Consider the following 463,983-nt stretch of genomic DNA (forward strand, 5'->3'; position numbering starts at 1 on the left):
TGATGCTACACACACACGAGTCAAGGTGCAGAAAAACTGCTCATGGAAACGCTGCACACTCTCTGTTTCCCTCTCTTTGAGCAGCTCTCAGACAGCTCTTGATCTGATAATGTGTAGCTTGCTCATCAGCTCAAAAAACAAAAACAAAACTGCAACGCGACATCACACAGTAGTTGCAGCATATTAGTTGTTTTCACAGGCGTGCTGTATATCTCAACAATGGCTCATAATAAGACGACAGTCTTTCACACAGGTCAAGTGCCTCTATGCACTTCATTAGTTTAAATATTTACCTATATCACTTCACCTCACATGTCATTGTACTGAATTTAAGCAACCACAAGCTTAATGTAGATTACTTTTAACAACTATCCACCTCAATTACGTCCATGGTCTGGCACACAGGCTGTTAACATTTTGTGTCAGGAAGGGGTGGGGGGAAAGCCACCCACCAGAGCACAGCTGCTGATGTGGGCTGGCCTTTTCCACACACTCTTCAAGGCTGGTGTGTTTTCTGAAAACTTCTAACATTTGAATCTCTTCCATTTATAAGCCTGCGATTAACCGCACGGCTCAGGTCCGCGTGAAACCCGCGCGACCGCATTCGCGTGCACCCACGCAGCTGTGGAGCCTTCGCTCTCTCTCTTTTATACATAAATACTTTGTGCTGCCAGGAGCAAAGTCCAGCACAAACGTCTTTCTCCCTCTAACTCACTCTTGGTTGCTTAGAAACCATAATAACAACAACAACTGCTGACGTCACACACCACGCGTTCTGCTCCGCACACACTCACACACAACAACAACAACGAGACGACGACGAAAATGACAATAACACAAAATAGGCCTACTCCGGACTCACACCGGACCGCTCGGGACCCTGACCCAGCTGTGGGACGCTCACCCACTCGCGCGACAAAACCCAATGAAGGGACGCTCGGGACACACACCCAGGGCGATTTCAAAACCGGACACACACCGGACGCTTGGGACCCTTGGGCGATTTAACCAAAACTTCTTTTTCGGGACACTAACCCAGTTATCGCTCCACAAAGCAGCGAACTTCTCAACGCCTCACAAAATGGCAGAGACTGCACAACGACACGGTTATAGAGTCGGCCTCTTTAAACTTACTTGGCGTTGCTTAGCGTGTAATATCAGCCTGAATCCCGCCGATCGCCATTCATCGAGGAGAAGGACAGACAGCGAATCCACAGGAACTTCCTGGCTGACGTCAGTCTTTCAGCGTGCCTCTCCCCCCCCCCCCCTCGGTGAATGCGATCCCAGGGAGCCGGCATCGAAGGACCAATTAATGATAGGTTTGTGGCATAAACCCTATTCGCTGGAACGTTGAAGACAATATAATTACACTGCAAAGCAAGACACAAGGTTCTGGTTTACTCATGCATGAGGGAGGTGTCTGGCTGGAGCCAAGTGTCGTCCCACCACTTGACCTCCGTCAGAGACTCTCAGCCAGGCTCCCCATAGCACTCCTTTTATTGTGGTTACATGAATATGCATAGGTTCATTAACATATGACGTCTTACATAGGTATACATGTGAACAAAGAATACTGTGTGTGTGTGTGTGTGTGTGTGTGTATGTAGGTGTGTGTGTGTGTGTATGTAGGTCAAGATGTGACCCTGTGAAGCCTCCCTAAAGCTAGTGCCAGGATGTCTGAGTCCATCTAACAAAAGGCTCTTATACTTAAACAGATATACATGTGCTTGCTATACCATAAATCAACAAGAAAAGATAAACTCTCCTAGGGAGTATGTGATTTATACCAAGGACACTCTAGAAGAACGGATGCACTCCCTAACACACAGAGCTGTTACTTTAGGATGAAACATCCTTTCAATCCACCAATGATTATATACACTTCTAAGCATATATGAGTAAATATTTCTAAGCATAAATGACAATCAACAATACAAATCTAACAGACCTGCAGCGGAGTTTAGGCCCAGACACGGCTAGTGACGTCAGACTTAAAGACCGGATTGCTCAAGACCACTTTAAATTTTAACATTTGAAATTGCTCAGACTCTTTGGAAGCAAAAACTGGAAAAGATGAAGTGGCACAAGACTTTTTTGCAGTACTGTATCAAAAGTGAGTTTTGCTGTCAAAAGGAATTCTGACTCTAAAAAAATATCCAGAGACCTGGAATTTACAGAAAGAGCTCTTTAATGCACAAGAAATAATTCATGAAATAAGCAGTAATCGATCCGGTCTTCTCGTACACAAATATAGCCTGCTCATGCTTAAGTGATAACATGTCGCAGTGAATTCCCGTTCACTCCTTTAAGCTTCGTCTGGTAACATCCTTCAGTCCAGTCACGGTCTTTTAAATGAACGATGGGTTGATTGTCAATGAAATCTTTAAATCCTGCACAGTTGTAAAAAGTAAAGTCAAGCTATTGTTACCAGCACAGACTACTTACCACAGAGCGCTTTAGTAACCATAGAGAGGAATATTTTACTACATCAAGAGCATAAAATACTACTGCTTATGTGAGCTTTCTCTCCAAGAGCTAAGATTTGACAGACATTTATAGCCTTTTACTTCAAAGCCATAAACTACAGGATAATAAGATATAAAGTGGAAATACTACTGAAAATGAACAGCATATTTCTGATCTCCAAAGAAAAACAGCAGGGGCTTTCTCCTGATTTACTCTTTTATCAATCAGAGCATTGCTCAGTGCTGTGTAAATTTGTAAATCAAGAGGTCCCATGACACAAAGACAGTGCTGTTTCAACAGCTGAAATGATTCAAAAAGGCTGCAGAACACATCAAAATTAAAGCATCATTAGGGCCCAGCTGTTTAAACTAAACATAGCTTTAAGCACACACGAAGCATCATCCAATTACATTTGATAATCCGGGCAATCACAATCAGTCAAAAATCAGAAAAATACTAAAACTGATGCAAAGCCTGAACTTCATGCTCAGAGAACACAAAAGGCACATGCTATGCACCTTTAGGCGGCTATCAATGGGATTCACCAATAATTCATGTAATCTGAGTTTGATAAAAGATTAAAAGGAGCTGAAATCATGTGTTGCTGTATGCTGCTGTAGGAGTCTTTCCTCAGAGTTTAATAAGCGTCTCCAGTTTCACAGATTTAACTACAGCTGACACGTTTGCAAGTGGCTGCAAGGAATAAACACAATTTGAGCTCCTATTAAAACTTTTCTGAAACCCTGATTTGATTCTGGTGAGCACGCTCATATGTAGCATGTTTAGGATCGTGGATTGTGCGCATCCTGTCATGCAAAGGTTGTGTGTGTTAGATAGTAGAAACGGGCAGTTTTATATCCAACATGTTGTCAGCAATGAGATAAGAAGGCTGTCTGATTGTTCAGTACCACTGAGGCGGAGAGATGCTGCTTATTTACAGTAGTGCACTCTATTGCAAATTTTAGCATGATTCATGAAAACTCAAAATGCATGCTAAAAGTAGCATATTGATAATATTTTTAAAGCTTCCACAGTTTCACAACAGTACACCGGTAAGTACCGATAACAGCCATGGTTTAAGAGAAGCTAAGCTCCTCCGCTACCCGGGGCTGCACTAAAGACTAAGCCTGGTCTCGTTGCAGACCCTGTCTATATACAATACCATTATCTTCCGCGCTGACAGGGATTATTTAAGGCTTTGGAATGAAATACTTAAAAACGTGCAAAGCAAATCTAGGCCAAATATAGACAACCTAGAAATATATATATATATATATATGTATTTTCCCTTAAGCACAATTGATGAGCTCCAAGACAGAAAGTTTAACACCAAAATGAACAGGTACTTAAACTTTAACACTAAAGACATCAGAGTCGCAAAAATATTACACAGACCGACTTTACAAACTCTTCTGTTTGTGTTTTTATAAGAAGTCCACAGTCACAACTTGTACCTCGCTTACTCGCTCGAGTATATCCAGCAGGTTTAGGCTGTTTCACTCTTTTGAACATCTCATTCTTCCACAGTCGGTGATAAAATAAAAGGCAGACAGACTTTCTGTCATGATAACACCTCATTTTGTTTACATTCATTGTTCAGCATTCAGTATGCATTTCTAAAACTCTTCAGACGGTCAACAGAACAACCACTGATCACTTTCTTTGTGTTCGCGTTTGCATTGCTTTTTGCACAAAAAACTTCAGCGACTACAGCCTTCACACATTACATTGTGAATAAATGTGGAGTATGTTTTACCCTCTAAATGTTTTACTCTGTCTGCATCACTTATAAATGGAGTCGATTTGGCTTGTAGTCCAAAGCACTTTGAGTCATTAAGAAAGCCTTAAATTTATGACCACCCACTTCCATTCCAATTTTCATTGATGTTGTCAGATGGACAGCCATTTAGGAAATTAAATATGACTGTATGTTTTGTTAAAATACGCTTTGCAAGCTTATTCAAGTGCTATTGTTCATATTTTCATCTATATTCCTGAAAGCAGAATTCTGTTTAGTAGTGGCTGGATAAGATAGAAGATTTAAAATGGCTCACAGAGGGAGACGTGGTGGACAACAGAAGAGAGAACCTTTTAGATTAGGGCAATTATAATGGATCATGGTGTAAACAATGGCCAGTGAGAGACTGAACTAGGGATACAGCCCAGTCTGACTGTTCCACAGTTAGAACAGTTGTGTAAACTGTGATTCATTCTGTAAAAGCATCAAAGCAAAGCCCATTGAACCCTTTCCTGCTGTGTTTCTGTGACTTTGTTCCTGTAGGATGCTGGTTTCTACAAAGAGGGGCAGATCTGTGTTTAACACGTTGTGCAGATTTCTTCCAGTTATTAAGACATAAGGATGTACAACTTCAAATGCTGACATAATGTGTTGTGCATGTGTTGGGTTTGCCATGTTTGTGTGTTCTGATTGACGCACCCGTTGTTGTGAGCTCAGACGAAGATTATTTTTGTATGCAGCAGCAACCTTGCAAAGCAGTGTATTAAGACAGCCGACAGTGCGAAGAGGTTTGAAAATTAGTATTCATCCCTTCATGTATTGTGAGATTTAATCTTATTAAACTGTACAGTGGCTATATTTACTTTCTTATGATTTCACCTGCTCAGCTTATGATTAAATAGTCCAAAATAGGCTTACACACATTCTGTGATATAATAAAAATTTGTATCTAAAGGATGGTGACTCATGGAAAGAGGTTAATCTCTGATCTTAAAGGTTTTCAACTGAATTAACCTGAAACGAGGTGTTTTTGCTGACTTGAATGCAAATGCAAACTTAATGCGAATTTAGCTGTCGGTGAAAGATTAGGCATCTCTTCTAAAAGCATAGCTCTGCAACGTCCTCTACATTTTCATTTCCAAACAGTTCCTGCTGTGCCGTAATACAATTTCAGATCATTTGGGGTGACATTGAACACTCATGCATCATTATGCTTTCACGAAGAACTGCTGAATGTCCTCCAGATTTTAGAGACAAGCGGAAATGATTTCTCAGTAGGGTCTGATCACCCTATACTCAGTTTATAGTTAAAGTGTCTCTTTGTGATATTCATTAACAATCTTTCTTCTGCGCTCCTGACCAGCATGGGAATACATTCCCTAACTCCTTGCTCTGCAGAGATAAATTATCAAGCTGTTGGACTTTTGCATCTTTCAGCCACATCAGTGAAACCTGAAATCACATTTGATGGCCTTGCAGCTGCTGGCCCCAAGTGAAAATAATTGACAGCAAGCGTGGCAATCCAAGGTAAGCAGTTAAAACACCTCAGATCCGGGACAGTTCCTTCTCATTTTACTTGAGAGGAGCTGTTTGCAGGGAGCTCCGTTTGAATGGTGGAGATTTTCTCTCCCATTATTTCCAGGGAGCTCTCTCCGTGTGATGACGTCGAAGGGCCCTTCTCTGCTGAGTGCGGCTCCAGGCTATTGCCTTCGTCTGGCTCCAGGAAGGCTTCTCTACTTTGGGGTTTGATGAACTGCACACTCAGTCTAGGCGCCGCCACAGCGCCACTCTGCTGGGTAGGCTTTCGAACGCAGTGGGAGAGGGTGGAAAAGCAACTCTTCTTGAAGTTCTCGTTCATGAAGGCGTAGACGATGGGATTGTTGAAGCTGTTGAAGAACCCGATGGCCTGAACAGTGGCGATGATCATGTTGAGTGTGACTCCGTCGTATTTGTTCTCCAGGTCATCTGGAGGACAGGATAATTACACATAAAGAGGATTGAGGCTTTTAATAAATGGAAATGTGCACTTAAGCAAGATCTTTTTTTATTTACTCCTGAAACCACAGACCCCTTAATGCACCAGGCAATGCTTACAGTATTCAAACAGCATGTGGACTGTGTGGAAGGGTGCCCAGCAAATTGTGAATAGCAGAACAATGGTGATCATCATTTTCACAGCCCTTTTCTTTTTCCTGTAGAAGGTTAAAAAAAAAATCAAAAAATCAAAATCGTTATATAAAAAAATGTAAACTACACAAATGTAACACATGTCTTATTGCAGGGAAAAAGCAGGTGTGACCAGGAACATTAATCATGGCACTCTTCTTGCATTGGAATGTACCAGAGAGATGCAACAGTGAGTCACTGTGGAAGTGAGTCTGTATTTGTGTGAATTTCTTCAAAAGACGTAATCACCTTTAGCAGCAGTACCTCGAAGAAGCTGTTTTCTGAACTCTCACATCTTTGTGGAGAAATTCTAGCCTATTCTTCTTTACAACGTTGTTTGAGTTCATTGAGGATTTTGGATATTTGTTCCTGCACAGCTCCCTTAAGGTCCCACCACAGCATTCCAGTAAGGTAGAGGTCTGAACTTTGTGCATTTGTGACACCTTGAGTAATTTCTATTCTCAGCAAAACTGTTGGAGATTTGCTTCTGTGCTCGGGATCATCGTACTGTTGTATGACCCAGTTTTGGCCAAGCTTTAGCTGTCGGATAAATGGCCTCAAATTTGACTCCAGAATACTTTGGTATACAGAGGATTTCATGGTTGACTTGATGTCTGTAAGGTTTTCTGATCCTGTAGCTGTAAAAAAAAAGTCCAAATCAACCCTCCATCACTGTTTTTGAAAGTTGGTATGATGTGTTTGTTCTGATACGCTCTGTTTGCTTTTTGCCAAATGTGGTGTTGTGCATTACAGCCAAACATCTGTGCTTTCTCCTCTGTGCAAAGGACATTATTTAGAAATTTGTGCTTTCTTTAGATGAAATCTTGGAAACACTAACCTAACTTATTTTTAGAAAGATGAGTTTTTCTCCTGGCAACGCTTCTACCAAGCCATATTTATCCAATCTCTTTCTAATTCTACTGTCATGAACATTAACATTTAACATGCTAACTGAGATGTAGCTCCTTGATCTTTTCTAGTTTCCCTGAGCATTGCACAGTCTGACCTCGGGTTTCATTTGCTGTAAAGAAATCGGCACTGTGTTGACACACCTAAATACTTTAGAACACCAAACTGCCAAAACCTCAACTTTTATAAGGTGCTCGAACATAGCTGATAGTCAGTTAATCAAGTGTATTTGATTAGCAGTACTTGGCTGCTGCTTGATCTCTTAATTCTGATGGAAGCTTTAAAGTTTTACTTAGAGTCCTATAAAAGCTTTCTTTTTCACAATACAATAAATCTTTAATGAACTCAGCCAGTATCACATATTGCAGGTCCAAACTATGCTACCTGGTGGCAAAAGTATCTTAAGTGCAGTGCCCTAACGATTCTCCTGGCCCTAAATGTATAAACATATACCCATTTCAGTCTCTGCCTTTCACATGTTCTCTCCACAAGAGCAACAACATTGCTCAAATGACTAATAGTTTATGTCCAGGAGAGTAGAGTGGAGTACAGCGGAGAGCAGGTGTTGCATCTTCTTGCAAACCACCTGTTAATGTTAGTTTCAGTCAGTAAAGATAATGTTCTGTCCTTCCCTTGAATCTAACTGTAATTTCTTTGGATTGCTGTCAGTCTTGCACTGATATTAATAGCGTAAAATGAACAACTAACATGGCATGCAAGTAGATGTCACCTAATCTCCTTATTTTTTAAATACAGGTGTTCTTTTTCTTCTTCTTTCTTTGCTTAACTGTTGAATTAACCAAAAAAATAAAAAATAAAATAAAAGTTTATAGTTTAAATTATTATTATTATTTTTTGAAGAGCAGGTTCATTTCTTTTTGTAAAGATGACTAGACCATGCAGCAAGGGCAATAATGCAACAACAGTGCCCCCATTCTTGACCTTCCACCCTCAACTATTGACAGTTCAGTTCTGTTAATTGGAATGCAAACAAGGCCAAACTGAAACGAAATGTCATCTACAAATAAATATGGCGGTTAAATATCTCCATCAGACTTGTCTAACCCACCTTGATATCTTACTGATCTCCCTGTGGTTCATGGTGCTGAGGACTGAGGCATCACCCACCCTCTTGCGGATCCACAACTCTATGCCAATGCATGTGTAGAGGAATAGCATGGCTGCCAAAGGGAGCAGGAAAAGGGCCACCATGATGAAGGTGGTGTACGCCTGCCTGTGAGTCACCGAGCTCCAGCTCTCCTGACAACACACATGGTAGTGATCGTACAAGAAATCGTACTTCACCTGAGATATGGAAAAAGAAAAGCTTTTAGTCATGGAAGAACGGTCAAGACAGCTGAAGTAGGTCTGACTGACAGGGTGGTTTTTATCCAATGCTTTACTACATTTGATTCACACTGATGCATTTTTTTTCTGACAGGTTTGGTGTGCCAAGGAGGCCATCTGATAGTAGTAGGCTTCCCCGAGAGGACATAGCATATGGTATAATCATGTTATGCCATCCCACCAACTAAAAATGATTACTTTTACAGCTTTAATAAAACCAAACCCCAAACACAAGATTAAAATTAGGGTAGTTTAAAATTTTAATTAAATCTCAATTAAAAAGCATCTATTCACAACATTTGTGGCTCTGCTGTGAGTGAATTTAGAGCCTGATTCAGGTGGAAAGTTAAGATAAAGCCAACATGTCTTTTCATCTGTTGTGTTCAGAGGGATTACCAGGAATGTGAACCTTCTTCAAGCTAAAAAAGGCAATCTTATGTGTTTTTTGAAGGGCACTTACCTTTAACTGTTGCACAAACAGCATTGGTGAGCCCACTATCACTGAGGCAATCCATACAAGTCCTGCAAGAAACAAACAAGTATTTAATACCATCAAATAGAAAACCTATAACTTTAATACTGTGTCTGCTAAGGCATTTCAAGGAGAGCAACTTTTTAGTGACAAACAGCAGTCGCAGTAGCCCTATAATTAAATACCTCTCTTACGTAATTCATAATCTGTCAATCGTGTGCAATCTCTGTGAGATACCTGCATTTTTCTTTCTTCTTTATTCCAATAATGCAAAGCCCAACCCATAACACCAGACATTGTATGGCATAATGTATTGACTTTTTTAGACATGGTTTAAATTTAAAAGGAGTATTTCTTAAAGAGGGTGGGTGGGGTGGGGTGGGGGGGTTGTTACTTAACCCCACTTACAGACCTGTGACCAATTTAGAATAACCAATTAAGAACAAAATAATGGCAGGCAATACTTAACCTTCACCACTGAATACTTGTGGGAATTTATTTCCCCTAGAAACTATTTAAATTAAACAGTCAGGATGTGATTGGTGTACATACTTTCAGGTTTAACTCAATAGGTTTAAGGAAGGATTTGTATTAACTGTTGCTGAATTACAGATATTTTTATACCCTGTCCCACAGGGTACCCATTTTTAGATATATAGCCTAAGGATTATTTTTTTAATACTTGGATGAAAACTCTTTACAGTCAATGACTGCCAGAGATCTAGAACCCATGGACATCACCAAATCCTGCATTTCCTTCCTTAAGATGCTCTGCTGGGACTTTGCTGCAGCCATCTTCAGTTGCTGCCTGTTTGTGCTTCTTTCTGCCTTTAGTTTTGTCTAAAGTAACTAAACACAATGTCCTGTTGAGTTGAGATAAGGTGAGCCCCCTGCCAATTGAAGAATATCCCATTTTCTGCCTTCATAAGCTCCTGGGTTGCTTTTGCAGTGTACTTTGGATCATTATCCATTTGCGCTACAAAGTGCTGTTTGATCAATTTTTCAGCATCTGGCTGAATCTGAGAAGAGTGTAACTAAAAAGATTTCACACGCATGTTTGCTCGAGAGTAACACTTGCTTTATTTGAATCTCTGATAAGTGTCTTGTCAATTTGGCATGCAGAATTCTGAGCTTTGCAGTGTAGGCAACACGCACATGTAAAACCCCATGTATTTCTATCTGTGAATCAGCATTGCTGCGATATTTCTCACATAACAGAGGATGCATAAGTACAACATGCCACTCTGGTAAACAATCAATACCTAGCATCTTGTATGCTCTTCTGGACGAATACTGCCTCCTCATTTTCAGTGGGAATACAATACCCTGGTATCTCTCAATAGCAATGCAGGTCATTGTTAGGATGCCTGTCACTATGGCTGTAGTCTGTATGAATGGAACAGTCTTGCAAACCAGAACCCCTGCAAGTAAAAAAAAATAAAAATATAATAATGAATATAATGCAGCATGCAGAAGAAACATTTTACAAATTATGATGACTATTTATTAAAATGACAAGCTCAGACCTGGCTATGTTCTTGCTATGATAGGTTGTTTGTCAGCTTTTAACAATATTTCTGCAGGTCAGTGTTAAAAACTGTTTAATATATCAGCTCCCACTTAGTAACCACATGCTGATTTTTAACATCAAGCCCAAGAGGTAATGATTCATATAGTGTTTTTAGAGGTTGTAGATTTAATGCTTCATATCACTGAGAGTTAATACAGTTATGTACAAGCCTTAAGATACTATAAGACATTGAAATAACACCCTATCACACTGTGAGGAGACAGCACTTTAAAGACTCTGCAAATAGAATCACCCCTTTTAAAAATAAAAAGCAACAACAACAAATTGTTCTAGTTATATCCATTATCCAGTATTCATTATATTCAGTATCCATTGCATTAAATAAATGTTGATATGAGCATGAGCTTTCATTATCTATGCTGTAACAGAAGTGGACATAACAAGAAAACAGTCTGTAATTTTAGAATAAAACATTATAAGTGTGTTAATTTAATTATTTAAATGTTCACATCGACAGCCACTTATCCACAAATACTTCAGTGCATGGTTTGGGGGACTAAATATGATCAACTGGCAGTCTGGAGCCAGCGGTGCTTCACTTGCCTCCCGCTGTGACTCCCTTCAGGTTTCTGACTCATAACCATCTGGGTTTTTTTTTTTTTTAGCCTTTAAGAGACAGGAGGTCTTTATCTGCCATTTAAAGGCATTAGCTCATGGTGGGGTTCCAAGAATCTCTTTAAAAGTTCATTCCTCCGAGGATGTTTTTCCCACCCTGTACTGACTCTCTCTGGTGCCTGAAATGTGCACATTTCTTTTTTTAATGTGCTGCTGTACTAGATTTCATTCATTGCATTTTTGAAGCTGTACTGTGGCTTATAGAAAGGGACATCTTTCTGAGGTGCAGCATGTGTCATTATTATTCAGCTTGTGCGCTTAGTTAAAGTCATGGATAATCCGAGGTGTAACCTAATGGCACATTGTATCCCCTCACAGCAGCAGTCTCGCGATTTAATATTTAAATCTTATTCTTATCGAGAAAACGATCCTCGTGCCTGACGTACTGCTAAAAAGTTGGTGGCTTAATATAAGTTCATAACTCACCGCCGAACCATTCAGAGGAGATGTTCTGCAGCAAAGTAAACGGTATGCAGAAGAAAGTGATGAGCAGGTCGCTGACCGCCAGAGAGCAAATAAAAATATCTGTCGCCGTCTGTATCGTCCGTTTCTTCACAATTATGTAGATGACCAAACTATTTCCAGCGAGAGCCAAGACGAAAATAACCACATACATGATCACGAAGGTGGTTTTGGCGCTGTACGGTAACTCGGGGATGTAGACGAGCGGCTGGATGTTGTAGGCGTTGATAAAGTCCCGACGGCTCAGGTTGTAGTACTGGAGCATCTCCTGCAGCACTTCAGGAGTTATTTTAGTGGAGCCCTGCCCCGAATTTGTCGAAGCTGCGGCCATCCTGAACTGTGTCCTCAACCTTGAGACGAACTTGGCTGCACGGGGAAAGTAAAATAAAGAAATCAATCAGCGGGAGCTCTCAGCGGAAAGCTGCTTTTTTAACCTACAGGTGCGCATCTGGGTGTTGCTGCCTCGCCTCGTTCATCCACCAGACCCCGATGCTGTTGCTGCTGCTGCAGTTATGTAGTGCTCCGTGTGCGCGTACGGGTGAGTGTGTGCGCCCGCCCTGGTCAGAGGACAAAGTGACAGGCCAATGGACGAAGTTGTACCATAGGCTCTCTAAATGCCTCTATCCTCAGATTAGATCGTTTAGTCCTGTTAAACTATAAATACACGCAGTTTAAAACAATTAACCCGTCTATAACTTTCTCTTTTTAGTTAACACTCCATGCAGGGTGCTAATTAAGAAAATTAACTGGACATTTTTCAAACCATTTTTACATAGAAATATCCCTGAAATTCTAGATGGATTTTGTTGATGGATGGATGCAATTTTCTTTTTTTTACAGATCTTTGTGGTTTCAAGACAATGTCATCTAATCACTTGATGACTTTTTCTCTGGTATTACTCTGATCTGCTCACACGTTTCTCTTATTAAATTAGCTTTAAATGAACTGAAATGAAATTTTTTGGTTCTTATTTGTTTCATCTAACACCATTTTTAGTTTCACTATAGTAAGCTTAGTCTCCTCAGGGAACACCACTCAGTACTTTTGTTATTTTTGTAGACTGACACACACAGAATTCATACTACTAACACATTCTTAGATTAGCTTTACTTAAAAGCTTCACTGTGAACAGGGTATTTATCGGACACTGGTTGCCTGTTGCGTCCTGTCTTATTTGTCTTATTTCCAGGGTGAAGACCTTTAAAGTTTTTTGTTTGGCATTGCAAACTTCCTACAACAACATTTGCAGGAACTAGCTCAGCGGGCTTTTGCTACTTTGATGATCAAGGAACTCTCTGAGTTTCTGTTGTGTTCATTAAATAAAAAATAAATAAATTACATTTTCTGGAAAAATGAGTAGAATTGATTAGACAGCTTATTAAATGCATGAAACCTGAAAACACTGCATCTTATCTAAATTCTCATCAAGTCGTTTTTTACATTACACTTTCAAATTTCATTGCTTTTGAAATTTTCTCCCTTTCATCACACAGTCGGTGCAGACTTGTCAGCTGTACATCCTTTTATGCTCATCCTGTGAGCTATTGTGCTAAGATCTGACAAGGGTAGTTCACTCATTGTCATGGTTAATCACATTATTTTATTGTATGATACCTTGGTGCCACTGGATTTTAACATGTCTCACACTCATACAGTAAGACAAATGGTGGGGGTCTAGTAAGGAAGTTGGGGGAAGCAGACAGCTCCACAGGAAGAATCTTTTGTCTCTTCGAGGACTCTGGTAGGTAGCAAGGGAGTGTGAACCTTAAGGTGTGAAACAGCTGTGTACTGATTTATTTATGATTCTAGATTTAGAGCAGAAGTTTTTTGCACTGCATTTTAAAATGAAAACAATAGCATTTATTTACAATTAAAGACACAGAGCAGAAAGTGTGTTACTGTTTTACATCCACAGACACACAAGAAAAGAAGCAGGCAACATGAGGTCAAGTTATGGCAATTTTATTTGTGTATTTCAGTACATGTATTTAGATTAGAGTTTAAAAAAAAAAACGTCCCAAGAAGAAGGATGGGGTGAAAGAAAGGTGGAGAGAGGAGGAAGAAACTATTGATCTCCTCAAACTTGATGCTGCTGGGTCAGTTCTTTCTCTTCTTCTGCTGTTGTAGCTTATCTGCTTCAAGGTTGAATGAGTTGTGCATTCATTTGATGCTCATTTGCATACTTTGGTTATAACGAGTGGTTGTTTGAGTTACTGATGACTTCCTATCAGCCCCAAGCAGTCTGTCCACACTCATCTGAGCTTTGGCCCAGAGTCAACCGTCTGGGAAAACCCCAGTAAATCAGCAGTTTCTGAAATATTCAGACCAGTTTGTATGGTACAGACATCCATGTTCAAAGTCACTTAAATTGCTTTCTTCCACATTCTGATGCTCGGTTTGAACTTCAGCAGGTCATCTTGACAATGTCTACATGCCTAAATACATTGAATTGCTGCAGTGTGATTGGCTGATAAGATGCTTAATGAGTAGTTCAGTAGATCAGGTGTATCTGACAAGTGAATATATATGCAAGTGAAAAAAAATCATTCACTGAGGACAGCAACTTAATTTGTTTAACTGAAGGCACAGGAGAAAAGGTAATTTTAGAAAATTAGATTTTGATGCACAGCATGCTGTAAACAAGAGGTGCAAAAATAGATATTCTGAGTCTTCGGGTATGACGGTGCATGGCACAAAACATCCACGAGTTACAGGTGTGTGAATAGAAGAAAGGAAGGGCTACAGAAATGATCATCTAGGAGATCAAATAGAAGGAGATCAGTGTAATTTTTCTTCACATTTTCAACAAAAATGCTAACACTCATATTAGTTCTTACATGTTATGTTTTTCCTCCGCCGGCACAGCTGCATGTGCAGGTCAACAGAAAATGACTACACCCGCTGTTGGTTAAGAGGTCAGTATAAAAACACAGTTGGACAAGACAAATTTCTACCAAGGTGAAATGAATCAGCTGAAATAGAGAAAACATATAATTTCCCCCCTTCACTTATTTTTGCACTTTAAAAGAAAGACATATTTAGAAGTATTTCGTGTTTAGTCTAGACAATATTGGGCCCTTATGAGGAGATGATAAAATGCAGACTGATTTTTAAATTATTATTGGTGACTGTCAAGCCTTTGAGTCGCCGAGCAGCTGAATAGGGGAATAATGTTGACGCGCCCGCTGTTTAAAACGTAAGTCAAAGTTCCAGGTTAAAACTCCTTTATTTGTTATCAAATCCTTAAAATCCGTAGAAAAACAGTGATCAAAAACATTCTAAGCTTGAGCGGTCAGCAAAACTCGACTTCCCCCATCACCCACTCATTCACAAAAATACCCTCGGGACGTGAACAGGTGATATAGCAACCACTATCACTATTACCAACACCACGTGACCCAAAGCTACGCCTAACCACAACAGTTATCTTTCAAGGTTCAGTAGAAAAACACAACTGTCCTATTCAAACCAGACAGGGATTAAACAAATACTGATTAATGATTCATTTCTAATCTTGTCTGACTGGATTTTTAACTGACTTGTTGAATATTTATGTAAAAATAACTTTGAGCTCTCTTGACGACTTTACCAACCAGATGATGATTGATGTCTCTCTACAGTTCTGTGAAAAAGTATTTGCCCCCTTTCCTGAGTTTCCTGAGTCATTTATTAAGGGGAAAAAAATTGCCCCCTAAATGTCATAACTGGTTGTGACACCGTTGGTAGGAGTAAAGTGTGTGTGATAAGTGGCAATAACTCTAATTTTGCTTTGGAGGAATTTCATCCGACAGAAAGAAAACCAAATCAGGAAGGGGGAAATATTTGCTCACAGTACTGCATAAAGTCAGTACATGCAATAAAATACTGCATAGTTTGCAAATCAGCCAAAAAAAAAAAAAAGAAATAAAAAATTCAATCTATGAATCTATACCTGGGACTCTTTATATTTGAAGTACAGTATCCCAAGACGTCTCTTTAGAAAAATTGTTTACCTTTTCCACTTTGAAAAAGATCAACTCCTTCCTTCCACATTCCTTATTAAGTTCCATCCTTGTTCCAAGAGTCAGCTTAACTCTTTAACATTAGCATTTTTGTACTACGTGCTTATTTAAATTACTCTACGCAATATTTCTTTATGGCAGCCAAAGCATGCAGGCATGCAGTTGGGGATTCACGCCACGAAGTTAACCATAAACTCTTTTTACCCACCGATAGAAATGAGATTTCTGATTAGATTTTTGAGTCCTAGTTTGGTGTACACCCTCGTTCAACTATTTCAAGGACAGACTTACATAAAAAAAAGATGTCTCAGCAAGTATTGGAGGCCTGTGATGATGAATGCCCTTACCTTCAGAGAGGGATATCTAGTTTTTATTAAGTTCCATCCACCAACCAGACAGGAGATTAACCCATAGAACTGCATCTCTATCTGACGGAAAGCAAACACAAAACCTATACATTAGACAGCAGTGATGTGTCGCATTGTGCTGAGTGATTTGTTGCAGTGGTGGACATTTTATTTGGGATTACATTTTTGTTATACTCAGCCATAAGTTGGCCATATAATTTTTTAATTAATTAATAAATTTAATTTTTAATGTTTCTATAATAGTTACTGCAACTGTATGTTCAAGCTGTGCCAAATTACAGTTATTTACTTGCATTTTTACTGGCATTCCTCAACATAAAAAAATGTTTTAGTGGTTGAATGTTATGCTCGATTAATTTCTGACTTCTCACAGAAATTCAGTGGGCCAGCTCAAATTTGTGCATAAAAAAGTAAATTTGTTTTCTTATTTGTCTGATAACTAAGAATAGTTTTCGGTTTTAAACAATTCTCATGAATGCTTTCTAAAAAAAACCTGGTGTTTTCTTGTTTTTATAACAGGTAGTCTAAAAAATTTTATTGCCAGATTAAGTTCAAAGCACTTTAACTTAATCTGGCAGTAAAATGCAGCTTATACTAAAGCAACAGTAATAGGAACCAAAAATAAATCATTCATTATAACACAACACAATATAGATCAGTAACATTCCCGTAACATGAATTAGGTTTGTAACATGAACATGAACACACCCATCTGAAAGACGAATGTTTCTGCATTTTAACAGTAAGTCAATCTAAAATTGCAAATGGTTTTCTCATCTGCAACACATAATATCATTAAATGCTCCAGAGAATCAATATGTCTGTATGCACGCGTGCAGGCCATTTCTGCTGTCAACTGGTGACCTAAATACTGCTAGGATATAAGTGGTAATATAAATAAATATGGTCAATATAAAAACATTTCCATTGTGTATGAAAAGCATACTCATTCACTATTTGTCTTTTGCCTTATATTCTAAATAAATGAGGATCGCTTGATCAAGGTTCACACCTGCTTTACTGTGAAAACGTCCTACACTCTCTGTATCCTTCCTATTCTATTTTATCTAACTCAATCTTGAAAAGGACATCAAACAGCACCTTGACCCTGCTTCTGGATCATGTGGTTGACCCTGAGTCCAGGAAGAAGCTTAGACATATTTTCAACTGCCTTTGTTGAAATGCTGCCCTGTGTAACCTGGCGAGAATAAAAGGTTGCTGTATTTCTCTTAAAGTTCTTGCAGTGGTATGAATCACTAATGTTTCTGAATACCCCTACACATTGTCTGTGTTCAGTGAAGCGTATCCAAATACAGTTTGCACTGACAGTTGAGATATGGATTGGGTTATATCACATTTCTTCAACTGTTTATTGAAAAGTGAGGCTGCAAAATGACTACTCCATTGATGGATCATTCTCAAGACCTGACAATATATTCACCTAAGTAGTTTAAATTAAGCTAATACAAAGCAAAGCACACAGAGCTATGACCTCACCTACAAACAACAAGAGGAAGGAATAATAAGCATTGTGCACATTGTGTATTACCTTGAGGTTCACTCTACCTTACTTCTACCTCTAAAAGACGTGTCATATATACAAGAGACTGTGAATTTAAAAGAAGGCTGCTAATTATTTATGGCTATGCAAGATGTTCAGCACTAATAGACCGCACTGGCTGAGAATGAGTTTTATTTTCCAAGAAATAAAACAAAAATGCAAGATTTTAGGAGGGACTGATTGCTGAAAACTCTCATAGCCGTCTAATATTGGCAATAAGCAGTGCCCATGGGATGCCTCTCTAGCTACTGTAAAATAATCTGATGCTCGTCTTATTAGATGCAACAGATTTGCCTGCAGGGGAGAACTGTGCAGTAGAACTGCTAATAAAATATTATTAGAGAAATGAAAGATAATTTAACTTAAAGAAATGCAAGTGGTTTGTCTTTCATGTTGGATCTTTAATGTAACTGTCATGTAACAAGTTGCTATTGTTCCATTTGCAAAACTAAGAGTTTTAGTTTTAGTAATAGTCCTGCAGTCAGATTTCCTGCTGCGCCTACATCTGGTCACATGACCCTTGGCTTGCAGTTCTTTATTTACGAGTGTTGAGAAGGTTGTATACGTCGCAATCTGAATCTAAAGCGAATAGTTTTTTTTTGCTAGAACAATACAGCAAGACCACATTAAAACAGTCAAAGGTAGGAAAGTAAATTCAATTTTGTGGTAAAAACTAAGCGGTGCTTTTTTTTCCTTTTTTTTCTTTGAGATTTGCATAAATCACTGCAGAATAGCATGAATATATTCTGCTTTGCATATGAAAACGGTGTCTGAATGAAGTGGCTCAGTGTCGCAGTGCTCAGACACCTTTGTTTAGTTTAGGTTTCTTGGCAACAAAAACACCACATAGCACTGCAGACCTTAGGCTGTAAGCTGGTGCCTGTTTTCAGAGGTAGGGTGCTTCTTCTGAGCAATTTTCTGGCTAAAGTTGTAATTATTTTCATGTTATACATTTAAGGGCGTGGGAGGTGGGTTTCAAAGGAAAGTTTGGGTTCTAATGGTCTTAGTTCTTGATTTTTGTTTATTTATTTATTTATGTTTAGCATGTATGTTCATAACTTTGCAATCAAAGTAGTTTTGAATGCTGGGGTTTTGACATTCTGTCACCTTATTTCAAAATAGGACTTAACTCAACAACTGTTCCTTCATTCATACAGACTGAGACAAAGCTTTCAGCCCAGACATGTCGAGAGCACACAGCCTGGAATCGAGGGGGATGACAGCTGAAGGGAAATTTGCTCAGATTAACCATTTTCCATTCACTCCTGAATTTACCAATACGCTTACAAAAAGCAGTCCATGTTTTGGTGCCTTGAGTCACCACTCATTCTTCTCCCGGCACAACCCTCATCCACACAGGATGAGGCATATTCAAGGTGAGCAAACAGCTGGGCAAGCGGAAGATATCTATTTATTTTATTAAATGTATTATTTTCAAATAAAGCCCAAGATATGTTTTTTTACATGTGTGTTTGAGGTGCTATAAATAAGAAGCGTCTTTAAGAAGTAAACATAAGACAATACTCTAGCTCCCATCTTGATTCAAATGATCTAACTGTAACACACAAAAATCTCAGCTAAAACTGGGCCTGATGCAGCTCAGGTTCTTGAAGGTTCTTATGTATGTCTCATATTATGTTGTATTTATGTTGTTGCCTTGCAATCACCTGCCAACAGACTAAATTGCAGGTGATTTAGTATTTATGGACTTAAAACAGTTAAACACCTTATGATAAAATCATTTAATTGTAATTAAATATTAAGTATTCATGCTAAGTATTCTGAAATAAAAATGACAACAAGGTACTTCAGTAAAACATGGAGTCTTTGAATCTATTAGCAGTTGTTCAGCAGGAACCAAACACAGGCCCTGGTAAATGACTTCAGCATTTATCAAATAGTTGTGTCTCTTTTTCCTTGGCCAGAGCTGTTGAGGTAAGTCTCTATAAAACAGAATTGGCTCGTCTCCTTTCCTAAGAGCTTCGCTTTAATGCTCTATGAAGGTAAGTGACTTTGGCAAGTGGGGTGAGAGTGGGTCAGACAGGCTGGCAGGTAAGTGGTTATGTCAGGTGGGGAAGAGTGGGTCAGGCTGGTCTGTGGGTATGTCTTACAGCAGCATCCAACAGGATGGATGGAACACAGGGGTGCCTGTCTGGGATTTTCTAAGCCACACCCACCACTGCAAGAGAGGATGGGTTGGGCGTGACTGTGAAAGACAATCACAATAATAATAAAATAATTTAACAAATATGGAATATACAAGTTTTTGATGTAACAATGTCAAATTGTGATTGTTTTCCCATGTCAGTATTATTTGTGTTTAGCGACTATATCAAAATTTTAATATAGGATAACTTAGTGTATAAATGTACATAAGGGACCTCATGTGAATTAGTCCAGTCTACAAAATTACCTACATGCCATTTTATATATGCATTTTTGTAGGTGCATGTTGCTGTTAAGCATAGGTAATTAGGCGTTTTGTACTGCGGTACTGCTCAAAATGTTATACAAACTTATTACGTAATGTTGTGGTAAGTTTCGACTTTTAATGATTTGTTCATTATATCTGGTTAAATGTCCCTAAGCATTTAAACATTTAATTTAGACATTTAATCATCCAGATTTTTGTGCACTTAATTCAAGTTTATTAACATTATCAAATATGTATGTTGTGCAATCATTTCACCCCGAATGAATGATTCAAAGAAATCACTTAAAGTCCAAACTTACCAATTTATGCCTGTGATCAGTGGATGTAATCTGACCACAACTGTGCATGGGTGCACCGTATATTCAAATTTTGCATGCCATGTTTTCATTATTGGAGTGGACAGTATCTGGTTGATGAGTCAGTGGACAATTAGACAATGGACAATTGACTTGCCACTTTTAGCATACATAGGTGTAAATGCCTTTTATGGCACAGTGTGTATTTTTGTCAGGTCTTTCCATTGCAAAGTAAAGAGCCCTAATGGGACTGTTGTTGTGATCCATATAAATAAAACTGAAATCTATCTATCTATCTATCTATCTATCTATCTATCTATCTATCTATCTATCTATCTATCTATCTATCTATCTATCTATCTATCTATCTATCTATCTATCTATCTATCTATCTATCTATCTATCTATCTATCTATCTATCTATCTATCTATCTATCTATCTATCTATCTATCTATCTATCTATCTATCTATCTATCTATCTATCTATAAATTTGTTTCCATTGAGAGGCAGCTTTTATTAAAGCTGCCCTGATAATTGGACACACTATATATAATTTGTCAGTGATATTTAGCGTAATGCTTTGCACTGTTTATGCAAACAAGAAGTAAACAACTTATTGAAGAAATCATAGCAAATAACTGAATAACTGTTTAACTGAATCAAATTAAGTGTGTCCAAGAAAGTATCCATCCATCACTGAAATTCAGTTAAAGTAAGGAGTAATAAAGTCTATGAAGGTAGGAGACTGTGCTGGAATAATTGCTCAAAGATATTTTCACCCAGGAGACTGGAGTTTGTATTTGTTAACTAAAGTCAGTGCTGGCTTATTATTTTCATCTTTTTCCACTTTGATCCAGGTTGTTAGGTTTGGGAAAAAGAAAAAAAAAAAAAACACATCCAAATTTAGGTTCAGTAAAACCCTTTCCCGTGTCTACCATGTGTTAGAAAGCCTGGCAGAAAGTGCTGAAGGCAAACTTCTCCCACAACATGTTAGAAGTGTGTAGTGGTTTGTGAGGCTCTTTCATAAGCTCGTGTTCATAAGTAAAATTTAGTTGCATCATAAATACAAATGTAATATGATTAAAACAAACAAAACTATACCAAATGATATTTTTTGTGTCTTGCAAGTTAGCTATAGTACATCAGCGTTTTTAGAGTGTATCTCCTACAAACCTTTAAATGTTTTGTTAACATCTTATCCTGCTGTCCTCAATTAGCATTTTCGCTTTGTCATTACCAAATGCTTTTCAACTTGAGACTGCAAAGTCTCTTTGCTGCATTAATTTAGAGGTTATTATCTAATCTACCTGGGACACACTGAATAACAATCTGTTTGCGTACTAATTAATTCTGACTCGAGGTGATTACCTGTCAGAGCTAATTAAAGTTAATATATGAGCTAAAGCCAAGGTCTTCATTCTTGAAGTCTTCCTTCTTTCACAACCTGCTCTATATGAAATATTTCAAGCAGCTGTTTGGGCACCTGGACTGCTAATATGTAACATGAATAGACAAATTTACTGCACTACTGGTAGAAAAGAAGGTTACATCCCTGAGGTTCCCATGAACTCATCACGTTTATTCTCAGCAGGGATTCTGCTGGCTCCAGTTTTTTTTTTTAAATTGTACTGCTTCGATGGATTTGTGCCTCTAAAGCACTTTTCTGTGAGCAGGGTGAATACTGAGCATTTCTCATTCCCACAGGATTCACAGGCAGACCAATTTGCATGGTAAGAGATGATTGGTGTGTCACGTCGTCGTTATTTCCTCATCCACTTCTCAAGAGCCACATAAACAGGAAAGCAGCAGAGCCAGCTTTTCAGCTTGCTCAAAATCTTTATGGAGTCTGCGGAGACAAAACTAAATCAGGTATGTCTACTAACATATATGACACCTAAATGTCTTTATGTCTTTTCTAATGGCCCCCAAAGAAGCCAATTTTGAGTAATGGCTTTAATCGTTTTGTAATTGTTTCTTTTTTCACAGCACTATTGTCAGATGCCTGGAGAGATGAACTCAAAGAAATGGCTGCAAAAATCAGTCTAACTTCCCAAACACAAAAGAACAAAAGAGAGGTATTAATAATTGAATTCTCATGTATTTTTACAGTACTTGACACACAGTAAAAAATCCTTTGTTTGATTATGGCTATCCAGTGCCTGATGGTAAAGGGAATTTAGAGATTGGATGTGACAGTATATGGACAGTATACTTATTAATACCTTCACATTTTTACATTATTTTTTACATATTTTCTAATTTAAGTTAATTTTGTAGAGTTCTTCAGTTTCTTTCTAACTCAAGAAGATTTCATACTGGAAAAATGTATCCATGTACTGCAGGAACAACCAGAGGAAAAGTTTGTCCGACGAAAGACTCAATATTCAGCTCAGACTGGCAGACTTATTCCTCCATCCTCCAAGTCCTACCTGTGCAAATCTCAATACCAGCGCATGAGCCATCCTCAACCCTTCCATGATCAAGAACTTATGGTAAAATACTGGTTAACTGATCCTGAGTTGTACTGTATAATATGAGGTGTTTTTGGGTTAAAACAAACAAACAAACAAACAAACAAACAAACAAACAAACAAACAAACAAACAAACAAACAAACAAACAAACAAACAAACAAACAAACAAACAAACAAACAAACAAACAAACAAACAAACAAACAAAAAGGGTTAAAAAGGCAAGATCCAACATCACAGAGGGTACAGCTTTTGGTCAAAGTTCCACTTAATTAGATATCTGAAAAATATCCTCTGGCAAAACACTGTCACCAAGTTTCTTGAGAAGTTCACTAATAAGTTCAATAAAACTTCATGTGATCTCTGAGCTACTGTTGTGACGGTCTGTCGCTTTCTTGTCAGGTTTTGGAGATACTTTGTCAGATCCTGCAGACAGACTCTCTCTCCACAGTGCAGCAGTGGCTTCTTCTTTCAGGCCAAAGAGGTAAAAATCCTCATTCCACACACACAGCAGAGATATGCACACTACCATTTCCAGTTATAAATAAGCGTTCTTTAAACCATTTCCTAATACATGCACTTTCAAGAGTCTGGCACTGCATCCCCCTCCTACTTTTTTAGCAATTAATTTGTCACTTTGGATTTTTTCTATGCACACTGGCCACTTTTTTAGGTTGCTCCTTTAACTGCTTAGTAATGCCAATATCTCATCATCAGAGTTGGGCAATTTATTTAACATTGAACATGGTATGGTTGTTGGTGCCAGACGGGCTGGTCTGAATATTTCACAAACTGCTGTACTCCAATAATTTCAATAATCACATGACCCTCTATGAGCATTTACTTGATGAGAGGGGCAAAAAGCTTGTTTTAACAGGAATATACTTCTGACAGAACGAGATCAAGGGAGGGGCTGCCATCCACTGTGACCGGTGGGGGGTGAGGGGAAAGAGAGCAGAGAGAGACAGGATGACAGACACACTGTAGGAGAGCTAGAGATGAATAATTACTAATGTTTAAATACAGTAGTGGAGGGAAAGTTAGTTGGGAAGAAATGCTCAGTGTACATTTGGAAGCCTCTCTGGTGGACTAGGGCTATTGCAGCATAGCAAAGGGATTGTTTAGAGTCACATGATCCAGCCTGATGATCAGCTTTAAAAACCTTTCAAATGCCGTTGAAAAAGATTGTAACACAGAACCACCTGGTGCTTAAAGGTACATACATTGTTTTTCTTCGATTCAATTTACTTTTTTTGATATAGTGTTACATCACAACAATAATTGCCCCAAGGAATTTTATATTATATGGTAAGGACCATACAATAATGAAGAGAAAACCCCAACAATTAGACGACCTCGTGTGAGTAAGCACTTGGCCACAATGGGAAGGAGAAAACTCCCTTTAAACAGGAAGAAACCTCAGACAGAACCAGGCTCAGGGTGGGGCAGGAGACAGCACAAAAATAATGGTTATAGAATTACCTTAATTCACTTTTACGGTAAATATTTAAATTTTGTTTTTACTCTTGTTGTACTGTTGATCAACTGCAGAAAAAGATCTGGTGATGGGGATGATCAGACAAGCTCTGGACGGTGTCGACCTCTCTGTCCATAACCAGCGGAACTTCCAGCAGCTACAGCCGTTTCATCCAGGAGCGTCTCCGTCTGTGTATGCAGCATCATTTGAGCAGCCATGGGGAAAACCACACAGGAGGAGGTTAGAGTGAAGTGTCAGATTTTGCCCTTTTTTGGCACAGAAATGTTTCAAGCTAAATGTGTTTTAATCTTGTTTATTCACTTCCACAGTTCACACCAAGTCAATCAAACTGCCATTGATGAAAAACCAGGTAATTTGATTATGCTTGACTTTCTCTGTTACGTATGTATTTTTAAAAATGATTTTAACATGTAAAGTTTTGCACAGTTTAATTTTTCTTGTCTTTCGGAGTATATTTAATATACAGCTTGGCCTTTACATTTTACAAAGCCACCCTAAGCCACACTGTTTATGTCTGTCCTTGGCTTGAATGGTAGCTCTTCTCTGAGCTTCTTTTGCTGGCACGAGTTTTTTGGACTGACATCCTCAGCCAGCCTCTTCTTATAAATGCTCCTTTTCCTCCAGTGATTTTGTCTTGATTGACTTAGGCTTCTTTAAATGATTCCTTTTTGTGAAAGTTAAAAAATAATGCCCTATTTAATGCAGAACTAACGGAAAGGCATTTGCGGAAATAAGTAATGCATTTTAGAAGGGATCCAATTATTCATATTAATATTGAGCAGCTCAAATAAGAGCAAATTTAAAATCTGCTGTGAGTCAGAACCAATAAATTCAGAAAACAGCTGTGTAACATAATGAGTTTCCACTTTTTTTGATATGTGGATCTGTAGTATGTGGAAAATTACTCTCTTAGCATGAATCTGACATGAGTGTTCTTTGCAGAGCGGATTGGTGATGCAGAAGTCCTGGCAGTCCATTCAGAGGCCGAAAGTGTTCAGGTTCCTTCACTTCAGGAGGGGGATAATGCATAGAGCTCAATAATCTTCCTAGAAACTAGCTATATTGTATTATTTCTGTGCTATGAGAAATGTAGCCTAATACCTAGTTAGCTTATCTTTATTTTCATTTGTTAATCAATAGGATTATATGCTGTAGATGTGATTGTGCAGTGTAATAATTGTGGATACTGTTACATAATTGCTTATTAGCTTTCAAAGGTATCATGGTTAGAAACTGATTGAAGCAACATTTAATAAATAATATATATATAAATTTAGTAATCTGAAGATTTGATCAGTTTTTCCTATTTTACTTTTCAAATAAAGCAATAAAAAAGGAAATGTCTGTGTAAAGAATAACAATTATGTTTACTTTTGGCAGGGTGGCAAACCTCGATAAATGGAGATATAGCAGAAATTATCTTCTTCTTTTTGAAAAAAGTCAAAGAGCTTACCCTAGCTATCCTGATTTTATATATAAAACATATAAACATATAGGAGTGGCCAGACAAAATAATGTGAGTTTTAACTTATACTAAAAGCTTCAGTCTTATTTTAGTATCTTACTGTATATATTTCTACTGCAGCATGGAAGAGAATCAAGAGCAGAACAATGAAGACTGTTAGAGAAACAAACAATGAAAATCAAGCCAGAGTCAGGTTCTGCTTAACAGATGAAGTAAGAAACAAGCAACAGCTCATGAATAAATCAGTTCATTTATGAAAAATAAAAGTACCTATTTGATAAGTGTGCCTGTAATTTTATATATACCAAAATATTTATTGCTGCATTAATGTGCAAAGATCTTTTACAACTACTCCTATGACTAAGTCATTATTATCATAATTTTAGCCCTTAATATATATTACGCTACATAATGTACTGCATTCCTTTTAAATTATCCGCTAATGTGTAGGCCAATACATTTAAGTGATATACAAAACTATCAACTGTTTTTATTTTATTTTTTTGCAGCAAAAAAAAAAAAAAAGGCAATCGAGTCATAAACTGGTCAACAAAAATTATGACATATAGATATGATAGTGAATACTTTTAACAGTTTATGCTATGTAAGATTTTCTGTCCTGAACCAGCCTTTCTTCTATATCTCTTCTTTTAAAACTAACATAGATGCCATGCTTTTCCTTTTCAACCAAGGACTTTGAAGAAAGTAAATTTCAGAAGCTCTAAGAAGTCAGAGTTTTCACATTCACCATTGCAGCTCAGTGCCGCTGCTTTCTCTCTTCTTTGTGTCTACCAAACACTACATGCGCAAGAATATTGCCCCCTAAGGCATTATTGACGCTGTGTGGTGAATGCCTGCATTTTGTCATGTTTACAAGTTTTTGTGTGTAATGAAGCCCATTATAAAATCTTTCATAATGTTTTCTGAAACCATTAGCAACCAACAAAGTACTCCCTGTTGCCTTAATTTTGTTTTTCATCTGTTATAAACCTAACTGTAACAGCACAGGGAAAAAAACAACAACAAAAAGTTAAGAAAAGAAGAAAATAGATCCCCAACCTGCAAAGCCTTTTTTTTTTTTTTTTAGTTTATGCAGCTAACAGATTAAATGTTTTTTCAATTTAGGTTTCATATTGCTTCCAGAATTACTTCAAAGATCAATTTGTGTAATTAAGTCACTCCGACATGTGATTTAACCTTTAATTTAATCCTCGAAGACAATGGCATTACTAACACCTTATCTGACCAGTGTGGACCAACCTAACAAAGTGGCTGATGAGTGTATGTCTATTTATATATTTAACAATAAGGAGCAGACAGTGTGTACCAACCTTAGGGAGATCATAGTTATTGGAGTTTAGCCTGCCTGTTTGTCAAAACTGTGATTCAGGAATGAAAGTGTTGCTTCCTTCATGATTGTGTTAAACTGGAAAAGCTCTTTACCCTCTCAAGGATGCTCTGGGGTAGGTGAGAATTAGCTCAACCATATGATGTATAGACTTCAAGAAGTCACCTTTGTGAGGATGATTCAAGAGTAGGAGGCATAGGGCACATTACAGGTTTTTTGGTCCCTGTACGCCTGAAGTGAGAGTTTGGTCTTCAATAACAGCAATAACTCACATCTGTTACGAACTAACACTGGATTCCATCAGGACTGCCTTCGTTCAGAAATTAACTTTTGGAGGCAGCCAAGGGGCAGAAGAAAAATAATTGTGTTTTGCAAACACACCAGAGCAGTTTGCAGCTCAGTGTAAAGTCACAGTGATTAAAAACTCTTGATTAATAAGTAGTGACAATTTGATGGTCAAATAGTTCAAATAAAAACAAAAAACAAAGCAAAACCCCCCCTGCAGTTTCAGTACTTAGTAGGTTAAAAAGACCAATTTTTAACCTACCTGTTACGGCCGGGCGGCCGGTGTGTTTGCAAAGTGGACATGGAAGAAAGAAAAACTAAGTGTAACACAAACCGAGCCATTTATTAGGCTGAATACAAGAAAAGAAAACAAGACAAGGCGAACAGGGGCATAACCAAAACTAAACTAAACTGGGGACAGCTAAACTAAACATAAAAACGAGAACATGAAGCTGAACAGGTACATGTAAAACTTTAGCGTGAAGTAATCTAAACATGAACCTGAACAGCAGCTAAGAAAATCCTGAGACCTAAGGTCACATGAAGCAAGTTGGACAGATAAAGCAACACTGAACAGAAGGAGACAGAGGACTTAAATACACAGGAGGGTAATGAGGGAAGTGGAAACACCTGGAGAAACACCGCTGATACAAATGAACCTGACACCACAGGGAAGTAAAACTAAACACACTGAACATAGAAACACTACTCTTCAAAATGGGACTTTGACAAGACAACACAAGCTTGACAACATGGAACATGTAGACACGAATAAGACTACAGACTGGGGAGACACAAGGAGAGACACGAGACACGAGCAGTGACATAAATCTGCATCAACACTTTAAATTATGTAGCATGATGAGAATTTCTACTATTGCTAAACACAGACTCAAGGACACTTTTGCATGCTGTCAAAGTGATTTATTACATTGCTCATCTCTACAGAGTCTCTGACTATGCTCCAGAGGATGGTCACTTTCTGCTCCAAACCGAGTGCCACATTAAAATAAGGTTCAACAAATTCACAAGTAGATTAAAAGATCATTTATAATATTTTTATTATAAATTCCCAAAACAATTTGTAGATTTCTTTTTACAGAGTAAGTAAAAAAGCTGGCCAGCTGAAAGGGAGAAGTCAGTTCAGTCAACATCTGTATTACTGTACATTTTTCAGTAACCTGCCCTATAGTCATTGAGTTATATTTCAGTCTAAACCTGACTAAAAATCCTTAATGCCATTCCTGGGGCCAAGTCCCTGGCTGAATTTTTAGCCATATTGATCTTTTGCTACATATGATTGACAGCAGTAGGCTGGAGATTAAGTGCATGTTTAAATTCAAAAATAACAGCTGGGATATTTGCATTCTCTTTTTGGCAGAAAAAGAAAGGCTCTAACAAAATCCTGTACAATCACACTTATTGCTTAAAAATTGCTAAAGTGGTATCTTATATAATACAATATACAATATAATATTTATATTGTACGAACTTGATAATTATGTATATTGTAATAATGTGATATTATGTTGTTCAAATGTGAAACGTATATTGTTAGAACAATAAACTTTTTCTTCTATTTTTCTTTTGCCTGGGTGGCAGCTCTATGCTGGAAGCATGTAAATATAATAATAACCACTGCAGCCAAGAAGAGTGCCTGACGAGCCCAGTTGTAAGTAAGCTATTAAGACTCGACTGTACGCTGTGTTCGTGTTTTCCTCCGAAACAACAAGTTCCTTTGGAGCAGCCTTTCAACACCTCTCTCTGTCTCTCGCTAGCAAAGTTGACCCAGACAAAGTAAAGCTAGTTTTCGGCTACAAGCCCGACACGAACCCGATATATTAGCCAGAGGTCCCTTTAGGGTTTTATGCCTTTACAGTTCGGAGCCGCTGACCTGTTTTATATACGCACGGAATAGTTTTCTATATGAGATCGCTGCAAAAAGTGCAGCCTTACCTAATGTCTACCCTACTGTTACTCATTTTATATTAAGATTTAAAAATCTAGTTGGTATTGCTATGGCGAATAACCTTCAGTAAAAGTAATAAATCACACAGCAATAGTACATTAATGTAGTTGTAAAAAGTATGATAGCATATTAAGTAATCCAAAGTATTCAGAATACGTTACTCCCATTGAGTAACATAATGGAATACGTTACAAAATACATTTTGGGGCATGTATTCTGTAGTGGAATACACTCATTCCCCAGTGCAAATGGAAACACTGCAAAAGCGAACCAAATGTTCCTCAAGGTAAATGAAATGGTATGTTATATAGAATATGGTATATTCTTGAGTGGAACAGTCGGTTTATCTAATTTCAACCCATGTAAGCTGGTTTTCAGTTACTGAAGACAAAACTGAACAGAGTATCTCAAGGGAGGAACCGCAGTATTTGTTCCACATTTTAGTCACTGATTTCAAAATATTTCAAAGTATTTTCCTCTTAAATTTGTTATAAATATTAGGAACAATTTTTCTGTTAAAAATTATTAGTTTGTCCAAATGTTTCGGAGCCTCTAAAAATGGAAGACAGTGTATAAAAACATTTGTAATTCCTAAAAAGTACATTTAAAATCTTTGTTAAACCCCTTATTAAAGCTGGAAGTCGCACTTCGTTCGCAGCCTAATATTTTCAAAATCTTCTGCAGTGATGCACAATGGAAAAATGAAAGAGAAAAAAAACCTAACTGTATATGAGTTTCATGAAAAGGAGACGTGTCTCTTTGTGGATGTATCCTGACTGAAACAGACCAGCCATAACCACGCAGAACAGTGGCTTCAAAATTATTTCAAAGCAATTCTAATGGGATCAAAAAATGGAACACATGAATGTAAGAAGACACTCAGAAAATCTAACTTCAGCTTCCTTTTATTATATTAAAATTCGAGAGCTAGGAAAGTGGAACAAAGGCTTCAAAATAAACAGTGCAACTAATGTTTGCATAAATCACTGCTATAAAGCCATACCAATATGTTGCCATAGTTACCACTGGTGAGTCTTGTTTTGTTCTTATCAAGCTGTTTTTGTGCCATAATGTTCTGTTTTCTAAAATTTACCTTTGTTCTTCAATATGCATGACAAGACAAAAAATAGAAAAAACTAACAAAAAAACCCTTTGACCTGAGGATTGAAAGTACTGGTTGGTTGGTAAGTACAGGTCTTATGTGCAGACTGACCATTTATGTATCTATCATGAAAATACGTGTGTAAAATAATAAACTGTGCCAAAAGAGACCTTTGAGCATCGCTTCATGGTCAAAAAGTATCTGAATGACATAGTTTTCTGGCATAGCACACAAATTGTGATGAAGGCCAATCTTGAAAACAAAGTTTTTGGATGTTTTCGGAGGTCATCCATGCAATTTACAACCACATACCTTACGTTTCTTCCCTGGCGGTGTGACTGCAGTTTGAGGTTGCTGGCCTGGTCAACGGGAGAAGTTCAGCATTTACGTCATGAATCCTTCTCACAAGGACACCTGTTGGCTTGGAGTGATAAGAGGCAGCTGTTTACTGGTGCTCTATCAGCAACACTGCAAGGCAGCATTGAGAAGAGAGGGAGGCACTGGGCCTTCTGCCAAATATTTTACAGATATGAAAGCAATTCACTCACACACATCCACACAGAATCCACAGAGACCTCACCAGTGTAACTCATATCATAAGATGAGAGACAGATGCAGCCCCCCTCTAATATGAGATTATGAAGTTCCCACTTTTTTCCAAATGCATTTGCTTTTAACTCTGTAGGAAACGGACATCTTTCCTATTAATTTTATTGTATTTTTAATAATTTTATTGTATTTTTAATTTTGCTAGTAGTTTTGATCTGTGTTGTTCAGCACTTTGGTCTGCCTGGTGTGTTCTTAAAGTGCTATACAAATAAACGATGATGGTGATGATGATGAAATGAAATAATCTCATATTGCATATCACTTAAGCCAAGTCCACTGCATGTGCTCATGCATAGTTATGGTTAATTGCATTTTGCACTTAAAAATATGTATTTTAATGTAAATTATTTGTGGACTAGTCGTGGTGGTTAGTGGTCACAGAAAACTGGCAGGCACAGGAACTTCCACGCCAACCTTTGGGGTCACTGTCTGATGATGAAATTTATGTCATAGGGAGTGGTCTCGCCATCTCGTGGACACGGAAAGCGTTGGAGATCTTTTTGGAGAGCAGATTTTTCCTCCCATCACTGTCATGAACACCATTGTTGTTCTAGTTGTGGATTCAAAAACCATCAACAGCACCATTAGTTAAGTTGAGAGAGGATTAAGTTGATAAAAGCTGCCCTACTTTTGTGACCTCCTCTTGCATACCATTATGTTCAAATCATCTTTGTTGATTGGACCACTTGTGGTTTATCAGCGTGACATTTGTCCTTACAAGGCAGCTATAATCCTTGTGTTTCAGGGACACATTTTAGTGCTCTGGCCAAAGTGAGCTTCGATTTTTTTTTCTTTTACATTCTCTCTAGTCCATTAAAACTTAAACCACCTCTCAAGCATCCCATAGCTATACGCCTTGCCAATTATCCCCAAGGACTTGCACTTTAACTGCATGAGCCAACTTAATCCCAATAAGAAGAGATCATTTGGAAGACTTCAACCTGATTTATTAAGAGACTGAATTGGACTGATGAACCAGTGAACATAACAGATCAGGTAATAATGGTCTGCAGTTCTTTCCATCTTCATTACTTTCCTTACAAAACAGTATTTTATGCCATTTCTATTTTTTTTTTATCCACTTTTAGAAGTTGTGTCAAAATTAGACAATTTTCTAAGTCTGGTTCTAAAAGACTGACAACTAAGTACAACATTATAAATTAAAGTTAAAATGAGAGCTCTTTCAGTAATTCACAAAAACATGCTACCTAACTACTGGCAAAAGCCACATTTTCTCAGAAGACGTTATGGATAGCCAAATGAATGGACTACGGAAGAGACTGAGAAGACCCTCAGTCACAAATCATGTTTGTGTGACGGTATCGCACCTTGGTTGCAAGCTATTAGCCATACAAGAAGAATGAAGAAAACAGCAGGGTAGACTGAAGAAACCTATTATTTGTGTATTCGTCATTGTTGTTAATGCATACATGCATGCACTGAATAGAACTCAACAAAATTAGAAACATACTGTATTATGTTCTTGTGAATGAGCCATAGTCCAGATATGGCTGTGCAAAAAAAAACCCCAACATTTATATAAATACAAACAAGTAGACACTCTTTCAAGAGATTAACTTGTGTTTCGTCTCTTGCACAGAAAAAAACAAAAACAAAATTTTACATAACAAGTCAGTTGTTATGTATTCATAGTGCAGACTGATAGGGAATTGGCCTTTATTTCTCTTTTCTAAGAGAATGTGTTCAGGAACGAATGAACCTGTAAATGAACAAAAACAAAAAAAATCAAGCGGTGCCTGACACGACATGTACAATCTCACTTTTCAGTCTCTATGACATCTAATTACATTTCATCTTACTTTATAGGGCAGAATTTCCACAGTGACAGCAGAGGCCTTCAGGTGCATTATCTTATGTAAAATCTTATAATCTTATCTTTAATCTTATAATAAAGTTTTATAGTAAAGAAGATTTGGAGCGACACGAGAACCAGTAAATCTATATTTTTATGTTGTAATGTTTTACAGTTCAGTTTATGCATTTCTACACTAAAATATATGCATCAGGCTTATTAGAACATTATTAAGCCATGGACATATATTTATATATATATAAGTATATATCTTTTCACATTATCCACTGCTATTCAGTGCAACAGTCGTCCTTACAACAGAGATCTAATCTTTGTCTTTCAGGGTCACATTTCACGGCTCCAACTAAATGAACTGAAATTTCTACGTCCTCTCAAGTATCCTGCAATAGTAGGTCTTGCCAATTATTATAAAGGGCTTGCACTGAGAATCGCTTTTTGGTACTTGTCCTGATTTCTACTAAATTACTAAAGCATTTTTTTAATTTCCCGGATGTGTCATAGAAAACAGATTGATACCTAGGGCTTTTCATTTAAAATTTCATCATCTTTGTGCTACTAAATATTATTGTGGGATTTGTTTTTGTGATGTTGAAATAACACAAAATCAGTTTGTGCAGCTTGTAGAAAAGCATTTATTGTTAACTCGAGTTTAAGCTGTCAGCACACTATTTATTCTCCATAATAGAAGTCTTTTTTTCAATAAATAAAGTATGACATCATGACTGCTGACAATTTAATCTTGTTATCTCTTCATGATGGCACCTGTTAGTGTGTGGGATATCTTCAAAGTTTCTTAAAAGTCGATGTGTTAAAAGCAGGAAAAATGGGAAAGTGTAGGGATTTGAGCGAGTGTGACAAAGGCCAAACTGTGATGTTTAGGTGACTGAGTGAGCATTTGCAAAACTACAGCTCTTGTGGGGTGTTCACAGTCTTTGCCCTCCCAGGAGTGAAGGCTGGCCCATATGGTCTGATCCAACAGACAGAAGATTGCAAGATGATGAGGGGAAACCTGTTTTAATAAAATAACTCACTAAGGCTACCTTTATTCACTTACAGGTAAAAGAGTGGCTGATTATTCATCAAAGATGAATTGATTCTAAAGAGTTGACTTCATTCTGAGTATTTTGAGGGTTTTTTTTTAAATAATCTTTTTATTATCCAATTTATTATCCAATTATCTGAAAGGTTATTAAAAATGCATCATGCACATATGCAATTTCAAGATGACTGAAAAATAAGTTTAATAAACCATGAGTCCTATTTAAAATGCCTCATTTAACTTCCTAAGACCCAAACTCTTCCACGGCATGCATTTTTAATTTCTCTTTGATATTTGGGCTGATTGGGACCTGATTAATGTAAAAACAAAGAATTACCAGATTTTTTTTAACCTGATTTTTGTTTCTAAGAAAAATAAGAGCCACATATGAGGATATTTGTTTAAAATTTCGATAGATCAGTGGCAGTATGATGTCCTCATAAGTGGATATCAGGCCCTTGTAGAGCAAAATTGAGTATTTTGGTCTAAATAACCCAAAATGTGATGTCCACATATGTGGGCGCCAGGTCCTAGGAGGTTAAGCTTATTTTATTCTTATTTAGGCTTATGCATTTAACCAGTGTTCTCTAAATGTGACAGTTTTGATCATGCACTGCTTTTGTCATTGCAAATCTAAATAGGACTGCTTTCCAATTTCCAAAATCTTGCCTCAACATATTTAAGATTAAGTATTGGATACATTAAATAACTGGGTTGTCCTGTGTGGGGTTTTTCTTTCAGAGAATTTCCTCTCTGTATCACACCCAAACCCTTGTCTTAGTTAACAGTCTCAAATGTGGCCTTCAGGACAGAATTCAGAACAGGTCCTATCTTCTTCTCTGGCCCTTATCTCACTGGAGTGTCCTTCGCAGACCATATAAAGATCAGAGACACACTTTACTTTGCTGTCACTGCCAAAGACAGACATGCTGCCTGCTGTTGTAAAGCTCTGCTGTGGAATTTCCTACCCACATATAAAGAACATAGCAGGTAAACCTTCCACAACCCACAGAAGGACTTTCTCCTTTTTATTCCTATTCATGCAAACAATGCATTCTCAGTAAGTCTCCTAAGCTGTTTTATTTTTCATTCAATCATGCAGGACTTCAACGCACTGCCATGGCAGTGATAGGTCAGGAGATCACACACCTGCAGCAGTGGGGACAAATCGAGAACCACGAGAGACAGCAAACTGGTTTAAATCATAATGGTAAAATATAACTGTGTTATTTTCATTAAATGTTTTAGATTGCGTTTCCCAAAATATTACAAACAGCTGTCTTTTGCAGAGGCCAAGCCAAAAGATATAAAACCTGTGCCAGCAAAAGAAGATCAGCTGTACGTACAACATGGACAAGAAGCAATGAGGAAGGCTCTCTCTGTTTTGGAGGAGAAAGAAGGATGGAAGTTGGAGGTTGCTGAGGTAACATCTAATTAATAAAAATGCCATTAAAGCACTTTCATCAAAGTTCATCAAAGGTCACCGCACTCTGAAAAAATCTTGCTTTAAGTAAACAGTGGATCACAAACCTGTGTTTTTTTTCCTCTTTAGAGTAATGGCGATATGATCTGTAGCAAAGTGATTCCAGGGGGCAGGAAAGTCTTTAGGCTGGAGGCAGTGTTGGACGCCAGTGTGGATGAGCTCTATAACATCCTGTTTGTCAGAGTTGAAGAAATACACCAGTGGAACCCAAGCATACAGCAAATCAAAGTGAGCAACTCACCTTTCAACAACTTGGAAACTGGATCAACTGCAAAACTTTAAGCTATAAAAATACCAGAGTTTAAACATACACAAATACTATTTAAGCTATATTCAAAGTTTTCCAACATGTCCTGTCTGCAAATTAGTCTTTATAACCAACCTATAGTTGTCATGCTGCATATTCACATCAACAAATGCATTTTCCGACTGCTACAAAAAATATATACACAGGTTTTGCAAACGAAAAGCAAATGCTGTTGGTTTCGTGTGTTGTAGGTTCTAAAACGTATTGGTCTACAAACAATTGTCATCCACGAAGTTTCAACTGGGACAGCAGGAAATGTGATTGGAAAGAGGGATTTCCTGAGTGTCAGACACACCTGCAAACAAAGGTCCAGCGTTTATATTGGAGGAGCAGCAGTTCAGCTGGAGTCATTACCCCCTCAGGCAGGCTTTGTAAGGTATGTCTGCAGACGAGGCACTAATCATTCATTGTCATATCTAAAGTGATACTCAACAGCTTAATTGAACTTTTTCTTATATAAAGAGTCTGAGTTAATCTTAGTCATCCATGAAGGGAGATAAAATAACACAAATGGGTGGGAAATTGTCTTGATGCGCTCTGACGTTTTAATTTTTCCATACAACCTCAGCTAATTTCAGGGGAGAAAAAAATATGAGGAGAGCTAAAGTTAATTTTCATTGCCAATTATATATTAAATGCTGCTGGGATGTGTTTTAGGGAAGCTATGCGGCAGTGATGCCAAACTAAATATTAATACAAGCATGATTACTTGTCTACAGTGATCAGTGATAGAGTGATGTTTAGTAGGTATAACATGTTCCACAAAAATAATAGCTTGGGTTAACTGGGAAAGTCATTAGAGCTGACATCATTATGTATTAAGTAGTGAACAGAATTTAAAGTTTGCTAATTATAAAATGTAGGAGTCACCAGTAGGTGAATTTCATTTGGAGGAGATCATGGCTATTTGTAGCAAGTTTTATTCCAATTGCTGAGATATTTTATTATGTACGGTAATCTTAAATGATCAACAGATGGGTCAAAGTTGGTGGGAAGAGCAAGGTAAATCTTAGTTTAATACATTAAAATACATTTCTGTCTGAGGGCAACCAACTCCTCCAAACCAAACTATGCACATAGATACATCTTAGGCCCCTGAAGGTTGTTATATATATCATATTTTATCATACTATTGCCAATCAAACCACCTAGCAACAGGCTAAAAATGCCTTTTTTTTTTCTTTTTCTTTTTTAGCATTTATGCACCTTTAATAGCTTATAAAAGAAATTTGAATTCCCTGGCCAACAGCATGAAAAGGCCAAAGAACCACATGCACTGTATGATTACTGATAATTAAAATAAAGACAGGCGAGGCTAAAAGAAATTTGAAAACTAAAACACATTTTTTTGCGTGAGTACAGAGCTGAGCATGGACCAACCTGCATCATCATACAGGCCCTGGATGAAGATTCAACAAAAAGTCGCTTCACGTGGCTTCTTAATATGGACGTAAAGGTAAATTCATTAATTAATAAATGTAAATCTGCACATGCAAAATAATGCAGGGTTCTATTATACATTACACGTATACAAACTGGCCATTTCACACTGTATATGTTAAACAACTCATGAACAAAAACAATGTACACATTTCCTCTGTTTCTGTAAAAGTGAAGTAAATGAGAAGATTTTTCTTATTGCATTTCTCAGGTTTTCCTTTTTAAATCCTGTCAGTAAATGTAATGCACTGTGTACAAGTCAAAATCTCAGTGTTTGCTTTATCAACTGCATCTCATAGTGTTTTAGAGCTGATCGAGAGTGCTCTTCCCTCATAGAGATGGTTGAGCTAAGAACAGCAAGAAAAGGCCATGAGATGTGGTTCAAAGCTTGGGAAAATAAGTGGACTCTGTGTTAATATTATTCAAAAGCGAACAATATCTACATATGAACAATGCATAATTATTGTACAGCAACAGACCACCTACCTGCACCTCACTCTCTCTTTTTGTTGTTGACTGACAGTCAACAAATACCATTCAGGCGTCTAATAAATGTCACTTTATTCTCAGGGCTGGCTGCCAAAGTCTATTGTCAATCAGGCTTTGCCTCGGGTGCAGCTGGATTTCACCAGACACCTTCGCAGACGTCTCAGCCTTGGCTGACTCATTCACTCGGTCTGTGTGACACCCACACCACAGTACCACCTTGTCATTGCTCACAGAAGAAGATGGGGGGCACAGTGAATGCCTGGTTACTCGGCGAAATGCTACAGTTTTAAGGAGATAGGAAATGCAGCGTCCTATTTTTACACAGCAGAGCTGGCAGAGATCAGTGCCAGCCTGGCAGAAGAAGACTGGCAATTATTGTCACATTGTGCCACTCAAACCTCATTAAGATTTGATTAAGAGGCATCACTTGTCTCTTGATACACCCTGTATATGACTGGACGTAGTTAATAAAGTGCTTGAATGTGTTTCAGTGCCAGTGATTTATTTCTAAGAGTTAGATCAGGCAGAATGAATGTGTGAACTGGATGTTTTTGATTGAAACACACTTGGTCATGATGAATGCGCACCACTCAGGGGAGTAAAAAAGATCAAAGTAAAATATAACTGCAGTAAATGGATATGAGCAGAGAAAAGAGCAAAAGCAACATCTTTCAAATGTGTTTTACTTTGTTCACCATACCACTTAAAAATTCAATAAATATTAACATTAAAGCTTTCATTTAGGTACGTATATACAAGAATTATACAAAAAAAATAATGACGTTATGAACCGCAATGCAGGACTGGTGTAACAGTACGCCCAACCACAGTGTGTAGACAGCATGGCCTGTATTTTGCAATTGCAACACAACTTTTCATAACTTGAAATTTACACTATATACATTATTATCTGAAAAACATCAGTTACAAAAAAAATATATATCATAATGCGTTATATTCTGAAAAGCATTTTAAAGCATTAATTGACTGACGTCCACAAAAACAGACAGCGGGCATGCTACAGTGGGGATGGCTTGCAAACGGTCATGATTTTTCCTGTCAGTGAGGATAATCAGCGGTATGTCGGACACCAAAAAAGAGCACCAGGGATAGAGAAGCCACTGAGCTCCCTGCCAGGAGTGATGGCATGAGGTTTGGAGGGTACCTCCAGGATAACTGTAGAATTCAAGAGTGCTTGATTGTGATCAGTTAGTAAGGTAATACGATTATACCATTGTCTTGGATGTATATTTAATAAGCATATTCAATTTGTTAAAAAACAAACAAACATCAAGCTAGGAGGAAAAACAGCTAGAAATGTAAGAACATCCGACAATCTGACAGTTGGTTAAATAATAATTTGGTGTAATGACTCTCTGAATTTAGCTTCTATCTTTAAATACTTGTTTTTAATCATTTAAGTTCATTTGCTTTTAGATCATGTCATGTATTTTAATTCCAATTCACTCTTTACCTGAATTACCTGAATGCAGTTTTTACCAGACTGGTTGAGCCGAGATTAGCAGCTCATAACAGATCGAGGGTAAGCGACATGACCACATGGCTAATTAGCATATCTTATATATGCACATTTATCAAGCTATTGCTCTTTTGTTATTAATGGAGCTAAATTGACACTCATAATCTCTGTACCGACACAAATTGAGTTTTTTAAAGTAAAAAAAAATGTTCAGTAGATGCTTAGTTGTATTTCCCTGCAACGTTTGACTAGGCCTTTAGCTAGCAACTTAGTCACAACAGTAGCTGAGGTGTCAACTGATCATCACCTAGTGGTGAGTTGGATCCTGTGGCAAGGGAGGATGCTTCACAGGCCCGGCATTCCAAGATGTTTAGTGAGGGTGCGCTCAGAATATCTGCTAGAGGCCCTAATATATGACATCTTCCTTTCCCACTCAAACTTTGACAACGTTCAAAGGAGGCAGGGGACTTTAGTCCGAACAGACTGTTCCACATCTCCTTTGCCAAGGTGGCTTTACAGAGCTGTGGCTGCAAGTCGGTTTGACACCTGTTGTGGCAACAATGGGGATAAAGGAAGCTGTCAATTTCAAGAAGGAGCCCTATCAGGATGGGTTATCATCTGGGACTCCAAATGAGCTCGAGTAGGGGGCCAGGGAGGTTTGTGATTAAACTACTTCTTCTGCAACCCGAACTTAGAAGAGTGGAAGAATATGGATGGATACTGTATCAATAAATGGAATTAGCATGGTATTTGATAGAATACGCCAGGTTAATACATAAGACTTTTTTTGCCAGGGCTTTTTGAGTTTAGACCAATAACTATTATGTACAACATAACAGCTAACCTGCCAGTCCTGTAGCTACTTCTTGCATTTCATATGTGGGTAAAGCTGTCATAAAATGGCATCTGGCAGAGACAATGACACTACACAGGGATAAGGATTTTTTTTGTCTTTAAAAAATGTAGCTCTATATTATAAATACAGTATAAGGTTTATAATTATTCTGGTGGCACACTCCAGACCCCATAGCTGGCACGTGCACCTCCAAAACCATAGTCTATGACCTCCTTATGTTCACGAGTTTAATAGTAGTTCTAATGCACTTGAAAAAACAACAGGCTTGCACAACTGTACACAGATAAAAACATGAATGTAGCAATGCAGTCATCACATTTTGAAGTCATTTTAGTTTACAGCACCTTTGTTTAAACTTTTTTTTCCCATTTCATATTTGAAGCACACACGGCCGAGCGACGCCGTGCACCAGATCGCTCTGAAGTTTTGATGAGGTAACCACCACTGGGCTGGTCTAAGTTCACTATCATGGACAGAAAAATAATAATAATAATAAAAAAAAAAAGAAAAACTTTGAGTAAATCACATACTGCAAAGGGTGTGCTGATGTTTGAGACCATTTCACCGAACAGCACATTCACAACACTGTTCACTGTTCATTTCTGAGCCGACAAGTTTCTGTGACTGGAGTCCCTCTCTGATCCTAAAGTGTCCCTTCTTGATCTTGCAGCAGCTGGGCCTAAAGTGCTGTTTGGGCTGTGCTCTTTAGAGGCACCTCCACTTGAGTCTGCTGTAGGCCGTGGCGGCCCCGGAGGTAGAACTGGCCCAGCATCTGAATCTCTCTTTCCAGCAGTGAGAAAGGATTCGCTGGTGGGATGCTGGGGCGGAGCAGCATTTGTCTGTGGTGAAGTTTGAGAAGTGGCAGCTGTAGTTGGCACCGGGGTAGTGAAAAGACGCCGTCGAGTGATGGCTTTAGTGGTTTTTGGCGGGGTCTGGGTTGTGGTGACATGAGGTGGCTTGGAAGAGGCAGGATGAGAAAGAGCTGAGATGTCAGGTTCAGCTAAGGCTACTGGGGTGTGAAAGTCAGGAACATGGGTAGTGAGGCTTTCTTTCTTGTCACAAGACTCACAGCAAAGCTTATAATATCCAGGGATGGAACAATACCGGGAAAGGACTTCCATTTGGCAGAAAATCGATTTATCCCCCAGACATGGCTCATCTAGTAATAACAGGACAGAGAACATCACTAAAAACTGCGGTGAAATGAATATTTCTACTTCTACTCTGTTTATATTGATTTCAGAAAAAAATTGCATTGTAGCTTACTTGAAGAGATTTTTTGGACAGGGTTTTCTGGAACTCTTAGATAGACAGCTTCGTCTTTTATTGTAGAGTTTTCCATTATTTGTTCGTCGAGAGAAGACCCTGGATGTCCTGGAGAGTGTAACAGCAAAAAACAAAACAAAACTGGGGTTAAAAAGAAGCCATGACAGAAAAAGCTTCTGGGAATCTGTTTCTTTTACAGGAAAACAGAACTTTGTTGTTCACAGGACACGGAGTGCAAACTGGAATTCTTTGTGTTCCTTTGTGTATTTTCAAAGCACATAATTTTCCACTTACTACCAATGCAAGGAAAAAGAAAAGAACTGAAAGAACTGGAGGCACTCAGCTCTTTGAAGAGGAAGCAAAATGAGAAAGGCTGAGGAAGGGCACTGGTGCAGAAATATTTAAGGTCTTAAAGAAGTGTCTTTGTGTGCACAGGATATTTAATACAAAGAGCATTAACAGAAAATGTATTCAGTCCTGAAAAAAAGTGTTTGCCTATGTGGGTCTCAAGGGTCTTATGCAGCAATCTTGTAACCATTAGTGAGACAAAGTTGTTTTTGGAAGATTTCTGCTCAGTTCACGAGGCAAATCTTGTGTTACACTACACTTCTCTAAAATCTACTGCAAGGATTATGATAACATGTGCAAGACTCATAATGCATTTACTTGTCACAAGTCAGAAGCAGAAGCAGTGTCCTTTTAATGGTGTATGTGAGACTAGTAGCAAGGTGGCCAAATCTCTCCTCTATTAGCACGTACATGCATGTGCATCTCACCTGAACATGGTCCCAATTTGCAAATGAGGATTGTTTCCGGTTTCTCGCCCTCGCATTCTCCAATGGTGTTGTCACTGGTCTTGCATACCACCTGCCTCTGCTGAATGCCTTCGCCACAGGTCACTGAGCACTGCGACACACCCAACGCACACAAACACACACACAAATATGTTTTATTTTCATCAGCTTTCATCGAGAACACTGAGAAGAAGAAGAAGAAGAAGAAGAAGAAGAAGAAGAAGATCCTGTCTCACCTGAGACCATGCCCCTGTCCTCCACTGGGCAGGACATACAGTATGGTTGCAGGCTTTCCTTATCTCTGGACGTTCATCAGTGCAGTGTTTGCTGTGGACCACTTTGTTGGTACCATTGTGAAGCGCCTGCATGCACTGCACCACCCTGGTTTGGTACCCGAGTTTTCCACAGGTCTTACTGCAAGGACTCCACTCTTCTACCACCCACCTATCAAGAGAGCATTGTGTTTGAATAAAACTATCCCTCTCATTCCAAAATTAAATAACCTTTCTACACTAGTTTTTACATCCTCACTAAAATGGTAAAAGTCATGTCAGAGTGGACATACGGTATGAAAGCAATTTTAAAAGTGCTCATGCTGATAGAGCTGCAGTGCTGTAGTTTAAAGTCACTCACGTGGGCTGGCTGCAGTCTTGGGTGTTGCAGCGTTTTCGGATGGGTTTGGGCTTTTTGCTGGTTTCACAAAAGTTACGATGCACCAAACGGCTGTCACTCTTCCTCCTGCATCCATATTTGGTGTACTGTATGCCTAATGGATATAAAATTACACAAGGAATGTACCAGCAAGACTATAGATCATATACCATGTGACCTCCATAACTTTGTAAAAAATAATTTTATATAGAGTCCCAAATTTTCAGAGATTCAAAAGTAATTGGACAAAGAAATTCAACTTGTAAAAAATCTAATTTGACGTTCTTGTTCTTAAATGTGTAGCCAGTAGGTTGCAGCTTGTTGTAAACCGTCTGCATTGATTTATTGATTGTAGTCTTTCACAATGATACCTCCTTAACCTTCCTGCCTTCTTGGGACCTTTTTGTGCCACTGCTATGTGTTAAATGGCTGCCATTTCCACTGTGTTCAGTGGAATATAACCAAACTTGCCACAGGATAGTTTTTACCTGTCAATGTTAATATTCCAGTGTGAATTCCTTAAATCAGCCTAAAATGGCTGAGCAGCAGAAATCCCCACACCCATCACCCTGGGGACCATTTTCTGCCCATTGACTTCCATTATAAACGCTATTTTTCAACCCCAAATTATCATCATATGATTTTATTTTTTCTTCTTTTCTTGGATGTCAATGAAGACTCAGGGCCTTGAAGTTTTAATTTTTAAATTGCAAAAAAAATGCAAAAAAAATAATGGCAGGTCAAAATGTATGTTGGTGCCAATCTTTGGTCCATCTAAAGGCCTACTTATAATGACAATCACATATTACTTCAACTGGTTTTTTTGTGGAAATATTTAGTTTCGTTTTTTGGTTTTTGGGGCTTATAACACAGGGCGCTCATGTAATAACACTGGGATTTGAAGGGTTAAAATAACGAAAATATAATTAAAACTTTACATGAATATTTCAGGGAGAAGTAGTTTTACAAGGTTGGCTAATTTAAAGTGGAATAAAATATGGATATATGGTCTTTTTATGGCGTGGCTGAGAATGGTCCCTAGGGTGATGGGTGTGAGTTTTTTAAAGGATGGCAGGAGGGTTAAGGTAGGTAAGGTGCTCTTAGTTCTTCTCCTGCAGAGAAATAATTCTGCAATCATGCATTTTTGTTGTTTTCTGCAGTCTTTCAAGCCTTTTGGTGATGCTGAGCTGGCTAGTGCATTCATTCTTGTAAAGACTAGAGTCTCGATTGAGACAATCCCAAAGTTTTTGCTCTCTGTCTGAGGGGTTCATTTTAGTTTTCCAATCTAATGATGACCTCCTTTACTTGCATCAATGTCTCTTTGGACCTCATATTAAGAGTTTCAGCAGCTAAAGAAGTTCAACAAGTTCAACACTCAGAATCAACTCCAGATCCAGAACACGGAAACAGGCTTCATCTGGCCATGACGCTTCTTATCAGTCAGTTGTACAATTAGCTTAGAGCCTGTGAAAATAGGGGACTGTGTATAAAACTAGTGGTAATAATAAACAGTTATTATTGAATTAAAGCTGAATATCTCCACTTCAATCACATCTTGATCGCTTGATTTAAAATTGCCTGTATGGATGCACAGAGGCAAAAACACAAATATATAGTAGGGTCCAAACGTCTCAGACTACACAGAAAATCTGTCAAAATGGTAAATGGCCTGTATTTATATAGCGCTTTACTAGTCCCTAAGGACCCCAAAGCGCTTTACATATCCAGTCATCCACCCATTCACACACACATTCACACACTGGTGATGGCAAGCTACATTGTAGCCACAGCCACCCTGGGGCGCACTGACAGAGGCGAGGCTGCCGGACACTGGCGCCACCGGGCCCTCTGACCACCACCAGTAGGCAACGGGTGAAGTGTCTTGCCCAAGGACACAACGACCGAGACTGTCCAAGCCGGGGCTCGAACCGGCAACCTTCCGATTACAAGGTGAACTCCCAACTCTTGAGCCACGATCAAAGCTTAAAATAATCAAAAAATGTGAAGTTGAATGATTCTGGACTCTTTGTTGGTAACTATATCATCCCATCAGTGCATTTAGATAACACTTGGGCGTGTTTGATCAGTGCATCAAAAGTAAACCCTCTAGCAGCAGTTTGCTTTTTAGAAATATCAAGTTTTAAGCTTAAAAACCTGCTTATTAAGAGACATTTTGGTGGGAGGAAACATGAAATCAGAGCTAAGTAAAAGCTTCAGAAACTAAAGTCTCAATCTAAGTAAGGTGGGGCTTTCTCACAGTCAAATCTAGGCTTCATGCAAAGTTTTCTAAGAGAGCACTGCATGACAGTCTACGCCACTTTGAAGAAACTGGATCATTTTATCTAAAGCAAAGGTCAGGCAGACCAAAAGAGATCACAGCACGAGGAAATCAATGCATCCAGCTTTGTTCCCTAAGAAAGAAAAGCAGCTGAAGAAACGAAGACTTCAGTCAACTTCAATCAAAGTGGTCTAAATTAAAAGGCCAAAGACTGAACTAATCGTCTGCAAAGACAATAAATGCTTGGACTTATATTTCTGTTATTTTTTCATGTCTCCCCCCCAAAACAGATATTCATAATTCATAATTAATTCATTCACAATTGTGTGTTTTAAGTTGGAACATCAGAAGCAAATTAAATGCAAAAATATAAGAAATAAAACTCAGGTGGAACGGGTTTATTATTGTTATATAATTATGGTATATAGTAAGCTATTAAAACCTTGAACTGTTGTGAGTCGTTTTATTTCTTTAACTCATTAATTTCTGTAGTTGCCCAGATTTATCTTTACTTTTGTTTGAGCCTACGCAAAAAACCCGCAGCTTCAGAACATTCACTGACCTCCCCCACAGGGTTTGGAGCACTGAGACCAGCTTTTTAGTGCCCACTCATATGTGTCCAATTCGGCGAGAAGAACATTATTGTTGGTAATAAGTGGTAGCAGGTCCTCATGTATGATGTACTTATATGTTAAGCTAACTTTTGCATCTTCTTCCTGAGGAATGATCTGCAGCAAAGTGAACAAACGTTATTAGAATAAACAGAAATTTGGAAGGACAAGCTGAAGCTCGGAAAATTTACTTGATACACTCACCAGGACTATGATCCCTTCATGCAGAGGGCCAGTTGTTTTCAATGTCTCCCTCTCACCCTCAATGGAATACTCCCACTGTAAACCATTTTCAATGAAGGTCTTTGATTTGGCATCTTCACTTTTTTCATTCAGTATGAAGTTTCCAGTTACTTGATTCTTCACAGCTGTCAGTAATGAAGAAACAGATATTTTATGGAGGCAGAGGGAAGTCCAAGGGAAGGGATGTACAAATTCAAAGTTGGGATTAATCCATTCCCATCACAGAAAGTTTGCTTTAAGCAGAGAATGTGTCAATATGCCATTGTGGCTTTCTGACACCAGTTCTTCCAACTTGTGTTTTGTTTTGTCAGAGGAGAGACGAGTGGCCCAAAAAGGAAGATGGTTGGCTTGGCTGAAAGCTGTTTGAACCTGACTCATCAGTCACCCCAAAGCTCATACTAGGATAAAAAAAATGATTACTCTGTTATTTTGTCTCCATAACTGAAGACATTTCAGAGTGTCCTCCTTTTTCACATAGAGCTTCACACTGTAAACTGCATGCAAGCAATTTGAAAGTCATTCGCTTTGAAGTAAGGCATAAAAAAAACATCTGCTGTTTTCACATCACTGGAGTTGCACCTACGATGTGACCTGTCAGCTGTGCTAATTGCACTTTATATTTCACTATAAGAAATACACTTTTTCCTGCCAAAGTTTATCTATAAGTAGTGTCTGATCCTCCTCTTAACATATATTAATGTCAGTAGAGCTGAGTCTCCTGCCATTCTCTTTAATGTCATATTTAATTTTAAAATGTACATTTCGAAACATCAAATGGGCTTTTAAAACTCCAAAATTTGCTCTTCAAAGTTTGAAGTTTGCTCTTTCAGAAATGTGGAGTCAAGATCTTTAATCTCTAAGGCAGTCGATGTCAAAACATTGTTTATAAAAATGTAAAAAAAAAAAAAAAAAACTTTAAAGAGAAACATCTCAAACTCCTCCTGAGGTTCACTAAACATAGTCCCTAAAAATGGATAAACATGCTATTTCATGTGGTAGGCTACAGAAGCAGAGGGCAAAACAGAAGCAGGATATTTACAAATGGGGAAACAACAGTAAAACCAACTCCCTAACTATGCTCTCATTACACTTGTGCCACCAAAACATATCTGAGTCACAAGATCACCAGCACATGAACTATGGGGTGTCCTGTTGTGTCTGGTACCAGGAAGTTGGAAGCAGATGCTTGACTAGACAGAGAATCCAAAGAGTCTGAGGCTGGTACAGCATCATTGGCTTCTTATTGTGTTTTCTGAGCAGTTCCTGAGCAATTTGTGGTGGGGTGTGCATGCTATAGGAAGCTATATGAATTATTATTATAACATTTTGTAGTTCCTGATGCATAAGTGTTATTAAACTTGCACAAACAAAAATAAAGTCCTTCTTCTTTTAGGGGTCGCTACGCCAGATCATCTTCCTCCATCTCATCGTAGCATTCTCTTCTGACACATCAGCACGTTGCATATCTTCTTTTACTGCATCCATGAATCTTCTTTGTGCTCTTTGCTCTTTTACTCCTGTGTGACAGCTCCATATATTCACACCCTTCCTCTGCACATGTCCATACAATCTCAGCCTTGCCTCTTTAACTTCACCTCCAACCACTCAACCTGAGCTGTTCCTTTGGTGCACTTATTTCTAATCCCATCTCTCCAAGTCACTCCCAGTGAAAATTCTCCTATTCTCACACATCACGCCTGACACTCATTTCCACCCAGTCCACCCACCCTACGCTCTTTTTTCCACCTCTCTTGTGTACTGTCCATTGCACTGTATGTTTAAACCCACGTATTTAAACTTATCCACCTTCACTACATCTGTTCCTTGCAGTTTCATTGTTACTCTTGCCTCTTTCTCCTTCATATGCATGTATTCTGTTTTGCTTCTGCTGACTTTCTTTCCTCTTCTGTCCAGCACATACCTCCACCTCTCTAGGCTCATCCACCTGCACACCGCTCTCACTATAGATCGTGAAGTTGTCTGCAAAACCTATAAAATCCCTATAAAGTTTCTATAAGATGCTATTAGGTCATATTATTCCTAATAATTCCCCCCTTATTCACTTAATCACTATTCTGTAAATTTTACTTCCATCAAAGAAACCTCAGATACTTTCTGTGAGCTGACTCTGAAATCTCTTTCTTATTAAGAAAATATGTTGCAATCTGGTTTACAAACCCCTTGACTTCTAATTCTGTTCACAAACCAGCCCTATTATTTTCAGTCAAAAGCATCAGATGTTTCCACACATGACAAAAATGTGGGACGCACTCACCAATTATATGAGGGGAGGTCTCGTTCTCCTCAATGACTATGTGGCGGGCCCCTATTGGGATGTCAAACATTTTCAGCATTCCTAACAAGGCAAAAAGAAAGAGCACAGTTTAGCCCGGCACTTTAAACAAGTTGTATTTTTGGGGGGCTCTAAAGAAGCCAATTATTTCTAAATCAAGATAATAAGACAGGGTTTTGATTGATGATAAAGGCTGGTACATAGGTAGACTGTGGCTAAAATATAGAAGAACTAGTCATTAAATTCATTCTTAGCTAAGGGTTAACATCCATTTCACGGCTGTCCTGCCCCTGCAGTTGATAGTTACCGTTCTTTTTAGGGGTCTTGGTGAGTGTCAGCTTCACAGTGCGGCAGTGAGAGTTGTCTCCTTCACAAACTCCACATTTATCCTCTTGCTTGTAAGACCCAACTTCCTTGTCACAGCCTACATGCTGTAAGGAGAAAAGGCACAGCCAGTCAATCACATCAGTGGAACACTGTGACTGACTTTTACAGAGACGCAGATTGTTTTGCTGGGAGAATGATGCCACGGAAGGACAAAGCACATGTCTGATTTGGACGGTGCCTTGTAAAATATACTGCATATTGGAAACATGTCTAGACATAACAAAAGAGTAACCAAAACACTGACTGTCTTCTCTACAACGCTGCCACACTGGGCCTAAGGTGAAAATGGAGCCAAAATAAATACCATGTCAAGGGGCAAAAGGTGATGTATTCTATTCAATTCACTTACACTTCAGTAATTAAATATCTATATATAATTTTAAACAACATTGCCATCATTAAAATAGAATCTACTAAAGGTCATAGCAGTGTGACCTCTGGTGTAAAGCAATGCATAGATAGTGCATTAATAAAACATAGGATTTATTTTGAGGTGTGAAAACAGAATAAAATTGCTCTTATATATAGCTTTTAATTTCTTTATTTTAAAATTGATAGTGTACTTTAGAAACTATTGTTAAAAAAGGCAAAATACTCTCAAAAATTTGCCAATTATGAATTTCAAACCCTAAGACAAAATCTATTCCATTTAATTTAAAATGTAAACAGCTTACTGCTAATTGTATCTTGGATGACCGACCTTCCCAGTGCAAAATGATATAAATGCAAAGTCTGAAGACTTAAGGTCACTGACTTTTTTGTGTGTTGTAGTATAAACCACAAGACGTACCTGATTATCTCATTATGTCTTAAATATGTCAAAGTTTATGTTTTTGAGCAAACGCTTACCAGGCACTCTCCTCGAGCGCAAACACTGAATGGGTCTAAGTAGCTGCATCTAGTCCCATCATGCATCACCTGGTTCATAGATACCACCTCTCCCGTTTCCTTTGACTGACAGCTCAGCTCACATTTACGGGCCTCTGAAAGCACATGAAAACACATTCATACACACCCTGATTATCAAATGTGATAAAGACATCCGCAAGCTCTGACAGTCTGATAACACCTCCATGACTCTTAATGTTCCTGTGAAAAGCTGCTAATGCAACTACCATCTGTCCTCTTGCTGCTGTGCAGAAAACTTTCAAGCTCAGCAATGAAGCGGAGAGCCAGCTCTTACCATCTGGGTGCTCATAAGGCAGCCAGGTGTGCTTGATGTTTTTATGGTATTTGTTGCTTCTCTGGACGCACTGCTGAGCACGGAAGTCCTCGTAAGGGCCTGCACACTCCTCTGTGTTGCACATCTGGTAGTCAAACGCAGACCCGGGGCAATCTCTACCACCGTAGGCAGGTCTGATGAAGGACAAAAACATGATGCTGTTGAGCAAACTTCCTTCATAATGTTCCCAAAGATTCAAATGTCATTTTTTTTGGGCTGTAATTGAACAAGACTAAAATTAGTCTGTAACTGAAGAAGCTTCTTATATGAGAGGAAACATCTTCAAGCAACTTAAAGAATTCCAGACGCTTTTCTGTCCAAGCTCCTTAGGCTAAAATCATTTGTAAGTGTATTACTATTAAATATTTGAAACCTGATCCATCCTCCTAGCTTTAAAAAAGAATATGGATATTTAAAAAAGCCTAAAGAATATGTTTGAATTCTGTAATTGAAATTGTAATACACCAAAGCTGTATGCAAATTTTTGACCTAGAATAGACACTTTGCTTTTGTTTGTTTTTTTCAAGTCAAACAATACAAATAAAATCACTTTAGCCAAGAAACATTAAAAAGAAACGTGTTGAAATCTTTAAAACATTTTTAAAAAAATTAAAAATGTTCCAGGCACAAACGTTTAGGAACCCAAAAGGTGAATACTTAGCATAACATGCTCTGTCGCTGATATCACAGCACACAACTACAAAATGTTATAATAATAATTCATATAGCTTCCTATAGCATGCACACCCCACCACAAATTGCTCAGGAACTGCTCAAAAAAACACAATAAGAAGCCAATGATGCTGTACCATGTTGTTCTGAACACACAACATGCTAAAAATCACTTTTCTGTTTGACTTTCTGGAAGGACTGCAGGAAACTTTCCAGTTTCCAGTGCAATTGGCTGTCGCACATCAGTGGGATTGACTTACAAATCCTCAGCCAGGTCCACAAAGTTAATTTATTTTCATTTCATCTAAACATAATAAGTAATAGTGCACTGACTTTTAATGAAAGACAGATTTTCACATCTTAAGTTAACAAGATATTATTTTCTCAAGGGTATCCAGATGTTTGCATACAACTAACCATTAACACTTCAGTGCTATTTGTACAGTTATTGTCTTTTATTGTAAAAGTTTAATTTGCCAGAGGTTTGAGTTACTGATGTCAGAACACCTGTAAGAACACCTCCAATTCATTCAATGAGCCCCAATGAGCCAGAACTATATCTAAGGGGACAACAATGTCAGAAATCTCTAACTGAAACATCATGCTGTAAATAATGTCACGATTTACACCAGTACCTTTCCTGCAATGGAAAATCAAACTGTCTGCTGTGCTAATCAATCCCATATATCAGCAGACTACATTATGGCCTACATACTATTTGTCACGGTATGTTGTTGTGCAGTTCATGCAAGAAATCAATCTGCTTTACTGACAAGCTCTGATTAAAGCACTGAGTGACAACTTTTCTACCAGTTGAGTATAAGAAAAAAAGAAAGTAAATTTTTTGAAGTTGAAGCTGTCTTGTTATTATCTGCAATTTCCTTTAGTTTTTACCTTTTGCTTTTGTATCATGCGAATCACATGTTGCACTCTCGAAAAAGGATCATCCATGTAAACTTTTTGAGTTTACATGGATGATTTAATTTACTCCCAAACTCCAGATTTAAAATTCCAGACTAGTTCCTATGTAATTTACACAAAAGGCCAACACAGAGTGCATTACGCGTGAACAGGTCATCTGATTTTAGCCTTAAAGTTGGTTAGGAATGTGTCTTTATTACAGTTAATGAAAGAACATCAACAAAAGAATCTGCACACTTAAATCTTATCTAAAATTAAAACACATTGCAGAGCAGATCAAATCTGTCCACTGAGAAAATTGCACCTCAATTTCACTGTTAAAAGTTTCATTGCTTTAATGACAATAATGATTTTGATTCTGATTCTGAGATCTCAGTAAAATGAAAACCTAAATGGAATGCAGTCACTGATTATGTCAGCTAACCTCAGCTGGAAAAATCAGTGTTTCTGTTGGGTAATGAGTAAATACATTATTTCTAATAACCAGCTGGGGGCAAAGAGCTCTGGCTGCAAAAAGAAATAAGGTGGCAGTGACTGCTACTGTATGTTAGATATGCTCTATGGTCTCAGCAAACACTAGTTTGATTTACCGAAAGTTAGATTTTTTTAATATAACAGGTTGCGTACAAGCTTTGTTCATTCTGTAAGTCATGATCCCATTTAAATAAAATATACAATAAAATAGGGCATGAGAGCCTGTTTTAGGGTTTGGCTGCCTTGTCTTTTACAAGCTGATACTGCATTAGCATCGAGTATGTGTAATTCCTTTCTTTGTTTCTGATTAAAAACAAACAAACAAAGAAAATCCTAAAACGGTAATGGCCAGAATGTGAAAGCTGACACTTCAAAATTTAACTTCAACAAACAACGCGTAGTATTAGAGATGCAATCATAATTATTGTAAGTTTTTTACTCTAGTTAAAATGACTTACATCCTCCTTAAAATCATTTTCATTATCTTTTGTGTCTCCTTTCCTGTAAAATGCACCACTTAACTTCTGTACTACTTAAAATTACTTACATTATAATATTTCTTCTTTCCTGTAAACAGCTGTTGTTGTTAAAGTTACACTGTTAAAATACAATGAAATCACATTTAATTCTATTACACCATCATAACACCTCACTTTGACCTTTCTCTTCATTAATAGTATAAACGCAGTATGAGGTTTTTATAGTTTTATAAATAAATTAATGAAACCAAATCTAAGTCAAGCTTAACAAACCCAGGACTGGATTAAAAAAACGTCCCTGAAGCTCTTCATTTACACTTATATAGTACATTAACATCTTTTAGATGAATACTGATACTGATGATACTGTGTGATCAAATACTATTTTTTCACTATCTGTATAGCTGTTTTATTTTCTGTTTTTTTCTTAGTTTTGCGACATAGATTCAGCTTCCTTGTTGCTGTAGCACTCACGGAGGATTGTTGCACAGTCTGCTGCGGGAGCGAATTCCACCTCCACATGTTCTGGAGCAAGAGCCAAACTTTGACCAGGAACTCCAACTTCCATCATGGCCCTGAGGCTCCTGGCTGGTTCGCCAGATGCAATGACCCTTGAAGCACCACTGAAAATCAGTGTCCATTAAAAATGAGAGACAGGTGGAAAGGAAGAAGAAAAGAAAGGTGTCCAAACTGATGACATTTGGCTTCTCTGAAAATATTGCTCCGAAACTTTATTTCCGCTTCCTATTTTTAGAGAGTTCCACTTAGCAATTATTGTAAAGAAAAAATAAAATTACAGATGATTCAGAGACATTTCCTACCTTTCCTGGTGCACACTCTGTTCCATCCACAGGAGGACCTTTTTTAGTTTTACAAAAGTACTGGTTGTCAGGGTGGCTGCACCACAGCTGCTTGCAGGGGTCGTAGGTTCGAAACTAAATGAGCAATTAAACAGCAAATCTGAGCACTAATTCTTTTTGGAAACATAGATAAGCAAACACAGTTTTTCCCTGTTAAAAAACAGAACTTACTCCTTTGCAGCATTAAAAAATACTGATTAAAAATTGTTGACTATTCTAATTATTTTAATTATGTGGTTATTATATGGTAGAATAAATAAATAATTCAAATGAATAAATATATATATATTGGGGCCACAAAGCTTACTTACAGCAGTGCACATTTTATAACCAACACCAAAATCAAAGCGGCACTGTTCATCCATTGAATAATTTATTCCAGGGAGCTCAGGAAGCTTGGGCCACTTATGTTCAAAGGGATCATCCAGCAAGCAGTCATAGGAGCTGAGGAAGCAATAAGAATAATAAGGACATAAATGTTATATGCAATGCGAGGTCAGGAGCAGACCACATATGAAAAGAGAAGGAACAAATTAATTTACACAACAGCTGTGCAAAGAGCAAACATACTGGATGTATCTGTTGAGCTCCTGCTTGCTGCAACGTGACCAGTGATAGCGGTGAAAAGCTGCTTGGACAAGTGGTGCCATGATGCTACCCATGCTGGTCTCATCAGCACAACGATTCCCTTGGCCATCATGCTCCATACCCAACCTGAAGGGCAAAAGCACAGAAGAGCATAGATTGTGATCACGGCAAGAGATAAAGTCACAGCAAACAATATTTTCTGAATTCTTTCTGTTGTTATGCACTACGAATACAACAGGATTGTGTAGGAGTAAGCAGAGTTGTGTACTGCACCTCTGCACTTTCTAAACACTGATTGAAATTTGGAAACTGTCAGCTATCATAATTCTTTTAGTTCTTTTCAAAATTACAAGCTTGTTCGATTTTATCTAAGTCACAGCAGGTTCCCCAGCAATACGCGTGTGACATTTGAAGCAGTTCGGATAACAGCTGTCAGTATAGATGAAGAACAAACACAGAAACATCAATTTATAAAACATTAACGTCTACAAATTAAACAATTTAAAAAATAACTTCAAGTACTCTTTAATTATTCTTTACATGGAATAAAATCTGAATTCACTTGTCTATATGCTAATTATGAAGGTACAGGTAGCAGACAGCAAATATAGATTTGCATGGAGAATGGCAAGAGCAACAGGCTCTTTCCCAAAGGTAGAAAAAAAAAATCAGCCTACACACACATTACTGAGTCACTACTATCACACTAATGCTACAGCACTTATTAAACTGTTACATACTGTTGACATTTGATAGCATTAAAAACATCTTACTATTTTATCCTAAAAATTTATGACTTTTCCTAAAATGAAAATATTAAAAATGCCATAACATACAAGTTATACAAGTTTTTGTGAATTGACAATATTATGGGTTAAATTTGACTTGAACTGTAGCCATTCAGATGGATTTTAGATCTATCACCGTGTGTCTGCTTAAGAAACTTTTGTGGTTTTAGGAAATCTCGATACTGTGTTGTCTCTGTCTCCGTGTGGGGTTTTTTTCTTTTTTTTCCCTGTGATTTTTGATGTTTTATTTTGTTTGGTGGAATACCTCAAGGGGAACCTTGACACTGTCTGTATTCCCACAACCACTGCATAGGTCCCCATAGAGGTTATAGTTAGGTTTATTTTATGTTTTTATGTTTTGGGTAAAACAGGACATGATATTTTGTGATAGTAGATGTTTTCCCAACTAAAACAAATGCTGTAAAATCAAAAAATTATGGTCTCCCTGCTGTAAATGAATTCATTAATCATCTGTTTATTAACGTCAGATGGAATATTTATACGTCTGAATAGATTTGCAGTTCAAAATGCGGAACAAACACTTTTTATGAGAGAATTCTTGACCCAGCAAAGCTGACTGGGACAATACTGTGAAGAATTAAAATGTGAACAGTATGTAAGAGTTAAATCATACAAGTGTAAAAATGTCACTTTGCTATTTTATTGCACCAGAATCTCTAACCAATAATCTCCTAGAAGCTCTGCTGCCTGGAAACTATAAAACAGCCATATTGTTTATACGCTTTGATTATTGTATAAAGTTATGGGGGTGGCTGCCAGTGGTAGATAAAAATTTATCATAAAAACAATCAAAATGTTGTCTTTTAACATTATGCAACAAAGAAAAACTATTTTCTAAAATGTTGAAATATTTCTTTGAGCGATAAGTTAGTGGCTTAACTGATAGAAACTGGACAGATAATGCTTTACAAAAACAGGCATGGTCAAAGCAGGCTAAATGCTGGACAAGTGAGATTAGAGGAGAGTGCATGTGCAGGTGGTTATCAGCATCGGACTTATGATTCCCTTAGACATTTTTATGGAAGCTGTGCTTTTTAAATGTTAAATTTTTTTACTGTTGTTTATTTGATATAGAGTAATTGCAAGCCTCATTAAAGCTGCGCTCCAGGAACACCAACCTCCAGTAAGAAAGTACAGAAGCTCGATTAACAGGGGAGGTAAGCTCTAAATTGAACTATCAAGTTGGTGAAGCTTTGTGGACACTGTATTTGAATGCCAACAAAATAATTGAATTCTTTTCTTCTTTTTCATGAGTTATTGAAACACTGAAAATGCAGCATCACAGCAGGATATCCACATGTAGTTTAAGACAAGTGGACAAAACCAAAGGAACAGTCTTCAGCTGTTAGTTAAGAATACATCAGTTGTGTCTTGCTCCCAACAAATAACTGAAATACTGCCTTTAAGGGGTTTGAAAATAATACCTAATAATATATCATGGCAATATTACTGCTGTCAGTGACAACAATATTTTTGATATATAATATATTCTTTCATTTAACTTCTATTACCTTTATTAAAGAGTCACAAAAAGCTTAAGCTGGTCCCTGTGTGCACTGGTCATAAGGAAGAGAATATAGTGGAGAGGTTGCCAGTCTTTTACAGAGCGCAAACTCATATTCACACCTACTGGAAATGTGTAGCTTTCATTTCAGCTAGCTCTCATGTGTTTGGATTGAGGAGGCCACAAATAAGCCCACACAGCCATGAAGACACAAACAGGTCGCAGATGATTAGATGTGATCTTATCCCATGATGACTGCTGTGAGGTCAGCAGGTGTTTGAATCGCAGAAAAACAACGATGCTGTAAAACTAACTAAGGTCAAACTAAAAAAGAGGCAAACTTGGACTCAAAACAAGAGGTTGTTTTTAAACATATCTGATAAAAGGCTTTGCCGTGTAATAAATCCATGCCCAATATGCAAAAAATAAATGTATTTCAGACGAAATGCTGCTCAGATCTGACTGCTTCTGGCAGGAAAATACAAAGAAAAACAAAAGAGAAAAAAGAAATCAAGTGGGTTTCACTTTCTACAGGTGTTGTTTTGCAAAGCAACGATAATTGCACCTGCAATTAACTGGTGCAATTAAAAACTCTGCAGGGTGCAATGACACCAATCCAACTACCTCTGACTATGTCTGTTGCAGAATAGTTCTGCATTCATAGGCTCGTGCCTCACGCCTCAACCACTTACTGAAGCAGAATATAAAACTTCAATCAATCATTTTCGATAAAAGAAACAGGCAAAATATATTCAAACCATTCTCGTCTAAATTGTTTGAATTTTTTAAAAAACAACTTGACATTCTGAGTCATGATGAATAATTGAGTAAAACAATCACATTTTAATATCAAACACTAACAGTGTAAAATATATGATGTATATATTGCTCGGTTTTAACATGTTTTCTAATGGGTAGGTTATGAAAAAGCAAAGAAGACTTTCATCCTGAGCTTTCTTGTCATGCGTTGTTGCATGCAGAGTCCTGTATATCCTGTTGGTTGATGAGTCAGCTGTGGAGAGGGTTTCAGGAGATTTTTGACAGAGTCAGTCCATCTGCTGAAAATATATCATGTGACAATCTAAACTGTCTGGTTTTAAATTTAAAAAATAAATAAATTATAAATAAATTAAAAAAAAGATCCTGGCACTCAAACTATTAAAATTATTTTAAAAAGCATTGCACATTATTATTATAGCATCTGTGTTCCCCCGTTTTATTAAGTTTTTCAGTCACTGACACAGTTATAAATGCTGTGAATGCAGTTCGCTCCCCTAATTCACATTAAGGACCTTTTTCGTTTTTTGCTCGTCTATTTTTTTGTTAAGCTACATGACACTGACCTACGAATAAATCAAATATGAAAAAACCTTGTGTCCTTGGGCACTTTGTTACTAGCAGCCAGTTACAAAAATACATGATTTTTCCCCCTTTTTGTTTTTTTAGCTGAATCTACAAAAATGCCAAAAGTGACACAGTGTGACAGGCATAAAGTTTCTGGATTTTTTGCACCAAGAGGTTCCCAAAGAACTATTAACTGAAAACTTGGCATATTTCAGCATGGTGTGCAGTGAGTCCTTAAAAAATTTGAAGAAACTGGACAAGTGGAAGACTAAAGAGGAAGTGGCAACAGAGGAACAGAAAGTCGTTTTTCTCAGAAATAGGAAGAAATCCAGCAAATAGATGACACAGGACCTGTCCCAGTGGTGTGATGGATGGGAAGAATCCTAAACCATGAAATAATTGCCAGAACATATATGGATATTCACTCAAAATTATTTCGGCCAAATCTTTCAAATGGTGTCACTGCACACACATTTCGAATTCATTTCAATCGCACAAATGCAGAAATAATTAGTTGCAGTATTTTATCTGATTTATTATGAGAATGTCGTGCCTGACCATTTGTCTTTGGTGCTTAACTTAAATGTACCACAAGCATTTATCCTGTTTTGCCTTCACAAGTCATAGTATGATTTGTCTATCACATAAAAGTGGTGAGCATACTGCATGCCTCGACTGTACATTTAATTCAATTAGATGTGAGGCTCAAATGAGCACAGACCGTTTAGATATTACATTCCTATTTCTTGAATACTATATTCAGCCACAGCTTCCACCTGGTGCATCTCTATTTTCTATAGTTCTATAATATGACAACCTGCCCAAGTATCTTTGTCACTAGTTTGCTTGCAGTTATTTTTATTCATTAAATCAAGCAAAAAAGCTTGTTTTCTTCACTATTTTTTTTATACCCTTTAGATAAATAGAGATTTATTGAACTGAGAAACACTCAAATAAACGCTCAAGTTAAAAAATATAAATATCCCCATTCCAAAATGTCATGTGACAAGCTCATTGGTGAGTGTCAAGTGTCAAGAACCATCTGTGAAAGACAGTGGAGGCTCTGTCGTGGTTTGGCATTTTAATCTGTGGTGTTGGGGAGTCTCTATCTAAAATTTATGGAATTATGAACACAGAAAAAAATGTATTCACTGTGTTCTTACAAGAGTTTGTCTAAAAGAGTCTGTTTTGAACAATAAAGGTGGTAATGCCAAATACTAATCTTAAAGCTCATTAAAGCTGTACTAACTTTCCATGAGTCTGCGTTTTTTCACGTGTTTCAATAAGTCAGTGCACCTATTTTCCATTTTCCCTCCAACATATTATGAGGGGTTACTAAAGACTTTTGTATAGCACTATAACTGTTAATAAGCAGCTCCATACATTTATTGAATACATTCAGCCTGTTGCTACAGTAACTTTTAGCCTGTTGCTACCTTAGCAACCATTGACCTTGACAGCAGGAGTAGATGTATTGATCGCATAATGGTTAAAGTATATACTGGTTAACCACAGGTTAACTTAAGCACAAAAAATGAATTCTTCCCGTTCTCATGTTTTGTGTCTACACAAAAGGCACAGAAAGCACAATGTTAAAAAAAATACTGCTTTCATATTTATGTGTAAAACGCAGCTGGAGATCAGATTAAATGCTTTTTCACAACAACAGATCACTGTTTATGTTCACAAACTACAATCACACAAAAACTATTAACTTAAATGCACACAGAAAGATGTTGTGAGTGGCCCTGCTGGGCATTCATCATGATGCCATTACTCACACATGGCCGGTTTCATGAGCAACCACAAAGGCAGAGGAGAAGCCATCCTCATGGTTCAGAGTGCAGCTCCTCAGTGGGTGGCACATCCCCGTCACTGGAGCATACCCTGAGCGACACAAAAGACCACACAGCCCTGATAATCAAGAATGAAAGTGGTGACATTCTCATGAAGTGCAACGAAGTGGAAAAAGATTTCTAAATATGGAGTAATTGCATTCATTGTGAAGGTTTTAATCTCTTTTTGGTGAGCAGCTGGCTGTCACACTGGCTCTTGAGTGTGTGTGAGTTATAAAGAGAGTGATGGTGATTGCTCAGCTTCTTTCAATGAAAAAAAAAGCCCCACATATCTGTGTGTTTACATTGTGATTTATCAGAGTAGGCTACATTCACACAGTGGCACTTTCATTCATTTAAGGTGAACGAACCGAGGTAAAATACTTCTAGCAAATCCCTCAATAGCAGCAGTAGCTCTACACAGCTTGCATATCAAACATAAAGAAACTCCCAAAGCAGTTTCAGAAGCCTGCCATCATTATTACCCAGCAGACACCTGGTTGGTACCACAACATTTCACACAGCTCACGAGGACGACAAACTTTTAAGCAAAGCACAGACATCAAACATAACTCGATCAAGAGGTGTGCAGCAATTCAGCTTAGTGCGAATCAGCTTGGATCAGAAGCACGCCCATTCTGGCCTTCTTTTTTGCCACAGCTTTCAGATAATTTCCATGCTTTCTGACCATCAGAAGACTGTTTTTTTGGCATGCAGGTAAAAAAGCAGAAAATGCAGCAGGCAGACAGCTGGTGATAAAGCCATGTGTACATGTCAAGTTATTTGAATGTCTGCAGTGGGTTATTTCAGTCACAGCAGAGTGAGCTTTAGCTACAGCATGATGACGATGCCTTTATGAAGAGAATGACTAAAGGCTCTATTCATGAATGAAAACAAAATGGACATATTAACACTGAAAGTGAAGTTGCAAAACATGAAAGCAGATGAGGAGCATGACCCTTTATCTGAAAGGCAGATAAAAGGAATTCAGGAGAATGCTGATTACATTCCCATGAAAGGCCATTTGGAGCTATGCACACTGAAGCAAAAAGGTGCAGCAATTACTACAGTAATAAAAAAAAAGTGTTTCTCTATGGCTGATGTGAAGATTGAGGAGAGAGGTGGTGTCCGCCATCTGGTTGATAAACTCAAACACTGAACATCTTGGGAACATCATGTTAAATCTTTTGGTGCCAAGGAGACCAGATCAAAAACACTTTCAGAGGATTTAATCGGTAACATTTTTAAAACGTGGCAAACTCAATATCACCTAATGACACCATTTAAGACAACTTTCTGCATCTCCTGTTGCTCCATTAACTTACTCTATTTACCCAACAGCCCATTACTTGTTTGGACACAAAATCTACCATCTCACCGCTAAACTTTCACAAGAATGTGTGAGGTCTGCTTGTGACCCTGAGATGCAGCACAGGGTTCAGCCCAACCTAGCTCAAGGTATCATAGAAACTAGGTTTGTTATGAACACAACACAACTGCAGCTATGGTAACACCTAGAGGTGTGACAAGCAAACCAGGTAGCCCCAGGCTGTCCTCGAAACATGACACGTGCTCTATAAAAGTTAAAAATATACACAGGTCAGTGCAAGATATCGAGTGCATGCAAGCACAGAGGTTTGTTCATTCGGGACCCAGTGTTTTCTGCAGGTTTGGCTGTTCACTTCAAATTTTGTTTTGAAGGACTGAAAAGAAGAAACAAATGGTGAGGCATAAAACTAGGAGAACAACATGTATAGCACAAATTTGCTGCAAAATGACTGCATACATGTACAGTAATATTTGGATTGACAATAATCTACTGAAAGTACAGAAAAGTTCAAACTGAACTTTCCAACAGTCACTGAGTAAAAAAAAGAACAATTAGTTTATATAACTGGCAAACTAACAAACATGTTCTGTTTTTTCTCTACATGCCAAAAACCTTCTTCAGTATCTCAATTTTTCATTTTTCCAGGGTGGCATCAATGTCAAGTCAGCAAGGTTTTGGAAACAACTCGGCAGTTATTTTCTCATGAGGTTGCCATTTCCGGAATTGGGTTCAAGACCTCAGCTGCAGCCCCCACTTTTATATTTCCAGCAACCTTACCTGGGCAAGACTTGAAGCCAACCCCTTTGTGAATGGAAGCAGATATCAGCACTCAGTCTGCACAGGCCTCGATCGAGAAAAATACAGTACCTTGCATACCTGCGGGACCAAAATCTTGCCTTGTGAGGAAGATGGCGTGATCATGGTACTCGGCATGGTCAGGGTCGCGGCGCTGCTGCGTGTTGGCCCATCGGCACACCTGCTCCAGGCTGCGAGATGGGTTGCCACGTTCGATCAGGCTTATGGACTGCAGAATGAACAGGACCAAGAAAAAAACGTTAGCAGACTGTAAAAATAAATAGGAGGGTAACCCTGCCGTTCGCCTTAACAACGGTTAAGGTTCTTTCTAAGATGAAAGAAGACTCATCACCCTTTTACCTTTACATCAGTGCAGTAGATGTACTGTCATTTGAAAAACTGTCAAAGAAAATAGCTGAAAATAAGTTGTATTTTTTGTGCATTTGAGGACAAAAAGGGACATGTTGGTTAGAAAAACAGGGGAACCTTTAGGATTACAGGTATTAGTTTTACTTTTTGCTAAATTGCCAGTGATTATGAAACAATTAATAGGTTTGTAACTTGTAACGTGAGCTGTAGTGGCTAACAAACCTCTAGTTGATACACAACTTGAGACAACACAAGCCCACAGGCAGGTACACAGCCTGTCTGCTCACTAGCAGCTGAAGTAGCTGAGTCTGCAACACTGAACAACTTATGAGAAATTTCAAGAGATCAGTAGCTGAGAAAAGTCTACCAGCGACTAGACAGAAATAGTAGCAGGCTATACCACCAACTCTATTTGATAGGCTATGAAATATGTCACTAGAAACACAGCACTATTCAAGCTGTGTTGCACTAACTATATACTTTTAAAAAGACCTACAGTGGGGCAAAAAAGTATTTAGTCAGCCACCGATTGTGCAAGTTCCCCCACCTAAAATGATGACAGAGGTCAGTAATTTGCACCAGAGGTACACTTCAACTGTGAGAGACAGAATGTGAAAAAAAAATCCATGAATCCACATGGTAGGATTTGTAAAGAATTTATTCGTAAATCAGGGTGGAAAATAAGTATTTGGTCAATAACAAAAATACAACTCAATACTTTGTAACATAACCTTTGTTGGCAATAACAGAGGTCAAACGTTTACTATAGGTCTTTACCAGGTTTGCACACACAGTAGCTGGTATTTTGGCCCATTCCTCCATGCAGATCTTCTCGAGAGCAGTGATGTTTTGGGGCTGTCGCCGAGCAACACGGACTTTCAACTCCCGCCACAGATTTTCTATGGGGTTGAGGTCTGGAGACTGGCTAGGCCACTCCAGGACTTTCAAATGCTTCTTACGGAGCCACTCCTTTGTTGCCCGGGCGGTGTGTTTTGGATCATTGTCATGTTGGAAGACCCAGCCTCCTTTCATCTTCAAAGTTCTCACTGATGGAAGGAGGTTTTGGCTCAAAATCTCACGATACATGGCCCCATTCATTCTGTCCTTAACACGGATCAGTCGTCCTGTCCCCTTGGCAGAAAAACAGCCCCATAGCATGATGTTTCCACCCCCATGCTTCACAGTAGGTATGGTGTTCTTGGGATGCAACTCAGTATTCTTCTTCCTCCAAACACGACGAGTTGGGTTTATACCAAAAAGTTCTACTTTGGTTTCATCTGACCACATGACATTCTCCCAATCCTCTGCTGTATCATCCATGTGCTCTCTGGCAAACTTCAGACGGGCCTGGACATGCACTGGCTTCAGCAGCGGAACACGTCTGGCACTGCGGGATTTGATTCCCTGCCGTTGTAGTGTGTTACTGATGGTGACCTTTGTTACTTTGGTCCCAGCTCTCTGCAGGTCATTCACCAGGTCCCCCCGTGTGGTTCTGGGATCTTTGCTCACCGTTCTCATGATCATTTTGACCCCACGGGATGAGATCTTGCGTGGAGCCCCAGATCGAGGGAGATTATCAGTGGTCTTGTATGTCTTCCATTTTCTGATGATTGCTCCCACAGTTGATTTTTTCACACCAAGCTGCTTGCCTATTATAGATTCACTCTTCCCTGTCTGGTGCAGGTCTACAATACTTTTCCTGGTGTCCTTCGAAAGCTCTTTGGTCTTGGCCATGGCGGAGTTTGGAGTCTGACTGTTTGAGGCTGTGGACAGGTGTCTTTTATACAGATGATGAGTTCAAACAGGTGCCATTCATACAGGTAACGAGTGGGGGACAGAAAAGCTTCTTACAGAAGACGTTACAGGTCTGTGAGAGCCAGAGATTTTCCTTGTTTGAGGTGACCAAATACTTATTTTCCACCCTAATTTACGAATAAATTCTTTACAAATCCTACCATGTGAATTCATGGATTTTTTTTTCACATTCTGTCTCTCACAGTTGAAGTGTACCTCTGGTGCAAATTACTGACCTCTGTCATCATTTTAAGTGGGGGAACTTGCACAATCGGTGGCTGACTAAATACTTTTTTGCCCCACTGTACCTTTAAATGAACCAAAACACAATTTTAGTATTTTTGCCTTGTACGACACCAGTATGAATTGTACATCAAACAAACAATATGTGACCAAAGACCTTCAGCAAGACCTTTGTAGCCAATCACTGCCTGAAGTCTCTTTACTGCTGCCAGCTTTGTTTCTGGGTCTCTCTGCATTCACTGCATTTGGAAAAGCATGCTCTGTTGGGTTGAGATCAGACAGACTGACTTGACAATTGAAGACTATCACTTTCTTTACCTTCAGAAACTCTTCAGTTGCTTTTGCAGTATGCTTTGAATCATTATCCATTTGCACTACTTGTTGAGGTTGCAGCATTTGGCTGAATCTGAGCAGAAAGTAAAGCTCTGTACATTTTATAATTCAACCTGCTACGTCTACCAGCAGTCACAAACAGACAGACAGTAATGTAACAAATTATTATGTTACTGTATTTTTTCAGTTGTTTAGACAATTTAAAAATAGTGTTGCCACTGATGTTACTCTTTGTATTGTTGTAATTTTATTTGTCTTTCTTGACACCATCGTGTCAAAAATGCTATCAAGATATTTAGATAAACCTAGTATGAGCTCATCTGGCTCCTTTCTATTGTGAGTCAAACTGCCCACATCCATGTGGCACGAGAGGTCACTCGCTGGTTAGATCATTAAAAAATATATATTGTGAATCATATGTTCTTGCATTTGTTGGCCAACAAATATAACCCAAATGAAAATCTTGACTGAACAATTTTCTCCAATATTATCATGAAAACATGAAATGATGGCTTTGGTGTTCCTTCCCTCCAATGAGGCTGATCTGACAGCCCAACACAGTAAAAAAAACACTGTTTCTGTTTTTGCCAGTGTCCCCAGTGTTTTGTTTTGGGTTTTTTCTGTAAAGGAGTATAAATGCATTGTGGTTTGTATTTCGTGTCATAAATATACAGAAAATTTCTCAATAAGATTCAGCTCTGGATGAACTGCTCTGGAGACTGATAACCCTACTACTATTACACACACCGACACACACAATGTGAGGCCAGGAGAAATGAAAGCACCCAGGAGGAACTGGCCAAACTTTGTCTTTATTTTCTGAGTGGGTGCTGCAAGCAGGGCCAGTGACACACAGAGCATGTTGGACCTCATCTAATTGGTGTTGGGTAAACAGCATCTCTCTGCTCTGACAAACAGACAGAAGCTGAATAAAAATGCAAATGACTCACTAGCATCTGCCCCCACATGTATAATATACGATATTTCATACCTCATTATAATGTGTTCAGCTGATAACGAGCAAATATGCCAAGACTGGCATTAAGTGGCGAGAGGTGAACAGAAACACAAACACATACTGATGTACAACTCTATAAACTGAAGATATGGAAGATCATTTGACCAGCTAGCATTGACCAGTTTGCTTTTTTTTTTTTTGCTTGTTTATTCGATGTTATTAATATGTTACGTGAGTATTTACCACATGGTGCAAGTACATTTAAATCATTCATTACACTAAAGAAAGCCTGAGCAAAAGTGAAAGTGACTGAGCTTTTGTACAATATTCATTCGTCGCTTTCTTTCATCAATCATGTTAATATAATATGTACTCATTTATTTCCTCACTATTTATGTATGGTATGTGCCGGTACTGGGCTTTAATATGTTTTTGCATCAACTTTAGTGTTTTAATGGGGGCTTCTTAAGGTTACCTTTTCTTATAATCAGGCAATCAGTTCTGTATTGCCCAAAAGAAATACAAAAAACATCTATTTTAACCAGACAACTGAGCTCAATTAAATGCTAATATCACACCGACTATTTTCGCACACGTTTTGTTAAACTCAGCATCTGAGAAACAGCCTTTCTTTCATCTCAGCCTGACCCCAATTTATGATCTTAAACTGATATTTTTCTCTTTTTCTCACTGTACGTCTTTTTTTCCTAAGAAGTTGTTAGCTAGAAGAAACAAAAAAGCAGCTGTAAGCTCCAAAACAAAACTTTGCTTAGTTTATAAATTACTGCATATATAAATCTCAACTGTTTTTCATCTTCACTGCTCTTCCTGATTCTCCTGTCACTCAAATACTTGAGAAGATTGTTTTTCTAAAACTGGTTTTTTCTTTTCTCTCCAAAGGAAAGTTGAAGAGAAACAAGTAGGATTAAAAAAAAATCTGATGAAAAGAACTTTCCTCCCGTGACCACATAGGGTATAATCAATTATTCGATTCTACACTTCAAGTCGGTTTAGTGGAGCAGTAAAGCTATGAACTCTCATTTTTTATGTTAGTTTCATAATTTAACTTCACTTAAATTATGTACTCAATCAGAATTACCAATCATTATTGCTGGGAGAGATTCACGGTCGCTATAAATAAGTTAATAAGCAAGTTAACAGGTACTAGAAAGTAGAAGAGCAGTCAGAGCTTATTTCAACCATGGCCTTGCTCTGTTTAACAGTTGTAAAGAAAACAATTTAAAATAATTTGGATCTGCATTGAAATGTAACAGGTTCTTCTTTTCCCCAAGCTTCATCTATCCACTAAGCTTTTCAAAATACAACCGGGTAGTTTCAAATGCATCATCTAAAACAGACAAAGAGAAATGTTTACAAGCCCTAGCTCTCTCCTTGGTTGAAGTATCAGCTTATTCAGAGAAATCAGATCATATGATACCAAACAGATCCTTTCTTTTAAACTGCAGCATAAAGGCACTGGCTTTGGGGAAGGATCCACTCGCTTAGAGCCATTCTAGTTTTAACCAGTCTATTGTTAGAATACTCTGCACTAAAAATCTGTTTTTTTGTTGTGTGCACAAAAAAAAAATTAAAAATTGGTGTAAAATAAGGAAGCTGTGCTACATGTAGTGGTGTTTTCTTTTATCCTCATAAATGATATCTTCTTGACAAACCTACACTTTACCCATCTCAATTTTTTATTGTGTCGAATATGCAGTAATGGCCCAAAACAACTCTTTTTCCAAGTAGAAACCAAGCCACAAGGCATGAAACTCAGCTTTCCATATCATCTTAAAGTTAGCTTGTTACTTTGGTGCCTCTACTGTGAACTCAGATTTAAATAATTTGTTTGACATTATGGGAAAAATCCTTATTCACCTCACTGCTTGGACTTAGAAAGATAACACCACTCTCATATCTGTACAAAGGACTGATATTTTAGACATCAGTGGATTAACTTCTCTTAGCACCTGCTCTTCTACCTCCCAGTTTTGGGTATAAGGTCGAGTGCTACTGAATACGGTTTCAGGCCATAACAATACTTGAGCCTGCATTCAGTAAAACATGTTTTTTTCACTGAAAATTCTAAAAGGGTTTGCTGCCTTTCTCTTATTTTCTCTTGAGTCATGGTGGTGAGTTCAGCCCTTCTTGTTTTTATTCCAAATAAAATTGAACACAGTTAAAAATCTTGCTTCCTGTAGGCAGTATTACAAAGGCTGAAATCACAGGTGTATTCACAGACAGCTCAGACAATGAGAATATGCCTTTTACACCAGCCCTGTGGTATAAAAACCTTAAAAGCTCATTTGAAATGCTGCTTGCACAGACACAAATTGTGTGGCATGGCTCACCTGCCGGTACCCCACCATTATCATGCGGACAAGGACAATGTTGATGTTCGTCCCCAAAGATTCATCATGGTAGATTTCATCAACCTGAAAGGAAATTAACAGCATGTGTCAGTGATCTGAATGACAAAGGGCATAGAGTGCTTTTGATGAAAGTGACTTGTGATATCAAGTTGAGCACCCAAAGGCCAATAATACAATCATGAACATGGTGGTTTTTAATCCAGAACTTTAATACAAAAACAGTCTGCAGGAATAAAATTACACTCGAGTCTAAAAGCTAAAAGTTGTGTGAAAAGGACCTTCGACTGACCATTACAGAACGATAGTTTTCGCTCTAGCTTCAGGAATTTCCGAGGGAAACTTCACTGCTCTGCATTACTAATTACTTAATTATGGCTGCTCTAAGTATGCAAATCAGAGTCACAACTGTCAAGAAAGGAAGTGAAGTGACACTATTTAAATGCATAAACTGATGCTTTCCGCTGAGTTTAATTAAAGCCAGGTAAACAATATAACTTTGATAGAAACAGCCTCCACAACTGCTGCTGCTGCTCCTTTCCAGGCTGCTAGGAAAACATTTAGGAGAAGATTAATGTTTGTAGTAATCCTTTAGGAAATAATAAAGTTTAATCAGTAAATCAATATTAAGTGAAAAACTTCCCCCCTCCCTTGAAATCATCCTGCTCTATCTAAAATCTTACAAACCAAGAAGAAAACAGTTGTTTTAAACCACTGAATTGCACTAAAACTCTTGATCCAACCAGTTCTCCTTTTTATGTCTGAGGTGCAGGGCCTAGCAGCGAGTCCTCAAACCATTTTTTAATCTCTTACGACAATCCTAGAATCATGATGAAATATGTTATTAAGACTGGCAACTATTTAGTGAAACTAGTGCTGTTATGCAATGGCAAAGGAGCCTGACCCAGAAATATGTGGACTGCTATTTGGCTTCGTAAGAATGCTGTGGTATGTAGATGCATAACCCAGGACCAAGCTAGGATCCCGTTCAAACCCAAGTCCAATTTCCACTCGAGTGTGTTTTATTTTCATCAGATGGTCGCTACATGTCAGCACTCATTCCGGGCCTCATAAAGTCAACCATCTGCTTTGCTTTGTGGTGGATAAATTAAGTTCAGAGCAAAACAACGGGTATTTATTTTTCCATACATGATTCATTTAAGTTTTGGATTGCAATCAAAAAATAAGCAATTTGGCTTCATATTTCTCCATGTGACTTCAGGGAAAAAGCTGTCTAAAACTGGATTTTTAAAGCATGTGGTTGACACAGGCTCATATTAAATTTTGTATTTTATGTTACAAGCTTGCATAACGTAGCTTCACTTTCCTCACGTAAGATTTTCCTGAGAATGAACACTCTTATACTCCTAAAACTTTGAACTGATTTGACCAAAATCACAAAATGCACGTCTATTTTCTCAGTGCAAAATGAGAGGACATCATAACAAGTGCATTCAGTAATCACCATTAATACGAGTTATAATATTCTAAATTGCTACCTTATGAAACCATCGAAGAAGAGTATCTAAGATATATTTTGATTTCCTTCTCGAAGTAGGCTCTCTTCTTTGGGAGGTACCTTTTCCTCCCAGTATTGATACTAAATGTTTTATATGCAACTTCTCTGAGAAGGTCTGTGAGATTATTTGATAAACTGTATTGAAAAGATGAAACCGCATCAACTTCCCGTCTCCCTACACGACTTAATTGAACTTTTTTTTTCATTCATCTGTCTCTAACCATCCTGCAACTGTTTTCATATGGTTTCCAATGTTTCTGTTGCTGTTGTTAGGTACCTCTTTGTTTAGCCCATGACAGCTCTACACACGATCTAGCTTTATTAATCAACAAGAGGTAGTTACAAAGCAAATATTCCAAAATAGTGAACAATATCTGACAAATTCTCATTTGTTTTTCTGTCAACAGTGCCACACTTTAACTGCCTTACTGTAGGCCACTAATAGTAATTATATGAGTGCAGCATGTGGTTGTCACACCACTGTAATAACACTGAGTGTAAGTATATTGACTCCCTCTCTGTATTTAAGACACAGCTCAAAACACATCTGTTTAAACTGGCTTATTCGCTTTAATGCTGATTTTATCTGTTGTCACGCTCTGTTTTGTAATTTTAACTTATTTTATGTATTTTATGACTATTGTTCCTTTTATTAATTGTGTTTTTTGTAAGGTGACCTTGGGTTTCTGAAAGGCGCCCTCAAATAAAATGTATTATTATTATTGTTATTATAGCCCCTGATGGTGTCATTTGCACTTGAGAATCAAGGCGCTGTGTGGGCTTGAATGAGACTATTTTCTCTTTTGTTTTTATCAACTGTTTGTTTAAAGTGTCAACTGGAAATTCGAGGTTTAGCATGATCTCCAACAGCTAGGCATAAGATATAAGGCTTAAGAACTTAACAATACGTGTCTTCATTTTCATAGTTTTATAGCTTTTCCTAATGAAGACATCCAGAATTACCACACCAGTGTACTAATAGATGAACAATGAAATAGCTTTTTCACTGCTATAGAAATTTCAGATTTTCTGTAAATTAATAGAACTTTTTGTTTTATAATTACACAGTGAGCAGTGAGCTACCCAAAAAATTTCTGTATTTACACATGAAATTCTTATCATTTAAACCCAAAGAGTCTTCCTCTCAAATTTCTTTCACTTAATACAGCAGTATTTACTTTACACGTCCAGTCATCCACCCATTCACACACACATTCATACACTGGTGATGGCAAGCTACATTGTAGCCACAGCCACCCTGGGGCGCACTGACAGAGGCACTTAAATTAAAGAACATCTTGTTTTTTTAGAGAGTACCAAAACATCAATACAAAATAGTCTAATAGGTTTACTAAAAGTTAAAAGCTGAAAGTATTAATTGGCTTGATCAGTGATTTACTCTGAGCCCTGTTTACTGTCCATGCTTCACTGTATCTCCCCATCCCCCCACCAGATGTCCTCAGACTTCCATTCTCTTCTGAGTCCCTAGTCTGCCACACCCACCTCACCTGTCCCCCATCTACCTACCTCTGCTGTAGTCCAATAAACCAAAAAAGTTATCTCCTAAAAACTTTTCCTAATCGCTATTCCTCGATCTGAATAGAAAATGCGACAGGGTCAAGGAAAGGTGCAAAACAGAATTTATAAAGAAGTGTGGCACGCAGAGAATCCACTTACACCAGGTTCCGTAAAAATGTGATTGGATACGTTATTGATCTGGGTCTACTATGTTGAAAAGACAGTGTCACAGAGATGGACAAGCTACTTCATCCAGCATGTTTTTAACTTTGTTGTTTAATGCAAGTCATGCGAAAAAGAGCCTGTGAAAACAGAAGCATGAAAAATACCAATTCATTACCAAGGCTGTAATTTTAAATTGGAAGAAATATAGTCTATACAGTAAAATGAAATGCTTGTGATAATGTCATTAGTTTGTCATCCTGCCTGCTCATATTAACCCAGTCTATCTTCTGCTTTTATATATGATAACTCTAAAGCCTGGCAATACAGCAATGGACATAGCAAGAGGTGGCAAAAGTACACACATTCATTGGATAAGTAGAAGTACAGATTTGTACTTGTGTGTGTTGAAGTACTGATTAACCTTGTTTATTCAAGTAAAATTGAAAAAGCAAATTGAACTTTATGTCATATTAATATCATAATGGAATAATATAAATACAAAGAAATGGAAACAATTTAACTAAAACTCAAATTGTAATTATCAGATTATCTTGAACACCTGTTATGTAGAATGCATAGAAACACACAAGAGAACTTAAAAAATATGTCTATATCTGCCAACGTAGTAGTTGGGTAACAGCACAGATGAGCTCATCTGTATTGTTGCTCTTAGATTCAGCCAACTGAATTCAACCAGATGTAAGCAGATGTTACAATAAGCTATAATACATTAGCTGATTTCCAATACCTGGACAATATAAAAATAGTATAAAGGTGGAATTAAGTGACGGAATCTAATCCACATCATTGGCTTAAATTTAATTTGATGTCTGTTCCTCTAACATTGACCATGAACATCACAGCTGCTCCACCGGTCCAAAACAATGCACCACTGTAAACTTCACAGTACTGCAAACTAACCAGTGTTGCTTTCAGGTTGTTTATGCAACCTTTGCATAACTGAAAAATGTTCTATTTCAATTGGTTGTGCAGGATAATTCACAATATTTAAAAAACCTAACTTCATATACAACTGAATGATGAGATTGCATGTATGCTTTAAAACGTCCAGTTTATCATATGACTGAGAAGTCCTTACCTTTAAAAATAATCTCTCTTCTTCTACTTGTGTCCTTCCTGACTTTTATACATTTTTCTCTGTCTCTGAGTTCTTTCCTCTCCCTTAGAAATCCAGCAGCTGAACTGTTAGCTAACAGACACACTGTGTGACATACTGCACAGAAAAACTTTGTCTATTTGCTGATATTTGTCGAGCTATTAGAAATGTTGCATTTGAGATTACCTGCCACTTCACTGCTTTTGTGCCTGCTGCTCTTCTGTTGCATTAACTATAGAAGCTAAAGTAGCGTGACCACAACTCATTAGCACCTGTACTTTTAAAGCTAAAAAATTAATTTATTAAGAAAACAAGTAAAAGTACATTTGTGTTAAATTTTAGGAAGTAAAAATTTGTCAGAAAAGTAAAATAAAAGGTTAAAGTACAGATACCTGAAAAAAGTTTTTTTTTTTTTTTTTTACATCCATCTGTAAATAACTAATGCAAACTGAATTAATTGAGAGAGATTTATGTATACATTTCTAGATATGGCCTTGTTGACTCCTTCCCATAACACAACTTCATGAGAAGCAGATTTCGTCACCGCAGCATAATAATAATAGTTCAGCAGTGGATTTAACAGCCTGTCATTGAAGTTCCCAAATTTATCTACAAGTTTTGGCATGAATAGTGCGTCATTGTGGATTATGAGGTGGCATTATTTGCTTTACCTTTATAAAGGATGGGCCTGTGTACCGTAAAGAAGGTAATAAAGGAAGCATTGAAATGCCTTTCCTTTGTATTACCTCACATGGTCTGGAACAGTTCAACCCATGTACTTTTTTAGCTTATCCAGTTCAGGGTCATGGAGAGTCTAGAGCTATCCACCTCTTAAGTCTGACGTCATTAGTCATTTCTGGGTCCAGACTCCTCTTTGGTTCCCAAACTCAAACAAACACTGCGGCATCACTGAGAGTTAAAAATGGCTCAAATTCTTTCATCTCCAAGAAAATGTTCAGTGTGGCCTCTCTTCCAGGGGTTACAATAAAGTCTGACATTCAGGCATCTGTGAAAAAAGCGGATTTATGAAGTTTAGGAGAGTTAGATGTTAGCAGGAAGTTAGCTTGTTAGTTTCTATTTAAAGCTGACTGAGGAATACCTAAAATAAGAATACTTACAGTTCTGAGGGTCAGAGAAATGCAATCATGTGGCAGAGAACAGTCTTTGAAAAAGGACCAAAATTCAGTCAAGAGATCACCTGATCCTATGCTAACCAATCCTATTCATGACCCTATGGCCACACTGACTCTTACTTAGTTCACAGTGATTCTTTTCTGAAGCACTGAGATATTTGGTGTCTGGCAAACCGTGAGGCCATGACTTGTAGTTACATAAGGTTTTAAAAAGCTTTAAAGAGCTTAAAAATAGTGCAAATAAAAAGCCAACAAGGCCAGCAATGACCACTGATTATTTTAGAGGGTTATTTGTATTAAATAACACCAGACACAATGCATTACAACACGTTAAAAAGCCACAGCCTTAACTTGTTGTAATGCATTGTATCAGTTGGAGCTCGCACTGGCAAGCAGTGTTGATACGTCATTACTTAACAAGCAGATTCCAGCTGACACGGAACAAAAGATTGGGACATGCTGCCAGTCTATCATAGGGCTAACACATACAGACAAATACTCACATTCAGACCTATATCCAGTGTACATCCAATGTAGAATCAATTTAGAAACATTATGAGAGATTCTGGAGGAAGTACCCAGATAAATGCAAAAAACATGCAAACTTCACATGAACAAGTTCAAGAAACTTGTTGCAAATTTATACTTTTAATAAATGATTGGTGGAGTGGAGTCTTGCTCCATGGTGGACAAGGACCTAAAAAAAGGCGTAATGCACTGTGGTACATCATACTTTAAGATGCAGAGTAATCCAATCCACAATGTATTGAAGATACTGTAAGATATCCTTAAGCATTTAATTTATTTTCTTTGTTAACCCAAGATAACAACAAGCTGTAGCTTAACATTTCCAGGAAGAAATTGGATTTCTGGGAAAGTATTTTTATTCCAAGTTAAATATTTGTAGCATCACACTGACCACCGCAACTCATTTAATTTATCTTCAAAAGCACATGTGAGCCTTTGGCAGAAGTATAAGGACAAATTTTACTTCTCCATTTGGCCTTTACTCTCTAAAAATGAATTTCAGCTTTTTCCATTGCCCACATCACCATACAGTAACATTTTATCAGTTCAGTGGGTTTGTTTCTGGATGCTTTTCTTTAAATATGCCTAAAATTGTGCAATCAGTGTAGTAGCTAAAACACATTGAAACCCAAGATTTTAAAGATATTGTCAAATTAAAGGTAACTAACAAATGAATGAGAATTGTGTTAATTCTTTATTTTCTTAATTAGAAAAGTGTCATATAATTTGCAGTCCATTTGCCATATTTACTAACAATGCCTTACCCTGTTCCTACCTCCTAATGTCATACAGCACTGATCGACAAAAGGTCATCAATGATTGGTTTCACTGGACACTGAAGCTTGCAAGAGCCCTGAGGTGAAGTCCAACGATTTAACTGATGCAACAGCAGCAACCCTCTAAAATAGAACAGTATATGAGCATAGAAAGCTACAAGAACCAGCTACCCAACACAGGATGAACAGGAAACGTAGGAAGCAATTAGATGAAAAAGAACTGATAAAAGCTTTCACTGCCAAAGCATCAGCTTTTTTTTGTGTTTTTTATGGAGAAGTTTCCTTTCTACATTCAGCTTTAGAGTGTCTTAATTACCATGAGCACTGATGTCCACACTACAAGTAGAACTTTCCACTTTCCAGATACTGCAAACAGAACAACAGAGTGCCACTCCTTTGCTAAGAAAAAAAAAACCCAACAAGTATGTGTCAGTAAGCTTTGAGCAGGTAAAAATTATGACCATGCACAACAAAAGCTCCGTCAACACAGAAAGGATATCCTCCAAGTCCAAATTTGTTCAGGGACACAGGGTTACACCCAAGAATTTAAGCAAATATTCTATTCACAGAAGTGCATGCAGGTCAATAAATGCAGTAAAGAACCCCTGAATGACCCCAAATTCTCTTGGATTCATTACAACAGAACTGAGACTGGTCTGTACTGACCTATATATTGTACTGTATGTGTGTTTATAGTAGATCAAACTGAGGACTTATTAAAGTACTGGCATGAAGTTATGACATTTGTAAACACCAAAGATGGTTTTCATTTATATATATCGTTTTACTCATATCTATGCAAAAGGGTTTTTTTCTGCCACGGGGATAATTACAAAGCCATGAGGAGCACAAAGAGGACTGACAGGACTCTTATGGCCAAAAATGAGAGTAGCAGCTGTTGGTTAAATGCACTAGGTGTCCCTGGCTTGTGTATAGCATCACATCAACATGGACAAAACCTGGTTCATGGTTAAACAACCCGGCCATTGTGTAGCAGGCACCTCAGCAGTCAAACTTGGCTTTGTGCAGACAGGATGTCCAGTAATCAATCCCTTAGGGAGAGTTTCTCCAGGTGGTACTACACATTCTGCAGCCATGGACCAGGGATTCAGAGGGATTTTAGTGAGCTCTTTCAGACACAGCAAGCTTGTGGCTTACCATTGGAACCAAAGAGTTTTGACCTTCGTTTGTTTAAACTGCTGTTTTCTTGCACATTTCTCTCATCAAATTTTACTCAGTGGGAGATGGAGTATATGGATACTACATTTAAGACCTTGACTTGATTTCAGTTTGAGGTTCAGTCAATTTTAGCTTTAAGGACTTCCTCAATTTCACTACTCCTGTCTGTGATGTGAAATACCCTTAAGTGCTAATCAGAGAGTACTAGACACCAAGGACTGATAATTACAGAGGGAATTACAGAGTGCATTTGCAGCCACTTCACAGTATAATCACCTAAGGTCATTAAAAGTCAAGCATTTCTTTCTGAAGAAGACATTTGGGAACAGAATGTGAATATAATATCCTAATTAAATAAACACATCATTCCATGTAAGCAGAGTTTGGCAGTATGAGTGGACGTCTGGCGCTGGTTTCCATGACTGCCCTGTACAGCTCCCAGTCAACTTTCTAATTGGTCTAGCACAGCTAATCAGACCACCATGCAGGGTCCAAATGGTAACTGTTACAGAGTGAAACCAGCACCCTGTGAAAATCTGACTTGAGGGATTTGGGCCCAATAAGTAGATTATGGTGGTAGGAGCTGGTGGAACCCATAATGAATGAGCTGAGAGTTTCTCCCTCCCTCCTCTTTTCTTATTAGTAATCCATGAACAGCAAGAGAGTGGGGGTGATGGGGAACAGTGTGGCAAGTTCTGATATCAAAGAGGACATGGGGAAATTATTGCAGACTTAGCATAATTTAATCTCAAGAAATTTGATATTTCTATTGTCATGCTTTTAACAACTATGCCTCTTTATATGGCTATTTGGCTTTTTTTTTTTTTTATCTGTTTTGGAATCATTTTTGAACAAAAATGGCAAAACTATAATTTATTTTAAGGTTCTTAATGTTATTTTGTTGTTTATATTGTCTGAGTGACTGCACTAGACCTAGCCAACAACAGTATCCTTACAAATTAGTTACAAATGACATAACACATAGACACTCTGTGTTCCAGCGCAGGCCAAGAAGTCAAGCTTAAACCCAATCTCGGTATATCAGCTCAGAACATCTGTGTTTCTGCCCCAGCAAGCTGGTTTGGAACCTACCTCCAACCCAGTTCCACCTTTTCATGCTGTCTTATTTAATCATTCTCTTTACTAGTCAGTATTCTTGATTTATTTGTCCTCTGTATTTGGGATCCTGCTGCTACTCTTCCCATACGCTTTCCATGCATGTACATGGTTCCCAAACATCTACGCTATGAAATATTAATGACTACAGATTTAAAATAACAATCTGCCAAATTTCTTACTACAGTGGTCTGTACAGTACAGTGTTTGTTTTACAACTGTAACTGTAAATTTTATTACAATTTTTGTCTCAGTTTAAAGTGTAAAATTAAACTATACTTTTCACAAATTATTGATATGTATTTTGATTCATAAATATGAATCTGAATAGAATTTTATGGAATTCTCAGTCCAAATGTTATGCATATTAGTCAATGCTGCAGCCTTAAAATTCTTTATAATAACACTTACTATGTTCATGAGTGTGAGAACGTAATTCTGGACATGCTCCTTGCCGTGGAAACGGACCACCGAGTCATCAACAGCCAGCAGCACCTCAATGTTGTAGTCATCTTTCTTCGCATGCCTCCTCTTGCGCTCAGACTCAGAAAGTTTATGTTCAACAAGATCCAGAGCTTTGGGGAGGTCTGCAATCCCAATGTCTGCCACTGCAAAATATGACAAGGATGAGCAGTTAATGAAAGCCAATGAACAGATGGTGTCAAAGTGACATAAAGCAAATGCTTTTCTTTGACTCTAAGCGATGATCAGATGGAGTCCTTTGGGATTATTGACAGGGGTAAGGGCTCTACATTTTTCTAGCACATCTGTAGTTTAAACTGTTGATCATTCGCATCTCATAGATAGATAGGTGCGTGTGTATGTGTGTGTGTGTGTGGGTGTGCATGTTAAGACATCTTTGTGATTGGCACTAAACTTGTGGGGACCAACAGTCACTTGACAAAACGCTCATCCCCACCAGTATATATGGTATTTTTGAGACTCAAAATGTGGTTTTAGTGCCAGGGTTACAATTAGGTTATGATTAGGATTAGGCATTCATTTTTGATGGATAACACAAGCGGGAAAGCATTATGTAAATTAGATGTCCTCACTAAGATACGAAAATGAGTGTGTGTGTACAGGATGATATCTTTCTGTGGCTGACATTGTTAGAACTGTAATACTAATTGGTAAACATAAACAATGTGAACATGGATTTCACCACCACAGAGGCAATGAACACAAAGATAATATTCAGAGGAAATGTTCCGGTGCTGAAGCTGCCAAAAATGCCAAAGCTGCACAAATATTTCAGATATTTCTATATGCATGAATTATTTTCATCGGCAGATCTTTTGTAAACATTAATCATGTCTTATCATTTTGTCAGATTTCACAAACATATACAGGCTTTTAAAGCATGATAGCTACACCGAAAATCAAACAAACACTATGTTGAAAAATTTGACCACGTAAAATCATAGCAAGGTCTTTCAAAATATCAATTTGATTATTTTGCAAGAGTCCACATTTTGTAATTTCACACCTTAACTGGTGATATCTCAAGCCTTTCAGGTGCAAATGCAGACATTGCATATAATTTAACATAGCAGGAAAGGTATTCATAGGAGAACAATGCATATGACAAACAATCAGTATGCTGCTCTGCAAGGCCTATTTTAACAGCTGTCTCCAGGCAAATCTCTTGGAGACACAATTTATTCTAAATTTAAGATAAAGAATTAAATAAATTAACAATAGATGCATCAAGCATGATAATTCATTTCCACCAGATGTAGCTGATTAACTTGAATTAAAATAATTGAATTAAATTGAAAGGTAGACGGCAATAAGATAGCATTTAACAGACCTTTTATTTTTTTGCACTTCAATTTACTACTGCTAGGAGTTGGTTACACCTTTATACACCTATTGGCTAGTTGTAAAACCTAGTGTGTTTTGATTGTTTTCACTAAGAAATTAAATCTGCTACTAGGCAGGAAATGATCAGAAATAAGACTCTATTTTGAAACTAAAATAGGAATCTCATAGAGCCTTTTTCCCCATGAGAGCTATTGATAGCCTTGAACAGGAAGCTACATCAGGAGGCAGAGTAATGATGGGAATTTCTCTAAAAATTGTACCTGAGAGAGGTAAAATGAGCCCCCCTGTCAGAAGTAAAAAAAAAAAAAAAAAAAAAAAGTACTTTTAGTGTGAGCTTAGAGACAGCTTTTTATGTCATGATCATGTGTCTGTGTGTGTGTATAAATACTGCTGTCTTTCCTTTGTCACAGTGTCCACTTATCCTCCCATTGTTTTCCAGTGTTATGCCTGTGTGTGGGTTTAATGCATATATATATATAAATAGATAGATAGAGCAAAAGAAGTGGATTTGGACCAGAACCTCTGTTGCCTTTTTTTATATGCACTGTAAAAAAAAGATCCTAAAAAAACCAGTAATATTCCGGCAGCTTGGGCGCCAAAATAATACTGGAAAATAACAGAAAATAAAGTTCTCAAAAAAATCCGGTTATTTTCAGTAATGACAATACAGTTTGTTGCCCTAATTTTACATGGGATTTTGCCTTTTTCAACTGCTTTTAAACATTAAATTAGGAACATTTTAATGTGATTAAACAATGAAATTACCTTTAAACAAGGTCAATGAATGTGGCAACATGAATAATAATACTTAAATGTACAGAAATATACAGTTATACAGTTAACAGTTGGTTTAAATAATAATAATAATAATGGATTGAATTTATATAGCGCTTTTCGGGGCCCTCAAAGTGCTTTACATTTCCACTATTCATTCACTCTCACATTCACACACTGGTGGAGGCAGCTACAGTTGTAGCCACAGCTGCCCTGGGACAGACTGACAGAAGCGAGGCTGCCATATCGCGCCATTGGCCCCTCTGGCCAACACCAGTAGATAGGCGGTAGGTGAAGTGTCTTGCCCAAGGACACAATGACCGAGACTGTCCGAGCCGGGGCTCGAACCGGCAACCTTCCGATTACAAGACGAACTGCCAACTCTTGAGCCACGATCGCCCTAAATAACATTATTTGATGTTAAAAAAAAAAGTTTATAAGAATCATTTTTTATATATTTTTCAATAGTATTACATTTGAATTTAACAGTTCAATCTTTCAAATAACGGACAAATATTTGTGAAATTATGATACATTTGTGAATGTATTTTAACAATCTAAATATGCATATGTACAGACAAATATATTTAAAAAACAAGAAAATTATGTTTTATTACATTTACAGTGATTTTATGTTATTTTACATTTGAAATGTAAAACCACAGTCTATTTATGTAAATTTAGTGATATCCTAGAAAAACAGTACAAAGCTGTAAAATACACAGTAAAATACTTTTATATTACAATTTTTTTTCCAGTGTGTGTTAAAATACAGATTACAGAATGAATACAGACATCAAATAAAAAAGCATATATTTTAATTTTGGTTTAAGTTAATTTTGACTCTGATCATATGATTATTTTATGTATGTGATAGTATGGAAATCAACATCAATGACAGATATGCTACTTTATATGAGAATGCATCTACAGTGAAATTCACAATGGCATTTAAAAAAGAGAGGATTGGGACTGTAAATTTGTGACTTGACAGTTGTTACAAAGAACATATGCACTAGAGAGCAACAGATTAAAAGTAAACCATAGAGGCTTATAGCTACAGAAAATTTGTGAGGTTAGTAAGAGTCTCCCACCAGATGCTGAAGCTATTTTTCAGGAAGAAAGGAATAGAGAAGGAATTCATGATGAAATTGAATCATTTGGCTGCAAAGGAAAGGTCACTTCCCACTCTAGCTTTCTTAAATTCCCCAGTCCCTAATAATACCACCAAACCCCAGCTTTCCTCGTTTTACCAGCTGGTGTATTGAGCACTGCCTCTGCTGATAGGTCTGTATGGAGGCGCAAGATAAAGTGAAGCAGTTTATGTGAATTTCACTGTGTTGACAGCAACAAATTAGTGATTTTCACAATTTATCACCATTTATCACCAAATTACCACAGAGTGAATCTAATTGAAAGAAAAACTTAATTTATTGGGCAGTTACATACCATTACTACACTGTAGCACACTAAGAAAATCAAATTTAGTTTCAGTCAGTGGACAATAACGTTAATAATGTTCACTAACAGTAAATAACAGTCAGTGAGTTTCATAATATATTACTACACAGATACAATAGATACAATAATGAATAGAAACTAAAATGATTAAAAGTTCATGTAATAAATAGGTCAAAATATGTTGGTTTTTTGCTCTTTATAATTATAATTATGTATGACGTAGGTACTTTCATTATCCTCTGTTATTCTGTCCATTCTGTGACTAATGCGCCAACCTTCAGGACATCAATTTTGCTGCTCCTGGTATACAATGATGTATTCAGTTCTGCACTTACTCATATGTCCTTACTTGGCCGGAGCACACAGTTGTTGCACTCAAACCTACATATAGGTTTGGGGGTTTTTTTGTTTCCACTTACGTCACACTCCCCCTCCTTGCCTACCTTCATTGTGCAGGTCTTCCCTTCGCTGGCCTGTCTCCTGCTTTATGGCTGATCTGCGGTAGACCACATGGACACGCCCCTTCACTTCCACATCCTGTTGGCCTTTCTCAAGGGGTTCAATGAAAAACTCCCCATTATCAGTCCGGATCAGGCCTGCCTGGAAAAAGAGAGCTCAAAATGAATGTACCACTCCTCCTTGAAAGTACAATTCTTCCACTGGAGCCAGTAATTATGGAGTGCCTGATCAATTGGAAGATTTAGTAAAGTGCTCAATAAGCAGAATGACGCAGGTAGACATAATTTGGGGCCCTTTAAGATTCATTGAATGTCAGTCTTCTTTCACCCTGTGTTAAATGATGAGTGGTGATGTCAGTGTTATATTTCCATCTGCTTTAAGTTTTTCAAAGAGTTTATAGAAATCCTTTCAGCTGGATACTCTTACAAGCGTTGATGCCAGTCTGGGACGCTCACAGAATTCGAAGCCTGTGGTAAAGTTTACAGTTTGCTTTGTGATATACTCAACTGTCTCAACCTGGATTTTTTTGTGTGTTCTGCTTGCATTAGAAAATACCAATATCCAATCATCAGCTACCCACTGAGAGGAACTCTGACCTTGCTGTTTACATTCAAAGGTAAGTATAGACCAACAAGAATAGTAGAGCAGTAACTTTGTCCACACCAGCATGGAAATATTGACTTATCATCCTCTTTAATCAACACTCACCATTTATTTTAGCAGCACTGAATTATAGGTTTGGAAAAACAGTCGTGTTTGTCTCTTCGAAAGTGGATTTCTTTGTGTGGAAAAGTGGGAAAAAAAATATTTGATTCAGTGGGTAAGCAAACCTGATATTTATTTGTATAACTAGAGTAGGTCTGTTGCTGTACTGGAAATATTATGTTTAAAACAAACAAAAAACATAGCATTTCTCTCTATTAGCATAATAGTATCTGGATGTGACTCTGAGAAGGGAATAAAGGAGCTTAATTTGCAAGTAGACAACAAGGAATTCAAGACAGGTTTTTGTTTCTACTTCAGGTTTCTGTTTGTTGTATACCTATTGCAACTCAGTACATATGCAGAGTGAATGCATCACTTCTGTCGGTCATGATAAAAGTAAGAAAACAGAATCAAAGGTGTCTTTTAACTATAGTTTGTGTTTCCATACTGGCTACCTTGTTAAGGTGCATTTCTTGGGAATATTGGTTGGTTCATTATAACAAAATACCATCTGATAGGTTTTTAAACCTTTATTTAATAATGTTTCTGTGATTGATTTCATTTTATGATTTCATGAGCAGTAGCAAACCTTCAATAGTGTATACTGTCACTTCCCAAAAGACAAGTGTTGAGGACAGAGGATTTTTCTATGGAAACCTTTAATGAAACCTGCAAAAACTATGCTTTGGCCAAGAACAACCGACACATAAACAGAATGAAACTAGACAGCGCAAACTCTAAAACCAAACCGAAACAAAAAACAAAGGAAAATTCTGAAAAATTACATAGTGGCAATTAATGTATTTGTGACTACCAATATGTGGCACTGTCCTAGGCTTTCATTTGTCTCTTTAGTTGCTAAATGAACATTAAACTTTAAACATTCAAAGCTCAAATGCAAATTCTGAGCTTTTAGCGCAGTTTAAACACACCTGCCTGGAATGAATCGAAACAGTAAAAGACCTGAAAATCAGTGGAAAGTAGTGTTTGTAGATTTGTATAGATGCAGTCGTGGGGGAAAGAATGAGTTTTCACACAATTCCATACAATGTGCAAAACGACTGTCATCCTGACAGCTAGTATGAGGTATTTGCTGTGCACTGTGGCCAAATATCTCCACTCATCTGTCCTTTATTTGGTTCTAGAAGTCTCGTGGTGTGTTCAGACGCATCATTGCTGCCATGTTGTTTAACAGAGGAGTCTTTCTCCTGGCAACCCTTCCAAACAAGCCGTACTTGTTCTGTCTTTTCCTATTGTTAGGAAATTTGAAATTTAACATGCTTGGCCTGTTGAGTCTGAGATGTACACCGGCAGTCAAATATTTTGATATCATTAGCAAATTTCTTTTTTTTTCCCAAAGAAAAACAAAATGCAATTCACAAAGAATTTGATCCATTTCACAAATAATTAAAATTAATCAGGTGATTTTTTTTAAGAGTGATCTGCATTTTTGTATATTATCAACAACTGTGATACTTCCATATCAATCTCCTGATATGGATCCATCCATCCATCCATCTGTTCTTTTCCGAGAGGGGGGGTGGAGCCTATCCCAGCTGTCTTAGGACGAGAGGGGTATGGGTCCTAATCCAAGTTAATTATTTAACAAGGCTCATTGATTAATAGAAAACAATTTTGCAATTGTGTTGCACAGCTGAAAACTGTTAAAGTAATAAGGGAGCAAAAAAAAGGAAGTATTGCTTTCTTTACGGTTAGATTAGTGTTGGAAGGATAAGCCGTTGTTTGCTTGTTTACAGGCTAAAAATGGCCAGAAAGAAAGAACATTTTTTTATAAACCTATCAGCCTATTGTTGGGCTTAGAAAGGAAGGCTATTCAATGTGAGAAACTGCGAGGACACTTTAATTCTCTTACCATGCTGTTAACTACCCCCTTCAGAGAGCAGAACAAACTGGATCTAACAAAGACAAAAACAAAAGAGTAATTGGCCCTAATACACAACTGTGTAAGAAGACAAAAATCTGAGTGTGTCATTTAAGACCAAGATGCCTCACAGGTTGTCAACTGACAGCTGCAACTTCAGGATGCTGGACTTCATGGTAGAAATGTCAAGAAAAAGCCAAATCTCAGATGAGCAAAAGAGCGCAGACATTGGACAGTGGAAGAGTGGAAGAAGGTGTTCCGGACGATTGAGTTCAAGTTCTTCGTAACGTCTTCGTATCAAAGAGAAGAACAAATGAATGACGTAACATGTAAGAAGTACTTAACACTATCAGTCAAGCATGGTGGAGGCAGCTAAGTGTGCTGTGGAGGTGGTAAAGTTATTGTGCGACCAGCTTGACCATATATTACAGAGGGAGATTCCACCCAGCCAATCCATTTTGTGGAAGATTATCAAGGAAGCATTGGGTGAAAGATTAGCCAGGCTGGGCAAGGTTTGAAGAACACATTCGTCATTTCCATTGAAATTATTATTTCTAACTCTGACGATGTCTGCATGTCCTATTCGTTTGCTAATTTCTTATTCAGACTAATTTCATGTGTTACTTCTCAGACTATTGAACAATCTGGCCTTGAGGTGAAATTTTTAGAGCATCCAGTCCTGGAACGATTGTGGCACTGTGTAAACACACCCCTTGATGCTCCAGACTAGCAGACTACCAAAACTTTGGCTTTTAAAGAGACAGCCACACTTACTGATCATCAGTTAATGAATTGCATTTGATTAGCAGCTCTTGGTTGCTACTTACCTGCCTAACATTGTACTTAAGTTTTCACAGGGCTGCATAAAGTCTTGTAAAATCTTTTTTCACATCGCTGTAAAATGAATAGCAGAAAAGTGACAGTTCTCAGATGCTGTTATTCAACATCAAAACAGAGGAGAAGTTCATCAGTGCAGTAGGTAATCGAGACCATACTATAGGTATAAGCAATCACCAAACATTCGCATTCTGCATGCATTCACATCTTGTTACTTACAGATGTGCATGGATCACGTCACCCAAGATCCTATGCAAAATTAATTCAGGGTCTATACTGAGTGTGCAATCATTTTGGTGCTCAGGACCTAAGAGATATTTGCTTGTTTTACAGGACACTTCACAGGCTTTGCTTTTAACTGAGACAGTTTATTTGACTGAGTCACACACTAATGGGACACGGTACTGAATAAAAGCAACTGGAACGCCTCCTTTGTAGAATTGCTGTAATACTTTTCCTTTAAAAGGTGAGTTTAGCTCCATTTTCTCTCCTACCCATTTATTTGTATATATACCCCCCCCATTCTGAACCAGATTCATCTGGCCTGGGGCAGACTGACAGAAGCGAGGCTGCCATATCGCTACATCGGCCCCTCTGGCCAACACCAGTAAGCAGTCTTACCCAAGGAGACAACGACCAGGACAGAGAGCCCGGGGATCGAACCGGCGACCTTCCGGTTACAGATGTGCTTCCCAAACCCCTGAACCACGGTCACAGCTGTGTCTTTTGGTAGCAAAGAAAAGCAAATATGAAGTTGACACTTTGCTTCTGTCTGATTTTTATTAAGCCTGTACTCCCTCTGTGTGTGTGTGTGTGTGTGTGTGTGTGTGTGTGTGTGTGTGTGTGTGTGTGTGTGTGTGTGTGTGTGTGTGAGCACGCTGTATTTTTCATAATTCTGCCCTTAACGAAGAGAATAAAGCTACCCAGCCTATCATTATCCTTCTGAAGAAGGCACACCAACAAGACTTTGGCAAGAATGTGTGTATTTACAGCTGTAAAAAGAAATCTAAATACAGAGCTGTAAATAGAGCAGTGTGCCTACAAAAAAACAGGAAGAAACAAAGTCACTTAAGACAGATGATACAAAAGCCATGACTCTAAGGGTGGACATGTGACAGTTAAGCCAAAGAGGAGTGAAAGAATCTCTGCAGCCCCTGACCAGGAAATGCCAAGTAAGACATGCTCCAGTACTTCCTCTGTGGTCTCTTATTTCAGCAGCGGGTAAAAAGTGAAGTCAGGTCTGTTCGGAGAGAGAGAAGCAGCATCTGGACCTGCCTACAGAGACACACCAGACATAAACATTTGTAAAATCTATGGTCAAGGCGGATCTAGGCAATGACATAAGTTTTGTTACAACATCTATGAGCTACAGTTGTCATTTAAAGAGCAGTTTATCAACTGTGCCGCTAATATAATACTTCCTTTTTCATTTATTTCTGAACTTTTCTAAAAAGTTATTTTCTCGTGACTTGAATGAAGAAGTATACTTAGCAGCGACACTAATAAACAAAACACAAACACAGCTTTTCTATGTCAAGAGATACAGTGGTTTAAAAGCCTGTTCCACATGAATAAGTGTGCATTGACCTCAGTGTGCGGTTTGGCTTGCTATGCCTGCCTAAGTAATGAAAAACACTCTGAACTTGAGACATTCAGCTGTGTCACAGAGACCACACGAAACAGGTAAATATTGCTGACCCTTAAGCTCACCAGTGCTCTAAATTCCACACATTGGTTAGAGCAAATTTGAAGATGGATATTTACTGTATGTAATTTCTTAGTAACTGTTTTTGGTGAGTCACCTGCTCAGTTAGTACAGGTGAAAAAACTCCACTCCTGGAAGATGGTCTTGTTTAACAGCAAATGTGTGATTCTACGGATAATTTGCTTGGTTTAAAAACTGTGAGTGCACACAGTGAAGTAAAAAAGTTCAATATTATTAACAACCACAAGCAAACTCCCAAAAACTTGATTTTAACATGACAACTTTGCCTGCATTGCCTGTGTGCCTGTTTGGTATTCGTGGTTTTCACATGCATCTCTGATATAAAGACACATGTGTTTTACTGAGTGATGGTCAATCTATATCAGTAGAGTCCAGGAACCAATTTTTGAAGCTAAAAATAAGCATAACAATCGTGCTTTCAAAATAAAAATAAACTTTTTTTCTTATCAAAAAGTCATCCGTGGGACATTTCTACAGCTATCAACAGTATCAGCAGATACTGCAATAATTTCAGTCTGTCTTCAACAACAAGCAGTCAAAGTGAAAAATGACTTTTTGCTGCAGAGTTGCAGAGAAACTCTCATTGAAAATCTAGTTGACTACACTAATAACTAAATGCATAGCACTGGAAAAGATACTTTGGTCACACAACTCATATATGTTTCTGTCTTAATGAGTTACGGCTGTGTATTAATAAATAATCTAATATATTTAATGCTAATTATCTTCCGCCTTATTGAACTTTGGTTCCAACCACTGAAAGAGAGATAAGCAAAAACAGGATCCCGGTCCAGCGAGTGAGACATGTCCCCTACAATCCTCAGAGAAAATTGGGCCTCACTTAGAGAAATTACAGCCCGGGCTGTTTTTCAGTTAGTGCATTACATATGAATAGAGACATGCATGCTGCACACAAAGGCAGTGTCACAACATGCTTCTGGGATCATTCACAGCAATCTTATCTACTTAGATAATCTGATGGAGGCATGTCCATGAAAGGAAAACGCAATCTAAAAATGGAGCAAGTGCCAAGGGCTGCCGATGCTTGTGCTGCAACGTGTAAGGAAATCAAAATCCAGCTATCATTCCTGTAGCTTAACCTGTAATTAGAGAATGTTTATATAATTTTGGTTTTACAATCCTTGCCCCCAGTCTCTGAGGGCAAGTTAAGTCCTCTTTTTATCGTGAGGTCAGGCGGTTCATTTCATGAACAGGCCAAAGCGAGATGCATAACCTCAGCGTTGTTGATGGATAGAAGAGATGGGACTTCTGACTCAATATTCATAATATACTGGCAGCAACAGCCATGTCAGTGACGCTGGATAAAAGCTTTTGTGGCAAAACCGGGATGATCAGTAAGCCAGCAACTAAATCGTGGCTCAGCAATGCTGGACTCAGCAGAGTCGAGGGTTTGAAATAATCGTATAAGACAGGTTGTGGGAGCTGGGGATTACTACATGATTCCTTATATATCAACTTTCACATTTCACTGTGCTGAGCCAGAAAGGGCACGCATACCATGTGATCAAGAAGATAACTATGAAGAAAATTAGGGGTATAATCGCCATAAGTCTACATGCTCTATATTTACATGCATGCACAATAATGTAGGAATAGATCACTTAAGGAAAAACAGGCTGATTTTAGAAGCAAACTCATTTGAATCTCCTTAAAAATTTACATAATCTATTAATATACTTCTTTTATTAGTATTTTAAATATTCTTAATGGGAGTAGAAGGAGAGGTAAGTAGCAATAACAGCTTCTTCAAGAATTAGAAGAATAAACTTTGTAGAAGGAACAGTTGTAGAAATAAGCATCAAGGTAAAATTGGTACACAAAGAAGTAGCAGCAGCGGTAAACGTAACTGTGTGTGTCCTGGATCCCAGTGTGTGTTTGAATGAGCACCTGTTTATGCAGACATAACACAGCTGCTACAAATAAGGATTAGAGTGAGTGGAAATAAATCACGTTATTGGCTGAGATGTTGGGCTTCCACTGATGGAGCTCTTAATTTAGTGACTTTACCTCAGTGCCAGCAAAGTACTGGAACGCCAGAGAATCCTGGAATACTGGAGTGGGAAAAGCTCAGAACAGAGTCCCTGCAAAGATTCATGAATAGAACAATTTATGCAAGCATTTTTCCATTCTCAGTGGATGGAAAACACCCGAACCCCACCACCACCACACCTACCATCCCCAACCCACCACACAAACATACACACACACACAAGTAAGCCAACTCCCAACTCACTGACTGTTGCCGGGTGGCTCACCCTCTTTTTAACTGATGGACACAGAAATAGCGCTTTTCCTCCCGCGGTTATCTGGCACTCGTGTCACTATCACACATGTAATACAATCAGCCCATCATCTTCGCTAATTCCCAACACATGAGCAGGACACAGTATCATCATAGCCATCACTCATCGCTTCGCAACAATAGCTCATGCTCTTCTGGAGCGCACAGCTGTTGCCGTCTAGCAGGAGCCAGATTCAGAGGATGACATCACAGATTCTGGCAGTCACTAGATGCAAAACACCTTCAAATGAAACTGAAAGTGTGGATCTGTTTTTGTCAAATACTTATGAAGTTATGTTGAACTTTCTATCTTTGCAAGTTCAGCTAAAAATCTGCGGACCAAATATATTCAAGATTAACAAGCAGCTTTACTCTGCATATTGTAATGAGATTCAAATGCCATAAATCTTGCACATTTTAACACAGGGTAGGAGACCAGATAGTTGAATATGTTTGTAGGAGTCATCTTTCTTGGAGCAGCCTCACTGCAGAGGAAAAACTAAAGAGGTTTATCACTGAAATGCAGCTGCAGTAAAGAGAATGAAACTGCTGAAAAATTGTAAGACAAGAACTATGATGACTACTGATGAGTTCCTCACCTTTTAGCACTTTGTTGTCATGAAAATTAAAAAACACACACTCTAAAACTGTGCTATCCACTTCCCATAATTCAGGCTACACCCGCATTACTGCAATCTCCATCCAGATAATTATTTAGCACAGTGTGTGTGAGTCACTGCAATTGGGCTGTAGTCAACTACGGGTAAAATACAAAGTGAAATTACAAAATTTTTGGTCTCTATTGAAGTCCATCAAAAAGCTTTTGAAGATTGAGTGCTGGTGGTACATTAAGACTTAGAGTGCATCTTAAAGATTTGGCCCGCATTTAACAATCTAAGCATATGACTCGCATTCTTATCCTTTTCAGACTGGGTCCTTTCATCATACTTGATCTTCATTCTACGTAAAGCAGACACATCAGACTAAATAATTTGCCTCCAAGCTGTTTGTGCAACTTCACAAATGCATCTTGAAAATCCCTGCATGCACGAACAAGTCCATGTTTATGTTGGCTCTGATGCAAGGAAACACATGTACTATATTGGTAACAGTCTGACAGCAGCCTTTTTAAAGGATAAGTTCACCTAAACGACAAACAAAGCATAGTTTCCCACATGTACTTAGTGGTCTTTAGTGATGCAGATAGTTTTGGTTTCCTGGCTGAGTTTAAGACTTCTGCCACCGTGACCGACGATAAAGTGCTATATTGTTCGTGGAGATCTAATCTCAGAGATTAGCAGCAGCATGTTTTTGTTTTGTTTTTGTTTTTTTTCCTGACACAAAGTGACAAAAAAAACCCCTTTAAATCACATGCAGATTTCAGTGTTAGGATTTTTATTTACTGCGTGATTTGATCACATCAGTCTGTCAAAATGTAAATTTCTGCCTCATAACAATTTGCCTTTGAGACAATGAATCAGACATTTGCTTCAGAGCAAGAGCATACTCAAATCTTACCTAAAAATATATACAAAATGATGTTAATTTGATGTTATCTTTTATTCTGAGCCTCATATATCATACTGCTTTCCCAATGGTTTATGTTGTGAAGGACACTCCTTTAACAAAATTTTCTTATCTGCTTTTATTATTTTGTGGCAACCTCCAGTTGCTAGGGAATAATGTGTATTTCCTGACCAGTTGGTGAGCGGTTACAGGAGGTTGCTGACTCCTCGTGATTGCTTCAATTGCTAGCAGATTTTTAAGACTTACACTGATATTTGGTGATTTAAATATCCAATCTATTAGTCAATTTTTTTCTGTCAGACATAAAAAAAAAACTTAAATAGATTTCCCCAACATTTGTTATGTGTAGTTTTTTTTCACTAAACCTAAATGAGATATTACCAGATATTGTCACAAGTTACTTATTTACCTCCTACCTTACTTGGCTCAGATGAGCTTATTGTGGTGTTCTAAACACTTTTAGCCAAGTTGTATAGTGCCCTCTGGTGGACAAACTGTCCATCATCAACACTTGTAAAATGTTTGAAGGGTGTTTCTAATATAGTTTCTACCTTTGGAAAAATTTGTAAAAAAAAAACAAAACCAAAACAAAATGGTTATAAATCATAAATAGCTACCTGTAGTTTGCATGGAGGTTGTCAACTTATTTGAAAAGACTCTCCATTTACTCTCTGACCTGTAGAGAAATAATAGATCGCCTTTGACAATTCAAGTAAAATGCAAAAAGTGTGACACAAACCAGAAATGGAGAATATCAACACATTTTCAACACATTTCAAAAGATTCAACTTTTACTCTGAATGCAAAGGGTCTTTTCAAATTTCATTTTTAAGAGTTTCACTCTTGCCTGGCAAGGAGCTTGCATGAGTCTGCAGACAAGTTGGCATCTTCTAATAAAACTACCTCTAATAAAACAACAACAAAGTAATGAGCAAAGTAATGAAAATAAGATTTTTGGGTGGTGCACAGCATATCTCTTTGCGACTAGTTTCACCCTAGTGACTGCCAGCAACCTCCATCAACTATTCCCCAACCAGTTGCAAAATACACAGATTTATCTAGTAACCAGTGGTTACCAGGGGGCTCTTGCATCCATAGGCCTATGTGAATGCAGTTTTAGTGATTGATTTCACAGCAACTGCCAGCAACCACCAGGAAGCACTCAGGAAATACACATTTTCACCTTGATTTCACTCGGTTGCCAGGTCTCTAGGCCTTTGTGACTGAGGCCTAATATCCGTATAACAAAATATAGCAGGTCTAATGCCTGCAGAACAACTTTAGCTAAAAACTGGTTGGTAGTTCCTCTCTTTCTACTACATACTGTAACCAAGATGGGGACTTTTAAAGCTCACAAATGCAGTGCATTCCACACTTAACTTGTTTTGTCATTATAAATAGACCATCCAAGGAGCGTCCAGTGCAGTTTTAAATGTAAGATTTAAGACACAGCAATAGTATCACATTAACCTTGTGGACCAAGTCAGTTGACTAGCCTTAGGTGACAAGTTAGTGAATTTAATCACTTCTGGCTTACAAAAGCAAAGATGAACACAGCCCAAATGCCAAACTGGAGGCTTCAAAATGAACCACATAAACCATATGCTTGTGTCTACTAGTTTTAAACCCAGGGTACAAAGAGGAGCTTGGAAAACAGAAAACAACAAAAAAGTTTCTACCAGAATGGAGTTAGTTTAAGAAAGCTAGTAGAACAAAATGTAACTGAAAAAGCACAACAGAAGCTTTCAGAACACAAAATCAGAAAATAGCTAAGAAAACATGGTTTAAACTAGAAAGAACCACCAGGATTGGTCTCTCTTAAACTGTGCTTTATAACAAATCAGACATTTCTACCATGTTTCTAGGTGAATAGGACAGTGTTCTGCATAGGGCCAGTGTGTCACTTGTTGCCACTGAAGGGTACACAGTTGGCTTTCAGAAATAACTTGTGATTTCTATGTGAACACTGCATTTCATTGTCTGTATACCGCTCACTATCATTACATTCAAAAAGAAGAGAGAAGTGTTTCTATCTACTTTTTTCTTAGTTTCAGCACATTTTCCTGTGTTAATAATAATAAATACGTGATGGCGTAGTGATGGCAACCAGTTAAATACATTAGGACCCCTCTATTGTTTCTTCGAATTGTGCGAGACAAAAAGCTCAGCTGTTTTGACAAACAAGTCTGGAAGCAGAGTTGAAATATGGCTTAGAGTCAAAACAGGGTTAATTGCTGTCACCTGCAGACTTGAATCAGTATATAAAGGGTTTGTTTGTTTTTTTCAATTGATGCATCTCTTTTTTTCGTCTTTGCTATTGTAATTAACAGATGATCACTGAAAGGAGAACTGCCCCTCAATGATCTTTCAACTCAAGGTTGGATGAACTATTTAATCAGTGTTTCACAATATGTAGTCATTTACAAAAGGAATCCTAAATTAAACATTACATGCATCTGTCTCCTGTGAAGGATTTCAAAAGCTTCCAGGTGACTTTATCTTCACTCTACTTCCACGCATGCTGTTTTTGTCAGAGGTAGCCTCAATGTGGTCAGCCTGCCATTTCAAATGTCACATGCTTGTTTGGAAATTCACTCTAATTTTCCCAACTGCAAACATCCATTAGCGTCTCACCTCCCATCGCTCTGCTCTGTCAGTATAACACAGCTTTATATTGGTGATACCAAGAGACTGTGTTAGTGCAAAATGAGTCACATAGTATTGGTAATGGTGGAGTACAATGCTGCGGAGACAGACAGGCCTCTTGAGAATGTGCTCTTTCATTATGAACTAAGCCAAACCTAAGAATGTTTTATACCAGTTTCATTGTTCAACTTTTTTGGTGATGGGGTCCAGTAGCTGTTTCCTTTTAGGACCTGACTTTTAGGATCTGGCAAAGGGGTCAAAAAAGCTCAACCAAGCCTTACTTAAACACTTTTAATTTATACTCCCTAATTTTTTTATTAGCAAAGTACAAAAATATTCAAACTGCATGTTTCAAATATTAAGCCACCATTAACTGTCACCTGTATAAGTTGCAGCTAATTAATTCTCACTCACAAAAGCTACGCTAAGCCACAATTTCATACTGTTAATGAACTAAACAACTACAGCAATGTAAAGCATGGATGCCCACTGAGAATTACCGCCTAAATGTAGTTCTCGCGAGCTCTAAGAGGCATTAATACACTTTGGAGATATGTAATATTGGGCAACACTTCACTGAAATAGGTGTGCACAAGACTGAGATGAAGGAGACATTCTGAATATTTATGACTGTTTTTAGTAAGTGTAATTCTTTCAAGTATATAAGCTGAATTTTTTCGTTCTAATTGGATGGCCTATACCATCTCACCTGGCTCCTACGCCTACATATTAAAAGGAGTCATTGGAACACAGGAGACTTAATTGCTAAGTTAAAAATTAGCTTTATTATCTCAAACTGTCACATGTGGCTGGTTTATAATTAAGTCAAAGCATTAAATAAAACAAGAGATTTCCCACATGTCCTATGCCCTATAAAAGTATACTGCATGAGTAAAAGCATGTTAAGTCACAAATATTAAAGTTAGATTAAAGTATATTTAACAAAATATACAGTATATGTTGGAATATTGAAGGGAAAATGCACTTTTACTTGGTTGAAAAATAAAATCTGGCGATTTTTAATCTGGATTCTACAGCGTAGTCATTTACAGATCAAATGGCACAATAAGACCAATGGGGAAAAGATCCCCAGTTCAATCCTGGAAGGAGATCAATCAATTTTTACATTGTTTTACACAGTAAATAAGCGGTAAACCATTAGTAGAATGCTAACATTTTATGAGCAAGAACCCTAACCTATAAAAACAACGGCACCGCTACATGTGCAAAAACAAGAATAGGAGTAAATAGGAGTAAATAATGTTGTATGCTGTACAGATCCATTCACTGCTACCTATGGAGCATCACCTCAACTCTTCAAGTTAATTACAGTCATTTGTGCTACAGTGACTGTTAATAGGGTGTACCAGTGACAGCTGGAAGAAGCTCTAGTACCCCATGAACCTGTACTGGATATTAACAAAATGGATAGCTAGATGGATTAGTGGCTTTAATAGGAAGTAAACAGACCCCTTGTTCTTTAGTTCTCTCTTGATTCAAATTTGTCTTTACAGCTTCCTCTGAACTAGCTTCCTGTACACTTACTCTCATAAAGTCCAACTGTGCTGTGTAACAACTAACTATAACTTTTTTTCAACCATTTTACAGAAAATGTAATTACATTATGTTAAAACTACACTACCACTAAATAAAAAATACAATACGAGTCTTAAGAACTGCCTAACAACTTTACCAACTTACCAAAGGTTTAAAACACTCACACTTTTTCCACTACACTATGGAAAAGTTTGACCAAGGCATCATTATAATGTCCTGTGGTTGGTTCAGCTGTTCAGTTATCAGACCTTTGATGTTATGCTTATGAGAGGTTATGTTGTCATGTCAACCCTGCATAAAAACAACATTCAAAAATAAGAAGACATCCCTGAAGCTCACTGATTTTGACATTTTCAAAGGCTAGGCTAAAGCCTGCTACATGAAGTTACGTCTATGTTATCAACACTCAGATGGTCATCAGCAGAAAGAAATGCAATCAGGCTCATCCTTTATCAATTTTTGAGATGTTTGTTCTGTAATTTTCCAAATTGGTCTGATCTAGCCGGGAAAATGAGTCTAATAACAACAACAAAAAACAGCATTCAAACTAGCCCACACAGAGCCTAGTGGGTGGGATGTTTTGGAAAATATATACAGATGGGCAGCATTGTAAAGATGTTGTGAGAGACATTTTGTAAATAACGCTGACATTTCTTTAATACAATGCAAACATGTTATTAAGTATCCATGCTGACAAGATGACAGCAGCCTTTTAACATCATCAAAGGATTTCAGATGATGTAACCATTTTTATCTAATGTGATGATGTTATGTGGAACAAGTGCCCCGGGAGACTTTCTGGATATGAAAAAATACATGTCAAAGCATATTCTGGCTGACACAGTGTCAAAGAAGTGAAAGCATCATACTACTATTTCACGCCTGCAGTAGTGGTACTTACCAGTCCATCACAATTGCTGATAGCCACAGAAGCATCTGGCATGTCAGTCACATCTCCACTGAAAACACAGTCTCCTTGGATTCGTTCCTTGGCCTTTTCCTTAAAGTCCTCTTGCCATTCCACAAAAGCCCCTGGGGCTACCAGCCTCCTGTTGGCCCTCAAGCGGAGGTGCAGTTCTTTCCCAAACACAGTAACATTGAAAAATAAGTGCTGAGCCGACGCTGAGGTGACTGAGGGCATCTCAGAGGCACTGCGGGCCACCCTTCTTCTGCTGCCAAAGCCTGAGACAGCATCAACAACAGGAGCAGCAGCACCTTTACTTCCAATTCCAGCTGAGACCACATGAGAAATGTACCGGCCATGGGAGTCTGTGCTGAATGGCACGATAAGACCATATTCACTTAACTTTCCAGAGATTTTTTCTGATGAGACAGACAGTGTCAAGTGAGAATGACAGTAGTGACCTATGCAAAGCAAGTTCCAAAGGAAATGACAACTAAGCAGTTTAAACAGAAACTACACATGCACGATTGAGTAAAAAAGAGAAAATATAGACAAATAATATTTATTATGACATAATGAATTATCTTAGCATTAATACTGTCTTTATGAAACAACTATATATAGCTGACAGTGGATAGTCACAGTGGAAATACAGCAACACCCTACATTGATTGAACAGCAAGGCTGTCAGGTTTAATGTATGACCCATCAATAGATGCAGGGCTTCATTCTTATCATTATTCCCCCCCACTTTATAAACTTTACAGTGCATCTCTCTGCACCGTAAAAACATGTGTAAAAAATAAAGGGAAACGGAATGGATAACTCACCATGCGCTTTTGCTGCGAAAATACACTCCAAAAATACTTGACTGAGTGAAAAGCACATCAATAAATACATACAATCCATAGCGAGGACTATAATGTGAGAGCTGCCACTTCAGCGCTAAGTTTTCCTTCTTGCTGCAAACTGAGAGCAGAGTTCTCCCTCCTGGAAAAGCACAAATGCAGGAGAAAAGTCCTCAGAGTTGAGCTCCAGCGAAGCAGCCGGGCATTTCTGAGCGTTTCCCTCTAGACGCCAAACTGACGGATACTCACAAGTTGTTTCCAATCTTTTGGCCTGCAATGAGCTGCATAGACCAAGACTGCCCTATCCATTCAGGGAGCAAAGGGGGGGGACATCTGTGGTATTGATGACGACAACTCCCCGGTAAAAACCGGGACGGTTTGAAGAGGTTGTCCACTTTTTTCCCCCTTCCTCTTTCTCTCTTTCTTCTTAGGTAACTTTTAAATCGCAAGGAGACCAAGTTAACACACGCCTACGCTAAGAAGAAAAAAACTCAGAAGGGTTCAGATAATGTGTGCAGAGACAGACTGTCCCGGTGGTGAAACATCTGCCGTCCAGTCGTGCACCATTACGCACCAATGGCTCGGCTGCGTAAGTCTCAACTGCTCGACTTGAAGCCACAACCAGCCAATAGTGGGAGCGCCATCTCTGCCCTAGACGACCGCATATTTAGCCTCGCGACTTTTAAACTTCTAAAAGTTCTCATTCTGAAGACAAACTCAACCAGAAGCTTTGTCATAACTGCTAAGTGTTTACACACGAGTCCGCAAAAAAAAAAAAAAAACGCATAGGATAACGTCCATGAATGGAAAGGGGCGCTTTAACTGTCGAAACGTGGCATGAAAAATGAATTTAAATCTAAAAAACGGAGATAAAAGAAATTCAACGCGGCTACAGTCGTTTCTTGTTTATTTCAAGCAAAAGCTATAAAATGCAACCAAAGTTCTGAAGCTTCAGTTTTTGCCAAGGCAAATAACGTTAATTACCTTATGTATCCTTTTTACTAACATAAAGAAAACATTGCACATTAAAACTGGTTTTACCATATGTAACATTCTACCTTCGTTTTTTATCTGCCTTCAAAGATCCTTTAAATGTAGAGTCAAAAGTACATGTTGGGGTAACGTGCAGGTGTGCCTTTTGAAAACTCAGGCCTATCATTGGCTAGAGGGATAATAAGCGATTTGATATAACTGCACGTTTTCCATGTTCTGGTATCAACAAAATACACACTGCATGATCCGATTTAATGACCTCAAGTGGTTTGCGTTTAAAGTTAAATAATCATGGCGAATCCTGCAGATGTCACTGCGAGCATATTGTTCCATTTTGGAGAAAAGGAACAAATCCAAAGCCATCATTTGAGGCTTAGGATGTGTGAAAACTGTGCAGCAGATTCCATCGGTGGAATGACAGCCTATTAAAATGCTGGATCTGCTCGGGCAACCAGGATTTTGTTGGCCACGGCTCAGTCTGCTGGAGTCCAGACTTAGTCAGACATGACAACCAGCCTGAGACTGAACCAACAACTCTGCAATCCTTCTCAAAGGAAGAGAAGGGGGCTGGGCTAACATGAGTCTGACTTTCAGGTACTTTTTGAGAAAGGGGGGGAAAGTGTCTAGACAGGACCTTCTTTTTCCTCCCCAGTTCCTCGACTGCGTCTGGGCCTCAGATAAGAGTACTCTGCCCTTAATTTTGGGCTAATTAAGCTACCAGGATGGTCAATGCAGAGCAGGTGTGGGTTTAGAGCAGTCATTCCCCCAGGGCAGCAATGAGAGGATTTTGGATGGTGATCCAGACTTGTGCATTAATAAGCAATGGAAACTAACCGCAGCATTAAGAGATGGAAACCATTAACTGCCTTGTGAGAAGATTTTATGCAGTTTTTCCATCCATACTGTTTGGAGGATTTTTTTCATGTGTTTCCAAAAGCCAGAATGACATTCCACAATATAACATAGTATTCAATTAGAAGTCTTGTTTTTCCCCTCTAAAATGAATAGCTCCACTTACAGTCTGTGGTTAAGTCCACACACCAGAACAATTTTCTACTACAGAACACTCTGTCCTTTACAACAGGAGTGTAAGATCAAAACTTCGGTATAGGTTTGTCTCCAAATCCGGTTTTCAAGTACAATTAGACATGTAAGAGTCAGTTTTTCTGAAAAAAAGGAGAGAAAAAAGATATTAGCTGACAGATTTCCCTCTCATATTTCACATAGATGGGCTTCAAAGCCTAAACCATGCCTAAAATCTGGCGCATATAATTTCTTTACAGTGCCTGGTTTAACTTTGTCAGGTGGAGCTGCAAAGAATCAAACGTCTTCTCCCACACTGTGTTTTCAGCAGAGGGGGAAAGTTGCAGTATAGAGTGTGGAATTGTGGATGCCTCAATGTGTGCTGTAATGTGGTCTAGCCATGCCAGCGTGCTGAGAAAATATGTGACTTTTCATCTCTGAGATGCAGAGAGATGCAAAGCAGCTGCTAGTCTGCCCGGCAGCTTGCGGGAAGAGCAGCGTCTGAAGTGTTCGGATGGTTAAAAATGAGCACACAAGTTTCACTTCACCTTTTTTTAAAAAGATGTGATTAATCTGGGAGCCCTGTGCAGCTCTAACAGAACTAAATCAACCCTGTCTGTTTCTTTGTATTTCAAAAACTATTGTTTTTCATTCAGTTTTGTGGGAAATGAATGCAAAAATTACACTACACTTCCTCTTTCTAGCTGTGGGTCCAGGTTAGGTATTAGGGCTTCTTTTAAATGGCAAGTAGGCGGTTGCAAATTCCAATTCTATAGAAGTGTGTGAGAAAACTACCCTTCTGCTGATTTGAATTCTAAACACTTTTCTGATTTTCTAGGGTCTGAGGTGTTTGTTTTAAGTCTTATTTATTTTGCTCATTTATTACAATCCCATTTATGCTAAAATAGATGATAAAGCAGGGTATGCTTGTGGCGACTGACCATTCCCTATTGTATGAGTGTGCAACGTTCTTGGCTTCTCACTCCCCCATCAGCTCTCCACTCTTACTGTTTTAAAAAACTAAAAATGAGTGACGCCGAGGGATCTTCATCCTTTTTTTAATACATAATTTATAAGTCTAAATAACACACTTAAGAATCTGCTACAATGATAAACTACTCCTTCTGCCCTTAGATTATCAAAAACATATCACGGAATACTACCTCTACCTTTCAATTACTGTTCATTTACATCTACATCTTGGGTCTCCGAAGAACATGTTTAGAACGCCATCCATCCATCTCTTTAACTCCTTATGAATCTTAGTGTCACAGGGGTGCTGGAGTCAGTCTCAGCTGCCAGGTGCCGAGAAGCCTTCTGTGCATTTCTGATAGTCTTGCATGTGTAATGAGACTCACTGACACTGACAGTGGCAGTGATGTGACATTGCTGTGACCTGTTCATGTCTGAAACAGAGTTATCTTTTCAACAAAGTCCAAGTTTGTCAGAGCAAGTCTTAAATCTCAAGTTCATGAGGGAAAGTTTAAGTTAAGTCACAAGTCTATAGATAAGACTGTTATCCAATAAAGCAAAAAGCAACAAAAGAATGTTGCTGATCTGACACCAAGGGTTGGTTTCATAAAAAGTATTTGTGACTATAGAAAGATTGAATGAAATTCTGTGATTGAATGTAAAGTTCACTGTATTGAATCACTAGCTTATACAATATTTAAAGGTTGCCAAACATTTGAATTATGCTCCAACATACAGAACATATCACTAAACTGAAGACAGCTTGGAAGAATAGCTGCTAAATCTGGTGCTATGTGAACTTCTATTTGTTCACCCGAAGTGCCAACATAGTTTTAACTCACTGGCTTAACAGCTTAAGCTTATTTGACTGATGTTGCACAGCTGAGCCTAAAACAGAGGACAAAAATACAATGACACATGGGATGAGTTATGACCAGAGGTGTGGACTCGAGTCACATGACTTGGACTCGAGTCAGACTCGAGTCATTAATTTTATGACTTTAGACTTGACTTGAAAAAATGTTCTAAGACTTGTGACTTGACTTGGACTTTTACACCAATGACTTGGGACTTGAATTGGACTTGAACCGGTTTACTTGAAAAGACTTGATATTTTACCCCAAATATAAAATTTAACATGCATATTATATAGAGATTGAAAATGTGATGTCATTCACGGGTAGAACCACAAAGGATTCTGGGAACTCGTGGCAAGCGGTACTAGCGCACGCAGGCTTTCAATTGAAATCAGTCACACAGCGATAAAAAGAAACACAAAAATGTCAAGAAGCTGTTGTATTATTAACTGCAATAGCCGGTCGCATGACAGCCACGGGAAGCTGACGGGTAAAGAGATCAGTTGTTATCGGATTATGTCGTTGAAGAGAAATTGTTCGAGCCATGTTTCCGAAGTGACAAAGACGCGACGGATGGCCTGGATTGCAGCCATTCAAAGACCAAATATAACGTCCCAGAACACTCCAGCTCACAGGTTAGTCTGCTCCAAGCATTTCCACAAAGGTCAGTCTGCTGTTGTAGTTAATGCGTCATTTTTCTTAACATAATTGGTGATATAGGTTACAAGCAAGTCTGGCGCTGAACAGAAATTGTCGCGCTATGCTCCTTTATTTATTGTGCATAAATAGTAAATTGTCCTGACACAATATGGCGTTTCGCTTCTGTTATTATGGTACATTAACAAAAACATATACTTTTATTCACAGGATAAAACAGTTGTTTTGTATCACTAATTGTCCAGTACGATTACAGCATACAATATTGTTGTCACTGCTACATTTCTGTGATGGGTACCAGAAATTATTTCCACTACTAATTAATTACCGTTGAGCTCAAAGGTCCTATTAATAAACGGTTAACGAATGTGTATTTATGACGACGATTTGTGAGACTGGTAAACTTATGATACGTACGATGGTCTTTACTTTCTACACGGTGCATTTCAAGGTCCTGCACCCATCCGTCGGTAAACTGTACCTGGGCTTGTTGCAGTGACCGGAAGTTACTAAACTTCATGAGTGTGTGCACTCACTCCAAGAAGCGTATGATTATAAATATGCATATAAATATGCTACGATGAGATAGCTGACTTCATCTAACTAGCAAATGTTTTCCAGGCTACGTTGGTGATGCAGTTTTTTTTTTTTAAATGATATTTTAAAAAAAATATCATTTTATTTATGTATGATATTTTTGTCATGCGATTTTAAAGCTGGTCCTACAACCGCATCCAAGAATAACATGCAGCTTATCTCAGAACTGTCGGTGAAAATTATTCTTGGAGCTAGGTTTAATTGAGCTGCATTTTAAAGAGGTGCAATTTCACAATTTGTGTATAGTTTCTACGTTCACTATTTTGTCATGTGTTGAGAAAAACACAGATTTAAAAATTACATGGTCTAATATTTACATTTAGCATATAACTGCAACATGCTTTTTTTCGTTTTTTTTTTTAAAGACTCGAAAGGACTTGAAATTCAAAATTTCAGACTTGTGACTTTACTTGGACTTTTACACCAGTGACTTGAGACTCGACTCTGACTTGCCTGACATTACTTGAGACTTGACTTGAGACTTGAGGATAAAGACTTGAGACTTACTTGAGACTTGCAAAACAATGACTTGGTCCCACCTCTGGTTATGACTGCAGCGCTGTTTGTGTTCCTTGGCATCACAACAAATAGAACATTCTGTTTCAGCTTTGAATCAGCTAATCAAGCTTTGTATAAATTAAATACACATTGTTAAGTTAACATTCAGGTATTGTTTGAAATAAAGGTCTAACTTTGCAATGTAGTTTGACTGATTACTATGCAGTATAAATACACTTGCCACCCACTTTGTTAGGTACATTTTGCTAGTATCGATTGGATTCCCTTTTGCTTTCAGACCTCATTTAAGTCTTCGTAGATTCAACAGTTTAGTGTTGTTTACACAGTTCCTGCAAATTTGCCAGGTGTACATTGATGATGCAAATCTGCCATAGTACCACATACCAAAGGTGCTCTATTAGATTCAGATCTTGAAACTAATTGGCTATTTGTTTTATTATTAAATGTTTTGAGCTTTACATGTGTTATCCTGCTGAAAGCAGCCATCAGAACACTGTTGATATAAAGGGACAGACATGGTCAGCAACAATGCTAAGGTGGGTAATGGGATTGATCTTCAGTTTTAAAGTGTCTGTGGTGGGGCGTGGTCTGTGGTGCCGTGCGGACGCACCTGCATGGCATCTGCAGATCCTGCCCGCGGTGGTAAATCACGGGGAAGCAGGGTTGAGAGTGTTGTTGTGGTGTGATGCATGTAGAATGAATAAAGATGGCTCAAAATGCAGATCTGTGGTCCCGCCGTGCCTTATTCACACCACAGTGTCCCATATACACTGGCTTGCAAAAGTATTCGGCCCCCTTGAACTTTTCCACATTTTGTCACATTACAGCCACAAACATGAATCAATTTTATTGGAATTCCACATGACAGACCAATACAAAGTGGTGCACACGTGAGAAGTGGAATGAAAATCATACATGATTCCAAACATTTTTTACAAATAAATAACTGCAAAGTGGGGTGTGCGTAATTATTCAGCCTCCTGAGTCAATACTTTGTAGAACCACCTTTTGCTGCAATTACAGCTGCCAGTCTTTTAGGGTATGTCTCTATCAGCTTTGCACATCTAGAGACTGAAATCCTTGCCCATTCTTCTTTGCAAAACAGCTCCAGCTCAGTCAGATTAGATGGACAGCGTTTGTGATCTTGCCACAGATTCTTGATTGGATTTAGATCTGGACTTTGACTGGGCCACTCTAACACATGGATATGTTTTGTTTTAAACCATTCCATTGTTGCCCTGGCTTTATGTTTAGGGTCGTTGTCCTGCTGGAAGGTGAAGCTCCGCCCCAGTCTCAAGTCTTTTGCAGACTCCAAGAGGTTTTCTTCCAGGATTGCCCTGTATTTGGCTCCATCCATCTTCCCATCAACTCTGACCAGCTTCCCTGTCCCTGCTGAAGAGAAGCACCCCCAGAGCATGATGCTGCCACCACCATATTTGACAGTGGGGATGGTGTGTTCAGAGTGATGTGCAGTGTTAGTTTTTCGCCACACATAGCGTTTTGCATTTTGGCCAAAAAGTTCCATTTTGGTCTCATCTGACCAGAGCACCTTCTTCCACATGTTTGCTGTGTCCCTCAAATGGCTTGTGGCAAACTGCAAACGGGACTTCTTATGGTTTTCTGTTAACAATGGCTTTCTTCTTGCCTCTCTTCCATAAAGGCCAACTTTGTGCAGTGCCCGACTAATAGTTGTCCTATGGACAGATTCCCCCACCTGAGCTGTAGATCTCTGCAGCTCGTCCAGAGTCACCATGGGCCTCTTGGCTGCATTTCTGATCAGCGCTCTCCATGTTCGGCCTGTGAGTTTAGGTGGACGGCCTTGTCTTGGTAGGTTTACAGTTGTGCCATACTCCTTCCATTTCTGAATGATCACTTGAACAGTGCTCCGTGAGATATTCAAGGCTTGGGAAATCTTTTCGTAGCCTAAGCCTGCTATAAATTTCTCAATAACTTTATCCCTGACCTGTGTGGTGTGTTCTTTGGACTTCATGGTGTTGTTGCTCCCAATATTCTCTTAGACAACCTCTGAGGCTGTCACAGAGCAGCTGTATTTGTACTGATATTAGATTACACACAGGTGCACTCGATTCACTCATTAGCACTCATCAGGCAATGTTTATGGGCAACTGACTGCACTCAGACCAAAGGGGGCTGAATAATTAAGCACACCCCACTTTTCAGTTATTTATTTGTAAAAACCATTTGGAATCATGTATGATTTTTGTTCCACTTCTCACGTGTACACCACTTTGTATTGGTCTTTCATGTGGAATTCCAAAATTGATTTATGTTTGCGGCTGTAATGTGACAAAATGTGGAAAAGTTCAAGGGGGCCGAATACTTTTGCACTGTAAAATATCCCCACACAGCATCGCACTGCTAGCAGTAGCCTCAACTATTGATTCAAGGCAGGATGGATCCAAATGTTCATGTTATTAACGCTATATTCTGAGTCTACCATCTGGATTTTACAGCAGAAACGGAGGCTCATCTAACCTGGCAAAACTTTCGAAACGTCTATTGTCCACTTTTGGAGAGCTGGTGCAAATTGTAGCCTTAACGTAGTTTCCTGTTCCTAGCTGACAGAAGTAGTGCCGAGTATGGTCTTCTGCTCTTGTAGCCCATCTACTACAGGGTTCAACATGCATTCAGAGACGATCTTCTACATGCCTCATTCAGGAGTACTTGTTGTCTTACTATTAGCTAGAAGCAGTCTGACCATTCCCCTCTGATCTCTAGCATCAATAAAGCATTTTCACCCCAAAAAAACGATGCTCGTTTGCTATTTTCTCCTTTCCAGACAATTCTCTATAAACGCTCGCTGTGTGGGAAATCCCAGTAGATTCACACAAGCCTGTCTGACACCAATAACCATACCATGCTCAAAGTCACTTTAATAACCTTTCTTCCCTTTTCTGATGCTCAGTTGGAACTTCAGCAGGTCATCTTGGTTACGTCTGAATGCCCTGCAACCTAATGGAGACTTACTATAACGAGTGTTACCAGTGGCTCCACTATATTACTTTTATTTCCATGTAGTCTGCTTAAACTCATTCAACAATTCAACAAATCACCCATGCTTTGAACCTTGCCTCTAAATAAGAAAACCTTAGTCATGGGGATGTATCCCAAAAGATCAAATGGGAATAGGAATAAGCATTTAAAAGCTCACTATCAATCCAATCAGTACTTTTTATCATGCCAGTTGATACTTTACCTGGATCAGTAGTGTGTGTAATAACCTAACAGGGATTGTGTATTATTGCTCACGGTAAATGAAGGCCCAGACACGTATTTGCCAGAGAAGATTTAAGAGCAAGGTCTTAACAATCTTATTAATATTGATCAAATCCCTGAGAGGTTTGAGACTTGAGTTCCCGAGGTGTTTTTTAAGGCGGCCTTTATACACACAAGAACAATCAAAGAGGATGGCAATGCACCCATGAACCCCTTACACCGGCATGATGCCTCCTGTCCTCAGCAGCTCTCTCATCTGCAGGGGGAAGCTTTTCACATGAAGTTCATTACATCCCCTCTTGCTGCTCACCTCTGAATGCCACTCTTTGTCTGCTGCAATTTCTGGATCCTTCAGAACCACTAGCTTGAGTTTCACATTGGGGAGTATCTCAATGAGTTTGGAAAGAATTTCAAAGGCGAGGGGCCGCTATATCATCCAAGCATGGTCCTCATGTCCTGGGCTTATCTTGACCTGGAGTCCAGTTGGCCACATGCTGCAACTGAATAGACCTTCTCCATATCTGCCAATTTTTCTCCATTGGTAAAGAGTAACAGTGTACAATAAGTGTTATGGTGAATTTATCTGTGCCTCAGGGCCTGCCAACCCTCTCACTAAGAGGGATGAATTAGCTCATAAAGTCTCAAACTCTACAGGAAGCCTTTCAATCTGGCTCACTTTGTTTCCATTTACAATAATTCAGGATAGGCTGTGGTGTGATAAAGTCCTAACAACTTCCGTAGTCCCGAAGATAAGCCTGCTATGCACTTACAAGACGGGAAGTGATCTGGGATATCAGACTTTCAAAGCAGGCCAGCGAAGCCAAGTGTGCTTCACTGATGTGCCGGCTGGTGGCTTTTAATCCTCACACAGGCCTCCATTGTTGAAAGACTGACCATATTTTTTTAATTAAGACCTTACCTGTCCACATCAAAACGCAACTCAGATTAGTCTTTTGATCTGCCTAAGCTCTTTATTACTGTGTATGGAATATGTTAAGATTTCAGCCCAACAATGAATCATCTGTTTTGGGTAAATGTACGCTGCTCGATGCTCATAACCTGTCCTGCTCTCCGAGGTTGGCACCGACACAAAACAAAGAGGCCTCGCGGATATACGAGAGGGTTCTCAGCGGTGCGTATCTGCAGCAAAAGATGATGCTGAGATAAGGCGGAAAAAAGAAAGGAAACCGAGGAGGGAAGACAATCATTTGGCTCCATCGCAGGAGACTTCAGAAGCTTCAATAAAACAAGGCACAGAGGACAGTAGTGTGCAAAATAAAATCATAAAACCCTCCTACACACAAAAATCCGAATCCTTGGTGCAGATGGATAAGTTTTAGTTTTCTCCACGTAAAAAAAAAAAGATATCAAAAGCAGAAACTCTGTTAGATCTATCTGAAATATTTATTTTAGCTTCCAAACAAGAAAATAATTGGTACATACAGCAAATAAAAGACATTTACTCTGTGAAGAGCGCCTGTTAAAAAAGAAAAAAAAAAACAATTAAATTAAAAGCCTAGCTAAGATATCAGGATCTCTTAGTATACAACCTCCACATTTGTGCGTTTAATCAAGAATCACAAAGATGGGTATTAGATGTTCCAACACAAACTGTGTATTTTAAATTTCTTCCCATTTTCAATCACTGCAATGTTTTTGATAACTTGAAGGGTGCACTTTCATTATGCAATGCCACACTGAAACAAACAAGAATGACAGGTATCTGGAGGAACGATTGATAATTTTTGATCCTTTGATTTTTGCTTATCTTTCTGGTTTTAAGGCAGGATTCATAATATAGCGGTAACATGCTCAAACAAAGAACATGTCAAGACTTTAAAGAAATCCTGCAGGGTTAAAGTTACTCTACAGATCTGGTGTTGTCATGCATTCAGAGAAAACAATGATGTAAATGTTTGAAAGACAATGCAACTTTAAACTCTTGTTCTAAACAGTGAATCATGCAGCTGTTTCCCTCCACTGAAGAAATGAACATCAGCTGCAGTTATGGAATGGTGTATTTATCCACATCAATAAACACTAAGTGTATTTAAAAAAAAAAAAAAAAATCCAAGTCACACCAAATATCTGCAGATGCTGTTTCCATCCATAAATTTAAGCTCCCCAAGCCAAGGTGGTATAAAAGTAACGCCTCCAAATGTACACATCAAAGGTGCTTTAAAGCTTTGCGGACTTCTATTGCATCAAGCTGCAGGTGAGCAGCTTGAGGCTGTGTAGGAAGGCGGATTTGCATTATTGGTAATATGTATGTGGACCATGTTTTGACAAGAAGGAAGAATGCAGAATCACATCACATGACAGAAGTAATTTTACAGCTTTAAACAAAGTTTAAAAACAAAAAAAAACCACAGAGCGCTTCAAAGTCAAATGTAACACATAAAAATGTTAGTACCTGTATCATGACAGATATAATCAAACGTAAAAAAACAAAAAAACTAAAATCAGGTACAACAGAGGAACATATAAGTGCTGTCATATTTTAGCATCTTTGCAACGCTCAAAATCCTCTTATCAAATAACGTTTGGAAAACTCAACAGCACAGTTATTTAAATACTGACAGCTTCCATATGTACATAGGGACTCTTCTGAAAAAGTGGAACAGATGCACAGTGACATAAATTGTTAGAATTTTCTGATCTCCTCCTCCATAACAACATTTAACTCTAGTTCCAGCTGAAGTTTCAAAGAGCTGTCGCAAGTGAGCATAATTTTACTGGGATTTTAAGAAAAAAAATAACCTAAACATGTACAAATTAGTACATTAATAAATTCACTGATGTAAAGGCACAACTTCCAATACAGAAGCAGAATCTTGCTGAGATTTAAAGCTAAAAACTGTTAACATCACAAGTGAGAAAAAAAGGAAAAAAGCAGTAACATTAAACAACAGGTGTTGTGAAGATATACAGAAAATAAGGGTAAATACAGAAGGCATAACTATGTTATTGGAAATGTCTTTTATTCTGAAAAGCACAGTACTGTTTTGGCGTATTCACAGTGATCCCCTCTCAGATGAACTCCCCGCGGAAAGGAAGTGACAGAATGTTTTGCTGTTGCCAGCGGCAGCGCAGCCTGGCCAGTGGCGTGTCCCTCGGGTTTTCAAACTCAGAGAAGCCCAGCTGGTTGAGGATGTCATAAACTCCGGCTCTGGCAGCCACCTACCACAGAAACGCACAAAATATTAATGAACAGGCGATATGGCGTGCCAAGATTTTTTTTTCTCTTCTTGTCCTTTGTGACCACACAAACACATGGACTTCCACTTTTTCAGCATGGTTTCTGATGGCTGCTAGATGCTCAGCTGTTATAATGAAAGACCAGGGCTCAACTCCGGGTTTGGAGAAGTGGCTGAAAAAGAATTCGGTTGTGTCACTTGGGTAAAAATATTAAGACCGTACTTATTTTCAGGCATAATCAGAGCAATAAAAAAAAAAATTAAGCGGAAACCAAATCAGCCTGTAAAATCAGCTGAATAGTGTCCTCATTGGTTCTGGAGGGAGCTTTAAAAAATCCTGATGACATTACGATGACATCAAGGTCATCAAGGACTTTTACTAGGAAATAAAGCGTTTAATGAAATTATTGAGAATTACTGACTTTGGATTGTGGGAAATGTAGGAACAAGCATTTTTCCCAGAACATAGCAGGCTCTGCTCCTTTAATTCCAGCATTTTTTACAGTTACAATACTACTGAAAGTAACGAAAGTACCCTTTTAGAGAAGCAGAATTGACTTTTTAAGAGTTATATTATAACATATCATCCATCCTCTTCAATCTCAAATACTCAGATCATCTCATTTGGCAACCCCATGCAAATAAGTGAGCAGCCAAAACGAGCTTCCAGATGTTTAAAATGTAAATCATTTTAATTACTTTAAGCTTAATATAAAAATGTAAATATATACAAAATTGCATGTGGCACTGAGTACAACTAGTTATTCATTTAAGAGTCTTCCTCGGATATAGTTAATTAGCCCCACATTTATTGCATTAAACTTCAAATAGTTTGTAAAAAATAAAAAAAATAAAAAAGAATTGCTATTGAAGTCAATATAAATAGCTTGTATTTATTTTTTTAATAAGTGCAAGTAGCATTTGTACCTGTAGACCTGAGTATGCCCACGCATGTTCTAGTCAGGCTGAAGCAGTGATGGTGGCTCAAAGAATAGGGCGATTTTTCAAATCATCATAACAACAGTGAGTCACCCCTTATGCTTTCTGTCCACATCAGTCATCTCAAAGTTTCCACAATCATAAAAATCAAAAACTTTACCTCTTTCAAGGCCATTTTTAGATAATATGAACACTTGTGGTCTCATTTCCTTTGCAAAAGCGTGACCCCACTGCCAACTTGAATTTCATTTTGGGGTAAGAGGACAAAGTCACAGAGAGCCCAATCTGGGCAGTAAAGGTGGTGGCATAAAAAGATTGTCTAGATGTCACAAAAAAAAAAAAAACACTCCTGCCTCCTCGGTCTGCTGAAGCACAATGGCACACACCACATTTCACATGGTTTCTAAAGGACACGCTCCCTCAGGGCATTACAGTTAACATCACGGTAAAAATCTGACTTTGAGTGACGAATTCACAGAATCTCAGCCCTATCCAAAAAAAAGAAAGAAAGAAAGAAAATGATGTTCTTCCTCCACGCTTGAAGTGCTATGTATTACGTGTTTCGTTTGTAACTCATTACAAAATGAGTCACGAAATGAAGCTCTGGTAAGTTTGACACAAAGTCAATATTTTCTTCCTGAACTCATGAAATTGCACAGTTCACATGCAAGTGGTCAGAACAAGGCTTCCAGGTAGGGCTCTATAAATAGCAGCCATGCTTAAAACTCACAGAAATAATGGAAGTTTGCACTAGGTGTTTTTTCAGAGTCCGTTAGCAGGAGATTTTCTTGAAATTTTTAAAGCCAATAACTCGCATGTCAGTGTTTGTGTGAATGAAGTCAACAGCAAAAGCGGTCCAATATTTATGTGAGCCTAATTGAGTGCAATGCTTTACTTAATTTACACCAATTACCTCACTTATAAGTACCCAAATCCCTGCTGTAATGGAACAGCACCACGGGAAGAGTATATGCTCAGTGGACTTTGTCTGAATCTTTCCTGAATGAATGAGAACATATCTGCCTCCTGAGAGTTCGGTGTTAAGCAGTAGGTCATACTGACTCACGGTCTGCTACGACTGATGGGAAACACCAAAGACAACCAGAAACATCTGGCCATAAAGGTAAGCAACATAAACAAATAAAAACAAAACCCAGTCAAAGCCGACTTCCCTGCAAAAGCCTTTAACTGCCCTATGACGAGTGCCCCAGTTTGCCCATTTTACTTTGAAGGAGAAGCCTCAGTGCAATGCACTGGACTGTGAAGTTCAATTCCCACATGTAAAAAAAAAAATAGTAATAAAGAAAAATTGTGCTGGATTCCTTGAAAGGCACAAAAGCATTCAGAGTCATCTCTTCCATTATGCAGGCTGAGACTGAAATCGATACAGGACTCAGCTGAACCTAAATCTGGTCTATATAGCCCTAAAGGACATCCAGGGAATGACTCAGTGGAAGTAACGTGGCCTAAAACGCATTGCCAATTTAACCTCTCCCTTTTTCTCCTGAGGCAGTCAAGGAAGCTGCAAATTTTGGAGTAGAGAGAGAGAGAAACTTTTTGAACATCAGGGTAAATAAGGACAGTGTTTGAGGGAGCAAATTTGCATACTAAACAAAAATGAGCAATATAATTGTGGTCATATTCTCAGGGCTACGAGGGAATCCTGTACGTACATGCTGCTGGAAACCCTTTTAAAAGTAGGCTGTCAGGTAAATGCTGAAGAAGACATATGGGAACAATGAAGAGGAATAATAGTATCAAGATATCCCTTTCACTAACAGTGATTACAGCTTAGCCGGCCAGCTTTGTGCAGAAATAAACACGTGCACCACAAAGTGTGGTCTGGATTATCTACTTGCTTACAATGCAAAATTCAAACCTTAAATACATATCACATAACTTCTGCTTTTGTGCAGTCGGCACTGGCTTGGTTCTTTAAGTTGGAAATGAGTGATCACGTAGCCTCTATTGTCCCGTCTTAATACAGCTTTTTAATAACTAGCTCATGCAGTCATGTACCTCTAATGTTTGTGTGCTATGAGTTCGTGGACAGCTAACAGTTCAAAAGCTGCACGAGTATTTTGATAGGAGAAACTGACTTAGTGCAGCGGAACCATTAGTCAGTCGATTTGACGCCCACATGAATCTCTGGATTTGTGCTGTTAACATGCATAGCCTGACTCATCCACCCCAGAGCCTGCCTGTCTAAATAAGTAATGTATGAAACATCAGAAAATACAAAACGTCAACTTAGGGAGGCCCAAAAGAGCATATCAGGGGGATGACAGTGACTGCATACGGTCTTTGTGGAGTCAAAGCTGTTGGTGTTGATCCAGTTTTCTTCATTATTCTCTTGTTTTACAAAAAAAAGATAAATCCAGTAAAGCGTGTGACTTCACAGTGGATGCCAGCTGCAGTCAGACTAATTCAGCTGTTGCAGCAGAAGGAATTTCAATGTGGCAAACAAAAAAGAATCCACTTACAAAACTCTTACAGCAAAATCCATCTGTCTGTTTTCTTCTGCTTATCCAGTGCAGGGTTGTGGGGGAGGGCGAGGCTTATCCCAGCTGTCATGGGGCAAGAGGAGGGGTACACCCTGGACAGGCTTTAAACTTTCACAGTACTCACACATAAAGACAGACAACTATTCACACCTACAGTAGATATAGAATCACCAATTAACCAAACGCCATGTGTGTTGCTAAGCATGTGGGAGAAAGCCAGAGTACCAGGAAAGAACCCCCAGACATGTGGAACACAGACATGGAACCTAAACCGAAAAAGACCCCAGACTATACTTGAGCCCAGGGCCCTCTTGCTGTGAGGAAACAGTGCTAAGCACCGCTTTAATAAAGTCCGATTCTGACACACTCGGTACTTTTAAAACTGACTCTCTAATCTGAAGAGGTTAATACATGACCACGTTCCTATCATCATCTATAGCCACAAGATGTGGGTAGTCACTGAAAAAGTAAATCAGGGTAGACCCAGTACCTTGAAGAAGTTATGTTTTTTGGCTAAGGAGTTAAGCAAGTGTAGGGATGCTTAGTTTACCATCTCCAAAAAACAGTCAGGCTCATTAATATTACTATATACAAATATTACAAATAATTTGTAATGTAAAGTAACTTTGTACCCAAAGACAGGACGACAAGTCAACGTAGAATCTAGTGTGGCAAGATAAAAGAAAAATGAAGTAGTACTGCCCTGAAATCAAATTTGGCATCTTGTTAATTATGCTGAAGGACGGCAGATTGAATGAATGAAGCGCTTGATGTACGATCACTGGAGAACAAGGGAAAGGGGGAAATCAAGGCTGTGTTGCTGCACTTTTTCTTCCTTTTGTACTGCTCACACCATTCCCTGCCCACACCACCAACATTAAGCAATGCAGAGGGCTGGAGGTCACTGAAAGCTGAGGTCATATAACAGTGTCTATGTCATAGCAATTAAAGAAATAGATGCAAGTGTGAAACAATAGCGATCCCCTTCTGCAATAAGTAATTCCAGATATTCCAGATGTAATATTTATCTTCTTCAATCTCAGAAAACATTGCACACTGACATTGTGACGGTTTTCTTTTCATCACATCCTTTTCAGTCTCTGTACACCTGGACACAAAAGTGCTTGAAAACAAGTTGTGATACCCTGACAACTTGCTACTAGGGCTGCCACAAACGATTATTTTGATAGTCGACTAGTCACCGATTATTTATGCGATTAGTCGACTAATCAGATCATCATCCACTGGACGTAAAACTACAGCTTATTGCACCAGCAGCATCTGCTCTTATATAACTATCATTAGCTTACAGCTTTAAGCTTTTAAGGTGCTAACTAAAAATAAAGACAAGATGATAGTTTATTCAATTTTAATGAAATTTGCAGATTGTTTCGGTAAAGTTTAATAAACTCCTTGCTATCTAAAATATAACAGGACACCGGAGTATATTCTCCAGCATCTCACACTTCTGATAATCAGCTGTCTGCTTGACGTTTATTCAGCTGTGTAAAAACTACAACTTTAATCTCAGCCAAACCGATTTACTCAGGAACAAATAAAATACAAAAAAAAAAAAAAAAAAAAAGCCAAACAACAACATTTTTAATTTATCTAAGTGACTCATATATATTTAACCTGAGTCGCGAAAGACGGCGGTGGGTTTGAAAACAATTTGCCGGGAGTCCGGTGTTCTCACGGCGCTAGTGACCTAGCCCCCGGCTAGCTATCGAGCTAGTGGGTAACAGACGTCTCCGAAAACGTCGGAGCGCTTTTGAAAATATGTGGTGTCCTGATAAACTGAGCCGATATTTGAGGTTTACACAGCTACATTCTCGCCTGAAAATATGTTAAACGTTTATTTTGTGACCCAGAAAGAATAATAAGAGTAATATTAAAACTAACTAGCTACCGCCATTGTTGGAAACTAAGCTGGGCCGCGCTATGAATTCTGGGACACAGCTGCTTCTTCTTCTTCGGGGTTTAACGGCAGCTGGCATCCTTGTACATGCTGTGCTGCCATCTTCTGTTTCAGTCCGTTATTACACTCTTAAATCCTGCTATTATTCCTGCGTCTTTTGCGATCTTACAAAGCTTCAAACGACACGTCGACTATTAAATTAGTCGTCGACGATTTTGATAGTCGACGTAATCGTGACTAGTCGACAAATCGTGGCAGCCCTACTTGCTACCACACAAAAATCATTTTGAGGATTACAGTAACTTCTTACTTTTAGTGACTTTTATAACTATAAATAAAATGAACAACTTTAACGTTCTCATGGATTCCTGGGACATTACTGTAACAAAACTAAATTAAGTTCCCCTCCACACTGTACAAAAACAAAACAAAAAAACTCAAAGTCAAACAATTTAAATCAGATTTGTTATTTGAGGCTAAACTGTAGCATCATGCCTCCCTCTGGTGCTCTCTGTTTGTAAAGTGGCCTTGAAGTTGTTGGCGTGTGGCGACAAGCTTCCTGGGTGACAGCAAGCAGAGCTGCTGGTGAGATATCTTTCATGTTTCATTGAAGAGCTCACAAATGGTGCTGTGGAGCGGTGGGGGGCAGGGCAGCGAGGAGGTCTTTCCCACAGCCGGCTATCTCAAAGGCTGCACATACCAGCCCGGTGCAGGGGGGGACAGGGAGGCCTCTGTGCCACACATCAAAACAGCTGGAGTGACTGATAGGGTACTACTTCTGCAGGCATCTGCGGTATGCACTGTACACAAGTCGAGCTATTGTGTAAAGGCCCGCACTTTTGATTAGCAAACATAGATTTCAATTTCAAAATCTAATCTGAAGTTTTCACTCTCATCTCAATACGCTGCCATGGCCATTGCCCAATGAAGTACAGTATTTGTCCCAATGTGCCAATTTAACCTCTGGCTCTTTTCCAGTGAGCAACATCTATTTAAAAACTTTGACAAATATGCACGTTTATGTTTTTTATCCATCACACAATGCATAAATGTCACGGAGGCATCAGATCGCTCCCAAATTTCTTTAGCAGCATCACAATAAACCCGAAAATCCTGACACAGAGAGTCACAAAGAACTATCTTTAGCTAGAAGAAGAACATGGAGTCCTGCACCAAATGTTATGCCTATATCTCAATATCATCGAGCCGGTCTGGATTAACATGAAGTCACAGAAAACTCTGAAATAGTCTAGCTCAGAATAAATTCTCTGCCAAGTACCTTGAAAAATCTGCCTACAAGTGTAACTGTGGAAATAGTGGGTAGTTGTAATATTATATTGTGAAAGCATCCTCATCTTCAGAACATATAGTTATGACAAAAGCAAAAGGGCAAAATATATTAAATATATAAAAAGCAAAGGATGCTACCCTGAATGACTGGGAACACTGTGCTCTTGCTTTTAGTGGCTGTAGAGATCAAATTAGTCCACACACATACCCACGTACATACAGCCAATGTAGGATGCAGGACAGAATGTACCACTCTGAGCTGACAGGTTGTGTAACCATGGCTTCAAAAGCGTGACCAGCGATAGTGATGACCCCCCGACTGCTGCCTGTGGCACTGCAGTTTGTCATTAACGATCCTGCCACGGTCACTGGTGATAGGCTAACGATTATGCCCCGAGGTTGGTTGGGGCCGATTGGCTGGGCTACTGCCAGATTGTGCTCCAAGTAGGCTAGTAAACACATCACAATACTGATGGTGGTGACAGAAATACTGATATTTTGAGATAATTCTTTAAAAAGAGGATAAAGGAAAAAACTGAGATATTTGGATGTTTGAATGTCTTTGTCACTACCGTCACAGCTGTAGCTGACATCACTGCAATATCTTCAAGCCTTCAAGTCCTTCAAGATCTCTTTAAGATGACATCTAATTCCCACCTTAATACCAAATGCTGCTCAGGCCCGAGTCTGACAGGTTTAAATCAATATCTGCCTTTTGTATGTATGGGGTGATAAAGGAGTGACATCATTCATTTTAATGATATACTTGCACTTCCCAGATATCATCTGTCACTCAAACTATGTCTGGTGCTGCGACAGTCATTGTCAAATGTTATCCCACATCTGCATATTATAATACTTTCTCACAGCTTCTGTAAATATACATATAAAATGTAAGTAGGAGAATGAGAAAGGCTAAGAAAAAACATGCAAAAAAGTTTCTGAGTATGTCAGTGCTGAAAATGCAGAGAAATCATCCACCGTTTGGCGTAAGTTGTTAACATGAAGCAAAGGAACTGTCACATTGATTATGCTGTCAGTTCTGGTCATCAGGGAAACTCGATTTATGTGAAGTAGCAGCTCCCAAAAGCGCAGCAGCAAAGAGAACTTTCTTTAAGATGAGTGTCAGTGGAGTGATCCGCATATTAACACTGCACTGTATGTAGCACTGATATGAGTTAGCAACAAACAAATTATCAGCTAATTATCAATAACGTGCCACAAGTCTGTAGTTTTTCACTCGTGATTACAGAATCTCACTTTCTGTTAACAACACAAAGTAAAATACATCTAAAACGGATTAAATAATAAAAACTGAAAAAGTGCCATTTGTTCATATCAGTGACAATTCAATTCAATTTGATCACAACAACAGTCACGTCAAGGTTTATTTGGTAAGGTAAAGACTTTACAATAATACAGAGGAAAACACCAACAATCAGACGACCCCTGCCGAGTAACCACTTGGTCACAGTGTGAAGGTAAAACTCCCTTTTAACAGGAAGAAACCTCTGGTAGAACCAGGCTCAGGGAGTAACCTCGGTTTTATCCTAATTTAGAGGCAAGAAATTAGAGATCATCTAGGTCTTTATGTCTTTAAGACCATCCTGTAGTTAAACTAATTGGTGTGTTACATGACTCCACAGCTGGATAAAGCTGGGTATCATCGGCATGAATGATGTATGCTATGCAATGAAAATGTATGCTATGCCTTCTAATAAAAGTGCCTAATGAAGCGTGTATAATATAAATAGAACTGGTCGTAGCACAGAACCCTGTGGAACTATCAGGCTTTTATTTATATTTTCCTCTGTTCCCAGTACGTAAAGTGCCTGTCTTTTTGAAAAATGACTATTTTCCGCAACACAAATCAATCATTATAGCATGAGATTTCATGTACTCCAGGATTTTCACATTATCTTGGAGATACTGGAGCTATGTGTAGGCTTTTTAAATGTACAAGAAAAACAAGTACATATATTGTACTAAATTTACATTGTTGATGCAGCCCCGCAAATTTTCATTTTATCTGATCTTTATATCTTGACAATGCTTTACATTTTAGAATGTCAAAAAGGGGGTTTGAATGTTCTAGTGAAAGCAGACAGACCTCAACAAAAGTCTGTGGCTCATTTGATGGCAGAGGTGTAGTTGAAAAATGGCTGTGATATACCTATCTTGTTTCCTTCTAGACCTGGCCACTGCCCATAGAGGTGACAGTTTACTGTACTGGCTCATCTAAATAGATGTGCTCAGTCATTTTTGGTTTTCTGCTCAGGCAGGCCCACAGCCATCTTATCACTTAGGTTTTAAGGTTGTGTTTTAACAAACTGAACCACGTTATAAATTATGACAAAAAGTCAATTTAATAGAAATCCTGATGACGCTGGGTTATCCTTTTATTAATCTGAAATTAATTTATAAGAACATTTATTATCTGCATGGAACTCATCCCAACTATTTTTGACTTCACAGCCTCTGTGGACAAGCTGCCACTGTAAGTCAGTGGGGTGTTAAAAGACAATAAAAATACAACCCATTCATCGCTTATCCAGTTGAGGGTTGCAGGAGGGCAGGAGCCTATAACCGCTGTCATGTATAGCAATGTGGGGTAAACCCTGGACAGGTCACCAGTCTATCATAGAGCCAACACAGAGATACAGATGACCATTCAACATCGCATGCCTCAATTTTATCCCACAACTTAGACATTCTTATTACTCACACTCTCATTACACATACATATAGGATCTTGGGGGTGGGCACGATACACGGAATCCAAAGTACCATCAGGGTGTACACCCCACCCCTGGCGTCATTGCCCACCTCTCAATGTTAAATACACGTAGACATTGAGGGCCAGCAGGAGGGACTATGCGCTTACCTGCTGCTCTCTGGCAGGTAGCTCCATGCCCTCCTGGGTTTTAAATGCACCTTAGAACACACATGCATCAACACTACAATGAGCGGGTGGAGGGAGGTTTGGAGTCTTCTCTCACCCCCATTCTCTGCGACCTGCTGGAGCGGGGGGGCTAGGAGGAGGAGTTGGCCGTCCGACTGCGGTCTGGAGTGTGGGGCCTCCCTGCTGCTGCGGAGTCGGGGCGGTCTGCCTCCCCCCACAGCAGGGAAAAGGGTAACACCACCTGGGTCTGGGTGCAGTTCCCCCCCTCCAGGGGCAAGGGTACCTAGACCCGGGGCTTAGAGTACGCTTGGGGAGTGTGATCGTGTGTACAGCGTCTCTTTATGTCTGTCTCCACGTTGGTTGAGTGTGGAGTAAGTGCATATGAGAGCATGAGGGTGGGAATGGATGTTTGTATATGTGTGTGCCTGTATGTCTGTGTCTATATGTCAGGTTGGGTGTCAGACGCCACCTCTCTGGGGACATCTCAGGCCCTCCAAGGTATGGAGGCCTATCTCCCCCTACCACCACTTCCCCTGCCAGTGGCGGACTCCCTCAGACATCGGTGCGTTGGTGGTTCTTTGTGTCCGGGGATGGGCGTCCGGGTACACACCGGCTCACTCCTTGGCGGCCGCTTATCGGGGCCTGGAGCCTGGGGCTCGCTCGGGCCACTTCGGAGGTGGGGTGCCCCCGGCCTCTCGGCCTGGGGCTCGGTCACTCAGGCACGGCTGGCTGCCGGCGGAGCTCACGGGCGCGTCACTGCAACTCCCCCTGGCTTCTGCTCCGCGGCTGCTGAGTGAGCCCTCATCTGGGACTCTCCTCAGCTCTTTCTGGGACAGTGGCGCGGCTGCCCCTCTGTTGGTCTTCCTTGATCTCTTGTGTTCTGGGGGCCTCTGGATGTCTGGAGTTTTGATCTCCTCCATACCTGCTTCATGCCCTGGAGGACGGGGCTGTGGCCCCCCCACACCCTCTAGCAGATCATTACATGAAGGAACCTTTTAAAAAAAACAAGCGCGTCCATGCTCACAGGTGTACACACGGGTGATCACACCCACAAACTACACCCTTTTTGGCTCCTACCTCAAAGCACACTGTGTTCTGTTGATCTTATGTGCTGCACAATAATGTTTAATATTTAGTATTTACTGTCATATTCCCATATATCATTGTGATGTTGTTTATTCTATTACTCTTGTTCTCTTCTGCTAGTTTTCTTTTTTCTTTCTCAGCAGGTGATCCAGGTGATTGATATATGCATTTTTTTTTCTTCTTTTTTTTTTCTTTCTGCTCATTCTGTTGGTTTTTGGTTTTTGCCCTTCTCCCCCGTCCCTCTTCTCAGCTGTTTCTCTTTCCCTCTTTCTTTCTCCCCTTCTTTCCCCCAGTCAAGTCTGTCCCATATTCAGTAAGTGAAAATAAAATAAACAATAAAAGGTGAATCAAATGGACCATTACGGCAAGGCTGGGATGGTCAATTTGGTAAAGTAAATCCGTTGGGCATCTTTCTTTGCCTTTAGACAACAATTCTGATGGCAAAAGAGCCAAACGGGACAGGCAAAAAAAAATAAAATAAAATAAAATAACATCGCATTCATACATCTGACAGTCTTCAGACTGCGGAGGAAGCCCTAGTACCCAAAGAGAACCACAAGCCACGGTGAAACATCCAAACTCTGCACAGAAAAATCCTTAAAAAAAGATCTTCTGTCAGCTGGTCCCATTTGGGGTCGCCCCAGCAGATCAAGTTATGTTATCCCTAGCACTCACTTTTGTGACACCAACCTTCAGTGTGTCCTCCTTCACCTGGAGAATTTAGATGGGATGTCTTTCCTGATGCAACCCTCCCCATTAATCCAGGATTGGGACCCGCAGTAGCTACACACTACACTGCTACATGTGTGAATGCCCCTTCAGAATGAATTTAAAGAAAACCTTCCAGAGGACTCTCTGTTAAATAGTAAACAAAATGCCTCAAATCTCACTGCAAGGTAAAGTTTAATTAAAAAAATAACTGAAAGCCTTCATATTTTTTTTCCCTTTTTTGTAATCTGAAAAATGCTCTTTGGGACATACAATAAACTGAAGGGTGCATTTTCCTCAGTATGGTAGACATTTAAAGTAATAGCACAAAATGATTGTTTTTTTTATTATTTTTCCAACTCAACAGGTACTTTGGAAGGTATTTTTGGAATATCAACGATTACCAACAGGGTTAGCTATACATCAAAATACAGAAACATCATTTTTATATGATATTTTAACGGCATTAATGTGTCCGTTGCCAGCTTTGCAGAAGTATCTCCATATCCCTAGTGTGTATGCCTCTATTTTCTCATGGCATAACTGGGCCATTAGAGTCACCCTGATGCACCACATATATTTGCTATTCATAACAGGAAGAATATGCCCCGATTGACCGCGCATATTTCTGTGACAATTGTTTTCACAACGATTGTTCCAGTCTATTTTGGAATTCTCAGTTTTTCCTTTGAGTCTAATCCACCCCAAGAAGGACAAAGAAGGAAGAGATTTTCATTCAGCAATTTTTAAACATTCCAGGGCCCACCTCCAGACTGTCTCCTCATGAAGAAGAATGGGAAATAGCCTTTGAGCTCAATGTCGAACATATCATGTCCAAACATGACCAAGGCTTGTTTGATTGCTTTTGATCATAAGTTTTAGCGACTTCATTCTGACACGGTGATTCTAGACATTAAACTTTCATGATTTAGCCTGAGGACACAACATATTGTGACGTTGACAATGATGCCTGCTCCGTGGAAGGAGGCTGCAGGTTTTTGAAGAGCTTAGTGAAAAGGCGGGCAAAAAACAAGACATCTAACATCTTTAATTAAAACCGAATGCAGGAAAATTATAAATTAAACACAATGTTCCTTTATATTTAAAATCCTCCACCCGTGGGCTGATCACAGTAAAATTGCTTAGTCCGTTTTTGCTTTTCCTGTTATGTGATTTTAACATATTGCAAAATAAATTTTAATTGCTGTGTGTGTGTTTTGTGTAACACTTACAGACTACTCGTTTGCTTGGAATGCACATAAATTCTCGACTTTTACTGTAGAGGCACAGCTGGCTAAACGATTAATGTGACAACAAAAGCACAGAGCTGAGACAATATGAGGTTGAGTGTGTCAAGAATCAGGCCTCAAAGGAATCAGAACCAGCTTGTAAATTCCTGGAGGAAAACTATTATGAATCTGTGGTAACAAGCTTACAATGTGCAAAAATGGAGCATGCAGAAAAAAACATCTGTTACTGATTTCCTGTTTCCTGCTTTTTCTATATTAGGCTAATGATAAATGTCATTTGCATGTTACTGCGTTATATACCAACAATGCTAAGGTGCATATTAGACTTGAAAACCTGCATGTTTGAAGGCACTGCCAGACTAATACAGTAATGGCTCAATTATACTAGACTAAGAACAGAATGGTAATCTCCTTGTGACTAGGAAAAATTAGTGGTTGCCTCGTCATCAAATTGACTTTTTTTTTTTGCATTCAGTAATTGATTTCAGGTAGTTTCTGGGAAAGCTGGTTGCCAAGAGGGGTACGCATGCAGCATCCATAGCCTCTGAGTGACCACTTTCAATCATTAGGCGATTTCACAAGTCACTTGGTAGGAGCCAACCTCTCTCCAAAAAACTGCAGTCCGACTGCAATTACGCTCACAAAGATTGGAGAAGTCTTCCAAATGACTGCCATTTATTTATAAACGCAGACATATTGCCAACAAAATGCAGTCAATCTGAGTCAGTTTGCACCTATATTATCACAAATAGATTGCATGCAATTTCTAACTTGACCCCATTCAATCTCAAACTGATCGCAGACTGATAGCAGACTGATTGCTATCAGTCTGCTATGGTTTTATCCCCATCTTGACGCACAAAATTTGCTGGGAAGACAACAACTGACTGACTGTAAGTGGTCCCTGTCTTCAAAGCAATGATGTCAAAAATGACAAGATCGCAAGGTCACTGGTTCTCTGTTAGAACAATATTAATCGTGCTCTAACCACTGTTTTCCTTACTGGGATATTAGCATTAGCAGATTCACAAACTAATGCTTCTGATATTCTGACTGTTTTTAAATGCAGTTGATTGTTGAATGAAGGAAACCATGAAACAAACAAATCTTTTTTTCCTTGCATCTCACTCACCAAACCTTTTAATCCATTGATGGACCTAAAACGAATCCAATCTCATGTATATAAAATGCTTATGTATAGACGAGGAGACAGTAAAAGCAGGGCAGAAATCTTGTACCTGTTCCATCCAAAGTGTGAAAGAGCGCTGCCACGAGTCCTTCTTCTCTAGATGCAGGTATGTGTTGAAGAGGATGAGGTAAATGTAGCGCTCCAGATACTGCAGGCTTTTCAGGAGAAGCTGCTGACACTCCTTCTCTGTCTTACCACTTTTGATCTAAAGAAAAAAAAAGAGTAAACAAAAGCATATTAGGGTAAGTGAGCAAAGGACATGACATTTTACCAATGTGGAAGAAACTGTTGTAAACAGCATCCATTTTTAGATTGTATTGTATAATATTGAGCATTCTTGCCATCAAATCTGCCTTGATGGAGGCACAGTTCCTTCAAATCACTGAAGGAACATCTTTAATGGAAATATTTACAAAATTTTACCGAACTACAGAAGACAATGACAGAAAACATGATAAGAACAGCAGAGTGATTTCTTGCGTAACTTTTTCTGATTCATTATCATCCCTGCTCACAAACTTCAGTTCTGCATGACACACCGTTGTTTAGTCACAAACTCCATCAAGTTATCACTTTCACCGATAGAGTGTATATCCTCGAAACTGCATCGACAGCAGCATAACATTTGTGAAGATTAGTTATCAACAGTTTTCTAATCTTGTTGCAACGGGCACAACATCCCTACACAATAATTTAGTCCAATTTGAACTTTTGCAGTTTTACATTTTAAAAATAAAATAGGTCTCAATTAGTGTCATGCCTAAAATAGCAGATACATGTTGCTAGAAAACTGTCCAAAGGTTTTAAATGCCAGACATTTAATATCTTCAATTCTTTGTGGGTTTCATATAATTTGTTCCGAAAAGTGGCAAGCTGTCATATCACAGTGTTCAGCTTCCCTAATTTAATCACAAATGGAATTAAATGTCAGGTTGCAGCCTGCGGATCACAGGGAAGAGTGGTGTTTCCTCACTCCCACAATTATCAAATCTCAAATGAAGGATTTGTGAGAAAAATACGTGCACAAAATGTAATAGAGGTTAGTGAGTGCAGATTAAGGCTGACATTAATATGAAGGCAAAGCAAAAGCAGATTATCATAATGGATAAGGGGTTCATATCAGTATTCCAAAGGGTAATTTTTAACTTCTAAAATTAAATAAGTAAATTTTAAGCCTTTAGTTAAAGTAACTCTAGTCCTAGAAGTCCAGCTTTGGTGAAGTGTTGACAAATAATACGTCATATATGGCCAAGGCCCGCCTGTTCATGGTTAGGTATTTGCGGATTTGCCTATTCAATTTTTTCTGTGGAACGTAACTCCAAATTATTCACGGAAAATTTGTCTCTTCGCCAATTTTTACATCGTCTTCAAGAAGCCATGAAAATTATACCAGCAGTTTTCAACAGCGATGTACAGGAAGCAGATTTCTAAGGCTTTCTGCCAAAGAAGAAGAAGCAGGACCACAGTCAACTCCTAAAGGTTTTCAGGTTAGCTTCCACCATTATAGGAGTGTTCGTGCATAGCTGTAAGATGTATATTTTTAAGGGTAATGTTGTAAGATGACTTTGAAATTATATTTAAGTGTTTAGAATGATAGTTTAAGATATATTTGGTTTTGAACTGTTAGAATAGGCATTTATAAGCGTTTTCAGAGGGGGTCTCAAGCATTCGCGGATTTCAGCTATCTGCTTGGTAAACAAAGAACCAGCTGTCAAAAATTATAATAGTCGTGTTGAACGATGCACATTTAACCCTCTCCTGCAGTATAAAAAACTTCACTGGGATACAAATGTCAGGACACAGTACAGATTAACTAACTAGGGTTTGCACTATTAGTTGTGGAGGGGGTTGTTTTCTTCAGCCATTCTTCTAGAGAATTGCTGCTGTGCTTGGGATCACTGTACTGTTGTATGACTCAGTTACATCCAAGTTCCCATCGGACAAATGGCCTCACAGTTGACTCAAGAATATTTTGGTATACAGAAGAGTACTCAATGACTACAAGCTGCCCGAATCTTGTGGCTACAAAACAAGCACAAAATCAACCCTCCATCACTACGCTTGACGTTTGGTATGAGCTAATTGTGCTGATATGCTGTGTTTGGTTTTCACCAAACATGGTGCTGAGCTAAACACCTCCACTTTGGTCTCATCCGTTCAAAGGACATTTTTGCAGAAATCTTGTGGTTTGTTCCAATACAAACCAAAGAAGTACTGTGCTGGGTTCTGCTTCCTCAAGTGCATTTGATTAGCAAGCACCTGGCTGCTACTTACTTACTGTCTTAATTCCTATGGAAGCAGTAATAGTGTTTTGAGTTTTTCACAGGACTGTGTTAAATTAAAATACCTACTCTCTGTTTACTTCTGGTTTGGGTCATTCACTTTGTCTGTTTGTCAGTAAGATTTTAATGGCAGCAGATTCAAGCTAAGAAGGCTAAAAGCAGCACCAAAAACACTGAGGTGAGTTGACTCATTTGATTTTGTGTTAACATGCAGTATTGTAATTCATATAAACCGTATATGCATATAGAAAAAATATAAACTTCTTGAAGTTAAATTGTGATGAAATGCATCTATCCTGCTCATTCGTGACATCATATACAATGAAACAGACCAAACACCCAAAAATTCAATCTTAAATAGCCTTCAAATACCTTGCAATTAAACAATTTGGGTGACACATAAATTACTTGTGCCTAGACAGCTTCATGCTGTGTGTGATATACTTTCTCAACAGATACAATACCCAATGATGTTTTTCCATTTTTTCTTCCCTTTTATCTGCTGAAGAAACCCATTACCAGTTGGCAGTTGGTAAGTCATCAGGCGAAACTGCTCAAAACATGCAATTATCAACAGGTACAACCTAATTTTCACAATAGCTGTTTACCCCTGTGTTTTATCCAACTCTTCACCTCCACTCTTTTTAAATAACTACAATAGTTACATGGCTATTCTTGTGATAATTACTTTCATAGAGTACACTAGAGTACTTAGCAATCATCTAAAGTATATGATGCTCCCCTGTTGTTATTCAAGAGACAAGAAAACAGTATTTTCACAAATCCAATTCACTGTCTCGAGGAGGGAAAGCCAGGCAAACGTTGGACATAAAATGTATAAAAATGAATGTATTAATTAAATTCTTCTTTTGAAAAAAAAAAATTGGTTTATTATGTTTCTGACTAATCCTCTAAAAACCCTGCAGTAATTATTGAACAAATTAAAATACAAAATATTGGAGTTAAAGATAGACATAAAACAAAGACACCAAACAAAGGCAGACCTCTGTAGCAGATTTTGAGCTATTACATGCAATCTCTTTCAAAGTTTATTATTTGAGTTGTTTTTTCAATTATAGGCTGGGTGAATGCTGAAAGGCTTTCATCAGAGTGCCGAGACAGTGTTAAGGTGCTTTCCCTTTTTGGCTTCTTCCTTCTGATTACTTAGAAGCCTTTAGCACTGCCAGAAAACAAAGTGACAAGGTCTGCCATCCAGGCACATACTGGATTGAATACCATGTCAGTGGGGGTTAAGAGAAAGTAAGTGCTTGGAGAAGTGCAGTATGGTTTAATGATGCTTTTTCGCAGTGGTCTTTGTTTTTGATGAATGAAGCTGAATTAAAAGGTTATCTGTTCCCGGTGTGCAACAAAGGCATTTAGGGAGCTGTACAGAGAATATGAGTAGGTGGGCTAAAACTTTGGGTACGGTAATTTGAAATGTGCACACCATAATGCAATCATTCCAGAGCTAAATGACGCAGCAGACAGAAAGGGGGGTGAAAGGGGTTTCCTGTCCATTCCCAAACAGCTGTGGTTGGATCCCGGTTTTCCAAGCATCTGCAGCAGAGTGGTGGAGAAACCAGACCTAGGCAAACAATGGATGTGCTGTCTGTTTATCAACTCCCCCAAAGGAAGGGGAAGAAAGACGAAGAATATGCACACCTAGTTTTTTTCAATATTCCTAAGTTAACACTGACTACAGCCAGAGGGCAGGTGAACGCATGTGAACCTGATTACCCTGTGCACCCTGCACCCCCATGGGGCTTTCAGCATTTCCTTTCTTAGCCTGAAAAACTACAATGCCAAAGCCTGGCACCTACCACTGCAACTGACTCTCTCTCTCTGTGTCTCTCTCCCTCAATCACACATGCAAACACACACACTTACACACACAAGCTCAGTTTGCAAGGATTACATAATTCACACCTCAACAATCTCCTGAGCTCTAATTTGCTGGCTGCCATCTGTCTGTCTGCATCAGCAGTGCCATGTGTGCGGTTCAACGGCCTCTTGAGCACAATCAGAAATTCCATCAGAAGACAATGTTGGAAAGGTTGTGGTAAAGAAAGAGAGCTTTTTTGTGGAAACAAGTCAGTCTTGAAGGTTTTAGATTTGCATATATAACATTTTTAGCTACTGGGACAATTCTTTAGCATTTTTCTTTTTTTAATCTAAGAACTACTTCTTGCTCGCTTTGTTGAGAAGAAGGTAGTCAGGTTTCTTAAAATTCTCCAGCTATTGCACGTTAAGTAGAAAGATTTCTCCTGAGTTGATGGCATTAGAAAAAAGGGGTGTAACTGAGAATTACATCAAAATCTCTGGTTTTTAAGAACAAAGGGGGTGACTGGTCAGCCCATTTGGACTATCAGAGGTTAAAGCTATAATTCAACCAGCTGCTGAGGTGCAATAATGAATGTCCTGAGTGATCCTCAGCCCTGAATGAGAAGGGAGACTGGCCAAACACATACCATTGTTGAGAGAGTCCAGGAATGCTGGTTGGCTGACTTCTGAGCGAGGACAATGTGAAAGTGGGAAAGCGTTTAAAAAATGTTATTACTGCACAAACACTCACAAGGGAGACACACAGTTAACTGCCTGACTGGAAGTGCCTTATCTAGGTCTTCTCAGCACTAGTATCCCAGATAATAAGAATTTATTGGGTTATGTCATGTTAGATGCATGTACAGCATGTGAAACACACTATATGCATACCCAAATCCACTGTCACCAAAACATACCTGAAAAAAAACAACAACAAAAAACGCATAACACTATGAACCACATAACACTGATCTATGAGTCATTCAAGCATAAAAAGGGCACCGAACTCAACGGATGAACCAGTGTTGTGATAACAGACAACACGCCAAACAACCAATTTTAAATGTTATCGTCAGGCTGTTAGTAGAGCCTGTCAGAAAAACACTTTTCTTTCCATTTCTTTAGTTGTAATTTTGACTTTCAAGGTTATTCAAATTATACAAATTCTGTTTTTGTCTTATATGCTTTATTTCCATGTGTGTTTGCACATATTTCAGTAAATCACTGCACCCGGCTCCTATTACTCTAGCAAAATATAAAGAAATGAGGGCTGCAGTTTTGTGTTACTCTGCAGAAAGTTTAAGTATATCAAAGAAAAGTGTAATATAATAGGAAATTTCCTCAACACTTTTAATAATTGTAATAGCACCCAAAACTTAAAATCTATACCAGAGGACAAAAAATGTCAAATAATAATTACCAACACCACAAGAAAAAATAATAAGACCTGTAATTAAAATCCAAAAGAGAAGCAGATGGGAATACACTATTCAGGATGGAGATGCTGTACGTGGCAAGATGTGGGCACAGTATATTAAAAAAATGACTCAAACATAGCCACAATATTTATCAAAACATCTACTGCAAACCACTATTCAGTAAGTCGTTCACCCTGGATGGGTCAGCAGTCTATCACAGGGTTAACAAGGGCTACTACAGCGAGACAGACAACCTCACACTCTCACATCCACTCCTACAAGCAATTCAGAATCACCAATTTACCTAACCAGTGTGTCTTTGAACTGTGGGAAGAAACCTGGGCTCAAGAAGCGAGCATACGCCATAAAAGAACCTTCTCACTATGAGGCCACTCCACCACTGTGCACGCACAAAGTCTCAGCAAAACAACTCCAAACTTCTCAGGTAATCTGACGCACACTCTGCTTCTTAATTAAACATTTGAAGTGGATGCAAATGCACTGTAACCACACCTGCTTAACATTTTTGAGTCAGATGTCTTACATTTCTTCTTTAAGTGGCACATCAATCAATTTAACAATGTGTTGAATTTTAAAGGAGCATTAAGCAGTTCATAAAAGGAATCCCTGTGTTTTACAGCATTTGTGATTTCAGCGTTTTATTCTTTGTCTCTCTTATTAGCTTTATGCTTTAGAAAGATGGTGCGTGCTGTAGGCAGCTTCAGCTCTATGCAGCAATTTCTTTTTGCATTGTCTGAAGTGAAACGTGCACTGATATGTGATTGTGAGTGATTTAATACAACAGCAGACACGTTTTTTCTGTCTCTGTTTTCAATTCTAACACATCAGACGAGGCTCAGACAAAGGTTCACGATAATCCCTGTATAAGCGTCATAGCCTGCAGCTGTAGTTACACCACCAACATGTGAAATATGCTGCCAGACCTGTGCCTATGTGTTGTGTAAATAGAAATACTGTGCCTCATAAGGTTTGGTATAAAAGTGTTCCAGATGTTGAGCAATCCCACGTTCCCGACGAAGGGTCAAATTGTCAATCTGAAAATCTAAACACAACACGAGGCAGCAATGATTGGATCTGTGCTTGCTTAAAGACTAAAATCACAGTGATAATGTGCACCTCCAGTCACACCTACACACAAACACAGGCTGACAGGCAAGTCAATTACTGTGTAGCTAGTGTTATTCATTTATCAAACCACTAACATTTTGCCCGCCAGGGTTTTTCAGGGTGATAGAATTTCTGTCCATCTCTTGCCATGAATCTCTCAGGCAAAAACTCACTGACAGTACTGACACATCACAGGCCAGCGTGCCATACAGTCTCTTAACCCTGACAAAAACATCAAGCAGTTTGAAAATGATTTTTCCCTTTTACTAGAGGATTAGAAAAGCAATTATTGGATATGTCGTCCTGATAGTTGTCTTCAAACGTCCATTTACTGGCCTGAACACACCAAGACGACTGAGCCATCGGCCTCTGTGGGACTGTAGCTAGGATGCTTCATCATCCATAGTTCTTGAAGCGTGACCAACTAATCTAGTCTTACTAGCGGCCATTCTACCAGCGGAGCATGTTAAAGGCAAATGACTTCACACATTGAAGTTGTTCAATATCATACAAACAGTAATAAAAACACCTAATATATTTTAGGGGTTTTGTTTCTAGGTTACAGCTGCTTACAAGTCGTGATGGTAAGGCTGGTTTGTGACGAGTGAAACATTTAAATTTGTGGGTTTTGACCATTTTCAGCAGAAAACAAGCAAAACAAAATATGTACACTGGTATTTTTTAACTTTCAATAAAGCATGACTTATCTAGTTTGGGAGTCCAGTGCTGAAGGTTGACCTGTCTCTTGACTCATATGGGTAAGGACCAAGCTGAGAAGTGCATATTATGGTCTGCCTGTCTGACATATGGTGCCAATTACCAGCTGATGGGGTTGCAGGGGTAAAAAGGCCCTCACCACACAAGTTTGCACAAACAGCCATTCATCAGATTCTACAAGAAAAACCTCCCACTCAAATCCTAAGCCAAACTCCAACTTGTCCAAGTGGACAGGCAGCCTACACACGGCTTCTCAACTCAATGCACAGACATCTCAAAGTCAAGCAGGCTGCACATGCTGATTTTAAACCAGAGGTGGACAGCAATTTAACAAAACTGCTTTCCATCCAGGTGAATGTTTTAAAAGATAACTTGAAAGTTGTTGGCACAGCTTACTGAAAATGTATGCTAACAGAAATTAAGACAAAGAAGTCTTATGTTCTTTTTTTATAGTAGAAGTAGAGCCAGGAAATACATAGGAAACAATATGAGGACACGCAACAAAGCTCCAGCTTTCCAGGATTTACACAATGTTGTGGGTATCCAAACCATGTCCTCTAACAATCAGGGCTGCACTAAACTAGGCTCTTTGTTTATACACACAAACAAATGCGGCGTGTGTGTCTGTGTAGATAAGCACACATACACACAAAAGAGACTGCATTAGAAAGTCATCCCCAGTAAGATCTATTGCTCTTGCCTTTTCTCAGATGCCACCATCTAGAATTCACTAGAGGTTGGTTCATAGTCAAACATGAGCACAAAGCATGTTTTTACATCTAATATGTTAGTTATAATGCTCACAAGGCTACAATGAGTAAGGCAGGTTGGTATGTTAGACCTTGATCTAATTAGAATAACAATTAATATGTCCTATAAGATATCTGAGTTGTAACATTGTAACTACTTAACTCTTTGATCTGCTCTAAGCCTATTGGTTGGTTTAGTTTTTATGATATCTTTCATATAACCTTGTGCATTTAGGGATGCTTTTCTGCAGACCTGGGTTGTTATACATTGCTTATTTGAGCTATTGTTACCTTATTATTAACTCAAAGCAGTGTGGCCACTCTCCTCTGACCTCAAGTATCAGCACGACATTATTGGCTGGTCACTGGATGTTTTCTCATATTTTCGGATTATTGTCTGTAAACCTTAGAGATGGTTTCTGAGGGAAAATCCCAGCAGATCAGGCAAGTCTATCTAGCATAAAAAAACATCTCACATTCAAAATCAACTAAATGACCTTAATTCTAATGTAGCATTTGAACTTCAAAAGGTTGTCATAACTATGTGTACATACCTAAATGCTTTGATTTACTGCCTTGTGATTGGCTGATTAAAAATTCAGCATTAGCAATCAGCTGAAAAGGTGTACTTAACAAAGTGGTCAGTGGGTATATTTTTTTCAAAACCACGCTTATTCATCCTCCAGTAGATGTAAAAATGAGAGAAGTATATGAATGCATTTCTTTTATATTCCTTTAGGCTGCTTGAGCCTCAGAACCTTTTTTTAACTTGCACTTTTTTATGAACACCTGAGCATCCATCCAGAAAGCCTCTGCCAGTTTGGCCATGGCAAAACAATCAAAGCTATACATCATTCGGCCTCCAGTCTCAGGACTGGATCAACATAATATGAAAAACTCCTTTTTAAAACAGAAAAGAACCCATGCCGCAGCCAGAGAGAGGAGGAGACGAAGGTGCCTTTATGTTAATGGTTTCTACAGATTCTAATCCTCCTTTTTTCCCAGTCACTCAGAAGTTAAAAGCAGTTTCAAGCCACATATTGTACAGTACATATATATCGGTATTCAGTCTTTCCATTTAGCCTTTAACAATCCATGAGGATTTTTAATTGTATCACAATACAGATTTTATTTTACTTGACATTTACACTGAACCTATAACAGTTATAGTTAACAATCAAAAGGAATTTAACCCCAAATTACACCTTAAAACAGAATTAATATGATGGAGAACTAAAGAAAAGAATGCAAAATAAACAGGCTTTTGATTAAGCAAGGTCAATCTTTTTGACAATAGAGCAAGCAGAAATACATGATTCGTCTGGGGAGCAGAGATTATAGAAGCCACAGGAGGAGACAGGGCTCATCAGCAGGGCCTACTCAGAGACTGGAATATCTGCCCACAATAACCACACCCATTATGGTACATTCTGTACGTGCACATGCCTGGCAACACAAGTGGTGACTCCCACACTGATCATTTACTGAGCTACCCAATATCTTATGCACGCAAACCCAATAGTGAGGCATTAAGATGCTATGTTGTTGAGCTAGCTAAACAGACATTCAATATTTTCAAACTAATTGGAGTTCTTTTAATCAAATTTGTACTTTTAGTTACTAATGACCTTCTACATTGATGTTAGTCAGCAACAGAAAGCATTTTGATGTAATTGATGTTTGAGGGGGGTTTTTTTTCTCCTTGTTAGGGAGCCACAAAGCTGCTTTAAAGACCACGTTGTTTGCTAACCACACTGCAGAGGGATTAAAACCTCATATTACTATTTAAAATGTGAAAACAGCCACTTTCTTTGGGCCTGAGCACCCTTAAGATGCACAGAGGGACACAGATCAGAAGCCATAATCTGTGACAGTGTCCTGTTTTTCAGGAAGGTCATATTTATTTCAGTTAAACAAGGAACAACCACATATTTTCCCCTCAACACGTCTGAGAGACGCGACTGACAGGTTGCAGTCCAAATAGTGACCTCCCATGTCTTTTTCTTCTCACTATTCCTCAACGTTGATGGAAAAGAATTCATGAGGACTGCACTTACACTAAGCTCCTTAATAATACTGTTGAAACTCGGACGACTACAAGCTACAAAAAAAATATATATATACATTTTAGATACTTCCCCTCGTGTGGCTAACTGAAACAGGACAACCAAGTAAATATTATGATATTGCCATCACAACCTTTTTTAAAGGAAATGAAATGTATGCCGCGTAGCTATTAGTTGCTTGTTCTGTCTATTTATATTTTTCTCTTCCTCTTGAAATGATGATCCAGTATAACTCCTGCTTTTATTAAGACTTTCTCTGACAACCCTAAAAGCTGGCAATACTGCAAAGCCCAATATGAGTACATAACTGTTGCAAAGACTCATAATCTGTATTTGTCGGGCTTCTTTTTTTGTTCTTCGTGCAAGGTTACAACCTTATTAGAAGCAAATTTTACTACTGCGGTGTAATGTTTATAGTTCACCAGTGGGGTTAATATCCTATCGCTGAATGCTGAAAAAATCAGGAGCAGGAATTAACATTTGAATGATACGCATCGTTTACAACTCATGCTGATTGTTCACTTTCATTGGACACTACAATGCTAGAATACAATTAACTATGAACCATTGTATGCTATTGTAAAGAAGTCAAAAAAGGAAGCACAGGAGTAACTTTTATTGGCTATTATTATGGCTGGCACACAGGTAATTCACTCACTTTGGAACCTTTTTAAGCAAATCTGACTATTACACTGCAACCACAGGATGTCTGCAGCAGCACTACTTAAACTTACTTTTATGTACGACTGCTACAGGAACAAAGAGCCATTATGAGATCAGAGCAGCCGCGTGTAGCTGGCCAGCATACTAAACAAACCTTTTTAAATTATATGCCTTAAACGTATTTTATGTCCATACCTTAGGAAATGCATCTGAGTTCAATTGCCAGCATGTATAAAATGCTTTTTACTATGAAGATTGTGACGGCTCTGTGGGAGAAGGTATGCAATTGTTGACATTGCATTCATTTGCTGCACAACTGTCTTCACGTATGAAACATGGCTTCCCCAGTGGGGCATTCTCAAAGTTTGATTCCCGGAGCAACTCGACCCAGTAACGACTTCTTGCATAATCCACATGGTTGGCATTTAAGTCACTTCAGCAGTGAAATTGCGTTCCCAGTTTGTTCAGTGCCAGTAGCTAGATGGCGCAAATGCCAGAAAGGTGGACTTTTTCCTGATGAAATGATTTGGGACTGAGCTGGAACTCACACAGACCATGACCACAGCTACTGGGAGCATGCTTAAGCACGCTTGCATGGCTTCGGAGGCAGTTATTCCTGGTCTTTTGGCCTGAGGCATCGACAGGTTTAGTGTGTGAGGGGATGTAACCCATCTGTGCGGTGCCCAGGTCTGATGCACTGTCCCCGATTAAGAGGGAGACTGGAGGGACAGTCGGGGCAAAGGGCAGACGAGGGTAGTTCAGTTATTCAGGGTGAAAGCATGCTGAACAGTAATAATCGTTACTGATCAGCATGTAAATTCAGGCAGAGCATAATCTCTATTAGAGCAAGTGAAATGAGCAGACACAAGATAAGATGCAGTGTTTGGTCGAGGTTGCAAGATAAGAAAGGAAAAATAAATAACGCTAACACCACCTTTATTATACAGTAAAGTTAGCAAACTAAAGTATGAATGTTGAGTACAGAGCCGTATCTATCTTACATTTACAACAACAGGCTAGCCCCCATGGAATATTGATCTTATGCGATTAAACAACCCTGTCGCAGTAAAACCGTAGAAGGCATTTAACTGAGCAACAAGGCAATTTATTGCTTGAGCAGTTTTTTATTTGTAAGAGAAAGACTATGTTAAAAGCTGGGCTGTGATAGCAAGATGTGTTTATAAGGTATGCCAACGAAACTAATTAGCTTATCAGTTTTTAATGCTACAGTAAGTTAGTAACAAAATGAAATAACTCCCTTATGGCGATCCCAGCAGCTGTTTGCAGCTTTCCCTCGGCCGTATGTTTTTGTTAGCCGGCAAAAAAACAGAAGCTGTGCTGGTTCATGTAAATACCACGGTGAGCTGCCTGCTTTCACATCTCACACAGTTCCCACGACACAGCTTAACACTACCTGCCCAGCGTGAAATGGCAGTTGAAGCAAACAGGTGGCTGACGAGATAAAACATCTGGCGATACAAAGAGATATATATTTTGCTCAGGGATCGGAGAACAAAATAATGATACAATATTGAATTTCAAAATGCAAACAACAGGTGGGAAAAACAAAAAAAGTCACTATAATGTTGTGCATCATCTTACATACTGCCAGTTTACTCCTAATAGATGTAATATCCAATGTGGTAGTTAATTTAGGGAATGTTATCTAATATAAGGCAGCATAGTGGTGTGGCGGTTAGCAATTTTATCTCATAGCAAGAAGGTCCTGAGTTTAATTCCACCATCAGGCCAGAAAACTCTAGGTACTCTGGCTTCCTCCCACAGTCCAAACACATGCAGTTAGTGGGGTTAGGTTAATTGGTAACTCTGAATTGGCTACAGGTGTGAGTGTAAATGGTTGTGTGTCTTTAAGTGTATGCAAAGCCTGGCAACAAACCCTTTCACAAATGTTTTTCTTTTAAGAAGCTCTTTGTTTCAACGTTATGGTCATATTACAGTGCGCTTTCATTGCGCTGAATACTTGATATTTATCAAGACAATTGATATCAGCCTAATGCAATTCAATAATCCTTGCGAACTGCATTTCAGGTAGGTGGGCTGATCTAATGGGAGGTCATATGAGCTGTTTTCCCACATGAACTCTGGACACTGTTGGGAGAATCTGGGAAACTATTCCAAGTTCATGCTTCTCATGAGTAAGAAAGAGTAAGTCTGCCTCAGAAACACCGTCACTATCAGCAGCACAAGTTTTGGTTCAGATAAAGGTGGTGCATGAGTAGAGGTAGAACAAATAATCCTAACTCACTGTACATCCTCTTTATAATTAGCTCCCATGTGCTCTCGTGGCTTTAAAAGGACATTAGACAGACTCTATAGTCAGATGCTGGCAGTTGAAAGAATATGAAGGCTTTATGACTAACTTATCAAAATGGCAAAAAACTGAAAGTGCACAGTTCAGAAACTGTGATTACAGAGTCTTATCCAGTTGCAAATAACATTTACAATCAAGTATGCCGGAAAACCTGCTGGCTTTGGATTCAAATAAGAGGTCTACAAAACACAGCAGGGCAGTATAGTACAAAGTAAAGATGTAATTAAACTTTGAACAAATCCAAGTAAGCCACAAAAGTTATATAAGAATAATATAAGAGCTATAAAAAGTCTGAGAATATAATTCAGGTGGCTGAATCCTTCACTGGAAATACTTATCTGTTTGCTTTTTTTCCCCTCGATGACGCACTGCAGCAGGTGATTGTACTCATTACTTTTTCCTCTATACTAATCAGTGAAGTCACCTGGCACGGCACATGGTGCGAACAAAAACCTGCATATACTCTACCCACCATAGTATGTATGGCTATAAATACCTCAGAATCATCATTCAAAGGGAGTGTAGTCTGCTGAAAGGGAGTGAGACACGTACAAGAAGATCATTAAAGTCATCACTGAGCCAACTCTTTGCTGCCACTCGCAAGGATACGTGAAAATCAGTCTACTCTCTTCAGTTTATAAACGACAAGCATAAATCCCTAGTGGCTGTAACATATGAGGTTATATTAAAATCAGTGATGAATGCAGGCCTAGCTGCTAGCTAGACTTTAATAAACACTTTAAACATATAAGGGATTGTAATGCGCAGTTATTTACAACCATGGGAAATCCTTTAAAAATAAATCAGCTTCTAAATAGCAAGTGAAGGACAGCAATCGCACATAACTCATCAAACAACTTCAGAAACTCCCCAAACATGCGTTATTTCCCTCAGTGTGTATCTCCACACATTTACACAGCTATATCTCAACTCTGTGTAATAAGTGTCTGCACAATAAGGTCACCACATCTGTAATTTTGTGGACAGTCGCTGCTGAATAATATATGTCATTAATCAGGCTGGAAGTTATTAATAAAAACAACCTCCGGACCTCCCACCTCGCGCTGGATCTAAATAGAAGCTTCTTCTCAGTTCTTTAAGCATCTCACTCTGGTGGGCTCCCCACTTTTGTCAAGTGGTACCCTTGAGCCAAAAGAGTATAAGAGATAGGTGACGTTGAAGTTCAAACTTGCACAATATTAACTCCAAAGCAAAGAATCTTTGCTTTAACCTTACAGCAGGATTCCTCAGCTCACTAGTTATTTCACTTTCTTTCTTACTAATCCTGTGCTCTTAGTAAAAATTAATCCTCCTGTCAGTGCCTGCGGTGGTCCCTTCAACCTCTGTGAATTTGGAGTATTTAGCCAGTTACTCCCCCTTCTTCTTTCCTAAAGACATTCACTACCTTACCTCAAAAAAAAATCCTCACAGCAATCTCCTCTCCCTAGAAATATTTTTCCATTGCCCCGTCCAAACCATGAGGGCCTTTCTTTGAACACACAAAAGGAGCCTGATTTGCCACTCATTCAGTCTAGTTCTGTACATCTCTGTTTTCTCACCACCTGTGTGGGAAAAAAAATCAATATGGATTAGGGGTTGGGTTTTTGGACAATCTCCAATTCTGCCACTCACTCCTCTTTCCCTTTAATACCATCTCGATGGAGTGGATGGAGTTTAGTGATCCTCGGTGATAACATTTTCTGTGAAGTCACTCTTTTAAGCTGCTTGGACCTATAAATCAGACAAAGTTATGCAACCTGCAGTCTTGGGTCTGAAAGGTAAAGCATGGAATTGAAGAGCTAACTGATGAACTTGAGACATATAACCGTTGGCAGAAATGGGGTTCGGAGATAAGGCGCATAACCACGATGCAGCCCACAATAGGCAAACAAACAAACAGAGCCAGAGGGTGGACAGAAATTATATCTTGACTATATAAATTAATAATTCTTTAGTGATAAACAAATTGTTAAAAAAAAGCCCCACTAAATCCAAATAAGACTGAAGTGTACTCCAGTGTACACAAATTGCCAGAGGTGATTTTCTAATAAAAACTAAGCTGGACAACAAAAATCAAGGCCACAGCGGCTGCAGGAGACGAGACGAGATAAGTAAGAAGAGAAGAAGAAGACAGAGGAAGTGAGGGGGAAACTTCTGGAGTGCGCTGACCCTGATGTTGCAGAATGCATCTGCAACCTGGGGTCAAGTCTGGTCAGCAGAAGCAGTTTTGCAGGCCCTTTGAGAAGAGACATCCCCTTAGCCTTTGCTCCCCCCAAAGCCTCCACCCACCTTCCTTACCCCTCTTCCCAGGCCCCTCTGTGAGCTGGTGAATGGTTTGTGTCCCAGTGTAAATATAGTTTTTCTCTATCAAAGACATATTTTCCAACCACTGTCAAAAGGAGAGGAGGGTGCTTTAAGAGAGGGGGAGGTGAGGATAGAGAGAGTGTATGTGTGCGTGTGTTTTGGGAATGGGGGCTCCCCCCCTTCTCTCCCCCCTCTTTAGTCTGCTGCTGCCTGCCAGTTTTAGCCACATCTGGCACTGTTTATCACCTGGCCTGCTGGTTCAGGCAGAAGGAAAAACGCTGGAACAGGAACACAGTGCCAATCTGAGGTCCACTGTGGCAGCTCTACAGGATAAATCTGATTAACAACATTCTGGTTCTTTTTTCAGACTGGCCATCATTTACTCCTGTGACAATGATACCGTATGATACTACCTGCAGAAAAGTTAAAACCAGTACACTAATCAAAGCATAACAAAACATAAAAGGCTATTATTGTATGTGGTGTGCATGAAATGCAAATACCATTTACTCTTTACTCTTTTATGTAGCTCTGACTATCACTTAGTTAGTTTTGAAGTCTTTTCTCTTTGGTTCATTTCAATAAACCCTTACCTGCTCCAAAAAACCCCGTTGCCCACTACTCTGCAGGATGTATTAGTATTCAATGCAGGGCTATAAATCCTGCAGCCATTTGTTCAGTTGTTTTTTCTTCTGAATACGTTTGGCTAACACAGGACCTTGTTTGAAATATGACTGCAGTTTCTTGCCCCGAGGGAGATCTTTTTAGCAGTGTGCCCACATGATCAGCAGCTACAGTTATGATGTAGAGTTTTCAAACCAACTGTGTTTATACGTGAAAGCTAACAAACATGCCGAACGCATTGTTTTTATTCCTGTTTTTTTTTTATTCTCAAGTTTTATTACCTCACAAATTTAAACTGCAAATTAAATTACATTGAGCACTTTTACTAAGTTCAATCCAAATATACAGTTACATTGATCCAAACGATTATAAAGTGAGCTGAAGGGAATCTTTTTTTTTTTTTCCGTGGAGCCTGACACCACAGAGTGACAAGCAGGCAGAGAATACACGTGAAAGACAGATTTAATCGGACAACGAGGCCCATTGAAAATGTGGAGACAGCACTGAGTGCAACCAGCATGAAGGGAACAGCTGACAGTGCACAAAGGCACCATGATTTGACTGCATTACAAATAGCTAAAGCACAGCATGAGGACAGACCCTGAAACCCCTTTTACAAACTGCTTCTGTCTTCTTTATATTTTGCATGGAACACCTTTCATATTGTTTTTTTTTCTCCTTATGGGGCGATCGTGGCTCAAGAGTTAGGAGTTCGCCTTGTAATTGGAAGGTTGCCGGTTCGAGCCCCGGCTTGGACAGTCTCGGTCGTTGTGTCCTTGGGCAAGACACTTCACCTGTTGCCTACTGGTGGTGGTCAGAGGGCCCGGTGGCGCCAGTGTCCAGCAGCCTCGCCTCTGTCAGTGCGCCCCAGGGTGGCTGTGGTTACAATGTAGCTGCCATCACCAGTGTGTGAATGTGTGTGTGACTGGGTGGATGACTGGATATGTAAAGCACTTTGGGGTCCTTAGGGACTAGTAAAGCGCTATATAAATACAGGCCATTTATTTCTTGTTTTTAAAGGGTCTTTTTTTCTTGAAAGGCATTCAATGCAAGTAGCAATGAAAGCAGATTAGAGCCACAGGATATGCAACCTTACACCAAGTGGACCATTACTCTTCATCAAGAGATAAAGAGCTCATAATATTGTCATTTCCTGCCTTTTCTGGTCCCACTCTATTCCATTAAGACCTGAAAGGAAGTTCACCGAGTTGCACAGTGGATCCTTCTCATTCATCTCTGCGGGTTTAAGGTGAAGCTATAAAAACTAGTTTGTGCTGCCATCTATGGACCACGTGCAAAACTACACCGACAATCAATACAGCACACAAATCGACATTTTTGCCGATTTGTTTCAGTCTCCTAAGAGAAAGAAAAATGTTTCAGATCTATTTCACTAAAAATGGATGCCCCGTGTCTTTAGGACAGAGTAATGTGGCGTACCTGTCTGTAAGTGCAGATGATGATCTCTCTCAGATGGTAGTGCATGGGAGTCATGGTCTCGCTGACAGTGTCCAGGGCCGTGTCCACCTCCCGCTTCATCCTGTGGCCATCAGGGAGCAGACGCACCAGCTGCATTACAATCTGGAGAGAAGAAAAAATAAAAAAGCCTTGTTTTAGAGTACGTTTCCAACACAGATATTGAAGTTATGATAAGACTGAAATATTTAACCAGACTGGCTAAATCCACACCCGCCTAAGACAGATAAGAATAATTTTTTTATTGAATCAGCATGATACTGCAACTAGATTCTTTTTAAACAACATTGTAGAAAGCTGTTTAACTCATTCAAATAAAACTGGGATTGGTGCTTTAATACGTTATTTTTACTCTGCATTTGTGTTTGAAATTCAACACTTTGCATCACTGCAATGAAAAAGCATTAAAACGAATACTATGACTAGCTTTTAGTCTTCTTGTTATTTTAAGCAGCAAGAAAACTAACAGCTCTTTTTGCAACACACAGCTTAGTTTTTAGAGCACGGCCTGTCAGTCCTGACCTAAATGAAACGTTGCTGTGAATGTATGTCAGCATGCTGATTTGTGTGTTGACCTAGTGGAAATATGGAATGCTTCCATCACCATGTTTGGATGATGTAAAACTACAGCGCTGTGTAGCAGGTCAGCTAAAAGCCATCTTACTAAACTTTGTTTGTAGCCCCTCTGTGACTTTTATACTAACAATGACATCAAGATGAATACAAAGTTAAAAATAGGGAGAAAACTTTTTGTCCTATTCAGAGTCATTGGCGAAATACACAAAGAATGCCAGTTTACACCACAAAAAGAGGTGACCTGTTATCAGTCCCATATTAACTAACATGCCTTTTAATTAACTACAGGTCGATGGTTTGTTTGCTTAATGCAAAGTAGGCTTGTCTGTCCTTTTAGGTCAACACGCTAAGTTAATTCCTGTTACATAAAATATGCAAAGATGAAAAACCTTAAAATGATTATTGAGCTCATGTTGATTCAGACGAGCCTTTTAGCTAATACTGACACAGTCTCACTTTTTACCTGATGAAATGATGCTGCCGAGTTAGAGGTTTCATTCATTTGGAGTTATGTTTGGGTTCAACTAATGGCTCTTCAAATAGTGAAGATACAAAATATTATAGCTTTTTAGCGTCTAGATGGATCACTAAAGGCTGCCTCCATAGTGGCTCCAATCAAATCCCTCAAAATTAGTTGATTTTTTTTTTTTGTTTAAAAAATTTAATTAATTCTACCTTCCTATTAAGAAAGTCTTTTGAGTTATCTTAATATTTCATAAATGCAATGGCTTATCACACACGGTCCTGATTTCTCAGTTTTTGTCACAATTACATGTTTCGTGTTTCATCATGGAACTTATTTTAATATAAGACAAAGATAACCTGAGCAAATAAAAAATGGAAATATTTAAATGACGATTTCATGTTTTTTAAAGATGAAAGCTAACTAAACCTGCCTGGCAACGTGTGAAACACGAACTGCATCTCTTGTTAAATCATTAATTAATTGTGATCAATCATATTTTTTTGGAAAACTGATTATAGCTAGAACTGTTGAAACCAAAAATCACTTAGACAGATGATGTCTGATAAAGTGGAGTAGGTTAAACGAACCCACAAAGCAACACATCATGCCACAATCTAAAGACATGCGGGAACAGCTGAGAAGTCAATGACATCAGCCTGGAAACTGTTACAAAGCCACGATAGGTCATTATCCACACTTGGACAGCATTTGGAATTGTGGCGAACCTTCCCACGAACAGCTGCCCTACCAAAGCTACTCCAAGAGCGCATCGACGACTCATCAAGGAGGTCATAAAAGAACCCAGAATAACATCTTAAGACTTGCTCAACAACAATGGCCAAAACCAGCATCCATGAGAGAGTTCCAATGAGAAAACCACTGCAACAAATGTTCAACTTTTTGGAACGTTTGAGTCACATCATTACATCGGGAATAAAACGAACACAGCTTTTCATAAAAAAGAACATCACACCAACAGTCAAACATGGTGGTGGTGTGATCATCTGGTGCTCCATTGCTGCTTCAGGACCTGGACAACTCGCTGTAATTGATGGAACCATTAAATGTGCTCCCTACCAGAAAATCCTGAAGGACAAAGTCTGGCTATCACTTTGTGGCCTAAAGCTCAAGCGCACCTGGGTTATGTAGCCGAACATGATTTGATGACCTTAAACAGGCTTTTTAAGCTTGCAAACCCTTCAAAGTGGAATTAAATTAATTCTACAAAGAAGTGAGGGCTAAAATTCCTCCACAGCAATGTGAAAGGCTCATTGACAATTATCAAAAACACCTTGTAGCAGTTCTTGTTGCCAGTGGTGGCTCAACCAGTTACGCTGCTTTTTAGATAAACTTTCATGGGGTTTTATCAGTAAGGTGCCCAAGCAAGTTAGGGCATATGAAATGTCTCCTCTGTATCATCATTTTGATACCAGGTTCATCTTCTGAATGCAATTCCTTCCAGATTTTATTTATAAGTAATTACCCAATGCTAACCTTTTCTTCATGTCCTTTGGTGCTGAACTGAATGTGTAGAGTGCTTTTTTATTGAATGATGGAATGGAATTTATAGGATTCAGTTTTGGAACATTTGCCCTACACACTTGCTATAAAGACCTATGAATAATACCTTATGTATAGCAGTTTTTCAAGACATTGTTACAAAATGCTTTACACAAGGCAAACAACAAAAGTCGGGATAAAAAGCAATACAAAAAAAATTAACAGAAGGAACACTTAAAGAGCTTATTCTGCAACTTTAAATGCAATATTTTAGGATCTTATTTTGCCTCTTTTTCTCCACTTCTCCATTAATTTTCATGAAATCTGGCCTAGTAGTTTTTGCATGATCCTGCAGATAGATAAACAAAGAGTCACTGTTTCAGTTTACAGGGGCTTTGGGGAACTGTTAAAAAAAAGGATTGCTGAGTGTAAATGCTTTTTAAGGTGCTTCATAGACCTGAGGAGGGGATCAGAGGATTACCAAGCAAGACATCAAACCAGGAGAGGATTATTAAACTCCATGCCAGTTCGTCTGTTGCGTAATGCTTTGGACCTCACAGACGTAGCAGCACCTTTCTTCAGAGGCTAAACTGGAGGCAGACAAGGTTTCCGTGGCGACCAACCAGTGTATCCCAGAAACTCCGGCAGACATGCTGCTGTGATTGGCATGTGGTATTGTGCGCCTGCCGAGTATCGCCTCTTTCTGTGCGTTCATGTTTAGAATGCTATGGACTAAGGCAGCAGGTTCCAACCACTGATTCATTGTCACAACTCTGAATTAGGGCTGAACGATTATGGAAAATAATCTAATTGCGATTTTTTGCCCCAATATTGCGATTGCGATGCGATATGCGATTATTTTTTTAAGGTCTTTGTCTTCTGTATTATTAAACAAAGACAAGCAATACATCATGTAGTATGGCCAATACTATATTACATTAATTTTAAACTGTTCTTTCCTGGAAGACAGACCTCTGTTATGATGACATGAGGTGATGCATGAATTGATGACTGACATTTTTATTTAACTTCTTCAATCACAACAGTATATTTGAACATACACAATAGTTTATTTTTAGCTTACAAACATCTGAGCATAAAGTGCTGACAAGGAACCCTGGTGTAAACATTAAAATGAAAGTCAGTACAATGTGCAGATTGCAGAAATATACATAAAAAAAATCAGTGGCTTTACCACACTCAGTTTTTCGACATCTGTGAACTACTAGACAGTCATTCAATTAAAAAATAATATTAAATAAATAAAACTAATAAATAAAAAATACACACATCTTACTGATCTCTGCAGTCAGTAACATTACACATAAAGTGCAAACATAATAGCAATTGTATAAACACACACACAAACACGCCTTTAAAGTTTAAAGGCGTGAAATTGGACGGTCTAGCCTTCTGATTAGCTAATCAGAAGGCTAGTTCTGATTAGCGTCACCGCTGTCTCGGTGGAGTTTAATAAACTCGGCCGTCTGCTTCTTGCTATCTAAAATATAACCAGACACTGGTGTAAATTCTCGACTGTCTCATACTTCTGTTTAATAAGTTTTCTGTTTGACGTTTAGTCAGCTGTGTGAAAACCAAGGAGGAACCCACCCGGGGGATTAATAAAGTTTTATTTTATCTAATCTAATAACTTTAATCTCAGCCAAACCGATTTACTCACGAACAAACAAAACACTGAAAAAAGCCCAACAATAACATTTTTAGGTTGTCTAAGTGACTTATATATTACGTTTAACCCGAGCAGCGAAACTCCGCGGTGATCTGAAAATGATGTGCCGGGAGTTGTGCCGTTCTCGGCCGCATCAGTAACCCTCGAGCTCCCGGCTAGCTGTCGAGCTGGTGGGTAGCAGACGCCTCTGAAAACGTCAAAGCACTTTTGCAAATATGGGATATCTTGATAAACCGAGCAGATATTTGATGTTTACACAACTACTTTCTCGCCTGAAAATATGTTAAAAGTTTATTTTGTGACCCAGAAAGATTAGTATGAGTAATTTTAAAACTTAGTAGCGGCCGCCATTGCTGGAAACTGGAGTTTGGCTGGGCCGCGCTATGAATTCTGGGATATGGTAGTAATTTGGACAGCCTTATAATCGCAGTATAATCGCAGCCTTTGCGGTTAGAAAATTGCACTTGATCATGTCGCGATATTATCGCAAATGCGATATATCGTTCAGCCCTACTCTGAATCACGAAAAACAGCCAGAGGCTCCAATTCACAGACACCATTCAGACCAGTAAAGAAAAGCTTCGGCTTTTGGCTATGCTGGGCCAAAGATTTCAATCACATGTGGAGAGAAAAAACTAAAGAGAAGTGTGCAGTACCTCTTTGTGAACAGACAGCATGGCATACTGGTGATGTGATTCATTAAAATGGCCACATGGGGGCAGGAGATGTTTACAAAAAGCATTACAATGCCCAACTAGAAACTGCCAGAGCTTTAGCAACAAAAAAAAACAAGTTTAGACAAAAGAAAATTATCTCAACTCTTTTGATAAATAGACTTTGTTTCAGTAGGACGTTTTGCCAAAGTAGGGCAGTTTGTCAAAAGCCAGCGTAAAATTATCCTACTGGTAGGACGGTTTGCCAAAGTAGGATGATTTGTCAGAACACCAGCTGTGATTTAACGCTACTCCGTTTTCATATTTGGAAAATAGGTAAGTATTAGCACTTTATTGACGTGGACAGTTGATTTTCTAAGCCATTTTGAGTGTTTGTTCATTTTAAAGTGAAATCCTTATCTGCTTTTTGCACAAAACTGTCGAATTTGCAGCTTTGGTTAAGTCTGCTGTCAAGTTTTTGGACAAATTTGATGTTACCGACAAAGTTAGCAAGTTTGCAGTGCATTCTTGCTGAGTGATAAGACTATTAAATTCTAATTCATTAATATCTGTATGGTATGTTAAGTCTATTTAGGTAATGTGGTTATTTAATAGGTTATGTGCATTGTTTGCTGCACATATTGAAGCTCAAAAGAAAATGTCTATTTACATATTGAGAAGAAATGGGAAGAGATTTACTCGTTCATTTCTGCTGACTCCTAACCTTCCGGCTATGACAAGGCTCAGAGGCAAAACCTCGGACAATATGTCTCAAAATTCAGACTAAATGGTCAGAAATTTATTGTTAATACTAACAACTCATATATTTGGTTAAATTCATTTGTAAATATTTTTGATGAAGATGGACAACTCTTTTCTGGAACCAGAAGATTAGTAAAAACTAGGGATGGACCGATCCAATATACAGTATCAGTATCAGCCCGATCCTGACCTAAATTACTGGATCGGATATCGGGGAGAAATAAAAAAATGTGATGTAACTATGACAAAATGCTGCAGGCCCTGATGCACTGTCTACACTGGCTGTCTTTCACCCTTTACCCATCCCTGTTGCTTGTCATGTGTTTCTTTGGTGTATTAGGAGTTTTTTCATGTGCTATGTGCAGAGGTGTTTTTTTCTGTTCTCAAACTGATCTCCCTGTTGGAGCTCAGTCTGGAGGGAGTTATTTTTTTCTCCTTATCTTTCCTCATGTTGTGCATTTTCCATGTTATACCCCTCTGACCTGTCTTCCCCATGTGATGTTTGTGTAATGTATGTATGGTCGGAAGGGTAAGATGGCGCTTGCACAGCTGGCAGCCTTAACCCAATTTCCCTCGAGATGAATAAAGTATGATCAATCAATCAATCAATCAATCAATCAATCAATCAATCAAAAGCACTTTCACAAAACTTGCAACATGGCGTAACCCAGCTCATGACCTTAGACACAAAGATGAAGTTATTCTGCCTTTATGCTGCACAGCTGCCTCTTCTTCTCTTCTTCTCTCCCCACTCCCTCTCCTGTTGCTACTTCAATCATGAAACTGTTCAATGATCAGCTTATCGGCTTTTCTGTCGCAAGTCCCGTCTCTCTTGTTTCTTTATCGCCCACTTTCCACCAGAAAGAGGAAAACAGTGAATGAACAACAGCAGCACGTTTAAGCTTGATAAGCTGTTGCTAGAATTTATTTAATATTACTTTCTAGTATCAGCTGATGTTTGCTGGAGCCACAGCCGTACAAGCTGCTGGGCCATGATATTGGTTTGGATATGTGGTGCGAGTGAAACATGAAGATCATCTGAATCATCTGAATCATCAGAGCATTAAGTTTATTAGATTGGTCAGCATTCCTGAACTATGAAATATTTTGGGTGCAGAGTATTTTTTGCATGAAGGTATAACAGAATAGCTTTAGTGTTTGGTTTTTTAAAACTTGAGTATGAACTTATACAAAATGCAGCAAGATATATTTTTTTAAAAAACAGTTTTATTGATTATAAAATACACTATATCGAATTCATATCGGTATCGGCAAACTTATGAAATCGGTATCGGTATTGGACATAAAAAAGTGGTATCTCTAGTAAAAACCAAGGACGATGCCACGAGGATCTTTCATGAGTTTTATTCATGTCCAATTGGAGGACACGCTGGCATACACGAAACGCTAAATGCAGTGTGTTCCAGATTTTACTGGTTTAGTATGACAGTTGAAATTAAAAAATGAGTATGTATTAACTGTTTGTATTGTAGTTAAATAGTGTTTAAAATAAGCAAAGGTTTTTTGCTTCGGAGCGGGTAATTTTACGTGTAGGATGATTATTCTATCGGTAGGACGGTTTGCCAAAGTAGGATGATTTTTCAGACGTCGTCGTAAAATTATTCTATGGGTAGGACGGTTTGCCAAATAGGATGGTTTGTCAGAACACCAGTCCAAACTCCGCTACAGGTCCCAAAGTCAAATGAACACTGCCGCATCACTGAGAGTTACAAACTGATTTCATTCTTTCGTCTTTCAGCTGGATCAGTGTAGCTGCTCTACCAGGTGTAAGAATTAAGTTTAACATCCAGGCATCCACTGTTAAAGTTCATGGAGTTAGAAGTTAGCAGGAAGTTAGCTCACTAGTTTCCACCTAAACATGATATACCATGATCTAACTGAGGGATTTCTGAAAGAGACAGAAAACTAAACAGCAGTGACCTTTTTTGTAGGGTTACTGAAGTTGGGGTAGCTGGTATATAATGATGTGCTACATGATCGCTAGCAACACAGCTATGTTAGTGTGATATATAAACACAGTGAAGCTGGAGGATAAAAGCTTCCTGATGGTTAAGGACAAATGCAATCGCATGGCAGGATGCTGTAAACGGACCAAACTTCAGTCAGGAGAACAACTGAGATAATCCATCCACAATACATGGTTAGTCATTAATATACCAATGCATGGGTGAGCTGTAGTTATGGTACATCGTAGGGTTTTAAAACTGAGAGAGGCCGACAGTCATGACTTTTTTTAGGGACTTGTTCAGATTGAACAGAACCAGATACAAAGCATTAAAACATGTTAAAAACCAGAGCTGTAATAAACACAGAGTAGTTTGGACCCGGACGCAGGGTTCATACGTCATCACTTAAAACCTGGATAGATAGCTGTTATTTCCCAGTGTATTTTGATTCCATTAGTAGCATGCACAACCAAAAACATCTCACCTACAGGTGTTCTAGCTTCATTAACCTGTGTTTAAACAAGTATTCAAGTGTTGCATTTGACTGTCAAGATTTGATTATCTTGTAAATTCAGCACAACAGCAGAACACGTATCAGGTAAGAGTAGATCTTAGCAAATTCACCCCAAGGTCAGACCACTCGGAGACTGCTCATAACAGTTAACATATTAAATGTTAAAAAAAATAGTTCATGACAACACAATTGGAAAATGACTCGAAATGAGTATGACTAGTTTGGAAGAGTTTCCAGGAGAAAATATCTTCTTCTGAAGTTTGCAAAGTCACATTTAAATAAACCACAGGACTCGTAGAGTATTTTTTAACTGGCCTCAGCATACCAGCTCAAACACCTCATCACAACTCAGTTTTGAGTGAATAAATTAGTTAATTTCCAAACAGATATATTGTTGTAATACAGGTAATTCAAAGGGCTGCTGACTAATCTCAAATTCTCTGTTTTAGTTTATGTAAACTTGTGTTCATTATGCAAAGAAATTGAAACTTCAAGATGTTTTTATGCGCTTACAAGTTGGTGAAGATACTGTTTTTTAAAGTGCACATACCTCAAATTCTCCTTTTGTGTACTTAGCATCAGGAACACTCACAATCTCATCTTCAGCAAACTCAGGAAAACCCTGCAAATGGAAGCCAAGTTTTTATTAGTTGAAGTGGTTTTATACAGAGTGGCTCTCAGTAAACATGCAGACAACTCAAATATTCAGCTCACATTAAAGTGCCAGAGAGTCAGAACGGCGACGACCATAGCGGTTGTGGTCCTGCCTTTGCCATTGGAGCAGTTAAAAACAAATGCTGAGTGGGAATCCTCGGCCAAGGAGCTCTTCATGCCCTCCAGTAGCTTATCAAAGTCCTGCAGATGGTTAAACATACAAATATTACCACAATATGTCTTTATTTATGCAGATTTGTATTGATATCACATGAAAAAAAAGAAAAAAAATATTAAATATAACACATAAACAGTTTTGACAAATTGAAATCTGGTTCTACGATTATTAACCACTAGAGGGAGCAAAAGTCTTAATCATTCTCAGCTGTCTTTAATCCAAACACCTATCAAATGAACCAGAAGCTGTTTCTGCCTCTTGAGACTGCATGTTTGAAAGGACGCGTGTGTTTGTACACACACGTGTTTACACGCACAGGCTGACACATCATTACCTCCTCTCTGGGTGCGCTGCAGTCTGGCAGAGGGATGCGTTTGCAGACAAGGCCCTGGTGAGAGCTTTTGTGCTGGTTGAAGATCTCCTGAACAGTCAGGCAGGTTTTAAACATCTTCATCTGTTTCTCCTGCTCAAGGATCACCTCCAGCCACTTCTGCGCTTGCAGAATCTCCTCCTTTAGGGATGTTTCCAGTTTCTAAAGGAGGAGGATACAGAAATGTTTTCACTTGTTTTGAAGAACAGACTAAAATCCTTGGGACATTCTTTATTTATTCAACCTAATATAAAAACCATGAAAAACATTTAAAAAGACAGAAAAAATAATAATTTTCTCTGTACCTCTAGCAGCTCTGGGTCAGATGAGGGGATGGAGATGTGTTGGTCCAGACACGTGGGCTCCCTCACAGCAAAAATCTGGCCATTTCCTTCTAACACCAGCTCTTCCTGTAGGTTGACCCACAGCACGTGGGTGTGCTTCCTCTTTTCATCCGTCAGATGGGCCAAAACAGCTCCAGTAGCCTGCACGCAGCAAGTTAAGACGATTAGGGCAAGAAGCTGGAAGTCCAGTGTGAGCGTCTTGAGGTGGGCGAGTGGGAAGTAATCATGACTCATTCTGCTGAGTCTGTTTGTACTTATGAATAAATCCGACTGCATAAATGCATACTGATGATAACTATTACAAAACTGTCGGCTGAATGTTTAAATGATTTTATTTTAAGACAACTAAAATATCAAAGTGTGTCTTTTAGTAATTATAGCAAAGATTACAAAAACATTTCTTTCTTTCTGGATCTAATTAAAAAATCTCCCATTTTTCTTGCATTTATTTTGATTAAAGTAGGACATAATCTGCTGCACCTCAGATGTTGGCTGAGCCACTCCATAAACAGGCATCTTGGGCACTCGTCTGAAGTTAACCGCCTTCATCTCTTTTACTGTGCTGAGCACGTCAGGAGCCAAGTACTCATCAGCAACCTGCACACACACAGTCATTCACAGCATGTAATATACGGTGCTTTTAAAGACAGATAATCACAAATACAGATGAGGGATCTTGGATGAATGCATGAAATGTGTTTTCATACCAGCAGCTAGCATGGTGGCTTCTATGTGGAAATGTATTTAGTTTAAAGGGGTAAATGTAGGGAGATGATGATTAGATCATAACAGATTTAGGGAACTTGTTCAGGAATATGTTTACAAAGAAAAAGCTAGCCAAGGACATAGACTGAGAATTTCAGCTTCATACAAAAATATCCAAGCAATGATGCAACTCAAAACAAGCAGACTTTTCAATATTTCTATTATTTCTTATTTTATCAGTTTCTTTTAAGCTCAGTCTGCCAACATGTCTCAAAACTATATCTGAAATATGCGTTTTATTTAACAGCTTCTGATGCAAAAACAGGAATTAAATGACGCACTATTGCCCCAAATCCTCATCTGCTCAGCGCAGCCACACAAACCTAGCGACCTGGTCAGTTAGTGTGTCGCCTTAGTGGCACTGGTGACTTTTCTGTCTTTAGCCTGTGGCTAAATGTTGTATGGATTGTGACTGATTCTTGTAAATGTGTTCTGTGAAACCTAGTGGTGTTTTTATGAGGTTTAATCATTTACCAATGTGCTACAAATGACCATTTACCTATTTGCATTGTTATAAAATCACAATAACTGAAAGAACGGACACAGCTTGACATTTTCAAGTTAAAAGTTTACAGAACACGAACAAAAAGATCTGCAATGAAAAATAGCCTATAAATCAGGCTCTGAATGAAATGCGAGCAAAGAGCACATCCTTCCCCATCATCAGCAATGTTAACAACAATGATATTGTTAAATATAATAATCTGATTTTCCCACCAGCACTCGGGCTCCTTTAGTGACCAGCTCTGCCGGAGCGGACAGCTCTGATAGATCCATGCAGGCCAGTAACCTGTACAGCCAAGCATGGCAGCACATCCACTGGCTGAAGTTCGACACAAAGGCAAGAGGATACTGCAAAAAACAACACATAGTTACGACTTACAATTACTTTTTCATGGTCCCAGAGAAGACATGTATGCTGAAAAAACTTTTTACCTGCTCATGAAGGTATGCATTGAATGCAATCAAGTAGAAGTATCGCTCCAAGCTCTGCATTGTTCTGTTGAGAAAGTAGTCTTTGGTACTGCTTCCCTAAGAGAGGAATAAAAGCTTGATTATCTGGTCACAGTAGCAGCTTCTGCAAGGTTTTTATAATTTTTCTAGTCAAACACTTTAACCAAACCTGCTTTAATAATTAAGCTTATTTCTTGAAAGACAGGAAAGAGATCAATTAATGATATCAACTTCTCAAGTCCTCTATCAGCTCGAGAGCTCTCACTGGTAAAAGACGTTTATCAAGGCTGATTGTGCTCTCACATGTCTTCTATTAAGCAGGACATAAACTGAGCAGTTTATGAGCCATTTATAGTACAAGCTGCTGCTTTTAAAGAGAAGTTCCAAGTTACAAACTTCAAAAATCTATATCATTACTAACCTGAATTTGATAATCTTCACCAATTCCCTCCAGCTTACTCTTGTTCTCATATATTGCTTCTTTTATGTTGTGCATTTCTGAACACAGGGCAATCGCCTGGTCAACCTGTGAAGAAGAAAAAGACAATGAATCACATATATGAACAATTTGTTTTTAAATACCTGTTTGGGTAATAAAATACTCTGTACCTCTTGTTTTTGCATAAAATCTTTATTTGGGACCTACGTGTAATTTATTATAATTTTTTTTCTTTCAAATCATTGTTATGTAGACAGACATTATCAGCTTTACCTCTTCCATGACCTGCTGTCCATTAGGCAGCTTGTTGATCAGAGACTGGATCACCTGGAACAGTGGTCTGGGTTCTGAAGCAGCTGGCTCCTCAACTCTGACAAAACAAAACAAATATTTTGCCTTTATAAAAAAAAATAATTAATTAATAAATACTTGTCATTGATTTTCTATTTGATCTAGACTTCTTACTGGGGTGGAGGCTGTGAATCACCCCTGAGGCGATTCATGACAAGCGTGCCCAGGATCATGGCTAGGTTGGTGCGTCCAACGCCCACCTGGCAACTGAACAGCAGAGCAGGCAGCTTCTGGGATGCACCAGGGCCCAGAGACAAGCTTGGGCTCTCCTGGAAAACGATGCACATAGATGAGAGTTAAGCTATTTTCACACATGAATTGAAGACAATGTCAGAAGTCCCAAATGCCAAGTTGTGCAACAGATCTGCTCTTACTACCAAAAATAGTAGGGTACTTCCTGTATAGGGTGCATTTTTTAACGTAGGACACGAGATGCCCACTTGTCACGTGATAGATAATACATACTTTGCACTGGAAAATGTCAGTTTACAGAGAAATCAAATTCGTTTCCAAGAAGCTATCCATTAAAATTCTACATCTGGGGCCATCAAACCAATGATATCCGGCTCACCGCATTGAATTGATCACTTTGGAAATATCAGTGAGTGACTAAGATTTACTAAAACAAAGCTCTGATCCAAACAGAAAAAATGAATCCGCTTTCAAACCACAGGGAATGGGAACGGCTGCTGCAAGCCACTCCAAAAAAGGTCACAACAAGAATAAAAGAACATCCTGTATGAGTGAAGGGAAGGACGGAAACCAGACAAAGTGGATGACCAAAGAATGGACATGAAGTGAGTCCTTACTGCCTTCTTTTGGGGGACTTATCAATAATTGATTACACATACAGGACAGATAATGGCATACATGTGGATTAAAAAAGCTAGCGTTACTTTCTCACTACCTCAGTGAAAAACTCCAGGCGCTCTCCAAAGCTCTGGCCATGAATAACTTTAATGGCGCATCAGAACAAGATCCAAATATAAAAAACAAGCCCAAAAAAGGACTATGTAACAGCTGGGTTTGTAGTGTGATTGGCATTTTTACATCTGCTTACCCTGAGTATGTTAACAAATGCGTCAAAGTCTTCTTCCAATGGTGCTCCCTCTGTGGGCAGCGGCAGTCTGTAGTACCTGCAAAACAACACACTGTCACCCAGAGTTGAACCCGTCCCTGTGTATGTTGTGTCAATACTGCCCTTATGTAGGTCAGAGCACATAAACATATAACCTTAAGACTTTACAGCCGAGCTCCCTAATGTTGTGTTTCCTAATCTCATCAGATAGAAACTATGCCTTTTCCGGCAAACTGCAAAGGATGATGGGAGAGATTGAATCACAGGATGAGCCCAAACACCTGCACTTTGAATCTATTTATAATAAAACATCCTATCGTTTACGAAACATAAAGATTAAGAGTAAATGCTTTAGGGCTCTCCTATGGAAGTAATACATTCTCTTGGCCTGGATACGCAGCGAGCGGTTCACAACATCTCAGCAAAGCCGACACCGCAGATCTGATTGCAAACAGGATGTTTCAATCTGTAGTTTTTACGCCCCCGTTTCTTCTCGTTTCCAAAAAAACGCAGGGCAACCAGTCTTTGCACAAACAAGCACCACTATTTATAACCTTCCCTGCATGTTCAGCAGCAGGCAGCCGCACGCTGCTTCGTGTAAACTTGTGCGTGTGACTTGAGGAGCTCAGGCATAATAAAGGAACAATGTAAACAACCTGTAGGCCGGCATAGTGAACATCGGCCTCTTGTAGACCTCTTCGGTCACATGGATGTCCTCCTCGCACGTGATAGATATCTTCTGCGGCTCGTCTTTAAAGAACTCGATGTCATTGTAGACGTAGAAGACGTTTTCGTTGAGCTTGGCGAAGTCATGGAGCTGTGGAGCGTGGATGAAAGGAGAGTTTTAGTACTGTTGCAAATGACACAAAAAAATCAGGGATTACGCATGAGTTTGTCTCTCACCTCCTTTCTGATGGTGAGCTCCAGGCTTTCCACCCTCTCCTCTTTTTCCAGGTCATGAAGGTTCTCATGTAGATTTTCCTTCCTCCTCGGGGTATATGGCACAAAGTCATTGTCCTTGTGCAGGAAAACAACGGGCTCCTCTCTTACACAGACGAATATAACCTCCTGTAGGAAGAAATATGGGAAAACAGGCCTCCTCCTTAAAACGACACTACTTTTAAAAATAGCTGGAAACAATTTCTCGTCATATGACACTGAGCACATGAATACAGAGTTTTAAAAACCCGATGTATAATTTTGTCAATTTCATTTTAATTGCGGCCGGTTTCTAGCTGCTCTAAGTAGAAAGATTCATTTTCCACTGGCGCACATGACCACAACTTTCTGTTTGCTCAGTTCTGCAATCCAGCCACAGCCTCCACCGAGCACTTGACTCCTCAAATATTTACTGACAACACGGAGCGAAAGAGGCCAGGCAGAGCTAAACTGGCACCAGCACAGGAAAATAGGATCTACAGAGAAACCTATCGAAGGCTTAAGAGGAGCACAGTGAAATTGTGCACAAGTTATAGCAGTGACCTCTTGTCCTTGCGCCTGGAGTCTCTGGAGAACCTGCTTGAACCCAGTCAAGCTGGGCTGACCCATGCCATACAGGGGGTAGGATCCTTTCACTTGGCGGAAGTTGGGCGCCCCATAACTGCCCGTGGTGTTTAGGACATCAGCCTTGCTGTAGACATCCTGGACCATGAAGTACTCCCCCTGGAAAAGAGAGCACATATAAATCTGAACTGAGCCAAACTGTTCCAACTTCCAGCACAGCCTTCATTGGGAGAGTAGCAAAGTAAACATTACAGTGGTTGACACGGTGTTTACATGTGGAAGTGCTTTGTGTCATCGCTGCAAGATTAAGCTAGATTTTTGTCCTCTGTGTTTGCAAACAACACCAAAAAGATAACGTGCGGTTACTGTGTCGTCTCAGAAAGTTCAATCTATGCCCTCCCGCCCAGATCTTTAGTAGACCTGTTCCCTGCACTGATCCAGAGAGCTTAACGCACTGAAACAACAAATACAGACACCCTCATGACCATTGGACTTTCCAGATTCTTCTTATATTTACATTATATACATATTTACGTGTCTTTCCCATTTCTAGTTGGTATTTCAATTTGTTATATCAATATGAGTTAACAGAGGAATAATATCAAATCTACTGTTTTAAAAAGAGCTCTAACTTCCTATGTGCACAATATACAAGTATATAAATATATAAAGAACATTGATTAGTAGTTTTACTACTTTCAATGTCAGCATCAGCCCCAGAAATCAAGTTTTAATCAGGTATTAGGCGTTCATAACATTTCAGACAAACATTACTGGTAGAAAGAAAGGAAGTCACTTTTTAAGGAGATGTTCTCAAGACTAAACTCCTGACCTCTCTACACATATAAAAGGAGCTGTGAGTTAACACTGACAAAACACTGCATGCTTGAACTACCACAGCACAGTTGACAGAGCAGATCAAAGCCTTGAGAGGAGGGTGACAACATTCCCGTTTTAATGGCTGCCTCTGATCATAAAAAAGCGCATGACAATGTTCCTACACCACTCTGCAATTTGGACATGTAAATGTGAAAAAGAAAGAATGGTGAGATGACTCCACAGCTTGCTGTGACAGTGTTGTTCTTTGTCGCAGCTACAAGAAGAGCACGGCACCCTTACCTGCACGAGGTAGTGCTCGGGCAGAGTGTCTGATATCCGACCGACTTTGTAGTTGGTCTTGAGGATGTCGTCGTGAATCTGAAATTCCTGTCTGCAATTATATCTGCAATGCAAAACACAAAACAAGGTGTGGATGGTGCAGAGAGGCCAATTTAATTATCAGCTGCTATTTGCTTGGCCTGGGTTGACAAAAGAGATGATAACGGGGGCAAACACCGTGGCTGGAGGGTGAGGGCGGTGTCACCTCAGCGATCAAAAAGGTTTCACACCCGACTGTGAGGACGTAGATTCGGGGAGGGACTTACGTGATGACGACAGGTGCAACTTTGTTGGTGATGATGGACTTGGCCTTGTTGTTGTGGATGTTGACTGTCTGGAAGGGGCTCATGCAAAGAGACTGCTTGCTGTCAGCCATCGCGTTGCCATGGACACTCTCAAGCGGCGACGCAACAGAAACGGGCTGTGGTGCGGCACTGGCAGTTGTACCCATGCTCCACAAGCTGCTGTAAATGGCATCGCAGTGGACTTAGAAACAGGAAGCAATCACACACGAACGCACGCACACAGCGGCGGAACATACAATAGTGTGTATTTGGAGAGTGACATCATTTACAAACATACTTAAGGTGTGAAAAGTTATTCAGTACTAGTCTCACACTAAGACTAGGAATGGGTTAGAAAAAAGTGTTACTCACCAGCGTATGCTACATAAATAGAATTTTGAATTACTATGCAGATTTTTTTTATTTTTCACATCATGAAACATTTTTTTCTACGCTAGCATCACGGCTGAGGATTGCCCACCAGTGAGCTCATTAAATGTGACACACAGACAGACAGCGAAGTTCCTGTAATAATAAAGAAATACATACATTTAAAAGGTGTGACGAGTTACACTTGAGCAGGCTTTGCTTGCTTGCTTGCAGGTAGGCCATATGTGTACAGGGCAAAAGAGGACTGGATTTGCTCAAAACCATGCACTTTATTAGATTTTTCAAATGTATCTGAATTAATAAACAATAAACAATAAACAACAAGGCTAAAAATTCTTAAAACTGACGGTGGTCTGTTATATTGGCCCCCAAAGGCCTTCTCTGTATCTCTCTTGTGTTTTGATACAGTGCTGCCATGAGGTTATTTAGGGTTTCAGGAAATTAGGTACTGACATTCATGGTCGCCAGAGGATTCGCTATCTTTGTGAGTGCTAAATAAGAAGACCGGTACCATTCTCATATCTGTAGAATATAGAAGAAGTGGAAACACGGTTAAAGGCTATTATGATCTCAAAGGGTCTGTTTGGAAGGTTTTTAACATGGTTAACCAGAGCCATGGTAATCAGTATGTTTGGATGGCACTGCTCTTAACATATAATCAGATTGAAAGAATCTACATGTTGAACTATATTTTTTCTGATTATCATTGCAGTTTTGCAATTCTTACATGGCAAGCATTCAAAGCTGGATATAGAAAAAATCTGCTTTTATTTTAGCCAAAAAATTGTTTTATCACATAAAAACCGCAGTATAATTGTATTCAGGATATGTGATCAAATAAGCTGAGCTATCATGTATTATGAAAAATATTATCAGTGGTAGTTTTCCGATGCATAGAGCAAGGCTCAGCCAATAACTCATAAAATCCGCCTTTTTAGGCTTAACCATTAATTTCATTTCTCTACAGTTTCATCGTGGTCATAGTGGTAGGGGTTCAGAGTCTCCAATGAGAGCCAGCCAGGTTTCAACAAAACCTTTTCTCCTCTGAATAAAAACCAAGCTTTCCAGGGAGCTCTACAGATAAACAAACAAAACTTCTGACAGCCTAGCAGGCCACACCATCAGTGCTCATTAACATCGCTTGTAAGACACAGCTGGCTGGGAACCTATTACCCCTAACTTAAATGAACAGAATAATACATTGAGTCCCCAAACACAATCAGAGAGAATGAATCCAACAAACACAAAATCTACCGAATGTCACACAGTTCAGCCGTATGGAAGCTTAGCCTTCTAGCTGAGCTCAAAGCACCTCTGTGTGATCATCAGTTTTGAATAGAGTGGGCTCTCAAGGTGCAGAGAGGCTGTGGGTGAGAGAAGTGCCGCATGAGTCACAGCTACTGTCTTCTTTGTTGCTTCTGAAGGTAAGAAGGTAGGTCAAGCCTTGTACTCGGAGACTTTTTGATTCAGCAGAAAGATTCTTCTCACAAGCACAACGTGTTTCCTGGTTTGGATTTTTTTTAATGTACAGTATAAATGGTTTGTAGTTCAAAGAGTTCAAATAATCATAGGATTTCAGTAATTATGCTTCTATCAAATAACAGCTGCGGGAAAAGACTGAAGGCAAAAGAGTCAGAAGCCCTGCCCGAGTTCAATAGGAGGAAGCCAAGTTTTCAATGCTGTGCTCCAGCAGCTTCACAAATCTATTTAAGTCCCCGTCACATACCAAAAGGTTCTCTGTTAGCATAATTTTGTGGCCACCGCAGGAAACGTAACAAAAAACACTCCTTGGCGTAACAATTCAGTAAAATATAATATCTTACGCATGAGATGAAGTGCAATCTGTGCTTCCAGAGCCCTTTCTTTGCTGCTTTCTTTCTGCCATGGTCCAAAGGAGTGTGAGAACTTGGCATCACATCCAAAAAAAGAAATCTTCCTTCTTTGAATCCACTCACCCACCCCCAGTCGGAGGGAAACACCCCTTGTGGGAGTTCAAAGTGCCAGGCTGCTTGGCATTCAGGCAAAACTTCAGAAGTTATACTTTTCAGACAACGTACTCCTCGTCTTTGCTCCGTCTCCTGACTGATGTTGGGGAATAGATTCATGCAGGAGACTGGAGTCTCAACGGAGGAGACCAGGGGAAGTAGCAATACATCTGGCAGCCAGATGGCTAACGCTTAGCTTTCTTTCACATGGGCAGGCTATGCACAAAGATAACACACAACTGACTCTTTCCAACGGACAACACATGAAATGATAACTTTATTATTCACTTGACAGAAGCGGATCCACAGAAATATTTTCATTTTTTTTTCAAAGCTTTTTAACTTCTGCTTTTATCTCATAATTTTTGCTTATGTTAGCAGGAAATTGCAATATTTCTTCTCTTTCCTTTGAAACTTTTATTTTTAATGAATAAGGGTGGCATGAACCAATCTATACTTGCAAATTCGACGTGTAGGCTACATAAATGATACAGAAACAAGCTGTGGTAAACATTGTACGCCCAAGTATACCACAAGATGTAGCAGATGTAAAAGTGTTGCCAGTTTTGGATTATCCATGTAAGATATGCCCATTTTTTTACAGAGCATTCAAGCTAGGAATACTGTGGCATCATGCCACCCCACTATTCTGTATACAAGCTACGAAGACGGAAAGGGGGGTGGCTTTGTTGCTGCGCATTTAAGCCCTTGGGAGAGATAGTAAAAGAGCCAAATTGACAGTAGTAGAAAGACATAGCCAGCACTCCGAATGCTGATGGTTTGGACATCACATGGATCTGATTCCAAAATAACGACACACGATGAAAAATGAAGCACATTTTGCAGGCCTGCTGCAGATTAGTGTGAACAAGCAAAGGTGTCATTAAGAGAGGTCTTTTTAACACTTTTAAGGCAAACCGTTCACCTTAACGAGTTTTGCTTTGTTCTTCTCTTAAAGTAACGGGTAAAAAACAGACTAATTTCAATCTCTGTCCCTTTAAGGGCATTTAATCAGTAGGTTTCTTTTACCCACCACCACAGTTATGCATGGCTCTGTGGTTTAGTGGAAGGCCATAAAACACTGAAAACTGATTCTCACATTATATTCAGCCACGCACTAGAACTTCCTAAATCTTATCGCATATGTGATGTGGTTGTTTGCGAAACATCTGATAATTGAGGATACGTGATACGTTGCTTTGACTTTTCAGCAAGTTAATGGTCACACTGTAGGCTCTGCTCTCTTACTTTGCAGCCTGTCACCACTGCTGCAAGACCACGGTGCACACACTTTGATACAGACGTTCTTGCTAGACGCAAGGGCAGCTCTTCAACTGCACTAATTTCAGCATGGGCAGACCTGGTCTCCGCCCCCAGGCGGGCAGCCGGGGTGGAGGCCTGTGTAGAAATAGCCCTCAGTCATAAACATCCTACTGGCAAGCCAATCAAGGCAACTCATTAGAGAGGCTGTTTATCCCACACATCAACCAGAGTAGTACTGCACACACACTGAAGCACTGCACTGATGCTGCACTGTGTGCGGGTCCGATGAAAGATAAGTGGAATTCAATGAAATAAGTAAATGCACACACAAACAAAAACAATAATCTTGAATTCAGCTTTCTGTGTTTGTGTAGGAATCTGCCAACAAAGCTGTGATCAGCTGGTGAAAGTTAACCAGCGGCACTAATATTTAAATTCAAAGACAGCATAGTGGGCTTACGACCATGGAAACCAGAAGCTACTGCCAGCCTATCAGTACTGCTCCATTCAGGACAGCCCCATTTAAATTCAGCCGGTGTCCCAACTTTGCTGTAGCAACGTCTTCAGACAAAAGGGTCTGAGCGCAGACAGGAAGGAGCTTGCAGCTGCAGGATGCATCTGTTGGTGGCCCCGAGGAAGGATGCAGAGCACCCTTTATTCATACGAGATGCAGGGGTTTAAGAGAGATGGGTATCACTTTGTAGTGCGCAGGAGATCTTTCAACACAACTTCCCACATTGAGGTTGAGAGGAGAGCCGCCAGCGTGTCAACAAAAGCCACATTAAAATTCTAAATTCAATACAAATTGGCATCACCTAATTCATAATCAGGGATCCTGTGTATTTTCTGGTCTCCATGGAGGCCACTCGTTCAGTCTGAAAATGTTTAGGCTAAAAGCATGCTGGGTACACAAAAATAAGCTGATTTAGTGCAATGCAGTCATGTCGTGTCTGGAAATAGCCACACAATATCCCCATCAACCATCTGATCTTCTGTGCACTAACTTAAAGTATGACATCTGAATGCTAATTTTATTTAATAATAACAATGACACATTGTCCCACTCTCTCATCACAGGCTAGACCGAGAAAACCCTTCGACCAAACTCAGTCACACCCCCACACAAGCTAAGGAAGCATAAGCACACCTTGACAGGAAACGCTTACATGTACTCTCTGAAACTTCCTCCCTGCAGCTGTACGCATATTTCACCAACGAGGTTAAGGGTTGCAGGCGTGATTCCACAGGACATTGCTAGTTCCTGCCCTAAAATGTCAGTTCTGCACGGAAATGAGCTCAGTGCTTCCTCTGCAAAAAATCTTTTTTGTGTTTTCCTTCAACTGTTCCAAAAACCTCATTGTGAATTTGTGTCAACTTGTGACTTTTGCTAATTATTGTACAAAAGAAATGGCCCGGCGATGTGCTCAGAAAGAGCACACTGTGGTAAAAAGAAGTTGCGTGCTGATGCATGGTGAGAGGATGCTATTTTCAAATCTGATCAAATGTGTGAAATAGCATTTCCACTGCAAGAGTTAGCATCCAGAGTGACAGCCGAGGTGCACACACTGACTGGACGACATCTAAAGGAAATAGCATGTAGCACTAGTAAGAGCTGAAAATCCACTGAGACACAAACAAACTCTGCTTCTGTTACTGCAGTGAGACAACATAAATCACGAGTAACCTTTAGCCTTGTGCATTCTTGCTTTCATCACAGCTTGACAGTGAGCTCCAGCTAAAAAGGGTTTCCAAATCTATTTTTAAAAACCCTGTCTGTAATTTATTTCATCTCAAGGTGCCAATAATATCTTCTTATTTCAAGCCTGCAGTGGTGTGGTTTTCACTTTTTGTAAACCTCAGTGTCTGGCCACAATATTCTGGCAGATCTGCCGGTTCAAGTGACAGCAGATAGATTTTACACCGAGTTGTTAACATGTTACATTTTGCTTGCAACTCGAGCTGAAGTGCTAAACTTGTGTAAGTGCAAACAGATCTTGACTGAGCAGCATTTTGTAAGATGGTCAAGGGTGTCTGAATCATTTCAAACAGGTGCTGGCCACTCCGGCAGAAGAATGAGAGTGGATAAACACTTAAGAGGAGAGCTTAGGCGTCACATGCCATTAAGAATGCAGTCCATGTAGCTATGTGAATGTCAGCCATGACTGGTATTATCAAAGAATGTTGTAAACAGATTAAAAAGATATTTTACATCTCTTAAGTCTCATGTAAAATCACAGCGTGCATCTAAAGAACAGCGCATGCCATTTCTTTTGTACCTCTTGAAAACATACTGATGACACGTTTTGCGACCACAAACCAGCAAAAGGAGTCAAGTGTCACAACAAAGAAAATGCAAAGTATGACAACTGTACCTGACATTCAGCTGCTCATTCCACCGTCTGAGAGGTGCACGAGTCTCAGAGAAACACAATCACAAAACAGAAAATAATGGGTTAAAAAGAACCAAAATGACAGCTCTCCGGCAGGCAAGCAGTCTCACTCAGACATCCCCACTGGCATCTCTGTTCTGTGAGGCAATGTGTCTCTGCCTCCTGATCAAACTACAGCAGGCGGCAGTCTTGCATCATTAACATGTCCTTATAAAGCAAGTCAATGAACATGTCCTTCAGTAAGGACAGATCCCAGACAGCCACTGAGTAGGAAAAGACGGGAGTGTGCAGGGAGGTGGGGTGGGGGGTGGGGGCTCCACTGTTGGTTTGTTTGTTACTTTTTTGTATGCATCCCCTGCACATGAGGTGCAAGGTTGCTGGGATTTGTGTGTGTATGAAACTGATTGCGCATGTGTGTGTGTGTGTGCGTGCGTGTGTGTGTGTGTTTGGGTGGGGGGGGGGGGGGGTGAAGAGGATGTGGAGGCGGACCCAGAGGCTTACTCACCATCCATTTCGCCATCCAATCATAAACCGGAGCCTCCTGCCAGCACAATACCTTCTGAACACACAGACCTTTCAGCAACTGTATCAAACTAAACCATCACTTCTTACACAAATTACGAGCAGATGCAGCAGTAAACCCTCACTGTAGAATGTAAGGTACACTTGCAACACCGACAACATAAGCCTAATTCACTGCAATGCGCTAATTACTCCATTCATTAGCAGTTAACACATGTCATGCCGAAAGTAAACAAGCTTACAGCTGGGCAAATACTTAGATTTAAGCTTGAGTTTTAGCTGTAAATGCCTGCGTGCTGTACCCTTTGTAGTCATAACACTGAGGGTATGTCAGTTCAAACAGCAAGCATCCTAAGATTTGAATAAGGCACGAACACAGCCAACAGCATCTGCTTGCAAAATACCTGTATCGAAATTCTGCCAAACTTACCCATTTGGGTAAGATTTACACTTAGGACTCCAAATTATTAAACAAAACGGCCAACAACATCGGGCTTATCGTCTGAGTGAACTGCATATGAGAATGTTTTCTTACAAAAGTATGTGCGATCACAAATCTGTCACAAGATAATGTCCACATCAAGCTGATTTGCAAAAGTGGTAAGTGGTTTTTTCGAGATATGGATGTAAAATCTACTGCTGCCACACCTGTTCCTTCCTTCCTGCAGCCGCGCAGGCCAAAGATTCTGACGTTCTTGCAACACAGTGAATGTGAAACCAAACCCTCCCGTGGCCCGCAAACCTCAAAACATGAATGAATCCACCCAGGAAGTGAGAAGTAACAAATATTCGTTTGTTTTTCGGGGGGGGGGAGATTTTGTAATAAACTGTCATAAAGCTAATGAGCCTAGGCACATTTTCACACAGTTTGCTAAGAGACTTGTAAGAGCAATTGTAAGGAAGGAAGAAGTATTTCACCTGAGACAAGTTCTAAGCTTCCAAACACATTAGAAATGAAATTAATGCTTTCAGATAGTCTTTTCATCTTTCTCACAGCACAGGGACACTGTTCCCAAATCAAAATGTTTCCCTAATCAATCACTGTCAAGTTAAAAATAAATCAGCAGCTCAAAGCTCTTGGGAAGATGAAATGATAACTAATTACAAATACACCTTGGCATGTTCTGGGTGGACGTCCAGTGCAATATTCTCTTGAGTCCATTGATCAAATATGACACCTTGTGGTAAGAATTAACAACTGCATTTAGATAATTATCTAATTTCCAAAACACTTCTTTTCATTCAGACAACTATTTAATCACAATCAGAAAACAGTGCCCACTGGGAAATTAATTAATTTACATCAAATGTCCTCTGGGTAACTTTGGATATGACCAAAATTATATTTACTGAAAGGCATGCCTTCAAATATTTTGATATTATCAAATTTTTTTTACATCAAATTTTTCTTAGAATGTAAGAAGATCAAAAACATTTTTGAATGTTTCTTAGCAGGTCTTAAAATTATGTAAATACAATTAAAGGAACAACAAAACATTGGAAGCAGTACAGCCTTACTGCTTCCAATGGAATTAAGATGATTAGGTGCTTGTAATAAAAAATTAAGTGATAATTAGCAACCTTCTCTCTAAAAGCACTTTTGGCAGTCTGCTGGTGTTCAGCTGTTTGTTAACACAATGCAAAAGAGGAAGGAGGGTTATGTAATTTATAAAGATTATGAAAATGTAGAAAACAAGCTGGTGTGCCAATTATCCCAGGAGTGGTCATTGCAACAAATTCACCCCAAGGTCAGACCCTGGAATGCTCAGAGAAATCACAAAATAACCCAAGAGCTACAGAATCATGGGGTGTGCTAGTTTGCTAGTGTGGTAGTTTTCCACACACTGCTTCTGCATTTTGGCTTAGTTTGACACAGTGTAATACATAATTTTTATTGTTCATATGAGCATGTATTTACCTCGTTTGAAGACTTAGAAAGGACCAGATCATGTTTAATTATGTCCTCACTGAAAAGTACACTTTTTTCAGTTCTAAGGTCTTAGGGATCACTAAGACCTTAGAACTGAAAAAAGTGTACTTTCTTTTTCACATAAAAGCATATTATGACTATTTCACCTGCACTGCATTTTTAATTTATGTAGATAGTAACGGGCTGTATAACTAAACATGCATATGGTAGATTATAAGTATTTGATTAAGTCCTAGCAGTTTTATTGTAGTCAGCTGTTATTTATAGTTTCATTATGAACATGGGGAAGGTGAACAGTCACAGCTATTTTATTGTGCAACTTCAGAAAATAAGAAAAGAGAGTTGGGACCCGCAACACCCCATCCCGAATTTGGCCCCTCTCAGTATTGACTCAGTTGACCTTGGCACAATACTCTTATAAATGATTGCAAATATGCATCCAAATCAATTTCAAAACAAGCAGCGCTGGGACTTAAGGAAACTTGAACCTAACTGAACACCTGTTTTACATTTCTCAATCCCTATGAACAGATCTACTATAAATCATTTTGGAAACAAAGTGGGGGCTTTTCGTGGGGCATGTCCAAACAAACAACTTTTAAAATTGCACGTAGGAGTTAAGTTTCTCATCCAGCCCTCTTATCAAGATAAACTGAGATTAAAAGGCTCACCATTTAGTATTTGGCTGCTCAATCATCCAGGAGTTTCGTTCTATCACTCTTGATTAACTGATACTCGTGGTTTGATCGAGTCAATCAGAGGCAGTTTCAGTGCACCCCATCGCCACTCCCACCGCCCAACCCCACCCCCCATGACATCAGGTAAAGCGATATAAACAGAAGAGCCTGAAAGGATAACCAGCTGGAAGGACCAAAGTAAACAAAGACCTTGACACAAAACAAAATAAATCAAAGAACATCATGTGCTTTATATCAGGCCTAGTAAAATCTTACGCAGATGCAGCATGACGTCACTATTTGCCTATTATATACTGTATATGCTATAAATGCACATGTAAATACATGACGTGGTTTTAGATTAGGTTTCTGTTAGTGGTATTTGTATGTAGAAGTATTTGTTTTGGTTCATTTTCCTGTCTTATGAGCGCTAACATATAAAACACACCTATTATTAGTACATATCCAGTTTTTGCATAAGTGATGCAAACGCATTACGCAGAGCATAACACATTGTTTTTCTCAAACCTTTTATCATTTGCATACATGTACTGTAATGTAATTTTCATGCGCGTGTAATCGTTGCACTGTAACACATCAGGACATCCTAGAAAATGTTTGTTTTTTATAAGCAAATAAAAACATAAGTTAACGGTTATCCATTTATGCATTTCCATAGTAATGAGCCCCAACTGCCTATCGTGCTTTGCACAACTTGTTTTTATTATTATTATTATTATTAATTATCACTGTCAGCGCCCAAAACACCAGATTGAATGCACAATGCAGTGCAGGCATGGAGAGATGGGGGGTGGGGGTGCCAAGCACATGTATGCCCCATCAGCCACACAAGCACATCATGAAAATATCCTTCACTGCGGAAGTCTAGTCCAAGCAAAAGTCCAAAATCCATATTTGTTGAAGATTGTAATCTAGAGGGACACTGGGGTCCAAAAACGGCACGAGTGCCAACTTTCTTTTTAGCTGCCATGACTCGTGCAAGAAAAGACCCGTAAACTTTAAAGCTACTCACCATTTCAGCACACGGTAGGTGAAAAAGCGACGGGCCAGTTAGGAAAACAGACCTCGGTAATTCCGGTGTAGACGTTGTCGACAAAGTGCACCGCTTTTTAACTATACAGGTGGATAAAAAATATCCATTAATTTTTATCCTTTCTCGGGAGATTCTCGAGGAAAAGGATTTCATTATGTGAATGGAGACGCATAGCGCATGCGCAGTTTGCGACAACCATCCACAGATGCTCTATGCAGGAACCAAGATTTTTGACGTGCAAACTTTGCGAAGATTTAAAAGGTTCATTGCTGTTATGCCACTTTGAAATTAAGCATTCTTATAATAGGTGTATACAGCTACTATTAATAAAATGAAAGCTTATATATAAACATTACAAATAAAATTAATACGCTGTTTAAGGAATTCTAACCAGAAAAACACCAGTGAGCTTTATATAATAGTATAGCTTTAAAAGTAAACATCTTAAAGTTAAATATGAGCGAGATAAGACGTGTTTCCTGCTTCATTCTATCTGTGCTGCTTGATAGTGTCCCCGAGGTCTATATTAAGTTTCCAGCGACTTTATCTCAGTTTGTGGTAGGCCTGTTTTATCCGTCTCCATCTTTTATCGTAATATTCTTGTCACAAAAGGCCATTTGAGGTATAATTAGAAGTTAAATTAGGCCAAGTTATTAACAAATGCATAATAAATGTAGTATAAATGTCATGTGCGTTCCCTATATTACTGGTTGCAGTGATGTTTTAACATTAATAGTTCTGTTGCCATTGTTGTTGTTGTACGAAGACATGCCTGATGGGTAATAGAGCCCATTCATTGTCCCTGATGTGCATTTCAAGGGGCCCGTAGTAGACTAAATTAGACTATGGGAAAGCCTAACAATTAGTGCAAACCAAACAGATGAAACAATTAGTCTGAGAATGGGGAGTCAGGCTGCAGAAGCCCAAAGAACATGGTGCAAACAAAACCTGTGCGTCTTGTAAACACCAACCCAGGCGCCTCATTACCAATTGAATAGATGATGAGCTGTCAGGTAGCAAGTCTTGAGGACTCATGTCAATTTCCTTTAATGTTCTCAGCTACTTGTTAAACGTGAAAGGGGGTGGGTGAGAGTATAAAAGGCTCCCCTGCTCTTCCAGAGGAGGAATTTGTCATTAACCGACCTAAAACATGCGCTCATGGGGAGCTTTGGGTGTTGCGCTCCATGCATCTTTGCTGGCGCTGCTGGCTCAAGGGATTCATAAATCCAGCGATGGAGTGTTTATGAGGCCGCTGCACCGTTTTGCCGTGATGGACCGAGGAACTGGATATCACCTGCCGAGCTACATGATGCAACTTTACAGGAATTTCAAGTCGAATTTTTCCGGTCTTATGGATACGATGGAGCAAGATGCCGCAAGACAAGCGGACACCGTGAAGAGTATGATGGCTAAAAGTAAGATCTGGCTCATTGCTTCATAAAAAATATTTGGTTTGTTTGTCAGAAACGTGCAGGGAATCGTTTGACATTCGTGTTTTATAGCTTTGGTTCGGGTCAGATGTCTTCTCTACCATTAATAAATCCTCTCAGATGTTAAGGAGTTTAGTTTTTCTGTCAACACTGCGTGCCAGACGACCTCAGAGGTTTTCAATCCACATTCCGCTTAGGGGGTGAATAACCATGCAGAGATCAGCGTGTGAAAAGGCCGGTATTCTCTCTAATTCTCAAAGCAAACCTCTTCTTCGCTAAATAGGTGATGTTGATTAGATACCTCGCCAGACATCCCCCTATACAAATCTCTTGCTTAGTCAAATCAACAACCTCCTTCAGTTCTTTTTCGCACTTGGTTTGATTAAATTAGAGCGCTGGATTTAACGGTGGCACAAGCAGCCAGCACAGGACACCCCCCAATCCCTGCTGCAGAATCTAATTTCACATCTCGGTAAAGTGTTAGAGTTACTACCTGTTTGTTTGACAGAGGATATGCAGAAGCCGTGAGAAGCAGGGATGTGTTAAGTGATTGGTTTCGGCTACGTGTTTGGTTTGAGTGGATTAATAGCGCGGGTGGTTTGCACTTTTGATCAAGAGTCGAACTCAATAGGCAGCGGACAATGCAAAAGTTAAATGTTTTAAAGCCGTTCATCCCTTAGATTAATCGGAACCACACCTGTTTAGAATCACAATGGGTCTCTTTACAGATGTGGGCGCAGAGCAGGGTGTCCATGGGTAGCATAATGAATGGGTTATGTTGGGGAAAAGCATAAGCAGCTTTGATTACTGAAATCCCCTAATCACGAAGTTCTAGATGACATATATTATTATTTTCTCACCAGATGAGCCTGCATGTTCATTAAAGGTTTCATTTTTTGATTTTATCTGACTTCTGTTATGAGGTAAATAAACTTTCAAAAAAACATTTTAGGTTAAAATAATTCCTGTTGGCTGATTAAATCCACTAAACCAGCAAAACATATAAGGTTGAAGCTGTAGGCCTTCTTATTGATTTGCATCTTCTTTAATAAAGCTGTTACAGGCTGCACACTGAAAATGTCATGTCATAGTTAAGATATATGTTGCACTTATACCTTCCATAAGTTTATTTAATTTGGCGAGACCCTACATTATCAGAAAAGTAACCTTTAACAATTCGGTGATCACCTTTCAAAAGAACTTGGAGATTTTAAGGGAGGAGAAACGCTTAGAGGAATAGATTTCCAGCAAAACCAGGCTCACAAAGTTGCAGCTATCTACCACCTGTGTGGTGAGGAGGGAAAGAAAGCAATCTAATGTTTGGTAATATAATAATGGTGATGTTTTGGGGGGTTCATTTCCCGCACAGGTGGTTGTTTGTTGGTTTACATGCATCAGTAACACACAATCAGTCATTATAATCTGTGTCATACAAAGTGCTCTTCAATTATGCTAATTCTTCCATTTTTGCTATATCAGATTTGAAGTACAGACATAGATCCTGGGTGGCGACATTTGACCTCCATGCGCTGGGAGCTGACAAACAAATCCAGGCAGCAGAGTTGAGAATCAAGCTACCTTGGACAATGAATGTTTCCAACATTAGTGTGGAGGTGTATCACCACCATGACCAGGATCAGCATCTGCTGGCACTGCTCACAGAATCGTCACTAGTCACATCATCGCAGAGCTGGAAAGTATTCAACATGACAAATCCCCTCTTGAGCTGGCTTAAAGAGAAATCAACAACAAGAATTCGACACAAGCGAGTGTCAAGAAGAAGGAAAGTGATAAAGAAAAAGCGAGGCCTGCCTCTTCCCGATGAGCCTGTTTATGAAACAAGTTTGACAAAAGACCAGGATGTGAGTGACCGGGCCTTGCTGGTTGTCTTCTCACACACAGGGTCTGATGAAAACTCAAAGGCTAAAGCGAGCTTACTCCATACAGCTGAACAATCCAAGTTCTTCTCCCCTGCTGAAATCAAAAAGAGGCGAAGGAGCAAACGGGGCCAGAGAGAGCAAACAGCAAGAACCCCACAGCTGTTCAAAAGAGTGAGTGAAAAATCGCTCTGTCGCAAAGTGGACCTGCATGTCGACTTTAATCAGATTGGCTGGGGGTCCTGGATTGTCTTTCCTAAAAAATACAATGCCTACCGCTGTGAAGGCTCCTGCCCTAGTCCTCTGAGAGAAGACTTAAACCCAACCAATCATGCCTACATGCAGGTGAGTGCCTATCTAGAGTTTCTGTTCTTACACATATTCATATTATCATCATAGGAACATTGTATGCAGACCGTTTAAAAATTCATATGCACACAATCACTGGCAGATATATGCATCAGGGACAATTTGGGATAGGGACAATCTATCTATCTATCTATCTATCTATCTATCTATCTATCTATCTATCTATCTATCTATCTATCTATCTATCTATCTATCTATCTATCTATCTATCTATCTATCTATCTATCTATCTATCTATCTATCTATCTATCTATCTATCTAATAAAAATACCAATTACTTCACAATGGAAGCGGCTGAACTGTAGCTAAACCACTAAAGTACAACTTATGGAAACAGTACTTCAGACTAATATGTAATAAAATAAACTTTACGTGATCAAAAATGATAACAACTATGAAAAATCTGCAGGCAAGCAAAAATACCACTTAACTCAATTTACCGGAAGTCCTCAGTGGCTCTTGAGTCAAATAATGTTTATCTAATTATGTAATGTAATGTATTATGTAAGTAATAATGTAATAATGTTTTTTGTTCACTAAAAAGAAAAAATTGAGACATTTAGCTACAGTAATGTGTTAGATCAGAGACATATCATTGTGAAAATGCACTACATACTGGTCAAGTGTGTGGTGGTGGCTGTCTGATGGATGTCTTAACAATGTTAACTTGACACCAGTTAGGACTGAAGAAAAAGGGTGGAGGGCCTCTCTAAGGGGTTTCACAAACAGTAGAGAACAGTAATGGTAAACTATATATTAAAAAAAGGAAATTATTCCTGTGTTTTTCTACCCAAAAGTGTTGTCAATTACTTTCAAAATGACAAAACAAGTATCTCAAATACTTGAAACACTATGCAAATATGAATCGTAGTTACTAGGTTTTTTTTTTGTGTGTGTTTTTTTTTGTTTTGTTTTTTTACATTTGTTCATTCATTCATTGGAGCTTATTCCAGCTGTCTTAGGGCGAGAGGCAGGGTACACCCTGGACAGGTTGCCAGTCTGTTGCAGGGCTATAATAATTGTTTTATTATTTTTTGTTTTGCTAATTTAGTAAAACGTGAGGATTTGAAGCGTTTCATCATAACAAATCTGTTAGTACTCCTTTTCCACACTATGAAAAAGGGTAAAACAAGATATCATTTTTTATCAGAACGTCTGTGGTTTAAAGTGGTTCAAAATGTTACATTAAAAACAACAAAACATATAACAAATAGCTTAAATGAACAGAAATGTTCAACTTACTAAATGAAGTGAAAAGCAGAATAGCAAATATCAGATGACAGTAAGTGGGTCAGTATGTCAGTAAGCTAAGATAGGATAACGCTATTACTATATTTCTTTATAGAACTGCAGTTATCTACAATTGGCCTAAAGCCTCTCTCTTTCTTTTTCCAGAGTCTCCTGAAGCATTTCCACCCTGACAGAGTGGCCTCACCCTGCTGTGCACCAACCAAAATGAGCCCACTGAGCATGTTGTACTATGAAAATGGAGAGATGCTCCTTCGACACCACGAGGATATGATTGTGGATCAGTGCGGGTGCCAGTGAAAGCTAAAACCAGCTGCAGAGCAGGCTTAACACTGTACAGAAATTTTGACAGAACCAAGTAATTTCTGAAAATAAAATAAAATAAAATAAAATAAAATAAAATAAAATAAAATAAAATAAAACATTTATACAGAAGGAAGAAAGCACTGCAAGGCTGTGTCGGAGCGTTGCACGAAGACAACATTTTGATGTGTGATGTAGGCTTTGGTTTGTAAGAATAGTTGCATTTTGAGATGTACCAAAATGTGAACTCAAAAATTGGGTTCACCTATTGTCACAAACGGAAGTTCATTCACTTTAAATTATCAATTGTTATAATTGTAAATATTTAATGGTAATGTTGATTAATATTTCAGCACAGTTTTATTGTCGACTACCATTTGTGTATATTGTTATAATGGCTATTTATATTGTTATATTATTGTAAATATTAAAATAAAATTACATATATGTACATGTTGCACCCTTAATATGTATTTTGCTATGTTGGTTTAAAATTATGTGGTGTATTTGGTTTTTAAGATGCTACAGTTTCATGACAAATAGCATGGTGAAGCTTATGTTTAGCAACAGGATTGTGTGTGAACTGTGTTTCACAAAAGCACTCACACTCAAAATAGGTAGACTTTTCTAGCTGTTTCAGTCATCTACAGTAAGTGACTGCCAAATTCCTCTTACATTGAAAATATAGCATTGTAAAAGGAATATCCAGCCAACACTCTAAAGTTGCAGTTTGTTGTAACAATGAAAAACTAGGTTCTATTCTTCTAAAGCAATAGAGCTCATTGTATTCAAATCCTTTGAAAAAATACTGACTAACCAGGAACTTGCCAGATTCATGACTATGGCAGAGGTCAGACTGGCAATAGCTGACCAGGACTCAGAGGTAAGACAACATTTAACTTCGTAATGTCAGTTTCCACTCAGGCAGATGTGGTTAACTATTTAATTATAGTTGAATTAACCAGCAACTATTTAAAAAAATATTTTATACGTGTTCAATAAATTTTAAAGATGGTTTAAGTTATTTAGTTGTGGTATCTGCGCCTTATTACTCATGGAATTCGTGTATGACGCTATTTCTTTTGTTTTATATTTTAAATTTTCGTGTTCTGCAATTTCAAAGCGCAGGACTGACGCTCGTGAATATCACTTATGTTAGCTAGCAAGCTAACCGAAGCTCATGTTTTCCTAACCGAAGCTAAGCATTAACTTGCTTTTGCATTGTTTGATAACTTCTTTGCTTATATGAGGTGATGCTAACGTATCGTACTGACCGAAAAAAATAGCGCAGCAGCAAAGAGGTGAGCCAGCCAGCCTCTCCTCTGGTTAAAAATACACACTCATTAAACTTGCCTGGTGGGTTGAGAAGCTGAAGCTAAGTTAGCTAACACCGGCAGCTGCACGTTTTGGTAACACTAGCAGGCTTTTAGTTGAGGTAAGTGACTTTTTTGTATAGCTTCAATGACACAGAGCATATCTATATGTCTGTCAACCGGTGAATTTATATTAGTCTGGTAGTGTAGGTCTGAAGTAAGTCTAAAGATTTTTATGTTAGCATACATGCTTTATTTACTAGCTTTATGGTTAACCAGAAGTGAAAAGCGATCTTCGTGAAGGCTCAACCGAAGCAGCGTTTCTGGGGTTTTATGTTACTATTTCCACTTTGAGGACTTAATGGGTTTTAATAATGGGCAAAGGCAAAAGTTGAATTTCTCTCAAACACTCTGTAATTCAATGTAACAAATGTTTTATGAGTTGTCTTTAATTTACCACAAATTTTATATAGATACTTTATTGATCCCCATGGGGAAATTACTTGTTTTTCTCTGCATTTGACCCATTCACTCAGTGAAGCAGATAGTTTCAAATTATTATTATTATTTTTTATTTAAAGAACGGCACTGTGTCTTTTTCTAGATCTGGAGAAAGCATATGATAGAGTGCCAAGAAAGGAACTGTGGTAGTCTTAAGAGGAAGTCAGGAGTGATGGAGAAGTATGTTAGGTTGGTGTAGGACAGGGGTGCCCAATCCCGGTCCTCGAGAGCTACCGTCCTGCAGCTTTTAGATGCATCCCTACTCCAACACAGCTGAATCAAATGGTTTGGTTACCTCTTCAGCATGCCATCGTGTTTGGCAAAGGCCTGATAACAAGCCATTCATTTGATTCAGCTGTGTTGGAGTAGGGATGCATCTAAAAGCTGCAGGATAGTAGCTCTCGAGGACTGGGATTGGGCAGCCCTGGTGTAGGACATGTATGAGGACAACAAGACAGTGGTGAGGTGTGACAGAAGTGAGAGATGGGTTAAAGGCAGAGGTGTGATTCATCAGGGATCGGTTCTGAGCCTCATTCTTGTTTACAGTGGTAATGGACAGGCTGACAGGTGATGTCAGGCAGGAGTCTCCTTGGACTTTGATGTTCGCAGATGACATTTTGGTCTGTAGTGAGAGCAGGGAGCAGTTGGAAGGGATTATTTAGAGGTGGAGATATGCACTAGAGAGAAGAGAAATGAAAGTCAATAGAAGAAAGACAGATTTCACATGTGAGAGAGAGACGGGTGTAACAGCGAACCTGTAAAGGTAGTAAACATAGATGACTTTAAATACCTGTGGTAAACCAAACAAAGCAACAGAACAGGCAGTGGACAAGAGAGCTGAAAAGCAAGGGCAGCTTGATGGTGTGGGTGGAGACCAGTGTTAGGGGGGATGTGTGACAGAAGGATAGCCGCAAGAGTGAAAGGAAAGGTTTATAAGATGGTAGGGATACCTGAATGTGGAGCTGCCAGGCAGGAGTAAAAGAGAAAGACCACAGAGAAGATTTATGAATGTAGTGGAAAAATGGCATGCAGAGAGTTTGTGTGACAGAGAAGGATGCAAGAAGTAGGGTGAGATAGAGGCAGATGATCCACTGTGTCAACCCATAAAACAGTCAAAAGAAGAAGACAAGTCAACTGTTTAACCTGAGCTGTCTTTCGTTTATATTAATTTCTAATCTGTTTATTCAAAATTGTGAATACTGGAGCAAAACAAAAAACTCTTGACATGTCAAATATATTCATCAGTGGAGTACTTGAAAGTACAATATATGAGAAGAGCTAGTTATTTTCTGATCATTTTTTTGAGTAGGAATTAGTGCTAAACAAACATAACTAGTTATAAAAGCTCAACCAGTTCAGAATGTAGATGTAGATAAGCAAAGAACTAAGACCTTAATATTGTGCCAGTACTAAGTTTATTAAGCTAGAAAAGAATATGAAGAAGAATATGAATCCATCTGACTTTGTGCTGTTAATACACTTGCAGGTCAGGTCTTTACATTAAATTCTGTTAGAAATTGCCTTAATGTACTTAAAACCAAAAGTGCACAAAAATTTGGAGTGTGTCCACGTTAAACAACTAAAGTGTGACATTTATCAGTGCTAGCAATCTTTAATGAGATTTAGCCTTAGAAGGTTCATTTTTAGCCTGTGGCTAAATTTAAAACAGGCGTCGACTGTGTTGTGCTGACTTCAGTGGGATGTCAGCATGGGCAGCAGCTTTGACTGATAGTGTAGTTACTATTTTATCATCTTATCATTTATATGTGGAGGTATGTGTAATGTTGTATTATGTCTCTTAGGAAAAGTTAAAGCAGAAAAATGGCTGAGGCTGTTGCAAAAGTGGCCCGGAGGATTAATGCTACTGTAGAGGAGGGAAAAGATAGTGTGGGTAAGATACACTTTAACATATTCTTTCCTTTGTCTCTCACTTAATCTTTGTTCAGAGCATATAAATGAATTTGTTGTCAGAGATAGTACCAGCAGGTGGCGACATAGGCTTAAAGTTGACTGCTACATAACTTGAAATGCCAGAATGTAATAATAAGAATAGTAAGTAATCATGTGTAATTATCAGAGTAATTATAGATTTACACTGTGTTAATGTTTGATTATTTTATAACTATGTTCTTCTTCTTCTCCGCAGACCTGTCAAAATGCATGCTAGCTTCTTTCCCAGACGGTGTGTTCAAAGTCCTGAGGACTGTCACAGAAAACATCCGAGTTATCACATTGGCTGACAATGAGATGAAGGTCGTTTCTAGCAAGTTCTTTACAACTTTCACTCAGCTCAGAGGTAAATGATGTATTTTTTTAAATTAATTATTTAATTTTTTAAAAGCTTGTGCTTTAGTATACTGTTAATCTCACATGCTATTCACCTCACAAACGTTGACAGAATGTCTTCGTGCTCTGATGGGAAAAACAGCCAAGTGACCCTTCGATTTACTCGTGTCTTGAAATACCTTGCAGAACTGGACCTGCAAGGAAATGTGCTCACCAAACTGCCCGATTCTGTGTCGGAAATGAAGCATCTGACCAGCATCAACCTGGCTAATAACAAGTTCTCCATCTTCCCTGATAAGCTTACTGAAATAGCCACACTGGAGCGTATTGATCTTCAGGGAAATAGCCTTACTGGTAAAAAAGAATTGTTAATGTATCCTCTTTGTGAGAAAGGTACATATTTACACATCTCAGTCTTTTTGTCTTTTAAATTTTCCTCTACAGAAGTACCACTGGAGAAGTTGTCTGACATGCCATCGCTGAAGTGGCTGAATGTGAAGTCAAACCCTCTGGACTCAAACACAAAGTCAGCTCTGCAGTCTCCTCATAAATTTGACATTTTGTCAACAGCAGAGTCCTAAAATGCACGATAAATGTATTTCACCTCCTGTAGCATGGAGCTGTGTGCCTTTACTTGCTTAAATTGAATTAGTTTTGTGTTACAGGTAGGACAAAAATACTTCAGGATATCATTATACTGTACAAGCAACAAAAACAGAGTTGTGCGGAGACCTCTTTCTTTGACTTTTCAATGCTGCTGGGAACCCTGTAGGCTCTGCGTTTGGTATTAAGACTTCTGGAAATTAAATCACTCATTCTTGATACACCATTTGACATTGTTTCAAATTATATATTTATTATGGCTTATTTATTCTTTTTGATAGGGGAAAAAACAAATATACATTGAAAACTAAGCAGTCTCTGTGTATTTGTCCTTTTTTTACATGGTGACTTTGCTGAGATGGTTATGTTATATACAATACTGAGTTTGTATTAAATGACACAGAAGTACAAAAGTGTTCAGGATTGTTTTTAAATGTTTTAATGTTTCACAAGTCTCTCTCTCTCTCTCTCTTTTTTTTTTTTTTACCATTTTGGGTGAGTGTTTTCTTATCCAAATCAAGGATCTAAGTACAGATTGTATTGTATTAGTGAAGCACTTGGCTATGCAAATACAACTGACTGGAAGCTAAGATTGCACCTGAAAAATGTTTTGCAAGAAGAAACATTTGGCTAAATATTATACATAAAATCTAAAGAATTGGACTAGAACATAGATTACAGCTGGAGCAATAATTTAAACAAGCAAGAGAAAAGCAATTGCTAAGATAATAGTCTGTACACACAGAATGTCGTCTGTAGTTCACCCTCTGAGTGCAGGTACTTCTCACACAGGTAGATACAGTATGAGGAGCTCACAGAATAACATCCTTTCAAGATGCCTGAAGGTATTGTAGCCACATTCAAAGTTGGATAATTCCAGTTCACTGTAACTGTAATAGAAGCTCCAGAAGACGGAGACAGGTGCTCAGAAGAGCAACTCAAAGTATTTTACTCCTCAAGAACACTTTAAATAGCATCCCTGCTGAGTCTGGATTATTTCACCTGATGTTTGAGCGCAGAGTTTCAAGTCTGCGTGTATCATTAGAAAACCAAGAAGATCTGGTGAACGAATAATCCAAATAAACCTTTTCTAGGGTGAAAATTGGTTTGAATACACATAATTTCTGTTGGGAGAAGTCATCAGATACAGCATCTACAAGTCTGCCAAAGGAGAATGTTCTTGGGACATTTAGCCTGGTGGCAAGCTTTCAGTGCCACGTGACTTGTCTGCTTCCCAGAGTGTGACCTCGCACTCAGCTTCACGCTCCTCTTTAATTCACTGTGTTTTAATTACCTTACCTATAGGCAGAGGAGCATACTTTCTTTAGTGCTATTGTGCAGTTTGACAGGTTATATTAAGCAGTTTTTGGCACTGCACATTTTAGTTAGGTTTACAGCAGGATTTTTCATCTAAATAGCTGAAAGTTAATACTTTATATATAATAAAGAACTGTACAGTTACATGATTTTAATATAGAAATTGCACGACAAAGATATAAGACTACTCCCACACATGTATATTGTGTTTTTCTTCCTTTTTTCCCATAAGGTGCTTTAATGCACTTTTACTCTGACACTACTTTTTATTTGGATAACAATATATAAATGAAATGCATGATTTAAGTGACATAAAAAAGTTCAGCCAAAACAAAACAAGCAAATGAAAAAAAAAATTAAACTTTGGTACAAAAGATTAATATAAAAACTTAAAGGCATTCATGTAGAATAGGACTCGGTGCTCAAATGTATTACATAAGCATGCAAAAATCAAAACTAATTTAAATATTTTTTCTCAGTGTTTCCGAAAACAAGCTCATAAGTATGTTATCGAACAGTTAAAGTGAAACTTGAGATGTAAGAAGTCACAACACTGCACACCACCTAATCCTGCTGTGTTAATTGGCTTACAGCTAACACCTGTCAGCTCCATCTGTTTTTCTGTGAAAAGAACTCTCGGGAGCCACAGCTTGTAACGGGGAACTCGAAAACAAATCACTTCGCACACAGACAAGGCAGAAACTTCACGTCTGTGCTGCAGAATGCATGTGGCAGGCACGGAGAAGTGGCAACAGAAAGGATTAGTTGCTGATTACTATTCTGAGCAACTCTGCTTCACACGGGTTACTTTTGTAAGCTACAGATGCCAGTGCTAGGTGTGATTTGAACACAGCAGCCATACAGGAACAGGCAGAAGCCAGCATGGATCTGTCACCAGGTGTTTACGCCTTTCCCACAGCAGCCCCATTGTCAAATACAGGTAGTTGTCTGGGTTCTAACCCCATAGGCTTAAGAAGTGCGCATGTCTGCTCCCCTGTCTTACATGACTGCCTGTCTGCCGGGAGCTTCTTAGTCCTGCTGAATTAGTGAACAGACCACACTTGGAGGGGTTTAAACCAACAGCAGACATGAGCTTTACCATCGAGGAGAAGGGCAGGCCGAACACCCAGGAGTACAGGGTGTATTTCAGTAAGCACAGCTCTTTGAATGAACTAGTTTGACTGTTTGTGGGAAATAATTCCTTCATGGATTCTGTATAGTGTAATAGCTGCTTGCATAACATGTAGCAGTATATTACAGGAGCACTACTGTTAAGTAGATGTAAAGATCCCATATTATTTATTTGAATAGGGAGATGAAACTGTGTAATTCTTTTCATAGAAAACTCTGAGGGCAAATACATCTCTCCCTTTCACGATGTACCCATCTATGCAAATGAAGCAGAGGTGAGCATCATGTGTGGCTGTTAGTCTTTTGGGATATTAGAGAAGAACTTATATCATTGAAAACCTGCTGATTGTGCCGTATTTTGCCTTGTAGGTTAATTTATTCACATTTCTTAAATACATATGTCCTTATTTTGACTATTTAGACAAATCACTGAATAGATAACAAAAACTGTGGTAGCTGCTGGGTTTCTCTTGAAACTCCTTAGGCATATGTGCAATGATCTGTATCCTACCTTAGATAACGATTATGCCAGTCTATAAGTAGCACAATAAGCCACTAGGAGAATTCATCATCAGGTACGACAGTAACAAGGCTATGTCTCTTACCATTTTTAGAATATTTTTCATGCCATTGTTGAAGTTCCAAGGTGGACAAATGCAAAGATGGAGGTACATAACATATCTTGCAAAAATATGTATTTGTTGCTTTCTAAGATCCCTCCCATATTTGTGGTAATGTAGTGACTACAATCTAAGTCATTGCTTCTTTCTATTTTTATTTTTGTACTTAATGTCTTTGTTTCACAGATTGCCACTAAAGATCCTCTCAATCCACTGAAGCAAGACGTGAAGAAGGGCAATCTTCGTTATGTAGCAAATGTGTTTCCCCATAAAGGTTATATCTGGAATTATGGAGCTATACCGCAGGCGAGTCCCACTCAGATGATATATGTACAGCAGGAAACTAGGCCATGTCTCTGTTCAGTTAACCCCATACACTTCTCCTTAACAGACATGGGAAGACCCCAACCACAAGGACAGCGACACAGGATGCTGCGGAGACAATGATCCCATCGATATATGTGACATAGGAAATAAGGTACTGGAACAAGTCTGGCTGAAGAGACTTACTGAAATGGTGCTTTTTGCAGCTTTTTCAAAACAGTATCTTTAATCCTCAGGTGTGCTCTCGAGGAGAAGTAATCAAAGTGAAGGTTTTGGGAACTCTGGCTTTGATCGATGAGGGTGAAACAGACTGGAAGGTCATAGTGATCAATACTGAGGACCCAGAAGCTGGCAGTTTTAACAGTAGGGATAACTTAAAAATTAAAGTTGTTTATGTTGCTGGAAAATACGCGAAGACTGTGCAAGCTTTTTGGAATTTTTTTTTCATTTTCTCCATTTCATGCAGATATTGATGATGTGAGGCGACTTAAGCCCGGCTACCTGGAGGCAACTGTTGATTGGTTTAAAAGATACAAAGTACCAGATGGGAAACCTGAAAATCAGTTTGCTTTTAACGGAGAGTTCAAGGACCGGGTACAGCGTTCAGCATTTTAGTCTAGGTCTTGGTTTGACAATCAGACTACACTTCTGATATTATATTTTTAGCTATACTGAATCCGTCCCAATACATACATGATTACATTTTCAGTTTAGAGACATATAGCTGGGGATCTTTGATTTTGTATTTCTTTTGTATTCTCCAGGACTTTGCCATTGAAACAGTGAAGAGCACACATGAGTTTTGGAAGGCACTGATTTCTAAGATGACCAATGCCGGCGAATTAAACTGGTAAACAAGTTGATTAATTTGAAAAAAAAAAAATGCTTTGTGCAAATATAAAGCTCAGCAACATTATGTGACAGATACTATTAGAGGCACTTCCTGCCCTAATTTTCTCCAGCCAATGATTGTGCATTGCATAGATGATAGAGCAGGAAGACAACAGAATATAATGTACAGTGTTGTGAAACAGCATTTGGCCCCCTTCCTGATTTGTTCGTCAAACAAACTTTAATTTGAGTCAAACCGAGGGAATGCAAAATGCATTAAACAATTTCATTTATTAACAGGAATATGCTACCCAATCTATATAAGAAACAAGGGAGTGGGCAAATACTTTTTCACCGCACTGTAGCTGCTTTGGTAATGTGTTTCTTGGAGCAAATAAAACACTAAGTAAACACTGTAAATATGTGCACTTTTTGGGGGGTGAGAAAGACATGCGTATAGGCAGAAAATTGCTCTATTTAAAAAAGTCTTCCTTTCTTTGATTAGCATGAACACCAGCGTTTCAGATAGTCCGTTCTGCTGCTCTGCTGGGGATGCCGAGGCAGTAGTTAAATCTGTAAGTCCATTTTATTTTTAAATTCATGTTAGCATTCATACCTTCCTATTTGATTAGTGAAGAAACTAGAAACAGAGAAATGCTAAAGGCAGTTTCTTTCATTTCACTCCAGCTGCTCTCTATAAGAGTAATGTTTTTGAGATCAAAAAGAAACCAGCATCTAATGGCTTCCTGTAAAACAGAAAATAGGCCCTGAGAACTTGGCAGCATTTAATTAGTCTATTAATGACATGCACATGTATTCCTCGTGAACTTTAAAGGTGATTAGTTAAGCAAATAAATATATCACCATTTAATCACGCTTACAGGCATGTGCTTTTGGAGCTGAAGAACCTATTCCAAGTTCAGGTGGGTGTTTATAGATATTTGCAGCAACTCTGTTTTGTTGCCTCATGGAACTTAAATCTTATGTTTTACTTTTTTTCAGTTGACAAATGGTTCTACTATGACAAGTGAGAAGGTAAAGCCTGGGTGGAAACAGGAAATATGTGAAGCCTTCCCATATCCCTCCTTCCTTGATTCCTGTGGATTTGATGTGTCTTGCTTATTTCATATAACATTTACTTGCCTGGTTGTTCAACCTTCATTGGCTGATGTGGTTATTTTTTAATCCAGATCACATGAAAGCTCTCATTATTTTTTGTCATTTAACTTTAATGCAATTTGATTTTACTTTGAAAAATAAACACTATATTAAACCATTTACCTGTGTTTATCAAAAGAATGTGACTCTAAAGTGGATAACAGCATTTGTTAAGACAGACAGAAAGAAACTTCTTTAATATTTGATAAAAGGCATATAAACCCATTTCTCTACAGTCTTACATTCAATAATTCATTGGGTTATATGACAATATTGACAATTCTACTACATGATGTATGTACTGTTCCTAAGATGTAATAGCTGTTTAAGATTATAAATGACTTCCTATTAAAGCCTTTAGCTGTGAGTGAAAAGGTCTCATGCTGTTTTTTTCTGCAGCCTGCAATTAAACAGTCACTTCAATAAGAACTGAAGGCATTTACAGTGTGGTTAGAAACTATACTTGCAAATAAAGGGTGCTCTAAACGGTCAAGTAATAGAGGCCCTAGCGCATAATGTATGTGTAACTTAAATCAGATATGGTGAAACACTAAATATAGTTTATATAATATTATAATATGGTCAAGAGATTCAAAGACTACCTCTAGCTGTGTCCTGCTTTTGCTAGAACAAGTGCATATCTAAACCCGGGAGCTCTTGCACCCCAAACGAGAAGCATACCCCTTAAAAATGAGCAATGCAACAGATATCACCTTATTGTGAAAGTCTGCAAAACGTTTTTCGTTTTTAAGCCCTGCTTTGGGTTCTTTGAACATACTCCAGGACGAAAGGCTAGAGTTTTATTGAGCTATAAATTATTCATTGAGACTGGAGCAAAGCAGACTTTACAAGCACAGTATTTATGGGTAGAGTCTTACTTGTAAAGTCTTACTTTATGAGTAAAGGAACAAGCTGCAACAGCTGCCAAATAAAGGTATAAGAGTATAAATACAACAATTTCTTCTCAATTCAGTATAAGTATAGAACAGAACAAAGTGAAAGTACTGACAAAAACTTCTGAAATTTTAAGAATAGTAACCTTTTCACAGCGCAGGACACATTAATAGCACATTTTGCTTTCAACACCATCAGGCCGACCCTCCTGGGTGATAAGTTAGCAGCGATGCAGGTGGATGCTTCTCTGGTGTCCTGGATTGTTGATTACCTGACAGGAAGACCACAATATGTACGTCTCCCACAGTGTGTGTCTGACAAGGTGATTAGCAACACAGGGGCACCACAGGGGACTGTCCTCTCCCCCTTCCTCTTCACCCTCTACACCACAGACTTCAGCCACTGCACAGAGACCTGCCATCTTCAGAAGTTTTCTGATGACTCTGCGGTGGTTGGATGCATCAGCAGGGATGATGAGACAGAGTACCGGGCTGTGGTCGACTCCTTTGTCACGTGGTGTGAGCAGAATCATCTGCAGCTCAACGTGGCAAAGACCAAGGAACTGATCGTGGACTTCAGGAAGACCAGGAAACACTTGACCCCTGTTTCAATCCAGGGGGTCAGTGTTGACATTGTGGAGGACTATAAATACCTTGGAGTACACATTGACAATAAACTGGACTGGGCTAAAAACACCACAGCACTTTACAGGAAGGGCCAGAGTCGTCTCTATTTTTTGAGGCGACTGAGGTCCTTCAACATCTGCCAGAAAATGCTGAGGATTTTCTATGAGTCTGTTGTGGCCAGTGCGATCCTCTATGCTGTTGCATGCTGGGGGAGCAGGCTGAGGGTCGCAGATGCCAACAGACTTAATAAACTGATCCGTAAGGCCAGCAATGTTGTGGGGATGGAGCTGGACTCCCTCAAGGTGGTGTCGGAGAGGCGGATGCTGTCCAAGATAAAGACAATGTTGGATAACACCTCCCACCCACTCCATGACATGTTGGTCAGTCACAGGAGCTCGTTCAGTGAGAGACTGAGATTACCGAAAAGCACCACTGAACGACACAGGAAATCATTCCTGCCTGTGGCCATCTCCCTGTACAACGCATCCACTTAACACACTGTTTGCTGCTACAACTACACATGTTTCTTTTCCAAATATTTATTTATAAGTGACTTATGTATGTATGTATGTATGTATGTATATATATGTATATATTGTACTATTCTTAGTTAGCGTATTGTCTGTCTTGTCTTAATGTTCGTTTAAAATGGAGCACTGTAACAAAAAATAATTTCCCCCAGGGATCAATAAAGTATTCTGATTCTGATTCTGATTCTGATTTTGCAGCATCGGTTGCGTCTGGTCGACGGGAGGGGGCACCAATGCAAGTCATGCGATAAACTCTAAAGCACGAGGAAGAAGAGGAGGCCCCTGATTGACTGTTTCCAAGGAGACCAGCGATACTACCGAGAACTGTCAGCTTGTCAGTGCTGCAGGTAAGCGAGCTAAACTCAGAGAGTACTGTCGTTTTTATTTAACAAGTCAATGGGAAACAGCCTGTTCTGGTGTTGCTGTCTCTTATGTTGGGTTTCACTCGCGGTTTTTCGTTTCTTAAACAGTGTCTTGACCCACTTGTGGTCAGATTCTAGAAAGAGCCGGGGCTAACAATGTCAATGCTAACTAGCTGACCAGGGTAATCTTTCACAAGACTTGCCGAAGCAGGAAGCTAAATACTGCGGTGTCCTTTAAAACTGCACCACTGTTTCTGCTTTCGTTTCATGGGGAAACATTAAGTCAGATCTAACAATTAGTCTTTGTAAATATTTCATTAGGTACAGATGGGTAGCATCGCTGCTAGTTGCCTTGCTACACCTGTGGGTGAAGGAGATAACAGTTTGTTATGTCACAGATATGAAAAAACCCTATCGATGCCTCATGTTATGAGCTGTAGACTCATTTCGACCAGTGCCGAAAAGGGATTAGCTGTTGTAAGTGACTTGTTAACCTATAATAATGGTTAAACATATCTCTAATGAATGATATCAAGTAATTTTGAACCAGAAAAATTCCTGTCACATGGTAGAAGCTGCAATCAGCTTTTGGCAAAGTCACTTTATATGATTTTTTTTATTTATCCAGGTAAAAATTCTAATTGACATAAAAAAGTATTTTTCAAGGACAATTTGAACAAGAGGACAGCATAAATTGCTAAAATGCTAACAAAAACAGTTGTATACGGATCTTTTAAGTGGCCAAAAAGGTCTGGATTGAGCACAGTGTAGAACACAGAATAGGTATAATAACTCAAAGTCATAAAGACACTTGCAAAATTTCTTTATTTGATATATATTTCCTTTGTAAATCCTGTTCACTACCAATATAAGCAAAGATATTAGACTTGGCAGACAATCACTTTTTGGCATGGCTCTTACAGACATTATTACTTGCCCAATTTTAGGTATGATGACTCAGTTTGACCAGCCAAAATGGCATCTGTTAGAAAGATATGTTTCTTTGCAAATCAGAAATCCTGCAATAAATACTACTTTGCTTAAACATTGTATTGGGAGTTACTTACATAAATGTTGATGTATGTTTATAAAATTTATTTGATGCCATTATTGATTCTGTGTAGGTCAGAATCCTTATAGACTCCCTTATAACCGCTCCACTAGCATTAGTTGTACATCATTTCTCTGCTATGTGGAAACGTTGCTAAAAGAAATCGATAAGCTTGGAGTCTCCAGTCCACTGTGGATAAACAAATCAAACCCACTATGCTCTTAAGAAAATATGTAAACATTGCATCATAATGCTGGCATCTCTATGCTTTTCATATTTTAATTTGTCTAGTAAACTGCTTTGTTTCTTGTTTTAGGTGCACGCTGTCAGGATGTCATTTTTATTTGACTGGATCTACAGGGGGTTTAGTAGTATTTTACAGTTCTTAGGTGAGTACTGTGTGCTGCTCTGAAATGATGTACCCCATTCTAAGTACTCCCATCCTAAGCTTGGTGCATTTTGTTCAGGCACTGACATGTTACTATAATGATCACAGCATATGCATATATGTCTGTTCCCTAACTTCTCCTACACCAGTTAATCAATCTGGTTGAAGCTTATATAAACTGCCTATAGTAGCAAGATTTTCAACATATAGATAGCTTTGGAAATCAAATCCTTACAAACATGGGCATGCAATTCTTTAAGTGTTCCAGTCTGGGTTAAAAACTCACCACAGCACTATAATCACAAATTCAGGTCGGAAAATGGATCCTACTGTACAGCTCCATTCTCACGTAAACACGGTGGTAAAATCCTGCTTTTTACATTTGAGGCTGCTGTCAAAAATCAAGCCTCTTCTGTCAACTTTGTGCAACCTTGAAACAGTAATACATGCTTTTTTAAACATCACATTTTAATAACTATAATATACTTTTTATTTAAATTAGCCAGGCCTCCAATTGTTCGCCTCCAGCTGGTGCAAAATGTAGCCGCTCGATTTTTTTAAGATCCTTTTATTTGTTTTTAAGTCCCTTAATGGTCGTGCTCTTGTCTGAGCTGTTTCACCCACATGTCCCGTCTCATTCTCTGAGGTCAGCAGACCAGCAAACTCAGAGGTGATAGAGCTGCAGCGCAGCGTGAAGTGGAATAAAATAAGAATTCTTCTGAATCCTTTCAGGTCTTTACAAAAAGAGTGGGAAGCTAGTTTTCCTGGGCCTGGACAATGCCGGTAAAACAACGCTCCTACACATGCTGAAAGATGACAGGCTTGGGCAGCACGTTCCAACACTGCATCCAAGTAAGGGGATACTCAGAGTGCATATTACCCATGTGCTGTTTTTCCAGGTTTTGGATTTTTCTTTATATTAGGCCACAGGTTGTGATCGCGCTGTCTTCTAAAAATACCATGCTCCTAAAACCATGTGATATTGGCCTTGTTATTGTGCTGCTTATACAGTTATTATATGGTAAATAGATAATGGCTGATTTATTTTTAAGATGCAAGTATTTCATTAAAGTGTTGATAGTGTACTGTAGTGTTCCTCAACATATACTTTATTACTTTTATACATTCTCTTATAAAGGTGTCACCTGTCATATAGACTGTCTTATGTGTTGTGTAATAGTAAAAAATTGTCTTTATTAGTTAAGCGATTGACACCTTTAAGCCTTATCTTTGCATAAAGTGACCCCGCCTATTACTTTATAGCTGGCAGTCTTCCCACCCTGCTGTATGTCACCATCATTGGGGCTCCTTTAATTTGTGGCCTCAAAGTTGCGATTAGTCTAACATCATCTTTTAGCAGTGCAGGTCTCTGCATGTCATTGACATTCCTCTGTCTGTGCATCTCAAATTTTCTCATGTGCGAAAACATCTCAGGTGTATTTTCTTTCACACAAAGCTTCTGAAGAGCTAACAATCGGTGGCATGACATTTACTACGTTTGATCTCGGAGGACACGTACAAGGTGAGATCTATTTCCATTTTTGCTGGCAGTGAGATGCTATTGAATTTTTTGTATCTATTTTGTTTGTGTTATTTATTTAAGTTATTTAGCACAGGATAGCAACAACACTACATTTCTGTGGGCTTAGAGCATCTGATTGATTCTCAAACCTTTAGCATATGTGTTCACATCGCCCCATTCATTTGGTTTTAATGTTTATTAAATACAGAAAGGAGAGGAAACGGGTTTACTAGATCACAAAATACACTTCTACTATTGTAAGTTGAAAAGTTGAAGATTAGTGACTGCTGCCTATGTTATCTTCAACGGTAGCACCTCCTGTCATCAGAAACATGTATAACCAAACTGACAGGTTGACAAATCAGTGCACATGGCTGCCACATGATGTCTCTGTAGACCCCCGTCACACTGATCTGTTGTTTTTCTTCAATTTGATATTTTTAGCGCATGCATTCACGCTTGAATGCTGAGTGATCTGATTCATTGTACGCATGTCAACAGAAAATCTAAAGGCAGGATGTATTGTAATTAGAATTTGTACCAGTGCTATTAAAAATAAAGATAGAGAAAACTAACCCTCTATAGTTTCATTTGAAAATCATTATCCAAATGATCTAAATCCGTTGGTAAGACAAAACCCATATTTGATTTGTACAGTCAAATTAAAATGCTATTTCCACATCTGTCCATTGCTGTCTAATTAGACTTTAAAATTAGATAAGTAACACTGTTTATCAGTGCTATTAGTGGCAAGCAGCTTAAACTTGACTTGAGGCGTAATTAGCCATATTAGCTGAAAATAGTTAATCTGTATTTGTGTGTATTTAGATGTGAGGATGTGTAAACTACCGCTTCTCTACAGGAGAAAGGACATAATTATATTTTCAAAGGTTTATAGTTAGACTGCTGCATTTCAGAGACTCATGTTGAGTTGTTGCAATCGCAGCTAATTCACAGCCGTTTTCCCTTCTTTATAGCACGAAGAGTTTGGAAGAACTACCTGCCAGCTGTGAATGGAGTCGTCTTTCTTGTAGACTGTGCAGATCATGACAGACTCACAGAATCCAAGACTGAACTTGATGTAAGGTTAAACATTGCTGTTACAAACGGTTTCCACCACACAGGACTGTTTTTGTGTGTTAGCAATGGATTGCTGGTTAGTTTGTCTCTCTTTTATTTTTTCTAGGCTCTCCTTGCAGATGAGACCATAGTCAATGTACCAGTGTTGGTGTTAGGTAATAAAATTGACCGCCCCGAAGCTATCAGCGAAGGAGGACTTAGAGGAGCTTTTGCTCTTGATGGCCAAGTTACCGGGAAGGTAGGCATGTCTTGAGGATTCTTTCTTAATTCACAGAAATATGCAGGAGCACATATGATCGTCATTCTAATTGATCCTTGTTGTAACTGACAGGGAAATGTGTTGCTGAAGGAGCTGAATGCTCGACCCCTGGAGATTTTCATGTGCAGCGTGTTGAAAAAACAAGGCTATGGGGAAGGTTTCAGATGGTTATCACAGTATATCGACTGACAAAGAGATGAGCTTAACCAAAAAGGATGTAGAAGTTTGATCCTTAGTGAGTGTCAGCCCATCCAAATTTCAGGTCTTACTACTAAGAATATTTTAATTCCTAAATCCACATGAACTGTCCTAAATGTGTTATTAATTTGAGAGACAATTGAGTTGCATGAAATATAAATTAGGTTGCGTTATACCAGATTACAGCCATGCATTATGCAGTAATGCACGGTTCAGTGTTGCATTACTTCTGTGTTTATCTTGGAATTTAGTAGTGAGCGAGTGATGAAACAGAAGGGCTCAAGGGGATCGTGAGGGGCTAGCTAATTGCGTTAAGACGGTCTAGTTTAGATTTTCAGATTCTTGTAGATAAATAAGAAACTACAGAAGATATTTTTTAGTTCGTTTTGTCTGTTAGTGCACAGCCTTAGCATTTAAAACATAAAGCCAAAGATGTATGCTAATGACTTGGGATTAACAGGCCCAGATGTTGGGACTTCAACAAAAAAACATCTTCAATGCTGAGTGCTGAGCCAAAATAACATAAAAATCTCATTTTTGGTCATCAAGAAAGGTGAAAATTGTTAAATGAAAAGATGATGGCGTACACTGAGTGAAATTAGACATCATGTTGATAAGTGTGCTGTGATTAATGTGCTGCTTGCTTTCGGCATCTTAATGAAGCTGGCTTGTTGGTTTTTGTGAAATCAACCTGTACGCGTAGAGATCTGGGTTGAAGGCAGCTAATTTGACAGGAGGACCGACTTATTTATGGGCCGTCCAGTATAGAATTGAAAGATAAAAAAGCTGTCCTTTGCTTTATTATATTACAAAGACTGTAAGAAAAAAACCATCCCTCATAGAATATAGGTCAGACTAGGAAAGAATATATGTATTTTTGAGTCTTTTCATCTTCGTCTTAACCAGCACCCACTAAAAGAGTGTCTCATCTCTCTGCTCAGTATTTCCTCATGGTCTTACTTGAATCAAGCATAGAAAAAAGTCCAAGTTAAAGCAGCAATATTTGAATAAGAGACTGAAAAAAGGGTTTTATTTATTTATTTATTCATTCATTGTATCTAGAGCCTGAGATATAAATTAAATTCAATAACTACCCAGGTTCAAGTGTTGCAGGTACTTTATGACTGTCTGAAAAGATACAAGAGTGCACATGCAAACGTTTACATGCTTAACTACACAAATTAATCTGATCTTATTCAGCATACTTGAAATTTAAGTTTGCTTTTGATTCATTTTTTTGTTTTTTTTTTCTTAGTCGATGCATGAAAATATTTTATTGATTTTTATTAATTAATTTTTTACAACACACTGTATACATTTATATCCTCATTACGAGAAACATGAAGTACAAAAACAGGAAGAGAGGCATGTGATCTTTGCACCATATTTTCAGCAGCCCTTGTTTACAGTTTAGATATGTGGTTTATTAATATGTGAAGGAATATTTACAACCCAGATTAAAAGATGTGTATAAAAACAGACTTCATACAGGGAGTCTCGTTTGTTTACTAAAATGTAGCATGCGTGTTAACAAACTGCTTTTCCTTTCAACAGCGTTGTGTACCACTTACCGAACACATGTAAATTATGTATAATACTGATGTAAATGCTTGTACAGTTACTGCCCTTGAAAAAAACACTATGAAGGACTTATTTGTAACTGTATAGTACTGGATTTGATATTTTCAGCAGTTATCAGTGAATATAGGTTCATGTTAAATAACATCACCCACACAGAACGATGTGAAAGTTTGATCTACTTAATAAGCAGTTGACATGTAATAAAACCTGCTTTTTATAGACCAAACTGGCCCTGTCTCTTTGATTGATTCTTTTTCCACTGGTTTTCACATGCTAGTATTCCTTTTTCAGGTGGAATTGCTATAAATATGGATTTTTGGAGCCAGGATTTAACTTTTAATTTAATGCCACTGGGAAACCTGATCTTTCCAGATGGAATACAATTACAAAACAGAATTATTAATATAGTTATTACAAGAAGTAATAAACCTCCTTTCCAAACTGTAATGATTAAAAAAACATTATTTTACTAATAAAATAAGAATGGGGATAGAATCGCAAGACTCGGGACTGCTGCTACAGATGGTTCCTAAATATTCATTTTGTGTGTGTGTCTAAGTTATCAGCCAAAATGAAGCCCCAAGCTGGTAATCTTGGAGTAATTTTTGATTCAGACCTGTCATTAAATACCCCAAGCAACTCAAGCAGATGCAGTCATGGTTTTTTTTTTTCAGCCGAAGCACATCACGGAAATTTTCCTTTCACTCATCGACGTGTAGCAAGGCTTTAATGCTTTTATCTCCAGGCTTAATTATGGTGATGCACCCCGTAATATCAGCAGACTGCAGCTATTTCAGAGCGCTGCCAGACTTCTAATACTCTCCAAGAGAAGTGACCACATTAACTCAATTCTTTTGGCCATTCACTGGTTGTCACTTTTCTGAGAAATTACTTTGAATTTTTTAGTCCTGGCTTTGAAATCGCTGCACGTTTGACGCTTGCATTTAGATTCGTCAGACCCTATTCACAACAAAGTGGTTTGATCCAAGGATTTTAACTGAGCAGGATTGCTAAGTAACGAAGTTCAGATCCATTCATTCCCAATTGCGTAATCCGTTTGACCTCAAACAGTGCCGTCTTAAACATTTATCATTCATTTAGCAGCCAGCTGCTGTAATTTGTTCTTCTAGCATGAGGTGGGACCCAAATATGTCTGTAAATATTCCCAGGCTGCATGATGACATTGGTTTTTGTCAATGCCTTGTTAAACATGATTAAATGTACTGACAGCTTTAGCATGCCTTAGCTGTGACAGCCTTCTGTGTTTCATGCACTATTTTGGGGAAAGTTGATAAGAACATAGTTCTATTCATGTTTACACAACCAGCTCATGATTTAGTATAAGCAGAAATGGCTGTGTGTGGCAGGCTAAGTTTCAGGTTATTTTCTCCCAGTATAATGAGGACAGTTAATTTAGCTTTATCTTATACAGTAATTTCCCCACAGGCACCTGAGCACAGTTTTCTTTGCATGTCTTGCAGGATCATCTAAAAATACTCACAATCAAATATAGTGAAAGACAGCGTGTGACTCGGTGCCACCGTCACTACGATTCCTAACACATCCGTCTCTAAGTGGTCATTTTAATCTGTGATATACTGTGTAAGAATAAAAGTCAACATACAACTTGGCTCCATTGCCTTTATTAGTAAAGTGCTCAGCCAAGAATTAAATTCTTATTTACTAACATGCAATACTAAAAACAAACAAATGTGTGGCCTATCGATAGCAAGAATGAAGACATGGCAACAATATTTTCATAGAAAAAAAAAATACAGTGTAAATTCAAGTATACACACAGAACTTCAAGTAATGCACACTTCCTTTTAGAAACACAAAATACAGTATTTCAAGTTGCAAAGAAAACAAATATCTGTGTCACATTCTTTGACATGATTTCAGAGTCAGCAGAGGACAGCGACTAGTGGTTTCTACTGTGGGTGACGTTTGGGTCATTAAAGTACATTCTTAAGGTTTTCAATAATCCATCTGGGAATAAAGGTACTGTATATAGTTCTGTGCATCCACTTAAATAGTAAAACATGTACAATTTAAAAACTGCTTTGACCTTCACAAAAATAGTTTGAAACCATAGTGACCTGAAATCCTCTAAGCTTCTGTCACAGTTGATTCACTTGATTTATATACATAATCAGTTTGGAAATACATAACTACATTGTGCTGAGCTGCTTCAAAGGAAAAGTTTGACATTTTGGAAAGCAAACTTAAAAAGCATTAAATAGGCAAGTTGGAGATCAGAATTACTGTGAAATTGTTTAGCCATCCGAGGCAGAGGAAACAAGCTGTGGGCACAGCTGACATAGTGAACTTATTTACATAACCAATGATAGAATATTAGCGTTTATCACATTCATGACTATCTTCTGGCAAATGTAAATCCAGTATTTACTCTGCTTTAGTAACTGTGTGATTTTGATCTACCAACTCCTAAGGGAAATATCTGGTCCTTTAGCTGCTAAATGCTCCACTGTTATCACCAGCTGCTACAGTAAATGTGTATATCTGCTGTTTGGTGCTGATCAGGAGGTAGTGCCTGCTTTTCAGGTGTCTCGGAGACAGGAAATGGTGTCATGAGAGTGGTGAGAAGGAACCAAAACAGATGTAGAGCTACTGGGAGAAGCAGATCTATAATTCTCTTAATGTGATCACTACTGGTCCATTTGTCAGATTGTTTCATGTCAGACAGGATCAGCTAGTGTAGCTACTTTTAAAGGTATCCTGACCCAGGCATTAGCATTTTTTAAGGTAAGTAATTATCACATTTTCATTTGTAGACAAAGTGGGAAAAAAAAAAAGATGTGTCAGACTGTTTCTTCCCCTAGCGCTTTTTAAAATAAGGTTCAAACAAACTTGATATAAATGTTAACTTTTTTGGTCTTGTGATGTACTGGAGACCCCTTTAGATGGCTGGGATTGAGTCCAGCTCCCTGCTAGGCTATTAGGATGAATGTTAAATGTTTGGCTGTTTCTTTTTCTATACAGAAAGATCAAAGCAACTGTCTTCCCCTGGTCTTTATTCCTGTGATAATGAGCTTCTCATCTAACCTCTGCAAAAAAACCCATAAATAAGCTTATTTCCCAAAATGTCAAACTGTTTGTTTAATGATCTCTAGTCATTCCAGTGGGACAACAACTCTAATACTCAAGCAACAGTTTACACAATACAAAATTACTGGTAATCTCTATATGCATAGATGGCGCTTGAACAAGATAGGAATTCTGATGGACTTCAGCTACCAATGGTGCAGTAGTCAGTGGGTCCTGGTTTTCAGGACAGCAAAACAAACCAAAAAAGCTCTGTTGCTCAAAAAACAGAGAATAGAATGAAGCAATTACACATATCTAAGACAAAAAAAAAACTGGTCATCGTTTCATCACTGGACCTGCCAAGCACTACACATCCCACCAGGACAATCCCGTACCTCCCGAGCACGAACCCCATAAATTTTAGCTTTTAGGAGAGAGCCGTCTCTGTAGATTTTCAGGCCAGCAGCCATGCTCTCCATATAGGGGTCACACAGTTCTACCAGATGTATCCTCCATCATCTGCCTCACCTTCCTCCTCTTCCTCCTCTTCTGCCTCCTCCCCGTTGTCCTCCGCCTCCTTCTCCTCCTCATCTTCCCATCCCACTCCACTTCCAAAATCTCCAGAATATCCCATCACTTCATCTGTAAAAAGTGGATCAGATCAACTTAATTTCAGAAAGAAATTAAAAAAACAAGAACCACACAGACACGACAACACAAACAGGACTTATTTCCTGAAATAAGAACAATATTTTATGTCACTAAAGCTTTGATTTTTACTCTCTTGCATACACGAACACAGACAGCTGGAGACTTGATGGCCGAGTAGTCATTCCTGTTATATGTCTCTGAAGTCTGCCGCCTGGGGCATATTCACAATTGGTGCATTGTAATGTAAAGTCTCTCTGGGTAAGTCTGCATGATCACAGAAAATTGGCAAGCATGCAGACACATCAAGGACACTAAAGCTCTCCATCTGATGATGAAACATCACTCAGACCAAAGCAGAACCTAGTGGACTCATGTATATGGAAATTATATTCAAGGCCTTACTGTAGGCTTAGTTAAAACCATTTTAGCTATAGTTTTAGAATCTATTAATTGCCACATAAATAACCAGTCATAAATGTTTGGAGTGCACCTGTCTATCTTATTGGCTTATTGTGTTTTACTTTAAAAGCATAACAAATAATCAGTATAATCTGGAGTAGGGGAAAGATAAAAAAAATCATCTGTAGACATGCAAAACAAGTTTGAAAGCACATTTGCTTCTGCGTACAACACTGGAGCTACACAGAATCACCATCATAGAGCTCAGTCCTGATGATCTGGCCCAAATGCCATATTTTAGTCACTGCTTGGTCTGCCAAATAGAATGAGAGAAAATGTTGCTTCTAGTCCTCAGTTGCAGCAGAAATCACTCCACTCTTTTACTACGGCATGATTAAGATGGTAAATAAGACTCTCCATACAATGCATATATATCATATTTTCACTCAATAAAAAGAACTGATGAACACCCCCGCCTGCCAGGATTCAAATATGCTCCTACCATATTTGTTGTTAATAGATTGAATACCAGTGATACATGACCCTTATAAGATAGTGTAGTGATAAACAATTCGCCTGTCCAAACTTTTTCATGCGTCAAGCAGAAACTGTTGTATCTTTGGTTCAGTACACATAAATCTGCATTTTCTTTATTTTTCTTATCAAACCTATCCAAGAGATTTGTTCTAATACTCTGGACAGTGTTCTGGTCCAGCCAATTGACCTGTATTTTTCTGCAGGAAGAGCTGTTTTCCATTAGTGCTGAATTGCCTGTTTTCTTGTCGGTAGCTGATTTTGTTTGGATTTTGACTTTTGATCAAACAAAACAAGCAGTACTGACTGTATCTTGGATACTATTTTTCTTCCTCTGACACAAAACTAATAATTTGGTACAGCTCTTCTGACTCTAAAATCCACAAAGGGATTGAATGAGCGAAGCAATTAATTCCTGCACTGCAGAAAATGTAAAAACTTCTCAAGTTTGCAAGTGAGAGCTCAGAGCGTGTAAAAACAAATGGAAAACTATAGAAATGTAAGGAGAAAATTACAACCTGTCTAATCTTAAATATGAAAAGTGAAATTTCAAGTTTACCAATAATAAAAAGAGATAAAATAAAAATGGCTTGAGAAATCTATTTGAATAAAGCTGATTTTCATTAGAAACTGCCTAAAATCATCTTACTTGCGATAAGTACCTAACTTTAAGGATTTAAACAAAACACGACTTCAAGAGATGGAGATTGAAAGTATTTGTTTGCCATCCTCTTACCACAGTTGGGGTTGCCATGGATTCTGGTGCCCATCATCTCTCCACCGTGCTGGTCCGCGCACCAGCACTCCCCTCGGCTCTGGTCGCACTGCACTTTCCTGTAGTAGCCGTCCTCATCGCAGCTGGGAATGTACATCCCTGCAAAGACCCACACATACAAACACGCAGCCATTTCTTGAATATTGATACCCTGAGCACACACACAGCTGCCTGATACTGATGCTGGAAATGAGTGCAGCAAACGAGAATGCCAGCACGCTTTAGTGAACCTGTGATAAGACCATCAGTTAGGATAGAGAGGCAGCTTTTTGGCAGAGAATGCCATGGAGACAGTGAAAACTTTCCCTGTTTGTTTTACACAAACACACATATGTTTGGTGGATACGATTTGGTGATGTGGTGTGTTTCCTTCTATTGCCAGAGTGGCATATAAAAATATAGTGACAGCCTCTGTGACAGAGCTCCACTGTTTCAGCATCCCTCAGGACACTTGTCAAACCCAAAGCAAAGCTCTCTAACAAGCTCCAACCCTCCCCACCCCAATTCTGTGAAAAAAAAACCCAATCACAATAAGTAAGACGAGTGGGCTTCAGGGATTGGAGAACCAATCTCTAGGTCTGGAGCTGAAGAAAGAAAAGCCGCTGTGTTGTACAGTATGTTGAGCACGCAGTATGTAGAGCCTGTGTCGTGGTGTTTCTTGCTGGGCCAGACGGCCTTGCTCTGTGTCAGCCTTGCTCTCTCCCAAAGCCAAGTGCTGCCCCCTAATCCCCCCCCCCCCCCAGCCTGAATAGGGCCTAATCCTAGCCGTGTGCTTGTGGTCTCTTTAATGAGCCTTCTACAGCTTCTTGCCTGCTGCTTCCAGTGCTTTGTTACATAAGTTCACCAAGAGACTCAAAGCCAATCTGAGGGCACACACCAGCTTGATGGCTGAGCTGTATGTCTTTGAAAGGATCTGAGTTAAAAGAGCAACAAGATCCTGCTCAACATATGTTCCTATGCAAGCGTAGTGGTTAAAAACCTTCAAATATATATTTAACAGCACAGTATTGTAATGAAAAATGTATTTACCCGGCTTCTTTTTGGCTGCCTCCTGCACTTGGATCCGCTCCAGCTCAGCAAGGCATGGCGGCTCTGTGAGAATCAAATGAGAAAAGTGATGACAGACAATACCTAAAAGTATTCTGCCTAAACTTTATCTGAATCAATGCTCTTCATAATTACACTTTTTGTCCATATTGATTTGCGTAAGAAGTCTTATATTTCATTCCCTTGAGGATGATCGATTGTCAAGAACTTGCCTGAAAGAACATATGGATGTAGCCCAAGAGTGACAAGAAAGCAAGCTGAACCTCAAGAACAGACAGAAATGGAAACAAAGAAGAAGACACTTTGTATTGACCCCCAATCTGATAAACCTTTCTCTGTACTTCTTCACAGAGTTGCTCTTGTGTTTGCACAAAACTAGGTGCATTATTAGATCTTCTTTACTCTATTATCAAGTCACACCGCAAGGAGAAAATATATAAATGTGCTGTGCTTTTAAAAAACAGCTTAAAGAGTAATATATTGCAGGTTAAACACTTGATCGATGGGTCAATCAGCCTGCAAATGAGTGTAGTCCCAGAAAAATCCTGTTGCTTAGTAAAGGTCAGATGGGGCACGTGTGGGTAGCTGAAGGTAAGGTTATGTGTGAGATAGCATCTATGAAGATCCTCAAGCTCCGAAAAATTTTCTGAGCACACCACCTCATTAATGTCAAACTCTTTTAACCCAGTTTGACCTCAAGCTGGCCAGGCAAGAAAATTAATGCATATTTACTTATATTAATAAGTGGAATTTTAACAAAAATGTCTCCGTTTTTCCACGTTAATTGAGTCTACTGTGATTACATGTTCATTAAACCTTACTGATCAGAGCGCAATGGCTCAAAACCAGTACAGACTGTTTGTGACTAAACAGAAATAGTTAAAAAAAACCTTGTCCAGCTCTATAAATAATATCTATGTGTTATTAATTACTACTGTAGTATAAAGAAGATTGTACTTTACAAACCCATATGGAAAAGATATATATAAATCTTATAAAGTTTGTATCTGTCTTGTGTGAAACTTGTATGAAAAGCATATAAGAGTGAAAACAGATATAAGATCCCTTGAAAAATTACATAAATGAAACTTGTATGTTTTGGATACTTACTAAAACAATATATGAAAGTAATGAGAAAGTGGCCACTTTCATGAGTAAATCATATAAGTTTTTACTATTTCTTTTCCATATGGGAAATAAACATAATGATGTATTCAGTAAGGCTTGAAATGATTAATTGAGGGTTCATTCCCATGAACCCTGTAGAGAATAAAATCAGATCTTTTTACAACAACACGACTCACCCCCTGCTGGCCAATTAAAGAAAATACAGATGTCTATCTTTTAGATACAGTCTGTATTTTATGGTAGTGACCAGCAGTGAGAGATACTGACAGCTAAAGAAGGGTTTTGAGGTTAAACCAAGTGAGGAATACATTTTCTTTAACAAGGTAGAGAGACAAAACTCATTTGTGGGCAAGCTTTAGGGAGGCATGAAGAATTACCTTCAATTGGTCAAAGACAGAAACACCACATGACAAAAACAGTCCCAAATTGGACAGCAGGAGATATGCCAATCATGATGGGGAGTTTTGTTTTCTTAGATCCGTCTACAGTTTAGTGATGAATAAACAGATTCAAACACATCTTATAAACTGACAAAGTCTAAAGTGAAGAGGACCTTGTGCTTTAAAGTATGTAGATGAAGTTAAAGAACACCATGTTAAATGTTATTGTTTTTTAAGTGCAAAAATATTCAAACTCTGGATTAAGAAAAGCTCTTTGCTTTCCCCCACTACAACATGCTAAGTGTGTCTGTTTTTAGCAGAACACTCTGTAGAGTATTTCCCAGAATAATGTTGGCCATGAGTGTGGATGTGAGTGTGAATGACTCTTTTCCTCTGTTGGCACAGTGATGAACTAGAAACCTGTTCACGGTGTATGCCACCTCTCGCCCAATGTCACAGATTGATGATACATTTATTTTACCACCTTCCAATATGTGGCCACATTTCAATGTGTTAATCCTTAATCCTTGACTTAGAATATCATGCTGTTTTTTAACAGATTTTGTGTATCACACTTCATAGCATTCATGAGCAGCCCGTTTCATCACTTCAGTGCATACCCAGTGTTTCCTTTGATTAACCTAGCTTTTATTTCACCCGTTTAGAGCTTTGACCCAAAATAGACTCCGCTCTCTGTGCTTCTTCAGAGAAAATCAATCCGCTCACTTTCTCTCCAGAAGCAGAGGCACCACTCTGCTGTAGAGACCTTCCCATCCTTGTAGCTGTCACAGGAGTTGAAGAAGGGTCGGATGCAGACCTCATACTTGTCCAGGTTAATAGCCGCCAGCTCAGCGTGGTCAAGATACAGATCGTTGTTGGTGTCCAGCTTCGAGAACATCCAGCCGATGGAGTCCTTGCAGCTGGCCACCAGGCTCTTGTCCAGTGCTGTTGGTTATTAAAGCATTTTACTTTGATTTCTTTCTGTCTGCACAATTGAGTCGTAAGTTTGGAGGATGCAGAGAATAAAGCTGTTTCGTGCGTTTCTAACCTGAAGCGGTGCCAGCTCCAGGCTTGCCAGAGTTGTTCTGCTTCGCATTTCCATGAAGGAGTTGGAACCAGTCTCTCAGACGGTCACCCAGGTCTGCCAGGTCCTGCCCAGTGCAGCTCTCTGAAGGAGGAAAAAGGAAATTCCTACATTCAAAATCCTGGCAGACACTTAACAGCAACCTGAGTCACTTTCCCTAAAGGCAAGCACAGACTCAGTACTGCTTTATAATGCCCCTACAGTGAACAGAACTAAAGGGACAGATTTTCCTCACAGTAGAGTGGTTGTTGAGCTGTACAGCTGGATTTTCACACTGTGATTTATTTAAGTGCGTGATGTGCTAATCAAAGAAAACATTATTTCGCAATTAACTCTGTGGCCGCAAATTGCTGCTATCCAACAGAAATCCACTCTCAGTAGCTAAGCACTCACTCAAGACTACAGACGAAAAGCAGGAGTAACATTTCATTCGATGGATCAATCGGCATTTTCACATGCTCAAGAATCTAGACAATCAATACTGTTTGGCTGCAATCATAGATAGTGTACACTCTAAATAATTAATTAGTACATGATTGAAAGACCAGTTTAACCACAGGGTTGGGGGGGGGGGATTTCAGCTAACAGTAATCTCTGAAATTGGTGAGTATTGATGCCAAATATTGAGCAAGCATCGGGCTGAGCTGTTCTGCGAGGCCTATCCATAAAGAAGAATGCGTGTGTGGCCAACAGTGCATCATAACTTTCCTTTTTTGAATTATTGACTCACGAAGATTGACAGCGATGATGCTGGCTCCCAAAATTGAAATGCACAAACACGAAGGAAGTGAAGAAAAGACACTTGCCGTGCTTTGTGTCAGCATTCGTTATGGAAACGGAGGCTGTGGAGCAAGGGCAAAATCCGGAGCACATGACGCTCAGGTCTTTGCCTGTGAGGCAAGCCTGCTGCTCCAGCTTGCACTGTAAGGAGAGAAACAGACAGACAGAGCGAGAGAGGAGGATGCAGTTAAAATATTTATGGGGGTGACCGCAGGAAAAGAGATTGGTCATTCAGATGAGACACTGCACTTAGAGAAACACAGCAAAATTGAGTTGTCATTTTTTTGCTGTCTTCTCATGCAAGGTCAAAATTAAAAACTATACATAAATCAATAAAGTTTCCTGGCACTGGCCAGTATACAGTGATGCGCTCAAAGCGACGTCAGTCATTAATCACTTGGCCACATTGTGCCTTTGCACTCATCCTCCTGCTAACAGTGATGAATTGTGCTGCCCTGCTTCACCCACGTATATGTCAGTGTAGCAGGAAACAGCGCTTGACTGGCCTCATCTCATTATTTAAAATGATGTCACGTGTTTTTGGTAATAAATCAAAAACAAATAAAGCAATTATGTTGAGTGGGTGCTTTTACCTCTGAAGCGTAGTTATGTCCATCAGAGCCACACACAGGTGAGGAGGCTGCCACAGGACAAGGCTTGCAGCTGCCTTCGTGCACCTCCATCTGCCCTGACTGTTTGCCTCTGAAATCCAACGCAAAAAAATAATATATCAGAGGTATCCGTCCATTTCTGACTCTAAGAACACAAGTTGGGAGTAGCCACAGCTCACTAACCGAGTAGTTGGAGCTAAATGTTAGCATGGCACGCTAACATTCTGAGGATCAAATTAAAGTCTTTCTAGAAATCTCACCATCTTGAAACAAATCTGAGCACTTTTTGGGGCAGATATTATAAAGCATTATCTAAATCTACTTTAATTTCATTGGTCAGGACATAAAAATGCACATACACAGAATCAGCAAGCACATCAGATAAAAGAAACATCTTCATGTTTGTCCAAAAGTAAGGCATTAAAAAGTCTTTTCCCTCACTCTGGAAGTAGTGATCTGGGGCAATTCTCTCGGTTCCAATTCTGGATTGTTTGACTGCCATGTTGCTCTTAGAAAATCTTACAGCTGAAGCTGATGCCATTACTTTCACAGCTATTCGCTTTTTAGTCAATCATAAACTATCACCGAAGACTAGCAGTTTTGAGGTGAATTCCAGATGTCTGTTTAAAATCCAATATTTCTATATAGTAGCCAATACTTTTCTTTCAGACACACAAAATATAAACAGATTTTTTTTTTAAATGTTTTAAGTCTGGTTATTTATTTACTCATTTATCCTCTACTGGACTGCTGGGACCAGCTGGTTGTTGTATTTGTGGCTTTATAACAAGAGTGCCCCCTGGTGGGCAAACTCATAACAAGGTTGAAGGGTGTTTCTTCTTCTGATTTATCGGCTGCTACAAATGCATATAAAAAAGATCAGCAAAGAGGCAGTAGTGGCCAATAAGTTAGTCAGCCTCTACTGTATGATACTTTATCTATCATATAATTACAGCTAAACTAAAAGTTAAGTAGCTTTAAACTCAAAGTATGGCTTCTTCATAGTATTTCACTGGAGGTATTTACTTTTTGAACAAAACATTTCAAGCAACTACATTTTTATCTGATTTAGGTGCTTGATGAAAATTGGAAAAGGATTGCCAGCAACCGCAGATTCCTCTTCCTCAGGTCTTATTTCTATTAAGTTTGAATGCATTTAAACTTCCTTGGACAACAGAGTCTTCACAGTGTGTGAAATGTAATGTAGCAGCAACTGCTGCTGAATGCATTAGGTGGAATTTCTCAAAGTTGTGAGCAACACAAAACAAATTCCATTCCAGAAAGCTCAGGGGCAAACTTCTGAGATCCTTGTTAAAAGAAACAGAAAATTTTCTGTATAGCTACATGTTATAAATCTGAAAGAGTGAGTGAATATGTTTTCTAATTTGGATGAATTGGCCCTATAATATTTGCCGGCTTGTACAGGTCAAACACATAGCTACAAATCTTCTGTAACAAGCTGTTTTCATTACAACTCTGTCTCATTTAATACATCCTGCAAGCTACAAAACACCACAAGGCGCTTTTGATTATAACTGCTAGAAAGTCATAATGTGCCTGTTAATATTTGGATGCACCGTTCATGAAATCCCCCTCGGTTGCTTTGCCCTCACACATTGATTGACTTCATGTTTGGCGGGCACAAGCACAGGGCCTGCTGTACGACTTCTGCGGCTGCTACTTAATGATGCTAGGACGGTTTAGTGCGGTTGCGTTCCTGCTTATTACCCATTATTCGACACAGTCTCTCTCGTCTCTGGAGTGACTCTGTAAATGAAGCACTTTATTGAAAAAGATAAATGCCTGTCGCTGCAGATAGACTTTGCAGGTAGTAATAATTCACTCCATTAATTCTTTTCAGCCTCCAACTCTGCTCATTTGTTTTTCAGAGAAAGTGGAATGAATGGGTGAGAGAACAGATAAATGCTTCTCGCTGTTTCTCACAGACAACTAAAGGGTCTTTGTGCAGAGGGCAACATTTGAAATCAGAATATAAACCCTACTGACACATCACTATATTGGCAAAATTACAAAATTGTCCCTAGGACTGCTTTTGATCAAAGTATCTGGTACAAAAAATGATTAAAAGATCTCGTCTTTCAGCTCCATAACGCAATATTACAAATACAAGTGGCTAATGTTTAACCAACTGCAGCTACGTGCTCTGTCAGTCAGATGTGCATGTAAGATAAGTCACGACTATTATTATATGCAGCATATAGTGCTCTGAAATATGTGACAAAAGTATCTCGTACTGATTTAGAAAAGGACAACACGGGTCCATTTAAAAGATCAGCTCTTGCCATTTTTTCTTTAACATATCTACTAATATCTCTAATTTCAGAGCTTCAGCGCAAACCATCTTTCTCCTTTTGCTTCATATTCTGGTATTATCTCCATGGCGACTTTCATAAAGCACATTGAGGACCACATAGTGCTCACGTTTATCTGGGCCAGTGAAACTCCCCTTTCTGTTTTTGTAAAAGATATTTAAACTACATATTTAATCCTTGAGATATCTCAATATGCAATTTCAACATAATGTCTCAGTTTTTCTTCATGATAAAGAAATGCTGCTGTAGTAACTGAAATAATCTATCAGCACAACTTCAATTGTAAGAAATAAATGTGTGAAATTACTTTAAAAGTTCTCATAGCTTATTGCCTAAATAAGCCAAATATTCCATTGTAGGCAGTGTACAAGAAAAAGCAATCCCATAAATTTCTATAATCGATAGTGAAAAACGAACTTTTCCGTCATTTGCTTATCTATTCATTCTATACTGTAGTGAAATTGGCCACGGGGAAGGTCTTTATCAGTAAGAAAAGCTGTAAAAACCTATAAAAACACAGTTAAAATTCCAAAACGTATGCCCGCCTTCCTTTTCCAAAGTCATCCAATTGGCCGGAGTCTTACCAGGCCAGTTTTGACTTTCCTGTTCTAAAGCAGTGCAAAATATAAATGTCATTAAAGCTGTTTGAGACATAAAAATAAAAACACTTTTGCTAAACAACACAGAGGATGTTTATTTCCATTTAAAAGTTGTAACTCATAGATTGTTTTCTACATGTCAGTGTTGCAGTGGGCAATGAAAACAACTTTTAAAAGTACCTTCAGTGGGCTTGAGAATTCTTTCAAATACCAGCAACACGTGAGTCTCAGCTGAAAACTTGTTTTCTTAACCTGCTCTTATTCATCTCTTCTCCCACTCACCAGCTGCCCAGGTTTTAGTCATTTCCACCAAGAAAGTGTTGACGTTACAAGTATTAATACATATTCTCACTCAACTTTATACACTTCCTGGACATTCTGTCACTTTCTCTTGTGTGAATCTTCCTCCCGAAGTCCTGAGCCATTTCTAACTAGAGCTTGCTCAGCAGGAGAGTTTAAGCTCCACTCATGGCACTTCACAGAGCCTCTTAAATTTGTTAGCCAATCAATTAGCCAATACTTAAAGCTTTATTTACATAGCCCTTTTTCAAGACAATAAAATTAAGGTGATAGTGATTTACAAATGACCTATGTACACCGAAACCTACAGAATTTAATCTGAGAACATTGGAAGAAAGTCCAAAATCAGCAGCAACAATGCAGAGTAAGACAGTAAAAGATTGGTAGATGGCCTATTTAACCATGAATTTTTCAAACATTATATAAAAGCTACTTTTTGTTCATTAACTCTTCACCTGATAATTCTAGTGCTTTTAACTGCTGACATCATCCTGTCCACTTGGAAATCTACGACACGTTTGAAAAAAAAAAAAAACAAGCATCGAAGCTCTGCAGCTCGTCCTACCTGTGCTCCAGTTTTTTGCGATTGACACACATGGCCCTCTGGTAGCCCTGAGCAATGCACACCTTATGGCGACTGCACTTCACATTCTGGCATGGATCCTTGGTGGTGTCCAGGGCTGCAAACACAAAAACACGAAGAGTGAAAATCCAATGGTGTTGTTCACACCTAAGGTGTTGCAGTTTCATTCTCTATTTCGGTCACCTACAGCAGACAAATGGAGAGCTACCGGCTGTTTTTGTTACTTTTGACAAGGAGCATGCCTTCAGTAGATTTATACCAAACACTGCAACCCCACAAAAAGACAAAGCTGCTTTAATCAAGTTCTGTGTTCTTGCGCCATTTCAAATGATCCATTCTCACAAACCTCTCTCTGACACAGGCGTATACAATAAAAATCATGAAATGTGTATTTAAAAATATTCCACCAGTGTGAACAAATGAGTCCATTGATTATTTAGTCAGCACTACTGGGCGCCTAGCTGTCATTAGGCAGCCTATCATCAATAGTACAGCCTGCAGTCTCCAACTGCAGGCTGTCTGTGATTGCGAGAAAACCTGACAGCACTGATTGAGCATCTCTTTCTCTCAGCTTGTCACATCTCACTTCCCCCATGTCAACCTATCACTGTCTCTCCCCCGCTTGCCTTTTCTCTCTCACACAGAAATACACACTCCATCTTTGTCTTCCACGTTCCCATTCTTTCTATCCTCTTTCCCCTCCGCACGCTGTCTCCCTTAATGTCTCCTTCTATCTTCAGGGAGTTGAATTGTTCGATGCCAGTCTCCTTCCCTCTAATAGACTGAGATGGAAATAGAACTGTGTCCTCCACCTTTCTCAGCCAATGGTCAATGCCATCCGAAAGTGGATGTCACACCGTCCCAGTCCATTTAACGCCTTGCCGGAGCGAGCTGGGAAAACTCAAAGGCACAGATAAATTTAAGAGTGGCAAGCGGCAGTCGGCAGTCGCTAGGAGAAATTTAAGTTGTGAAATCCTGAGTCAGCTTCGAGCAGCTGCTTTGTAGTCAACACGGTCAACATACAAGGTGGCTGCCAGCCAGATTCCTGCAAATCCCACGACTAGGTAATACTTAGATGCTAGGGAAGTATGAGGGAACATTGTACTTTTATAGAATCAGTGGATGACAAGACAACTCACAGAGAATCTAGAAATACTGTCTGCCTGTGGTGTTTTTGTACTATAAGACCATGCAGGAGACCAAGCTGCTGACAGTAGTTAATAAAAAATAGAGTCTGGCAGCACTTTTGTGCTAGCTTGTCCTCCACAGGCCTTTGTTCCACAATGTACGCTTTGTTACAGAGAAAATGTGTTTGGTCCTATTGGCTTATTATTATTATTATTATTTTGTTGTTGTTATTTTTCAGGAGATACAGTCATATAAAAGAGTTTTTCACACTGCATAGGGTCCTTTGAAAACCAGGTACATCTCATGATTCTACGTACAACCACCTTTAGCAGCAATAATTTGAAGTAGTGATGTTCTGTATTTATCAGTCTCTCATATCATTGTTGGGGAGTTTTAGGCCCACTCTTCTTTACTATATTGTGTCAATTCAATGAGGTTTGCAGGGATCATTTAGGCTCAGCTCTCTTAACGTTCTGCCGCTGTGTTTCAATCAGGTTGAGATCTGGATTGCAACTCCTTTACTGTTTTCTTTTTGAGTCATTCTGTTAAATTTGCTGCTGTGCGTAGGATCGTTTCCTGCTGCCTAATTTGCACCGAACTTTAGCTGTTGGACTCTGCCGTTCTGTAAAACTCCCTCGAGCAACAGAAGTCGATAAAACAAAAACTAACCTCAAAGTAGAGCAGGATTCCAGATGCATTATCATTTCAAAGGGCAACAACTTGTAAATAGCCAAAAAGAAAAGAAAATGAATACAAGTGGGATAGGGCTGGTATTATTTTTGCTGTTTGTCTTAACTGAATTACAAACCAATTTGTCCAAACTGTTCTTCTGCTGAGTGGAAATTCATGACATAGCATTTATATTCAGCAGAGAAGCCCGAAGACAGATAGCAAGACTCTGTCAGCAGCGAAAGCTCATAAACTTTCCGTCATTCCATATAACACTTTTTGTGACCACTTGACTTTTATTCGCTTCATCTGGTCCAACAGGTAGTCTGCTCTGTCATTTTATTTAACCCCAGCAGCTGAATAATAGACAGACTCTACTGCTGATAGTACATTTGTCTCCAGCCTCTCTTTTGATTTAGGACATAAAAGCTCAACAAAATTCACCCCAATCTGTCACCCCATATATCATTTTGACTATTTCTTGACAATAAAGAAAAAAAAGCGAAGCTATCTAATATCTTCAGTATGACTCAATGTGTCACATCAGCTCTCCTTAGCACAAGTCATCATTCAAGTTTTCCCCAGGCTTTGTCTGGTTTGTCTTACATCATCTGTCACTGTGTATTTGCTGAGTGGTTACTATCAGGAAACTTTCATGGAGGCAGGAAGCAGAATTTGGTTTGTTTTACTGGTGTAATATACCATAAACTGTTCCCACTCAGCATCTGAGTATTCACTATGACCTGAAAGCACCTGAAACCACAGCTATGGGCTTTGCAGTGAACTATGCATTGCACCAGCTAAATGTTTGGTAGGAGATACCAAAAAAACAACAAAAACCACTAGAAAACACACACAAATTGTGTGGCGCAAATAGTAGCCCCTTCAGCATCCCTCAGTTGTAACAATTGGCTATTTGAGTCTGCTCAAACATGTCAGCTCAAAGCAGTCTTGCAGTTCTCCTCTGAATGCATTGATTTGCTGCCATGTTACTGGATGATTCGATATTTACGCTAACCAGCAGTTGAACAGGTGCACACAGAATATCTAAATATCTTTTATTTGACCTGCAGTGCAATTTTTGCCATTTAGATTGTTTTGTTTTAAGTTATTCAGTTCTGGAGATATGTTCCCTTTCTTTTACAATCTAAATAAGTGGCACATACATTTGGCACCTATGCCTGTTTTTTTTTTTTTTTGTTTTATTTTGAGAAATCATGATCAGGATAATAAAAAAAAAAAACAAAAAAAAACTAAAACACATCAACAACCAGAAAAAAGAACAATAAAAAAGTCACCAGCCATGTTATGACCAGTTTTGTGTAGGATCTACTTTCTTTTTACTAAACTACACCTGCAAACCATATAACAGAAGGAGACTTAATAAGAGTCTCATGTTTGTGAAAAAGTGACAGGATTTATGTTAGCAAAGAGAGGAAGGAATTTTCAAGTTAGATAGTTGTAAAATTATAAAAAAGCTTATGAAAGATATAATAATGTATTTTTGGAATCTTTGGGGTAACAGAAGCAAGCTTATAAAAAAATAAATATGTTACCATTTAGTGTGATTTCTTAACCGACTGGGTTCCATGTAGACCACAGAGGTTTATCTTTTGTCATATCTCAAAATGTGTGTTGTTTTTTATAAATTGTCCCCAGCTGGGACATACCCTGGTCATGCCACACATGGGAAGGAGAGCTGTTTCTGCTACACTGCAAGCCCCAAACCAAGCAGCAATGACCCTCCTTGGAGTGAGGAAAACTCCACCTGCTGTTGTGATTGTTCACTGCTCAGCTGGAAAATCTTCTTTAAAAAGTGTTACCTTTATTCCAAAAACAGACAGGAGGATAGCAACTGTTTGCTCCTCCTGTCACATGGCAGCATGCCCTGCAAATTGTGTGATATAACTGACTGTAATGTGGTTTTAGTCATTTCTGATCCATGTATAATCGTAGTAAGAGCTTGATTGAGATTAACAGTAAAAAGTTTGGTTCATAGTGGGTTTTGGTGGGTTTTGATTCTTTTTCGATTGTGTTCATAATATTTATGGACAGAATTACTAAGCATACCCCATAGATTGTGGGTTAAGGGTGCAATATACTCAGATTTTAAACCCTTCCAGCTCCAAAGATCTACAACTCCTCCGTCTCCTCCCTTCTCTGGAGGAGCAGTTGTTAATTCCAGCAGTTCTTCGACATGGCCCCCACATCTCCTTGTTGTCTTGTCAAATCCTGGGCTGGAGTCCCAGCTGTCTGTATTGTTGTCTCATTCCCAAGAGCAGAAAATTTCCCACAGAACGCCCGCTCCGGAGTCCATTCTCTATAAGATTCCTCTGGTCTACCAAGATGGCGTCAGGGACCAGGAGCTGCTGGCCATCAAGTGGGCCTTGGAGGAGTGGCAGCACTGGCTTCTTGGGGCAAAAGAACCATTCCTAATTTGGACCAACCATCAGAATTTGATACACATTCAAACAGCCAAGCAACTCAATCCCACACAGGCTCTTTAGGCTCTTTTTTTTTAATCCTACAACTTTCATCTTGCCTATTGTCCTGGTTCCAAAAACGCTAAGGTGGAAGCGCTCTCCAGTTAGTTTTCCCACTCCTGCTGGTCGTTCCCTCCCAAAGTCATCAGGAGGCTTTGCACGCTTCTCCCTGCTCTCGGGGCATCCTGACCCAAATATGACCCTCCAACTCCTCCGACGTGTCCTTTGGTGGCAGTCAGTGGGTCGGATGTCCGTGAGATTGTTTCTGCTCGTGAGGTCTGTGCCCGGACCGAGGCCTCCACCCAACTTTCTGCAGGGCATCTTCAGCCCCTCCGTATTCCGAGACGTCCCTGGTCCCACATCCAGCTTGATTTTGTTACTGGTATTCCATCTGTTAACGGTCTAAACACCATCCTCACCATGTCTTCACGCTACCTCTTCCTCTACCAGTCTCTCCCCCTTTTAAGTTTGTCATGGCTTTCATCCCCCCCACCAAGAGACAGAGGTCGTCCACCCTGTCTTCCATGTTTCGCAGCTCAAGCATCACATCACCTCCCCGGCTAGAACCGCTGTCTGAGAGATTCAGATGCTGTACCAACCTGTTACAGTGAAAAGAGAGCTGTGCATAAATGCAAATATGTTTATTTAATGGCTAATCTACGTGTCTACCCTCAGATATGGTCATGAGCTGTGGGCAGTGACTGAAAGAAAGTTTCCTCTGTAGGGAGTCTGTGCTAAGCCTTAGAAGATAGGATGAGGTCATTTGGAAGAGATTCAGAGTACAGCCGACTACTCCTACACATCAAAAGGAGAGTTTGAATTAGTTTGGGTTCAGCCATGTAATGGCGGTACCAAAGCAGATCCATGACACACTGGGGAGAGTGCATCTCTTATTTCAATTGTTTTATATTGGGGTCACTGGAGCCTAACCTAGGTGTCATAAGGCGAGAGGTGAGGTACACCCTGGACAAATCACAGGGCCAACATAGAGAGCAAGACAACCATTCATGGTCACATTCATACCAACAGACAATTTAGAATCACTACTTAACCTAACCCCTCTGGACTGTGAGAGAAAGCCAGAGTATTCTGAGAGAATCCATGCATAGAAGGGGAGAACATGCAAACTTCACACAGAAAGACAGATGAGGGATTTGAACATAAAATAAGTTTTGCTATTATTATAATTTTGCTATTATATTGCTTCTTGCAATAAATTATTCTTGGGGTGCTCAGGCACCCAGTTGTTAGCTCATGTATGTTAAATATGTTGGTAGGATGAAGGTTAATTGCACATCCAGCATACACAGCACAACATTAGCACACCCAGAGTCGTGCAATATTTACTTGTCTTTTAGGTCCCTTTTGGTCTCAACCAATTTGTGAGAGAAACAGCTGAATTTTTAGGTCTGGCCACCTAGAGCTCCACTATGTTTACCAGCTAATTGCCAAATTTGTCCGCCTCCCATTTGATGAAAAATAATGTAACGAGGGTTTACAAAGAGCCTTTTTCCCGAGAACAGCTGGCTGCTGTGGCATCTGGTAAACAACATCAGTAACAGCAAAGCAAAACAGAGTTGCAGGCTACAAAACAACATAAAGATCTGATAGATGCTAAAATGCCCCACATACTGATGGAATAGGCGGAAATTTACAATGACAGTGTCACATTTCACAAAATCATTGTTACTATATAACTGCTGACTCTAGCAGTTTTAAAGTAGCTGGTGGATTCATCTTAAACAAGGTTGCCAGGAAACAAATGAACTTGGTGAACGATTTCCATGACCTAAAACTGTGTCACACACTACTTCGCTGCATTTCCTTACAGAAGCACAGCCCGGAAGATAATGGTATTGTTTCAGATAATGATGTGCAACCCGCTCATATGTCAAGTCCTTATGAAAACCTTTTGTAGTTCTCCTGTTATTTATTGTCATGTCTTTAAAAATGGCACTGACCTGAGCAAAATGCATTTCCCCTTGTGCACAATTTGCATATACCTAGCTGTGTAACTGCCTCGAAGCAGCAGCTAAAAAAAATCACACACATCTGTCATACGGCGCTCATATACAACTCCCACATGTGAAAAATGAAATTTAAACACTAGATTTAATTTGCAGTGAAGATCAAGTAGCTTTTCCAGCTCTACTCGTTTTGTTTAGAATATGCTGCATCGAGAATTCAGTTCAGGGCCAGGATGTGATAGAGCCATTATGGGTTTTAAATCCTCCTATAATCATGTCAACAAAAGCGACGCAACTGCACTGAGCCCCCGTGCAATCTATCAGAGATTATTATTATTATTATTACACCGCAATCAAAACCATTCCAGCTGCTTTCTTATCCACGATTAGCGTCGCCGCTGTTGTCTGCGCTCGCATCTGAATTCTTCACCGAGTATGGCGCCTTGCAGTTGGACAGGCTCATCAATCAAAAGCTGTCATCATCCATTACTTTTACATTTAATAAAGTACCTTAGCGGTTCTGGGGAAAAAATAAAATCTGCAGAGAGTGTGTTACTGGGCTGCCGGACATTTAAAGCATGAAACAGTAAATCATAAGAGAGACTGTCCCGTTTTGGTGGATTTCCATTTAAGTTCATTTTAGAAGACTCTTTCATGTTCTGAGTTTTAATTGCCAAGTTAGAGCAATTCGCAGCTACGTTTATTTTCTCACGATTATCACAGAATGCAAACCACAAGTTCACCTCAGTTTTCTTTGACAACACATTATGCTTGAACAATTTCCTGAGGTTGTACACGTTGACGTGTAATCACAGCCACCTTTTTTTCTCTTTTTTTTCTTAATCTAATTAGTAAAATGCTTCAGTAAAGGGACAAAAGTAGTCTAATTGTTCAGCATAAATAAAGGTTGAATATGAGGCTCCTCTGTTAAATCAGAGTCAGCGAGTGGGCAGCTTATTGTTTCAAAACTGCCCTTGAATAAAGAGCAGTCTGTGGAGCTGAGTTGATGTCTCAATTGGCTCACTTAAAAAGGCACCAGAGGTGTCTAAAGTCTCCGGTTAGGTCCTTTGCTCTACCCAGGGCTTGCAGGTACACCTTCTTGGAGTTCTTTGCTGTCTTGTTGAATTTGCAATGAAGAGAGCTCTGAATAATTAAGTCTGCAGAATTAGTCCCAAAGGGAGTTGTGATGCGGATGAAATCAATGGTATTCAAATAGAAGTCGCCCGCACTACAGCAAGCGAGGCGTTTTCTTGAGATTACATTAGTTATTCCCCTTGTTGTAGGCTAAGAACAGATGACTGGGATAACATCTCCAGCTGCTTCTTCTCACATCTTCTTCCTTAGAGGAAGCGTGGGTGTGGCATTACAACCGACCTCCCACTCTCACCTTGCAGCTAGAACACATTGTTAGGAGCTGCTAATTAGCAAGCGCGTGTATGATTAGTGCACATATACCCTGACCTGTGAAATGATTCATACCGCACTTTATTCCCCTGACCTTCTTAAAGGGATTCCTGTATGCTAAGATGAGAGTGACTGCTTTGTTAAAACAAGCACAGGAACCTAATCTGCTGTGATTTAAACTTAAAGGTCAGGCAGATACAACCTGACATAGCAATGGTTGACTTATGGTTGACAATGAATACACTCTCAGAAATAGAGGTACGAGAGAAGAACATTTTTGTACCTATAGGTACATTTTTTTAAAATGTTCCCTTAAAAGTACAATACTGGTCTTTAAAAGTCCAGAAATGCCCCTTTAAAGGTACAATTTGAAATAAAGTACAAATCTGTACCATTTTGACCTGTACTGCAGTGACAGTGGCAGAACGTGGTAATGGGTCAGCATGGGAAAATCTGGATGGGCCTGGTTAATTGTAAAATTCATATGAGATGTGAGTGTGCTCATAAAAGCTACATGTTATAATCAAATCTGTTGGTCCTCTCCTCTGTACGTAAATTATCCTATGATGCAAAGAATATCTGTAACCTACCTTTGTGTAAGTTATGTTAAATTATATTTTAAAAAAAAAAACACACAATGACATGCAGGCACAACCAAATGATGTTAAAAAAAACTGGTCCATTTCCATTTTAAGTTCCAGTTATAATTTTTTAATGTTTTAAATCTTTCAAAAACGTGAAATCATTTTACTGTTATGTTTGGCCATTTACTTTTTTGCTTTTACTACATCCTAGAATTGTTCATTAATTGTGAGGTTTTTATGGAATTTGCAACATCAAGTTAAACCGAGGTTCTTTGGAAGTTAAAATGTCAAGCAGATTTTTATGTTACGGTGACTACATTTTGTAAGTTACAAATATAGTTCGCCAAGACAGCATAACTGTTTCTAAACAACTGCGCATTAATACCACAATGTTGTATTTCCATGTATCAAGTTCGCAACGCGCATTAATCCCAGAGGCTGAAAAGCCAGCAGCGATGAGTGCTCCGCCTCCGCTAGCGTTGACACAGAAAATGACTCTCAGGGGGTTATCGATGGAGGAGCTCCTTAAAAAGTTGATGGAAGAAGGCGTTGATGTGTCAGACGACGAGGCGCAAAGGTTTAGAGGTAAGTCGGGTGTGATTTTGTGTTTTTATAAAAATTACAACGTGTAATTTTACAGTAGAGTTAGCAAAAGTCCGAAGAGCTAGCTTTAACGTGGGTGAATGCTAGCAGTTAGCTAAGTTTTAAACAAAGAAAGGTACAAATGTGGACTATTTAGACTGTTGGTGGAATGTTCAATGTCTGTCTGCCCGCCGTATTCCAGTGTTTTATCAATAAATAGTCAGTAACCGTGTACAACAATGTAAAAAAATCAATAATTTCTCAAAACATGCTAGTATGTAAATATAGCTATTAACAAAAATGTTTTCTAAGCAAAATTTATCGCATCTAACTTGTTTCCCGCTCAAAGGGATTTTAAACAATGGAAGGTACACATTTGTACCATTTCACCTACTTAGTGGGATTTGGGATTTTCGAATATGAGAGCTGTAAGCTCTGTGCAGGGACACTGTCTGCAACCCAAGAATTGTTAAGATGATTGGGGAAACAGCTAATGATTTTTTTTTGTCTCTAAATCTGATTATTATTATTTTCTGTACTAACTGATTAATCAATCTGTTTATTAGCTTTAGAATTTTTTGTTCAAGGGTTAAAGCACTTTACATTTATCTCCAGTCTGTGTCTTTAAACATGTCAAAAGTTTAAATCCTCAATGTAAAATGTCATTCTTTTGTCTATTCTGCTCTTTTCATTTCCAGTTGTGGGATGAGGTTGATTTAATGCATCCCTGCCAAGACAACATCTGTCGCCGCTTTAGCAAAAACTTCACTGCTGTTCTTCAAATGACCAAGGATTTGCCACTGAAGAAGGTCTACATGGAGGCAAGAGAGAATGCACTGGCTGAAGACATTACAGGTGCTAATTTGACCTCATACAAATAGTAAATTTTGTGACAATTCATTTGCTCTCTCTTCCAAAGATAATTGATGTACCATAGTGTCATGTGAAGAGCATGTTAATGGGAATTTGCATGCTATCAAAATCTAATGAAGTGCATTTGCATCTGTATGACCTAGGAATTGACTTCAAGGGGGCACTTCTCTTGCCATCCATCTTCAAGGAGAAGATAGAAGATTTCATCATCCTTGGAGAGGTAAACGCATGATGCATAGCCTTTGGCCACAAGTTTCATTCTCGGTGTTTTGTTGGCATGGAGCTGAATTCAGCTGCGGTTCAGCATCACAGCTAAGCTAATGTAGGGGAAACACTGCTGTTAATCCACAGTGCTGCTGTGCTCTTGGGTTTTGTCTGGTGTTTATATAGATAGATAGACCTTTATTGTCCCCTTAGGAAAATTCTTCTTCACAGGTACTGTCACTGTCAGGGGTGATTGCTTTTGCCCTTGAATATTATGTCAAACTTTAGCAGCTTATCAAACACTACCACAACAGTCATTGGTCAAGAAGCTTTTTGTTTGGAGTAGGGGCCATGTTTACAGGTTATCAGAATAGACAGTTTTGTTTTGCAGCAAATAAAGAAGGTAATTTGAGGAATCTGTTGAAAATCCACTTGGCACATATTGCTTAAACATACTGTATACTAATGTTTTTCTTCCTCTTCTGCAGAATACTCCCACGAGTCCATACCCAACCATTCGAATGAAGGATAAGAGTTGGACAACTGCCCTCTTAAGACAGTGTCGCTGTGTTGTAACAGTTGAAGGAGTGGATGTTTGCTCGTGCCGCTCGCTGGATGAGGCCTACATCTCAGCATTCTCCACCTTCTTCGTGTTCAACATGACCTACCCTGCATACTTCAAGAAAACACTTGTCTTTCTTCAGAACTGCATTGTCAACATAGGAGACCAGGGAGACAAACCCCTGCCAGTAAGTGTCACCAGGGTACTTAACCAACTCTATTAAATATGCCCCCACCCAAGTGTCACTACCTTATTCACTACCCAAGGCTGATTTTGATGCATGGTCCTCTTCGCCCTTTGTGGTGTATGGGATATGAAAGCAAGCATCAATATTTCAAAAATCTAGCGAGTAAATGCAAAAACTTTGTAAACATCACTGCAACTCTTAACAATCGTCATCAAATGAAACAGTGCTGGGAGTTTTCTTCAGATAAGTTGCTTGTTGACTTTGAACATTCACTCAGCACAAGTGTCAGTGTGCCATTTTCATCTCTGCCAGGTGACTTACAGAATGCTCTGGAAATGAACAAAAGTTTTACAGATGTGCATTTTCAGGATAAAGTGCTTCAGTGTGTGTCTGCTATATCTGTCAGCAGTGTCAAATATGAACTTGAGGATGTTTTTGTAGTTGGCCATGTACACACTAAAGCCATACCTATATTCCTTAAAATCAAGTATATTTTGAATGTTGATACTTGTTGGGTATTGTGTGGGAAACTGTTACTTCCTTGCACTTATGAATGTCATTTCCATGCTTACCAAGTGGCAGTTGACAATGACTGGATCCTGTTCAATCCAGGAAATGAATTAGACTTTCAAGCTCTAGACACGTATTTAGTTGATGATAGGCTGTTTGTGTCCTTGAGGTATTCTGTGTGACGTGATTGCAAGCACATTTTCCATTGTGTTCAGGTGTTTAATGTCTTTATGTGATTGTTTACTTTTTTTTTTTTTTTTAAATGAATGTATTTTTCTTGACATGTCCTATGGCAATATACGAATGTAATCAAGGATGTATTTCTGTGGTTGTTTAAATGCTTTGATGTGATTGTATTATCGAAAATAAATGGTTAAATAACCAAATATTTTGGACTATTGGGGGTACATTTTTGTCTCTTTAGGTACGAAATAGGTTGTCGCTGGGGGGGTACCCTCATAGGTACCCTATTGTACCCTTTTCAAGGGAACATTTCTGTACTATAGTTTCAAGGTACATTTATGTCTTAGGAAAGTACATGATTGTACTTCAGATGGTACAATTTCATAAGGTACAAAAATGTACCAAGCCTAAAGGGTACAGAAATGTCCTTCAAAAAGGAACACCCCCAGCGACAAGCATTTGTACCCTTTTTGGTACACTTTGGTACCCCTATTTCTGAGAGTGTAACATTTGGACAAAACATCAATGAATCATAAACCTTGACATATTAATTTCAAGAAATGACCTGTTTACTGAGCAACACTTTAATATTCTCCAAAAATATGACTTAGAAATATGGCCTATATTACACATTTATGTTGTTTATTGCTTAAAAATAATCTCTGCCTGAAATTTTTTAGAGAAATCAGATTAATGTAAGTAAAGTTTCAAAACACTCGGATGAATCAGTGCAGCTTTTCCCCCCCGATTTACATAGTTAATCTCCGTATATAACAAAGAGCTTGTAATTAATTATTAACTTGATCCCATCCAATCATGAACTAATAGCAGACAGACTCCATCTTATTGCTTTTTTATTGCTATTTTGACATACCAAAGTCAATTTGAAAAAAGCAAGAGGTTTTAGACTTGGTCCCCTTTAAAGGAACTATTTAAAAGGCAGTGAGATCACAAGTTCATTTCAATAATTTTGTACGTGCCGTAGTCTCCAACCACTGTTTTCCCTAATGTGCAATTCCCCAATGATCTTATGAAATATCAAAGATTATAACATCTTTCCGGAGGAAAAGAGTCTTTTATGAGGGAAAAAACAAAACAGCATTTAACTGAAACATTACACAACTGAACTTCATGTTCAAATTGTCTATTCCACCTCCACAGCTGAAGTTCTTTTCTCAGCTAGGAACAGACCCCACGGAGAAAAATGGAGCCTGGTGGGAGTTCTGAGTTGAGCCCTCAGCAACAAAAGCAATTACAGCAGGCTTTTCAAACTAATGGATCTGACTGAAGGCTCGGTCTCTCCTTTCCTGAATCGCAACTGTGTTCTCACCCTTCACAATCTCTGACACCTCACACCAGCGCTCACCACGAGCTGGATGACCTCAGACAACTGTCGCAGTTAAAAGAAGAAGTTGGTGCTTTGATAGCGTGTGCTGCACCATTTCATTGTCTAAAGGAGATGGCTAAAGGCAAAGAGCACTTAGCTTTTCATTATTTCAATATGAAGTATTGAGCTGTGAAAATTGTCTCTGAATGCTGTACTTTACCATACACATAAGCTGAAATAGACAATAGGCTTTAAATGAAACCACTCATCAATCCTCAGCTCTTCAAAGACAATCCTTTCCAATCAGATAAAATCAGTTTTTATGACTTACTTTCATCAGAACCAACATTCTCCTCCATGTTTTTGATGTAGTCATCCTGCAAGGAAAAAACATATTTGCATTAATGGCTTTAATAATTTATTCCAGGCAACATCATAAAGGAGATTTGCTCTTGGATTTTTAGAGGCTTAATTAAAATTCAGAATAATAGAAATAATCAGGGAAGATAAGAGAAATGCATAATTATATGGAAACTCGAACGGCACTTTAAATCAAATATATTCATCTCATTCATGTTAATTGTAATTGAAAAGAGAGAGTAAAGATGCTAAAAGTAAATAATGGTGCCAACAAAACCTTGGGAGCTCTTTAGCCCTAGGTTTAAAAGTAATATAAATAATAATAACTAGAAAGAGTTTGCCTAAGGCCCAAAAACACAGTGGTTTCACCTTGAGGTTATTATTTATTACCACTGCTATTTAAATTGTACTTTTTAGCTGATGACGTTCTTTTATACTCTATATATTATTGCAAGTCAAAAGCACAACATCCAGTCAAATTCTGCATATTTTTATTATCTGGCTCCACATGTTGCACTGCTGTGGTGTCTATTTTATATCCATTTTGTTGTCCCTAGGTACAGGTTTGGTAAAAAACTAAACCCTAACAAATTCAGTAACAAGCTTGCTCTTAATTAAAAAAATTAAATCAGCCTTTTTTCAGACTCTGAGATAATAATATATTTGTTTATTTCTCTTGAGAGTTTACGCTTCTCTTATTTCATAATAAAATAAAATTTTAGTCTTATATGAGCCAGCCTGAGATCATCAAGCCAGACTTTCCAGGCTGTTCCCTGTCAGGGATTTGTTCTGGAGGTGACTTTGGCTCTGAAGGTCTCAGATTTAGTGTGAATTCCCCTGGAGAGATCAGGCTGACTGTCTCCTTACAAATCTCCAGATCTAATCGTTAAAAAAATATATATTCTTTTGAAAAAGCCAAAATGTGGGTTTGTACAGAAATTTAAGTATTCCCTTCTTCTTATTTTCTTTTTAAACCACAAAATGTTTCAGTGTTTATAAAGAAAATGCACAACTGGAGAAGCAATACCGTGGTTTTGGAAATAAAACTTGATTAATTTTTCTCACAGAGGATTGTGCGTGACTCATAGTTGGAGTGCTGCTAAGGCTTGGATTAGCATGCAGCTCTCTCTGCTGAATAATCAGTACAGCACAACTATGACAGAAAATATCTGGTTCTTTGATAAAAACTTAGACTTTAGACCTGCCCGTCACGCTGAACTAAAACTAAAACTTAAAGCCATAACATGGACCCACAGGATGAAAAGCATTACAACACAGCTTATAAAACTAAAGCATTAAATGTCCTCTCTGTGAGCTAGGAAATTACAAAGTATTAAAAACGCGCTCCATTATTAGCAAAATATGTATCATCACAAGTCGCACGTAAGATTTTAACAGGATAAAAAAAAAACTGTTTCTTTTTCTATCCATCCATCCATCCATCCTCATCCGCTTTGTCCGAGGCCGGGTCGCGGGGGCAGCAGCCTAAGCAAAGAGGCCCAGACCTCCCTCTCCCCAGCCACCTCCTCCAGCTTATCCGGGGGAATACCAAGGCGTTCCCAGGCCAGCCGAGAGATATAATCTCTCCAGCGTGTCCTGGGTCTGCCCCGGGGCCTCCTCCCGGTGGGACATGCCTGGAACACCTCACCCAGGAGGCGCCCAGGGGGCATCCTTGTCAGATGCCCGAACCACCTCAGCTGGCTCCTTTCGATGTGGAGCAGCAGCTGCTCTACTCTGAGCCCCTCCCGGATGGCCGAACTTCTCACCCTATCTCTAAGGGAGAGGCCAGCCACCCTTCGGAGGAAGCTCATTTCTGCCGCTTGTATCCGCGATCTCGTTCTTTCGGTCACTACCCACAGCTCGTGGCCATAGGTGAGGGTAGGGACGTAGATCGACCGGTAAATTGAGAGCTTCGCTTTTACACTCAGCTCCCTCTTCACCACGACGGACCGGTGCAGCGTCCGCATTACTGCAGCTGCAGCCCCAATCCGTCTGTCGATCTCCGGCTCCCTTCTCCCATCACTCGCGAACAAGACCCCGAGATACTTGAACTCCTCCACTTGGGGCAGGAACTCATCCCCGACCCAGAGTGGGCACTCCACCCTTTTCCGGCTGAGAACCATGGCCTCAGATTTGGAGGTGCTGATCCTCATTCCCGCTGCTTCACACTCGGCTGCGAACCGTTCCAGTGCGAGCTGGAGGCCCTCACCCGATGAAGCCAACAGAACCACATCATCTGCAAAAATCAGAGATGAGATTCTGAGGCCACCAAAGCGAAAGCCCTCCGCCACTTGGCTGCGCCTAGAAATCCTGTCCATAAAAATTATGAACAGAACCGGAGACAAAGGGCAGCCCTGGCAGAGCCCATCACCCACCGGGAACGAGTCCGACTTATTGCCGGCAATGCGAACCAAGCTCTTACAACGGTTATATAGGGATCGAATGGCCCGTAGCAATGGGCCAGACACCCCATATTCCCGCAACACCTCCCACAGGACACCCCGAGGGACACGGTCGAATGCCTTCTCCAAGTCCACAAAACACATGTAGACTGGTTGGGCAAACTCCCATGCACCCTCAAGTATCCTGGAGAGGATAAAGAGCTGGTCCAGTGTTCCGCGACCAGGACGAAAACCGCATTGTTCCTCCTGTATCCGAGATTCGACTAACGGACGAACTCTCCTTTCCAGCACCCTGGCATAGACTTTCCCAGGGAGGCTGAGGAGTGTGATCCCCCTGTAGTTGGAACACACCCTCCGGTCCCCTTTCTTAAAGATGGGGACCACCACCCCGGTCTGCCAGTCCACAGGTACTGCCCCTGATCTCCACGCAACATTGCAGAGGCGTGTCAACCAGGACAGCCCTACAACGTCCAGAGCCTTCAGGAACTCGGGGCGGACCTCATCAACACCAGGGGCTCTGCCACCAAGGAGTTGTTTAACTGCCTCAGTGACCTCGCCCCCGGAAATTGGCGGGTCATTCCCCTCATCCCCAGACTCTGCTTCCTCCTCGGAAGACGTGTCAGTGGGATTAAGGAGGTCCTTTTTCTTTTTCTAAAGCTTTCATATTACTGTCATGAAAAATGTCAACTTTGTGACATTATATCTATAAGAAGTTAATATGTGAACCTCAAGCCAAATTTGTTTTTCCTTAGCTTTAAGCAAGGTCAGGGAAGAACTGCCAAACTCATCTTCACTGTTGCAGAAGTAGCTTCTAACATAAAGTAAACGGTGCAAGATAAGCCTCAGCAAGCTGTATCTCATAAAAGGACTTGAACTATCTTAGCTGCTGCACTGGTGCAAAGGGAATATTTGCAAACCAACTCTGTTTTTTTAGAGTGTGTCCCCGGCGGCACTGCGCTGGAACGATAATAAAAACTCTGCGTCCCCAGGCTGTATCCATGCTGACCCATTTCTCTGTGTGTCAGGACAGAGAGGATCAACTATTAAGCAGTTACAACTCGGCACAAGGCCCAGAGAGGACCCTGAGGATCAGGTCTGTTCAGTTTAGCTCAGTCTTACTCTGCTCAGGGGACACGAAGACTGAGCTCTCAAGTCAAGCTGAACAAGTATAGCTGAAGGCTTAAATACAGTGTACAGAGGGAGGAGGTAAAGAGATAGTGTTAGTGTTTATACCTGTTTTTCTACTGTTTTTCTTAAAGAATGCATTTCACTCAAGAAAATGAAATTTCATTAAAACTCTTGGTTTTAAAGAAGCCCCTTTAGTTGGATTTACTGAACAGAGTTATGAAAAGCGGTTGCACACTACAGAGTCACTTCTAAGTATGCCCACCCTTAAGGTGCAGGAAGCCGCTGCAGTTTTCTCCTGAACTATAGGTGTCAGCCTTCAGACTGATATAGGAAGAAAAGAAGTCAAAACCAGAAGCACAGACTTGCAAAAGTTTTTCCAAAAAGTTTTCAAACTGTTGCAACACTTCCCACTTTATATCTGCATATCTCTGAGCTTTGTAGTAGAATATCATTAAAATGGCAGCAAAAACCAACACGATGATTCGTGTCTTCAATGCAGCTGCAGCGGCCGCGGCACAACCTGCCAGGTTAGGAAAATCAAGAGGTGCACGACCAGTTGTTCATTGCCTAACGCCAGGCCACAGCGGTTTGCGGTGAACATAAAAACATGCTAAGAAACTTAAAAAGCCATTAGGTAAACCTGCCAAAACATAGCATTTTGGTGATAACATGAATAAATCAAATAAATGTAAACTGTTTCTTAGGATTTATTTAACATGGTTGTATAGAACCACTTGACATAACTTTGATGTAAAATGTTCTATTTATGAACCACAATTCAAATTATTTTAATATTATTTATTCAGAGTGTGTTTGACTTTGTCTGTACTCGAATTGGATTTTATATTTTTTAGCCATTTTTTCTAATCGTATTTGTGTCACACTAATGGAGCTGGATTGAAAGGGGGAAAAAAATCACTACTATTAACAGTGATGTCGTATAAGTGCTAAGCTATCATGCAGGTGAAACCAAGGGTGTAAAAAGTGTCAGAGCAAAGACAAACAATGCGTTGCACAAAAGTACAAAAGAGACACTAACCTCAACTTCCTGTGGCGATTAAAAGCAGCAGCGAGGGAGACAAAAGAGAGACATTGTTAGAGACAAAAAAAAGACACTTTTCAGTTTTCATTACAGGCTTCCATTTAACATAGAAAGAGTTTATAACAGTTATGGCAGCAGTTAAACTGTCAGCCCTTAATGCATTCTGATTGCAAATACATGCCTTAGTCTCACTCCTCTCCGGGGACAACATAAGACATTCACAAAGGATTATGAGCGCCTATTAACTGAGGATGATCAGCTACCACTTCTATGAGCTGGCAGGCGTCCTGAACACTAAGGGCCCATTCTCTGGATGTTTACAAGCAAGTGCCAAAAGCCAGCTTCCTGTAGCTCAGAAGTTATGGATAAGCCATGACATATAGTGTCAACCTTGGAAAAATACAGGCAAATTGGTGGAGGAATCTTCAAAGTCAACAGACGGATGTGATTTAGATGGGAGTTTTTTTTTTTATAGTTGCAGCACACACACGCACAAACACACACACACAGAACATTTACTAAGCGTAGCAGTGACAACACAGACAGATATAGCTTCTGTAAAGTACAACCTTGACTTAAAAGGGGAGTGACTGCTTTCCTTTCATTCCATTTTACCGTCTTGGCTTCGGTCCAAGGGCATTACATATCAATACCCACCACAGCCTTTCCCCGTGTGTTTCATCATTCAGCGCTCTGCTGCGTTTGAAAGAAATATAGCACTGCATGGTTTATTTCAGCAGCTCAACCCTGTAAAATATACCTAATTCACACACCCACAGCCATACCTGTCTACTTAACAGAGCTGTGACAGCATCTTAATATATCACCACGGACATTTTACAGGCCTCACAAGGACAAGCCAAAAAGCCAGCGAAAAGGCTTTAAAAGACTGAGGTAAGAATTCATCACCGGTCCACAGCAGGACTTTAGATTTCACCTCGGAGACAGTTTCTTTACAGTAAATACTTTCCCAGTGGCAGGAAAATGTCCTGGTGCTACATATACGAGAAGCAATATCGCTCTTTGCTATCCTCCAAATGGGCTGAATTTCTGCAGGGAATCATAAGAGGAGAAGAAAAAGAAACTTATAATGTGTCGTGTGAATCGTAAACACCCCCGCTGCTGTATCAAATGACTTTTTTATTCCTTTTTCAGATCTGCATCTTCGCATGACATTTCGAAGGTTATAACTGAATCGTTTAAGTTTCAAGTTGACACTGCGACATAAACCGAGCAGAAATAACTGCTAAGTGTTTAAATTAGGCACGAAATCAGGTTTTGCAAACATGTGGGAAGTGTCCGGGTAGAATATGATTTAAAAAAAAATCTGAAAACAAGTGAACTAAGATTCCAAGACTGTAAAAGCATCACATGTAACAATTAATTAATTATTTTCAAGTCTGCTGCAATTACCCAGCTCACAGTGCTGCCAGGACCAACGGGAGCCCGACATAATGTCCTAAAGGCTGGAGTGCTTATCGTCTCTCAGCAGCAGTGTGACAGCAAGGACACCAAGCTGAGGCTGTCTTTAGTCCTTCACCAAGGTTGAGAGCTAATGCTGTCCCACTGAATCCGAGCCAGGCTGCTGCAGTTCAGAGCGAGCTCAGACGAGAGGGAAGGAGGAGGGGAAAGATCAGGGAGCAAGAGGGTGTGATATTCATGGTGGCGATCCCTTGAGTTATGTGATTCATATCACACAAACCACCTCTTCTGCCATTTGTCAACAAGGCTGTAATGCAGCCGGTGTAAAACAGAGCCAGGAGGCTAATGGAGCTTGACTATCCAGATGCTGCGACTGCTCCCCCTGGACTGCTCGCCGGTATTAGGCTGACAGCATTTGGCCGCAAGCCTGACTGCGTTCTCCTGAATTAACGTCTACCTCATGTCGCCTGAGCCCGTCTGCTGGGGACATAAATACCACTGCTAACCCTGAACCAGCCAGCCCCAACATCACCAGTGCAAGACAAGTGCACACTCATGTCCTGAGGAATGACACCAAAATCAGTGTGGCTGCTGCAATGGGTAGCATGCATGCACATCCTTGTCCTGAGCTGTGATGCCAAACCATAGAGGGAAGCTGAACTTACTTTGGCAGGATATTGGGATATAAAAAGCATAAAAAAACATAAGTTTGGATGTTTGAAAATGTGACGTGCATGCAACATTTGCAGAATGGCTAGTGTTAGGAGTGTCCGTAGTCACCCTACTTTCAACAAATGTGAAATGATAAACAAATATGTGATTTCATGTGATTAAAATAGTCATACGGCACCAAGAAAGTGGCATCGGGTCATGTGATGACATTACCAGCCACAAGAATGGCATCTGGAGGCTGTAGGACAATGGCTGCATCGGCGTTCGTTAAGCTAATGAAGAAAAATAGCTTCAACAAACATCTATCCAGCTTTTTAACCAGTTATAGGTTGTAGTAGGGCTGGAGCCAGTCCCAGATGTACACCCCAGACAGGTCGCCTGTCCATCACAGGGCTGCTTCACCAAACATATTAATCCTAAAATAAAAATGGCACCAAATTTCGAGGAGAAAGAGCTTGCCAGAACAGAACTGTCAGAGAGTGTGAAAACGAGAGAATCTCTCCCCAAGAAAGCTACAAAGCAAAGCTAACAGACTGCGAATGTCATAGGATTTATTTAGATAAATGGTTAACTGTACTCCACCTTCATAAAAATAACCTCTTGCACATTGCTAATCCAACACTTTTACTCTGAATTGATCCAGAGTTTTATTGCTGACCTTTAAAGCTCAAACATGTCTGTGATATCTCAGCTTTTTGGGCTTACAGGAATAGGCAGTCACAGCTAGCAAGCTCTGAGTGGTGTGAATCGTTTTGAGTCTTTGCTTATGGGATTAACATGTCTTAAAATGTGTACTTCGTGATTTAAGATGGGTATCTTTGGCAAAGTAGATTTCATGGCTCATAGCTGAGGAAGAAAAAAAGGCCACTGGATTACCATCAGACACTCAGTGTTGTGTAATTGATATCGTAAAAAGAGATTTAGAGCCATCTGTAAAGTTCACGCAAGTCGAGTGTCTGCGGTCAAGTGCAATTCAGTGGCAAACCCTACAGCCTTGACACTTTTAACACAGACTACATACTGCGCAGTAATCCAAAAATGACGAGAGTATTTATGTTCAAATAGAAGATTTATTAAAAAGGAAGGCAGGTTTGTGGGCTCTAAGTGAGAGATCTTAGCATCTATTCTACACCACTGCAAAGATCCATCATGGTGCATGCATATTGCTTGCTCCATCGCTGCAGCTCATCTGCATGTAATTGACATTGATGGTACAGTCTGGCCAGACTGGAAATCAAGTGGTCCTGCAAAAATCTAAAAATCCCATCAATCAGCATGTTTATCGCTAACTATATTTACTTTTGATTTATTTAGATCCAGATGCAACACTTTACACATCAACAGTAAACAAGTCTCAGCGCCGCCTTCTGCCGAAGTCTGCCGCCGTTCATTCAGAAACAGACACACTGATCAGGAATTTTTAGTTAGGAAGTTCTGCTTTCCAGGTGAAATCCCTCACTCTCAGGGCAATAACTGCATGCTACATCCTCCACAGTATTCCTTATTGGTATTCTGAAGATGATATTTGCAGTGAAGACATCACTTAAGCAGCAGGATATGAGTTAGAGGTTAAATGATGACTTGGACATTTTGCATTTCCCCCACTTGTCATTTATCCAGCTTCATGAAGTCATTTACTCTGCCGCCGACTGGATAAACACAGGCTGATGGATGGACTAGTGATCTGGCTCATGTCTGTAATGAACGAAGAACTACAAGAGGCTCTCCTCAGCTGATTGCTCCACACTGTGCTGTAGCTGTGTCATCCCATCAGATCACTCAGTCTTCGCCGCCTAGCTGACTGGCAGGACATTGTCGGCTCGTCATTCCTCCAGCTATCTTTTGCACGGTAATGTGCTTTGCCTGATTAATGTAGCCGAATTAGCTATGTCTCCTTACCTACTTTAAATTGCAGCAAAAGGGCACTCAGGCGGAGGCTTTCGTAATTTTACATTCCACCCTCCGTGTCTCTGTAGTTACCGGGGAGCAGCGGGAGTGTATCTTGCCTTTGCCATGTCATTATGGCGCCTTGAATCAGCACGCTGGGGCCTAAGTGGTGGAGGCAATGTCTCGTTCTGTTTGTACCCTGCCGTCTTTTAGAATGACAGAGAAATGAGCGAGACACTAATGGTGAAGACCCACCACAGACTGAAACACTTAGAAATGCATTAGAGCGTTCAAAAATGACGCTGTGAGCCTTACGGCCCGAACCCATCGACTTTAGAGTGGCAAAACATTCCGTTTTCACTTAAACATGCAGCAGAAATCACAAGGCAACAGCTAAGTACATATTTTCACATCCCCTCTGATCCCACATGGCAACTTATGTGGTTTTAAATGCAACAACTCCTCAAATCACTTTCACTTTGGCAGACCCTTACATGATCTTTGGTTGCATTACAGTTTGTTTAGGGTGATTACATACCGTCTACTCTATGAAAGAAGCATGAGATTTTTCATCACACTCCAAAGACAAAAATAAGAAATCCACAGAGAAAAATGGGGGGGGGGGGGGGGGGGGGGGGTCTTGATTGCGGCAAAATACCAGGGCATTATGGGATTAAGTCGCAGCCCAGCAACACAGAGCTGGATCAAATTGATCATCTGAGCCGGAGTGCTCGGGGGGCCTGCAGGCGAAGGACGCGTATTGTTTCACAAGGTAAGACGCCTGCCTGCAATGCAGTACAGTACAGAGCACAATCTGCAGCCATCTCTACACACTGAAGGGCACGTCTCTTTTCCCGAGCCACAAAAAAAAAAAAGGCAAGTGCCAAGCGTGCATCCATCTGAAATGCTCGCACGGTGCTGCTGAAATGCAGAAGTAATAAGGATGAGTGAGGAGAGGAGATCAGCTCGTGCAGATGAATGCAGATAATTTAACCAACCGGCAAAAACATTTTCTAGTTTATTTATAGCAAAAATAAAGGAGACTTATTTCAACCCTGAAACAAAAGTCTGAAAAACATTAAGAGCTTCTCCCGTCGGCTAATAAGATGAAAATTTCAGGAAGTTGCATCACAGAAATAAACCTTTTCTTCTCAGGAGCCCTCTAGCTGTGGTCTCAAATCACTGATGAAGTGACACATCAAACACTGGTCAGGCTCGGTTTTCTGCAGTAGAGGCTCCATGGTTGAATCAAGGCACTGCATGCTCTGAGAGATGCAGTAATTGGAGAGGAGGAGGAGAGCACAGATGCAGGAAAATGGATTCTGTTGGGCCCCACTGCTGAGCCAAGCAGAACCCCAGAACAGTCTCTGCATCATCTTATCGCTCCTTCCACCCCATTTGCAAAACAAAGAAGCAGAAAGAGAAGAGGCGAGCCTTCAGGTTGAGCTCCACACACATATGCCCCAGGGAGCTTGCAGCTTATGCAGGGCCGTCTTTCCTGTGCTGAGCTATGCTGCTTCTGCATACAATATTAGCAGAAAAAACCCATAATAAGACGAGCTGAAGCATGCGGCTCCACAGAGACCAAAATATCTAAAGCCAGTGAGCTATTTTCACTTTGTAGTAGGTAGACTCATCGGTATTGATTGGCAAACACAAAAAGTTATCAGCATACATAAACAGATGAATGAGCTTAAATCTTGTTTGGTCCTGGCACCCTAACTTTACCACGGGAGCTTAAATCAATATTGGATGTGGGGGAGGCTAAGAAAATAAATTCCATGCCAATAAACTCTGAAAACCCGACTTTTTTGTCTGGAGGAATAAAACATGCCTTGCAGCTTTCACTACTTAAAATACAAGCTTTTCATTGATTTGGACATTTTCAAGGATTAAGCAACAGTTTTGAGGAGAAAATTCAACACTGCGTCTTTTAGTTTAATCCTCGGAAATTGTATGATATGCATTTCCAGATACAGTATCTCTCTTTATGTCCCAGAAGATTTTTTTTTAAAGTGTATTATCAGTAGAAGAATTACTATTCCAAAGACTCCATGACTTTCTCTATCATTTACAGTGTTTTTACAGTAGTTTACTTGAAATACTTTTTTAGTCTTAAGTTAATATATCAAACTGCTTTTTCCTGGCTGTCTAAACATATTCACTCTTGCTTTAGAGGTTAGGTTAAAGTACAATAAGATAAGATACGATAAGATAACTCTTTATTGTCATTGCACAGTCATACATAGTACAGTAGTACAATGAAATTGGAAAAACTGTCCTACGTCGGCACTACATATAACACAACACGACACGATATGACACATCACAACGTAACAAACAACACAACACAGTATATTAACTTAGTATAAAAAAGAAGAATAAGTGTATGTGTATTGCACACTGTTATTATTGCACATTAATTATTATTGCACCTTGTTATAAATATAAATATTATTGTTATCGTTTTAAACATTGTTACCTCCCCCTAAAAAGTCCAGGGAGGTATCCAGTCAGGTCAGCTATTTACATTGATCAGGGCTATTGCCCTGTTGTAAAAGCTGTCCTTGAGTCTATTTGTTCGGGACCTCAGCAGCCTGAACCTCCTGCCAGACGGCAGCAGCTTAAACACCCGGTGTCCTGGGTGTGTGCAGTCCCGTAGGATGCTGCGTGCCCTCTTGAGACAGCGAGTGCTGTACAGGTCCTTCAGGGAGGGAAGGACCTCACTTACCTCCCAATCCAGGGAGGTAAGTGAGCAATGCTGTTTAGCCTTTAAAAAATATGTGAAAAAATGAAAATTCCATAGGAAAAGTAGCCCATCTACAACAATCTCCACAGCTGTGTCTATTCTGTGCATGCATGTGATCATTTTTCATCACTATTAGTACTGGCTGTGGTTTGTTGGCTTGCTGACTACCTTAATCCAACCTGCAGGACCTGAACAACCATCAGTGACCACAAAGCAGAATAATCTGAATTTAAGCTGGTAACATTAGTGCTGACTCAGAGGTTTTGAGCCAGGTTAACACGCTCACGAGCATGCCAAAAGTGTATTGACGTGCAGATGAAAATAGACTTCAATAAACAGCTGTTACAAGCTACAGCGCTCAGGTGTTTTAGGAGTGAAATGATGGAATGCTATCTTGTTTTAGAAGATTTATGTCTTTAAAACAAACCAGTGGGATTGGAGCTGAGTGAAACAGACTGACTAGGAAAGTCAGAATGTAAGAAGAGGCAAACAAACATTTTTGCACACAGAAAAAAAAATACCGACATAATTTTCTTTTACTTGGACGGATATGCAGTAGCCAAAAATCTGTGTAAAGCTTTTTTTTATGCTGTACTGAGCAGCTGTGCAATCATTTGAGTGGACTGTAATGCACTGTCAGCATGTGTGTTCTGCAAACCTCTAAGAAAACTGTGATTACAATATACTTTTTATTACCATCTATCTTTGCCTGTGATTATTACTTTATTTGCCGTCTCCGAATTTTTAACAACTGTGCCTTCCGTTTGAAATAATTTGGGTCCGCTGACAAGTATGCTGAAGCTGCAGAACTCTTTTATAACTCTAAGTTTACAAATCAGCAGCATGGTTAAGAGAAGATAATTATGATAAGCATTCCTGTTGAAATGCCACGGGGATCTGCAGGGGTAGCTAAGTTAAATATGCTAGCTGGCTGATTACATTTAATTCCCCCCATCTGCCATGGCAATGAGAACAAATTGGGTTGTTGGGGCTGCTGATAGTACTAATCTCTGCAATGGCAATGGGATATTACAGTAAAACAGGAAGGCACATTGAGATGTCGCGTTATGGCTGTAGGAAGGACTACATCACGCTATAAATGAGATTCTGCTGGGTTCTTTCAACTGAGAAAAAAGCTATTAGTGCTTTAGCTCATTTCTCTATCCCTGCTATATGATTTGCTTGATTAAGGTAATTTCATTATGACTTTGTAGTGTATATCTATTACCCCGCCAACTCAATGAATTAACAGTCTCTGTCTTTCTCACACACACCAACAAATACATCTTCCAAAAGCCACACATACTAAATACAGCTTGAATATAGAAGGGATCGTAGGCCTTGCAAGCATGTCCTTGACACCTCTCTGTGGCTCGGCTCTCTTTGCTCCCCAGTATGGCTCCGGGGCAGTCAACCCCATCTCGTCCAACATGAAAATAAAACATACTCAAGACAGCAAAAGAAGCAGATTCTCTCCAGGCAAGAGCATGTCCTCTACGTTTTTGTAGCTGCCTGGCCTAATTGTAAAATACTTGCCCTGCTGTTTCAACAGTGAATTATTTGTGGCCTAAAGCAAAGAATCTATCAATGCCAGGTTGAACCTGAGAACCTTGCATTATTACACCCATTGTTACTGAACATAAGCAATACAGCTGTGTTTGCTTGGAGCATGTGTTTAGTGCAGCATGGACCTAGGCAATTCATAACAATAATGGGGTGGCCCCAAACACACATCTATAAAAATATATTAACAAAAAAAAACACCGTAGGCAGACCTAAATATATTCAGGACAACACTTTTCAGTAGCCCTAATGTATTTTTTCCTATCTAATGTATGCACTGTTATTTGTGTAGGCTTTTTTTTCCCCAGGTTTAGTACAATACACAGAAATAACAGGTCCCACTACTGCATTCTTACTGGAGAGTGTTTTCAGCAGGTGAAGCGATCCAAAGTGTTTACATTGTGTACAGTAAGATTTGTTCAGATAAACAGAGAGGGATCTTATTGTAGTTTACTGGCGGATGAACTTCCCGGAGACAAATGCCAACCTCATCATTTATTTTGTCTGCGAGGACATGCATTAGATTTTATTTGTCCAGCTTTTATACGGCTAGTGTTTAAAGCTATTATACAATTCAAAGTGAGCGGCCACAGTGAGTGTGTTTTTAAATAGACAGTAAACTGGTTATCATGTGATCTAAAGTACAGACAGTCTTTGGGATATTGGATCTGTGGTATTTTAATCCTTGTATGTATTATTAACTAGTAATAACTAGTAGCCCGGCTATAATTATTGTAGTTTTACATTTTCCCATCTGACACTTGACTCTAGTTGTGGTTGTCAAGATAGGTGGAAGTGAGAAATATAGAAAAGCATGCAAAAGTATATTACTTCCATTCTCTGGCTATAGGGGAACAGCTATAAAATGAAATATTAAGTAACACCAGATTGTACTTACTGAAAACAAAGACATGACAACCACCTGTTAGTACAACTAACTGTAACAAAAACAAATTACTTGCCAGATAATTCAGACAAAAACACTCCAAAAAGGCGTAAACAACCCAAATGCATTCAAGAAGTGTGACTCAAACTACCTGAAGTGCCATTTGGCAGACAGCTAGATACTATAGCCGCCTGTATCAGTATTCGTCTGTCATTTAAAGCATCAACACCATTAATCCAGCCTTAATACAATTTAAATGAGATTCATACAAAACAAAATAGTCAGCAAAAGAGAAAACAAATGTGTTGCTAAGCTGTAAACCTTTTTAATTTCTGCTTCAAGCTGTGAATTTTAACGTGTGATTCGGAAGCTAGTTTCCAGTGAATATGTGAGGAACTGCATTTTTTCTACTTGAACTCTGGCTGTATTTTTTCAGTTACTGAGACTCCTGTTTGTTGAAAGTGTAAAATTAATAATACTCATGTCCCTGAAAACATGAGTCAATGGGTTTTAGTGAATTGAGATCTTGCAAAAAGCACTGAAGTGTCAATTATCTTTTTCCAAACTAAAGATATAACTGAATAAAAATGATCTCTGGGGAGGATCTCACATTAGATACACATTGAACAAAAACACAGCCATTTCCATCAGAAACAAATTACCTGTTAAAATCATGCAGGGTCTAGTTTTGATTTTCTTTTCTTTTTAAATTTGTTTCCCTTTGTTGCTTAATTTTAAGTTTTCCTTTTTGCTTGTGATCCTGGCTACCAGCATAGCTGCAGGGATGGCAATGTTATGCTCAAGGACTCATAGTTGGTCCACAGCTCAGATATATGGAGTCAATTTTTGTGAGCAATTACAGATTCCTGATGATTATTAAACAGATTAAACAGTTTGGAGTAATAATTATTGGATAGATTGCCATCAAATTTAGGAAAAACTTCATTCTCCCCTTGTGAAAAGCAATAGTGACTTTTCATAATCATTATTATTATTAATATTATTATTATTATTATTATTATTATTAACTCTATGATTTTTCCCAGACTTTCACATTTTGCTATAGACTCGAGAAAAGCAGTGGTATCAGACTTTTTCTTCTTCTTCTTCTTTTGGCTAAAAATTGATCATTGGTTGAATTTTGGGTGTGCCGCCCTGCCTGCCATGAGAGAAGACAGACACACAAGCAGAGTGGCAGCATTCGTCGCTCTGCGAGCAGCAGGCATAGAGGAGCTTCACCAGTACAGAGACAACTCTCAGGCAGATGCCACTATAAATAATGCATGAACAATAGAGCCAGCAGAAGAACCTTGGAACAACTAATTATTCAGCCCGACATTTCAGCAACTCACAGCGAAGTTAATAGCTAAAAAAGATGGAATTCAGGCCATGATCGCTGCTGATGTGAGTTAACACTGACGTTGTAGGAACAGCCAAGCTCCATTATGAGACGCATTAATCTACACCTAACACAACAAGTTGCTTTCTCTTGCTCATACTAAAACAAAACTAAAATGCATGTTTGGACTGTTCAGAAGATCTTTATGAAAAAGCAAATGTCTTTCTCTTGCTACCCAGTGATAAGTGCTCCTCCATAAGAGCAACTACAAAAAAAGCACTCTTTCCACTCAATTAAGAATCACCAACGGTGGTGCTCCTCCTACTATGAGTCGAATCTGAGTAGCCCCAAACACTCGCAGCAAACCTCGGCACCGGTAAAAGACATGCATGGTAATCACAAGAGGACAAAAAGGCATCTCATTCCACCACTTCTGCCATTTTGATCTCATTAGTGTGCAACGAGAAAAAAAACACAGATAGCTGATGTGATAGGCTGATCAGATTCACAGCAGAGGAAATACGGATAACTATTAGCTCGTTTAACGTTTATGGTTTGTCTCATCTTAATTTTCAACCCTCGCTCTGTCGTTCACTTTTAACTGGAAATAGGCCTCATTATCATATTTCCAGCAATTGCATACTGTTTTCTTCCTCTAATTTTTCATATCCGTAATTACATTGGCTGTTAGCGCAGGAGCATAAATCCTGTGGGAGGCTAATAAATGGCTGAGGTTGATGACAGGAGCAGAAAAAACCCACAGCTGGCAGTGTGTCTTTGAGCTAAGTAAAGGAGCTCAGTGTCATGATGAAACAGCATCATGTTTGCCGTTCATACGCAGAAAAAACAGGGTGAGCCCTGGACTTGCATTTATCAGAACCCTCACTTTGGAGCTGTGCTGATGTAGGATCAGCGGCCGGCTCATCGGCTTCGCAGAATGACTTTAATCTGTGAATGAAGCATTAGTTTGTTTGCTGCAGCACAATTAGTAGTCAAACACTGGTTTTCACAAGCCATTAGTGACTCCAGAGGGATTATGCTAGGCAGCACCACCTTAGCTTTGTTGCGGCCTGTCACAAAATAGATAAAGATAAATATGAAGACTTGGCCCATGGCCAGATCCAGCTGCTAAATGGGCAAATCTGGCTCAGTGGACAGTAATGTGTGAGCGTTGACGAGAAGCAAGCATTGTGTCGCAGAACATTATGAGCGTTTTCGCACCTGTGCTGTTTAGTCAGTTTAAATCAAACTCTGTGGACGTGTAATCGCACTTCGAACGTGAACAAACTACAGTTTGGCTGGCTGTCGAGATTTATTCTGACCCCTCACATGTGTTATACTCTGAGTTTGCATTGATAAACTCTGGGAGGAGGTACAGGGTGCCCTTATTTATGTATAACCGCCATAAATATTGTTTTGCTTCTCTGTCAGTTAAACTGATAAATGATCAGCTTGTGACTGAATGACAGAGAAGGGGAGAGGTGTTTGAGGTTAATTGTTTTTTAAATTATTCATTAATTGTTACTTATTCCAAGGTCTGTGTGTCCATTTAGGGTTTTTGTCTTCATTTGTGTCGATGTTTGAGTTTCTAGATGCTGCAGATGTCGTAGTCCTTCAGTCCTCCTGGTACTCCTGCCAATTTTTCTCACTCTCCACCTCTCTCTCTCTGCTTGTGTGTGTGTATGTGTTGTGAATGGTATGGTAGGATAATTGAGAGAATCTCCCACTAAACATCAGGTTGGCATATTTTCTATTTCAATTATTGGATGCGTTTGTGTTTTTGTGTGAGATAGAGGCCACACCTATGTGGGAGTGGAGATTTCATTCTAGTCCAGCTGCCAGCTATTTGGAGTTAGTTGATTAGTGATGATTTCAGCCCTTTTCTATAAAGGGTAGAGAAAACAGGAAGGAACGGTGTGTGTTGTAACACATTACCTTTTAGAAGCAGGATCCTCTTGGTCCCCACTCTCCGACATGGCAACATGACATCAACTCACCTGCTCCTTATCTGGTGATCAGTCGGCTCCCTTCAAATACTGAGGACATCCCATCAGTCGGTGCTTGAGCATTAAACGAATCACAGTCCGTGTGTACGCACCTCTCACCATTCTCTCTTCTGTCCAGGAGCCTGCACTGTTTTCCTTGAGGAGGATTTGTGCATTTGAGTTGGAAAGAGAGAAGTCTATTTTGCTATCGAGTCTAAAGATGAAGTGGAATCTATCGGACAGTCGGCTAGGATACTGTACATAGAGACCCTGGATGTTTTCCCTTTTTTAAAATACAATGTAAATAGTTTTTTTTCACATCACTGTCAATAAATTGACCAATCTGCATTCTGGGTCTTTGATTGAATCCTGCCTGCTCTCAGAGTATGACAGCAGCTGCCTGATACAGAATGATTTTCACCTATGGACGACAATAAAGTTATCTTATTTTAAAAGGCTACAAATGTACAAAATCATCAACTGATTCAGACTAGATTAAACAAAGTTGGGGGGGAAACACCATAAGAGTGGGTCATAAGCTAATTGTTCCTGATCAGCCCTTTGAATCTTAATCACATGGAGTAAAGTAGTTAACCCAAGAAGCTATGCAACAGCTATTTAATTTATTGCAGGAGACTGCCTGAATATGGAATAAAACAAGTATTAGTTTATGCAGTGCAAAAAGTAACGCTCAGCCACAACCCCAGGAGATTTACTGATCTTATTGCTAACCAGCTGATGGCTCATATCATACCCTTTTAGGCATCCTGTTTGTAAATCTCATATGTGGCAAGCTATTCAAGTTGCTTTGCCTGGTCTACATTTGCTGCCCACCTGCAAACCGCTTTGCAACCCTCCGACTGCAAAACATTTGCCACCATTGCTCCAAAAGGGAAGACGGCATGTATAATGTGCTGATTATTTTTTTCAGTTTGATTAGTTGATTGATTAATTGTTTGGTTTATTAAGTCTCATAAAGGCACTTTTGAAGTCTAATCAAATGTCAAATGAACAGCTTGAATCAAACTAATTGTGTGGATTAAAACTTGAGCTTGAAACTTGTAACTAACAAACACACTGCCAGGTATGTCAGACGAACCATCACTTGAGCTCATTGCATGTCTACATCTAAACACACTGCATTTATAAATAATAAACAGATTTTTAATAATAAAAGAAATTATTTTTGCTGCCCTGAAGCTCGAGCTGGTTCGGTTTATAAAACACTGTTGTTCTCCCTTTCTACAGGCATTCCTTAATGAATATTGAAAATGTAGATTTAAGCACGCTGAGAGGCTTGGGTAAAATTGGAGTAGCACTTGCAGTTATCTAATTATTGCTCTTATCACTGTAGTAAATCAAATGAATTCCTAGCCAACAATAAGGCTAATGATCCCTCATATTTTTCTTCACTGTGACCACCTCAATAACCAAAAGAACCGAAGAGCTGTTTACCTAAAAAAAATATGTGGCAATTTAGCCTCATTAAAAACAAAGCTGGCAGTAGAGCAGGTGCAAACTTTAAACAGCCCTCTGTGGTTGGCTGAAAGGCTGCATGGCTACTTAATGAGGTCCCTCTCTGCACTGCTCAGAGAGATGTAAGGAATCTGGCTGGGAATGAACAGCGCAGTATTGTTCACGCGAGTGATGGCCTGAGCTCCCACTGAGCAGATTCATCCGAATGCACCAGAATGCAAAGTGAAACTTGTGTTGCGATGAAGAAATACGACAAGTGCTCAAAGACTTCTTTTTTTTTAATCGAAGCTGTGGGCTAATTAAGCTGTGCGCCGTCATTTGCAACCTGTTCTCCTGCTTTGTGTGGCTGAATTTGTGCGAATCTGAGGGCAGGGGAGATTTGATATCTTGACACCAGCAGGATGTCATGATTACAGCTTCGACATTGACGCCTGTCATAAAGGAGCTTGTATAACATCCTGTGTATACCTTCTACATCTGCTGCTCTTATTGTTCTTCCTTTCAACGTTTCCTCATTATATCCCCATGCTGGTCCAATTGAAACACCACCCACCACTTGGTTTATAAAGCCCACATGGTGACCCCCGTCCTCCCCACTCTGTTTCATTTTATTTCGATGCAGGAATGAATATTCCTGTTTGCTGTTTTCACACCTCCTGTTTGCCAAGACAGCTAGTAAACAAATACAGCCCCTTCGCATTTCAGATGGTACGTCTTAGTGCCCGACAGAGCAGAGAATAGTCTCCTCTGAGTAGAACCAAGCCAACTTGGCTGCTTACAGTATCTCCTCCTGTGCTGTGGTTGAATTTACCTTCTTTTTTTTTCTTTTTTTTTGGATGAGGTGCCTCTATACAAATGTATGAAGAGGGTTGAATGAGCAAGGGCTCAAGCCATCCCTATGCGATTATGCACACCCCCATCTGCTAAGAGCTTAGCTAAGAAATAGCCATGGTCAGCAACAATAGGAGGGCCCTAAGTGTACCAAGAAAATATCCCCACATCATTACACTACCACCAGCAACCTGAACTGTGCCATCCAAATTAACTCATCAGACCAAGCAACCTTTTTCCAATTTTCTCCTATTGACCAATTCTGGTGAGCCCATGTGAACTGTACCCTTCCTCTCAGTTATAGGCAGTCTGGCTATTTTCTTCTAAGCTGTCGCCGCAACAAGAAAACTGCTGCTCATTGGATCTTTTTTTTCCCAGATCATTCTCTGTAATCCCCAGAGATTGTTGTGTGGGAAAATCCCAGGAGTGGAAATACTCAGACCAGCCTGTCAGCCACCAACAGCCATGCTACATTTAAAGCTGCTTAAATCACCTTTCTTACCCTGTTTGAACATGTTGGCCATGGTTATTTTCCTAAATGATTTGACTGTTGAGTTGTTGCCATGTGTTTGGATTACTAGATAACTTTATTAACGAGCAGTTGAACATATATACCTAATAAAGTGACCGGTGAATGTGTAAGTGAATGTTGATGAAGACTAGCTGCTTAAACAACTAAATGACTGAATTATTCAGGAATCATTAAGGAAGCATTCCACTAATTTTATTCTGTTTTCTATTTTTCAGTTTGCTCAACATTCTACTTGGATTGTTCCACTGAGGATTTGGCAAAAGGGATGTTTGTATATTTAAATAATAATGACAATGAAGTAAAGAAAAAAACAAAACAAAAATAGGATTGAGAATTTTTATCATCGAGTCTTTAATTTAATTACACCCAAATTGTCATGGTCCCTGTGCCTCACCAGCTGATTCTGTATTAGGCAACGTGTTTTCTCTCTCTCTCTCTCTCTCCTGCCGGGGCGATGCTCATTATGGGCTCCCGCCCCTGGCCCACGCACCTGCTGCCGATCGGGATAATCACAAGGCCGATTTAAGACAGCAGCACTGTGTCACTCGTCGCTGGATCGTTGAGTTATCAGCATCTATCCCGGACCTTTCCCTGCCTGCCTGTCATCCCGTGGACGAGTGAGTGGATGGTGTTTCCCCAGTGTGGGGAGTGAAGAGAGAGAGCCTTTGGAGGACGTCAGATTCCCGTCTTTTCCCTCACATACCCCGGAACCCTGGACCCCCCTCCCCTCCCTCCAGCACTTTGTAAATAGCATCACCTGGTGTCGTTGTGTAAATAAAATCTGTAAATCCTGTAAGGAGTCCCGTTCTGCGCCTGAGTCCGTTAACTGAAACCTGACAGAACGATCCAGCCATCATGGACTCAGCAGGTCGGGACCCAGCCGCTCAGGACCCTGTCGCTCAGGCACTCATCGCTCAGGGAGCTGCTCTGGTTCGACATGAGCAAATGCTCGAGCGGCTCCACCACGAAATGGCGGCGCTTACGCAGGCGGTCGCTCGCTTAACACCTCTGGAGAGTGATCCCCGGCCGGCGGCTCCCGCCCCCCAGGAGCCTGCGCCTGCCGCTGCGAGCACACCTCCGGCACCTCTGCCACCCTCGGACGGACCCCTGCCCACGCCGGAACCTTTTACGGGTGAGTCGGACAAGTGTGCTGGTTTTCTGGCTCAATGTACTCTTGTGTTCCGTGAGCAGCGGCGCTTCCATAACAACGACGGTGCCAAAATAACCTTTTTTGTCCAGTTGCTGCGGGACCGGGCTTTAAAGTGGGCTCAGGTCGTGCTTAGCTCGGATCCCGGGATTGCCTATGCTGATTTCCTGTCTAAATTCCAGACTGTGTTCAATAAAGGCTCAGGCGCTGAAGTCGCCGCGCTTCGTCTGCTGAACTACAAACAAGGGAAGCGGAGCATGTCTGACTATTCTATTGATTTTTGGATTTTGGCTGAAGAGACAGGCTGGGGCCCGGAGGCCTTACGGAGTGCACTGCTCAATAATGTTCGTGAAGAGGTGAAAGATGAACTCATTATGCGAGATCTCCCCCACTCTCTTACCGAGTTAATGGCTTTATGTATTAAGGTGGATGACCGGCTGCGAGCTCGTCGTCTGCCGCGGCACTACAATTCCCAGGAGGCCACGGGGCAGTGGAGGGCTGGCTCCACCTCGGAGCCCAGCTCTTCCCGGCAGGCAGAGAGCGCAGACGGAGGAGAGCAACCCATGCAGATTGGAGGCTCGCATCTCTCCGCCGCGGAACGCCAGCGCCGTATCTCTGCCGGTGAGTGCCTCTATTGCGGCCACAAGGGACATGTGGTCGCCTCTTGCCCATCTCGAGCAAAAGGTCGCGCCCACCAGTGACGGTAGGAGTGCTGGTGGGCGGTCTCAGCCAAGACAAATCTCCTCCACGGTTAATGCTGTCTGCCCAGCTCACGGTCAACACCAAAGGTCATGTTCTCTCCGTTTTGATAGATTCAGGGGCGGAACAGAATTTTATTGACTCTGAGTTAGCAGACCGCCTTCAGCTAGGGCAGGAACCTCTTCCCCACACTTTGCATGTCACTGCTTTGTCCGGCCAGCGCCTACCTGACATTACTCACGTCACTGAGCCCGTTATTCTTACTCTGTCTGGCAACCATACTGAGGAAATATGTTTTTTTGTGTTTAAGGCCACTCGGACGCCGCTCGTTCTCGGGCACCCCTGGCTTCGTCAACACAACCTGTGCATTAATTGGCTTACGGGACGCATTACGGGGTGGGGAGAGGAATGCCATATGACCTGCCTTAAATCCGCCTCACCGCCTCACACACCAGCCTCCCTCGCCAAGTCGACCGCGCCCTCCGATTTGTCCGGAGTGCCCCCTGTTTATCATGATCTCGCCGAAGTGTTTCGCAAGGACCGGGCCCAGTCGTTGCCTCCTCACCGACCGTACGATTGCGCTATCGACTTACTCCCTGGCGCGCCATTGCCTACTAGCCGTCTCTACAGCATCTCTCTACCGGAGCGAGAGGCTATGGAGTCATACATCTCAGAGTCCCTCGCCGCCGGCTTGATCCGCGCATCCTCATCGCCCGTAGCAGCAGGGTTTTTCTTCGTCGAGAAAAAAGACAAGTCTCTCCGCCCGTGCATCGACTACCGTGGATTAAATAACATAACCATCAAAAACAAATATCCACTCCCACTTCTGACCTCTGCTTTTGAGCTGCTCCAGGGGGCGACAGTTTTCAGCAAATTGGACTTGAGGAGCGCATATCACTTAGTTCGGATCCGAGAGGGCGACGAGTGGAAGACCGCCTTCAATACTCACCTTGGACACTTTGAATACTTGGTTATGCCGTTCGGCCTCTCTAATGCTCCTGCAGTTTTTCAAGCACTCGTTAATGATGTTTTGAGGGATTTCATCAACAGGTTCGTCTTCGTCTACCTCGACGACATCCTGATCTTCTCCAAATCACTGTCAGAGCATGAGACCCACGTCAGACAGGTCCTGCAACGCCTGCTGGAAAATCGGTTGTTCGTAAAAGGTGAGAAATGTGTCTTCCACGTGTCCACAGTTGCCTTCTTAGGCTACGTCATCGAGCAGGGAGACCTACGTCCTGACCCAGCTAAGGTGAAAGCCGTGGTGGAGTGGCCTGAACCCCCCAACCGACGGCAGCTGCAGCGGTTCCTCGGCTTCGCTAACTTCTATAGGCGGTTCATCCGGGACTATAGCAAGGTAGCTCTGCCTTTAACACAATTGACCTCTCCCAAGGTTCCTTTTCAGTGGAACGATGCTGCCCAATCAGCCTTCCTGGAGCTGAAAGAGCGATTCGCCTCAGCACCCATTCTGGTCCAGCCCGACCTAACCCTGCAGTTTGTGGTGGAGGTGGACGCATCCGACACGGGAGTAGGAGCGGTCCTCTCGCAACAGAGGGATGGTAAGCTCCACCCGTGTGCCTTTTTCTCCCGTCGTCTCACCCCCGCAGAACGCAACTACGACATTGGCGATCGGGAACTTCTTGCCATCAAGCTCGCCTTGGAGGAGTGGAGGCACTGGCTGGAGGGCACTGCCCAACCGTTCATCGTTTGGACAGACCATAGGAATCTGGCATATCTGCAAACCGCAAAGAGGCTTAACGCCAGACAAGCAAGGTGGGCTCTGTTTTTTACGCGGTTCCACTTTTCAATCACTTACAGGCCAGGATCCCGCAACGTCAAGCCGGACGCCCTGTCTCGACAGTTCTCCACCTCCGAAGACCCGGCGGACCCTGCTCCCATCCTCCCGGCCACCTGTGTGGTGGGGGCTGTCTCCTGGGAAATCGAGTCGGCCATTCGCGAGGCTCAGAGAGCCGAACCGGATCCAGGAGGCGGCCCTGCGGGGCGCCTGTTCGTTCCCCAACCTGTCAGGTCTCAGGTGTTACAGTGGGCACACACAGCCCGTTTCTCCTGTCACCCAGGAATACACCACACAATTACTTTCCTGCAGCGCTACTTTTGGTGGCCCACCCTGAGCCGGGACGCCAAAGAATACGTCTCCGCGTGTACAACCTGCGCTCGAAACAAGACCCCAAACCAGCCACCCTCGGGTCCGCTTCATCCCTTACCCACGCCTACCAGACCATGGTCCCATGTTTCTCTGGATTTTGTGACCGGCCTCCCGCCATCTGCAGGTAATACGGTCATACTCACGATCATTGACCGCTTTTCTAAGGCGGCTCACTTTGTTGCTCTGCCCAAGCTGCCTACAGCATTGGAGACTGCTCGCCTGCTCACCACCCATGTCTTTCGCCTGCACGGCATTCCAGATGACATCGTGTCTGACCGGGGTCCTCAATTCACGTCCCGTGTGTGGAGGGAGTTCTGCACCTCATTGGGATCTAAGGTCAGTCTCTCCTCTGGTTATCATCCGCAGAGCAATGGCCAGTCCGAACGGGCGAACCAGGAGTTGGAGGCGGCCCTGCGCTGCGTCGTCTCTTCCAACCAGGCCGTCTGGAGCGAGGAACTGCCCTGGATCGAGTACGCCCACAACAGCATGACCTCCTCCGCCACGGGCTGGTCCCCTTTCGAAGCTTCTCTGGGGTTCCAGCCACCTCTTTTTCCCTCCATCGAAGGCGAACACTCTGTGCCATCCGTCCGGGCGCATCTGCGTAGGTGTCGTCGGGTGTGGAAGGCCACCCGGGCTGCGTTGTTACGCACCAAGGACCGCAACAAACGCTTCGCTGACCGCCGCCGGTCCTCCGCTCCCGCCTATACTGTTGGGCAGAAGGTATGGCTTTCCACACGCTTCGTTCCCATCCGGGCGGAATCCAGGAAGCTCTCTCCTGCCTATATCGGCCCGTTCGAGATCTCGGCTTTGGTTAACCCTGTGTCTGTTAAGCTCAAGCTGCCTCGCAACATGAAGATACACGATGTTTTCCATGTGTCTCAGGTTAAACCTCTCCGGTCCAGTCCTCTGTGCCCGCCTTCCAGGCCCCCTCCTCCCCCCCGGCTCGTGGACGGTCTGCCGGCTTACTCGATCACCCGTATCATGGATTCTCGGCGGCGGGGGCGTGGCTTCCAGTACCTGGTGGATTGGGAGGGCTATGGCTTGGAGGAGCGGTCCTGGGTCCCTCGGGCGGCCATCCTGGACCGGCGCATGCTGCGGGCGTTCCATCGTCTGCATCCGGATAAGCCTGGTGGGTCGCCGGGGGGCTCCCGTTGAGGGGGGGGTACTGTCATGGTCCCTGTGCCTCACCAGCTGATTCTGTATTAGGCAACGTGTTTTCTCTCTCTCTCTCTCTCTCCTGCCGGGGCGATGCTCATTATGGGCTCCCGCCCCTGGCCCACGCACCTGCTGCCGATCGGGATAATCACAAGGCCGATTTAAGACAGCAGCACTGTGTCACTCGTCGCTGGATCGTTGAGTTATCAGCATCTATCCCGGACCTTTCCCTGCCTGCCTGTCATCCCGTGGACGAGTGAGTGGATGGTGTTTCCCCAGTGTGGGGAGTGAAGAGAGAGAGCCTTTGGAGGACGTCAGATTCCCGTCTTTTCCCTCACATACCCCGGAACCCTGGACCCCCCTCCCCTCCCTCCAGCACTTTGTAAATAGCATCACCTGGTGTCGTTGTGTAAATAAAATCTGTAAATCCTGTAAGGAGTCCCGTTCTGCGCCTGAGTCCGTTAACTGAAACCTGACACAAATAGTCAAATTAAAGCTTCTCAAATGAAAATAAAGTTTCTCACATCACTGCAACATTAACATCTTTTACTTTTGAGATTAAATTAAATGTTCTGCATGCTTATATTTTGAACTCAAGGAAAGGGGCTTGTGAAAAGTAAATGCAAACTTTCTTTCTACAGTGGACTTGCACTTCAGAGTGAGAAATAATAAAACAGCTGTCACTGCTGTGCTGAAAAAATGTTTCTACACTGAAAAATTCATCAGGAATACATAAAGAATCTGACCTTTAAGCAGAATCAACAATCACACTGATATCAATGAAATCTTATCATTGTCCTTCCCTAAATGTCATGAACCTTTTTCCCAATGGGCTTATGCTAGAGACAATAATAGACACTATATACTCCTTGTAGAGTATACTCTATACTGCTGGTTTTCAAACCTGTTTCTGGAATACCCTATCCACAGCCAAAAAAGGTTCATGCCCCATATCCCACAATTTGCACGACTCATTAACCATAAAAAGGATCCAAGTTAAACTGCAGTGAAATAAAGGTCAGCACAGTAGCATCTGCAAACTCCAAACTGGTTTTTTTTTCCTTTGTAAATACTCTCCATTCAACCCAGTTTCAATCGATATTTTTCTCCTCGTGGTCCATTCCCCGCTAGTAGGGCCTGCTCTACTGTTTGAGAACCACTGGAGTGAGCCTTAGCTGTAAGGCATTCACCAATCTTTTGCTACACAATCTTTTACTGAACTAAACTCAAGCTAAACTCAAATAGATTGAAGAAGACTCTCATGTCAAATCTTTTCTGCACACTATGGCTGGACGTGCTGCTAACTGCCCACAGAGAGGCCCCATATCGCTCTGTTCACCCTATCTGTCACTCAAACGCTGATCCAATCTAACAGGAGAGCCGAACTCCTCCAAACACCCGTGGAGATAAAATTTAAATCTGCATGAAAGCACAAATTTGCGATTCAATTACAAATTCTCTCCAGTCGGACACATTCCTGCACGTCACCAGACATGGTCAGAGGTGCTGAAGCTTCTCTCTCTGGCAGACTCTGATAAGACTATGTGTCTGAGGTGATATTTCTCAGCAGTGAGATCAAACAGCTGTCCGGTTGTCAAGGTAGAGGCCTGGATCTAAGCGTTGCTAACCAACTCATCCTCAGAGATCTCGTGCATCCTGATTTATGCCATGTGTTCAGTCTTTTGGCAGTGACTATTGCAACCATGTGGCACACCCAGCGTCATAGGCTCCTGACCCTTTATAAGCGAACTGTCTCCCCCAGTGCCCACGTATCCCTCTCTTGGCTGCAGATGTTTTAATATCAACCTTCCTATTTATATCACTGAGGGAGGATTTAATATTAGAAACACATCAGAGTGTAACACAAGACAATTCACAGCAACAACACAAAGTGCAGCGATTCAGACCATCCACAGCACTGAATCAATCAATCAATCAACAGCTGTAAAACTGTCTTAACCTTTATAGAGACAGGATTTACTTATTTTTAGCTAGTGATCTGAGTGCTGTGCACATCCTCCCTTCGTTCAACATGTCTACCCTGATTATATATGCTCTGACCAGTTATTATTGCCAGGGACTGAAATTGAAACCAGGTTCCAGTTGCCAAATTGTTCCACATAGTCCAAACCTTTGGAACTGTACGCCTCCAAGATCAATCAGTTCCAATAGAAATGCTGCCATATTTTTCTAACACAACCGTATTGCAAAACAATTGCACTGAACTCAAAGAAGTTGAGCCTATGCATGCATTTGTGCCTTTTTTCCTATCATCACAGCTAATAAACCTAAAAAAGGCCTGTAATGGCCTGCTTTTTTCCCAGGCAACAGACAACTGATCAGGAATCAATAGGAGAATCAATAAAGCATCTGACCTATAAGCAGAATCAATATTGGCTTGAGTGTCAGCATTTGTCCTTAATCACCACCAGTCACGGTGGGTGGGATTTGTAATTTGGTGATGAAAGAAAGAACTAATATTGTCAAATGGGTAATCAGTCAATGGGTAATCAATGCTGGTATGTACCAGTTGTGGATACTGGGATGGGATAAAGTTAGATAGAATCCAACTTTATATTCAGCTTCAAAAAGCAACACACAAAAATAAAAAATATACATTTGTGAAAGCACCATCATCACTGTCATCATTCCACCCAGTCCTCCTCAGTTAAAATGAGACCTTCATCATTACCCACCAACATTAAAACGACTTTCTCATCCTGAGCTTTCAAATATTTAATGGCACAAAAGACAGAAGAATTTGCCCACTATAAGGATCTGGATTGGTTCACACCTGTCTCCTTTGTGGTTTACAACAAGATAGCTGTTCTTATCATATCTCTTTGTATCAGTGTATTGTTGGCAGTGGTGGAAATAAATAAGCACGAATCTGATTTACAGGAAGCTGCACTACTGTGATGAAGAGCCTGCATTTATCAGGTGCATCATTTGTTGATGTTAAAAGGTTTCACAGCAGGATTTCGTGAAAATGTAGACCTATCCCGTCACAAAAAATATACGTGTCAAGATGTACCATTACTGGTGTGGTTGCTTGGACCATATACACAAAATGTATATGGTTGCTGTAACCTTACCCAGTTACCCTGCATTTAGGCCTATGTTCGTGATTAATATTTTAATCTACAAAATTCCAAAACAGTTCTCTGAAATTTGTGGAAATCTAAGGCACTATCTTCAAATAGTATTTATTTTGGTCCTTATAAAGCATATTTGTTTAGCTGCAATCTGCAAATGGTGTTTTTGCGTTAAAAAGGTTTTTTTGTTTTTTTTTACCAATCATGGAGTTCCAGCTTTATTAACAATGTGACTAAATTTTGGCCTTCAAAATTTAGATATTTTAAATTTCATCACTTATTTTCCAGCTTTAGGGAGTATTACTCTTGAGCATTGGCCATGCTTGTTTTTTTAATATTTGATATTTTCTATTTATGATTTATTGACAACACAGGAGATGGCTTGCTGTGCTTCTTTTCAGTCTGAAAGCCCAGGAAGACTCCTACCTGTGAGCCCTACATTTACAATATGGCAGATCAATGGGAATTCATGAATAGAGATACGGTTCAGAGTATCACAGTTACCCAGAAGGAGCTTGGAAATAGCTTTTGAGACCATATGTCGTAGATTTCCTTTTGGTTTTACCGTATTCACTTGCATTCACTTGCAAGACGGTCCATAGACGAAAAGTGTCAGTTTTAACTGCAGGTATACGCAATAACATAGTTGGCATTCCCCCTTTATTAAAAAAGCAATAAATGTATAACATCGAATAGGATTAAAAAAATAAAAAAGAAGAAGGGTGAAATGAATCTGAATGGTTTCATGATCGATGCACGCACACGGACACACGCGCATTCATTCGGACCTCAGTCTAAGCTTAAATTCTAGCATCATGTGTAAATACTTTCATTTTTCAAAGTATTTCTCATGCACAAACTGATAAAACTGGGTATACGTGCACTTCGGGTTGACAGTTAACTGTGCGCAAAAATCACCTGAGAAACCAGCCTGCGCTTTCTCCACAGGGAACACCTCTGAAAGCCCAGTATAGGAAGAGCTAAAGACACGACAACGCATGCTTGTGTTAATTACACCAAATGCAACACTCACGTCTCTGAAGCGATTCCAGTGTTTGATCTTACGGCTGTACTGGGAGATGGTTGACAGCCATTGCTCATCTTCCATGAAATTCCCGGCTTTTCCTGCCTCTTTCCCACTTTTCACGTCCACCTGGAGCGAGACGCCCACCAGCAGACACAGGCAAGCAATGATTCTCACAGCCACCATGGTGCTCGGGCAGTGTGGTCTGGGATGTATCCTCTTGCTACTGCTGCTGCTCCTGCCGCTGTCCTCCAGCCAATGAGCCACATACGAGACTGCTGCTGCTGCCTCAACAGACTGAATGGAAATGAGAGAGAGAAAGAGAGAGAGAGGGAGGGAGAGAGGGAGGGAGAAGGAGAGTTAAAGGGGAGATTAGATCCTGCGCTAATCATTTATTTGTGCTCACTTTGAATCATTATTTCAGCGTCTTCTTGTTGTTGTTTGATTTACTTTTTCAGCCCACACACAAACACACACTCACACACTCAGAAATCCTAACAGTCACACTGTAAATGAATCATACAAGTAGAATAAATGTTTTCTGGAAGAATGCCATTTAGCCTACGCCTACAGCTGGGTTCAGACAGTGAAAAGGAAATGAGAGGAAAATTGCTGCAATTTAGTTGATATTATAAGGAATTAGTGCCCACAACATGGTTCCTCGGACTACCAGTGGTCACTGAAGAGTCCCAAACGGCCTCATATCAACCGAGGTTTCATTTATGTTAAAATTAGCACCGGGAGAGGATGCCAATGTCAGAATCATATATTATCTCACTCTAAAATGTGACATCAGATATAAATGGACTCAAAACAATGCTTATTGTATTATATTGGATGTGTCATTACAGAAAATTTCATGATTCGCAACTTATTCCCTTTTCCCAAAACCTGAATGTGATGTTTTCAAGTTTATTAAATGTTGACTTGTGAAGGTGCTAGTAAGCAGTGCCGGGTATCCCTCTTTTCAGTTAACTGACAGAATGAAGACTGGTGCCATTGTTTTTATCAAACTCTCTGACAAGAACAAATGAAGGAAGCAATCATCACAGCGTAACACACAGTCAGTTAAACATCAGGCATCTCAGCCTGTCCACCTGGAAAGCTTAAACCTCTGTGAATCAATTTCATCTGCTTTGATGCAAATGAAAGTGACAAGAAGTGTAGTGAACAGGCCTTTGAGTGAAACAGTTTGTCTTGGCTACGCTTTGTTTAAAACTTGCCTCTAACTGGCTGCCCATTGCAGACAGAAGGTTAAAACAGCAAATGGGTGGTGCTTCTGTGCAGAGATGACCATATAAGATACAACCACAATCTCAGACTAAGATGACTCAGATACATGGACAATGAGCACAAACCAGTTTGCAGACGAGCCTGGGCCTTTGCTAGCTATGGCAGGTTGGTAATACAGTACACTGGAAATTTAACATTTCTTTGAACTGTGTTGAGTAAACGCTCAACTGTTATTGAGTAATGTAACAATTTGTGCTGCCAAAGTGATTTTATGAAGTTATGAGTTAGCGTACTTATATACTTTATATACCTTCAGCAACACATGGGAAACACTAGCTGCCTCATTATTGTGTTGTGCATATAGATTTCCTAGTAGCTTAATCTATAATTATAAATCAACCTTTCTGATGTTGAAATGCTGAGACTTTCATTGGTTTGACTGCCTGCACCAAATGATGTTGTAAAGATGGACTGTGGAATGAAACAAGTTTAAATGTGTTGCGTTGCGGCTTTTATCCCCCATTCTTTATGACCTCTAGTTCTGCTGTAGCTGCACATCATCTTAAGTCTATCCACGTTATTCCTGCTGCTGCCTAAACTCTGCATGCCCTCTCCTCCTTCGCTCCCTCTGCTGTGCATCCCATCCCCATGAAGATAAACCTAATCCAGCCCTCTGCTCAGATTCATTTATGTTTAAGATTACCAATATTGTCCGTGGCTGAGTAGCCAGGGGGCAGGATCACATTTCTGGGATGCTGCTTAGCAGGCCAAACCAACTCTGACATTGCCATCAAAATAGTTGATGTGGCAGTCGCAGGCTTTCCTGACTGTGCAGAGCTCGCGAACTGCGATGCAAGGGCAACAGGAGAAATGTCCCACAGTGCCAGCCTGCTGCGCACATCAGGAATACAAGGTGGTGGACATGATGTATTAATCAAGAGGTCGTCATTACTCACTTCTGGATGAATGTGCTGCAGATTAATGGTTACACAGCTGATCTGGGTCACCTAGAATTATTTAAAGACTCTATTCTGCTTTGCACCATTAGCTTTTAAAGATTTGTTTTTAATTTAAGAGGTTATTTGGAAGCATCTCTTTGGATCCTTGCAAAGGAAGTCTCCTATGGGAATCTTCAATGTGAATGAAAGGGAAAAAAACAAATAGAAAACATGCTGATGAGAGCTGTTCATTGGTTCAGATAACAGGCTTTAGGGAAAAGACTCCAAAGAGCCTTATTTTATTTATTTTAATTGCAGACAGTTTTTAAGAGTGCTGCTCTTCTATATACGAGTAGCAACACAGGGTCCGAGTGTTTTTACTTCTCTGAAAATCAAATACTTAGAAACATGTCTTACTCAGATGTGAAGAAACACCTCAGATTATCATGTTAGTTAACTCAAAGTGTCATGCTCTCACACCCTTCTGTGGCCAAGAAATATTTATTGCTGTTGGATGTTTTATAGTCATTTTTGATGACAAGAGGCACTTTAAAATAAATATACCAACCAAGAAGACAATGCTGTATGTATATAAACCCTTTTATGTTATTCAGAGCCATCAACACATGGCCGAATCACATCTATTACAGCCTTTCACAGAACAGAGCTCACGGTAAAGTAGACTACAATGCTCTTTAATGTGCTTAACATGACAATATTCATGCTCATTTAACCAAAACATGTATAATCACACATATCAAAAAGCACAATGTGAAGCCTCTTGCATCTTAAACATAAAAGCAGCTCCATGCAACTTGTTTAACATCTTCTTCTACACATCAAGAGTCACGCTGTGGAAGAGTGCCTTTAATTGTAAAGGGATTAGCTGATGGCATTGGTTCCTCCTGCTCCTCTCTAGGCAGATAAACCATATCAATCCTCCACCGAGTGTAATCAGTCTACACAAAAGGAGCAGAGGGACGGGAAGCTTCATTTGAATATCAGGCAAGACTCCATGCAGCAAAAAACTTGAAGGCTTCCTTATCTGTTAATATTTCCCATCCACAAATGTAAACAACGCGTCTCTTTTCTGTCTCACAAACAGCTTGTGAAGCTCAACAGGAGCTTTGGACCTTATCACAGATGTACATTTGTTATAAGTGATGTAACCGCTCCGTAAAGATCACTTCAGGAATTTCTGGTACACAACAATTCATTTCAGAAGGCAATGGTTGGATGGAAAAGACATTTGTTTATTCCTGACAAATCAAAACAGAATATACAGCACGAGAAAACAACCAAAATCCTAATTTTCCAAATGAGTTCAACATAAGATTCAGGAAAGATGCTGTAACGTCGTGTCCGTGTCCAGCTGTCAGGAAAGAACTTCTTCATCAGCGAGCATTTCTTAACATTTCCAATCCTGCTGTCGTGTTCATCAAAGACCTGCAACACATAATCAGAGATGAATTTTGTACTTTAAAGCACCACCAGGGCTGCAACTGACCGTTATGTTCATCTAAAAATTAGTCTGCTGATTTTCTTTCATTACTTGCTTATAAATTCTCAGATGTCTTGAGCCACCTTTTAAAGTCTTTTTATTTTCCTAAGAAAATGGGAGAAGCAACTTTTTAAAATGTGTCCAAGCGTACATACAATTTGAACAAGCTTGAAAGTCAGTATTTGGTATGATTGTTTGATTAAACTATTTTCTGCATTTATAAATCCATTCATCCGTACAGCCTGACAATGATAGAGCCTCCACTGTGTTTTAAGGATGGCTCTACACGCTCAGTGTTGTACTTCCATGTATGGCGATGACGATTTGAAGCAAAAATTTTAAATATGGATGTGTCACTTAGCAAGACCTGTTGCCACTGGCAACACAATGGCTTCTTGACAGCCACTTTCACTGACATCTTCTCCGATGAGATTTTGGCAAACAGGGTCAGATGCACCTCTCAGGTCCTGTGTCAGGTCTTTGCTGGATCTTTTCCAGTTTCTTAAGGACATGAGTTTTGGATACTGTTCATCTGCTCTAGATTGTTATATAGACCTGCCACTTCTTTTCCACCCTCCACTTGTCCAGTTTCCTTAAATTGCTTAAGGACTCACTGCACATCATGCTGAGATACGGCAGGTTTTCAGTTAATAGCACTTTGGGAGTGACCTTGTTGGTGCAAAAACTGTCTGCCTGTCAAACTGTGTTACCTTTGGCATTTGTTGATTCAATTAAAGAAATTCTGTATTTTTATTGCCAAGTTGTCTGTTATGTGTGGACAATACAGGCTCATCCCTTGAATAAATTGCTCTTTTACCCTTGAATGATTCATAGGTGAGCATTAAGTTGCTTAAAAAGCAGCCGATGTCCAAAGAAAAACTTTGAAAGACCTTCCGAGATCCTGGAGAACCCTTGCTCACGACCACTTTAAAAAAAAAAATACAAGATAGTTCTCCTTGGAAGCAAAATATAAAGAAATGATGGGTGGTTCAAGACTTTTGCACACTACTGTACAGGTGACTTTCTAAGTCAGTTACTTCATGCCCATATGCAATTATGCAATACAAATGTACAGAAAATAAAAATAAAAAAGGGACCCTAACACCACAGTAAAGGGCATTAAGGCATGAAATATTGATAAAGTAACAAACTACTTGTTTTCTTACAAAGGTCCCCTCTGTGGTTGTTTTTGTGTGTGTGTGTGAATTGTGTATGTCCAGTTGGAGGTACCCAACGACACGGTGAAGAAGAAAAAAAAAGCAAATAGCCTGTAAACAGGATCATGGACAGGAAATCCCATCAAAAGAAGATATTTTGAGAAAATAAACCACACGGGGAGACATTTAATAAGTAATCCTTAGTGACTTACAGCTGTAAGTAGAGCTGCTATAAATGTGTATAGATTTAATTCAATAGGATTCAAACTGGGTCACTCAGCTATTAAAAGTGCAAAGTTAGTTGAGAGCAGTCTGACAGCAGTTTGCCTTTTCCTGGCAAGTACTGAAAGCTGCTGTTTTCCATTGCAGGCAGCTGCTGCAGAGGTGGAAGAGAGTGTAGCACCTTTTTCAATTAAACGTGCACAATAAACAGAAGATGGCAAATACTCTGAACTGTGACACGTTCGGTCTCAGTACAGGGTTTCATTTTTACTCAGTATTATTAAGCTTATACCGGCTATTATAAATAACAAATCCCCATCAGCTGCACTTTTATATACTAACAGTAAAAAAAACAATTGAGTATTAAGTGATGCACTAAGGAATTTCACATTGCGTGATAAACAGATGACACAACATTTATAACTTTTGTATAAGCATCCTTCGCATTTAGTGCTGAAATAAGAGTGTTGACCATCATCTGTGCTTGTGTTATTACATTATTTAGTTCTGTAAAGCAGCTCTAGTGATACAGTAACAGCACTCACCCACCTCTGCAGTGCTCTCCGGAACAGTTTAGCAACCTTGAGCATTTTTGATTTTATGAAACACCACCTTACAGTTTCCTTTGACTCTTAGTGCTTTCATTGTTCCTTCCTGGCCTAATATGCAGATATATTCATTCAAAAATCATTCATAAAAATAGACCATGAAGCACTGGGCTGCACATCTTAAAAGAAGAAGAAGGTCACAAGTACTCCAGTCACCAGTCAACCCAGTATTAATACTTTACTGGACCCCCTTCTGCCTTAACAATTGCCTTAATTCTTTGTGGCTAGACTTCGAAAAGTTGCTAAAAACATTCCTCAGAGATTTTGGTCAATGTTGACATAATAGCATCACATATTCAAAACTGCTCTATTAGATAGAGATCTGGTAACTGTAGAGGCCATTTGTACACAGATAAGTCACTGTTATGTTCAAGAAACATTGAGATCATTTTGAGCTTTGTGGAGTGGTGTGTTATCCTGCTGGAAGTAACATTCGGAAGACAAGATGGACACGGTAAGTAGACAAAAGGCACAAAGTGTACCAAGAAAATATCTGGCACACAATTACACCACCACCTCCTCCCCAAACCTTTGATACAAGGTAGGATGGATTCATGCTTTTATGTTGTTTACCCCTAATTTTAACTCTACCATCCAAGCGTTGTAGCAGAAATCGAGACTCATCACACCAGTCAACATTTTTTCCAGTCTTCTGGTGAGCCTGTGTAAATTGTAGCCTCTGTTTCCTGTTTTTAAGTGACAGGAGTGACACCCGGTATGGTCTTCTGTTGGTGTAGCCCACCTGCTTCAAGGCTTGGGGTGTTGTGTATTCTGAGATATTCATCTTTATAGCTTGGTTGTAACAAGTGTTATTTGAGTTACTGTTGCCTTCCTATCGCTTGAAGCAGTAAGTTCATTCTCCTCTGACCTCTGGCATCAACAAGATATTTTTGAGAGCTGCTGCTTGCTAGATACTTTATCTTTTTTTCAAACTATCCTTTGTAAACACTACTGATGCTTGTGTAGAAAAATCCTAGCAGATCAGCAGTTTCTGAAAAGTAACTTAAAATCACCTTTCTTCCCCATTCTGATCCTCAGTTTGAACTTCAGCAGGTCATCTCCACCGTGTCTGCTGATTGTGTATACACATCTGTCAAACATCTGGTAGATTTAGTCCTTTGCCAAACGTTTCATCATTTATCATTTACTACACAAAAATGTCAAAACGTTCACTAGCTACTGCTTCTTAAATGTGAGGATTTAATGACTGTTCTCTTTCATATTACTGTAAATGGAACATATCTAGATTTTGAGAGGCAATTTGGGTCCTTATATGCAACATGTTCAACAATTCCTGACATTTCATAGCTTAAAGTATAATTTTTTTTTTTAAGTAACAGAATGTAACTGGTGATGATAATCCCCATTTTAAAATCTTGTAGTGCTAAGTGTACATAAAGTAAACAGTAGCTCTGAATGACTTCTTACTGTTCAAACACTTTAGGCTTTTTGCCTTCCCTCCCTCTGTGAATGCCTCCAGCAGTAAACAGACATGGACAGCTGCAGGCAGCCTCCAGACTCAGCACTCTGAATGATAAAGAGCTGGTGCAGGGATCACCTGCCTTTTTGCTAGAGACACATATTAGACATTTCAAATACTCTAGCCTTGGCTCTCCATCAAGGCCCCGTTTACGTCTATTAGTGACAGAGTGATCAGTGTGAAATTCAGTCGGTGGTGACACACGACTGGAGAGTCAAACATAAGAGAGTTTAAAAAAGGCACGCCGTCATATTTCACCCATAATGATATCCAGTTTCGAAATTTCAGTTTTGTCTAGCAGGATTGTTTATAGAGCACCTTTCTACTTCCCGTGAACACAAGTGAATAAGTTCATACAACTGGATTCAAGTGTGTTAGAGGAATACACGGCACAAAAAGGCCCAAACCACCTTTCGATATGTCATATTTGATTTAAAATATTATTTGTATCAGTCTGAGTGTACACTGAGCAAACCTTACTGTGACCTTAAAAAGTAATTAGGCACTTAATTGATTTGATGCATGTCATTAGTTACTCCAAGCATGCAAATCAAACATATCTACTGTATTAAAGGTCATGTCTGTCAGCCAAAATCTATTTTTTCCCCCAGCAGACGTTAACGCTTTCCATATGGAAAGAAAGCTTAATTTCTAATTACCCTATGAAAAATTCCAAAGTGTGGCTCTGAATATCAAAATCCGAAATGTACTAAAAAGAAAAGAACAAAAAAAAAAAAAAAAAAACTGACAGTGATCAAGTAAAACCCATTTAAAAACTGGCTTTTGCATTTAAAAAGGCTACTTTGAACATTGCCATGAAATTAACTATGCAAATCGGGTTGGGGGAGCGGGGGGTACAATACTTGGTCAAGATAACAAGACTTCAGTTACCAAATGTGATATGAATTTCTTATTACTGAACAGTTCAGTGCAAGTTCTAAAAGTGTTGCAGGCGCAACGAAATGATTGCTTTTGCTTTCAATCCTTTTAAAAATCACAAAAACAAATTGGCTGGAAAATAAGGTTTTATCAGCTTGTTTTATACTGCAAAGGCGCATTTTCAGTGGGTGTCGTTTACCGCCCTTCTAAATGCTTATCAGTGCATGTAAACAAGCACATGCACACATGCCTGCATAAACAGCTAAAATGTGTAACGTTTTAATTAAAATCCCATCTCCTCTGTCCCTTTAGATCGTTAGAAATAGAGACGCAGATCCACAAAGGGAAAGAGGTCGCTGGTAACACCAACACACGCAGGGGTCTCATTTATCAGTCTTATTTAAATTGGCTCATGCTAGTTTTGAAATCTTAAGGGTCTAGTTGGATGTTCTCACTGCAGGGACTGCGGAGATGACTAATTAGGTAGAGGGATGTGGCAGAGACAGAAAAAACTATGTATGTCGGGCAGTGCGTAAGCAAGCTCACCCACACGGACATGCAAAGCCACATTTAACTATGTTTACAGATAAGCCGTGACATTCTGACCACTCAGATGAAACGTAAAATTGCTTACGTTGTGACAACAGGGTGTCATGGTGTAGGAAATATGACATGTGGTTTCATAGCCAAAATAAAGTTATTTTTCTGACTAGGACCTTATGGGGCATTACTAGGAATGTTAGCAGTACAATAAAGGCTGTTTTTGAAAAATGTGTAACTGTGTCCAGTCAAGAAACAATTGTTTCAGATATTTCTGTTTAATATGTTTGTCTCTGTGTGTAGACAACAGCTTTGCAAAAAATTGCAACAGATTAGAAACTCTTAGCAGACTGATTTTGTGTTATTGCCGTTTTATCGCCAACCTAATGTACCAAAGGTTCTTTGAAGAGAACAACTGACTGCGAGTGGTTGGAGATTTGGTCACCATCGCAGGCTGAGTAGTCATGATCATGCCACGATCTTCAACTACTGTTTTTCCTAGTTTGATTGGAGCATTAGGCCCTTGTCACACAGTCCTAGAGACCTATTGGCAAACATCTGGCAAGCACTGGTGGTTAGGGCAAAATGTATATTCTTTGGCTGGTGGCAAGTGCTTCCTGGAGGTTGTTGGCAGACACAAGGTGAAATTGGTCACAGTTTTCACTGCTTGCAACCAGTTTTAACGAGCAACTGTCTCCAACCTTGACTTGGTCGATATACATTTTTCCCTAGAGAGTGACGGTTGCAGGGGATTTACTGACCGGTCTTCTAGGCCTTTTTGGGACTTTAGCCTTACAGAAATCAAGTGATTTAAAGACAGACTGTAGTAATAATTTTTTCAGCAACTTTTTATATTATGTCCTATCTATATAAATAACAGACATAAAAAACATTTGCTAAATAATCTATACAATGTAGCAATCTATCAATCTTTTTGTGAGCAAATTCTTACTTGGACACATTTATAGCTGAAAACAGACTGAAAATTTATTAAATATTAAACACGAAGCCTTTAACTTAATTAAAACTAAATTACAGTTTCAAAAACCATTTACTAAATGTTTGCTTCCAACTTATCAATGTTAAATCTGGCATCCTAAATGTTACCCATGTTTCCAAATTTCCTGACATTTCATAGATAATTAACCAATTTATCAAGACAATATGAATGTCTGATAGTGAGAAATTATTCCTTCATTGCAGCCATAATCCAATATGCTCCCGATCTATACAGCTAAGAAGACATATGGCCATTTAAATAAACAGTCAGTCTGAATGCGTTATATTAAGTCTCAGGACAAATCGTATCTGTCTTCAGAGTCCGTGTCTACGGATGACGTATGTTTCCTCATGTGTTTTCAGTATAATCATTAATGCGGACATCTGTGCAAAACATCCTCAATCATGTCCCTGCCAAAAGAAAAACAGAGGCATAGTCTCAATGAATTCAATCAAATTTCAATTGCCTTGTGATGCTTTCTTTTTGTGCTTAGGAGCAATAGTATTGGCAAGTGTCAGAATTCTGTTATTAGCTGGAGTGCTTTTACGTTGGATGCAATCCTGACCCACTAAAAAGCATGCTGTCAAGAGCTCTGGGCATGATTAATTAGGTCCCAGGTCCTAGGTCGGAAAAGATCCCACTCCAAGACAATGAAATAGTGAGGGTATGGGCAGCTCAGCTGGCTAGTCTATATCCAATAACAAAATCTGCATGGAATCTGTGCAAGCAGCTTCAAGAAAAAAGAGAAGAAAAGAAAATCATGCCACTGCTGGGATGGGAGGGTGGATAGGACAGGGTTGCAAAGCTGACAAACAAAAAGACCCCTTTGTTTTTATCAGTGTAACTTTTGGCTGCCTGGCAATCACCCTCCTGCATTCCAAGCAGAGAGCATTGCCAGCTGAGGGGAAAGCGAAAATAAAAAAAAGGCTGTGACGGCAAAAGCAAGTGTCTGTATTCACTGACACTGTTGACAGTCGGGAGTGAAGACAAGGTTCATGTGGGAAAGGCAAAGATTTAAAGAAAAATGATGGAAAAAAAAAAGCTGGAGGAGAAAAAAAGGTCTGAAAGATCATATCGGTGATGCATTCATACTTTCATGAGGCAGTGCGTTGAAAGGATGAAAGGAAAGGTGTAAATCATGGCTATGACCTAGAGTACTGCAAGCAAGAGATTAGAGCAGCATGAAATTCAACCAGTGTTTGGACAGCTATAGAAGCCAGTTTGGCAGAAGATCTGCATTTGAATCTATTGGGATGCTGTGTAAAGTGTAAACATGAACAAGATGCAAAGATTGTAAATTGTTTAAGCCAAATATTTAGATGAAATTGTTACTGTGCTGCTGGAAACATTCCTCAAAGATTATGGTCCACATTGACTTGACAGCATCAGGCAGGTGATACAGACTGCATATACTTGATGCCAATCTTCCTTTCCATCACATCCCAGAGGTCCTCTATTGGACTGAGATCTGGTGACTGTGGTCACTGTGTGAAAACAGTGAACTCACTGTCATGTTTAAGAAACCACTAAGATGTTTTGAGCTTTGTGGCATGGCACAATTTGGTATTTATATTTCTGTGTAAAATCAACACCATAGGTATTTTGTAACAACAAACCCTTCTCTAACCCTACACTGTAACCTGATATGCACCTCCCTAGGGATATAACTACACATCCCCGTCGACAAAGCCAATACAGATAGAAATGTTGGCAACAGCACTGGCCACTTCCATAGGGTACGTCACTGGCTCTATGTAGATTCACTACAGCAGTATAAACTATGCACTATCCTGCTGACAGCAGCCAGCTACTGTTGTAGCTACTTTGGCCATTACAGAAATAGCTGAAGTAACTGCAAATTGCCTATTAATTTTCATAAACTATTCATTTTTACAATGATCAGGATTATAAGAGTGTCTTCTTCCTGTAACTTTCTGTTTCATTTGATATAAATATAAAAGTTATTAAAATTGTATACATTTTATGAGCTTTTTAGTCCTTAGGAATACATGAAAGAGCAAATGTTTTAATGTATAATCTTATCTTCAAATACTTGTCAGATAAATATACCAGGCCAAAAAAATGTGGAATAAAACTAAAAACTAAATAAAAACAAGTATCTGAAAATTCCATTTAACTAGATTTCTATGTTTCATTTGGGCACTGTGGTTTACAAAGTACATCTAATATTTTTTATTCTTCTCTATTAAAGGGATAACCATGACCCAATCTCCACCTCTCTGTTAACAGCCAAATGACTCAATCTATGCTGCCACCTACTGGACAGAACTATCACGAATGCTGCAGTGCTCTCAAAGCTATAAACTTTATTAATTTTCCCACCTCAGTATATGCTCACTCTTGCATGAGCTCAAGACAAGCTGATGCTCCCTGCAGAGCTGTAGTATCCAGTGCAGTCTGTTGAATATCTCTGGGACAGCTGGACAGTATTCAGCTCAAACTCTCCAAAACAATAAGCATCAAATTTCTGTAATGAAAACACATTAAATTCATAAACTTGTAACAATCAATCAATCCATCCATCCATCCATCCATCCATCCATACTTACATACATACAGTCAAGACTATTTCAGACAACCGTGTGAAACAACAAACCAGGACAACTTGTGTTGACATCAAACAGTCAGCACTGTGTTAGAAAGTTAAAAACTGCTTGTCAAATTCTATTGTGAAAACAAGGTAAGCTGTCGCAAACATGGTATTATCATATTTATAGGTGGCTGAGTGTTTGCCTGCTACCTTTGTGTCACTTCCAGAGGAAAAAAAAAACAGCAGCAACCAATGTTGTTATTCAAACAAAGACCTTCTCTGTAGAGGAGGGGAAGGTGAATGTCAGAGCTTTTCATCTCCAGTGTCGCATTTCAGTTGTCAAAACTCCACCAGGAAGATTTTTGCAACCTGACTCTGACAAGTGTTTTTTTTTTTTAAACAACACAAACAACCAAGAGTCTTTGAGCTGTACTGGTGCGTTATTTTTATTGATTTATTTATTTTTTAACCAAAAATAACAACTGCTAATAAAGTACATTCTTAAGTAGTGTTCCCTAATATTTCTGCCAAAATAGCAGGTTTTCAGTAGTCAGTCAGCACAGACTGTATATAAATGATGGACATAGAAACACACATTAATTTGTGGGCTCACTTTGAAGCCTCAACTTTAGAATTTTGGCAAGTTGTTTTTTTGAAAAGTGTCACTTTCATGTAGTGTTCAGTGTCTGCTGCAGACACTTTTTTAGGCCTGTCACGTCTTATTTTGTTCACTTTGTCCAGTTTTCTTAAGATTCTTTAAGGACACACTGCTTACCAGGCAGAGATATGCTAGGTTTTTGGCTAGTACCTAACTGGGAACCACCTTGCTGGTACAAAATATTATTTTATGCCTGTCAAACTGTTATTTTTAGAATTTTTCATAGACTGAATTAAAGAAATTGGAACAAATAATGTGTTTTTACGAGAAGCAATTTCTAACAAAGTGCCTAAAGACACAATTGAATATTGGTTGTTATGTGTAGGCAGCACTTGTTCATTCCTTGAACCTCTTTTATGATTGAATCATAGGTCAGTGTTAAGTAGCTTAACAAAATTCCTATATAGCCAATGTCCAAAAAAAACTTTGAAGGACAATCAGAAACCCTGAATAACTACTGCTCAAATCCCCTTTAAAAATTACAAGCTAGTCGAGGTTGGCTTCACTTTTCAGACCTGAGGCTCACTCCTCTTTTAATATAAAAGGTCTACAGCTGTGACACAAAAAAAATAGGTGGGGGGAACCAATTTTGACATATCACACTAGGAGAAGCACATGAGGTAATTGTTATTACTGGTTCAGTTTCAAGGTGGCAAAACAAGAGTGCATCAGTGTTTCCCAACTGGACATGAAGTCATAACTAAACACGATTTGAGCCTGGACTGCTGTGAAGCAGGTCAGGTGGTTTAACGTTAAATTACATAGCTCGTATCACAACTAATGTGAGAACATAATTGATTTGTCCCAGGTGAAATGAAAACACCTTTTCCCTAAAGAAGATAAATGTAAATCAGAACCAAAAATCAATACAATACTCTCAATTTTCATGTTTTTTTCACTAAAAGAGCAAAGAAGCAATTAACTGACAAGATCACATGGGACGAGCTATGGACAAGTCAACCACAGCTGGAAAATCTATACACAATATACTTTAAACAAAAACAATGTTGCATCAATTGGATAGTGTAATATTGCTGCAAGCTCCTGAACATAGCAATTAAGATGCATTTGTATTTATTTATTTATGCATTTTAGAGTTTTTATACATTTTCCCAATTAGTATATACACAAAATTCTAACACTGTATTTTATTTTTTCCCCAATTGAAACTATGCATATTGTGCCATTACAGTAAAATGTTTTTTTGAATGGACTGGCTTTTATATAGCACTTATCTAGGCTTTTTGACCACCCAAAACAATTTTTACTGTGGGAGGAAGCCAAAGACCCCAGAGAAAAGCACAAGGAGAACATGCATATGCCACAAGGAAGCCTCAGGAGTCAAGGAGACTCAAGCTAGCACCTGTCTTACTGTGGCGTTGGCACTACTAACCACTGCACCTCCATCCCGCCCAGTGCTGTTGCCTACCATATTGTTATTAACTGCAGTCAAGAAGTGAGTATGTGTCTCAATCCAGTAGTAAATTTCAACTAACCTTTAGTATGTTTTTGGCATCAAAAGCCTCTCTTTCATTGACGGTTTGACGTCCTGCTGCGCCTGTATCTTCCACTGTAAAAACACGAGAGTGTAAAGAACAAGCTGATCAATAAAGCACAGAACACACAGATACAGATATGTTATCTCAGTGATAAACTAACATGTTTACTTGAACCTGTCAGTGGCTTTACAACAGTACGAGCAAAATCAAGGACATTTAGTTAGTAAAATTAGTTTGTGAAATAGGGACTAAGAAGATGAAAAAAAAACTAAATTTTAATAGGGCTTATCCACAAGGCGGTAAACATGGTCAGCAGTGGCACAGTCTCTGTGTTGTGTTCCTGGTAAGCCCAGTACAAATTTGAGAACTGCTCCTGGACTTGATCCATGTCCAAAATGAATGAAGCTTTTGTCAGAGTACTTGGAAAACATGCAGCTCAGTGCACGTAAACAGAACTGTGGCCAAACAGAGAACTGCCTCCCCAATTCCTCTCTGCACAATTTTGTTGTCAGAATTGGTCAAGACTCTGCTTTGTCGTCACTGCAGCTACACTCCAAGCCAAAAGATAATGAGGGAAAATTGGCAAACATCCACTGGGTGGCAGCAATCAATACGATCCCAGCAGTTCAATAACTTCTCTACTATGCCTTCGTGCGAGTTAGGCTGGCATGTGTGTGTTTATGTCTTTACCTGTGGAGTCTTTTCTGAACAGAGTGTTCATCACAGTACCATGTAGCTTTACTCTGTCCCACTCTCGGACCATCAGCCCTGCAGAGACAAAATGCTCTACCAGTCTGTCTGCAATCACCTGCAACCTATAATGTGATTCCATTAAAATAGAACAGAGATTAAAGAAATAAAGTTAAAACAGTAAAATGTTGGATATTTGTAATGTTGTTATTTAACTATTCACTGATGTACTAACCTGTCAGATCCATCTCGAACATTGACCTTCACATACAAAACATCCACCACTGCTGGGTCATCATTCATGTACTCTATGCCTGTCACCTCCAGTGGGAGAGGTTTTCCTTCAGTGATGTCTCTAATGAAAAATCAGACAAAGAAAACCATTGTAGTGTAACACAAACTGTATTTTTTTAAATAAGTGAAACTGTCTGGGTATGTAAACAGCTAATCAAGGTAGTAAAGTACAGTGACACAGGTTCTCCTATTCAGAAATAAGGCTGGAGATACTTGGTCAGAAAGTTAACAACGATGCAACAATTCAATCCACACACTGCATTCATAACTCACTGAATTTACATAAAGATTTCCTGTCAATACCTGAGGTCAGAGGAGAATGGCCAGATTGCTACAAGCTGACAGCAAGGAAACAGTAACTTAAATAACCACTAGTTACAACCAAGCAATGCCGAGAGCATGTCTGAATGCACAACCGCAGAAGAGCACACTGGGTGCCACTCCTGTCAGCTAAAAGCGAGAAATTGAGGCCACAATTCGCATGTGCTCAACAAAATGTTACAAATGTTGCCTGGTCTGAGGAGTCCAGCGACATTCAAATCAGAGTAAATAAAATGAAAGCATGGATCAATTTTGCTTTGTATACAGTGGCTGGTGATGGTGTAGTGGTTTGGCTACTGTTTTCTTGGCACGTTTTGGGTCCATTAGTACCAATCTGAGAATTGCTACTGACCATGTCCATTCCTTTATTAGACAGTGTACCCATCTTCTGCTGACTGTTTCCAGCAGGATAATGAATCATGTCACAAAGCTTGATCATCTCAAACTGGTTTCACAAAGTTGAGTTCACTGTATTCCACTGCCCTCCAAAGTCAATAGAACCCAATTCAATAAAACTCTTTTGCCTCTTTTGCCTCGCCTCTGTCAGTGCTCCCCAGGCCGGCTGTGGCTACAATGTACCTTGCCATCAGCAGTGTGTGAATGTGTGTGTGAATGGGTGGCTGACTGAATGTGTAAAGCGCTTTGGGGTACTTAGGGACTAGTAAAGCGCTATACAAATACAGGCCATTTACCATTTCACCATTTTGGGTAGAATGATGGATTCTCATAAATGTGCAGCTGACAAATCTGCAGCAACTGGACCACAATGTCAGAGGAATGTTGTCAACACCTTGTTGAATCAACGTCATGAAGAAGGCCACTTTTTTGCTTTCAGAGGCCACTCTGAAAACAAAAAAGGATGCTTGAAAGGTGTAACTAATAACTGATGTATAAGCATACACCAATGAACAAAACATTTTTACCAACCCATAAGACTGACAGTTACAGATGATTTTTAAATGATTTTTCTCCTTTTTTAAAGAACCACATAAGTTTTGAAAATATGAACCAATATGAACAAATAGGTTCTCGAGCAGGATTCTGCTAGTCGATCCTAAGTGCACAGCAAAAGCTTTAAGGGAGGCAGCTTTTAGTTTTTTTGCAATGGAACAGCAGCTGGAAATGTTGAAATCTTTAAACTTTACCCTGGATTTTCATTAGGAAGGTTAAACATTACTTTGTTTTGCAATTTTATTGTTTTGGCTCTTTAAATCTATAAACTAGTGTGACATTATTTTATTAGGATTATTTTACTGATTGTTGTATAATTTATAATTTTGTGTTTCATTTTATAATGTTAGTATTTTTCAGTCAGTGATTGTTTGACATATACATTTTTTTTTTTACTGCTCTTATTTTATTTACTTATTTTTAGATCGCTTATGTTTAACATTTCATTCTGTTTCACAGTGCAATTTCTTTTGTAGTCATACACCAAAATCATTAAGTGCTTTGTATAATGCAATAACCTTGTTCGAGCCTTACCTGATGAAGTTTTGACACTCTTGGAGATGTTCACATGCTTTTCTCACTTCCATTTCATTTAACAGAGCCAAGGTGCCAATGGTCAAGTGGAGCTTTGCAGGGTTCTGAAATATGCTTTCCTCTACTCCATGATCCTACAGAACATGGAATTTGTTAATGGTGTAAAATGCTCTCCTTAAGCAATACATTGCCATAACTGCCCCTCACTATCACCAGTTATATTTTGGTTCCTTTTTACAGAAGATACCTGTGAACATTGCTTCAAAACCTCATCTTTAAATCTCAGGAATCCCTCTTGAATTTTTGAGTCGTTTAAAGGGAATGACAAAAAGTGTGTGAAGGGCTGCTTCCTCCGGAAATTCTCAACAAGGACCTCCACCCGAGTGACAGCAGATGAAACTGCAGTTTTGGTGGAACCTGTAATGACTGTTACACAATGAGAGAGTGGAGGGAAATGAGTGAAGGGAAATATCTTTTGCTCTCTGTTCAGTTTTTAAGTGACATTTGCCCTTAGTCCCCACCAATCTGCCCTTCCACTCCTTGTTTTGGGATGTTAATAGACGTCTTTGTGTCAAACTCCAGACGTTTACGCGTTTCTCCTTTTTTCCCAATGATGTATCTACAGAACACAAAGAAAACAGAGAAACACAGACAGACGTTATGCTGCTTACAGAATCTTGTATTATTTTCAGAAAGTGAAAGGTTAAGGACAACCAAAGCAAGGTCTACTGTTGATGACACACTTGTAAAGAACACTTGGGACATCGATGGCACAGCGATATCCTTTATCACTCTGTTCAATTAAGTGGGTATCACAGGTTTCATCTTCTCCAAGCTCTTCATCATCTAGAAACACAGAAATATACTCACATTTTTAAAAAGAAACTGTGCTAAAATCTGAAAGCATTATCTGGAGCTTCTTACAAACATGTATTTTACCTGTTAGCGGATAGTTCTCGACTTACCTGGTGGTCCCATGTAAGAAAACTCTTCCTCTTCCTCATAATGCTCTTCCTTAATTATATTCCTGCGGTATATTCTTCCATTTATATTTATAAGAGGAGGACGTAAGACATCCATACTGGTAAACTAGCTAGTGTTAGCAAACCTGTGCAAATCTGACAACAGAAACGACGGTTCAGGCGATACTGAGGTGACTTTTGGTGACGTCAAAAACACTTAATAGATAATATACTAGCTTGTCAGCTAAGTGAAAATTGTATAAAATAACAAAGTCTGTCTTTCAAAACTTATTTAGCTAGCTAGTTGGAACTGTCCTGGTTATTGACGTTTTAAATGTGTCGGAAAATGTGTTAACAGATCTACAAAAGTGATTGAACAACCTTTTAGCAACAGACGACTGAGACGAGCCATCCCTATGATTGTAAAATCTGCGATAGCTGCAACCCCCTGTCGCGACAAACGTAAAATGCGGTCTCTGTCGTAAACTACTGGTATACGTCTGAAAAACAACAAAAACTGGCTGGATTTTAAGTTGTTATATTTGCTGTGACATCGACGGTAAGTTGTACTTTTGAATAAAAATGGAGACTTAATGCCATATTATATTTGTTAATATTTCTGCTGGGTGGTTATCATCAACAGTATAAGCAGAATAGTTAGCTTTATTGCTAGCAATGTTGTATCATTAAAAATAGTGAAACAGTCCTTCCAAGCTAACCCCTACCGGTTGGTTTGGATGTTTAAAAGCCTTTGTGATTACTAGAGCACGAACCACCTTGCTTTATCTGTGTTTGACACATTAAACTGGTAGTAACAACAGTCGTTGTTGTGTGTGTTGTTTAAAGTTTATCGAGGCAATGGCCGCGTCTTCTTCGTCCTCTTCTGCGGGAGGAGTGAGCGGCAGCTCCGTGACTGGCTCTGGGTTCAGTGCTTCCGAGCTCATCCCACCAAGGAAAGTCCTCTATACGTATCCAAAAGGCGCAGGGGAAATGATGGAAGGTACGATGAAGGAAAACCGGATAAAAGTACTTGTATAAAAGCTGCCCAAATGCTCCCAAATAGCCAGGAAATAGAAATCATATGAAAATCATATATAATGGTAGGAGGTTTGCAACATAATACCTTAATATCATAATATCTGCCAACTTTAGTATAACACTGAGAATATATGTGCCTGTGTTTCTAAAGTATTTAAGAAAGATATGTTACTACAAAGCAGAGTCTGCCTCTCTTCTTCACAATCAAGAGCTTTCTCTTGCACATGGAAGACAAATTAAGATAAAGCAAAACCCTTAAGCCTTTTAAGCTGTGTGGGGCATGGCATAGATTCAACAAAGGTGCTGGAAACATTCTTCCGAGTTTCTGGTCCATATTGACATGATGTTATTAGACAGTTGCTGCACATCCATGATGCAAATCTCTTGTTCCACCTGGTGACTGTGGAGGAAGTTTGAATACAGTGAATTCATTGTCATGTTCAAAAAGCCTGTTTGAGATCATTTGAGTCGTGTGATATGGTGTGTTATCCTGCTGGAAGCAGCCATCAGAAAATGGGTACACCGTTCTCATAATGGGGTGGACATTATCAACATCAATACTCAGGTAATATGTGGCATTTAAATCATACTCAAGAAAGAAAATATCTCCCACACAATTAGACCATCAATAGCGAGATCCAGTGATACAAGGCAGGAAGGATCCATACTTTCATATTGGTCCCGCCAAATTCTGACCCTAAAAATGTGGCAGCAGAAATCGAGACTCATCTGACCATGCAGCATTTCTTGATTTCGTGATTCACTGATTGCATGTTTGCGTTATCAAGCCGCTAAACAGGTGTGCCTAATAAAATGGTGGTTGAGTGTATACTAATGGATGTTGTCTCTTAGGCTTTGACATTGTAATGTTTTTTAAAAAACCCAAAACTATTTTAGCTGTATTTTACTGTTGTTGTACTTCTTATGTCATAAATATATGAAATATTTTAAGATCTCTTTCTGATGTAGCTTGAAATCTATGTTTTGGCTTTTATTACCCTGGAGACGAAAGCTTGAATAAGAATTCTTTATTTGACTGACCTTTTTTTTCATTTTACGTTTCTTTTTAGATGGCTCTGACAGATTTTTATGCGAGTCTGTATTCAGCTACCAAGTGGCCTCAACACTGAAACAGGTTAAACATGGTAAGTCTAACTATATTTGCATAGCTTCACATTAGTCTTGGTTGATCTAATACGGGTGCCAAACCCATTTTACATTACAGGCCACATATAGCCTACCTTCATCTTAAATGGGCTGGATGAGTGAAACTCCCGTTTCTCACAGTGTAACTACAAATGTAATCCCTGCGAGATATATAGACGGTGAAAAAACACATTTTTTGTTTTGATCCGTTACTTAATCACGTTGGCATCATATAAATGGTTAGCATTATTTAACTGCATTTTAACTGTATAAAAGGCTAAAATTTATGCCCACCTTCAGTTGTTCTAAAGCCATGTGGGCCGAATTAAAATCTTTAGTTCTGGCTCCCAGGCTTTATATTTGACACCCCTGATCTAATAGAAACAGGTATACTAATGAGTAATGTCCATTCTTACAGATCAGCAAGTGTCTCGAATGGAGAAACTCGCGAGCTTGGTGGAGGAGCTAGAAGCAGACGAGTGGCGGTATAAACCTATTGAACAGCTATTGGGATTCACACCATCTTAAATAAAGAGATTCAGATGTCTTTTGCTTATTTAATCAGCCAAATAGAAGGAAAATGTAACCTTTTTTTTTCAAGTTACACATGATATTCCTTCTGTATTCTGTATCATAAGTTTAAAAGTGTTATCTGGAGATCCCAAATGTGAGATGTGTTATTTTATCACTTCTATATGATTGTTTTATTTTTAAACCACTTATTACATTAAACCCAGCATACTAAATAAAATCTTGTCAACAACATTCTTATAAATTAGTAACTACACAATTCACAAGTTAACAGATTTTCCATCTGCTTTAGGCTGTTCAAGATGATTCTCTCATTGGAATTAGCCTTCATGTTAATGTAAATACTACATTTGGTATTAAATCCCTGGAAGAGAAGCATTGTGTTTCCAAATGGCTCCAATGTAACTTATAAACATAAAGCCTGCTGCACTGTTGGTCTCTTCTCCTTTCTGTGTATGTCCTTACTCCACCAGCAATTGGAACAAAACAAAGAGAGCTTGTAAATAAAATCAGACTTGGGACATTCTTCACATTGGTTGCTGTTTGTTTTGCCTGGTGTGTATTTTGTCCAACTCCACCTCACTGTGTTAAGTTTTGTTAAATCCAAGGATAGAAAAGTATTTGTGCTGCTTTTTTTGTGGTATGTATTTTGATATTGCTGTTGTTCATTCTGTTCTTTGAACGAGCTAAAGTCTGAAACCCATCAGTGCAGTTTTCCGTGCCACTTTTGTCTTGTGGTGACAGTGAGTAAACGTGCAAACTTGGTGTTTTCCTCAGTGAATGATTGTCTTCAAGCAAGTGAAGGGTGGGAGTGTACAGAGTGTACTGTACTGTACTGAGTGTTTCAGGACAGCCCTGAACACAACAGGACACACCTCTGGCTGGAGCCTAAATTTCTTTTTCTAGTTTGTTTCTGGCCACACTTTCTGAGAATCCAATTAAAAAGTGATTTCTCATAGTTTTTGTTGTTTTTACTCAAGCTACTAAATCTTCTTACTCCACGTCCCCTGCTAAAGATTTCTGATAACTTTTTTATAGCACCCACCTCAGAACATAGTGTTCCTACACGTGTTTATGTATTTCAGTTCCTGTCTAACAAAGTACAGTGTATTCCACGCCTACACACGTGCAGAAATGCAGCGTAGCCTCTGGCTGCTTTCCAACATACAGCTGTGAGCAAAATGTGTAGTATGTAGCCTATGGCCCCGACACAAATAACTTGCTTTTGCATTCTAACAAATCCGCTATATGTTTTTACTCTCATACACAGTTTGTGTTATGCCTTAAAACACTTTGCTATCTTTTGTGATGAAGTAATAAATGGTGCAAAGATGCTACAATAACAACCCCCCGGCGCATTTCTGCATAGAACGTTGCTAAATAACTCTAATAATAATGATGATGATAACATATGTAATTTCTGTGCAGTCTTTTTGTTTGTAACTCAAGGGTAAATGTAGAAAGAGGTGTCCCATAGCCGTTTTTATTATCTGTTTTGCCTTGAGCACAGCGCACTGAGTGTTCTCTGCATCTCTGTGTGCCAGATAAAAAATTCTGATGTAATGGTTTAGCAAAACAGGTGACGTAATGTGCACTGCAACACTGAACCTGCTCATCCAGGCCTACATTCTGTTAAAATGTAGGTGCACATACAGAAAAACGGTTTACCAAATACCCACATAAGATATCAAACAAAGAAACAACAAGATCATTTTCAAGCCCACTCAAGTCCCCTGAAACATATCCATAACACTAGGGTCTGCTATTCATCCCCCACCACCCCCCTTCCTCCTCCTCCCCCTCCTGTTTGTCTTTCTTCTCTGCTGGCATGTTACCAGGCAAGAAGCAGCGCTGGTGTCGTGCCTCTCTTTTTGATTGGCTGGTTAGGGAGAGACAGGCGTGGCCTCGCAGCCCACATATATAAACATTGTTGCAGGACAGACTGCAGAGCTTGGCAGCTGGTGAGAGAAAGAGAGGAAGAGCAGAGGAAAGAAGTTTCCATATACAAATTGCAGACAATAACCGTTAAAACTACGCATCTTAAACATCCACCGCGACCTTGAACCACGCAGAATTTAAATAACGAGTAAGTACAATTAATTTATTTGCCGGTTTTGCTAGTTTACAGCTAATTTTGACAGTGAAACAGCTTCTAGCTGCAGTCAAATTAAAAAGGTGTTCTTTTTGAAAATGTTTATTGTTCATATCTTTAGCAGAAAGCTATACCTCAAAAGCCTGATATGTATGTTTAATTAAGTCGTTAAACGTGGAATTAACGGCAGTAGTTGGGTGCTCATCTGTTGCCTTTGTTTCTCCTGTGACAGTTGACCACATAAGCAGCTGATACTGCAGGGAGGACAACCATGCCTGAACTCTTTGCATATACTGACATCGGCAGCTCACCTCCTTCTCCAGTGGACAGCAGCGACAGAAGGCTGTCCTGGGGCAAACTGGTTCAAAGACTGACTGATTTCAGCACACCTGCCAGCAGCAGGAGTATGGAGTCAGGGTCCAACAATAGCAGCAGGAGTGATCTCTCAGACTCAGGTAAGCAATGCTGCATAGGCATCTCACATCTCATGATTCTTTTCTTCTGTATGCAAGTTTCAGGTTCTAACTCATTCTTGCTTTTACACAGGCTCAGATGTCTCAAGTGACTTGTGTGCCTTCAATGAGGACCTGTTTTATGATCCAATGGAGGAGACACTCTTAAAAGAAGTAGTGGACCTGATTGCACGAAGTCTGAGAGAAGCCAAAGACACAGATTGCGCCTTAAGATGTACAAAACTGCTCATTCCAGACAAACTTCTGGAGCACATTGGGCAAGAGCTCCTTCATCTGGCAGCTAGTGAGCCCTGCGGTTTAAGAGGGGCTCTCATTGACCTCTGTGTTGAGCAAGGGGATGTTTGTGAGAGCATGGGACAGCTATCTGTGGACCCATACCTTGTCCCTACATTTCAGCTCGCTCTGGTGTTGAGGCTAGAGTCGGGCGGCCTTTGGCCTAAAATTCAAGGACTCTTTAGCACAAAGTCGCCTTCTACTCCAGTAGTGAGACAAGCTATTAAACTTAGCACTGGTTTCCGTGTGATCAAGAAGAAGCTGTATAGTTCTGAAGATCTTCTAATTGAGGAATGTTAAGTAATACAAACACTGATGTGCTTTGATGCTGACAAGAGGACAATAAAAGCTCACAAAGGGGCCTATTACTGTAATTACATGTATATGAAGCATTCTGAAGTGTATCAGATGGACTTTGTCATGATGTAGTCTACTGTTCCCACTGTAAAGGGGCTGAACTTTATGGTACCTGGAGCAGGCAGTGCTCCTAATACTCACTCACTGACATTCAGATTTTAAAATGACAACATGTAACCATCATATTATATCTGGTGACATGGCATTTACAAGTATTGGAAGTGCATACCTCAGTTTCTATTGAAACTAAACAACGGCAGCTAGCTATATTGTTATAGTTATTATTGAAGTTCATTGTGTTCTTTTTCTTTTTATACATGACAGTTAATTGAATTGGACAAAGCCTGATGAAGTGGTACACCAAGAGAACATTTGGTAACCTTTGTGAAGTGTGAAAGGCCTACCCTTGCTTGCCTTGTGCATTGTTTTTGCAAGCCGCGGCTAAGATTACAAATGTAACTTGATCTTGTGTTGTGCAGCCCTGTCCTGCTTCGGTTGATATTCAAATACTCAGTGAACTTTTTTTTGTACCTTTATCGAATGCAAATAAATTATTGTTTTCTAACATTTTGTTTTTTCTTATTATTATTTATTCAATCTTTCATATCCAAATGATCCATAGTTGACTTCGCTGACAGAGTTAGGAGAGATCTAAGAATGAGAGAAAGCGAATGAACATCAAGTCTTCAAATGTGCGTGCATATGTGAACCCAGTCTGCAAAATCTACAAACGCAAACTACACTAGAGCACACCAGCTGGTGCGGTGAGGTACAGTGGTTAACGGTATTCCGATGCAGAACAGCTGACAGGAATATGTGGCAGCCATTAAAGCCACATTAAAAAAAAGCTAGTGTGAAATTTGAAGAAGTCAAAGTCATGAATCAGATGTGCAGCATCTGCAGTCTGCAAAAAAAACAGCTGAGTGTGTTTGTGCTGAAAGAATGTGACGCTGCACATCCTGCCAGGCACATTTTGCACGTCACTGAAGAGCTGAACGTGCACGCCGCCTTGTCTCTAGTTCCCTGTCTCTGTAAGCCAGCCGGCCGGCACACTGTACATGCCAAATGCGCTGACTGAGCTTTTATCTCCCATTCTGTGCCTGTTCTGTTCAAAGCAGAGAGTCACACTTAGCACGTTTGAGCAACCATGTTTATTTTCATCTAGAATTAAAAACATGGTGGAAAAACGAAGTGAACAAGATCTGTATGGTTTTCTTATCCTCTCTTTATAATCTATTTCTCCAAGAAATAATACAAAGAATAAGTAGCATACTATAAACTTAAAAAGTGAGACAAAAAATGGCTTTTTCCGACAGATTGAGTAGAGACGTGACAGTTCCCAACTTGAACTGGTTAAAGTCTGATTTTGTGGATCGCCACGTCTCATTCTCATGGCATTTATTGTGAAGTTGTACTACATGTTTGCCCTTAATACATTTAAAGGAGGTAAAGTGACAGGGACATGTCCTAGTGGCTATCTCACACACAGCAGAAGAAGACAAATTTCAGGTGTTCAAGTGTCTAAAAAGCCTAGACATTTGACGTATTAGATTACTACTGCATAGTCTGAGAATGTGCATCTAAAATCAAAACCCCTCAAACTTTTCTCCATTGAATTACAGCATAAAATCAAGGTGGCATTCAATGTGGCATCTGTTATATTGCTACATAAATAACATCCATATGACTACATATAACTTAAGTATGGTCTGTTTTCATACCATTCCCCCCAAAACAAATATAAAGTGTTCTTTATGTTCTTTCTTTAGTGCTTGGAGGTTCTCATTCTTAGTATCCGTTTTGACGTTTAGACATGGAATGCGCCTCCCTGTGTACTCAGAACCATTATGCCAATCCTAATTGATTGGTGATTACATCCTCATCAAATTAGCAAATTCTAAACATGTTTTCATGACCACAAATCACTATGATTTTTATTTTCCACAATAATTTGTCAACACAACTTCCAGTTTTTCATGTATTTCATGTAACAGGGTTTTTGGTATATGTGCCTATCTCTTAAATACTTTGGGTCAACTTCTGTTGTTTAAATGTGCTATAGGCTATAAATAAAATAGATGCAACAGTCCCCACCAAAAATAGTTTTGTTTTTATACTATGGTATTTTTTGTAATGGAAAAATACACAAACAAAAGAATTCATTTAGGAGTGTTAGCTCACTGGGTGCTAGCTGCCTAGCTTATCTTGAATAAACATAGCTTATTTGTGCAAGCTACTTAAGGGTGGTTGGTTCTGAATGACATGTTTGTTACGATCATCAGCCAATCAGGATTGGCATAATGAAATAAATATTTCTGAGGAATACCCAAGGAGGAGCATCGCATAGTGAGCCATCGAAACGAATGCTTTTCTGAGAACCAGAGTTGCGCAAGTAACCTAAAGTTTTTCAAACCCACATTTTTTGAGGATAGCAAGCTATTTTAAGTACCATTTCCATTCTAAAACACTATATTAACGCTATATCTTTTTACCACATACTAGACTTCCACAGAAATTGTTTGAGTTAGTTTGTGTGATCTGTTTGGTGACGAGTGGTGCTGGTCTGCTCCTTGTTGAGTCATCTTCAGCCTCCAGATTGTAGAAATGCATCTTAATAAATTACTGGTAATCTTTTGTAGTGATTCTGGAAACCTGGAGACAAGAAAAAAAAAAAGCCTCTTTCAAAACGTCTTCACAGCAAGCTGGTTGACTTTTGTTGACTTTACCACCATTCTTTTTAGAGGTTCAAGTGTCATGAAGCTGTGATTCTGGTAAGTAAAATTGGTCTGATGTGCTTGCATGATACAAGTATTGACATACTGAAGCCAAATATGGTATTGAGAAAACAGAGGATAACCAAGCGGAAAGCCTTCTGATGGGCTGTCTGTCTGGTTGTGTATTCAGTCTTTAGCCCCATGCCAGCTGGGATAGGCTTCAGCCCTCCTGCAACCCTAAGTTAATCAAGGGGAATCAATGCTATATATTGGAATGTCAATATTTTTGCCCCATCCCTGGTGCCAAAATGAGAAAATATTCAGAGTTTGAAGAACTTGCTTTGAATCATGAAAGCATTTTCATCCATGTAAAGAAGCTGTGATCTCGGACAACTTGGCGCAGCTTGGTGTGCGAGCCCTCTGTGCTCTTTGGTATAGATCGCTGTCCCCAAAATAGCGAGCTCTGTATAGCATTCCTTCCTCTGTAAAAAACAAACACACACACAATTAAAAAATGATCTCAGCACTGATAATGACACTGACAATCACACCAATACTCATGCTTAAATTCAGATATAAGAATCATTTATTGTCATACTTTGCTGTTTCTCTTTCCAGCAGTTGTTGCGAAGGTTGGAAATATAATCATCCTCCACCGTCCGCTCCAGATTTTTCAGATTCACACCAGTGAACTCTTTGGAGAACTGCTCCCCCACATAATATGGCACCTTCAGGTTCTCAGTCAGCCTCTTCTGTGAGTAACCTGCTGACCTACGTGACAACAGGCCAGAGTGTGGGAGTGTTATCATATGACAGAATGCAGCACAGATCTTGCACCATCTGTCTGTCTTAACATGAGTCACTGCTGACAATGGTTTAAAGCAGGGCCCGAAACTGCAGGCGTATATCTGAACACACAAAGGCAGTGTACTGGGAACGGGACAAGACACATGACAGCAGCACAAACAAGAGGAGCTCTGTGATTAATTGGAACTAACAGAGGTAGCAGCAAATTAATACGAGGAGAAACAACCGCCAATACTGTGAAGGCAAATCTAACACAACCACCCAGCTTATGCAAAGATCGAGTGAAAGCAGAAGTACCGTGAAAAAAACCTGGGTTGGATTCTGCTAACATAGAGATAATCTTTTGTCTAAGTCCCTCGCAGTTTTGCAGAACAACAGTTAGTTGTGTTACTTTAGATTCTTGTGTTACAAGGATCACACTCACGGCCTGAAGCTGAGGCTGTAGGAGGGGCTGTTGACCATTATTTGACTGAGAGCTGACACAATAACCAGGATGAGGATGGGCATGACTTGCACAAAGAGGGCGAGACCTCCCTGTGGAAAAAACACATTACAAACAAACACACACAGTCTCTGAGAGAAGCCTCAGCTTGTAAAATGGCAGATGACTAAATGTCTCCCCCTGCTGGCAAAACATAAACAACTCTATACAGTTACAGTTTAGCTTTTTAAGTATCAAACTTACATCTTGCTGTCGCTCTCTTCTCTCCCGCCTTTGGTAACGCATCCGCCCATTATTGTATACGTGAGCATGGCCTAGATTGATTTAACACATTTAGCACATAAAAAACGCACCACAGAAATATATATTTGCAATTAAAATACTCCGTCTCACATGCATTATATGGAAACACCAAACTATGAGACTAACTTGATGGATAACCTCCTCCAAAGAACATATTAAAGAGCTCTTCAGGTGAAATATCTGGCTCAAAGTTTCCATTGTCTGGGCCGTGTCTGGAAGGATGTCTTCTCCCTTCCTCACACTGATCGTACTGTCTCCTTTTGTTAACATTGCTCAGAACAGCGTACGCGCTGCCAATAGCTGTTGGAAAGTTAGAACATGAAGCTGCTATAAGTTGCTTTCTGTAAGTGCTATATGAACCTTGGATGAGTTTAATCACCGTCTTACCTTTAAACGCCTCTGTTGCCCCAGGAGCGCTGTTCTTATCTGGATGGAATTTCAAAGCAAGTTTTCTATATGATCTCTTCAGTTCATCCTCTGAGGCATCTTTCGACACCCCGAGAATTTCGTAAAAGTCTTTACATTGTTTTATCCTGTGCAGAGAGCACATGATTACAAATTTCAATCACAATTGCAGTCAATATACCCATCAAGGAGTTTATTTTAACCAACAGTATGTTTATGTAATCAGCAGTCTTACGTACCTCCTCACAGCTTCTAGCTGATCAGCCATGTAGGATTTTGAAGACTCTGCAGGCTTTTCTTCAGGTCTGGCGTTCTCCTTTATGTTCTGCCGTTGTCGAGGCTCCGACACCCCGCTGAAGTCTGAATGGATATCTTGTCTGGGTGTAAATCCATTCTTTGCTATTACATCCAGCAATACTAGAAGATATGTTCAAAGATATTCTATCAAGTACTCAACAGCAGTTAAAAACACAAAATGTTCGATAGTGGGACTATCCATGTCATCAAGCAGATGTAAAGCTACCAAGCAATCAAGTTCAATGGTATTATAAGAGCTTCTTGGGGGCAGAGTATACAACTATAGCTATGTTTGAAAATCATTAAACTAAATATAGTTTTTGTTGGAGGATCTGTCTGCTTGTTGCAGCTTTATTTATTTTATTTTATTTTCAGATATGCTGTGGCTGCAGTTTTAACAGGTTTTATATTTATATGTGAGGTGGGTCATGGTCTAAGGCGTATCTGGGGTGTATGTGGGTGTCCACAGGAATCTAAGAAGAGGTAAAGTTGGGCACAAGCACATGCCACCATGTATAGTGGTGCAAAAAAGTATTTGCATCCTTCCTAATGTCATATTTGTTTTGCACATTTGTCCCACTTCTATGTTTGAGAATCAAAGAAAACTTAATGTTAGACATGGATAACTCAAATATAATACAAAGTGCAGTTTTTATATCAGGATTTCATTTATTAAGTGAAAAAACTAACCAACCTACCTGCCCCGTGGGAAAAAGTTATTGCCCCTTAAACCTAATAACTGGTTGTGCCATCCACGGCAGCAAGAACTGGCATCAAGCATTTGGGATAACTCACAATGAATCTTTCACATCACTCTGGAGGAATTTTGGCCCACTGTTCTTGGCAGAATTGTTTCAGTATGAATGGTCTGTTTAAGGTCATCCTAAAGTATCTGAATAGAATTTAACTCCAGACTTTGACTAGGCCAACCCAAAACCTTCATTTGGTTTTTATTTAAAGGTGGACTTGCTGGTTGCTTTTCAGTTACTTTGTGCGATTGAGCTTCAACGCAGGAACCGATCGCTGGTCTGATGTTCTTTTTATGAAATGCTGTGTGTTTTATGCCAGATGCAAAGGCACTCAACCTTTCTATAAAGTTCAGCTTTTGTCTCATCAGTCCACAGAATTTTGTGACTTTCTGGATGAGCCATTGATGTGCTCTTGGAGTACTATTGGTACTCCAAGAAGTACTCAATTATCAGAGAATTTTGTTTGATGATCTGAAGCATGTAAGTGGCACAAATGTACAAAAAAAATACAAAAACACAAAAACAAGAAAAAGACAAACTTTTTCACACCAATAAATATAGTACATTTGTTTGCATGTGTGGCTATATTGATCACTTTTCTGTTTTTATTCAGCTGAATGTTGTATTTCTGTATTTATTTAGTATTGAGCTACAAACCAGATTCCAAAAAAGTTGGGACACAAAACAAATTGTGAATAAAAACTGAATGCAACGATGTGGAGATGGCAAATGTCAATATTTTATTCAGAATAGAACATAAATCACGGAACAAAAGTTGAAACTGAGAAAATGTATAATTTTAAGGGAAAAATATGGTGAAATGTCATGGTGTCAACCAATCCCTAAAAAGTTGGGACAAGGCCATTTTCACCACTGTGTGGCATCTCCCCTTCTTCTTACAACACTCAACAGACGTCTGGGGACCGAGGAGACCAGTTTCTCAAGTTTAGAAATAGGAATGCTCTCCCATTCTTGTCTAATACAGGCCTCTAACTGTTCAATTGTCTTGGGCCTTCTTTGTCGCATCTTCCTCTTTATGATGCGCCAAATGTTCTCTATAGGTGAAAAATCTGGACTGCAGACTGGCCATTTCAGTACCCGGATCCTTCTCCTACGCAGCCATGATGTTGTGATTGATGCAGAATGTCGTCTGGCATTATCTTGTTGAAAAATGCAGGGTCTTCCCTGAAAGAGATGACGTCTGGATGGGAGCATATGTTGTTCTAGAACCTGAATATATTTTTCTGCGTTGATGGTGCCTTTCCAGACATGCAAGCTGCCCATGCCACACGCACTCATGCAACCCCATACCATCAGAGATGCAGGCTTCTGAACTGAGTGTTGATAACAACTTGGGTTGTCCTCTTTGGTCCGGATGACATGGCGTCCCACATTTCCAAAAAGAGCTTCGAATCGTGACTCGTCTGACCACAGAACAGTCTTCATTTTGCCACAGTCCATTTTAAATGATCCCTGGCCCAGTGAAAACGCCTGAGCTTGTGGATCTTGCTTAGAAATGGCTTCTTCTTTGCACTGTAGAGTTTCAGCTGGCAACGGCGGATGGCACGGTGGATTGTGTTCACTGACAATGGTTTCTGGAAGTATTCCTGAGCCCATTCTGTGATTTCCTTTACAGTAGCATTCCTGTTTGTGGTGCAGTGTCGTTTAAGGGCCCGGAGATCACGGGCATCCAGTATGGGTTTACGCCCTTGACCCTTACGCACAGAGATTGTTCCAGATTCTCTGAATCTTCGGATGATGTTATGCACAGTTGATGATGATAACTGCAAAGTCTTTGCAATTTTTCGCCAGGTAACACCTTTCTGATATTGCTCCACTATCTTTCTGCACAACATTGTGGGAATTGGTGATCCTCTACCCATCTTGGCTTCTGAGAGACACTGCCACTCTGAGAAGCTCTTTTTATACCCAATCATGTTGCCAATTAACCTAATTAGTGTTAATTGGTCTTCCAGCTCTTCGTTATGCTCAAGTTGACTTTTTCCAGCCTCTTATTGCTACTTGTCCCAACTTTTTTGGGATTTGTTGACACCGTGTAATTTTGAATCAACATATTTTTCCTTTGAAATGATACATTTTCTCGGATTAAACTTTTGATCTGTCATCTACGTTCTATTCTGAATAGAATATTGACATTTGCCATCTCCACATCATTGCATTCAGTTTTTATTCACAATTTGTTTTGTGTCCCAACTTTTTTGCAATCCGGTTTGTAGATTGGCGAGCTCAGAAGGATAATACCTGTGTTGTCAAAAATATTTTTTGAAATGATCATGGGAAAGTAGCATGTAGTAATCTTGGACATCTAGGACTTATTTAGCCTTTCTCCCAGTCCACTCCTGTTCACCTAAATTAAAGGCTTAGCTTTCTGTTAGAAAAGCAAATTAAAGCACTGCAGACACTTCATTTTAAAGTGAAATTCGTACAAAAAAAAGAATGAGAAAAAACGCAGAAGCTGCATAAATGAACCAGCTAGCTTAAGTGCTATCAAAGGCCCTGGCTACATGCGCTGCTCATGAGGAGTGCAGGTGATGCTGCAGGCTGTGGAGGTGATGATGCGCATCTTCGCAGCTGAATGTGCGCCCCCCTCCCCCTTTCCCCCCATATTGACTTACCTTTGGCTTTCTCTGTCGGGAAGAGCCTCTGCGCCTTCTCCAGGAACCTCTGCGCCTTGTCCGGCTGTTGGTTGGTTAAGGCGGCCGCTGCAATGTCAATGCAGCGCTCCGCTTCGTCCCTGTTTACCTCCATCGCAGCAGGCATCAGCAGCAACTAACTGGACCAGAAGTAAATACGGGCGCCTGATGATGACGCCAGATAGATGCTGCAGGAAAAAAAAAATATGTATCAGTCAGTCGGTGATATGCATTCATCAATGTGGTGCTATTTTTTTGTCTGCTGCTGGTGCATGGGGATTGGAGATTTTAGTAATAGGTGAGCCCTGTTTGCAGAAAATCAACAGTATCGGCTGCGTGCGCTGCCCCATTTTCACCATTAGATGGCGACAGATTGCCATTTTTTTTTTCAAATGTAGGTCAAGAGGGTGAACACCCATTGGTGTGTTTATCCATCCGTCCAACCATCCATCCATTTTCTGCTCCTCGCCCGGGTAAATATGGGCCGTGTGATCCTTAATTTGGCCATGCAGTGTGTATCTGCAATTTCCTAATGTTGTAAACCTGCTCAACATTTGGCAATAAAACCCTTTCTGATTCTGATTCTGATTTTGCAGCAGAGTCAAAGCTCTTCTTCACAGGGTGACGTAAACAGCCTTTTCGACCTGTTCTGCAGTGTTTATGGAGACTCAGTTGTTTTTTTTCCCGTCATGCCTAAAATACTTTTTCTGGTGTTCAGCAGCTTATGCTATTTTTGGGCACATTGAAAGTTTGTATCTCACAATTAAACTTCTATAGACGGAGAATGGGGATGACGTAACAGATGAAGCATCCTATTTTCCTACGTGGGTGGAGGACAGGGGGGAGGGGGCTCTACTGCCGGGGTTTGGGTACAGTAACTTGTTTTGTTCCACTTGTATCATTAACACAGTGCTTGTGTTTCACTCCACGCCTGATTTCAAAAGGAAAACGGTTACACTGTTCAATGTTTGTGCATGTCTAGACAGCAACAAGATCGGCTAGTCTCCAGAGGTGGCAAATATACATCTGGCAAACCGGAGAATGAATAAAAGGTGAACAGCAGATAAACAAACAGCCAATCAGAGCCCGAGCAAGAGGCGACAGGCGAGCGCTCATTGGTCGGCCACACCACGAGTTCTAGTTCTCATTGCGGAGCTATCACTCTCCCTTTTCTGGGTTACTGTAATTTTGGGTCAAGCAGACTGTCCTCCGTTTATCTCGTTTCTGCCCTTCTGCCTATCTTCGGTGAGTTATTGAGTAAAAATTTTCCCTCCCACAGGTGTTTCATCAGGGGTTTTTTTTGGCGCGTTGGAGCGTCGCGTTACCGCTTTATAAGTCAGCATCGTCGCTACCGTCTTCCTCTTCATCCTCCGACAGCGCCAGCCAGCAAGCAGCTAGCCTGCCGGGGCTAGTTAGCACAAAATTAATTAACATATTGACAAAACAGCCTCCATTACACACAAAAAGCGCCGAGGCGACTGACTTCTCTCCTCTGTTTGCCGCTCACAGCATCACAGCACCGCTGCCACAATGACGGAGGCGGAGGCGTTAGAGAACAAGCAGCAGCAGCGCAAGTCCAGCAACGGGGATGTTCTTCCAGAGAGCGCCAGAGAAGACGCGTTTGATCACACGTACAAAGAGAAAGAGGGCCCAAAACCTCCCCGGATCATCGTATGGAAAAATGTCATACTGATGACTCTGTTGCACATAGGAGCCTTGTACGGCGTGTTCGTCGTACCTTCAGCATCTCGTTTGACCTTGCTTTGGTGTAAGTGCGAAAAGAAAATTGCCTGTTACACCCCCTTTTCTCCTTTTTTGCATGTTGGTTTTGTTTACTTATTTAGTGGAAATCATATTTTATCAAATCAACAGCTGTTATGTCAGCAGCACGCCCTGCTTTTCTCGCCGGTGGTGAATGCAAATAGGCGGCTGCATATATCTGTGATCCTCCCAGCATCCTTCATGGAGATGGAGGATTATAGATCAGGAATAAAGTCATCAGAGATTACATGTCACAGCACGTACCTTTAAGATGGGCTGTCAGGAAAATAAACTGGCCTCCTTAATGTCAGTTTTTTAAAAATAAAGGTCAAGTAGACAAATGAAGAATAGCTGGATAATTAGCATAAACTGCACTTTATTTATACAGTTTCTTCACTGCTGTGTCACAACTCTTTTAGCTTTTAGTCTTTCATGAACTCAACCATGAAATGTTTTTATTATTAGATTTGGCTTCTTTTACACTGTAAAGGACACAGCTTTACACTGTAATCTCCTTGGGAAACAGACAGGCCAGTGCTAACCAGGTGACCTGAGGGAAATTGTGCACAAAATCTAATCAAATCCCAAAGAGCCTTTTGGATCAAATTGATAAAGATTGTGGTAAACAAATACTCTAGTGCTTTAACAATTTATGCTATTTGGGGGGAAAAAACAGAAACGCATCTGTCTCGTGATCTGTCACTTGTTGCTGGATGTTCTTCCCAGCCCTAACAATAACAGTGCAATTGTGCAGAAAATAATGCACAAACACTGCAGTGTGCAGCATCTGTGCAACAAAGTGCTGTTGACATGAGCACAAAAGTAGGTCAAACTAATTTGCCCATGTGTTTCTTTCCACAGCTGTACTTTGTTTTTTGATAAGTGCGTTAGGAGTCACTGCAGGAGCGCATCGCCTGTGGAGTCACAGATCCTACAAGGCTACATTACCTTTAAGGATTTTCCTCAGTGTAGCTAACTCCATGGCATTTCAGGCAAGCAAAAATGACTGTTCTGCTGACACATCTTTTTAGTATACAAACACACACTTATGACCTGGAGCCAAGATAATAGCAGCTTTTGTTTCACTATAAGTACCGTGCTGTGTCAACAGTGTGCATAATCTTGATCTTAATTCCAAACCACAGAATGATATCTTTGAATGGGCTCGAGACCACAGGGTTCACCACAAATACTCGGAAACAGACGCCGACCCTCACAATGCCGTCCGTGGCTTTTTCTTTTCTCATATCGGCTGGCTGTTGGTACGCAAACACCCTGATGTGATCGAGAAAGGACGCAAGCTGGAGCTCACCGACCTGCTAACAGACAAAGTTGTCATGTTTCAGAGGAAGTAAGTGGCATGATTAAGGTTCAGACTTCACACTGCATCTAGTTGCTAAAAAAAACAAAGTGCAATGGGTGCAAATAGCAAGACAGTAGTGTTGCAGTTTCTATAAATATAAGTAAACGTTAGAGTACTGCTGTGGAGATGTTTTCATAATGGCAAGCTGTGTTAGTCATTCTGGTTTAACAAGATGACAATTACTAACGTAAGATTCACGGAGAGCAGGCCTAAATGGAAAATAGGTCAAGTGGAAATAAAGGGAAAAAAAGTGAGCATTTTCTTATCTGGCAAACAGAGTTTTTGTATTTAAATAATTTGTTTTTTGCTGATACCTACTCTCGCTATCTCCTCAACAGGTATTACAAGCTCTCCGTGCTGGTCATGTGCTTTATTATCCCAACAATCGTGCCTTGGTACCTGTGGGGGGAGTCTCTGTGGGTGGCCTACTTCGTCCCAACTCTGCTTAGGTACACCTTGGTGCTGAACGCTACCTGGCTGGTCAACAGCGCTGCCCACATGTGGGGAAACAGGCCCTATGACAAGAACATCAACCCCAGAGAGAACAAGTTTGTCACTTTCAGTGCTATAGGTATGAACAACACCCCAACACATGCTCATGGCAGAAATTACACACCAGAATGTACAGCACAGGACAGCGAATGCTTGTATAGGGATATTTTTAAGTATTTTTTAAGTAAAATTGAAGAAGAAAAGCCAGATTTTTAATGTAAGTTTGTTACTTCGGTATAGCGTCACCTTCAGAGCAAATGTAATTACATTGTACATGATACATGCCCTCGTTTTGCTTTTATTTGACTGCACAGTTGCGTCAAGCGTTCAGTGCAGTAAAAGTCAAATCATCCAATTATGCTTAAACAAATTTGCTAACCAGTGATTATCATCTCTCTCTCCCCTATAGTTTCTGTTTTGCCCTGTCTTCCTATGCTTTCTCTTTTTTCTTTTCTCTGTCCCCTCACCTCGCAAACGGTCGTGGCACGTGGCTCCCTGTTTCTCCCTGGTTCTTCTGGAGGTTTCCTGTTAAAAGCGAGTTTTTCCTTCCCACCGTCGCCGACAGCTTGCTCATAGGGGATCTTCCGATTGTTGGGAATGCCTCCTTAATACTGCAGGGTCGTTACCTTGCAGTATAAAGTGCCGTGAGGCGGCTGTTGCTGTGATTTCGCGCTATATAAACGAACTTGAATTGGACTGAATTGAACTAAAACAAAAGGAACGACTTTTACAGGCCCATGTAAACATTTTATTTACCAGATGTGCTAAATGGTGGATAAAATGTTTAAAAACAAAAAGTACATACTTGATTTGAACCTATTTTATTAACGATTTTTACCTGATTACCACTTTTGTCCACCTCCTCCCCTCACTATGCATGCACCTTGTTCAACCAGTAGGAGTCAGCAGTGCAGTGACAAAGAGCACCCGATAGATATATCAAAAGAGCTGGATATTCTAAGATGGCACCCAGCTATTCACCCCATAGCAAGTTAAGTCTAGTTTTAGAAGAGGCACAATTTAGCAGCTGTATCTTTGGTAATGATTATGCAGGGAAGAAAGTCATCTTTTGTTAGGGAACATCACACGATGTCACCAATATACCACCACAGTCTGTCATTGTTCCTGCAGTTGCTTCTGAATTGTTTATTTTAGGGATGCAACTGCTGTGCAATTCTCGGATGATATTAACATTTAAAGCATTTTAGTCGATTCCAATATTTTTTTGTAGTATTCCTTTTCCTTTAAATAACTGAACAGTTTTAAAAGCTGTCAGCTCGTCACACCAGGTTCAAACAATTAGTCAGTGCAAAACTGAATTAATGCAGCAGTTAGCTGTCCGACACTGACTATCATTTTATATTGGTGAACAAGGCCAATGCCAATCTCTTGATCAGTTTTTCATAAAGAATTTATCAGAATTTAAATGTAGAATTTATGTGCATAAAACCATATAAACTCCTAACAGTCAAAGCCTGGAAGACACAAAATCACTACAAAGCTACGTGGTTGCAAAAAAAGTTTTTCTTCAGGGGGAAAAATGTTTCACAAGGTTGTAGACGTTCTACAACCTTTAGGCAAGGTCCACATGGCCAAGCTTTAGTTGCATTAGCTGGCTGGACACACACTAAAATAGGATAAGATAAAGATAAAGGGTATAAAAAAACGCTGTTATCAACATTTTTGGGTAACCCAGTCTTTCTTCATCAGGCTTTGTGCATACAGCTATAAAAGGAACGTTAGCTAATCAAGGACTACCTACTAAACTCGAGCCAAAAAGGTCATGGAGGAATAAAAATAGAGCACTGCTGGCTGAAACATTTATTTCGCTGTCTCTCAGTGTGTACCGTTGGCAGCAGCACATGAGAGCTTTCCAACTTTCAGCTTGAGATAACATGATGATGAAGATGTGCTTTTAGGTATAGTTTTAGTATAGTATAGGCCTAGTCTAGTTATTTACTAAGATAATATGACAACGGAAATAAATGTAATTGTAAATTTCTTGTTTATACACTGAGCTCTGCTCTAATCAGCTGGTTATGTTTGTAGCCAACAGGGAAATTGAGTTTCAGGTGGACAAACTATGTAAGATCACCACTCATGATTGAAGGGTGTTTCCCCTTGTCCCTTCTTCTTCCTTATCAGCCAAATAGCAAATATTGGCTGATAGATCGGCGGTTGATATATTGGTCGGGTTGTTCAATAGATCAATACGTTTTCAAAGCTCAGAATTGCTGGCTGCAGTATTAGTTAAAAAAGGACCTATGTGCTACTGCGTCTTTACTCTCTAGTTGTGTGGTATTACCATGGTTTGGCTGAAGCAGGTTTGCATCTAGGGAATATCATCAGGAGAAGAATGAAACCAAACTTATAAACATTAGAATTCTGGTTTGACAGCCTTTTTTTTTCCCTTTTATTTTGGTTTGTAGTACACCTCATAAGCAGGCAAACACCGACAAAGCTCAGAGACGATCTGAAAAGTGGGTGAGGTGGGATTATAAATACTGCAGGGAATGATTAGAGAATGGAAAGGAGGGAAGCGCGGCTCAGGTGACTTTACAGGTGGGAAAAGCAGACAGGTGGGAGCAGCAGTAATGACATCACAGCCAGTGGTATCGAACCACCCAAAACCTGTGACAACACCACAGGCTACCTGTAAACACAGATCCCAGCAGTGAAACAGTTGAAGAATCTTCTTTTTCTTTTAAAGACTGAAAACTGAAAACATGGAACGCGTTGCAAAGACGGCTTTTGACTGAAATCCAGTTTTACATGTTTTTTTAATCGTTCATTCCTGTTTCCTGTGCTTTGCAGGTGAGGGATTTCACAACTATCACCACACGTTCCCATATGACTATGCAACCAGCGAGTTTGGCTGCAAGTTGAACCTTACCACTTGTTTCATCGACTTCATGTGTTTCTTGGGCCTGGCCAAAGACCGCAAGAAGGTGTCCCGTGAGCTAGTCCTGGCCCGGATACAGCGCACCGGAGACCGCAGTGGCTAAGATCGCTAAACTGTGGTCAGCTTCAAGGCAAAACGACCGATATGAAGAAATTCCACAGTCCTTTGACAGCTATACATTTCTCATTCTCTGAGGATTAAAGTCAGCTTTATAAGGGCCTTGACCACATTTTTGCTTGTTTTTGTGGTTTTTGTAGCTGTAACTAAACAAATTATTCAAGATGAAAAGAAAAAAGATGTTTCAGATTTGAATTAGATGCATTTTAAAAGTCACCTCCATTTTCCGCTGTTTTGCCACTTTTGGTGTGCATTCTTCATGCAAGATCAGTTATGTAGCCGATCATTTTTATGTAAGTATGAATTAATTATTCTTCAAAACTGACAAGGAGTGGAGCACTTAAATATGGAGTAACATTTTAACTGTTAAGGTACATTACTGCTTCAAGAGTGTTGCCTTTATTGTAGTTTACAACAAGTTTTCAACTGTTCTCATAAATAGATTTAATTTCTGAGCAGTTTAGATTTGAAATGAAGAGGTGAGAGGTCATGTTTGTTTTGCTTTTTGCAAAAAAAAAAAATAAATAAATAAATAAAATGCTTGCTTTAATGAAATATGAGAGAATACTGAGGGAACCCAGACCTTCTTATTAGCCTGAGCATTCTGACAACCAGTAGGCCAAAGCTTTACACAACCTGCAGGGTGCAACACTGTGGTTGCTTTTAGCAGAAATCTACACTGGATATCTATTGAGAAAAGTTCAAGCACTTTGAAAAAGATTAGCTGTGCGATAATTGGACGGAGTTTTCTCGCGATAATATAGGGAATTTGTTTAACATTAGAATGAAACTGCCGCTTAGCGTAAGCAGTTAATGAGAATTGTAACTTTACCTTAGAAAGATAAAAAATTTCACTGAGTTTTTGGGTGCTGGATGAATATATCATTAGTGCCAAGAGCGTGTCAAATGACAACATTTTTACAACCATCTCTGTGGTCCACTAGAGCACACTAAGTCGCCTCTTTGCATAACATGATTGTTGGAGTTGTTGTTTTTTTTTAACATTGTGGCATGAGCGGCTTTTTGCTTAACTGATTTTATCCAACTTGTGTGACTATTTTGTCCTTAAACATCTGCAGCATAGAGCTCCCTGATAGGTGTAGCAGCCAGTCATGTGGCAGTTCTGGCGTTACAAAACAACATGTCACCCATGCATGGCGATATACTGTAGTAGGTGTTGTAGTGAGGTGTTGTGTCGGTGACTGTGAAGGCAGAACTGCGTCTATTTTTGTAACGTGCTGTGGAGCTGCATCGCTTTGGATCATCAGAACCGTTGGCGCCGCGTTGATTTCCGAACAGGGTCTGGTTTCCCTTTGATGTGCTACAAAGGTCGTTATTTCAGAATTTTAGGTGCATCAGTGTTCATGTTAATCTTTGATTCTGATGTGTGGAATGCATAGATTATTTATGTGTTTAATTGTTTTTTCTTTCTTATCGACTTTCAAAAAAAAAAGCAAAAGAAAATATTGTTCGAACCTGATAAAAATATTTCTGCATTCCAATATTTGGCTGACAGCCTTGTAAAAATATATCTTTAAAAAAAATCTGAAAACTGGAGCAATTGTTCATTTGTTCTTAAGAGTCAGGATCAACCTAATGCCTTATGACTTGCATCCATTCCTTCGCTTCCTGTCAGTTGAGTCAAAAATGCTCGAGTACCGCAAAACAAATTTGACTTCTGAGTTCCGTGTTTACACTGAGTGGAACATTGTTTTTCTCCTAAAATCATGTTTAATTTTAGGCAAACGTAGCATGGCAACACTGAGGAAATGTACATGCAAACGGAGGATAGGATTTAAGCGTAAAAGAGTCCGGTACAAAATGAAAAGCTGGCGAGAATGTTACATCGTGAGGTTTAAAGCTGCAGTGCGAAACTTTTGCTTCCCTTTTATGGCCGTGAGAGCAGTTGTGGCGATCTGTGTTGCCCTAGCCGTTGATCACTTCTTCCTTTTTTTGAGATTGTGATCCTGCCCATGAACGCATTGGCTTTCATAGGGTTTTCCATCATTGCTTTGTCATTGTAGCTATGCCATGGGTGGTGAAAGCCGAAAGCAGGCAGACCAGCAGTAAGACTCCCAGTATAAAATGGAGCACCCATCAATTGCAAAAGTATGAAAAAGGAGCTGGGTGGAAGTAGGTTGCTTGTTGTAGAGACGGCAACTGAAAACTGGCTTTAAGATCCATGTATTTGTAAGTTAGATGTATATCAGTGGATCATCTTGTTTGGGCTTCCTGAGCTAATGCTATATTTGATATTTAATCCTTTAATTTGACTAAACAGATTTATCCATTAGGCTTACCCAGCTCCGTGAATGTAAATTAATTACTATCCAAAGGTCTCGCACTTTAGCTTTAACTTGGGCCCTGATAGATGGATGGTGCCAGCTTCTCTCAACTCATCACAGCATCTCGGCATAAAAACTTAAAACAAAGGTGCTGTCGTGAGGACATCATTAGAGCACTTACCAAAACAGATGGCATTATATACTATTACAACAACGCCGGCTGGCCAGAGCACCAAAAGCAGCGTTTTCCTAATGAGGAGAGAGAGGGGTCGAGCTGTTTTCAGTCTGATAATGTCTACTGTATTAAAAATCTGAAATAAATTCACAATATTTTCAATACACTTGTAATTCCATTAACAGTTGTTGCTCATTTATTTCTGTTTTCACTCTCTGTGTCTTTGGGTTTTATGATTCTAAATAAATTTGCGCTGTGCATGCCAAACATTTAGAGTAGTTCCATGAGACATTTTGGTTTACACATACTTAGTTCTCGCTTTCAGAATGGTTTTGTAGTTGGTGTCAGGAACGAAGCTAAATACGCCTGTGATTTCTAAACATTTCCTGGATATTTTGAATTGGTTTTCAAGATTTTAACTCCATAAGGACGTCTTATGGAGTTAAAATGCTTCTCGTTGTTGTTACTGCTGTCTTCTATCTTGAAATCCTTCACTAAAGTAACAGAGAAATAGTAAGTAACACCTTAAGCACTCATTGAAGAGATTTAGTCTCAGCGATATAGATTTAACCTCGAAAGTGAGTAATTGGTGATCTCCTCTCTTTCACGTCATGGTAAAATTTATATTTTGGGATTTGTAAGATTACCAGAAGCCACTGGGCTTTCTGATCTTCATTTAATAGTCAATAAAATAAAATTGATTTATGAGAGGGGGAAATGTATTAGCTACGCCCCAAATGTATAAATCTATCTTATAATTTATGTTCAAATCTTAAATCTGTCCATTAACTCTTGGAAATGAAGGATTACACATTTAAATGCCTTGTCTGTGTCTACAGTTGTGGTCAGAGTTTTACATCCACTGATCACAGATATGAATGTCATTATAATTTGGGGCTTTTAATAATCTCTTTCGAATGATTTCATTTTCCAGGGTGGAATTATTGTACAGCATATATTTTAGTGACTTTATAAATTAAGAATTGGGTGGACAAATTTGAATTTATTTTGGATTTTCTTTAATCCACATAGTGTTAAAAAATATACATACAAATATGTACATACACTCATTTAAATCTTAATAAGTGCTGCTAAAGGTGCTTCAGTGTTGCTTAACTTGACAAGGCCAGGGTTTATTGCTTTCTCATTAGTAGTTTCTCTTAAAAATTATTTGTTTGACAGCACTCATTGGATCGACTAACAATCAGAACAATGAAAGCCCAAGACTGTCAGGATCTAAGAAATAGAACTGAACATTTACACAAGTTGGAAAGGTGTCTTCAAACAACTATATGTAAATACAAGTTATTCACATGTGTCACCACTGCCAAGGTGTATACCAGGGGTGGGTGCCTCAAGGGTCAGTGTCCTGCATGTTTTAGATGTGTCCTTGATCCAACACAGCTGATTTAAATGACTAAATGACCTCCTCAATGTGTCCTGAAGTTCTCCAGAGGCTGGTAATGAACTAATCATGTGATTCATGTGTGCTGACCCAGGGTGAGATCTAAAACCTGCAGTACACTCCAGGCCTTGAGGGCCTGGAGTGTACCCCTGGTCTAAACTCTTGCGCTCAGATGAAAGAAAATTGGGTAGGATGTTCAGGGACAATCTAGGAACCACCAAGGCTCAAGCCTGCTGTGAGATGGAAACTGCTTTAACATCAGTGCGACTGTCCACAGTAAAGCCAGTTTTATATGGCCATGAACTGCAAGGGTGCTGACCAAAAAGGAAGTCTCTCTTTCAAAATTGAGAGGTTCAAACTCAACTGAAATTTTCAGATGCCCACATGAACGAGCAAAATGCCTTATGGAGAAAGGTTCTATGGTCAGACAAGACAAAAATTAAGCTATTTAGCCATAGCGACGAGATATGTTTGGATGAGTAAACGTGAGGCTTTCACACCTAAGACCAGTGTACCAGCTATCAAGCATGGTGGTGGTAGCATCACGCTCTGGGCTGTTTTGCTGTAAAGGTACATCGCACAAAGTGGAGAGAATAATGACAAGCAGGATTAACTTAAAATTTATCAACGTCACCTCAAATTAACAGCTAGATAGTTGAAACTTGAGACCAAACACAAATCAAAACTGATTTTGGCAAGCATGCTAACTTTAATCTTCTGGAATGGCCTTCCCAAAGCTCCGACCTTGTGGTCTACACTTAAAAGCCAGATCTGTTGAAGAAAACCAACGAATTTAAAAGACCACTACCAATTCTGCCAAGACATTTAGTCAAATATGCAGCTAGGATTATATAAGAAACTGGTAGAGGGCTACCAAAAGTGTCTGGTCACGGTGCAGTTTGCAGACATTTAGCCAGATCCTAGTGGGGTGTATGTATACTTTTGACCCTGTGGATTAGAGAAAATCCAAAGGAAATTCAAACTTGTTCACCCAATTATTGTTTTTTAAGTCAATAAAGACATATGCTATACAACCACTACACCTTAGAAAATTAACTGTTCAAATAAACATTTAAAAGCTCAAATACAAGGACATTCATGCCCATTATGAGTGTATTGACCCTTCTGACCACATCTGTACATCAACTTCATTTTGAGTTTAAAATATGTCGAAATGAAGGTTTTTGACATCGCAGTGTTAAATTGTCTCCAGTGATATCATACTCCATAACCCTAACCAAGTGCGAGTGTCTGTGAAGAAGCCAGCTGGAATGGTTTGGGGAATGGCATGTTCCTGGTTGCCTTTGGGCTTCTGTGGCAAAGAACTCATCCAGTGTGCTGCTGGCATAAGTGATCAAGTCAAATATAACCTCTGCCTGATTTCCACAGTCCAGAGAGGAATGTAGGACCAGTGTGGTCACAAGAGACCAGTTTAACATGTCAGACTGTACGAGGTTAAGGAGTATGTGTCTCAAAAGAGTGATTGCAAAATCTAATCATGCAATTTTATGCATTTTTTTTTTGTCTTTGTTCTTTATTTGCTCTGTAAGTGAAGGGTTGGAACCTCTTAAGTGTCATTATGTTGTTTGTGTATTAATGCCACATGACATTATGGAAAAAGTCTAATAAAATGTTGAAGTTTTACAGTCTTTATTTGATTATTTTGTTTTTTCCACCATCTTCCATTCCTGATTTAGAAGCATGAATTGCAAACCAGCCCCTGCTCATTTCGATCCTCAGATGGACCAGCCAAAGGGACACGAGTAAAAGACCTGCATTTCCAATTTTGCCCGTAATTTTTTCTTATCATCACAGCGTGGACAGACAGGAGGCAGACTGGGTGAATAAAAAGCAATCTGTTTATTCTGGCTATTGTACAAAAAGTCTAAAGCAAAGTTCATAAATAAAGTGGTGAAATCCAATGACACACAAGTGCACACAACCAGAAACACACAAGGGAGGTTAGCAGACACAAAGGCAAACACTGATGGGAAGACAACGCTTATATTTTCATACACATGAGGGTAATTAGCAGAAGTGGATGCGGGTGATAGTAATTGAAGACAAATGAGGCAGTAGAAGCCAAACTAAACACAAGTCACTAGAGACGAGTAACTACCAAAATAAGACAGGAATAAATACAAATACAGACAGTAGCTTCAAACTAAAGGGAAGCAAAACAAAACACAAGGAATTAGACGGGACTGACTGAAAACTAACAGACTAGGAACAAAAACTAAAAGCTAAATCAAAAGAATGGTCACAGCGACAAACTAACAAACACTATATATATATATTTATATGTGTGTGTGTGTGTGTGTGTGTGTGTGTGTGTGTGTGTGTGTGTGTGTTTAAAATAACAAATAGCTATTTAATTCAGATGATATAATGAAAATGCAAGTGCATTCACCTCTTACATATAAAAAGAGAGACAATGCATTGTCACAGACACTGGAAATACTGAACATTGTTGTGCCATATACTTAATACTGTCTGATTATATTTTCTATTAATGTGTCTCTGTAACATAACAATAGTTAAGAAAAACAGAGTAAAATAAAAGCATATTTTTCCTCTGAAAAGCACAATGACAGAATTATAATTGTTGGTAGACAGGGTTTGAACTAGTTTGTGTTTGCAGATAGGGATTATGTGTTTTTTCTTCTTAACAGTATGCAAAGAATATATTTTTAAATGGGACTGGGAGAGGACTAAAGTAGTGTAACTTCGAAATCCCAGTTGAGTGGCGTCTGGAGGCATCATAATTTTATTAACTATGAATCCATGTCATCGTCCTGCACGACTGCATCCATTCGAGTCAGCCCATTGCAGCTCTACTAAAATCTGAACCTAAGTTACCAGTGAAGGCTCAGCACGTCATGACTCAGCACGCTTCTGTGGTGTGATGTGGGGTGGTTTAAATTGCACGATATTACTGTCACACTATTCTGACATGACCGAGGTTACTCCAGTACAAATTCCCAAAACATTCACACCACGCACGTCCCGCAGCATCTGACTGAGAGCGACCAATCAGAGGGCGTGATCCTGACTTCTGATCCCTGTGGCCCCATAGAGGAAGGGCGGGTGAAACACCTGTGCCAACTTGCAAACTTACTGACACTGAACACTCGCGGATTGCAGTGAATTTTAATGAGTTGTGTAACGCTCCTCTAAGTGTGCAAATTGGGTCAGATAACAAACAAACAGGGGGAAAAAACCCCAAATCGTTAAGTGCAGACTTTGATGCATTCACGTTCTTTGTTGCAAACAGGAAAACGGATCAACATCTAAAATAGTTTACCTGAGGGCACTGATGCGGGAAGCACCATGATAAACACCCATATTTACCTTCAGTAGAGCAGCTTGACTACGCTACACAGAGCCCTCTGCTGTTCATAGTGAAAATTGCTTAGATAACCAAGATAACAATAGCACACTGTGAAAACAACTGCTTCTAAGATGTAAAAGCAGCAAACTTTTAAATATTTGCTCTCATTGTTCTCTTCCAAAGTGGGATAATATATATTGAAATAGTGAATAACACTTTGAACTGTTTAGTTTTTGTGTAAATGTTGGTATGACAACACATTTTGATGGTTGTTTTCAATTTAACAGTGAGCATCAGAGGAAGAACCAGTTTTCAACTTTAAAAGTCATGTATACACAATACACAACATGACTTAATACATGAAGCAATACAAGAAGCTGTGGAGCACCTTTTTATTTATTTTTTAATAAAAAAAAATTGTTTTTTTTATTGCACGAGTAAAGGACTCAGACACTATATTGGCAGCACTACTCCCTCACACTAAGAAGTCTTTTGGTTTGAATCCCGTCTCTGGTTTCCGTGTGGGGTTTGCATATTCTCTTTCTCTGTGCGCTCAGTCTGGGTACTCTGGCATCCTACTATTGTGCAAAGACATTCATGAGGTGAGGTTAATTGATTTTAAATTGGCTGTAGTTGTGAATGTGAGCGTGAGTAGCTGTCTGTCCCTGTAAGTGTTAGCCCTGCAATGGATTGGTGACCTGTCCGAGGTGAACCCTGCTTTTTGTCCAATGACAGCTGGGATAGGTTTCAGCCGGCCTGTGACTGTGGATACTTTGAATAAGATAGATGGAGTGAGGAGATCACCGATTAAAGAGATCAGAGTTCAACTGTTTTGCTAAACCACAATGTCATTGCCTTATTAGATGTAGGTACCAGTGACATTGTGATCTCTAGTGACAGTATGGAAGAGAGGTTTATATACTTAGCATCAACCCTCCAAAGCAATGAAGTGTGTGCAAGAGAATGCAGACAAGGTGGACTGGGTGGAGATGAGTATTAAAGGTAATTTGCAGCAGAAGGACAGCAGCAAGAGTGAAAGGAAAGCTTTACAAGATAGTAGAATGATGAGCTATGGAGAATGGTTTGGAGAAAGGAGGCAGAGCTGAAGATGTTAAAGATGTTCACTGGGGGTGATGAGGAGAGACAGCTCCGGTTTAAGAGTTTGGAGGCAAAGAGGGATAGTGGATATACTGGATAAAGGATGTTGAAGCGGGAGCTGGCAGACAATAAGGGAAAAAGAAGACCACACAAGTTCTTGGATGTAGTGAAGGAAGTCATGCAGAGGGTTGGTGCAACAGGCAAATGACCTCCCTTACAGGGATCACTAGAAAAAGGACAAAAAATTGTATTGAATATGAACAAGGAGACAGATAATGTTTAGAAACGTGCAACCTTTTAAGTGAAATTTTATTTGAAAAAAGGATACCGAAATGAATAAAGTAAGCAAGATGGATTGTATAAATATCTGTGCAACCACAATGGGCACACTGAGGCACTTCACTGCCTTCTGCTGCCACAACACACCAAACTATAAAGTTTTATGTTCAGCTACAAAACTCTTAAGATCTTTGTTTTGTCAAATCCTTTAAGTCATATCATTATTATGATCTAATCTAAAACTTGTATGATTTAAAAATGGGAACTTTAGGTTATGAAAGGATAAGATGTGGCCTGGATAAAGAGGAATAGTGTATCTTTAACAGAAGGAGTGGCTAACACAGAGGGGATGTTAGTTCATGTTCAGTTTAACATAAAATTGTGTACTTTTGTTTTACAAGCTGCCCCGTGAGCAATAGGGGAAGTAGTTAACATGCATACTGAAGCAAGACTGAGAAAAAAAACAAAACAAAAAAACTTCAGTCGTTCACACAAGCTATCAGGAAATATTGTACCAGTGCTAATAAAGTGTGGAAGAGGAAATAAAACAGCAAAACTTTACAATCACTCTATGACATTCTTCTGCAGTACTTTGGCCCAAAAACACACATGGCACAATGAACTGGAAACAATCTATTACAGCAAGTGTAGAGAACAGTAAGATCTATGTTACAGTGTTTAAACGTGTTGATGCTTGTTGTTGTTGTTGTTGTAAAATTATACACACCGAGTAAAGCGTGTCAGCCTGTTCCTCCCTCACACAAAGAACACCGACAGGGTGGATAGTAAGTGCAGCCCAGAGTTTATTTTCATGATTTTTAGTCTGACCTTTGGAGATGAGAGTTCCTAGTCAAAGATGTTTATTTCTAATGCTGAACTGGACTTCTATATGCACTGGTGTGCAGTGTAATATGGAATATGAAAATGCACCACTTTGTAAACTACCTCAATTCAGACTTTGCACCACTTGCTTCGTATATTACATCAACTCTTGAATGTACACAGAATCACAAATTTTGGAATACATTCAACTTTTTTTTCCTCTTTCTTGTTTTGTAAAATTATCACAGCAACATCGACAACTCTCTACAAAAACCAACCTCACTGCCCAAATCAGGCAAGTCTTCTGGCAAGGAAACTGTACGAAGTGATGAAGAACACGATCTGTAATATTATCAGCCATTATTCTCATTATTGACGCAAGTCATCAGGCCAAAAAGAAATAAATACATATACAACAATATGGTAACACTGAAGTCTGGTTGGTGGTGAACCTGGAGGTTACACGCCCAGCTTGTTGGCGATAGTCATGACTACTTTGAGGATCGGCATGAAGGCGGAGATCTCGCTGAAGTTGCTGCTGCTGACCACCTGAGTGTGGACCTCCAAACCCCGCTGGTAGTTCTGGCTGGCCACACAGCGACTGATCTCATGGAGTCCGCTCAGGATGTTGTGAGAGAGCTGAGAGGCAGTAGGGAAATTATATTATGTTTAAAGTTTTTACTGTACTATGTGAGAAAATTGTGAAAAATCTAATTTACTGTTGCAGTTTAAGTCACAAAAAACGGCAAATCCCAAGTTCTATATTTTCTTTTTTCTCCCACTTCTTCAGCATGGTAAACACAGTAGTTCTTAAACTGTGAAGTGACCCCCCCTGGTGGGAGCATTAGGTGTCTGCAGGTGGATGACTGAAGAAAAATGCAGAGTGCGATGATGTTGAATAAATATGATTTAAGTGAAGGAACATTAACATTCATCTATGATCCTTTTTCATGTTAATAACTATTAATAGCAATTGTGTTGTAAACAGTTATCCCTGTAGATCCCCCGAATCTGTTTACTGGTGTACTCATGGAAAATGTTTAGCTTGTACTGCATACTTAATTCTGGTTTTATCCCCATTTACTGGACACTGTAAATGCATAGTTTGTCTTGTTTTACTACTTTATTTCTTTGTATTGCATTCTACCTAGAGCATCTCGAGTGCCCACTGATAGCAACAATTACATCAGTAAACTCAAATTGACGCTTGCTTAGTTACAAATACATATAATGGACTAAGACTGATCATTTTCTCAGCTATCTTCACAAAGACTATGCTTTTTTACTGGCTGAGCCCTTAGTTGCCATTGGATTCAAGTAGAGCATGTCCTGGGTCCTTTTTTTTAAAGTCATAACAAGTAAAAATATCAGGTTTACAACTTCATCCCGATGTCTGACATGCACTCTAGCTTTTAGATCTCTTGTAAAAAAAATTGTACTTTAAAAATTCAAGGTAACGTTAAGCACTTGGCAGGTTAGCGTACACAATTACCTGCTGAGATGGATTAAACAGATCCAGGTACGTTTCATATTGTCAGTGTAGTGAGTACACAATGGTTTAAACATTTTCTTTAGTCTTTAAATAGGTGACCTTAAGTGTGTGGCATGTTCATTTAACTCAAACCTTTTAAAGACCTAATATTTTATTGTATATATCCATAAACATTTATTCTTAAATTGACAAAAGCACTTTTTTATTTCAGGTAATGCAGTGCACCTCCACTGTACAGCACTGACTTAGAATTATAAACAAAGCATTGCTATGACAGTGGTGGCCCTTGACAAGGCTTAGCTCATCATGCAGGTTTTATGTCCTTTTTTCTGAGGTTGAGAGTGTGATATCTATTAATGCAACAAGAGTCAGCTGAATTTTATTTGTGGTGGTCAAAACGGAAATGGTGCAAACATGTCACCCATAGAAACACACCTGCTTTTTGTTTTTGTGGTTTTGGCAGGTTAATGTAAACAGCATTTGATCTTTTTAAGTCATTGCTACATAGTGAGAAGAAACTCAGTGGTTTTACCCTCACAACAAAATTTTAAGCAGACAAAAAGGGAATATCAAGAAAGACAAAGTGATATTGAGATTTATCAACTTTTACCTCAGATTCTGTTTAAGTACACAATGCATTTCTAACTGCACTGTATCATTTAAAAGCAGCTTTTTAAAGTCAAGTTTTTCTGTCAATTTTTTAAAAATAATTTTTGAATCTGATCACTTCTGATCCTTACCGACTGCTCTCTCAGCTTATCATACAGGTGCCCCAAGCGCTTGGCAGCATCATCAAGTTTTCTTTTAGTTTGCTGAAAGAGAAACACTTCTTGTCACTTTGTATCCAATAACAAAATAATTTTGTTTCAATCAACAAAAACATTTGCACCAGAAAAACTGTGAAACCTAGATGCAGCTACAGACTGTGGAACTTACTGGGTCTCCTGCAGCTAGCTGGCAGCGCTGCACCAGGCTGTCAAAGGTGGACTTGAGAACCATGTGCTCAGGAGCGATTTCTTTCTGCTGCACCTTCTCTGATGGCAGCTGCTGGAGGAGCTGAATAACACAAGCACAGAAACATAAGGTGACAAGGTGTTACTGTTGAGAATTCACAAAACAGCCCCCTCGTTTGACACCAACCTGTACGCTGGGCTCTTGAGGGGCTCCAGGGGGTACCTGGGTGTTGTCATGGGGCTGAGCAGCCTCCACTGGGAATCTCATCACAGGTGCTGTGATGGGGGCTGGTGGAGTATAGTTATCAGGAACCTGAATATACAACAAAGTATATTATAATGAGTGAGGAAAAAAACAATGAACCAAGCAGTTTAGTTTTGGTATATCAATAAATGACACATTTGTTACATTTTTGCTAAACTGTTGGTGTAACATAAATTCATCTGCCTTTCTTGCCTGCAAGAAAGAAGAAGTGCTTAATGTGAATGTGCTTGAGTTTTCAATAAGGGTGAACTAAACTAAGAGAGTCTGCTAGTTTAGTTTAGTGAGCTCTCGAGAGAATAACAATGCTCTCCTCAAAGGAACGTGGTGCCGCACAACAATATAGCTGCTTTTACTACATTTGCAAGCATACAGCAGAACAGTATTTTGACAGTAAGAAATGCAGGGTTACCTTCTTCTTCCTGGGTCCACCTCGCACTGTAGGTGGGTCATTCCAGCCTTCTTGAGATCCTGAATCAGAAGAATAATGACAATTATTAAGGAATTACTAACATCCGTTGTTTAGATACACTCAAGCAACCAAGGATTGTCTACAAGAGACAATCTTTTTGGGCCCAGGTGGTAAAAACACTGCAAGTCAAGCCATACAGATTTGGCAGTTTATGCAGAAACAAACAAGCAAATTTTCAGGCAGCATTATTCACTCAAAGGCAAAAAAACAGAAAGAAAAATTCTATGAATATCATACTGAGTCTATTTCAGGTTAATTATGTAGCAGCTGCAAGTGTTTAAAAATGTCCTACTTATGCTTTAATTTCAAATAGCAATGTATATATATGCGCGTCATCTTTAATTGCCTGACACAGAATCATCTACAGTCTTGTCTGAGTCTGGAAAATTCATTTAGAGCTCACATATAAAAAATACACCAGGTAAGTCTTTACATTTCCCTTCAATATAGGGTAACACAAACAATCATCAAGAAACCAGACAAATGGAGAAGATCTGCATGGATTGCAAACCAACGCATATTAACTTTGAGGTTAATTTAGGGATACTATATTGTTTTGCACAGATTTTTTTTTCTGGTTCTTGAATGGATTGTTTGATCCTCCCTTATTCCATATCCAGCCCTAACCCTGTCACCTTGGTTGTCACACTGGGAATTCAGCCAGGGAAAGTATCCTGCAAGTCAAAAAGGAGTGACAGCGGAACAGATGTAAATCACCACGAGCAATACATTCCTGCTGACCTCTGTAATTTCTTTCTTTAAATTCATGACTAAAAAAATGTGGAACGATGTCAGGAAACAATGTAGCTGTGATCTCATACCAGTAGGAGGAGGAGCCACCACTGGAGCTGGGAAGGGCTTTGCAGCAGGAGCTCCAGGTCCACCCTGTGGATATCCAGATCCAGGAGGAACATAGGGAACAGACGGAGGTGCAGTACCCTGGTTGTGAAGGCTTCCTGGGTACACTGGAACCGGGGCTCCAGGCTGGGAGCGAGGTGGTGCAAAGCCTGAGGAGGTAGGTGGCATGAAGCTTATTGGTGGCACCCCGGGGCTGGGCATGGGGGGTAGGCCTCCAGCAGCTGACGATGAAGGTGGCAGTTGAGGCCCTGATAAAGTAGCAGCTGGCATAGAAGGACCTGGAGGTGGAAACGCTGGAGGTCCAGCAGTGGACGGTGACTGAGGCTGGAATGGTTGGTGAGGAAGGAAACCTGGGAAAAGCCACAAATGATTGCCATAATATCAAGAAACAAAAAAGGGCAAAAAATACAAATAAATTCAAATATTCTACAAATGGTCAAACCTGGAGCCACAGCAGGATGTTGGGGGTAGGAGGGTCTCAGGGCAGGGCGGGTCGTACTGGGTGGCAGTACATGAGAAGAAGGCTCCAACCAACCAGGCCCAGGGTTGGTTGGAGCAGCTTGAGGGGTAAAAACCGATGGCAAAGGAGGCTGCTGTTGTGCAGTCATCTGAGCAGCAGGAGAGGGCTGGTAATGACTCTAAAATACAAATGAATACAAATTAAATACAAATTCATTTTGGAAAATATATTTAATATTCATTGTATTGCTAACAAACTGATACCGTAAACTGTGCTTTTGATACAGGAGTTGGAGCAGCAGGAGTGGGCTTTGCAGTGGACACACTGACTCTGTTGAAGGTGTTTGGAGGTTGCTGTTGGACAGGAGCCTCTCCCTGAGCGTGAAACAGCCTGTTTCTTAGCATCACGATCCCAGCCTGACAAGACAAAATTGGACAAACATGCAGATGCAGTTATTACAAATCAAACAAAGCAAAGAAAAATGAATTGTGCCATTAATAATTAAATCATTTATAGCTATTTTACTTGGTCTGAGTTCTCAGGCAGGTAGCTCAGGGCAGTGGTCAAGCTACCCTCTGCAGCCAGTATGCCAGCATAACAGGTTAGCTTCTCAGCCAGGACTGGGCTTTGGACCGCCACCTCACAGTTACGGAGACGTTCAATGGACTTTCGCAGCATCATGACTTTCTCAACCAAATCCTGAAACACAAATAAATGCCTTTAGACTAATAGATTCTTCGCTGGCAGGTAACTGTAACTATTTTTCACCCCCGAATCATCTCAGTAAGTGCACAGCGACTCAAAACTTTGCTCAAATAAGCAGAAGAGTTTGTTCATCATTGCTAGAGGCAGATTAGAACAAATATTAAGATTATACCTCTAGACCAAGAGGAGAAGAGCAGTCTCTATACAAGGCCCAGCATTCCACTAGCTTCTCAATGTTTCCAGAGCAGATGTAACACAGACATGCCTGCAGGCAACGCTTCTCTGTACCCTCACACTCCAACCGGCTTCCCAGTGTATCTACCATGATGAATAAAAGAAAATTACAATTTTTTTGAATAGAGGGACTGAAATTAGAACAGATACCATGAGCACAGGTAGATTTGGTATGAATAAGGTGGATACTAACCGCACAGGCGAGCAAAGTCTTCAGGGTGAGCATAGGTCAGGAGAGCAGCGAGAGCTTCCTTCCAGTTGTCCAGCTCACAGCTTTGGACTATGTCTTTCCAGTTTTGGGTCACCACTGATGATATAAGCTGCAGTTGGAACAAACACGTTAGGTATACATTCAGGAAAAACATTCATTTCATTGTGGTTGTATGAGCTGGACCACTATTAATCATAATCTTACCATTGAGATGCTATTCTTTTGTTTGCTTAGGTATTTCTGTTGAGTTTTCTTCAGCAGTTCTTCTCCTCCGCTTATAGAAAGCAGGATTGCTTCAGCGTAGCGACCATCATTCAGACACAGATCCACAGCTCCCTCAAAGTTACCAACCAACAGCGCCTGACTTATCAAACCATCGGTGTCTTAAAAACAGAAGGAGATAATCAATGCAATCATAAAATCACAAGTAAATATCAGATAACAGTAGATTTTCAGAGGAGAAATTTTACCACATGACACTGGGATCTGAAAGTTAGAGTTTTCCTTTGGGGTCTGGCTGAAAAAATCTGCTGGTGACACAGAACCTGAAGTTCTAGCTTCAGCTGCTTCATCAGACCTCTGAAAATAACAAAGAGTGTTTTAAATGGAACAGGAGACACACAGCTTGAAAATAGATACCGTACATTTGCAGAAGTGCTGACCTCAGTGGAGAGTCGCTGCATCTTTTCTGCCAGATCTTTGGCATCCACTCCATGTCCATTGGGTTGGAAATTCTTCCCCAGACATTTTGAAATCTGAATAAGCACAACAGGAAGTATGTGATATGATTTAGAGAACCAGTGCATTCACAGAAATTTTAAAGTTAATGTTAAATATCAGTGACTAGCTACAGTCAAGTAAGAGCCATGATACCTTTCTTTCCAATTCATCCTTGCTAAACCCCAAAAGTTTAAGGAATTTAATACGGGCTTCATCCTCAAAATTAACCTGTAAATTAAAAGAGTGAATCAGCATACAGGATAATAACACCCAAAACTGACTGACAGATTTAACATTAGGTTTTAGTAGCTGGATGGCGAACCAGAAGGAACTTCCATATGTCCTGCTCAGCATCTGACTTGGAGCTCTGAATCTTAGCCTGGCAGTAACTGTTGAAGGAACCTGACTGCAGCGCTGTCTGCAGCTCCCTAGAGCGCTGTAGGAACTCTGTCTCTGTGGTAACTTGGCTCACAAACACTTGTCTAGGGACGGGTTGGGGGCTCTGGACTGGAGGCAACTTGGGATTCTCAAATGTGATCAGCTTTCCACCAAACTAAGAAACAAAAACAGATCATATATAAAGATAATTGTTCTGTTGTTTTTAATGGAAGAAAATTGCTACAAAAACATTAAATGCTGCACTTACAGCAAAGGAAGCTCCCACTGGCCTGCGCACCCACTTGGGTGGCTTCTTGAGAGGAGGAACTATGGTGTCCTGCACTTGAGGCTGAGGAACTTGCAAAGGAGGCAGCACCTGCCCCGTACCAAAGGGATCCATTGTGTCAAATGAGGATGATATCTGTTAAATAAAACATAAAAAAATGTTGAAACAAATATGCTGAAACAATTAACTGACTGCAGCTATTTTGATAAATAGTTCATAGACCAAGCAGACAAACAAGACATTTAAACATGTCAATATTTCTGTTGTGAAACTGATTAATATTTGTAGCAATTTTTAACAGCTGATGATCAATCAACCATTTTAATGAATAAATATAATTAGCTGTGACCCTGCTTCATGTGATAGCTTTCAACTATGATATAGCCATCGTTCAGACTTAATGTACAATGTGTTTATAAGTCAATATTAAGTGCTTTACATGGGCACCATCTTGTGGACAAACAATGGAGGTCAGACATGGTTTAAACAAATAAAACCGTAAATACAAACACAGTTAAATTCAAAATCTTTTAAAGACAGAGCAAACATTACTCTTTCAGCTGTGCTCTGCTGCTGAGCCTTCAAGCTCCCTCCCATCACAGAGTAAACAGTGATTCTCCCATCAAATGATGCCGTTGAAAGCAGCGCTGGATTCCTGGGGCACCACTCCACATCAAAGCACCACTGGTTAGTTGTTGGAAGCTCATAGATTACCTGAATAGAAGACACAGCTTTCATGATTGGAGTAACAAATATAGGTAACAACAATGAGGGCTTATTCACTCATAATACACAGGATTCTTGCCACAAAGTTACCAGAGCAGCTCCAACTAGCTTGAGGGTGAGGTAGGTTGGGGAGTTGTATATTAGGTACTTAGCTAATTATGTGTCACAGATACAACAGTGGTGCTGTATTGCTGCAGCTCTGCAGTCAGTGAGAAAGGAAAGACAGACTCTAGCTTCATTCCTGCTTCAAGGCTATATCAGGGTAAAGCATGAAATGAAGGTTAACCTTTTCACACACAGCAGTCATTTAGCCTACCAACTAAGGATCAAGTGTAGTTTATCCCATAAGTGGATGGATGACAGCTTAAAAGGCAAAATGATATTACGTCATAATATTTGCCTGGGTTTTTTTTTTTAACTTTGAAAACTATAGTCTTTAACAGCTGGTTTATATGTGTAAAACCTGTAAGAGAAACATTAACCTAATAAGGTGGAATAGCTCAGTAGCTTAGAGGCTTGCCAAACAATTGCAGAATCCCTGATACATGAGCAGTAATTAAGATTGTGTACCTCTCCTGTGTTTGGATTCCAGCAAAGGATCCGATTGTCTTTAGCACTACTAAGCAGGAGCTCAGAGTCAGCCTGGCTCCAGGATATAGACAAAATTCCCCTTGTATGGTTCTCCAGTACTTTAAGAGGTGATGTGGCAAAGCGAAGGTCCCACATCTGGATCACTGGCAGTCGGTCATCTTCAGAGGCCAAGACCAACTGAGTGGCCACATCAGGGTGCCAGAGCATTCCTGAACAGTGCATCTGAAATCACATAAAAGTAAAGAGTTAAAAATATGAGAGTTCATTTCTACAGGATGCAACATTAAAATCTGCATTTTTGATTAACAAATGAGTCAAATTACTGAGCATCCAGAGCAAAACAGGATAAAAGTGGGATTTTGCATTCTACAAATAGTCTTGTCTCAACACATGTTGCTTTAAAATGATAGATAAGCCTTTTTGACTTGTTCACATGATTTCATTACTTTTACAGAAGGAACTCTGGACTTTATTTAAGCCACCAACCCTGTTGCTATGATCACTGATCTTGATGATGGGCTCGTTCTTTCTCAGGTCCCAGACGACTGCTTTCCCGCTGGGGTTAGCAGAGGCCAGGATGTGCTGAACCTGCCGGTTCCATGAGACTACACTGATATCTTCAGCAGGCTGAAAAAGAAAAGAAAAAACAAAAGTTGTTAGTCTAAAATAAAAACAAGTCTACCTGTGAGTCTTACTACAACAGATCCCTCATGATTATATGCATATAGGGACGGTTTGACATATGAGCAAAAAATAAGTACTGGGTGACACTATTCATGTTGATTGCCATAGACTTGGAATGCTTCCAGTGGTAAAAGTGCTATGTGAAAAACATCAGTATTAGCCAGAACTTCACAATCATTACACCCAGGAATGCAAATGCCATGCAAACACTGTTTGTTTCTGTTATGGAAATATCATGTAACCATGGCTTATTCTAACAGCAAGGACTCCCATGAAATATAGACAGCCTGTGCAGACATGTTTTATTCAGCTATCTTGATACTGAGGAGAACAAGGTTATACCCAAATGTTGGTAAGAAGTATAGACACCAAGGCTTAAATTTACTCCTTAGCAAGCAAGTATTATATAACTATACAACCACAAATAAAATATTCTTGTGATTTCATTGTTTCTCACCGATATTAAAACTATAAAGGCAAAAAAAAAGAAAAAGAAAAGTCAAAACCTACTTACTGGGGAATTGTGGTTTGACTCATTATAAACACATTGGTTTAGAAGAGAATAAGATTTCAACACCATGACAAACCACGTGATCCCATCATGTACTCACCTGTGTCTTTGCTCCTGGAGTCATAGGACTGCTGAAGTTGTTTAGATCCCAGATGTATATCTCTGAATCATTTGCTCCTGACGCAAGGAGGTTACTCTAAAAATTAATAAATTAAAACATCAATCTGAAACACAGAGGGACGTCTGTACCGACTGTCTTTGAATGACAAAGGAAATCACTAGCAGGTTTCTATTTACCTGAAAATGGTTGAAATCTAATGCTCGGACAGGTCCTGTATGTTTGTCAGATTGTCCCACTACAGCCTCCCCACTGGAGTTCATTATTGCCTCTGGATCATAGACAGTCAGTGTTCCATTTTCACTACCACCAACCAGCCTTCCTCCAGTACCATCTGCTCCACTTCCAAAATTTACCCACACTATACTATGCAACCTATAAATGACATAGCAAGTTATTAGCACCCAGTCATAGACTGCATACTACAAAGGTTATATGCTTTATTTCTTTAACATGCTGTCTTCTGAACAAATAACTACACTAAATATCTCAAAAAATAAAAAAAATGGAAGAATGATTCTAAATCAAGATGTGAGAACAATTAAAAAGATAGCAAATGAGCAACATTAATTTAATTATTAATAAGTAAACGTTTATTTTAAGATTGCACTAGTTTTATCTATGTGGTATCAAATTAACTGGCAGGCCTGAATTTACTTGTTGATACAACCATTTGAAAACATTCAGTTTTATCAGTGTAAGGAATTTACGGGCAAGTCACAACATGAAGTGTCCCTTCTGTGACAGTCACTGTCTGCAGCTTGTGATAAAACTAACCGAATCAATCAGGGAGCCAATAATCATATCAAAGCGGCATAACGTGGTAAACCTTTTCCATGGTTGCTGATATAGGCTGTGTGGAAACAATCAGTGGCTTATACTCTTGCCATGAATGTGTGGTCTTGTATGGTCACCATTTATCTCTTCTTTACGTTACCTGTTTGTAGTTGCCAACGACCCTTTGAGCTGCATGTCCAGTGAGGGGTCAGAAAAATCCATCTCAAATATCTCTATAGCAGCTGTGGTGTTGAAAGAAGCATCAAGCTGTTGTGCTGCTGTTCCCAAGGCCAAGTATATAGGATGGTGCCCGGCAGGACTCCACGCCTGGTGGGCAGTCCTCTGGATCTCTTTCAGCCTCATCTTCCTCTACAAGTGTTCAAATTCCAAATCCTGGACAGCAGAACAGACTCCGCTAAACCAATTACACTATATCCCAGTCCCTAAAATATATAATGTTGGCTTATTAATAACACAAAATTCGCATTTATATCTCGAATATTCTTACTTTCCAGAGTACCTCAGGCTATTACCTGTAACAGCAGTAACTTAATCGTCTATACATAAATCTAGCTTTCGAATACGGTTGTGCAAAGTTATATGTTAATTATCACAATGAAATGAATGTAGTTATCCTCTAAATTAAACTATCGTTAAGCCCCCTTTTAGGCAAGCTAACATAACATGTAGTTAGCTTTTATTAGCATTTAGCAATCATGTGTCAGAAACCGTAGCGTTAGCTTTTGTCGGTTAATAACTTTGTAAGAGCAGACTCTTCTACTGGTAATGATCTCATTATATTTGTTTTAATGCTAAATTAACCTCTCATACACGTTGCTACTCATTTTTAAATCCCGAGCTAACGCCGGGCTATTTAATTCCGGTGCACAAACGGACCAGATCTTTATTGCACGCAAGCTAGCCAACAGCCACCACCCCAGTTAGCATGTTTTAACAAAAAGGACCACTGGGCGCCTTAAAACTCAGCCCAAAAAAGATAAATATGGCCTTGAGAGAAACTTACGTCAATTTATTTGTCAGAACTTGACTGCCCGCATCTACTACAAACTCGAGAGCTACTTTACAGCCAAGCTAGCCAGCTCAACCACAGCCGGAGTCGGACCAAAGTGCTTTGCCGTGTTGTCACTACGGTACGGTAGCTGACAAGGACATTCCTCACAGTAACCTGAAGTTAACCCAGTAATACTGAACCAGAGAAAGTGTATAGACTTACACCTATAGATCATGTTCATTGCTAAGAGTACATTTCATTTGAAAATTATTCTGTTTTATCAAAAGTCGAAAATTAACATTTAACAAAACAGCAAGAAGGCAAGTTAACATTCTTTACAGACATAAATAACAACAAATCACGCAAATACAAACTTTTAACTTTGAACATAAGTCTTTATTCTTGACAGAAATATATATACACACAAGTAGAATCACATTTTAGTGATTATAATTCATAATGTTTGACTTCTTCAGGCTGTTTTTCAGGATCTCCTCCTTTCTCCAAGTACAGGTCATTGAAGGGATATTGCTTCGGTGCCTGGAAAAAAACAAAAGACAATTTAATGAAACCTTGTACACCAACAGTGTTACTGTACAGAAAAGGTGATTCTAACTTTAACATACACTGTTATATAATTACTGAAAATAAAATATTTAGTAAATATAATTATGGAGATCATGTGTTTTGCCACGTTTAGTATCTTCCTCTGTATCAACAATCATCAAATTGGCCACTAGACTGCAAAAGAATCTAGTGTTAATAAGAAATCTTTATTAACTAGGGTTAGTTTAGGGGTTTTGCCTTGATCCATGCTCAACCATCCAGATAAGACTGAGATCAAACTGAAGAAGTCGCTTGGATAAGTGATGCAATGTTTTTCTTACTGATAACAGAACGTCTAGATCAGGGGTGTCAAACTCAAATACACAGTGGGCAACAATTCAAAACTGGAACAAAGTCGCGGGCTAACGTTAGTATTTTTTGAAATATATTTATTCCTCCAGATATAAGAATGAATCTTTTCTTATGTGCTCAAACACGTTTTGCTGAAAAACTGAATATGGAACAAGCAAAGCTTAATACTAAACAGTATATATTAGCTGTATAATACCAGTAGGCCAGCTCTAATAGTAATTTGGTATGGCTTCGCGGGCCAAATGTAATTAGGCTGTGGGCCAAATTTGGCCCGCGGGCCAGAGTTTGACACCTATGGTCTAGATGAACAGAAATAGCTTTCTGGGGGTTTAGAGGGGTCCATCCTTCTAACTCTGTATCTGGCTCTGACACCATGTCAATGTCAGAGACATTTAGATTTTTTTTAAAAAAAGAAGAAGAAGAATAAAAAAGAAGGAAACCATAAAGAGTAAGTAATAGTGACTAAACTAAACTATAAAATTGAAAGAATGATGATCCAGCCATTTTTAAGCTGCTGAAAATTGTAACAGTGAGGGAAAAAAAACACCAACAAAAAAAACAAAGAAAACCGAATTCTTGCATTAAGGTGTGTACTTACAACAGGTTGGTATGCTGGAAATTTCTCTCCAACATAAAACATAAACAGCATGAACCCAATGAAACCAAACAGTTGCTTGCACATTGTGGACCATGGCACAGGGCTGGGAGATGTATCCACACGGTTCCTGATGTACATATCAAAATCCCAGTGCATCTAAGAGGTAGAACAATCACAGATTAACTCTCAAACGCAATCTTAAATTGCTTATTTTATAATTTTAGTCAATTTGTGACAGCTCAGAAAACTGCATTCTGCAAAGAGAGCTGGGTCTCAGCCAGGCTAAACTGAACACAGTTCCTTGTTAATGGTGCTGACCTCATTTTAGTTGCATTTTAGCCTGGGCCCTATCACAAGAAACGGGTTTCACTAAAACAGAGGGTTTTTAAAAAAACAAACAAAAAACAAACACAGAAATCTGTGCAAATCTAGGTTTTCTGTTCCTGAAAGAGAGTTAACTTAAACTCTGATTCAATTACCATGGTAACATACTCTTTAAACCTATCCTGCTCACTCGCAGATTTTCTTCTCTGACTCATTCCCTCCTGCTGTACCTGAATCAGCTGAATGACACTTGGTTTCATTTCATCATTGAAATGTGTTTAAGACTACATGCATTTGACTGACTTTTTAAAATGCAGGCTTCAGACATTCTGTGTTAAATGGTAAACAAACTGGTTCTTATATAGTGCTTTTCTTCTTTAGCTGAGCACTCAAAGTGCTTATACAGCATGCCTCATTCACCCATTTACATGAGCAGCTTTTTCTATGCTCAATTGCTTTCTAGGTTAGTATTTTGCCCAAGGATATCTGGCAAGCAGACTGGAGCAGCCAGAGATCTAACCACCTTCTAATTAGTAGATGACCTGCTCTACCTCCTGAGCTACAGTCAACCGTGAACATTGTGAAATGTGTTGACAGGTTCAGTTATTAAATGATATCAAACAATATTTTTTAAATGTCTGTCTGAAATTCAGAGTCTGAACCTTAACACATTTTCTACTTAAAATCCTCTCAATCACTCTAAGTGGGTTTATCCAGGTAGAAGTGACTCTGAATCCAAGTGCATTTGTATGGCTGGACAGTAGGGCTGGGCGATATGGCCTAAAATCCATATCACGGTATAATTTGAAGCATGTACGGTAACGATATATATCGCGATATATTCTTTTCTTCTGTATAACGTATTTTACACACTATAAGGCACACTTAAAATCCTTTCATTTTCTCAAAAATCAACAGTGTGCCTTATGTATGAATTCTGGCTGTGCTTACTGACCTCGAACCAATTTTATGTGGTACACGGCGCACAGAAATCTGTCAAAAAATGTTTTAGTACGACTTTGGTAAGCTATGAAGGCGCACTGCTTGATGGATTGCCGGAGCATTACGGTTGCCGTAGTCAGGAGCCACACGCAGTGTTGCCAACTCCTCAGTAAGGAAAATTGCTATTGGCTGTCCTAAAAGTCACTAAATGACATCATTGCCTAATTTGCATAATAGGTCATACTAATGTAATTGTAACCTACGTTGGTGGAGAGAGAAATAACATTGTGGACGAGACATAAAGTGAGTAAAAAATGTCCTAAATGCATTTAGAATTTATTTAGAACTACAAATTAAATTTCTTTTAGGAATTATTGTTTTTTAATGTCACAATTCCACCCATACAGGATTAGGCCTGTATAGCTCTATAAAATCTTAGATATTTCTCATAAAATGTTTGCATTTACTGATAAAACGTAACATTCTTTATGGACTCGTAAGGTTGCCCTCCATATTTTGAGTTGAATGTAAAACAGCTAGCATTACTTATAAACTATAAATCAGTAAATGTCTGCTATGGGCATAAGAGAGTTATCATTTATCAGTGAAGGCTGCTATTAGATTAGACCATAAATGGTGGAACTGGGGAACATTAAAGCAGATATGCTCTTTATTTACTTGTTGCCCAGGTGAATCCTGATATCTGGGGCCTGTTCTTCGTACGTCGCTCACTACATCCAAGATCACATGACACATCCAAGACCAAACCATCGCGCTAACCGTGAGCTCGCTAATCCGGTTCCCCGAACACACCTGCTGTTGACGATTAGTACAGCTGGACGCAGTAATGTGACATCACTGGGTGTCGTAAAAGGGGCTACGCATCGATAGTAGAAACATTGATCGGCAACCCGCTGATTGGTCGGCGAAAATGTCGAAGGGGCGTGCACGGTATTTTCCGGCAGCAGAGCAAGAACTCATGAGTGCGGGATTTCAGGAGTTTCAGAGTTTAATTAAAACGCAAGAGAACACTGCAAAGGCTGCAAAAGCAAGGAGAGAGGGCTGGCAGAAAGTTGCTGACAAATCAAACTCGTAGGTAATTTAATAATAATAATAATAATAATAATAATAATGGATTCGGTTTATATAGCGCTTTCCAAGGCACCCAAAGCGCTGTACGATACCACTATTCATTCACTCCCACATTCACACACTGGTGGAGGCAGCTACGGTTGTAGCCAGGCTGCCATATCGCGCCATCGGCCCCTCTGGCCAACACCAGTAGGCGGTAGGGTAGATCTATCATATGACACTATATTGTCCAATATCATATGGCATTATATTATATTATAATATGTTATATTATATCCCCTTTCACATTAGAGCCACAACAGGACCCACAAGAACATGGGAACAAGTAAAAGTGGAATACAGGAGTATTCTACAGAATGGTAATATTTATCTCTTAGATTGCTTTTCGTCTCTTGGCAAGGTAATACTGGCCTGTAATACTCTGTTAGTTTGTTCATAACAGCAACCAAGAAAAGGGCAGAGGAAAAAAAGACAGGTGGTGGTCCTGCACCCCCTCGTCAACAAGTTGGTTAAGTAAATAATATCCTCACGGGAATATCGATATCTCTCAATGAGCACACTCTCGCGCTGAGCTAAAGGATCCTGTCTATCCCGCAATATACGCTGAATTCTGAGGACTCTCCTTATCAATCTTGCACCTTCCGCAATGGGTTGGTCGCGTATACGGACAGGACATGGCTGCGACAGACTTCCCAAATCCACCTTCGCTTTTATAGCCGTGGTCTCTCATCTTGATTACACGAAGTAATTTACTATTACTACTCTAAAATATGAATTACATCTGTAATAATCAAATACATGAAATAGAATGATTAATAGTACATTTCCCTTTTTTTAGGAAATGACCTGTATGTATCTGTGTGACATCAATAAAAGGATCAGGTGCTGCATTATCTTTAGTTACATTGATAATATTTATTTATGGTGAAACAGTGGTGGAATATCGCTGTTGCTTTCGTATAAATGAAGCGGACATACCTGCGTGGCCGCGATCTAATCCTGTTTACATAAAGTAAACCTGCTCCCGAGCAGGTTTACGCTTACGGCTCTGTTGCTATGACAGGAAGTCCCGGATGAGCTTCGGGGAACCGAACGATCCAGGAACACGCGAAATCGTCAACAATCTAATCCAGCTAACTTACTTAGCGAGGTACGAAGAACAGGCCCCAGAGCTACACCGATGATGTCTTTCTTTCTTTGTCTACTCATACACGTGCTAAACTCAGAATTAGTTGACTGAACTAAGTCTGATCAGCTGTTCTGGAACTGACAACCCAGACCTGTCAATCTCAGAGTTAATCACCAGAGACTAGACTAGACTAGAGTTTGTTTAACCTGCTTCCTGGAATAAGGCCTATGGTGGGCATAAACTAAGACTTTTAGACATAATGAGAGAGACACCCACATCTATTACCTCACTCAATTATATTTCATGTTAGTATTAACAAAAAAAAAATCTGAACTCATGCTAGAAAATATTAGTGTGATTGCAGCCTAAATATCTGAAAGAAATATTCTATATGGACAAGTTTGTTAAATCTTACATTTAATGGATATATAGTTTTAATTTTAAAAACAATACAATTCAGTAATGACAACATCATAAATAAAAGACAGGGTTTTTTCTGTTTTGAAATGTGTTTTGGGGGCTTGACTACACATGCAAGCACTATTGGTGCATAAATACCTAAAGCAACATACTTGTGTCCATTTGATAAACAAAAACGTAATAGGAAAACCTGTAAAAAGGTTCCACTCAGACAACCTAGACACAATTATTCAGGTAAAACTGCATAATTACTACTGCAATGCATTTCAAATAATCAACTGCTGTATGAACCATCATCATTATACTCATGATTTATTCAGAAAAAGGACAACAATAGCTTTTAATGTCAGTCGGTATCTTACCGGCTCTCCCCAGTTTCTCCTCAGGTCAGGGTGGTCCCATTGGTACCAGGGGTCTCTCTCTTGCTGAGATCTTTCTGGCAGTTTTGGATAATCACCAAAGCTACAAAAACACAGTAATTGCTCATTATTTTCTTTGAAATCTTACAGTTTGTTTGTGACTTAATGTTATAAGAATGAATGGACTGGACAGTCATTTTCGCCGTCTACATTAGCAGTACCGGCAAAAGCAGTTACAACAACAATCATGAGACTTGTTAAAATTAAAGCTCACCCCTCTCCATTGTCGGGATATGGTTCATAGTCCTCAACCCTCATGTTGTACTTCTTTGCAGCTGCAGCTCTTTCCTCCGGGGTCTTCGGATATGGCCCAGGCAGGCTATCCTTTGACAAGCCGGAGGCTGAAAGAGCAATAAATGCATACGTGAAATCGCGGCAGTCAAAGCTCGCAGGCTCAAAAAAGGAAATATGAGAATTTTATTTTGTCTGCCTGCACCCTCATAGAAGAGCAGCCGCCAAGCTAGCCTAAGCCAACCTTAGCATGTCAAGGTTACGTCCATAGGAGGCTAAAAACGTTAAACCCTGATATACACCTCCAGAGAAATTCATTGTACAGTACTACCAGACTAAGACACAACTAACCTGCTCTACATCCCGACAAGAGGGCTGAAATACCAGACCCCTTTCCCTTAGACAGAGCCTGGGCCCACCGTCGGAAACCAACACCAGCCATGTTTACTGGCTGCTGCTGTTCGACATACTCTGAAGTGCGCATGCGCAAGATTTCAAGTACGGTTCGGCAGAAGGAAAAATTCCGTACTCACAATTTGTAAATAAAGGTAAATAACCGTGCACTCCCAGTGCACTTGAAAAGTAACACACTAATACCACTGATGCAAAGTGCTTCAGCACATATATTAAAACATTATATTTATACACAGTTTTAAGTATTTTGATTTTATGTTAGTTCATTATTCTACACCAATGATAAAGAATATTGTTTTCTCTGGTCATTACCAGATTAAAACTGTTTTATACATAAAAACATATATGAAGATTTAATACAATTTAAAACGTACTAAGCTAGATTCAAACTATTTGTTTTTAGACCTCACAAAACCGGTGTTTTTGAGTATTAGAAGTTCCATCAAATAAAAAAGTGGGGGAGTCATAACAACAAAGAACAAAACTCCATCCATTCATCCATTTCCATTTTCCAGCAGTCATAGGGTGAAAAGCGGGTACCACCTGGACAAGTTGCTTATCTATCGCAGTTTTAATAAATTCTATACAGTGATTCATCTGTATTGACAGTCTAGTAATGTAATATATGTTAAATGTAGAAATAATACTGAAATTCTATTGGCAAACTAAAGTAACAATAACCATGTGCATATTTTTCATATAGTGTTTTATTTACATCTGTTTTTTTAATAGCAGACACCATCACATTAAAGAATAACGTGGCAGTGACATGAAAACGCATTAAGTGGCAGAAGGGAACTTGTTCTCAAAGTGAATGCACTGAAGCTCCAAGACACGTTCCTCTTCCCATCAGATCCAGCTCAGGTGCACTTGTGCATTTACTGGGGGATCGTCACTCTGCCACCAGCGACATATTGAAAAAATCCATCAGAGAAGTTCTGCTATGTCTTTTTCCACTTGCACAATGGGACAGTGAAGTTCATACCTGTAGCAAAGGGAAAATGCTGAACTTAGTAAAATTGAAATCACATGAAGGGTTTAACTCATGGTCTATGGCTTTACCTTTTGAAGGGCATGCCATTTGCAGTTATGAGAAACTTCTCAAAATTCCAGCGAATGTCATTGACTTTGATCGGAGACCAGTAGAATTTCTTTATGTCTCCAATAACAGGGTTGACAAATGGCAAAGATTCCTGTGGTGAAACAGGGAATGACATGGTATCTGAGTTTTTCAGGTTTAAGCACCTGCAGCGCTGATAGGAAAAAAATAAACTATATGGGTAATAAATCCATTCAGTGAACTTATAACTTCCAGCCTCCAATAAAACTCAATGTACCTTCAGAAAGGTGAAAAGAGGATCTTCGTTTAAACCATTCACTTCAACCTTGCTGAAGACGGGAAACTTTGGCACAAAGCCCCCACCAGGTCTGACATACTTCAAAATATTGAGCATTTCATGATTCACCTCTGCACAGACAAGCGTAAAAAAAGTTAATACTTCTGTTTTTTGCACGTGTGTATTCAAAACCTTGTCTTTAAAATAACTTGTTAATTAAAGTATCCACAGTGCATCTAATAGAGCTTGTATATGGTGGAAAGAGTTTTTAGATTCCTTAAGTACAAATAGATTAATGTATTATAAGCAGACTTTTAACTTCTATATCGTTACAATGATGGATAATAGTAGTAGTATAGTTGCTCATTGCTTCAAGTTAATATGGCCGTTGTTTTAAATAAAACTTTTACAAAGTTTTTTTATTCTATTGTGTGCTCTGTATCATATGAAAGACAGGGAATGTCCTTAATATGGTCATTTCAAGAACAAGCTCTGCAGAGTCTCATGCTGTTCAAACCTTCTGTTTGCGAGGGGCAATCAATCAGAAATTAAAGATAAAAAAAAATCTGGTTTGTTTTGAAGTGTGGCATGCAAAGCTCCCATAACAAAACAATACAGGTCCCTATTATCCACCTTACCAGGTGATTGGAGACCAAACTGGTTGCAGGGGAATCCTAAGACAGTGAAATTGAGGTGGCCAAACATTTCCATGAGTGCATTCAGTCGGTGGTACTGGGAGAACAAGGCATAAAATCATTCGCCTTCAATATAACGAGTTAATGTGGTCTGACAGTAATCAGTCAACTCTTGCAGAATATTACCTCCTCTATTGTTGACCCTCAGAATGTTGCAACGTTGACGATGAGAAGCACTTTACCTCTGTAGCTACTGAGTGGAACCGGCTGTCCATCCAGGGTCTCAGAAGAGAAATCATAGACTGATTTATTTGCCATGCTTGTTCTTTAGCTTGTCTATGTGACTGCAGTCGGTCAAGAGTGAGTATTCACTCAACTAGCCTGTTGGCTCGTCTCATCCACTGAAACACAACTCATGGGTCAGCAATTGTTCAGCATGACTGACTTCATTGTTCTTCTGGCCAGAGGTGAGCAGGCAACATGGTTAATTGTTCAACACTTGTATACCAAACATGTGGTTGTAACAAGTAATAGGCAGCCAACTGCAACCAGGAAAGTACATATTAAACATAAATATGGATCTTTGCTTTTAGCAGTAATTATCTGAAAATCTTTGCTTAAAAACAGTATGCATATGATATTTCAAACTACAACAAAGCTAATAATAAAAGCCCCTGTGGGCTAACAAAACAATTTTTGATTATTGTATGATATGGTAACAGGGTTAAAATTAACAGGGGTGCGCAAGTTCTCATGGCTGAATTGATCTATTACTTTTATTTGTACTTTTTCAACAACTTTTTCAACAACTAGTTCTACATTCTGTGCCAGGACAGGTTTTAGATATAGTTTTTTGTGCATGGATTTGTTTCAAATTCAAATTTGTATAGAGTTGTACAATTACAAGATGGAAGTTATTTCTTTTGTGTTTGAAGTGAGTACATTATTTTTCTTTTGTTGATAATCTCTTCATAAATGTTACTTTGTAACTTACTTCGAGGTACTGTATTAAACTGGGGAAAAAATCAATATAATATTTTTAAGAAATGCGCATGAAATGAGCTAAATATTTGATTGTAAGAAGATCCAGAGATCTTGAAAAATCAATAACAAGTTTTCATTTATTACAGTTATGGCAAATCAATCTATAAATTGTTTTGAATATTACCATTGACGTCAACCCGGAAAATTACAACTGCTGAGTTCAAGTTCTCCCTGTAAACCACAAAGCCACGACTATATCAAAGCTAAGATGTTAATTCTCGGGCATTCTAGTGCAGCACACTGTAAATACGTTTAAAAAATACAGTCTCTGATAGGATGGTGTTTTAGTTGTTACTTTAGTTAACAACACAGCGCAACCGTGCAGAACTGGGTCTCTTTAGATTCATTAAACGAATGAATTAAAAATCAAATACAAATTCATAGAAAAGCAATAGCTCTAAGTTGCTATAAGAGTTTGAATGTTTCCCCCGTAAGTTACTACTTCCTTCTTTGACGTGTAAATTTACATCACTCGGCGACACTTGGTGAGCCTCTTGTTATTTTGATCTATATCCTTCTGACTGTCCGTTAATGCACCATCAGGCTTAGGTTACACCTTGATTGCTTTAGAAGATGCTAAAGGAAACTATTTTATTTTGTCATCCATGGGAAGAATGATATGTTCGTGGAAACGTACTGTAACATAACGGGTTCATAATGGATGAAGAAGCTAAGATGCGAACGTAAGTGCTTTTCAGAGGGGATTTCTTTTGCGTATAAAACGGTCTGGATTCGTGGCCCCGGCATGCTAGCTTCGCGGCTAACAGCGATAGCTTCCAAGTCGCTGAAATGTAGATGGCTGCTCCCATTTATTGATTGCTGCTAACTTTCTATAAACTACCCATCTCCTTGACAAAGCTGCCATATCGTTATCTATTGCTAATGTTAATTGCTGTTCTGTCTCCCTGTCAATGCGCTTGCTGAAATGTAACTGTGTTTATAATTCCGTTAAACTGCTTTGCATCAGCACGCCGAAGTATCAAAGTTCATCTGTAACAAGGTTTGCTCCTCAGCAGATGCCATCTTTTGGACTTGCCCTGGGAGGATGTACTTGTTCCACATATTTTGTGCTATTTACCGCTGCAACACCTTGTCAGCCTCCAGAGGGTGAGCAAGCAGTTCCACAACCTCATTAAGGTGTACCTATCCAACTGCAGGACCTTTCATCTGTCCCCGGTAAGTGCTGATAAGAAATGACGTGATTTCCAGCTGCATTACATGCTCATAAAGGAGGCTGCCCTCTTTCTTCTTATGTCATATTTACAGACCTCACCATGCATTCCCAGGGAAGCATTTTGCTCCATGTTAAAAGACAATAAAGTTCTGCAGAACTTGTCACTGCAGAATTGTTCAGACTGGGTGTCCGATAAGGAACTGCTGCCAGTTATTGGCCAGAACCAACATCTGCAAAGGGTGGACATGAGCGGGTGTGCATGTCTCACCCGCCACTCCCTGGTGGCTGTGTCCTTGAGCTGCATGCACCTGCAACACCTTGGCCTGGCACACTGCGAATGGGTGGACAGCCTGTCCCTGCGCAGCCTGGCTGACCACTGCGGGGGGCTGCAGTCGATCGACCTCACCGCCTGTCGCCAGCTGAAGGACGATGCCATCTGCTACCTGGCCAAGAAGTGTTCAAATTTGAGGTCTCTATCGCTGGCAGTCAATGCCAACATCACCGATGAGTCAGTGGAGGAGGTGGCCAAGAACTGCAGGGGTCTGGAGCAGCTGGACCTGACAGGTTGCCTGCGGGTCAGGAACCAGTCCATCAGGTATGCGATATCTTATTTTAAAGAGTAGTCTAACTGACTTTGAGCTGTTCCTTCCCACGCTTTGTTATCAACTAGCTCACTTGTTCACCCTTCCATAAAATCTTCTGCATGCTGTGCTCACAGGACTCTTGCAGAGTATTGCCCAAAGCTGCAGTCGCTGAAGGTGAATCACTGCCACAATGTGACAGAGTCTAGCCTCGATCCTTTACGGAAGCGCAATGTAGTGATTGATGTTGAGCCGCCCTTACAGAGGGCACTTGTACTTCTGCAGGATGTGCTAGGATTTGCACCATTCATCAATCTCCAGATATAACAAGTTGATAGAAGGTAGATACAATCGGCCTTATATACACAATTATATATATATATATATACCTTCCAATCATCTTTATATAACTTATATAAATATAATAACAACAGATAAGACTGACTGATTTCAACCTGTTATTGTGTTACAGGTGTCTTCATATCTCACTTTCATCTGCATCACATGGACATGTGTTGCTCTGAGAAAGTTAAAGAACACACGAATGTGTTGCACTCAAGCTTTTGTGGAATGTGATTAATGATACATGTTTAAGAAGGACTTGAAAATATCATCAGTAAAGTAAGCCATGTACTTTTAAGAACTGCTGCCTCGTGTACAAAAGAAACCACTGCACTATTACTTAATCATTTGGTGTGATGGGTATAATGTATAAACAAGGTACAGTGGAATTTTTCTTTTTTTTTTTTACCAACCTGTCACCTTATGTTTCATTTGGAAACATTAAAAAAAAATGTTTGAGTTCAATTAAACATCTCATTTTGCATGTGTGTGCCAGCTTAAAGGTTCATTTCAACCAAATCGCACAAAAAGCATACTCGCACTTACCACTTAATTGTGTAAATATTTGTTTTGTTTATTCCGATTTTATTATCTCCACTTCTGCGTCTTCTGCTGCCACCAACAAACAAGGAAAGTGGATGCAGTTTTTGTTTCCGGTGCTTACTTAACGTCTTCCAGAAATGATCCTGGCTCCTCAGGATCATCTGTAAAATCTCACTGTTGTCAACAATTTCCCAGTGAAAGCTGAGATGAATTGCATGGTTACATGTACAGTGTAATGAGTAGAATTTTTTTTTTTTCTGTGATGTGGGTGAAGTTCCCCTTTAATTCATAATATTAATAAATACATAGCTTTTGAATAAGTATAAGAATTTATTATGACTATTTCCCATTAAATCCCTTAAATGGCTTTTGTAAAAATGACCTGTTGACATGTTGTTGGCCTATGAATTATGGAAGTACTATTAAATTGTGAAATACTGCCAAAAATGACACTTGACTTTGCTGTGATGGAGTTGTCTGTTTACGCCCTTACCGCCTCCTATAAATTTGAAAATACCTGTTTGGTGCAAGTGCTTCTTTTTATGAAAAAAGAAAAGAAATCAGGATAGTACTAGGATAGTTTCGTTTTTTCCTTCTTTACATGTAGGGAAAAAGTGCTGCTTTCCTGCCACTGATGTGAATAATTTATAATTATATTAAATAAAGTGAGCTGAAACTATCTGAATTACATTTTGTGGGATCAGACGCTAAAATAACGAAAATATATCTTGTTTAAGATAAAGGGAAAATGCCCAGGCCCACATTTTATTTATGTATTTTTTTCAAATCAGTGTAGATGAGCTCATATATATGTTATTCCGTACTGTGAATGGCATCGCTACAAAATTTTATGACTGCAAAGTGGCTTGGCCTCTTCCCTTCACCGGCACAAGGTGGCAGCAGTGAGTCAGGATATTTGTCAGTTTAATCCTCTTTGCTTGACTTTTACACTACAGAACATGAAATGAGAGAAAAAGCGCATGGTGTTAAATTTCCCACTACAGCATCAATAGTACAGGAAAAACACCAGTTCTATCTTTTTCAAATTTAGCAGAAACTGTGTTTGACAGGTAAGTCTGTCTTAAACCGAAACAGGCTCTTTGACTCAGTGAATATAAAGTTAAGAATAAAGGCTTCATATTGTTGCTACTGCTACTTGTTAAAAATCCCCCTTACAGTTTCCTCTGGTGGTCCAATTGGCAGACTGTTGTATCTTGTATCTTGTCTCCGTGACAACACAACAGGTCTATTTTCCACTTGATGGCATGGTTTACCCCATCTGCTGTGTGCTGTCCACAAGCTGAATTTGCACCAAGAGAGTTGCTTTTGAAGGGCTTCAGGGATCGACCGGCATCCTTCTGTTGGCTGTGCTGATCATCATATTGTATCGCTGTCCCTCAGCGGAGGCTTCACTGTGTCATTAGTTATAAGGTAAATCTTGAAATTTCAATTCATGTTGCATATGGTGGTGTAAACATCCAGATTTAGGCAAACAGAGAGAGAATTTCTTTCAGCAAGATTTTGAGTTAAGACTACTTCTCCTGCAGAACAGATGAAGTATCCTGATATATGCAAATAGGACAAAATACCCACCTTCAGCCTTAACTTAGCCCAGCAGTTGCTTATGTTTGTTGCTGCTCAGCAGTCAGTGGGTTAAAAACATTTCAGACTACATTCATCATGTAGGACCTCAATTAGCATTGATCTGCAGGGGGGGAAAGAAACATTGCTGCGATATCATATACCGCGGAGCAATTTCAGTTCTAATGATTGAGTGTGTGGGGGGATTTTTCAAACATAGGCAGCCAAACATATTTTGTCTTCCTGTCAATAATCTGGCACTTGTCTAAATTATTGATCAATAGCAACTGATCATTTTATACCAAGGCACAGGAGTGAAGTTGGTTCATTCTGCTGCAGTTTTAGCCTTTGGCATTGGCTAATATATTGTACTTATTAATACAAAGAATAAATCCATCTTTAATCTCTGGCTGCTTTTAAAGTCCTTGCTGACATAGTAACTTACCTGTTACTAGAATACCTGAGTTTCATTTATATTTGCTGTGGCAGCTGATTAACTAACAAGGATTAAACAGAGGCCTTCCTCACAGCAGACATTATTAAATGCTATTGCAGAAAACGTAGATGTACGGGTATTATTGATGGCTCAGTTCTCAGAATCTCTAGTTATGGTTTATTTCGTTTTGCAAAACAAAATCATGTCTAGATGGCCAGTGCCAGTTTAGATAGTTATTAAAAGTTTTAATAGCCACATAATAAAAAAATCTTGGGCCCAGGAGATAGATTCGAGTCTGTCAGACTGAGCACTGCAATCTTTTCACCCTGAATCTGATTCTAAATATTCAAATTGATCTCTAATATTGCCAGGGACTAACTAATTAAGCCAAATTTTGAAGTCACACCTGCTTTTGCATATTTGAAATGCACTTTCAGGACTTCTCTGTTTCCATTATTTGATCTTGACTTTGTCGGAAGCCGCCATACAAAATCCCTTTAACCTGAGAGTGAAGCAGCTAAACGCAGTCCAGTCACCATTAATTGTATTATTTACACCTGTGCCGTTCCAACTGTGCCATGTCAAGATGTTTTCACTGGAACAGACCAATTAAAGCTGTCATCTTCTCTTATATTTGTCTCTGATTTTTCTGTGTAAGGGAAATCTGGAAACACAAACTAATCCCGCTTTCATACTAGTATAATCAGGAATTACTTTCATCCTTATGTTTTCTCTGACACTGACAGAAATGACAGGAACCATTCATTTACAATAATCCAGATTCTTATTATTTGCTTCCTTCTGCAAACAGACAAATTAGCCACAGTATACAATTTTTATTGATTGTCTTGTTTTTACAGTACATTAAAATGACAAAGATCCAGTCTTTGTTTTCCTTTTGCTGAAGGATCTGGAGACAATCATATCCTTGGCGCAAACGATTTCCTGGTAAGGAAGTATCACTCAGAAAAAATAAAAAAAAGAATTCACTACTGTAGCAACACACATCCATCCTTCTACACATACATCTAGTGGCATGAACATTACCCAAATTCTAAATGCTCACTGTAAGGAGTGATTAAAAACAAGTAAATATGTATACAAATCAGCAATCCTAGAAAGTAAAACAAGTTTTAAAACAACAGATGATGTCTGTAAAAAGTTGAGTTACTTAATTAATTGTTCTTTAAATTAATGTTTGTAAAAGAAACAATATCACTGTTATTGCAATTTGAGCCTCATTAGCCTGTAACAGACATTTACTCTTATGAATTCACAATGTTTTACACTGTACTTTTATGCATGCGTCTGTTGACATTATACTAATGTTTCCCATTTGTGCTCTATCCCCAAAGCATTGAGTTAAATACTTAAGCTAAATCACGTATGAATTGGGAAGAACAAGTGAAAAAATCCACTCACAGCATCAGTCAACTGAGTAATAAAAGTTCATTTAAATGTATCCAGGAATATTTGTAGTTATTTACTTGAATGCAGAATATTATTTTCATCTGCAGCGTGAATGAAAACCAGATCCTGCTCAAGAAATCAGAAATTGGTTTAGGATACTTTTCAGCCCTCTGTTAATTAAATGAAGTTCATATGAGGTGAAGAGAGAATTACTGTAGCTGTTCAGATGGGACCAATACTGTGTCAGAGATTTTGTTCATTTTCATATTTTTAATTAACAGGCCTTTTCCCTTCGTCTTCTTTCATTTATTTGATGTAGTTTATCTCCTCCAACCATTCATATACAACCTTATTGGATCCTGGGACTTAAGGATCCATCTTTTGGCCACCAGAGAAGCATAACTAATGACAACATTAAAGTGCCTTTGTGAGCGTAGCCATCAAAATGTCGATCAACCAAGCAGGAAATAATGTTGGATTTAAAAATTCAGCATGAATAAACATGTATGTTAGAATCTGCGCGGCTCATTTTAGGAAGAGTTTGAAGGTGTTGATGTACTTGTGAAACATCCCGATGAAATCACCAGGTCTTCAGAGTTCATATGTGTGGCATGGATGTGAGACTAATGGAAAAAAAAGACTGTAGTGTGGAGAATCAAGCTAGGCACTGTTGAATTTTCAGCCTTTGAGCGGAGTGAATGACGGTGCCACACAAGACGTCTTCAGTGCACCATCCAATTGAAGCGACATTTGAAGCTTTCCTTGGACTCAGACCTGTCAGACCCATTAGCATCTGCTTAATTGCTGCACTCCTTGCTGCAGACTGGACAGGAAGCACATGGTCATCTAGTTAGAACTCACATAGTTTATCTCTTCATTAAGACATTTTTGCCATTTTCTTCAATGAATAGAGCATCCCGGCGAGCGTGACTCACAGCGATTTACTACTTGCCTGGAGAATGTGGGCTGTTAGTGTTTGGGATTAGATTTATACAGTCAGCATTTGTGGTGCTGTGTTGTAAAATGAGTGATTGTGGCAAACTATATATAGTTTAGATTTAGATTTTAAGGACAACAGTTTTGCACTAGATTAATTATATTTGTTATAGTCCAGCTAAAAAATGTGCAAATTGTTTTGCTTCATACAATGCAAATGTAAAATTTTTTGTTGTGTGGTTGGAGAAACTGATCAAACATGGGAACTACTATTAAGACTGAAACAGTAAATAAATAGTAAATGAGTATAAAATCTAAATATAACAGATAATGAGAATAAATATTCGTTGTATCAGTGACCTCTGCTGTAACTAAATACTGTAAATGTTGTAAGGGATCTTTGTTGCAGGCTTTGTCTTTCTGATTGGTAATTCGTGCAACCTACCAGTCAAGTTCATCTGACTTAACCCAGCAACTCTTCCATCTGAGCTCAAATTCAGCTTTATAACCACTCATCAAAGCCCACATGTGCTCAGAAACAGTGAACCTGACATTGTCAGTATGTTTGTTCTTTCTTCTTCTTCTTCTTTATTTATATATATGAAGTTCACTACTTTCCTGCACACTATCAGCTAAATCTAACCGATAAGAAAGCCACTTCTTGGGCTTTACATGTGATATTTATCCCACCTATCCCTCTCTTTGGACTGAGGCCTTTTTTTAAAGCTTCGCTCAATTTGGCTGCACTATAAACACACTGATTTACCTAATAGAGAATACAGTATGCATGATGAGGATTCATCTTGGCAGGAGCATTTTGCCCTCTGACTAATCTGAGCTGCTAAATTGTAAGTAACTGTGTTGAACTTGTGTCCTTCAGGCAACAGAGATCAGAGTTCAGCATTCTGGCGTAATCACAGGTCACATCTTGTTATGCCTAGTGGACGCTGAAAGATGCTGGAGGCTCGCTCATCTTTTCTTGTGGAGGGAGACAAAGATCTGACTTTAAAAAGGTAACTTAAATACACTTCACAAAGGTTAGAGATTTGAATTGTGCAGACCACCAGCGTGTGTGTAATTTGTACAGAATTGAGTGAATATGATAATTTGTAGCTTGATATTGTCAACACGTTGGAAGGAATAATTAGATTAATGCTACATGGACTATTTTTAAAAAAAAGAGAGCAAAATATCACCATGGCATCTCACAGTGCTTGCATCCTCTGTCTCATTTCTCTTGCCTTGCTTCATTCTCTATAAAGGAGGCTCTTAGCATTATTTGACAAATGGAGCACAAACAGCAAAATATGTGTTTAGTACATGCCTCGGCCCGTAGATTAATGACATTAACGAAGTTTCCATTAGCTCAGCGATCAGGGGAGACAGAGGCGTCCATGCGTAAATCCACATGACTGAATCACTGATAAAAGAAAATGAAACACATCTCTATGGGCCAAGAGGGGCCAAGAAACGCCACTCCAAATTAGTGTGCGGCCCAATTTGTTGTTACTTCATTAACCAACCAGCATCTGTAGGAGTAGGGGAGGGAAGTTGTGACCCATCTCTCCTAAAAATTCCCTTTGTCGGGCCTCTTAGATTAAAAAAAATATATAATCCAAGAGTAGGACTGAAGGAAACGTATGCTAGAAAGGAGATTAGGTTTTCATATCTCTGTCCTTAAAGTATCAAATTTAAGATGAGGAGATATTGTTGTCATCTAGGATTGACGAAAACAATTACTCTTGGACAAGGCAATAAATTACTTTAACACAAAATTATCTAGTTGATATGATTATAAATGCCAATATATATATTTTAATAGTTTTAAAGTATTAAAGTTTAGCTGTAAAAATCTCTTTAGCAACTGAATTTGAACATAAAATACTTAAACTTTTCTAGTCTAATATTTAAGTGAAGACAGCGTGTCATTAATAAATGAAAGAATATGGCTTCAAGTAGTAAAAGAGGATAGGAAATTTTTTTTATATAAGCACTATTAATAGATTGATTTGCAAACAATATTCATAATGAGCTGCTAAGAAAATACTGGATGAATGCTGTAAGATTAAAGTCACAGCACACCAGGCCTGTAGTGCATCAGTGGAGGTTCAGCTCTTATCTGCTGATGGAAACTGGCTGTCTGGGATGGGTAGTTCCTTATCTTCCATGGCCCAATAATATCCACGGGGGACCAACACTGTTTGGCACCCTGAAATCCTTTTTTCTACACCGGATGGGAAATCAGCCTGGGTGGATCATGGGGGCTTGAGACATGGAGGCCATATGGCTCAGTTTTATTCTCAGTGGAGTACAGGAGTTTGGGGTTCCCAGCTTCTAAATGTACACAGGAGACTTTGACAATATGTGCGGCGACAAAGACATTGTGACATTTTCTGTTTGTCGTTTAGCCATTACTGGCATATCACTGTGGTTGCAGTTTTCAGAACTGTTGAGGTCTATTTAACTCCATCTGTTGATGTGAATGTATAATACGCATACACAGACTAAAAATATCAGTGCGTGTTTTGAACTTTTAAACTGCCAGTCTTGCTAAGGTAAATTTAATTTTCAAGAAAGCCCAGAGAACAAAGGAAGACATCAGTCAGACATTAAATGAAACCACTCACTCACCTGTGTACAATAAAAAATAACCATACTCATTAAATTCCAAGTCCGACAACCAGCAATTAACACAGCCAATTACTATGAAACCTCATGGAGAAAACCTTCCACAACTGGATGAAAAATCTAGGTTTAGACTTCTGGGATCCTTATACAATTAAAAGGACGATACCCGTGTCGACTTTATCTCATAATATTTCACTGCATAAATATGGATTGTTTAGGTTTAGGTAAATACTGTATTATGTACTGTACTTATGAGATTGTAGTTTAATGATGAATCTTTTTTATAACCTATATTTCACCAGGAAAGCATCACTGAGATTTAAAAATGTATTTTTTTTTGACTGATCCTGACCAAATAGGTGGCAAAAACAGTGAATCAAAGAGACACAACTAATATTTTACAAGTAATAAATAATAAGACTGTAAGATAATACCAAGAAGCAAGTAAATAATTAAGTAATAATAATAATTAAGTTAATCAAGTAAGTACTGTACCTTTTAAGAAGAATGTTTCATCCCTTAAAAGTCAATTTTCGTACTATGAAATTAATTTATTTAGAAGTGCAAGACTTATGTCTTTGCCGGATGTTTTTTATGTTCATTTTGAAGAATAATAAGTTTCCTCCCCCAAAATTCCCAACAAAATAGCTCAAAAATTGCTTGACCTTTTAGTATAAGTTGAAAGTTAAATATGAAAACAAAGCTAAAGAACAGCTCCATCCTTAAGGCTTGACTGACAGGTCTAAAAAAGGGAAAGGGTGCACTACTGTTTCTGGCCAGCTGAGGACATGCTTTCCTTAGACTGGAAAAAGGGGAACATTTAGCTTCAAGTATTCTCATACATCCACTGTAATCCAGCATTTAGTTGCAGTAAGAAGTAGCTTTACTACACAACCGTCCAACAAAATGTTGTTTAGGATCCACAAAGTGCAAGTAATAACAAAAACAAATAATGCTGAATAAAACGTCTTGGGATGCTAAAGTAGGATGGGACGATACAAACTAAAACAAAGCAAAGTATAGATTAGACAGTTTGAATTTATGTGGCAAAAGTAGCTATAACATGACATATACCAGAATGAATCTGGTTATGTAGTAAACATGCATGTAATAGAGTAAAAAGGATTTTTAAAAATGTGGATGTTTAGAATAAGAATAGACAATCGCTGCCACTGTTGGTCACTTTATAATTAAAAAATTGACTTTTACATGCTTTTTAATATTTTGCCCCCGAGCCCATTAGTGGAGTACATGCAGACAGGAATTTGACCCCACTTTCTGAAGCAACCAAGTTTTCCCACGCAGGTGTAAGCCACAGTGAGGTGAACCTACCACAGCACAATATGTTTAGGACGCAGCCTGAGAGACCTCCATCGAACATCTTTATGAAGTAGATTGAGGACAATTTTCCTGCTGAAAGGTGGTCTACCTGGACGGCCAGGACTGCCTGCCAGCTGCATGTCATTTCTATCAAATGTGGCCTGGGTCTGTCAATTAAGAAAACACAGGGCAATCTGTGGCTGCTGAAAGAGATCCCCTTGGCCTGCTCCCAGGCTGAGAGACGGCCTTTTGTTCCCAGGCATGTCTCACATACTTTTAGAGCCCAGATAAGCTCAGGCTTCATGAAGCCCTGCTTTATATTTGCCCACTGTAATGTCTCTGTGGGGTCAGGGAATATGGGGAAGCACTGTCTGCGAAACGGTAATATCCCCCCTCCCACACACACATTATAGGGTCAGGAATAGAAGCCACAGGTTAGGTGGTCCAGAGGCCTGGCCAGGGGACTTTTTTTGCTGAATGATCCCCTCCACCCATGTGCCCACCCTTGATCCGTTCCTGCCTCTCATACCAGAGACATAAACTGCACAACAAGCAGGCAGCTTTAGCCGTTTCCTGAAATCGGATAAACAGGTACTCTATGCTGAGATCTGCCAGCGTGGGGGGAAGGGAATTTGTTTTAGTACCAGCCGGACCACCCACAGACAAGAAAACAGGTACATCAAGGTGACTTGAAATATAAGAAGAGGGCAAAGGGAGGTTTGAGCCAGCAGGTTGAAGGTTGAGAGGGGGCCTGGACTGCTCGATGACTTAGTGTTACTGTGGTTTATCAAAAAGTAAGTCCTTAAAAAAAGGAAGAAAAATACTAAATATTCTTCTTTGACAATATGCTCACACATGAATCACATTGACCAGGCCTGCGTCGAACAAAAGTTTAGATCATGTATGAATTTCGTCAACTGAGCTCTATCTGCGGACAAGATGATTTTAATTTTCAAGGTTTTATTTGATGGTTTTATTTAGGCTGGGATTATTTCTGACTCTAACTTGATTGTATTAGCTTTGTTTCTGCCTGTAACTGTAGCGACATACATCCATATTCGGAGTGACCAGCAGAATTGAACCTTCATTTTCACTGTTCAGGGCTTTCCTTTTCTTCATTTTTTTCGGTGGGGGTGAGGTGGGCTTGTGGGTAATAGGGATGTTTCTCAGTAAGCTTTGTATATATCTAGAAATAAATTGAACTCGATTCAGAAACAAGCTGCTTTTTGCAATCACTCTAAAAATACTTTTTTGAGTGAAATACAAGACATAATAAGATGCAATAACCACTTCATGTATCCTAATATATATGAAAAACAATCTAACATGATAACCCTCTTTGGTTAAATCACATTAGGATGTTGTATTAGAGCCTTAAGTAGCAAGTGAAGTCCCATCATGGAGCTTCAAGCTGAGTGTTTTGGCCTTTTTAGTCTGGGTGTTTTGAAACTGGACAAACGATGGGTGGATCTGACTGATAAACTGAGAAACAGTGCGGGCTCATATAGTAGCCACTGATTTATCATAACCTGCTTTGTAATTCTTTCTGACTCAGATAAAGAGCAAAAGTTACAAAACTGACACTATGTTGTGTTAGATAGTGTAAAACCAGAGACTGAGATGATAAATTCAAAATGGTAAGCGTAAAAAGACCTCAATCTTATTCAGCATCTTCAGTCTGAACTGGGACATTGACTAAGAGCCAGACATCAGTAACAGACCTTGCTGAAACCCTTGTAGCTTAGTGAGTGAAAAATATCTGCAGCCTGTTTCCAAAATCTTCTTAATCCAAGTTTAACAAGTTTACCAATCAAATATGGGTTTAATATCAGCCCTCTTCCACACTGGTGACCTGTCCAGGGTGCACCATGTCCCTCACCGGGTGACAGCTAGGATAGGCTCTAGACCACCACAATCATAAATTGGATAAGCAGAGGAAAAGGAATGGATGGATATCAGTGTAATATTAAGATGTCCACATACTTTTGGTCATGTAGCATTTGTTAGAGGTGTTAGACACTGTTATTTGCATTGCTTCTTATGTTTTTTTCTTTTAAATGTTAATAGCCGACATGGTGATTTCCTTCATCATTGTCAGCAAATTGCCCATGCAGGAGTGAAGTATTTAACGTCCAGTAGGGGTGTGGTTCCATTAGATAGCTTTAAGACCATGCTGAGTGCTCTTGAAAATTAGTTTTTTGGCAACTTCCTAGGATGCACAGCCTCCCAGCAAGCCACCAAGGCTTTGTCAAGACTGTGCTGGTTTAAGCTTGCAGCTTTTCAAGGCTCCCATTATGCCTGACTCAGTCGGGCAGAAAGCGAAAGAGCCTTTTCTGCAGTCATGTGGGCATACTGGCATTATACACAGTTCAGTATTAGATATTTGTGAGTCATATAAACAGAAGGGAGGGCACTGAGGCTTCGTAAAGAAAAAAAAAAAACTTTATAATTGGGGAGTTATATAAGTGCCTAAATCCTCCTCCAGGGATTTAATTTTTCCCCCATTGTGTGTTTTCAAAAGCAGGAAGACCTCACAGCAGCGGTGACAAATCCTCTGACACAGAAATCACTGTGGTACAGTTTAAGGACTGTAAATGAAGTCTTTGAGTCTTCAGGTGAGGGATATTTAACTGTCTCATAGTCTTCATTTAAAATGTTGCACTATATACCTATAACTAGTTACTTTTGCTACTTTTTTCTTTGTATGACAATTAAGAAAATGGAATTATAACAAGCTGAGAAGCAATGCCAAGAAAAAGATTGGAGACAATGTAAGTGTCACATTTGATGGATTGGATATATTTAGATCATTTTCATAACCCGCCTTCAAATATATATTTACCCTCTCCTGAAATCACTCCAGTTTTTGAGTCTACTTTTAGACATTCAAGTCTATTTAGCCTCATGCACCCTTGTGTAGATTTGTTATGGTTCTTTTCTTCCTTCTGTAGCCTCCCCCAATTATAAGCTGTATAGATTTCCCAATGGTGAGTCCCTGTCCTCTCTACACGTCTACAGTCTGCATGTGTATCAGTGTGTTGGGTCCGTGTGTGTGTGTGTGTGCGCGTGCACGTGCATGCGCAGCTCCCTGTTGGCCCAAATGCTGGGGTGTGTACAGTGTGTAAATCTGGGGCTAGTCGGGTCACTCAGGCATGACCTGGACTATGTCGAGGCTTGTCTTCTGAGTGCCTCCAGCAGTGTTCCCCTCCTCAGTTCTGACCAGCCAGCCTCACAAACAAGGATTTAGGTCATCTTGACCCCCCTTGCATCACCCGTGAGTTTGTTAACGTGGCTGGGAGTCACTGCCTCTGATGGTCTGTGGTTGCAGAGTTCAAGATACAAAAAGCGTTTGCCTTGTGCTTTCTACACCAGAGCATATGCATTAGGTGGTTTCAGTTATTTTTTTGCTCAGCTGCCTTAGTTTTTTTCTTCAGGAAATCCAAAAATTTGGTACAGCGCCAACAAAATTTGTTACATGTGACGTCTCTTGCTGTAACAGAATCGGGCTGTTTGTAAGACAACACATACTCTGTGATCTGAAATGACCTAGTGTGTGCCTAGTGTGCTACTGACATAATCTCTTATGAGCCCTAATAACAGACAAAGTTACAGTGCTTAACAATTTTATTAGACCACCTGCAACAAGAAGCAGAAATATTCTAGAAATAAAAAAACCTGTTGATAACTAAAGTAATATTGGTATTTATCAGGCAAAAATAAAATAAATTCACTTTTTTTTTTAAACCAAAATTTGAACTGTATACATATAGATAGATAGAAGTAAATAACTCTAATTTGGCATCCTGATCAGAAAATAATAATGCATTTTACTATTTTTTCTACTTTTTGGTCAGAAAGCAATTTTTAGCATTAAAAATATCATTTTGTCTAAAGATATTACTGGTGGATTAACCATTACAGAAACATAAGTTATTCTGGTAATTACCAATACTGTTTATTCAGGGCAGCTGTGGCATAAAACTTACATTTTTTGGTGGTCTAATAAATTTGTTAAGCACTGTATTTTTGCAATGAGTCTGGACTGACTGTTGATGTTATCTTAGATTATATGGGAGAAGCAGCCTCTTTCTTATGCTGGTCCTGGCTGGTCTGTAGCACTGTTAGCAGTGTGTCCCCCCCCCCCCCATTCACAGTAGCAGAAGTGAATAAAAAATAAAAAAGTTCTTGTGTTTTATCACCTGTGTGCTGCTTTGTGCTAGGATACCATTATTATATGGTAGCAACACATGTTATACTTTGTGTGGATTTTGGTCTTCTTTTCACCCTCTCACTCCTACAAATACCAACACACCACTTCACCTAAGGGAGTGCAAAGGCCTGTCCTGGAACAGGCGTATCACTAACATTTACATGGTGCCTCTGAAATCAGATTATGTATGGGTTCAATTGACTTAATGGATTTGAAGAGACTAGATCCTATTAATGAATAGGCTGCCCTACGGCACTGCCCCAACCAATAGCAAGCTAATCTGGCATGCAAATTAAATCCTGCCTCAATATGCCTGCCTGTTTAATGCGATCCATTACACAGTTTCACTTATTTATATATACTATTATAAAAGAATAGGCTCATAAACAAACCGAGGGAGGGGTTTGTTCTATAAATGGTGCTGTGCTGTTTCCCCATGCAGAGCCCCTGGGGCTGGTGGAGGCAGCAGTGATATCATCCATTGACAGTCAGTGAGGCTGTGGCTGCCAGTGTTGTAGAAAATATGGAATTACACCCACAGCTACCTTAACCTGTAAATGATCAGTCCACCTTTAACCACCAGTTCATTTCATTTCACAATATGTTTTCCTTTCAGTACAGTCTTTTATTACTGAATTTGCTGTGATTTACACAGCAGGACGTGGAGCTTTTTTCTTATTGGGCTTATATAACACATCATGAGAATATGTTTAGGGTGAGATCTGATCTGTTTCAGATTTGATTATATTTGAAGCATTTAACCCCCTGCGTCTTCTTTTCAGTTTAAATTCCCACTTTCAGTCTTTCAGCTGCTGCACTCGGGTAAATGATTTGACGGCTGCGGTGTGTATTCAGAGTCGTAATCTGGCACATGATCACACTGATGGCTGAGCAGGACATCTGCTAAGGAACTCCAGCATTTCTAGCCTCTTTGCTTGGCTTTTCATGCCTGGTTACCTTAAAACCCACTTTGTTAGTGTTGGAGGGAATAGGGGTCAGGGGGAGGCCAGATATAACCTGACCCTTACTGAAATATTACAGCCATGTTTACTTCAGTCTCCAGCCGGGAAAAGAGCCTCTAAAGCTGAAAGGCGTTGGGAGGAAAGACAAGGGAGAAAGTGACAAACTAATGAGGCTGTTTTCCTCTGATGATGTTAAATCATTACTCTGCTGGTATTATTTCGGTCAATCCCTGCATCGTATTGCTTAAACATGTTCCACAGCAGCCTGTAGTCATATGTAACTCTGGCCTTATTGAGGATCAAAGTCTGATTCAATCTGGTTCAACCACCTTCTGAGCATACTTCAGCACAACTGGCTTTTTGAGCAAAATTGAATAAGACGTGAATTGAATATTTGCTGTTTTTCTGACACGTGTTCCTTCACAAATATAAATAAATAAAGCCTTCCCAATGCAGGTATGCTCGAGTGTGTGCACCTCATTTCAAGCACAATTAACTTGAAATGGAGTGCTGCAGGATCAATAGTCCCCATTTGATCCAGGGGGGTCTGTCACTCCATGGAAATGGCACACATATGGTAATACAGCCAGCTTAACAACAACTTGGAGGATTTACTGTTGCCGTTTTCAGGCCAACATGAATAACAAACAGTGGGCCACTCTTGGGACCCATCTTCTTTTATTCCAGCTTCAATTAATCTTAAAGAGAGATACGATTTAAAGCTAATGAACAGGGGTAAAACTAATGCATTTTGATAACAAGAGGTGAAAGCATCAGATTGTCCGTAATATTCAGAACCAAAGGAGTCATGGTGCACAATTCACTGCTATAGGCAGCCTGGCTTTAGTAGTTTGCCTCAGAACACAGCATATAAAGATAAATGAAGACTGAATGACCCTGATGTAGCCCTGTTCCTTCATCATATAAATAACAAAAAGCAAAGCGAATAAAGCAGACTGTGCTGGGACCAATTCCCCAATGGGTGCTTATATGAAATGCAACTTTGAGGCGATCTCCCTGCTCAGAATGTAGCATTTATTTGCAGGACTCTGTTTCAATTTAAAGGGAATGGCAGCTGAAGGAGGCACAGGGGACAGTGTCTCATCACCGCCACTTACCTCTCTTATAGGCCTGCAGCCGAGGAGGAAAACCTCAGCAGGCAGCTCCACTTAAACAGTGAAGACCTCCACCAGTCAATGTAATGTGTACAGCTCTGATAGCCCCCGTATTCTCAACCCTGCTTCACTGTGTGGGTGTTTGTGTTTTCTAATGCTTAATAGAGCTAATTATTTTATATATTTGGTCTTTGACCACACCAAGAACCTAATATTTTACTTTCACTTTTACTATTCTGTAACAGATATTTGCTTTAATGTCACACGTTAAATAAGAGGACTGTTAAATACTATTAGGATACAGTCAGCAGCTAATTATCTTAGCTAAGCACAAACAATGAATACAGGGTGAAATAGTGTGCCTAGCTTCTTCTAACAGCCTACCAGTAGCTTTATAGCCCACTGATTAACATTTTATATGTGGTTGTTATACTCTAAACAGAGCCAAGCTAGCATTTTCCCCCAGTTCTCACTGTGTGACACTAAGCTAACTATACTTCTTATTATATACTAATATAAAATTACAATAACCCAAGTGTATTGCCGGAATAAAACACTAATAAAATGACTAAGTATGCAAATTTAGTCCTATTCAGACTCCTTGGGTTTGCGGTTAGGATCTTAGAAATCAGTGTTTTCAGTATTTTCATTCATTATCATCAGCTTTATTGTTCTTTTGAAACAATAAACCGCAAGGATTAGCTACAACATATCCTTCTTCTAACATGAATAAAGAAGATCAGCACATTGTAGTGCTATGGTGAAATGTGATTACAGGGTAAAATGACCTTAAAATGTCATCTAATGGCAAGGTAATTTTTTCACAGAGATATAACACAAGTTCCATACTATAGGTCACATATTCCGATACTGAAAACACAATTAATTATCTTGTATTTTCACCGCAGGAATCACTGAGGAACCAGACTAACGAAAACAGTGTGACTTCCTGCCCAAGGACGTTCCTGGGCCTGCTCTTGAAAAGACAGCATACGGACGTTACTTGCCCAAAGGGTTAATGTTGATGAAAAACAAGCAAACATGTCCATAAATAGGTGCTTTCCCTGGAAGAAAGACTTTATATGCTACAAGCTCATTTTAAAATCAGCTGAATGTTTCACACAATGGTCGAACATACAGTGCTGACGACGGGGGGTAAATTAGAGCTCGGAGATGAATTATCAAACAATTTAAAAAAAAGTGAGGCTGAGCCAAAGGGAAACAGAGCACAGATGATATTGGCAATAGATGGAGATGCGCTTGTCTTTCTGGGTTAAGTCAGTTTATCTTCTGATTTGTTTTATTCTCTAGTTTGTTTTTTTTTTTGTTTTTTTTAGGGAGGAGGGTGGGGGGTTGCTATAACAAACCATATCATGGGGTGTTAAAAGTCCAAACCATGGGGAAATCAAAGCTTACTTCATAATCTATTTTTTGGCAATCAGCAAATCAAATATAAAGTCACATGAGCTGACAGCAAGACCAGTAAAACGGCAAAGGATGTGTCCATCCCCACCCCCATTTGTGCTCCAGCCTGCCCTCTGTGTTCCAGCGATACTCATTTTGATTTCAATTAAAGATCCTGAGTGTGACTCTCGGAGAGAAATTGCCTGCCTTTAATTAGGTAGTCTAAGTTCATGGAAGCAATTGTTGTTTCTCCACCACTTTCAATTTGATGAGCCAAGGACTTCCATTTTATAGCTATGAATGAATATAGTTTCATACCCCTCAGGTTCCTTGTCCTGCTAACTGTTTTGCAACCAAACAGCGAATATTACTTGTGTGTTTGTCATTAGTCGCTGGGGGTATGGTGCTGTGGGAATCAATGTGTGTGCATTGTGCGTCTGCATGCTCTGGACTGCAGGTGGGCTGCTCCATCTGTGATGAAGAGGTCAGTAGCTGGCTAGGACCACATGGTGCTGCCAGGCCGCTGCCCGCTGGTCAATAATCTATTACAGGATATCCCTCCTCCTCCTCTATGTGACTAATGCACTTCACAGAGATGGTCTTCCAGAGGTTAATGCTGCTCAGCTGACCCTGGTCCCCTCTGACAAACACTGTCAATGCTTGATTCAGAAAAGCTCTTTCTCAACCGAATATCAGATTGGCCTCTTGTGGAGGTGGCATGAATATGTTTAAGGATTCATGTTTGAGCTCTCAAGTCTAGTGGGCACTTTTTATATAAAGTGCAGTACAGTGTAATTTTCTTCACATACATAAAGTGGATATCTGATTATGAACCTTAATTCTTTCTGCTTAAGTTCTGTTGGTGTGATTGGCATGTTCATGAGCTAATGTAAGGCATGAGAAATGAAGATTAACTCTAACTTTATAGAAGAAATTCTTCCAGTTTTCCAGAGGTGAACTAAGTCTTTGGCTCTTGTGTTGGCTCTGTAAACCTGCGCATTTGATCCTAAGTCAAACTGATTATCATATCATTTAAAAATACATGTTTTGAGACCATTGGGTGAAGGACTGCAGATTCCTGAAACTCCACAAACACATGGCTAAAATATTCACCCTGCGTGAATTTGTCAAAGTGATGTAGCTGCTACATGAACGTAAACATGTCTTTTAGTTTAATATCTGCTGTAAGACCTTTTTGCGTAAGGTTTTCAGCACATACACGTCAGCAGATGTTTAACGTGGGTGATGGTTGTCTTCACTCTGTGATCTTGTGAAGCTGAACCACTGATCAGCTGGACCGAGTCATGTGAGTTGGCGTGGTAACAATTTGCTCTTTCACCACAATAACTCCTTGGACGAGACCACAACCCCTACAGTATATGCAACACATGTAAATCCACTGAAACTGTAGCTAAAAGTCAGCGCTTTAACCTCACGGTTTGTGTGTCATTTCAAATGTAGCATGCTGGTATATGGAGGCGACACAAGGAAAATGATATCACTGTCCTGATTTCACTGTAACTGTCAAGTATTACGTTACTGCACTCAGCTGTGACTGTGGTTTGGGGTTGCAAGGGTGAAAGTATCTCAGCAGAAGATGAGATAGGCAGATCTCTTTATAGGATCCTGATTGGTAAGAAGATCATGTTATTCTCACACCCCTCAGTTCCAACCAATTTGCCACAAATTTTATCTTGCAGGCACTCAAGCATTGCTGGTGGCTTTGTTCCTACTTTTTCTTTTTCCCTTGTCAGCTCCTTTAGTATTTTTTTTTTCTCTGGCTCTGAAAAAGATTAAATGTTTATCACTTGTGATTTCCACCCAAATCTATCCTTTTTTTAAACAAACGAGCAAAAAAAAAGTTACAGTTTGTTCTTCCATCTCATTTGCATAGAGTGATATTTGAGCTGCCATTATGAGTCTCATAAATGAATTGGATTGTGAACACTGTGGAGTCGCAGTGTATTCTTTGTTAATCCATAACATTATGGTGATGTCTCTTTGTTTCACTGTTCTGTTTTAATAAATCACCTGCTGCCTCTCCAAGATGCTGTCATTTGAAATTCTAGCAGCGGGTCTCGTCTGAGTCCGATGAGGACTACAGGCAGACCTCACGTCTGCGTGTGGAGCAGAAGGAAATTAGCCGCACCTGAATGACAAGGCAAAGGCTCCCACCCCCAGAGGGACTGTGATCTACACACAAACTCCCTTTTAATAGACTTACACCTCATTTGGCCTCTAAAGCTTGTTGAAGGGTCCCAGAGGACAGGGAGGTGGGGGGGAGACCCCTCAGAGGTCAGCCCACTGCTCGCTGTAAACCAGCTGCAGTGAAAGGGAGAGCTTGATTAGATGGCCATTCACACCCAGAAGGGGACCGCCATCCGGAGACAATGCCACATTTTCCCTTGCAAAACAACAGGGACATTTTGTCTGGGCTGTCGTGAGCAATATCTGTTACATGGAGGATGTAGAGACAACTGGCTGTTCAAACTATAGCCACTTCTGTTTAAAGAAAAATCACTTTTCCCAGTGGGTTTGGAGGAAGCTGATATTGCCTATTTATCTAGGTTTTACTTATTTAGCTAATATGCTGTATTCAACATGTCATCCTGGTGGTAATATGTTACAATCTCTCTCTACTTAGCTCTTTAGTCAAGTTTAATTTAAGATTTAGCGAAGGTATAAAATAAGATATAAAGTAATCATATTAAATTATTTAATAAAAAGGAAGATTAATATCACCTTCATGTCTCACAATACTGCTAGCTAAATTTGGTTAGCAAAGAGACAGAAAACAGCTAGCCTGGTTCCATACGTCTCTTTCAGATGAACATACCAGACAAGCAGTTTCTCCCTGTTCAGCCTTTATCTTAAGCTAATTTACTTTTCTAATCTTTCAGGTTCTGTTCTTTATCAACCACAAATGTTTTATTGTTTCCGTCTCCATGATGCTGCAGCCTGCTATGATAGGCTACTATGACAAATAGCCATCCCTTTCATATGTTCAAGCAATAACACTTTAACATTTTTCCCCAACATAGAGGAACATCCTACTGATTTGAGTATGCACTCTTTTACCTTCATAACTGCCTTAATTCTTTATGACATAGATTCAACAAGATGCTGAAAACATTCCTCAGAGTCCATGCTAACATGACAGCATCACGCAGTTGCTGCAGATTGATCTCCCCTTCCACCACATCCCAAAGGTGCTCTACTGCATTGAGATCTGGTGACAGTGGAGCCATTTGAGCACAGTTAACTCTCTGTCATGTTCAAGAAACCAGTTTGAGATGATTTGAGTTTTGTCATTGGGCACATTATCTTGCTTGAAGCAGCTATCAGAGGATAGACTGGTACACTGTGGTCATGAAGGGATGGGCATGGTCAACAACTATACTCAGGTAAGTTACGGCATTTTATCAATGCTTAGTTGCTATTTTTGTCAGTCCCTTAATGTCAGAAATTTTGAAATTGTAGCCCAAACTATTGTCATCCCCTAATTCTGAGTAGCATTGCTAGCTTAACCAAACAGTGACTGAAAAACATCCGTCCGAATACAGCAGTCCTAAATGATGTATATAATGGCATTTTATCAATGCTTAGTTGGTGCTAAGGAGCACAGAAGTGTGGCAATGTCCTTGACACTATTACAACAGCTGTTGATGCAAGGCAGAACAGATCCATGCTTTCTGATTTATGCCAAATTCTAGTCTTGCAATCCAAAAGTCACAGCAGAAATTGAGATTCATCTGACCAGGCAATGTTTTTCCAATCTGCTTTTGTCCAATGATGCTTAGCTAGTGTGAATCATAGTCTCAGTTTCCCATTCTAAGCTGACAGGAATGTTCTTCTGTTGCTGTAGCTCACTTGCGTCAAGGCTCGGTGTCTTTAGAGATGCTGTTCTGCACATCTTGGTTAATATGAGCGGTTCTTTGAGTTACTGCTGCCTTCTTATCACCTTGAAATGGCCTGGCCACTCTCCTCTGACCTGTAGCATCTACAAGGCATTTTTTCAGAGAGAACTGCTGCTTCCTTGATATTTTGTCTTTTAAAGATGATTCTCTGTAAACCTTAAAGATGGTTGCTAGTGAACAGCAGATCAGGTGTACCTAACAAAGTTGCTATTTTTGTCAGTCCCTTAATGTCAGAAATTTTGAAATTGTAGCCCAAACTATTGTCATCCCCTAATTCTGAGTAGCATTGCTAGCTTAACCAAACAGTGACTGAAAAACATCCATCCGAATACAGCAGTCCTAAATGATGTATATAATGTCATTGGTTTTTCGGACTACTAATTTAAAGCCTTGTACCACCGTCTAAAAATCTTCTCATCTTCAAAAAGAAAGCATGTTGCCCCTACCAGAGAAACTAAACAGCAAATTCTAGTGCAACCAACCATTCAGAAAGAAAGAACGACACCCAGCTACCACTAACAGCAGGCACACCCTTAATTATGCTTAAGTTTAATCCTTAGTAGTATTATTTTAAACAAGTCATATACTTTATAGTTCACCACATGTACAGTTGGGATAAACAAGGCAAAATAGATCTCAAAATTGGTGGCATTTCTTCTCTCTCTTAATTTTTCATCCCTGGAATGAATGACCTGTGATTTATGAAACCACCACATCTCCAGACTTTTGCGGGAGGTTTTACAAATGGGTAAATCTGACAAATAAAGCAACAACAAGAGGTTCTAACCAGCCATCAGTACAGTTTGCAACTAGCTGGAAGGAAGAATGTGTGTGTGAAACAGACAGCAGACTATCCAGCTGATAATGTAACCAAAATGTGTTACATATCTTTAAAGACTACAGAAAGTCAAAGAATTCTTTGTTCTTCAAAAATGAATGTCCAGATTGACTATAAAGTGTTAAAACTCATTTGTTTTGATTAAGAGACTTTTGGGAATACGTTCATCAGATTTATTTGAAATGTATGGTACAAATCTCACATCTAAATGTCAGCCAGTTGGGATGGATTCAACCTTGATGCATATTTAAAGAAAAACACATTACACGTGTAAGACATTTGAAATAAATGATTATTTAGTGGCTGAAAGATTTTAAATAAATGTCATGTCAGCAATTTTTCTTTACTGAAAAAAATGCCTCAGATAAAATACATTTAAAAGAAATCAGATATATCTATATTTCACTGCCTCTCAGGCTGGTGCCTTTACAATGGTCGGTTTGATCACATAAAAAGTCCCACATTATATGCTAATATTGTCTCCCAAAGCAAAGGTTTGTAGTGTCAGACATGACATCAATTCACTTTAGATGTATTTGAGCATCAAAAGCCTAAATCCAATGGTGTGGACAGTTGAAAAATGATAAGAACTAAAGTATTTTCAAAGTGAATATTGTATTTAAATGATTTTCAGGGCTTTTATTTTGATAGCACAGGTCAGTAGACTAGAGCTATCCCACTCCTGCATATTTTTACAGTGTTTAAGCAAAAGCTGCAATAAAAACTGAATTAGTATTCGTGAGCATAGGATGGGATGTATGTGAGCATAGGATGGGATGTATGTCATCAAATTTAACAAAAAACATCTTTTCAGATAGAAAATATACAAACCTTTGAAGATGTTTCACAGCTGTGGAATATTCTCCTCAGGTTGTTACTTTTGACAATATGGTTACATGGGTTACTAAACAATAGACCCCAGTTCTTTTATTGTTAACCAGTGAAAATATTTCAGGTGAGATGTGGCGATAAACCGGCAACTCGTTGTGTTTGTGTGCCTCTCTGGATGCTCTCACTGTCAGTGTTTTCTTTGCACATAATTCAGTGACATCCAAAAACATTGATGGTTAATTATTTCAGAGCAGGCTTTCTGCATAGCTCCTGTATCCCCGGGTTAATTCAGAAGCATCCCCTTATCTTCCCCAGGGTATAGAGTTTGCATTTTAAGTGAGGCACAGCACAGACACTCAGCAGCATTTTAACTTCCTAAGTTGAAGTGTGGCTGGGGTTAAGTGGTCCCTGTGCTCACAGCACCTATCTCAGCCCAAATATGACAGCTGGGGACTTGACTGTTGCTATGGAAATCCCTCCCTCCTCCTCCTCCCTGCCTGTCCACCCCTCAGTGTGCGTGAAAATGCCCCAGACTGCTCATTTGAGACCATACAAGTCCTCCGCCTTTTCCCAGTGTTAACAAGTCAACTTTTCTGTTGTTCTGCCCCGTTTCAAACGGGGTTTATTGCAAATGGAAAATGGCTCGGGGTGCGCTCGGGTGCTTAACAGTGCTCAGCTCGGCTTTGCAACTGGAAAATTTCCTAGAATGGGCTCCTATAAGCTGGCTTGAAATGGAGTATGAGAAATTGTTTGCTTCACAGTCTCGCGATATCATTTTTAAACAACAGTGCAGTGCAAATAAATGTATTGATGAAGTGATATTTCCTAAGATTGTTAGTAATAAATATCAATACAAAATTGATTGACAGGAAACAGAAGAACAACAAGCAGTATGACGTTAAGCTACTGTGCCTGAAGAATATTTTCTGTAATAGTTTCTTTAAACAATGTGTTGACAAACCGAAGATTGAAAAATGGTCACGTGTTACTTATCAAGTGATTGTTACTGAATTCAAAATTGTTTTCAGTTATTTTACACTAGATATTATAAGTCCTTTATTTTAGCAAGTTGCTTGTTGCTTTGCATTTCAACCCTGTCGAGAATTCTCTAACGGATGCATATATAGTCTTTGTATAAATAGAGGCCATAATTATGCATAAATAAACATGCACATCTTTATTGTTTTACTAATTTTTATACTTTTTAATCGCTGGACCTATCACATTTTGGATCAGTCAACATCTTTTGTGCTGAAAAAATAGCTGAACTTTGGTATGATCCAGTGAGGCTAAGGAAAAGACTTCTAATAATAATAAGAATAATGATAAAGGAGTAATAATTTTAAAAAGAGGCAGGCAGATTTTGAATGTTTTGGTAGTGCACAGGATAGCAAAGCTAAAAACAACAACAACTCCCCTTCAAAAAACATCACTTCAGCCATTTAAAAAATTGTATGCATTCGTCAAATATCTCTATCTGTTGTGATGTCAAGACAAACTTTCTTTTAGAATAAAGAGGGGCTGCGAGTTAACACAAGTCACAAAAAAAAGTTTTTCAAACTTATGGTGTAAACAATGTTTATTCCTCAACAAGCTGCGTGGAAAAAAATCGCCAGGAGGAGCTTCATACAGCCACCATAAATAATTATCTGCTATACATTTCATCACTCCCACTCCTTTCCTGTCTCAATCAATCCTCAGCCGAGGAGCCTTGCATGCTGCTGTAAAATGACTAGAAGCTGATGGATACAGTCCCCAGCAGAGCACGTGACCTGTCTCCATTGGCGCCGTTGGCACCACATTTAATCTAAATGTAGTCCTTGACAACAGGAGGATCCTCACTTGCAGTTAGAAATGTTTTATGTATGCTTTCTTTGTAGTGGTGTTTAAGCTGAAAATGGACAGATTGCACCATCTGTTTTTCTATCTCTTTTTAATTTAAGCATTGTAAAAGGAAGAACAAAAATAAATCCATTCATGCTTCTTCCACTCTTATGGTTGTAGTAAACGGTGTGAAAGTTGTAAGCTTTTAGGATGCAGGTGGGAGCTGGCTATTCTCTTGCCAGCTCTTCTCCACTCAGCTTCTTTCTCCAGGGCAAAGCACTAGCCCTGCTGAGAGCACACATGAGTGGTCCACGGAAGGGCTGAGATCCCGACAGCTCTAACCCCCCGCCGACATCTCATCCGTCTTGCAGTGTGTTGGCACTGTGAAGGGTAAACTGGGCTGATCTGTGGGACAGGCGGGGAGGGCACAGGAGAGCAGCCTTCCCACTGGAGCTCTAGACCAGCACATTCAGATTAGAGGAAATTTGTTCCACAATATTGTGGCCTCCTGTCTTCCAAGGCTGGGCCCGCACAGAAGGCAGAGGCAGAGATTTGGGCGGTGGCCAAGCCTTTTTGTCGGGCTCCTCGTTCGCGCCACATGTGCAGAGCTCGACTCCCCACTGATCCTTCTAGCTTTATAGCCTCCCTGCCTGATGGAACAAATGCTACATTGCAGAAAATAAACTTATCTCATTTGGATGACAACACATTCCCCCAGGTTATAATGTTGCACCATTCTGAAAAAGGCAGACAGGGTCAATTGTACATTTCCAGCTCAACCAGGGAGTCTTTTGCTTTGAAATGCCTGTCTCACCACATGCCTGACAGTGAATTTGGAACGATTTGCCTTATTGACTCCCTTGGTGTTTAGTGTGTTGTATTCCCTTTTGAATGTTGTACATGTTTTTACAGAAAATTCACATGGACATGCATCCTCTTTTTGTAAAGAAAAGAAGGAGGAAGGTATGTTTAAGCACATTACACCAGACAGTCTTTTTTCTTCTTCTTTCTTTTTTCCAGAGAAGGGTACATGGGATGATTGATGACCTTTCTAGATTATCCCCCAATACAAAAGCCATCACTGAACAGCAGGGCTGCCATTGTGTGTGGGATGTCTCCCATTGATTTAAGTAGTATATTTTCATGATCTATAAAGAGGCCAGCTGGAGAGAAAATTGTTTGCTCTCAAACGTTTAGTATCTATAAGGCATCATACTCGTGATTAGGAGATGATTATCTCTCTTTGAACTCCTTTACACTTTTTTCCCCAGAAAAACGGTGCTTCAGTTACAGCTTTGTGCATAGTAAATTAATTATAACCAACAAAAATTAGAAGGCCAGATAGTCCAAATTACAAAATAAACAAGCTATTTTTATTTGTTTTAAGGTATGTTCCTTAGATTATCTTCTCACTAACATAATGGAGAGAAATGGGATTTAGTTTGTAGCACTTTGCACATTTACCCAGCCCGTCTATTTTGAAATATGGCTATGTAACAATAATTTATCTTACCAAATAAGTTTTGAGGCAATATGATTACTACTGTGATTCATACTGGTCATACTGGATGAAGTCTCATGAAGCACAGCCCAGTAATTGGCTGATACCTGATGCTTGCTGTTTGCATACCCCATCCATTGTTTCGTTAGCTTTAATTTAACTTAGGAAGAGATGAAACTGAGAAATGCAGTTTGCAGTGAACATTTGCATATCAGTGATAACATTTTGCACTGCTGTGAACACTGCAGAGTTGCTCAGAGTAAGTATTTCCCTTCTATGCTGATTAAAAACTGTAACGAGGACGACTTGTATTTGCTCTCGCAAATTAATTGTGTGTATGTTATTTGAACTCAATGCTCCAAACTTTGGCAAACATTTGTGATACTGCAGAGTTCATCATAATGCATAATATTGTAATAAGACCAAATGTAATGTCTGAGGGTGTTTTATAAATGTATGAGTATATACTAAATTAATAATAATAAAAACACATAGAAAGATGTTGTTTAGGTCTAAATGATGCGTTGATAATTAGAATTTCATTAAAAGCATAGTTTATAGTTTCCTCACAACACGACTTCCTTATATCTCTGTATATTTTAAGGAAAATAAAAATATACTATATAGGCAGCGTGAACATGAAATATATGTTATAATATGTTATGCACCTGATCCTTTGATAATGCTTTGCTAATGAGGATCAGCTGGCTCTTTCACTACATGGATTCACTAATCAAGATCAGCTGACTCACTGTGAGAGTTATAAAACCTCCATGATGCATCATGCAGCACACATGGCTGTGCTGCAAAGGTCAAAGGCATGTAAGTTCAAAGGTAAACAAAAGAAGTCAGATTAAATAATCTTTAAAAGAGCATTAAAGATATAGTAAATCTAAGAGAAAGCTCCAAGAATAAATAAACAACCCCCAAACCACTGTTGCAAAGACAGCATACTTTCCCTTTGAAGCCATATGGTTGTATTTGGCTAATAAGATGGGAAGCATAAACAGTGTTAACTGAAGGTTGCGTTTGAACCTTCTCAAATCCCTGAGTCCTCTCCATTGAGTTTGACTGTCCGATGTAAAAAGAAATCCTTAAAAAAATGGAAAATGTGCTGGTAATTTTCTGCCAGTGTTAACACTGATTTCTCTATCTGAGTGGCATTTCCACTCTTATCCTGTTTGTTTATCACCAACAGTTTCAGCAGCAAATAGCTACTTGGTAAACTAAAAGCCTTTCCACCACCTGTTTTAGCTGTGCTACTCAAGTAATAGTTTTCTTGGCACTTTGCTCTCTTGGCAAACAGAACTGCACTGTGGGAGTAAAACCAACCAAAATATTGATTGTTCTGTAGTCACTACACTATGCAATCTGTATTTACTTTATAATGATAAGCTAAAGTGAAGAAGTAACTATACTGTGTTTGACTATACAGTTACTTAAAACCCACTACAAGCATGAATAGGATTTAGTTTCAAAGATACTGTGTATGTATAGAATCAAAATATATCAAATCATATTAATTGCTTAACAAAATGAAATTGCAGTTGCCTACTGACTGGGAAAAACTAATTTCCAGTTGCTATGTGCACTAAGGGCCAAAGGGTCCCAAAAAAGGTGTTTTCCCAAAACACTTTTAACTGGACGTTTTTTGGCCAATCAGCTGATAATTTGCCTGGAGAAGTATAGCCCACAGTGGCATTATACTGTGATGTCTCTTAATCCTCAGATGAGTGCAGACAGCTGTGCTGTGTCAAAGTCAGTTTCCAAACTGGCTTGCAGTGGGCACACAAACAGTCAGCACCAATGTTTAATTTTGGCCTTTCATCACATTACATCAAGGACAGCTGCTAGTCAAGGACAGTTGTTTGTCCAGTGAAAAGCATCAAGCTGCCATGTCAATATAAGAGCTGGTGTGTCAACATCATCATTCACAGGATTTTTAATCACTTAAACCGAATTTTTGTTTTTGGTGCACGAGAATAGACTATCAGCCTCAGAAGGGGTTTCTATGATAAACAGTTCTTATGAAATAGAAATGGAACTAAACTGGAATGAAATGATTAAAATCCTCAATCAGAAGTCTAAACCCAGCCATTGGTTGTTTAAATCTTTTCTCCTGGTGTCTTCAGCCAGTCCCATTCATTCCTCTAATAGACCTCTTCTGTCCACAGTGGACCTATTAAGCACAGATTTGTTTTCATCTCCCTGACATGCAAAGAGAGGCGTGCACTCCCCTACAAAAGAGCCCAGAAGAGCCATGAAACAAAATGTGAATAAAAAGACTGGATGATATCATTATATACAAATTAATTCTCTCTTGAGTCATTGGTGCCCCATCTTTTGGCTAAGAATTGGAGTGCCTTAATTGCTTTCACTTAGCCCTGTGCTTCCCAGCAATCAAGTTGCTTCCATTTAATTCAAGTGCCACAAGATGGGGAGAAAGTGGCCGCTTCCCGTCCCCGGAGCATAATAGACGGTGGAGAGTGAGGATACACCCACAAAATTGGAAAACACTGGGATATAGATTAACAGAAATGAACGCCATTAGCCTGGCAATGAGGAAATCATTTTCCCCCTCAGGTGTTTTGAAAGACAGAGACAGGCTGTGAATTGGGTGACAACTCTGGTTGATCAAGTTCCTTTTAGGTGACCCTTGTGAGTATTCAAGAGCTGGGGGATTTGAAGCAATGTTAAATTTCAATTTACAGCTTTAAGAAAAGTCAAAAGGCAATGATATTTGTGAAAACAAGTCCAGATTGAATAAAAATGTAGATAGACCCACATTTAGACATACCAAACTTTTATGAAGGATTATTACTTAGCTGTCTCTGTGTTCATGGGGTGAAAGGTGTTTGACTTTTGCATTTACTTAGAAAAAGGAGGGTTAAAATAATAAAATAATGTGTAAAATCACCACAGGCATCAGTGCTAATGTTAGGAAGGTTAGCTCATTAGTTTCAACTAGAACCCATCTGTGGAGAGTCCATTCACTTGTGAGTATTTCCACTGTACCAAAAATGGGCTCACAAGATTACCTTCAATTAGCTGAAGTAAAGGGCTATATTTTTTTTTAAAATCTAAGAGGCACTGCTAGATCTTCGACCATGCACTCAATAACCAAGCAAACATTTTCAATTGAGTACAACAGAATATCCTGGCATGTTGGCACTCTTTTGCCAAACAGCAGGGCATCATTTCTTTGTATGTTTCCCAAAGTTTACATCGCAGTTGTTTATGGATTATTTACTGTGGTTGCAAATGTTCAGACATTTTCCAGTTTCCCATAAATGCCTAGCTTGGTGTCTTTAGTGATTATTAAGTGAAAAAAAAGGATCCAGAACAAAATCTTAAATATTTTAGATATGTGTCTTAAACCTCTGGTGATTTTTTAAAATGAATTTTGTTGGCTCTCCCGGGCTTCTTTATGCAATAACAGGCATTTCTGAGATGTCAGTCGTGCACATTTTCCAATAATAACACAACAGACATCTGCAGACATGAGACTGTTCACTGATCTTGATCAGCAAGGGCTGTTCTCGCACTTCTGCGGCTCACAAAATGGAAGTGAATGACAGGTGGATGATACCAAATCCATCATCTGCGAGAGCTTGCATTTTATTTTTAGCTGTAGCGACTGATGAATGTGTTTAGCTGGATTTTATTTTTCCTTTGTGCAAAGCTTTGCCAGTAGACTTCAGGAAAGTTGACAGGATTTGTGGTGAACCAACTGCATGTTTCTTTTCAGCCTGTCCAAGTCCACCAAACTCCTCTTCCTCCTTACTTCAGGTTAATCAGGTGTAATTTAAAATCCAAAATTCCTGACAGTACATTTTCTGATGGTATTGCCTGTATGTTCTGCATGGCTGTTTGGATCAAAGACTGGTTATCTCTTCTATTGAGCTGTTCTAACCTCTGTCCACTCTCATTACAGGAAGGCAGTGGTGAATTTCCTAAGCAATCAGGACTAACGCTTCCTGGCAGGTATAGACTACCACACTCTAACAAGTAAAAATGCAAAGCCAAGTAGAATGTTAAATAAGAGTGATATCAGTAGTGACATCGCTGTATATGCATACAATAGGGGAGTGAATGCAGCACAATTCTAAATTGTCCATGAACATCTGATCCACATTGCTTGAAATTCAATTAATCAAATCAATATATTTTTCATGACCACTGTATTTCTCTCAGCCCATTCGACTTTAAACTTACAATTTAGTAAAATATCCTTCTTACAGTGTACGTCTGCATATCTATCAAACATATATCTGCCAGTTATTATGTTTTTACATTTATTAGTTGCTACTGTGTATAGTACTTTATATAGTGTGGTGGGGTCTGCTATTTCCATGCTGATTCAAAAGGCTTTCCCATGCACAAATACTTCAATGAATGATACATTCATGTACTGGACAAAATAAGGAAAAACACTAATTAGTGCACGTGTGCTTTACATGTAACTTGAGCATACGCATATGCCCTATAATCATGTCACTCTTAAGTGCAAAATAGCTGGCGCCAAGCGTTTTGAGGAGGAAACGTATAAGTACAGTGCAAGTACGGCTACAGCCATTTGTAAAGAAGATATCTCGTTTTCATCATGAAAATGTGTATCCTGCATTTATGTAATAATAAAGCTGAGTACAGCTCTGACACTCGGCCTTTCAATAAAAAAGTCCTTGGGAGCGAACAGCATTTCCCCCTTAGTTACCATAAGAGAGAACTGTTCAACACTTCAACAAGAAACCTCGAAGCATTTCTGCTCAAATCAAGCTCTTTTAGCCTAGATCTGAATTTTCTTTGAACGATTGTTCAAAGAACGTAAACATCTTTACATTCATCTTTAAAACTGATATTTTATTTTTTTTATTTTTCTTTGATCATTGTTTTTTTAATCTCTACTTTGACACAGAGCAGCGTTTGTAATCGGTGTTTCTACAGACTTTAAAGTGATTAAATTAAATTTTATTTATATGATCACAACAGCAGTCACCTTAAAGCTTTATATTGTAAGGTAGAGACAAAGACGCTACAGTAATGCAAGTTTGTGGAGGCTACAATGTTATAAGCCTGACTGCTCATCTTATCTTTGCTGAAAATTTAAGCTCAGGGCCTGTCTGCTCGGCTGGGATCAGCATGCACTCAGATTTAACATCAATTTGAGTTCGTGGCTGGTTTTGTGTTAGCATACTGTTAGTGGATGTTGTGATGTGTACTGGACACAACCTACATTTCACCATGGCACTCTTGTTCTTTCATGCAACAAAACAAAAGTAATGTCCTTATCTCCACTCCCCAAAAGCTGTAGACCACTCCACCGTTTCCCTCCTCCCAGCACACAAACTAAAATCAGGTGATAGCAGCAAATGCACAGAAAGAAAAAAAACATGCTTCTTTCATTTTCTTCTTTTGCTTTTTCCCAGCATGCAGGCAACTGAAGAACCCTTGTTAATGATTGGAGCACTTGAAAAACTGTACTGTAATTAGTGAATTTAGCACAGTAACACATTGCATTAATAGGTTACTAAAAATATAATGTGATTGCAGCAACACATTATTTTGGCACATCTTACACCCAACACTGGTCACAGGTTTTAAAATCAAGCATGCAGCCATGCAGTCTGGCTTTGCAAACATTTATGAAATAGCAGCTCCTCCTCCTCTGGCATTAACACCGTCACAGTAATTGGCATAGGTATGGCACAGGTTTCAGTGGGACCTGCAGTTACAATAGATTTCACGGACTTTTTATCTTATATATCGCCTTTTAATTTTTTTTTTAAAATATATTTTGGGTTTTTAGTTTCAATTTGCTTCAGTTTAAGAACTAAAGCTTCATATGTTTTCAAAAAGTTCATGGTTTGGAAAGGTCATGAAAAATAGTTGCTTCACAATATTAACAGTGTAAGAAAAAAACATAAGGGCTTCTGCACACAGGTAATGTTTTTTGAGGCATTTGGTGCTCCATGTGCCTGGTTCTTATACATTCACTGCTTCTGCCTAACAATGACAAATAAAACTCTTGTTCTGAACTACAGGTGTTGTTTACTTTTCTAAACTCTGATATTTAACATTTTGTATGTATGAAATTAAGAAAATACACTGAAGCAGTGTGTTTATTGTTGTGACTAAAGTGTAATTCTAATAGAAATAAAAAAGAAAATCAGGTGAGGCAAGTTAAAAGTGTCAGGTTTAAAGTTTAAAAGCACGATCATGATCATTCTTGCACAAAAACCAGATGTTTTATATTGATGCCATGACATTGACCACCTAACCTCAACAAAATATTACTCCAGAGTTCTTGTACTTAGTTGACATCAACACTTTTCTTGCATGCACCTTTGTTAAAAAAAAGAAGAAGAAAAAACTAGCAACATGAATCTAGGTTATGTGTGGTATTTCTTGTGTTGGGGTGAGGTGCGAGGTGAGGGTAGATGTAAGGGTTTTGATGCTGAGACGCACCAGCTGTGTTTATAGATTCCCACTGCACCTGCTGGGGTTACAGAGCAAGTGCACTGAGGGATTAAGCACTGGGGCACTGGGAGAAGTAGAACAAGAAACAACATATTCATAGTAAGGGAGCATGTCAACACTTCTCTGGTGGGTGTCCGTACTTAAGCTATTCATTGTTGTTGGTTGCTATGTAGGTTTCAGACTAATCTGTGCTTCTTCTTTTTCTTTTAGCTCTTAATCAAATATGCCCAGCTGAACAGGAAATGTGCCAATTTGCTAAGACAAAAACATATTTAAAAAAAAGATAGATCTAAGAAGAAGAACGCTGTCGGACATTAACATTTAGCATCTGTAGACATTTACATTTTGCTGGAGTGTGCTAGTTCTTGATTACAATGTTGACATTTTACTTTGAATTAACCTGATTAATGTCATTGAGCATAAAAGCCCATAGCTCAGCATTTCTCATGATCACAGGAGATGGATTAAGAAAGAAGGCTTTCAAATTGAATATACCTCTCCCTGCTCAGCCTGCTAATTGTGCCATTTACCACTACTTGAGTCACTGACCGATGCTACTTAGTCAAACTAATGATGATGCACACTCCAAGCCATCCCTTGATAATTTAACGAAAGCTCTGCATCTTTTTTAGCAGCTGTTTTTTTTTTTTGTCTTTTGTGAATTAGCCAGTCTACACAAAAACATATCGAGCTGTGGTTGCTTTGTATTTTTATATAATTTGTGGCATTTTTAGATGGGAAATTACTTTTCTTTTCAAAATCCATTTCATGTCACCGGTTATTGATTACGCAAAGTAAGAACTGTTAACACAAAAATTGAGTCAGGTGAGGCTGTTTATTGACTGCACAGCAATATCTCCCAAATCCTTTACTTTTCAAGAGTTACATTTCTTTTTAAAAGATTGTCTTAATAATTAATTGTTCTTATTTCTTTTCATCGACAAGTTTTACATGTCTAAACCAATCAAACACTTTTCAGATATTAACCAGAAAGGTGATTAATCTGAAAAGACCCATATTTATTCAGACAACGTACACACATTTAAATATATTAAGTGGCCTTTCCCAATTAATTTGACCTGTTACAATTTTAGAGTATATATTGTAGCAAGTCTTCAACATTTCTGCCACATTCCAGTACAGAAGTTTCCCTCCTGGGCAGACATGCTGTCTGCACTTGCAGGTTTTATTTACGCTTTATGGATATGTAAAAATGCGGGCTCCATCCAGATTGGGTGAAGAAAATTCAGCTGTAATGCTTTTCCCTTTCTGGCCTGATTGACTCTGATATCACCAGTGCTTCTAAAATGAAATACCCATGTGTCTCTAAACACACAGCATTTGTTCTGAGGCAGAGTGGCACTACAGAGAGGAGCAGAGCTCCTCTCCTCCAGCAGCACTGAGCCTGACCGAGCCAGGGAATAAGTAAATGAATAAATAGGCTGATGTTGAATTTTCCCCTCACTTGCCTCCACTGACACAAATAGGATCTACAGTAATTTATAATGCTGTTAGAGAGGCGGCTCTCTCTCTAACCGAGGTGTCTGTCACCTCGTGTGTAGAAGGCCTCTCAGTGCCAGAGAGGAGGACCTGCAGCACCCTGACATCCTGCTTTACTATTCCACACACACACGGCCCAAAGGCTAAGTGACATCAAGCCTCATTATTGTCATCACATGCCACATTTGTAACTGGTTAGTGAGCAAATTGTGATAAAATAGGCTGATGCCCCTTCTGAGTGTCTCTGACTGAACAGGCTGGACTTTCCATACTGTTTAGAACCAAATGGTAGAGCAGAAAAAGAGGATGTGGGGTTTTTTGTGCGGCAAAAATACTGTTGTTTCTTCCATCTATTGCACTATTTAAGTAACAGAATGATCCATCAATAATGTGATGTTTTCGTTCTGTCTGAAACTGTGGTTAATATGCAATCATTACTTTTATAATCCAAGAATGACCAAAAATTGCATTTAGCTGTACAGGTACTCTGTTGCTTGAATTCTAAATCACCAGCTGGTGTGCACCGAGTAATACAAACCCATTTTTTTCATGCATAACATTCTAAATGTGTGACATCTCTATGGTATCTCTGGTGAGCCACTGCACACATTCATATGTGAGTGTCTCAGTTGCACCGTCTTTCTTTTTTATATATTATTTTAATCCACATGCAGGAATAATGAGGAGGAAAATCTCTTGCTTGCATCAACCCCAAATTGGTGAAATGAAAATCTGTCTTAAACAAAGGGAGAGACCCCCATGGTGTCTGGGTCTACAATTTCTGTCACATATATTCCTTGGAGGTTTCATGTGACAAAACACAGAAAGTTGCTTTGTCCCTCCTCTTGTCACGTTACACCCCTTACCCATAGGTTTTTTTCCTACCTTCTTGTTGTCTAGCTGTCTTTGCTGTCAGCCCATAGCCTGGCACCTGCTCTCATGTTCCTAATTAGTCTCATTTAATTAATTATATACTGCAGCACATCTCCTTATTCCTGGCTTCCTCAGAATTTCATCGGCTTTGTTTCAAACTTGCAGAAAAGAGCAGTCCTCAGGTGCCGCTGCTCAGTTAGTTTTGTGACTTTAATGCCATTGTGGATTAAAACCACCTTCTTTGAATGCATAAATTAACTCACTGCAAGGAGTTTGTAGGACTTGCAACTCCCACAACGTACCACTGAATGTTTTACTGGATGTAATTTCTCTGTATTTCCCATTTCATAAAAGTGCTTTGTAATGCTGTTTGGTACATTATTGACATTATTCATGCTTTCAGCTGTTGTTTGATCTCAGTAGGGCATACCTGATAGCAAAAACAGCTTTCCAGCTGCCTCGTCATGCTCCCGTTACACCGAGATGCTTGATGTGCTAAAGAAAAGGTTCCATCAAATATTTACCAGCTGATCAACACAACACAATAGGGAAAGATCAAACCTTTGACTGAAAAGGTCAGCCACAGGCTCATTGAGTTTCCAGCAGGGAAAACAGAATTCTATCTGCTTGGCAAACGACAACATAGGATGTTATTATTTTTTAGTCTTCAAGAAAATTTTTGTTATTGATTGCTTTCCTTTCGGAAACGGTTTCTTCCTTAGAGCAATTTCTTTTATACTAAGTGACAAATTTGATGCAAATATAGAATAAGTTGCAAGGAGATGTAGCTGAAATAAGCTTAATATAATAGTACATTACGCAATAATGATTATGATCTATTTTTCTGCAATATACGTGTGAATTCTTAAATAGCTGCTTGTGTTGCTTTTGTATCAAGTGGCTGTAAGACGGACCTGACTCTTTGTCCTTTCGCTACTGACAGACGATCAGCTGTCAAAACTCAGGGCAAGATATAGTTTCCTCCATCATGATTAGAATCACACTTCTGAAAAAGTCCAAGCACCAAAATAGATTTTTTTTTTGTAATGTAACAGCTGCTGCAATAAAAATATTTATCTGCTCTGTGAGTAATTACATTTTCTCCTCCTTTGATTCGGGTTTGTTTCTAAAGGACCTGTTTGTGGAAGGGAAATGACAAGAAGTCGAGTTGACAGGCCTGGAGTGAGACAGTTAAATGCCCCTTGCTGCTCTGGATAATTAATAAATAAAGTACCAGGGGAGTCCTGTCATGGCTTCCTCTATGACAGGGGCTGTCTCCAGTGCGCTAAAGCATTAAATGACCAATTCCTGTCAGGCTAACTTCCACTGCACTCCCCTGGCACCCTCTCCTTCATTCTCCCTCTCTCTCTTCCCCTCTCACACACACTGTCTCTCTTTCTTCCAAAGAGAGCTACTTTGCTCTCTTTGCTCTGAGTTTTTCAGCGACTGATGGCTCTAGTTCATTTCTGCTGAATTAATTGGTCCCTGAATGAATTCTGTTGACAGGGCAATTCATCATGTGTTTGGCCTGACAGTGACTGGGGTGTTGGGAGTGTGGTGGTGGTGGTGGTGAAGGAGGAGGAGGAGGAGGGGAGCTGCAAGAGAAGCTGGGGTTATAGGGGAGAAAGGATGGGGGTTGATGATTCTGCCCTCTCTTCCATTATATCCTCTTCTGCTAACTGGAATAGCTTGCATCAAATTCTGCTTTCCCTCCTTGGTTCTCTCTGAATATTTCCCAGTTCCCTGGTTGCAGGCAAACAAACACACCTGGGTGACAGATCCAGCTGATTAGGAGAGCTCTTCTGTCTGCTTTGGAGGACATCCCCTTTACTGGGCAGTCAGGTAGCTAGCCCTGTTAGCTCAGGACCACCGCTGCCTGTTGTGTGGGACCTGACACGTTCGCTAAGTGAGGTGCATTGCATTAGGCTTTAATTGCATCATGTATCACACAATAGCCATTAGGGTAATTATTTACTGGTGAAGGGTAAATGAGGTTTGGCGCTGGGCTGAGACAGCCTGGTTTTGGCAGTGGTGTGGGGCTCACCTATACGCTAACCGATCTAATAACTGGTCAATTGGAAATATGCTTTCATCCAAACCCCACTACTCACCCCCCAGTCTCCTTTCCTCCCCCCCTTTTCTCACTCGCTTTCAGTCAAGCAGGGCACTTATTATGTCCAATCAATCAATGCTCACTCATTAGGAACCTCCCCTCAAGTATCCTCTAGATGGCCTCACACAGCAAGAGTCAAAAATTACCTCATAATTGCTGCTCAGGCATCATAACAAGCTAGGCTGCCCCACTGACACGGCCATACAAACAGGTCTAACACAGGAATTGATGGATACTGGAGAATCATATTATATATTGCCATATCCAATTAGATACAGCACATAAAGCAGCAGATCCATTCCCTCTTTTCATAACGTCCAAACCACTGCTCGGATATGAAGACGTGAAAAGCATTTTCATATTTTCTCTACAGCTCCCCCTCCCCTCATCTTCTTCTTCATGTGTCACTGCAAATGATAACATCCTGAGGATTTATTGTACATTTGACACACCAGTAACCAAATTATAATTCAGTTGCTGCAGCATATTCATGGTACGGCTGTACAAATCACACAGAAAGGGTGTTCAGTCAGCAAGTATTAGCAGCTCAAAAGGTCAACAGTTAGATTTGACACTGTGGTTTGGAGGTATATGAGCAATACGGTTCACTGTTATGATACCCTGGGAGGGTATCTTGTTACTGTCAAAGCTACATTTTAACACATAGTCTACCACGTGTAAAAGTCCAGCTTGTTTCCTTGAAACAGATCGTACATTTCTGAGATCATTCCAAATAGAAATATTTTTCTCTTGACTTGTACAATTTAGACATGCTGATCAAGGAGAAATCTGTAGAATGAGTTCTATGCATTTAAGTTATTACAGCTTATTGAAGTGAGGAGTAATTGCATTAATGTCGCTGTTAGATAAGGAATAAAAAGTAGATTATAAAAAGCTTTTCTCTCTCTCGCTCAAGTAAATTGAAGTTTCATGTATATAATTAATCAAACTTTCAGCACTTGTGCACTAAATTGATTACTGACCTCGTTTTCTTCTTCTTTTTTGAGTACAAGTAAGAACATTTTTGTTCAAACTTTGCCTTACTGGACTTTTTTCCCCCCAAGATCAAATACTCAATTTTATTTATACCCGCAAACTTGCATTGGCTGAGAATATATGAGGAAATGTCTGCACTTGTGTTTTCAAACCTATTAACTGAATGTTTGATGCGCAAAAAGCGTGACAGGTGCTGATTACAGCCAATCAGATCACCCCAACATTTTTATATATACAGTAAATAATATATATATTTATATTCAAGAGGATGGTGTTGTCATCTGGCATGCTGCAGTCAATTTGAGCTTGATTGACAGATTCGTCCAGGTTCACAGTTTATTGGTTTCAGAAGAGAGAGCCAGATATGCCAATTTAGACAGGAGAGTGACAAAAAAGTTTCCATCTAAATAGAACAATTCTGCTTCTGGGAATTCTCAGCTGGGAAGAGAAAAAGAGTCAAGCTCTCCTTTTTCCCTTCTTCCTCTAACAAGGGCTGTGAATGACAAACATGTACGACAGTTAGGGGCTGACAGAACATCAGCTTCTGATGCTTCACAGGGGAGCTATGAAATAAACAACAGCCAGAGAAATTGAATTACAAAGTAAAAAAAAGAGTCTCTGCTCCAGAACCCAGAGGTATCAGGGCGCACCAGAGAACAGCTCAGCTCAGTATGTTTTAGAGAAGTGTGTTTTTCGGAGTCGATAGCTATAGTAAAATTGTCATTATATCACTCCTATCCAGAAGGTTAAACTCACTTTGTGCAATTAAAAGGAGTTTGAAAAAAGCATTTTGACTAAGAAACGGATGTTTGAATTATTGTATTACACTTGCACATTCTGGCTCCTGTGCTTCTGGAGCCCAAATCCTTTGCAAATCGCACAACGTTAATCAGGACAGTGTCCACTTGTTGTAAATCAATAATGATATAAGTAAGTCATACGAAGCGGCAGCGGTGGAGGGATTACGGAGCGAAGAAAGAGTGAAAATAAGCTCTAAGAGGGATTTCATGCATAAATCTCTCGCTGCAACTTAGCACAAATTGAATTCAGGCACACTGCTAGAAAAATTAATTCAGCTTTACAAAGCGAGGAGAGGTTAAACACTTTATGTGCTGCTCAGTGATCCAAATCATGGAGAAAACATTCAGAGGCATTCTCACTGTAGTCTCTTTGTACTATGTGATCTTTATACCTGAAAAGTAAATACATTTATCTGAAAACAGCCTCATTAAGAGCTTGAATTCACTGATGCGTTCAGCTTTCTTTTTACCCATCAGCACGCAGACCTATGTTAGGAGAGATCCAAAACAGAAAATAAATATAAATTGGTATTTTGAGTTGGAGGCAAAAACAACTAATAATTTAAGCTTGAGATCTAAAACATTGAAATATATGCCACGTTCAAAACTCTCTCAAATTGTTAGATTCAGAAGAAATACAGAAGATAACCCTTTATAGACTGTTGACAGACAGACAGTATAATATTTTAATTCTTACCTAAATTAATGTGACTTATCAGCACAGTATGGCAGCTAAGCTATTAGCTGTAGTGTTTTGTTTGTCTAGTCTTTATAAGGTCAAAGGATTCATTCAATTTCCAAACATTCCCTAAGAAGCTAACAGGTTTTTTTTTATATAGCAATGTAAAGCTTTCTTGTATAGATATGTGTAATGTCAGATATTTATATAAGTCTTTTTATTTCTGTCCTCACAAACCACTCTTTAATTGTTTATCTGCCAGGTCATTAGGCTAGAATTTCTTGAAAAATATGTAATAAATACATAAAATGTCCTTACACATTAGATCTCATGTAAGTAAAGATCGGGACATCTAATAAAAAAGAATCAGTCACAAGAAAATATGCTATCCAGGCAAATTATCCAATATATAACAATGGTATTCTGAATTTCATGCCATCAGCCTGTTTAGAAAATTTGGGAAAGTGTTACCAAAGTGTTACATCCTCAATAATTAAAGATTGTTGATGTTGATTGAATCTTTATGTTGAACATGTTGAAAAAGTACAACAAAATAGAATTAAAAGAGACAAATGAACAAAGCAAAAATATCTTTATTATCCCCAAGGGACACCATTAAGAAAAATGAAATAAATAGACAATAAATATGCACAAGTAAACACAAAATGTAGTTTGTAAATTAATGTATTTGTTGCTAAGTGGAAAAGGGGGAAAAGGGTCCTATATAAAAACGAGATTGCCCCCTAAACTGAAAAACTTGTTGGGCCACCCTTAGCAACAAAAACTGCTAAGGGTGGCATTTGCAGTTACTGGCAATGAGTCTTTTGCAGTGTTGTGGAAGAATTTCAACCTACTCATCTTTGCAGAATTGTTGTAATTCAGTCACATTTGAGGGTTTCGAGCATGAACTGCCTTTTTAAAGTCATGTCACAGCATCTCAATCGGATTCAGGTTAGGACATTGATTAGGCCACTCTGAAGTCTTCATTTTGTTTTTCTTAAGCCATTCAGAAGTGGACTTGCTGGTGTGTTTTGGATCATTGTCCTGTTGCAGAACCTAAGTGCAATTCAGTTTTATGGCCAGACTTTCTCCTTTAGGATGTTTTAGTAGACACCAGAATTCATGGTTTCACAAGTCTTCCAGGTCCCAAGGCAGCAAAATAGCCCCAGACCATTACACTACTGCCACCATATTTTATTATTTGTATGATGTTTCTTTTCTGAAATGCTGTGTTAGTTTTATTCCTGATTCCTCAAACCTTCTAAAAAGTTCAAGTTTTTGTCTTGTGAGTCTATAGAATATTTTTCCAGATGTCTTGGGGATCATCAGGCAAATGTGAGATGAACCTTTATGTTCATTTTGGTGGTTTTCTCCTTGTGCCCTCCCACGGATGCCATTTTTGCCCAGCCTCTTTCTTATTGTTGAATCGTGAACTCTGACCTTAAATGAGACATGTGATGCCTGCAGTTCTTTACTGTTTTCTGGGTTCTTCTGTGACCTCCTGGATGTGTCATTAATGTGCTCTTAAAGCACCTTTTGTAGGCTGGTCACTCCTGGAAAGGTTCACCACTGTTCCATGTTTTCCCCCTTTGTGTATGATGGCTCTGACTGTGGTTAACTGGAGTCCCAAGCCTTAAAATGTTTTTTTTTAACCCTTTCCCAACAGATAGATGTCAGTGACTTTATTTCTCAGGTGTTTCTTTAAATCATGGCATGATGTGTTGCTTTTTGAGATCTTTTAGCCCGCTTCTTTTGTCAGGCAGCTTCTATGTAAGTGATTTCTTGATTCAACAGGTCTGCCAGTAATCAGGCTTGAGTGTGTTTAGTGAAACTGAACTCAGCTTTCCAAAAAATGTGGTTAATCACAGTCAATTCATGATTTAACAAGAGGGACAATTACTTTTCACATAGGACCAGGTAAGTTTAGATAACTCCCCGAATCAATAAAATCATCATTTAAAAATGTCATTTTGTGTTTACTCGGGTTATCTTTGTCTAATATTGCATTTTTATGACGATCTGAAACATGTATGTGGGACAAATATGCAAAACAGGAAGGGGCAAAAACTTTTTCACAACACCGTTTAAAGCATATATGTGGCATAGAGTATCTGCAGGCAAATGGATGTAATTTAAACTCCTTTAATGAGTGTGGCTAGGATCAGCCAGAAAGGGCGGCACCTTCTTCAAAGTTCTCACTTGATACAGGTGAGTACAATCATTCAGGGTCACACAGATGGCCGCCCCTCCCTGACTTAAGAATATGGTGGTTTGTGTAATGGCTTTGGCATTATACAGCAAAATAATGCACCCCTGTGACCTTCCAGATAAAAACAATCCATCAGACTACATCAGAAGACATCAAGCCAGGATCAGTGTTGTGAATCCTCTCAAACCTTCCTGCTAAAATGTGAAGTTGGATACAAAAATGAATAAAAACAAGCTGCGCAAAAGTTTTTGCATCCTCTAAATGTGGGAAAAACATATTTGGTAATGTGCCTACTGTATTATCATAACTCCTCTGTTTAGCCACTGAGGGGACCAGTTGCTGCAGTTTTGAAAGCGAAATGTTTCCTCATTTTGCATCTCAAGGTTCTAGATGTCCGTGCTCTATATTTTGTCTCATAATGTGACAAATGTTTTTAATGGATGACTCGTTCGGATAGCAGGAAGACCAGTCATCCACCTTTCTGCCGAGCAGTCATGCTGTTGCACATGCAACATGCTTGGAATTGTTATCCTGAATTGAGAAAGGCTTTCTCTGACGAAAGTCCTTGTGTGTATAGAGCAGCACATGTTGGTCCTAAACCTGCATATATCATTCAGTATTATTGTGGATTTCTCATATATTCTGCACATTGTTTGTGTTCCTTTCCTTTCCTGTTAATCAAACATTCATGATTTAGATTTTTAAATATTTATTTGCCATATCATTCTGCCTGCATCCTAAATGATCTCATGCTCCTATATGTTTACTTCTTTGTGTGGTCAACTACAGACTTAAAATGAATTATTTTTTCGTAAGTAATAAAATTTCTCAATTTCAACTTTTGATATATTGTGATTTTGAATTTAATAAAGGGGTAAAATTAGCTGCAAATAAACACACTTTGACAGTGAGTCTGACAATACATAATGTTTAAACACTCATAAATATATTCAGTTTTCTTTTTCTTATTTCATGGCTTTTTTCAGTATTTCTATAAAAAACGTTGGAGTTTACCAACTTTGAATTCAACTTTACTTACTTAATATGTTTTGGGACACCTGTATATAATGGTAGATTAAATTTATCTATACATTCAGTCTCATAGACCTTTTTAATAATTCATCATATACATATATATTTACATATATATGTTATAATTTTAACAAAGAACTGCAATAGTATATAGAGCTTTAAGGATTCTTGTACAACTTATATTTTTGTAGATAGATAGTAATTAGGTATAGTCTATTTGATACTTCATATTTATTTTCACATCTGTATGCCTTATTCTTATAGCTTTCTATTTTATTTTATTTGTTATACTTTATTGTAGTTGCACACCAGGGGTCAGGGGTAATTTTGATTGTCATTTTGATCCTGTTTATGTACATGCAGAATTGACAATAAAGCTGACTTTGACTTTGACTTAGACGTTGACCATAATTTCACAAAATTTATATGAATGGACTGAAATGCAGCCCTAAAATAATTAAGTAAAGAGAAGCTATACTTAATTGCTTACTTTTGAAATGTATCAAATAAATTTAAAATGATCTTGTCATTTTTCATTAAATTTAGCTTGTACAAATGAGGATTTTAATCACTTTGTTTTGTTCTAGTAAATGCACAAATATAAAAACAAACAGTGAAAAACTTTCAAACATGATTTTCTTTTTTGCGTGAAGTGATAAAAAATAGAAAAATATGAAATCCTCCCATTTAAGAAGATCTAACCAGTCAATTTTTTGTCTTTTGTCTTTATGTGTAAATGCAATGATTATACGAGACAACCCGCAGGTCCTTTTGCGTAAAAGATTTCAGACACTTTTATTATTGTACAAGTGATATCAGCATAATGAAAGTGATAATACCCATGAACATGAAAGACATTTTTTCTTACTGTATTTACAGAGAAGTGTCTTCACATCACACACAAAGAATGCTTCTACAAAATGAACAATTTGTAAATAACATAACATTAAATAAACTCCACCTACCTTTAGGTTTACAGCTGAATATGCATATGATGACCATCTCTGCACTGCATAGAATTTATACATATACTTTTCCTCATGAACAATGCGGGTTTTTTTCCTAATAATAATAACAATAATAACAATAATACTGCTCTCGTGATGCATATAGGCGGCCTGTAAATAAACATTAATGAGAACTAAGTCTTTGGCAAATGCAAATACATTCACTTGACAGATGAAGAAACCATCATTCCAGCTTGATTCAAACAAATGACTTGGCCTGAAACATGTTGGAGGGGGAGGAGGGGGCTAAAGTTAGGAAGGAGCATGTTTAAGGCATTTAGCTGAAAACGTCGCCCTGCTTTTTGATTTTATTGGAGTCATCAGAATCATCTTATCAGCGTGAATCTGAACGCTTCCGTTATCAGACTAGACAAATGATGATAGTGTTTTTACTTGGGATGGCTGTTATATCCTTTTTTTGTGGTTGAATGCCAAAGACTTAATCAACTTAAATAGAAATGTAAGCTGTGAGAACATAGTATAGTGCACGCCAAGGCAGTGACATGATGGGCCTTGAAATACAAGATTAACTGTAAGTGCCTTTTGGACTTACAGCCGGTTTTGTGAAATAAAGCAAAGATGCATGTCAGTTTTCTGCATAATAACGCTCCAGTGTTGCAAACCTCCAAAATAGTGCAAAATTAACAACAAAAAAAAAACCACAACAAAAGTTTTGCCTGATGACCTCTTGAATCCTGACAAATAAGACATAGTGAAACACTAGCCAAGCAGTCTGCAGTTGAGTCATTACGAATTATAAAAATGAAATAAAAAAATCATTTTAAGAATATATTTACTAGTTTCTCGAAGTCTTGCAAATAGCGGGCCATGGTGCTATATAGTCATGGCTCCATCTATTTTCAAACGGATGTTTCTTTATTTATTTCATTTTCATTTTTACATCTTGATTGTGTATCACAGAGAACATATCCTAATCTTCTCATGGCATCAAAAGCGATCGATTTACTCATGCTGGATGTTCAGTCGGTGACTGTTCAAATGGATAAAATCAACATTAGGCTGCCACAGCCTGCACGTGTTGCTGCTAATCTCCTCTGATCTCTCTGCACTGCCGTTTGAATCGAGAGGGAGACAAATTGGAAAAGTGGGGAAAAAAGGCTGCTGCTACATTTTAAGCTCTGGACAGTGTCCCTGCTGAGAGCCATCAAGAAAAAGGAATGTACAGTATTGATCCATGATGGGATGAAACTGTGGTACTGCTAAAGGGGGAAAGAATTCTTGACTTTTCTTTTCTTTTTTAGAGTCTTTTTCCTTTTATTTTATTTGTTAAATCACTGCATTTAGCCACAAGTTTTATCATGTGTGTAGCAACTTTCCCTGTCCGTGATGATGTCTTGGAGATTAAGTTTGGCTTTGATGGTCCAACAAAGCTGTGATGAGAGAGGACTGAAGTTGTCACAAATCCCAAAAACCGTTTAGTTTCTTTTTGTGTGAGCCAGGAATATTTTATGCGCAGTTGCTCAGTGTCCAGTGGACCATGCCGCTCACACCGGGGCAATATGGAGGCTGAGGCCATGGTCCTGCAGGTTGATTTGGTTTCCATGGTAACTAGTGACGGTCATAGGCAGTGGCAGCAGTGGGAGGGGCGGAGCCTCTCGATGCGGCACTATAATAATAAGGGGAACCTGAAAGTTAACAGAAGAACGAACCATTTGAAACAACAAATACAGTTTTCACTGCCATTTACCAAATATGTTAATATTCATATTATAATGTGTAATAATAGGTTTCATCATTCAAGTCACATCACACTAACCATTTACTAAGACCTGTCCCCCACATTTATTGTTTTTACCACCTGCCAATGTTTCCATACTGAAACTTTTGCATCAATCCTTGATGTTAGACCAGCAAAATTAGGATTTTCCTTTAAAGTTTACTTAAATGTTGTTTACTTAACTAGCTATAAACAACTAAGAAAGGTTGCATCTTATGCATTTCACATTTTTTATGCTTTCTAAATCTTTAATTTGATTTAAATTTGAATCTGCAAATGCTGTAATCAAAAAAGAGACCCACTAAAGCTACATGTCACAGACAAAAGGTCACCTATTGGATGTAGAAGACATGACAGGAAGAATTTTTTTTGTTTTTAGTATAGCAATATCAGCAAAATGATTACTCAACTGTTGTCCTAACATAATTTTTCAAATATAACACTTTAACATTTAGGATCGTAGAAGGATGTTCAAGGGGACCTATTGTGCTCATTTCTAGCTCTTTAATTTCTATTATTGTACTCTACTAGAGTAGTTTTGCATGATTCTCTGTTCAAATTAGTCTTTATTTCTCTGCTACTGGGCCTTAATTCATCTACAGTCTGAAACAAGATTTTTAACTCCTGTCCCTTTAAGACCACCATCCCGATAAGACAGCTGTCTCCTGATTGGCTGCAACTTGCAAACAGAAGGTTTGAAGAGCAGGTGGGTGGGGCTCGTGTGTTGACAACCAGGGACAGGATCATCATATTAGGAATATCCTGGTTGTACATATCCAAAACTGCCTTAAACTCAGGATTTAGAGCAGTGTAGTCTGAGCTATTAAACATACTCTAACCTTGTTATTGGAAACATATAAGAATCCGTCATTGGAATAATGTAGAAATGACAGAAAATAGTAGGTCAGTTTTAAGGATTAGCTCAAGCTTTACTTGGGCAAGATAATACAAAATAACACTTGCAATACATATCTATTTTATTACAGGTGGTGCTTAAATAAAACACAAATCACCACCTCAAATGCACTAAAGCACTAAAAAGAAAGTATTGCTCTTGTTAGCGCTCCAGCTGTAATGCTTTGGGATGTATAAATATCCTAAGACTTCCATGTCTGCAAGGCTACAACTGGACTATCGCTGATCTAGTAAATGGTCAATTAATCATTCTCATCAAGTTTCTCACTCGCTACTCACTTAGTAATGCTGGGTTGCTGAATCGCCAGGCTTCATTGTAGGTTGTGTACTGTGGATGACTGTAGGGGTTCCCCGAAAACTCACTCCCTGCAAAACAAAAACAACAAATCAATTAGCATTTCAATGCATCAAACCATTACCCCCTTCACATGCAGTTATTTCTCGTCATTCAAAACAGGATGCAATTTGTGGGTGGAAATGATAGTCATCGATGTGAGACCAGTCAAGCAAGTAATTTATTTCTTTTTCATTTCACTTAAGTTATGCAACACTGAACAATACAGGATGTGACACTGAAGGCGGCTTTTCCCTGTCCCATTTATGGATATCAACCCATTCTTCTTCCTCCAGTATATTCCAAAGCAGTCTAATAAATACAGAGTGGTAATAAACAGTTTCATGCATACGTTTTTGATATGCTGCAATAAATCCTGCAGCCTTTCTTGGAGGAGTTTTAACATCTCCAGTCTCAAAGCCCTCTGGTCTAAACTCTGATGTTTCTTGCAACAGAAGTACCTTGGAGCATGTCAGTGAGCACTGCTGCTGGTTCAACACGTTTCTTTCTTTTACGAGATAATAAAGGCCAGATTTTATATGGAGCTGGTGAGAAATGGCTTTGCTTTAACAGTGTTTTGTGCCTGTCACTAAATCTTAGTGGTTGTGTATAGGATGAATCAGTTGTAACACAAAACCACAAGCCATGGGATTAAGGTCCTCATCTTTTGCTTGGTGCCACATAGGAACAAATGGAAAGTAAAAGTATGTTTGACTTGTCTCTTTTCCACCCACATGATTTAACAGTTTTATTAGCTGAAATCAAAAAAGTAAATCTGGGCTGCGCTATCGCCCAGGGCTCCCACATCACCCTTTGTTTTTACTGCTGCTTTGGCTATTATGGCATCAAGCTTTTGAAGAAGAATATGGAAAAATGTATACAATATATGTATTTTTATTGTCTCTATATTTTCAATATTTTCAAAAATAAACTACTATTTTAAAAATAATGTGCTAAATAATATAATAAATAATTTATAAATAAATAATAAATAATCTAGCAACATAGCATTACATGTAAGCCATTCAGTTCTAAGAATACCACAAACATTAAAGCAGGGCTAGATATGGATGATGCGATGTAATTTGGGTGTACCTACCCTTTAAGAAATACCCTTACCCTTTACAAAAGCATTTGTTTAGTGCTTTGAGGACTAAGTTACCACTAGGTTTTATGAAATGCTCCTTTTTAGTCTACCTTCAAATCACAAAACAACAACAAATGGAAAATAAATGCAACCTCCTTGGCTGAGAATATACTAAAAAATGTCATTTTATAATGGAAGAAAAAGGAACAGCCAGAGTCTGTGATGGGGTGCCTGATTGGTAAATGATATGCTAACACAATGCACACTTGACTGATTTCCTTGTCCATGTGGTTTAATCACGTCAAAGCAAAATGCTGGCTGTGCTTTGCTGAAAACGTGTGCCTCGATGCTGGAGCTGGAGAAGCGTATAAAGCCCTGCACCAAAACTGCATCTTTGCCCTGTTCCTGGCAGTGAAACACAAACCTGACCTCCTCAGAGAGACAATGATTTGAATATTTACCGGGCTCTCATGCCTCTGCCTTTTGACCCTTAACTGTTTGCTGTGAACCTGAACTGCAGGTTAAGTAGAGGAGAGTAAAGGATATGCTCTGGAGCTCAGAGGCTGGGGAGGGCTGCTGGTGCTGTTTATCGAGGCCGCTGAGAACGGCCACCAGAGGAGATGATGAGCCAACAGAACCGGGAAGATGAGAAGAAAGAGAGTTTGACCATGCTCTACCCTTTCTTTGATCACCTACTCAGCTTGTCTGATCCAATCATATGCACACATAATATAAGAATATGTGAATCCCTTATTCTACAGGTCAATATTCATTTAAATATTATACATCTTCTACAAATGTTTTGAGGGAAACGCCAACTGTTAAATAACCCCTAATGAAAATATAAAACACTTCATCTCTTACCAGGAACCATTCCAGCGAGTGTGGAGGTTGGGTAGCTGCCCTGGCCTGTAGGGGGAACGTGAGGGGGATACCCAGGTAAGGTTGTGTTGGCCATATCCCGACCTGCAGAGAGAAAACAAAACAAACAGAAAGAAAACTCAGGTGTGATCTAGAAAATCTTCTGTTTAAGATTGGTGACGCTGTAACTTACAAATGAATCCTTAACACTTGAGTGAAAAGAAACATTTCTATCTTTAAAGCAAGAAGCAAAGTATTCTTTTTTAGGCTTGGAGAATTTAAAATCTGAACTTTTTTATATTCTGCTTGAGTTTCTGCTTTCAGAGTCTGATATTATCAAACAAAATATGTAGAATCTGAATCTGCTGAGCAAATAAGTAGCTGTTCCTGCAAAATAAAGGTTGGTAAAAGCAAACTCAAGTGCGGTTAGCCACTTTCACCTCTGCTTTCAGCCTCCCATCCTCAAAAATGCAAGTGTGCAATTACACAAAACAACCATTACCCCCTGTTTCTGTGGACGTCATGACTCACCACCATCACCACAAGTCAGTCAGTACAAAACTCCAAATTTCAGTTACCAGAAAGCATCAGCCTGCCTCTAATAGGTGAACTAAAAACAAACTAACAGCTGCTGCTTCCAATCAACCGAATCCTAGTCACGTATATATGTCTCCTCATTAAACAATTCAAACTTGTCTAAATATGGCAGCCTTTAGTAAACCCCAGAAGTCTCCTCTCTTTTCTGTAGTGGCTGTAAAGGCAGAGCACGCAGGCCCCTCCGCAGAGCGTCACCCGTCTGGCTGCAGATATTCAGCTCTGTAATTGAGAGTGACGGTTGGGCTGTCCTCGTTGGCCACAGGGACATTCGGACTACGGCACGTAACTCCATTTACCACAGTGGCTGGGGTAAGAGAGGCCCCTGCTATATTGTCAACTGTGAGGGTCACTTAGACTCAAAGGGAAAAATCATTTCCCACTGGAGCTTTAATGAGGAAGTACAGGATAAAATGCACCGTAACACCAGAGGACAACAGTTGTTCGTGTTGTTGGTGTTACAAAAAAAAAAGAAAAGAAAATTATAGTCTGGCACCAGATTCAAATCCAAGTTTACTTTTTCATCTTATGAGGCAAAAAGTGTTTACTGGTAAATGCTGTTTTCCCTCAAACAATGTTTTTGACTCTGCAGCGCCGCTATGCATGATTTGTCTCACTTTTAATGTCTGTGACTCTGTACCTCTAACAAAATAAGAGGATATGCAAAGCAATAACTATATAATAGAATAAAACAACAACAACAACAACAACAAAGTACTGCCAGTAAGCATAAGACACAGAAAACATATATATACTGGATTAAAAGAATAATGGAACAAACAGATTATTTGTTTATTTTGAGGATGTGGGAATGATACTTTTGGCTAATGATGTACCACTACTACAAGCTGGCAGCAATACTGGCTATGCCGAGGGATGTGGGGGCCAGGGACTGAAAAGGTTGGTGGTAAAACTGGCAGAAACATGGTGGCAGGCCCACAAGGCCAAGATCTGCCAGAGAGGACCAGGAGGACGAGGGTTAGGAGTAAAAGAAGCCATGGAAGCTTTGAATGGCTTCTATTTAACGCAAAGAGTGCATGGAGAGTTGAGGCTCTCTTTGTTTGTTTTTTGGTAAAATAGGAACCAATACAAAGGATTAACAGCAGCTGACACTGCTTTCATTGTTTTCTCACTCAACTACAGTGCTGCACTTGAATATGATGTATACAACAGTATTTATTCAGTGATTAAAATCATCTCCAGGCTGACCTGCTGGCCTGCTTTACTTAAAATATACTGTAACTCATATAATCCATGCTAACTCCCGAAAAAGACTCTTATGTATAATATTAATGTTATGATACATTTTTGTGTTGTTATTGTGAACACCAGTGGAAATTCTAACTGCAAAAAACAAACAAACAACAAAACCCCCAAAACAAAACAAAAATACCAATCTTAATCAAGGTTTTCAGCTCCATCATCAATTGAACCCTTAAAATGCGAATATTAATTAAAAAAAACCATTTTTTTTTTGTCTGAAATTGTCACTCGATGACACAAATTTGCCACTCTGTTGTTCAGCAGAAAAAAGATTTATTCACAGGTTTGTTCAAAGGTACAATGTAAACCACAACGCTGTAAAATAGTACATGAAAGGCAAATATCAACTTACTTGTGAAGCGAATTTGCTCTAAAAACACTTTCCCCCCCAAAAAAGAACTTTTTCATTTGTGATCACAAATTGTCTGATAAAGAAACGATTAAATCTTATGTCCAACAACTGTTCCCTATTGTTTGCAAATCTCCACACTGATCGTTGTATTGTACGAGGGTCTGCTGAGATTTATCTTCTGCTTAAAGCGCTGAAACTCAAGGGCTGCAGAGTTAAAGAGCTTTATAGAAAAGAGTGAGGTCATGCTGGACCTTTCATTTATAATAAGAATTAGTTAGCCACAAGCCAGTGCACATAAGTCAAAGGGAGCCGTGGGAGTACTGTAGGTGGGGGGTCCAGCAGGGTTGAGGCCATTGTGTATGTGTGTGTGTGCATGTGTGTGTGTAGACACTGGTAACTATTGTCTAGCTGTCTCCCTAAACAATGACACTATCTTTTCTTCATTATTATTGCAGCAGCTACAGCTTCCTCATATGTTTAATAAAAGTAAATACTCTAATCTCTCCATTAGCTTCTGAAAAATATAATCACCACAAGATCTGTTTTTGCTTGCAGTTTTAATTTATTTTCTTCAGAAATAATAGCATACTGCAGTTCAATTCGGCTTCTTTTATGCTGGATGAAGTCACGGCTGTACTGTAGTTATCGACGGGCACTTTATATTTTAAATAACCAAGCAAGACTAGATAACTCAGTTTTATGAAAGCTGATTTTACTAAAAGTTTGGATGAAGGAGTCATTATATTTTTCCTCGTGTGACGCTGCTTCCAATCTGGGATGTTATTGGTATATTTCTGAATTAAAAAAAATGTGTCCAACTGAAACTGGAAATGAACATTATTGGGGTAGTAAATTTGCATGAAGTAAGTGTAACTACATCGAAAAAAATAAACAAAACAAAATCACTAAACAAATTTAAAAAAAAGGATTTGATTTTGTTTAGTCAATTCACCAATATTGGACCTAAAACTGATCAGGTCAATCAGATCAGTGAAACAATACTTTCAGCATAACCCTCATGGAAACTTCAGCCTTCATTTCCTCTCCAAAAAGTGTCAATTTTGCTAAGCGATTAGAATAAATGAATAAAAGAAGGACTTTAACATGCAAAACAGGAAAGGTTTACCCATTAAAAAACAGTTAATAAAGGTGTTTTAAAGGTATGTTTGCCAAGCTTCTGCGCTGATAACCGCCTGTGCCGAATCCTGCTTTTGTATATTCCAGGATGCAGTTGGCAGTGACTGCCAGAAGCTCTGTTACTGTTGCTTTATGTCCCCTTTAAAACCCTCTTTCAGTGAGGCACCGATTTGGAGAACTCTCTGTACAGCAATGATAACCTCATTAGCTGCTTCCTAGCCTTTGTTGTTTTTGCAACAGAGATGTGTGTCCAGATTCTCATTAAAAGATGGCTTTCTTTATATTGTCTGTTTCCTCTGACAGTCCCCTTAGATTGAACGCCAGCAAATCGAGCTATTTATTTTCCCCTGTCCTCTTTTTTTCCCCCTTTCTTTCGCTGCAAAAATCAATTCAAAGATTTTTTGGTTCGCTGTTACAAAAGCCTGTTGATTTCTGTCTTCATTTGAGAAGCAGCTCGAGCTGGGAATACTGTGTTATATTTCATAAACATAGCGGATTTCTTGTGAACATATTTGAACCCCCCAAAAAAGCAAACTTTGAAGTACACAGAGTGACTGAAAACATATATTATTATAGCAATAAAACCCGTGGGTTTTATCTGAACCCACAACCAGACACATTATGCACTAACAACTACTCAATTTCTTAAAACACAAAGGGAAAACCGGGGTGACCTTCTTGTTATTTGGCACAAGAACAAAGTCATTTGTGAATTACTCTTTTGCTTGCAAGAGTATTAAATTTACCATGACAGGGACACCTTCATGTTTGCTACAACAACAACCAAAAATCTTTGACCTCCATTTTCTAGGCTATATACAGAATGGGGCAATTTATCACGAGCCAAAAAATCTCAGCACCCTAATTAATTACAACTAAGTAAAGAATGTTTGGAGAGCCAAATTGCTTTAATTCCCCGAACACCGGCTGAAAGTCATTCATTATCAAATGTGTGCTCAAAGGTTAGTTTGCTTTTCTGAAGATGAAATAAGCATTAATTTCGGAGCCCGCATTTTCCCCTGTGGGAAGACACGGGAGCGATTTGTCACGAGGCCACACATCACTGATGGCAGGTTCACTGTCTGATCATTGCTCGCTGCTCACTGGACAACGGCAGGTCTTGACGCTTTCTGTGTAGTTCACCCTGAGAGCACTCGCTCAGCTAAAGTGTGGCTAACCTCTGGATGAGGTTTTGTTTAATAGCAGGAAGGTATAAAAGGGGTGTACAGAAGCAGCTGCTTGAGTAGGAGAGGTGTCATTGACACAGGGGCTTTAAGCCATTGGAGGCCTCCATTAACAGGCCCAGCAGGGAATATGTTTAAAGAGTCTTCAGTATGCGGCCAATGAGCAGAGATGTGTAAAACTCCCACTGAACGCTCATGGGAATTTTAAGAGGGCTCTTAAGTCTGAAGCAGCATCAAGAAAACAGGTGGGCTCTGGCTAATTTCAGGAAATACAGAAACGCTCTATAGAAATAGTGGACAATTGGCCGTATCAAGACCATCTCTCCATTTATTTCTCAAAATACACACAAAAAAAGTTCCGAACTCCTCCCTCCGCTATTCACAAATTCACCCACGGCTCACACTATTTGAATTTTAAGCAGTTCGACTGAAAAAGAATAAGAAGCACTTGAGATGAAATCCATCTCTCGAAGGGAATTCATCAAAGAAATTACTTCCCATATCAACAATAGAAATTACCTCACAATATGCAATTGTCCTATCCACATATTCATGGAACCCTTTGGTGTTTTTATGGGGTAAGAGGGACTATTTAGCAGGTAATACAGCATTAATGTGGAGGAAAGGGAGAAAAAAAAAGTGTTTTAATGGAAGTGGCTTCTTGCCTCTGAATTTCGATGATGTGCACAATGCCCTTAAATCCCTTTCTTATTTGAGCCTGCTTTGCAGGTACTTTTGAGCCTTAATAGGATAAGCAGAGGACACAAAAGATTTCTATCTCTGAAGTCTTTCAGTTCACTGAGAATCCTGATCTCTGGCAATGAGCACTTCATGAATCATTCATTTTTAATAGATTATGCAAATTCCAGGACATAAAATCAACAAGATCAATAACTGCAGGCATTTTAATTGGTGTTCAAAAACACATTTTTAAGCACGAACATAATCTGCAGTTCTTTCCCGCGTAAAGACACAATTAATTTGAAATTGGATCTCAGCCTAAATACTGCAGATAATTTGCCACTTTTTGCAAGGCTTAAAATTCCTCTGGTGAGCTTATCGCTGGCAAGTAAACTGTAATACTCAGCCATTAGAGAGACCACACACCTGAATATCACCTATTATCACACAGGCAGGCACTGGGGGGAAAACCAAGCAGAAGAGCCACTAACCAAATAGTAATTACCAAGTGGAAGTCAGAGCCATGTTTGTTCCATTAGTTTGACCTCTGTACGCTTTATTCCTGAGATCTTCCAACATGGAAGGGCGCAGAAAAAACTTATTTACTAATACAAAATCAAGTCGAGTCAGGTGCTTTCCACACACACACACACACACACACACACACACACACACACACACACACACACACACACACACACACACACACACACACACACACACTGGAACACACAGCCATCCATACAATCCCATCTTTCTTCCTCTTAATGTCTCTTTGCACCTGTAAAGCAGTAAGGAGACCCTCTCTGCAGAGACCATCTAAAATATCCCAGGTGCCGCCTGTAGAGACAAGCCTGTTTCTATGGGGCCATCAGTGCACAAAGGACAAACACACACCTTTCTTCTCAGGAGGCCTGCCTTACAGGGGGAAATCTACCTCCCACATATTAATGAGAGAAGGGCCCTTTCTTTTCTCATAAGACTGCTTGGCTATCATTTGAGAAGGAGGGCTGCAGCAATTTTCAATCACCCTGTCTCCCCCCCCCCCCCCCCCCCCCCCCCCCCCGCGCAGAACTCGTTGCCTTTGATGGCTGCTGCATAATTATATGAATTTTAATAAAAGCTCTGTATATTAATCTCAGGCCCCCGACAGTCATCGTAAACTTTCAGTAAACTTAACCTTCTTCTTGGTAATAACACTGCAACAACAAAACAATATTTCAATTAACCAGACAGTCATTAACTGTGACAAGGAGAGGAGACAACTAGGAGGGAGAAGCAGAGAGAGAGAAAGAGAGAGAGGAGGGTGAAATAAATGATCGTAGTGTTAGAGTTAGGCGGCAGAAATGCCAGAGCGTATTTACCGAGGCACATTACTCGTGCTTTGAGACACACAAACTATCTCCTGGAGAACAAATTGCAGGAGCAACACAGCAGCAGCCAACAAGCAGTCAGTCCTGCATGGTGGCCTTTTTTTTTCCCTCCCAGAGACCTTGCTCTGATACACAGTCATAGTTCTGATGTGCTGGCACCCAAAGGTCCTTGTCCAGTAGTGACTGAACAGCTCCCCTCCCCTCCCAGTCTCTCTTATCGCCCTGCTTGCTCAGCAAAAAAAAAAAAAAGGAAAAAAAAAAAACCAAGACGGAAGACTGCTGCTAAGCTTTTTATCGCATTTTCAGCTCAGAGTGAAACGGTAAAAAAGTCTTCACACTTAACTTTTTGCTTTGCCTTTATTGTCACATATTTCATTTTGCTCTTTGTCAGTTGCACAGGCATGTTTAGCTCTGACTTTCTTGTCCTTTTACATTGTTCAAAACCCCTCAGCTGAAGCTGTGGCTCAGCAGCATAAAGGCGTACTGTATGGCACTTGATCTTACCTACAGGGTAGCTTTGCGACACGCTGGGGCCCAGGTCTGGGTTGGCGCTAGAGGATAAACTGGGTTTGCCTTCGTCCAGGCTGGAATTCAGGGCAGGAAGCGAGTACTCATTAGCCTGGGAAAAGGACAGTTGAATCATTACACAACCAAACAATACCTATGGAAATCCTCCTTTCTCCTCCTCCATTAAGCGTTCCACACAGGCCTGTGTGAGTATAAATTTGTATGAGAGCATTGTGTGTGTGTGTGTGTGTGTTCATGCTGCAGGGTGGCAGTTCAAGCATATCATGAATGTATTTTGGTATTGTCTGAGAGGAAGTGGGATTTTGAGATGAGTGAAAAGCCAAGGTGTCAGCTGGCCCTTTGTGCTTGACTGCAGTGCTACTCCTGATCAGCCAAGGGAGAAAGCAGTTCTGCTTTGTTACAGACACACCATGTGGCCTCGTTTAAGGAACACTATTCAGGTTTTTTTTTTTTTTTGAGTTTTTGTTGTTTTAATTTGGAGTCTAAACCACCTTTAAATTTCATTACCTCTTATCTCTGAATACAATCACTTGTACAGCTTGTGTGTTTTGCTATCGTAAAACTGTTGAGGCTTTTCTTTTTGTTTGGGCTCAGATGTTGGCTTAAAGGGCCAGTTCACCCAAATCACGCACGATACAAACCCTTAATCCTTCTGATATTTTGAAATGTAAACACATCTGGAGCCACCCTTTTAATAGAGACTGATGGAGATGTAACTTTTTTTTAAAGGAAAAATTTGTTAAAACACTGCGGTTTGCCATTAAAGATTTTCATTATTATTGCTAATCTATCAAATATTTAAAAAAAAAATAGATTTCCTCATTTCTTTTTTCTTTTAAAAAATAATATTTTTTCAAAATAAACTTTCCTTTTAATTTTGAAAAAATTAAAATTAAAAAGACAAACAAAAAACCCCCACATGAAATAAAGTTTAAAATTGATAAAAAATAGATTATTTAAATAAAAAAGTAAAGTAAAAGTAAAATATCATTATAAATAAGTGAGGATTTTTGATGTAGAAAATATTTATTAATCATGACTTTTGATCAAAAACTCATGGCAACACGTCTTTTCTTTACTGTGTATTATTATAGCACTGAATTATCTGCAGAACTCACATATTTTATAGAAGCATTTTTATTGTCAGCGACTGACACCAAAGCCTGTACAGGCACTGTGCTACACAAAAGCCTCCCATTCACCTTCATTGCACTGGGATGGAATCAAAAAACAAACGAACAAAAAAATGAACTCTAACTTGTAATTTGGGTGACCTGACTTTTTAATTAAATAAAAAACTTTCTCAATGTAAAAAAATACTCTTCCAGGTTCCCCATGGCAGATGTTAGCAGATTTTTTTTAATGAGATGAGACTTCCGGAGTCTGAGTGTTGACAATGTTTGTCCAAAGCGCAGTGTGCGAGGCTCAGTGGGCCGCGCTCCCACAGGAGGACGCCTGTGACCCCGCTCTTGTCTGCCACTATCACAGATAAACTCTAATTGTCTGCTACAACTGTTCACTGGCACAATGTCGGATGTTTTCCTCTATTCTCGCAGGCTTCAGACGCCAAACAGACGTTTTATCATGCAGATAAAGGGCAGGAGGGGGAAAACTGAAAAGATAGGTCTGAAAAGGATGACCAAATGGCTAGCAGAAGTGTGGGAGGGGTGAATCCATTGAGTTTTGCATCTCCAGAATGGCTTTTTAATGCCTCGCTACAGAACCCAGACACTGGCTAATAGGGACACATTTTCCAGAGGAAAAAAGAAAAAAAACCATGAGGCACCCATGAAAGGGAAAATACTCTGATTAATATTGCATTAAATTAAAGGTGATTTTTCTGGACTGTTCCTGGCCTCCTTTCTTTTTTCTTACTTACTCACCCCCTTTTCCTAGTCTAACCCTTTTCCCTCTGCCTTTTAATACTCTCCCTGACGCTCTTTGTGATTGCAAGTCATTTCCAATTCATTTTGGTATTGATCTTCCAGTAGAAATCAGTTTTGTAATTAGCTGCAAATTAGGCCCTCTTCTGGAGGTGAGGCCTGTCCCACTGATTTATCACCTACGTAATTCGCCCCGATTGGAGAGAAATTAAAATGAACTCAATTAGGTGACTGCTTTTGCTTTATGGGTCCGACTTGTAGTTCGGTGGGAGAAATTAATAGTCTCTTGTTGTTTAATAGTATAATGAAAGTAAATAAAGGTTATCCATTGTAATAAGCCCAGAGCTTTTAATAAGCGGTGGGTTCTGGCTGTCATTTTGGCGTGGGGGGTGGCTGTTTCCCAAATGCCTCTTAATTTTTCGAAATGAGGATGGATGGCCAGAGTGGCTTTAATATCAGGACCAGGAAAAAGGTGGAGGCTAGTGTTTCATACAACTATTTCATGGGCATGTGTTACAATAAAGGCAGCTTTTTGAGGCCGCGTCAGTCGTTGCACATTAAGATATGTCATAGAATTGGAAAATAAACAACAAAGGCAAGAAACAACAGTTGAATAGTGTGGCAAAAATGAAGAAAAAAAATCTAGGTATTGATTAATTTCTGTTGCTTTACTGTTATTCTCAATTACAGGGAGTACACAGAATGTGTTTTTCATCACCAAATCAATAGTATGTGGGAGTTTTCCTACTGATACCTCCAGCATTATACATGCTGGGGCTGTAATCCCAGGCTTTGCCATCTCAGACATTTATTTAATTAGCTTTTATTTCCAGGAAAGGGTTTGGGAATATATGTGACAGAGGTGCTTTTTCTGTGTTTGACTCAGTACTAGCATGCTCGGTTTTCAGTGCTGCAAGAAAGGAAAAGCAAAGATGGAGAGTTTCGGTGCCACTAACCTGTTCTAGTTTGACATGTTCCGTCGTAGAGAAGACGTCAGGGTACGAGGGGCGTTCAAAGACCCGGTCCAACGCTTCCAGCTGCTGCTGTGTGAAGGCATCTGCCCTCAGGTGTTTCCGTAAACTCTCCACACTACCCTGAGAATCACTGTTTGGGCCAGAACCATCTGAACCATCTACAAGAAGAAAGAGCAACATTCGAGACACTGACCCCGGGAAGCTGGCCTTTACTTCAAGCTATGCACTTTATATTCTTCTCATGTTTTTTTCCTGTACCTTCTCTGTGGGGGATCTGAGAAATGGAGTGCAGGTTTTTCTGTACCTTAATGGCTGTGGTGAGCCACTGGCTACATTACACATTCCACAGTATTAACACCATCATGATCTGAAAGCCCTCTGGTAATTGATGGATTACCGTCACTTGCAAATATATACATGTTGTGGCAAGCATGTGTACTAATGAAAGCAGCAGCAAGCCCATTATAGTGCCTTTTCATTTCAGCCAGTGCATTTTTCTTCCTTCTTTCCTACCCCCCCACCCAAAACCCTACCGATGTTACTGAAATCAAGAGCAGCCTTTTTTTTTAAAGCACAATTTCCCTTTCACAATTCAATACTGCTTCCATTCTCAGTGAGCGGGTGGTTCCATTTGAAAGCAGCAGCAGAGGACAAGGGGCTGAATAAAATTGTACATTCTTGTTCAATCATCCTGCTCTCCAAACACGGGAATTTTCTCCCGACTCCTGACCTGATTACTCGTCTGTTGGGAGAAGGATGCCTCTCCCGTTGTTACTTGTGTGCAACGCTTTCAAACCTTCACAGACCATCCTTCCATAGCGCCCTCTCTTTTTCTCTTCTCCAGCCCTTCTTAACCACCCCCCGCACACCCCCTCAGCCACCTCTCCAGGCTGCAGTGACAGTGTCTGTAGGTCTTCTTCCCCGGATCCCAGAAAGCTTCAGCTCCCTTACAAATCTGTCATTCTAAATTTGCGGCAGATTATGTTCTCCCCTCAGTGGGAGAGTGGTGATATATGATATGCAAGGCCGCTATTGATTGCCTGTTCTGGTGGCAAGAGGGAGCTGAAATGAACTTGAAATGAACATCATGCCTCAACTCATTGTGCGTATAATACTCTACTTAATCCCACATTTTTCTCTGCCATGGAATTCAGTTGATCAATCATGTCTGTGTGATAGTACCATTTGGGAGGGTTATTGCCGTTCTATTCTGCTGCTTGACCTTTTTTCACCGGCTGAGGCCAGAGGATGAACCCGACTCTCCAAAGAGGAGCTGATGGAGCTATAAACAAGACCATAGGTAGGTGTGCATAAGCCAAAATTGTGCTGGCTGCAAAAATGTAAAGAAATAAAGCGTTTTGCTAACAATATCTTATTAGCAAAACTTTCAGTCTCCAAAATAAATGCATTAAGGTTTATTTAAAAGTGCTGCAGAGATCTGACAGGCTGTATTGTTTTGTGACGGAAATATTGCCATGAGTTTCTTAGTCAGTGTCACGTTTGCATAAAAAGGCTTTTATAGAGCTGCATTGTGAGGAACTCTTATATTTTTGCTATGCGGAAGATCTGATTTGGGAGATAAACGGTTTCACTGATGCATCATTTACCTTTCAAAGAGGTAATATGAGGTAATGTGTAGAGGGTGTCTGCAAAGGAAGGACAGCAGCATCATTCATTTCAGCAACTGCCCTAAAATGAATTTATTTGTGTAATTAATTAAGTGACAAAGCAGCCCAGTAATTATAATGGTGCTGTGACAAAGGAGGAAACTGGGTAATGTATTACATAGTGTGCAAAGGAAGAAGTTTGAGGTGATTGAATTTGCTCTTTGTTTCCAGGTTTGAAACTGTGAATGTTGACATGACCACTCGATTTACATCAAGTTAGATGAGATAATCCATTTCAGCCCTAATTTGAGGTTTTATCTTACAGGACATAGGTTAGCAGTAGAAAGGCTGTATATAAAAGATGGATGCAGCTCTGAAAAGTGAAGTCTAATACAGCTGAAAAAAGATTAAGTGCATTTAAAAAAATGACCCTTTGGCTCCCTTGAGCAATGACCTCATTAAATACTTTCCTAATGAGTTTGTACTTTCAATTATTAGTGCAAAGTCCTATTTAATACAACGTGACATTCATTTTGTAAAGTATGGTCCCATAAAACAGGATGTATGAGCTTACAGTGTCCTTTGTTTCTTAGTCAGATCCACTCCTTGGTACCCATGTTTCATTTTAAAAATAAAAGATGCGATGGCCAAACCAGGAGTCAACAAACAAATATGTGATGTCATGCTCAGCACAATAGCATATGAAAATCCCCCCTTATTGCCCCTCATAGTGTCACTCTATACCAGCGGTCCCCAACCCCTGGGCCACGGACTGGTACCGGTCCGTGAGTCGTTTGGTACCGGGCTGCGAGAGTTGAGGCTTGGGTGTGAAATGTATGGTTTTCAGGGTTTTTATCGGTTTTTAGTGTTATTTTGTTCTTGTTTTTATCGTTAACTCGGTTTTCCTGGGTCTTTTCACGTGTGTTATGAATATATCTTCGTTTTTTTCGGTACCAGTACAAGTTTTATTTTGTTGTATTTATCTGCGACACCTTAAAGGCCGGTCCGTGAAAATATTGTGGGGCATAAACCGGTCCGTGGTGCAAAAAAGGTTGGGGACCGCTACTCTATACCCCCCTAGAGGGGCCTATCCCCACTGGTTTAACATGTGCAATACCCAGCAAATACAACGATACAGCTCTACTACTTGGTAAAAAGTTAAATTTATTACTTTAAGAGCATAACGCAATTCATACACAACAAAAACAAGGAAACACCTCCCCCCAAAAAACTGCTTTCTTGCCCCTGTAGTGGCACTTTGGTACATTCAGGTGGATAATCTCACCTGCTACAGCTGCACCAAGTCACTTTATCAAACCCAGTTGTCCTCTTTGCTACCAAAGCAAATAGAGTCATTAATTACTTTCCATCAGCGAGCCTGATCCACAACACCCTGATCAATACCCCCAACCATATTTGTCATTCACCAGTGTGGAATACACTTCCCACACACAAGACAAACCATCCTGGGTCAAGCTACACACTTTTCCTCCCACTCAGTCCAATCTGCCCTCCCTGCTACTGATTCTCTTCTGACAAATCAGCAGAGGTGGTGTTTTGGTGAAGAAGACGACTCTCTTAAGACCATTCAGGAAGCTATGTAATTATGATTCTTCAAGCATAGGTTTAAGTAGTTTGGAGAATGTTTCCCCCAAAAAAACACCAAAGCCCCAAAAGAACATATTGTTCTTAAGTGAATTATGACTCCTGTGCATTAGGATAAAAAAAAGAGTACAATTATGTCATTATAAGTGCCAACAAAACATCTTTAACACCAGACATTCCCGTTGCTGGTGAAAACTGGTTTTTTAAACCATGACTATGATTGTTCTCTCACCTTATTACCCCTGTTGCTATCATTAAAACCCATGACAAAGTTGCTTAACCACAGCAAGGTAGTTATTTTAAGTCAAACCTAGAAAGGCCTAACTGGAAAAGCTCTGGAGTGTGAGGTTTTTTATTTAGATTTACTTTTTTTCCATACTCAAGATTGAAAAAAAAAAAATAGTATCTAAATTAGTAATTTGATAATAATTTACATTTGACTGATTTCTGCCTCATTAGTTTAACCTCTTAATGCCCAGTTTATCACATTTAATATGTGATTTTTTGTGTTTTTGAGACTTCCACATGATCAGTGTGATCCCACCCTCAACATAAAAAATTTAATAAATTGCACAATACAGTTTTAAGCAATAAAGAAATAATAAACTGTCACAAACTAAACTCACAAATGCATATATATATATTTTTTTTTTTAAAAAAGAAGAATTTTCTGCTACTTATTTCATGGTTCAGGGTTTAAAGAGTTAATGTGTTAGCGAGCTGAAGCCGCTGTCAATTAAATTTGACCAAGCCTGATCTACACTATATATCTACTATATTTAAATTTAGAAATGTTAACTTTAACATTTTGCTTATATAGCCATACATATTGTTAAATAAAAATGCATCAGCTTGCATAAGTGCTTCAAAATCTCTTCCGAAAGTCCGAACCATCATCTGGACATTTCTAAATCTGCCCATTACGCTGCAGTGATAATAATCTCTGACCACAGTGGCTTTGTTGTTGCTTGTCTCGCTCTGTGGTCACTTATTGATCACCGCTGGCACTGAAGATATTCATCTTGACATCGGTCTGTATTAACACTCTGGTAACAAGGGAGTAGCCTCCATCAGATCAGATAACCAGCTTTATGAAGCAGCCTCCTCTCTGCAGGATTGGCACCCAGAGGTCATGACCCCTAGCAGGAGACTTAAGCCAATGCAACTCCGAGTCTGAAGTCGGTCTGAGTGACTGGCTTCTCCGTCACAGTTGTTATTTTTGATAACAATTATCGCAAATGAAGTGTAGACTGAGTATGAATAGCAGCTTTTCTTAGAAGAAGAGAGGGGCTTCAGAATAGAAGTTTAAGGTCTTTCGTTTAATGAAAATTGAGTTTTGAAGTTTGTGTTTGAGGCACCTTGAGGTCAGGAAAGACTCCCTTAGACGAATGAGCTTTGCCCCCTCCCAACTGTACTCCCACCCGGTCTGCTTCGTGTTTAAATAACATGTCAACATGCATACGAGTTTGTTCCCTCAACACATTCACGTATTTCACAATAATATACCTGTATAATTTCCCGCCTGATTCAATTCTTGGCTAAATGAAATCAAATTAAAACTCGTTTGCATCAAATTGGATGAACTCAGCTTCATTTTGGCTTGCTAATTGATTATTCTGATTATGTAAACATAGATGAAATACTGTCTTCTGGATGTAATATGTTTTTTCTGTGTTACTGTAGGAACAACAAATTGTGTAGATCAGCAGAAATTAAATTTTGGTAATAAGAATTTGAGAACTTTAAACCCATTTTTTTTTGCATTATTTCACATTTTATTAGCCAAACATAGCCTGATTGATTACTTGCAAAAAAATGTGATTACTCCTGAGAATTTGGGTACGTCGAATATCACCTAGTGGTGGCCATTAATTTGTTGTGATGTTGCCAAGCTTTTAAAGGCTTTATTAATCTAATTCGGAGGTTACACTTCGGTGCTGACATTTTGCTGCACTCCCAGTTCCTGTGTTGATTCTTCCTCTCTCCCAAAACAGATGCTGATACACAGAGCAGGGTGTGACGGCGGCCCGCTCCATCACTCATCTCCATCCACACGCCTCAGTTCAGTCCTCATGACGCTCAGAGATGAGAAATAATTAATTCAACAGCTACTGAAGCACAGAATCACATCCATTCTGACTGCCACTGGCTATTGTTGTTGGGTTTTGAAATATATGATGATCATCTTATCATGAAATTTCTCTCTTGGTATTTCTTTCATAAATCAAAAAAGAAAGCCAGACAAAAAGCAAGAAAAGCACACACAATGGCTGAAATTAAGAATCATCTACCGGTCTGATTGTGCAATTGGCGAGTTGCTTTGAAAGGACATATGATATCACTTTAAAGGACCGGACACACTTCATGGACACGGCCTGTTATCAACACACCTCCGAGTTGTCTGCTTAAGTCAATTCAGCTCTTACACACATTCACTAATAACATGAAAAAAAAAAACGAACAAACTCAAAAACAACACCGAAAGCAAATTTGTGCTCAAATATTTCGACTGTTTTTACTTCACTCGGGGAGAAGCAGCTTCTCCTTTGTCTTTTCTGAAGCCCACAGTGTCAGAAGCAGTGGGGGGTTTTCGAGCAGGGATGCAGGGGTGAGGCGGGTGGTGGGGTACTTGGATGTTAATCTGTGAGGTAATAGCTTTTCTCTGCAGAATTGCGAATTCTAATATATGTCAATTTGTAAAACGTGCAGACAGCCGTGGTCACCAAAGACACCATCTCCTGGGGTCTCGCTCGTGCTCCCTCCCTCTCTCTCCCACACCCTGTCCGTCTGCAACAATGGCTGCCAAGTGTAACATGCTACTTTTAATTTGTAATAACACGTGACAATAGCAGATTAATGGCTCTTATGACACCTGTGTCCCTGAAGCTCCTCTTGCCGAGACCCAGTGTACATAACGTGTGTCACACTACATTATCTCTACATCCCGCCTGTAATGGGGGAACCTTTTTTAAGGGCACTGCTGACTTGGAAACTTAGGAGCTGTCTGCCGGCTTGGCAGAGAGCCACGGCTACTGCCTAAAACAAATACTCTGGGCTACACGGCCAATCCATTTCACTGGGGCTTGTGTTGCACACCGCCTCCCCTCCCTAACCCTTCCCCTCCTTTCCTTCTCTCTCATTTTTGTTCATGTTTTCAACCCTTGATAATGACTGCTTGTGCCATAATAATCATGAGGCTTACCAAGTTAAATAGGGCTCAGGCAAGCTACTGTGCTGTGAGGAAATTTAATCCCAGCATTAACCCAGTATACACTACTGCCTACTGAGTGAAGGAAGATATGTCTGAACAGCAAACAAGGCATTGCTGAAACACAGAGAGAAAATCTGCTTTGAACCCAAAACAACAATGAAGCGCTCCGATAACAGCAATATCTTTCTAACATCTCCGAACATCTTTGCTTTCATTGGTATATAATATGAATATGCAAATGCTACAACCACCGCTTAAATGTGATGTCAGCGAAGTCCACATCATGCATAAATGCTTTACTTTCAAAAATACACCCCTAAAATATTGCTACATGGCAATATCGGTCTCCTAAACCACAAGAGAGGACGGATTGGAGTTGCAGCTCAAATGTCAGAACATTATTCACACAGTGAATCACATTTACTCAGCGGCTCAAATTTATTACTAAAGCAAAAATCTTTGCATTCCTCATCATGCAGAGAACATGGCATAACTGTAGCGAGAGCCCTCGTGCAATGGACAGTTTAACCTACCTGCAGCAAAATCTTTTTGTTTGGTAAAGTGCACTTTAAGGGAAGACAGCAACAGGACAATTGTGTCTACAGGGTAGCATCGTATGTAATATACTATTCTTACAAACTGTGGCTTGAGGCAAGACATTGCTTTTGCAGCTGTGTGTGGCCAAAGGCCCAAGGTTTTATGTTTTGGAGAGATGAAGTATCCATGACCCTGTAGTTTCAGGTAGGCACCAGCTGGCTTTTGCGAGAGTATATAAGAACCAAAGCTCCACCATCTCTGTCAGTATGAGCCCTACTCTGACTTAAACACGCACGCACACAGGCACACGCATCCACGCACACACATGCAGCTTTCGTCTCTTTCTATGTAATGCTGGACGAGCACCTAAATCACAGAAATGGCAGCACATCAGGGGAATCATTTGAGACTGAATAGCCATAGAAACATGGTGCTGTCACCTGGAAGACCTCCACAAAACAGGCCAGTTCTCCTTCTCTCTCTCTCTCTCTCTCTCTCTCTCTCTCTCTCAGACACACACATACACACACACACACACACACACACACACACACACCTTATTCCTCTCCATGCCCTTTAATACCTCTTTGCCCTTCAGTAGCAATCTGCATAGAAATGTGTGCATTCTATCATTCAGTGACTAGACATTACACCCTGGCTAATATGAGAGGTCCTCGAACGACTGAAAATGAACCCTTGAAAATACCAGACGTTTGCATTATGCCACTGCGATTGCATCTCTTACAGGGAAAGACTTGATTATGTCATTTGCCATGTCCACGTCATGCTGGTTTTTATATCTTTGCCAGGAAATCTACCTCTGACAGGTCATTAGTCATCCCTCCCTCCCTGCACGCACATAAAACATCAATTCCACTCAATATCCCGCAAACCCCTGTGCTTCTCAACAAACGCCAGAACAAAGAAGACGCTATGTAAACTGCTGCCGCGCTCTGATTAGCTCTCATTCCAGAGCACTGCAGAAATAAGGCACTCATTCCCCACCCTGTTTGAGATAACTGCCCCTTTTCAGCAGCGACATCATCCCTCCATACCCATACACGCCTTGTAACACGAGTGCATCTGTTTAGCTATTCTCATCAGCTTCTTATGTAGTGACATTAAGGAAGCCTATTGCTTACAGAACCAATAATCTTTATCGCCTCAGGCCCCCTTACATCCACTAACCTACGACTTCAGCTGCAAAACTAGAGCCACTTTTGCTCTAAAAAAACAAAACAAAAACCACAAGCCCTCCACAGAGCTATAGCCGCTTTCTTGACTGACCTGGGTGGTTGGCTACATCATCTTGACATGTAATTATCTAAAGCCCTTTAATCACTTCCATAAAGATTAATTGCAGGAGACAACAGCGGAGGTCGTGTCTTCAAATCAAAAGACTCCTTGGCAGGTTGACACAGCAGTGTAACAGAGTTCAGACTTAGGTGTTTTATAAGGGTCATCTACTGGAACTGAAGCAGGTTTGAATGCTGTAATTGCATGTTCAGCACAGAGGGTTTTATAGTACAAAGCTGTAACCTCGTTTTTAAAAAGACTTTTTTTTCCTCCTGATCTTATGTGTTCATTTTTTCTTAAAAGTAAAAATCTCACTTACCTTCATCTCTTTTCCTCTTTTCACCATTGGATCGTGGAATACCCAGAATTCCATTGATGGAATAGGATCCCGCAGGGTCGTTGGAGGCGCTAGTTACAGGTGGAGAGGCTGTGCTTGGTACTGAGAAAAAGACAGGAAAAAAAATCAGCAACTCCTATTTGATATACATGTATATATATATTTATAGCACACATGGGAGCTGTAATATTACCAATTGTGTGGCCTGGTGTCGACAGAGATGTCCCATCAGGAGATGGATGGAAAGGCTGCTGGACTTTTGTTCGGATGATCCTGAGCAACACCAGAAAAGCACATGTCACCTCACATATATGACACTTATCTATGCATAGAAATCAGTCATAGCAGTTACTGTGAATAAGCTATCAAATGTAACTCATACACAAGAGGGGATCTGGTCAGTGGTTCTACCTTAAAAGTGAGACTGAAGAAAAGTCTTCATTGCACTTTTGGTCTGAGTGATCTTGCAAACAAAGCATGAAATCACATCAATTCACCTCAATGATCAGCTTCACTGACTCTACCTGGCCCACACTAATCAGCACGCTCTCTCTCTCTGTCTCTCTCTCTCTCTCCCCCACTGTGAAGGGGGTTTCACTGGGCCGATCACAGCCCTATAGCAGCCCGCTTTGCCTCCCAGATCAAACATCTCCGCAGAACCACCAGCCCCCATGTGCCAGTGCGGATGAGGTTGTATTGATCGGGGCTTGGGGAGAAAAAGTTGGGGATTAGTCACACGGGCAAACAGATGCAAATAGAAAGCTATAAATTATATGTGACAGGAAAGCAATAGTTCCTTATTGCCTTGCACAAGCTTACGCCAGCATTAGATTCCTTTAATCTGAATGGCAACTGGGGAGAGAGGGAGCTGTCACAATAATTTGTAAACTTTAAAACTATTCATCACGTATGCCACGAGAGCCATTTAAAAGTACTAAAAAAAAAGAAGGCGGTGTGAGGACCGTAGAGCCTTTTGGATGGTGTTCTTATCGCTCATTTGTGACTATGTAGATTGGAACTCTGAATCAAAAATAGTATGGTTTTTATTTTGGTCATCCGATATCAATGTTATGTAGGTGCCAGAAGCCTTCAGAAAAATTAATCCCACACTGTCACGAATTAAAAACAAAAACAAAAACCAAGAAAACTCCCCTCGAAGGCAAAGCTACCTAACAACAAGCCTTTGCAGAAAGCGCATATTGATGTTTTAATTTTTTTCACTTCTCCCCATAACAGTTATTCGACCCCTTGACTTGTGTGTGCTACATAAATTCAAAGACTTTATTTGGTATCCATGTTCTTGATATTGAATAAGCAATTTGGGAGAATGAATTAATGACCTGGCTGTTGCTGAAAATCCCCTGAAGAGATATTAAAATTGCTTTACTCCTGAATCAATAATATTGAACGCCATTGAAGACCCTTTTTTTTATGTCTAGCACCCAAGGTAGCGTTACTGGTTGGTTGTGGTGGCCCTGACGAACAGTACAACACTATCTCTGTAGCATTTAATAATGCATGCACAGGGGAGAGGTGTTTAAATCAAGCATCCCCTTTGTCACAAGTCCTGAGGTCAAACTGTCTGCCACAGAAACCCACAACTGGCCCCACTCACTCACAACCATCCAGCTGGAAAAGACTCTGGCTATGGCCTTGTTTTTTCTTTTTTCTACATAACTACTTAACTGGGAAAACCCCTTTTTCAAGTGCAAACATTTCTTGAAATGGATTAAGCTATTATTATAGTGACTTTTAAGAACTGCTGCATCTAAGTTTGCAACTGACCGAATCACTGAGAATGTTTTCATTGTTAAAATTTCATTGTTATGTTAAAATATTTAGCCGTAGCTAAATCAAAGCAAATGCTCATAGAGTTTCATTTATATGTGTTTTTGGAGCAAGACACTGAACTCTTACATGAGTTCTATTGAAAAATATATTCAGCATTAAGCCATAATAGAAATTCAAAGTAGCTCTCATATTTGGCTGATAGAATTATACCGCTTTGTGTTTGCATTTTAATTTCCCACATAAACAAAGACACATAAGTCTCCCCCCTCTCACACACACAGCTTCCTTCCAAAATAGAAAGCTTTAATTGGAATTGAAAAACTTTATAGGGCTCTTTTAATGATATTAATGTACATTTTGAATTTATCACATACATGTGTCTGAGCCTCCTTAAATGGGGCTTTTTAAGCAGCCACGAAGCATGAAATGAATTTTCTTCAGCCTTTTCTCTATTTAAAAGATGTCTTGTGTGGAGCTGTCCATGCTCTCCCATCAGCTCATTAAAATGTAATGCTGATGCTGGCTCTATGGAACAGTGCCTCTTAACCAAAGTTCATCACCAGGGATCTCTGGTGGTGGTGGTGGTGGTGGGAGGGGGACAGGGTAAGGAAGGGTGAGGTGATAGTGGGGATGTCCTGGGTCTTGCTGTGACTGCCGTTTTCAAAATACAGGCTATAACTATATGCTGTTAAAAAATACTTTGAAGAGATGAAAGCAATTATAGGGACAATTGTGAATGAACTGAAAATGTGATAAGAAATGTGATAAAAAAAGATGTATATATATATATATATATATATATATATATATATATATATATATTTCCGAAATATTATCTTGCTGAAAAACCCGCGTTGCTTTCTCTGTGCAGTAGCTCCAGCACATTAGATGTGCTAAAGAAAATTGGCCTTCTTTATAGCGCCACGGGATCTGGTCACCGAATATTGATCGGTTTTCATCACGACAGATTCACTCAGTCCTGGATGTACTGCTGATTGTTGAGGGAGTTTGGCCTGAAAGATTGAATTGCACCTCTGAGACCGCAGGCAGCCTCGGCGTGCCGGGCAGCAAGAAGTTGGTCAAACAATATTCTGCAGTGGGTGGCGCGTTTAGCCCAGACATACAGTGATAAATGATTTTCAATTTGCGCCCTGCCGGCCCTCTTCATTAAAGTGTTTACATCCGGCAGCCCGTCGTTTACCTAAACTACATTCACAAAGGAAAAAAAAAAAATCCAAATTGTGTATTTATTTTGAAGTCACTCTATAATTTCCATTTCCCCCTACCTGTTAATGGATGAGACGCTGGGAACAGTGTCATTGTCGCAGATGCCCTCTGCCAGAAGTCTGTCTCTGATCTCCCAGGCAAACATGGTTGGGTTTTGTCTCTTGTAGTCTGCTATTTTTTCCACAACCTTTGGCGTGGCTACTTTGGGTTTAGACCCACCAATTACCCCTGGTTTGATGCTACCAGTCTCGTAGTATCTGCAAAACAAAAACCTGCAATAATTAAATCAATACGAGCAATAAACGGACTGTTAACCTTAAGAGTGGGCAAATCCAGTTATGTTTTGTTTAACACGAAAGTGTGAAACATTTAACTTCTTTAAAAAAAGAAAAAAGAAAAAACCCCAATCAGTTTTAATCGTTACCTTTAAATAAAAATAAAATAATAATTACTAGCAGGAAACCGCACGCTGTGCAAACATATAGTTCTGTTGTCAAATCCTTTTAGTGGACACTAAACTAACAAGTCATCTGACCCCTCCCAAACTAACAGACTGCTAATTATAACGGTTACTCAAAGGCAGTTTTCATTTATATTTCAAGATTATTAAAAGCAGAGCTGAGTTTAGTAGGCTATGTTCAATTCTCTCTTCCCACATTATTTTACATCTGCGTTACATACTCTCCTGCTAGGAAAACCTGCCTGGCTGAATGCAGGGCTGAGAGTTTTCACCTACCTGCCCAGGATCTTGCTGACGCAGCCGTGGCTGACCCGCAGCTGCCTGGAGATGTCGCAGGGCCGGACGCCCTGGTGGGCCAGCTCCACTATCCGCTGTCTCACCACGTCCGGGAGGGGTCTGCCGTTCACAAACACCCCGCCGAGCTGGTTCACACCTCCGTGCCCTACGTGGGATACAACAGCAACACCACAAACAGACGTAACATTACATAAGGTCGTAATAGACAGGAAGGTCCAGGCAGGTAAGTATTTAAAAAAAATTATATCAGGCAGAAAAAAATCACGGAGCAAAGGCGTGTGTAATATAAGTGAGTAGGCTGACCTACATGCATTTATTATTATCGAGAACCCTCTAATGGTGTAATTTAAAATATATATTTTTTTCATTAAAAAAGTATGTAGCTTCTATTTTAATTTTATGAAATTACAATACCATATTTCTCTTTGTTTCTCAAACAGCTTCACCAAAGCGACTAAATAATAATATGTTTTCAGAATAATCGCAAAAATTGTATGATTGTTTCAGCTGCTGGAGATTTAAAAGTGGACATAGTGACAGCAGCGCAAAGCAATATGTAAGATATTAAATATTTATTTAATTTGGTCACATATTTTCACAAAATAAAAACTGACTAAAATAATTTTTATTATTATTTTGATGAATGTTGCTTGATGTATTTTTTTTATATGTATACATATTTTATTCAAATTAAGTTACAAAAATCAATCTCAAACGTCGTGAATTAAAATACTTTCAATAAATAAATAAATATCGATGTGACACTCACCTACTCAACCACAAAATTATTTAGAATATGCATGTGTTTATTTCTAATATTTTAAATATTATTGTAAATAATCTCTCTTATTGTGACATCTTCCTCCTTAAATTGGACCTGTAAGCCTCCTCCACAACGGAAATGCATGTCCCGAAATGAATTTAAAAAATAATATAAATATATTTTTGACACTCCATGAAAGTTTCACACAGTCGAAACAAAGACTTGATATTTTCTTAGCACCTCACGGCTCCTGTTGGCTATTAAGTTACGAGCTCCTTCATTCCCTTCATGCAAATTTAAATAATTGAACAAGCCTTGATTACTCACATTACATATTATTTTAGTAAACGGAGAGATTATCAATAATTCACACACATTCGCCAAATTACGAGTAAAGCACACTGTGCGTTGACTACAAAGTGCTGCACACAGAGCTTGTTGTTAGCTGGATAATTTGAGTAATAGATGTGTAATGTGTCCTGACTTATTAGGCCTACACACACGCGCGCGCTGCGCGGGAAGCTACGTGGGGATGCACGTGTAAATTACAAAGTACCTGCCAACGCATGTTCTTTGTTTACTAGTGGTTAAAAAGTTGAATTTGTGCACATTGCTGCTGTGAGCGGAGCAGCTTGGCTGTGACAATTTCAGAACATTTCGCGAGGTTCAAATTCGCGCACACGAAAGATATAAGGTCTGAAATTCGTATTAAATATAATATTTATTCCACTGCCAGTCTTATGATTCCTTTTGAGGCTCTGTTCGTCCGTTTATCAGATGGTAATTTTGTCTTTTTAAATGCACGAAGATGCCGGTTACGTCCCAAATTGCTATACAGGCTGCTGCGAGCCGCCTTTGTGCTGTGCAGAAATATTATATATTCCCGTTATTATTTTATCCGCATGCATGCAAAAGCTGCAGTGGCAAAGAAACTCGGGTTGTGCTACTTACGGTGCATCGCTGTAAAGGGGTCTGCTTTGCAGTGAATATCCATTGGATAGCAAAGGAAAGACAGATAATCAACTGAAGTCGCCGTTTCGCCTTCCTATCAAGAATGAAAATGTGAAGAAGAAAAAAAGGTGATTCTACTCGATGGAGGGACTAAGTTTGCCCCTCCACCCCCGCTTCAGCAACCGATCTAATGGCAACTTCTTCCCCCTCAAAGTTGCCCTTCTTTTCTTTAACAGTCCCGTCCTGCAGCGGAGGTCTGGCAGGTGCAAAGCATGACCGAAGGATTGTTTCAGAAACACGACCTGTGCTCAGTTTATCGGTATTTTTTCAAAGCCTGGAGTGACCAGAGGTAATTCTCACAGCATGCCAGCGAGCAAACTGGGTCTCTTTTACAGAAACGAAACGTTCAGGTTCCAGTGTGCAGGGCCCGGTATCTCCTTTAGTCCTGGTGGCTTTGAGTCACACGTCAAAACGGCGAAGGGAACCTGCGCGTACGCACACACACACAAGCACACACACGTCGGGGTTTCTCTTTCGCGCTGGATGCGTTAGGCTGGATCTTTGGGTTGGAAATGAAGCCTCTCTCTGTGTCTGTGGTTCTAAAAGCTGCAACCCTCCCCTCCCTCCCTCCCCCTCTCCTCTGCAGACCCCCCTTTTGCTTATATGGATGACTTGTCAGACAAAGGCAATAGATGCCAACACTTTGTGATTCGCCAACGCAAAAAACCGGGGGTCCAAATGAGGAGGTCTCTGGGTCTGTCACACCGGCAGGAAGGGGAGGGAGATAAATAAGGAGTTCCGAGTTACAAATATCAGACTTTATTAGACATTATAACGGCAGTGAAGTATATGATCGCATATTGGAAGTTTTAAATCAATGAATTAGAGCTATACATATATATATATTTTAAATGTGTGTTTTCGTCTGATTTTTTTCCTCCCTAAAATAAACGGACTAACAAGCGTATTTCTGGGAATATACCGGACATCCATCCATTCTTCAAAGCTATGAAGTAGCTCTCCTATTTATTAAGCTTTTTTTTTCTTTTCTTTAAAAAAATATTAATATTATAATAGTATTGATCTTGCCGCCAGCCCTGGGCCCACTTTAGGCCCATTTTGTTTTTGCCTTTATCCTATTTCTCCCTTTAATCCGATGTAGGAAATGTTGAAACTGGCTATGTAAATGCACATGTATTCACTTTACTACATTCTGCTGATTGTGATGATGATTGCGGTGGTTCAAACTGAACCGGGGTGATGGTTGGAGGTGAAAGTTGCTACGCACGCAGCAGTGCCGCCTAGCTTCTGTAGATGGCGCTGTATAGTTTCTCAAATTTAAAGGTGGCTGTCAAAGTGGTCCAAAAAAAAAAAAAAAAGTTAAACTTGGGGTGCACTTGAGTGCTTGCAACCTGAGGAGTGAAAAACAGTATTCGAGTAAAATATCTGTCAGTTGTAGACCTGTAGACTCCTGCAAAGGGTTGCAAAGTTATTAATTATTAACTGATAACTTCGCCATCCGAAACTGGAGAATCTTGGACTTCAACAATGATGATGAAGACAAGTGAAGAAGGTGCGTTTTATTTAATCTTACTAGCATCCTGTTTTACACAGTTAGAATATGTCAATATATATATATATATATATATATATATATATATATATATATATATATATATATATATATATATATATATATATATACACATTATTTTATAAGGCTCTAAATACAATACGAACATTAATTATTAACAAAGACCAAAAAAATAACACTTAGATTTTTTTCACATATAAAAGAGAATATAATTACCAAAATAAAAGTCTAGTATTTCTATGCACCTAAAGCAATAATAATAATAATAATAATAATAATAATAATAATAATAATAATAATAATAATAATAATAATAATAATAATAACGCATTTTTGAGCACAATTCATATATATATTATACATATACATATGTATCTCCAGGGTCGCTGGTCGCTGATGGGCGGGGTCGTACTGGGGGGGCAGACGGCCACATCTCGCGCTCTGCCTCCTGGTCAGGTTAGAGGATGATTTCTCTTTTTGTTACTGTTTTTGGAGAGAGCTTCTGGTACAATATGTAGCACTATAGGCTGTAATTTCACACCCGGCTGCACATTTCCCTTAAAGCTACATTCTTTTTTTCTCTCTCTCCCCCCTCCTATAAGACCCCCACCATCACTAACACCACCGCCACCATCACCATCGTCATCCCCCTCCCTCAGTTTTCTACTCACCTTCTCTCACTCTCTCTCGTGGCCTTTTGCACCCCACAGTTGATCCTCCCCATACAAGAATTAGGCAGGAGGTGAAATTATTATTAATAATTTAGAGCAAATGATATCAGTGTGTTTGTCTGTTTACTTTGTTTGGCTCCTATTTGGACCGCAGGTGTGCTACTTTTTGGAGGAGGGGACCGCTCCATTCAGCAGTTACAGCCTGGGATCAGAGAGCTCATAAAAAGTCATTCAGGGTAAAAAATTTATATATATATATATATATATATATATATATATATATATATATATATATATATATATATATATATATATATATATATATATATATATATCAAAAAGGAGAACTGACATATATAAATACACATATTTACACATATCTCTCCCCCCCCCCCCCCAAAGTTTTACTTGTTATAATTAATCCCTGGTACTTTTCATCAAGTGAGCACCAAAACCAGAAACCTGAAACGAGTTGTTTAAAAAATAAAATAAATTAAAGTTTCAAGAAATTAAATCACTGTCTCGTCTCCGCTCTGACATGCAGCAGCGGCATTTAAGACGATGCGACTGCTTGTCAAGAGTTTGGAAAATGTTTTTGGAGCCTGTGTGCACCCATTAGGAGAGGTGTAATGTATTGACAGAGAGCAATTTATCTTTTGCCCCGCTTCCTAATGGCCTGTGCAGAGGAGAGAGGAAAGGTGGCATGGAGGAGGAGGAGGAGAAGGAGGTGGAGAGGGAAGAAGGAGCACCGACGGTCCAGCAGCTCCACCCGCCGAACATCAACTCACACTTTCAGGCAACTGTGGGGAGGATGATCGAGGCGTCTGAGTGGTGGTTAAGAAGTTTTATTTCTGTAGAGGTGTCATATCAGTTTTCCCCCCTTTTTTCTTCCTGTGCAAGCTGCTGGCTGGCTCCCTCGCGTTATTCCAACGTCACCAATCGATCTGAGTTTCCCTGCAGAGGGGAGCTGACACCACTCGTTGTAAGTTGAATATTAATCCTTTTAGATTTAAGGGAGGGGTTCGTCATCAGATTTAAGTTGATTTAGATGAATTTGCTGCAGAATGGAGGCTCATTTAGGCTCTTTTTGCACATTGTGTAAACCTAATATTAATGTCCACATTTTTATTTGGAAAAGATGCTCTGTACGATTGAATAAAAATAGTAATAGTAATAACAGCCTTGTTATTTTGATATAGGTTTCACAAAAAAAACCCCCAAAAAACAAAAAAAACAAAAAAAAAACAACCCACTCTTAAATATGTACAAAGACGTAATGTCGTTGTTTTATAAGCAGGGGATCTGAGAAGTTCAGGTCAGCCTCTCCACGGTCTCCCACTTACATATAATACAGTAAAACTTACAAAATAGCTCTCCACACCGTACTGTATATTAGATTTCGTCACTCTGCCCTGTGCTCCTGCAACCAGGCTACCATACTCTGGGCTACAAATCCTGTGAACAGATGGCGCATCAATTTGATTCCATCTTCTACACCGTGAAAGATTGATTTTGCACTTGCTTTTAATTTTGCCCATAATTAATTGGATCATTACAACTGTTTTCCATTGATCCCCTAGTTGAAACGTAAAATTAAAACGCGATCTCTGTTTCGTTTCTCTGATTTTATTTCAATATATTTATGCATTTGCTCTGCTGAAGAGCATCCTACATTGTTTCTGGCGCTGTCAGCTGAGAGTCTGTTCCCTCAAAGATGCAGCAGATTAATATTTCAGAGTTATAAAGTCATTATAAGCTCAGAGTGTGGCCTCATTGAATAACAACACAGACATGGAAACACACGTCCGGTCCTCTCTGTCTCTTATCGAAAAAAAAATAGTTTTATTTTTTTTAATGTTTTATTTTATGACAGTGGCATTATAATAGCTCCCATGGTGCTCACGTGATGTTATAGTATATCAATAATTAAATAATTCTAATCTAAACAATCAGTTCTTAAGCTCTTGTTAATGCAACCGATCAGTTTTAAAAATATATTTAACATGTTAATATAGTAAGTGCAAGTTAAAAAACGAACCTTTTGCAATATGTAACTTTGCAGATATTAAATCCACACTGCACATAACAATAAGAATAAACAGTAATAATTAAGCAATCTAAAGAGGCTTTTACCTCGATTTTTACGGATGTCAGCAATTTAGTCCATTCACACTTAACTGGAATCAATTACTCTTTAATAATATCGTTTATCCACTTAGGAATAAGGTTGAACTTGATATCTGAGCGTCTTCTGAATAGATTTACAGGTAAGTAAATTAAGCCATTGCACATTTTTGTCATTAACATTTGTTAAAGAATAATCTGTCAGCCTTTGATCGACATTTTGACGCCACTCTGTAGGCCCCACACATCAGATTTTAGTTGTTGCTTTGTGTGCGCACTTAGAGTGAGTGCGTCAGTTCACTTCAGCCAATTTAACCGCTTACTGTCTTTGATGGCAAATCATGAAAAATTAAGAATAGGCGTAAAAGTCAATGCCATAGTTTACAGCTGCCAGGGTCATATTTCAGAAGATAAAACCCACACAGGAAGAACTTTATCTGCTCTGAGGATCCGTACTGTAACTGTAAATGTCCTTACAGCGACCTTAAAAAACAAAACAAAGAAAACAAAACAGCGTAAAAACAAAAAACTGTTACCTTCATCCGTTTTGTTGTTAACTGCAATTAAAGCCTTTCCATGTCTGCTGTGTTTTCAGGTTGGCTGTTCATCTGATGATCTGTCCCGTCATTAGTCCTCAACAGCAGCCCTCCACCCCCTCAACGCACACACACACACACACACACACACACACACACACACACACACACACACACACACACACACACATAATGAGTGGTTCCAGTCATTTTGTATTGTATTAAAGATCCAAATGCAAGTGAGATCAGGTTACATTACTTTGATTAGAAAATACTTTGTTAAATTACTTTTCATAGCCTGAGCACAAAGGCAGTCAGACAGTCGAGTTTCTGAGCTTTTCCATGCCTCAGGTAGAGCAAATCATTAAGAAAAATTAACATCTCATTTGCATTTAAACATGAAAGAAAAAAATTGCATTATTATTATTATTATTATTATTATTATTATTATTATTATTATTATTATTATTATTATTATTATTATTATTATTATTATTACTATTATTATTATTGTTTAGCAGGGTTATATGTTATAGCTATCATTCTTTGAGACCCTAAATTGGGGAATAAAGATAAAGAACTGGCTCTTCATTCATTATGCAGATTTGGAAGTTACTGTTAAATATGCCCTGCAGTGTCGGATTAAAAATAGGACTGTATCTTGTCATTTTCAAAAGTATTCTCCATGTTGCATTTATTGCACTGGGAACAAGGGCTAAATCCTTCCTCTTCCCCATCAAACTTTCCACATGAATAGTTAAATGTGTGCCCCTCTGGTTTTAACTTCACAAAGACTGGCGAGGCTTTGCAGCAAAGCTGGTAAGGGCATCAGGAATGAAAGTCAGGAGTGTTCTGGATAACTGTAAAGGAAATCATATGTATCTTTACTGTTTGTTCAATAAAAGTTAATTGCCACTAATGTCCAGCTATGATCATTTCCCAAGCATTCTCTTTTATCATTTTACATGAATGAAAATAAAAGTATCCTCATCATCATCAACCACCACTAACAGTGACTATCAGAGCTGCACACAAGCATGTCTTTCAGTGGATAAAGGCAGCACACATTAGCCAGCCTCCCATAAGGCCCAGGGTTCATCACTATGGGAGAAGCAGGAGCTCGTCTCTCTCTATCTTTTCCTCTCTCTTTTCCTCTATGTGTGTGTGTGTGTGTGTGTGTGTGTGTATGTGTGTGTGTGTGTGTGTGTGTGTGTGTGTGTGTGTGTGTGTGTGTACAACAGAGATCAGCCCGAGGCGGCTCGGAGGTGTCCCGCCAGCTGCCTCTGTCCCATCCAGACAGCCAACAGCTTCCAATCACATGTCAGCAATATGGGAAACAGAGCTTCTGTCCAGTGGGCCGCTGACATGTGTTAGCCTATGGCATGTGAATGCATAATATAGCAGTCACCTCCTGGTGGCAGACTTAAAACTCAAAAGGTTGTATTTTTTGTCCAGCTCAGACAATTTGATTTTCTTAATTTTTCACACATTGTCTTGTTGTTTCTGTTCCTTCTCTGTCTTTGTCCTCGCTAGTTATCTTCAGCGTAATAATCATGATTATATGAACAATGATAGCTGCGCCCGTGTGACTTGCTGATTAGTTTGTGTGTCTGTGGGTGCAGGAGAAGCTGTGTATACACATATATTCCTCTCCCCAGAAATCTACGGATGAGCAGCTCCCACATAAGCTCCTGATCACTTCTGTAAATGCTTCCTGTCACCTTCAGTGGTGTAATGATCATGAAAATTGTGACCTTGATCTATGGAAAGCCATAATGTGACTGAATGGCCTCCTCCCACATACTTTCTCACCGGCTCTGAGCTCAGAGGTACGCTAAAGGACGGCTCTGAGGAAGATTGTTTAGCGGTAATAAAAAGCCAGTAGTTTGGCTTGTAATGGTTCGGGCATTCCTCCTCTTCACAGCCATTTGGCTAAATCTTCAGTGATGGAGGCCTGTGTGAATTTAGATGAGAATCTGGGAGATGTTGACGCTTGTCCTCAGGCACCGAAGAGATTTTATTGTCTGCTGGTCCAACATGATCAAGCACACAACTGTGTTTAGGGGACAAAAGAGTGCAGCAATGATGTTGTGTCCTGTAGTTATCATTTAGGGGTCTGATTTTAAAATCTTTTTGTAATGTAATCATGCACAAAATGTTGTTGGCTGCTGTTGTCTTTTGGCTTATTATTATTGTTTACTTGTAGACTGAAAGATGAGAGCTGCAATCTGTGACTATGACTATAAAAACATTTCTAAAATGTATTTTCTGTGGTTTAAATAAAGTAGGAGTTTACATGAATTTTAATGGGCGACAGTCGGATGTGTTAGGCACGAGGACAACTTTTCCTGCGTTTGTTTTTCATTATTGTTTTGCTCCAAGTGAAGACAGAAAAAGAAAAAGAAAAACCTCTGGCGTGATGCTGCTCGAATTCTCATTTAGTCTGGAAAATCTGGTTTGCGCAACATTGTTTATGATCACACCCTTGCCAGCTTTTCATATTTAAACGAGCAAAGGTTTAATTACCAAATGATGACAGTGTCATATGGTGCCATGATGGCACAGGGTGTCTAATGAATGCAGAGGAGCCAGGGATGCGTATGCGACACTGAGTGACAGTGGGATGCACAGATCAAAACAGGAAAAAAAGAAGGGGGAGAGACAGTAAAACATCTGTAATTTGCAATTCACTAATGTTCAATGGTTGCTCATGGATTAAGAATTTTAAACTATTGTCTGCCAGATGGAAGAGAAGAGGGAGGGAGGGATAGGGGAGGAGGGTGCTTCTAAGCAGCATATTTACATCTGTATATCAACCCTAGATTTAGTAATCAGACAGAGGAAAAACCAACTGCCTCCAAAAACACTCTCGGGGCATCACATCTATTACCTATTTTCCAGCAGCGTAAACATTAGAGAATGATTCTACCATTTTTTCAGAGGTGTATTTAAATTTGCCAGGACAGCTTGCAGACTGTGGGGAGTTTTGTGCACAACTTGCTCTATCTATCTCGATATAATCACGAGACAGTTTGGAGTGCTGGACTCGGGTCTGCTCACACATCAGAGTTAATTTCACTGGGATGTTGATGTGCTCTGAAATATTGCACTGAAGTAATATCAGTTAGTGGGCCGCCAAAAGATGTACATGCTTAACCAGGCATGAAACCTTGCTGAATTACATCGTATACTTATCTCAGATCAACGCTTTTGTCATTAAAATTTGGTCTGGTTGCCCGTGTGGTTTATGGATCTGTTTAATGATGCACTGTGTAATAGTGTTACAATGTATAGCCGCATGATGTACTGGCACATTTCACTCAGAGGCTTCAATAAATAACCACAGCAACCTTCAAGTTTCATCTCGCTTCAGAGGCTTCCTCTTTTTCCACAATCCTCGTTGTTGCTGTGGAGTCTGTTTACATCACTGTGCTCTTATACGTCATCTGGGGTATAGAGGAAGTACTCAGATTCTTTACTTAAAGTTATCAATTTTGCAAGTTAAGGTCATTATATTTAATTCATTACAGAAAATTGGTTAAAATGCAGTAAATCATACCATATCTCTGCAATCATGCAGAATTATTCCATACTTTTATGTATACATTACTGTGCAAAAGTCTTGAATCACCCTGCATTTCTTTATATTTTCCTTCCAAGCAACCTGACTCTTTTTCAACTTTTTAAAGTGGTTTTGAGCAGTAGTTCTCAAGGCTTTCTGAAGGTCTTTCAACGTTTTTTGGGGGCACTGCCTGCTTTTCCACCAATCTTCAGTCCAGTTCTTACAAAAGAATTTTTTTTTTTAATTTTTTAAGGCCTGTCAGTAAACACATTCATTTGTCTTGCCAAAGATAACACGCAATTCTACAGGATCTCAGAGAACTGGTCTTTCAGCTGATCCATCGGTTGTTCCCTGAAGCCTCCTCAGAAATTGTCTCAGTGGAAGGATAGACGTTAGGAAGCCATTCTTAAGGAGGGAGAGAGAACAAGCTGAGGGGTGTCATATTACACAAGAAGTAGATAACGGATCAGTGACAACAGATCTAATGGAGTGATGAATCCGAGCTAGAAGTTTTTGGTTCAAATCCATGTCAATAAACATGGTAGAGATACAACAGTGATCCATCTGTAAAACACGGTGGAGGCATTGTCATGGTTTGGGGCTGCATTTCAGCCAGTGGTGCTGGTGGTCTTGTCAAAATTGATAGGATATTGTCAGATTTGGATCCACCATATAATAAAAGCACATGACTGACAAGGGCTTAGTTTTTCAGCACGACAATGATCCCAAATACACTGCCAATGCAGGAAAAGCATACACAGTGAAAAACTATCAGTTATGGATTGGCTTCCTCAAAGACTGGCTGAAGGATCACCTTGAGAGAGAATTGACAAAGAGAAGGCAGGTAGTGAAGAATAAAGGTGGTCGGAGTGACTCAAAACTTGTGTACAGTGCTGTATTTTAAAATTGTTGAAACATGTGAACATTTACATTATGTTGCTGGTTTGTAAGTAAGTAAGTAAGTAAGTAAGTAAAATTTATTTATATAGCACATTTCACAGATAAAAATCACAAAGTGCTTTACAGTAAGATCAGACATACAAGTTAAAATTAATTAAATTAGTTAAAAGCCCGTTTGTATAAAAAAGTCTTCAGCTGCTTTTTAAAGGAGTCAGTAGAGTCTAGACAGCGTAAAGACAACGGCAGAGAGTTCCACAGCCTAGGTGCCAGTGCCTGAAAAGCACTGGCACCTAGTGCTTTTGAAAGTGTAAAACTTTATATGCAAGCTTTGCAACCCACTTCTGTGTTTTGTACATTTATTAAAGTAAAAAGCAGACTACTTACATGTTAAATGTAGAGGTTAATAGTAAAAATGACACAATACAATAGAATACCTCAAAATGAAACCTATGAACAGTGCTTAATCAACTTGCTGCCACTGCACTTCACAGTACTGCTGATCCAGATGGAGATTTCCAAACCATGCAGAATGGATGCCTTTTAAGTCCAATATAGTTTGCGATTGATTTCAAATCATTTCCAAATCTCTTGTGATCAATCAGCCTGCTTTTTAATCCCTCACTGTATTATATTTGATTTGACAGAGTTCAGAGTGATGAATTACAATACTCATGCAAGCGTCAGTAGTCTGCCAATTGATTTTTATGCCATACAGAAATTAATGGAAACCAATCGCTGCCTTCAGCAATGGGTCCCAGTATAGAGCCAGGCTCTTCAAAGTGGCCACAATCACGGCCTGTATATAAAAGGAGGCTGTAGTCTCTAATCTCATCAGTCACAAATATGCATCCTTTCTTATGGAAAACGACCTGGTTCCTAATTTGACCAAATTTGACCAATTTCCTAATGAACTTGCTTGTTTTAAGCCTTTAAACCAGTTGATAAAGAAGGATTTGCTTGTCATGTCACAATGGGCATGCAGGGTCATTGGTTTCTCAGTCAGATCCAGCTTCCTCTTTTTTTAGGATTCAGTTATACTCAAAGACACACTAAAGTGTCAGCTGTTTAGTTTTCAGTAAACCTTTCAAATCTGTAGCATGTTTATCTTGTTTCATGTAAAAGCACATTGTCAACCAAATTGCAGCTTAGTCATACTAAAGTGATAATAAGAAGGTAACCCACTTGGGACTAGGAAAGATTGGTCTTAATTGGTTGAATTTTTTGCATTCAGTGACTGCTAGTTTTTGCAGTGACCAACTAATTGCCCTGAGACTCAGGATGCAATTCCAGCAATTTCTAAGAAACCACTTTCAATCACAAGACAATTGCTCATGTTGCCTAATGGGAACCAACCTGTTCGCAAACAGTAACCATTTCATCTTGATGCATCAAAGCCACACTGAAGATAGCAACTGACTACAAGTGGTCACAAACCTGGCTTCTGTCGTGGAAGGAACAAATTCAAAGGATCTAGCCTGCAAGGTCATTGTGCTTGTGTGACTGCAGCAATAACTAGCTAGTTTTAGGTGATTAGCTTGATAATCTTCTCAAATATGGCCATGTCCAATTCCAAAGGACCAAGGTGGTACCTAACTTTTCCGACAAACCAGTGTGTGACATCATGGTGGCTACATCCCACTTTATGCACAGTCTGTGTTCTCAACATTAGTCTGAGTGGTCACAGCATGGCTAACATGGTGGAAAAACAGAAAAAAACAGCTATACTAAATTAGCAAGTGTTTCAAATAAAAAATGGCTTTAATCAAGCTGACTCCTTGTTTTCAGTGCATGCTGAATGTACACTGATGCAGACACATGTTGTAGCAGTTGTTGCCAGCGATATATCCTGGCCCTCTGACTGTACAGGTCTCCCATGGCTCTCTCCCCAGGACTGTGAGAACATCTGTCACAGCGCCTGCCATTTTCCTCTGTGGTCAGAGCGTCAGGTGAAGGTGCTGCCTGCTAGCCTCATGACATGGTACACATGGGTACCTCCAACAACAGTGCTCATTAACAGGCAAATGGAGCAGGAGCCCCAGCAAATTGAGCAGCGTTTCGCCAGGATTGGCCCTGCCAGATTGTTCAGATAGCCAAAGTGACATCACCAAGTGCCAGCCCCGTTTGCCCCCACCCCCTCCAAAAAAATTAACATCCCTAATCATCTGCCAGGCTAAACATTATTCTTCATGATTCAGATCAGCCATGCTTGCCCTCCACTCACAGAGTATCTCTCCTCTCTCTGGGCCAAAAGCAGCCAGCCTTGGACTGATTGCTCAGCCTTTTGTGCTTTTCGTTTGTGAGAATGGCAAATCGATTCAAAAATCATCATCCATGAGCAGCTCTCATGCAGAGCTGGGAGTGTGTCACAGATATGAAATGGAAATAAGGAAAACAGAAAGTTGGGCCCTTGGTTTTGAAATGGGTGTCACTGAGAAATAAGCTCGCAAATAAGGTATATTGCTTAAAAATTAGACGATTCTTCAGTGTTAAAGAGGTAATCAGTGATGCAACCAAAGTTTCAGCAAACTTCAGCAAAAAAAAAAAAAGTTAAAATATTTGCCATTACCATTAAAATGATTAAACAGGGTCTTAATGGATGAATTACTTAATATAAAAACATGTGTTTACGCTTTCTGGTGTTATTAAAGGTTAGGATCAGGTCAGTTATGTTGAAATAATAATTTTAATTCAATTATGATGTTGGTTTGAACTTAAACGTCTGGCACTTTCCAAATTTTGAATTTGTAAATCCATTGTTTAATCACTTTCAAGTAAAATTTGTGTGATATCAATATACTGGAGATGTTTTAGAGCCCCTTGTGTTATCGCAGTATGTTTTGACTGTATTAGCAAAGCTCCCAATCACAATAAGAAGACTAAACAGTCTTTTGTGAGGACTGACATGTCCACCTACTTCAACTCCTAACCAGAGTTAATGCCTAAAAACTGAACAACAGAAAGAAAGATAATCACGAACAGAGAGGAAGCTTGGCATATTTAATTAATTACCCCACATTAGAACGTTTGTTTACAGAAATGAAGTGCTACAAGAGGTCTGATGCTAATTAATTCTAAGTGTACTTCCCCCCTCACTCAACATAATGTGTTGATGACTGCTGCTGAGGTACTTTCATGGCAGGTAAACCTATGTCTCATTGCATTTCCATCAATGGCTCTGAGGTGTGTACGGAACAAAAGCTTGCCACAAAGATTAGGGAGAATGTTAACATGATTGCTGATTAATAAAGCCAATTAGAATTCACAGCAAGGCAACAAGAGAGCGGATCAGCACGATCATGATGAAGAGAATGAAGACCGTCTCAGTCTTGTGTAAACCAGTGTGGCAGTAGCAGTTATCACATTTCAGCTTTGAAAGCAGACAAACTTAAACAATGTCTTAACTGCTTTGCTATTCTCTGACCTCCAGCTATATTTATAGTTTTTGCACAGCGGGGAAAAGTAGTAAAAAAAAAGTGCTTATCCATCTGTCCTGTTGACTTTTTTTGCTGCCACTTCATCAGTGTGTCTGGGAGTAAAGCTCAGGGCTGCACACACAGTATAACCAGAGTCTCAGGAGGCCCCTCTCTGGACAATGATGTATTTAAGCCCCTACAGAGGTCAGATGGACTCTGTCCAGAGCATCACCTGCAATCAATAGTGTTGGTAAACCAGGCACAACTGAGCAGACATGGAGGGTCCTCTTCTAAACACACTGTGAGGAAACCGCATGGGCCATTGAACTGCTAAAACTGGGAGAAGAATGGCTTGACGCGCTGCTAGTTAAGCTCAGGCGACTGAGGGAGTATTTATTTATGTTTGGACCCACTACTTACACTTTTGTAACACCTCCCTGGGCTCCTGGAGTTTTACTTATCCCAGTAAAAGAAAAACAGACAGTCCTTTTGTCCTTTCTACTCAGTTACTCTCAGAGTTGTTATTATAGACAGGTGCCCCAATGTAAATACAAATGAAAAAGGTAGGACTGTTTTAAAGCCAAAGACTTAACAATTATCTGTAAAAATCTGACTTCTCTGCATGCAGCTTTGAATCTTAAAGACATAATTATTTAATAAAAAAGTCTTTGCAAAATAAAGAAGAAGAAGAAGAAAAAGAAAGCAAGGGGAAAAATGCAATTAAGAAAACAAATTATCCACTTTTCCATGTAAGAGCATAGAAACATTTAAATTAGCTATAAATAAAAACACAACCTCATGAACAAATATAATGGTTTTCAGTGTTGTAACAATGTCTTTTTCATAGTCCACTATTTTTAAAAGTTTATATAGTTTAGCAAGATTATTTTAGTATCTGTTTTTGTATTATTACCAGTAATTCTGATATTTTCATTTCATTTCATTTCAAAATATATCCTACAAGCTGTAAATTAGATTCTGTCATATTGTCTTATTGAATTAAAAAAATCCTCCCTAATCTCACAGCAGTAATGGTGTCTGAACTTGTTCATTGCTCGTATATTTCTTGCACTTTTCCAAATTTCTTTTTAGTCCCCATTCATTGTTTTTATGGTTCCTTTTTCTGATCTTTTGCAATGTCAGAGTTCAGTTAAGTAACAAATGTGACTGCCAAGTGTCAAAGTCTTTACTGTGAGCAAGTCTTTCCAAAGTGGGCTGGATTCAGTCATGTGTCTCTGAACTTGAGCCCCCCAAAAACAATGAATGCATAGGCACCTGGTGTCAACTGCAAGTGGGTTTTGAAGAATTGGCATAGTCATTTAGGCAGCACCTCACATCCTTCACAAACAAATGAAGCCCCCAGTGCTTCAAAGTGAGATTGATCTCCTTTTGAGACTCGGCACTGAGCACTGAGATTCTGAATATTGAGAAAGGTGTCTCACTCCATGGAAACCCAGTGAAACCTGCCCTTCCCCCCATCCCATCCTCCACTGGAGTGATGTAGGAACAGAGACCCGGTGGAGTTTTTCAACTTCATCAATATTCACTCATTCATCGTGAATCCTGGCAGCAAATTCTCGACTGTATTACTGGATGGATGTTCTCCTTTGTCACTGTGAGGAGTGTCTGAAATGGAATTTTAAATTAGAATAGAACAATTCCCAATTTTTATGGACTTCGGTCACAGCTATATATATCACCTAATGATGGAAAACTTTTCAATTTTCTTGTGTAGGTCTTTGGCACTATTCAGCCATTAAATAGGTCAGGGATGAATGTGCATAGTTTACTTTCAATTCTATAGAAGAGACTGAGAGAAATCCTGCGTTATGTTGATAAAAAAAGAAAAAAGCTTATTTGAAGAAAAACATAATCAATAAGAAAAAAAGGATTACCTCATTGAATTTCCTGTTTAGTAGTTTATTTTTTTTGGAAACTCCTCTCCAAATCAAATACCCTTTTATAGATCTAGTAAAATATAAATCAGCGGTTGATAAAGAGGTTTAAAAATCAGTGAACCCAGTAAGTGAAAAGATCATAGCTGGCCACCCTCACTCTCAGTGACCCATGTGAACATGGGTCACAACATCTGCAAAAGCCTGTGACAGAGAACCAGCAAAACTCTTTTACAGTTGTCAATACATGTTGAAATTTGTTAATTGCATGATTAGCACAGCACACACTGTAATTGGATTAATGTTCACATGATTGTTTCCGTATCTGTAGGGTTGTAACTATTCAAAAATATTTTATTTTAAGAAAATATGAAAGAAAACCTTTTTTTTTTGGAAAACACTATATCATTCATGTTTAACCCTTAAAAATGGCCACGAAAGTGACCATCAAAAGGCTAACATGGGGGGCTTTCTTGGTAAGTATTCCTTGGTGTAATCAGCCCCTTTAAATCCAGATTAAATGTCCTTTTAATCACTCAGCTTGAAACCTGAATTAATTACAAATCTGCTACAAAAAAAAAAAAAGAAAAGAGAAAGGAATTTTGTCATAAAAATGTTAATTAGCAGAGGGTACTGACCTCCCTTTTGGCATTGTGTATCCCCAGCTGAGGACGGAACGTTTGTCCACTGTCGTCACTTAATGATGGTAATATTAAACACTCACAGAATGTTGTCACGCTTTTGTCTTCATTCATATCAAAATGAAGTTCTTGGAGGCCCGCATTTATCAATCACGGCAGGGCTCCAGCTGTTCACAAGTCTTTGGCCTGGCTTCAACAGCCGGGCTTACAAATTGTCTCTGAATAGCGTTGAGCAAGGCCCCTTCAACCCCCTTTTGTCACTGTCTCCTGACAAATGCTCCTCGGCTGCCTCTCCCAGACACATGCCTCCTTCGTACCTTCTGCTCTGTGCTATCAGATGGCCTGCTTTGCATTCTCGTTTGCCTCACTATTAGCAGCTTTATCTGCACGGCAGCCAAAAGCCCGGCATCAGACAGGGTTATATCAAACACTGTTATAATGTGCGCCTAAAATGCGGAATGCTTTTTCTATCTTTTGCAATATCATTCCAACACTTCCGACTTTTTTTTCTCAGTTGAATATCTATTACAGTATGTATGGGTGGCATGCACATCATTTTTTGTTTTTACATCAACATGCTGTTGAGCAAATATAGTTTTATCTGAGCCTTCTGTGCACAGGCAAAGCCCACCCGATTCATCCACCCTTTCATGGTCTTTATGGTATCTTCTATTTGTTTTGTACTTAGAATTGCAATTTCTGATTTTCAGAATTTAGATGAATTTATATTCTAAAAATATCAATGTAAAAGAGCTGAAAACTTCAGATTGGTTTAGTGTTTGATCTGCTTCCAAAAGAAACCTGAAAAAAATCTGATCTAATAACAATAACTTAGTCATTTAATTTAATTTTCATAATTTGAAGGCCTATCCAGGAAGCATGTCATCAGTTCAGAAGACTTGTTTGTACTTTAGTGTCCCTATTAGGACTGTCACAACACAAGTTTTATTATTTAAATGTTTTTTTGTTGATTTATTTTATTTATTATTTACTGTTATTGTAAAGTCTAAAAATGGGATTAACTTTAAATTAAATAAATTACTAATTCTGGATTCCTTTTGATATTATGGCACACAGTTAATACCATTTTATTAGTCCTGATATTATTATGCAGTCCTGATAAAGATGACCTAGTGACATTCAAACCAAGAATGGAGAAGAAAGGTGATTTAGCGACATGGTATATGGGGTGGCTGGTTTGGTATTTCAAAAGAAGTTTAAAAAAATTAAAAATCACCTGGTCTGATGAGTGTTAATTTCTGCTGCAACATTCAGATGCGAGGATCATGAAAGCATGGATCCATCTAGGCATGTATCAACAGTCCAAGAGGTGGTGTAAAGATGTGAGGGAAATCTGGTAGTATATTTTTGGATCTTTAGCACCAGTTGAGGGTCATTTAAATGTGCTTACCTGAGTATTGTTGCTGACCGATTTCACAAAGCTCAAATCATCTCAAGAATCATCCTGACTATCACAATAAGTTCACTGTACTCATATGGCCTCCACAGTCACCAGATCTTAATTGAAAGAGCGCCTTTGAGATACACTGGTAGCAAGTTTGTACATTAGATTTAGGCATATAGATATGTTCATGATGTCCTGTAGAAGTTCAAACCAAAAATTAGGAGGAAAAAAAGGCGATTTAAATAATTCTGAATGTGGTGGATCTGGAGATTTGCTCCAACCTAGTACTACCAAGGCCTAGGAAGAAAAAATGCAAAGGACAAGAAGCCCAAACAAGAAAATTAGCTGAGTACTAATGAAGTCTAACTCATACAAGATTCCCCTGAAAAAAATGCATCTAATCCAACTCATGAAATACTCCTGTTTGCTTATAGTTTTACTCTGCTAAAGCGCACTTAAATTAATGTGTGATGAATATAAATAATCAAACTGTTGAGCAAAATAGATGGGTCCTACTGAAATAATGATAACAAACAAATATTTTTCTATCCGCTGAACGCAAATTGGCAGCTTCCAGAAAATCTAATTGAAAGTGTCAAAAACATGGTTACAAACACAGTTCTTGGGGAGAAAATCAGAGTATCAAGAGCAGCTTGATCACATGGACCTAAATAATAGGATTACAACTGTGAGGAAAACAAACAAGCTGACAGATCAAATGTCAAACCAAGAGGTACAATATGTTGTTACTGGTATCCCAAAAACTAACAGATAATCACCTGCTGTATGTCCAATAAGATGGACAAATGAGGGAACATATTGCACAAATCATTTATACTTGCCAAAGAAAAGCTTTGTTCCCTTTATTTTAACAGCAACATTTCATGCTGCCCTCGACTGATTGACAGCTATCGCTGAACCTACATGTTGAATCATCTGTCAGATGCTTAAAAACTTCCACTGATGAAAAATCAAATGAGACTGACAAGCTACAAGTGCTTCCAAATGCTGCTCACCAGCACTGTGTAGCTGACAGCAGACAGTTTCACTCCTGAGTGGTTTAGCGTTGAAGGACAGTTGGTATTGCCCCAGTAAAGTTAAATGCAGGACATCACATTCATCCATCGTAAAAGTCTAAAAATAAAGTAAAAATGATCAGTCTAGCAAGGTGTTGATAGAGACGATGGAACAATAAAGTAACAATAAAGTAGACTGAGAAAATATATCCAGATTTCTTGTACTGAGTTAGTAACAACAAAAACTTTAAAATTACTTGGAAAATATTCAGCCTGATTGTTAAATTAAGGGGATGTTGAAAAGGCAGCATGCTCATGCTCAGACCAATCAAAACATGGACATGGGACCTCTTGGGGTAGCTTGTGTTTTGGGTCATGTGAGATGTGGCCTCAGTGAATGGAAAGTTTTCTCATGGATGCTCAACAATTAGAATCAGGGCAGTTGGGAGACTAGGCTGCTGTGAGGCCGCTGTCATCAGTAACTGCTGTTGCTATTGATATGTTTCAAAGTAGCGTCCACATGACCCAAGTTTTTTCCCAGGAGAACCTTGAGTCATAACAAGCTGGTCAGTGTTTTTCCTTCTGTTATCAGAAGTTTTAATAATGTGGCTCAGTGTTATGTTTCTGCAGGAATGAAAAAGTAAATCTCTGTTGATTTGCCAGCATTATAACCGGTTAGACTAATTGCCTAAAGTCTAATACTGCCTTTGAAAACATGATAGACATGACAGAAAGACGTCTGTAGATTTTTCCAAGCAAAGAAATTTACTTAAGGGTAAATGTACCAACGTTCATTGTGCTTCTTGGTTCTAGCATGAAGTTTCAATAAACCATTTAATCTCCACTGGTGTAGCCTTTATCGGCCACTCCTTTGAATTCATGACAAAGAAATGCTACATCATATAAGAAAAATGGAGGCATTACGAACACATAAAAAATGAAATTGTCATGTGAGAACTGATGAAATGTTCAGGTTGCCTTTTGTATCCATTTCAGAGGAAATAATTAAGATGGATGGGCAGATGAATTAGCTGTCTTCCAAGGTCAAATGCTGGTTGCCTTATTACTCTATTATTTCACTCTGGTGGTGGAACTGCCATTGATACTTTCATGATAGTGTGTACAGCCACACCAAACGACAATGAGATACAAATTTATTGTTTGGCGACCAGATCAGTCATAGTCGTGTTCGGTGGATGGATTAATGGGTTTGATGGCTGCTGCAGGTTAGAGCAGAGAAACTGGCTGAAGACAAGAGAGACTGTTCAGAACCCCAGGGAGCTGAAAAGATGTGTGACTCGCATGTGAGGATACTTGGTTTTGTTTTAGAGGGAGGGGCTGGTGAAAAATGCGTGTAGTGGAGTTTGATGCAACCTCAGAATGCGCTTCTGTTCCTTTGCTGTTACAAGTGAATGAATACCACACTTCCCTATTGTGTGATAAGCAGCTTCCCTGCTCTTATACTAAAGATGTCAGCTTTAATAATATTTTTGCAGTGCCTTTATGAAGTCTGGGGTCATTTATGATGTTAGAACTCTATAAACGCTAAAAAGTTTTCACATGAATATGGCTGACTTGCCGGGGATAGATATGAGCTTGTACCTCACAAGAACAAAATACGTCTCTCAATCTATTTTTTTTTTTTTTTTAAATATTAAGGGTTTTAATAAACCAATTAAAGACTGATTTAAGGCCTGAGCTCCCCAATCTTACAAATTAAGGCATTAAATTGAGGCATTAAATTTTGACAGTTCAGAAAACCCAGGTTAAAAATAAGAAACTTGCGTATAATTTTGTATAATTTCTTTTTAAAAAGGTCATTGTCTGCTTGTAATCACTGTTTTTATTCCCTATTATTAAGTATCTGTCTTAATCTGCACTGAAAACATGTAAGATTTTGCTTCATAATTTAAACATTAGATATTTAAAATATCTCTGTATGTCTCTGTTGCTAGAAAATCTATAATTTTCAAAAGGTAAGAGTCCAAATCAGATCACAAACCAGTGACTTCATGCCTTGTTTGACTTTACAGAAATTGTGGAAACCTGCCCAGGATGACAGTCCCCAGAATCCAAAACACATAAACAAAACTAATGAAGCACAATTTTAAGTGAATATTTTTTTTTTACTCAAATATTTAATTATATTCTTTAGAGAAATTCCAGAAAATTCAAAGAAAATGTATATCAAAGCATCAGGGAATCAAATTGCATGGCTTTACCACTTATCCACTATCTTTTTTCCACTTTCTGTTCTCATAGGCATTTATAGTTAATCTTCTTAAAGAATCCCTGAATCTTGTGAAATTAATCAACTCCAGCCTGTAATTCCAAATATTTGTTGCAAGCACTTGATTGGGGTCAATGCCTCAATACTGTATCAAGGGAACAAGAAGTCCCATAATGATTTATTACCAGCCCAGCTGCACATTTTATTATGAAATGAGTTTATTAGTTTTAAAGCTACCGGTAATGTGCTTTTGCTTTAGGGGAGCAGGCATGGGTGACGAGAGCCTGCATTAACCACTTGATGTGAGGACTTCATTGTACAACATGTATCCCTAATTTGCTTCAGTACCGTGAGATCATGCACATCGCAACACAATTCAGCTGTGGTATAAGTTTCATGTATTTAATTATTATGAATCTCACGTCGTTTCCTGCGATGATTTCAACTGTTTTCATGTATTTTTGAAACAATATTTTTTTTAATGTCTTTTAAAGGTTTACAAGATTTGTGCGGGTCTATCATAAGAAGGGAAAGTTTTTCAATAGAGAAGTGCAGCATGTGGCCCCTCACTTCTTGTTTTCATAGTCACAGGAGAATAATAACTAAACAAGAATGCTGTTGCTCTGTAATGGGAGTGAGACAAAATGGTTTCTCTCACCATTATCAACTCCATTTCTTTCTTCCATTCCTTCTGATGATCAATTAGATCTTAATGGATAGCCTGCTGTGCTGTGAGATGATGACCAACATGTTTTTGTGTTGAACTAAGTAAATGACAGAACTGCACACAGAAGCACAGAACAGAACCTCCAATTCAAATCAGTCTGTGCACGTTTCAGTCATTGATTACATCATTTTAAATGCATTGTCACTGGATTTGCTTTGGTATTTTCAAATAATTTATATCTGTTGCTGGTGTTTAAAATGAACATTAACTTTTAGAGCCTTAATGAACATTTCTATACTAGTTAATCCTCTATGGCTTTAAGGGTTTTTGTATTTGTTCAAAGGAGAAAAGTGAATTATTCTCTTTGTCCAAACCACATGATATTTTTAGTTTTCCAAAATAATTTTTTTCTGAATCTCGGTATACTGTACGCTGACTAATGTCTTATTCACACTAGAGTAAAAATCTGATGGCAACCTCATTGCAACTATAGGAAAAATTGATGGTTGCCCAATGATTGCATTGAGGTTGTGTTGAGCAATTGCTTGCAAAGTAACTGGACAGATTGCTTGGATGGGAGGCAACCTGCCTCCAAAAAATCATGGTTAAACTTGGACTGACTCCAATCGCTTTGACTGGTGAAGGATTGCAAATAATTGCTGTCTAATTTATAAAAGCAGACTCTTTGTGACGTAGACTCGCCGCAATCTGATTGCCGTTTGGTTGTATTCTAGTTATATTGCAATTTAAAAGTAAGATTGTTAAGTGTGTTTCATTTTGCAGTTGAATCACCATCGTAAAGCAACTACGTCACTATTTATGAAGGAATTTCTGAATGTCTGTTTCAGACCTTTGAGGATCTCGCCTTTTGGGGGCATAGCTTTTGGAGCTAACAGTAGTAGCACACTTTGTCTTTGGTAAATATCAAATGTCAAAAACAGTTATGTGATACACAAATCTTCACTACGCAAAGGATTGTTATCTTTGATTTCTGTGGATTCAAAATGTTAACAGAAAAGACACCAGCAGTCAATCTCAGAGTGACCAGAATAGAGCTATGTGCTTTGGTGAAACAGATAATATTAGCTAAGTAAACACTGCTTGGCTAGCTAAGGCTAGTGGGCTAGAACAATATCCAGGGGCTGCAATGGTTAGAATAAATGATTTCAATTGACATTGGAACTGCTGTCACATATACCGTACATTGTACTTTTAAAAAGAAGGAAGGCATCCTTTTTTGTATACATTTTATATTTATTTTTTTCTGTATTTTTTTTTCTTTTTTAATTTTACCATTTATGGAAACATCTGTAAAAGAAAAATATTTTTTTGGCAGTGTTTTGACTCCCTTCTGTGGTTAGGCTTATGTATAACAAATGCTAACAGGCTCGTCTTAAGTCACTATGACTGATATTTATAATATTAACTAGATCATGCTTGTCCTTAAGAGAGTTGAGCCTTGATTATACTTTGTTGGACACAGTTGGAGACATGATGGCAGAGTAGTCATTCTGGTTCTTTGAAGTCCGGTGCTTGCGGTGGATGTGCAGCTGGAAAGGCAAAGTCTCCACAGACGAGTTTATATGGACACCAAAAAGTAGACTTGCAAACAAGAAAGTATCAAGACCTTGGATACACATTTGAACATTTTCCAGTTGTGTTCAACAATTCCTCATATTTTTCTTTTAAAATTGCTTTTACTGTCATGTTAGCTGTAAGCTTACATAAATGTGTTTTCTAGGAGAACTCCTCTGCAAACATTACTCATGCAAGTAGCAGATTCTTACCAATAACTGTTTCTCTTTTATGGGGCTAATTGAAATAACAGCAACAGAGTCACAGAGGCTTAGTGTTAGCTAACTTCTCCTCAGATATGTATGCTGAACCAAGCAAAGTCCAGTAATGACATTATCAGACACAATATAGTTGTTTTTAATAACGATGTCCAGCTTAATGAAGGCTTTCTTTTTTACAATTTAATTCTTCAGGTAAAAAATTACGTTGTACATTTAAGTTGTTCTTATTTTATAAACATGGTAGCATCAAGCTCTAGGATCTAATTTCTTTTATTTTATTGTAGAGTACTTTGATTTTAAATGTGCTTCATAAATAAAAATGTACTTACTTCCTTATATAAATCTAAATATGAACATCTGAAAACAAATGAGCAAAAAGAAACAACTTGCCTTTTGAGACTGAAGTGGACACATTACTGGATGTTAACATCTGTCTTCATAATAGAGTGAAACAGTATAACACCGTGTTTCAGTCCTATTCTCATTTTAGCACAAATGGCAACTCCCAATTTCAAATGACAGCACCATTAGTAGGATAAATATTCTGAGTGAAAGCAGCTGAAATCACCAATATTCACCTGCTAACTGAGCACGCATTAACAGCTCTGCGTCTCTTACAGTGCTAAGTCCTCTGACACAAAAGCCTGATCAACATCCAAGGCTGCTGCCTGTCAGTGGAGGAATATATAAAGATAAATGGTATTATGTTAAATTCCACTTAATGGCAAATTTTTAATTTTCTGAACATGGTCATTTTCTGGCTAGTGAATCAACTGTAAGAAGCTAATTACGTGAGGATCTGAGCAAAAATAACTCCTCATTTTCAGGGATAATGGAAGAGAAATGTTGTAGATTAATGGCACTATTTATCTTTTTTAAATTTCGATCTTTCTCTGGTGATGGCTGTGCTCCCCAAGGAAAATATTCATAAAATGAAATTGAAGTCGTAACTTAATAGGTTATTAAAATTTTTGAGTGCATATCACTTCTCTTTTTGCAGCGCTGTAAATTTAAATTGAAGTTTGTGGCATTCAGAGTCACCAGTGGAGTTTTTTCCCTCTTTTTTTATGATGGCACAATAGAGGAGGAGCATGCATCTTTGTCAGGAGGTATTTGCTATTCTAATTTTATGGCAGGCCAGATTATCAAAAAGGAATATCACTGTGTTGGCTGCTGACAACACCTCAGCCTTCAGCCATGTGTTTCTATTAAGAGCCTTGGGCTATCCGGGGGTTTGTTCCCCACATTATTTTCTATTTCAGTCTTTTATCTTGATTTAAAGTGAGCCATGCTGAATATTCTCCCCCCCTGCCATTCTATTCCCCTTTCAGGAAGTGAGAAATGCTGTAGCGCGTAAGGTTTCACAAGAGGGACTTGTATTCTCAGGGGAGGTGATGTAGAGCGGTTCAAGGTGGAATAACTATCTTTAGCCATGCAGTATGTTTGGAAATGCAGAGAGGAGGGACAGAGTACCTAGAAGGAACAGAAAGTGTGTTTCAGTCAAGGTCATGGGGCAGATCGTTTGATCTCAGCCAAGTTCATGATAAGTTACTGACTGCACTGTGCTTACTTTGTTTTCAATGGCAGAGTACTGTATCTTTGCCTGATAATAGTCTACCTTGTGTCTATACCAAAAACCAGAAGACTAGTATCCAATGTGATACTGGCTTCACTTCTTCTGCTTTTTAATCATATTCAGATTTCAGTATAATTTATATAATTCAGTATAATTTCAAAGTAAATTCCCCCATATATATATATATATATATATATATATATATATATATATATATATATATATATATATATATATATATATATATATATATATATATATATATATATATATATATATATATACCAGTATTGCCCGCAGGGAGAAAAACAGTGGCCTGCGGTATATTTCACATTTTATGAGCTGTTAAACAGGGCTCATAGTCTCCAGATCTTAAAACAAATCATTTTGGTTAAATAATATACCAACTGTCTACAATCATTGATACAATGCAGGAAAAAATGATTAATGACCCAGTAGAAATTAAAGGTCTATTCTCTAAGATTGTTTCCAATTATCTGGTCAATTCATTTAACACCAACTGAATAAAATAACTATAATGAACACAGAAACTACTGAAATCTAGAGCCTCTTCTGAAAGTGTCAGAATAAAATGTTTCCACTTTGTCTAATTATCCTAATCCCTATTTCTTAAAGTGTGAATGCAGGTCAGTTTTCAAACACTATTAGTTTTGTGAAGTCAGAGCCCATTTAGAGGGCAAGAACTAAGGCTTATTATATCACTTGACAGCTCCAAGACAAACTGGATCGTAGGGATGCTCCAAAACACTCAGCCCGTACAAAAAGCCGGACTGGAGCGCCTGTCAGTCAATCATCCGCCCCAGGAGAGTCATATTACTTACAGCCTGAGAAATTGTGATACGGAGGTCTCCACTTGGTTTGAAATTAATAACATTTTGTTCCCTGGTTTCAGAAACGGACACAGTGCAAATTTATCTTTCTCAGGCAAGAAGGTCTGTAGCATCCCCTTAAGGATCGTGCCTTTTTTTTTCTTTTCCTTTTTTCAATTTCTATTTAGAAATTCTGTGAGCTCAAAACCTTAAACTATAACATATAGAAATGCTCATACAATCCTGACCTGTTTATGCGGTATAAAGTTGATAGGTTGTCAGGCCCCAAGCGAAAAGGCCCGAATGAAGCGAGCTATCCTTTAAATTGCCGGGGTGATATTTGCAGATAATAAAAGAGATAAATCAGACAATGTGGCTGAATATTTCATTTGTTATCCATATTCCTTATGGGCAAAAAATGGTACAGAAATGTAAAAACAGCAATTCCACTTTACCCCCTCTGGAATTGTAACACTTGAGATGCTGTTTTCATGTCTGAAGACAAAGTGCATGCTTTTCCTCAGCCTGCAACAGATAAATCTAATAGGCAGCCAGAATTACTGGCTGTAATGTTGTGTAGTCTTAACCTAGTCTGCACTTTCACTATTTTTATTTCTGTCAATCTCTCAAAGTAATAGATACTCTGGAGAAATACCCGTGGACTGCTTTCTATTTATAGATTTATAGAATGTAGTACAAGGCCAAAAAGAGGTTATAGAAATAAAACTAATAATGTTCCTGCAAGGCACATGATGAAGATGGGCATATGTTTCTTTCCAATTAAAGTGTTAAATAGGTGCTTTTTTTAAAATCCATCTATTCTACTACATTTATTGAATTTGGAGATCCATCGTTCGGTTATCCTCATTATTTTATTAATGTGATGCTTCTCACCTATATAGCCCCACAGTGAGAAACACAATGTCCTGCTGCTACCGCTGCATGATGGGTCTTTTGCAACACAAGGCCCAGAGCATATCGCTCATCACCAAAGCCGTTGGACATTATGTTTCCGAGATGACACCTCAGACCTCCCACAACCCCTGGGTGAGATTTCCTTCCCTCTGCAGAGGCGTTTTAATCTTTATTTCATCATGTCCGTCCTCCCTGGACTTCTAATATACTGTCTCATTTCTTTTTTCGCCCATTTTCTGCTAATTCACCGCCATCTGCCTTAGCATCTGTTTGAGGGGAGAAACGGGGAAAAAAAACCTTCACATTGAGGGAAAAGTCTGTTCTTTCTTCTTCTTCCTCCTCCTCTTCTTCTTCTCTTTCTTCCAAGTTTCTCTCTTGCTCACTGTGTCTCCCGCTGTCTTCCTAAGGGCCAAAGCCTCCGCCCATCTCTGTATTCCTCTTTCACATAAGCTGCCTCAAACCCCTTTAAAGTCTAATGCTACATGTAAACCTCAAACCTGCTTCCTCTCTTGTTCATGGAGGCCCCCCAAAGTCGAAAAACAGAGGGAGGCAGGGAGGGTACGGGTGGGGGTCATATCCTTTCCATGTCCAACCGTTTAGTCAATAACCACTGTCAACAGGACTGGACAAAAGATCAGAAAAGTGCAATTGTAACTTTTGGACAATAGCAGGGAGCTTTCATAAGGCCAGGCTGAGAAAGGACACCACCTCCCCAGTGCCTCACTGCCTCCCCCTCCTCTCTGGCTTCCTCCCTCTCCTCTTTGAGCGTTACTGACAATAGGGAAGCCTGCTGCATTGCCAGAGAGAGCCACGGGATCACCTCAGTCAGTCTGAGGATTACAGACATTCTTTGGCAGGACCAGTGTTGCTGGGGAGAGCCTGGGTCCTCGTAGGCCTTCAGAGGCTACTGGACTGCCTCGGGCCCCCTCCTCTTCCCACCTCCTTTCCTTTTTTGTATTGTGTTCACATGTTTGACAGACACAGACCCCATAATAATCTCTTTCCCGCAGGGACCTGCGCCATTTGTTTTGCAGACCCTACAAACAGTTTCAATCCCCTTTCTCCCTGCCTTGTCTTCACCGCCGTAGCCCATCGCTGTCATCTAATTAATGCAGCCTCCCTTTTCATCTGCACTTCCTGTTCATTGTTTGTTCCTTCCCCCCTCCTCTCTTAAGTCCCAGATTTAAAAGTCACCGCCTGTGCTGGTTATCATACCATATTTGAGTGGCTGGGGATTAAAAAGGTGTCTCTTCTGTGGATTAAGACTTTCTTAAATATTCATTGTTTTACCATTACTTCAGCTAATATCCCCAGAAATGCAGTTAAACAGGTCAAGAAGGTTTCATTTTGACAGAGTAAAAGGATTAACCAGTTCATGCTCGCCTGTTATTTGAATCTGCTTCGTGTGATTTAATTTGCAGCTAATTGTGTGCTTTCACATTGTTCATAAAATTAGCATTTTAATTAGGATGTCCCACGAGGCATAGTTATATTCTGGGAATATATGCTTGAAATAGAGTAGATAGCTGTTACATAAGATAAATTCAGAGTGATTACAAAGACAACAAGCGACTTAAATGGGAATGTTAAAGGAAAACTGCACACAAAAGGTCAGAGCCAAAGGGAGAATTGAAATTTGGACCTTATGACTTCGAATTAACTTTTAACTTAATGTTCTCAAGGAAGTTTCTACTAGAATTAGGATCAGCTTTATTGGCCAAGTATGAACACAAAAACAAGGAATCGTATTGTTTTTTCTTTGTTTGCTCTCAGTGTAAACGAAATAGACAGACTGATGGGCTAGGTTTTAGATTTGTTTAATTTTCCAGGAATGCCAAACACACACCTATAGAGCTTCATAATAACCAGCTGCAACCATAAGAACAAGTTCTGAAAAACCAGACAAAGACCTGAGCAAGTACTGATCATTTACACTGAGACGAAATTCCAGGACTATGGCGCAATCTCGAAGATGCATGAACCAGCCTCCTTAACAGTGTACATCAAAGAGCTCTGTGAAAGTGTACTGAGGATAAATTATGCTATTTGTGGTCACTCTTTGTAAGTTTTATGTATGACAATAACTGATCATGTTATATATTTCTGTAGCATTTAAGGTATTTAAGACAATTACCTTTGCACTGTAAAGTTTATTCTGAATCGGGCTAATATGCTCAATAACATTTGGTAACTTGGACTATATTTTGATACTAATAAAAATTTAAATGGCAGTGCAGTAACACCATAATTCGACAGTGTTGCTTGTTTTACTTAAATCAAATGTTCCAGTACTTCAATTCTCTTTAGCAAACAAGTACACTGAGCAAAATTTGTATTTTATTCTTTTATACTTGCAGTGACAAAACGTTTCCTTCGCGCATAAGTGTTTGCTCTTCTATTTAGAACTTTGTTAGCAATTTGTTCACCCTTTTAGCTTTTTACTGTACTCACCAAAAGTATAGCACATGTTCTCAGTTTAAGGGTGGCTGTTACCTTTAATGATACAGATAGGCTACAGTCTCCATATGGAGAGATATACAGCAAGTGTACACAGCTATATCAATCTATTTATGACCTCTCCCTCTGAGAAAGAGAGATTTGAGGAGCTATAATTGGTTCTCCTCACATGTATTCTCCTCAGTGTGTGCCCTGCTCTCTCCACAGGGAGCACTTTGATGATAACTTGCTGCATTACACGCTAACTTTTCGACAATGGCTACACGCTCTGTCTTTATTGCCCTGACTCCTAATGGCTATCTTGAAGTGCTGCCTCTGGCAATCCAGTTGCAAATAAATAGAAGCTGACACAGTAATTTACTCAAATCTTCTCTACAGTTTTGCCCCATTCTCCCTCCAGAGATTACCCCTGTAACAACAATTATTTCAAATGTCATTGATTCCTGCCTGCAGGGCACAGAGAAAATGAACATAAACTCTTTTCACATGGTCAGAATTAAAATATTTAGGGGTTTCATGAACAGAAAGGGTCTCATGAGGAGGACAATAAATGTATAGCCGTCTTTAGCTGTGTTTGTGTTCTGGATCAAACATAAAATCAGCTGTTTTCTTCCGCAAATGACTATTAACCTTTGTCTAATAGGGGCAATGGCTCTCATTTGGAGAGACGACCCAGTGGAGGACATATAATTCCCTTCCAGTGGAGTCTTGTCACCTCAGTGCACTAAACAAGATGAACACATGGCCACCATGCTGTTATCTAGTCGAACAATCAAGCCAGCTGAAAACATGAAATCATATTTCCAACTAACTTGTCACAATATTTAAAATCCCTCAAAATGAAAACACAGTCTAGCTGATACTTGTATGATAATAACTTCATATTTATAGTTTTGAAATTACTGTTACCCGTCTGTTCAGATCTGTGGGTTGCTTCTGCATATGACTGTAAACCTTTAAGTAGTTGTGGGGAGGAGGGGGTGGTCAGGAAAATGTTTGTGGCTCATTTCCTTGTTTCATGTTGTTGTGCAAGGCACAGTTCAGTGGAGGGGATCTTAACATGTCACAGTGTCATGCAAGTGTCTCTGTCTGGTTCTACATGACCGCTTTCACCCTCTCCTCTACTCTCCGAGGACTCTGCTTGGCCAGACACACCAGATAATGTGATAAAGATATTTCTGCTCCAATAGGAAATAAAGAAGGTGTTCTCGTGTGACCAGCTGGTATTGAACGGTACTCTGTTATGGTCCTGAGCTGACCCGCTGAGCATAAGACTGTAAGATAGAAAGGTACAGTACGATGGATATATATATAAAAAAAAATTCATGAAAACACTCATAGAGTAAATCTATCCACTACAACTACACATCTGTAATACTATAATAAGAAACATTTAATTATCATTAAATCTGCATCTCAATTTAAATAATGACAATTATGATAGTAGTCATTATGTCAGGAAATGCGAGTATTATTAAAAAATAACTGTTGAAAATTATCAAGTTAAATTTTAATTGGCTGTTGTTACATAGAGTTGGAAAAAAGACTTTTTGAAAAATATTACCGGGTTTTTATTTTGTTAAGAATTCAATTCAGTTCAGTTTTATTTATATAGAACCAAATCGCAACAACAGTTACCTCAAGGTGCTTTATATTGGAATTTAAAGACCCAACAATAATGCAGAGAAAACAGAGAAAACCCCAGCAGTCAGGTGACTCCTATGGGCAAGCGCTTTGGCGACGCTGGGAAGGAAAAACTCCTTTTCAACAGGAAGAAACTGGTTGGAGGTAAGAGGAGGAAGACAGGACACACTAAGGATTATTACAGAACGGATATAGCTGCTTCCAAATGCACTTGGTCCATTTATTTTCTATGATTTTTGAGGCTTGTTAGGTCAAAACTGATAACAGTGTTTGAAAGAGCAAACTTTGAAAGAGCGAAGGTGCACTCTAATTGCCATTAGAGTTCATTTTATCACCCTGATGCAAGTAAAAAATAGTTGTTATTTTACCTTACAGTATTTACAGCCGCCAATTGTTTAAACTTGGCTACTTCTAAATAAAAAAATAAATAAACTGGTTTAGTTTTACATGTAAACCCCCCAAAGAATTATTGGGTTTTTACTATTATAAGAAGATCCTTCTGCATGCTACAAGGATGAGTAATATTATAACAAGGTTAGGTGATAAAGCTTTCAATACAAATTTGCAATGGACAGTGAGATAAGGTAAGATAATATAATGAAATATTTTCCATATAACTACTTAATTTGTCTGCTTAACTATTCAGATGCACAGTTTATTTAAGTGGGACTCCATGTCTTGTTTTTTCTACATTAGTTGAAACATCAGTTGTCTTAACATTTCCATTAAATGTGGACTCTCCACTTTCAGCTTTGCTTTAAGTATGTGTTTAGGTTTTCTTTTATTAATTAATTAGACGTCTTTTAGTAGCACAAAATACATCCACTGTAATGTTTATATACTTTTCCATTTTGTATTTCTGTCAGTAGTATTCATCCCGACTGAGGTTTGGGGTTTTATTATTTTTGTGTTTTCACAATTTATATGATGAATCGAAAGTGCAGTGGAGAAAAAACTCCTTTTGGCCAACAAGCATGTGAAATCAATCAATGTTGGCCAGTTAAATCAATTTATAAATAATACTTTTTAAAATTAAATTACACTGTTTTGGAAATTCCTGGCTAAAATCTGGTTCTAGGATCAGAGTCAATGATTTTTGTGGAGATGCACATGAATAAAAACATCACACATAAAACAGCATTTGTCCCCTTATCACCATCATCATCACCATCTCTATGTTTATTCTACATTATAGCTGTTTTCCATCAAACACTGACTGCATCCCTAGATTTGGCTGTGATGAGCCCTAAAGCACACCGACAACTGTCCCAGATTGCTCAATATTCAGCTTCTGGCCCAGTTTGTTGATTAGTTAGCCTCTTTCACGTAAATACTCACTCACACAGACAGACACACAAATGAGAATTGCACCCATGGGACACAATGAGTCTATCATACTTTAGCTAAACATAGACTGGGAATTAGTTGACTGGATAATCAATCTGACAGAGTGCTTCAGCAATAAGTGAGTGAAATGCACAAACAGTGCATGTTGGATAATCTTGTGTAAGTCCAACATTTGTCATCCAGATCACATTCGTAATCTACATGTAGAAAGAGCCACGGAAGTCTTTATTCCCCACATTAAAAACAAACCTTGCCTAGAAGAGAGAAAAGAGAAAAGATCACATGAGTTTTCCTGAAGTCCATCATGACGACTTGTTTTTTAAGTTTGCGTTGTGAACATATTTAATTGTAAAATAGTCATTAACTAATTTAATAAAGTTTTTCATGGGAAAATGTAGGTGGTGTTGCGACACTTCGTGGTAGTCCTTACATGCTTTGCAGATATTTTTTTGGAAGAAAGAAGCTCTGTGGGCACAAAGTCAGCATTTTAACTGAAAAATAGATAAGCACTAAACACCTCTAAAAGTCAATGACTTCTGAATAATTACTATTTATAACCTCTGCTCTCAAGGGAGTAATTCAGTGAGCCCAGATGGCCACCAAAATAGGATTTAGTTGCCAAATTGACAACATTAGTCATAAAGTGATTATCAATTACCTAAATATCAATTGTAGTGTAGCCTGCTCTTGCTGAATATGGACTTTTGTCTTGCAGTCATTGACTGCAAGACAAAAGTCTTTGACAGTGTTGAATGAAAACTACTTTTCTACAGAGGCCACACACATTTTTTGTCAATTGTGTCTTTGTTGCATTCTCATAATTGGAGGAACAGAAAGGGTATAGTGAAAATGTCTTTGGGTAGAAGGTTTTTCAGAATTCATCTGCAAAACATACAAAAAAAATGAAACTTTAATGACATAAGATGGACCTGCAAGGACTGGCATGCAAAACTTTTCTACGTAATGGAGGCTGTCCATATTACAAGTCCTTTATTAAAGGCTGCCACTGAACGCTCCATAAATACTCTTGTCCTTATTTCAGTACCGCAGAACTTAGAACTATGTAGTACGGTGTTATTATGAAACATAGGCCAAAATCCAGTAATAATATAAATGCTTTTCAGTTCATTGGACTAAGACCAAAAAAGAGCAATGATTAGTTGTAGCTGGACCACTAAATGAACTGTGGCCATATTTTTCTGATAGCAAAATCACAATGTGGTGTTTGAACCTGACAGACAGGTGTGAGGAAGTCCTGCCTAAAAACTGGATGAAGCTGCCTTCCTGCTGTCTAATCCACCCAAAGCAAGTGTGCATGGCCATTGGGGTAAATAATTAAGATAATGCCTGAGGAGGTGTCCATTAACACCAACTAATGGATAATATGGAAGCCAGAACCATCAAGGTCTCTGAAGATTTTTATGTTTAAAGTTGCAAAAAGCTTGTTTTTAGAAAATACCAACAACACCAACATTTGAAACTAGTGCCTAAATATGGTGACAATTTTGGTATTCGTTTTGAAAAAAGAGTACAAAATGACAGCCTCCTCTGCAAATGTACCAACAGCACTGGTATTCAGACTACGTGAGGACATAGTCCTAAAAGAGCAGTGTCGGCAAATGGATGATTTTGATTGTGACAGGATTAGGCAAGATATATGAGACATGCTTGCATCATGAAGGTGAGACATCTGACCAACGCTTCCCTATAAGATATGTCATATATCTAAAATATCCTGTTGTTTAGGTTCAGAAAGACAACCCCATCCACACCCCAGAGATTGGTAGTAAATAAATTCAGTGCAGTTAGTGCAAACCCATGCAACCCAAACATCCCAAGAGAGGTTTGAGTCACTGCAGACAGCACATGGAAGACAGGCTATTGACATGACAACACTGATGTAAACTGTATGTATAATCTCATTTACATTTTTAATTTGATTGCACATATTGGTATAACTGATACAGCAAAAACAAAGAATTGATAATATAATGCAAAGATTAGATTATCAGATGCTTGCAAAATAAGAACAAAAAGCAGAGAAACTAAATGGGGTTCCACTCTGTAAGGCAATCGTTTCTCTGTGAAGTTTAAAATATATATTTTTTGTGAGGACAGTGTTGATCCAACTCTGTAGTCATTTTGGAGACCATCGGTTTGTGATGATGATACATTATGATACATCCCACCTAGTCTGTATATATCTGCAATGCACGAAGACATCAATATAAGCATGTCTCAGTATTAACTTCACACCTTATTCAATCATCCACAGAGTGCAAGAGTACTGGAAACTGAAAGATGAACTTAACTGAGAGATGAGCCTTACTTCTTATAAATAATTTATTAAATTGCTAACGAGCCGTGGGTGTACTTTTTCGATCCTTTTATGACTTCCAGCCACTAGATCGGTTTTAGTTGGCGGGTTTTGTATGCAGCCTTTCACCTTACATGCAATTCATTTTCCATCAGATTTGTAAAGTTTGGGTGCATGTAATTAAGAAGTCAGGCAATGTAAACGAAACGTTTCAGTAAGTTTTTATGACAGTGATATATACGACATAGATCATCTTCACTTATTTTGACTTGCTAATTAATCAACATTATTTATTCAGGAAAAAAAAGCTAACTTTGTAATTAGCAACTGGCTTGATCTGTTAGAGCAGACTCAGCAAGAATTAGGAACTTTGAATTTGATCTGGTAGTCTAAATAACTCATTAGCATCACGATTTACTGAATGTTACATGAAGTCAGTGCTGCTTATGCTTGACATGTAGATGATTATATCAGTCGGTAAATTAGAACACAAATAAATCTCCGGGAATTTATGAATTGGTATATATCAGCACCGGCTTCCCTGTTACTCTGTTTTTGTGACTTTTTGCTATCCGAGTGATGAAAACGAACAGCTATATACAATCATATAAATGGTTTTTCCCGACAAAAACAGGTTTAGATGATGCTCAAGATAGAAACTTGGTCTAGTTTTCAAGCTGGAATAGCAGGCAGTGAGTGAGCACATTAATCTAATGCATCAGCAGGTCCACATTTGTTTTAATGCAAACTGAAGAGAAGAAACGCACTGCATCTCAAGGGAGAAGAAGCTTAAAATTTCAGTCTAATGATAATAGATGATAATGTTAATGAGTTGTCCAAACATAACAAATGGAATGAATTACTGCCTTAGAACGAAGTCTGTTTCATTAAAATACAATAAAAAGGAAAGATTAGTTTTATATGGGGAAATAACTTTCCTCTTTTGTGTTATTGATGAGAGTAAGGGGGACATATCAAGGTTGGCTTGAGCCTCTGGTCAGTATTGATAAAATATTGCTACTGTATAGTTTAGCCATTTTTCTTGGACGCTTATGTGACATTAAGCTAAATTAAATTATTACCATGACTGGTGACCCCTCAATGGGCCGTATGAGTCAACGCAGGCCGAAGCATTAGTCGCTGGTTCTTTTTAGGTGGCGAGATCACCAAAAATAAGAACACATGCCTATTTAAAACTAAGAGGAAAATAATATATTGCAGAACATTTTTTGGGTCAAAACCATAAGCTTCAATCTGTGTCGATGATCTCATTTCCCAAATAATGTTCTTCCACCTTAATCAATTTTGTGGCCGGCCTGTGTTCATAGTAGCCAGGAACACTGGGATTATGTGCTGAGGCTACTCTCTCTCTCTGAGACGACCTTGTCGGTGTAACATTACTGTTAGCCCTCGGCCTCGGGCGGTCAAACACACACTCAATCACCCCTGTAACCCTTGCAGTCAACAGCACACTGTCACAGCCCGTTGCTACAATCTCAATTTGTATTTCGTCGCAGACTGAGATGACTTGACAGAGAAAAATAAGAGGATTTGTCTTGATCTTCAACTCTATCCCTCGAGGAAACTAGTCTGCACCTTGAAGTTTAGCAACCACATGGTCACTTACTTTGGGTCAAAGTGTACTTTTGTTAGTGACGAGGGAGGTTCTCTAGTGTCATGTACACACACAAAGTTTTGTGAAATGTCAGTTTTTTTCAGCTGAAAACTTTAATATAGTGAGCTTGATTTTCAAGATGTTTTTTGGCATTTAATTTTCCCTTCTACTGTACATTACTTTGAAACCAAAAGTCTTTAATATGCATGCAATATACACAGTTTTGCTGCTTGTGTCTGGAAACATATTTTAAAAAGTTATGCTATTTATTTATTTAAGATTCAGTTTACAAGATGCAGTAGAGAAAGACATTAAATTAATCATAAATATGAAGATTAACTAAATGACAAACAATTTTAACACTACTTTCATTTGTTTTCCCTGTGACTCTATCATGTGTAAAAATGACTGCACTGCACTTTAAACTCTACCAAAGATCATAGCAGCATCCCTAAATTGGTAGAACAGACTTGTGCCAAGCCTGCATCAGTAAACAAAGCAAGCCTCTAACGGTGATGCACAGTAATGGTTCAGGCATGAGCCTGGCCAGAGCGTCGCATGAGGTGCTAAACAGCAAACGGCTATAAATATAAGTAGCGAACACTGCCAGTTGCACTCTTGCGGCTGAAATGAGCCCGCTGATGGGAGCTTGAGAAAGAAAGGGGATATCAGTGGTCGCTAAATCATTCTGTAATCAGCCCTCTATGCAGGCTCATCCATGCATGTTCAACACCCTATTCTGGAGGGCTCCAGGAACAGAATACTCCAGCTGACCCCATCTGTACCCCATCTCGTTTTGCATTATTCCTAAACCATAAAAGTTCCATGCAGCACAAAAGAGTTAATGATTCTCTTTGTTTTGTTGCGGGGAACACAACCAAAGAAAATGACAACAACAAATCCATCAAACTTAGCAGTACTGAGCAGATCAGCAGTTTTTGCCAGCCCACCCGAGGCCTAAAATGCACATATTGCACGCTGGCCCCCCAAGCAGCAGGCGGCCCAGGGACTCGCCAGCCCCTTGGTGGCCAGAGAGGACTTGATAAATGACTTGAGCAAACTTCTCTGTCACCAGTGAGGGAGGAGTCCCCCACAGTAAGCTACATCATCCTAACAGCATTATTCTTTTCATGCCCGTTGTCGATACGGCGTCCTGTGATTGGCGTCACGCTTTGCACAGGTTAATTGGAATTCTGAACTGGAAAACAGCAGGGGAAAAGTGCAAATATTGTCACCCAGAGATTCACCATATGAAGACTGTGAATATGTGTGTCAATTCCAATCCTTGGCAAAGACATGAAATGTTAACAATGTTGAAGCACAGACTTTAGGCGCCGTTAAATAGGACTCTTTTCAAATTACTTAGCAAGATAAAGTTGGGTTACCTAATATTTTATTAGCTTTTTTCCCTAATGTTAATTGACAACATATGATACAGGACTCATATTTGAATATGTTTTAGAAACAGTGTAGCCAGAGCTAGAGAAATAGCTTAATAGTGAGATCTAGATTTACAAGTTGGTGCCTTATACATGCAGTTCTTTTTCTAAATATACTGTTAACTCTCATGCATTTAGGTATTAAAAATAAAATGGAAACTGAGTTAGCCTTCCTCATCAGGGCAGATAGGAGACAGTGTCAGATGGCCTTATTGATAAGTTAATGAGGCAAAAAACACTTCCTAGAAAACTTGTCCACTACCCACCCCACAACCATCTACTCAAATTATTGATTTACACATTATTCACATTGTATTGTTTACATTGCAGAAATAGTCTGGCTAATTAAAGGTTGCATCCTCGTGAACTAAACCTAACTCAGCCATTTCTTTTAATCTTGATCCAGAATTACTCTACAAGGTCTGGCTGACATATGATTTCTGTATTGTGTCATTTGATTCTGTCGACGGGTGAACTGCAGGGAAATCCCTAATGAGACTCTGAAATACTTGTTTCATGTTTGAGCAGTAATGAAAATTACTTTTCTTTTGGAACCAGTACACAAGAATCACAAGAATCACCAAGACAGCAGATCAAGAGTAAAATGAAGTATGCAAATGTAATCATATTTATCAGAGAATGCTTATGGCAGAAAGCTATTAATTTCGCCTGTGCTTCTTGACACTTTAACATATGCATCACCTGCTTCGTGCAAATGATTATTTTTGTGTTTTCCATCTCCGTTGACAGAGCATTATTTTCTTTTCCATTGCGTCTTGTTATTTTTCTAAACTTTCTCTGTCTGAGGAGTGTAATGGCCTTTGATTGAAATTTCATTCAGAAAAACTAAGTGAAATACATGTTGTGTATTTAATGGGGAAAATAATTGCACGTCAGGTGAAACAAAGCATGACGCATAGTAACCAGGAAGACTGACTGAAAACACAAGTCAGCAAAGAGGTCAGGCTGTTCACTCTTTCATTTGTTGCAAACACCCGCTATACTCGTGCATATTCCCATTATGTCACTCTCACTCCACTCTTTTATTGCTCGCACACTCACTTACTCACTTACTGATATAGGTTGTGATAAAATTACTGTGAGAAATGTCAATGAAATGGTTGACAATAGGGAAACATTTCTGTATTGTTAGATTAAGAATTCAGTTTTTTTGTTTGGGGACAGGAACTTTAAAAAACCTTTAAAAAACAATTGTTTTCATGTATTGGGAAATGATAAATTGCCATATTTTTGTTATAGAAAGATACAATACAATTACGTTATCTGACTAATCATCCAAGGAATGAAAACCTTGAATGTAGCTCTTAAATATCCATCTTTAATGTCTATTTCTGGCCCTGTGACTCTGGCATCCTTTGACCCTCTTCTAAGTGCAATGATCTTAAAGGTTGCCAAGCAACAGTTTTATTTTTCAAAAAAGAAACTTTGTGCTGTGGTAAAGGAAATTTTTCCAATGTTGGAGCAGGATAGGTCTATAACTTAATCAAATTTTTTTAGACAGACAGAGTAGAAAAGTTAATTTTTGTAGAAACCACTTTTGGAGATAGTTATGCCTGTAGATTGTGCTGTGTTTATACTAACCTTTAAATGCAGCTTATATAGCTTTTCATGCATAGAATATCTTTGCATAGCTCCAAACAGCAAAGGTCACATCAAAGGCAAAAGACTATAGACGTATTTTTCTCCAGAAAACACTATTCTTGAATTACTCTTTCTTCCGTTACTTATACAGTGTGTGACATCTTGTAATGGATTTGCATAATGCCTGCTTAGCGGCTAGTCTGCCTTACTGTCACTGGCTTTAGATACTTCTTTTAGCTATAACTGTAAAAATGTGTCAGCTATGTGCAAAGTACCCCTAATGTTCTAAAATTGGCTACAGGAGTAAGCACAAGAGTCTTTGTGCACTCCTGGGATCTGAGGAAAAGCAGACTCTGAATCTTTTTTTAATGTCAACAACAAGAAGAAAGTCTTTAGTCACAAAGTGACTAACATTCATATTTCTTTTGACTGCACAATCCCAGGCTAAAGTTATGCTTAAATCATACTGTTAAGGGTCATTTAGAAATTAAAGAAACAGTTATGGACACAAGCAACAAACTGGGTGGTGTAGTTTCTGTGTTTTCCAAATGCTTTTTGGTCTTCAGTCAGCTTTTTGTTAGCAGTACCTAATGGCAGAGATACGATAAATAACTGGTCACTAATCTTTTGGAAATGCTTGCATTTTGCAATAAACAATATGACACCAAGGTACCAAACGTTAATGCTGTGGTGTTTAGTTCAAATTGGTGATCAGATGTTTGATGAGACCAGATTTCTCTAAAAATGAAAATTATTTGTGTTGCACTGTTTTTTGCAGATGCTGTAAAACATATTTTTGAACACATTTTCAAAACAGTCAATTCCCTGAAAAGAATGGAAACATCTAGTTCTAGCTTATTTGCCAGTTGTGTTTACTGAACATTTACTCTGGTCTAAGCTGGTTGACACCAAATCTAAGTGGCTCCATTTTGTTCAGAAAGGTAGAGTGTAAACTTTTTACTCTGTCTGCAACATGTCTTTTAGACCCCATTCCTACAAGACTACGGTACTAGATGAAGTCCTTGCATTAATTAATGTTTCAATCTTAAATATGATCAACCTATCTCTATTAATTGGCTATATACCAATTATATACTAACGGATCATCTGCAGAGGAATGGTTTATTTGAAGAGCTTCAGTCAGGTTTCAGAGCTCATCACAACACAGAAACAGCTTTAGTGAAGGTTGCAAATGTTCTTGTCACGGTCTGTGACAGTTGACTCATCTCTGTGTTTCAAAACTGTTGACCATAATATTTTATAAGTGATTAGAGTGTGTAGTAGGTATTAAAGGTACCGTGGTGCAGTGGTTTGAATCATATCTTTCTAATAGACTTCAATTAGACTCTTCACACACTCAGGATAATTATAGAGTTTCACTGGGCCTATTTCTGTTTATATCATACATGCGTCCTTTAGACAGTATCATTAGTAGGCATAGCATACATTTTCACTGCTATGCAGATGATACCCAACTTTATCAATCCATGAAGCCAGATAATACACACCAATTAGTTAAACTACAGAAATGTCTTAAAGACACAAAGACCTGAATAACTGCTTCTAGATTCAGACAAAACTGAGGTTATCGTACTCAGCCCTAAAGATCGTGGAATCTTTCTTTATCAGGATATGTCCTTCAGAACACATATTAAATAAATATATTGGACTCCTTTCTTCCATTGGTGCAATATCTGCAAAATTCGAAACATGCTGTCTCAAGAATGATGCTGAAAAACGAGTTCATGCATTTATTACTTATAGGCTGGACTAATTCATTAATATCAGGATGTCCTAAAAATTCCCTGAAAAGCTTTCAGCTGATTCAAAAATTGTGCTTTTCACCTACAAGGTCTTGAATAATCAGGCCCCATGTTATCTTGATGATCCCATCACCCCATTAGAGCTCTTTGCTCTCAGAATGGGGTTTACTTGTGGTAAAAAAAAATAATCTAAAAGTTGAATGGGAGGCAAAGCCTTCAGCTTTCAAGCCAGCTTCCAGTTTGGGTCCAGTTTTGGGAGACCGACATCGTCTCTTTTTTAACCTCCTAAGACCCAAACTCTTCCACGGCATGCATTTTAAATTTCTCTATGATATTTGGGCATATTGGGACCCAATGAATGTAAAAACAACGAATTACCTGATTTTTCTTTTAACCTGATTTTTGTTTCTAAGAAAAATCAGAGCCACATATAAGGATATTTGTTTCAAATTGTGATAGAACAGTGGCAGTATAATGTCCTCGTAAGTGGATATCAGGCCCTTGTAGAGCAAAATCGAGTATTTTGGTCTAAATAACCCAAAATGTGGACACCAGGTCCTAGGAGGTTAAAAATTAGACTTAAAACATTTCTTTTTGATAAAGCATATAGTTAGGGTTGGAGAAGGTGGCCCTGCAATAGGTCTAGGCTGCCGGGGGATTCCCATGATGCATTGAGTCTTTCTTTGTTAGTTGCTTTTTTCACTGACTATGTGTTTATACATCTCTCTGCATGCAATTATTAGTTAGTTCTAATCTATGGCTCTTTTCCACAGCATCCCTTTGCATAAAAAAGCACTGTTCCTATAAGCAAAAGAACAGTTGTGGCTTTGGATGAATGAATTTTGATGAATAAGAGGCAACATTTTGTGTAAAGACTGTGTGACTTTGCAGGAGTGCTATTTCAGTTCTTCCCTAGAAGACCCCACAGGAATGAAATTCCACACTGAGCTTGCTCCTGTCCACTCAGTTGGTCAGGAAGTTTTGATTCCTGGGCTCGATCACCACTTGATAAAAGACTGAAGTGATTTCCGGTTTGAACTCATGCATCATGTGGCCCGGCAGGCTTGAAAGGACATTTAGAAATGGTGAAATATAACAATTTCTATTAGTAATATGATGACAGCGGTCAGAGGTATTAAACTTCTCACTCATGCTTATTGTCTGTCATATTAGAACAGCCGGTCACCATATAATATCTTCACTGTAGTGTAATGACCTGTGGGTTATTGCAGTAACAGTATGGTGGTGATCACTGCATCTGCCAAAGTGCCTCTAACCTTTTGAGTATTACTTATAATTAGCAGGGAGAAGACATGCAAAAAATACCAGATGGTAACATTATTTGATAGTCTCCCAAAATTACTACCACGGTCCTTTTAATTCTTGTGTGATAGTTTTAATTAAAGTGGCTTGTCAAAACGACAATTTATGCTAAATTGATGTTATGCATTATGCTATTAATACAATGTCGCTGACATTCCTATTAATTACCCTGACTGGTTGATACCACACACATCTTCATTATCGACAGAAAGATTAAGATTGCCTTAACTGTTAGATAAATGGAGAACCCTAAGTGATGCATTCATCTGAAATCTATTCAAAATGAACACAGCTCACTTTGAGGCTGGTACAAATCATAAATGATCTGTCTTACCTGTCATTTCTGATGTTGTCTTGACCTTTGTTGCCTCTATTGCTCTGTGGCCTGAAAGGTGTCACAAAAAATTACAAGCTTGACAGCAAAAATTGGGGGCAAAGCATACCTCTGTTTGGAACAAATATGCAGATAAGGTGTGATGATGTCTTTTATTCATAGTTCAGAATTTTACAGGTTAAGTGAACAGAGGATATTATTTTGATCTACCTCACAAAATATACACATTTTAATTACTAGTACATGCCAATGCTACAGTATCATTTGGAGTACGATCAAGGACAGTGTTACGTGGTTGCTAAGCAACATGATGATATATCATACATAATGAAAGTTTTGTGAGTATGAATTAGTTGCTATCGTCATGAAATAAAACAATGCTTTTCTAAGGTGGGGTAGTTGCGTAAATGCTACAAATAGGTCATTTTTGCCCATTTGTAGATTGTTGCTAGGCAACATTACCGCACCATAACATGGATACAAATGAAGAGATGCGCATTTTTGCTTTTAATAGAAAGTGTTAACAAAGAGAAACAATCAGATCAGGGGCTGAAAGAAACCTGGCCACCCATAACAGTTTTAGATTTTTTAAAATATTGCTTCTCATCTAGCCAGCTAGCCAGCTAGCTAGTTGGCTAAGCCTATGTGGACAGTTTTTGCATTTTCCAGGATTTATTTTTATGGTCATTAGATAGTGTTAGTAGTAGTAGAATGCTAATAAACGTAAAAAAAACAAAACAAAAACAAAAACAACAATAGTTGCGTTATGGCAAACCTAGTCAACTACCATGGCTGCTGCTATCATCATCGATGCATAACCAAAGGTAGTCATCTTCAAGCAGACTAGAAATATAAATCAGAAAGCTCCTGGTACCAAATAACTTGTCCCACTTATTTAGTATATTTATATATAGGATCTCAGAGATTACGGTTAACTTTTAAATGTCATGTATGCTACATGTATAGCATAATATTATTTAATACTAGCAGTCATTTGATTTGTAATATATTTAAGTACAATACTAAGTGACCCGTCAATACATTCTTACAAAAAGGTAACAGGCAGCCTCAATTATGATTAGCAGATTAAGCATTAAGCTTAAAAAGCAATAGGGAAATCACAAATATTAGGTCTGAGTGGTTTAAGTTCTAAAAATTCTTGAATAAGATTCCTGAATTATTACACAGCATAGACAGAGTCTGTACAACAGCCTGAATCATGTCATCATTCTTTCAAAATCATTTGGGAGACCGTAAGCATATCAACATCAATAACCTAGAAGAACAAAAATGCTCAGTGTGTATTTGACATACTTTGAAAGCAGACATAAGGCATGGATGAACATACTCCACTAGAGTGGCTATTGATCAAAAATATATAAAAAGATGTTAGTCAAGTTGCACTGTGTTGTTTGGGGCCAGTTTGCAGTAAGTGAACAGTTCAGTCAGGTCTGGCTGGTTCATCTGTTTTTCCTGTGACAGGGTAGTCATCTTCATTCCCTTTGTCCTTCCTTTGGAGCAGGAGGTAATATATAAAGGTCTGCGCTCACATGAGGTGTCTCCCTCACCTCTCCACTTGTCCTCCTGGACTGAATAATGTCTGAGTCTTCAGTCTCAGCTTGATATGATGAGTTATACCCTGATTTCAGACGAGTGGACGTTTCATTTTTTTGTAATGTAGACATTTAATGATGCATTCACATATGATTCCATGCTACTGGAATCAAGGTTTTACTGCTAGAAAGGACCTGTGGTTTGGCCACATTATGGGCTAAGGTATAAAAAAAGAATCTGTGCAGGTGTATTCTGTGCGTGCACCAGCTTTTAGTTGTGTTTAGTTGGTAACTGTCGCTAAAATTGTTATGCAGGAAAGGAGGAAGAATGTCTGAAAAGTAGGTTTGCATTCATTCCTCTAAAATGATATGTAATCATGCATTCATAGTCAGCAATTTATTATTATTTGGTGCGACTGTTATAATATTGTGTATATTATCAAAATCTACAAATACCAGTTGATATATAAATCTGCATAACATGAGTTCTGGTAGTCTTTTTCTATATTTCCCAAAGATAATTAAGCAAACAACAGGCTTTTTTGAATGTCTATATTTTATGACTGTTTGTCCACACTGTTATGCTTTGTTTTATGGCGCCTGCTACAGTGAGCCCAAAGTCAAACCCAATATGATGAGGTATTAGCCTCCACCACCATTTCACTCAGACATGTCAAGGTCAGGTCACTGTGGGATTGTCTCCAACCCCCAGCGGCCGCAGCCACACATCTTCCCTCTGTAGGGGATGCACATTATTTGTGTTCACCTCATCACTGCTCAGATGGGCTGTGCAGAGATAATAATGCTCCCTTTAACCTTCTAAATGATTACAATTGTAAGAAAACAACTGCTCTGACTGCCAGTTGCACCCCTTGAGTTGTGACTTCAGGCTTGATTTTCATTTGAAGTCATAAGTGGCAGCTATTTCTTGTTTACATCTCAGATTAGAAGGCATCAAGTGTATTCATGCAGATATAGACCATGTTCTATAGGCTCTCCCTCCTGCAGTAGGACTGCAGTGATGAACCGACCCACCTGCTTGATGAACTTGTACTTCAGAGCAATGAGACCTCCAGCTTTCTGCCACAGTGTTTACTCTGAGGCTGCCAACGGAGGAAGGCAAGCGGATCCATTTGTCCCAAGGTGAGACACAGTCTCCAATACCCCGATGTTAAATAAACACTCCCAGACCTCTGGCCACCTCACTCCAGCTACTGGAATACCATTGGTGTGTCTAGATGATGGAGGGCTATTGTTATCTATCGCCTCTGCATTCTGCTGAGAGGCCAAGGAGAAGGCTGGTCACAGCGATGTGTTACATATAGACTCACCCACTCACATTAAGTTATATTTGTTGGCCCTAAATAAAAATAGAAAAGGAGATTTACAGACTCTTTCTTAGAATAACATCTGATTGAAGAGGGAAAGAAGGAGAGCGAGGGGAAAAAAAAATTAGAGCACAGCTCAGTTTGTGTTTCATCACCTGCAAAGCCAATGAGGGAGAGCGTCTCCGCGTCAACAACTGTAAAGCGTATCCCAGCTTCTGCTGCTCCTGCCATCTCTGTTGCACGCTACACTAACCAAGAATGTGTATTTCTGCAGATGATTAAATCAATACCATTTTGACAAGACTTGTTGGAACATGCCTCTTTATTTTACGCAATTCCTTCCCTTTCGTCAGGGAGCATTTATCAACCTGCCGGGGCGCTGTCACCTAATGGAGATTGTTCTTTAGTCTGCACTTGATAGAAGGGAGCGATTATGATGCATGTCGATGGTTTACAGAGATATTGACACAGGAACAAAGAGCAGACCCTTGCGGCTGAAAACCTTCTCTCTCACACTCCCACAAAGCACCTTGGTCATGTTTCAAATGTGTCTTTCTCCCACCCCGTGCTTCTCCCATGATGATTTCCTTTGTTTGGCTTGTCAATTAAGGTCTAGAAGCTCCATATTGCTCTGGTTGGTTACTTTCCAACTCAAGCCAGGCACTCTTTTCTCTGTCGTCTTTTGGCCTTAGCCTATCCCTCAAATAAAACCGGTTTCACTTTGAGAAAGATTTCACACCTACTCTGTGGTTGGCACGCAAGGAGTTAATGATAAAACCAGCCCAGGGTGTGACAACAGGCCCTGAATATAATAAGCTTGAAGGAGACAGGAATGAGAAAAGGTGGCATGCATATAAAAAGAGGGAGGAGAGCAGGAAAACAAATGATGAGCTCTACCTATAAATTCTTCATCTGCATTGGCTGATTGGAATGGCTTGACTATGCACTCAGCTGTGACTTAACAACTAATCCGGTTTGTAAGTTATTATTTATCTTCAGGAAAGTTTGTCAAACTCGGGCTCTGATTTCCTACCCTGATTTCCCTCTTGTGGCTCGCTCTCACACATGCTCCCCACATAATTTATGACTGCCTCTGGTCCTGATGACAGATTATTAAAAGTAGAATTAGTTTTTTGCGCAGGATTTCTCCACTGGGAATTGGGAAGGCAGTGCTCTCTGCGGAAGGTCTCTTACGAGGTCTCCATTACTAATAGAAGTTTTTTTCTCTGATGGGGGGCAAGGAGACTAATGATTTGAATTTACTGTGGCAGCCATCACGTGGTCTGGAAGGCATCAGTCGAACAGACAAGAGGTTAACTTCCTCCCTGTGGAGAGGTTTATTGGATTGTTTAGCAGCAGAAGGATAATGTTTTTGTCATAGACTGCTGCGGCAAACAGCAGTGTGGCTGAGAGAAAGGGAGAAGAGAAATGAAGGGAAAAAGGACGTGGAGGGAAGGGGTCCGGGAATGGATAGAGGAGCAGAGACGAGAGAGATATGAAAGAGAGAAAACTGCGTGATCAGAGCACAGTGAGCAAGGAAAAAAGCAAGTTATTTCTAATATAGGTGGACAGATGCTATAAAGCACGCTGATAGTGTACCCTTCCTTTTCAGCTCTTACATGTGCACAAGAGGAAACACACTCTCATTCAGCGATGTGCACAAAACATAGTACACACACATTCAGTCTCACTCACACAGACAAAAAGAGAGATGTTAGTTCCTTTCACCTGATGGCCGTTTGGAGCTTGTACTCCCAGCATGCCTCGGCAGTATGGGTACCAGAGGGGAGTCACAGCGCAGCTGAGAGCCTCGGCTTAATCTTATGCATCATTAAGCACTCAGCGGCAAGCCAGCGCTGTTCATATACATCATCCACGCTTAATAAACATAATGATGACATAAGATGTAATTCTAGATGAATTTTCATTTTATAGGGAAATGGAGAATTCCTGTAGAAAGGAAAGAAAAAAAAGTAAATTATCTGGGAAGTACAAAAAAAATTATGTTTTTTTTCTCCTCCACTTAGATGAATGTAGGTGTTTGGTGCATTTGAACTGGGGATAGTATGTTAGGCTGCATGGGTATGTCATGTTGGTGGTGGTGATGAGGTATTTTTCGATATAGCGGTTTTGGCAGCGGTGTGGCAAGTTTGGTTGGATGAGAAGCAGCGTTAGGGGAGCTGGAGAAAAAATGGGGGGTGGCTTTTGTGAAACGTTGGCAATTTTTAATTCCTAATCGTAGGCTCTGATGGACAGGCTCAGACACCCCCGAGTGGAGCTCATCCATCATGGGAAGAGGAAACCGGAGAGAGAGAGAGAGACAGAGCGAGAGAGAGAGAGAGGGAGAGAAGATGTAAAATTTCAGAAGGAGTTACCTTACGGGGGGGAGCAGGAAAATAGATTCCAGATAAAAGGGAAGGATGTGGGAGTGAGAGGGCAGCAGGTACTGTGGGAGGGCATCACAGGCCTGAGATTGCTTCATGTCTCCCTGCTGGGACTCTGGGGTAGCTTGGCCTGGAAATGAGTTCCGCTTTCAGGGACTGTACCAGACACTGAATCATCCTGAGATGTATACTCGCGCCTCTTGTCTTGAGCAGAAAGCAGACACAAAGTGGTAGTGACCTGACAAAGGTTAAGTGAATACAAGAGGGATATAATGAACGAAGGAAGCAGCAGAGCTACTCAAACACAATGGATATATATGTGAATCTCTTCAGGATTCACTTTCATTTTCTCTTTTTGTGTTTTCCTGCTGGACATGGAAGCTTTAGTTTCTAAAACTGAAGCAGACTGGCAAAATATAAATCCTTCTGCATAACCTTTCCTTTATCCGCCAAATGAGTATTATCACCTTAGACTCAGTGACTCTCTGTCAGGGAAAGTTTTTGCAAATTATTTGTTTCCTCAAAGTACAGAGTACCTTGAGAGTATATAAAGTGTACATCAAGGATGATAATGTCTCATTATGCTCAAGAATTAATTAGCTTTAGTCTGTTGAAGTCCTGGTTGCCTTGTTTCTTTCTTTCTTTCTTTTTTTTTTTTTTTTTTTTTTGAGGCGTAATGTGAGTTTTAGACCTCAGCAAGTTTGGAGGCAGTGGACCATACGAGCCAGTATGCCAGTGGGTGAGCCAAGTCTCTCAATGCAGGGATCATTACCACCCCTCTCTCTGTACTTTGTATTATCTATCTCCATTGCTTCCTAGTTTGCTTCTTCTTTTTTTCCCCTGTCCTAGTTAAATATGCAGTATATGAAGCCTACTTTTTTGAATATATACACTTTCACATATTGTTTTATGGTCAGTTATGTGAAAAGGAAATAAATTGCACAGGTTATAAAAGATACATATTAATCGCCACAAGGTACCAGTAAGGTTACATATATTGTGATGTCACATTGTTGTTAATTAGTTACCCATAATTCCCCTAACTCTGCTTTCAAAAAAAAAAGAAAGAAAAAAAAAGAACAGTAATAGGCAGACAATAGTGACAGGATCAGAGAAATGGCCTTTTAACTAACATGCAAAGTGATGAATGGATTGACCACAGTGTAGACTAATGGAGCCATGGAACTAATTAGGCCGAGCAGAGCTGTGCTTAAATGTAAATGGATTGAGCTAGATGAAACCTAGGAACAGCTGAGAGAATGATGAGTCCTTCACTTGGGGGTCAATCAATGGCCAGGCAAACACAATCTATGGGCCGCCGTGAGGTCAGAGTCAAGGAGTATTTTGTCTTTTATCTGTTCAGGCAGCGCCGCGTGTATGCAGCGCAAATGTCTTTATGCACGGATATCTTTTACTCTCTGAAATGTGGCTGACTAAATGACTTTGCAGAAACAAGTCTGATCACTCTCGTCCCTGGTGCCGAGCTCTCAAACCCAGCAGCCTGGCACCTGCCACATGTTTGCTGCCGTGCCCTCTGACTTTGCGGCCCTTGTAGACCGCTTTTGTTGGCCGCGCCTCAGATCTGCTGCTTTCACCTGAAGAATGGCCACAAAGATAATTAATGTGTTCAGCTGCAACGCTAACCTGAGGGTTCTCCTCACGTTGTGCTGTGCCTCGTGCATTCGTTCAGTCTTTATGGTCTTGCTGTGACCTTGTAAACAGCTGTGGAACGAAGTAAGTGACAGGCGTACGCCGACTTGGTGCATGGATTTCTCTGCATGTTTGTCTTTGCCTGCTGTGTTTCCTAGTGCGTCTTGCACAGCATTTATTTTGTGAATAAAAATGCTCGCTAGCTATTAAAATACAGGACAGGGAGAGCTGTGAAGCCTGGTGATTCCTGGGAGGCAGCTCATGCCCTCTGGTTGGCTCTGTAGGCACAGCACATACCAGAATTAATGCATGCAAAAATGCAAATAACTCACTCCAGTAAAAGTTGACATTGACTCCTATGATAATTTTTCTGCTGAGGTAAGAGACAATTTAATGCAGAATTAGAAGTCACTCTCTGCCACCATTTACATCCTTAATTAGCTGTAATTTCTCTGCCTCCATTAGAGAGAGAGCAAGAGAGAAGAGAGAGTGGGAGAGAAGATGAGGGGACACGGGAGAAATGAAGAGGTTAAGATGAAAGCAGTGTTGCTTTCCACGGCGCCAGGCTGCCGCGTCTCTGTTTGTCGAAGTTTGTGTTGTGAGTTTGTGTACCAGTGTGTCCTCCCCAGCGCGGCTGCCTTTGGTGATTGATACACGTCTTGCTCAGTCACCAGCCATTGGCACTGGGGTGGATGTAAACACTGATTAGAGGGAGGAAATGAGGCCCTCACTTTGTCCTCTGTGTCAGGGAGCACTGCAGTGGCTGTCTCTGTTTGTCTAGTCCTTTCCACCTGAGCACGTTTCAGAGGACACCGTTAGCTACACTTTATAGCCATTATTTAGATAGCAACACAACGGGATGCTCCTTTTGCTCTTTGACTGACATGCCCAGCCATGTGCTCAGCAATTCAACTCCCTGCATTGGACAAAGTGCAGAGAAGTGATGATGTGTCAGTTTGTATGAAGGAGAGTTTGGACAGGGTTACACGAAATACACAAGAAGCAAGCAGTAATATTATCTTCCCACAATTTGGTATAAAAGGTGAAGTTTTTACTGCAGTTGCTTAGATATTGTTTTCCAATATCATAAAATCCACACAAGCAGGATTTTCTGCTGTATGCTCGCATCACCGGTTATATTTCCGAACATTTATCATGCTGTTTACCTGTAATGTTATAATACATGCAAATATTAAAAGCGGATACTTTCCCGTTATGAAATTATGACAAACCATTCAATTTAGACAACAAATCAGCTTCAACTACATGGTGGCGCCTTATTGGGAAAAGAACAGCACAGAAAGAGTGCTGGACAGAAAACATTTTTCTTTCTTTGCCAGGAAAAATGAACTGTCAACATTTAATGATAGATATTTGCATTGTGATACAAATCGTGTCCTTGGCCCTAAACATAAGATATAGATCCATTTATAATGAATTCAGATAAAGTGTCCTTTTTGCATTCTCGCTCTAATGGATTTACCGAGCCAGTCAGTGACCCTGGTGCAATCGACGAAAACCTGTGCCAGTGGATGATCAAGACAGACATCTATCATTCCTCTCACACCTTCTTAGACGTTGCTGATACTTAGGTGCAAATGTATTTTTCTGAACTAAGTGTATGTGTAACTTCTGCAAGCTGGCTGACTTTTTTTCATGCTGTTGTGAGAATGTGAAGAAAAAAGGGAGCAAAAAGACATTAGATTTTTTTTCCATCATTAAGCTGTGTCTGGGAGATGATGTGCTAGCCGTATGTGGTCCAGGGGAAGTATTTATAGCCCTGCTGGAATCTTGCTGTGCTGCGTTGATAGCAGAGATAATGGGAGAGAATGGGACGCAGCGAACTGTTCTAATGACACCAACAAGACAAGAGAACAGCGAGGATAAATAAATGTTAGCCATTTTCTCTCGCACATCATTTGCATTTTTTCTTGTTAAGGTCACTTATAGACTCAGACAATAACAACGAGGGGTGGGGGGGGAGAAAAAAAACCCTTGCCGAATATAAAACCAGAAATAACAAAAACAGAACTACTTAGTATGCAAGTAATTGATTTTATTTCCTAATAGTGTGACATTCAGTTAAAGATAGTGCCGGTTTTTAATTTTTAGCTGCTTTAATTCCCGTGTAGCTGCTTGAGTGGGTTTCCTTGTGAAATAGGGGGAATACAAACAAGATTTCAGTTCATTACACAGGAACAAACTGTACAGAAATTGCACTTACTTATGGAAATGACTGTTAAACATGCACAGCATTATGTGCTCTGCCTGTGCCGAAAATGCTGGAAACATTAAAGTACACACAGTGAGCCAGTAAGGAGGACCAATTACAAAGGAATGAGTTTGAGGAGCCGTCTTCCCAGGGATGATCAAAACGGACATCTGATTAATGAAATACATTGACCTTAAACGGTCCTAATTTAATCAGCTACTGTTTCTGACAGTGGAAACGCACTCTTAATGGTATACTGACCTTCCTTCTTTAGAGCTCTACTGGACCACCCAGCTCAAATACCAGTAAAACTGCTGACAGATCTTTCAGAGCGACCAGACCTGAGCGTAGAAAATAACTTAATCGTTTCATTTCATACCTCCATCTGACAACAACAGAGTAGTTGCAGTAACTTTGTGAAAGAGCGGGTCATTAGTGTAACCTCTGGGCCCCGTTTTGCTGCCGGAAGGTAATGAGAGACAAACAGCGTGGTCAGCAGTAGGCATAAGTGCTGGAGTTTATGGGCAGTGTGTTGTGTCCCAGGTTAACACTGATGCCACCACTTAGGGCTCTGTGTTTTAGCACCAGCCTGCTAATTGAGATGACAAAGGCCATAACAATGACATTGTTGGCCAAACAGCCCTCTCTAGACCTGCGTCTGGCTCCAGTCAAGGACGTCCAGCAGTCTGTAAGTGCAACCTTGGAATTTAAGATGGTGCCTGAGTCCTTCTGTGCATCTCGGAATCAATTAGCACGACTCAGGTAGGCCGGCACACATTCTCAGACCCTTTTATGTGCCAGAACTCTCGCACTTGTTTTGTTTGTTTTACTTAAAGCCGCATAAAGCACGTCCTGCACTCACAAGGATAGCACATAAACGGTTTGGGGAAAAGCAGCTGTAATGGATATTGTGTTTAGCATTTCAAAAATCAAGTTAGAGTGCCTTCTTTGTCATTTGTGCATTTCATTACACATCGAGACATTCTTGTAAATACGCTGCCGCTGCGATATGAAATGGCATTAATTGACACACCATAAAGCATATATAACGTGTTAACAAGCGATATAAACAAAGCCAGCTGTTGAATTATCTTTGACTATCCTAAAAAGAGTGTTTGTGATCAATTAAGACTCAGTCTCACAATTTCACACTGAAAACAGGATGTCTTCTGTTACCAATCTAATAATAGTAATGCATATGGCAAGTGTTTTGATTAACATAATGGAAAAATAGCCCACATAATTTATCTTCTAAGTCCGAGGGAGAGAGAGCCAGATTGGAGCCTGAGGACTCAATCCACCTCAACATATGCTGCCATTGTAAGTCTGTGAATGTGGAGTATCTCCAGCCTCATTCCCATGATATTTATTGAAAAACATTTGACTTTATGAGCTGCATACGTAATGAATGCTTATCGATGCTGCGGCTCACCAGATGAGGCTATAATTCTACATGTAAGTATCACAACCACATGTGGGCCTGTAATGTTGTTTCTAATTGTGATCCATACTAATTCCTGTTTGTCAGCACTTGACTGCCACTGGCTCAAACACCGGTCTGCTTCACCACATGCTCTGACCGGTTTCGTTTAGTGTTTATGTGATCTGTTTTCATTTATTTTCCTCCCAAGGTTAACAGCTTCCTTTTCTCTCTGTTCAGTTCCTTCCCATGCAGCAAAAAAGTCCAAAATCCTGATCTGCAGCGCTGACAGCTGGCCTTCTTAATAACATATCTTTTTCTCCTCTGATTTGGCCACCCACTTTCTGATTTAAGCGACTGAAATTTAGCTCCTTAATCTCAGTCGGCTGTGTCAATCCACCTGCCATGTGGCATGAACAGAAATTGCTTCTGTTGGATCGGAATACATTTTTCATAAACCTCTTACACATACAGCTCTACCCTGATGACTGGCCAAAAATACAGATGAAATGCTTGTTGCTACATCGCAATGTTCATATCGGGTCCACCCCTAGTTTTAAACCTAGCAGGACGAACATAAAGTATTTCAAATGCATTGCTAGCTTATCTTGTAAGATCAAAAACTAAACCCACAGGAGTTGATCTGATTCATATATTTGTCTGAAACCAGATCTGCACTTACTACTTAACACTAGTCCATTGGTTTTGTCTGAGTGATTCACCTATCGGAGGAAAGTTAGATGTATTCCACTGATTGTCTAGCTGCAAGGAAAAATCCATCTCAGAGCATCCTGCGGCTGCTGGGCCTTTATTGACATATCAGATGGGACATTGGAGGAGAAATTGGCCTCATTTGTTTCTCACGTCACCTTAATGGCAGATCTCTTTCAAGGGGCAAAGAATTGACAGGCCCCCGGTCTCGGTGAGCAAACAGCCAAACCTAGTTTATTGGTTTCCTCTTGCAAACACTCTGCCTATGTGGCTGCCTAGATCAGCCTCCAAAGTTGAAAAGATCCCCCAGAAAATATTAATCAAGTGCTCTGACTGATTGTCTTTGCATGATAAATTATCTGGACAGGGACAGTGTTACTTTAGCCCAGGGACATTTATCACACACATAGGCTGAGTCGGGAATGCTGACAAAGTGGAAGGGGTCAATGAGACATTTTCTGTGGGCATGTACTGTACATAGCATTTCAGTAACAGTGAGAAGGTATTTCTGAATATGTTCTGTTTGAGCTAGCTATGACAGACTTGATGTGTAACACTGAGGTTAAAAATATGGCTAACGCATACATTTTTAGATGTTGGCCAGCTAGCATTCAGGTAGGGCAGGTATCCCTTCTTCAGATGGTTATCCACTAACATTCATCTCTGTCAATACTTTTACCAATCATTTCCCTCGTCAGCAGCATTAGCGTCTTGTTTTCCACCCTGATTGAAGTTTCTGTATGTCACTTGGAAGTGAACAGGTGTCAAGCTAGCACAGGCACCTCGCAGATGGCAGCATAATTAGCATTGATTCTGGCAGGCTTTCACAGGCCAGGGTCTAGATGGCCGTGACGACCAACTAACCTCCCCACCTCTTGATGGGCTACCTCTGGGACAGATCGAAGCTCATTTTACTCCAAGAATGCAGCACGCTAAAGGACTCCTTAGTAACACACAGCATCTGAGGCACGCAAATCCTGTTATAGAGCTTGTTTGCTGTCCAAACTCCAAAGGTCTGTGGACTGGATAGTGTTATTCTTAATTTATGTGCGACATTTAATTAGAATTATTGCTATTAATATTTCTGCTGTTTAACAATAGATGACTTAATTAATTTTCTTTGTCTCTACTGGTTTTCAGGTAGATCATTATATAGATTAATCTTATCCAACTGCTGTCTATCCATCTGTCATCCTTTTGGATCACCATTCATAAACATATTGGCCACACTTCTACATTATTTTCTCTAGGATTGCAGACTGAGAATGAAAACCAGTGCCCTTGTAAAGATATGAATGCATTATTATTATTACTGGATGCCAATTTCCACTTGATAGAAGGATAAATATTCTTCAAAAAGAGCCAGCAGGATCATTCTGTAAGCATGTCACTGTTTATGCCTCCTCTTGCTTGGTGTTTGTATATTGCAGATTGTATGCTGGAATTGGCAAGCCACTGCACATCCTGCGCTTTCAAATGGATCTCATCTAATCTTATTTCACCGTGTCAAATGGCAGCATGACATGCTGTTTTACTCCGTAACATTTGGTTGTAGCGAACCAGTTGACTGAGTCTGATGCGAGGAGTCCCCCTTGTTATTATGAACCACTTGTAACGGTGTGTCTGTGGGGTTGTTGTCAGAGTGGGTGGGTCATGCAGACATGTTGGTCACTAATACAGCACACGGAAAATTGCTTCTGCGACAGACATTCGCTGTTTGTTTTCCTTCTTGTATTCCAGTGCGTTCAATCCATTACAGAAACACTTTGTGAATCGCTAGACAAATTTACACAAAGACCTTTTAATAACATCCAGTGTAGCTTGGATATGGAATCACAGCAATCTAAATGTCTTTATTATAGCAACCAAATGCAGAACACAGAAAACACAGCACAGATCAGTGACTCTTTATAGATGGTAGCAATAATATAATTGATGTTCTCCAGTGGATTTTTTTCCCTTCTCAATTTGATCTTTTCCTCCGAAAACTGTCAGCAGTCAGCCCCTAACAATGAGAGCCACCCATGCTGTATACTGCACCGGTCAGGTGTCAGGATTCATTATATTTGGCTGAGATTTGCATAATGCAAGAGGCATCAAATTAAATTTGCATAATTCCTTTGATTACACTTGTTATTAAATGTGAGTGACATTGATTTACAAAATGGCCTGATATAAGGTTAATGGCTGATGTCACCTTCTTGCGCCTCTGTCTTTTCTCAATTATCACAAAGCTTTGTTCACTGTGTCATTTATGCTTCTGTATCCTTAAATAACACGGCTTTATACTGTATCTCTGTCTTCTTCTCCTCCTTACATACATTACACCGCTTCTGTGCTTGAACTTCCCTCTTATATCGTGTTTCTGTAATTATGTAAGGCAGAAAGTAATTTGAATGGGATGAACAGTCATAACATTGGTGTGCCCTGGCCCATTTAAGCACATTTACGTGGGCCATTATTGACAGCCGGCTAAGTGTCATTTGTCAAGGAAGAAGGAATTGACAGGGATAAGAAACGGGGAGAAATAACGGTCAATCAAACCTACTTTACAGTCATAAGGGAAAAGAGCAGCCATCTCCGGTGTTTCTTTTTTTTTTCTCCCCCCCTGGTGAAAGCATAAGATCATAATACCTATTTTCATAATAATACAAACAGCCTGTAGGCTACAAAATAAGAAGACAGCCATACTCAGTGTATCTGTGCATTGCCTGACAGAGACAGAAAGGTTTCAATCTCTTTTTCATTTCATCCTGATAGCTCTACCTTTTATTACCAAGGGACAGGAACATTTCCTGAGGTAAAAAGGAGTGCACATTCCCAAGATAAAGTTGGAGGTTTACAGCTATTTCCAGCCGTAATGTATTATTCCGTTAAAGCAATGATCAGGTAGTGTTGGATGAATGGGAGATGTTCAGCACCATTACTGCCTGGCACATCAGTGAGGCATTATTACATTATCGCTGCTCTTTAGTAGGAGATTGGGTGTGTGACCGGGTTCTGAATACACTCATCCCGCTCTCCACGGCGTAAATTGCAGATTGGCTCATTGACTTCAATGATAAAATGTAAAAATTGCCAGTAAAGAGAACATAGACTCAGGTTACTCCTTAGCTGTTTGTCAACGGCAGATGTGACTCAGTTGGTGCAAAGCATGTTAAAGAGTTCCATCTCCCAGAAGTCAATGTCATTTATGCCTGAAACTGCTAAAGCAATAGCTCATCTTGTCTCTGGTGTGTCATACTACACTGCCTTTGTCTGAGATTAAAATTTGCTCTGGGGGTGTGTGCTAAAATCCTAAAATGTTACTTATAGGAAGAGGCGAAGATTTACTAACAGATACATCGAGAATATGTTGAAATGAAAAAACAAAAGTACAATATATATGAATTAGTATTAAAATACTGAATGACCAAAAATGCTGTTCCTTGTTATGGTTTAAAGAATGGTTTGATTTTCTTACACAAATAATTAGCAATAAAGCAAATCAATATATGGCACTAACAGCTTTAGGATAATTTGTGATTGATAATTGACAGCTTATTAATTAAATAATGCATTATCATTCCGCTCCACAGACCGTGTGTTCACTGTGCAGTTTAGTGCTGCATCAAAGAAAAACCTGGCAGCGTTATTATTCTGCTTATTAAGCCTGGGCAGGTTATTCTTGAAATGGATACTGCTAATGTTATTTCGTACGACACTTCAGAAAAGCATTAATCCATGATAATTACCTCGGAAGGAAGCAAATAAAGACAAACTAATGGCGGGGTTGATCATCAATTTCGAACATTCGACTCAAATGCCCTACATTTTTATGCAGGAAACGTCCAGTTGCTGTGCCTCTGCTTAGAATGCCTTTTTAAGTGTATATTATCCTGTCCTTGACTGGGGAAGTGCTAGGAGAAATCATTAAAGCAAATTAGACTATTAACATCCTAAAGAGCATTTATCTTGTGGATCAATAGGCTCTCATCTTCTTTAGAGGACCCTTTGGTGTCCTAAAGTCATTATGAGCCAGATTATGAGGATAGTCAATTCATTACATGCAGATAGGCCAATAACTATTGACACCATAGGTACAAATAATAATTTCAAGTGCATATATTTTTCAGCTTCTAAATTATTTTAAAAAGAGAATTGTTTTGCAAAAGTGATAAAGACTAAACACCTTCAGCTGAATTCATTAAAGCTTTTGCACAATCTCAGGAGAATCCAGCCGTTCACTGAAGAGGATATTTAAAGCATCCTCTCGAAGAAAAAAAAAGAGTCTCTTGGCATTGATGCACTTGTCGTAGATCAAGCAACACTTCACCATATGATTTTTCCTGCTTTGCTGACTGTGTGTGAAGATGCCATACACCGGGAATGGATTGGATCTTCAGTCTACCATCACAAGATCTGCGATGCTCCAATCAACACACAAGATGTTCAGACATTTATAATTGCATCATTTTGCAGCACCCTGCATGTGACGTCACGGCCGCCTCGTTTGTGTTTGCCCACGCTCACGTTTGTGACTGCTGGATTTGCCAGCAAGATAAATTGGCACATGCATGTGTTTTGTTACTTGGATTATTATTTGAGGTCTCTCTTGGGGGGCAAATATGCATTTAAAGAAGCAAGGGGAAAAGGAATAATCACATCACGTGGCCTGGGAGTCAACATACGCAGATCAACAGAGCAGCCGCCTACGACATGATGTCGATTTGATGAACATGATGTGGTACCATTATCTCTCCCCGAGCCTTTGTCAGCATGTTGACCAAGAAGGGTATTGTTCAAATCCCATAAATCTCACACCCTTATGTGTGCCAATAATAGTACTAAATGGGAATAAAATTGCTTTCCCTTTCTCATCAGTTGTTATGCTAAAAACTGTAACCTTAAAGTGACCGTTGCCACACATAATATGGTGCACTGTTTGTGTGCTGAAAAGGCAAGCGGGAGATCCTTCTGTTCCCCATATGGCCCTATTGTGTTGATAATACCATACAATGCCCCCCTCCCTCCCCTTCAGAGCATGCTTCAGGCCCTGCTGGTAGAGGATAGACTGTTGGTTTCACAGAGGCAAGCAGGACACCCATGGACACAGAAGTGTGTAAGATGTGGGGCTCCTACGCGCGTGGCCCGGTCAATTCCCCTTTTGGCCAGCGCCGGGCCAGCTGAAGAAATGGAAACTATTCCTTTAGCATTAGAGAAGTAATTCTGTTTCCCAGCAGGATGTTTTGGAGAAAAAAAAGAAGGAAAAAAATCAAAAAATTGAAGGTATTTTCTCGCCTTGTAATAAGAAAGAACAACTGAGCATTCTGAAACCTATTGATGCTGGTTTGGATGGATTATAATGGTCATCCCATCTACTGTCACTTTGGGGTTTTTTTTCCTAAATCATTTGATGTCTCACTTTGAGGTGCATGAATTTAAAATCCAGTTTATAATTTCAGTATGTCAATCAATCATCGTGAATTTTGTATTGACAACGATGTTAAAAATGAAACAGAGCAACATGTCAAGTCTGCATCTATTTAGATTAATTTAAAACATCATTTTTGATTTGTGTGTTCAGACACACTCCATCAACAAATAATTACAGCAGCAACCTCCATCAACAAATAATTGTAAATATTTTAATTTATTGATTCATTAGCTATTGGCACAGCAGTACAGCATTACTCGGGCTGCGTCTTTTGTGTGGGCTGTGCGAATATTTCATCCATAGTTTCCATTGTCTGGCTCATGGTAGCACTGAGGTTCAAGAAGTTGCTGAGTAGACAACACAGACCTTTAAAACATACACCAGGTTTTATTTATATGGAATATTATTTTTAGTTCTTTTAGAATTTAAAAAAGTGAAACCTTCAGATCGCCTTTTGTGAATGGGTTTGAAATATTTTATTTTCAAAACTGAAGTTGTAGCCTATAAATATTCAGCAGTTTTACTTAAAAAAATATGAAATATTAACTACAATTAAGAGTTATCAAAATAGTTGAATTGTTTGTGTTTGCTCAATCATTTAGTCAATGAATCATTCCGGAAAATGATGCATGTTGGAAAATACATGTGCCCAATGCAAATACATGTATTTGTGCATTTCATGATTTCTTGTTGTTTTTATTAAATTATTCTTTACTTTCTGCCCCTTTGTGTCTTAATAAAGAACTGGCCCGGACATTAATGAGAGCACAGAGGAGATATGGGCTAGAGAGTTTGTGTGGATGGAGCTGGAGGCTTTGGGGAATGCAAGGGTCACCTGGTCAATGAATATGAAGGCCCCGCTTATTATAACTTTGTCAATGACAAATAACAAACTGTTGGTATATGAAATGCTTCGTTGTATCATTTTGTGGAGGACAAGGGATATTTTCAGCTTGGCTGCCTGCACACTAGCCTTTGAGCTGGCCCTGGAAAAGCTGTTTGTTTGACCCTAAGGAGTGAGAATTGACAAAGCAAGCCGGGAGCATTTGTTTCATCTGCTAAGCCATAGATTGAAAATGATTTCCCAATGCCCCGTTTGAGATCCCTGTGAAGGGGGTCATCAATTATTTCCTGATACGTGACACAATATTGTACCTATTTTACTGACCACTGCTTTCTGGTTGGTCAAATAGCATCTCTTTTATCAGCCCATTATTGATGGTGAACGGAAGCTCAGTAAACAGACCTGTAGGTTTATTTCCAGTTTCTCTCTGCCACAGTGCTGCAGCACTAAAAAGCAAGGAATGAGGTCAACAACACAGAGAAGAAGCTAGATAGCGAAAAAACATATAGCAACATATATTTAGCTTGATTTACCCAATTCTACAAATATCGTACCAATACTTTGTCCCTCAATATCTTAATTTTTTTGAGGAGAAAAAAATGACCCAGTTTAGTAATAACATAATAAATACCTGTTTGTTCAACCAATTCATACACCATACATCACACAGAAGAAGAAAAAAGACAACTAGAACAATTGCAAGATATTCATATACTACAAAACTCTTTTAGGCAATGCTGTTTAATCTTCATTTTGCTAGGAGAAGTGTGAGTCTGCTGAAAGCACACTGTTTTTTGAGCAAATGGAGTTCTAAATTGCTTTTTTTAAGTACCATGCGCCAGGGTAATGTCTAGAGGTACAGACACAGCATTCCGGTGGCAATGATTTATGGTGTGGGGCAGCCACAAATTGACTTGTATGCAAGAAATGTAAATGGAAGTGGGACATTTGATGGAGAAGCTCATTTCCAGCCTTAAATGTTTTAAATTAACCACACAAACTCACAAGGCAAAATGTTAATGGGCATTTTTTTCACCTCACTTTTTTTTCCTTCATTCTTCCCCCCTTTAACTTAATCTACATTACAGGTCAATTTATTAAACAAACAACGATATTGCACTAGATTTGCAAGGATCAATGGATTTGACAAAGGGGATTCATTTTGGGAAATAAACCTTTGAAATTAGCTAGCGAATGAGGTAACTATTTGAAGTGATATATGTTTGGCACAGGACAGTGTAAATTGCACGAAGGTGCAAACAGAACAAAGGAAACTGGAAAAATAGCAAAGCGGCAGTGCAAGGCTACTCCTATTTCTCAACCAAATGCACATTATGTAGTTTTCTTCTTATAATTGGAACTGTGTCATTGCTTTACTATATCTTGAATCATATTTTAGCTGAATTTTACACACAGTACAAAGGAACCTTTTCTCATAAAATGGAGTCTGTGTTTGTTTCTTAGTACGGTGAATCAAAAGTTTCGAACTTTTCAGCATCGTTTATTGCTCGCACAGGAGACTGTAGCGAGATAACAGGATGGAGGAGTGAAACGTGAGATCTGTGCCCTCAAGCTAAAGAAAAAGTGGCCTAGAGGGAGAAATTGTTTTCTAATAACAAGAGCTTCTCGTCCCCCGAGGGACAATTACGATGTTAGCTCCCTTGTCAGAGTAAAAGCCGCTTTCAAGCTGCTCCTTTCATAATGCTATCATGTTTGCCCCAGAGATATGCCCATGGTCTTCATGTCGCTCTCTTTTTATTTCTCTCTATCACTATTGATTGAGGGGCCATTTATATTCACAGTAGGGGGTCTTAATTATGAGTGTGAGTGAGGCCAGCCAAATAGGACTAAGTGGTAACAGGGGGCCAATGCTACTGCCACGGGGCTCTTTACCTATTTAACATTCAGTGCCTCACTCCTTGATCACTGGCAGTACACTTATGAAATCAGCATTGCTCAGTGGAATAATAACCGTATTTAGAGTGGATTCAGTTGAGCCTACAAGCACAACAAGAAGTGTATTTTTTTATACAAGTAATCAACATTTATTTTGGTTGTAAAGCAAAAAAAAAATAAAAATATATGTATACATATATGTTTTGCATTTTTAGTTTAAAAATGTCTGTTTCTTCTTAATGACAAGAAATGCTTTTCTCAAGAGTGGTCGGTGGTGGACTATCAACTGTAATACTCACATCTATTTGCTTTCTTTCTTTTTTCTTTTTTTCCTTTGAAGTTTCCGATGAGCGAAGCAGTGTTGAGATTTTGCCTCCTATTTAAAATTAAATCCCTTTATGCCATTTGACAAACTGAGACCATCCAGCCAGTAAATGTTCTGGGTGAGTGTTAAGTCTCTACATTTCAGTCAGTCGTGGAAATGAGCTCAAGCTTCTAGTGTTGTGGTAGCTTCAGTTTGCTGATTACACATATAAAATAAGCCCTTTATTTTACCCTTTCAGGCTTCTTTCTGTACAAATTCTTCCTTAAATGACAACTGGCAAGCAGAACGGCTGAATTACTTAGCAAGTGGGTGACATTCACTTCGGTCAGTTCATTCACTGGACTATTACATGTGTGGTAATGGCTTTGATTAACAAACATCTCTGTGTTGTAGTCACAGTTTGAAATAACCCAACCCCTCCTTCCTGACATCTGATTTTACAGAAGGTAGGTTCAAGGCCTCTCTCTGTGTGGTAGAGCTCAGTGGCATGGCCACCATGGTCGAGGTGCTGGTCGAAGGGTCACGTGATGCCTGGCTCATAGGGCTCTGTGTCTGCACTTGCTGACAGGAGGGCATTGCCCCCACCATTCTTTTTTTTTGTCTTTTTTTTTTTTAGCTTTAACCAGTCAGCCATGGCTTACATGGTTTGTTGTGGCCCCAAGATCAGAAGGAGGAAGCTGAATAATGTCTTCCTATTCTTTAAGGGGAGGGCCACGGTTGGTTGATTATAGAATAGCTTTGACAGACCAGAGGGAACTATGGCTTTTGTCCAATTCCCCCTCACAAAGAAAGGTAAGTTCAGAAAGAGCTTGGGTTGGCTTTTTTAAGCACATGGTGACTGGCCTACTCCTCATCATCCCATCATAAACTTATAATACCTTCAGGGACTCCCACCTATGCAGGCTGTCAAAGGACAAGCAGCACCACTCACACTCTTAAAATAACGCATAATTTTAATCCAGTGCAAGCATAAATTGAGTCTCCCCTACTTTGTTCTGCAAGGGGCAAATAAATCTTTATTATTTAGGCTCTCAAATGTTGCTAGAGATGCACGTGTCATCTTAGAAAAGCTCAGATTTTAAATTCAAATTCCTTCCTCCTTCTGTACTTCTATTAATCTTACTCTTCCTTCAGCCTATGTGCAAAACGTGTGACCACCACCATGCACGCGCACAAAGAACCACAATCCAGACAGTCTGTGAGAATTAGCATTTCATTCATTGTAACAAGGCCAATATGTTTCCAGAAGTGCTGCCATACTGAAACAAGTCCTTAACAAAACAGAGCCTGAGGGCTTGAGACTGACTCCTGGGACCCCAGCAGCCTCCACGGCCTATTTGTTCAGCAGAATCTGTTATTCTGTCACAGCAGGCCTGTCACTAGTGAAATCATTTAAATGTCCAATCCTGTATTTAAGCAGACTGCCTCACCACGAACAGATGAGCGGCACTCAGAATTTATAGCCAGACGCATCAAAGGGTAAGCAGAGCAGTGTGCGACCTGGTGGAGCAGTTGTCCTGTGGGAGCTGATTTAGTGGCTCTTTCCCTTATGCAACAATAGCAAGCAGTCTCTCATAATGAACATCCTGGGTATTCCTCATTGTAAATTCAAATTCAGCACTTAGACTTTACTGTATGTGTGATGAAGGGTTCATAATACCACTCATTATCACTAACTGAATAAATATTTTTGAAAAGTTGCCTGCGCTTTCAATGCACTGCAGTTATTGTTTTTTGCAATTTAATACCTAAAACAAACATGGTCACAAAATTAAACTGCTCTGTTTGTTACAGGAAAAAAAATGTTTTCTGCAATCTTTCAAGTTGCTTGTAATACTTCAAGTGGGTCATAGTGGACAAAAAGGTTGAGACAACTCAAAGCAGCTTGATGTTGGTGTGTAATGGACCTGTCAGCTCTGATGGATTTTCAACTCTGCCTTATTTTTTGTCCTACTACAGACAATAGAAAGCTAAGGAGCTAAGGCCTTGCAGTTCTGTCTCTGTGTGTGCAACACCTCTTGATCAATAGTAAATTTTTATCTGCAATCGGACTAAAATGTACAATTACATGAAGCAGATAGGGGAAATACAATGCAGACTGCTCTTAGGGTGATCGCTCATAAACATAAAAGCTGTTTGGAAGATTATAATCAATGGTGCAACACGACCCACCACGTGGATGATAGACTATCATTACAGATTGTTCTCTTTGAGTAATGGGACTGAAGCAAAAACAGATAATGTGATTCAATAATATATTTGCTGAATTTGTGAAGAAAAAGAAACAGGAAAATCTATCCTAGAGGCTAAGGCCTTAATTAAAACTTGCCAGAAGATCACCTACGACTTAGGGATGACTTAAGTCATAGGCGATCATGTCTAGCTACTGTATGTGTAGCTGTGTCAGATCTGAAACAGTAGCGGCTCTCAGCCCCCTAATGTTTAGAGTGGGCTAGCATTAAGATCGATGATTTGTTTATTAGATTTCCAATCAGAATATAATGGGTTTGAGGCATTAGCAGCTGTAGGGTAGATGTGGTTGAGTGTGTCTGCTGAAGAACCCCTGCCTTTTTGATTTCTTAGCGCTTCCTCTGAGTGTAAACAGACCAGAAAGAGAATTAAAAAAGATCATATCATTTTGTGCCATGCCACTGTGCAATTCCCGAGAGATAAACATTAAGCAAAAGGCAGAATAGCTGTGACTTTGTTTTTTTTCTTACAGCCATAAAAGACCCCACCCTCTGAGACTGTTATTAGCCAAGCTCACAGGGAATGTCATATTAACAATGAATGTCTGGTAGTGACGGAGATTGTCCTAAGTATGAGCCCAGCAGGGAGCTCTCTTTAACTCTAATTCACACTGAAATCAGATCACCCTGCTAAGATCTCATCAGCATTATTACTCCTGTGCTTTACCACCTCCTTCCCCACTGTCCATGTGTGTTCTTCGGCGCAAGCCCGGCCTGGGCTAACACATCCTATCATTGCCGTCTGTTTTTTTGTTTTGCGTGATCATATTTTTACACGATTGGGTTAAATTTGTGGGAATTTTTTGGTGGGAAGTGTCATCCCTTCTTTTACCTTTTGTTTTATTATTATTTTTGACTCCCCCCCCTCATATTTCTCTTTTTTGTTACTGTTTTGCTGCAGGAGGTCATGTGTTTAATACTTCTGGCAATTTTTTTTAGAGTAAATACTCATAATGGCAGACACAGAGTGCTTGATGTTCACACGCCACAGGACAAGATTCTGTGAACTCTTAAGTGAGTCATGTAGTTACTGAAAAAATTCCCCACAATTTTTTGACACTGTGGCTCATAGTTATTGAAAGCATAATAGCTTATAATAGATGGTGAAAGTAAGAAGTATTTTAAGCAAGAAGCCCAAATGTTTGCTTTTTCTAAGCATTTCAAGTAGAGGTGTCAAATTCATTTTAGTTCATGTAGCAAATCCATTGTAAATTACATACTTTATTACATTAATGAATGTTTTCAACTAACTTATTCACCAAACCAGTGATGTACATCCTGAGATATTTTAAGAAAATAGGTGCAGACATAACAATATGTCTCAGTTTTTTGTTCTCAGTCATTCCGCCATGACAAGGAAATGTTAGTGTGACAAATCAAAGAGATGCTCTGACATCTGATGCGGTATAACCAGTGTTGGGCAAGTTACTTTGAAAAAGTAATTAATTATAGTTACTAGTTACTTCTTCAAAAAAGTAACTGAGTTAGTAACTGAGTTGCAAGTTTCTAAAAGTAATTAATTACTTGAAAAGTAACTATTGCGTTACTTTAAAAAAAATGTTTTAACCCTCTGGGGTCCAGGGTATAATTGGCCATTTTTCACTACTTTTGATTTTCCCTCTACATTTCACCGTTAAAAACTATTTACTTTGCCTTGTTTGGTATCATTCTTTTCAGCACAACCTCACGTGTCTGAATTTATAGTTATGTTTTCATTTTGACATACTGTATTAACACAATTGATCTAAAATCAGACAAAAAACATAAAATCTGTGTAGAAAAAGTTATATGTTATACTGTAACAACCACAAACATGTTTACTGAATCATATTTCATGACTTTAAATGCAAATATAAATTGCCAATTTTATGTACAGGTTTTGCAAACAAAGTTATTCGCAGCCATTTACCTTTTACCCTTTTTTAAATAACCATTTCAAACTATTTACAGAACAATCAGGTGTTCTGCATTCAATAAGATGCCACACAAATTATTTGTACCACTCCAAAAAAAATTATTTCTGTCCACTATGAAGGAGAACATCACAAGCCTGACACCTGCAGAAAACTATCCACAACACTACACACTAACTACACAAGACAACACATTAACTACACACTCCGAAGATGCTAAACGTCACAAATCTCTCACATCTCAAAACTCGCTCTCTCTCTTTTTCTGCTCTCTCGCCATCACTCCTAAAACTTCTCCCTCTTTCTAAACAACCAAATGTCATGTTGCCATATCATTTTTTGATTGGTCGGCATGGTGCATTTTTCCACCAACACCAAAGGGGTGGGGTTTTTTTTGTTTTGTTTTTTGGTCATAAGCAGAGAGTGCTTGCTAGCGCTGTCCTTAGACAGTAAACGTGATTGTTTATCATGACTCTGGTTTTTACGTGCCCTATCAACACAATTTAAAAACTTGTTGCTTTGTCATCTTGAAGTGGTCATGTGATTGGCTTACCACGACTACTTTATTCTTCCTCAGTCAAACAGCAGCACTCATGCCATTGTTTTGCCCCCCTAGCGCCAGGTGTTGTGCTAGAAAGTGATCGTCTGTTGGAAAAGTGATTGCCGTCCGCAGAGCGCGCGCAGCTACTTAAAGCTGTAGCGCCCAGATTACTTACAGCTACTTCCGTGCAACTGATATAAGGTGCAGTAAGCTGAACACAGCTTCAACCGTCTCAGAAAATACGTAGCTGAACTTGTAATGAAAATGGTCATTAGTTGCACCTGATCCATCAAAAAAAATACTCTTGCAGAATACCGCTATAATACGGTGTGAATATCTAAGGTTGACTCTAGCGACTATACATCTCAAATGCTGTTCTTCCAAAACATTCGGTAAGCTCCTAAAACTCACTACCTAATTTATTTATTTTTTAAACTGGAGATACTGTAGAAAGACTTTACTGTACACTGTAAAAAAAAAAAAAAACGTTGCTAAAACTTAAAAACTCAAGGCAACCGACTGTATTTAAGTTTTTAGGTTCTGATGGATAACTTATAATTTCAAGTTTAGGTGATAAGTTGCTTTAGCTAATGTTTTTGTGTTGACAAAATTAATAATTGTCCTTTTTCTCAACTCATATTTTATTGTTTTTGCAACGTATTTCCTAAAGTTTACACAAGGTATTAGTTTTAGTTTTGGCAACGTATTTCCTAAAGTTTACACAAGGTATTAGTTTTAGTTTTGGCAACGTATTTCCTAAAGTTTACACAAGGTATTAGTTTTAGTTTTGGCAACGTATTTCCTAAAGTTTACACAACATATTTTTTTTGTTTTGCCAATCAATTTCCTAAAGTTTAGAAAAAGTATCTTTCATAGTTTTCATGAGGTGCTCCCTGTTGTACCAATGAATGTTTACACAGTTGATTTTCAAATAACTTTGTGTTCAAACACAACTGCACCACTGACAATGTTGACTTTTGAGATCAGCCATTTTTAACATACTGACAACATTCAGCCACAAATAAAGTCCTTCCAAAAACACAAAAAAAGTCAAATTTTTGTAACAAATGTTACTCATCCAATTTTAAAGGTGGTGTTGTCAGACAGAATATCAAACCTATCTTGATAGATAGTCACTAACAAACAGATTCAAAACATCAGATGGCAGGATGTGAACAACTTCCTGGTTTCCATACAGCTAACAACTTTCAAACAAATTTTTCCACCACTTGTCTTTTAATAGTAATGGTATCAACACTCCAATTTCCTGTGAAGTTCAGTATCGCGCCACATTTGTTATAAAACTAATACAAATGTACCTAAAATCAGATTATAAAAATTGTTTAAAACAGCTCAAGTTAGAATAAAACCTTTCAACATTTTATAATAACATGTTATACATGAAATCTGCAATCAGCCATGCAAGCTACATTAAGTAAAGTTAGAACAGAAGACATTGATTCAGAACTTTCTGCACCTTACCGTTTTCTTAAAGACAGAAATTAACTTTTTTCAGAGCAACTTGCCACGAAACCCAAAAACAGTAAATCAAAACAAATTGCCATTCTGTTTTACACAAGTTGCATTTGAGTTGAACATGTTGTCAAATAGGTTAGACTTTGGTTAAGAGCTTGGTTTTGAAGCTTCTTATCCTCTGGGAACAGGTAGATGTCAACTCCATAAAAATGTGTTGCACAGCTTCAAATGTGTACTTGAGTTCTTTGGGAAACTCCATGTTGAGCCCATAAAGTAGGCCAAACAAGTAGGCAAAGGCAGTGGGAAGGTCTGGCAGATCATCAAGAATAATGTCCTCTTCCAAAACAATGGCAGTGTTGACCACTGTGGACTGCGAGTTGGGTCCCACGTAGTCCTCCAGAACAGTGAGGATGCCCACCGTAACACCTCGGGTTGCCCTCTCAACTGGATCTGTATCCTATGCAAAATAAAAAACAACAGTACATATAAGTCTCTGAAAACCAAAACTGAAGATTGAGTAGATTTGCATACTCACCAGACATGTTAAGAAGAGTTTGGTCTCGTCGTCGCGAACAAATATCGGTAACCCTTCCAAACTGATGGTTCGTCGATGCTGGACTATGTTTGAGACCTAAAACAAGGAAATCAAATAAGACTCAGTCTCATTTATAAACCTACCATTTTGTTTTTAAAACACATTAAGTGTTGTTGCTCAAAATACAGCCTTAAGAAATAAGATGTTGAAATGAGTTATTACAGATAATTGGTCATGTTTTTGTCAGTTTTTTTTTTTTATTTATTTTTTAAGTAATTTTGATGTGCAACAAATGTAGCACACTTATTACAACATTTATAACAAAAAGTGCCATGAGTGGGATGAGAGTTGAACTGTCTGTCATTACCTGCAATCTGCCAAACACAGCGCTGCTTGTTAGCTTATAATCCCATTCAGGACACACTTTTTGAAAACTAACAATTTTTACATCAATTTAGTAAATATTTAATAAAGTATCTTTCGTTACAGTGGGAACTTCAGGTTCCTCATAAACCAGACACAAATACATTTTTATATATTACCTGTTCATCAAACTTCTGCAACAGGGAATCCATGTCATTGCGGAAAGCAGCTTTTCTAATTCGATACAGCTTAATCAGCCGAAGTGAGTAAGTGTCGAGGGCAGTCATGAAGGTCCCCATGAGATCCTTGGTGGTAATGCGTGAGAATTCCGCACAAATCTACAAAGCAACAAAAAAAATATAGAAGAAAACTTTTAAAGGTACATTATATAAAAATCACATTGTTTTCAAATTTGGTTAAAAGAGCTTAATTTCAAAACATTTAGTTAGTCTCGGTTGATCTATTGGTCAGGCCTTGATTGGATTTTTTTTTTTTTCCCTTAGTGGTAGTGGTGGTACAAATTATAACTGACGTATTAAAAAAAAAAAAAAAAAAAAACAAAACAAGAAAAATCTGATCGGCAGATTTTACAGTAAGTCTATAGAATACCTAATCAAATGTTGATAAGACAAAATAATGGTTTCAATTGTTACAGGATGTATTGCAGAAAAGAAATAAATCAATAAACAGTGGCGCGATATGGCAGCGTCACTTCTGTCAGTCTACCCCAGGGCAGCTGTGGCTACAACTGTGGTTTCCCTGCACCGATGTGTGAATGTGAGAGTGAGTGAGTGAGTAGTGGAATTATAAAGCGCTTTGGGTGCCCAGAGAAGAGCAAAATAAAAGCAATCCGTTATTATACACAGCAAGTTGACAAGTAAATAGATTTCACTTCAATAGAGTTCATATTTTTAGAGCCAAGTATTTTTTTATATTTTACCACTAGCATTGTTAGCTCAACGGTAGCCTTCAACCTTTTCTACAAGATATTGGAGTGATACAAACAGATGCTTCTCAAGGGCACAAGAAATGGAGCTCACGTTCATTTACTCACCCAGACAAGTTTCGAGGCATTTGGAGTTGTTCAGAAGGAATTGTAAAGGTCCTATATCATGTAAAATCAACTTTTTGGAGCTTTTAAACACATTTTAATGTTATTTCCTTAGATTAAAATCCCTCCAGAGTGGTTTTTGGCTTAATTCAGGCATTTCTTAGTTGTCTCAGTGAATCCTTTCCCCATAACCGTGGCTCAGCTCTCTCTTGCAAAACGACTGACTCGTAACATTGGGATTAAAATTTCTTTCTAACAACTCCAAATGCCTTGAAATTTTTCTGGGTGAATAAATGAACGTTTTCAATTTTAGAAATAAGACCACACTGGGGAAAAAGGGAAGAAGAAAAAAACGGAAGTTTTCCTTTAAATATTTAAGAGATTATCTTACCTGTTCTTTCAAGAAGAGAGCTGGCCATCTGAGCTGCATTTCCTTGACCAAGGGCTGCATCTCCACAACTTCTTTCCTCCTGAGAGAGAATGTGATGTCCATCTTTTGGGTGATGAGTGCCATGTTCTTATCCGTCTTCTTCACCTTTTGGTTCTGTTGAGATAATTAATGGGTTGGTTTTGAAAAGTGCATCATTTATATTTTTAATTACATCATCATCTGCCTCAATGTTCTGTTAAGCAAGCACCTGTTTGATTCTTTGAAATGAATGAACCTGAGAAAATTTTAAAATGTCACTAATTTCCTCAATAATTCTCTGCAAAGCACTTTTAGAAACATGTAACAATGTTTGCATGCATAGAAAAAGTCTAGCTATTTTATGTTCAAGACATTGGTAATCTACAAACTCATTGTCCTCTTTATCACTTGATGCTACACCTGAACCACTTGGTAATGTCTCTGGCTCCTGAGAGGTATTTAAGGATTTATCAGGGGAGCTACTTTCACTAGGACATGCATTTGCATGAGAAATCAGTCTAATACAGTTTTTTATATCTTTTGAGTTTTTGTGCTTTCTGCTTGTGTGTGACGTAAAGGTTGTTAAATTGTTGGTAGCATAGTCACATTTTTGGAAAGGACAGGATACAGTCTTATTTTTGTTTTAAGTGCCTTAAAATATGTGAAATAAATGTATGCTGTGAGCAGTTTTCCTTAAATTCACAAAAATCACAAAAAAATGTTGAGATCTCCTGCCTTTTCTTAGCCCTGTTGTGTGATCTGCTGAGGTGAGACTTCAATGCCCCTCGTGTCCTGAACGAACAGACGCAGTCACTGTAAACACAGGGCAAATGAAATCCTCTTCTATGTCGTAGCTGGTGATGTCTTAAGAGTACTTCTTGGCTTGAACAGACAAAAGAGCAGAACTGGCACTGCATACAAAAGCTATAATGAGAAGAGAGGAGAGGACAGTGTCAACAATTCAAAAGAAACCTGAATTAATCTCAAATTACCAAAGTTACATTACCTGATAATGTGTTTGGGGCGGGGGGCAGGCACTCCTGTTCTGATTCCTCTCCTTACCAACTCCTCATCAGTCCCTCATAAATCAGGACAAGCAGTGGTCTGGAGTTGGCTTTTAATTCTCTAAATAAATAAAAATAGCAATTAGTTTTAAAATAAAATACCAGCTTCCTGACATTACTTAAGAATTTTTTTCTCCTGTCCTAATTTTTTTGGCTCACTAAAGTGAGCTGATTCTGCCTTGTAAAATGCCATGTGAAACACAGTAAAACAAATAATTTACAAAACATACATTACATCAAATGTTTAATTTATTTAATTTATTATTAACAAATTGTATTCTACATGGAATGCACCAACAGTATACTGGGATGTATTATGTAAGCCAAGGATAATTTTGTGTGATTGGTTTTACAACTTAGAATGACAAACATTGGATTGAGAGTATGAGTGGGATAAAACTCCTGAAGCATCTGTTTAAATTATCAGTGCATTTATTAATGGTGCTCCATAAATAAACCAAAACAATGTTGTTTTGTGCATAACAAAAAGCTCACAATTGTGCAGTCAAAATGTAAAATAAAAGATGCTGAGCATAATAACAAAGACAGATTTTGCAGCTGCTCTGTTTCCAAGTTCTACTGCGCAACTGACAGCCTGGAGTTTGAAATCCTCTTTGTAACCGTGTCTCTTACAGGCGCCATTTATGGTCCTTACACGCATAATATGGTAATATTACGTTGAAGCAGAGTACGTATCACTCTGCGAGGCTCCTCGGTAGCCGTAATGCTCCAACAATCCATCAAGCAGTGCAGCTTCATAGCTTACCAAAGTCGTACCAAAACATTTTTTGACATATTTTTTTAAGCTGTGTACCACATAAAATTGGTTCGAGGTCAGTAAGCACAACCAGAATTCATACATAAGGCAGACTGTCGATTTTTGAGATGAAAGGATTTTAGGCCGTGCGTCAACGCGTTAGCCCGGTTAGCTCACTAACGCCACCCAGCCCCACGCACGGGGTGATCCGCGGTAACTAGTTAACGGAGATTTGCCCCGTTAATGCAGTTATGGCATTAACTTTACGCTGACAGTACTAAAATAGTAATCTTCAAATGTTTTCTTTTTACCGACCAGCTCCTCTTTGATAGCTGCCGTGTCCATCTTGTCGTTGCCTGCAGGTGAAGCGATGGGGGAGGGGGAGTTGTGTTCAGTGAAGGAGAGAGGCGGAGTAACACAGCGTAGAGACAAAAGTGGACGAAAGAGAGGCAAACTTGCGGCTCCACGAGTATAATGATAATGTAGACTATATCGATATAAACTATATTGTCACATCTCATATTTCATTTAGTTCATTTAGTGGAGCTCGCTGGCCATGAGGACTCCACCACCCCGTTCACACAGAAACTAAAGCACACATTTTATTGGCTAGATGTGATTCGAACAAATTAAACGACATGGCAGCAGGCGCCCCCGAACTTTATTTTATTTTATTTAAATAGCGGTGGGGGGTTGCTGCCGTTGGTCATGAGTGAGCCAGCCTATTTTGTTTCGTTCGGTGGTATGGCGGCCACAGACTGCACTTCATGAAATACGCATAGGGGGTGTCGCGGAGGCTTGTCAGATATGAGCGCGCCTCTTTAGTAGCGAAGTTTGTCGGATTTTCATTGTTTTGTGACATGGAATCTTAAATGATATAGTAAACACATACCCATAAGCCACAAGGCTTCTTAGCCAAGAAAGTAATGCTATGCTAAGTTTCGGAAAAATACGAAGAACTTCAGTTGTGATATTTCTAACAGACAAATTGAGACTGTTCAAACATATACTGTCTGATATAATAAAAGAAACATTACTTGCCTTTAGAAACTTGAGATGAACGATCTATCCAGCTCCTAGCCTCACGTTCTCATTAAGGCAGACGGGCAGGTGGCTTTCAGTCCTTGCAAAAGCGCAAAGTAGACCCCGTAGCATCCAAAAATATGAGATGCGCATGCGTACTCAGGCACAGAAAGGCGCCAACAGCTTCAACTCATGTAAAACTTGAATTCATTCATTTTGCCAGCAATAAATTTCATCTGAGACCAACTTTTGCTCCAAAACGTTAAATGATTAGTTGAAACCCTTAATGTATTTGAGTTTATGGGCCAACTGAACTTTTATTGTTGAATTGTGAAAGAAATGACTGTAAGCTCAACAACTGCAAGTTTGATTTTTTACAGTGTATAGAAACCAAGACCAAGACCTGGGTGTAATGTGGGTGTTATCGGCTGTGACACCGAAGGGGTCGGAGACTTCACTTGTTTTACTCAGATGAATTGGACAGGCTACTAGAAGCTCAGAGGCTTCAGCATCTTGATAGAAAACTTGATAGAGCAATGGGCCGTGGTGGCACTGAACATAGGCTTACATCGATAAAATGCAGCGTACTGTGTATACAGTATATATCCAACGAGATGTGTATTCAGTTGAAACCATTAAAATGCTGAGAGAACCCTATAGCATAAATGAAATTGTTGTACATACTCACTGGGCCCTGACCGACAAAATGGAGTGCAAATGTTAAGTACTGCAAGATGTAAAGTACAAACACATTATGGGCAGGTATTAGCTTATAAAACACAGCAAACCAGAGAATGGGAACAGTCCTTGCAGTGGTGTAGCTTACCTACGGTTTTTAATAGCAAGGTGTTTATTATTGCATCCCCCTACCCGCAACTCCCACCCCACCCATAGGGGAGGAAAAAAAATTATATCATGTTATGAGATTTAAAAGTCACCAGAGGATTGTACCGTACTTGGCACCTTAAGATTTTTGTTCAGCATTTTAAATTTTCAGGAGTACATTTGCGCGCATTATGTATGATGAACACATAGAAACAAAACCAAACAAAATAATAAAATTCAGTATCTACTCCTCATCTTTTGCCAAAAACATGTTTTTTCTTGTCATTCACTGATGCAGTTAGTTATGCAGGATCCCGGAAAAAAACACTTTAATGCGGTGTTTGTGCTTTAACAAATTAAATTATGGCCCATTTGACAGCCATGTTTGACAACTGCAGTGGCATTTAAATTCAGCCCCATGATGTCATTTAAAAATACACCTCAAACTTTGCCACACTCTTTGCTCTTTAGTCTTGAAGGGGAAATGATCACTGATTTGTCACCACTCAGCAGTACTTTTCTTCTTAATGAATTTTTAATATCCTTAATGACAGCAGAAGAATGATGTCATTAGGAGTGGATGTTTGGAAAACGCTGACTTGAACTCTTTTGGGCGACCATTTTTATAATAATTTAATATAGATTAACGCCCCATAGTAATGAGCAGTTTGACTATGAGGGGGGCAGCCATTTAAAGTAAGACCCTACTATTCATTTAGCAGTACACATTAAAAACTTTAGGTTGTTTATGGTCAAGTCTTTTATTCTCTGAAG

At 39.2% G+C, this 463,983-nt stretch overlaps 22 protein-coding genes and 2 long non-coding RNA genes across 42 annotated transcripts; 13 read left to right on the forward strand and 11 right to left on the reverse strand.

Moving 5' to 3' along the window:
* Window positions 1-4,131: 4,131 nt before the first annotated feature.
* qrfprb (pyroglutamylated RFamide peptide receptor b) lies at window positions 4,132-12,102 on the reverse strand. Of its 2 annotated transcripts, XM_080871984.1 has the most exons (6): window positions 11,731-12,102; window positions 10,361-10,519; window positions 9,087-9,148; window positions 8,349-8,584; window positions 6,299-6,396; window positions 4,132-6,169 (listed from the first exon to the last, which is right to left on the reverse strand). In XM_080871984.1, the coding sequence occupies exons 1-6, from the start codon at window positions 12,095-12,097 to the stop codon at window positions 5,772-5,774; spliced, it is 1,320 nt and encodes a 439-aa protein (XP_080728110.1). In that variant the 5' UTR covers window positions 12,098-12,102; the 3' UTR covers window positions 4,132-5,771. The 2 variants fall into 2 exon arrangements, with proteins under 2 accessions (XP_080728110.1, XP_080728111.1); XM_080871985.1 differs by lacking the exon at window positions 10,361-10,519.
* A 65-nt stretch (window positions 12,103-12,167) lies between these two features.
* On the forward strand, window positions 12,168-26,902 carry tbata (thymus, brain and testes associated). Of its 3 annotated transcripts, none has more exons than XM_080871986.1 (9): window positions 12,168-12,304; window positions 18,855-19,073; window positions 22,134-22,298; window positions 22,416-22,504; window positions 22,772-22,921; window positions 23,303-23,384; window positions 24,452-24,617; window positions 24,707-24,747; window positions 25,341-26,902. In XM_080871986.1, exons 2-9 carry the CDS (start codon window positions 18,881-18,883, stop codon window positions 25,427-25,429), a joined length of 975 nt encoding a protein of 324 aa, XP_080728112.1. In that variant the 5' UTR covers window positions 12,168-12,304; window positions 18,855-18,880; the 3' UTR covers window positions 25,430-26,902. The 3 variants fall into 3 exon arrangements, with proteins under 3 accessions (XP_080728112.1, XP_080728114.1, XP_080728113.1); XM_080871988.1 differs by lacking the exon at window positions 12,168-12,304 and adding an exon at window positions 18,536-18,589; XM_080871987.1 differs by lacking the exon at window positions 12,168-12,304 and having other exon boundaries at window positions 18,672-19,073.
* An 8,036-nt stretch (window positions 26,903-34,938) lies between these two features.
* Window positions 34,939-38,033, forward strand: star2 (steroidogenic acute regulatory protein 2). Its single transcript, XM_080873591.1, has 7 exons — window positions 34,939-35,039; window positions 35,152-35,259; window positions 35,339-35,472; window positions 35,602-35,760; window positions 36,031-36,215; window positions 37,202-37,295; window positions 37,850-38,033. Exons 1-7 carry the CDS (start codon window positions 34,976-34,978, stop codon window positions 37,940-37,942), a joined length of 837 nt encoding a protein of 278 aa, XP_080729717.1. The 5' UTR covers window positions 34,939-34,975; the 3' UTR covers window positions 37,943-38,033.
* A 422-nt stretch (window positions 38,034-38,455) lies between these two features.
* adamts14 (ADAM metallopeptidase with thrombospondin type 1 motif, 14) lies at window positions 38,456-96,690 on the reverse strand. Its single transcript, XM_080872880.1, has 22 exons — window positions 96,015-96,690; window positions 95,182-95,603; window positions 81,083-81,239; window positions 76,989-77,185; window positions 67,509-67,592; window positions 61,533-61,689; window positions 59,282-59,387; window positions 53,826-53,969; window positions 53,567-53,699; window positions 53,217-53,330; window positions 52,870-53,018; window positions 49,811-49,983; window positions 49,477-49,610; window positions 48,548-48,671; window positions 48,223-48,303; window positions 45,909-46,072; window positions 45,656-45,821; window positions 42,798-42,930; window positions 42,401-42,608; window positions 42,147-42,276; window positions 41,371-41,478; window positions 38,456-41,263 (listed from the first exon to the last, which is right to left on the reverse strand). Exons 1-22 carry the CDS (start codon window positions 96,091-96,093, stop codon window positions 40,701-40,703), a joined length of 3,726 nt encoding a protein of 1,241 aa, XP_080729006.1. The 5' UTR covers window positions 96,094-96,690; the 3' UTR covers window positions 38,456-40,700.
* Window positions 96,691-106,921: 10,231 nt separating this feature from the next.
* pald1a (phosphatase domain containing paladin 1a) lies at window positions 106,922-166,057 on the reverse strand. 5 transcript variants are annotated; one of them, XM_080872658.1, is made up of 20 exons: window positions 165,847-166,057; window positions 155,639-155,833; window positions 155,334-155,436; window positions 154,194-154,373; window positions 153,615-153,779; window positions 153,368-153,528; window positions 152,694-152,769; window positions 151,748-151,902; window positions 151,556-151,652; window positions 151,265-151,369; window positions 150,826-150,921; window positions 150,607-150,741; window positions 149,605-149,721; window positions 149,086-149,265; window positions 148,745-148,942; window positions 148,293-148,433; window positions 148,129-148,200; window positions 139,415-139,555; window positions 121,920-122,075; window positions 106,922-108,067 (listed from the first exon to the last, which is right to left on the reverse strand). In XM_080872658.1, exons 2-20 carry the CDS (start codon window positions 155,821-155,823, stop codon window positions 107,918-107,920), a joined length of 2,613 nt encoding a protein of 870 aa, XP_080728784.1. In that variant the 5' UTR covers window positions 155,824-155,833; window positions 165,847-166,057; the 3' UTR covers window positions 106,922-107,917. The 5 variants fall into 5 exon arrangements, with proteins under 5 accessions (XP_080728784.1, XP_080728782.1, XP_080728785.1 ...); XM_080872656.1 differs by having other exon boundaries at window positions 155,639-155,836; XM_080872659.1 differs by lacking the exon at window positions 165,847-166,057 and adding an exon at window positions 161,667-161,887.
* A 417-nt stretch (window positions 166,058-166,474) lies between these two features.
* ndr2 (nodal-related 2) lies at window positions 166,475-171,487 on the forward strand. Its single transcript, XM_080873637.1, has 3 exons — window positions 166,475-167,282; window positions 168,777-169,519; window positions 170,939-171,487. The coding sequence occupies exons 1-3, from the start codon at window positions 167,018-167,020 to the stop codon at window positions 171,089-171,091; spliced, it is 1,161 nt and encodes a 386-aa protein (XP_080729763.1). The 5' UTR covers window positions 166,475-167,017; the 3' UTR covers window positions 171,092-171,487.
* Window positions 171,488-171,909: 422 nt separating this feature from the next.
* lrrc20 (leucine rich repeat containing 20) lies at window positions 171,910-176,132 on the forward strand. 3 transcript variants are annotated; one of them, XM_080873207.1, is made up of 5 exons: window positions 171,910-171,977; window positions 174,711-174,799; window positions 175,055-175,204; window positions 175,381-175,548; window positions 175,639-176,132. In XM_080873207.1, the coding sequence occupies exons 2-5, from the start codon at window positions 174,730-174,732 to the stop codon at window positions 175,773-175,775; spliced, it is 525 nt and encodes a 174-aa protein (XP_080729333.1). In that variant the 5' UTR covers window positions 171,910-171,977; window positions 174,711-174,729; the 3' UTR covers window positions 175,776-176,132. The 3 variants fall into 3 exon arrangements, with proteins under 3 accessions (XP_080729333.1, XP_080729334.1, XP_080729332.1); XM_080873208.1 differs by lacking the exon at window positions 171,910-171,977 and adding an exon at window positions 172,230-172,395; XM_080873206.1 differs by lacking the exon at window positions 171,910-171,977 and adding an exon at window positions 172,230-172,529 and having other exon boundaries at window positions 175,639-176,128.
* A 205-nt stretch (window positions 176,133-176,337) lies between these two features.
* ppa1a (inorganic pyrophosphatase 1a) lies at window positions 176,338-181,507 on the forward strand. The gene is made up of 11 exons (XM_080873205.1): window positions 176,338-178,263; window positions 178,456-178,520; window positions 178,860-178,913; window positions 179,052-179,171; window positions 179,257-179,343; window positions 179,426-179,552; window positions 179,656-179,783; window positions 179,954-180,039; window positions 180,526-180,595; window positions 180,904-180,943; window positions 181,023-181,507. Exons 1-11 carry the CDS (start codon window positions 178,203-178,205, stop codon window positions 181,049-181,051), a joined length of 867 nt encoding a protein of 288 aa, XP_080729331.1. The 5' UTR covers window positions 176,338-178,202; the 3' UTR covers window positions 181,052-181,507.
* Window positions 181,508-183,501: 1,994 nt separating this feature from the next.
* On the forward strand, window positions 183,502-189,987 carry sar1aa (secretion associated, Ras related GTPase 1Aa). Of its 2 annotated transcripts, XM_080873088.1 has the most exons (7): window positions 183,502-183,575; window positions 184,958-185,030; window positions 185,762-185,881; window positions 186,486-186,551; window positions 187,529-187,632; window positions 187,738-187,869; window positions 187,963-189,984. In XM_080873088.1, the coding sequence occupies exons 2-7, from the start codon at window positions 184,973-184,975 to the stop codon at window positions 188,077-188,079; spliced, it is 597 nt and encodes a 198-aa protein (XP_080729214.1). In that variant the 5' UTR covers window positions 183,502-183,575; window positions 184,958-184,972; the 3' UTR covers window positions 188,080-189,984. The 2 variants fall into 2 exon arrangements, with proteins under 2 accessions (XP_080729214.1, XP_080729215.1); XM_080873089.1 differs by lacking the exon at window positions 183,502-183,575 and having other exon boundaries at window positions 186,464-186,551; window positions 187,963-189,987.
* Window positions 189,988-191,321: 1,334 nt separating this feature from the next.
* Window positions 191,322-246,426, reverse strand: LOC308391072 (testican-2). Its single transcript, XM_080873512.1, has 10 exons — window positions 246,155-246,426; window positions 216,916-216,961; window positions 203,904-204,018; window positions 200,089-200,197; window positions 199,522-199,636; window positions 198,680-198,799; window positions 198,358-198,576; window positions 196,106-196,168; window positions 195,038-195,175; window positions 191,322-193,359 (listed from the first exon to the last, which is right to left on the reverse strand). The coding sequence occupies exons 1-10, from the start codon at window positions 246,329-246,331 to the stop codon at window positions 193,214-193,216; spliced, it is 1,248 nt and encodes a 415-aa protein (XP_080729638.1). The 5' UTR covers window positions 246,332-246,426; the 3' UTR covers window positions 191,322-193,213.
* LOC308391073 (uncharacterized protein) lies at window positions 212,619-215,712 on the forward strand. Its single transcript, XM_080873513.1, has 4 exons — window positions 212,619-212,741; window positions 213,437-213,593; window positions 213,755-213,831; window positions 214,304-215,712. The coding sequence occupies exons 1-4, from the start codon at window positions 212,709-212,711 to the stop codon at window positions 214,598-214,600; spliced, it is 564 nt and encodes a 187-aa protein (XP_080729639.1). The 5' UTR covers window positions 212,619-212,708; the 3' UTR covers window positions 214,601-215,712.
* Window positions 246,427-249,549: 3,123 nt separating the features above from the next.
* Window positions 249,550-264,501, reverse strand: ascc1 (activating signal cointegrator 1 complex subunit 1). 3 transcript variants are annotated; one of them, XM_080873746.1, is made up of 10 exons: window positions 264,167-264,500; window positions 263,945-264,047; window positions 263,723-263,820; window positions 263,449-263,627; window positions 263,202-263,335; window positions 261,337-261,456; window positions 261,102-261,226; window positions 260,409-260,482; window positions 258,047-258,191; window positions 249,550-249,762 (listed from the first exon to the last, which is right to left on the reverse strand). In XM_080873746.1, the coding sequence occupies exons 1-9, from the start codon at window positions 264,279-264,281 to the stop codon at window positions 258,075-258,077; spliced, it is 1,065 nt and encodes a 354-aa protein (XP_080729872.1). In that variant the 5' UTR covers window positions 264,282-264,500; the 3' UTR covers window positions 249,550-249,762; window positions 258,047-258,074. The 3 variants fall into 3 exon arrangements, with proteins under 3 accessions (XP_080729872.1, XP_080729873.1, XP_080729874.1); XM_080873747.1 differs by lacking the exon at window positions 249,550-249,762 and adding an exon at window positions 250,613-256,113 and having other exon boundaries at window positions 264,167-264,501; XM_080873748.1 differs by lacking the exon at window positions 249,550-249,762 and adding an exon at window positions 256,124-257,187 and having other exon boundaries at window positions 264,167-264,501.
* Window positions 264,502-264,573: 72 nt separating this feature from the next.
* anapc16 (anaphase promoting complex subunit 16) lies at window positions 264,574-267,408 on the forward strand. The gene is made up of 4 exons (XM_080873750.1): window positions 264,574-264,722; window positions 265,010-265,163; window positions 266,272-266,346; window positions 266,766-267,408. The coding sequence occupies exons 2-4, from the start codon at window positions 265,022-265,024 to the stop codon at window positions 266,873-266,875; spliced, it is 327 nt and encodes a 108-aa protein (XP_080729876.1). The 5' UTR covers window positions 264,574-264,722; window positions 265,010-265,021; the 3' UTR covers window positions 266,876-267,408.
* Window positions 267,409-268,814: 1,406 nt separating this feature from the next.
* ddit4 (DNA-damage-inducible transcript 4) lies at window positions 268,815-270,629 on the forward strand. Its single transcript, XM_080873749.1, has 3 exons — window positions 268,815-268,964; window positions 269,203-269,425; window positions 269,517-270,629. Exons 2-3 carry the CDS (start codon window positions 269,242-269,244, stop codon window positions 270,014-270,016), a joined length of 684 nt encoding a protein of 227 aa, XP_080729875.1. The 5' UTR covers window positions 268,815-268,964; window positions 269,203-269,241; the 3' UTR covers window positions 270,017-270,629.
* A 519-nt stretch (window positions 270,630-271,148) lies between these two features.
* On the reverse strand, window positions 271,149-278,738 carry dnajb12b (DnaJ heat shock protein family (Hsp40) member B12b). Its single transcript, XM_080873025.1, has 9 exons — window positions 278,427-278,738; window positions 274,984-275,161; window positions 274,727-274,872; window positions 274,466-274,639; window positions 274,280-274,350; window positions 274,019-274,128; window positions 273,386-273,558; window positions 273,128-273,269; window positions 271,149-272,725 (listed from the first exon to the last, which is right to left on the reverse strand). The coding sequence occupies exons 1-8, from the start codon at window positions 278,569-278,571 to the stop codon at window positions 273,148-273,150; spliced, it is 1,119 nt and encodes a 372-aa protein (XP_080729151.1). The 5' UTR covers window positions 278,572-278,738; the 3' UTR covers window positions 271,149-272,725; window positions 273,128-273,147.
* Window positions 278,739-279,531: 793 nt separating this feature from the next.
* scd (stearoyl-CoA desaturase (delta-9-desaturase)) lies at window positions 279,532-287,712 on the forward strand. The gene is made up of 6 exons (XM_080874025.1): window positions 279,532-279,689; window positions 279,954-280,212; window positions 281,067-281,197; window positions 281,351-281,556; window positions 281,907-282,139; window positions 284,875-287,712. The coding sequence occupies exons 2-6, from the start codon at window positions 279,975-279,977 to the stop codon at window positions 285,063-285,065; spliced, it is 999 nt and encodes a 332-aa protein (XP_080730151.1). The 5' UTR covers window positions 279,532-279,689; window positions 279,954-279,974; the 3' UTR covers window positions 285,066-287,712.
* Window positions 287,713-293,664: 5,952 nt separating this feature from the next.
* Window positions 293,665-306,086, reverse strand: sec31b (SEC31 homolog B, COPII coat complex component). Of its 2 annotated transcripts, none has more exons than XM_080872095.1 (24): window positions 305,937-306,086; window positions 305,073-305,305; window positions 304,315-304,510; window positions 304,118-304,213; window positions 303,309-303,449; window positions 302,802-303,044; window positions 302,058-302,219; window positions 301,488-301,640; window positions 301,164-301,394; window positions 300,995-301,069; window positions 300,784-300,876; window positions 300,592-300,700; window positions 300,326-300,504; window positions 300,104-300,230; window positions 299,849-299,994; window positions 299,497-299,670; window positions 299,235-299,387; window positions 298,954-299,149; window positions 298,475-298,861; window positions 297,594-297,652; window positions 297,107-297,232; window positions 296,903-297,022; window positions 296,707-296,778; window positions 293,665-295,113 (listed from the first exon to the last, which is right to left on the reverse strand). In XM_080872095.1, the coding sequence occupies exons 2-24, from the start codon at window positions 305,273-305,275 to the stop codon at window positions 294,934-294,936; spliced, it is 3,621 nt and encodes a 1,206-aa protein (XP_080728221.1). In that variant the 5' UTR covers window positions 305,276-305,305; window positions 305,937-306,086; the 3' UTR covers window positions 293,665-294,933. The 2 variants fall into 2 exon arrangements, with proteins under 2 accessions (XP_080728221.1, XP_080728222.1); XM_080872096.1 differs by having other exon boundaries at window positions 305,073-305,355; window positions 305,937-306,073.
* Window positions 306,087-306,298: 212 nt separating this feature from the next.
* ndufb8 (NADH:ubiquinone oxidoreductase subunit B8) lies at window positions 306,299-312,489 on the reverse strand. The gene is made up of 5 exons (XM_080872097.1): window positions 312,349-312,489; window positions 311,981-312,107; window positions 311,710-311,809; window positions 307,441-307,596; window positions 306,299-306,464 (listed from the first exon to the last, which is right to left on the reverse strand). The coding sequence occupies exons 1-5, from the start codon at window positions 312,479-312,481 to the stop codon at window positions 306,372-306,374; spliced, it is 609 nt and encodes a 202-aa protein (XP_080728223.1). The 5' UTR covers window positions 312,482-312,489; the 3' UTR covers window positions 306,299-306,371.
* A 192-nt stretch (window positions 312,490-312,681) lies between these two features.
* Window positions 312,682-314,764, reverse strand: gpx9 (glutathione peroxidase 9). Its single transcript, XM_080873420.1, has 5 exons — window positions 314,570-314,764; window positions 314,387-314,480; window positions 313,749-313,879; window positions 313,474-313,604; window positions 312,682-313,396 (listed from the first exon to the last, which is right to left on the reverse strand). The coding sequence occupies exons 1-5, from the start codon at window positions 314,699-314,701 to the stop codon at window positions 313,339-313,341; spliced, it is 546 nt and encodes a 181-aa protein (XP_080729546.1). The 5' UTR covers window positions 314,702-314,764; the 3' UTR covers window positions 312,682-313,338.
* A 1,202-nt stretch (window positions 314,765-315,966) lies between these two features.
* fbxl15 (F-box and leucine-rich repeat protein 15) lies at window positions 315,967-317,928 on the forward strand. 2 transcript variants are annotated; one of them, XM_080873447.1, is made up of 5 exons: window positions 315,967-316,110; window positions 316,441-316,603; window positions 316,694-317,196; window positions 317,320-317,523; window positions 317,655-317,928. In XM_080873447.1, the coding sequence occupies exons 1-4, from the start codon at window positions 316,085-316,087 to the stop codon at window positions 317,507-317,509; spliced, it is 882 nt and encodes a 293-aa protein (XP_080729573.1). In that variant the 5' UTR covers window positions 315,967-316,084; the 3' UTR covers window positions 317,510-317,523; window positions 317,655-317,928. The 2 variants fall into 2 exon arrangements, with proteins under 2 accessions (XP_080729573.1, XP_080729574.1); XM_080873448.1 differs by having other exon boundaries at window positions 316,444-316,603.
* A 42,505-nt stretch (window positions 317,929-360,433) lies between these two features.
* Window positions 360,434-390,242, reverse strand: pax2b (paired box 2b). Of its 4 annotated transcripts, none has more exons than XM_080872559.1 (10): window positions 389,653-390,242; window positions 387,918-388,083; window positions 387,241-387,438; window positions 384,357-384,436; window positions 384,146-384,265; window positions 375,553-375,728; window positions 372,690-372,804; window positions 365,605-365,706; window positions 363,599-363,685; window positions 360,434-362,293 (listed from the first exon to the last, which is right to left on the reverse strand). In XM_080872559.1, the coding sequence occupies exons 1-10, from the start codon at window positions 389,693-389,695 to the stop codon at window positions 362,172-362,174; spliced, it is 1,209 nt and encodes a 402-aa protein (XP_080728685.1). In that variant the 5' UTR covers window positions 389,696-390,242; the 3' UTR covers window positions 360,434-362,171. The 4 variants fall into 4 exon arrangements, with proteins under 4 accessions (XP_080728685.1, XP_080728686.1, XP_080728684.1 ...); XM_080872560.1 differs by having other exon boundaries at window positions 360,434-362,312; XM_080872558.1 differs by having other exon boundaries at window positions 387,918-388,095.
* Window positions 390,243-390,505: 263 nt separating this feature from the next.
* LOC308391373 lies at window positions 390,506-392,154 on the forward strand. The gene is made up of 3 exons (XR_013970602.1): window positions 390,506-391,225; window positions 391,628-391,702; window positions 392,072-392,154. It is a non-coding gene; the product is annotated as an uncharacterized lncRNA (long non-coding RNA).
* Window positions 392,155-392,358: 204 nt separating this feature from the next.
* LOC308391374 lies at window positions 392,359-394,722 on the forward strand. Its single transcript, XR_013970603.1, has 3 exons — window positions 392,359-392,899; window positions 394,137-394,184; window positions 394,637-394,722. It is a non-coding gene; the product is annotated as an uncharacterized lncRNA (long non-coding RNA).
* A 62,321-nt stretch (window positions 394,723-457,043) lies between these two features.
* LOC308390737 (uncharacterized protein) lies at window positions 457,044-462,709 on the reverse strand. Of its 2 annotated transcripts, none has more exons than XM_080873007.1 (7): window positions 462,403-462,709; window positions 460,547-460,665; window positions 460,276-460,464; window positions 459,523-459,675; window positions 458,260-458,418; window positions 457,718-457,813; window positions 457,044-457,639 (listed from the first exon to the last, which is right to left on the reverse strand). In XM_080873007.1, the coding sequence occupies exons 4-7, from the start codon at window positions 459,643-459,645 to the stop codon at window positions 457,319-457,321; spliced, it is 699 nt and encodes a 232-aa protein (XP_080729133.1). In that variant the 5' UTR covers window positions 459,646-459,675; window positions 460,276-460,464; window positions 460,547-460,665; window positions 462,403-462,709; the 3' UTR covers window positions 457,044-457,318. The 2 variants fall into 2 exon arrangements, with proteins under 2 accessions (XP_080729133.1, XP_080729132.1); XM_080873006.1 differs by lacking the exon at window positions 462,403-462,709 and adding an exon at window positions 461,677-462,024.
* Window positions 462,710-463,983: the final 1,274 nt, after the last annotated feature.

The sequence above is a fragment of the Rhamphochromis sp. 'chilingali' genome (assembly GCF_963969265.1).
Source record: "Rhamphochromis sp. 'chilingali' genome assembly, chromosome: 22".
NCBI lineage: Eukaryota > Metazoa > Chordata > Actinopteri > Cichliformes > Cichlidae > Rhamphochromis > Rhamphochromis sp. 'chilingali'.

Coding starts and splice junctions, on each gene's coding strand:
- qrfprb (XM_080871984.1), bottom strand. CDS start 12,097: ATGGCCGCAGCTTCGACAAATTCGGGGCAGGGCTCCACTAAAATAACT. Junction 10,520..11,730: donor CTCCTCTGAATGGTTCGGCG/GTGAGTTATGAA, acceptor TTTTACTTGCAG/GGGTTCTGGTTTGCAAGACT. Junction 6,397..8,348: donor GAGATCAGTAAGATATCAAG/GTGGGTTAGACA, acceptor AACCTTCTACAG/GAAAAAGAAAAGGGCTGTGA.
- tbata (XM_080871986.1), top strand. CDS start 18,881: ATGTCGAGAGCACACAGCCTGGAATCGAGGGGGATGACAGCTGAAGGG. Junction 22,922..23,302: donor TCCATGATCAAGAACTTATG/GTAAAATACTGG, acceptor CTTTCTTGTCAG/GTTTTGGAGATACTTTGTCA. Junction 24,618..24,706: donor GGAAAACCACACAGGAGGAG/GTTAGAGTGAAG, acceptor TCACTTCCACAG/TTCACACCAAGTCAATCAAA.
- star2 (XM_080873591.1), top strand. CDS start 34,976: ATGCTGCCTGCTGTTGTAAAGCTCTGCTGTGGAATTTCCTACCCACAT. Junction 35,473..35,601: donor GGAAGTTGGAGGTTGCTGAG/GTAACATCTAAT, acceptor TTTCCTCTTTAG/AGTAATGGCGATATGATCTG. Junction 36,216..37,201: donor CCTCAGGCAGGCTTTGTAAG/GTATGTCTGCAG, acceptor GCGTGAGTACAG/AGCTGAGCATGGACCAACCT.
- adamts14 (XM_080872880.1), bottom strand. CDS start 96,093: ATGGATTGTATGTATTTATTGATGTGCTTTTCACTCAGTCAAGTATTT. Junction 49,984..52,869: donor AGACTGTGCAACAATCCTCC/GTGAGTGCTACA, acceptor GTCCTTCATCAG/ACCTGCCTACGGTGGTAGAG. Junction 48,304..48,547: donor CAAGACCCCTAAAAAGAACG/GTAACTATCAAC, acceptor TTGCCTTGTTAG/GAATGCTGAAAATGTTTGAC.
- pald1a (XM_080872655.1), bottom strand. CDS start 157,931: ATGGCAGAAAGAAAGCAGCAAAGAAAGGGCTCTGGAAGCACAGATTGC. Junction 153,529..153,614: donor AGCTCACCATCAGAAAGGAG/GTGAGAGACAAA, acceptor CACGCTCCACAG/CTCCATGACTTCGCCAAGCT. Junction 148,434..148,744: donor GCAGCGCACCCAGAGAGGAG/GTAATGATGTGT, acceptor AACCATCTGCAG/GACTTTGATAAGCTACTGGA.
- ndr2 (XM_080873637.1), top strand. CDS start 167,018: ATGCGCTCATGGGGAGCTTTGGGTGTTGCGCTCCATGCATCTTTGCTG. Junction 167,283..168,776: donor GAAGAGTATGATGGCTAAAA/GTAAGATCTGGC, acceptor TTGCTATATCAG/ATTTGAAGTACAGACATAGA. Junction 169,520..170,938: donor CCAATCATGCCTACATGCAG/GTGAGTGCCTAT, acceptor TTCTTTTTCCAG/AGTCTCCTGAAGCATTTCCA.
- lrrc20 (XM_080873207.1), top strand. CDS start 174,730: ATGGCTGAGGCTGTTGCAAAAGTGGCCCGGAGGATTAATGCTACTGTA. Junction 174,800..175,054: donor GGAGGGAAAAGATAGTGTGG/GTAAGATACACT, acceptor TCTTCTCCGCAG/ACCTGTCAAAATGCATGCTA. Junction 175,549..175,638: donor TCAGGGAAATAGCCTTACTG/GTAAAAAAGAAT, acceptor TTTCCTCTACAG/AAGTACCACTGGAGAAGTTG.
- ppa1a (XM_080873205.1), top strand. CDS start 178,203: ATGAGCTTTACCATCGAGGAGAAGGGCAGGCCGAACACCCAGGAGTAC. Junction 178,521..178,859: donor TCTATGCAAATGAAGCAGAG/GTGAGCATCATG, acceptor TACCATTTTTAG/AATATTTTTCATGCCATTGT. Junction 179,553..179,655: donor AGAAGCTGGCAGTTTTAACA/GTAGGGATAACT, acceptor CATTTCATGCAG/ATATTGATGATGTGAGGCGA.
- sar1aa (XM_080873088.1), top strand. CDS start 184,973: ATGTCATTTTTATTTGACTGGATCTACAGGGGGTTTAGTAGTATTTTA. Junction 186,552..187,528: donor TCTCGGAGGACACGTACAAG/GTGAGATCTATT, acceptor CCTTCTTTATAG/CACGAAGAGTTTGGAAGAAC. Junction 187,633..187,737: donor AATCCAAGACTGAACTTGAT/GTAAGGTTAAAC, acceptor TATTTTTTCTAG/GCTCTCCTTGCAGATGAGAC.
- LOC308391073 (XM_080873513.1), top strand. CDS start 212,709: ATGTGTCAGACGACGAGGCGCAAAGGTTTAGAG. Junction 213,594..213,754: donor ACTGGCTGAAGACATTACAG/GTGCTAATTTGA, acceptor TGTATGACCTAG/GAATTGACTTCAAGGGGGCA. Junction 213,832..214,303: donor ATTTCATCATCCTTGGAGAG/GTAAACGCATGA, acceptor CCTCTTCTGCAG/AATACTCCCACGAGTCCATA.
- LOC308391072 (XM_080873512.1), bottom strand. CDS start 246,331: ATGGTGGCTGTGAGAATCATTGCTTGCCTGTGTCTGCTGGTGGGCGTC. Junction 199,637..200,088: donor GACATAACTACGCTTCAGAG/GTAAAAGCACCC, acceptor CTCTCCTTACAG/TGCAAGCTGGAGCAGCAGGC. Junction 196,169..198,357: donor CCTCTGCTTCTGGAGAGAAA/GTGAGCGGATTG, acceptor TGATTCTCACAG/AGCCGCCATGCCTTGCTGAG.
- ascc1 (XM_080873746.1), bottom strand. CDS start 264,281: ATGGATGTCTTACGTCCTCCTCTTATAAATATAAATGGAAGAATATAC. Junction 263,821..263,944: donor GTCCCAAGTGTTCTTTACAA/GTGTGTCATCAA, acceptor TGTGTTCTGTAG/ATACATCATTGGGAAAAAAG. Junction 261,457..263,201: donor GAGTGTCAAAACTTCATCAG/GTAAGGCTCGAA, acceptor ATTTTTCATTAG/AGACATCACTGAAGGAAAAC.
- anapc16 (XM_080873750.1), top strand. CDS start 265,022: ATGGCCGCGTCTTCTTCGTCCTCTTCTGCGGGAGGAGTGAGCGGCAGC. Junction 265,164..266,271: donor CGCAGGGGAAATGATGGAAG/GTACGATGAAGG, acceptor GTTTCTTTTTAG/ATGGCTCTGACAGATTTTTA. Junction 266,347..266,765: donor ACTGAAACAGGTTAAACATG/GTAAGTCTAACT, acceptor CCATTCTTACAG/ATCAGCAAGTGTCTCGAATG.
- ddit4 (XM_080873749.1), top strand. CDS start 269,242: ATGCCTGAACTCTTTGCATATACTGACATCGGCAGCTCACCTCCTTCT. Junction 269,426..269,516: donor GAGTGATCTCTCAGACTCAG/GTAAGCAATGCT, acceptor GCTTTTACACAG/GCTCAGATGTCTCAAGTGAC.
- dnajb12b (XM_080873025.1), bottom strand. CDS start 278,571: ATGCCTGCTGCGATGGAGGTAAACAGGGACGAAGCGGAGCGCTGCATT. Junction 274,129..274,279: donor GAAGAGAGCGACAGCAAGAT/GTAAGTTTGATA, acceptor TTTTTTCCACAG/GGAGGTCTCGCCCTCTTTGT. Junction 273,270..273,385: donor CTGGAAAGAGAAACAGCAAA/GTATGACAATAA, acceptor TGTTTTTTACAG/AGGAAGGAATGCTATACAGA.
- scd (XM_080874025.1), top strand. CDS start 279,975: ATGACGGAGGCGGAGGCGTTAGAGAACAAGCAGCAGCAGCGCAAGTCC. Junction 281,198..281,350: donor CTAACTCCATGGCATTTCAG/GCAAGCAAAAAT, acceptor TCCAAACCACAG/AATGATATCTTTGAATGGGC. Junction 282,140..284,874: donor TGTCACTTTCAGTGCTATAG/GTATGAACAACA, acceptor TGTGCTTTGCAG/GTGAGGGATTTCACAACTAT.
- sec31b (XM_080872095.1), bottom strand. CDS start 305,275: ATGAGGCTGAAAGAGATCCAGAGGACTGCCCACCAGGCGTGGAGTCCT. Junction 304,214..304,314: donor TAGATTTCAACCATTTTCAG/GTAAATAGAAAC, acceptor ATTAATTTTTAG/AGTAACCTCCTTGCGTCAGG. Junction 300,701..300,783: donor TGCAGCGACTCTCCACTGAG/GTCAGCACTTCT, acceptor TGTTATTTTCAG/AGGTCTGATGAAGCAGCTGA.
- ndufb8 (XM_080872097.1), bottom strand. CDS start 312,481: ATGCGCACTTCAGAGTATGTCGAACAGCAGCAGCCAGTAAACATGGCT. Junction 312,108..312,348: donor CTTGTCGGGATGTAGAGCAG/GTTAGTTGTGTC, acceptor TTGCTCTTTCAG/CCTCCGGCTTGTCAAAGGAT. Junction 306,465..307,440: donor TTCCAGCATACCAACCTGTT/GTAAGTACACAC, acceptor GTTTTTTTCCAG/GCACCGAAGCAATATCCCTT.
- fbxl15 (XM_080873447.1), top strand. CDS start 316,085: ATGGATGAAGAAGCTAAGATGCGAAC. Junction 316,111..316,440: donor GAAGAAGCTAAGATGCGAAC/GTAAGTGCTTTT, acceptor TTTGCTCCTCAG/CAGATGCCATCTTTTGGACT. Junction 317,197..317,319: donor GTCAGGAACCAGTCCATCAG/GTATGCGATATC, acceptor CTGTGCTCACAG/GACTCTTGCAGAGTATTGCC.
- pax2b (XM_080872557.1), bottom strand. CDS start 389,695: ATGGATATTCACTGCAAAGCAGACCCCTTTACAGCGATGCACC. Junction 384,266..384,356: donor GACACCAGGCCACACAATTG/GTAATATTACAG, acceptor TCTTTTTCTCAG/TACCAAGCACAGCCTCTCCA. Junction 362,294..363,598: donor CAGCAACCCAGCATTACTAA/GTGAGTAGCGAG, acceptor TTATTATTATAG/TGCCGCATCGAGAGGCTCCG.
- LOC308390737 (XM_080873007.1), bottom strand. CDS start 459,645: ATGGCACTCATCACCCAAAAGATGGACATCACATTCTCTCTCAGGAGG. Junction 457,814..458,259: donor TGCAGAAGTTTGATGAACAG/GTAATATATAAA, acceptor TCCTTGTTTTAG/GTCTCAAACATAGTCCAGCA. Junction 457,640..457,717: donor AACTCTTCTTAACATGTCTG/GTGAGTATGCAA, acceptor TATTTTGCATAG/GATACAGATCCAGTTGAGAG.